Here is a 428348-nt window from a genome sequence, read left to right as displayed (position 1 = left end):
TAGAAGTCCCGCGTTAGGTAAGGAGACGCTACCCTGAGGACGAGTCTCCTGGGTCTGAGACCTTTCCTCCGGTAGGAAAGTGCTCTAATCTTCTCCTGACTGGGGGGGGGGGGGACACGGAGACAAAATGAAACTGTAAGCAAGAGAACAAACAGAAACCAAAGTTCTTTGAAGCACAAAAAAAAACTTTCCATCACGACTCACTTCTCTTCGTAGGCCAGGACCAGACGCGGGTCCAAGATATTGTCCTCTGGTTCCCAAGTACTGTACCTGCACACATTCAGGGAACATTTACCATCGACCATCGACCATCTATCTGCTCCAGTGTTCAGGTAACAATACGCGTCTTCTGAGCGAGGGGTGAGGTCAGCGGACCATGACTCAGCGTTTTACTCACTTCGGGGACCATCCCTGCCATTTCAGGAGATACTCCACGTTACCCTGAGAGGAGGAGAGGAGGTGAGGAGGTGAGGAGGAGAGGAGGAGAGGAGAGGAGGAGAGAGAGGAGGAGAGAGAGGAGGAGAGAGAGGAGGTGTAACTGAGTGACATTCACACTGCGCTGCAGAAACACTCTGATTGAACCGGAGAAAGGACGCCTGGGGGGGGGGGTTAGGGGCATTTTCTCCCATCAAACGGTGTTTATCTGAGGGATGACGTCAATGACAGGGGGGGCGGGGCGGGGCGGGGCGGGGCGGCAGCCTCTCTGTCGGACCGCGTAAACACGTAAACATCCCGACTCGGGCTGACGTAGCGCACGCGGTTTGTACGACGATGACAAGCCATTACGTCATTCTGAACTTCATCACGTGAGGGTGACGTCAGGCTGCACTTGTCATGAGTTTGTAATTATTATATTCACCATCTCCTACATAAACGCTGAATAACGAGACTGTCCGCGGCTCCACGCGCGTCTCCTCCACTCCCGAGTCATTATGTCACCGTGACGCAGCAGCGGCGGCGGCGGCGTCTTTACGCAGCAGTTCGTTCCCGAAACCACCGCTCCGCGCACGGTGGCGTGTTTTAAAGCAAGTGCGCAGCAGCGCCGCGCGCAGTCCGGACCCGTTTTCCTACAACTGCGTAGGCTCCTCTAAAAACATCCATCCTGCAGCGGCGGAAGGTTACAGGATGTTCCCGAGCTGCGTAACGGCGCGGCGGTGAGCCAACAACAGCTTTACGCAAAACGTCCATTCCGCGTAAAGAGTTCGGGAACTGCGCAGCCGAGTTCAGGTGCGCGTAAAAACGGTGTTACCGGACGCGCCGCCGCGCCGGGACGATAACAACACCGAACAGAAGTTACCGGAGCGCCGGTCGCCATTCCGCGCTCACCTTTCGGACTCTCTTCTTCGTTATCGACTCCACGGCGAACACTTGGTCTCCTATCGATGACAGCTCCATCGCTCCGGACGCGAACCGGATCCGCGCCGTGACGCTGTTGTCCTAAAACAGTTGGAAGGAGAGCTGCTCCGGCTCCGGCTCCGCGGCAGGTGTGCGCGCCTCCTCGGGTCTCGAGTCCAGGCGTGCGCCTCCCTCACTTTTTAAAATCTGCGACACATCAACACGCAGGACAAACGCGCAAGATTAAAGTCGGGCGCGCCCCCTTTCCGTTGCGTAGGGCCGAGCCCCCAATGTTTGCGTGGCCGTGCCCGCGAGGCCGCGCACGCAAAGTGGAGCAAGCGTGCAGGAGAGGGACAGAGGAGGGACAGAGGAGGGAGGAGGGACAGGGGAGGGACAGGGGAGGGAAAGATCCAGAGACATTGCTTTTTGGTTCCCTCAAAATATTCTATTAGGACTAATCCTCAAAAACAAGAATACAGATTTTTTTTTAGTGAGTAATGAGTAATCTCATTATTATTACATATTACATATATTATTATTATTATTATTATTATACTAAATACACAATGTCGGTATTCCAAATCACCCCCATCCTGGCCTGCTCTGAAGAATGAACACATTTATATCAGAATTTACCAACTTTGTAATTTATTTTGAATTTACCTGTATGTATATATATATATATATATTTTTTTTCTTCTTTGTGGTTATTTTTGTATTTATTTATTTTCCTTCACGTATAATTACATTAGTGGACAGAGGAAGCAGTAAAAGCAGAACAGATCTAAGGCTGCAATGGAAATGAAAGCGTTGCTTCGCTCCCTCCGGCTGCGTTTGATCCAAATATGGAACTTAACGTTTGAACTTCATCTCAAGGTCTTTACATCTTGATTGCTTAGCAACCTGTCTGACTGACATCAGAGGTGAGGATGGCTGCTGGGATGCTGGAGATGACGTGAATTACAGAGGACCGCTCGGGCACCGATTGAACATCTCCTCTAACTTACCTGAACGTCTCCTCGTTCGGCCCCAGGTGGGAGTGGGAGGAGCTTACTGTCGTCTGTCCCCGAGGCCGGGGCGGAGCGGTTCACCGTGAAACTTTTGTGTCACTAAACACAAACGCCGTCCCTCCACACAGTCCATGCGGTCTCTGCACCTGGAACGCTCTGCATCACTTACCGGCATTGGGTGTCATGGCAACTGTTTCTACAGCGACTGTGCTGAAAAGCTGGATGATGATGATGATGATGATGAAGATGATGATGACGAGACAACAGGAGGACTTGGAGAACAGCTCAAGACTGAAGTGACGCACCTCTGCGACCTTTCGACTTTGACCTTTCACCTCTGAGTTCTGACATTCTTACTGTGACTTAGAGTGGCCATCATTGTCCAGTTATTATAATGATTTATCAAAAAGGTGATTCAGTGAGATCCGTGTCCTCCGGGGGACTGAACGTCTCTGATGTTTGGACAGCTTGCCTTCAAAAGCAGGGGACGGTTCGCAGGTGGGACAGTGTCCCTCTGGACTGATGTCCTCCATGCTGCACACAGAGAGGAGTCCATTCCTGTCACTCAGGTGTCCACCGGGTGTATTATATGATCATTATAAGGATGTTATTGTGTTATTATGGGATGCAATTCAGAACAGACACGCGGCCGTCAGTCACATGACTTGTTCTCTGCCCGGATACTCCACCCGGCAGGACGGATCGCTCCGCTCCGCTCCGCTCCCACCCACGTTCAGTGACTCACCAATGAGTCACTGAACGTGACGGTGAAAATCACCGCGCTGGAATATCAAGAGGACAAACATCAGGGGGAACTCACGGCACCGTGCCGGGAATCCGCGCGCTCCCGGTTTACGCCCCGCCCCTTTACACCCCCAGGGAGCTGCACTTCATTTATCCACGTCCGTTCCAGAGTTACAAGCTGCGCTTCCTGGGAAAACCAAACCTGCAGGGAAACAAACACAAGCACGATCCCGATTCACGACACCGGAGTACCGGACCGGTAAACATGCGACGCGTGAGCAGACCCACGCAGTCTGCAGCAGTGGACAGGACCAGTAGCGGAAAAGTACTGCCGGTATTCCCAGTGATGGAAAAGTACGCCTAGTATTCCTAGTGATGGAAAAGTACTGCCGGTATTCCTAGTAATGGAAAAGTACACCTAGTATTCCTAGTGATGGAAAAGTACGCCTAGTATTCCTAGTAATGGAAAAGTACGCCTAGTATTCCTAGTGATGGAAAAGTACGCTTAGTATTCCTAGTAATGGAAAAGTACGCCTAGTATTCCTAGTGATGGAAAAGTACACTTAGTATTCCTAGTAATGGAAAAGTACGCCTAGTATTCCTAGTGATGGAAAAGTACGCCTAGTATTCCTAGTGATGGAAAAGTACGCCTAGTATTCCTAGTAATGGAAAAGTACGCCTATTATTCCTAGTGATGGAAAAGTACGCCTAGTATTCCTAGTAATGGAAAAGTACGCCTAGTATTCCTAGTGATAGAAAAGTACTGCCGGTATTCTTATTGATGGAAAAGTACTGCCGGTATTCCTATTGATGGAAAAGTACGCCTAGTATTCCTAGTAATGGAAAAGTACGCCTAGTATTCCTAGTGATAGAAAAGTACTGCCGGTATTCTTATTGATGGAAAAGTACTGCCGGTATTCCTATTGATGGAAAAGTACTGCCGGTAATCCTAGTGTTGGAAAAGTACTCCTAGTATTCCTAGTGATGGAAAAGTACCACATTTTCCCATAGAGAAGATTTGATCAGTGTAAACTTTTGCTCTTTAAACATGAACGTGTCATTCCAATAATCCTAAAAACATACAGCGGTCACGCAGGACGCCGCTCCACGTGCACGTCCACGTCCACGTGCACGTCACAAGCACTTTCTTCGAACATTCTTGAGGACGAGTCAAGTGTCGCGGATCCTGTTTTGCTTTGGACGAGAATCATCCTTCAGATGTCACCATGGAAACCACACACATGACATCAGTGTAATATTTCGACTGTCGAAAGGCACGACTGCTTAATGAAGTTAATGCATTTATAAGTGAGGGTGAGATTATAGCGAGAGTTACTCCGGAGTCCGGACAAAAACAAGATGACTCAGATTCCTTGGAATTTTTATGTTGCTGGGATGAAAATGAAAACCAAATGTTTCTTAGATGACTCAGCCCTCAATGACGCCGTCTTCTGATGTGCATACCGGTACTTTTAAGACATATTATAAATAGGACCCAGCGTGTCATCTTTAACACCACAACCCGAGCACCGACGTCAACAACAGCAGAAATTCTGGAATTTCAGTCTCAAATCAGCCACAGAAAATATTAGAACGCTGCATAAAATCTAGCAAAGGGCTGCGACAGCTAATCTGAGCGTTTTTACACAAATGCACGATTTATATTTAGTTAAAAGTTAAAAGGCTGAAAGTTGATACCTCGAAATGGAACAAAAGACTCACAACAACTTCTAAAGCCACATAAATAAACAATGATCTTTACTTTATATCCATTTTTATTAGTGTTTGTCAATATTAAAATAGAAATCTTTGGTTGTGGTAGAGAAACAAGCTGGTTCACATCGTTCTGATATAAAAACGGCCGACTCTGTTAAAGACAGACGAGTTTATTACAAATGAACCGTCGGCATTAAATCCGTCTTCTGACACGTCGGGATCCAGGTGGACACAGAGACACACAAGAGATGGACGATTCATCTGATCCAGGACCAGATGAGGACGCCTCCCCCTGCAGGTTTCAGTCAACATGCCTGTTTAAAAATGTTTTTATTCGTTTGGAACGATGCTCAGGGATGTAATTCTTTAGCATGAAGGTTGTCGAAGAATCGGCCTCACTAATCTGCACTAATCAGCCCCCCCCCCCCCCCCCGTGTCTTTATCAGCGCTGGGGACAGGTAGCTCGGGTGTGTCCTGGCATGCGGCAGATGCCGCAGGTCCGAGGTTTCTTCGCAGCTGGAGGTCTGTTAGCATCGCCCGCTACCTTCCTCTCGTTCTTCCTTCCGTCTCCTCCTCCGCCATTGAATCCACCACCAAAAACAGCTGGAGGGAGGAACAGACACAGAAGGAGACTCAGTGACTCTTTAGGACTTCTATCAGAGTGACAGCCGGAGGAAAGAAAACGGTCTCAGTGTGTGTGTGTGTGGGGGGGGGGGACTTGCCTGGTGGGGGTGCATTCTCTTCAGCCCACTGGAAAAAGCCACACTGCTGCTCCCGCAGCCTCCCACAGGTGTGGAACGTCCGGCCCTTGTTCGGCCCGTCTTTCTGCACGGTGCGCGTCACCGCTGCCTCGTTGCAGTTGCACATCGTCTGTCCCACATGTCCAGAGGCGTTTCTGAACCCCAGAGGGGTCCCGGGAGGCTGGGCGGTGTACGCCGCTTGATGTTGGGCTCCTCGACTCTGCGGCGCCCCCTGTTGACTCGGCTGATCCGCCCACAGGAAGAAGTTGCAGCTCCCGGCGTTGCACTTGTAGAACTGGCGGCCGTGGTTGGGGCCGTCCTTGCGCACCGTGAGGAGGAGGGCATCCTGACCGCAGTTACACACGATGGCCTCGCCGTTGGTGACGCCGCCGCCGTTAGGTGGTCGCCGTGGCTGCGGGTTAGAGGAGGGGACAGGAAGGAGAGGCGCTCGAGGAGATGAATGTGGTGCTCTGGGAGGAGGTGGAGCTGGTGTATGAAGGTCATCTTGTCGGCCTCCTCCTCCGGATCGAAGATACTTCAGGTCCAGAACTTCTCTGAGCGTCTCATCACATCCGCCGATGCAGCCGACGAACTCCAGAGGCATCGTGGGAGGGAGGGAGCCCCGGCGAAACTTCAACTTCAACCTGAAGAACGCAGGAGACACAAGAAATGAACGTTACATGGAATGAAAAGAAGAATTGATCATATAACAATATGAAACACTTACAGAAATCAGCTTTCCTTTCCCAGCACACTTTCACTGGTTGGTCTAGTCAGTTTATTAATTATGCAAATGCCAAATAGGAAACTGTTATATAAGCTGATAAAGATGCTTCGTGAAATTTGACAGATTTTCCAATTAAATATACTGTAAAACATGTAAAACATGAACTGAGGGTGAATATTCAAGTTTATTATTTATAGAATCAATGAAAATCTTACTTTGTAAGTTCCCTACGCTCGACTATGTAAACAATTTGCACTGGTATAAAGTGAACAAAGGTAAATATATATATTATATTAGGATTAACATTTGACTATCTTTAACTTGACGGTGAGAGGAGTTTTCTCCTTTGTCCACTTGGAGGACATCGGCTCATTTCAGGACATATAAAGCTAAACAACATAGATTTAAGTCCCAAACTATCTTATCCAAACTCGCACATCTTTGGTGCGAGTTTGATCTTTTGGGATCATGCAGCAAGAAACTCCAAACATTTGCTGTTATCAATCTGCTGAGAGAGATCTGATAAAAAAAAACAAATCTGCTACACTGCTGTTATGCAGTATAAGTGCAGCGGTTCAACTTCGAGTTCTGTAGCAGATCGGTTGCCACGGCAACAAATGCTGGTGTGGAGCGCTTGGGCTCGCTGCCCTATATTTGGACTGAGCTGAGACACGTGCTCAAGAGGTTAACGCCGCCCACTCGGTGAGGCGAGCTGGTTGATCTGGGACACGTGAGGCACGTGCTCGCAAAAAACAAAAAAAACAAGGAGTAGGAGTCAGAAGAAAACAATAAAAAGTATGTTCGAGTTAAATAATCTTTTAGTTACTACGGGAAGCGGAAACACTCAAACTCGATTTCAACGAGCAGCCCCCCCCCGTGTCACGCGGGGGGGGGGCATCAATGTTGTCTCTGTCTTCAAGAGGTTGGCGTTGTTCTCTCGGCGCCGTCAGTGTGTTTTTGTCTGTGACGTCGAGTCCGGTTCTGTGACTCACATGTGAACCGGTGGCGGCCGACAGGTGGGACAGACGCCGTCGTCTCTGCCGACCTCCAGCACCATCTCAGGGAACCACACGGCCGCCTTACACTCCGGGAAGCCGACGCAGGTCAGGTACTTCCTGTCGGTAAACACAAGAGACGAGGGGCGGAGCTTGCACGGTCACACTGACGACCGAGGAAGGAATTGAAATCACTCTTTGTTTGTTTGTCGTTCTTTACTATGCTGGGTTGGAATGAAGACTTTAAATACGAATTTGTTCGACAGTTTAGCGCTCGTCTCACCTGTTCCCCTCCCTCTTTTTCTTCAGCACCATGTCCCGCCCGCAGTTGGGGCACTTCCTGACGGGTAGAGGATTATCCATGTCCTGCTGCTCTTCTTCAGAGATCTGCTGAGCTGCGCCCAGATACGGAGACAGCGCTTCATCCAACCTGAGGACACGACAGGAACCTGCTCGTTTACTGGACAGGTCAACCTGATCCGTGTCTGCGAAACGTGACACTTCTGGGTTGGAACGCTGCTTCAGAAGTACTTGCATCTACGGCGGGGGGGGGGGGGGGGTGACAGGTCACTCACTTCTTAGCCTTCCTGGCGGACTCCGTGAAGACGGTCTTATATTTCTGCACGTGGTGCTGCAGCACGCTCCGTCGGTCCTTCCTGCCCTGCCCTACCAGCTTGAGATCGGCCTCCAGTTCGGCACGCAGGTTTGGCTTGGACATCTCGTAGCCCATGGAGTTGTACCCTAAACGCACCGATTTGGACAGATGCTTTGTGGGTAAGGGACGGCATCACGAGGAAGCCTGTCAACATAGCACGTTTTATAAAAGCTATGGGTAACACCGTACCCTCCACCAGACCCATCCCGAGCTCTCCAGGTAGAAATCTCTGGTCAGCTGTCAAACCCACATACATGCGGCTCTTAATGGTCTCAATGTGCTCCGCATGGGTTGCGTCTGTGCCTGGAACACGCAGAGTTCACATCCAACAGTTAACACCGAACAAACAACCATCCGGTGTTTGACAATCTGTCTACAGGTTTGTTTCAGGGAAGCGTTTCTCTGCTTTACCGGGAAAAAAATCCATTAAAATGAGATGTGGGCATTAATAAATGACTAAAACCTTTCTCTCTGTGTGTGTGTGTGTGTGTGTGTGTGTGTGTGTGCCATGCACCAATGCCGTGTTTCTCCATCAGTGCTATGAGGTCGGCTTCAGTGAGCAGCTGGGGGGGACTTGTCTGTCCGTCCACCATCTCGATGGCGGACGGCTGGAACTGGGCGCCTTGCTCGTACACTGGAATCAGCTGCACGCACGCACACACACAACATGCTAAGTTACAGGAACATAAAGATTAGGCTGGCATTTACACACACACACACACACACACACACACACACACAACCTTGGTACTCCACTTGTCATACGGGTAAACGTCCAAGTAGTTCCTAGCAATGATCATGAGTCCTGAGGTGGAGAACCTCTCCTGAGCGATGTCTATGTCCACCACGGTCTCCTGGCCCAAAGCATCCTGGGATACACAAGCCAGGAAGTGTCGGACGATGAACTCGTACAAACGACCTTCGTTGCCCTTGGAAAGGAAAGATTTAAACACAAAATTATTACTTAACACCATTTCACAAACACACATACTTGTGTTTGTCTGGAAGCTTCATGCAGGCCCACCTGCAGTGTGCTGCTGTGCTTGGTGGGGTGTATCGGGGGGTGAGCTTGATCCGATTTCTTGCCCTGTCGTGGGTTGGGACCCCCGGCTTGATCGAGCACCCGCTGGGCAAAGGCGCCCCAGACCGGGCTTGGCGTCTGCTGCTCCACCAGAGGAGCCAGGGCCAGATCTGGGGGATAGATGTTTGTTTCTGTGCGAGGGTAGCTGATATACCTGCCAGAGCGGGAAACAAACAAACAAACACACACATTCATGTTTACACACAACAACAAAGCGCTGGCTTTGCGTTACCTCACATACGCTCACCCTTGGGTGTAAAGCTTCTCTGCAATTTTCATCGTCTCTTTGGCGTTGATTCTGAGCTTGCGAGATGCAAGTTTCTCCATTTCCTGTCGGTCGGATAAAAGTGGATGGTACGGCGCGGGATGGGAGTGGGGGGGGAGAAACAAAAATGTGTTTTTGTGAAAAGACTTTTGTGCACTTTACCGGCGTGCTGCTGTGTGTCTTCTATATTCTTACCACAGTGTCCAGAGGAAGCGGCCTCCACTTGCTCTTGGGTTTGCTGGTTACTGAGGTGACTGTTGCTATGGGATCCTGAAATGAATTAAAAGATATTCTCTTTCTGGAGTCTCGACTGGTGGCGTTTTGGCCCATTTCATTCAGGCTGATTGACATTCACACATTCACATTCACTGCTCTATCCTCCTGAGGTAAGTGCTGCAGGCAGAGAGGAGGTTACAACCCACCCACACACACACACACACACACACAGCAGCGATATTTACATTAAATAAATACTGCTAGGCTAATTTGTGCTGCGACAATGTTTGTCAAAAGACATTCCCTCGAGCTTCAGTGTGAATACATTCAGCAGATGTTACGCAACCGCTTTTTGCATTTGTTTTTGTTTGATAGCCTTGGTGCTTCGCTTTCTGACAGCCGTAGAATATCACAGAACATTCAGCATGTATGTATTCACCCCCCCCCCCCCCCCCAAAGGGATCTTTGGGGGGGGGGGGGGGGGGAGACCATTAAGAGCCACACAAAGCTCTGAGACTGGCCAGTTTGAACTGGATCAGAATTCCTTACAAGTAATTTCAATGCAAACACGGTTTTCTTTTAATCCTGGGCTTCGTTACACTTATCAAAAATCTTTTTTTAGGAACCTGTCATCAGTACATCCGATCATCTTTCACCTCTCTATTGGCCTTTAGAGCTTGGGAGGGTTGCTGCTGACTCACTCTGAGTGGCTGAGGGACATTATGTCCTTTTCACACAACTCTGTTTGCAATTTCAATCTAAAATTCCAAAAGCCACTGGGAGCTTTCCAGGAATGCCCCCCAAGCTCAAGTTCCATTTCCTCCCCTTTTCTATCTTTAGTACTTTTCGTTGACTGCTGTGAGTAAACACTTCCTGCTAGACCCTACCCTTTTTTTAAAACTATTATTTAGTGACGGACTTTTTCCTTCCTCTTCCTGCAAATCTAAAAACCTGTCGTCGAGCTGCTTTCTATCATAAGTAGAGGTTAAAATATCTCTTTTATATGTGATTTCAACCTCTAGGATTCGTTACTGGGCTGTCATACCTGCCTTTTTTATATTTTAATACTTCAATAATACACATAACTACAGTAGCTGATTTCTACATCTTCAGTCAAAAGATTTGATGAGATTAAATACCTGAGAAATAATACAAATCAATCTGATTTGGCCTGAGAGTACAAAAATGACAATTTAAAGACATTGGGAGATTTGTTTTAACAGCGGTAAACTCGCCACTCACACACATTCCTTGTTGGTCCACTTCACTTCTGTAACGTAACTGTTCTGTCTCTTTAAAAGTATATTTCGTAAAAAAGCAAATATACATCGTGAAAAGGTTTCACATCAAATGTACCAAGGAAAGAGCTCACAGCAGCAAAGCACAGCAACAGAGCCTATTATGTTAGTTTACCTTATTCACATGCAAAACTCCATCTGACTAACAGCAGAACACAAATCCAAAGCTTGCGTGTGTATTTACACAAACATAAAAATAGGCACGTACCTCCATGCAGATCTGGTAGAGCACCAAGCAAGCTGTGTGACTGAAGAGACGGTTTCTTTTCCAGCTGAACTCCACGACGTCCTCCTCCGTCTCATGCAGCACTAAGACAAGACAGACCAGAAAGACAGAATGAAAGAAGAGGAGTACCTGCATCTGCGTTAGAGCTCTGAGTCTGTTCGTAGATGAGTTCGCACCTTTAATCTTATAGAAAGTCTCTGGAATGAAGGACTGGATGGCTTTAAAACGCTCCACCACGAAGCCCAGAGTGGGGAATTGGCAGCTGCCGTATGAGATCAGCTGATTGGCCAAAGCCTGCGGAAAGATCTTCTGTAGGCGAAGCGTCTGGAAACGAGTGAAGGATGCACCTGAACAAGAAACGAGAACAGCAGAGCGAGTGGGAACATTCCCATAACACCCAGCGTTTCCATTCTGTCCAGCTCTTTAGACGGTACGGTTTAGGCGGCGTTACCTATCCGCAGATCCAGCTCCTGGCGGACATCCACAGCATCGCTGATGTTGGAATCTGGCTCTGTGAGCGTCTCGCAAGCTCTCTGGATTGAGTTGGGTGTGATCTCAGAAAACTTTGCCCGGAATACCTGTAGATTGGGCTTCACTGAAAAACATACAAATATTACAGGAAACGTTTTTTCCAGCCAAACAGTCACAGAAAGAAAAAAAAAAAAAAAAGGAAACACCTTGACATACGAGTTCTGAACTCAAATCACTCGTATATATCAAATCATTATTTTCCCATATAAAACCTGCACCTCACACCTGCTTTGCAGACATCTATAATTTCAAAGCCAATGTTTTCTCCTTCTCTGTCACAATCGGTCCAGATGACCAAGGCTTGGCACTGCCTCACCTCTTTCTCTAGCGTCCGCTACAGAGAAAAAGAACAGAAGGAGACAAAGAGAAAGAGGGTTAAATCTGAGCGTGAGAAGGACATAAAAAGCTGCAGCCATTTTCAGATAGCCACAATCAGCATTATTTCCTTCAGATAAAAACCGTGACCTCCTACCACTGAGACATGAAGGGACCGAAATAAATAGAGCAGCTGCTCTCTCACGGTTATTTAAATAGTAGCTAGAGGTTTCATTTATATTTTATGACTCCTAGAAGGAGGATAAATAAGCATACCTTTATTTGCATCATCTTATCTGGACAGTATTTCTCAATCTCAGCATCAAATAACAGAACGGGGTTGCAACTGTGCCTTTGTAGAGGGAAGAAACAAATAATGCAGTTTACGATCTGTAAGACACGGAATATTACGGAAGCAAAAGAATCTTGTTTTAACTCACCATTTCTGGAAAGGTGCTTTAAATTCCAGAGCCAGTAAATGGCCTGAAACCGATGTCATCGCCACCGTCACATTCTGGAGAGACGATCACGAAACAAACGCAGATAATGAGGCACAGCACTAATCACAAAGGCAAACGTGGTTATACTCAATCATTTATAATCAATCATTTATGTATTTCCTTGCCTGGCCGAAGAGATGATATTCATATTCATAGATTTTATTAAACTTTGACATTCCTTCCCTCTGAAATGGAAACAAAGACTGTCAACATTGGAGCAATGGAAGTAACAGAAAAACCAAATCGAGTCATCCTCTGTATTTGTTCTGGGAGATATAAATCCAGACAGACAAATAACGGATTATATTTAGATCGATGTGTGATCAGGGACACAAAGAGGTTAGACATAATGATTAGGACAATTATCTTTAAACAGTTTATATATTCTGAACCATACCTCCGAAGTAACATTTACATAATAGCATTAATTCCTAAATTAAAGCTACGTTGGTGGCTCTTGACAATCAGCTAATATGTGAATTTCAGAGGTTTGGGTGTTTGGGGGGGGGGCTGTAATGACGAGTGTGCGATCAACAAGCTGTTTTGTGGACTATGAAGATTTGAAGACCACATATTGATTTCCAATATGCTGGAATTGATCTGTTGTTGGTGTGTTTGTGACATTACGACTGACCCTCCTAAAGCCGCCGCTGGACATGATCTCTGAGATGCCTTTGGCTGCGTCGTTCTTCTCGGCTACGCAGAGGACCCGCTTAACCCGACCCTGGTTTCGGATCATTTCTTCCACCCGGTGAGCCGCGCAGAAGCTCCTTCGCAGAGCCGATCGAAGCAGGGATCTCCCGAATAGCTGCTCCAGCATGCCTGGGCTGCTCCTACGTGAAACAGCCGGTCCTCCCGACAGAGCCCACTGCTAATGTTTCCCCGCTGTTAGCATATGAAGCGGCATAGCTAGCACGAGCGTCTGTATCCGCTGCCAAAACTCTTTTAAAACAAAAAATAACTATCCAAACGTTAGCCGAATTTAACTCTGCTAACGCATAAGAATATTATCGCCATTGTGTGAAAAACGCTAATTTAGAACTTTAACGTGGCAGCGACATTTATCAGCGGCAACGCTAGCTCTGTTTACAAACTTCCCCGCCCGCCCGCCTGTCAAACGTACTGCCGTATTCAAGGTCGTAACACTGTCGTGAAATCCTTAAACGTAAAACGTACACGCACAAAAACAAATCTGTTTTTATAAAGTTTTATTCAGATTGATATTACAGTATTCGCAATAACATTTATTGTGTGAGTACTGTTGTTATATCATGTAAACGCTGCGCAGCGGATGCACCCTAAATCAGAAAGTTTCCTTTAACAATAAATATTTATTGATCCCGAAGGAAATTTGGAAATATAATAATTGTTCATATTTGCAAGTTGTTGTTTTTTAATATACACGTAATGCTCAATTGAAATAAAACATTTGAAACCCGAATAAAGAAAAAGACAAATCACGTTCAGATGTGTTGGGAACTGAACCCTCGGTATTTTTTAAAAATATATTATAACTCCTGTATATCCCTTCTGCAATCATCTCAGACTGAACGCAAACTATTTTTTAATCAATAAATGTTACATTCTCATTTCAAGGTGGAGTTTCTCCAGCCTGGGGAGGCAGACTGGTCACATGACAAGACTCCAACCAGCTGCTCTATAAACATGGCGGCTGTCTCCGGACGTGAGAATGACTTTCTGCGGTTAACGCTGCTTCTGTCGTACCGGCGTCCCGCATCGCCCCGCATCGGACGCGACGCGTGGTGAGAGGAGGAGAGGCGCGTCTCACGCAGCGGGGATGGTCTTCTGCCTCCTCGGGTAGTTGCCGCAAGAACATTTTTTCTTTTTAAAGAGTCACTCTGATTTTATTTCTGTCTCGGCGGCTGCTTTTATTTTATCTGCCACATGTGATCTCATCTTGTTCTGCAGACTGACTCCTGGGGGGGGGGGGCACGGCTGAATTCTGGGCCCACTCTGCTTAGATTTGACAGATTTTATGGTCATCTGTGTGTGCGTGCGTGTGTGCGTGCGTGCGTGCGTGCGTGCGTGTGTGCGTGTGTGCGTGTGGGGACTCTCCATCTCCGGGTCTCCCAGAATTTGCAGCAGAATGGCTGATCCGACTGCTGATTTATGACGTGACTAGAATTACCGCGCTGCGTGTCGTGTCTCTCATGCCTTGCTCAACGGCGCCACCATGATAGGCTCACCTGACGTGGTGGCTTTCATTAGAGAAGACGAGTATGGCGAGACAAATCCCAACCCCTCGGCTCTCCCCGCGGAGTTCTCCGTCCCCCTCCACCCGCTGGCTGGCTTCAACCCCTGGGCTAAAACCTCCTTCGCCAAGTTCGCTAGAGACTTCATCCTGATCTCCGAGTTCTCTGAGCAGGTGGGCCCTCAGCCTCTCCTCACCGTCCCCGATGACCCGAACGTCTGCGGAACCTTTGATCTCAACTACTTCTCATTGCGCATCATGTCGGTGGACTACCAGGCCTCCTTCGTGGGGCATCCGCCCGGCACCGGCTACCCACGGCTCAGCTTCGTGGAGGACTCCAGGGTCGTGCTGGGGGACTCGAAGGAAGGCGCGTTCGCCTACGTCCACCATCTTACGCTGTACGATCTGGAAGCGAGGGGCTTCGTGCGACCGTTCTGCATGGCGTACGTTTCGGCGGATGAGAGGAAGATCATGCTTCAGTTTCAGGAGCTGTCCCTCCGCTTCTCTCAGGCCTCCGAGTGCCTCAAGGCTGGGAACAGGAGGGCATTCGCCAAGGAGCTCCAGAGGAAACTCCAGGACCTCGAGTAAGAGCTCCACGTCATCCTTGGGTATGAAATATGAAATATTCCGTCTATGACGACAGGTTTTTTTTTTTTTCCTCCTTCTCAGGTACACTCACTCCGTGCTGCAGAGGGAGGAGGGCCTCCAGAGGGAGGCGGGGCCTCAGCGCATGTACTCTCCTCATGCTGTGGAAAAGGCCAACGAGCTCGCCAACGTGGAGAAGAGCATCTACGAACACAGAGACCTGCTGAGGCAGATCAGCTCCTACCACCAGCGCCCCCGTCGGGATCCGCACGCCGCCGCCGCCGCCGCCGCCTGCCAGAGGTGCGTCGCGGATTGCTTGGGCGAGTGCGAGGAGCTTCTGGAGAAACACGGCCAGCTTGCCAAGCCTTTCAGCTGCGGCGACGAAGGGCGGGGTCGCGTCGATGATGAACGGGGATTTGGTGACGAGCGAGAGGCGGCGGTTAAGCACGGGCCGTCCTACACGCCGCGGCTGATCAAAGCCAAGTCTGCAAAGTGTTTCGACAAGCGCCTGAAGACGCTGCGAGAACTGTGCGACGATACTTTCTACGCGTCGACTGTGGAGCTCCTGAAGGCGACGGAGAAGAGTTTCCGGGGGGACCTGAGCTACCTGCACACTCGCCGCCTGGACGGGGCGTTACGCAGGAAACAGAGAGTCACCAACTTCCTGTTTGAGGAAGGGCTTGGTGATGATGAGGATGAAGGGCGGGCACTGAGACCCTTCTGTGCTGTGAACCACGCTCTAGACAACTACACGCTCTTGAATCCCCCTCCGATTGTGCTCGGACCAGAACCTCTAGAGCTAGATGGTTTGGCCTTTCCGGATCCCCAACACCCAGCGCCCGAGGCCCGCAATTCTCAAAGGATGCGTGAACTTGGGCTCGTGGAGGCCCGTCTGGAGTCCGCCCCACTGGAGGGCGAGGAGAGTTCAGAAGAGGCCAAAGGAAGCTTCAGCAGCGGTGACAGTGGGACGAGTCGAGCCGGGAGACGACAGGATCCGGCAAGTATGATGTTGGACGCCCCTGATCCTGATCCCGATCCTGATTCTGATCTGACCCCTGACGCTGACCATAATGCTGATCTGGAAAGGGAGAGCAGCAGTGAAGATATCGAGACCACGGCTGGGGAGGACGAGGGAGACCAGACGCCCGTGTCTTTGCTGGACGTGATGTCTGAGCCGGACGCCAGCAGGGACGATGCGTCTGAGGGAGTCGCTAATGGGACTTGTGAGATTGAGTCTGATTTGTTGATTCCAGCAGACGCAGCATGTTGCATGGCCCAAGATGGGCTCCTTTACGAGGCCTCCGGCCCAGAGTCGGTGCCTCGCCGAGACCAAATCTCCCGTTCGCCGCCCTGTCCAAACCCGGTGGTCAACCAGGAGCCCCACGCCCTGCTTCCGCTCCAGGAGGACTACGCGGTGGGTTCTCCGTCCTCGGAGAGGCCCGCCGCGGGGCTCCTCGCAGATGGCGTGTCCGGCACCTCCGCGGACGATGGGTCAGACTACACCATGAGTGCTTCTGCGGGCTCCGATCGAGCGGCGTCGCCTCTCGGCTACGGGGCCGCGGTGACCCCGCGTCAGAAAAAGAAAGCCGCACAAGGCGCCTTGAGGTTCGTGCGACAGTACCCGTTCGCCACGCAAGCCCTGTGGTGCCTGCTGAGCGGCAGGACGCTGGTGGTGCTCGGTGCAGACGAGGGACGGGTCCGAAGGCTGGTCGGTGCGCTGGCCCTCTTTGTGCCGGCTCCTGGGAGGTGTGGCGAGAGGGTGCAAGCCTGGCTGTCCTGCCCGTTCACGCTCAACGACCTCCAGAGGTGGAAACTCATTGGATTGCAAAGGTATGTCCTCTTTTAAAACGCCGTCGACCGTAAGCTTCACCGATTCACGACGTTTGCTTTTGTAGTCTGTTTTAAAAAGTTGTGTGTTTTGATGTATATTGCATTGCAATATTTTTTTTTTTAATGGCATGCATGATGATGATGTACGTGTACTGAAATCGGATCACCGGTGCTTCGTACGGTGTTGGGAGACGGTGTGTTCCTCTCCTCTGGTTGTGTTGTGTCTTAGTCATCTCCTCCGTCTCGGCACTCAATGACTCACACAACCAATCCCCCCCCCCCGCCGTGGAATGACGATATTGTAATTTAAAAATATTTGATCTTTCAATAGTTGCTAATGGAAAGCAAATCTCGCCTCCTCGTGATTCCAGAGTCGTATGTTATGCGCCTTCTAATGTTACGAGTTTGGGTCCCCTGAGCCGTCGCCACTTATTGACTGAATCGTTTTGATCTGATTTATTGTAGAATGCGTCCACGTAGACAAACGCAAATCCACCTCGGGTGTTTCTGTGTGTGGTGTGAACTATAACTCCTTTATTAAAAATGTAAAATGGTGTGGCCCATCCTCCGCTATACCCTGTAAATGCACGTCTTTGGGGCTCTGTGCACGACGCAGCAACCATTGTCAGGTGCATAATAGTAATCGCTGGTTGTATGTGGTCTGCAATGCGCATTTTGCTGCTGCCCTCCAGTGGCTTTTACGCTGGACCAGAAAAAAGAGGCTTCGTTTATGGCTGAATGAAATCAAACCAAGCAACGTGTCCGTCTGTGTCCCCACAGAGTGGCGTCCCCCGTGGGCTCCAGCATGTTTTACTCGCTGTCCCGCTACAGCCGCTACGTCTCCGTCCTGGATGCGGACCAGAAGACTTTGCGCTGCCCTCCTTATCAAGGCCGTCTCCTCGCCAACGTGTCCGATCGCCGAACGTCCATCCGCCGTGGCTCCACCTACTTCCTCCATTTGCAGAGCGCGCTCTGTCGCCTGGCAGCCAAGGCTTTCCTGCTGACCTTCACCCACCACCTCCACCTGCCGGTCAGCTTCACCGAGGGGCCCGAGGCGGCGGAGGGCCGGCGGCGCTGCTTCCTGCGGGAGCAGCTGGGGCTCGGCGAGGAGGACGGTCGGGTGCTGCTCTACCTCAGCCGTCGCATCGCTCAGCGGTACCTAAGCCCCGCCAAGGCGGACATGGTGACGCCAGCTTGTTTTAGTTTTAACTACACCACCAGCGTTTTATACAAAATCTGATATTCCACTAGGAGGAAATCGGTGGTTCCAAACCGTCTTTTTATCCTTTGGTTTCTGCACTGAAGGGAATTTTAATGAAGTGTTTTATTTACAGGTCAAGCTCTGAATTTTATTGTTTGATCACCTGCCACGCTGTCTTTTTTTCCTCTGATCTTGCTCTTTCCCCTGCGGAAAATAAAGACAGAGAGATTTGTGAGTTTGGGCCAGAGTGTGTGTGTGTGCGCACTCACAAACACACACAAACACACAGAGCTTATTGTCCTTTGAGTCATTGGTGTGTTTTTCTGTTCCTTGGAAAAATGTTACTTGCACTTATTACTGCCCAACCCCTTTCCACACACACACACACGCACACACGCACACACGCATCTTAACAAACTAGATGTGACCTTCAGAGAGCAAACATGAAGTAAACATTCCCAAATGCTGCTTTTGGGTTTTGATGCATGAGGAAGCGTATCTGGCGTGTAAATTAGGCCCAGATGGGCCCCAGTGATGATTGCATGTACCACGATGTGCTCTGGTGCTCACTCGCCCATCTAACAGCCACAACCTGCCATTTTAAAGCTGCTTCAACCTAAATGTATTGGATGTCACTGTTGTCTGTGTGACTGTTGTGGTGTTAGCATGAGACTGTCTTGTGTTTGGGTGACTCACTTGTATTGAGGTTTTGCCTTTGTTCCATTTGGATGAACTGACTTGGGCCGGATGTTGAACAGTTTGGAGCGATGCCACTGACAGTGACGTTTGTTTCTAATTTATTCAAGGAAAATTAGATTTCCTGTGCCAACACAAGCAACTCTTTTTATTCATGCATATTAACATCCTTTTGCTGTGAACAAAACCTACTTGTTGGATATTTATTGCTTCAGGACAAAATGTGGCATTTGCCCATCGTACCGAGGGAACCCAGACTTGCTGTTTGGAGGATTATGGGGAAGTTTGAAATCTTTAGTTTTAACTTGTGTCACATTGGCCAGTGAGATGACCTCGGACCTTTGGTGGTACCGTAGTATTATTTAAGTTATGTGGAGGGTGGATGCGGCTGCATGGTCGTGGTTTTAATGTGAAAGGTCAAACAAAGGTTGGCTCATGAATGCTGTGCATCCTGCTACGAATGAGGCAAAATTTTGATTTCAATGCATTTTTATTTTTATTAACAATCCAACAAATGTTGCATTTTTACTGCAGATTGACCTTAATGATACTTTGTTTGCCACGTCTTATATCCCGCCTGCTTAACTTTTCTCTGTTCAGATGAAACGGCTTTTATTTTTCTTTTAGGTTTTTTATTTTTTCTTCTAAAGCAAAAATGTGAATGTAATTTAAATAAGCCATACCACAGTGTGCTTAACATGTCCTTATGTTGCCATATCATGCCTACCTTTTTTTTTATCTTGTCACGAGGTGTCGTGCTCACTCCAGCACTGCGTGGCCGCAGTGTTTCCAGTGATTTTAATAAAGCATGTTGTGAATGTTTTCATGCTTTTATATAATGTTGATATTCCATTAAATTATTGAAAACCTCTCATTTGTTTGGATGAGCATTATGCTGCAGCTCAGAGATACTGGAGGCAACAGATCGATGCATCCTATAGATCGGTATGGAAAATTAAACGTGAAATACTTCAACAGTGACTTCCTCTTGCCATGACATTTGAGGTGTCGTGAATTAGAAATGGTTTCCATTTCCCTCCTGGAGCACCGGAAAGTAAGGCGCTGGACTGACAAGAAACTGTCGGTGCATTTTATATTTGTATACAATATTCACTCGACATTAATCTGCAGGGATTGAGGGAGCCCATCTTTTAATTTATCTGCATATAATCCCAAAAATGACAACATTTATAAAGTCAGTCAATTTATTATGCAATTTATTTTTAATGTGACTGTGACCGCCACCTGCCCTCTTAGCAGACTAGCCTATTATATTTTATTAATAACATTAAATAAAATTAACCTTGTTTTACATTTTTGTATTTATATTAACATTTATTTACTTGTATATATATATTAGTAATTCATGCATTTTTTTTTGCTCGTCTCTTATGGAGCCATGACCGAAACTGCAACAATTTAAAAATGATGTATTATATTTATGTATATATATACACACATAAATATTATTCATTTTAATTTAAATTAATACAATATTTCTTTATAGTCTCATGAAACTATCGATCCTTCGGGTGGCGTTGTGCGCCTGGAAGTTGGTCTTGCCATCCAAAAAGCAAAGAAGAAGAAGTAGTAACAGATAACAGAAATAGAGGACGAAGAAGAAGAAGAGGCAGACTGGGGGCTGGTTCAGCAACTGGATTTGCTGGAAATCGAAAGCTAAAAGTCCTGCCTCCTCTTCCTCGTCGGCTCGGTGTTCATCGTCATCACGCACCGATAGATTCCGCGTCTTCCCTCCCCGGACACGAACTAAATCACTTTTAAACTTTTATTCAAATGAACTTCCTCATTCCACCAGGTAGGTGTGTGTGTGTGTGTGTGTGTGTCCGTGTCCGTGTCCGGAGTCATGGCAGCAGGTGATACGCGTGATGGTGGGGGGGGGGGTTCGGAGTTTGTGAAATAATAATAATAATAAACGGTAACCGGCCGCGCGTCTTTTACGCGCGTTGTGCTTTCACAGGAAGAAGCGGGTGCGCGCCAGCCGTATTCCCGGAGTGAGAACGACGCGCGCACGTGGTCGGTTTGACCAAACTATGGATCCGGCGAGGCAGAGACGCAGAGATCAGATAAACCGATCTCTGACGTTCATCCGGTGAGATGTCGGTGCTCCGGCGCAGACCGGGACGCTCCACCAGCGCTAAACGCGTCCATCTTGTGTTTCAGGTCCAACCTGCCCTACCCGGACCCCGAGCACTACCAGGTACCGCCTCCGGAGCCCCCTTTGGGGGGGGGGGGGGGGGGGGATATTAAGTAGTGTCTTCGAACGAGTAAAAACATCCAAGTTATCCATCGATCCATTGTGATGGATGTGGAGCCTATCCCGGCTTGCTATGCGCGAGAGAGGCGGGGGATACACCCCGGACGTGTCGCCAGTGCATCGCGGGGGCCACACACAGACAGACTCAAAACACCATGGACAATTTGGAGTGATCAATTTTCCAAAATTGCGTGTTTTTTAGAGGTGGGAGGAAGCCGGAGGAAACCCAGGCGGACACAGGTGGGGTTAGAACCCGGTACCTTACCGCTGCAAGGCGACAGCTTTTTGGTTTTTGTTCCTCTGCTCTCCGTCTAGCGGGAAAAACAGTCCAGGAAACAAAAGACGGAATTCTTTTGAACGTATTCCCGTATGAAAACCTGGAGTAAAAACGAGCTCAGCTAGAGAGAGACTTCAGTTTATAATTAACTAAATCTTTTAAGGTTTCTCATCTCGAGTCCCGGTTAAATCATAAAGAACTAGAAGACGTTCTCTTCCTGTTTTATGTACTCTGTGTACTCCGTGTACTCCGGCCGGGCCCAGATTATAACGATTAAATGCAATGTAATTTGACGGCTTTATCTAGGATAGCGGCCTGACTTTTTAAGGCTGCGGACGGCGTCTTGCGTCCTTCCCTCCTTTCCTCTCAGGACTTCCTGACCCAGCTGGTGTGCAACCTGCTCGCCGAGGGCAACGCCTCGTTCGAGGAGGCCGAGTGGGCGCACGCCGTGGGACAGTTCAGCGAAGGCCTGAGCGTCTCGAGTTACGCCGCAGCGGATGACGTCCCCGTCTCCGAGGTGTTGCGAGAGAGCCTGTACGTCAACCGGGCAGCCGCCTACCACAGCATGGTGAAGACCCCCCCCCCCCCCTCCCCCATCCCGCTTTTGTGGATTTGTGCGCCTGAAAGAATATTCTTTTACGCAGAAGCCTGAGATATTAAAATGCAACGCACAGAGGTGAAAACTGCGAATGCAAATCTAAAAGTAAAAACATCTTTAAAAACGACCGATCTTTCATCTCATTCAAAGCCTCCGCCTCGCAACGCTTCACGGCATCCGACCACGATGAGTGCATAAGGAGGTCCTTTAACTTCCATCTTGTTGTTGTTGTTGTTGTTTATTTTTTTTGGGCAGGGGGATTATGATCAAGCTGTGAAGGACTGCGACGGCGCTCTGGAAGTGTGTCGGGAGAGCCGCGGCGCTCTGTACAGGAAGGCGCTCTGCTTGAAGGCGCTGGGGCGGTACAAGGAGGCCTACAACTGCACCACAGACTGTCTGCTCATCTGTCGCCTGGTAAAGGAAGCCTTTTCAGCCGCGCGTTTGTCCGTTCTAGTTTATCTTTGGAGATCGGGGGGCACTTTAATTCAGATTAAAACCTAAAATTAAGAACCTGTGATGTATTTGATGTATTTTTTTCACAACGTACATCCAGAACTCTTTTAACTGCTCTAGACTCATCCTTGCAATGTGTCTCCGGTCTGTTTAACTACCGGCAGGACAATCATGTGAACAAACTCGCGCAGGAGCTGGCCGTCCAGCTGCGGCTGAAGCATCGGAAACCCTACGTCGGCGAAAAGGCGAGTGAGATGATGGCTGTCGACGTCGTGTTTATCATGTATTTATCATGACGATGTCGCATTAAGGGCAAACGTGGTGCGACGTTGTCCTCGTTCGGTCCCGTTGACCTTCACGCTGTTTGTTTCCTTCACCAGGAACCCACACTGATCACAGCCGACGTAGCAAACGTAAACGTGACTGCCGAAGCCGTCGAGGCAAGTCCCGTCGCACGACCCACCCCGTCTGTTAAAACGCCGACCCCGTGCGTGACCTAGAATGCGAGCACGACGACCACGTTTTCATTTGTTAAATAAGAAAACCCGTCAGTTGACAGTTAGTATCGGCAGCTCTTAATATTCAGCTTGACTCCTCCTAATAATTCTGTTCTCAGATGCTGATTTTATATTTTCTGGATTGTACTTTTCTCCTTCCTAGGTGCCGGATCGTCTAGGAACTAGTAAAATTCCCCTGAGTGACCTTGCACCAGGTGGGATATAAATTAGTATGGCACTAACACGCGGGCAATTTGAGTGATCGCACATTTATGTATTTAATTTGTTAGCGACAACGCAGGAAATATTTTGGGTTTTGTGCAGAATTAATGATCTAAATAAACGCTCCCTTTCGTGCATCCTTTCAGTCCCGCCCCCTGACGCGCCTCAGTCCTCCGTTCCCTTCACGGATCTCGTCGCCTCCTCGGCTCCCGACCTGGCGGACGTTCGCGAGGAGCTGATGGGCGATGACATAGACAGCCTGCTCGACTGCTTCCCTACTGAACTAGAGTCGGATAAGGTCAATCAAAGGATCTGCAGACACTCGATTAACGCGACTGGTTTATTCTGTTAATATCGTCTGCCTGCTGTTTGGTTTGGGGCGGGTAGAGAACAGCCGGATTATTAGATCTTCCCAATTTGAATGGTTAGCTTAGGGAAAACTGTAGAGCTGATTGAAGCTGCAGATTTGCACCTTTTGGGCATCCGTTCGTTTCCTTTATTTAATGTTTGGTTTTTTTCACACAAGTTTCCTCGACCTTGTTTTCCAGACCCACATCCAACCGGCATTCTCAGTGCCCAGCAGCACCTCCACCTGCACACCTATAGCCCCTCTTGTCCTGCCCCGCCCAACTCCGCAGTTACCCCCGGCCTTCTTCAGCCCGTCTCTCGGCCGCGTCAGCTCTTTGGACTTCTTCTCAGACCGCGGTCGCAGCACCTCAGCTTCTCTGCTGGATTCTCTAGATGACCTCTCGACCTCCGGGAGTCGGGGCATTGGAGGCGCAGACTTAGTGTTGGGCTCTGTGGAGCTGGGCGCCCTGGATGGCCTTGATACCCTGGATGACTTCTCCGATGTGCCCTCAAGTGCTGCTGGGTTTCGACTTGGCAGAACCGCCAAAGTGGACGCAGGGGAAAAAAAGTGCCTTCATTTGCTAGATGAGCTTGATCCCCTGGAGACGGCCCCCGATCTAGACGGCGTTACTCCTGATGTTTCTAGAGCCGGTGTTGACGCCGTGGCCCAGCTGGACTCGCTTGATGCCCTGGAGTCGCCCTCTTCCGTCGGAGGCGCCGCGGCGGCTCTGCCAGCGGCCTCCATCAAGAGAAAAAGCCTCGACTCGCTCTCCGATGTCGGCTCAACTGGTAATTATGACCTGTCGTGAAAAAATTCTCACGTTCATTTGAAGGATTCTAAGAGCTTGGATGAAGTAAAAGTACTACAGTATATAAGAGGAAAGTGCTGTGAACTTTTAGAATGTTTATAGCTTTTTTACAAAACTGCCTGCTGAGTTACATGAGAAATGTAATACAGGCTTAATGGGCAATAAGAATAAATGTAAAATAGAGCAGATTTTAATTACTGGTGCCTTTTTATTAATCATTATATTATCAGGATGTCTGCTACAGGTGCGTTCATGCTTCATCCTCAGGTACGACGGGCTCGCCCGGCGCCGTAGCTCCCGCAGTGAGATCTCCAAAGAACAACGTCAAAGTAAGAAGCGTCGCCTGGCTTCTGGTGCCCGCTCCATCTGTCTGTCTGTCTGTCCGTCTGTCTGTCGGCGTTAAAGGGAAATGTTTCTATTCTTTATCATGGCAACGAAGGAGAAGAAGAATCCAGCACACGTTGCAGTCGCTAACCCGCTCTCCTCCACCCACGAGTTCCTGCAGGCCTGCTCCACCTGTTTCCCTCGGCATGGTATGATAACCAGATCGAAGAACGTTCGCTCCTACTTTTCATTCTTTAGAATAACTTGATTCCCCGTTTCACCAGGTCCAGGGATATATTCTTTTACTCACAAGCCGGACCTGGTGCACAGCTGCAAGCGAGACATTTTGCTATGTCGACGAAGAACAGGCCATCGTTCAGAGTGGACCAGAGTACGGCCGATCCCTGGTACGGCCGATTCCTTCAACGGGCCGTTCGTACTCTGCACCGGTAAGAATCTCTAAACCCAATCCATCGAAAAGGAGGAAGTGCGTTGACGGAATGGGATGGTCCGTTCTCCTCTTTATCAGAGATTCTGAAGTCTGGCGATCTGGGCCTGTGCAAGTATAGAGACGATTGCACGTTTGGCTACAACCAGCTGGAGATCGATGTTTGGACCGAAGAGAGGAAGGGGACGCTGGACCGAGACCTGCTGTTTGAGACGGCAGCCGTCAAGCTTGACCCGGTGATCAGCATCGTCCGCCTCCTGCGGGAACACAAAGGCGTGTTCACGTTCCTCTGCCAGGTCGGGGAGCGCACGCAGCGGACATTATCATGCCTGTTTATGTCTAACAATTACAAAAGTAATGCGTTAATTGGTTATTATTTCATTCAATAATTTAAAAGTGATTCAAGAACAATTGAAATGTAAAAAACATCGAAATTCTTTTCGGGAATATGTACAAACCAAAACATAAAAAATGGATTTAGATGCGATGTTTGTCGCCCTTTTAATCTCAAACTGTCTTTGTCCCCCCCCCCTCTCTTCCTGTCCTGTTGTCTTTCTGTCTCAGGAATGTTACGACCATAAACCCAAACTCATCAGTGAACGCTGCAACGACCATCACACCGTCTGCTCCAACTCGGACGCTCGCCACAACTTTGATGCCAATAAGTGAGCGTTTTTCCAGTGTTCGAAACATCGTCTTGCGCTCGTTCATTTCCTGCTCGTGCTCCTAACGTGCGTTTTTGTTTGTGCCCGTCAGGTGCTTGGCCTTTATGGTGACGAACCCCAGCACAAACTACAGCAAGGTCCGTCCTTGGAGGCTCCTGTGCGACTTCGATTTGTGCCGCCAAGCCATCCGGTATGGCTGCCATAGAGAGGACAGCTGCAGTTACGCCCACTCCGTCATAGAGCTGAAAACCTGGAGGGTGCAGCGAGACACAGGTGCGGACGCGTCTCTGAAAACGCCAGAATCAAGTGTTTGAAAGAGGTTAAAGCTTCAGAGATGTGAGATGTTAGAATGTGTGATTATTAAAAGTGGATCGTCTGCGTTTTTCTTGACGCTAGAATAAATGATGGTTCAACTCTAATAAATTTACTGTGTGCAATGCAAGTTTAGATCGAAACAGGCAGCAACGTTTTGCAGCTGCAGAGCCGGATGTTTTTGTCTCTTGAGAGCCAAATGGGGATAAATGGAGGCTAAATACTGGATTAAAATTCATAAGGTGGAAGAATAAGACTCCAAATCAATGTTACGCCTCACCTAATAGAGGTGTAATGTTCAAGTGGGGAAAATAATACAATTATTGATAAGTAGTGACTTTATTGCCGTGTGTTTGTCTTTACAGGTATCAACCCTGAGGAGATCGTGAAAGTATCCGTAAAGTATTATGAGATGGAGGAGCAATCTTTAAGAAAACATAAAGGAAATAGAGTAAGAGACCCTCTTTGCAGTGTTTATGTATTTTTATTTAAACTACTCCATGTTCCCCGTGATAGCTTTTTTTTTAGCAGACTGGTTGTGAATCCTTCATGATGTCAAGACAGTCATATTTATCATAAATATTATTCATGTGCTGTTTTCAGAATTGAATTAAATCATTTTAGGGGCCAACTGGGATTTATTTTTATATATACCGGTGTATGTATAATTCTCTTTAAACAGTATTCTTCTGGCGGTGAGGGGAGTAAACCAAAAGGAGAGGAAGGAGGCGTACGGAAGCGCCTGAACACGAAGATGAAGTTTGCTTGTGCAAAGTGCTGGCAGGACGGCCAGATTAGTGAACCGGACAAAACACTCAAATATTGCACCGCCAAGGCCAGACACACGTGAGTGAGTCTAATTCATTAGTAGAATCGCTACGCAGGAAGATGAATGAGTGGGATCATTTGTTTCCACAGAAATAAGTGTATAAATATGACCATGTTGAGTCTGGGTCGTCATTTTCAGCCGCTCTTCTTTTGCAGGTGGACTAAAGACAGGTGGCTGCTCCTGGTGGAGTCTTTGGAGAGAAGTAAATGGGTTCCGGTCCGACCGCTGCCACATGCGAAGAACTTCCCTGCACATTATGATGTACGTGTGCCTTCAGTCAGATATTCTCCGTTCTTTGCAATTCTCACTGGAACATCTGCGTTCTTCCCGACAGATCTGTAGCCAGATTTTGGAGAAAAGGAAATGTAACTACACTGGAAAATGCACATTTGCTCACAGCCAAGAGGAAAAGGAGATGTGGACATATATGAAGAATAATAACTGTGAGTTTGTAAAATGGCGCGTCTATAAGACGAATCAAAACTGATGTGGCAGAACCAAGGATTTTTTTTTTTGCCTTGCATCCAAGATGAAACTTTGATTCATTTATTCATTCAAAACAAGAAACATTATTTCTTGTTTTGAATGCCTGCCTGCATCTTGGACTCTTACCACATTTGGATTTGTTCCCGCAGTGGCGGACATGCAGCAGGTTTACGACATATGGCTGACATCAAGGATCAATAACCGCCCAGCAGATGGAGCGAACCCAGCCTTTCCAGAAGAAGTACAAAAGGACATCCTGATGCCAACTGACTACGCAGAGCCAACAGTGGGTCCCCCCCCAAAAAAATACAATAAATACTGTGCTTAGTGTCTTTTGCACCACACTATAACTTACAAATGTTTTTTTTTTACATTACTTATGCACATCAGCGAGATGAGTGTCTTCCTTTTTGCATTGTAGAGCGGCTTCCACTGTCACCTGTGTGGTAGGCACAGTAACAGTGAGCGGCAGTGGCAGCAGCACATCTCCTCCGAGAAGCACAAAGACCGAGTTTTCAACTGTCAGGGAGAAGATGAAGATCTGATGTGGAGCCATCGTTTCCCTGGCGCATGCTTCACACTCTGCCCCAAGTAAGACGTTGTTCTTGGATTCTGGACATCCTGTGATTTGACAAAGTGAAGTAATCACGTTATATAAGCAGGTAAAAATGAAAAGGATCTAACCTGCCTATGTTGGACAGGTTTGATCATGGCTGTCCAGACGGCGTGAGCTGCGACTTCGCACACAGTCCAGAGGAGTTGCAGGAGTGGCTTGACAGGCGGGAAGTCCTGCGACAGAAGCTGGCCAAAGCCAGGGAAGACATGCTTGTTATGCCTGACGAGTTTGACTTTGGGAAGTACAACTTTCTTCTTTACGAGTGACTTTTGTTTCCCCTTTAATTTTTTTGCGCAATTGCACCACCTGTTTGTGCCTACCAAATGTATTGTTTAAACCAAAAATTATCGCCCAAGAGGTGATATGCAGATATTTGCCAATAAAGCTCATAGAAATATCGAGCATGCGTATTTCCATTGCCAAATGTGTCATTTAAATGAAATGTCAAGGTGAACTAATGAATGTGAGGCTCAGGTTGAAGCACCCGTTGGGTGAACTCGCCATGTGGTAGTTACACAAACTGTTGTTGTTTTTAAAGATTTTAATAGTTTTTCTGATTGAGGAATATTTCTCATGAATATTTTCAAACTTTAAAAACAAAAATTTTAATCAGTTCTGATTTGCCCTGTGCTTAGTGTCTTTTTCTGGTTCATATAATTCATAATGGCAATGAAAACAATGAGTGTTCTATAGAATTAGTAACCAGTTCTAATGAGGTATAGTTTCTTCTGTGACATATGTAATTTGGCAGTAAACCTTTACAAAGTGAGTTGAATTATTTGGCTTCCAACTTTCTATAACTTATACTTTTGTCTCTCGTTTGTGACATGGGTCTAAATATTCAAGGATAAGTATCATATATGCAGTATAAATCCAATAAAAATGCTTAAGTAATTTAACTATTTTTGCTCATGAAGTATATTTATGTGAGAAAGGTACGAATCCATTGTTTATAGTTTACAGTTTCTCTTTCACTTCTGTGGGTGAATTCAACTCGAGTGCACGTTTCACTTGCACTACTCAAACACGTCGCTAGGTGGCGTAGCATCCCGGCTGCACACCCGCCCTCGACTCACATCTGGACTGGCACGTGCAGCCGTGCGTGGTAAAAAAAATGTGCCATCTTGAAGAGGGCTGTTGTTTTTATCATTAATAGAACCCGCCCCCCCCCTTGCTCTGCTATTGGCCGACCGCGGTGACTGACAGGCTAGTGCTCCAGTGTCATCGAGCCGACATGATCCCAGGGGGTGTGGCTCTGGCGTGTTATTATCGTAGGAGTTGTTTGGACACATGTAGACGTCCCCGTGATTGTGAGCTGCTGTTTTGCGTGAGGAGGTATTGATGAGCTGAACTCGTTTCTCAGACGATCAATAGATACGTCCACAGATTCATCATGTCGCAGGCGAACCAGTTAGTCTTCGGGGAGAGGAGCGACATTCCTGATCTCCTCAGGTCTTTGGCAGACTATCCCTTCTCTTTCCCTGCCTTCGACGACGACGGTAAGGAACATTTTTCAAACGTTTCAATGACTTGTAAAAGTAATTCTGTTTTGTGAAGTCGTTTTCTGAAACATGCAACGAAAGCCCCAGATGTGAATGAACCAGATGGATCACGTGTTTTAGTAACACAACAATACTGGGATGCACTTTGGTGTGTCTCTACTGTACTACAGACGCACCTTGTAATAGGTGGACAGTATTTACTATTGTTTGACTCCATACTTTAGATATCTACACTTTGGACACAGTTAAATCGTGTCCAAAGTGTTGACTGGCACTGAGTGAAAGTAAAAAAATATTTAGATATTCATATATTAGAATCTAGATAACTCGTTTTAATAAAACTTTGGCTCTTGCCATTCTATATGAATGCCACTAAATACCAGGCTACTATATACAGCAATTACATATTATATTACTCTTATAGTAAAAAAAAAAAAAAAACATGATTAAATGAAATAGCAGAATTTTGTATATACTGGATCATATCCTATACCGGTACACAGCGGTTCAATTTCAATTATCTGTACTTGTTGTGCACAATTTGTCTGTCTTGTTTACATTGTCAGTTTCAGTGTCAACAAACCTTATTGGTTTTTATTAGCAATAATAGTTAGACTGTGATTTAGGGAAATAAAGTACTACAGACTCAGCAAATGCTCTTTAGGTAAATCAAAAATGTCATCTGTGTCAGGGAAGGATTTTGATGGATAAGGGGGAGTATATGAACCGTGTACCAGTCTAGTATTCTGTACTGCGGTTTCTGCTGAAGGGTTCTGACTGACTTCCTCTGTGAACAGGTGACAGGTAGAGGTGTTGTTCCGTGCAGGTGGAACATTGTGTTCCTTGACACCAATATCCTCTTGGAGAGAGAGAGTGTCGCATCACGTGCACGGAAACGTGATAGATCTTCTCGTGTTTGTAGCCTGTGTGCGTTTTGGCGTGAGGTAATTGATTGTGGTTCTACAAAAGCCTAAATTAAAAACCGACTGCTGCATTTTGAATGGCCCCTTTAAAGTTGTCTAATTAATATAGCTTTATTTTAAAATATACAGAAATTGTGTCGCATTCTAATCAATTTTACCAATAGTGGTAGGTGGTAGGTCTGGTAAACAACGTGTAGGGTTACGTCTTCTGCTCGCCTTTGAAGCCCACGTGCAGCTATTGAAGCTCCGCCCCTTGGCAGACTACTTTCACGTGAGTGGACAGAGGGGGGCGGGGTCACGTGTTCGGCCACGAGTGTCGCTCCGACTTGTGTTTAGAGCGGCTGGAAGGTCTTTGTCGCTGCATTATATTTTATATTATATTTTTTTGAGGCCATTTGTTGTGGTTCAAGTTATACTAGCTGTACAAGCTACTTGATAGAAAAGAGTATCGTGTGTATATATACTCCTGTATTACACGGGAAATGCACTGGCACGTTTATATGGGCAGTACTCGCAACCAATCACCTTCTCCCATCAACCGGGGGCGTGGCACACGTGATCCTGAATATCCAACAAGCGCACCGCTCATTGGACGAGCAGATCAAGGGGTCTCTGTCGCGCGTTCATACGGCTAAAAGACCCGATATCGGGAAAACACGACCTGAAAGCTGCAGCGAGATTCGACCCGCAGCCTTTTTTCAGTTGTTTCACCGTCTTCTCCGTTCGAAACAATGTCCGGTGACAAAGCCGCGGTGACGGTGGCGTTTCGGTCCGGCGGTAACGGCGTCACGGAGGCTCCGCAGAAGTCGTGTCCGTTTGTTTTGAAGAAGATCATGGACATACCGCCTCCAAATATCCTGGAGGAAGGCGACGACGGTAAGATCCGAACGAGCGCGGACGTTTCTACGGATTGTTTTCATCTTGTGGATTCACTACTTTGATGTGGATATACTCGTGTGTGCTTAATCTTCAAAGGCAATCTGTAATTTTATTCAAATTATGACCGGGGGGGGGGGGGGGGGTTGCATCCGATGCTGTGGAAACAAAAAAAGAACAAAAAGTTCTAACCGCGCTCAGCTGTTTCCCAACCAACGTGCGCGTGCACGTGCGCGTGCACGGAGAGACATCACTCAGCTCTTCTTCTGCTATGTGGTCTGATCGGGTCTAGATTTGTTGCCTTTCATTAAACCCTCTTCGGCTGCACCCCCCCTTTTGTGTCCGCCCTCCTTCCACTCTTTCCATCTATCACTCTTTTTTTTTTAATTCCATCGTGCATTGTGTCTCAGACTCGCTGATATTGCCCCTGCAGAAACATTCCACTCGCAACAGGCAGCCATTTAACAAACCGCTCATCTCTCCTGTGCTTGATGCAGAAATAGAGAAAGAGAAGCTATGCTCCTCCGAGGAGGTGGAGGGAGGCGGGGCCGGGGCCGGGGCCGGGGCGGCCAGTGCTGGCGGGGGGAATGGTGGCGGAGGGGTGTCAGCATCCTTAACCCCAGCGATTTGGGAGAAGACCATCCCCTACGATGGGGAGACCTTCCACTTGGAGTACATGGACCTGGATGAGTTTCTCCTGGAGAACGGCATCCCTGTGACGCTGGAGGAGGAGGAGCTGCAGAAGACGTTGTCCTCGACCGGAGGCAAAGGCAGATCCATCGCCAAGGTTACAGCTCCGGATACTACTGCTGCCACGCCCCCTGCTGCTCCTGACGCCGCAGCCTCTGATTCCACCGGAGCATCTCCTCCCTCTCTCTCTGCTCCTTCTGCCGTCACATCAGATCCAGTGGAAATGGCGACAGTCACTGAGTTACAACCAGCTAAAGTAGAAGAGGAAGAGGAAGAGGAAGAGGAGGTGGAGGAGGAGGAGGAGGAAGACGACGACGACGAAGGACAAGAGGAATCGGTATCTGAGGAGCTGACTGCAGAAGTGGAACTGAAAGAGAAGATAAAAGTTGAGAAAGGTGGGTTGATGGTTGTTAAACATTTGAACCGCTGATGGATTTTTTAATGAAATGAATACATTTATATTTCTGACATTTTCAGATAAATATTTTATTTATTTATTGTGCCTTCCTTTAATTACAAATTGTTATTTTTTTAAAGGTCTCATTCGTGTTAAAGGCCTGTAGTTGTAATTTGATATTAGCTTGTGTAGCATTAATAATCGTTGCCTATGTGCACAGATAAAACCCTGACCTTTGACCCTGTGCTTTAGCTTTACTAGCATTTGTTTGACATGCAGTATGGCTAGCATTATATACAGCCATCATTGTAAAAAGAACGACCCTGTGTTGCTCCAGGAAAATAGAAAAGCTGTTATTTTTCTGTGCCTAAGCGCACGTTTCTTTACCCTGCAGAACGCGACACCCCCTCCCCGATCGACCCGGACGCCATCGAGGTGGACGTCAATTTTCAGCCGGATCCAACAGACCTGGTCCTGTCCAGTGTTCCGGGAGGAGAGCTGTTCAATCCACGCAAACACAAGTTCTCCGAGGAGGAGCTGAAACCGCAGCCCATGATCAAGAAGGCAAAGAAGGTCTTTGTTCCAGACGAGCAGAAGGTAAGCTCGTTTTAGTCGCGTGTGTTTCCTAGACGTAGCATCTTGCTTTACGTGAAGACTCTCCCTCTTTCAGGATGAGAAATACTGGTCCAGGAGAAAGAAGAACAACGTGGCCGCCAAGCGATCTCGCGATGCACGGCGGCTGAAGGAGAACCAGATCACGGTGCGAGCCTCCTTCCTGGAGCGGGAAAACACGGCGCTGAGGCTGCAAGTGGCCGAGATGCGGAAGGACTGCGGCCGCTGCAAGAGCATCCTGGCCCGATACGAGGCTAAGTACGGCCCGCTGTAAAGAACCGCGAAGAAAAAAGTGTCAATGAATCAACAAGCAGAACTTCCTCCCCGCAAAAAAATTCAACACAGACACAAACACCGAGGGAATTTACATTTGCACTGTTGTGTTTGCTGACCTGCAGTTACTATGCCAAGCTTTGAGTTTTAGGTACACACTGGCAGGCAAGTGGGGCACCATGGGGGGGGGCGGTGGTCACAGGGAGGCCTGTGGAGAGAGCGCCTGGCTCCTACACCAAGAGAGGAAGGAGACGATTGGAGTTCCCCCCCCCCCCCCCCCCGTGTAAAACATGGTCCATCTCACGGTGGTTTTAAGAGTCAGGAGAAAAAGAATCGCTCGCGTTCAGAAATGACACGAATCACGTCACGGCACTACTCGGCGGACCAAAGCACGATTAAGAAGTCGTGTATTTTTAAGTTTCCCTATAGTAGTGTCTGTTGTGTCTGTGCTTCCTTTTTTAAAATACTCTGAGCTGAGGCTCAGAGGAAGGAGGTTGGCGACATCGCGGCAGGTTGTAGGGGGAGGAGCCGATGACGCCATGGTTAAGGGAGGTGCAGGTCGGCGGTTTGCACCTCCAGGCTCCAGGAGAAAGGAAGCAAAGGTTGACGGCGGAACAAAAGAGGAGTCGCAGTTCTTCCTTGTTGTTACCCACATGCACGTCTCTACGCACCTAAATGCTTTGTATATATCGTTTCCATGGTTCTGTACATGTGAAATCCATTTTTTGTACTTTTCCTTTAAAAAAAAAAAAAAAAAAGATTGAAGATTATAGTGGTGGCAGGTACCTTAGCTTATTTACCACAAACACCATGAGAGACACGGTGGCTTGTTAGGGAGAGGGAAGCACGCATGGCCCACAGTTTAGAGCTACACGGGTTCCTTTCCTGCTGACCTCAGAGCAGTTTATAGAGCCGCATACGAGATTCTTTTATTTTGAAGGGATTTGTCTGATGATCTCCAGGGCCCTCACCGGTGAGGGGGGGGGGGGGGGGGGTGTTTATTTGACTGCACGTTGCAGGTAGAGGGGGCTAGAGCCACTGCCTGCCTGGTTATGATGTAGTGAAGGTTGGATTTTTATTTTTTTTTTTTTTTTTTTAGAGATGTAGACAGGCCCAAAATTAACTGCTTCTTGTAAATAAATAAAAATTGTCTCGTGGTCTTTATCACCTGAAACGGGGGATTCCGACTGTGTCTTTATTAGCCCAATATGATTCCTTACATTAGTCAGAGTGCTGTATTTATTCTGATGGTAATAATTCATCTGTTGATTGTGATTGTATAACAATTATGTCAGATAATTCTATTTGCTTTTAGAAACAATACTTTGTAATGAAACCAATGCAGGGAATTCTATGGGTAAACTGTGCTTTTGGACATTTGTTTTGAAAAATAGATTTCTATAGTTTTAGTTTGTCTCTACACACAGCAACGCGTGTAACGACAGAGGAACAGGGCGTACTCTAATTTACCTCATCCAACACTTTCTCTTTTGAATTGTTGGCCATTTAGCGAGGCCACAAAGTGGGCTTGGTTGAAACGGAGCACATAAAAAAAAAGCAACTTAGTTCTATTTGGCTAAATCTTAAATCTGGATTGATAAATTGATTATTATTTTTTTGCCAAAGTGGCTAAATTAGTCAAACACCTTACAGACTGTTCTGGGATTATTTGTCTCAAGTGTCTTTTTTGTGCCTGAGTCAGCTTGTGCTCATTATCACTGTAATCGTGGAAAGAAAAATAATTGTGGCAATAATAATAATCTATTATGTAATGCTTGTTTTATTTCAGTGATGGTGTCGTATGTAAAATTTCTGTGATATACTCAATAGAAATGCCCTAAAAGTCGTTTGTGCTTCCAGTTAAGATCCTCTGTACTCTTGGATCCTAAAGCATGAAACCCAGTAAACTTGTCTTTTTCTTTTCTTGCATATTTTACACCAAGTGTACTTATGTCTGTAAACCATCACTGAAAACTAGGTGTGTTTGGACGGGGTAGGTTGGAGGCGTCGGCAGAGAAGGCGGGACACCACCCATCCTCACGCAGCATCTTTTGATCACTGTGTGGATTGTTCTCTATTTACTGAAGATTGATCTATATCTAGATACGCCTCATCAGTTTGGTGATTTTGTATTTTCTTGATAGATTGTGTTTGAAGTTTTCTGATGATCGTGTATAACGCACGTTCCCTGGGAATGTGTTTTATTTCGCAGTGACGTCCAGACTTGCTTCTGGCTGCGTTTTACGTAGCGATCACTCTCTTTGACGCTTATTGATGTTTAGCAGGCTCGAAATTCTCCAGGAAGGGACGGTGATTTTTACCAGTGCTTTTAATATGCAGACGTACGGTAGACGAGTCTGCTACATATAGACAGCAATGGCTGTTGCACTTCTAAAACCCTGTATGCAGTCAATCATAGCTGCAGATGATCTTTTTTTTTTTCCGTACTTATTTTGCCAGGTGGATGAAGAAATTAATTTAAGGTGATTTCACAGTGACTGTCCGTGACAGCAACCTCCACGCGTGACTTAAGAATGAATTGTTGGTGAATTGAAAGCATTAATTGACCTGTCCAGAATAAGCCATTTAACTATAGTTAATGCCAGGCATGTGGGGGGTCACATCTTTAAATGCATTCGTAGCACTACCTGCAGGTGGGAACACGTGGAAACGGTGCAAATCAGTAACATTTGAAGAGCTTAACTGCCGTTTTAAAACTTGGCACTGGTTTTTTGGGTGTGTTTAAAAGTAGCTGACACACTCCTGGATAAATACTTAAGTCTACTTAGTTTCTCTTTTTATATGAACATGTTTGATGTTTTTTTTTTGTATGGTCTTAACCATGTATGGGATACATGCAGCCGCAGTACCACGTCATAACTATCTTGTACAATGCTTACGAAATAAATTTGGATTTAATGACACGTACCCTTGGCTTGACCTTGCCTGAGTCATTGACCAGCTGCTGCGGATCGAGTGTGTGCCGAGGGACAGCAGAAATAGATAAGGAAAGAAATGCGGTCTGGCGGATGGACGCAGACGTCTTTCTTCAACCTTAACTTTATCCTTGATGCACACACAACATGACTGTTTCCATTCCGGCGCCTTGTCATCAAATGCCCCCTTTGTTGCCTCCCCGCTACTCATCAGTATTCCAGGAGAGTAAGCGATGTTGCGTAATGATCACATCGACACGCCGGGGAGCAGCGTTGCATAATACGAGCAGCTTCAGAGCAGGACGGGAGGAGTGTGTGTGTGTGTGTGTGTTTGGAAGATGGACAAATGAAAGGGAGGGGCTCTGGGAATCGGGGGGGTTAGGATCAGGTGGCTTGGAAGGACGGAGGGTGCTGAAGAGAGAGAGAGGGAGGTGGTGAAAGGGCAAACAAGATGGCGAAGGGATGGGCAGAGAAAGATGGAGAACGAGGGAGGGAGGGAGACGGCACGCAGTGCGTGGGCGATGAAGGTGTGAACATAAAGGCGAGCCAAGGAGAAGCCCAGCCACGCATGTTAATGCCACAGCACCACGTTACCATGGCACCGCACGGCCTGGTCCAGCAGCCAGGCAGCCCACCGGGCGCCGGCTGATGAAACATTAAGTAACATCGGTTGGGATGGGCGGCGAGCAATCAGCCTCCTCGCCAGTTGAGAATTCCATCTCAGCTTTGAATTATTGATCAAACAACACTCGAGTTTGTTTACTGCAATAAGAGGAAATGCCACACCCACATTTCAGTCGTACTCGTTTCGTCATAATCTTTGATCTGCGATACGCTCCGCTCGAAACGAACAGGACTAGCAGACGGCAGGTGAGGGGAAGCCGGATTCAGCTTCACGTCTGCACCCCCCCCCACACAGGAGGTTTCACGGCTCTACGAAACAATCAGGTCAACACAATCACTTTATTTTCCATGCTAATTTTTTGTCACCATTTTCTTTTATTACAAACTTAAAAAAAGAATCTAATACAATACGAAACTGCAGTAGTAACTCCCCATTCCCGAGGGGCAGCACAGAAAACAGGTCATTGCATTTCAGTAGTGAATTATCATTATACATCTACTGGGTGTACAGATCATATAGAAAATAGGAAAATAATAAAATACAGGCAGGAAAGAAAGCACTATATTTATACATCATCTGAACTTTAGATCTATTTTACTCTTAAATGTTAAATTTCACATAGAAAATAAACTTTTATTATGTCAATGAAATATTCCAAAGTGCAAAGTAAAACACGCTAATATAAGCAAAGGACATCAGGATACAAAATTCTTGTTTTATCATTGTCCAACCCTGCCTGGAGAAGAGCCTGTGTTGGTGCGTCGAGCGTTTGGAACACGCGTTTGTCCTTAAGTCTGAAAATAAACTCATAATTATTCTTAAAATGTGGGGGAAAACCAGATTTATAACTTTTCTGGGCCGGCGTTTGAATTGTGCGAAAGGGAACAACACAATCGGTTGGTGCTAGAGAGAAAGAAAAAGGAGATGCTTGGACATTTTAACATGCATGTAACTTTAAGACGTTTCTACAGGCCATCTCAAACAGGGTTGGCTGCCAACAGGTCACATTCATTTCCATCGCCCTGCCCAACCTGCTGTAACACGGTTCCTATTGAAGGGATGTATTGGAATTCTTTCCAGGGTGCAGAGAGGTAGTAACCCCTTGAAGCCTTAAGGGTCATTTTAATTATGGCATATAACATTGGACCGGAGAATGGCGAGCATCTGTGTAAGCAAAGACAGTCTGGAATATGGCTATAGCATCAGGACCGAAACGTCAGACCGGGTCACCGGTGACTAAAATGAGGATTGTCGAACGGACACCGTTCATATGAAAAGGTCAATAATTTGTTGAACAAAAGAAAAAAAATGGCAGACTTGTTTTTTGTTAAGTTGAAGAGTGTTGGTGGTCACCCAATATTCAGGGGATTCACATAAAAAAAGGAGGCCACTGCCCCAAAAAGAGAAACTGAAAGGTGGACATTTTTGGTTTAAATGCACTGGCTATGGGAGGAGTTGCCGGACTGCCCTGGGAGCACAGAGAAAGTGATCAGCCATCTTTTCCTACACAAACCCACTGTAAACATTCACATTTTAAACTTCAAATCCACCCCGGAGAATCAATACATTTACCCGTCTCGTTAGAAAAATCTCCTCCAAAAAGGTACAATACACATTCAATACTTTTAGTCTGTACATATTTATTTTTGTCTCAGTTTGCATATATTCATGTTATTTCTTTTGAAAAAATAACCTCGGCATGTAAGAAACTAAAGGAAGAATCTGAACATATGAACTTTATATATATATATATATTTGTATTCCTGGACTTGTCATGTCTTACTCATACAAATGTAAGTGATTATTTGCAAAAACAAAAATATAGAAAATATTATAAATAAATTACAAAACAAATGTATAAATTCATCCCCCCCCCCCTTACAATCATAAGATTTACAGAAACATCAACTTCCCCACGCATTCCCCTGAAAACAAAATGAAAAGAAAGAACTCTGTCATGCACACGACAAGCTGTCGCATTGCAACACCAGCAAGACCCAGAGTAGCGGGTCCTGGTTTCATCCTATACAAAAACATTTATGGTACAAGTCTGGAACCGGACCACAGAAACGGACAGCACAGACGGCGTTTCCTCAGCGTGATGCACAAGAATACAGATGGAGCTTCTGTTTGTGAAGCATCTCATGAATACAATGTGGGGGGGGGGGGGGGGGGGGGGCACAGCAGTAAAACAGCCTTCTGAAGGTTCACTCCACATTTATAACCCGCAAACTTCCAAAGATCTGACCATTCTTACCGCCATCAACAAAGGACACGCCAATGAAGGACATTCATCTTTGTGTATTTTCCACATCGAAAGACAGACGAACCCGAATGACGTGTATATTCTGTTTTCCTATGCCGTTAAAGGAACGGCGATCGCTGAAGAATTTAAAGCGGCTGCGGAGAATGGTTCGAGCGCTTGGCTTTCAGGACCATTTATTCTGACCAGTAACGTGCTCGGAGTTTAAAAGCGCCGTCCTCCAAGCCTATACAGCCAGGAAACCACTGGGGCAACAGAACCCTCGTGCCGATTCTCTTCATTTCCTTCCGCCTTCCCTTCTTCCCCCCCAATAACATTTCTCCTCTCCAAGCAGAGGCAAACCTTCCCCGTCGCAGTCAGTCATTTATCACAATCCCCACTGCATCCCCCTCCCCTCGCATCCATCGCTGCCTGTTCACCTTCACAACCGCTGCCGATTGGAATGGCGTGCATGGACACATTTCTGCATGCGCGTGTTCCTCTGAATGCACTCAACTTAAATGTAGAAACAAGGTGTCCCACGCATACCTTCTTGTTTTAAAATGCAAAGACTGACTTGCTTTTCCGTATTGGCCAAGGTTTCCCTGACCTTCCCTGCTGCAGAGTCCCCTGACAGGTCCAATACATTCCACTACATCGCTCCCTTAACACCCCCCAAAGCGCCCCCCCCCCCCCCCCCGTTTGCTCCCATTTCATTTCACACCCACACATCATGCACACGTTCCAGCTGACGATTCACTGTTTCACAACAACAAGGTCAAAATGTGCACCTGTACGGGGGTAACGGGTACACCACACCAACAAATACTTTAATGCTGAGCTGCAACAAAATGGAAGATAACTGCACACCAAGACAGCAGAACCCCCCCCCCCCCCCTATTTGTATTTGTGGCAAGTAGGGCAGACTGCAGAGCAAAGTGCTGAGTTTCCCACAGCCACCACTGCAGGACATGGAGAAGTCTTTTCCTGCAGAATAGCAGCACCGTGCAAAATGTCGCTATGCTCGATCCCGTACCATCGAAATGAAACAAATCAAGACAAAAACTCCCACAAAACAACATTAAATGCAAAAGATTTAACACAGAACTCACTGGGGAGAAAGGAACTTGCCCCATCCCCCCCCCCCCCCCCCATCGCACACAATGAACATCAACAGCAATGGACAGAAAGAGCCGGATGAACAATTCACTGGAACCACTCATTATAAATGGCATTTTAAATGTGTGTAGTAAAATTAAGTCTATAACTTGCATTAGTATTAGAACAACTTGTTAGAAAAAGTGAATAAAGAAAGATCTGGAGCATCGTCGCCTCCATCCTACAAAAACGCCTCAGTTGGCCAGCACCACGGGCTGGAAGGACTGGCTCGGATACTGCAGGTTGTATCCGGATAATCCCTCAACGAACGGAGGCTTCTCCATGTAGGGGATTCCTCCGCTGCTGCCAATGACGCCCACGCTCTGAGCCAGAGGGGGGCTGGAGAAGGGGTCGAAGGACGGATGGGCGTTGACAGCGTGGGGGGTTTGGAATGGGCTAGCGTGAGGCTGCAGGGATTGGGCGTCAGCCTCAAAGTAAAGGGGGCCTGGGGATCCCGGGTAGACAAACTCTTTGGCGTTGGGTGAGAGCTGACTGGCGATGGGACCGCCGAGGGAGTGCAAAGAGAGGGACAGGGGCTTGTGCTTGAGCAGCTCTGGTGCCGAGACGGTCGTGGGAGAGCGGCTGAGCATCCGCTGGGCAGTCGGCATGACGACAGCGGCGCCAGCCGTCGACCCCGCCCCGCCGCCGCTGCACTTCTTCATCTTGGTCGAGCCGAATTTAGTGGCAGCGAAGCTGGCGGTGGTGAAAGTGATGGGCTGAGGGCGAGCAGCGGGAAGGGTGGAGGACGGCTGCTGAGTGGGGAGGTAGGGTAACCCCCCACTGGGAGGAGATGGGGTAGAGGTGTTGGAAGAGTGGGCAGTGGGCGGGCTGGAGCTGGGGTAACCAAAGAGCCCGGGGCAGGACTGGGCAGAAAGAGGTGTTGGAGAGCTCGACAGAGAGGACATGAGGGCAGGAGACGCTTGGCTTCCAATGGGCACAAACACCTGAGCATCCGGGTTGAATCCCAGACTCTTCGTCTCCTCCGCCTCCGGATCGCCTTCTCCGATCTCGCCCTCGTCGCCGTCACAGCCGAGGCCCGGCGGGTCCTCCAGGTAGAGAACCTTCACCGACCCCTTTTCTCCAATTTGGTAGGACACCTCATAAGGGTCGATCCACACACTGAGCTCTGCAGGGACATTTGCACGCACTTCCTCCGTGTCCAGCCCACTCCTCTTGGCAGCCAGCTCCACCACGGGGTCCCTCGGCGCTCCGAGATGAATGCAGCGGAAGGCCGAACCTCTGAGAGGGGATTCGGGGTACCAGTGACCGTCAAAACGGGACACGAGGATCCTCTCCAGCTCTTCGCCGAAGAGGTCAGCTCTACGCCGAGGCAGCTTGTTGTACAGGTAGGACACGATGAAGTTGAGGGCAACCTTAACTTCTAGATGCATGCCTGCACCGGGGTCGGCGCCGTTGCAGAAGCAAAGTGATCAAGATACCGAAAATGAGGCGACGCAACTGGAACACCGGCTTACTGTAAAGTGTACGATTCTTTTAGCGTCACCATGGTAAAGGCACGTTGGAAGGCAGGGGGCAGCAGATTGTGGGTTCTTTTGTTGTTATTGTCACAAATAAGCAACAAGGGTTTCAGATCCCAACTGTGAAGAGGGAGAAGAAAGAAATCGGTCAATTAACCCGGAAAGAACCAGAGTAGGATCCGATGTTAGAGAAGGAAGGCAAGCAAAAAAAGCAAACGTTAGCGGGAACGCTCGGCAGAGGAACGGACTCGGCGCGTTGTAGTTTGGTTTTCTTCAGAACACAAACCACATGCACAACGTTTTTATCTGTAAACCACGTGATCACAAATTAAATAAAATCCCACACACAGAAATAGCATCACAAACGCATCACCGTGAAGTAAACGCTGCTCGACCTGTAACAGGACGGTTTATTAAAACGCGTCTTCTGAACGAGCGTCGATCAAAAGAATTCATTTGAGCGAAAGCCGTAAATGTGTTAGTCGGGTGAATATTTGAGAGGACGAGGAGGAGAACGTCGGATTCTTGTTTCGTCCCATCCAGGAACACACAGAAATGATTACATTTTTGGTTTTGAGCAGGCTGCAGTGATGGACATGGCAGATTGCTGCGCTGCGTGGATTAAATCCTTCCTAATCTGGATGTGATCTGACGGAGCGCCTCCCGTTTCGTGCTGCAACGCAATCACACTCCGTTCCTCGCCGCGCGCAGTCAACGCAGCGCTAAAGACTGCACGCAAAAAGGCAACACAACACCACAGGACATGCATAGAAATGCAAAATGGAAGGACAGCTCGTTTAGCCTGAACTCCATTTCCCACCATGCACTGCGCAGAATAAACCCTCCCCAATACGGGCACACAAACTCACATTCTCTTCCCCTGCCAGATGGGGGATTCAGCTAAGATTAGAAAAATGCCTCCGCGTGAACACGATCCCAAAGTCATTAGAGATAAATCTACAGGAGCTGCAGGGGGGGGGGGGGGGGGGGTCACGTTTCCCCCACGTCACACCAAAAAAAAAAAAAGATGACATAGCAGAATAATGGGGGGTAGAATGGCCTATAAATAAGACCCCATTATGCATCAGCAGGGTGCAAATGTCTCTCCAGCAGTGCCAGAGTTAAATATTAGTTGTGGTGACTGTTTGGGGGGGGGGGGGGGATCACAGCTAAACTACCTCCAGCGATGTACTGCGTTTCACATCTCTCATTATAAAATACCCAAGATCCAATGTCATCCAATGACGTGGGAGGAATAGCACAGCTAATGTGCAGCGTTTGTCACCTCATGAAAACAACGCACGGCCGGAAATATAAAAACACAGCTTGCAACTTAAAAATAAAAATAAAAAATAAAAAATGCATTTACATTTTTCATGTTCCTGAGCTGCGTATTTGGCGTTCATCTTAACGTAGCTGGATTCATAAAAAAAGAACCCCCCTCCCCCCCCCATATGTGGTTTGTGTGTGAGAAATAGACGGTAGGATCATTATTGTTTACGTGCAGCCAGTGCAGCAAATGTCTCCGGTAAAGCGCACAAGCAGCAGATCCACAGCGATCCTGCTACAAGTTCAGATGGATAGAAGCGAAAGACGCGATAGCAGTAAAATAATGATGGTTTTAGACCAACACGCACAAAGGCCTGCATCTCAGCGCTCACCACACCTTAAACCTCAACACGAATGAGGATTGGGACGCTTTATTTGCCTTTTTTGTATTCAATCCCCGTTGAATTTAAAATAAATCCATAATTATATACGTATTTGGATTAGAATATGTTGCACAGCTACAAAAAAGGTGGAAAAACAAGGAGCGCACAATATCCACACAGGTTAGCGCGTTTACCGACGAGCAAGGGTCTACCTGGAGATTAAAGCAGCCATGTCAGTCAAAAGGCACGAAAAGGACTGCTAAATGATTCAGGGGTCTATTTTAGATACAAGAGCAACATCTCTCTTGGTCGAAATTGGAGCTTGTGAATAGATTTATAAAAGCCAAATATATATATATCGATATCTGTAGAGTAAGATGACAGTTCGACATACAAGACGGGTCGGGACAAAAACAAAAGCCGGGCCAGAACCGACACACTCATTCATGACAGTCAACGCGCTTTTTATTTCTTAGATTTATTTATTTACAGAAGCGGCTCCTAGAATAACAAACACCAACACGCAGTTACACGCTTCCGCCGTCGATCAGGACATTTAAAGGCAAATTACCAATCACATGCAATGGCTGACATCTAATTGCTCACCTACCGTTATTGGTGCCGCAGCTTGACTTTGTACTCCCTCTTGACGTTTTAATTCCCGTGTATTATTTCGGATCAAGAGTCGAGTCGTTCGTATAAATATTTTTTTTCCACCTTAGCGTTGCTTTCTCTTTCTTTTAACTGCTGCCCCAAGTCTTAGATGGTGAAGGGCTTCCCCTGTTGGTCTTCGGCTGACACTTCGCTTGGGTGCAGAGAAACTTTACTGTTTGACAGCCCGGCGTATTTATACAGTGTGACTCGCCCACACGCCCGTGACGACAGGGCCTACTTTTTCATGTTATGGTGGCTGATGCTTTTTGATGTTTTCAATATAAAGGTCATTTACCTATAGCTTCTTCGATCGACACTTAATTACTTCCATCCCAATGGAAATTATGTTCTTTCGATATTAACCCAGATCAAGCATTTAAAGGCACAAAGAAAATAATAATAATATTGATATTGATGTTGATTCATAGTATGGCATGTAACGAGGCAATGTTGTAAAATTATAAATTAAAAAGAGAATTGTCGTGTAATTTGTCCTAATTTACCCAATGGACACTAGTTTAATTGGCGGAGGGATATTTATAGTTCGTAATGGTGCTGAACCATTTGCTAAAAATACAAGTGGTGATAGCAACAGAGTTTCTATTGGCTGGGATTGGGGAGGACCCACAGATAATTGGGCTCTCAGCATCAATTCAGTCTGTAAAGCGACCAAAATTTACCGGAGGTTTATAGGAAATGACGTTCTCACCTTGGTAAAGCTAGAATTAAATAATATTACATGTTTTTCGATTTTGCCTTTAAAAAAATTAAAAATAAAAAAAATCAGATGTGTAAATAAATACGTAGTTTATGCAGTTTGTTCTTTAGTGTTTCACTTTGATTAGACGATGTGTTTATAATATATATATATATTCGAAATTTAAAATTTAAACAGATACTTACAGCAATATTTTTTTATGTTTTCGCTGATGAAATGTTGTGTCTATTTTGCATATCTAACAATTGTATACAAATTGTTGTTAATTAAATAAAATTAGCGACAGTAAGATAAAAAGTATATGAGAATGTTACTAGAAGGCGTCATACAACAACACAACACAACTGTCTCTTTATAATGACGTCACATTCGGGCGTCAGTCATCTTTGTCAGTGAACAAAATGGCGTCTTACTGTTTGACTGCCACTAGGCTACGGGTAAGAAAAGGATATTTTACGTTTTAAAGCGTTTTGAACTGCTTCGCTACCGAGTGCATGTGTGACAGGAGATGTGGTCTATTGTCCAGTCTGTTGTCCGGTCTATTCTCCATCGTTTTAACCTGACTTTTCAGCGCGGAAAGGTCGAAACCAAGCCGCTTTCAGTCAGGTCATAGTGTCCCCGTTTGAGTCCTGGCTGCGACGCAGTGGAACAGTTAAAACCCACGTCCCACATGACCGCAGTCTTTATTGTTATCGTGATATTGTTGAGCGCTGTATTGAGTTTAGTTAGAACCAAGTGAACAGTGGTATTAAATGGTTCTAGGCCCCCTGATAGCTGCAAGGTGATCGCAAGGTTACCGAGTTTTCTTAATGCGCACTTCACGTCAGTTCACTCCCGACAGCTGTGACTGATATGCAGCACAGTGTTTTGTCCGGGAATGATTATCTAATTAATCGATAGATGTTTATTTTGTGTTGCACGGGGCTTTCGGGAGTTTTCACACGGATGTCAACAAGCTAAACACATAATTGTTTTGTTTTGCATCCTGTTGAATGATATCTTGCTTTTGTTGGCGTTCAGTCAATTTATCGTCTAAATATTTTATTAATACTTTAAAATGTAAATTTTTCGGAGTATAATGTTTTAGTATTGAAGATCGTTAAGAGACAGATAATAAACAAGTCAGCATAGAGGTTTAGTGATTCGCTTATGTATCATATTTCATTGCATACCAGCGTATTATATTTGACTTCGATTCATTGATTGCTTTCATTGTTCAACAACTCTGTTGATCAACTAATCACAATAAAAATCTCAAACATGAAATGGTATCCTGTTTAAATGTGTTTAATTATATAACAAAGCTGTACATTGCAGTATTTTTTATAATGCATTTTTTTTTCGGAAGATTACACAGTATTAAAAACTAATAATAATCCTTCCATTTTGCACAAAATAAATATGAACTTGTCTAAGATTGTTTTGGGATTGTTGGTTTTTTTAGGCTTTCTATTACTACTCTTAAACTGTGTAGTAAAACCTTACTTATGATGCTATCTGTTTCCTCTGCTCCAGCTGGCCCTTGGAACCGGGGCACGACGATTTCATGTCTCTGCAGCCTTCAGTGCCAAGGCCAAGGTGGCCATGAGTCACTTTGAACCTGGCTCCAGCATTAACTATGAGCAGGTGCATGAGAACATCAACATTGTGCGCAGAAGGTCAGCACTCACCCGTTCAGAGATAGACGTGAACATAACATTTCTGTTGCGTTTCTTTCTCCATCCCAGTTCGATGGCTGGTGTTTATTACAGCTGGGTGGTAAACCTTGCTACAATTAAAGTGTTGACTTGTCAAGGCCCAAAGAGCTAACTTGGGGTGCGCTGGCGCTACCTTCTCACTGATGGCAGCAGCATTATATGCTATAATCCAGGAACAGGAAAATACTCTTCTGTCAGCTCTATATGAGTATTAGACCTACGCAGTCATTGCTGCTTTTGGTGTTTAGGGATTTTCCATGATTCTTGAGAACAGGCAAAATGCACAGTAAGAAAATGTAAAACAAATAAATGAGTTAGAGTATTGTTTTTAGCCACATTGATAAAACATTGGGCTCTACAAGTGCTATAATACGACAATGTTCCCTACCAGGCTTGGCAGGCCTCTGACTCTCTCAGAGAAGATTGTGTACGGCCACCTGGATGATCCAGTGGGGCAAGAGATTGACCGTGGCCGCACCTATCTGCGCCTGCGACCGGACCGTGTGGCCATGCAGGATGCGACTGCCCAGATGGCAATGCTTCAGTTTATCAGCAGTGGTCTCCCCAAGGTGGCCGTTCCCTCCACCATCCACTGTGATCACCTGATTGAGGCTCAGATTGGGGGGGCTCAGGACCTGCAGAGGGCTAAGGTGAGAGCAAACGGAGCCGTATTTCCAAAAACGTGCATCGGATGCTTACTTCAGATTTATCAGTATGTTTGTATGACACAGTTAGAGAGAGAGACTCCTGTGTGAGTTTTCTTAGTGCTTATACAAATAAATTGTTCTCTGAAATGTAGTACAAGTCGGTTATATATTTTGAACTGACTATGTTATATTGCCCATGAATTTAATAAAAAATAAGATTGTTTTTAAAATGCTTTTGCGTTTTATACAGTTTTTTTTCAAGGGGAAGGAAAATTCTGACAAGAATTGAACAGTTTAACGTCGTTTGAGCGTAATTAAAGGATTTATGTGTAGGCGGAGGCACCAGCCAAAAACAATGTTCTAATGTGGTCTCAGCTGAGCGCGCGCGCTGATTCCGATCAGATGGAGACCACGTGCTTGGAGGTCAGGTTGAACAGCAGCATTTAGGATTAAGTGCTCTTTTCTAATTACTTTTAATGCAGGATGTAAATGAGGAAGTGTACAACTTTCTTGCTACTGCTGGTGCCAAGTATGGAGTTGGATTCTGGAAACCAGGATCAGGCATCATCCATCAGGTAAACCGTTTTACTGTATCAAGATGCTAAGACTTTTCAACTACTCACAAATGTTGTTTTGTTCCACAGATTGCTGAATGTGTCCGTCTGCACTTTAACCTTTTATCTGACGTCTTCAGAAAAAAAAAGTGATATTAAATGCAAAGTCAAAAAACATGTGATGAACTGCGGATTTTCTTTCGACAAGATCATCCTGGAGAATTATGCCTACCCTGGAGTGCTGCTGATTGGCACAGACTCCCACACTCCAAACGGCGGTGGCCTGGGTGGCATCTGTATTGGTGTGGGTGGAGCCGATGCTGTGGATGTCATGGCTGGAATCCCTTGGGAGCTCAAGTGTCCTAACGTGAGTTCTCTTCATCTGACATCTGGAACTCTTTTTTGCATTTTTTGTTTTGACCACCAAATTTCTCCACAAATAATCTGTTTATTCTTCTGTCTGTTTAAACCTGAATGCGTTTATCCATCAGGTGATTGGAGTGAAGCTGACGGGAAGCTTGTCTGGATGGACATCGCCGAAGGACGTCATCCTGAAGGTGGCTGGCATCCTGACTGTTAAGGGTGGCACCGGAGCTATTGTGGAGTATCATGGCCCTGGAGTTGACTCTATCTCTTGCACTGGTAAGGATGAGAAACATGCTGGTGAATAAAAGACATTCTGTGTTTAGACAGGACGCTCGAAGAAGGAAAACTAATGTGTCTCGTTTAAAATTACTAATGTATTCTCTTTTAGGACGATGTAATTTACCCCAACCTTGAATGTTTTTCTTCAGGAATGGCCACTATCTGTAACATGGGTGCTGAGATTGGAGCCACGACATCAGTGTTCCCCTTTAACCATCGCATGAAGACATACTTGGATAAGACGGGCCGTGGAGGCGAGTCTCTGAGCGTTTCTGTTTTGTTGTGACTCGTTGTGTTTTACCGGCTCCAACGTGGTTTTCCCTCTTCATTGCCTCTCAGATATTGCCTCATTATCTGAGCAGTTCAAAGACGACTTGGTGCCAGACGGTGGATGTGAATACGACCAGGTCATAGAGATCAACCTGAACGAGGTGAGTCCTGATAGTCGTATGTATGTATGTATGCTAGTTCTTTGTAGTACGCATCACCAGACAATGTAGTATGCTGGATAGTCGTTTTACCCGAGGCGATCAATCACTAAATGTATAACTTTCTTTTCCCCAAGAGCTTTCACCACATCCCATAAATGTTATTTTCTTCCAGCTGATAACGGCTCCTCTATTTCGTTTGTGCTGTTAATAGTTATAGAAGTTAACATTATTCTAACAATGGCACAGATTTTTACCGTTCCCTGAATTAGCTGCAGCATTTACTTCAGGTTTAGTCCATGCTGTTGCTACATCTGTGTTGTGTGCTAATGATGCTGCATGGTTTTATGTGCAATTTTAGAAACCACTATTTATAGCACACGGAAAACATATCCTACATTGGATTCTCACTGTTCTTCATTATGCCCCCCCCCCCCCCCCTCTCTAATAGCTGAAGCCCCACATCAACGGGCCGTTCACCCCTGACCTGGCTCACCCTGTGTCTGATATCGGCGCTGTAGCCAAGAAGAGCGGCTGGCCCCTGGAGGTTAAAGTTGGTCAGTGACACTCTTGTGTTATCGTTCTTTTTTGTACTTTTAATACTTTGTTTAGTGTAATATGATATACGACTATCTGCACTTTAGATTCTCCTCTCAGATTTCCTCTCACAAACATTGAACTTGCAGGTTTGATTGGCAGCTGCACCAACTCCAGTTACGAGGACATGGGCAGAGCAGCTTCTCTGGCCAAGCAGGCTCTGGATAAAGGTCTGAAGTGCAAGGCGCAGTTCACAGTCACCCCTGGATCGGAACAGATCCGTGCCACTATCGAGAGGGATGGATATGTGAGTCAGAGATTACCCTTGTCCTGGTCTTGTCTCAAAAGTTTTTAGAGATGCTTATACAGCTGGTTGTGTTTTGAAATATGCAGGAAACAGTTTTTTGTCCATCTTTCAGGCCAAGATCCTGAGTGATGTTGGTGGAATCGTGCTGGCCAATGCGTGTGGGCCCTGCATTGGGCAGTGGGACAGGTATGAACCTTATTCGTAAAGGCCTAACCTCTGAACACATTCATGTTTTTTTATTTCACTGTAATGACCCCGTGACCTTTCCTCTGAAGAGACAAGCCATTCAGTAAAAATCCAGGTCCAAATAGAAAACTCCTCTGACTGATGCATGTGAAACAAAAAGCAACAGACATACCATGCTCTATATTTTGACTTTCTTCAGGAAGGATGTGAAGAAAGGAGAGAAGAATACTATAGTCACCTCCTACAACAGAAACTTCACCGGCAGGAACGATGCGAACCCGGCTACTCACGCTTTCGTCACTTCCCCTGAGGCAAGAGGTCACGCGTGTACATGGCAAAATGGAAACATTTATTCATGAGTGCGTGGTCTTCAGCAGACTGCAGCTCACAAATGCTACATAGGGAGGTGTATCAGTGGAGGACTTCTATTTTTGCATTCTTTTGCACACTTCCTGTTTTCTAACATTGAAACGAAAGTTTTACTTCATTACTTATGTAAATAAATTTTAGATTGTGACTGCCATGGCCATTGCTGGAACCCTCGACTTCAACCCAGAGACGGACTACCTGACGGCTCCTAACGGGGAGAAGTTCAAGTTTGAACCCCCCACCGGTGACGAGCTGCCCTCCAGGGACTTTGACCCAGGCCAGGACACCTACCAGCACCCCCCGGCCGAGAGCAGCTCAGTCAGGGTGATTACTTTTTAATTGATTTGTATCTAATCTAAGCAGAGTGAATAATTAAAGACGGAACCTCTCTGCCTGCATTCTTTATGTCTCACCTTGGTTTGATGCTTTGCAGGTAAACGTAAACCCCTCTAGCAACCGTTTGCAGCTCCTGGAACCGTTCGACAAGTGGAGTGGAAAGGACCTGGAGGAAATGAGGATCCTCATCAAGGTGAGCAGGACATGGAAGAAAAGCTGCAGGGACTGTACAAGTACTGGAGCGAAATTCAAAAATGCATTCAACAGGCAACTAAATGAAATGATTTCTCTAGTTTCAGCATCTGGTGAATTATTTTCATTATTTCATTGCTGTCATTTCTTTGTAGGTGAAAGGAAAGTGTACGACTGACCACATCAGCGCTGCGGGGCCCTGGCTGAAATTCCGAGGTCACCTGGACAACATCTCCAACAATCTTCTGATTGGTGCGGTGAACATTGAGAACGATGCTGTGAACAAGATCAAGAATCGGCTGACCGGAGCGTACGAAGGTGTGCCTGATGTGGCTCGCCAGTACAAGGTACAACCTTCACGAGCGTCAGACCCATTGCAGTTCTGTTGTATTGAACTAGATATTATTTAGGTGTAGTGACCAATCATCAGAATTGCATCATTGTCTTTTTTTTTCCACCCGCAATCTTTCATTTATCTCGCCACGGTGTTTTTTGTGGGGGTTAATATTCTGTAGAGTTCTCTATGCGAATGCTGCTGAACCAAAATTAGCTTCCGAGATGGCAATTTCTCCCATTTTGAAGTCGTCTTTCTCTCTGAATCGCGTGATCCAGGCCAATGGCGAGAGCTGGGTGGTGGTTGGAGATGAGAACTACGGGGAAGGGTCAAGCAGAGAGCATGCTGCCCTTGAGCCACGACACCTTGGAGGGCGTGCAATCATCGTCAAGAGCTTTGCTAGAATCCATGGCAAGTTTCAGAGGGACAGAGAAAACGCATCTCTTGCTCATATTTTAGACAAATGTCATCTGGTGCCATTTCTGTACACGTATGCTGAGAGTTTGATTCTAAAGTTCTTTGTGAAAGGCCATTGTTTTTGTAGGTCAGCATCTTGTGATTATGTCTGAAATGACTACTTTTCTTCCTCCACAGAAACTAACTTGAAGAAGCAAGGCCTCCTGCCTCTGACCTTTGCTGACCCCCAGGACTATGACAGAATTCGCCCTGATGACAAAATCTCGATCATCGGGCTGAAATCCTTCGCTCCCGGCAAGGTGAGTGATCCGGTGCAGTAATGAAGCATTGATCCAGAAGGACCGCCCCATTTCCCCCTTCACATACCGGTATGTTGAAGAAAAACAGGATCCATTGATTGACACTTGAACTTATTTGCCTTCTGTGTCGTCCCTCAGCCTCTGACTGCAGTGATTAAGCACAGCGACGGCGGCCAAGAGTCCATCTCTCTCAATCACACCTTCAATGAGACACAGATAGAGTGGTTCCAGGCTGGTTCGGCTCTTAACAGGATGAAGCAGCTCATGTAGTTTGTGGTGGTAGAGGAGGAAGGCAGGAGCTAGTGGGGGGGGGCTGCAGGGGGCTGTGGAGAGACGTGGGCCGAGAGAGGAAGAGATGCGGTGAGAACACGAGATGGCCGGACTTTTTAGTTCGTATGGACAGCTGTTCTTCTCAGTGAAACGAGTAACACACACCCGACACGAGGTCGCTGTACAAATGAAAAGCGCACACACATAACGTTTAAGCATGGGCTAGTACGCTGACAGACAGAATTAATGTGAAACCACTCTGGGTCCGGAGGCAGAATTATTTTACATGAATGATAAATACCCGCAGCTTAGCAGTGTAACGTCTCTGTTATAGGCGGTATCGTTTGTGCAGAGTCAAATCAAATGTGTCCATCTTATTCATTCACTGAGTGTAAGCTAGAAGTGTTCAGCTAACGGAGTCACGCACAGACACACGTAGTTTCCTAATTTTGACAGATTGGTATCAGAACTGTGTTTTTTTTTTTATAGGCTGATGTTTTTTTTGTGTCACCATCTTTTCTGAGCTTCTTGTCTGTAAAACCAGCCATGTGAGACGCATTATCATAAAGTGTTTTATGTTACTGACCCTCTCTGTATTTGGTCTTTAATTATTGTACGTAGCCGTATACAAGCCTGGTTTGGAAGTAACACAGCTCGGTTCTGAATACTAGTTAACTCAAACTGTTAACTTCCAAACCAGCTCACTCGTCTTGCTGAGTGGTTCTTCTCATACGAATATACCTCCACTTGTCTCTGTTCGGAATAGTCTGAAGGAAAAACCTTTTTCTCCAGACGTCTTCGCTGTGATTCACCAAACCACGACGAGCTCCTCCTTCAGCATCGTCTTGGTTTTTCTCCTTTCTGCCGCTGTTTTCATCTTGGAGCCATTTTTTCCCTCTTTCATTGTCAAATGAAGCAACGAATCCAATGATCGCTTCCTGTCTCTCTGACCTTTTGCATGCTGTGACACCCCATTTTGGGAAAACAAATTTTCCTGTGTTGGTCATCTGTCAGTAAACGTAAAAACAACAACTCTGGAATAAAGCCACACAGACGACATACACATTCTTGTCATACGGTTATTGAACATGGAGTTGTCTCTATGCATTGGAGTCTCCGCTCTCACCATCCTCTGGAGCTGCCGGTGCGTGACATTGACTTGTGTAACTGTAATAGAGCAAGTTAATCTTCTTTTGCAGGTTGAGCTTTGGTCGACAGTTGCAAAAGAAAGTCTGCAGTCAAACTTGTGCACAATCTATTGTCCCGATGTCCGTTACGCTGTCACTTTGTCGGATTAGAAAAGCAGCGTTTGTTGTCCTTTGCATTTCACATCTTTCGTACATCTGCTGTCGGCGATTCAATTTGACTGACATACAGATTGTAATCTTCAAAACTGATGGAATGGATTTCAGGCAGAAAATAAAGGTTCAAGATCATTCTTGTAATTAAGGATCTCTCCGTGATTGCACATCTTGTGGGCTTACGAGTGTTTGAAGTCACTGTTTTTTTTCCTGTCATGCGGGAGGATTGTATCCGTCCGGGTTGTCGACTCGATTCTGCTTTCTCTTACAGAAACAGCCTTTGATTAATGTTGACCTTTCCTGAGGTAAATCCAAATGGTCTAAAAAGTCATGACGTTTTTGGACCTGTGTGTACATTATATGATAATTATAGTTGATAAGTTGTAAAAGGGTGTGTACATACGTGATAAAACATGATATGTATATAGAGAGAGTGAGGGTGTAACACTAAGATTCCTGTGTAAATGAGAGTTGTTGACTCATGACGCCGTGAGAGAGACTCCCCTCTGTGGGCCTCACTAAAGCTCCAGTTATCTAATGGTTTCACAAACCAGATGAAATGTGGATTGTTGGTTGAATGAAAGCACAGATTTTGAACTGTATCTGTCTGTGGTTGCTGGGCTCTCATAATAAAAACTGATGTGTTGTTTCTGGAAAGGTGTGTTATTCATTCATGATTGTAATTGTAATCAGCATTTAAGACGCAGAGCTTACATTTCTTATTTGTCTAACATGCATCAGATTTCCTGCCAGAGATGCCTAATGAAAAGCTGAGATGTAAAGGTGACCCATGATATGTTTGAAGAATAAACAATTATCATGTGATCTTTCAAAAAAATCTGAATATTTGATTATGTGCCACTTTCACCAAGATCGGCAGGATTCATTTTCTTAAAATCCTTTATCTTCTGTGAGCGTATTTAAAACGGCCGCTTGTGAGTCAGTGTGCTTATGCTGTGGTGTGATGCTCTAATGTTTGTTTGAGGCACTGAGCGCAGGCATGCCCGACTGCAGCAGTGTGCCCTGTTTGGGCAGCGTTCCTCCAATGTGTATGAAAGACAAACTTTAAACGTGCTTCATTTGTTCAGATCACGCAAGAAAATGAATACGAGCAGAGACTCTCATTGTGGTGATTTGCCTTGCAGACCTTTTTTCAGCATTTAAATTGGTATTGTAAATGTAGTTGAAAATATAATAAAGATTTAACTCTGAAAGGACTGTTTTTGTGTTTCTCTTCAATAATAATAATGATCATGTGACAGTCCAACGTGGACTCTACATTTGGCCGTGTGTTGAAATGGAGGCGAATATATTTGAATTACTATATTGCGGTCAAAAATTAACAAAACAGCTTAGATGACCTTTTACTTTAAACTTAATGTTTACTGCTCCTGGACTCTTGTAATTTTATTCAATAAAATATATATATATTTTTTGTGAAGACAACAGAATAATGCATGTAAGTAGAATGTACATGTGTGGGATACAAATATGGATATATGAATCTCGAAATTATAAAAACCAAATAAATCGTAAGCAAAGAAAAATCATGACAATGTATTAAACACCGAGGTGCTTAACAAGAACAGGCTTCTTATTTTCCATTTAATTTCAGAATGGAATGATAATATGATGCTGTTGAATATGTCATATTTTTCATTGAGTTCATAGATTTAATTTTTTTCATCATTGGCCTATAATTTTAAGTTTACAGATGTTGTTAGGAAAACAATAATTATTTGAAGCAGTTGTAAATACAGAGAAACAATTTTCTATACCTGTATGACAAAATGAAGACACTGTGCCTTTAAGTTTTGCGACATGTCGTAAAGATTCGCTGCCGTGAATGAGCGTCAGCTTCAATATGGCGGCTCCTGAGGTTTTTTTTTCCCCCTGTAGATTGTTTGTTATAGAATTATTGCTTAAGTAACCATTAAGGAGTTTTCTCCGATGACTAAAATCAATTAATGCTGTCCCGAAATAAAAGCGACATCGATTCAGATCGATAATTTCACTCCACAGACGCGTTTCTGAGTGTTTTCATGCGTCATGTTCGTGTTAGTGGAGATGGTCGACACCGTCAGGATCCCTCCGTGGGACTTCCACAAACAACTCAACGCGGCCATAGCCGAAGAGCTCAACAAGAAACTGGCCAACAAGGTGTGTGTGTGTGTGTGTGTGTGTGTGTGTGTGTGCGCGCGCGCGCGTGAGGGTCGTGGACGTAAACAAAACCTCGCAGCAATGCTCTCCTCGCCTCAGGTGGTCTACAACGTCGGCCTCTGCGTCTGCTTGTATGACGTCACTAAGATGGAGGATTCCTATATATTCCCAGGAGATGGAGCGTCGCACACCAAAGGTAAAGACGCTGACAGGCCAGGCCCAAACGTCACACCAAAGGTTAAAGGTCATTAAGCGTGTCCTTTCTCCCCGTCAGTTCATTTTAGGTATGTCGTTTTTCACCCTTTCCTCGATGAGATCCTGGTCGGCAAGATCAAGTACTGCAGCCAGGAGGGCGTTCATGGTAATTCTCTCTTTCCCTTTCAGCACATTTTATTCATTTTCCGTTAAATGTAGGCCTGGAAAACAACAACGACAACAACAACAACGACGACAAGTAGGAATTATAATCACTCTGTCCCCCCCATTGCGTTTCAGTGACGATGGGCTTCTTCGACGACATTCTCATTTCACCGGAGTCGCTTCAGCAGCCTGCCAGATTGTATCCTGACCAAAAGCGTTTTCTGTGCGACGCACAAAGCGGTCCTCTCGTCAGGAGAGCGGCGTTGCCATCGCGCGTCGCGTGTAACCGTAGTTACTGTCCGTTAGCCGTCCTTAGGCGTCCGGCTGCAGCGACGAAGCGGAGCAAGTTTGGCTTTGGGAGTATGAGACGGACGAAGGGGCCCACGACCTCTACATGGACAAGGGCGAGGAGATCCGTTTCCGTGTGACGGATGAAGTCTTTGTGGATACGTCGCCGACTGGCCCGGCCGCCGCGGCGCCGGAGACGCCGGCGCAGCCGGCGCAGCCGGGACAGCCGGGACAGCCGACGGCGCCGCCGGCGGAGGACAGCGGGGAGAAGAAGGAGGCGCCGTACGCGCTGATTGTAAGTCCTTAGCTGTGGTTTTGGAAACGCCTCCGAACACATCTGTGTGGGTTTCCCTGATGTTTTGCTTTTTTAGAGATGTGCTCGTCATGGTAAAGCTAGCTTGGTGGAGGTTCGTGTGCTGTTTTTGCGTCGTCAGTGCTTTTTGTTTGGTTGTGCTAATTATGACTAATTCATAACAAACATTAAATCAATGTTAACCTGACTTAATTCACTGTGTTGTTGTTTCAGGGGACCATCTGTGAGCCGGGACTGGGGCTGCTGTCGTGGTGGAACAATTAGCGCTGCAGCGAATGGGAGGAACGTAGGAAGGTTCTAAAAAGACCAACCATCATGACTGAGTGGACCGATGAGGGACGGTCAGGTGGAAAAACGGAACCCTGTTTTTAGGGGTCATAAATCAGGAAACGTGGGTCTGCATCAGGAATCGTGATTGATGTGGCTGCTGATCGATTTAAATAGTGGCTTTAATGCAGCAGGTTCGTAGCTCACATGTAAAACATACCGTATATATTTAATAACAGCCTGAAAATGAATATTTAATTTCATTTGGGATATTTCACATGAGGTTCAGATTTTATAATGGCTGACATTTATTATTTAGATCATGATGTCGTTGCTCTTTCTGAGAGAGTCAGCAAAATGCAGGGTACAGAATGTGAAACGGCTCAAAGTGCTTCTGGAAACCGAGCAGGTTCTCTTCGGGGAAGAATCAATAAAGGAATGAAAAACACACTCGATCTTTATTTATATTATATTATTTTTTCTGAGTGACATTTTCTTGAAATAACCCGCCCTGTGGCTCCGGGTTAGATTTCTGATGCACTTGCTTAAAGACATATTTATTGTTGAAGCCCGTTCCGCTCAGAGTCCATGACGTCACTGCAGCCCGGCATCCCTTCAGACCTCGCTGCGCTGCTGCGCTCGGATTACGTCCACGATAAACAGTGAAGTCATCGTGACGCGCGCGCTCACGCGCGCACGCGGAGGCGCATCACGCCATCGGAACCTCCGACGGCTCCGCACGCTCGTCACACAGCAGGGTCGGATTTATTTCATTAGACGCCGACGGTTCCGAGCCGCTCACTGATCGTCCTGCTGTAAGTATCTGCGTGTTGGCGTGCCTGCGGCGGAGGGGCGGGTGTCTTTGTGTGTGTGTGTGTGTGTGTGTGTGTGGGGGGGGGGGGGGGCACCGCTAAATACCGGGGTGTTTATTTTGTGTGTTTGACGGTACCGTTAAATCTCTGTCGGTCTGATCACTGTGTTTGACCGCCCGCACGTCTTTAGGAGCGGATCTCTCGCCATGCTTCTGTCACAGCAGTCATTTGATCTCCCCGTTTCAATCGGGCTTTGTTGTTGTTGTTGCTTTTACAATTATTTGCAGCGTCCACTGTAATCCGGTGTTAATTCCTTATTAATTAGGTTTCGCTCTTAATTTAATAATAATAATAATAATACATTTTTATTTATATAGCGCTTTTTACATAGTGTACATAATATAAAAACAGCACAGAAATACAGACAATGTTTAATATGTCCGGTTTTACAGTGAGGAAAGTGAATTAACGCCGTTTCTAAACACACTTTCATTCTCAAACGTTCTCCGGATGTCTTCACTCTGGGTTCTCTTTATTCTCATAATTCATTGCCTTTATTGTAGTAATTATAAATATTGATACTCATAGTTTGTGGAAACCGCCACGTTTTATTTATAGCCGCTTATCCCGTGGTAAAGCCGTAATATTATGTCTAATAGTACTCTTGTGTTATTAGTTTTTCATTTGGGAACGGGTCACTGACGTCACGAACGCGTCAGAGAAGCCGGTGTTTTCCAGCTGTTCTGACGTCACGCCGCGTGCTGCGCTCCACCCCCGCCTGCATCATCGCAGACGGAGGAGTGGGCGGAAGTAACAGTCTGTACGCGCACACAGGCGTAATCAAATGAGAGACGCGGTTTTTATGCAATATAATCAATCACTGTATTGATTCTGGTTTTGTGTCTGTCATAAAAGCAGCTGCTTCTGTGTTCCGGTCTTGAGGATGGGGCATTGATGTCCAAGGTCACCTGAATAAAATGGATGCGTGGAGGATTTATGATTAATAAGCGATAAATAAACAGAGTTAAATTAATCAATGAATTAGATTGAGTCGCTACAACCAAATAAAAACAGGGAGACATAGAAGTAACCCAATATTGCCCTGATATGTGTTCAATGACGGCTCCCTGTCATCAGCTATCATGTGCAGCTGCATCGAGGAGATCTGAAACTATAATCTCCATTTATTAAAGCTGCGCTCTGGGCGGCTTTGGAGATAAACTGCAGTATAATAATCTGAGGGATTATATTACCTCTAAAGCAAACTTCCAAAGAGAAATGGCGTCGCCGCTTTAAATGAAACTTTAGGAGGGATTCACATCAATCAACCTTCTAATCATGAGGAGGAGCCGCCCATCCATCCTGCTGTGCAGGCACCTCCCCACAGCAGGAGCATGGTGGTCCCTCAGGTCAAACGCCACCGGACTGACACGCTCTCCTTTCTCCAGATCCTTCTGACGGATCTCAAGTGACGGAGCTGACCTGGATTCATCCTCCCGAGTCGGCGTCCCAATCAGACTGGACTTGCTGTGCCAGCAGCCCACTGGACCCCCCCCAGAGTAGCATCAGCAATTCATCTCGGCGTCCACAACGTGCTCCTCCCATCCTGCTCCTCTCTGGTTGCACGTGGATATGGCAGACCCCGGCCTCACGTCACCCTCTGGGACCCCATTGCGCTCCCCCAACCCTTCTCTCGCCCTCTCTTTTCCCTTCTTGCGGGAGGGGAGCCGGGGGTGGCCGCACGGGAAGGAGCAGCCGCAGCATCGGGATTTGCCGAGCCCATTACCGACCAGACGCAACCGCACCTACTCAGCGTGAGTGTGATGAGTGATCCGTGTGTCGGCGTCTGGCGACACACGGATCCATCATATGCAAAATCCTCCTGACAAAACAAACAGTAATAATTGTTGTATGAAGCATTATTTAATGATTTATTAACATTAATAAAGGTGTTGTTAACAATCTCATAGCGCCTCTGGAAAGAGTGACTTTTTTTTAGAAAGCAGTACCTATACTACTAGTAGTACTACACCTGCTTATTCATATACACAAAGTGTATACTGTAATGACTTTGACTATAATGTTATGAACTAGAGAACACAGAGAGAGAGAGAACAAAACCAAAATCTAATGGACGGTGTCCCGGGCCAATCAGAACCTTCTGGTCCTACAAACAGACAGAAACGCGTCCTCCCTGTCAGAGTTAATAGAAATCTGAATTTGAAAACTTTATTTTCCACAATATGGAACTTTCCATCATAAAACCTTGCTAAATCATCTCGGTGAAATGATGCACGTTGGTTAAGCAACGTGGACGTTTTAGTAAGAGCCTTCTTGTTTCCCATGTTCTCCTGCAGTACGGTACGTGCTCACTCGGGCCCGGTGTTTAAGGGTGTGTGTAAGAACTTCTCCAGGTCGCAGGGTCACGGCTTCGTACGACCCTCCCACGGTGGCGAGGACATCTTCGTCCACATCTCAGAGTAAGTAGAGATGCCGTTCTTACAGAAGCTAAATCATCTGGATTTCACAGCCTTTGCCTCTCATGGATTATCTGAGCTACACAAACACTATTATTTATCTGTCTGTTTTTGTTTCATTCTAAGTTTTGATGCAGGATCTAAAAGTCAAAATGTCTCACAGATAATCTGCAGATCTGTATTTCATTTCAAAGATTCGTTTCGGGCAGCGCAGGCCATTGTTTTCTTGCTGCTATTGAAACGATGCGGAGTGTGTTAGCATAAAGCTAAAGGAAAATGCTCTGCTGTTGTGTCGGCTCACAAAAGCATAAAACGTCCTTTTGACACATCCCTGTCCCGACTGCTCTCTGTTTCAGCATCGAAGGGGAGTACGTCCCGGTCGAGGGCGATGAAGTCACGTACAAGGTGAGCCGGGTCCCGCCCAAGAACCTGAAGGTGCAGGCGGTGGAGGTGAAGATCACACATCTCAACCCAGGGACGAAGCACGAGACCTGGTCGGGGCAGATCATCAGCTCGTAGGCCTGAGAGCTGGGGCCTGGAGGGTTGGGCGGGGTGGGGACTCATAAACCTCATTCTAAATCAAACCCTTTCATTAAAACACAGCAAAGTGGACAAATCAATTCACTTTGCGTACAGTTTGTTCACCCTCACAGCTGAAAGAATTAATTTATTCAGCGATAACGTGAATTGGTGTATTTATTTAGCTTTTTGTCACGAGGGCCGTCATAAAGACTTGAGATGGGAGGATAAAGTGATTAATTGTGACCGAATTGCTTGTAGGCTCCATTTTTCAAGGTCATCTGTGACAAATGTGAAACACTGGGAGAACTGTGGCGCAGATCTGCAAACGGCGCCTTTTGCCCGGTCTCAGTTTTACGTCCTTTGTTTGTCGCTGTTATTTCTTTACTCAAAAATGTCCAGGATCACGTGTCGGCTGCCAGCATGGGTCATATGACTTATTATCTAACCCGGAGCAGATCAGTTTAGACTCCAAACAGATAAATAAAAGCTTTGACTCCATCAACAGAGATAAAGGATGCAGCAGTAAGTAGTAGTGGACGCTGAAGGGTTTATGAACGGTTGTATTTTGAAGTGAAAGAAAGTTGATAATCCTCACAGCAGAAAGCACAGCTGGTTTTTTTCCATTTAAATGGAATCAAGAATAAAATAAAATAAAAGTTATCGTTGCAGCCTTCGCAGAGAAACTCGTGACCCTCCAGATTATCACATCTGAAGGGAACCAAAAAAAGAGGAATTGGTGTTTTTAAAAAAGGAGAAGGAGCCAGAGGGCTGGATCTAGTTCTGATTTTGTTTTTGTCCTTGGATGAGAATTTATATTTTCATCCATCTTGAAAATGGGAAACCTTAAAGACTTTATAAATGGCGAAATTTAAATGAAAAATGAAAATATTTCTAAATCCCCTTCAATCAATGGAAATCACGTGATTTGTTAGCTGCATCCGGCATGATGGTAAATTACATGCCTCCATAGTTGGTGCCAACAGAGATCACTGTCTTTTGCTCAGCACTGCACTCCATGTCATTTTCTATGACGTCTGTCCACACAGTCTCTGTGCATCCGTTCCTCTGTCTGAATTTTACTGCATCAATCTGTGTTTGTTCCTGTCACAAAAAGGCTTTTTTTTGGGGGGGGGGGCACTATGGTAGAAAGGCGCCATCCCTTCTACCGAACCTTGAGAGCACATTAAAGCATTTTATGATCCACACATCTGGGTTGGGCCGTTTCTTTACTTGCTTGTGTGAGACTGAAGCAGAAAGAGGAAGAGTGATTTCAGCTGTCAGGGAGACGCATCCATACTGAAGAGGTCACAGTTTGCTGTCAACCCCCACACAATCAAAAATTTACCTGTTGTTCCATGTCGTTCACACATTGCAGGACATTGTTGATCAGATCTGAATCAATCAGAAACTAATCATCATCCAGTATCTTCTGTGATTATTTAAAGATAACTTCTGTCTATGAAGATGAAGTGTAAAATTCTGATAATCTGTTAATGTTATTTATTTCTAGATGTATTAGTTCTTCTTCGTATTATTATTATTTTTTACACAGCTTGAGGGCTTTGCGACCCCTTGTGGTAAAATTGCAGTAATGCATCCTGGCAGCTCGAGTATAGAGATGGAATTCTATTTTTGTGAGTGAATAAAAACAAAAAACAAATGTTTATCTATTACGAACCTATTTTACAGTCAATTGGCTGAATATCTAAATGATCCTTTTAGTATTGAGGGTTGAAAAAATGTCAGACAGAACTAACAAGGCTTTATTTCCTGAGCCATGACAGGACAGAAAAGTGGCGGTTGTGACATTTTAAAAGCTATTTAAAATACCCTTCAAGCAGCTGATTAAAACAAACATACAAACGAACAGTATGCATGTGATAAAATTGCAACAAGAAACCAAACTGCATTAATGCGTCCTGCTGCCCAGAATGCATTTTACGTGGCATTATTGCACTGTGACGTGGTCACAGCAGCTTAAAACGCTGTTTAGGATGAATTCATTGAGTCAGGAGCGTCTAGTTTTAGGTGTGAATCTAATTCTTCACTTTAACGAAGGAAAGAAAGAAAGTAGAAACACAACCTCTCATATCCAGCAGCATTCTCAGGCTAAAACATTCAGGGGATCACACATAGTCCAACAATAGATCGCGTCCTGTTCAGAACACTTTGCAAACATAAATCCTCAACTGTGGAGGAGAAACCTCCTTTAATAATCCACTCGTATCTCAGTTCCGACATCAAAGCCTAGCACGTTTTATCGCCTCTCATCTCAGCAGCGTTCAATAAGACTCCAGATCAGTATAAGATCATCCCAAAAAGTCACCAATTCACTAGAAGTCACATCATGTTTCATAATGGCCGTTTTGGATAACCTCCACGCTACACATTGCAGTCAGGCTGATTCTCAGACACTAATTAAAACATCCTCCGTTACAGTCCCTTTAAATAAAACAAGCAGCAGTATTTATGGTACAACGGCAACCACCCTGCTGCTGTCCCTCTGCAATTAGAGAAATCACATTAACGAGTGATATTATGAAAATCAGTAGTGGCACATTTCGAGGGTTGGGGGGGGGATTAGGAAGGATTACAAGTAGGTCCAGCGTGGGAGCAGGTCAGGATGTCAGGATTCATGTGGCGGAGTGTCGAAGAAAAGCTCCTGACAGAGCCTGACCGTGTCCATCGGGGAGTAGACCGTGAAACCGATGGTGCGAGGGTCGTTGAAAATCTCAAAGTCGTTTCCTCCCTGAAAAGAGGATCATCAAATTACACGGAGACCGACATGAACTCAAATGATCACACTCGACATCCTGGAATGATGCAATTACCATATAGATGACGATACATCGGCAAACTGAGGTAATACTCTATCTCTATCAGGATTCACAACTTCACTGAACAAAAACTTCCCTTGGCCTACTGTGTTGTTATTGTGAACTGAAAACGTCAACAACAACAAGAAGTCCGCATCAAAGTGGCGATCATCGCAAGGTCGCTAACATTTCGAAAGGCAAATGTAAGTCAATCCAATATGGTCCATGCCGAAGCCAGACACCACAAAACCTTGTGATCGAATTGATCAAACTCTCTCTCTCTCTCTCTGTCTCTCTCTCTCTCTCTGATCACTGTGTCTCCTGGAAACATTTCCCAAGCGGAACTTACATCGGACGTCTCGTTGCCGAAGAAGTAGATGTTGTCCAGCCCTTCGCTCTCCAACGAATCTAAACACAGTCTCTTGTCCCAGCCCTCCGGAAAGATGTCAAAGCTGATGAGACCACCTACGCAATGCAACATGATGACAAACAGGACATTATTATTATTATCATTATTTGTATTATCATCATCATCATCATCAGCTCTCTTACATTTCATTCAACAATTTATAGGAGAAAACAACATTGTCCCAGCTCAGCTAATTTCCGGTTCTATTTTTCCTGGAATTCTTTTTATTTTTTGAAAAATACTGAAGTGACATTTAAAATGTGAAACAGCTGAAAAGGCTCCTCCAGGGTTCTTTTAGAGCCGGTTTCATCGGCCCACTCGTCCATCCCCCTCCTGCTCTTATCTGAAGGGTTTACAGAGGGCAATAACAAAGGAAACAGCTGAGCAGCATTCAGCCAATCACACGGCTGCTCCTCTCACACACCCTCTGCATGGCGGTGCCAGACACCCTCATCCCCCGCCTCAGGGCTCCGACAACATCTGTAGCCTGCCATCCATAGATGTGCATGATTAGCACCAAAGGCTGGATCCCAGAGGATCGCTTGCATTCTGTACTCTGTGTGCAGGTTGATAGTTTAACGCCGACCACAGAGCACAGCAGCATCATCTGACCACAGTAGATAAGCACAGAGGAAGGCAAACAAATTCATTCCAAACTCCGAGCATCCTCCGGACACATCAGCCCGTTTCCTCAGAGTCCGAGTCAACATGGTAACCAGGAACCGTCTGGGAGGCTGCCGCCGCTTTATCACGCGAGGTGAATGTCCTAACGCTGTGTTTGTTCCGTGGTTGCGCTCTGTGATCTAAGAGTGTCGTATTGAGACTTCCTCTTCCACGTTACGGATTAGTAACAAGAAGAAATAAGGCCAGCCTGTCTCGTTTGCTCGCCTCACCGGTGAAACGCTCCCATGCGTCATCGAGCTTGAGGAACATGTACGCAAACAAGGAGCGAGAGGGAACGCCCTGTTGGTGTGTCTAATAGTTAACTGATGTCATCGGGTGTGAGGTCAAAGGGTCAACAGACAGACAAGATTGTGTCATTAAACGACTCTCCACTAAACAGTGTTAATAGCTATGAAATCCTCAGCATCAGCACCACTGGGGCATTTTATTTCACCGAGGACGCACCTGTTAATTACAATTCCTCTTACTGGCATATCTGAGATTAGTAAATACGTAACCATGGAAACAGAAGAGAATGCATGATACACGTTCCCAAAAAGCTCCACTTCAGGACCTTGGTTGTCGTGCGTGGAACTTCTGGTGAGAACATGGAATATGAACCCGTCTTTTGAGTGTTGCTCCGGGAACAAAACATCAAGGAGGCCATTCCTGCAGACCCGATCTCACTTTTCCAGCGGCGGGGGGGTTAATACTAGTGAAATGTAAATTCTGTCAGATGCATTGATGGATAAACCAAAACGGCCGCCGCTCCAGCATGCAGCAGCGCCAGACGGTTCAGAGCTGCCGAACGGATGCTGCCCAAGTTACTTTACGTGTGGACCTGAACACAAGCGGCTCCACAACGCAGCTCAACGCCCCACTTAAACGTTTTAATGTAAATGCTTCTTCCACTGTGGACTGTCTCACCTTTAGTGAACCGTAGTCCCTTACCGGCAAACTTCACTTTCAGGGCTGCAACAAATTTCTCCCTGATTTTCTCTTTCTGCGGAGGAAGAGACAAAGAAGGGAGACGTTACTGACCGTGCTCCAGGACAGCGATCACCACGGTTACCCAAACAGAGCGACTAGCTCCGCTGCTGAGCTGCGTTCGGTTGTAGAACGAATGCAGAACGACGATCTACAAATGATCTGACAACTGTTCAATAAAGTATTTCTAAGCTTGTGCAATGTCCTTCATACAAGTGTTGAACCTCGTCCCATCCCTGCTGGTGAACGAAGACGCGCTTCATTGATCGGCTCTGAGACAACAGACCTCTAACCGTCCCTAACCCCACCTGAGGCATGTCCAAACAGGTATTACTGGTGATTTTACAACTTTCTCAAAAGCCGTTAGCTGTTTATCCGTTTCAGGGGATCAATCAGTATTGAATGAGCGCAATAGAAGTACTGATAGCAGAGGCATGACACACCGATCATGGGAACACAGAAAGCCAGTATTTTGTTGAATTCTGCCTTTATGACCCTGAAAAAAGAAATCAAAAAAAAAAAAAAAAGTATTTCACCTTGTCGATTTCAGAGAATTCAATTCGCTCTTCCAGCGTGCAGCTCCGCCCGATGGGGGAAATGTTGAGCATTCCATTCCTGAACTCAATGAAGGTTCCTCTGCAGGCAGCAAAGGAGGGATAGTCAAAAGACGGATCACTTGTTCTGAAGCTCTGGTTTGAAATGATTCAATCTAGTCAAAAACATCTGTCTATGTCGAGCCGTCCTGTGAGTTTGGTCACCTTTTCTTCGGCAGCTTGATGAGCCCCATGTAGCTGAGGCAGAAGTTGATCAGGTCCTGCAGCAGCTCCTCTCCAATCTGGTTCTGAATGGCCTAATGGAAGGAAACACTTCATAAACAAAGCACTTGTGGAATTTGTAAATCGATGCATCTGTTCATTTAGACCTTTTTTTTTTTTTTTAAACTTGGGTTGCAGTTTGTCCACTCACATGTTTAGAAATGAGTTTCCCATCTTTGCACTGAACTGTCCCATTCTCAGCAAATACAAAGTCGAACTTGTGCATCACTGAAAGAGAGGGGACGAGTGACAGGTGGCAAAAACGTGCACGAGAGGCTCGCGATGACCCACATAGATAAATCAGCAGCAAAGAGTTCACAGGTCATTTCTACAACATTCTGCAGCGCAGCCAAACCCATCCAACCGAAGAAATTTCTAGACTACATTTTCTACCTATAAAATAAAAATGCAACGCTTTATCAATATTTCACTTTCTTTATAGAAAATCAACCCAACATGGAATGCGATTTCTTAAATGGCGAGACAGAGCATGATATTCAGCAGCTGTGGCTGCGTGCATCACAAAGTCTGAAAAGGTTTACCTTTGACACACTTGGCACAGTTACAGAACCACACACACGCACGCACACACACACACACACACACACACACACACACACACACACACACACACCGCTCGCCTGCTTGTTATTTTGGATTGATAGTTACTGATGGACAAACCTGTTCCTGCAACAGGGTGTTCATTCAGCTGTAAGAGAGCCAGTTGTTCTCGTTTAAACACCTACATACTGTTGATGCATGAATCATGATGCAAAATACCAGCCCAGATCAAGAGATGGCGAATGAGAACAGGACTGCGCTAACATTCATTCTTTTAATGCTGTAAGAGGAATGTCATCAGGTCATTTATTAAACCGTATGCGTTTTATAAAACACCTGGCCTTATAATCTGGAATGATTCCCGTTTATTCTAGTCTCCTTTCTGTGGACACCAATATAGGGGAGGCATTATGATCAATCTGGATTAATGGTATAAACAGATTAAGACAGGAAGAGGGCTGCTCACCATCATCCCCCTCTCCAAGCTGCTCCGCTATCTTGGAGTAGTCCGATCCTCCCACAATGCCGATTTTCACTTTCTTCCGCAGAGCCTGGAAAAACTCGTCTAGCTGAGGGTCGATTTTCTACAAATGACATGGAAAAATGCAAAAAACAACAACATTGTTGTATCATTATGATCAAAAATCAAAGTGGGTGTGGTTAAACTAGTGTCACTGAGGCATCGGCACCAAGAAGGGACAGGAAGCAAAGGATGTGACAGCAGTAGTGTCTGATCCACCGGGAGCAGATTACCAAATAAAGAGGAACAAAGTTTACTCAATGTAGAATAGAATAGAATAGAATAGAATAGCACTTTATTGTCATTACACACGGCGATGCAACGAAATTAAGATGTTATTGTCATTGCACAGTAGTGGATATACAACGAGATTAGGATTAGGATTAGATGTACTCAATGTACTCGATGTACGCCACCCACCTCTCTGGGTGGAGTCAACGTTCCGTCCACGTCAAACAAGCAGAGGATGTTTCGGTCCGACTGGAAGCCGTTCAATTTATCCATTTCTTCCGACCTGAGTTTCTCTTGTTTACAAATTTCACTTGTGCGTGAACGCACCACCGGTCGCCTCTCCGGTACACAAAACCGTAAAACACACACATTCACTCAAGGCAAAAAAAGAAAAGTAAATAGCGCTCAGCCGACAGTTTAACTGTTAAAATAAATAAAGTTATTTATGAGGCTGTGGAGAAACATGCTCCTTTTCTAAGTCCCTTCAGACACGGCGTGCCCGAAAGGCTCGGACTTCTTCTCATGTTCAGTGGAGTGGGGCCGACAGCCAATCACGTCAAGGCAATGCAACATGACGTCACATATAGGAGGTAGAGTATAAACAGGAAGTGATTTCCCGAAGAAGTTGCGTGTTGTGAATGCAGCGTGTTGAAGAGCTGACGCTAGACTGCAGTGTTTTCCTGAAAAAAAGATGAATATAATGTGGAAAAAACTTAGTGGAATAGGACTAAAGATAAAAAATAAATAAATGTAATGAAAACAAATAATTAACGAAGCACAAAATGAAATATGTTTGTTGAAATACTCTGAATAAGAAGAAATGTGAATCTAAATGGTATGAAAATTAGACGAATTTAATAAAATTTTAATAGAGATATGAATTGGATTTAAATGCTTCATAGGAATCTGTTCAACACTAAATACTAAGGCACTGCATGAAAGATGTACATTTAGCAGGTAGTCATTTTTGATCTCTGCATTGAATAATCTTTGTCTGTTCTAAAAATATGAACATCCTTATTCATCCGTATTCTATTGTAATTGGCCATTAATACTATTGTTTTAGGTTAAAATGAACTAACTTGTATTAGAGTAGAAGCCTCTCCTCCAGCAGCTTCAAGCCACTGAGCAAACACAGGCACAAGAGGGCAGAATGGGAGCAATGCAGACATGAAACTCAAACTTGCTTGCTTGCACACTTTTAATTTGTCACTAGCCAAGTACACTGGGAATCAATTGGTTTATTTGGCCCGAGAGCCCATCTAGTAATAATATTATTATTTCAAGAACAAGCATCCAAACAATATTCCTAAGAATAACAGAATGAGACTTGATTATATTTCACAATGGAATTCTGCACAATTCTGATTTGATTCCTGGGAAATATTAAAAGGTCAGCTTTCAGTTTACTGTCAGATTTGGATATAGCTAGTCCAAATGTTGTGAGTTGTTTGTTTGACCCTTGTCACCTGGATTCTGACACCATCAGCTTCTGCATTCTTTTATAACATAGATTGTAGGAATTCTTGGCTGGGGCATATTTGCAAAAGGAGGTTTGCTTAATACCAGCGCCGTAAATCACTTGATTGCTTAATCTTTTCTGCATTTCACAGCCATCATAAATCAACACTGCGTGGGCCTGAAGTTTTTACAAAGTTTTTATGCACGAACGCAAAGCAGTACAAACAAAATCATGTTATTTATCTTTGCATATATATAGGGTTCATGTGCTTATGCTTGAACACTCTGTTTCTGTTTAGTTTCAGAGTTCACTTCAGCATGTCAAAATCGAAGCAATTTGGTGTTATCAAATCCAGGCAGTTTTTAAAAATGTGATTTATAAGCTGCCAATTGTTACGGCCATATTGTACGAGGAGGGAGGCGCCACAAGACAACTATTGCGCAATCATAAACTGGACTAACGTGACCTACCTCATAAATAAAATGAGATAAATGCCTGTTCTGTTCTGTTCTGTTCAGCAAACAGCCAGATGTGTGTGTGTGTGTGTGTGTTTTCATGGCCCATATGCTCATGGCCCATATGCTCATCTCACAGATGCTCTGTGAGATGAACCTCCATTAACCCGACCCTCTTAACCACCTGTGGAGGGGAACCCGTCTCCCAGTTAACAGCATTCAGTTGCTATTAAACAGCTGTGATGAGACAATAAAACACAGAGTCCTGCTCTCTTTAACACTTTGCTGTTTCCTCTTCCTGATTAACTGTCATGGCGTGTTGCGATGGCCATCCTCTTCTGATGGAACCTTAATGGGTCTAAATGACCGTGTGGCTTAAGGCAACCGTGCTATTATAGCGTCATACGTGTGTGTTTGCTCAGGATTTTACAACCCTTTGAGGAAGTGAAATAAAACATGATATTTTGCGATTTCTGAACTACAGTTCCTCCATTTGAGCCAATAACTGTTGGAATGTTTCAGGACTATGTCACACAGCATGATACTGTCGAAGCAGTTATGATCTTATGATTTCCCACTAAGTATAATTAAGAAAAGTTCAGAACTATGAAGTCAAAATTAACCTAATAATTTAGATTAAATGTTTCTGTTTGCACTCCATGCTTTTATTTTGTTGAAGTCAGGACAAAACGTGTTTTTTCCACAATGAAGACACATTGGTTACGACTTTTATGGGCTTAATCCACACTGCTTTTATAGCAGACAATATTTATCAGCCCCACACAAGCCTCCGCTTTTACGGCCTCATGTGGCCTTTGCCCCCTCTCACCGTAGAAGCTTCCCCCACCTCTGCTTTGAAGGAAAGTCTTTACAACATTCAGATTGCTCTTATGTTTTTGTGTTTGTCATGGCAGCCAATTATGTGCTGTCACAAAATGAATAAAGCTGTGTTTCATTTCAAGCTGTGAAGGAGAGTTTAGTCGCTGTTGAAAAGGGGATCATATTTCTGCTTTTCATTAAAAAAAAAACACACACAGTTTCTCTGCAGGGATCAATGAAGTATTTCTGATTGTGATGTTACTGAGACAGAATAAATCCTAAACTTCATCTTTACAAGCACCATGAATTATATTCCTAATAGCTTTCTATGTGAGATATCAGTCGGATGGGGTGTGGGAGTTCTTCCTGCCCGGCCCTCCCTCTATCTAACCGTTGTTCATTAACGTGCAGAGGACAGGTAGACCAGCTCGAAGCTAGGAGAAGGACTGATCTCTATCTTTTAACTGCTGTTCTTACCTTTAAGCCACATTTTCTTTCATATTTACTCCTTAAAATTTCAGACTATTGTTCTTTTTTTTTTTTATCTGGATGCTGGGTAGAGAATCAAGAAGAGGTGTGGACTTCTGTTTCGTCACTGAAGAGCTTTCCTTGCTTCTGCTTTTGGACACATGTCCATCGATTGACAGGATGCGTTCAGGTGCACAGACACCAACGCTTTCCGCCGGCCATTAATTCATCGGTTTGGTTTGACATGTAGAAACTGAAGAAGACACGCAACTAGGGGATCAAGATGTACAACACTTTACTTTTCCTGGGGGGGTCGCTCATGGCGGTGGTCGCCAACAAGATGTTGGATGACTGCATCTCAGGAAACCACAAATACACCATGAATGTTGTGTTGTTGGAGGACAGCACTTACAAGTGGAGTCGACCGTTTGTGCAGGCGGCTGTGGAACAAGCCATCCAGGAAGACAAGCTGGAGAATGATAAACATGGTATGTAGCCCCCCCCCCCCCCCCCCCGATCAAACCGAAGAAGCTCTCAGATGAGAGTCATTCTATCTACAGCAATGGAAAAACTGGCTTTTAAAAATGCAACCTAAAAAAGTAACCTAAACTTTAAGCAAGTTAAGATCTGGACTTAACCGAAGCAGAAACACACAATTTAAGTTTCAAATAATAATAATAATGCCCATAAATACATACTGTCTGGAAACTGCTTGGTCTGAGTCATGAATAATAAAGAAGTTTCAGCTAAATTAAATATGTTTGAATTGGGAACATTTTTATTTTAAATCACAGAAGGAATAAAAGCAGGATAACCGAACGGGTTCAACATGCAAATCAGAACTTGTAAAGATCTCTTTCTATGTATTTCGAGCATTTGAATCTTTCAATCTTTCTTTGCGAACATATAGAGAAGAATAAGCCGGTAAAATGTCAAGTTTGTTACTGACGAATAAAACAACAACACTCCAACGTGTGGACCTGGTCATGTAGAGACGAAGGACAGCTGGGAATACTTCTTCCAAAATGCTTTAAATGCATTTTGAGAAGTGCAACTGTTATCTGCAAAAAAATCATTCATGTGATGTCGTATTTTGAAATAATGACTTAGTATTTATACTAAAAAAGTACATTTTGAATGATAAACTTAAATTAACCGTGAATTTGCTGGATTTTATTCTTACTATTGTCCTTTCGTCAGAGGCCGTTCATCTTCATCGCCAACGCTCAGCCCTTTATTGATTATTGCCGTTTTAAATTGCATTCTTTAAATTGTCTGTGAGGGGGGAAGTAAAGACATACATTACTCTTTACATTATGAAGCATGAGCCATAAATGAGATTAATCTAATCTCAACAGCCCAAACCGTTTCACGAGTTCATTTTGGACATTAATAAGTCTTATCTTCTTTCCACGACTTGGAGACTTAAACTTCACTTTGACGGCCAACTTCAACGGATTCAACACCACCGTGTACAACCGGCAGGGCTGTGGGAGCAGCACCTGTGAGGGGGTGGCAATACTCAAGACGTTACACGTGAGTGTGTTTTCACAACTTGACCAAAGACGAGACGTATAAGGTGTGTTTCCATTAGTACACACATTAAAGGTTAATTTTTATTATGGTGGGGCTGTCTTCAGGATAACGATGAAGTTGGCTGCGTCATGCTGGGGCCCTCATGCACTTTTGCCACCTACCAGTTAGTGGAGTGAGTATGAGCCTCTTTCTCTTGCCTTTTACCAGCACACAACATTTTTTTTTTTTTTTTTTAATCTGTTTTATCTGTCTCAGTGATGAAATTGGCCTGAGTCTGAGCATCCCTATCATCTCTGCCGGGAGTTTTGGCCTTTCGTGTGACTACAAACCCAAACTCACTCGAATTCTGCCTCCGGCACGCAAGATCTCCGACACGCTCAACTATTTTATCAATGAATCCTTGCCATTTAAGAATCCCTGGAAGCAGATCTATGTCTACAAGTCCAACAATGAAACTGAAGACTGCTTCTGGTGAGGCGGTGCAGGATGCAGTTAACCTCTGTGGCTTCACTCCCAGCTCTGAATGTGCCGTGTGTGTGTGTTTCACAGGTACATCAATGCATTAGAGGCGGCTTCATCAAACTTTGCTTCGAGCATTAACAGGGTGATGCTGCGTGGGGAGGAGGAGCTGGTTAAAGCTCTCAAATCTGAGCACAGACACAGCAACAGTAGGTCTTTAGCTACCTGAACAAACGTAAAAAATACTGAGGCGCCCACCGCAAAGCTTGTCCAAAACAGGACTGCAATACTACGTCTAATAAAGTTTTGCATTTATTTTCCTGGTGTCTTCATCATTTCACTACTTTTCACGTATTTCTCAAATGAAATACGCGAAACAACAACCCTGGATTCCATTATGGATGAGGATAGCCTCGTAGCAGTTTAGCAGTGGGACACTGAAAGTCAATCTGGCCCAGACTTCTGATGTTGGTGCAAACAGAACTGTTTCCTAACCATGACTGCCGTGTGATACGTGCGCAGCAACCGTTGTCGTGTAACCGATGCGTGTCTTTCAGTTTTCATCTTGTGTGGGAGCCGCAATGCCATCTTGTCAATAAAGCTCAAGGTCGGCCCGATCCATGAAGACATTATGTTCATTCTGCTTGATATTTACACGTAAGCCTGTTCGGTACCTGCTTGCACATAATTCTGTGATCCTTCTCAAGTCTCACAACCTACTTAAATCTGAGATGTAACATTCTCAATGTGTGGAAGTAACGCCTGTTTCACAACGACGTCCTTTCTGCAGGCCTGACTACTACGTCAACACAACCTCCAGCGAGGCGATGCAGGATGTTCTGGTGATCACTCTGCCCCAGAGGAACTACACCATGGAATCTAAGCCAACGTACAATGACTCGGTGAGCAGCCACGCCAGCCTGTACACGTGAATAGAGCTGAGTCGGATGCTGACTGTTTCTGTCTGACGTTCGGGCAGATAAATGACTACGTGGCGGGGTATCACGACGGAGCTCTGCTGTTTGGAAAAGTGCTGCGAGAGCGAATGCTCGGCAACAACCCAAAAGGGTCCGTGGAGGTGCCCCTGAGTGACAACCCCTTTGGGAACGCCTCTTTTAATGGTGTGTATAATCAAACAGGAGGCGGACTTACAAAGCAACAGAGCTTTGTTTACTATGCAGCATGCATTATGATGTCATAAATACATCAGGCAGCCAAAAGGAAGGGCTGCTTGGTACAAATGTTTCTGTACACTCTTTATTAGCTTTATTGCTGCTTGGTAATCTGATCATGCAAAACTAGCAAATGTTTATGATACTCATAGTTACTCTAAGTAGGTTTGATCGATTGGGTCAATGATCCAGTAACCATTTAAGACACAGTATTATTATTATTATTTTTTTTTATAAAATAATCTTGCTTCTATTTAAACAAAATATTTTATTAGATGTGAGAACTGAGATTTGGGACAGAGAGAGATCGGTGGGGTTGAGAATTATTGATCAAATGATGAACAGTCGTTTATTTTGAGGTTATTGTAATATTTGTCTGATTAATGTTATTTTATCTTGGCTTATAGACATTCAAATTTTACAGCAATGGTAATTATGTTTGCAGATTTTTTTTTATTGTACTTTGCAGCTATCCCAAATTTGTATAGTTACGCTGTTATCGAACTCTCAGAAATCGGAAAAGTCCTCTTCACTGGTCTTCTCTCTCTGTGTGTGCGTGTACCTGCGTGTTTCACACAGGTATGGCAGGTCACTACGTACTTGATGAGTATGGTGACAGGGATGTTAACTTCTCATTCATTTACACATCGGCTGAGACCGGAGAGGTGAGACAACTGTCCGTATCAGTCAACTCAAACCAATTTGATCTTTAATTCATTTTTGACATTTTGCCTCTGTCTCGCTCTCTCCAGTACGAAACGCTGCTATATTTTGACACATCAAAGAATAAAACCTTCGTGATAGACGTACATCCTGCCCTGCCTTGGAAAGAAGGGAGACTGCCTCATGATGTGCCAGACAATTCAGATGGTGAAGCGCACACAGCACAGCTTTTATGCATTTGAGAACTAGCCTTAGAAAATAAATGTTCATTGAATACATATTAATGTTTGTGTGCGTCTAGGTTTGAATACGCAGGATGTCATCATGATCGTCCTGAGCCTCAGTGTTGTCGTGGCGACAGCCATCGCTCTCATCTTCTACAGGTAAACAGTCGACATACTCCCTCCTGTATAGTAGCTGTAATATAAATAATGTGCTTCACTCTGTGGGTAAATCATTTTAGGAAGAACAGGAAAGAACGTCTTATGCAGAAGACGTGGTCTCACATCGACCCGCATCTGATCGGCCCGCTGGATGAGAAGGAGGTGGTTCTGAAGGTAAAGCGCCGCATCTGTCGTTTGTTTCTTTTATGTGTCATCAGAAAAAGATGTGAAATACTACTCTCGCTATTCTGCAGATACTGCTTGCAATAAATAATCGTATCTTTACATTCATCATGTCAAAGTCAGGAAATTGTGAGCAAACATTTTTGCTCTGGTTGCTACGGTAATCGATGACATATCCCAACATGGAACCCTTGTTTCAAGTTTATTCAAGCACAAATGAATCCATGAAAAAATAATCTGCAATTTTATAGGAATTTTTGAAATTAGTCTATAATGTTCATTTTATAAACAAGAAAAGGATCTAAAAAGATTTGTGTGTCCGACAGATTGACGACGATAAGAGGAAGGACAGCACGTTCTTCAGTCATCGCGGCCGCTATGACAAAAAGGTACCATCACTCCTTCTATCTGGCATCAAAGTTAATCCATAAAAAATAAGGAAGACAGAAGAGCTTTCATTCTCCGGGTGTCTGACTGTGTTTCGTGTTTCTGCTTCCCTCAGCCTGTAATCTTGAAAGAGTTGAAGCAAACAGATGGAAACTTCACGGAGGAGCAGAAGATCGAGCTCAACACTGTGAGTCGGTCGTGATGCTGTTGCGTTTAGATCATCCTGTCTGACTCTTGCTTGGGGGCTTTGCTGTTTGCTGCCTCAGGCCTCGTAAATGTGGACCTACGCCCAAATGCATTTCCTCTCTCAGCACCACACGCAGTTTAAATGTTAAAATGACACGAGCCTTTCCAAACGCACTTAGCAATGGCGACGAAGGACTCTAAACTCGGTGAAGATTCAAACCTCCTTTGGTTTGGGATTTTAACCCGGCTGTGTGAGCACGGGAAGGGAAGCGTCCTGCCATGGGTTGTAGTTTTTATTTTAGTAATGAATGTAAAATGTGTCATCCATTATGTCAACACAGTAAAGGTGTGCCTTCGAACCCTTTGTGTGCCGCCTCCCTATCGACTCTTTTAATTAATTTATCACTTCTTCTTCTTCATATTTCAGCTGTTGAGTATTGATTACTACAACCTGACCAAGTTCTACGGCACGGTGAAGTTTGAGTACGGTGTGTTTGGGGTGTTTGAACTCTGTCAGAGAGGCTCCCTCAGGGTAAGAGCAGATCTATCTATCCATCTATCCATCTATCTATCTATCTATCTATCTATCTATCCATCATCTATCTATCTATCCATCTATCCATCTATCTATCTACCCATCTATCCATCTATCCATCTATCTATCTGTCTATCTATCTATCTATCTATCTATCTATCTATCTATCTATCTATCTATCTATCTATCTATCTATCTATCTATCTATCTATCTATCCATCTAGCCGTCTATCCGTCTATCTGTCTATCTATCTATCTATCTGTCTATCTGTCTATCTATCTATCTAGCCGTCTATCCGTCTATCTGTCTATCTATCTATCTATCTGTCTATCTGTCTATCTATCTATCTGTCTATCCATCTATCCATCTATCCATCTATCTATCTATCTATCTATCTATCTATCTATCTGTCTGTCTATCCATCTATCCATCTATCTATCTATCTATCTATCTATCTATCTATCTATCTATCTATCTATCTATCTATCTGCTCTGGTTTTTTTCAGTGCATTCTCAATGACAAGGTATCCTACCCAGATGGAACCTTCATGGACATGGAGTTCAAGATATCAGTCATGTATGACATAGCAAAGGTATTATTATTATAAAATAAATTTGATGATATATGATGACTGATTTATGCTCACTCAGCAATAACTATTTAAAGTCGGCACTATTAAAGGTTTCCTCGCTGTATTTGACTTTTGTTCCCGCTGTCTCCTGCTTGCCGTCTTTCTTAGGGCATGTCATATCTCCACTCCAGTAACATTGAGGTCCATGGTCGCCTCAAGTCCACCAACTGCGTGGTCGACAACCGCATGGTGGTCAAGATCACCGACTTTGGTTGTAACACCATCCTGAGTCCAGGCAGAGGTGAGGCTGCGTTTTCCCATCATCGCCGGGGGGGGGGGGGGGGGGGGGGGGTTATTGCGGATGTAAACGCTTCTCCCATGTCCTCTCAGACCTGTGGACGGCCCCGGAGCATCTTCGTAAAGATGGGGTGTCTCAGAAAGGCGACGTCTACAGCTACGCCATCATCGCTCACGAGATTGTTGCGAGGCAGCCGCCATTCTTCACGCAGGGCTGCTCTAATCTGACAGGTAGGTCACGATTGTTTGACTAACTTTTAAGATGCAAGACGTAACAAAATGTTAGAAAACTCATATTTGATTCGTTTTGATAAAGAGTGTCTTTATCTCTAAATCCTGCTCACTTTCATATTTTAACGTTAATCCTAATCCATCAGAGAAGATCTACAAAGTGCAGTTCCCCGGGGTGGCAGGCTTCTTCAGACCTGACCTGAACTTTGAGGGAATAACAGAGAGGGAGATTGAGGTGAGAGAAGGACTGTGGAGGACATCTGTTAGTTTGGACTCATGTCAAATAAAGACCGCCATAAACCCTTTTCCTCTCTTTGTGTGTATTCAGCTTTACTCACTGATAAGGAGCTGCTGGGATGAAGACCCAGAACGAAGACCAGATTTTAAGAAAATAGAGTTAGCGCTGGGTAAGATCTTCAGGTAGGTCCACGCCACACATTCACGGAGGTTCAAACAGTATAGAATCTTCTCCCTGCGGCTGCCACACACATGCATGTGGGATTTAGAGCTAAAGAAACAAGTCGGGTTGCCCATTCATTCAAATTGAGTGGCCAAAAACAATGGAAAAACTCCTTGAGATAAATGCTGCGCTATTCTCTTCCAGTCCAATTCATTAAATGGTGTAAATAGGATTCTATGTTGTTCTGTTGCCACAGTAACCTGCACAACCAGGCCAGTGAGACTTACATGGATAACCTGATCCGCCGCCTGCAGATGTATTCTAGGACGCTGGAGCATCTGGTGGAGGAGAGGACCTCTTTGTACAAAGCTGAGAGGGACAGAGCCGATCATCTCAACTTCATGCTACTTCCCCGGTAGGTTTGCGTCAGCAAACTGTTCTGATATATAACATTAAATATTAACTAAACGTTTAATTTAGAAAGGACCTTACTTGCAGTATTGAAGGCGCTCCCTCACTTGTATTTGGAACCAAGCAGGAATTCAAGGCGCGGATGATGTGAAACTTGCATCTTCCTTGTTTTGCCTGTGCTGGCGGCCCCTTGCCCTCTTCCAGTACACCCGATTCATCCCCTGCATGAATGGCACTGAGTGTTGTTCGCCGTCCGTGTCTCCTCAGCCCCGTGGTGCGTTCGCTGAAGGAGACGGGCAAAGTGAAACCGGAGCTGTTTGAGGAGGTGACCATCTATTTCAGTGACATTGTGGGATTTACCACCCTCTGCCACTACAGCACCCCCATGGAGGTGGTCGACATGCTCAACGACATTTACAAGCACTTTGACAGCATCCTTGACCACCATGACGTCTACAAGGTACTTCTGGTGCGCCTGGATTATGTTATTGCTCTTCCATGATTACTGGATTACATGATTACTCCATTCATTTCCTCCCAGGTTGAGACAATAGGTGACGCTTACATGGTCGCATCGGGTTTGCCCAAACGCAACGGTGACAGGAATGCGGTGGACATCGCCCTCATGGCCCTGGATATGCTGGCCTTTGTGGGGACGTTTGAGCTGCTGCACCTGCCCGGCATCCCTCTGTGGATCCGCATTGGTGTCCATTCAGGTAAAAGAAATTCACAATGACTGTCATCTCATTTCACTCATTTAGTTGTCTATAAAGCAAAACTTGAACATAAATAGAAGCATGTATTGTCATTGTAGTAACAGTGTGTCTAAATGTGAAAGGAAATGACTCAGACAGGTAACAATTGAATAAATAGTGTCGTGTCATGTAAGAGAAAAGCTTTCACTTAAAAAAAAAAGAAAACTGGGTCAAAATGAAAAACTGTGAACACAAACGGGACGGCTGGTTCTTGTGCTTTTGTGCGTAGGCCCGTGTGCAGCGGGTGTGGTCGGGAACAAGATGCCTCGCTACTGCCTTTTTGGAGACACAGTCAACACGGCCTCACGCATGGAGTCCACAGGCCTGCGTAAGAGACGACACACACCTCAGGACGGTCACATTATTATGGGCTGGGACGCCTAGTGTGGACGTGGCATTCATGATTGTTTCTCTCGCCATCGTTGCAGCTCTGAGGATTCACACCAGCCAGTCCACCATCAACATCCTGCAGAGGACTGGCTGCAAATTTGAGCATGAAACAAGGGGAGAGACCTACCTGAAGGTTCGCTGCGTTTTGTTTCATCTACCTCACCCGTCCTTTAGTTATCTCGCTCAGCCTCTGTGTGTTTGCGCGGGTGCGTGTCTCCCTGATCCACAGGGCAAAGGTAAAGAGATGACATACTGGTTAACCGGAGTGGCTGGGAGAAAATATAATCTGCCGACACCACCGACAGCGTGAGTGAAACGGTTGCAGCTAGATGCTAAGGAATATTCATATATAAATATATAACATTAACTAAATTAAATACTAAGTATTAATTTAATATACTTATTTATTATTCTGTTATATTATATTTATATATGTCAAAATTGTATTTATTTATTTATAATAATTTTGTATTTAATATCACGCATTTGAATTTTAATATTAAATTAAATCATATATTATGATAAATATTAAATACATAAATGTATATATTTATAAATTATACGCTTGGTCTTAGTGAGAATTTCCAGCGGCTCCAGCAGGACCTGGCAGAGATGATTGTGTCCACGCTGGACAAACGAGGAGACGTGGGAGGCAGCTTCATAAAGACGCTGTCCGCAAAACCCCACTGGAGGGAGACAACCAGCAGCCTGCAGGGAGAGAGCTCGCCAGATTACTTCCATCTGGCCGTTACCGACAACCCCAGTACCTTCCTGTGATCACGGAAGACATGAAGACATGAAGTGGCTGCATTTTGGGCCGTGCCAGTCTGAATCACTGCTAAGTCTTTGTGGACGGTTGTTTCATTCAGAGGGCGGCGGGACACTGAGGGTCTATGCTAGGGTCTTTTTTTTGGACACTTGGATACCAGATGAAAGAAAAGCTGCTTCACTGATTCCAAATGGAAAAAAATCCACCCACAGATTCTATCATGTGGAAGAAGCACTGTAAATAGATCCCTGCTCTTTAATTGTGTGGGACTGAAATAGTTCCTCAGATTTATTAAGGAGCGTCACTGAAAGCTGTGGAAGTGAACCAGCAACTCCATCAAACATTGCACGTGGTCTTTAGCGTAGCACGAGGCTCACTTTATTAAGGGTTTATTTAGTTGCTGTCTGAGTTGCTTTTATTTCAATCCACTGTTTGGAGCATTGACATCCAAGAGATAATGGCTATAAACTTCACTTTGATATGTTTCAGGTAGACTTTTAGTTTTAAATTAAAATTGCCTACTTCTGATTATTTAACACAAAGACTGCGAAACTTGTCACGATACAGGGGGAGAACTTAGAGTGTTTCTCTTTCATAGCACAACAATGCCAACTTGTTTTCAGTTAATCAGAAATGGTTCCGTGATGAGTTTTGGTTTTATGTTTTATTAAATGACGTTGACACGAGATTGACGAAAAGTTCTGTGTTGCCATTTCACAACACTTTGGAGTAAAGTGCACAAGAATACATCGTCTTACGTGGCATTATTGGACAACAATTAACATCGTAACACTTGCATGTTAAGTGCTCCAGAGAAATAAAACATCCATGCTTATCCTTTGCAGGGAATATCCCAGTTCATTCCATTCCATTCCTGGTTTTCACTTACATTGCATGTTTGGTTTGAAACAACACAGCTGTAAAAAAAAAAAGTTCAGTTATGTGAAAAACAAGAAACATTTCAAAAGATCAGAAATGATCAAAACGCATCGCACGACATAGTTTTAGCTGTAACTAACGCAGCGCCGCCCAACTCTGTGGCAGGAAGTGGGACCCTCGTTTCCCTCACTGCGTTGAACGCTGGCAGCCCCCTGCCTCCCTCTGTCCCAGCGTGCTTTGTGGTGAACCCCTCCTCCCGCTGTGAGCCAATGTGGGCCCCCTGGTGCAGGTGAGAACAGGGAGATGGGGGCCCTCCGGCTCTCTGCGACGCGTCTGCACGACGGATTGGCTCCGTTTTCCGAAGAGGTTCCCGTTGTGGCTCCTCTGCAAGAGACCCGACTAAATGTCACTGAATATTCACCCAAAAATATTTTGGATGAATATAAGGAAGCATTTTGGAGAAATAAAACATAACACACTATTGAACATGACCATCAAATGCCAAGCAGGTTTTGTTTTATGTCCATGTCCGTTAGCAACATAACTCAAACGTTTACAAACGGCTTTTGATGAAATATTCAAGGAATTGCACACCTGAGGTTAAACTATTCTTCTGTTAGCGTCTTTTTTTTTTTTTGGTCTGTTTATGCGTTTTCAAGGTCATGTGGAGAACTAACCAACGGAAGTGTGTTGACACCAGAATAGCTGGCAAAGAGGAGGGATGGCCCAGGGGATGCCCGAGAAGAAGAGAACAGGAACTGCGGCGTTTCCACCGTGATGGGCGTCTCACTTCATCGCCTCCCTGCCTTGCAAGGCCACTTCCTGCACGCTAGTCTCAGATGCCTCTTCTGCATATCAGATAGACGACGCTAATTTATTTGCTTGTGGGGACTCTGGATCACTGGAAACCTGCAGCGACTAAGATGGGATTCCATCAAGAATCAAGGAATCAGTTCAAAACGCCAGGAATATTCCAGAACTGCAGGAGGTTTTTTTTCATCAGGAATGGGTTAAGATTCCTGAGAAACGCTGCCACAAGCTGTTGTCTGGATATGCATCATGTCTTGAGTTTCTTAAACTGCACCTTTGTAACCTGATGATAAACATATTTTGACAATAAACCCAATTTCTGCCTTTGGAAATGCTGCATTCCTTAACCTGCAGCCACGTAGGTGAACTATGACTATATCCTGTTTCAACAAAGTACATCCATCCAGAGAACTAAGTTATAAACCGCGGAGGATCCTCGGATACAACGGCCTTTATGTGGACGATATATCCTCACTTTCATATAAATGATATCAAAGGAATCTGACGCTCTCACCTGAGCTGTCTCTGAGGCCCGTCTGCCGTCTGTATATGACAAGCCAGAAAGCCAGAGCCAAGACGGAGCCCAGGATGGTCAGCGCCACAAACACAGTCAGAGCCGGGTTCAGCTCCATGGCCGGGTGGAGCTGGGCGGCGCGCTCCGTGGATCTCAGGTGGACCACAACCGCCAGGGGCTGATCTGAGGGGAGGACACACATAAAAGTCCACATCGAGAGTTGCCTTTAGGTTTTAAGACAACATGAGCAAAACAAAAAAGCACGCAAAATAAATCTTAAAGGAAATAAAAAAATAATGCACCTGTTGGTGGTTCAGGTTCAGCTTTGGTTTCAATCCAGTAAGAGACACAGGCGTTGACCAGGGCGTCCCACTGGCTTCCAGGAAGACAGTCCTTGTTGCTCATGGCTGCAGCACCGCCAGCAATGCAGATACCTGCTGTTGTGTTACCCCCCCCCCCCGTTACACTTGTGACACAAACAGAAAACGGAGGTACAGAAAGGGGTGTGATGGGAGGATTCATGAAATGAATGCAGAATCTAACAGACGTTTCAGTTCCTCATAGAAAAGGGTGAATCACGAGTCCTCGGGGACAGAGACAGAGACAGAGACAGAGACAGCTCCTTGGGTTTCCGCTTCAAAGCTCCGACCTTGCTTTAGATGAAAACTTATGCGACTTATAATTCACAATCGTGTTACTGTTTGTTTCATAAATTAAACTGGCAAAGATATTGACTTTGTGCAAATATTTTTTTTATAGATTTCCACCATGACTGCTGATCAGCTGCATTTAATGGTTTTTGATGGGAACGTTCCATTTCTGAGTCATTAATGAAAGCAGAAGCTGCTAAATCAACCCAGTGACGTAACATGGATGAGCTGACACCCGAGAAAATGAGCAGGTCCCCCATAAAAAACAGAGGTTCTTAATCACAATGAGATCTTTCTGGTTACATAAAGGCAATAAATGTATTAATTCATAAACAATAAGCACACGAAATTATACACATGAGCAGAATCTCACATCATATTTCTAAAAGAGATGATCAACCGCCTTGAGAGACATTTACGGATAGTTTCATTTAACATTAAAATCATCATGCCTGCATTAAAGACATTTTATAACATCCTACATTTACTCCCAGGGTCCGAGACACAAACAGCTGCGGATATAAATTATACTATTGATTTCTACTGTGCATCCCTGAGACGCATACATGGAACAATGCCGATTCAAAATCGGATTAGGTTGCTTGATTGCATTTTAGCTCGTAAAAAGTTGGCAGGCCGACTTGAAAGCCGAATAAAAGATCACTGCCCATTGCTCCCTCATGCTGGAGAATCAGACAGAAAGTACCCCCCCCACACACACACACGCCTATGGCTTGAACAGGAGAGGCTGCATCTTGACAAAGCTGAAGTTGTAGTACTGTGGCAGGCCCCGGTGGCTGTTGTTGCTGAACTGATCCCACACAAATGGCGGGAGACCATTCTGTGTGGTCGGCCCGTTCACCGCCTCCGCAAGAAAGTCCCCAGCCATGAGGAAGTCGGTCACCTAGACGAGGCGTCATAGAAACGCCGAGCTGAGCCAAAATGCATTGGAGCTTACACAAAGTAATTGATCTCTATTACCGGACTGTATTATTAGTTTAGTGATAAGCAGATGGAGTTATATAATCAGATACATTTAACACACTTAAATCTACCCACACTAGAAACAGAGAGGGAACAGGGGTAACCCCTGTTTTAAAAATACATATTAAAATAACCCTTTTTTTTTTTACCTTAGTGTCATAGCAACCTGTTGGTGTAGGGTACTCTGCCCTCAGGTCAGCACGGCAACAGATGGTCTTGCACGGGTCACCCTCGGAGTACTGATCGTTTTTGTATTCTACAAACAAACAAATACAGCAAATAGTATAGACGTGATAAGCTTATTGATGACCATGAAACTGATGGTCAGTTTCATTGTTGTTGAGGGACGACGTAAAGAAAGAAGATGAGACACAGCCACGCACCATTAAACCTCATGATGTGCTTCAAGGAGTCCAAGTCCTTCACGCCGGCTTGGTCACGGCGGAAGATTTTGGCTCTGGGACAAAGGTCATAGGAGAAGTCATCTCCAAGCTCCTCCCATATCTCTTTGTACCCACTCAGGTTGTAGATCTTCTGGTGGAAGGGGATGTTGTAGGAAGGCCAGTAACCTGCGGTATACAGTGAGCGGGAAATACGTTTACACCCATCTGACTGAAGCTAATAGCGTAGAAGACGGAGGGGAATGGAGCCGATACCCCTGCGCAGAGCCGGGGTCTGATCGGAGTACTCCACCAAGCCGGGGATCTGCTCCACCACAGTCAGAGCGCCATCATCAAGGCTGTGGCCCAGCTTCACTTTGCTTCTGTCCAACACCATGTACTGATTGTTGTAGGTGCCTGCGTGAGTTTAAGGGCTGCGGTTAGAAGAGCCATGCAAAATGCAATTAAATATCGCATTCCAAGTTTCAAAAGGAGCACTTCCACGATTTAAGGATTTTGCAATATACCTGCAAACACTTTAATGTGTAAGCTAAGCGAAGATGTAAGAATCGGGTACATAAATCTTCACCGACCAGAGTTGTATTTGGAGAAGGTTTTGGCCCATTCTTCTCCAGTATGTGCCAAACTGTTAGCCAGCCGGACCCTCTGCCATGCAAACAGGCCGTTGGGGGTGACTTTATCAAAAAGGGAGGCGTTGAAGATTGCGTTGCTGGTCTGCGTCATCATCAGACCACTGCCCATGAGGTAGAAATCATCCAGAGACATAAGGAAACCTGAGGCGAGAGACAACCGGAGACAAACGTGGACAACCGCAGCACAGACGCTATAACCTGGACTAATGAAGCGAGCGATTGATTGCTGATCGCTACTCTTTGTCATTGTCCTTGCTATCTTTGCGCGCTACATACCCGGGTAGCTGCTGAAGGACAGTTTCCCGGTGGCCGTGTGGGGTTCAGCGACATTGAAATCCCAGTGTTTGTATATCCGCAGCATGGCGGAGTAGGTGAACCAGCTGGAGTGGGAAAACAGGAGGTTCTCAAAGCCCGGCAGCATCTGAGGGGACAGACAGAAAACGTTCAAACGTCAATAAGACATCACAGCGTCCGCAAAGATCCCTGGAATTTAGGTCACTGCCATTGTTTGATATCCCATTCAGGGGATTGACAGGCACACGTTTTGACCTCTGACCTTGATCAATGCAGAGCAGTGCCCCATTCCAGGACGCCTGAAGTCTCTGATCCGAGTGCCGGGGGGAGGGATCAAAGCCGGGATCAGATCCAGGAGGTCTCCCACGGCATTCAGGAACTGGATGTCAAACTGCGACATCGGCTTTGGGAAGGACAGCAGATAAACAGCTGCCGGTTAACGAATGAAATCAACGGGGGGGGGGGGGGTTTACGTCTAACGTGAGCCGGCACGAATCCAACTCAACTCTTTTACACAACAAGTGGCGAAACTCCTGTAGAGTTGTGTGTGGAGTGTGTGTTGGGCACACCTTCTTCCCCGTTTTCTTGGCCCAGTCTGCGACTCCCGCTTGCAGCCCGTCCATCTGAGCCACGATGAAGCCCACGTGTTTCCACAGAGGGTCGGTGCTCCCGCTCAGCTTCACCTGCGCCCTGGTCCACGAGTCCTGTTTGCTACAAAGTCCATTGTCTGTTTCTGGCTGTCGTCATTCATTCTTATATTGTTTTTGTCCCCCAAAGAAAGAGAGAAGACACTCACACAAAGAAATTCTTCACCAGCGGCAGGATCGTTGGCTCCTGGATCATCGAAAGCATGTTGGTGTAGTGATCCATCATCTTCCTGTGGAGGGATATATTTATTTTGAATTAAAGTGACGCAAACAGTGAAATGTCGTGGCTACTATTGCAACAGAAAGCACAGTCATGAAAACTTACTGCGCGGTGAGAAAACCTTCAAGGTATCCAGCCAGGAAAAAAGTCACCTCGTCGGTTTCGGGGGACCGCCCATACCCGGATCGGATCTCCAGGACGCTCCAGCCGGTACGGGACTGGGTGTCATTCAGGTACCCGAATGCATCCCCCTCCTTCTCCAGCACCCCCTCCTTCAGCAGGACGGCTTTGTGTCGGCGGTCCCAGTACGCTGTGGCAGCCGATACCGCTGTTAAAGAACAAAAAACACAATGGCAACGCAACAGTTGTTTTCTAATTGGCTAATAATGTACTTCTGCAAATTAAAAATAGAAAAAGCACACAGAGAGCGCAGACCTCCGCCAAGCAGCTCATTCCCCTCCTAATTTGATTTACACCGTCCACATGGTGATCTGGATCAGCACCAGAAGGTTCTATATTGTTCTTGGTGTATGAAAAGTAAAAGTGAATCCGAGTCCATGTGTATTTTTAACCGATTTGTGAATCCATAAATGGAGTTTATGGAGGTTCCAAATGGGACTAATTCCACCAATCGCCTCCTGGTCCTGAGTCCTGACACACACTTTGACTAATATTACAGAATGACCGTCTGTCATGTAATACACGTTATTGTGTGTATAATCAGATTGACCCAAACGTATCCTCTACGAAATGGAAATCTCACATGTCAGAATAGAAAGAAACACCTGAATCTTGAGAAAATACGTGATTGCCCCTAAGAGAATAAACACTGATCTTAAAAACGAAAAGAAAAATATGGCGGAGTCCGTGTTGGTCACAGTTCACACCGTGGATATGAGTGGACACGGGGCTGTCATCCAAAAACAGCTCAGCCAAATAAACCGTGTAATAGATTACACGTCCCGTCCCAAAAAGTAACTTTCACTGGTTTTACTTACTGTCAGCGGAGGCGACGGGCACAGACAGATTAAGGAAAACACAGACATAAACAATCCGCAACACAATCATGCCTGCGTGAGTACGGCGAGCAGACGAACGGGGCAGTCCGGGAACAAGGGGTTTTGGGTTCTACGTGTGAGTGAAAGCACGAGGAAATAGGAGCATCTCGTGATTGGCTGACGGGCTGAGCACGAGACAAGGGGAACAAACACCTTGACGTCGACTCACGCAAAGCAAAGGCCCGTCCGCGCGGTCCAAAGGACGAAAACGGTCGTAAGTCACTACAAAACAACATGCGATACTTCGATTTGTCAAATATCACGGAGCAAAATGTTTCACCCCAGATGGGACTCGAACCCACAATCCCTGGCTTAGGAGGCCAGTGCCTTATCCATTAGGCCACTGGGGCTTCGCATTGGCGGGGTTGCAGTTTTCAATCAAATAGTGACATTTTCAACCAGTGACCACGTATTTCACTATCATAAACAAATGAATAATTCATAATTAAACCAGAATTTCCTTTATTTATGGTCGATTCTATGTTTCAATGATAAATATAATTTCACCCATTTGCACTGATATATTTATGTGTACATAATTTACAGGTATTCCTGATTCATGACAATCGAGTTACTCAAAGAAACAAAACAGTAAATTAATAAAAACTTTAAATTAATTCACTACTAACTTGAAGGCAGCGATATTATTTTGCCCAAAATGAACTTCCCCAACAATAAATCATGATCATAAGATGCACAAAACCATTTTATATTCATTAGAATATTTTTTTCTCATTAAAAAGGAAATAAATATATTTTGACAAACATAATAAATAAATCTGGACCAATAAGAATGACAGCATACAGTTTTTGTAAACACCTTTTGCACCTATTAGCTTACATGAAGTTGATTTCTGCATGCGAGTGCACACAACAAAAACACATACTGCTGATGGAATGTGAGCAACGGAGAAAATAACACATTTTAAGTTTGTGGTATTTATAAGGTTAAAAAAAAGACTGTTTGTTAGGATTTTGTGGCCGAAATACAAGTACCAATGAAAAAAAACAGGAGTGAAATTGTGAAATGAAACAAAAGAATCATGTCTGAGAACATCATTCTCACCTTCACATTTTACACATCGAGGGCATTTTGTTTTTTATAAGGCATGTTTATATTCAAAGCTGCTTCAAAGTAGAATAAAATCATTGACACACACCAGACACGTTCTGCCTCACTGAAATACTACATCGCTGTACTGTATTAACCCCGTCCACAACGTTCCAATTCAATATTGGTGCCTTCTGTGAAGAATCACGTCAAAAAAAGCAGGAAATATTTTTAAGACAAAAAGTGATTTGCAATCAACACTCTAAAAATTCACAAAGCTGTTAATATCAGGAAGGAAACGCCACACCAACATAAAGCAGTAGTCGTTTTTCATCGTTGTGAAAATAGTGTTTTCCATTTCATCTGCTGTATCACTGTTTATTAAGTGCACTGATAATTAGAATCAGGTGAAGGGATTATGTCACAGGGGGACCCTCTTCTCTTCTCCTCAGGAACGCAAAGACTCTTATTCATCATCAATCAGTTTCTCAGCGCCGTTCTCCGCTTGTGCGCGCCCGGCGCTTCCGCCTTCTTCTCCGCCACCTTCCTCCTCCTCTTCATCTCCAGCGTAGGAGGAGAGCGACTGGCTGCTGTAGTTGATCGTTGTGCGGGAGAGGTCCACTTCGATGGGGAAAACATCGGCCTCCTTCAGGACGGCGTAGCACTCGTCATAGTAATGTGACATGCCAGACACGAAGCGCTGCAGCTGAAACACGATGTCCTGGACTGTTGGTGAAGATGACAGGCGGGAAAATAATTGGTTTTTGAATGCAATTTAAATTCTTCTGCTTCTTATCTGGACAGCTGTCTGTTTCTTTGCTCTCTCTTTACACGCTGCGGTTTTGACGCGGGTCTGTCATTCCCCTTCCAGAATGATTTTCAGAATCAGAATAAAGTATTACTTTTAGGCCCGTTACGATGTGACAAAATAACTTGAACAAATGCAGTCAGAAAAACTGATTTGTTGTGTATTTATTGTTAAATCCTGCAGTGCAAAATCTCCCACCCCAGATGGGACTCGAACCCACAATCCCTGGCTTAGGAGGCCAGTGCCTTATCCATTAGGCCACTGGGGCCTTGCCAGTGAACGTACCAAACTGAACAAAACAGTTCAGTTTGGTATAATTCAACCCACGAACCGATACGTCTCAGTATTGCTGAAGGGGGAACAGATATTTTGCTCTCTTTTGTGGTGGCTAGAACCAGATCAGATAGATGACAGCTGACAGGAAGAAGAAAAACAACAACACACCGTGTTTCTGATCCAGCAGTTCTATCTTCTCCAAAACATCCTTCCTCATTCTGGCAAAGCGAGCTCGAGCTTCCTGCCGACAGCGCAGCACCAAGCGGTACTCGTAGTTCCCTGTGCTGACGCGATACAGAGGTTCTCCTATGGCCTACAGGAAGAAGCAATAATTATTAACTCCTCCAGAAGATGTAAGAAACCTCTGATGGATGGAAAAGGTGACACCTTTTTCCACTCTAACTCTAAATCTGATATTTTCCTGGATTGACTCGTTACACTCAAATATTCAAATGATGACTCACAATACTGGTGTATTCTTCATCGTCCATTTCCTTCACCTTGAGGCAGTATGACTGAGAGACACAAGATATAGAGATTTACAAATGAAGGCGCAAACCGCTGCGAGCGACACTTGAAGGCAGAGAGCTGCATTCTTACCAGATATTCAAACTTGACATCCAGGTACCTGCGGATGGTGAGCTTTGTGTCCGGTATGGCCTTGTGGAGGTAAGTGTTCAGATCGTGAAGCATCTGCGCAACCATGTAGAAATATAATTGGTCAAAGTTTTGAAATGAAGTCATACAAACCAGAAAATGATGTCATGAGCTTCGTGTGCGACAACAGAGCGGAATGTTGTTGGATTAAGTCTAGTCAAAAGATAGAAGTCTTTTTTTTTAAATTGAGATCTAACAGATCCATATCAAAAGTAAGAAGCAAGAACATGTTTCTCCTGTGTGGACTGGAAAGCCGGATTAGAATCTCTACTCACTGGTTTGAGGGTCTTCAGCAGCTGAATGCCATACTTCTCAATGTTGCGGTGAGCATCAGCAAACTTCACAAAAGCCTTGCTGGCTTCAGCCTGGGGCTCTCGTACCCCGATGACAGAGAAAACATCCCCAAATGCTGAAGGAGTAGATTTCCAGTTAGGCTGAGGTCAATAGACACCTACGTTAAAAACAGGGGCACCAGATCATTGAGTAGAACTTTGTTCATAAGTTCCAATTTTACCTCTGTGAGTCTGAGACAAATCAAAGAAAGCTCGGAGCAGCCTCTTCGTGTGCTCCATCAGTCCTGCAAATAGACGCCCAAATACTGGATCAGCCAGATGCTCTGGGACTCAGCAGAGCTATTCCTTGCAACGGTAAATGTTTGTTACCTTTGTAGAGCTCCGCTGTTTTCTCCAACTCTTCCAGTTTTTTGACCAGTCCATCTGTAACGTAAAATGAGTCCACAGGAGTAGCACTATGCATCGAATCTACCTGTTCAAATCAGCCGCCAAAAAGCTCATGATAATCATCTCACCGTTGCAAAGAATAGCTCTGCTGAGTCCCAGAGCATCTGCTGTGCCTGAGCTCATGTTCTCTACTAGACGATGCTTGACCTTTTTCAGCACTGAAACACACAAACTATGCATTTAAAGGACACCACAACACTGGAAAACACACAACATTACAATACATAATCCACTTGAAGCAATATAAGCATAGGAGGTACCTATATCCAGTGATTTCCCCTGTTTTGGATCTGCCTGCAGTTTGTTGTAGTGAATTGTTGCTTCTCCCTGAGAAAAGAGTTGTCTGGATGTATTTAAAGAGGAATGTTTCTACAGCTCAAACAAGTAGAGCCATATCTGTCCAAAATAATAGTAAGCCCATCTGTGTGTCACCCAGTAGTCTGTGGACAATATTTTACTCTACAGGGTCCCGTAATAAGATCAGAAGTGTCATCACATCATTATTTTATCCCATTAGACATGTATGAATCACAATCTGTTATCTTATTACATGTGTCAAATTCTCTTATGAGCAAACTCTTCCAGCTTCATTGCACTAGGACAGACATTCACACACACTAAACGGGTAACCACAACACAGTCTAAGCCTTTAAATCCCACACTGCACCCTGCCTTTGTTCTGTCATACAGGAAGTCATGGAATTTTTGGCGAGATAAATGGGTGCTAAAATCCACAGAGCCATTCTGCGTCTGTGACGTTCTCACAGTCACCACGTTATGCTATCGGCTCAGACAGTTAAGTCTCTTATCACACTCTGATGAGGTTTTTGCACAAATAATCATTGCTGGACTATACAAGGATAACCCTGCAGGCACAGCCAGACGTAAAAATGTGAGTTATTTTATATTATTGAACATTTCTATTCATGTCTATGTATTCAATACTGAAAATAAGCACACTATCAATATTGGAGGAAAAAAGGAATTAGTTTTGAGTGCGTCTGTATGTACATGTAGGGGGTTAAGATTACTTTCATTTCATTTTAAACAGATACTCCATAAAGGCAGATACTACACTGCCTTTATGGAGTGTAGTGGAGGTAAATAATAAGCCGTTTAAGCATATTTTGCTGTTCAATACTAGAAATGAAAATGGACTGTGACTTTAGTACCTGCACAGCTTGAATCATCTTTGCCACTTCCACTTTAGTCAGTCCTTTCACTGGCTTCCCATTCACGCCAGTGATTTCATCGCCTGCTGCCAGTGTTCCATCCAGAGCTGCTGGGGTATTATCAAAAACCTGGGAGACAACAGAAACAACATCAAAAGGTAACAATCCCAGTTAATCTTAACATAATCACACTGATATTGCATTAAATTCATGCTTAACAATGGTACAATCTGAGATCTCAGATTTTAATACATCATGCAGTTATCAGATTATTTCCTACCTACCTGGACAATGTAGAGGCATGGACAATACTGTGCCCCACCACCAATACTGATCCCAATAAGGTTGTTACTGTCTTTCTTCAGGCACAATGTACCAGGTACTGTTGGTATACCACTTTTGTAGAGACACAATTGTGTAAACTGAGGATTGCATCATTTATTTAACTTGTCATATCAAAGATGACTAGCAGTATATTATCGAGTCCTTTAATTTCACTTAATCTCGTAAAGTTAACAGTGACAGTGAAAATATTGTGTCATGAAATGGGAAGACATCAGTGTTACTCACAGTTTGTCCTCCTCTAAATCATAATCCATGTCTGCTAACGCTGCAGGACAGTGTCACTCCTGTCTCTGTAAACAGTAACTACAAATACGATAAGGACAAAATATATACATTATATTTTAACAATTTCATCAGCAATCAGTCTATTAAATAGTAGGTAATGTATAGTGAACGTCATTCTGGTGGGACAAACTGTATATACAATGAACAGAAGACGCTAGCTGCTAATGCAGGTAGATACACAGCTGCAGCACATGCTACCTATTTCATGACTGCGAGTTAAAAATCACCGCGTAACAGTTAAATGCCGTATTTCAGCGTATAGAGGTAAAACTATTTGGTTATTATTACTTTTCTTATCAACGTAACCCCATTAGCTGCTCGCTACTGAAGGTTGCTAGCAAGTGTAACAGCGAGTTTCCCCGATTAAACGACGACAATAATCGGTAAAGTATTTACCTTATAGCATGTGCAAAGAATTCTCATTAAGGATTTTTATTTTTCTGTGGGTAAATGAGAAAACAGAATATAAGATCTGTTTCCTTAAATATCCCAAATATCCCAATTTCCTCATCGACTGAGAACTCCTTTGTTTACTTTTTGTCACATCCGGTACTAGCGGAAGTTGTCACGAAAACAGGGGGGGGGGGGGGGGGAAGCTACTTTGAGACGCGACCCTACCCTGTGACTTGTCTTGCAGGGCAGTGCCTGTGTTTAAGAACATCTTCTCATAAACTGCAGGACTCTTCACACCATGGTAAATTACACTGCGTTGTTTCTGCTGCTATGTCTCTGAACATGCATAGAAGACAATTTATTTATTATATGTAATTTGTCAAATACTAATACATGACAGATTAATGCGATTGCTTTATCACGACTAAAGGCAACCGTTCATTTGTAATGAGACTCAACTGAACTGCTCTTTTCTATTTCTCAGGAACTTGAAGTAAAGAATGCAAATCTGAGCGCTGGAGATCAACTGAAGGTTAAAGGGTTGATTCCACATGACGCTGAGAGGTGAGTTGAGCAAATGGGTTACATTTGATTCATATAAATCTGTTACCTAAGCACACTATATTGATATCAATGCAGATGCAATTTGGTTACCCTGGAGAAACGTGTTGGGTTAAGATCTGCAAACATCTGTTTACTAAAAATGCTGATTAACTGCATAATTTAATCCACTCAGATTTCAGATTGAGATGGGCTGCGGTGCAGAAGACTTGGGACTGCACTTTAACCCTCGATTCCAAGATAAAGCTCATGGATCTGTTGTTGTTTGCAACTCAAAAGCTGCTGGTTGTTGGGGTGAAGAGCAGCGGAAAATAGATAACCCCCTGCAAAGGGGCAAAGAGGTGAAGGTGAGATAATCTGACTGGATGAAGCAACGATGGGACAAATAGAAATGTTTAAGGATTTTTCTCAAAGGCTTAAAAGTTTAGTGTACACCTAATCAATCAAATGAACCTAAACCCACATTCATCCAGTGATGCATCACATAAAACGTCTCTTTTCTGTTTTAGATTGTGGTGAAGCTGGCTGGAGAAATATTTGAAGTGGAGCTTCCTGATGGACATGAAATCCTGTTTCCCAACCGTTCCCGCATGGATGTCATCAACTACATCAAAATTACAGGAGATTTCAAACTGACTTCCTTCAAGATCTGCTGAAACTGCAAATGCTGTAACCCAATGTTTAAATAATAAATATTATTCTGATAGACTAGACACACCACCATCAGATACTTCTTTGATAACACATATATTTTATTTCCTTTCTCGTCTTTCGTTGTCACATTTGGCCTCATTAATGACTTGCTGGCAGACATTTCTGATCAGCTTCAATAAAAACATTTAGAAATACTCCATATAGTATTGTCATTCTAAAATTGCCTAAACTTATTGAAAGTTTGTTTATCAGAACAAAACAAGATGTGTGATCCGAGTTGATGTTAAAAATGAAAGCAGAATCCACACTCTTTTACATCCGTCATACCATTTCAGAAAACAACAACCCAATAAAGATAAAAACTCGATTATAAATCTTGTTGCGGGTTCATCAACATCGGCTAGAACTGTACAACCCTTTGTTTAATAGTCGTGTTTAGTACTTTCAGCATGGATGTGTACAAAATCTTTACGTAGTGCAGAGAGATCCAGGGTCAAGATCATCATGAACATCCATCCTGCAGGAAGCGAATACTGACGAGGACCTGGTGGGTGATCAGAAACTAACTCATGTACATACATGTCAGAAGGGAAAGAGAGTCTCTATTTATTTTCCCCCTTTCATGATGATTTTCATCATCTAGACTTTAATCTCTTCCTCCTCCTCGGAAAAGGCGTGAGGTGATTCGTGGTTGTGAGACAGAGCAGGAGAGGCGCTGCTGCTGCTCATCCTCGCTCGCCTCGCGAAGGATCCTCCACCGTAATGACGAGACAGCACATCGGCTGCCCTCTGGAACCTTTCTGCCTCCATAGCAGGAGCCGCTCTCAGAGGAGATCCAGCGCAGGCATCTGGCGTCCTCAGGGAGCCCCTCTCGTCCTCCGGCTCGGTGCAGTTTGAGCCACAGCGGCCCCTGACGTCTCTGCTGAATGACCCACTACTCATGGAAGAGTTGGGTGAAATCATCCAAGGGCTCTGCACAGGCGTCTCAGTCAGAGAGCTGTCGTCCTCTTCGTCCTCTCCTCCTTCTTTCTCACTTGGAGTCTGGCTTTGATGGGAGATCTGATGGTAGGCGGGATTGTCAATTAAGTCCAGCACCTCACTCATAAGGGAGGGGCCGAGGTCCACAGTGAATGAGGTGAGGGAGTCTGAGCGTGTCAGCGTCACGCCTCCACTATCTGGCGCTGATCCTCTCTGGACGTCATCTTGAAACTGTCTGTCCAGGCGAGAGAGTCGGGGCAGGGTGACGAAGCCAGACTGCAGGCCTGCGAACAGACGGAAGTAGAAAACACACCAGAGTCACTCTAATGAAAAAGAGACATCATGAACTCATGAATAACCTCAAGGCAGAGAAGTCAAGTGGGCTGTGTTGTAGTTCACTTAGGAGTGAAGACTGAATTTATAGTTGCAATTTAAAAAGCTTCTTTTTTTAAGAGAAAGAGCGAGAGAGAGAGAGAGAGGAAACACAAATATGAGCAATTGTGTCTGTTAAACTCTTTCACAACACAGAAACCCCCCTACTGAAACTCCCAGGACAAAATAAAGGGAGAGGATGGAGATCAGATATGTTTCCCACCAAAAGAGGGCAGAACAAGAGAAGAATACGAACAACTGCAGCGGCGGGTCGGTATGAGAGTCTAGTAAAGACCCCGATGAGGGTCAGGAACAATGTTTTCTACACCGCTGCACAGCAGCTGTGAGACTCATAACACCAAAGCCTATTATCTCCATCATAAACCCTTATATTGACTTCACTTATCTCAGCTCACAAACATTTCTCAGCTCAGTATTACTGACATTGATCTCCGGTAAGATGCTTTACGTAAAGCCCGTCCCGCGCTGGAGGGAATGATCCCTATTATCTCACCATATGTGCAGAGGGAGTCGTCTGCTGAGCTGATGGAGCAGGGGAACAGCATCCTCTGTCGGCCGGCGATGGGAGAGTCCATGTTGAGCTGGGGCAGTGAAATGGCATTCTTGATGATGGGTGAGATGTTTGGTGGCGGGGGTGACAAGTCACGGGAATCCACCCGCAGTCGTGGCACAGAATTTTTCCGCACGTGCCGAAAGGTGCGTGTAAAGAATCCGGTTGTCTTGTTAGCTGAGTCTGGACTTCCAGGCTCCTTGACGCCGCCATAGTTGCTCAGGAAGGACGTGTCCCCAAACACATCTCCTCCTCGACCGACATGCATGGTATGTCGGAAGTCTCCCAGCGGCGGGCTGATCATGTCCACGGAGAGTTCACTCTTGAAGCGACGTTTCCCCTGAGAGCCAGACACGAGGCCTTTAACTACCGGCAGTTTCCCCAGACTCATAGTGGCAGAACACTTGTGTAATTTCTCCTTATTTTAAAAGCGAGTGTCTGAGTTCTGATTACATGTTAGTCAAATCCCTGGACAGTGAGAGAAGAAAATGCACATTTGTGGTTGTTAAATTGGGAGAGAATGTGCGTATAATCCATGCTCCAGTCCCAGCCGGCTAGTCCTCCACGAAAAGGCTTCAGTATGGCTCTAAAGTCACGCAAGTCCACATTGACACGGCGTCTCTTCTTGCTTTCTGCATGTGCTTTGCTCAGACTAAGAGGATCACCTCAGCAGGAAGTCTCCAATAACTATTTTAACACAAGCCTAGTTAAAGAAGTCGAGTGTCGAGTTCTGATGAAAAGTGACTGGACTGGACAGAATGTGGAACCAAGACACTTGAATGCATTTATGAATGACTGACTTTAGCTACCTAATAAACTATGCCCCCCCCCCCCCCCCCAAAAAAAACTGCCTCTTGCCTCTTTCAATTTCTTACATTGAGGTTAGCCTACAATGGCTCATACATTTATTTTTGCCTGAGGTGTTTTTCCCTTCTCTGTGACTTTTAACAAGAGTTCAACATCACACACTTCACACACTGTCCTCATAAATTGATAATAATCCCTTGTTCCTCTAACATCAAAAACCCTTTCTCTAATCTGGTTCTTTTCAAGAAGCAAATCACAAGCCACCGCTGAAGCCCTCTGCTTGGAATCTTACTAGCAGCGATTTCCTTTTGTGTGTTCAATAGATCCCGACTTCTGAAAAGACCTTGTGTCTTATCCAACAAGTTGCTCTGCTGTTGTCCTCGTCAAAGCCCCCCCCAGTGGAATAAGCAAGGCGGTGGGGTGTCCTCTGCCATGCATCGTCTCCTGTTAAAGCGGCTTATCCATGTGTGCCACCGGACTGTCCATGAGACTTCCTGTCCCCAGGTTTGTTGCTCCACGTCTTTTTCTTCTATTCTCTGGTCCTTCTGTATAGACGTTGGCTCTTTTAAGGGTTACCAGAGCAAAAGGAGGAGGAAGAAGAGGAGTGCAGAAAGGCGCTGTAATGCATCATCCTGGAAAAGGGTTCCTTCAAGATTGACCATGCACTGGATTATTTGATAATCCCTTCTGTCTTCCCTCCCTCTCTGACTGTCGCTTGCGCTCTGTCTCCTTTAATCCACTTAGTCCTCCAATGGTTTCCTGCCGTGGGGGCTTCGGTTTTAATTCAGTTCGGTTCAGAGGCCAGCTAAGAAAAAAAAAGCACAGATTTTATTTTAAAGACTAAACAACTCAAACAAGCCTTAACATCAACAATCAAACCCGTAGTCCCATAAAATATACGTACTTTTAATTCCTCATGTTCAAAGCTAAAAATCGTATTATTTTCAATACAATTTATGCTTTTTTCTAATCTCTAAAATCAATTTTTAAAACATTCCACTAAACTGGTATTCAACAAAGGTTTTCCTATGGATTGGAAGGGATTTTTCTGATGTGGTATTTAGAAGAATCAACGTGTGTTTTTTTCTACTACAACCTCCCAAACCCCGGTGTAATCTGAATACTTTCTTCCTGTCTGTTGAAGACGTAACTCCAGGGCAAAGGGAGAGCTGATAAACTACAAACATGTGACCTCTCCAAACTGCACCTTGGATTAATGTCACAGGACTCGCCGACTGATGCTGCTGCCAGGCCAATCTGGACCCAAGAAGGTGTCTCTCAAGGCTAGGCAGCATCTGAGCTCAGATTACCTCTCGAAATCCTTAACTAATCTCAGTTTTGCAAGCAGGTGAATATTTATGGCCTTTCTAAATAGAATGCACTGCCTATAATCCAGAAATATGAAAGAAGGAAAAGTTATCCTGGGTGTGACAGAAAGAGTATTCAATTTTAGAAGTGGGTGACGATTTGCGATGAAGAAAAGGGGGCGGTCAGATGGATTTTTAGCTGTCGCCTGACCACTTCTGATGCAACAGCTCAGTCAATATCATTCATTTTAAGGAAGAGATTATGGCTGCGGGACATGAGTAGATAAACATTAGCAAGGGAGACAAAAATCCACACAGTTTGGATAAAGTGAAATCCTATCAGAAGCTGCTCCGTGCTGAGTGGAAACTTCCCCTGACTGATCAGCAGCAGCCCTCCCTTCTCTGTCGCTCTCACAGCTGCATCCCAATTTAAAGTGCTAGTGTAAGAGTTACAGACTGTAGAAAATACCACTGACTTCATCCGATTTATTCAATCACCGAAACTCAGAAGAGATTAATTTGTGTATTTGTACATCAACATAAATAGGACCTCTGTGAGAGCGGGATGACGCTGAGGTTGCTTCCTCCGGTGGGCCAGAGGGCCGCAGGCCTTTGAAAGCACGGCACCAGCAAACTGTGGTTGAGGCCAGAACACCCTGACCGCTCCGCTCCAAAATACGACACAAGGAATCGACTGCTGCAACGTGGCGTGCAGTCCAAGGCCTGCCAGCTCCTCAGGGTGAGGGTGTCTGTGCCCATTTCTGCACTGGACACATCCCTAACAGTCATCGTTACTGTGACAGTGACAGCTGATTGAATTTATTTGCATATGGTATGGCTACATAAAATTAAAGTAAAAAATCTAACTATTGTGCATAAAGATTTAAGTTAAGAAACCAAATCAAGGTAGAGGGTCAGGTTTCACTCCGCTCATCTGCACTATAGACTTTTTCAGCACGACACTGATGTAATTGAACAATTTAGGTCAAGCGGGGGCAAAAAAAAAAAAGAAAATGGGTCTGATAAGGGTGAATCTTATCAGGCTAAATGATATCAGATTTGAACTTTGCACCTGCCATTTGCACACTGATCATTTGGCCTTTTAGATTTCAGATACTCAGCTCTAAATGTATTTCTAATCGTGCTGATGATGTTCGTCCATACGCAGTGAACGATTCAACTGGCTGTGACGTAGCAATACTCCTCTTCCACAACGTTTAGCACATCGTGTGAACAGACACACAAGTTTAACTTTATCATCCAGTCAAACAGCCGACCTGTCCTCAATTTCATTGGATCTTACCTTGAAATGAGAGCGAAGACCCTCAACAAACAGATACTCAGCGCCTCGGAGAAGTCGGCATCGGTCCGGTCTGCTGCCGAATGGACCTGAATGGGATGGATGGAAGGGCTGCAGAGGAAGGAGGAGGAGGAGGAGCAGCCAGTGGGAGGATTCTGGCTGCTAAACATAAAAATAGTGACAGAATGAATCTTAAACATTAATCTAGAGAAATTGTTAGTCTGTTAGTAAATGTAGTGTTTGCAGTGCACGTGGCTGGCTTTGTGTGTGTGTGTGTGTGTGTTAATGTATCCTATTTTGTTTCATTTAATTGTATTTAATCTTCTTCTTCTTTTACCTTTTGTATCGTGTATCTTTTAATGTGCTTTGTGTTTGTTTCTGCATCATTTTAACTTCTTTGTGTAAAACACATGATGTGCATTTGGGGAGAACATTGTTCAGAAAGTGGGATAGTTCATGCGAACGGGTGCGGTGAGGGCAGGGAGGCTGATGTTCATGAGGGTTGGGGTTCATTGTTTGGGTTGTGCTCCTGTTTCCGTGGATTCTGATCCGCCAGGAAGCTAAAAGTTGGCCCACAGACAATGGAGCATTGTAACACAACTCCTCAGTGCTTTCTAGGCTATCGTAAAAAACCACACACAAACTCCCAGACACATAATGAAGCACTCGGGTGTAACGGTCTCTGATTGTCTTTATTCACTACGTCTCGGGAAACTCTACGTTAAATGAAAGCTCAGCAAAGTTTGTCTGTCGAGTCGATAAGTCATCCCTGAAAAAGAACCTACTTTACATTAATTATGTTGAGTGTTTATGTTCCAAAATACTCAGTAATCATATTATATATGTGAGTAATGTTTATTAGCAGGCTTAAGAGTCCTGCTGATACAAATATACGGTATGATAAATTAATACAAATTACATTTATGAAATAAGAGCATTGCCATAAAAAGTATGAAATGTGTTCCAAAGCTCTCATCCCATCTCATTTCTGATGATTCTATCAAGGTTGCACAAGTATTAGTTGGAGCTTTGACTTTTTGGGTCGCGTTAACAAAATGAACTGTCAACATATGAAGCAAATCCCAACGCTGGTGCTCGACTGTCTCTCAGTCCCTCTGTCACTTCATCTGTCTTCTTGTCTCAGCCTGCTGTGTCTTCTGAACTCCGCATTTTATACCCTGTCATCAAACTGACAGCAAAGCTGTTGCCGTCCAGCTGTTTGCACTCAGAGGCTGTTGCCTGCCCCAGTGATCCCAGTCTGTGGTCCAGACAGACTCGTTAGCTAATGTGCAGCTAACTGAGCAAAAATAGTTAAAGGTAACTATGGAAGAATAGAGATGAGATGCTGCTTCCTGTCATTTCAGAACGACATCTGAGTTCTGGCTGTATTTTATTATTTGTAACTTTATATGTGTTTCTGTCGGTTGACCCCTGCAACATTCTGATGGTGGCGAAATTACAGACAGTGTGTAAAACCCCGCCTGCAACTGTGCACGGAAATTCTCTTACTTTAATGTTTTTCTTCCCAAGTAAAAGAGTTTTCTTCCTGTTGCGCGACTCGAGGACGTTGGATGAAAAGAGAGTCTCTTTCAACCGGACAAAGAGAACTCTGGACATCATCTCCGGGACACTTAAACATCATAACGCAAAAAAAAAGTGACCATTTAATCCACTTTGGATGCAGCTGTCGTCAGATGCACATAAAAAGAGACGCTGAAGCCCACCGTGTGGGGCTCATAGTGAAGGCTCAATTACTGGACGCAGCCCAGTTCCTGTTCTGAGGCAACCTTTCACAGTTCATGCGGTTACAGTTGCATTTTTTTAAAACTATTTGTGCATGTGAATTAGGATTGGCATTGGTCTGTAAAGCTGTCTATGTCTGCAGTTCAGCTGTGTGGCCGAGCATGGATTTAGACAGCTCTATAACAACCTGTAATTCAAACATCAGCAAAAACCTCACTGGTCTGGAAGGGGAGCAGCCTGGGGCGCTGGTTTCCCCCCGGCAGCCCAAATTCACGTCTGTGTGTGCGTCTGTCCCTGAGTGTGATGCATGATGAACAGCATCATACTGCAGGCGTCATAAGTGGCATCTGGTTGATGCCACTTATGAGTGAAACCAGAAGACGTGTTATCCGGTCACAGCCGTAAACCAAACGTCCCCACTTGTCTCATTTTGAGGACTCGAGAATCCTGCCTTCGACAACTGAAAACTTCTGTTCAGTCGCTTCTTCAAACCTTGGCGATGGCTTCTTCTTCTCTTCTCCTCTGAGATGACAAGTTCTGTGTGTTCTGATTTGTGTCAGGATGATGAAGCGTGTCTTCTCCTTTACAAAGTGAAAACCCTTTCAGCTTCACTGTTTGTTTGTCCAGCTTTTTGTTTTCTTCAGTAAGAATTCCTCCCCTCAGCCCTCTGGGGTTATTGATGTTGAATCCACTTTAAACAGGAAATTGCATGATGCCAGACTGGGTTCTTTACAAGCTTCTGTTAAGCTGTACTGCCGCTGCTACGGTAAGATACACATGCAGAGCTGAGAATTACAATCATATAACATGAGGCATCATAACTGCAGAGAACACAAATAGCTTCTTTTTTTTGTTTAGTTAAATTCATCGGTGCAGTAAAGAATCCTCTGTAATATATTTCCCTTTTTATAGAGTAGAAAAACCTGCTTTCCTGGTGTGTGGTATTCATTTATCACCCTCTACTTTGTAACAGTGAAGTAGTTGAAGCTGCTGTCACCGTATGCTGTCCATAAAGAAAACATAAATCACATGGGAAGATCTAAGTCTGCTTCTATTACTCATATCCCATCCCGCTCTTTCTCCAGCAATTAAAAAAGAAAAAGACTTTTAAACTTAGAAAAGAAGCATTCTTCACTGACACAAAGGGGCGATTCTGTGCCGCCGCCAGGCTTGAGTCATGGCCGGAGTCATGGGGGTTCAGCCGCCTGGTGAAGGCCCGCGTCTGTTGTGTGCCAGGCAGAATCAGGGGGACAAACACACGAGTGAAAGCCACAGACACTGCAGCTGTTGTACACAGAGTTCTATTTAAATCAATTCAGCATCTGAGCTACAAACATCTGTGGGAGGGGAAGCCTTCAAAACTTTTCTTCAGCACTTTATCTACCATCCATTTGCAGGAATAAACCGGATTGGGAAACACAAAAAAAAAAAATCTATATTACATAAAGTAGACTGGTGATATCTGTCATTCCCATCGCCTTGAAGCTGCGGGGCAAACAAAATAGCTGCTGGATCAAAACTAGCAGAGCACTCAGTCAACAGTCCCTGCAAAATGATTAATGCCAACACATGCCCCACCCCTGTTCCATCCTTTCATCTGAATCCACTTCAAACTGTGACGTATCCTTCTTTTGCACATGCTCATCCCTTCTAGCAAGTTGAATCAAAATACATCAGATAGTTTGTGCGAAATGGATTTGATGGAAATGGTAAAAAAAAAAAAAAAAGTGCCATCTTGCAATGACAAACCTCAACATTTGAGACACTGAATCAAGACACTGCAGGAATTCTGCACAATCTGTTTCTGTTGGTGAACTATACAGTTTCATTGGGGGAGGGGAGGGGGAGGGTCTGTGTCGCTGTCGCCGCAGAGACAACAAGAATGCTTATGGACCTCCCCAGACTGAGACATGGACGGACTGTCTGAGAAAAGAAACAGCGAATAAATGCCAAGCAGAGAGGAAAAGAGAAAAAAGGAAAAGGAAAGGAAGGAGTACAGACAGAAAGAAAAGTAGGCTAGAGAGAGAGGAGTCAGAGAGGAGGGCGAGTTTGTGAGTCATAACGAAGAAAGGTGCCGAAAACTGGGACTGACAGCAATGATAGAATGAGATAAAAGAGAGAAAAGATAAAGCAACCAAGAATGATTCACTGTTTTATTGGCCTTTGAATCCAGCAGAAATATATTTTTTAGAAATAAAACATTGTTGTCAGCGTTATGTTTGTGTCGCTCACTACATACACAAGTAGCATAATAGTGTTTCTTCTTGAGCAACCATCTGGCCAGTTTATTGAGAGTGCATTTACAGGTAGATATCACTCAACGACACACCCGACAGTAAATACGAGGCGTTATCTCCGTTCCACCCTTTCGTGTTTAGTATCTCAAACGGTCTCTAAGCAACAGGACTGAGACCCCCAAACCGGGGGGGGGGGCTGTTTATTCAGAGACCGAGGGAAAGCCTGACATTTTATGCCCACATCCCAAGGAAAGGACACATTCTTCTGCCAAGCGCCCCGTATTTCCTGTCTGCCTTCCCACTAACACACTTAGGGCTTCCACCCAGTGCTGCCCCCACACAAGCAGGAGGAGAGGACATTTACATAAAGGACAGGGTTGCATTAGATGTAAACATCTGAAACAAGAATATGTTCCATGTTCTTCTCATTTGCATCGCACTACATATTTAACTTGATTAATAGTTTGAATATTTTTTTACTAATTTTTTTAAGTCCAATACTGGTCAACTTAAAAAGTCAAACTCTGTGTCTGCATGAATGTCCCTTGTGACTCTTGACCGGTGCTGTGGTAACCACCCGTCACTGGTGGTGACTCATAGTGGAGGTGAATCACATTCTCTTTATTCCTGTGACAAGAACCCAAGGAAACTGTCCTGTAAGAGCGTAATCCTGTTTCCTCACCTCTGAGAAGATAAGAGTATTAATTATTATTACTATTGGCCGCAGCTTTGCGCGTGGACGATCATTGGTTGAAAGCGCCACCTAGTGTTTGAGGAAATCGGAGCAGACGTGTGGATGTGAGACTTTATACGGTCGTTTTCTACGCTGTCGATTGGCCCGGCTGGGGTTGGCAGAAGTTGGAGGAGCAGGACGACCCGTGCGTAAAGGAGGAACCGTGCGCTCCGCTGCTCTCCAATCAGGTACCGCCCCACACAGTCTGTTCATTACTCATTTTCACCTCTTTGGATCCGTAGGAAATGAAGACTACTTGATTGCACTCCGCTTATTCCCAAACTAGAATCAAGCAAGTTCAAGACATGAGTGGTAAGTCAGAGTTTACCCACAGGGCGTTGTTTGCTTTGAAAATGATAATATATATATATATATGTAATTTTTTCAACTCATATTTGTTTGGAGTAATGATTGACAGACTTGTTAAACTCTTTGGATTGCAGCAAGGGTGTGCTGTGGCATGTAACTGGACCTTTAGGCGTTTTAGATTACAGATTATTTCAAGGAAATGAAATGGCTCATGCGCTCTGAGGTTTAATAAAGTCTTCCGTTTCGTATAATAATATAACTTGTGATAGGTCTGCATTATCACAGTCTGTGATGGGTTTATATGTGACTGAATGTAGCTGAATGAGACTGGAACTCAATCCAGTTCTCGGTTGAATGAAACATCTCTCCAAAACAAAACTGTCCAGAAAAGAATCAAAATCTTTCGAGTTTCAAGGAAATTAAGACCTTCTTGTTGGAATATATTATCATAGTTGTAAATAACATGTTTTGTTTTTTAATAATGTTTAATTTTGTGTTGTTATTTTTCACGTTTTCCCCATCTTAATTTCATGTAGCGTAGGTATATTTTGCCCGTTTTCACTTAACCCTTGGTTTAAGTGCTATTTGTAACAATTCTAGGAGGGGTGCATGTTTTCTACGACTGTGTGTGTATGGAGGAGATTGTAATGACTCAATAGACTGTATACAGATAATCACAAAGATTCCAGAGCATCCAGTCGTGTCTCAGCCTGCCTGGCAGCTCAGACAGCGATGAGCTGCAGAGAGCAGCAGGCACTGCTCATTCCTAACATTAAGACACTGAGAATACTGTAAATGATCAGGGGGGGTCATTGTTATGATCGCTCTTTATTCACTTTTAAGATCATACAGTTTATTTAGTATTTGTCATCGTTGCAAAATGTATAAAGTTTGATTAAATAGCAAGATTTCGGAGACTGGAGTCTTTACACATCTTTCTCATGCAGTTCAGCAGTGAAAAGCCTACAAAGACGTTTTTTTAAAATAAAATATTTAACATACTCTATTCAGATTTAGTGACCTGAGAAGGAAACCGGTGACGTGGATCTGTGATCGAGACTCATTCCAGTTAAACCAACAGACGGGAGGCTGTATGAACAAAATCAACATTTCATTGTTGTCGTGACCCTATTCAGCAATCCCTCACTGGATTTAAAATCCTGGTGAAACATTCACATGCACTCCCAATAGATGAATCTGTTATTACTGCCTTGTAGAGCAGAAAATATTTCACATTTCTCTCCTCTTTTACTCACTTTCTCTCCTTGTCACCTCCATTGTAAAGTGAATGGAGCCCAGAAAGCATTTTTCCTGCACTCCTCTGGTGTGTTTTCGGTGTGCAGTAATGAGTCACGGCATTATTTTCATTCCTGCGCTCTCAGACGCTGACCCACATCGTACTCCCCACTGTAAATCATGGCACTACAGAATGGCAGAGGCTTTTCTTCTGTGCCTTAGCACACTGTACCGACACATGTTTGAGGGTTGAGAGCTGCAGAGACATGAAGTAGATCATCGTCAACTTTTCTTGTCTTTCTTAGAGGACAAATCATTCTCACATTTATCATACTGGAAGTCTTTGGGCCCGTGCAGGCGTCACGGTTTGGGCAGAGGACGCCGCCGTAGCTCAGGAGGAGATGCGACCTTCTCCTCCCTGGTCTGAGGAGCGCTGCGAGGAGCTTTGGGATCGCGTGGAAGGCGTGCGGCACAAGCTCACGCGGATCCTCAACCCAGCCAAACTCACCCCGTACCTGCGCCAGTGCAAAGTCATCGATGAACAGGATGAAGATGAAGTGCTCAACTCCACGCAGTACCCGCTGCGCATCAGTAAGGCCGGTAAGGATTCACTGGCAAAACAGTCAGAAGGTCACCACAGTCCAATTAGTGACACTTCCTGACAAAGCGATCTACGTGTGTGCAGGATGCTTTGCAAAGGATAATAGACTTTGAAAAGCACAGGGTGTCCTGTTAGATCTGATTGTGCAGCGAGTTGTCAGGTAACAAAAGATGTTTGAGGAGCACGATGAAAGACTTCACTAAGTGAAGGGACATGTGAGGCAGACAGAAAAGAATGAGGAGTGAAACAGGAGAGGGGAGATGTGGCAAGGAAAACTCCCGAGCATCTTCCATTACCTTGTATCACCGTTGTGTCATTGCCAGCAGATCAGGTCAGAGTTATTCATTATGAGTGTCTTTGAAATAACAAAGTGCAACTGCACAAGCAACAGCGTTTCAGCAGGTGGTGTCGGCCTTTAACGTTCCCATGATGAGTCAGCGCGCCTCTCTGCCAGATGGAGGCTGATCCCGCCTTGATGCATTCCAGACTTTGCGTTTGCCTTTGTGTGCAACAGGCCGTTTGTTGGACATCCTGCACGGTCAAGGCCAGCGAGGTCTCCAAGCCTTCATGGAATCGCTGGAGTTTTACCACCCGGCGCAGTACACTCAGCTGACCGGAGAGCAGCCCACACAGCGGTGCTCGCTCATACTGGGTGAGCTGGGGAGACTTCGCATGGGTTTGATTAAAGGCTGTTTGAAAACAAACAAGAGAATGTCTGGTAGATAAGGCCTGTCTAGAGACCGTGTTCAAACTCGTTTTGATTGGCTTTGAGTAAATGACCTGTTTTTTTTTTTGCTTGTTTGTTTGTTTTACAGAATTTCTTTTCATTATTTGAATCAGATACGTCTGCCAAACATCTGGAAAAGGACAGTTTTAATGATCATTTCAATATAACAGTATTTAATTAGACATATGCCTTTAACTGATATCACAAAATAGGTAAAGTTATTGTCACTAAAACTGTCATTTTGATTTTTAGACTTGAATATCTTTTTTTTTTGTGACAAATATTAACCAGTGGCCCCTGACCTATCTCTTCACTCCCCCAGATGAGGAAGGTCCAGAGGGTCTGACCCAGTTTCTGCTCCTGGAGGTGCGTAAACTGAGGGAGCAGCTTCGAAACAGCCGCGTGTGTGAGCGCCGTCTGTCCCAGCGCTGTCGCATGGTGGAGGAGGAACGGAGCCGTGCTGAACGTAAAACGCAGGAGTTACGGCATGACAAGCTGCAGCTGGAAAGGTGCGTGACGCTTCTCGGTCGTCCCGGTCACGCAATTCTGTGTTGAATGAAATCAACTGGGAGTTTAGAGACGATCGGATGCAAGTCTGCTCGGCTCATTCCACTGATGTATGACCTCTCTCAGTGAAATAAAACTGCACTATACAAGATTCAATGATTCAGGTTGACCATAGTTTTACCATCATGTTCCACAAATGTGATTCCAAGGCTGCGACAGGACTGGGAATCGGCCAGCCGAGAGTTGAGCAAGCTGAAGGACCAGCACCTGGAGCAGGCTGTGAAGTATTCCAGGGCCCTGGAGGAGCAGAGCAAGGCTTCCGCCCGTGAGAGAGACCTGCTGAGGCAGGTGGGTCAGTTTGGGACAACATATTACGTGTCAATGACTGTACACTGAAACTCATGTCGTGCAAAATGGTTGGCATGGAAAAACAAAGGCCCATCTTACAGATGGTGATGGTTGTGTCTTTGTGGCTGCTTTGCTTGGTCTCCATACAGGTGGAGGAACTAAGGTCCAGGTTAATGGAGGCAGAGAACGCTCCGGAGAATGCAGTGCCGGCAAAAAGAAACAGTTTGCTCTCCAACAGAGTAAATACTTCTCCGCCTGCTGTGCCAGAAAAGCCGTTGCATTTTATTGAAGTTGAGAAAGCTGAGAAAATGAAGAGAGAGTCACTTCCTGCCACAGGAGTCATAGTATGTTTTCAAGTTGTTTTTCTTCAGAAAGCACCTTTAAAGTTGCTGCTATTTATGTCAGATTCAACCACAGTTTTCCAGCCAGTGCCTTTCTAGGTGCTTTTTGGTGTTCTAAAAACATATTATCTTGTTCACCTGAGGCCCTGATGGATATCCTGCAGCAGGACCGCAGGGAGTCTACAGAGCAGAGACAGGAACTCTGTAATATCATTACCAGACTGCAGGGGGAGCTGGAGAGCTCTGAGGAGCACAGAGATAAGGTGAACAATTATTTTTTACTTCAGTCACTAGTTTAGAAGTTTGGGCTGCTTCCGTGTTTCTTCCTTGCACTGCAGTAAATGTTGTAATGGTAAACCATGTTTGTAGTTGGAGTCGCAGTACGAGCAGCTGCAGCTGAAAGTGAGAACGCTCCAGCTCGACTGGGAGACGGAACAGAAGAGAAGTGTATCCTATTTTAACCAAATCATGGAACTGGAAAAGGAGAGAGATCAAGTAAGGAGCAGAGTTTTCTGAAGCAAGCCTGAACTGCCTGTAAAGTCTCCAATCATCTTAAAGAGTGCATCAAGGCATATTTACGTTGCAGATGAGTCATTTAACATCCTTGATAAGTCTGAACAGTTTTTTTCTGCAATACAGAGCGCTTTTCTTTGTGTTTTTGTATATATATTTTTTTTACCAGGCTCTGCACAGTCGAGATAGCCTGCAGGTGGAGTACAACGACTGTCTCCTGGATAAGGACCGTCTGCGCAAATGCATCGCAGAGCTGCAGGCCAATGTGGAGCAGCATCAGAAGGCGCTGGAGAAGGAGAGAGAGAGAAGCCGGGAAAAGATGGAGCAGAGCAGCACCTGTCTGCACTGTGTGAGTTTATCTCATCTGAAGTGCAGCTTTGTCTTTCTCCTGCAGCCTACGTGCATTATTCCATGTCTTCTCCCCAGTCCCACCTGTCGCTGTGCAGTGAGGACCAATGCTACGGCCCCTGCTGTTCCCTCGGCATGGACCTGAGACCCCAGGCTAATAGCAACCGTCTGCTGCTGCGAAAGGTCAGGGGCCGGCATTCGACTATGATTCTATACCCACCTTCATATCTGTTATTTAAATCAAAGGTCGCCATTCTTTGGTTAAAATCGGTAGTCTTACCTGCTGTTTAGCATCCTCTCTGTGACTTGTAAGTTATTATAAATTGTTCCGGAGAATGAAACATGTTTTCACTCATTGTTATTATTACACTGTGCAAGGAATGTCGTTTTGGGCCTGTATAGCATTTTTGCCTATACAGCTTCGTATTACTGTCTAAAGAATATTTTGCATGCTGGTGCCTGCAAAATACTTCTGACTGGCTCTGGGGGCCTTATTCTTGTCTTTTCTGTTCAACAGTCGCCCTCTAGAGGCCCAACCAACGAGCCCTCTGTGGGTACGTCGCGTGCACAACAACTGGAAAGTGAATGTTTTGTACGGGAAAACGCTTTATTTATTTATTGAAATTTTCTGTCTGCACTTTAACAGATTGCAATTTCAACTCAGAGGAGAACCTAATTTCATCCGTGAGTATGAGCTCACAGAATCAACCCGAGTGCGGGAACTAAAGAATAGAAATGTGTGTGTGTGTTTTTAAACGACAGCTCCATTCACAGACGGAAGACAATGAAAAGGAAATCAATCGGCTGTCCACTTTTCCTTTCCCCCCTTGCATGAACTCCATCAACCGGCGAGTCAACATCGAGTGAGTTGGTCAGCACCTCGTCTCACTGCTGACGTGATCGGTGGATTTCATTTTTACTTCATTTCCTTAATGTCACTTGTTTTTTAATGTTCTGAAAAGGTTTGACTTGGAGTCCTGGGGCAGTGATGAGAACGATAACATTGCAGGTATATTTAAATCTGCCGTGATATGCATGAACGAGCGTTACAGACTTCTGCTCAGATACAATAAGACCTTTGAGCACTCGTTAATTTATATTGGTTAGCAATCATGCAGGGGAAAAAAAAAACAGACACTGTTTATTCTTACATTTTTCTATCAAAGTATAATAAAACAAATGAGAGGGGGGAGGAATCCAGTTCTTCTTTGCTGTATTTGCTTGTAGTGCATTGTGAGCATTGTCGATGAGGCTGCCTGGTGTTTTCAGGTGAGCAGAGTGAAACGTCTTTGTGGGATTCTTGTAACTCTCTGCACTCTCGCCTGTTCCCCCCTGACCTGGTCGACATTCCTGGAGTCTCTTCTCAACAACCCCATCCCAAAGTTCCCAGGTACAAGAGTCTTCACTTTATTTCCACGCCATGCTCGCAGCACCATCTGCCACCTTCACGATGTAAAAGGCTATACAGAGCAAGCTGCATAAGAGGAGTTGTAACCGTTACCGTTGCACGTTTTCACACCATCCTCATCAGTCGCTGCCCTTTCTTATCATCTTTCAGGATACCTGCCCGATCCCCATCCTCAAGCCCACCTGCAAAACCAAAGCACAGAAATGCCAGCCTCGCTGATGACATCACAATAGTAGGAGGAAGCAGGACGGGGATCTTTGTCAGCCATGTGAGAGCAGGTTCTCCAGCGGAGGAACACGGACTGAAGGAGGGAAGTGAGCTGCTAGAGGTGTGCTTCTGTCTGATCAATAATGCATTGGTGGGAAGAGAATGCTTCACTAAACATGTGATGCTTGCGATTGTACATTTTTGGGGAAATACATTCTGCAGTTCTTTCTGCAGAAATTGATAAAAGGACGCAAGGCTGCATCATAACACACTGCATTCTCTTCATGGTGTCCAGCTGGAGCGGGTTCTGTTTGGTGGCGACGGCGTGCTGCTGAGCCAATGCACCGCTGAGGTAGCGCACTTTTCTCTGCAGTGGTGGGCCGAGCTTTCGATGCTAAAATACCGGAGCAATGCAGCGGGTGAGTCCATTTTCTCAGGGATAAAAAAGATTAAAAAAAAAAACACAACACTGGATTTTTGAAACCTCTTGCATGGTTCTATTTATTGACACAGCGAGATTAAAGTGCCCCATCCTCTGTTCCTTTTGTTCAGCGTATGCCGCACTATGCGCCCAGATGTCAGAACCTAGTTTTAAGGGTGCCGACTCCTTCTATGTGCGTGTCAATCTCGACATAGCGCCTCAGGACGACCCACCCTCTCTGGGTGTGTCCTGTGATGACATCATATATGTCACAGACACAAGATACAATGGAAAATACCACTGGCGCTGTTCCCTGGTGGATACTCACACAGCAAAGTCCCTGCAGACGGGAACGATGCCCAACTACAACAGGTGACTCACATTTAACGGCCATATCATTTTAAGGTTCAAGGTTACTTTATTTGTACCCGTAGGCAGACTTGATTTGCTGTGAGATGAGATAAAACATCCTATTTCCATTCAAACCAACAAACATACATATAAAACTTATACAACCATTAAAAGTGCTCAAAGAACATTTCATCTAGCCCCAGTAACCAAGATGTCATAAAAAAGTTTGCTAACCACAATAATAAGAAATAACAACAACACAAGATTAAGGTTAGACTATATTGTAATTAAACCTGAAGCAGATGTTTACACATTTTCGCTCCAATACATACATACATAATAATAATAATGCATATTTTTATATCTCAGAGCCCAGCAGTTGCTCCTCGTGAAGCTACGGAAAATGTCCATGGAGCAAAAGGACTTGAGAAAGAAGGTAGTAAGCCTATTATTTTTAAATTATATCCACATCATATCACTCACGGCGCATAAACATGTTATTACACAAGTGGCTGCCACCACTACTGTATGAGATATTTGAGTTTCCTCCTTGTTTCGTGTAGTTCATGAAGAAGTCATCGGGACGCATTCGCCTGGTCAAGGCTGTAGACCCCGTCTGCCGCGGGACCGGTTCTGCACAGCAGGTCCTTTGCACACTCAACAAGCGTAAGCTCCACCCAGCGTGTCAAATCTGCAAGGTTAATAATTTCAACCTCATACACAGCTCCACGCCTGTCCCCTCAGGTCACGAGGAGCACCTGAACCCGTACAGTGTCGTGCATCCGGTCCGGGCCCAGGCCAAACGGCCGGTTATCTTCTCCCCATCTCTTTTGTCTCATGGCCTCATAGAGAGGCTGCTGCAACCAGCTGAGTCCGGTTTGAAGTTCGACACCTGCCACCCAGGTATGTGCACAGCAAGCAAGCTTCATCAAATGCACGATGCTCCGTGACCATCGCATGTTACATGACAGTCTCCTCTCTTTGCTCTGGCTCCTCTGGTTTGCAGAGCCGATCTCGGCATCAGACAGACGAGACAAAAGAGTTTTCTTATTAGATTCCCTCAGTTCAGAGCAGGCTCTGGGCATCCGGCTGCAGTCAATACAGGATGTCATTAGTCAGGTAATATCAAATCACATTACCTTAGGTGTTTCTCTACTCAACAAACATGGTGTTACACATCTCAGAATTGAATGCATCTGATTTTGCTTTGTTACTATAATCCTCTCGTGGCAGAAGACGGTTGTTTGAGGGTGCAATCATTAACCAACCACCGCTATAACCACAGTTATTATCTCCCTCTGTGTCTCTCACAGGACAAGCACTGTCTGCTGGAGTTGGGGCTGCCCAGTGTTGAGGGCTTATTAATACAGGGGATTTACCCTATTGTCATCCATATCCGCCCCAGAAACAAAAAGCACAAAAAGCTGAGGTAAAACCTTTTGCTTTGAACGCAAAGAGAATTTATTGCAGCAGCAATTTACACTCTATCTTTTTTGCGACAAATAGGAAGTTTTTTCCTCGATGTGGAGAAGACAGCATCATGGAGGAGATGTGCCAAGCTGAGGAGCTGCAGCTGGAGACACTGCCACTGCTCTATCACACACTGGAGCCCGGCACCTGGAGCTGCACTGATGAGCTGCTAGCAGCCGTACGCAATGCCATCTTCATCAAACAGAGCGGAGTCGCATGGGTTGAACCGGATAGGCTTCAGTAAAAAAAACACATTCCCAATGTGAAAGTATCTGTATAACATGTCGTGTTATATCAACCAGCCTTTCAAAGCAAATGGACCATTGTCCACCTTGAACTGACTTTGAGCTTGAATTTCAAAAACCACTTTAAGCCTATTTACATACATCCAAATAGGAGTTGCGTAATTCTCATCTATGTAGCCAAGCTGGACTGGCAACTGTAGGAAAATAGAGGGGGGGAAAACAAACACACTGTTTTATTCAATAATTTGTATTCTACTCTATAACTGCAGTTTGAAAGATACAAATAGTCCTAATTTTTGTAGCATGTTTTACCAGGTATGTATAGGATGGTACAGACAGGCTTATCAGTATTTTATGTTTGCAGTAAAGACTGTGTTCTCCTTTCGGGGGCTAACATTATCTCAAATATATAAGCCAGTTTTGCAGATCAGCTTAAATGCAATGAACACAGGTTGTTTTGAGAAGGTAACAGCAGGTTCTTTTATGTTTTCCCATCAGCTATGTATTAGTAAAATTCAACTACTACATTTTACTTTATGCTCTATCACAAAGGATGTAGTTCAGAATGAGCAAGTGTTTATTTTCATGTTTTTAAATACAAAAAGTCTCTTTTGTATTTTTTTTAAATTGCTTCACTTGTGTGCTCAAATATACATGCCAGACTTGAACAAATTGTTGGACAAATGGCACCAGATACAGTATTTAAACATCAGTGCAAAAGCTAGATTGATTGAAGAAACTAACTAATGACCTACAACAAATAAAATATAGACAAGGGGAAAAAACATATAGGCCCACTCATCAAGTCTAGACAATTTTTTTATACTACTCTAGAACAAACAGGCAGACCACTAACATTTTATTAAAAAAGGCTTCTCCACAGCACATTTTTAGATTTAATTCAGCATCCTGATAGATCATAAATCTAATATATATATATATATATATTTTAATGCTTTAATAAATTCTAGTACCCATAATTATGATTTTATTTTGATGGAACCTGAGTCTGGCTCTGCGCATACCGCCCTCTAGTGGAGGGCGGTATGCTCCTCCTCCCCTCTCTAATCAACAATCAGCTTGGCGATATCATATGCTGGCTAAACCTTCACACAGAACCAAAATGGCCGACAGTAAACTAGCTGATCGTAGAGCGTCAGACAGTCATCAAGAGGTTATGCATGTTCTGTTTACAGCTTGAAAACCACAGTTACTCTTAAAGATACTCGCCTTTCCTCATTTCTTTTTCTATGAATAGCATTTCGTCTCTCGGTGATGTCATTTCTTATCCAATTTAGCCTCGAAGAACTAGCTTGCTAGGCTATCTACTTTGCTAGCCTGCTAGCGGTAGGTCTTTGCAAGATTTTTTGCACAGAAGCACTTTTATGTCCTATGTGATTTCCGAGGTGAGTATTCAACACACGCCGCGTATGTTTTAATACAATCTGCTTCTTGTGTGCGGATTAGAATTCTCATTTGACACATTTGCGGAACCAGTAACACTCGGTTTCAATTTTAATCGCGCCTGCCTCGCTACGCAGCCTAATGCTAAAGAAACGCCACTGAAGTTCGTCGTTTAATTGGGGCTCCGTCCACCGTTATAAGAGACGAGCCGTCTCGTTCGCGGTCTGTTTTCACCGACTTGGTTGTCGCGTAGGGGAAGTTACGACATGCAAGTGTAAAATTGCGGGTGGGTAAATGAATTGCGCCATGTCTTAAAATCAGCGGCATGTTGTTAGATAATGCGGCGCGCTTGTTCTGTTTGCAGTCAAGTGCGTAGATGTTAACTCGGAGCCCCCGCTGTTTAAAGTCGGCTACAATTAGCTAGTTTCTGCGCCGATTTCTCCGCGGTTACTGTGTCCGGCCTAATTACGTGCCTTTGGGGTTGTGTGTCGCTAAACGCGTTTGTAAACATTTGCGGTACACGGTTAGCTTTCATTGGCGCAGTGTGAAATGGTTCTAATTGAATGTAGCCGAGTTTGCAGAGACGCTAGGCCTAGTTGTGTGTGTACCTTTACAGATGTATGCTATTTAGGATTTACTATTTACTTTCCCATCGTTGGACCACATTTGCTCCCCCTAATGCTCCTGTAGTATGTTTAGTTTTGAACAAGTAGGTTTACTTTTGGTACGCGTAAGGAGTACCCAGGAACCTACCCGACGTATCAAGTCATGTATATTATTCATATCAAGTAAATGTTCTGTTGATCCCGCTTGCAGTTCAATCTGCTCTGCAAAGCAGTCGACTTCGGGCCTGTTCAAACATGTTTGAAGTCCCTTGTTTATTTTGCCAACCTGTGTTGTCTGATGGTTGGAATTGCAATTGTTTGCTGGTTAATGAATTATGCAGCGTGAGGCTAAGCTACCGGAGGCTTCCTGACCCTGGTTAGCATTACAGTCCTAACAACGTTGACACTGCAGGAAAACAGTTTGACTGCAAACTAATGGAGCGCCTTAATTTTGAATCAAAAGGCTTCAGGTGTTTCTGAATAGTGTCTACTTTTGTTCGCTTCAATAACGTGACATAAATGTGTAAATAATTGAAAATGCATATTTCCTTGAACAGACTGGATAATCAGGCAAGGGAATAGTAGTTCATGGAAGACAAGAAAAAGAAGAAAGAAGACAAAAGGAAAAAGGAAGCCTCTCAGAAGGTGAAATGTCTCCAGAGATTTACAGTTGACTGTGGCAGTAAATATTCATAATATTTCTCCGTGTCACTACCACTTGACGTGTGTTAGAGCATTGGGAAGTGTTTTTTTTAAAAAAACCATGACTGCTCTGCTAGTAATTTCTCAGTTTCAGTGGAGATGCTTTTCTTGCTGTCATATTTAATGTTCTCTTTTTATCTGACTAACTTTCGCTCTCTTTTTCAGGTGTCGGAGCAGAAAATCAAAGGTATGTTTTTTCCCTATTTTATTTGTCATCACATTTTTTAACTAGAGAAGCGCTCGGAGCGCAGACCTCTGCTAAGCAGCTCATTCCCATCGTAATTGGATTTACACCGTCCACATGGTGAACTGGAGCATCACCAAAAGGTTATAAAGTGTTCTTGGTATCTTTATACACCAACTATGAAAAGTAAATCAGAGTTTATTTTTCACAGATTTTCAATGTTAAAATGTAATCATTTTTTCCTGACCTCGTCCTGGATCTGATCCAGATAATATTCGGTGTTAATATGGAGGTCCCCGCCCTGCAAGACTGTTTCAAATTCCATAAATAGCGGTCAATAATTAACCGAGATATTGAACACATTTTGAAGCTCCATTGGACGCAATGTCAACGAAAATTCCAAAGTGATCCATAATCTCTTCTGGATCGTCACCAAAATCTAGTAATCTGTTCCTGGTAACATTCCCAAGACTTCCTGAAAATCATCAAGATCGATCCGTAACGTTTTGAATTACCCTGCAAACGTACAAACTAACACCGGTGATTACATAACCCCCACCTCGGCGGAGGTAATTATTAGCTGTACTAGTGATACTATTGAGATGATGAACTCAAACTCTGCTCTTATAATATCTTCTTATAAAAACATTATTTTAGTAATTCACAGCCTTCATTATTTGTACGTTTCAGTGCCAGAATCAGCCAAGCCGTCTTGTTCCCAGCCATTAAACACCCCAGGTTCAGTGTTCCCCAGCCCTGGCCCTGTTACCCCCTCATCCCCCAGTCCTAGTGCAGCCGGCGCTTCTGCACAAGTTCCTCCTGGTGGTGGGAACAATGCAAAGCAGCGGACTGCTGTGGCCAACGGACAGCCCTCCTCCTCCTCCTCCTCCTCTTCTGGAAGCCAGACCTCCCAGCAGCAGCGATACATGTCCAGAGAGGTTCCGCCAAGATTTCGCTGCCAGCAGGACCATAAAGTGCTACTGAAGCGGGGCCAGCCACCACTGTCCTCCATGCTGATGGGGGGTGGAGGGGGGGAAGTGGGTGCTGGAGGGGTTGGAGGAGGCACGGGTTGGGTTGCTACCCCACTTCATTCTACACAGGGAGCAGAAAACCCTAATGCAAACACAGCTGGAGGCACAGGTGGGTTCTGAGTCATAGTTAAAAACAATATGAGTGCTGTTAATGCTGACACTAAATGAGCTGTTTAATTTGTATCCATATAGAGTCCAATATGGGTTCATCCTCTGCTTCACCCCCCAACTCCTCATCATCCTCATTATGTGTCGCTGCTCTGTCATCTTCAAATACTACTACTTCAACTTATGCAAATTCCACGTGGGGAGCAGGCTCTGGCAGCCTGTCTACTTCTCAGGACAGCGGAAAGATGATTGTGGATGGGACTGACATGGGGGACTGGCCAAGCATCCTGGATGGGGCCAGATTGAAATCTGATGGAACTGGAGGTAGGGAGCAGGAGCACGACTGCTCCAGTAACATCAATAGCAGTGCCTCATGGAATGAGAAAAACATCCAGCAGAAAGGTGGAACGACAACAGCAGCAGCAGTAGGAGGAGGAGCAGGGAACATGGACAATCCTTCTTCACCTTGTTCTTCTCCTCTTTCCTCCAATTCCTCACCTAATGAATGTGTACAGTCAAGTGGTGCGTGGGGCTCTTCCACTTCGTGTCGGGTGGAGGAAGGCCCAGGATCAGCAGCATTTTACAATTCCAAAGTATCCCATCTTCTTCCTGGGGCTCAGGAGAGCCTTGGCAGCAGTAATGTCCCTGGTGCCAATTTCGACCCCAACATGAACCCCTCTGCCTGGCCTGCCCTGGTGCAGACGGGGACATCAATTTCAGCTGGCGATGTCCGTCCACTACATTCGTCCGTAACTTCAGCGTCCTCATTTTCTGGCAACAACACCCTCCTCTCCTCTATGTCATCTGTGAATCAAACTGGTCTCCATCCGCGGTACACCGAGGCAGCTGTGGGAGGAATGCGTGGAGAACAGCAGCAGCACTTGGGAAGCCTAGGGCTGGAGGCAGATTCTGGCAAGGAAGCCAGGGGAGCACGACCAAATCAAGAAGGCGGTGATGAAAGAGTCTCTGTAGTTGCTCGTGCTGAAGAAGGGAGTAGTAATCTGTCTGGTTCTTCCACTTCCTCCTCTGCTGCCTCTTCTTCTTGGGCCATGCCTCCGGTTACCTCTGACCTCAGTGCAGGTGCCTCACGGGCAGATGGATGGGGTGGAGGTGGGCCTGTAGCTCAGGGCCAGGAAGGGAGTGTGTGGGGCTTTGGTAGCCAGGCAGATAAGTCAGGGTGGGGCAGGGGCAATGATGGTGGCTCAAATACCCCAGTGGTATCTCAGGGAGCGTGGGAAGGAGGCAGGTCAGAAGCAGAGTGGGTTGGCACAGCAGGAGGTTCAAGTTTGAGTAACTTAGCAATAGGAGCTGGAAGAGGTGGCGATGGGAGCAGTAACAGCAGCAGTAGTGGGGGCAGCGTGGGCGTTGGTAGCAGTGTGTTACAGCACTCCGCTTCACCAAAGTTTGCGTCTATGATAAAAGCATGGGACAATCAGACGGGGGTAGAAAGTGGGGACAGTGTCGTTGAGAGCTGGAGTGAGCAAGATGATTGCAGTGGAGGTGGGGCCCCCTCATCCTCCAGCGGAGGAGGTTCCATAGCTGAAAGCTTTGAAGGAGGGAGCAATGGCAGACAGCAGCAGGAGGCAGCCCCATCCACAAGTCAAAATTCCCTCAAGACCGCTGATGCTGACGTGGCCTTACTCGGCATGCTTGATCGATCAGACCTGGACCCAAGAGTTCTGTCTAACACGGGCTGGGGCCAGACCCAGGTCCGCCAGAATGTGGCTTGGGACCTGGATACCGCAAGGGGTGGTGGAAATAGAAATGAAAGAAGCAAGTCATCTTCCTCTGGATTTTCATCAGCAACCATGAACACTAGCAATAGTCATGGTCCAGGGTGCAACAGTTCAGTAAGTACTGAAATATCCGCTGGCAGTCAGATGACAAGTCTGAGCTCTGGTCCTGCCACGGTGAGGGCTGACTGGGATCGTGGTCCTGCACAATCCACTGGTGGTCCTCACATGCCTGGTAGAACAGGAGCACCAAAAGAAGATGTACAAGGCAAGGCAGCGACAGGCTGGGGCGATCCGCCACCTGAACAACAGGGAAAAGGGTGGGGGGGTGCTGAAGAACAACAATGGGGGGATTGTAGAGGTAGAGGAGGTAACTGGAGGGACTGTGGAGAACAGGGTAGTGGGTGGGCAGATGGTCCCGAGGATAAACGGAGTAGAAAAGGATGGAAGGGGACTGGAAGAGGAGAAGCGGGTGGTTGGGGAGGAGACTGGGGACATAGAGACTCAATACCTGGGGGTGGGAGGGGGGATGGACGAGGCCGAGGGGGAAGCAACTCTGATGAGGGATCGTCCTGGGGTAATTTGGAAGAAGGCGGATCCCGACATGGAGGGTGGGGAGGAGGAGGAGGAGGAGGAGGAGGAGATGTGGGTGGAGGCAAATCTCAAGACTGGGGGAATACCAAGCCCCACCCAACAGCAGCACAGATACCAAACAGCCAAGTGGCTCCACCTAAAGCCCCAAATCAACAGCCGCACCAATCACAGGGCCAGCATCCACAAGCAGGTCCCATGCAAGGAGGGTGGAACAGTCGGCCCAATGCCGGGGGTGGAGGGCCACCATCCAAGAATCAGAACCAAAGTTCAGGCTGGAATTCTGGCCCGATCCCCCAAATCTCTGGGGGTGGAGGAGACTCCCTAGAGCCCAGTGGCTGGGAAGAGCCCTCCCCTCAGTCCATGAGTCGCAAAGTGGAAATTGATGATGGCACTTCAGTGTGGGAAGACCCAACCCGCTACAACAACAACAACAAGAATGTGAATTTGTGGGACAAGAAGAGTGCGACACCCGACCAGAGCCATGGGCAAAAGGGCCCAACAATCGTACAACAAGTATCCAGAAGGCAGCAGACGATGCAGCACAGCAGGGATACAAACCCTGGCAATACTGGAGTTGGTAAGCACAATGTGCACGCTGACACCGTTTTGTGTGGGTAGTAGCTATTTCAATTAAGTTTATTAATATCCTTGATTCTATATAAAAGGAATATTGTGCTCAAGTCAGCCTCACTCGCTCTTGCTGTCAAAATTGCATTCTGAAGGACGATGTTCGGTCTTCGTGTTTCATCAATCTCCAGGTCCCAGTATGTGGGGGGGAGGCGCACAATCTGTCGATAACGGTACAGCTACTTGGACCCAAGCGCCAGAGGCAGCAACAGGCTGGGGTGACCCAGAGGAGCCTGGCAAAGCATCTGGTTGGGGCAACCCTTTGCCTAACCCTGGTAAGTGGGGGGGGGGGGGGTTCCCAGCAGAAAATATAGAGGAAAATGCCTGGCAACATGAACATAACCAGCCACTTCGATTTCGCCGCAGGCACCAAGTCAATGGAAAGCTGGGGCGGGAAGGGAGAAGGCTCCGTTGCGGTGTCGCGTCATCCCAGCTGGGATGAGGAAGATGACTGCGGTGGAGGCGTCTGGAACAGCACTGGCTCCCAGGGTGGTAGCGCCTCTTTTAACTCTGGAGGCTGGGGTCAGACTCATGGGGGCAAGAGAGGCAACATCAAGGTAAAGAAATGATGTTTTGAGGGTACACAAACAAGTTTACATGTTCATTTGGACATCATAAGTCAACAGTTTTTTAGTGACTTTTTATTTTTATTTTAACTGTCTCTCCTAAAGAGTGGAGCAGGGGACAGCTGGATGAATCCAGTTTCACGTCAGTTTTCCAACATGGGGATTCTGGTAAGTTATTTTCCTAAAAACAAGTTTTTGCTCAACTAAGTTTCTTCTTCTTACTATTCTTTTTTTTGTCTTAACTGTCGTTGTTTTGACTAAAGGTTGCTAATCGCAGTTTGCACACTGTCCATGTGGGAAACCGTTTCAATGCTCTGATAGATTATGAATAAGGTCTGCTCATGTTCTGTGAAAAAGTTTTAAGTCGCTGATTTGTTGTTTTTTTAGGGTGACGACCCAAGTATCGACAAAAAGATGGGAGACAAGAGAGGAATGAATGACTATAATGGGGATCTAAGGAGGGGAGGAAGAGGTGGAGGTGGTTACCGGATACCTAGTTCCAAAGACATGGGTCCTGTTGACATGGGGCCGTATGGTGAAAAGGTACGAGTCTGTTTTTGTTTTTTGTCTGTCGTGTCACAGGCTTTGAATTTTCCGTGTTGCTATCTATTGTATTTTTTTTGTCTTCAATAGCTCCTACATCTTTAGTCTTTGTCAAACATGAGCTGCGCTAACTTAAGGATGTTAAAAATTCTGTATTATCCATTCTGTAAAGGATGAACTTGATGAGATTCTCTTTGTTTGCTTTCCATTGTGCTCCAGATGGGTGGTCACGGCGTGCTTGTTGGCAGTGGCGGGGGGGTACCGCCTCCTCGAGGGATGCACCAACAGGGCATGCATCCAATGAATCCCTCCCAGGGGTTACGTGCACAAGTGCCTCATCAGTTCCTGTCTGCTCAGGTCTGTTTTTTTGTCTGTCTCGAGTCTTGCCGATGCTGGCGTTACACAATGCGCGTGATTTTTCAGGACTAACTGAATGCTGCACTTGTATTCCTTCAGCCTTAGAGAATGATGAATGGGGTATCCTTGTTTTTCCATTTATTCAGTCGTCTGCAGCCATTCTTAAAGGTTCTCTTGCGTCATGCAGGTGCCGGGTCCTATGCTGAAGCAGATGCCCTCTCCTGCTAGTAGCATGGTTGGCGGCGTTGGAAGTGTCGGAGGGGTCGGTGGTGTTACTGGAGGAGCGTTCCCTTCTCAGATTTCCCCACAGCAGCTAGCTATGCTCAGCAACATTTATCCCCATGTGCAGCAATTCCATTTGGTGTGTGACTGAATGTTACAATGTTTATTGGATGGATTTGATTTATCTAATTGAAATAAATATTTCATTGTTGTTTGTTTTCTTTGTCTGTCTTCATGTTTCTCTGTAACTATCTCTGTAAGTACCTTATAACATAATCACGCTGTGTTTATGAGCACCAACCTACATGACCTACGCATTCTTTGACTCACTTTGTTTCCTCACCAACCCTTAGGCTTGTCAGCTTCTGTTAAAACAACAGCAGCAGCAACAACAACAGCAGCAGCAACAACAGCAGTTTTTGCAGAACCAGCGCAAGTTTCCACCGCCTCTGAGGCAGCAGCCAGACCCACAGCAGGTGAGGATGATGATGCGCTACATTGCAAAACTTTAACTATTGCCTGTCTTTTGTTGCGTCTCCTCAAAACTATTTAGAAGTTGTTGTTTTTATTTTGGGTTATTCAGTCACAATGTTGCCAAGAACAGCAGACATTCATACTCTGATACAATCTGTTGCTCAATGTGGCAGCAGTGAACTCTATCATGCAAACTAGAGCATTTAAAGTAGTAAGTGTTTATTCATCAAGACAATTTGTGACCAGAAACTTTATTGACCTTTTTTCTGATGATCTGTTTCCTTGCGGCTCTCAGCTTGCAAGGATTATGGCTATTCTGCAGCAGCAGAGACAGCATCAGCAGGGTGGCGTTTCAGGAGGCGGTGGCTCCAAACTTTCCCCCTCTCACCTGGGGGGAGGCCTGTCCAAACAGTCTATAGACCCTCTTCCGCATCCTGGGATCGGAGGACCCTTATCAGACCTTCATGCCAAAACACAAGGGATGTACACTGGTGAGTCCAGGAAGCGAAGCACAAAAGAACAGATACGAGAACAAATACTGATACCTGAGAAAGAAAAGTGGCTCAAATAGTTTACTTTATTGGCTACAAACAGTTGACTGTTTACCTAGCAGGTCTCATGAGAACTTCTGGAGCTCCTCAATGCAAAAACCTTTGGAGCAAATGTTTGTCTTGCAATCAGTTTCTTTTATTTTCTTCTCAGCAATTTTATGTGACATAATTTACTTCTAATCCTGTGAATAATGGGGAATTTCTTGCATAAACAAAACCCACAAACTGTGCAGTTGCAACGTACTGCGTACTCAATTTAATGCTATAATTGAATTATGAATAACGTATTACATAACCATTGTCATCTTTGATTGTTAACACAAACTCCAGGTGAAATGGTTTTGGAGTTTTGTGCTCCGCCAATGGCTTTATATAACTGACTGATAAAGAGCAATTGGCCCATAAGTGTTAATCTGCTTGTCAGGGCTTGCCCCTGGTGGTAATCTATCAGGACTGGAGCTCAATTCCATGATGGGAGGGATGAAAGACACAGGAGGACAGCAGTCTCGCTTTAAATGGATGATGGAGGGACACTCTCCAGCTCCATCTCCCCCTGACCCAACCCTTCACAAAAATGGTACACATCTCTTGCAATGCTGCTTCTTCAAAGGCATAATTCACACCTCCTAGGCTGTTCTCAGGCTTGAATGAACCACTTCTGATGAGAGATTTTAGGTGTATGTTATGTTGGACATGATTGCTCTCATTTTGTCATCCTTTTCTTCAAGGCCCTTTACCCAGTTCTGTGAAGGTGAGAGGAGGATCCCCTTACTCTCAGTATGACGTGCTCGGTGGCGATGGTTTGGGGATTCCTCAAGGCTCCGCCGACAACTGGCACCGGACCCCTGGAAGTAAAACGGGGAACAAACCCACGACATCTAGTTGGCCACCAGGTGAGTATGTATTTCTCTGCTATATGTTAATAAAGTGCTGTCTCTAATGGGATAGAAAACACTAGACCGTTGTTAAACTGTCTTTCATTGTGCATGCGTCAGATAGTTTAAACACAGGCACAACCACTAACTTTTAGTTAGTCTTTGATTTAAAAATCTTCATGGTTATGTAGTATAATGAGTAATCGGGTTTTTATTTCTTCTGGGGTGACAGAGTTCCAGCCTGGTGTTCCATGGAAGGGAATCCAGAGCAGTGGAGACCCCGAGTCTGACCCCTACCCCGGGAGTGTTCTTGGATCACCAGGACCCCCGAGCCTCAACGACTCTGACCACCAGTTACTGCGAGACAACATAGGTATTTGCATAATTACAAACGATTTGTTGTGCATATTATTGGCTTTTAGATTGGCACTTAAAATATAACTTAAGTATTCAAAAAAGCATGAAATCGTTGATGACCTAATTTCCGGTTTGATTCCGTATGAAAGCAAAGCATTAAATACTTAGATTTAGTATTTGTAAAAGCATTTATAGCTTGTGCCCCATCATGCCATTTATTGATGGTAATTAATAGTGCAAAGGTTTGAAAGTATTTGCTGCTGGATCTATCTGCAGTTCAGCTGTACTTTGGTTACCTTGTCTGGTTTATGACTGAATTTGTTGCTTTCAGATAACCTGTTTAATGTTTTATAGGGCCAAACCCCTCCCTCAACACCTCGCTGCCTTCACCTGGTGCCTGGCCCTACAGTGCCTCAGACAGCCCCCTCAGCAATGCACATACCACAGGTACATGTTTCACAGACTCCCCAGAGAAGTTGTACGGCCTGGTGGCAAGTGACTGTTGCTGATCTTTTACTTTTTTGATGCGGGCTTGGTGCAGACCTAGATCAAACTCTTTCTTTCTTCATTTTCAGAATACTTAAAAAGTAAAGCAATGAGTTTATCTCCCAATTTATGACTCTTGGATGTCGTTTAAATTAAGAATTGTTTTTCTCCTCTGTGCACGAATCTGTCTTTTTGATCCACAACGCATTAACATCCTAAAAAACCAAATTTTCCTGAAGTTCCTGGCTCAGCGTAGGCCCAGCATTCAGAAATAATGCCATGCATGTTTTTTGTTCTGCATTTTCATTTTTAAGTCTTGTGTCTAGTCTACTCACGCTATTTACTTTCTATTCTGTTAGTATAATTGTGTTTGCACTGTATTTTAAGTAACATCCTGTTTGCACACGTTTTGAACCATGCACAGGTTAGGCCGTTAATTCAAAGACGCCACAAGAGCTGCACTGTCTGCTCCGATCCCATTTCTGTGGTCTGTTTGTTAAAACTTATGCCCCCCCCCCTTTTCACCCACCTCCTTATTTCCTCTTCAGTAAAGTACTCTGAGTACAAACCCAGCTGGCCCCCTGAGCCCATTGGACAAAACAAATTATGGAAAACAAATCGCAACAGCTCACAACTGCCACGCCCTCCTCCTGGTCTAACCAATCAGAAGCAAGCCTCACACTCCCCTTGGAGTACTGGAGCCCCACGGTTAGCCCGGGGCTGGGGAGGAGGCGGAATTAATCAAGAATCAAGATTTGGGCCAGGTACTGTTGCAGCTAAAGGAGTTCAAATATTTCATTTGTGAATTTACGATTACCGGTACTGCATAACGTGTAGCATAAAATATTGACTGATATGATTCAGATCCCACTTCAGTATCAAGAAACTTGACGCAAAAGTTGTGTTTAGGTAAATGAAACAATCTTTAGAGTATTATCTTTGACATCTCTGCAAGTTATTTCATTTTTCCCTTCTGATGATCGTGTCTCCTTTTTTCTTTGAAGGCTCTGCCTGGAATGATGGTGTTGCCCCTAGAGGTAGCTGCTGGTTGCTGCTAAGCAACCTGACCCCTCAGGTAAGGTGTGAGTGAAAAAATTATATTACCTGTAATGATCCATGACTCAACTCTAATTGGGTTATAAAGCTGGATCAACCATTTAATCAGTTGGTGTTAGCACAACACCCAAGACATTTCTGTATGCAAAGCAAAGCTTTTGAAATGGTTAGTGAAGATAAACTATTAGACTTCTGCTCTTGTAGATTGATGGCTCCACACTGAAGACGATCTGCATGCAGCATGGCCCCCTGCTGACTTTTCACCTTGGCCTGACTCAGGGCAGTGCTCTGATTCGCTACAGCAGCCGGCAGGAAGCAGCCAAGGCCCAGGGTGCACTGCACATGTAGGCTAATCTGTAACTCCAATAATACGCGTATACTTGACATTAAACGTGCTATTGTTGGTCTAAAAAGGCGTTGTTTGTGTCTTCCTCGCAGGTGCGTTCTGGGAAACACCACAATCCTAGCAGAGTTAATGAGTGAGGAAGAAGTTGCTCGCTATTTTGCACATTCCCAGGCTGGAGGGACAGAGGGGACCAGCTCAGGAGGAGGAGGAGCAGCAGCTGGTGGGGCACAGGGTTCATCTGGGACAGGCACAGCTCTGGCCAGCAGTGGAGGTAGCTCCCCAGGGAATGAACGAACGCCAGCTGGCACAACTTCAGGGGGAAATGGTGGAGGTGCTGGGGACAGTGGCGCAGCAGTCATAGGTAGTTCGAGGTCCTCCGGCTCTGCCTGGCAGAGTCTTGATGGTACAGGAAGTTCTTCGGAAACCTCTTCGATCCAAGGACCTGGGCTGGGGATATTTTCCCAATGGAGCCCTAACGGGGCAGGGGAGGGTGGAGTTGCTGTTGGAGTGGAGTCTGGAAGGTCTGGGCTCTGGAGTGGCATGACTGCGGGATACTCCAGCAACAGCCTTTGGGGTTCACCGCAAATGGAAGAAAGGCACCAAATGGACAGTCCTGCTGCTTTGTTGCCTGGCGACCTGCTTGGTGGAGGAAGTGATTCAATCTGAGTCCCCTCCACCGATGCGCATAGGTTCGGGACACACTGATACAACATACACTGGGATACATGTGTACTTATTATAGCACACACACTTACAAACACATCGTATGCATATTGATAAACACACACACACTTACATAATGCATACATATACTTGGTATGCGTATTAATGTGCACACTCAAAGCAGAAATGTGAGACATGCTTACACACATTCTCGTGGCCAGACTTAAGCTATTATATAAACAAATGCAGGGACTGTTAGATGTGTATACAGCCTTTTTCAACAGATGAAGATTTCAACTGCTTAGACTTGAAACCTGACAGAATGAAAAGTCAGTTGGTCTGAAAGACTTTACTGGATTGCAATGTGCTTAGTAAATAGGACTTTTCAGCAGATTTACATACACATGCACACACCAAATACAGACATGCCTTCAGACAGACGGGCACTGTAAACAGCATTACCTTCATCGTATAAGAGAACTTAAAACTACTACATGAGGTTTAAAGTGCAGTTTGCATCTGCATCTCCTTAAAAAAAAAATGGAGACTGAATATAAAGACATGCAAGCAGCTCTGAATTAAAACAGAACTGTATCTTACTGTGTATGTTGTTTTTCCGTTTGTTTATATGTATGGTTTTAATTTTTGAAAATATTGAAAAGAGAAAAGAAAAAAAAAGTCATTGTTCTGTTCTCAAAATGCTGACCTACTCTTGTATCCCACACACTCTGTTATTCTCTTGAACATGTTTGTTACTGTTGCAGTGATAAATGTTAAATTGCTGGCAGTTTTAGACTATGTTGCATTTCTCCGTGTGTTTGTACTGTGCACAGTATCATACACACTATATGGATATGAGTGAGTGAAACTGAGACCAAGTGGATTAAACCACCAGTTGTGTTTGCGTGAGATTGTGAGGCTGATATGTGGGTTACCGCCTGTCCTAATTTGGGCAAGGCTGCTTACTATACAGAAGGTCTATACAAATATGTTCGAGTGCATTTTGGTAAACTGCTGACTGTGTGGTTGATAATATTGGCACTAATGCTTTTCTCTCATTTGAAGATTTTTTTTTTTTAAGCAGACGTCTTTTTTTATTGTCTGACCTGCAATAATAAAAACATTTTAATTATTCAAGGAGCTGAAGGCATTTGCGTTGTGAAAAATGGACATGCCAAATCTTATCAAACTGTGTGGAATGGGAGGGAGGGGTGGGGCGGGTTGTTTACAGATGCAAACTAAGGGTTACCGTACATTTTTAATGTTCTGTTGTGTATCCGTTTTAAATTAAGACAGGCTTTAACACTCCTGTTCAGTGTTTTCGTTATAAGATTTTACAAAGTTAAAATTTATTTAAAGAAATGAGAACAAGATTAATAAAGATGAAAGTATTGGCTTCTAAATCTTTCCTTGTGAGTTTCTTTTAATGCTTTTTGTGTGCTACTTAAAAAAAACAAAACTAATCTCTACATAGTGAAGTAACTGGAAAGTCGTGTTTGATGCATGTTGCGGTGAATATGAAGAATGACGTCAAGCGATGGCTGGAGAGCTGCCCAGACACCCACAGAGTGCTCACCCAGCGTGTGCACCTGCAGCCATCATGTCATTATCCACAAACCAATCCTATTTATCACCCACGTCATCACGCAGTAAGCCAGCGCTGCATGAAATTTACCCTCTTACACCCTGACGGGTTTTTATTGTGCCAAGTTGATGCAATGTTACCAACAAAGATGGCTATTGAGCACAAACATTTTCAGAACAATTCTTACATTTCTGCAAAAATCCTGAACTTGGTAGGGCATCAGGGACTCGAGTAATGATATTGCTTTAAAAATCTTTAGTGCGTCCAGTGCGTGTTTGATTTGATGCATCGCCTGTGATGCAGCAAATTATAAATGTTATATGTATTTGAAAAAAAGGAATGTGCCTCAATTGAGTAATTTGGACAATTTTAAATGATTTAAAACAAACAATGCATCACATGATCACCATTTTCCATTTCAACAAAGTGGCCTTTCATTTATCCATATATATATATATTATTTTTTTGCGAACTGTACTGTGACTCATGAGCAACAGAAGCGGAAGAACGGGTACATCGGAGGAACGAGCAGCTGGGTGTGACGTCTTCCTGACAGCTACAGAATGACGTCATCGACATTGTGAGCGGTCACGTTGTTAAGTAACGAGGGGAGGAGACGGGAACAGCCGCTCGTGCTGCCTGCTGGAGCACCTATGGGACTATCAACATAGAGTTCTACCGACGTCAGATCTCAGAGCTGGGGTGGGGGGGGGGATGAGAGCCACCAGAATCAGCTACAATCCTCCTCTGTCTAGGCCCCTGTCCGACTGACAACCATCGGATCAGAACCTCCACCGAACCAGCTCTCGGACGAACCTAATATCGGGTGAGTAGTGGTTCGGGAAACCAGAGAAACCAGCGGGGAAAAGGGGCCTGATTCGGCCGAATCAGAGTCTAGTATTCACGGCTTACAGGAGAGGGGGGAGGGGGCTAGTAGTAGGGATGCTATCTAAACAGGCTAGCTGAAAGCATTGATGGGTGCGGTTAGAACTATTATAACGTTGTAAAACATGATGGAGTGTAATACTGTATATTAAACTACAGGATATCTTTTATTCCGTGGTGCAGCACCGGTTTACTATGACGTTAGCGCGTTTCTGCGAGCCTTATGACGCTAGCTTACACTTAGCGGCTAACGCTTAAATGCCGCAGAAAGGCTGTCGGAACACATCTTTAAGGAAAGCTTTTGAGAGTTTTCCCCATTTGGCTTTTTGTAAACGTCAAAGCTGTTTCTGGAAATACTTGGAATGAAATACTTGTAGGCAGTATTTTGTCCTTTTATTGATCACAACTGATTTAATCAGATTACCACCAGGACAGAGAGCACTGTTAAAATGGCATCTTAAATTAGCTGTAAATCTGAGTTGTTGATTTTGTAATTATGTTATATTTTGCAAGTAGTAGTATTTCTGCTTGTGGTGGTTTGTATTTAGTACGGGAGCTGTGTGGCGCGACAGCTGCGTGAGTATGAGAGGTGCTACAGAGCTGTTTCTCATGTGAATTAGCTCTTTGACACTTGTTTTCTGTCTGAAAGAGTGCAAAATGATCTTTGCTCACTATATCTAGCGTTACAATGTCAAGTCTCACTTGTGATTAAAGTTATTACAGGCATGTAAAGATTGTTTAACCACATCACTGCCCCTACACCAGATAATTAATCAGTTTAATATGCAGCCTTTGTGATTGATGTTGCTCCCTGAATCGGGTCCCAAGCTGCAGCGCGTGAGAACATGCACTTTGTGGAATGAAACCGAACCATTTATTAATCCAAATGCCTCCACAATATCCGCTATGAATGACAGACGGTCGTATCGTTGGCTACACTTAACAAGGACTAGACACCGATTTGAAATGAAGGAGCAGCAATTCACATTGTTTTGTGTTTTAAATCCTTTAACAAGGTTCAAAGATGAAAAGCTGTTATCACTCTACAAGGAATTTTGCAACGGATCTGGTGACGGGGGCACTGTCTTGAACTTTAACCTCTAGGTTTTGTTATGTTGTGATAAGGTTAGGATGATGACGGAGCAAATCAATCGGACATGGTTGAGCTGGCGTGACCGGAAAAATGCAGTCGTACGAAAATGCTTTTGTGTCGTTTCGGAGTCGTCATGAGACCATTTTGTTTGTTAAAAGTTGTTTAACAATGCAGTGGTGCTACCTTGAACAGAGAATCCACTGTTGCATCGGTCACAGGATTGTTTCCAAATGGTGGTGAAGTAAATCTGATGACCGATGCTCTCCGCTCGTACTTTCTCTGCGGCGCGTTGCTTTCTGAAGTTCATTGCACAGAACTGTCTGTAGGCCTCGACACGGAAAAAGCCAGCCTGGGCTCTGTGTCCGCTCATGCCTTCCTTCCCTTCCCTTGGCTTTGCTATTACAAAACAGTGGATAGCTTAATCTGGCTATGCGGCGGCTACACAATGTGGGGTAGCGAGGGAGAGCACTAAATGAATAATGATTTCTCTTGAGCATCGTGTGTAGGTCCGCTCAGAATTCACTTCGGTTTCACTCGATGCTTTTTGAAACTGGTTTAGCCCTCGTTTTGTAGTTCTTTCTCTTCCCTTCTCTTCCCTTCCCTGCTTTTGTTGATCTCTCTTGCACCACCTCCCCCTTTCAGTCCTAATCGTGTATCTCTGGAGGCCAGACTGCTCGGGCTACATTCTAACGCAAACACGTGGTCAGTTCAGTTTGTTTGTGACCGACGGATCGTCATGTGAGCAGCTGGGCTGACTCTAAAGCGCGCCATCCCTCTTTCTACCAATAGGGATAGTAAACAGTCTTGTGTTGTATGAATTAGTTATGTACTGTCTAACATTTCAGAGTTACTTGTGTTGCACAGATGAGCTAGCCTGTTGTTGTGTCTTCCTTTCTCATGCTATTCCCCGTATTCTGACTGCAGTGACGACTCGCGACCATGGAGCTGAGAGTAGGGAACAAGTACCGGCTTGGGCGGAAGATAGGGAGCGGTTCCTTCGGTGACATTTATCTCGGTAAGTGTTGACACACTTTGTATTGAATTTGCAGCTTGCACACAACTTTTCATGCGTCTCCTCTGTTAAGGTTCTTTTCACACGTCATGCACAGACTCTGTATTCCTACTATACCATCAATAACCCTCCCCCCCCCCCCCTGCAAGCGGCGCTGCAGGTCCAGAGCGGGCCTGCAGTCCCACATGAGAGAGCCCGTCGCTGAAGGCTGTCAGCCTGACCATAGTATAGTTGTGTATCGCCAGATACCGGTGCAATATCCAATGTTCTTAGAGCGTCGGTTGTATTTTTGTGAATCTCCTCAGGTGCCAACATTGCCACTGGTGAGGAGGTAGCCATCAAGCTGGAATGTGTGAAGACCAAACACCCACAGTTGCACATTGAAAGCAAGTTCTACAAGATGATGCAGGGCGGAGGTAAGCAGCGAGTAGAACTTCTGGCACGCTTGATTTAATTTTTTTGTCGCTTTATGTAAATACCTATTTAAATCGGAAGGGAAGATAATGAGTTTTAGGTGTGACGATAATCGTTGGGGGTGAGGAGCAAAATGTTATGCCTACTGTGTGTGTGTGTGTGTGTGTGTTTTAGTGGGTATTCCATCAATAAAGTGGTGTGGTGCAGAGGGAGACTACAACGTGATGGTGATGGAGTTGCTTGGTCCCAGTCTGGAGGACCTTTTCAACTTCTGCTCCCGGAAGTTCAGCTTAAAGACGGTCCTCCTTTTGGCAGACCAGATGGTATGACACGCAAAGTCAAATTGTGTAATTGAAATCCTGGTACGTGACGAGGGTCTGTTTACGTGTAGAAAGCGGAGACTTGTTTATTACCTCACTAAGCTTTTTGCACGACACCGCTCGATTTATGTTTGTTAGTGTGTGCTCTCTTCATGTTCATTGCAAATGATGGCCCAAAGGCTTTTTTAGAGACTCTGGCCGTCTGCTCTCCTCTTGTGCATCCAGTGTAAAAATCCAGGCCGAGATGTTTAATTCCGTTCACTCGCTCGCTCAAAGCAAATGCGTCTCACTTTTTGTCGTAACTGCATCCAAGTTGCTGTGTCAACCCTTCATAGGGTTGTTTGTCTCTGTACATGTAGCTTTGAGATCATCAGTTATTTGTATCCTGTTGCCCTTTTTTTCCCCCTCGGTTTGCACCCACGATTACTCAGAATGTGAGGATGTGATCTAAATTGTCTATCGATTATTTTAATCCTTTTGCCTGATCACTTACCGACCCTGTCCCCTATTTCTTCCTTAGATCAGTCGCATTGAGTACATCCACTCAAAGAACTTCATCCATCGGGACGTCAAGCCCGACAACTTCCTCATGGGGCTCGGCAAGAAGGGTAACCTGGTGTACATCATTGACTTTGGCTTGGCCAAAAAGTACCGCGATGCCCGCACACACCAGCACATTCCTTACAGGGAGAACAAGAACCTGACTGGCACGGCACGCTATGCCTCCATCAACACGCATCTCGGAATTGGTGAGCTCTGAGCCTGTACGCCACCCTGATTTATGAACCAGATTGTTATGTGCAGCGTTGGATTAGAGCATCATTAAACAGCATTGCTGTCGGTCTCTCACCTCTTGAGCCTGCTGTTTCCACACACTTTATCAGGCAGTTTTTTTAATGGCCTACACGATGATGCTTTGACGATGACACCCATGAAGCTGCCACTTTTAGCTTTAACACCCGGTGTCACCTTCCCGTTTCATCTTGGACATGCCTCCTCCTTGCAGTGTTTTAAAATACTTTTCTGTACATGACATGAAATGTCGCTGAATAATTGCAGCCTAAACATGTTGTTCCTCTGTGTTTTTTTTTTTTCTTTTTTTGTGAGACTAAGAATTATTCTAAATTAAAACGTGAAGGAAAACACTTTATTTGAACAGCCCAATAGGCTGTCTGCATTTTGTGTCTGCATTTTTCTTTGCAAAATCAAATATTTACTGTATAAACTGAAAAAAATCTTTAGGATTTAGCATTCCTGTGAATCACGAAACTAATATTTAATTTCATAACAGCTGTTTGTGTGAAGGTCTGGCACCTGTGAACGGGTATTCCAGCCCAGGATGGTTAAACAACATTCCACAGCTCCTCTGCATTTCTTTGTTTTGTCGAGGAAACAACATTTTTAATGTCACCCCACAAGTTTTCTATGAGATTAAGGTTATATTGGTGTATTTAAAGACTATAAATAGGACCCGGGTGAATGAACTCTTGTCATACCATCAAGCAAACATCTATGTTTTCTCACATTTAATGTCCGCAGAGCAATCCAGACGTGACGACCTGGAGTCTCTCGGCTATGTCCTCATGTACTTCAACCTGGGGTCTCTCCCCTGGCAGGGCCTCAAAGCCGCTACCAAGCGGCAGAAGTACGAACGAATCAGTGAAAAGAAAATGTCCACACCCATCGAAGTTCTTTGCAAAGGATACCCTTGTAAGTAATGTCTCCATTGGGGGTACAGACATTTCTCAAATGACCTGCAACGGCAGTGTTTGGTTTTCTCTGTATGGGACTGAAATATAACACTTGTGTTCTGTAATTCCTGTAGCTAAAAGTCAACAATAAATCAATGACTTGATGCTGTTCCTAACGAGTTTCTCCTTATCGCTGTTTCTATTTATTCTCCTGCAGCCGAGTTCTCGACATACCTGAATTTTTGTCGTTCGCTCCGTTTCGATGACAAGCCCGACTACTCTTACTTACGACAGCTCTTCAGGAATCTTTTCCACCGCCAGGGTTTCTCCTACGACTACGTCTTCGATTGGAACATGCTCAAATTTGTGAGTTTCCATTTCAAATTTTCTAAATGATGCATTTGCCTGCGTTATTGTCCAAAAATCTTACAGTCAGACAGCTGACACGATAATATAGGTAATTTATAGATGCTTTTGCTACTGGAAAGGCTACTGGAATGACTTGTCGTTCTCTCAGGGTGCCAGCCGAACAGCTGAGGATGGGGATCGAGAGAGGAGGACCGGCGATGAGAGGGATGAAAGGATTGGAGGGGCTCCCAGGGGCTCTGCATCACGGGGTCTGCCACCTGGTCCCAACCCTGGAGCTGCCAACAGGGTCAGGAATGGGCAAGAGCAGGCAATCTCAAACCCTGCCTCGCGCGTCCAACAGGCTGGTGGGTGTGCCGCTAAATTGGCTTTGGCTAATCTTGCTAAATCATGCCATGTCTCGTAATAGTGGTGTAATAATATGCTGCCCCTGTAATATATTTATACATATTTTCAGGGAACACTTCGCCTCGAGCAATTTCTCGTGCGGAGAGGGAGAGGAAGGTGAGCATGCGGCTCCATCGTGGCGCTCCCGCCAACGTATCCTCCTCTGACCTCACAGCCCGTCACGACCAGTCCAGAATTTCCACATCACAGGTGAGAAAACACTCAAATCAACACATCTTTTCGGGCGACTTGCACTAACGGCAGCTGACTCCATCTCCTTTCGTTTTTGCAGGTCAGCGTGCCATTTGAGCACATTGGAAAGTAGAATTATTTGGCTCTATGTGCACAGCAGACTGACAGGTGAGGTCTAACTGGTTCAAATGGTGATGGGAGAAATGCACTAATTTACAGATGCATTGTCCGACCAAATGACCAGGACTCCATTTGTTGTTCCAGGGCTTCAAGGTATATTCATCGCTCCAGGATATTTTCACTTTATTTTTACCTTGTCTTATTTAAAAAAAAAAAAAAGATGATTGCCGATGGACACATGGATCTCTGGGAAAGGACCTTAAATATTTTAAGGATCCAAGGAAGCACATAACAGTATTCAATGCACTCCCTCTTGAACCTTTCTTGATGGATCTGCGGACCACCACTACAACAGTACAGCAAATAAATGACAGATGTACACCATTGTTACCCCATGGTTAGTAATATCTGCCCCACTCCTGAAAACATGCTCTCAGTACACCTTCTGTCTGAAAAATGTGAAGAATTGTTGGCGACAAAGAAGCAAAAAGCTTTCAGTTCTTTGTCTAAGGTCAACTTTGTGTCTAATGTAGGCTTAGTAATGACTTACGTTAGTTTTTTAAACACTGCAAAAACTACTTTTTAGTAAATAACTTTTCAATTGGAGCTTCAGGCTTTCACTTTTTTAGTTGAGAGATAAAGCAGCTGCAAGATGACGGCATTGGGAGCGGTAGGTGAGACGTTGGCGGAGAAAAAGAAGTAACTTTGAAGGGGGTAAGCGAGTGATGTTTTAGCGCAATCTTTTTTTGGTGTCGTATGAATTGTTGCTTGCTTGTCCTTTGCCCTTCATCCTTGTGGTGAGGTACTCGCCCTCAAAATTCTGCCATCAAAACCCTCCAGAACCTGTTTATTATTTTGCCTGTTTTTGACTTGGGTGTTCTACTTTGATTTCGTTGTTTGGTAAGGTGAAGAATAACCATAGATATTGCAAAGACACACAGTCTTGAGGGAACTCTCCTCAGGAAAATCTCAGTGTATTTGATGGAAGACCATAGCTGCCCATTTTGGCTAAGAAATAATGGTTGCAATTTTTATGATAGTTCTTAATGTTACCTTTTTCATTTTTGTTAATCGAGGTTATTGGGGAGGGGATTGGCTTTTTTAGAGGGCAGGACATCCAAGTACTTTCTTTTTTTTTCCCCTTTGAGGTAAACTTCACTGTAAATATGTTTTTTTATTTTGATGTAAAGCCAAAATGTGGTTATTTGTTTTAAGATGTAAAGTAGAAAAATGCATACTAATGCCATAGGTTAGGGCTGGGTGCAGAGTTTAGGTTGATTTGACAGCTGTAGGCTTTCAAGTCCTAAATTGTGGATTGGCTGCTGTTACTTTGCCAGCTGGGTCATCGAACATTGTGTTTGTGTTCTTACATCAAGGATTATACGGCATCTCCCTGTGTTATAAACACAATTCATTGTTTTTTCTTTGTATGCAGATTATTTTTTTTTATTTTTTTTTAAATCTCCATTGTATATAATTTGTTATGATTTTATTTGTCAGAAATAACTTTCACTCCTTCAATTTGATTTCATGTCATCTTTATCTTATGAGAAGTGGCTCTTTGTCTTTCTGTGTTTCTGTTATGCCTCATACATTTTCCATCCCATGCCTGATGTAGTGCTTTCATTATTACATCTGCAAAAACTATGTCCTAGTAGTTTGTCACCTTTAGATTTTACCTTCCCAAACCTCGATGATGTCATTCAACTGAAAACGACTGATGCAATTGCAGTGATGTGTAAATAGCAGTGTACTGTATATGTAATTAACATTGTAGCGGCCACCATGACCCAGTGGTAATGTAACTGTTGATTTGAGAATGGTAGGAGAGTCAGGTGATGGGAATTTCACTTTCTGTATTGTGTACTGATAACTTGTACAGTTCTTTAACACGCTTTATTTACAACAGTATTTGTGTATATTTTATGAAGTAATAAAAATGAATAACGTTGCTCACAACTTGTTCTTTTTCCGCTCTCCCTTCATCTTTATTCTAAAGAGCATCTGACATAACCCTTTCAAGTGAGAGGTCCCAATCCATCATGTTCAAGACGAAGCTGCTGCGCATGCGCACTGGGGAGAGTTTAGCTAGCATCTGCTGCTAGCGGCAACCCTGCAGGACCGCTGGGGAGGAGGAAATAACGGTGTTGGGTTCATTGGGAAATGGCGAGATTAAACAACCCGTTTACGCACTTGCGTTGTCGTGTGATGGTTGAGGGTGGCTCGTCTTAAAATATCCTAATTTTTTTGCCTTGTTATTGAAAGCTAGCTTCGTGCTTGGAAGGGACTGGCTAATCTAATGCTAGCTTATAGCAGCACGTAGCGCCGTAAACGAGACTCGATTCAAAGTGAGGCGATTTGACGAGGTTCGAACAATGATGCAATGATAGCATAACAACCGGGCTGACTATCAGGTGGTTTATTTATTTTTTACTGTGCAGTGGACTCCAGATGAGCTAAGTTGAAGCTTTGATTCACAGCAGCGCAGCTCAAACTGCAGAGGAGGTGAGTGGAAAAGCGTCGAGATGCAGTCAGGAACCATGTTTCTTTACTCGTTTCACTACATAATCTATAAATCATTATTGTGGGTATTGTTTCTGCCGGATTTATTTTAGATATGTCGCCATTTATCCTGAAGACGGCTACAAGCGTATTGTTCCAGAGGGAGGGGGGGGGGGGGCATGATCCGTCATTCTTTGTGGGGTTTGTTGTGGTCTTCGCTAATCAGCCTTTCACTGGCTTTACAGTAAGCTTAGTCATAAACATGATCTAAAGTGTCTGCTTGATGAAAGTCGGTCCTTTTCATGCACCGGTAAGTCTCTTTTTTTCCATGTCTGTGCTGTTCTAAATTCTTCAAAGTTTGCTTGCCTAAATAATTGCACATATTTTTCATCATGTTTATCTTTCCCTAGCGAGTGCAGTGGTTTGGGTCATTCAAGATTTCAGTGAGCACCAAGATATATTTAGCCGGTGCACGCTGCACAGGGGGCTCTGAAATTAGTGAATGATCAGATTATCGTCTTCCACACAACACAGTGATGTAATTTCAGAGATGACAGTCTTCAGAGATTTACAGTGATTCGATTGGCGGCGATGCCTCTTACCGGATACGTTTGATGTTCTGTGCTTTAATTTTGTTTGTCACCCCTCCAGAAATACATGGCAAAGGATGGGGCTGGCTATTACTGGATTTGTGGGGTTGATTTTGGGAGAAAAGACCCAACTTAATGGGCACAGCCGCCCAAATGTTCAAACGAAATTCCCCCGCTCCCTCTGTTTTGATTTCTCTTTTATCTGTTTGCAGAGACATTCTCTTGTGATCTGTAGATCTTTGCAATATCTTGCTTAACTCGATTTGCTTTTCCAGTTTAATTTAATTTAGTTGTGATCCATTTGAGTAAATCGCTTCGCGTCTTTTCCGATAGATGAGTCAACTGTGGCAGCGAGACATCGCCCTGCCAGAAAGATTGGGGAATGACTCCCCTGTCGGCTTCGCCCCTGGGCCCCCAGCCACTGTGGCCCTTCAAGAATCCAACTCCTCCTGGAAGCCAGAAGCCCCGGTGGTCATGCTGGATGAGCCGACTTTCCTCATGACCTCCACGGCCCAAGCTATATCAGGTTTTTTTGTTTGGACAGCTCTACTGCTCACATGTCACCAGGTAAGGAGGACTTCTGCAGTTTGCCGATGATCTTGTGGTCAAAGAATTCAGATTAAACATGCAGCTTCAACGTTTGCTATGCTATTTGTTATAAGTGACAAGTGATAAGCTAAGGTTATTGATTTTTCCTCCACCATTTGCTGCTGTACTTCAAATACGAGGTTCAAGAAGAGCCCTTTACAAACAGGTGCTCCTGATTCCCGTAACATCAGGGGGCGCGGCATTATTGTGAGGTAGAGGCAGAGTGTGTCTGTGTGTGCAAACGAGGAAGACGGTCACCCGGCAACAAAGCTTCTGAGCGGCGTGCACCGTTTCGCTCCGTCTGTCGTCGTGTTTGTCGTGTTACCCACGGTGCATGTCTGTTTACAGACCGGAACATGTGATACGTGGGACATTGTGTTGAGTGGAAAGGGTTTGGGTGGAGCAGACAGGTGCTGGTGGCGAAGCCCCACCCTGTTCCTCCTGCTGCCTGCGGCGCTCAATAGCAGTGATAACAGCCTTCTATCAATGATTAGCATTTCAGACACGCAGCACTCCGGTACACCGCACGGGCGAATGGAGCTTCACTCTGACCTTTCCAGACGGGCCTGATGAGAATGCACATGCAGCTTTTATGAGGCAGCAATTAGTCGGCTACACCATTAATCCACCACGTTCTGTGCTGTGGTTTCACAAGGAAGAAAAATATTCCTCTGATGATATGTTTGTGTCCCCCCCCCCCCAGATCTATATGCACCTTCGATACTACAGCTCTCCAAATGAACAGAGGCACATAGTACGGGTTCTCTTCATAGTGCCCATCTATGCCTTTGACTCCTGGCTCAGCCTTCTCTTCTTCACCAACGAGGAGTATTACGTGTACTTCGACACAGTCCGCGACTGCTATGAAGGTGAGAGGACAGAGACAGAGACACGCAGTGTGGCCTCCTGAAACGCCGGCGCCTTTCACTACACGCTGCATCACACGCTGCTGTATTTGCAGGGAAACGGCGCACCGATATTCACCACAGCGGTTAGAGTGAGCGTTTTGTATTCGAATGTGTCTTTTCCAACTCTCGGTACAAATAAGGGTGTAAGAATGAATGTGTTGCCATACCTCAGTGGCAGATGGCCTTTGCAGTGTCTTCATTACAAAGGTTGCCATCTTCCCGTGGTCTCTTGGGATCGCGGCGCGTACGGGAGACCCGTTTCTTAGCAACTGTATGAAAATGAGCCTGTCCATGTGAAAGCAGCGCACAGATAAGCTGGCTCTTTATTCTATGTATTGTATCGGTTTATAATCCATGTATTACACCTGCTGTCTCTTGGCATTTATGCAGAATCGAAGAATAACACTGGAAACTGCGTAAACATGCCATGATTACGTTAATGACATGTTGTGAAGTAATAATAATTCAATGCCAAATGTACTTTTCTCTGTTTATATCATTGCAAATATAAAACAGTTGTGCTTTAAACTGTTGATTTGACTACTAATCAACTAAGACACACATTTTACTACTATTTAAAGCAGATTGTCACCCAGAAAACCAATGGCGTTTTTTTTCTTCTGTGTGCCATTACAGCCTTTGTCATCTACAACTTCTTGAGTCTGTGTTATGAGTACCTGGGAGGAGAAAGCGCCATCATGGCTGAGATCAGAGGGAAATCCATCGAGTAAGTCATGGTCACTCGGACCTTCGTGTTTTATTCCAGTATTGTATTGTACCAACCGTTCTGACCTGTATGAATATGAACTTCAGGTCAAGCTGCATGTATGGGACCTGCTGTCTGTGGGGGAAAACGTACTCCATTGGGTTTCTCCGGTTCTGCAAACAGGTACAAATCGCAGGGTGTCATCTGTGTTTACGGTCTGGGCTTTATGGATCGATGAAGAAACGCAGTCGACTGAAACGTTGCTGCCTGTTTTATTGCGATCACTCCAGTTTCACTATTGGATTTATATCCAGAATGATTTACAACCTATATGACAATCTGCAAATGTTCCAGTGTGTAATGAGACCACTAAGTGAAGCACACCAGTGTTGTTGCTTTTTTTTATGTCACACATTTTCCTACCATTTTTACTTCCCCTCACTTCCTCTCTCTCTCTCTCTTGCTTTCTCAGGCGACGCTCCAGTTTTGTGTGGTGAAGCCTCTGATGGCCGCCATCACCGTCATTCTCCAGGCTTTTGGAAAATACAGAGACGGAGACTTTAAGTAAATCTCCACCAAAGCCTATTCACTGTCACAGCGAACACTTCAAGCCGTCTGACCAACTTTAGCCAAATGTCTGAACGCACCCTCCGAGTGCAACCATCTTTTCAAAAAAAGATTCAAGCTCAAGTCTGTGCTGTCCAGTTTTTAGATGACTAGAAAGAAATGCCTCTTTTTAAATGTTACCTGTTTCATGTGACGTCACAGTTAAAGTAGATTCCCTTCTTCTGATTCCCTCTCCAGTGTGGCCAGTGGTTACCTGTATGTGACCATTATCTACAACGTCTCCGTCAGTCTTTCGCTCTACGCCCTCTTTCTCTTCTACTTCGCTACACGCGAACTGCTTGTGCCGTACAACCCCGTGCTCAAGTTCTTCATGGTCAAGTCAGTCATCTTTCTGTCTTTCTGGCAAGGTAAGAACCAGTAGACAGAGGCTCACAGCCCATTTATGGGGACATCATTTCACCAGTAGTGTACTAATACTACTCTGTAGTTGTTTATTTCAAATGTTCTGTACATTTAAAGGAGTTTTCCAGAAGTTTGGCGAAAGAAAATGAAGCCTAGCTGATGAAACAAGACTATTTAGTTACTACTATTTTCAGATTTCACATGACTCATATCTGTTAATACTATTAACTTTATTTGTGGGGTATTTGTTCCATTTCTTTGCCTCTGGTCAGGTTTTTCCCATGAAAAGTATCCTAATGGAAGCGATTTTCTGTTGATGCGTGTTTTCTCTTTGGTTTTATTCAGGGATGCTGCTTGCTATCCTGGAGAAGTGCGGCGCCATCCCTCAGATCAGTTCGGCTGACTTCTCTGTGGGCGAGGGAACGGTTGCTGCTGGTTACCAGAACTTCATCATCTGCATTGAGATGTTCTTTGCTGCTGTTGCTTTGCGTCACGCCTTTACTTACAAGGTCTACATGGACAAAAGACTGGACTCATATGGTGAGTGTGTGTGTGTGTGTGTGTGTTCTAATCTTTCAGCTCTGAAATGTTTTAACTGAAATAATTCCAGGCTGATTTCTGCAGCTTGACAGACTGCTCTGACCGCACCCTTTGTGTCCCGCTCTTTTCACTTTGATTCCTCTCTAACCTATTTTGAGTCTCTCTTTCTTCTGCTTTGCTTTTTCTCTGCCTTCAATTTCATCCTGACTTTCTTGTGTTCCTTGTCTCTCTTTGTCGTTTCTCTCTTCTTCACTGCGCTGCACTCGAAGGCTCATTTCCGATCTACGGACAGTACGGTAGGTCTGATGCTGCTTCTGGTTCATCTACAACAGTTTATTTCCAGTGCTTTGTTTTTCTTTTGCCTTTTTGTGTTGTAGTTAAATGTCTATTTTTTTTAATGTTTTGTCATTTGGCCTTCATGTTTTGTGTCCTAATATTTACTTTGCTGTACACTCGCCTTTTAATTTCGGGGTCTGTTTTGTTTCCCTGGCTCTGTGGTCTCCTGGTAGAAAAAAATAAAAAATATTGCTGAATCTATTTTAATTATTCACATAAAATGATGTTAAATTCGAACTTGCCTAGTTTTCAATACAACATTTGATGTTACATTATGCTTTTGACAATTTTTGTTGATTTTATTATCTGCATCTCCACCACTCCTTCCCTCTCCTATATTCCTTTCTTGTCATCCTGCTGTGTGTTTTCATTTGTATTTCAACCCATCCTCAGGTCGCTGTGCTCCAATGAAGAGCATATCCAGCAGCCTGAAGGAGACCATGAATCCAGGTGACATGGTCCAAGATGCCATCCATAACTTCTCCCCAGCTTATCAGCAGTACACCCAACAGTCCACACTGGAGCGAAGTGGGGGGCCACCCCTCTCCCGCAGCCACAGTAACCTCAGCACCCGAGGGGATAATGAAAAGACCCTGCTGCTCAGCTCTGATGACGAGTTCTAAAACTGAGAAGTACACTTTTCTCCTGTTCAGAATTTTTATCGGATATGTGGCAAATTCAATTTTTCTTGCTACTTTAGATGGAAGGTTAGTTTCTAGTTTTCCTATTTTCAGAATTTAGACTGCCAGACTGCAGGAAGGGTGCGAGTTTTACTTACTAGGAGGAAGATGAAATAATTTGTACAAAATGAAAAGAGCGAGCACGACGAAGATGGAGGAGATGCTACCAATATTGTTGGGTGTTTAAGATGTTTAAACATTAGACAGATAGGCCATTACAGACAAAAACAACATATCTATAATCCTACATTGAAAATGAATTGATATAATTAACCGTGCCTCGCCCTCTATCTATCGATCATCTATCATCTCTGCACTTTAAACATGACAAAAACATTCTAACAGATGTTACATGTATGCTACAACAAATAAGTGCCACTTTCATCTGAATTGCATGGCCTCCATTTTTAAAAATCTTGATTCTCTAACCATCGGCCTCCTCACCCCTCTGCCAACTCTGCCTCATACCAAAACTTTGCCAAATAAAGGCCGTGGTACCCTCTGTTTTAATTAATGGGATATGTCGTTTGAGGATGTAGAATTTATTTACAGACTGAATTTATGGATTCATTTACAATCGGTGTTTGTTGAAAGGTTATATCCAGCTGCGTCTTCTTGTTTGTATTTCTACCAACCATCTTTTTCTCTACTTGCATCACTTTTGCATCTTAATTAATGGCAGGATTGAGTTTGTTATAAATTATCATCAAACTTCTGCTCTTTAAAAAGAGAAATGCACTGCTTTTAGTACTCGTTCCTTATTTTGTTATACTGTATATTTACTACGTGATTTAAAACTGGGTGTTATTTACAAAGCTGAATATATTAAATAAGGACATATTATACTTGAAAGGAAAGAAAGATGCGTATAGAGTTAAATATTCATGACTTAAATGACATTGCTTGTTATAGTGCTTCAGTTTAATATACATTTTTACAAATATATTCTCCAGTTTTGCTGTATTTTAACTTGAATATTGTATATTATCTGAAGTTTTGATGCTGTATTGATTACTGTTGTGGAAAAGGAAATAAAAGACACTTGCAGACATTTGGGCCAGGTTTTTGTAGACACCATTATTAGATGAATGTCTAATTTCTTAGATTGCCCAGACATTTTTAATTAAAATAAAATACAATTACAATATACAGTATATTTTATTTTATTTTATTTTTTATTTTATTCCAAAAAGCAGATTGGATTTTCCTTTTGATCATGCGGACGTTGATCTTACTCGGGAGGCGGGACTTCCCAAGCACAAGCCAGCCAATCACAGCAGCTTTGGCGCAACAACAACAACAACAACATACCAGTGTCTCGTTATCGTGTAAGCTTTACTTCATCTCACCTAAAGTGTCCCCTGGTACGATATTTGACTTTCAAAAAGCATACATGCAAGAGACAATTTTGCATATCAATTTATCAATTTAACGCGTCAAAAAGAACGTGAACATATGCGGAGAGCAGCGCGTCATATTCGACTCTTCTTCCGCGTAGGCCCGAGAGGCGCTACTATAACGGGACGCGAAACCCCGGGGAGAGAAAACGGCCCACAAATAAAAAAAACAACAACAACACAAAGACAAACAGCTTAATCCGAATCTGAGAGTGTGTCCTTAAAATGAGAGGTTCGTCCGGAGACAGAGACAGAGACAGAGACAGAGACAGAGACAGGGACCGCGGACGCGACAGACGGTAAGCAGCTAATGTTAGCATGAGCGCGCTTAATCGAGTAACTTAATACATTTGAAAGTGTAGTTATTCAACCTTCTTTTCTATATCATATATTATATGACTGTATTATTGAACAGGTGTTTGCAGTAACACTAGAACAGCTTCGCTCTTCTTGTATTACTGCTGAAGTTTCATAAGCAATGAGCTGCCTGAGGAGCGTCCCTCATAAGAGCACTCATGCGGAAGGACTGCGGCTTCATAGCCGGTCTGGAGAGTCCTGAGGACAACGTGTGTATTAGTAATATTGATAAATCAGGAGGGGAAAAACACCCAGATGTGTATAAATACAGCTGATAAATAGTAAGGTTAGATTCCAGTGGATCTAACATGACATAAAGGGTTTTAGAATTTTGCACATATATGTGACAATAATATTTGTTTGTCCTTGTCTTGCTGTAGCAGCCCTCGTTTTGGGTCCAGTGGAGGCGGCCCAGCACAAACTAGAAAGTTTGGGAACCCCGGTGACCGTTTGCGAAAGAAGAGATGGGATCTGGATGAGCTTCCCAAATTTGAGAAGGACTTTTACACTGAACATTCAGAAGTGCAGAGGTTGAGCCAGGTAACGGCGGTCTGATCGCTTCGTGCCGGTCTTGAGTCTGCCGTGTTTTAAACATTCACTTGTTGTGCTTTCAGTTTGACGTCGATGAGTATCGCAGGAAGAAAGAAATAACTGTCCGAGGCTCAGGCTGCCCAAGACCCGTCACCGACTTCCATCAGGCGCAATTTCCTCGTAAGCAAAAATGCTACTATACGGCACACTACAATATTAATCCAACTTTTATTGTTCAACTAAACCGAATATTTGCCTCTCCATAGAATATGTAGTGGAGGTACTGAAGCAGCAAAATTTCAAGGAGCCCACAGCCATTCAGGCGCAGGGGTTCCCTCTGGCCCTCAGCGGGAGAGACATGGTGGGCATTGCTCAGACCGGCTCTGGGAAAACCTTATCGGTGAGACGCACATCTTCCTCTATCCACGTATTAAAAAAAGAAAAGATCAACTCCTGGTGAAGCACGCAGCGGTATAATTCAACCTTCTCACCCTTTGTCTTTGTTCAGTATCTCCTGCCTGCCTTTGTGCACATCAATCATCAGCCCTACTTGGAGCGTGGAGACGGACCCATTGTACGTGACGAGAAAGGATGCCGTTAAGCACTCGCTAGTCGGCTTTTAAATATCGGAACGTGCAAGACTGATATTTAAAACTATCCAATGTAACATTGAAATATACAAATAATCTGGAACACGTTCAATCCCTAGATTATGAAGTCTCGCTGGAAATATTTGAAAATGGAAGGCCTGTTTCCTGCGAGCTTGTTGCTGCTTACAAGCTTCTTAATTATATTATTTTTTACTGCATGGCTCCAAATCTTCTGCAGAGAGCTTTTTCTAGAGCACTGAAAGTCTTTTGTTGTTGAACTGTTTTTTAAAAAAAAGTCAGCATTTATCAACGACAGACCTACGGTGTATATCAAACATACCTTTTCAGCCCTTTTTCCTGTCTTACCCTGCAGTGCTTGGTTCTGGCCCCCACCAGAGAGCTGGCGCAGCAGGTCCAGCATGTAGCCAATGATTATGGAAAGTCGTCACGTATCAAAAGCACGTGTGTGTACGGGGGTGCTCCCAAAGGACCTCAGATCCGAGATCTGGAGAGAGGTGAGGGGGCGTTTATTTGATTTTAGTCCGGTAGAGGAGGAGCTAGAGCCATTGTCAATTCAGATAATATTGGGTCTATAAATAACATGTCTTGCATTTAATCATTTATATAACACACAAATGTAGGAGTTGAGATCTGCATCGCCACTCCGGGTCGTCTGATCGACTTCCTTGAGGCTGGAAAGACCAACTTACGACGCTGCACGTACCTCGTTCTGGATGAAGCCGACCGAATGCTGGATATGGGCTTCGAACCACAGATTCGCAAAGTAGTGGACCAGATCAGGGTAAAGCTAATACACCTGGATTTGAACTTCCTGTTTTATAACCCAGTTGTGTTTTGTTCCAGGAGGAACTAAATGAAATGTCATTGCTTGTTTCTCTTTATATCCTGTGCTGCTTGGCCGGCCAGCCTGACAGACAGACCCTGATGTGGAGCGCTACCTGGCCTAAAGAGGTTCGACAGCTGGCAGAAGACTTTCTGAAGGACTCTGTCCAGATAAATGTTGGAGCCCTGGAGCTCAGTGCCAACCACAACATCCTTCAGATCGTCGATGTCTGCATGGAGAGTGAGAAGGACCACAAGTGAGGAGCTTGTCACAAATAACTTTTTTTATTCCTGATTTGGTTACTTTTTTTTACTGTATTGGACCATCTTCCTTCATAGTATTCCTATTTTGTTTTGCTCCTCACACTCTTCCTCTTTACTATATCGCATTCATACTGGTCATGGCTTCTATTGTGTTTTTTTTAGATACGTTTTTAAGGTAGGTATACAGGATAAATACGGTGGTTTTGTTGTCTGTCCTCAGGTTAATGCAGCTAATGGAGGAGATTATGGCTGAGAAAGAGAATAAAACCATCATCTTTGTGGAGACCAAGAAACGATGTGACGATCTCACACGCAAGATGAGGCGAGATGGGTGAGTGTGTGTCGCTGCTGTGTTTACACGCCGCGCCCTAGAAATACCTCGTATGCAGAAGTTGTTCGTGCAGCACCAGGGATTTTTATTTATCATATTACCGATAGTTTGGCCTCTGGGCATGTTAATGTCATGCTTGACCATGTTTCTTCTCAGCTGAACAAGAAGTTTCAGGATGCTAAATTAAAGTCACAGTTGGTCCTTTATGTGACGGGCTGCTTGGCTGTCTTACAGGTGGCCGGCGATGTGCATTCATGGTGACAAGAGCCAACCAGAGAGAGACTGGGTGTTGTCAGGTTAAATAAGCCCTCTTAACTTGAACATCAGCGACCGTTCGAGTCTTGGAAGATGATTCTCGGCTGCTAATCTTCTATTTGTCGTCTCGTCTTGCAGAATTTCGTAGCGGTAAAGCTCCAATCCTGATTGCTACCGATGTGGCCTCGCGTGGTTTGGGTATGTCCTGTGTGCTCAAGTGGAATGCAACCAGAGATGTAAATACTGATCACACTCTACTTTTTATTTACAGTGCTTTTTTTTTTATACAGAAGTCAACAGCAAACATGCCGATTTGTTCCTCTTTCAAAGATTGTGATACTTTTCAGATTAAATGCATATTCATGTAGTTTTCCCACAATCAGAACAGTCTCATTGCTCTATTTAGTAATGGCAAAATAGTGAAAATGGGGTTACTATTGAATGAATTGTGAAGATGTAAGGGGTGGGTTGAGTCCAGCAGCCCCTTATAGCATGGCAGTCAAACTTTAACCTAATTCTGTGTTCATTTGTTTTCTTTTCATTTTGTTTCTGTTGTTTCCAAGTCTCTCCTCCGGCAACTAGAAGCACACGGGCCCTCGGGAGCCTGCAGCCGGACCAAGGCATGACAAATCGAGAGCTGACTTGAGGAGAGAGAGAGAGACGGCCTGATTAATCAGTCGCACACAGCCATCTCCACTGAAACCCTAGAACACAGCCCACAAACAAAATCCCCCTCTTTCCAGGACACTGGCTGCCTGGACGACAGGAGAGGAGGGCCGATCGTGGGATGCTGCTGGGCTTCCAAATTTGGTCATAGGGTCGGGGGCGGCTGTCAGGCAAGAGGGCAAAGTAGGGGGGGTGGGCTCCCCTCACCATGCCATCATCACCATGACAACCTTGAACTGGCTAAATTAACTCACTGTCAGAGACTTTCAAGTTTTCAATATCTGCCCGTGAGGAGATGCTTTTTACTCTCGATAACAAACTGGATTTTTGTATTTTTTTCTTACCTAAATTGGTAAGATAGACGATTCTAAAGTTTTGTGAAGCTGACATGCTTTACGAGATGCTTTACGAGAAGACAGAGACGACTACCAGGAAGTAAGACCGGGAAGCAGCCGGAGCCGGGCATGGACGGCTGTGTTGGAGGCTCCCCTCTGAACTGCCCGCTGATGCCAGCCCCTGACACCCCCCCACCACTGGCTGTGCCGGCCGACCTCTCCCTCTGCGGACGTCATGTCTGGTCCTGGCTGGCAGGAGTCCTGGCCTGGAGGAGCCGCCTCTATGATCGATCCCCCCCCCCCTCCGCTGTCCTTTATACTCGACTTTACTTCCTCCCTCCGATATCGTTTCTCTTCTTCATGCCCTTACTTTCTGTCCTTCATTTGCTAATGTCTTCAATGTTTCCCTCTTTCTCTCATTCGCCTGCCCCCCCCCCCCCCTTTAGTCCTCTAATATCTTCTCATCATAAACCATAGTTCACCCCTTTTCTTTTTCTAATTTTAGGCTTTCTGAAAAGGAATTACGTTTTTCATCAATGGATTCTTAGGCCATCGATCAGTAATCTCTGTTGGATTTTTTCCTTCACACACGAATCACTCTCTCTTTTCAGCTCTCTTTTTTTTTTTATTCATACATTGTTGAAATCATTTGTCAGACCACTAACTTTTCCATCACTTCATTCAGTTGTGCAGCTTTTGGCTGCGTCTAATTTACTTGCATGTGTGCAGCTACATAATTACTGCACCAGATTATTGATCCCTGTTTAGTAATTGGCATGGTAAGTAAAGGGTATCTAAACGTGATGCAGGTAAGTGACGCTTTGAGAGGACGATGGGTCTCTGGTATTGTCTGTCTGACAATAGAAACATAGAAATCCATGGAGTAGATTGGTTTCTAAAACCAGTTAGTTTTGTTCTGACTTACGCTTCTGTTTTTTTTTCTCCCCCTTTAATTGATCCCCGTCACACCAAACCCTGAAATGACCAGATGTGGAGGATGTGAAGTTTGTCATCAATTATGACTACCCCAACTCATCAGAGGACTACATCCACCGCATTGGTCGTACGGCACGGAGCACCAACAAGGGCACTGCCTACACCTTCTTTACTCCAGGGAATCTCCGCCAGGCCCGCGAGCTGATCCGGGTGCTGGAGGAGGCCCGGCAGGCCATCAACCCCAAACTGCTGCAGTTGGTTGATACCGGGCGCGGAGGAGGTGAGGGACTCTTCCTTCTTGATTAAACTATCATGCGGCACATTTGGATCTAGTTTGACTTCTGAATTTGAATAGTTGTCTAGTCTACTGCTTCTGGAACGAGGATGTTCTGAACGATCCGATTAAACGGATGCGTGTATGTTTTGGAGGTGTTGGAGCTTTCTCCTGTACGTCCTTCATCAACAGGTGGCCGTTCCCGTTTCCGTGGCAGCTCCATCGCTAACAATCCCAACCTGATGTATCAGGATGAGTGTGACAGGCGGATGCGTTCGGTGGGTGGGGGTGGGAGCGCCAAAGAACGCCGCAGCAGCGGGACGGGACGGGATAGCCGGGACGGGGATCGCTCTTCCTCCTCCTCCTCCTCCAACAGAGATCGCAGCGGGAGGGAGGGACGCAGCTACAGCTCCAGTTCCAACTCGTACGACCAGTACAAGAACAGCAGCAGTGGTCAGTACAGCAGCTCGCGGGCCAGTTCTGGGTCCGCGGGGCAGGCCCCGCCTCCAACATCCGGCCCCCAGCCTTTGATGGATCAGCAGCTTAACCCTCCCCAGCCCATGTTGGGCCTGACGGGACATGCACCATTCCAGTTTTCATCTTCATCGAGCAGAAAGTAATGTGATGATTGAGTCGTGCACGGCGTGATGCAGGCGGGGCGTTTGGATCAAAACTGCTTAGTTTACCTTTATTTACCATTTCAGTAAGTACCGAGTGCGACCGAAACTCCTTCGGTCAGGTTTGAGAACGAGAAGCTTTTTTTTGTACAGCATGTTTTTGTTTCGTGGTCCTCTGAGCTGCTGCAGAGGATTTCTACCGTATTCGTTTTTACCTCTAGGTGCCAAAGGTAGGTGATAAAGTTACTTCCTGCATCACATTTTGACGTTAAATTATTTTGTTTGAAATGTAATCCCAAGTGTACGTAATTAGTGTAGCTGAAAAGGTTTAAAGCCGTTTAATTTCTCTAGAAATAAGCTTTTCCTCTTTTCTCTCGTCATCTTCTGGGATGCATCTTGATTTCATGGGTCTTGAAGAGGCGACCACCCTTTGTTTGATGTATTCAGTTAGCACTGTGGTCAAGCCCCTTCAGTGATTTCCCTTTATACGGTTCAATAAAGCTCTTCAATCGCTGAACCCTTGAAGCCATTGACTCGTGGGGCTAGTAGCATCGCTCTAGAGTAGAAGCTGCCTCGTCTACAATGCGAATGAACGTGCGTCGAGGTCACCAAGAGAAAAAAAAGAACTTTATTTCCCATTCAGAATATTTTACCAGTGAATTCCTCTTGCACACTGCACAAGTCAAATGTACGTAACAGAACTGCCATCGCCGGTATTTACAGAGCAGTCATACTTTAGTGCCGTGGAATGTGACTTGAGGGCCGATGTGGGTTTCTGACTGTAGGAACAAGCTGAAAGTGTTAGATGGGTGCCGCTCAGTTACAAGGATTTGATATTCAGTTACCCAATAAATGCTTACTTAACTTATAACACAAACTAAAGAGTTGAAAACCAAAACCCTTACCCTACTGAAAATTAATATTAAATATAGTCATGATTTAGCCGATCTGCAACTCTGACGAATTCCGTCGACCGAAAACAACCATCACGTAACAGATGAGAGCAAATCCATCCAAACACACTGGAACTGCAACGCAGGCACATTTGGCAGCAGATGCAACCATCAGGAAACTCTTCACTAAAGATGGAAACGGCACAATCATCTCTGCAAATCACGTCGGTTCAATCCGAGTAAGAAAAAAAGATCTAAATGCAACCACAAACGAGACACCACAGAAAGTTGATCAAGCAGAGCGTTGCTTCGCGAACCAAGGAGGGCTGCAGCCACGTAGTTCTTGTTTCTCTATTTTGCCGGACTTTTGGAAGCGGTGCGTCCCACGTTGGCAGAGCATGCAGAGGTAAAGCTAAACGTAAACCATTCTGTGACCGAACCGGAGAACAAGGAGCACAACAAGTGAGAGACTACTCGTACCCTGACCAGAGTTACTTCTTCATATCAAAGGTTGTTAAAAAGAAAACTGAGATGAAGGCAACATTTTTGGGGAAACCGTTGCAGGTTTGTGTTAAAGCTGCCCACGTACAGTAGAGTAGACGAGACCTAAAGACGAGCAATTTGTTTTAGGCGAAGCGCACGCACTACACTGCGCATGAGAGCAACCGAAGGAAAACCATACAATCAAAAGAAAAAAGTACAACGCGATTACCGAAAGGAAACGGGCTTTATGCCGAGTGTCAAGGTGGACAGTTGGTTTAGGAAGAAGCAGAGTCTGTCGCATTTGAACGCTATAGGTTCCCCCACGTCTCCGGAGGAGGAAACTGTTCTAGATTGCCGCTCTCAATGTTCTCCCGTTCCCCCATGGTGAAGGACAGTCTGTACTGCAGCTGCACCTTTTCCTGAAGCACACAGAAGAGAAGCGGTGGATCGATATGCAGACAAAACATCCATGTCATCATCATCACCAGTGTAGAAGCCCTTAGAAGAACCCACTCATTCCATTTAGCCCTCTTTATTTACAACTGTTGGCTCACCTTGTTGGGGTTTGCCAGCAGGAGGATCTGTGTGACGGCAGCGGGAGGAAGGATGGGGTTGAAAGCCGGGAGCTCCGTTCCTGATGGAGGCTGCAGCTTCGCTGCCATAGTCTGGCATTAGAAAGAAAAAAAATCAAACAAAGCAGACACGGTAAATTAGCTGCAGATTTAGGAAAATGATACGCTTCCTAGACGCTGACCTTTGGAGCTGTGATCTGGAAGCTTATGTTGGCGACGGGGACGGGAGCGGACGACAGCATGGAGACGATCACCACCAGCACATCGGGACGAGACGGAGGCGAGTCACGAGCAAAGTGAAAGAGAACCCGCAGACTGTGTCCATCAAACACAGTCACGGGGAGAAGACTACCTGTGGAGGGGGAAGACAAAGACGGGAATCAGCGAGTCTGTGTGTTTCCAAGCGGGCAGAAGCGGAAAGCCATTAAAGCTCACTCACTGGGTTTAATGGATTCCAGCGGAACAGAAACATCAGCGAGGGTGACTTCTGCAGCAGGATTCTCGGCGTGGGTCAGGGACGCATCCAGCAACGTCGCACCAAGAGGTTCGGCAGAGAAGGCCGGGATGGGGTTCAGGGCAACACTGGACCCAGACTTGCTCTGGAGGTCCCTCAGGGTTGGTTTGGACTGCTGCTTGTCCCTAAAACCACAGAAATGAACATCTCAGCGTTCTTGTGTTAGCTTCTCATGACGATGCTACACCATCCGAATGAAAAGACCTCCATCCTCCTTTCGCTGCAAGTGCATCCTGTTGATGGGAGATTCCATCGACGTGTTTGAGTTGGTTTAATTAAACGATATGCCAATTGAAAAGTAGACGTTTATAGGATTCTGAAAAAGTGTTGTTCGTGTTCGTACCATTTGACCTGCAGGCTCTCTGGAGGCAGAGACTGCTGCAGCAGCGTCTTCCCCAGCAGGTCGAGCTCGTCCAGGGCCGAGTTCCCGGGCGTGGAGCAGGACGAAAGGGGCTGAGAGTGGGAGGGCGGGTCTGGGCTCAGGAGGACACTGGGAGCTGCTGGGATGTCGGTGTCTATGCTGTCAGAGGACTGGAAATAGTGCGAGAGAAACGGTGTAACGGCCGAATGCAGTCACGCCGAACGAAGAGAATGACGCGCACTAACGTGGATCGTCATTACTAGAATTAACGAAACCCCCACCTGGAAGGAGTCCCAGGCTGTGGAGTCCTCAGGGTGAGAGGGAGGATTGGAGGTGTGTGTTCCTTCACTTAATCCTGAGGCATACAATAATAAGGCTGTACTATTTAGCCGTCCACATAAAGACTCAGTCTACCTTTTAAACCTGGACTTCAATTCCTAAATACATCTCAAACAACCTGCATACATGATTCCAAATGACTGGAAGTCCGAGGTGTCAGATGTGCTTTTACCGAGTGACATGAGCTCGTCATCCAGAAGACTGATTCCCATCTCTTGCGAGGGGGCGCTGAGGTTGTCTGTTGGAGTGGGGAACTCTGGGAGGGGGGTCAGCGACTGTGGCGACGTCTCCAGTCCTGACAGGTCTAATAGCGCCGTCCCGCCTGTGAGACAGTACGATTCAAAAGCCTCCTGAATCTAAAAGCGTTTCTGCAGCAGTCTGTGGGCCGGCGACGCCCTCAGCAACCTGTGGAAGACTCCACATCCTCTACCCACCTGTTTGTTTCTGCGCGTTTAATGTGTTGTTGCCGTTCACTATCTCCCCCTTCACCTGCTGCTTGTACAGGTTGATGACGTGCGTCAGGCTATCATTGGCCTGCAGGATCTCTGCTGTGGAAAGACATTACAAATGTGTTGTACTAAAGCTTAGAAAGATTGTTTAAACCCCCAAATAGCTGAATGAGTGACAATAACATAACAAAACGCCCTGAGAGAGACGAATAGAGCTTTAAACTCTTCAGCTGCACACAAATGGATGTGTAGTTACGTGTGACACTGACCCAGAGCCTCGTCATTGTCCTCTGTATCACTCGCCAGTCTGAACAGCGTAGGTCTCATTTTCTCACAGCGCTGGTACAGATCCTGACAATGAAAAACACGACACGCCACGCTGGAGATCAGGTTTCTGCCTGCTCCGCCTCCACATTGCACCACAAACTCTAAGGCTCCAAGTCGGTGTCTTTCAGTTCACCTGTATGAGCTCAGCGTTGCTCTGATTGCTAGCGGCGCCGTCGTAATCCTGCAGAAGCTGAGTGAGGAGACCGACGCTCTCCTTCACCTCGTGAATGGTGTTCACCCTCTTTGATAATTTCTCTGCTCTTTTCTGATCCTACAACAACAGAAAAAAAGAAATTTCACAAATGGTAGAAGGTGTTCACAAATGTGAGTTTTCATGAAGCAAGAGTTAGAAAAGCATCGGCGAAAAGCAGCTCTTCTAACCCCTGAACATCATGACATAATTACTGAATCCAGCTGAATCACTGCCAGAGACACACAACCCCCCCCCCTCCCCACCCCCCACCCCCCCAGGACATCCAACCCATGTCCTGCTGAGCGACACTGACATTTTTACTCCCTTTCTTAAAGTCACACACAAACATACGGTTACACATTAACAGAAAAGTGTGATCCGTAACGGGAGGAAGGAAAGACCGTCTTACCTCTTGCACCATTTCTTTGATGAGTTTGTTGGCGGCTTTCAAGTCGTCGGGGTGCGAGCTGTTCAACAGGCGAGATAACGTCTGACAAAGCAGAGAAAATGAGAGAACCGCTTGCATTCATTCCCAGGTTGTAAATGGTCTTGTCAGACAAGTCCTTACCTTTGACTTCTCCTCATCCTCAAATATGGCATTCTTGGGTCTGGGTGGAGGAAGGTTCAGTAGTTTGTCAGGTGGAAGCTCTGGATCTTGTTTAATAATACCTGATTTAAAAAGAGAGAACATGAACAGAAGAAGCTATAAGCATCCTTGTGGCTTCTACTCCTCTAGACCGGTGATAGATAGTTTCTTACCTTGTTTCTTCAGCATCTGATAGGCATCTGAGATCTTTGCTTCATCCGGCAATCCTAGAGTCCAGCTATAGATCAACTCCAAGACCTTCTTTTTTACTGGCTCTGGTGACCGTGAGCCCAGATACTGAGAGGGTGGGGATTGAGGAAAACCGTAAAGGTATGTCGACATGACGGGGTTAGAGAGAAACTTTTAAAGTCTCACCTTTGGGGAAACAACTTTGATGAGTTCATTGAGAAAACGGAATTTGCCCACTTCACTGTGAAACCTTTTGCCACAACTTTTCATACACGTTTCCAGAACCTTAGAAAACAATGTCAGACACGAAATAAAAAGTCAATGCCGCTCAGAAATCTACACAGCTTCTAATTATTGAATGCAAATATAGATCAGTCAAAATCTGAAATGTATTAAGTCTTAAAACATCTTAAAATGAGCAAATAAATAAATGAAAGAATATAAAAATCATAAGATCTGAACCCACCAGCAAGGCCTGCAAGGCCTCCCACTCTTGTGGAGACTGGACCTTATGGGCCAGGAGCCTGGTGGCCAGCTGAGGTCTGCAACACAAATCACAAACAAACACTGCTGAGGAAAATATAAAGAAGCGTTATTTACTGCGCATTACACAGACATCAAACGGACAAACCCTGCCAGTAAGCAGATAGATGAAAAACAACATTCATGATTTAGATAGATTTATAAGCTCATTTCTTTTCAGCAGCAGAAATGTGTCATCATGCAGGCATCGAATCCAATTCATCTATTTTGAGTTCCAAGGTGATTTAATTCATTTAAATTTCCATCTCCAGATTAGTAAACCTGAAGATAATATTTAATATATTAAGTACAAAAAATATTGTAATATACCCTTACCCTTCCAGATCATTGTTGAGCTGGTCACAGAAGGCGTGGATGCTGATCCAGTCTGTGTCTCTGTTAAGTGGGTTTGTGGCTCGGTCTAAAATGTTTGCAAATGAGGCGACAGATATTTTAATGCATTATATCAGCTACCCAAAAATCACATTAAATATTATACATACAGAAGTACACCCAAGTGTTGACTGACATGGCACAATAAGCATTTAACTTTTAGTATGTCTCACATTACATATATAATCATCTAAAGGGGACACACCTTATTCTGTTGAAAAATTGAGAATCGATATTTCGTATTTTCACACTCAGCATGTCAACAAAGCATTTGAAACTAATGAGAAAGTTCCATGGCGTCCCCAGCTGACTCCTCAAATGCATAAAGCCACACAACAGCAGCATGTCACCGAAAAATAATAATAATAAAAAAAACAAAAAACAGCAGCATGTCACCGTGCAGAAGCCACCAGTCATGTTAGCTAGCTAGCTAGCAGTGTCACATTACTGTCTAGAACTTTCTGAGCATAAAAACAGCATTAAGGCCAAACCATTGCCATAATCGCAATTTAATCTGTGTGACTAAAAAACGCGGCCCTCGCGATCTCGTTGTCCACGACTGTTCCGTGGGCAAGCCACCGAGCCGTGCAGCTAATGCTACGCCTGACTGTGTTGCGTGTTGACAGCTAGTAAGCAGAGCAGCTACAGTGCTAAATTAGCATCCTGGATGTGACGATGGGGTCTGAGTCATCTCTCTGCCGTCGCGACCTGTCATGTCAGCCGCAACAAATCGGCGATCATTATGTTTAGGTCCAAGCGTCTCCAGCGAATACTGGCTCGGGTAAACGCGTTTAAATTACTCACTGATACGAGACTCCAAACTCTCCGCATCGGGCGGCGCAGCCATTACTGCGAGATTTATAAGGTTTATTGGTCTCGCGATATCTGGAAGCTCACGGGGTTTTGTCCCAAGAGTTTTAATTTATTATAATTTCGATAAACTATTGCTATCAATAAATAATGAAATAGGAATCGACGCATACTTCTCTGTTATTTTCAGATCAAATTTTAACTAATCTATATTTTTTGTAAGAGTGGAATGGTTATTTTTGATACGGTATAATTTAATCTGTGTTATTATACATCTAGAAACCGAATGTTCCCCCAGAAATCCTCATATTTTTTACACCAGGTGGTCAGACAAATATAATTTGGGTGTCGCGCTGTAAAGAAAAAAGGAAAGACTGCATCTGAAAAATTAGAGGGCACTCCGAAAATGTGTATAACCTCCGTAAAACGAATTTAATTGATCCTACTATGCTTACGCCGTGGCCTACACTACCCTGCTTCTAATTGGTTCGGCATGAAAGGGGCGTTCCTCACGTAGCCGCTCACTGACTAAATTTCTCCTGCGGAAGCGAACGTCATCGTTATATTAAGCCAATAAGAGACAGAGAAGAGCGGCTCATGGCGTTGTCGTAGTGGGATTTGTAAATAAACTTCTTTCACCCACACCAACCTACGGATAAACTTCAAAATCTCATCACTGCCCCTGAAAAAAAACACACAGAGAAATAAAAAACAAAGTACTTGCGTAATTTTCAACAATTCCAGTCGACGGAGGCTTTTAAGTCTTCCTTTTCTTCCGTGGGTGCAGGAACACCGCGTCTCCATCTAGAGGTAGACAGCGATCATTTCCACCAAGTGTCACAACAGCAAGTAACGGGATTTACATTTAAGTTTTTAAAACCTTATTCTCAAATCGATCGTGATTCATCGGAGCACCGGATATGTTCGAACCCCCTTTCTCTGCATCCAAGAAGCTCGTCGGTGTTTTGTGGTGAAAAGCGACGTTGCTCTTGTGCGTGATAATAATTTTTAGTTTGTGTCTGTAAACACCGAAGGGATCGAAAGTCGCAGACATTTTCCCCACTTTTACTCAACAACGCGGCATAACAAAGAAAATACCTTCACTGACTCGGTCAACAAGTCTAACCGTAAAGATATCAGGTAGATGCTCGCTTCCTGTTTCCTCTACTAAACAACATGTCAGATCTCTCAGAAGACGTGCCATCATCACCTAAAGCTTTACGCGACTGGTGCCGCGTCACATGCGCCCATTACCCCTGCGTGGAAATTAAGAACATGTCAACCTCATTCAGAGATGGACTTGCCTTTTGTGCCATTATCCACAAGCACCGACCTGATTTAATGTAAGTAGACCAGCAGCTGTAGATTATTATTAAAGCTCTCATTTTCTGTTCTGAGGTCCTGTCGACACTCGACAGATTATATTATTACCTTTTCTTTTTTTTTTTTGCTGATGTGGGTTTGTTCTGTTTACGGGATTACACACTACTTCACATTTTCATGAAAGTTGGTGGGAGGGTTGGAAATATATCAGGAAAGAACCCAAAGAAGTTTGGGCGCGTCCAGATAAAGGGCCGATGCATGTTTTCTTTTCTTCATTGTCGTGATCATTGTAAGCCAAGGCTCATTTTTCTTCTATTATAATAAAGCATATAAAGTACGCCTTGTATTTTGATTTCGAAACTCCCTGAGGTGTTATATAACAAGCAAGAATGCATTACATCTCAAAGTGGATCCATAGAGTCAGGCATTTTCATTTGTATTTATTTTTTTGATCATATTCATCAGCTTCTACTTGTCTGATTACCAAAACTGAGTGGAAGGGTTGAGCCTGTGCTTCGGATAAATCTTCACATTTTTCTCAAGACAATGGGCTTGAGTCATGAATTTCTGTAATGGCGTGTCACGGGGTTTTAGTTACTTTTCACAAACATGCCGAAATGACTCAACAGATTTGCATGGAAGAAAGAGGCGTGTGTCAAAAAGCTGAATAAATGATGGAACCATGAATTTCTTTTTACTTTCTGAGGGTGTCTGTTTTACTGTCTCTGTCATGTTAGACAAAATGACAGGATGACATCCTCAGCCCACATCAAAGTCTGATCTGGGTGCAAGTCCAAATCTGGTGACCCACAATGTGTGTACCGGTACTCATATAACATGTACTGCAGCACTGTGATACAACAAATAGAAGAATTGTCTCAGGTTACTGGTCCATTTCTCTGTTTGGGATTGTTCTGTCATTTCCTCAGTAGTTAATCAATCTCTCCGTCTTCTAGAGATTACAGCTCCCTCTGCAAGGAGAATGCTTATCAAAATAACAAACTGGTGAGTTATGTTTTTTCACAATAGCCGTAGTGGGAACAGATCTTTCTGTGTTTGAGGGTTTATTTGCTATTACTAGCATCAAAGACTGGAATAATAGTTCTTGACAATAGTATTCATGCAGCTATTGTAAAAAAAAATTTGCACTGACCTACCTTCATTCTCTGTTTATCTTTTCTGCTTTGCAGGCATTTGAGACTGCAGAGATGAAGCTGGGCATTCCTGCATTGCTAGACCCAAAGGAAATGGTTTCCACCAGGGTGCCTGATAGCTTGAGCGTAATCACCTACCTTTCCCAGTACTACTACTTCTTCAACAGGACTTCCTACGGTGTGTTGAGCATATATGGTCTCTCTTTTCTTTTTAATGGTTCTTTCATTCAGTGACTTGCTCTGCGACGGCGCTGTGCTTTAATTACTTTATTCATTCACATCTCGTCTTTACTTTGCGGCAGGTCTTGCCAGTTTGAGGTCATCACATGTGACCGTGTTAAACAACCTAACAAGCAGCAGAACTCCAGACATTCTGAAACCTGATAAGGTAATTTCACACTGTTGTCTGACGGCGTTTAAACTCCCAGTGGTGAACTTGGCGGTTTTATCATGTGGGGTGTGTCAGCCTCTGGCTCCTCAGCTGCTTTCTATTCTCCTATCAGAACGCGACTCACCTGGTAAAGAGGAGGGACGATCGTTTACCCAACACGAGGTCACAGACCGTGTGTAGTTTGTGTTTTAAGCCTGTCCACCTGATACAGAGACATTTCATTGACAGCCGGGTCTACCACCGCAGCTGTTTCAGGTAACGCCTGGCAACAGAAGCTTGTTTTATTCTTTCTTTTTTTACGTCCTGGTTCAGGTTTACCCAGATTGTGTGTAGACCTGCAGTTCACATGTTGGAATGCGTTTCAGATTTGTTGTAACGGACCACTGAGAATGGAGTAGACTTTTTGTTTAGCATTTAATTTTTCATTATTCAGTGCAGATCAATCATGGGATGAATCTTTTTCATGTCTGCTTTTCATTGTTGTTGTTTTAGGTGTAAACTGTGTCACAGCACTCTATTACGAGAGTCTTACAAACAGGGGCGTGATCCTGGCTCATTGATCTGCACTCACCATACAACGGGCAGAACAAGTCCGAATCTCCATCCGCTAATCGGGTCGACTGAGAATCGTCCCAGATGTGCATTTCGAGCAGCTTACTTTTCCTTAGGTGGATTGCCGATCACCAGCGTCCCACATTACCCTAAGGCAACAGAGTCACAAGACAGACTGGTTTGTCAAACGGCAGCAATGGAGGGGGAAGTAATGAAGGAGAGCGGCAGAGAAGTGAGAGACGGAGAAAACAAAGACTTCACAAGCAGCGTGAAGAGGAAGGGGAAGAGGCAAGCTCCTGTCCCCCCCTCTCCTGACAAGGCTGCCGAACCCATTCCAGCTGACAGCAAGGCACAGCGAGAACCAGTGATGACGGTCCCGGAGCCCCCGGAGCGTTCTTCTTCTTGGGTGCAAGTGACAGAAGGAAGCAGTCAGCTGGTCCCCCCACCTGTAAGCTCGTCTGTGGACCCCGTTCTTGCACCCAGAACCAAACCTTCCCAGGCAATGGACAGCCCTCCTGCTGCAGGTAAATTGGCACTTTGAACTTTTGCTGCCAGGTATTTCGCTCTATGTCTGCATGCATGTATCTATGCATGTATGATCAGCCATTTTTGTTTTTCTTGTTGCTCTTCTCTCACTTTCTCTGCACAGGCGGCTCTTCCTCCCAAAATAAGTCTTCATCCAGGTCAATTCGGGGGTGAGTGTACATGAAGAGTTTGTTCTCTGTTTACTGTTAGCTCAAATCTCCACCTCCATCCTGGAATAACCATTTTCAATAGCAATAAATAATAATGATGCTCTCGAAAAAATGGTGAATCCTGTAGGAAGACAAATCATGCAACAATAAATTATACCACATTGTAAACAAAGCCCCATTCATACTCATATAATACTAACATGATGATTTAGTAAGAGGCAATGGACATTTGACATGTTGGTGGCACTATAACTAGTTTGAAAACATTGGTAATGATAAAATATTCAATGCATTTTGTTGATTAAATATATTCAGACTTGTAATTGCTCAAAGCCCTCGCCTTGAGCCTTTATGTGAATGCATAATAAAAGAAAACAATGGCTGGCTTCATGGAAGGTGGTGCAGCTTCTAGTTTCATGATTATAACACCTGTTTTCCTTCACCTTATAGCGCCAGACCAACCGGTCATTGGCCTAAAGTGAATACCAAACATCCATGGCTGACGATCATCCATCCTGGACCCTGGGCACAGCTTCCTCCCGCTCCAGCTCTTCAGTCCAAACCGGCCTCGTGGTACCGACCTAAAGTGCGTGCTTCCAATCCGTTTGGGGAGGATTTGGATCGGGACACTCTGGAAGAAAAGACCGCACCTGAGGCTGGAGACCAGACCGACGCCTCGGTGGCAGCTACCCACTCGGGGAATGAAGACAGTCTGGCTGGCAGTATTGACGCTGCGAGTGGCTCAGGTGAATCAGCTGGAGATACTAGTCACATTGATGCATCAGATGCGGAAGAAACTGGAGACTCGGTAGAAGCTCAAGCAGATGTGGCCGAAGAGGCAACAGGAGGTTCACCGGTCGATTCGGCCGAAGCACAGAGTCGGAGCTCGCCCAGCAGTCTCCCTGTGTCAGATATCACGCCTGCTCAAAGTCAGCCTCCCCTCCTACCTGCTGACACGATGGAGGCAAATGAAGAGGATGAGATCATCGCATGCCAAAGTCCCGTAAGCGGAACATTAACTAACTATCAATGGAATCTTCAGAGAACATTCTCTTCTGCAGGCAGAGAATCGTAACCACAATGTTTGAGTATCTCTTTAATTTTGTTTATATGGCATGCCAATGCTGTGTAAATAGGATATCGAACCAGGTTAGGCAGGTTTCACGTGCATGTCTGCTAAGATACATACTTTTCAATACCCAGCAATTTTAATTTCCACGTTACTCTTGTTTTTAGATGGTTTGCAGCGAGAACCCTTTTGATCAAAAGGATGAAATGCCCCAGTCGAGCACTTTTAGTGCTCTCCCATTTGAACCGGCCCCTGCCCATGGATTCCCACTCATCAAGAGGAAGGTACAAAGGCTAGATGCATTAACCTGTAGACAAAAAAGAGCCATTAAAACATTTATTTTTGATTCTTCATCATCTTCATCCATAATAACAGGATTAAAATAGTCCTTAAAATTCAGTCTCCAAGCATTATATGTAAAAAAAAAAAAGAAGAAAAAATGATGTAAATTCATATGAATGTTTTGCAGTGATGATGCATTTGAGGTTTTGACTCTTGCCTGACAGGTGCAAACAGACCAAAATATTTCTACAGAAGGCCTTCAGGTGGAGATAAAAGAACTGGATAAACAATTGGAGGCGATGGAACAACGAGGAGTTGAACTGGAGAGGGATCTTAGAGCGCGTGGAAATGGTTTACCAAGTTGTTTCAATTGGTTTTAGATTAAACCTGTTTGCTGTCACGATGCACAGATTCTGTGAATGCAACGTGTATAAATGCTAAATGTGTGAAAAGTGCCTTTTCTTTTTGTGTCAGATAAAGAGGAGGAGCAAATGCTAAAGGAGTGGTTCTCTCTAATCCATGAGAGACACATTCTGGTCCGCCGGGATACAGAGCTGGTTCACCTGTAAGTATATCGGACCAGGATCAAGAGTTTGCATCCAGGCGGGGGGTTTTTTAAGACTGTGATGAATGGCTTCTGAGTTTTTACAGATGATTTGTGTTTGTGCCTTGTGTCAGGACAACACAGCAGAAGTTGGAGGAGAAGCAGGCAGACGTGGAGTACATGCTCAGATGTCTCCTTAATAAACCAGGTCAGCGTTTCATTATGGGAATCACTTTGTCACACTATTCTGCTGACAGCAAAACACATCGTATAATGAGCTCCGCCGAGGAGGTTATGTTTGTTTGTATGTCTGTTACCAAGGTAAGTCAAAATTCTGGACGGATCTTGATGAAAGTTTCCGTAAATGTTACCAGGATCACGTTGAAATTTCCGTTAACATTGGCGTCAATGGAGCTTCAAAATTTGTTACTCGATATCTCGGTTGATTATTGACCGATGTTTATGGAATTTGACACATTGGTGTAGAGTGGGGACCGTTATCTCGCCACCGAATTTCAACCAAATCGGATCCGGATTGCGGGTACTGTCTGTCGTGAGCCGGATTTCCCCATTTATTTATAATGGAGGCTTTTTCAAAGAATCATATCTTGTCAAATATGTAATTCCATTCACTCACCCAAAATTTGTGGATGTTTTTTTGTGTGTGTGAAATGCTACACATTCCTCACATTCAGAGAGTGACTGGAGTCCGGAGGAGCAAAGGCAAGAGAGGCAGCTGATGGATGAGCTGGTCGCTGTCATCGAGCAGCGGAACCAGATCATCTGCAACTTGGATCAGGACAAGCAGAGGTGTGCAAAAAAAAGAAGAATAGTATTCAGTGATTTAACTTAACATCCATATATTTATGTATTGAAAAGTACAAGAGTCATTCTGGTTGATTAGGGAAAGAGGAGAAGATTTGCTCTTGGGAGACATAATGAAGAACAAAGGTGAGACAATAACTTCTGTTTGGTCTTCTTTTCATGCTGCTGTGTCTTCTCCTGTCCATGTCTTGCTCTCCTTTCTGTTTATGAAGAAGATGGAGAAAATGTAATTTTAAGTCAATGCAATTTACCAAGTTATTGTTAACAGAAATTGTTGCAATTGATGGCCCACTCTTTACTGCATATTAATATGACATCCCTCCTCAGAGTTGCAGAAAGAGGGATTAAAAGAGTTGAAGAAGTCAAAAGGAAAGTTCAAGCTCACCAAAGTTTTTAAGATGATGCATCATAAAGATGAGAGCACCAAGCAATCCACAGACAAACAGAGTTGAAGCACTAAATGATGGTAAACTTGCTATTATGTATCTTCTTCTTCTTTTGACTTGTCCCGTTGCTTTTATATATTACTACTACTACTGTACTTTCGTCTTGTCCCTTCAGGGGTCGCCACACCAAATCAACATTCTCCACTTCACCCTGTCCTTCGCATCATCCTCTCCAACACCAGCCACTCTCGTGTCCTCCCTCACTACGTCCATGTATCTTCTCCCGGGTCGACCTCTAGCCCTGTTCCCTGGCAGTTCCATCCTCAGCATCCTTCTACCGATATAGTCCCTGTCTCTCCTCTGGACATGTCCAAACCATCGAAGTCTGGTCTCTCTGACCTTGTCTCCAAAACGTTTAACATTCACTGTCCCCCTTATTGACTCATTTCTAGTCCTCTCCAACCTGGTCACTCCCAAGGAGAACCTCAGCATCTTCATCTCCACTGCTTTTAGCTCCACCTCCTGTCTTTTCCTCAGATGTCGCTATTTTTAAATGAGATGCTGAAATGTTTTGTAAAAATGGAAGATTGTCATAATATGAAACTGAGTTCATTTGTTGAGGATCAACTCTGTGTCATAGAGAAAATATTATTTTCACGCAGTGTAATTTATGTTTATTTACATGCTCACTGCAATAAATATTTATTTGTCAAAGTTTTTATATCTTGTCTATTGAGGGGGGTTGTATTCTTACTGATTAAAAAACGTTTTTGAAATCTAGTTATTTACTATGATGATACATTTTCTAGGCAAATTATTTATTTTTTACAAAATTTTAAGGAGCGATAATTCATCTTAAGATTTAAATAAGCATCTAACGGAAAAAATAAATTCACGGTGGCATTGTTGACTTTCTGCCAGAGTCAGTTGGTTCGAATGCCACTCCAGGCATGGACTGAAACAGCGGTAGCTTTATTTTGGTGTTTATTTCAACATATATTTAAAAATCTTGTTCTATATATTTGTATTTATATTAACTTCTATTTCTTTATGTATATATTTGTTAGTATTATTATTTTTTCTGCATTTATATTTATAGTTTAATTGTGGAAGTTTTTGGTTCTCCATAGATTAGAGTTAGACCATGTTGTTGTTGTTTCCGTCGCAAGCGGAACCTAAAACAGCTGTTCTGCAAGAGTGTCCGGAACATTTCCCCACGCACAAAGCTACCGGAAGTTGAAAGTTCTTTCCGGTCGTGTTTGTTCATGTCGACAACAGCGTACGGATAAATTAAAAACAAGCGTTCACATCTTCGAGCTTTCAAAACCATGTCCGACAACGAAGATAAGTACGTTTTGCGACACTTTTAACGTTTAAGCTGCGTAATTCTATATAATTAACATAATGTGGGCTAAAGCTGGCGTTAAAGCTAGAGAGTGTGTGGAACTGCTGTAAACCAAATTGCCCTCCGAGGGACAAAACAATAAACGTGAAGTGAAGTGAAGTGAAGCTAGCATTAAATAACATGCAGCAGTTTAGTCGGTGTACTGTAATTGTTAATTTACGATTTTATTTTATTGTGATAACTGTTGTGATGTCAAATGTGTAGCTTCGACGACGGAGATTTTGATGATGCCGAGGAGGATGAGGGATTAGATGACCTGGGAAATGCAGGAGATGTGAGTTTATTTTTAACTATTGTATGACTGACTTTCGATGAATTTAATGCTTCGACAAAACATTAGATGTACTAATGCATTTTGTCTGCATTTGATGGGTCTTGAGCTGTTTGTTTGCCTTGTGGCAGGAGGGCCGCGAGAACGTGCAGATCCTTCCCGCTGGAGACGGACAACAGGCGAACCAGAAGAGGATCACAACACCGTACATGACGAAATACGAGAGGGCCCGAGTGCTCGGGACTCGAGCGCTACAGATAGCGTAAGCGTTTCCATCGCTATGAGTGCAAGTGCTATTATCCAGATTGCACCAAAAGGAAATAATGGGCTTTGAAAGTGTCAAAAAGACAGAAGAAAACAAACCTCCTGTCTATCAGAGTAGAAGACTTTAAATAAAAGCTGATTTTCAACACTTGTCGAATGACTTTTGTCTATTAAAAAAATAGATGCAGTAGTCATTACCGTAATGAGCACCAGTTTTTCCAAGTTAAAAGTTAAAGGAGGTTTAGACTCTGCCAGTTAACGTACTGACTTGTTTCCTTACAGTATGTGTGCCCCCGTCATGGTGGAGCTGGAAGGAGAAACAGACCCCTTACAGATAGCAATGAAAGAGCTTAAGTAAGTGAATCCGTTTGAATGAGCAGGAACTAATCTACAAAACGAAGTCATGAGCACATCCCTTTGGTCTCATCATTTACAGAGGAGGTCATTATTTGAGGATTTGGAGTTTCTCTGTTCTTCCCAGTGTCTCACTGTGAATTTTGTCCTCTTCAACAGGAGCCGAAAGATCCCCATCATCATTCGCAGGTACCTTCCAGACGCGAGCTATGAAGACTGGGGCTGTGACGAGCTCATCATAACCGACTAAACCGACTCATTTTCACCTCTGGCAAAATAGTTTATGCCGTTTCACACCCTCTGTTGTCTCAGGTCAGTCAGCTGTGCGGAGTCTGAAGAGTGTTCAGATGGAGGAACTAATCAGCCACATGAACAGAATCAAAACAGTGTGTTGTTTGTTCCATTCACAGCCTCACAACACAAAGTGAGCTAACATCATGGCTAGAATTCTTTTATTTTTAACAGCTGTGTTATAATTTTGATCCACAAGGGGGAAATATAGTTTCAGTCAAATTTTATCTTTGTTTGACATTTAAAAAAACAATGTTTTTTAAGAAGAGCGTTAATTGCCGTGTAGAACTGTCTTTAATAAAGTTTTTTATATAAATTGCCAGTCTTTATAAGTCAGTGATTGCATCGTGGGTTAATAAATGTGTCACAGAATGTCACACCTGAGCTTGTGGGACGTGAAAGACATGCACAACGGGCCCCTCGAAACGACCACACACATATGCATCGGGGCCCTAGCATGCAGAGAGGGAATAGGGTGAAGGCGGCGCCATTAGAGGAACACCTGGAGCAGTGGGTGCCTTGCTCGAGGGCACCTTGGCAGTGCTCTGGAGGCAGACTGGCCCATCACCAGCCACCCGCACTGCACATTTCGTCCGAGCTGGGACTTAAACCGGTGGACTTCTCCGCTTCCAAGGCCCAACCCATTGAGCCACTGCCGCCCCAAGCAAGACGAAAGATCCCAAAAATCAATCCGCATAACTTCAAATCTGTTGAATCTGTTATTTAGGCACTTTATCTTTTGTAACCCTTATGGAGACCTAAGAGGTTCTTAATGTTCCGGAGATATCTTAAGAGGAAGGAGCAGATTTAGGCCTGCGGCTAATGGTGTAACTGTCACGATGCTGTCTCTACGCCACTATGAAATCATAGAAACATGCACGAGGCAGCCAAACACTCCCTTCAGTGCTTGGTTGGAGTGGGTTGTTTTGCAGAAATGATAGATGACAGAGCGGGCTGAACCTTGGTAAGAAAGACAGGATTGATCACTATGATGAAGATACGCGATGATGCTCCAGCCTCTGGTTGGTCGGTGAGTTGATTATATGTTCATCGTGTGTGAATATACACTTTGCCTCACGTTGAACATTGACATCCGTAATAAAAAAAGGTATCAGGGGTAATAGAACATGTTTTTCCCTTGATAAACTCAAATATAAGTGTGTGTCTGTGTGTCATGTCATCTGTCTCACTGACATTCAAACATCAGCAGTGAGAACAGTCACAATATTTTCATCTCTTTGAGTCTTCTGACTTGAGAAAGCAGTGCCTAAGGAAGATGCTGCACTTACTTCATGAGCCAGACTGGCCATGTGACACTCAGCAGTGGCACCCGGAGGGGGGGGGGGGTCACCATCAGGTTGTCCTCAGTGCAGCTGAGTGTACTGCTCATATCTTCTCTCTGTTGCACCTCCTCATCTGTCAGTAGATTTTACCTGTCATGGTTTTGAAAAGGCCCCATTCAGTTTCTCATCTGAGGTGAATCGGAATCTATTCCGCTTCGTGGAGTGAGATCAGCTGAGCTGAAGCTAGTATTCACGGCAGGCGCAGCCCGTCCATCCAGCACAGCTCTGCCACTGTGCAGCGGCGGCGAGCACTGATGGCTACACCGAGGGTCTGGAAAGGTCACGCATCAGCTGCACGTGGCTCTTACCTGTTCCTGGGTCTCCAGTAGGGGTGTGCGTATCAATCTAAATATCGATAGTATTGCTGCCAAGGTGAGTATTGGATTGATACCAACATTCCCAGTATCGCCCACCCCTAGTCTGCAGCTCCTGCATGATCAACATCTTCAACAGGTTGGTGGCAAGAAATCACTTGGACAGATAAATCAAACTAGGTTTTTCTTGTTAGCTGTCTTCATCAATCTCATTCCCGCCTAAACCTTTTTTTTTTTTTTTTTATCGGCTGGGAATGTTGTGAGGTAGGTTTCAGAGAGAGAGAGAGAGTATCTTTGTATCCTGGTGAAGCTACGGTCCAGGCGGGTATGGGTAAGGCTCCCTCATTGCCCCGCTTGCCTCCTCCCTAAGCTCCCCTTCAATGGACCTCTTTGTCTTTCCAAAGTATCACACAGCCGATTTAAGAGAGGGAATTAGGAGTCAGACTTAACCCATAGCCCATAGAGAAGCACACACACAGGACACGTGCACTGTAACAGGGGAAGCAGGGGAGGCAGTGCCTCACCTATCATCATGAGAAGTAAAAAAATCAATCCATCCTTCCCTCACTCGTGAACAAGCCCACACACATTTTTATTATATGTTCTTATTTGTCATAGTCTTAGTAATGTATTTCACGTATGTTTATAACGTAGTCTGAATCGCAGTGAGACGTCACAAGGTGAGGCCGACAGTACCTCTGGCTCAAGACAGAGGCGAGCGTGAGCCCCTTTATGTTCGTTCTATCGACGAAATACGAGAATTGCAAAGAAGAAGAAGAAGAAGAGAAGAAGAAGAAGTACTCATGTTCAAAACTAGGAAGTCTTTTCACTGCAACAATGGAAGATGCAGATGCTATATCAAAGCTAATCAATTCTCAAAACTGGACTTTCAGTCAAAACAAGAAATCATAAATAACGGAAGACCTATGCCAGAGTTAAAAGGTTTACTTCAAACGTTGGGACGGAAGGTAAGTAAATCCGACTCACTTGAGGATGACACTTTGATTTTCCTTTTAAAATTATAGCATTCGTTAAATTTGGTTTCATGCAGTAAATATTCAGACTAAAATGATCGAAGACGATTATATTTTGTAGTATATTCCATTATAAACACGTTTCAAGAGGCAGACTTGTCTGGAATAACATCTTTATTTAATCTGAAAGTAAATGATGGTTAGTCATCATCACATGTTCAGGCGTTCGCTTCTTCTGTTACTTAGGAATGCTGTAGTTCCACTGGTTTCAGTTATACAAGAGGAGGAAAAATGGGAATTCCTAAATGACTAAGCTTTTATTCATGATTAAACAGCGCATACAAACACATAGCAAATATAAATACGAACATTCATAGCAACGATACAAATATTTCACGCATGGCAGCAAAGGTGTAAAATACACTAATGGTTAAATAAAAATGGGCTTTAAGCTTCGATGCACTGGGATCCAAAGCAGACGATGAGTTGGATGTTCAGTAGTGAAGAAAGCATAGCATATATATGCAAACAAAGACAATTACATGATTTTTTGTTTCTTTTCCACGAAGAATAAAATACTTGAATAACAATCACATTAAGTCGATTACAGACAAATGGTTTGAGAGAAGAAGAAAAAACACGTCATGAAAAAACAGATTAATAGTCAAATGTGTGAGTATGAGTTATGGAGGATAAGGCATATTTTATAGGTAATATTAGGGTGCTAAAGCTAAATATCTGCAGACCAGGAGATGCTGTCGCTCAGTCTCAGCGACTGTTTGTCAGCGTTACACCGACGCTGTCCTGGAGTGCGGTGCTTTTTTTATAACTAAAATGAAAAAATTCTGACATTTCACAATGAATACTTTTCTATATGACATGCTAAAGAAATGAAAACGCAGTGCTGCAGACTATCAGTAGAACTACTAATGACGAAAAGCATTAAATACAGAACGGACAATTTATTAGAACAATAAAAAGTCTTTAACGTGTATTTTTGTGACATTGTGACCGTAAATGGTTTTCATGAATGTGTCCAATATCAATGATAAACTTCACACTCATCAGTGCCATTGCGGGGGAAAAGCAAATGTTGCAAAATATATTTAACATAATTGATAATAAATCACATTGGAAAAGGCTGCGAGACAAATAATTCGTTTTAGAAGGTAGTTTTGAGTCACGTTGGGAGAAAAATCAGCAGAATCTGTTTCTTCTTTACAAGATTTGGTCTCGCAACTTTGGTCATTTAAAAAATATCTCAAATCTGGACTACATAAATTTGTATGTTCAAGTATATCATATGAACTATCCTGATAAGTTTCTTGTCATGAAAATTTATTTTTTTCATGAATACAGTATACATGTTCAAACAAAACCTTAAAGTGGTTTTATGGCATTTTTCTTCCACAAAAGGTGTTTAACTGGATACAGCATAATAATTTGAGTTAGTAAAACACACATGTGCCTCAAGCGTCGACAAAATTTGATCAGTATTTTTGTTGCTTTCTCAAAGCAATGCAAAAACTAGCATCTGTTTGATCGTCGGGTTTGCCTGAGAAATGAACGGGTCTCAGCCAAACCGCTTGGCACTCCATTCTTCGAGCTTTTTTTGTTGTTGTTGCAGAATGAATATGGCTCCCTCTCAGTCCCGTTCCTTCACTATTCAGATCGAGGTCTTTCTAATTCTTAATTTGCACCGCGGTCCTGTTGCTACTGAGACCCTATGGCAGAGGGAGGCAGACTACAGTGTGCCTCTTCTGATCAACGTGGAGTCACTGACATGGTCCCCTCACCACTTAGAACCCATGCCACCAGACGTTTTGCTTCTGGAAATCTAACCCAGAGCTAAATGGTGGCGGTGGTGGGTGGATGTTTTTCCACTGCCCCACCAAAGATAATACGTCCTCTCACTACTCCGCTTTGTGCGCCCAGTAACCAGCCGGGCTCCTGAAGCGCCGCTCCCCAAGCTCATCCGTGAGCTGTGGCGGCATTTCTGCTCCTGGGTGAGAGCAGAATAGGGTTTCTCCCCCACTGCCTCCCCAGCCTCCTCCCCTAGTGCCTGTCCACTCCCCCCGACCCAGACCGCCTTCATCATAGCTACCACCAACTCTGCTTTTGTGGCTACTACACCTCGGGTCTGACATGGGGGCCGGGCCTGCACTACCACAACTCTCTGGTTTCGTTATCTGTCATGGCCGCGACAGTGTTGTGTAGACGGGCTGTTCCCAGTGTGTGGGGCTGTGTGACTGCGGAATGTTGCCTGAATCGGTGATGGCGGTGTAAAGGGGCCTCTGGGAGGGCCCCATGTAAGAGAAGGCTGAGTACAACCCCGAGGCCTGGCTGGAGTGAGCATAGTATGACCCCGAGGCCTGATGGTCAGCATATTCAGCAAATTGAGCCCTGGAGGCCAGCGAGGGAAAGGCAGAGCCGTAGTGAGGAAGGCTGAGTGGGGTGTAGGTGACATGGGAACCGGCTGAGGCTGCCTCAGAGAAGTGGCCCCCAGCACCGCCGGCCTCGCTCTTGACCTGGGCTTTGGAGAGGTCTGAGGCCAGTGGGGAGCCGTGATGTTGCTGCTGCTGCTGCTTGGAGAGCCAGGCTGCCGAGTGTCCGCCGGCTGCTGCCAGGGCTGAGGAGATGCCGTAGGTGTACGGAGACGCGGTCGCAGCTGCTACTGCCCCGGCACCCGGCCCAACCCCCGGGTGCCCATTGGGGGGAAGGTACTGGTCAAACTCATTGACATCAAAGGGTTCCATGTTAACCATCACCTCGTGGCTCATCTCACCAATGTCCACGTTACCGAAATCGATGTGAGGTTTCCCAGAGTTTCCCTCGGTACCCATTGTGCCACGGGAGACCCCATTCCCAGCACCCTCCCGTTTTCCATCCCCTGCCTTACCAGACTGAGACTCTGTTTTTGGGGTGGTGGGAGGCGTGGGAGGACTGTGACTCTGACCTGTGTGGACACAAGATAACGTGCTGTTACAGACATTTCTTTGGGTGATGGTGTGACTGGGACTGGGACTGTGTCGGTGGTCGTGTCCGGAGCAACCCACCTGCCGCATGTGGGTGTTGCCTGTCTGTCAGAGGGGATCCAGCGCCGCCATTGTGGACCACATCCAGGTGGAGGCCCTTGTAGTGAGACTGGCTGACCTCACCCTCCGAATGACAGTCCGCTTCACTTCCGGACCCAGAACCAGGCTTTCCATTCTTGCGACGCCGCGGTTGATATTTGTAGTCAGGATAATCCTTCTTGTGCTGCTTCCTCAGCCTCTCTGCCTCCTCGATAAAGGGTCGCTTGTCACTCTCATTAAGAAGCCTTAGGTTAAAAAAGATGTTAGTCGAGCCTATCTTCAGTATATGTGGTGGTACTAGTCACCCAGGAGCAATTAGAGATGTAGCAGTAGTGTAAATACATCAAAATTAGTGATTTAAGTAGTCATTTTCTGGAGGAAGTCAGGAATCTGGTATATAAATGAATATCAGTACACACTGTATGGCTCTAAATGATCCAGCATAGAGAACAGCGATGTGTGTGAAACACACATAAGTTCCAGTATTATATTTGAGCCATTTTTTAAGTGGTGCTTCATTTACTCCCGTGCAGCTGCATCTAATGTCAGGACTCCTGGACAGTAATGAAATAATAAAGCTTGAAGATGCATCCTGCCTGCCGGAATGGCATGAGAACCTCCCGACCTTCCCCAGCCGGAGTGTTCACTGTGCGTCTGGGCCAATTAACCAATCAAGCCTCAGTCCAAGGTCAAGTCTTTATCTAATTTATCCTCAGTCCCTGCAGGGTTAATTAATTTAACCTTTCTGACCTGGCTGTCAGCAAGCAGCGAGAGTTCTGGGGGAGAAAATAGAATCTGGGTGAATGGTCTGAGAGAACTTTAAACTCAAGGAGCAGCTGGTCTTCTGTGATGTTTACAGGACAAGCTGCACAAAATCCCTTTCCTATGGCATTCCCAGGAATATAAATTAAAAAACAATGAGGATAAACTTGCAGTATTTTTAGAAAAGCCTGTGCTTAAACTATAATCTGAAGGGCTGTGAAAACACCCACTGGGTCCCTGCAGGGCTGCTGAGCCACCAATGAAATGATATGTTTAATTACCAGACCGAAACATGAAACAAACCCTCAACATAAAAAAAAAAAGCTTCTTCACTGATGATCTGTGTCCAAAATGGCTGTGACAAAATGTGGCAGGACACTTTAGGGTTTTTGTGTCTCACAGTACAACTCATTTAGGGCAAGTACTTTGTGCACAAATCATAATATCACAGATCAGGGAGTGTCAAATTACAAACAAGGATGCAGTTCTGTTCTGTTCACAATAGTTCACTGTTTGCTCTAATGCTTTTTATCAGCGACATCCTTCTCCACCCTAGTTTGTTATAATGAGTAAACTGCTTGTGTGAGTGTTTTTGATGTCGTCCTTAGAAAAAGGTCATTGAAGAGTGACGATTTAGACACAAAATAACAGCTGATTGCATTGAAGTCAGATCTGAGAAAGCAATTATTATATTATTATTATTATAGAATCCACTCTGGCGTTGATCCTGACTCTCCTATCATTTCTTTCTCATCCCCCAAACCCTGTTAAACCAGAGTCTAACTGAGCACACGTTGCTGCAGCTTCTATCTGGCTGCGTGCGAGCATCACGAGCACGGAAGTGACCTCCTCACCTCCACAGCTTCCCCAGGGTCTTGCTGAGCTCCGCGTTGTGCAGGTGCGGGTGTTGGTCGGCCAGCTTCCTGCGCGCCGCCTGCGCCCACACCATGAAGGCATTCATCGGCCTCTTCACGTGCGGCTTGTTCTTGCTCCCGGAGTTCACGCGCACCGGCATTGGCACGAGTGTCCAGTCGTAGCAGTTTAGAACCTGGCTCACCGCCTCGCGGATTTCTGCGGGGAAGCGCTTGTCCTCGTCGTCGGATTTGATGGACGCGCAGCCCGCCGACGCGTCGTCCTGCAGAGCCGCCAGCTGAGGCTGCTGGAGGCGCAGAGGCGAATCCACCCCGCCGGCCGGCCCGGAGGAATGGCCCGGCGACAGGGAGCGGCTGTCGTCCGACATCCCCGAGCTGAGCTCAACGTCCGATAAACTGTGCTCCTCTCTGGACATCTTCCCCCCCCCCACACACACACAGGCGCGCCTCCAGGTGCGCAGACTGCGGAAGGCCTGTTCCTATATATGCGTATTTACCTGTTGAGTCCTTGTGCTTGTTTTAACCCCTGCACGGCGGCGCACAGAGTGGAGGTCGCGTTCCTCTGGCCTCCTCTAAGTTATAATATAAACTGCCAGTCTGTCTCCACTCTCAGCCTCCGTTGCAAAACTCTATGAGGGTTCCACATTAAAGTTCTTTCCATCCGCGTGGTTGGTATCATAGGCGGCTCAGTGCGCACCTTGGACCCCAGCTTACCAAATGATGCGCAGCGATCTGCGCTGAACTCACCCCGTCTCACTCCCTCCTGCCTTTCCCTTCACTCGCTCCTCCTTTCGGCCCACGACTGAAATCCAACAGGAGGACCTGAAATAGCAGAGCGATGAAGAGAATCAGTCAGTGAGACCGAAATATAGTGAGAGGCGTGATGAAACATTGATTCGGAAGGAATCGCTCCATTTTTGTTCGTCTAAAATGATCCATTTATTGGGCCCTTGCCGCAATATTGTCTCCATCTTTCTCCATTTTTTCCTTTTAATAAATGCATTTGAGATTTATTCACAGATGGCAGGACGGAAATACAAAATATAGTCGCCTTGCTTTAACACCAAGGGGTTATTTGATATTAACTTACCTTAAGGAACTTAATAAGCACTAGTTATCTTTGTCTTGGACGTCTTTTCATGCGTAAAGTTCATCCATATTCGTGTGCAGGGTACAGAACCTCTGCGCGTGGCCGAACCTCGCCTTCCCGAACGGGCTACTGTTGAAGGTTTTGTATGTTATTCCAAGCTCCCCAGAGGGAAAGTGTTGGAATGATATGAGGCCACAGCAGCACAGAGCTCGGATTTATACACTGCACTTCCTGGATAAACATGGAATGGCGCTGGAAATATAAACCCCGTTCCGCGTGCGTGCCAGTACGCGCGTGTGTGAATTAGACCAGAAAATCGACACCATGAATCGAACTTCACGTCCCAAACAGCTGGTCCTGTTTATGAAACGGTTAATCAGATTAACAGAATATGTGTTTATGGATTAGGTAGAGGAGAATGCATTTCACACTTTAGTTGCCCCTTTTCTTACTGAGGAAATGATATTTCACTTTCTTAGAGGGAAGATTCTGAATGCTCTTTCTCTGAAAACCATCGCAGGGTGATGACTGACTATTGATTTTCCAGAAAACCAGCGGATGCTGGGAATTGTATCCGTTATAAGTGGAGGGTCGAAGCGTCACCTTCTGTCCGAGAGGCACCTGTTTGTTTGGCCAGTCTCAGACACAATGCGCAAACATCGACGCACGAAATTGCATGTTTGGACTTAGAACTCTAATTAAATAAATGAAACCCAATAATCATTTGACTGAGTGGCCACAATTTCAGTAACTGTATTAATTATGAAATACGTTTATCAAGCGACGCAGATGGGCCACAAATCAGAACCAGGCGAATGAAGATCCAAACCGAACCGAGTATCGCCAGCACATTTACACCAGCCTGCAGCAACAACGCCTTTATTTATTTTCTGGTGTGTAGGGCAATTAATAAACACTGTAGTTTTCATACAGCCCTCAAAAGGTGCTTGTTTGGTTATTAATTTAATATTGCGCGTAATTACGCTCATTATAACCGCTTGACCATGCAGTCTGGCCTAATTTGCTTGTTTGGAAAGGTTTTTTCAAATAGTTTTAGGGCAGCATATATCTGACGTGTTTTCTAGTCGACATAGCTACAAAACAAATAAACAAATAAAACAGGACAGAAGCGCATCTTTTCCCATCAACGCCAAAACAAACATGCATTTATTTATTTCGCAGTCTCCTGGAAGATTTTTTTTATATGTAAAGTGCGCATTTTGCTTTTGTATGATTATCCGAACAAAGAAAGTTGGAGCAGTGTTTGACAGAATCATCACAGTCTCAATTATATTTATGCGCCTTTGCTTAAAAAAAGGTAAGACTTATACATATCACATTGTTTGAGTGATTAAATTTCTTTCAAATCATTATTTGCAGGCACATTCACAGATAAACAATCAACTGAAATGTTTAAAATGTTAAATTAATCAACTTTTGCGAACACCTGAGTCATTTCAGACGAGTTGCCAGAAGAACCAGTCCCAGCTGCTCCAATTATAAAAAAGAAAAGAAATATCAAGCTGTATATTAGTCGATTATAATCTGAGCCGAGCTTCCAACGAGAAGATCAGCAGCTGACAGGAAATAGTTGGAAATGCTAAGCGCCTTACTTCAGCAGAGAGAAAAGGAGGTCGCCGGTTTAGCGCGAGAATCCGTGCGTTCCCGAGTTTCCAAAGTGACGCTCGCTCCCCGCAGCCCCCTCGGTCGCGCTGCCTGAGAATGAATGCCTGCTCTGTGTGTCGGAACCGGGGCTTAAAGAGCTCCTTGTAGGAGACCGAGAGAGAAAAAACAAAAAAAACTCTGAGGGGACATGTCTTAAAGGAGCTGCAAATCTGTACAGATGCATGCGCTCTGATTGGCTCTCTCTCTTTCTCTCTCTCTCTCTCTCTCTCTCTCTCTCTACTGTATATAACTTCTGGTTATCACCCAAAAGTCATGTTTGGTTTTTTTTATAAAAGAAAAAGGTTTTGTTTTCTGTTTACCAAAAGTATAATGCGTGCGTAATTGTGCGTATACGAACCGGTTTCCAACATATAGCAATATGTTATCATTCAATCCTCTGGCCTCATGATGTCAGTTGTAATAAGAAATAGCAAATATGTAAATGTTCAAACTTAATAATATTCACAAAACTCGAATGATCCCCAAAAGGAAGCCTGTTGCGCGCCACCGCAGTTCATAATGAACAGATGCTGCAGAAAAATATGACGCAGTTAAATTTCTCTCCGCAGTTGTATCATTGGTCTGTTTCTTTTCTCGAAAATTGTGCCCCATAAATAAAATAGATACTTTTTTATTTTCATATTTATGAATGAAAGGTGACTGAATTTGCATCAGGAATTACGCATAAGATTTACCATACAAATCATCTGGCGACGCCGGAGAGACGAGAAGGGACGCAGGTCGCAAGGACACAAACGCAAGCGCTGTTCTCTGCAACAAAGGCCCCTTTTAGCCCCTCCGTGGCGCACCAATCCCAAAATCACACCTTTTCCCATGCATTAATGTTGCGATAAGGAAATCCCGACCATGAGAGCATCTCTGTCTGATTCTCTGCCTGTCATTCCTCCTCTCCTCTTTTTTCTTTGCGCCCTTTGTTTTATCGCAGGTGAATTATAATCACATGTGATCTCCCTTTGACCAATAAAAAAAAAAAAAAAGGGGGAGAACAAAAAGCACTTCTGTGCAAAAGGAAAGAAAAGAAGGAAAAGCCTCTTCTCTTCTTCTGCCACTCTTTGTCCGCATCTCAACAAAGTCTGACAAATAGTCCAGGGGCTCCGTGACTCGGCCCGGGGAGATGTGGCGGGACGCTCCGGCTCCTGGAGCTTTAAACCGTGGACCCTCACAGACAGACACTCCGGGGATTTCTGGAGGATGCGGTCCGGCCTCGGTTTGACGTGAGTGTTTGTTTTGGCGTGTGCGTGTTTGTGCGCAAATAATGAAAGCGGATTAACAGGCCCAGCAGAGTTACGTTACCGGAGCTGGAACTTTATGAGGCCAGAAATGTAAATTAAAGCAACACACGTTTCTGAAGCCGTAAGAAATGTGCTGGTTTATATATATAAAAAAAGAGATTGGATCGAATTTAAAAATGTCATTTTGAAATGCAGGCGCGGTGACAAAATGCTTCTTTTTCTAGTAAAAACATTGTTTGTTAAAATGGCCAGCGAAAAGCCTTCAGAGGTTAACTTTATATACATTTCTAAAATATCAGACCAAAATGATCATTTTAAGACAATCAGAAATTGTTCAAACGAAAGAAATGAATGAATTCAAACAAAGCGAAATATTCGTTACAGTTCAAAAACCTTAATTGTAACTGTAAAACATAAAAGATAATTTTTATCCTCATCTTTTTCCATGTCGTCCATTTCATATAATTGTTAATAGTGAAGGTTTTACAGGAAAGAAAGTCTGTTTGCAAAACTCTCATGACACAATTTTTAGTTTAGACTTTTTTTTTTTCTTTCAGCCAGTTTTTTCTCTCTTAAGCCTTAAAATATGGAGGAAGAAACGGTATTCAGTATGAAGACCCTGTTTCGTAGCGAGTTTAATGTGTTTAAGGTCTTTAAATTGTCTTAAAATAACTAATAATTTAAATGCATTTAAGTTGCCTTGGATTTTTAAAGCAAAATAAAATAATTATCGCAACATTAAAATACTAAAATAAACCAATCTAAACCAATATGAACAATATTGGGTTTGGTGAAAATATAACAACTAAGCTCTTGTTAGATTTATTAAGAAATATTAAGAAATGAGAATAACATATTTTCAGTAAACAGGCCAGAATCACCCTAAAGCGGCAGATGTACACTACTCAAACAATAAATTAAGATAAATGTATAGCTTTAAATTTGTGAAGAAAGAAAGAAACAAAACAAAACAAAACAAAAACAAACTTGAATCCAAACATGTGAAGCAAATTATTGACAGGTGAAATTCAGGTATTGATCTGCCCAATTAATGAAACAACCCATTTATTAACATTAATATGTCATTACAACCAAATTAAACAGCTCATCTAATCAGCATGTTTCCAGTGAGGTAAATCTGTCAGTTAAAGAATCCGCTAATGGAAAAATCTCTTCATCTACACTATTTGGAGGTCGTTTGCTGGACATCCCAACACTCGCCGCTCTCCTTGAGGCCATTCAATCTAATTTTCGCCCAATCCTTCATACACCTGTGCAGGGGAGGGCAGGTGTGTGCTCCTCTGTTGAAGTGGATCAGCCAAGCATGTAAAAAGATCCGGTGGCCTGCAGTTATTAACCTTTTCAACTCAGTCTTATATGTTGTAATATAAGCAGCATTAAGGCTTTAGTTCCTATATAATATACCAGCAATATTAAGATATTGATGGATTCCAATTTATTTTTGCACACTACACAGAGGTCAGAGGTCACATCCAGTCGCTGAACGAGGGAACTTGATCTGGTAGAGATTCACAGTTGAGAAACCAGGTTCATTTGTTTTTTCAAGCATCAAATTTGCAGCTGCTGAGAAGCTACAATTGATAGTTTTTCAGTAATACATTTTAGTTACATCCATAATTAAAATGTCTTTGAATCTTCAAATGGGTAATAAAGATAATTCGACTCTCCACATCATCATCACCCCGGGCCCATCTATCATTCTCCATAAGTTCATGCAGCTGTGTCACGTTTAATTCAGTGCCCTGAATCCTGCCTTTATGTTCTTACACCATAGTTCCTCTCCTTTTGTGCATGTCTTGTTTTTCTCAGAGCTGCTGGCCATGGAGGAGGGGTATAGGCATGAGAGAAACTGTGTGTGTGTGTGTGTGTAGGTTGGGTTAAGAACTTGGACAGACCGGCGCTGCAGCTGGGATGTGTGGTGAGATGTAGTGTGAGTATGACTGAGCTGCGTGTGTGTGTGTGTGTGTGTGTAACTCAGGTACCGTTCAATCTCAAGACCAGTTACTTGGAGGTGGCTGGTCAAACTGGGGTCAAAAGATGTGCAGTGAAACAGCTGATTATTGGGTCAGTGAAGGTCAAATGAAGATATGGTCCCAGTCCAAGTTAGGATTATAGGCAAAGGTCAGTATTAGGTACCGGTTGGGCTCGGGCCCAGTTCAGGATCGGGTTGCAGTTAGGGCCAAGTTAGGATTAGGTCCAGGTTCTGGTTTGGGTATATCTCCAAGTATTCATTGCAAGTCTATATCATTTCCACAAGGAGAGAGAGAGAGAGAGAGCGAGAGAGAGAGCGTGTGTTGCTACCTTAATGAATAGCCCATTGTGTGTTCTGCTCCATATCTCCGTTGGTCAGCAAAAGGAAAGAATCTAGTTACTTCAATTGTGTGAAGGGGAACATCTAAAGGAAACTGATACATGGGGGGCTGAGGTGGGGTGTGTGGAGAAGGGCATTGGTTTTGGAAGGGGTAGGGGGTATTGGAGTAAGGGTCCCAGGTGAATCGGAGGTGGAGTTTAGTTACCTCATGGAGTTATTCTGTAATCCCTTATTTCTTGCTTTTGAGAGTCGGGCTCTCATGTTCTGTTGTGACTCTCCGGGCGCAGCTTCACGAGTTTGTGTGTGTATTTGTGAGTTGGAAATCTCAAACCGCTTTCAGTGGAATTCAATGAGGTTTTGTGGAAAGGAGGGGGACGGTTTATTAGATTTGGTTTGTCTGGATTCTGGAAGATGTACTAATCCAAAAATGATTTTTAGCCTACAAAAGCATCCTGACCTGGCCCACTCGGCCTCTGATTGGCTGCGATGATTACGTTCCTCACATCGTTGAAGATCCTTTAGTTTCAGCGAGGAATCTATTTTGTTCTAAGGTCTAATATCTAGTAGCATTGTATTATCCTTTGTTTAATGTTGCAAAAATAAATAACACACTTTTATCGAAATATTGCACATGATGTGCATTATAAGAACTTATTCTGTCCAACCTCAACGTTAATCCAAAGCCGCCTCCTCGCACAGATTCCGGTCCTTCTGATTTTTGCTAATTGAACATTCCACAGATCGTTTAGTTTCTATCTTTTCAGAGTGGTTCATGTCTCTGTCATCAACTCAAACGGATTTTACACCTGCTGCAGGACCGGACAGGACGCCGTATCAGTCATCATCATGTCGGTCCAAAGAGAGTTTTCACAATCTATTTATGTATTTAATGTGACAAAATGATGTCTCGTATTTCTCACTAATATAGATTTAGGTTGCGTTGGCAAAAAAGAATCCTAAATTTACAAAAAAATGACATGTACATTTCTTTTTTGATTCTCATCTGTCAAACAATTAAATATTGCAATAGTTGGCAGGGAGTCAGTTGAAATACTTCTGCAAGTATGACCTTTGACCTCGGCAGCCATCAATTCAGGTTTTAGTTTCTCACTTTTTTTGAATGCACTGAGCAGACAGGAAAACACTGACTAACATCTCACCGCTTTGCATCAACCGAGCCTGCCGTTTGAATCTGTGGCTCCGCCGAGCCCCGCTGCAGCTGTGGAGGCAATAAAGGCAAAAGAAAAAAGGGATGATTCAGGAAGAACGAGAGAAAGAGAATCCTCAATGCGGCCTTGTGTCCCTCAAAAGAGTCTCCTACCGCCCCCCCAGAGCTAAATAAGGCACATTATTCTTTTACGGCCACCTCTCTTAATCTGCCATGCAGTTTGAATGTGTGCATACGTACACGCGTATTGTGGAAGTAAACCTTCCTGAAACACATAAACAGATAGCATAGAACGATTTGGAATCTCCAAAACAACTCATCTCTGCAGGACCAAGGGGTCATGCTTGAAAAACAATAGCCCAATTGGGCGGAGCGAGAGGCGAGGGACGTGGAGGTTGAGTCATTTGCACGAAAATGCCTAAAATGATGGTCAAGAATTCAACTGGGAACAAAGAGGTCCTTTGTGTGAATGATTCTACTGCATGTCTGTGTCATTGCTGTTTGGGGCATCATCACACAGCAATGATGTGGATCTCTAAAAATGTAACATTGGAATGATTCTTTCACAGTTTTCCCCCTGGACACAAAGCAAAAGTAATTGAGCTTAACTTCCTGGTAGTTGAACACAACATGCATTTAAAAGGAAATCTATAAACTGGTTATTTACAGCTGTTGTCATGGAGAAACATTCTCAAAAAGGTGAACCAATTTCCAGCTGTGGTTGTTATTGGTCATTGTCAGTCAGATGCTTCATAATGGTTCTTTTTTTTTGTTTTGCCTGTACCTTGCTGATGTGATTAGTGGCGGTTGTGAAGAATAGAAAAACATTGTTCGTTCTGTGCTCTGAAGTTGCCTCTGTCATTTTGAAGCTTGTAATTCCTCATGAAGTAGGTTTTATGTGCTTTCTACTCGTAAACAGAAGAGAAATTAGCTGAATGAACCCCATTCAGGTTATTTATGCTCTGAAGTGACTGATCATGATCAGGTCATGAGGTTTCTGGCCTTAGCATCCCTGTTACCCATGGACACGTTAGCGGTACCTCAGTTTGGCATCAGCCACTAGATAATGTCTCGTACAAGTAAAAATGAAACAAAAGTTACAATCAAAATACAGAAATAAATCTGAGCGTGTTTTCCCTCCTTCCTCCAGGACATAAGCCGCTTTCACACACGGAAAAACCAGTGTTAGGAAGAACAGGAAGAGGGGTGGTGCCTCTGAAGGGAGACATGGAAAAGACTTTTAAAAAAAGTCACTTTCAAATCATGAGTTTTACTCGGAACATTGAATTAAGCGGCGTGAACGGGTGGGGGCCTCGAGGGTCTGGGGCCGGGTGGCCGCAAAAATGCCTGAATGAAAGAGTTTGTTGTTTGATGCTGAGAGCGGGAGATGAAAGGGGAGAGGGAGATGGCAAGTTTGTCGGACATGAGTCCCCTCTCCCATCGTCTCCTCACCCTGCGGCCCTCCCTCACTCTGCCCATGTGAGCTAAAGTTCAACCATAGGAGCCACAGCTGCTCTCTCTCTCTCACACACACACACACACACACACACACCTGTGGGAGACATTGGTTTCCACATGCACACAAACAGTGGTAAACACACAGGCAGTTGTGCAAACTGCGTGTGGAAATGTGAATCTGAATACCTGTACAGCCTCAGCGGTTTTCACACGTAACAAATCAACTTCAACACGTTTATTGGCGTCAATAATCCGAATCCACGTGCATATTTAAGAACAACAAAGGAAACCAAACCACATGTCAAGAATGAATAGAAGCCCTCAAGCGTCCCAGAAATATCAACTTCATACTGAGAATAATTATACACACTGCAAAATGTTCAGGTCATTGACTTCCAGCAGTTGAAAGGTTTTATATATATATATATAAAAAAAGACAGACTATCACGTTCATTGTAGTTTAAAAAGATCAAAAGTCTGAAACATTCCTCACATCTACTGATAAAGAAAGACACAGCCAATATAATGAAACCCCCTTATTAGATATTTCCACTGCAGCTAAACTGATGAAGGTAACCACAGTGAACACATCATCATTTCATCAGGACCATACCTGCTGATTAAAAGACGTGTATGTTCACATAAGGGAATAGATGTCGAGATACACTGTAGGAGAACGTGTTCTGTTTCCAATTCCAATTCTTAGGTTTCAAGGTAACAGAGCGTGGACAGATATTCTTTTTTATCATTGCAGCGCTGGAAGAAGCATCACTATCCGGTGACGCTGTGTTCTTCTTCTGCTCTTCTGCTGTTTGTTAGCTACATTCCTCTCTTCTAGGATGGCTCTTTCTCTGGCCAGACTATTTAGTGAATTTGTAATTTTAGACCCCTTATCCAACAACAGAGAGCCGGGTAAAAATGAAGCACAGCTTGGAGATGGCTGAGTTTGCAGGAGGAGCTGCTGCTGATGAAAGCTAGGGCATGTTAAAAACTGGGCCGCTTCAGTGCGCTACAGAGTAAAAAATAAATACATCCATTTAGTTTGAGGAATGAAGACAGAAGTGAAGCAAATAGAAACAGGAAGGAGTTTGAAGCGGGGCTTCAGCGCCACAGGGAAAGATGGCGCAGAACTGACAGAAGAAGAGAAATTGTAGGGTGTAAATCCAGGGAAGGAGGGGAGAGGATGATGGACACACACTGGCACACACAGACATACATCCCATAATTAGCATGCTAACAGGCATTTAAATGTCCCACACAAAGGCTCAGTGTTGAGCCTCGGTTGCTCACTTCGGAGACAATAATGCACAATGGGAGTCAGTGGAAGCCCCCAAATCACCCAAATAGCTGAGTGGCCCAGCAGGGTTTCCTATCTGACCATCCCACCGATCCCACTCAGTCACTCACTCACTGACTAATGAAAAGCCCATGGCCTCCAGGCCTGCGGAGACTGAGCAGCGTGCCCATTCCACCCCGTTTCTCTCTTTTCATCTTTTCCCCCACTGACAGAAATGCCTCTCCGGTTCTGCTGAGGTTCAGAGGTCCGATGGATGGGCCTGCTTTTACTGCCGTGGCTCTCACCCACGGGATCGGCGACAGGCTGACAGACAGAGATTGAAGATATGTAACTATAAGGGGCATAGAGGAGAAGTGTCTTATTAGCCTGACAAGAGATGACTTTAAGTTCGTTCAGAAAATATTTAAGGAATTAATTATGGGATTAGAATATGGAATGACATTTTTTTATATATGGATACGATCCCCACACAAACCGCTGAAGCCCATCTCTCATGGTGGTCCTGTATGTTGTATGTAACCGGTGCACATTTAGGACACTTTAGAGAAACGATCATGCTAGATTTAAACTTCATCATCAGTTCAAATACTATGTTGTTGAAGAATGTTATTAATGCGTTTTTAATGTTTCGTCACTACATGCTTTTACAGACATAAAGTCTACCAATAAAATAAAAAAATAAAAAAGACTGATGAACCCCACTTTGAAGGTTTGAACAATAGTTAGAGAAATGCTTGGGGGGATCCAGTTTAATTTCAAGGGTCATGCCAATGGTAGGCAACCACGAATTCCCCTTTTCTATGTGTAATAGTGGAATTAATGGTTTGATAAAATAAGCACAATCATCGATTTAATGGAACAATTAATCTTTTTCCCAACTTTAAGACCAAATTGTACTTCTAACAAATCCATCCATCCATCTTCAAATTGCTTATCCGGGGTCGGGTTGCGGGGGCAGCAGCCTAAGCAGGGAAGCCCAGACTTCCCTCTCCCCGGCCACTTCTTCCAGCTCTTCCGGGGGGATCCCGAGGCGTTTGCAGGCCAACCGAGAGACATAGTCTCTCCAGCGTGTCCTGGGTTTTCCCCTTGGTCTCCTCCCAGTGGGACGTACCCTGAACACCTCCACCTTTTTCTGCAAGTTGCCCACCCTCCACATGAGACACAGCCCCGGATATGAAGTATACAAGGCATTCTTTGTGTTTGTCCTCCAGCTGTGTGTCCAGAGCTGGGTCCATACAGCCCCCCCCATGGCCAGCACACCACCCTTCACCATAGGAGACTCTTCAAAGTGTCCATGTGCAAGGGAAACACTGTCGAAGATAGTGCCAAAGAACAAAGCTGGTGCAGAATATAAGCAGCAGGTATCTCCAACGAAAGTCCACACAGGTGGTGAAGAACAGCGCTGCCTCTTTTCATCCATATTGGTGAATAGAACATTACACTGTCCATTTTTCTATATGAAACTTTGTGGTTGGCATTCATATGATGATATGAAGCAATTCCCTGAACTCCTCATTCTCAACAACTCTGAGGGCTTGGCAGTCCTTCACAATGAAATTCCGAATTGCCTAACACATGCTTCCTGGAAGCTTGAGGGTCAAATGTTTTTGATGTTGTTTTTGTTTTCAGCACTGACGGATTTTATATTTATTAAAATGGATTAGAGCAGGCCATCTATTACAAGTGATGTGATGCCTTGAGCTTTCTGGTGCCGTCATAGTTTTTTTGTATCCCATGCCAACAGTTTGTCATGGGATACTAATTATCACCCCCCCCACAAAAAAAAACTTTTTTTATTGGATTTTAGGACCCCGTGATGGAGTTTTGATTTAATCTGCTGCGTCCACACCACTGGAGGGACCACATGACTGTTTGCTGCTGAATCCCACCATCATGCAAATAGCTGCAGAGTCATCTAGTCACTCAACGAGACCACAAGGGAGACAGTTTTCTTCTAACGTTCAGACTTTAGATACCGTTTTCGACGGAGAAGCTGGATAGCTGTGTATGATATAATTAATGATGAATGAAGTTATTTCTACTATTTTTCTTTATGGCTTATTTTATTTAGTCCAGAGACCTGCACAAGTGGAGAGGAAAAATACAATGAATTTAAGCGCTTTAGGAAAAAATAAGAATAAGAATATTTCTGCTCTAATGTGGTAATTGCTTTGCTGTTTCTCTGTTGTCTTTTCAGAATACAGTACTTCATGTCTATCTCCGTCATCACTTAAATTTCAGTTAAAAGATGTCCGGCATAACAATATCCAGCTGTCATAGGGCAACAACACAGGGCCCCACTTCAAGGGACTTTGGATTCGTGGTTCATTGAATGAATTGTGCTTTCATGAGGGTTTTAAGAGCGCCTTGTGCATGCTTCCTAACAGTGCGGCCCTACGGCTATATGGGCCCTCACTAATGCCACACTGTGACATTAACTAGCAAAGTCTTTAATGATCAAAAATGCAGCAAGAAATTATCCCAAAGAAAGAATAAAGCATAAGCTATTTTAAAATAAATGTTTGATCTTCCGGGAAAGACAGAAGAGAACTTCAACATGTTGTATCTCTATTCAAAGGTGCACTGTCCAAAACACAATACCAATTCATAAGACTTGATTTTAAACTATGATTATTTATATAATGCTTACTGTGTAAACAATCTGACTGAAAAATACAGATAAAATATGTCTGTTAAAAGAAAAAAACAATTAACAACAATTTGGAACGAGCGCCTTTTTCGGCCTCGTTATTTACCTGCAGCATGTCGCCACCTGCTGTCCAATCAGGGATGTCGCTACTTCTTGGAGGGGCTAACTTCCGCTTTGCTTCTTAATCGCAGGCAAATCCATCCCGGAAATAAAGGATTTTAACTTTCAAACAAAACGTCAGTATCATTTTAAAGTATGGAATCTGCAAAAGAACATTCAGGAAAATCGAACACAGGATGACGTTAATCATTTATATGCGCAAATTCTACGTCCCACTGAGGTTTAATTGTTTATAGGCTGAGTGTTGCCGAAAAGCTACTTTTACTTTGAAAGGTGAAAATCGGAAATACTTACAGCTCTTAATCCAAGTAATCGTCAGTATCTCTCTGCTATCAGCCACGTCACCGCCTCTGAAATAAGTTTTATCTCATGCCGCTGCAGGCACGGCAGAGTTTGTAATTAGTTTATGCGTTTATATCTCAGCTATTTGCTTACACCAGATTACGAGCCAAATACAAGCTGAATAGATCAGTTTCTACTTGTTTTTTTCTTTTTACTTAAAGCCACCGAGGTGTTTATCATATCGGTTTGTTACAGAGGTGGAAAACAATCAATAGACATGAATGTCTTTCGTCTGGCGGGTGACTTGTCACATCTGTTGGCTATTATTATTCTGTTAGTGAAGATATGGAGGTCCAAGACCTGTTCAGGTAGGTGGGCACGGATACTCATCTCTGTCATAGTCCCTTCACTAGCATGCACACATTTGTACAGAATATACTGTACATACAACAGAGTCAAGGTATATGTGCTGATATCTGTGATTGATGGTTGAGTTCTCCACGAGTGGCAGCGACGTGGCAAAGAGCAAAAATCTGCCACAAAGACCGCAGTCCAGATCTGCAAAAAGCAAACAAATTGTCTCACAGTTCGTCTTATTTTGCTGATAAAGCATCAATCTGTCAAATCACAACTTCCTTCTCGTGCTTCTGAGCTGTTCCAGGCCAGTGGGTAATGCTGATGTCAGCTGCTTTTAGATGGATTGTATTTTCTTCATCCTTTTTTTCTGTCTCTGCAGGCATCTCTGGGAAGTCTCAGGTGCTGTTTGCACTTGTCTTCACCACCAGATACCTTGATTTGTTCACGATATTTATATCTCCTTACAACACAGTGATGAAGGTAAGAGCGTGAAAGGGAGACTCTGCTTCGCTCGTCTTACTCGGCATTTTGTGGTTTTTACATCAAACGCCATGGACAATAATCAGCTGTCGACTCCCCCCTCAGGTGGTGTTCTTGGCGCTGTCCTACGCGACCGTGTACCTGATCTACATGCGCTTCAAGAGCACCTATGACTCGGGGAACGACACCTTCCGTTTGGAGTTCCTCTTGATACCGGTCATCGGCCTTTCCTTCCTGGAAAACTATGCTTATACCCCAATGGAGGTAAATACTCCAGACTCACCCTCAATAAAATTATGGTTTAGGTGTAGAATTATTTAAAGGCCCTCCTCAGTCTAAATGTGCAGCTTGTTCCTTTTTACTTTGACTCATGCGCCTTCCTTCTGCTGGTTTGCGCTCAGATCCTGTGGACCTTCTCCATCTTCCTGGAGGCGGTGGCTATAATGCCGCAGCTCTTCATGATCTCAAAGAGCGGCGAGGCAGAATCCATCACCACCCACTACCTGTTCTTCCTCGGCCTCTACCGAGCCCTCTACATAGCCAACTGGGTGTGGCGCTATCGCGCCGAGGGCTTCGTCGACCAGATCGCTGTGGTTTCTGGTGTGGTGCAGACCATTTTCTACTGCGACTTCTTTTACCTTTATGTCACAAAAGGTGAGTAAAAGTCTCTCAGACAAAATAAGTCTTGCTTTGGTTTCTAAAAGAAAACCCGTCATTTCGTATCCGCCTCGTTTTCTCTTCTGGTTCTGTCCAGTGCTTCGAGGGAGAGGAAAGATGACCCTGCCGATGCCCATTTAAAGCCGTGCCTTTCATCCACCCATCAGTGCCTGCTGCATTTCGGCGCCTGAAGCGCATGCCTCACCCTCCCGCTGTCCATGCATTAGGAAAGGGACTAATGTCCGGACGCCATTCTGTAGACCAAAATGAGTGCGTGATTAATACCTTCTCTGTGAGTTTGTATTTGTGTGCATATTTCTGTGTCTATTTCTATTTCAGTCTTGCTCAATGTTTTATAGTAATGATAAATATCTTGTTATTCGTAATCTTCCACATTGTCTTCATCGGCGGTTCAGTGATGGTAAACACTCCCAGAATGAGTAGCATACTGTATCCGTACTTTTTTCTTTCCATATTGTCGTGTTGGTCGATGTTTTATTTCTGCCGAGGCATTATCTTTCACAGCTCAATGTGTTTTTCTTAATGGCAGAAAAAGGGGGCTGAACAATTTGTCTTAAATGAGACCAAAGATGGAACTGTTTTAGTTGAACAAAAGTTTTCTTCTTTCCTGAGTCGTTCTGTCTTGTGTCAGGGTAAAAAAAATAAAGAAAATGGAATGTAGCATAGACGAATATTTGTAAAAACTAGTTTTGTATGTATGTTTTCAGACAGAACAGGATTACTCGCGCACCATTTTTTCCTGAACATGACATTTAATATAATGATAAATGTTCCAATTAAAGGCGTGGCTATGTTTTATCATCAGTGACTCACAGAAAACACACCCGGATGTTTGCCTTCATGTCGGGAGTACACACCCATGCCAAACACACATGTTGCGTTCTTATTTAGCAGCATGGTTCTAAAGTACTGCTGTGTTGTGCTCATTAAACATGTTGACACCAGTACAGTGTGGGAAGCTGGAATCCTCATTTTTGTAAAAGAATGCCAAAGGGGCACGAAGCTCAACCATAAATATTCAGCGTTTAACAAATCAATTAATTACATTTTACTGAGCTGTGTTTGATGAACGGGTTTGTATGCGGCCTCCAACAAGCAGCAACGTCACTCCACGAAGTCGTGCGTGCAGGATTTTAAATATAAATTCTGCTATTGTAGCTTAGAGTTTACACACAAGTTCTAATACATCTTATATTTTGAAGTTGGAAGTAGGCTGACTGGTCAATATCAGCTGTTAGAGGGTCTGTCCCACTCCATGTTAATTCTCCCCAGAAAGCCGCCTCCTTTACTAAGAACCTGCTGATCCTGTGGAGGAAAATCCAAGCTGGAAACAGGCCCATCACCTCCGGTGGAGTTCACCAGGACATGCCAGGTAGATGTGTCTCTTCTCTATGATGCACTTTTATCAGTCTGCATCTCTCTGGCATCGCCACTGTTATAGTTCAGGTCGGGGTCTGACAGACAACCGCCTCCGGCGGTCAGGTTTGGGTGCTCCAAGTCTAAGAAGGTGTTGCTCTCACTGATCCCCAGTCCAAAGCTCTCCATCATGTCCATTACTGATGGTGTGTGGAGTGACAGATCACTGGGAGTCTCCTCCTTGATAAGACTCAGAGTGGGCAAGATGTCCACCAACTCTGCCATCTCCATCGGCTGGATTACCGCAGTGATACACGGAGGAAAGTCCTGTTTTTCGCTGTGAGGCTCCTGCGGGTCCAAAAGTGTGGAACACATTTCCAACTGTGCAGCAGCAGCAGCAGGCTCCAGTCCAGATTGGATCAAAGCGCTAGCACATCCAAAGTCTGACTGGTCGATGTTGGTCAGGTCCAAAGTTGATTGTGCGGCGATGTCTACAGGGTACCCCCCCTTCACGACCCCCTCCGTGGACACCAGCGCCTCGGGGATGGCCGTGACTCCCTGTGGAATGCAGACCTCTGCGGTGACAACATTTGGCAGCGTCCCGCTGGCTGCAGAGTTTGGAAGGGAAATGGAGTCAACATCGTGGGTATGTTAGCATTTAACCTATAGCATTGTTGTGTGAAAGTAGCTTCTCATTACTCCTATGCTGAATCTGTCAAGCATTATTATTTAAATGACTCAAAAATTATTTGATATCTTTTCTACACACATACAAAAGTGGTGCATTTAAAGATTTAAAGATTTTTGTGTTTCATATTTCTACAATTTCTGAGGTTTAAATTTGAATTTAATCCGATTCTGGTGGTTGTTTGTTTGTTTGTTTTTGGTGGTAATTTGGCGCTATAATTTAATTTACATGCCTTAATACAATCATTGTACCTGTAACAGTTTGTCTATTTGCTTGAGTCCAACTGGGCCACTTCAGCCTAGCAATCAAACGCTCTTCCTCTTCCTCTCCCTCAGGACGTGCCGGCGGGTCTCCGCCCATCACCAGGCCGAGGGGCACTGCCCCCACCCACTGTCTTGACCGGACGCACTGCAGACAGTCCATGACCCAGCGGGCATCCCTCCACACCACATCAAGACGCTGAGAGAGCAGCAGAAGAAAGTAACTTAAAGAGTAATCCTTTTCTACAATTACTCTAACAAAATTAAATATACATTTTATTTTCTTGTTCATCTCCTGTATTAAGTACATATTAATCACATAAAATGAGGTTTTTGAGAGTAAAAGCAGACTCCAGAAGGGATTTTTCAGCATGTCATTCTGTCCTGTACTTTTTTTTCTCCTAATTCCAAGATCGTACACGGGAAAGGTCTGTAATGTGGTTGAGCCGCTCTCTGGCTTCCTGCAACTCCTTGGCATCGAGCGCCTCTCGCAGAGCCTGCTGGGCCAGGTGAGTGCCGAGCTCCAGTTTCACCCAGGCCTGGCAGTACTGGGAGAGGAAATCCCGTTCATATGTCCAGAAGTGAACTGGTGATGAGTTAAAACAAAGTAAATGATTACTTCAAAACCGACAAGAACTTGTTAGCACACTTTATCATACTTTCGGGGGGAGTTTTTCAGTTCGACAGGAAGGATGGATTCCAGTTGCAGTTGAAGTAAATCAAAAAGTGTGAAAGAAGGACTATTTAGATAAGAAAAACAACAAAAGCCTCAACAGATCAAATAAACATTATTAGTACAATATTTTTTTTAAATCCAAATTGGTAGATTTAGATTCGTTCAGCTGTAGTTCTCCACCTACCCAGCTCAAAGATCTGCAGAGGCATGGTGAGGCCCGGCTCCTTTGTCCCAATGATGGGCCAGTACCTGGAGCTGAAGTCCTCGCTGGGGGGCAGCAGCAGGAGTATGGACACATTGTCTCCAAACTGCAGCAGCTCACGAGTGTACACTCCGTACTGATATGCCTGCCACAAACACAAAACATTGTGTGTCTCCTCCTGAACGCTTGAGAAGAACCCGCGGAGCAGACAGGAGTTCAGCGTGAGCCTGCTGTTACCCTGTAGAGGGGGATGTTGAGCTTCGTCAGCAGGAGTGAGACGGCAGCTCTCAGAGACCTGATGAATTCCACCGGCCCCCCGCTGTTCTCCATCAAGCTGTCACTGTCACCGCTCGACAGGGTTGGAGCACTGCCATTGGTTGTGGTGTAAATATGACTCTGAAGCCACGCCCACTCCTCTCTGTCACACAGTGTCAATAAAACATTGCTATAAAAGACATAACTGGTGAAGGCAGTTGTAGGTGTGCCCCATTAAATACTGATGGGATATACTTCATGTTTATTCCGAGTCGGCTGCCTAGAATTATATTATAATGCCGTGAACAGCCATATTTTAAAATAGTCTTTTCAAAGACTTTGGGTTTCTCTACAACATTAGAAAGCAGCAAAGTGTAGAATGTTAATCTCTGGAAAATGGTAAGAAACACATAATAAAAAACAAATTTGAACTGCAATATGCAGAACTGGCAGGGTTTTGCGAATGGCCTGGCAAAGTAAGTGGCATGTTACCTGGACACGTGGGCATTGTGTCGGACTCGTGTGTGGCAGAGCAGATTGGGCAGCCTCTGTGGTACCAGAATCCTGATCTGTTCAAGGGAGCTGCAGAGCTTCAGGATGCCCACATACAGACCCGGCTGGACCCACTGAATGCTGTGTCTGTGAAATGAAAGTTTTTCCTGCAGATGAGGGAGGAAAAAACAAGCAATGATGAGGATTTTATCTTTAGATGCCTTTTATTTGTCATTCCTCTTTTTAAGATAATGTATTTAATGCCTGCCTGCTGACCAGGGTATCAGCTGTGTTTGATTTTGATTGAAAGCCAACCAAGTTAGGAAGGTCAATACTCTCACTACAGACTCTGTGCCAAATCAATTCTGCTGTAAATGGCTGCAGCTCAGACTATTTTCTTTGTCTTTCTTTTGCACAAATGGAAACACAGGTTCACCTTGAGCTGCTCGTAGAGCATGTCCATGGCAGTGGGTTCAGGCAGCAGAGGAGTTCTGCTGCAGTTCTTTTCTAGGCGGGCCAAGGGCATCCAGTGAAACGGAGGGTCAGGAGGACTTCACATGGTGCACACAAGGAAATGCAAAAGGTAAACCTCATAGACTTGTCACTGTAAACTGTATTCAGTTTAGTGCAACTCCATTAGTGTAATCTGAGCAGCCAACAAACAGGCTGATATGAAAGTCCAGCATGATGCCTGACTAAGATGTTATTGTTTTTGTGCTAGAACATTGAAATAAATCAGCATCCTACACCCTGAAGAAGTCCAATATAACTTTAAAATCAGACAAAGTAAAATGCCTTTCTTGTTTTAATTAGTAATTTGGTGATGAAGATTCACCATGCTTGTCTTATCTTCGTGGTTATTCCCAGCATTTTTATTTTAATTGCATTGTTATTATTTATCATATTATTATTGATTTAAAAAAGAAGAATCTCAAAGCCTTCTTAAATGTTGTAAAAAGAAAACCATCAACTTATTTTTCTTTACTTTTATGTCAAAGCAAATATGAGAAATATCGACTTCCTTTAAAAAAAAAAGGTCTAGCAGATTGAATAATACAGTCTGAAACAAACGTTCAGATAGATGTTAAAACCTCCACTGGTGCTGTGTGCTTTGTTTTGAGGGCAGACCAATGTCTGACAGCAATTAATGAGAGGTAAAAAAAGAAAAAGAAAAAAGAGTCTCACCTGGGAGGGTTGGAGAGCTTCTTCAGAGTCACGAGTAAGACGTTGCCCTGCCGGTCTTTTAGAGGCTCATAGTATACCTGGCCTAGGTCCACTGTTTGCAGAGAAGACTGCAAATTAGGGAAGCCCAGATTCTTCTGTTCCAGGCTTGTAGCCAAAGACGGTGATGCAAGGCACCAGGAAGAGTTTCTTATCTTGCAGAGTGAGATGCTTGGGCTCATACCTGCAGCTGAGAAACAGCTCTTAAGATGTTGTGTCTGTTCTGGAGGAGGGACGAGGGAGATGAGTGGGCAGAGAAAAGGGCTCGCTGGAGCCAAGGCACTTGTTGCCACGCACAGGAGAGCTACAGGAAAAGCAATACATAATTTTAAACTGCACCTTAAACAGCATTCATTCTTAACTAAATAAAAACGATAGAAGAGCCATGTGTTTAAATAGTGTCCGATTATGTGCTGACTGATTTCAATAAGTCATCAATAGCAAATGATAAACGAACGTATGCGTGTTCGAGTGATGTTTCACCTTGGCAAACCAAGGGAAGTGTTGGGCGATGGAAGAGGGGCAGCACTGGATCTCCACAAGCGGGATCTGATCTTCAGCCGTCACCAGGATGTGTTCGTTGTGGTAGAACACCGTAGCCAAGTACACACCCCTAATCAGCAGGAGACCAAATAAAGAGAGAGATGACAGATTACGTTGTCTGTATGTGTGATAGTTTCCAATCTTATTTTTGGTATCAAACTCACTCATTAGATTAGAAGAACATTTGAGAGAAATGTGCACATTTTCTCCACTCATAAAACAAAGAATAGTTCTTAAAGTGAAGTAAAAAATCCTTTTGGTGCAAATCCTTTTTCAAAACCCCGAATTCAGATTCAATATCTTTAAAATATATACGTGTTACGTAAATGACGTGTGGGTCTATATTCTCAAAACGCTTTTCCAACATGATTAATCAATGCAGGCTTCCACTCCGGAAACACCGTTTCCTACAGTCCGGAGGCGCTGCCCATTTGTCAGCTGTTAGTCCACTGAACACAGCAACAGCACTGAGGCGTCTTGATCAGTTAGAGCCGCTTGCCTGTTAAAAACACCTCCTCTCCAGACTCGAGGCTTCAGCAGGTTTAATGTGTCTACTGTTCTCTTCCAACAACCGTAACAGAAACAAGTGCGAACGTGGCTTTGTAGCATATGCCGCTGTAATCATATCACTTTGAATCCCTGACTCCCCAATCCCTGAGGGAACAGTGTGGCAGATGGAAAGCTACCTCTGCAGGAGACGAACAAACTTGGTGGCGGATTTGAACAGTTGTTTGATGCCCCGAGACACAGACAGACGCTTGCTGGGACTCTGGGGCTTAGAGCTCTCTGTGGCGCAGAGGAGAAGGAGGATCAGGCAGGGTGACAATCACTTTCCTGCCAAAAGTACATTTACTGAGCAGAATATTTGAAATGGGAGGTGAAATGGATTTCTCTGCAGTGAGAAGAGCTAATGCATGCATTAAATGTTGCTGATGTAAGATGGCGCAAAGCAGGAATAAAAGACCATCAAATAACCAAATTAGCTCATTGCAAATTAAAACTTTATGTTTGAATGTCATCAGTGTTCATGCTATTTTATGACAGAAGGTCAAAATCCAATTTGAGCAGGTCATGACAATTACATGCAAATCTGTGGTATAGAAATTATACTCAAGACGTGGCATAGCACAGACGGTGGTGCCATGTGGTTGGATTCGGGCTCACGGCCCTTTTGCCGAATGTCTGCCCCTTACTTTCTCTCCCATTTCACATATCTTTGGTTTTTCTATCCATTAAAGGCATAATTGCCAAAATGAAAGTGAAGAAGTGATAGCGACTTCTGTGAATCAAAGTTTACTGGCGAGAAATAGTAAAGTAATAGAAGAAAATGATCAATTAGTATCTTTGTATTTATAGCAAATAATTTTTTTTATTATAATACTGAAAGGCAGACAAATGAAGTATTTCAGTTTTTTCACTGAAGAATCTGTAAGGAAATAGGCTCATATAAGGATACCGCAGTGACTATTGCATATAGATTTACTATCTCATATTTACTTTCTATACATCAAGTGCAAATCAAATTCCAAAGCTCTTACATAAGAGCTGATATACCTGTGCAAAATTCCCTGTAATGTGGTTCTCTGGCATCTTCCAGCAATTGCCTCACGAGACCTTCGTGATTTCTGAACTGCGACTTCACGCCTACGCACTCTCTCCAACCTGCATGGGAAGATCGAGAGAAACAATATCCTACCGATGAGGAAGCGAGGGCAACTGCATGAAAAACCATCAAAGTTTCAGTGCCGATTCATTCTGAGCTGCTGAATCTATGCCTCCTTTTCAGTTTGATTCAAATGGGTTGAGATAATTGTACTTAAGTGGCATTACAGCGTGGAGCTCGGTTTCAAATGCATTGTGTGAGAGAATTCACGGTGTGAAGTGCAAAGTGAGAGCAAATAGTGCAGAGAGAGATGGTGGCATGAAAGAAAGATGATGAGCTGAATTCAAAGCATTAGGGCCACAAGGACCATTTCATCATGTAACGGTTGTAAGGCAGTCAAAGCATTCACAATGACATCTTGAATTCTGCATGTTTAAATAATTCATTACTCTGCCAGCTCAGAGTAGATTGAACATTTTTTTTTCATATCAAGCTTCTAGTCAGCCCAAGTAATTTAATTCCTTTTGGACAGAAGGAAAAAGAATGGAGCACGTCCACGTCCATCAAAAGTTTGCAGTTCAGTATACTCACTGGAGGGGGCAGCGCTGGGTGGATTCGAGCACTGAGGTGGGCCCCATCCTTTCACATTGAAGGCACTCACTCGCACAAAGTAATGCACTCCCTGCATTTGGAGAAGCACCAGATTATCACCGTACATCAAGTTATGAATCTTCCATTTGGAAGCCAAGAAGCTACATGCTACTCATCATTAATTCATCTAAGACCGTTTTAAGGATAAGTTTCAGCACAGCAGATACCTAATCACTGGGGGGCAATAAATACGGGTTTATTGCCGTTACGTGTGTTTGCTGTTACCGTTAACGACTGTACTGATGGGTGCTTGCCTCTTCGTGTATGTGAGAGAGTATGAAGCTGCTGCATGACTTACCGCTGTGAGGCCCCTAATGCTATGCGATGGGTTCTTGGTCTCTGTGACTTGGACTGAGCCAAGGATGCGTTTGAAGCTGGCCGAGGTGCTCCAATCCACTGCAAACACAAAACAAGCACGATGACTGATTATTCTCGGGTTTTACAAGGAGCCTCTATGAGGGAGAACTTGGGATTTCAGTGATTACAGTTGCAGGGAACATGCCTTCCCTGAGTTTAGTCTATCTGTGGATGCAAAATGTGACATTGAAAAAGATGTAAAAACCAAGCAGTAAAACTAGAGAAGCCAACCCATCACCATAAATAAAAGGCTTTTATACACTTCAGCCCAAACGATGACATATAATCACTTTTTTATACATTACATCTCATCTCACTCAGCTTTCCATTCTTCTCTCTATACCACATCACAGTAAGGTCATGCTATTCATCATCTACCTTTATAGCGGCTGATGAGCCCCATGGTGTTTCCCTCTGGTTCCTTGAACACCACAAACAGAGAGGATGTACTGGTCACCAGTATGGACACGTGACTGGGAGGCCCTGGGAGATCTGAGGGGTGTACATTTGGACTATTTACTTCTGAGAGTAAAATATACAACATAAAATCACAATCGACAGACAGATAGATAGATAGATAGAAAGATAGAGCCTCACTGCCCATAAGATAGTACTGTGAACATAAAATACTCGACAAAGAGGAATGGAGGTGATGAAAAAAATTAAATAAGAGCTAAAAAGTGAAGTCTCTGACAAGTAATTAGAGTCAGTACTGAAGATGGACCTGGGAGAATCTAAGCAGGTTGATGAGGAGAGAACCTTGAATCTAAAAGGAGACATTCAGCAAAGAGTCTAGAAGAGGTCAGACAGGAAATCAGTCAAATTTCAGTAAGACGCCGGGCTGAATACACGATCGATTTGTTCTTGCAGAGCTGTGATTAACTCCACCACTGTGAGATAACTGTCGAAGAGGAATTGAAAGGAAATAACTCAGATGAAGAATGCAGAGAAGCAAGTCTGTGATCTTGTTTGTGTCTTAAGCTGTTTGTGAAATGCCACAAGCTGGCCCGAGACCACTAACCCGTCTCGAGGAAGTTCTCTCTCATCCGGCAGTACAGTTGCAGCCTGAGGGTCCAGAGGCGGATGTGTCTCTGGACATCAGCCTGTGCCTGAGAACTGGCTGCTGACTTCCTCTGCAACTCCATCTTCCTCTCCTCCACATGTTTTCCCGCCAGTGATACCAAAGCTTCCAGCTTGGGCGCCCAGTCTGCTGGCCGGCACACTGGGAAGGGACACAGTGAAGAAGGATGGAGAAGCTGCGCAGAATTTACATTTTTGTCATTGGCGATATTTTAAAACGTGACACTCACAAACAGGGTTGTGCCTGGCGCCTGCCTTTATCAGTACATGGAGCAGAGGGGAATTGTGGGTAAGGGCAGCCACATCCAGGGGAACCAGGCCCTGTTCGCTGATCCTGTTCACCCCCTTCTCCCTCTCTTTGTCCCAGACCTTCTCTTTCTTCTCTCCTCTCTCCCATATGCTACTTCCTCCTCCTCCTCCTCCTCCTGCACAGTTGGTATGATCTCTGGACAGCAGGCTCTGCACAGCCAACGTGTCCTCGTTTTCCACCGCCTCCCAAAGGGATTTATACTAATGGATAGCAGAGGAGAAGGTGAAAGGCTAATCGGGAGTGGGCGGGCGAGATGGAAAGATAGAGGAAAACAGTTTGAAATAAAAATAATTTATCTTATGATGTAAAGGGAAAAGAGATTCTCTCCAAAGACAGAGGCAGTGGACATGACAAGACATCTAAATCAAATCATTAATCAGAGCAGATATTAGACAGATATCTTACAGCATCTGGAGACTTGCTGGGATGTTTGGCTGCATTCATCTCCCCAGCAACGGATGACTCTTCTCCCCTCAGTCGGACGGACAGATTTCTGTAGATGCGCTTGGGTGAGACAGGACCCAGGCAGCGCCGGCGACGGACAGGGTTCGTGGCGGATACAGCCATGACAGTAGAGGGACAAGAGAAGGAGAGTAGGAAGAGCGAGTATAGCTGAAGAAAATAAAGAAATATAACGCTGTGTGGCAGACTGGTTGGCTAATTGAAAGAAAGATTGGAGGGAGAAGACGGGATGAGAAGAGTGTCATCTGACAGAGAAAATGGGCACACGAATGCAAAGAGTGTGACAACCATTAGAAACCTGGAAGGGGTGAGATATAAAAAAGGGGGGGGGGGCAGAATATACAGTCAGGCTTACACACATCCTTATACAGTTAAAGTAGTTTTCTGCTGACTTGAGGAGTAGGTGCTGGTTGTGTGGGTGGATAAATGGATAAGAGTTACAATGCCTGGACACAGTTGATGAAAAATGCCTTTCACTATTCCCCCTTTTTGTTCGTCTTCTACCCATTATTCTGTGACACGGGTGCTACTCGCTGTAATCGAGTCTGTCATCGCACAAAGAGACACGCCCGTCAATCTAATTAACTGAAGAAAAGCAATATCATACGGAGGAGCCAAAATTATCTCCTCATCATAAATATGCATTTCCTCATATCATCAGCTTGAAGATCGAGATCCATCATCGCCACTGCAGTAATGATGGTTCATTATCTGTCCTGTCGCCTTTTCATCATCGCAAATCAGACATTTTTGTGCCTGAAAATCTTTCTCTGTCTTTTCCTTCAGTTATGTCCGCTCTCATGTTTCCCCATTCCATTCTTTCTCTCGCCTTCTCTTTGATCAGTTTTCGAGTGACTTTCAAGTCATTCCAGATCATGTCTTTCAGATCTGCTGCATAATTTGGACAAGGACGATACTCAATCTCTATAATGTCTCGCTCTCATCAGCACTTCCTCGTCTCTAGGACCGCTTCAGATTTCAGTTTATTTTCTTTTTCATTCAATCTCCATCAAGTCAAACCATGACGTGCTGAGTAGTTCCCTGTCCTTGCGTGACATCGTATACGCCCCTGGTTGGTGCCAGCTGAGGACAGAGGAGAGCTCTGGTCACACACGCTCTGGGATGCATTTAACATTCTACCTGATACCTCACTGTGGGAGTGACTGACTTGCACAGTATCAGCATTGTCGAAATGTTGTGGATGCAGGGCGGTAGAGGAAAGACATAGGGGTAATACCAGTCAATGTTATTGTATGTTTTTTTCTTTTTTTAAACCTGACATCGGTTCTGGAAATTGCTGATTGAACAGTTGAAAGAGGAGATTAGATTTGGTGTTTGCCTTTTTAAAAGCAGAACAAAAAAAATAAGGCAAAACACCTGGTCAAGAAAATGTGCAGATATAGAGAATAAAGTATATGTGCAGCGTTAAAAAAGAACCATTGCTGAACTATAAACTGACGTGCTCTGTATGTAGCGTAGTTGTGGTTTTACATGTTCTTTTTTGTGATTCTGCTTTATGCCATGAGTCACGTGATCTGATGTGCATGGAAATAGCTGATGTTGACAGAAACTTGTAATTCCCACAGGAAGTTATGCAGAACATTAATTTGTGGGAAAAAGTCAGGAAAGGCATTTTATTCTCATATTGCATCCAATGATATGTACTTTTTGCATGTTAGAGTTGAGTGTGTAAATATTCAGAGACACAAATTGGAAAGAGGCAAAATAATTAAAATATAACATGAAAACCGTGGCGATTTGGAGATTTCTATAAATAGCAACAGAACAAACAACTCAAGTCTTCATCATAAAAATGTTGAAAAGAAAATCCATGAGTTGTTACTGAATGTTTGAACTTTTCAAACAATGGTAAAACAAAAATAACAGAAAAACTACACCGTATAACACGTACTTACCGTAAATCCACTCTTTCTCTTCCTTCAGCCTTCTCTCCAACACTGCTCCGGCGCTTCGACATGTTTTATTGCCCTTTTAAGAGGCTGTTTGTTGGCCAAACATAATCCACCGCACAGAATCCAGGCGAGTTCACCTCTGAGGGTGAGGAGGAGCACCTGAACCTTACTGCTGCCGTCCCACACGCGCACGCGCGCGTGCCTCCCTCGTTCCTCCCACTCCCACGTTGTCTGGTTTAAATTATATTTATCAGTACACGCACACACAAACACATACACACACACACACACACAGATGATAGATAGATAGATAGATAGATAGATAGATAGAAAGATATAGATAGTATAATGATTGTTGAACAACATTGAAATGTATGAGCAGCTACAGAGACACTGTCTGTGAGTGTAAAACATCCAAAGCTGGTGGATTTAGTCCCCGTCCAAGCACAAATTTACACTTCAAGAACACATATTTTCTAGCTTCTCATAAGAGGGCTTCTGTTCTTTCTTAGTGCAATATGTGTTTGACAAATTATAATGAGAAACTAAGAATTGGTTTAGTTTGCCTGCTTGCATGATGCAGAGCTGACTCCGCTACACTTTGGGGACTCTGATTTGCAGTGACCTTCGTTTAGACTAGAGAGAAGCAACGATTTTTAATTGACACATTGGTAGTGTCTAATTGACACCGCCACATCTCTTATTATTGTTGTCATGGCAATAACCAAATCGTGGCCTTCACTGTCAGATGATACTGCAAAACATAACATTCCAGCATACACTCATTGCAGCATACGATTCAGCAATGACATTCCTTGGAAGATGAATTGACACTGATTCATAATTAGTAGTCATGCATGCCTTTCACTGAAAAAATATAATAATCTGATGTAACCGGTTCATGAATAATAACATTATAATTACACAAAATTGTCTGTTTGTCACGGTTCTGTTAGTACCTGGTGTTTCATACACTGTGCAGACTTTAGGTCCTCCAGCTGCTTCTTCTATGGTTTTGTTTCTTCTTCGTGTGTCCCGCTGAACCTGAATCAGTGCAGAGTTCATTGAATTCCCTTGTGTAGCTTATGTATTTATTTTCATTTTAATGTAATATATTTTGTTGATACGCTGACGTTAAATCTGTAAAAATATCACGAGCGTATACTTTGTCATCAGAGCTAAAGCTTGTAGTTCTAGACTGCTTAATAAAGTTTTGATTTAAAAAAAAAAAGTGCATAAAACTTTTGTTATTAGCCTCTAGCTTTAACATGATGGAAGGATATTCCTCTGCTACTTTATAGTGTGAGGTGCGATTTACTCGATTGGTATATGTCGTAATAACGTTTTTAATGCTTAACAATACTTAGGTAGTCGTTACTCAGACTGCCACAAAGGTTTGTTTTGGAGTACGAGGAAAGAAATGCTAATAAGATAGCATTAGCGTGTAGTTAAACTGCGTCATTGCGATAAGTATCTTCATCTCTCGCCTGGCTGACTCGTATATTGTCGTTATTTGTTAAGTAATGGTGTGCTTTTTGTCACAGTGTGAACACGAAAAATAACCAAAATGGCCAGCAGAGATATTGTTTACGACGAGATCCACTTCAGGCATGACCCAAAGTGGAGCGGGCGCCTGGGCCCCGCGGAGGGGGGCGGCCTGCTGCTTTGCGTGGCCTGTGTCATAGAAATGATTGACAGTGACAGTATCGCGGTGAGGAAAGATACTTTTGAGATGTCAAAATGAATTACGAAGCTTTTTGCCAGATGGTGTATTTAAAAAATAAATATTTGTAATTTAATCATCCAACATTTCCTTTGGCGTTTTGTATAATTGACACAAGTATTTATGGAAAATCCCATTATCCTACTTGGTTCCCATGGATGTATTTACTTTTCTCCCCAGTCGGTGAGAAAGTCTTTTGCCTTGTCTGGTACGAGTGGGGTGCTGAAGTGTTCTCCAGGGGCACTGAGAGAGCTCCTCCGGCAGGACCACAGAGTCTCACTGCATTTTATATCTTCTCTTCTGGGTGAGGAATAGTGACACGCTGCCTTAGATCAGGCTAGCAATATTTATTAGGATGCAGAGTTGTGCATAAAATATTTGTTCTAATTATCAAAGAAACCCCTTCTTCAGTTCTGAACTGAAGAAGCCTCTTGGACGAGAGGTGAAACGTCTTCAGTCAAACTTGTCAAACTCAGTCATTTTCTCCAGCTTCCTTTCTTTCTTTATTGCAGTGAGTTTGTGAAGTATGCTTTCTTTTTTTTTAAATGTGTCTTGTCAACCCCACTCTGTCTCCAGGAATGCTTCACAGCATGAAGGACCCAGACACTCTGGAAAAGGTTGACCAAGGTGAAAAGATGACGCAGCGGATGTTTTGCTGTTCATGGAGTTGAAGTGTTTATGCGCGTACACAGACTCACTGCTTTCGGATTCACTCATGCAGCTTCCTCACGTTACGTTCACGTGTTTGTATTCACTCACCGCTGCCTTGTCCTGCTGCCATGTGCAGATTCATCTGCAGCTTGTCTCCCAGCAAACTAGCAACTGCATAAGCGTTTATTTAAATAAAATAAAAAAGCATATTCGAAATGGCAAATCAGGCTTGAATCACTGGCATTTAATTAATTAATGCCTTGAATTATTATATTATTTTTCCCCTTTGCAATAGGTGCCAATAATTCCCCAGAATAGTGGTAAAATCTACTTGACTGTCATGCTCCTTTAATGAATACGTCTGTGCGTTCTGTTTCACACGCTGTGAACACTCATGCCTTTGTTTTTCTTTGTGTTTCAGTGCTGATCCAGTTGGTTCTGGAACTCCAGGCTGAGCTGTCACTCAGCTTAATTTTGGATGAGATACACAAACAGGTGAGGGACACAGACAGATAAATAATTTTCTTCACTCCAGACACAGGAGCACAGTCAACATCTTAAATGATTGAACAGCATTTTTTGTAACCAACGACACATCGGACTTGTTTGGTAAACAATCCACTTGTCTCCTTTGTCTCCTTCTGTTGTCTTGCCTCTGGGGGGGTTTTGTAAAAAATCGGGCCGATGCTGCAGGTAGAAAATGGCACAGCTGTGGATACTGGTAGGGGTGCAGACAGGTCTTATTTCAGTGATGAGAATAGAGTTTTTAGTGCTCTTTTCCACGTATGGAAGAAATTAATTACAGGCAAAAGTTCCAAATTAAGACATAAGAGGATCAGAAGTTTAAGCTGGATTATTTCTATATAACACTGAAATCAACTTTTTCCATTCCTACTGTTCTGCTATAACTGGCCCAGAAAGGTTATAATAAATCTTTCCAAACATTAAAAAGGCACCGTGGCGAGGCTTTGGCTTATGAATGTGTGCCTGCGCCACGTTCCTTTGTTCCTGATATATGAACTGATTGTTTATTTTCTTGCATTCCCTGTCCAGCTGAATGACCAGGTCAGTGTGAAAGGTCTTTGGCCCATCTTCAAGTTTCTGGGGAACCTTGTGGAAGCAGTCCCTGATGTGGCCCACACTCTCGTGACACAGTATGGTAAGGGAGGGGGGGGGGGGGGTGTGCCCATTATGCACCAACAGCACAGGGTTAAATTCCATACCATGTCAAGATGCAGAGGATACAATACATGATCACCTGATTTATTCTCTGCTACAACCCCCCGTATGATGTGCGTCCTGTCAGCTTAGCGACCTATGCTAACCCCTAGAGCTTGTCTTCATCGGCCCGAGTGAATATGAGCCTATAGTGCCAAAGCAGCTGTCATAGGAGTTTCTGGATGTGATATGAGCCGACCTCGCATGTATTTCCACGAGTCTGAAAAGCTCCCCTCCTGCCAGCTGCAGGATGCAGTGTGCTGTTTTGATGCTTTTGCAAGATACGGGCCGCCATTATTGACTGTTTGTTCATGTTTGTGGCTTATCATTCAATATGTCTCTCTAGGGCTGTTTAGACTAATGACAACACGAGACCCGCGCGGCCAGCCCTGCGTGCGCTCCCTCTGGCTTGCCACCTGCTTTCATTTAGACAGAAACTGTCATTTTCAGTGGCCTGAAAATGCAACGTTTTGAAAACAGATTCATTGTGTTCTCTTTTGAAAATGCCGCCGCCACTGTCGTTGTGTTAATTTGGTAAAATTCAGTTGACATGATGCTGTCAGAATGTTTGTGGAAGGAAGGGGAGAATAATAATTTAGTTGTTTGAAATTATCAAGGAATTTCTTTTTTTTTTTCTTGCTGGGTTGGAGAGATTTATTTTGGTGAGTCAGACAGAGGCATCTCATAAAAGTATATATGAAACACCGGAGGCTGTGTTAAAAGCCAGAGAGCAGGCCAGAGAACAGTTCAGTAAAGCAGCTCGAAGCAACCAGCGCTAAACAAGGACACGCTGCGTGAAGCAGCTCACACCCCAGAGAGTGGTTGGCCAGAGTGCACAGAATCATAGCGAGAAAATAGTAAACAAGGCAAACTTAAATGATTCTTTTGTATCCTCCTGCAATTAAAAACAACATAACTTGTTTTCATTTCTTCTTCTCTGTGTCAGAAGGCCGTTCATTTCCTCGTTCCCAGATAATGCTTTTTTTCCATTTGCATCCTTTGTGAAGGGCTTTTTTTTTTTCCCCTTTCTAATTTGGTCTGGTTCTCATCTTAGCCGCCTCACATATTTGGATTTAATCAAACCTGTCTGGGAGTCTCCTGGCACATGCTTTGATCTGCTCCACAGAGACACTGTCTTCAGTTCATCTCTCCTACTTAGTCAGGCCTTTCTCTTTCTTCCACACTCAGATCCCTGGTTCCTGTCTCTTTAAACCAGAGCTCTGCCCTGCAGACTGCTTAGTCCTCTGTTGTCAAAGTCACTCTTCTATACGTTTTGCTGCTCTTTGCTCTCTCTGGTCACTTCTAGTGTTTGTATCTGGGTCTCATCTTACATCACGTCTGCACTTTCTTTTTTTCATTGCTTTTGCATCTAAGTACAGAAATTGCACGTGATTGCAGCCAGCTTATTCATATTCTGCTTTTCCCTGTGGTTTTTGAAGATTCACAGACCGATAAATATTTGTCTGTGCATCTAAATCCTGTTTTTGCATGTGATCTGCCGCCCCCCCCTAATCTGCTCCCCAGTGCCCCTACTGGAACACCTGTGCTCAGCCTTGCTTCACCCAGAGGAAGCGCTGAAGGCTTCGGTTCTGTATGTGTGGCTCAAGTTGTTCGGTGCAGCCGGGGGCTCAGCGGTCCAGTTCCTGCCCACTACCATGAGGGACAGAATCTGTGTCCTGCTGCTGCAGACCTTAGCCAATGCCGGAAACCCCCAACTCATCAACAACTGCGTTGGTGAGGAAAAAAAACATGGCAGTCATTTTATTTATTTGTTCAAATGTATTTTACCAATGAGTAAAAACTTTACTTAAGAATGTTTCAGCCTTCAACTATCATAACATGAATCTGTGACAATTATTTGAATAAATATATATGTTTTGCTTTCCAAATGACATATCTTTTCTAAATAATCTGCTAAAAAAGAACTGCTACACAGAGTTTAGTAACATTTCACACATACCTTTTATGGGCATCAGGGTATTGGTTCCTTCAGTTTGCGAGCTTTTAAATTATTAAGGAAACTTGAAGAGTCACTCACATTCACCTGTAGGTTGTGTGATATAATGAATGCGTCTGTGTTTTGGTGAATTCACCAAACGCTGTCTTATAATAGAAAATGAAATAAAATAAAACTCTGCTTCCACAATCATGTTTGTGAGGAGGAAAGATCAAAAGTCTACTGAAGGAAGGCATCAGATGGAGATGGAGCAGCGATCCTATCTTTATGACTTTTTTTTTTCAGTCGTGATGCTAATATGTGCTGATACCTAGAATGCAGGTCATGATGAAAATCTTCAAGAAATGATTAGTTTTTCTCACTTGAGAGAGAGGGTCGATGCACCACAGGCTTAGAATTAAGATGCAGGGTCTGCATCAGTTTTTAGATTAGCTGCAGAGTCGCTATAGCATACAAGAATATTGTATTTTTTTCATATTTTGCCAAGATACATTGTGCATTTTTATCATCACAGATTCCCACAGGCTGTAACGAATCTCAACTCCTGAGGTTTTCTTTTACCTTGGTAGAGATTGTCTGATGTTCCTTCTGCATCATGAATATTTCCGTCTGCCTGCCTCATCTTAAACCTTTATGTAAATGTGTTTAGATTTGTAGATATGTTTGTATGTATTTAAGGAATGATGCACTTTGTCACCAGTGTCTGTTACCACACCTTGTCTTCTTTCCGTTAAGGCCTGCTGTGGCTGCTGGTGCAGCAAGGAGAAGCTGTGTCAGTTCTGATGAGCAATCATATTCCATTCAGTGAGAGCCAGAGCAGCCAGATCCTCTGCCAAGACCAAGAGCAACAGTCCCCTGACCATTGTCCTTTACCTCTCATACTGAAAAAGGTCTCTGTCCAAACATCCTGCCTCAACACCCAAGACCCACATTCTGGTTCTGGTGATAACCATAACAAAAAGTTCTAATCCAGGATTAATGCTCCTTTGAATGGGGATTCAGGGAGGGTTTACCCATGACAAATATTTGTGCTACGCGTCTGGGAAATGAATACATAGTTTATGTCTGGCTTGCTTTCTTCAGTTATGCTTCACTGACTTTGATAGTTTTTTGTAGATCACCATTGTGTGTTCTATCTATCTAAATATTGAGGTGATGCCCCGAAACATAATGTCGGATTTTATTTTAGGATTCATCCACGCATTTACTGCTTTTAATCAGCTGTAAGAAAAAAAAACTGTTGCTAGTTGAATCAGTTTCACAAAAACAACATGGCAGCATTAAACAGTATAAAACTCACCAGTTAAAACGTGAATTTCCAAGACCCTAATTGCTTTGGTCGATTTCCCTGGATATATTTGTCACATTCACGTGTAGCTTCGAGCACAGACGCTGTAATGAAGATGAGATCATTCGTTTTAACAACCCCAGCCCTGCACTCTGTTTGAATGATATCTGTGTTCACTGATCTTTGTTTCCTAATTAACCCGGAAAATGTGTTTTTCCAGCTGCTGCTGAGCGGCGATGAGACGCTGCAGACTGCCAGCGCAAAGTGCATTGCAGCCATCCTGGTTCATTCTCCCAGTCAGAGCAGTGTTCCCTTCATCATGGCTGACTTGCCTGGTAACCTGCACACACACACGGGCTGGTGAATGCTGTCTGCACAAGCTGTCGCCCTCTTTGGTTTGTTCTGTGCTCACTTTTGACTCCATTTCTACTTGTCGTTCTATCTCCCTTTTGCCTCATAGAGTTTCTCTTTGACCGTCTGGCCAGTAGCACAAGTGAGGTGCTGCTGTGGTCTGTCTACAGCTGTTTGGTGTTACTGACTGAGGACCCCCTCTTCTTCTCCCAGTGTCACTCTGTCTATGGTGAGAATGCTAAAATAAATCGAACAAACGTATGTCATTCCTTCTCAGGTTGTTACGATGGCGTCCCTGTGGGATTTTGCGGTTCACAGTGAATAGGGGAACATCTGCATTGCGTATATATTTTTAGTAGTTTGAAGTTTGAGTGTCTGCTTCAAACCCCGTGTGAAACTAGTCTAGCAGGGGCAACTACAGGGCATAGTATATTTTGGTTAGTCAGGCGTTCCATCTGAAGAAAGGGTCTCATACGATTAGCAATAAAATGGAACTTGCAAAAAAGTCTGTGATTTGCATCCTTGAATGATAACAATGTTTTTATGTGTTATACTTGTAACATGAAATTATAGAGGATAATATATGGACAGGGCCGTCAACAGACGGAACCAAAAAGCAGGAATCAACCCACACCGAATAATCCTCCACAACATCTACCCATTCATTAAAATCAAACAGCCACACAACAGAAATGTGAAAATTACTCTTAATGACAAAAACTGAAGTATATAAAAACATTACAAGAACTTCATTTACGAGAACTGATGCATTTATTAATCAGTGTTTTGGGGGATGTTATCCTCTGATGTCTGTGTGGTAGGTATTGAGTCTTTGGTGCGCAGCCTGAAGGAGGCTCTACGACAGACCAACCTGGAGGTGCCGAAGCAAGGTCTGCTGCTGCTCACTGAGATCCTGGAGAGGTGACACTTTATGATGACAATGATTTTCTATCTGAGTTAAATTTGTATCTTAGTCATTTAACTGCACTGGACATAAATCCCTGATGGAAAACGATGCCATGACACCTCCATCAGCACACTATCAGTACTCCAGAGGTCAATGCAGCAACAGCAAATAAAAGCAATTAGGATTCAATGAAGGCGTCCCAGAGAGCTATGATCCATGCTCACGTATACTGTATGTGAAAAGGTTCCTTGGACATTCCAATATTGTCACAGCTGTGCAACTCTGCTCAGCTCCTCTGGCACACAGACAGCTTCTTATGAAAGATTATAAATACTGGGTAGCACAGTGGGAAATTTTAATTATATTGGAATTAACACGTTTATGGCTCGTAGATAACAAAATAGCCAGTAAAATACTCTTGTGTATCTGCAAGGTTCACATAATCTTAATTGGATGTTCAACCTGTCACCTAACTGATGTAGAGGATGGGAGATTTCAAATAACGAGGGAAATTTGAGTGAAACACTAAAAAAAATTAGCTGAGCAAGCTAAACTGTGTGTGTGTGTTTGAGAGCGAGAGGGAGGACTGGGGTCATGAAGGTGAGGTATATTTTATATCAATATTTAAATACCACTATATATATGTGTGCGCATTTGTATGCATATCTGTGCGTGTGTGTGTTTGTTGTGGCAACAGGCAGGCAGTCTGCAGCAGCTGAGATGCTGTGTCATGGACCTGAGCTCTCTATTTTATGTAATATTAATTCTCTGTGTCCCATATTGTGCCCAATAGATGGGCCGTAGGACTCTGTGTGGAGGTGAAGGGGCTCACTGAGTTGCTGCTGATACTAGCGCAGTGAGCCAAAGCTTTTATTGAGATCCACATCGGCAACAGTTTCTGAATGTCCACTCACCGTCTGTGTCCTGTCCTGCGTAGATCTCTCTCACACAGGTCTCTGGTGTGTTTGCAGGCAGCCGGAAAGTGTACGACTGTTCCCCACTGGTCCAGGGTTTAAGGCGGTTTCTGATGCTGTGGCGGCTGGAGTCTCCTGCTCCTGTTTGCTTGTAGCCACGCAGGCGGCTAATGCTGCCGCCACCCTGCTCAAGTATGCACACACACACACACACACACACACATATATGCTGTGTATACTAAATAAGTTCCATATTGCTGAGGATACTGGTGCAACCACATTCTGAGGAGTCCCAACTTACTAGGTACCTCCCAGACATGATAATCATGAAGCACGTGCAGGTAATTACATATTTACAGCCAATCATCACCAGTGAGCCGTATATTGATCAGCTGCGTGGCATTTAAACGAGAATACAGTTTATTATCATTCCCCGATAGACGTTCTCAACAACAAAATAGAGTTTAGCATCCAGTCTGAAGGAGCGGGTAGTTCCATAGGTGCTCAATGAATAAATAAATCTATAGCCTATACAAAGATAACTGAAGGTAGACACATGCCAGCACATATCAGCTGTAATCATTCACACACAGTAAGTGAACAATAATAAGACTGTCTCTTTCCTCCATTACCCTCTCTTTTCCACCCACCGACTAAAAAACGATTGCAACCTGTGTAGTGAAAAGTGATGCCGGTGTTTCCTTTTGTCTGCTGTGACTGTGGACTGCCCAGGTTGAACCACCAGTCCAGACCAGTTCAGTATGGAGAGATCGAGGGATTAATAGAAGCCATCACTAACCGATTCCCTGAGCTGTCTTTACCCTCTCGTGCTCATCGGCGAAGTTCTGTGAGTTAGATTTTGTATCCTGGTTCTCTTCGACCCCGCCACCTTCTGATCTCTTCTCTGTGTTGTCCTTTAGGGCGGGGTGAAAAGGTCAGACCCTTCCCTCCATGCCTCCAAGTCTGAAGGATTTCTGTTCCAGGCCCTCGTCTGTTTTCAAGCTGCCTGCAGGTCACGGGTTTAAAAATAAAAGTGCTTCATGCTGTTCAGCCTTCAGTCGTTTTTCCATATGCATCCTTGTATGCATATGGCGCAGGACTTGTTTGTGTGACCTTCATCAGTTTTGCATATTTATGGGTGGTTTTCTTATGAGTTTATTTTTGCATTCTGAAGGTTGGCTGAGAAGTGTGCATCAGACCCTCTTCTCAGGGAAAACACATTCACAGCTCCTTCCAAGCACAGCCAGGGGCGTGCTTCTCTCGACTCTCTGTGTCGATGTCTGCTGCGTTGCTGCGACTCCGTATGGATACCCGCCGTCATTGTGAGGGCCGGAGACGCACACACAATCACACACAATGGTGCACACGTCTGATTCATTACTTTTCACGTTTTGAACTATCCAAGACACTTTGGTCTCTGCAATGAAAATTGCGTCATAATACATTTGTGGCTGTAGGACTGTATGAAAGAGAAAATGCAGATTTTTCGCCGTGTGTCATTCCAGTTTGCATTTGCGTATAAACAATGACATTTTGTCTGCATTTCGCCTCGAGCTCTCTCCTCATTAGCCAACAAAAATCCTCCAGCTCTTGCAAACGTTCACTGGATCTGTATTATGTCACCTGTCACCCACCAGCCAGAGCATTTATTATCTTGGTGTGCATTCTGGTTATAGTAGGCTTCTACATTTTAACAACTGTGGTCACCATAACCCTTTCTCTGTGTTTATTGTCATCGTATGACAGTATTTTAATACATTTATGCTTTTTTTTTTAGCATTGGCAGGCTGATTTTATTACAAGGCCATCTTTATAGCTAATAAGTACTTCATAAACACATTCACACAGCTTCTGTTTCTATTAGTTTGGTGTACTCATAGAAATTTGAACCTATGGATCAATGCTTCTGTCATAAATACAAAAGAAAACAGACAGGAATGGTCAGTTGTCTATGAATTTATCTGTGTGTGTGTGTGTGTGTGTGTGTGTGTGTAGAGGATGAGTGAGCATGTGTCAAGCGCTCACATACTGCAGTACTTCTACTCCATCCTGTCATCCCAGTTCACCCTTCTTCCATCTCTCATGTCTGTCTTTGCAAGTAAGCTAGGTGAGTTGGATGACACTGCAGAATCTCAAATCCACAGCGAGCGGACCGTGATTTAATATGACTATATATATTTTTGTACATTCTGTCTGCTGGTTTCATGGGTGGCGAGACATTATGTGGTCTTTCCTGTTTTTCTCCTGGCATATTTTCAGCTGTGGATGTTGGTATTTTAACAATATTAGGCCTGAACTTGTCAGCTTCCAGCAGTAGTGGAGACATCTCTTGTGTTGTCTGACAGCTGAGTCAGCACATTATCAGAGCTACATGGGGCAATTAAACTGCGGTGACTGCGGTGATGTGTATGCTATGTTCCTTGATGTGACAAAGCGTTTAAATTAAGTGTTAATTAAGCAATATTTGTATTGTTAGACTGCAGACACAGCACAAGCGTCAGGCATCTAGTGCATAAACATTAGCCTTATTTTGTAGTCTCACTGCTGCTTTAAATGTATCATCAGCTGCATCGGGCTTGTGAGAATTGAGTGCTTAGTGCAAATGGGAGTTTGGATCATAATCATGCCGAAGAAACATATTTCCAGAGTAGCCTGCTGTTGTAACGCAGATTTGCCAGCGTAGCGTTCGCTCACAATGCATTTTATTTTAAAGCCTTACCGGTAATTGACTAAATTAAATAAGCATAAACAGATTCTCTAAAGCTCAGTTCCCAACATAAAGTTAATTTCATTATGACACAACAGCCGCTGTTCTCCTCAGCATCGCTGGATGTTTCTCTGCAGTTGCTGCTAGTTTTAAAATGAATGTCATTTTGTATTTGGTATCAAACTATCAAGCAGAAATGCAGAGAGTTCTTTCTGTTCTTCTCATAGACGCATAACTGAGGCCATATCTTCTGACTGCTTGTCCTTTCTTCTCGCTCTTCTTCCTCCACCCACAGAATCCTTTTGAACTATCAATTATTGTTCTCACTGATATTTGTCGTTGTCTGCCTCCGATGGATTTTTGTAACATTTGTTTTAGAACGTGTTTTGTACAACAATCGTTTTAATACGACAATTTTCTGCCTCGTCATCGCTTTGCTCTGCTCTTCACCTCCTCTTCCCCGTAGCATCCTCTGGTTTCTACAGGATGGCTCTGGAACACAAAGGGCTCCTCTGTGCAGGAAACAGGTAACACAGCAGGATGACCTGAGGACGCACACGTAAGAAGGAGTGCACAGCAGTGCTTAGTGTGTGTGTAAAATCAGAAAGTCATGCTCTTTCTATTTCATGTCAGAGCACACTTCATAATGAACTTGTCACTCGACCTACTTGCTTCCAGTAAGCCAGTATTCTCTTCCGTGTGTGTGTGTCTAAATTTGACTGTCTATTTGTGTTCTTGTGGTCATAATTGTGGTTGGTTTGTGTCTTTACTCCTGCAGTGTTCTTTACCTGTATGCATGTTCGTACCCTCGTTCATATGCATTTCTCTCTCTCTCTCTCTCTCTCTCTCTCTCACCCTGATCTTTCAGAAACCCGAATCTGAATGCGTCTGGTTGCACTTTTCTGCTGAGGCTCAGCATGTGTCTGCTTTTCCACTCCGACCCCGTTTTTGGTGCCTGTCAGCATGGTATGCAAACGTACACGCTTTCACATGCAGCGCCAGCAAAGCCCTGTTGTCACTGTCACCTTATAGCAAACGATGCCACGTTGTCGGTGGTCGGACACGGTTGAAGTGTTTGATAGAACTGTTGGTGCTGTTCAACTACTTGCCGTGTTTGTTTTGTGCAGCAATTGTGTCTCTTCGTCTTCTGTCTCTATTTTTCTGTCTCTCGAGCCAAAGAAAAGGTACCAATCAATAACCAGTACATATTTACCTTACTGTGCAGAATAGAAGGAACGCGTCCGGATGCTTGTACGGTAAACATGTTGAAAATGTCCTTATTTGAACGCCGAGTGTTTGTTGAGTTTTGAGTGAGAGATTAGCTTTTTATTTAATGACGCACTGCAAACAATACAGATAACATTTCCAGTTGAAGAAACAAAAACTTTGAAAACGAATTAAAGCGTGAGAGATTGCATTAAGTGAAGTCGTTTGTTATTCCCGGGAGACATGTTGGGAGCAGGATATTTCTCTGTGGCGATGAGAACTAAGCATCGTGTGAGCGTGAGCTTGGTGTGTTTATTTCTGTGTGTTTGCGGCGGTGAATAATGAGTTCTGTGGAAGCCACGCTTCAGTTTATTCCTGTCAACATGTTCCTGCCTTCTCAAAACCCTTATCTGTTGTAGTTTCAGCCTCTTACTGCCTCTATTTTTTCCTCTTTGAATTTTTCCACTTCATTTTATGTTTGATGTTTACTCCAGAGGTTTTCTAATTTATTACTGCTAGTCTGCTACCAAGGTTTTTTTTTTTTTTTTTTAATCTTTTTGGCTTTGTCTATTTGAGACTTTAACTTTTAACACACAAAAATGAATGTCCTGTTTTCCAAAGAATTCTGTGGCGGGGGTGGCGTGTGGGCCAAATAGAACCAGATAGAGGGGTGGATCCGTGGGTTTTATTAACGTTCCATTTGAAGTTCAGCAGTTCTTGCTTGAAAACATTTCACTAAATTATACCTTATGCAGTTGTCCTTTAAGATGCATGGTGATGTAGAGTAACAACAATGTTATATTGCCTCTAATCTCTATCATTTACAATCTATAAACAAATGCTTAAGTTAAGGAAGCATTAGAAGTACCAGTCCATGTTCTTTTTTATGTTCTATTATTTAGGGCTAGAGAGACATTTAGGATGCCCCATCCTTTGTGGAATTAGCCAATCAGTATTGTTTGTTAAATGAAAAATTCCCCAACAGCTTTGTCTGTGTTTACCAAAGCATATACCGAGCAGAAGGCGACATTTTATTGCAGCCTACGTTGTAGGTGTGGTTATTGTTTGTCTTCCATCTGTTGTGTCCCTTCTCATCTTCTTCATCTGTCGGTCCTTCACTGTGTTGCTCTCTCACTGTCCTCCCTCTGAGATCTCCTACCTAAAGAGTACTCTGATGGGGACCGTGCAAACAGTACCACTCTCTCGGCTGTTTCAGAAAGATTTCTGTCCTTCTGTTCTTATTCTCCTAATCCTCACTCCTCCATTTCTAAGTGTCTTTCTCTACATATATATTTATTATATGATTTCCTACCCGCTTCCCTTTCTCTCGTCTTTGAAGAGTTGGAAGCCCTCCTGAGTCCTGAGTATTATTTCACTTTACCCTTTTCAAGGCATTTTATAAACATTTTATTCAACCCCCCCCCCCTCCCGCACAGCCATAGCATGCTTAATAATGGATGTTGGCTTTATGTTTGGATGAAACAAAGAGAGTAAGTAGGAATCGTTTGAAAGTTACCCGCTTTTATTTTCACCCTTATCCATTTTTATTCATAAACCTCAGCTCCAGCTTGGGTTTAGTCATGAACACAGACTTGTTGAGTGGCGTTCCTTTGTTAATGAGGCCTCAGGGCTCAGTTTATTCCATCCCATCTTCATTTTTATTTTTACAAGTCCCTTACATCTTCCATCGCCCTCTGCTCTCTATAACATTCTTTCTCAACCGTTCCTGTTTCCCAGCACTGATTATTAAAACATGGCCTTTCTTGTTTGTATTGTATTTCCTTTCTCCCCCTCGCAGATGTTGAGGAGTTGGAGAATCTTCTGCTCCACAACCTTCCTTCTGTGTGTTTTCGTCTCTCGAACTGGCCCTCTCAGCTGTGTGAGGTCCCAGGGTTCCAGCTGTGTGAATATAAAGGGCCGAGGGCCACGCAGTACTGCCTGCTGATAATACTGCACCTTGCTATGGAGCAAGGAGACAGGTAACCCATGCAGATAACTTGATGACAAACTACCTTCACTTATATCACATGTGCCTCACAAATCACTCTGGTTATTCAGAACTTTGGGATAATTGATAGTTTCAAAAACAAAAAGTCTAAGCTCTTAAGCTGCTGCTACTGGTCTCTTTATTATGTGTGGACAGATTGCATGTTTGTGAGATCAACATGCCCCCTGGAGTACTTTCTCTGAACACACTATTTGCTCATCCAGATTTCTATATCTTTGTGTTTATACATCTAAAGGTTTGGCCACAGTAAATCAATGAAGTCTTAATTATGGTGCATATATGTGTCGATCCAGGCTCCTTCCAGACCACATGGTGTTTTCCAGTGTGGTGCGGCTGCTGCATTCAGTGCAGGAGCAGGGCGACTGCTTCCTGCCGCGCTCTGTACTCCGCTCTGCCCTCTACCTGCTGGCCGTGACACAGGAAAAGAGCCCAGACCTGGAGGGGGTAACTCCCTTTATTTCACTGAAATGAAATCAAAACACACTGTTCACTTCCTAAAGTAGTGCACTTTAGCTATAAGCATCAAGACATAGATAGCTTGAACCGTGAATTTGGGATCTTTCTGTTTTAGTGAGGAATGCTCACGTCATTCATTGAGACACCATTACATGCAACATATATTTAAATTATTATGTTATTATTATGTTAATCCAGATAGAGAAACACAGAGCATTGTTTCATATGGAAACCATGAATGTACCAGGACGGGAACACTCATATAAGTTGCATTCATCTTTTGACAACAAATCTGTTTTCTGCTGTACCTCATCCATTTTTTTTCTAAAAATTTGCACAGGACTAAAGCATTTTGTAAATATCACACACTGCTCTTTTATTCAAAGGAGCTTTCATTGCGACATTTGAAGAAAGCATCCTGCTATGGCTGACCGCTCTGCCTCAGGAGGGTTTAAAATAATTTATGTTGAAGAAAATAAAAACCACAAAAGTTTTTAAGTTGTTTTCATGTATATATGCATGTCTTTTTTTTCAATTGCTCTCCACCAACCTACTCAAGGGTCCTTTTAACTGCGTTAGCAAGGTTCTCTCTTCCTGCCAAAGCTTCTCTTCACTCTACATACACCATCCTGCACTCCTCCACTTCATCTGTCGCTATCCGGAGCTAGCAGAGAAATATGGACCTCTAGTCTTGGAGCTTTGGTTGACCAAGCCAGCACAATTCACTGATGCAGAGCAGATTAAGGTACTACAGCAGTTATTTCATTTTACCTCAGACTCATATGTTCTACGAATTAATTTGACTCCAACAGTGTAGCTTGTACATACCGGTATTTATTTTTTCTTGCACTTCAATCAATTAAAGTAAAAATGAATGAAAAGGTGCACACATTCATGCAGGAGAGGGGAGAGAAGAGAGGAACCGAGACAGACAAGACACTGGACCAGGAGACGCACATGGAAACGAAGGAGCTACTGGCTCTTATAGCGATGCATCCATCTGTCACATTGATCCTCCTGGTGAGGAGCTTACAGCGTAGAAGTTAGTCATATGACGGTAAAGATAATAAGAAGCTGATATGCTCACTCTCAGTTAAGGCTACTTGTTTGGCCTAAATCATTTGGCTTAGCTCTTATAGTCCTGGAAACTGTTGTTTTTACTTGTTTGGCTGTTCTGAGTAAAGATGAATGAATTTGACTTCATGTGTGTGTGTTGGACACTCTATGACAACAGGATATGGTTTGCACCAGAGAGGCGCCCCTAGCAGGCCGAGCACTGCGGGTGCTCGAAGTTCTCCTGCACAGCCAGAGAAACTTTGATGCTGATTTATGCACCAGTCTTCAGCCAGCCCTGCTCCAGGCTTTACAGAGGCTTAGTATGGAGAACATGGGCGATGGGTTTGGACCAGAACATGCTGCACACGGTAAGACTTGAACTCACAAAAAACCCCAGAGAATTTAGATTTATGGAAGTATTCTGCAATTTACTCTTGCATCTCCAAAGATGCAAGAGTAAATTAAATCCATTTAAACCAACTCGAGTTGGTTTAAATGGATTAGATGCAGTAGAAGCTCAATCTAATATTAAAATCTAAGAATCTGTTGGCTTTCAAAATCGGTCAAGTAATGATTTTATCGGGGGAAGCTTCATGGAAAGATGATCAGATTTTGAATTGACACTATTACAGGCAATGTATATGAACTGCAGAGATGAGTCACACACCGTTAATAGTTAATGACAGGTTTATGCACCTGGAGCACATTTATGAAGCGCTAATGGATTCTATCATTTTTGAATTAATGCGTCTCAGTCAGGGAGTTTTGAATATATTAGGTTTGATCCCAATTTTTTCAACAGATTAATCTTTAAATAGACTGAACCTTCCCCCCTCTGTTGTTGGAGCCGATCAGATGAAAGTAGAATCAAACACCGCTTTACAAAATGCCTGCATACATAAATGCCTAATTAAACAGCCTCATAGACCAATACACAGATCTGTTGTGAATTCAAATTTAAATTACCATGTTAATAACTTCCTGAGGACTACAGAAACTGCCAATCTACATATTCATACCAGAGGAAGAAAGTCCGCATTCATACTCACACATCTGATTGATAACTGATTAGGTTTGCTGCATTATTATTTATCATGAAAGTCCAAATACAGTCTGTACAGGTGGATGTAAAGTCTGTTGCTTACTGATCCTCAGGCATTGTTGTGTTGCAGGAAGCATGTTGTTTTCTTCCTGGGTGTTTTTGTTCCTCAAACATTGTAAAACTTTATGCCAAATATTAACTTTTAATTAAAAATACTCCTCAATACAAGCTAATACAGATAATACACACACACACTCTCTCTCTGAGTTATAATGAACAAATTCACCCTGACAGCCTTTTTCTCGCCTTGCAGCAAATACAGAAAGAGTAATTAAATGTCAGCTCCCTAAACAAACAGTCTCAGAAGCCTTTCTCGACGGATTGACACAAAAATTACTTTGATGAAGGAAAAAGGTTTATTGTTCAGACTTTTTTTTATACCTCAGACACCAGTTTACCTTAAACTTGCAAACCCTGTCAGTTGAATTGGTGATTAATTTTGCCTAATCCCTGTGAATTTATCATGCAAAAATATTTAATTAGAAGGATATTTTAAAATGTGGTCTTAACTTTTCAGGGGCAAGTCTGGGTAGGAAGAGGCTGATGGTGGGTTTTTTCAGCAGCAGGAAATTCCCACAGTGAATGAAATACTGAAAACTGCTGCTCAAACTCGCAAAATTGTTGACCTTTGTGATGTCAAATTGGTTTGGCTTTGTCTCTCTGAATTTCCACATATTAATATGTACAGAAGTGTGAGTTTCACAGATAATAAATTGAGAATTCATCATTTATATTAATTTTTTTTTAATTCAGATGTAGGTATAAATTATAAATAAAAAAACAGCATTAATAAAATTCTAGCCATGCCCATCCCTGTGTTTTATTATGAGTCTGTTGGAGTATAAACAATGGCTAAACATCAGAGCTTCATGCCAAACACAACCTTCTGCTGACTCTCGCAGGCCGAGATTTTGGGCCAAATGTTCAAATTAAAACAAGAAACTATTACATTCCCGAAAGAAGAAAATTCTGCTTATGCAAGGTTAATTGCAAAAACTCATTGGCGTGCAAAACTCATGTAGTTGGCAGACATTTTCAGCCACCTTCATGAAATGAAAGCTAAAATGAAAGGTGAAAAAGAAACCCGACAAATTGCATAGCTTCAAATTTAAGATCGGAATCTGGTGCTGCTTTGGTAAGCAGGACAGACTTGACCCCTCCTGACCTTATCTCCCAGCATCTAAAAATTCTCAACAAGAGATTTTAATGGCTATTTTTCGACTGAGTGTTTTGAGCAGTTCGAGTAAGCCTGTGACCTTTTATGTATATATATATTTTTTTATCGGGTGTTCAGACTGGTGAAATTTTAAATATTTTCCAAATACGGAAGGTTCACCTCCCAGATATCCATTACATGCATGAATATCTGGGGCTTTAATGAGAGTAAGAGTAGCAGATGTTGTTTTTATGTCTGTGTATTTGACCGGGGTAATGAGCACAGTTTAAGAGCCAAACAGCCGCGTACAAGCTGGGGAGTCAGAAACGGTCACTGCCGTTATCCTCTGCATGCTTCCTGCTCATCCCAGGCCCGGTGGGAATTACAGGCTGTTATCTGTGCACATGTTACAGTTCAGCCCACTGTAATTCACATTAATTGAAATGCTTTATATTACCGTTGAATGAGGTGGCATCTGGCTGGGGAAAAAATAGATTGTATTGATTTATTGATTTTTCTTTAGCTAAAATCTATTTTTAGATTGCAAACTCGAGTTTTTCCCCGCCACAGTTTATCCTTATTCCGTTCCACTATTCCTCCTCGTGGGCTTCCGTAGCGCAGAAAGACACAGAAAGAAACAACGTTGCTGCGCCGGGAGTAGAGAGAAAACTCTGTCCAAAGAAAGGGATCAGTATATCATTAACATCGTGAAACAGATTGTATTTTTCTTGATGACACAATTTTGTGCTAGTTTGACCTTTGCCCTCTTAACTTCTCTGTCAACATCGGGGCACAGACTGTAATGACTCAGTAATGAGTCTCTTAGCTACACCATTTCCACATTTATCACACCCACACATTTTTATCTGTACCCTGTGCATTGTTTTTACATTTCATTGTGCTTTCTATCTTTTTTTCAGAGGTGGACTCTCTCCCTCTGGTGCTGAAGCTGCTTTGTGTGACACAGGCCTGTGACCCGCCTTCAGCTTCCTCCTACATTAAGCTGGACGAAGTGCACTTCAAGCTGTTTTACCACGGTGAGGTGGAAAGCTGCTGCTGGCAGGCCATTTGATTATAGTACTTCTCCCTGCAGCAGTCAGTCATTATACACACATGTAGTTCCTATAGAGACTGTTGGCATTCATCTCCATAGTCAGATTCAGAGTCATTTAAATGGAGGCACACACACAACGTTGTGTCGGGAAGGAAATGTTTAATGTATACATTTGAGATCACGGCAGATGAATTGCGAGAGGGGGCAGCCATCAGACCTGAATGTGCATGTTTGTGTCAGTGAGTAATATAGCGGGGAGGTTGAAGCCGACCAGCACAGAGAGTCTGCGATCTGCCCTCAGCTACCTGTACTGCTGCCTGACGCTGTCTCCTGCACACTGCACTGACAGAGGTGAGACTCGCTTCCTTCCTGTTTCTTTTACTCTCCATCTTTCTGGTCCGGTACCCTGCTTACATTTTGATGCACAGACTGCGTAAACACCATAAAACCGCTTAAGACTTCTGCCTGAAAGCTTTAAAGACAGCCAATGAAGAGTTCAAACATTTGTGCAGAGTAATTACAGTTAGCTCGAAAAGAGAAGCGATGAAGTAATAATTGTGACAGGGCTACAGTGTTTGTGTGTTTTAATAAGGACCTCTGCCGCACGTCACCCTACAATCTACACACACACACAATGAAATGTGCAGAACCCATCAATGAGTGATGACACAATGCATTCTCCTCCCTAGCCATCTCCATGCTGCTCTCCAACAGTAGACTGATGGACCAGCTGCAGCGAGTGCTGTCGTCCTCCTCTCCGTCAGCTCGTCCTCCTTCTTCTCTGCTGTGCTGCGGCCATTTCCTCCTGTCCTCCCTCATTACCTTGCAGCGTTTTCACTCTGCTCAGGTACAAAACTTCAGCTCATCTTATCTCCAACAATGCCGTGATAAAAACCTAACACAGCGAAGGGCGGGACAAAACATGCAGCACGTTGGAGCTTGGATTTGGATGCGGGCACAGAATGCAAAGCATCATCTGTTTTTTATTTGATGCATATCACAGTAAGGAAATAATGTAATCTCACTCTGCAGGGGGGGGGGGGGGGTACGTTGTTTGGATTGAGAGATTTGTTCTAATCTTACTATTTTTCTTCTCCTCTTTTTGCATCTTTTTTAAGGTTCTTAAGAAAGTCAGTTGGAGTCTGGACACAGCTGTGCAGCTTCTCCTGGTTCGGAAAAGAAACACAGACAGTCTCTTGCTGGGTAACAAACTCAGATTTATTTGATCATTATTTTTCAAAGGCTCCTCTCCTTGCTGACGTGAGCTGCACACAATTCATCAGCAATGCAAATGCAATGATCAGAGCGGCGTGTGCTTCTTTAGAACACTAAAGGGATTTTCCAGAGTCTTACATGTATATCTTTCTGCACGCCGTTTTTCTTCCACCCATTTGTTTATGTCCTTCCACTTTTGTTTTTATTCTCTTAATCTTCCCTCAGACCTTAATTCATTGTTGCTGCATTTTACACTTCCCACCGCAAACACAGACTCACTAAAAGGGTATTTAAATTCAACAAACCTGAAAGCTGCATTTGGAGCGTGTCAGGCCTCTGATTATTGTATCAGGCTTATCAGGATGGTTCACTCCCGGTCTGGGTTACGTGTCCTCTGACACGGCTTAAGTGACTGCTTGTCAAATAGAAGAAGCTGGATAAGTGGCCTGTCAGGGAGGCCGTGATGAATTGACTCCTCCCATTCTCGCCAATCCCTTTCGCTCTCTCACTCTCTCTTCAAACCCTTCCTTCAATTGTCCTTTTCCGTCCCTCCGTCTATCTCTGTCTGTCTCTGCTATGTCTTTTCTCTGCCTCTAATAGAGTCCTCCGTCCCTCGGACAGATCTAATGTCCCTGTGCTTGGTCTCAGTAGAATCCGGAGGCCTGGCTGCTCGCCGCTTGGGTTCCAGTGTGCTTTTCATTGCTTTGGCTATAAGTTCTGTCTCATTATCGTCATCAGTATTTTGATCTCTTAGGCTTGCACGGACACGTTTACCTTCTTTGATTCACACCTCAATAGAAAATATGCTTTAAATTATCTTCACTCTTTCCTCTACCTCGCTTTCTTTTTGGATTTTAGGTTTTCAGATCCCAACTCTATACGCCCACTCGTCCATTTCAGTTCTAGCATGCATCTGTTTCTCCTGTGGCCGTGTTCTCTCCATGTGTCTGCGCTGTCCTCCTGTCTCATTGGAGGATTTAGCGTTCCTTTTGCTCCTGATTTACTTTGGTATCTCCCTCCTCTCGTTTCAGGCAGCTACCTGCGGTTGCTGCAGGTTCTGTTGGATGGTGACCTGGTGTCAGCGGTTGTATGTATCAGCGCGGGTCCTGGCTTAATTGGACACAAACCCCTGGGAGTTGAAGACGGCGCTTTGTACCCGCTCGGTTCCAGAGGGGCCCAGTGTCTCTCAGCTGCTATCAGTGGACTTCTTTTGCAGGTTGTAGTACCTCAGGGATTCTGTCTTTGTGTGTGTGTGTGTGTGTGTGTGTGTGTGTGTGAGAGAGAGACCATTAAAGGGGTACATGCTTTTCTAATACCAATGAGGTTTTTTTTTTTTACCAGGTGCAGCACAGTGTGCAGACCATTACAACGCCACAGCCAAGACGGATACAAATACACTGCGAAATAAACACATTACGATCGCCTTAACCATCAATAATCTCTTGATATGCCAGCGTTGGGTGGCAATCGAAATGATGTTTGAAGAAAAGTGAAGCAGGAAGCCTGTGATGTGATTGAAGGTTAATGAAATAGCCTTGAAAAATCATCAGCTAATGAAGTGTGTTCCCACTGGGTTCATTGTGGCGCTCATTTGTATGCAAAATGCAGCTCTTCCACTGCCCTGGCCGATACTACATTATTTGATTGTGATGATAACTTGATTAATTGGAAGCTTTACAGATTCCCTCTTTAAAGCTAAGCAATGCTTCGTAATGACAGGAAATGAAAAGAAATATGCTGACAAGTTCACAAAGGAGATATTTGTATTCTTCATTTTGACATTCTGGATGTAACGGAATGAAACCATGGGATGGATGGCTGTCACCGTGGCAGCACTTCAGACTCTGTCGACTGCTGCTCGGCTGCTGATGAGGAACTGCTCCTCCTCGCTCCTCTGTTCTCACACTGCAGCTCCAGAGCTCCTCTCATCTATTTGCCTCCACTTGTTCGACCCTGCTCGCACCGTTCTCTTTTCTCGTTCTCCTCACTTTCCATCCCTCGCCGTTCTTTGCTCGCACTTTAGCCTCCCGTTTCATCTCTGTTTCCTCATCTTCACACTTTTTATCCATCCTCCCTCTCTGCCACCTCCCCCCTCTCGCTCTCTCATTATCTCCTGCTCATCCTCCTGTCCCATCCTTTCTTCTCATCACCTCTCTGCCCCAGGATTAGGGTGTACCTCTCCATTGCTGTATATATACTTGGCTGGCCTACTTCAGTATTTTTGGATACTGCATAGTGCTCACTGCCAGCACCACTTCTGAGGGAGAGAGACATGCATTATTAAAACCTTACTCCATCATTCTCCCCATTGTTTATGGCTACTTCTCCATGCATTGTGTGTGAGTGTGTGTTTCTCCTTCTATTTGTCTTGCGTTCATGCCAAATCAGAGCATGTCGGGAGATGTCACATTTCCTCGGTCCCCATGACTGGGACATGTTGGAGCAACAAGATGCTTTTTTTGATCTTACATTTTTATTGCACACTCGTCATCGCTTCTCACGTCTCATCCTGCTGTGTTTCTTTCTCCTCAGAAACACGAGTTGTTGCTGAGAGCTTCAGTCAACTGTCTGAGCGCCCTGCTGGGGTTCCTTCAGAGGAAGAGTCCCTCTACAGGTACCAGACAGAGGAGCAGCTGGGGAATGAGTGCACGTTAGCAGAGCATTAGATCAATTATTTTTATGTGTTATGTGTTTAAAGCTGAAGTGTGTGTGCTCCCTTGATGATGTGGCTGTTTTATGGATTTTCACCTGAAGGAATAGAGCTAAATGAATGAAATTGATCTTGTTAAGCGCTCCCATGTCTTTTTGTCGTCTTCTGGGCATTTTCCTCGTGGCCATGAATTAGCGAAGTATGTGGTGTGTCAGCCATGGACTGGATTCCTCCTCCGCTGCCTCCTCGGTTCAGGAGAGACTTGCCTCCTACATCCTGCCATCCTCAAAGTCTTCACACTTGTAAGAACTTTTGCTACAGACACTCAAATCAAGTGTAATGTCTCAGGCAAGGTTTTGAGCAGTAAGACATGTTTGAAAGAATCAAAAAGTTTCTCACAAAGCAAAACTTTTCTAGGATTTTTGTGCATCATAAAAAAAGATTCCCAGTGCACATGTTCTCATTACACACTGAATTTGGGGTAGGAGCTCCTGGTCAGTGTATCACGAGCCACCTCTAAAGTGTGTGGATTAAGGTGGGTCGCATCCAAAATGGGAGCAAATGGAATATCGATTTGCTTTAAACAAATCACATGTTTGTCACTTCTTATTGCTTTCCTCTGGATCTCTCTTTATTTATTTCTTAACTTTTCAACTCCCGTGTTTGTGCCCCCTGCAGCTCCTGCTGCATGGCGGTCCAGCCCTGCAGAGGGATGCTGGCCTGCTGCAGGTAATGGAGGCAGCAGAGAGGAAGGGCCTGAAGGAACTCGACGAGGAGGCGTCACAGGCCCTCAGGCAGCTCCTCACACAGGTACGGCTGCTCCAGGTACCCATGTGAAATTACTAAACAAAAAGGCTTTGAGAATGGAGTGTTCATTTGAAATGCCTCATGTTATGTGCCTTGGCTTTTTCACATAAGTTCACACAGCGGTAAGTACCTCCACTAAGGAGAAGTTTCTGCTGCCACTGGTTTGTTAGTCTGTTTGCAGGATTACTCCAAATGTTATTGACAGATTTTTAATGAGCTTATTCTAGAGGTGAGTCTTCAAAAGAGTTACAGCTATCTAGTAAGACGTGTCAACACCTCACCTCGACTCATTAACCCCAGCAGTCGTAAATACACTTGAATCATTGATCAGTTCGCCCCTAAGTGCCTGAATGTCATCACAGAAACTAAAGACTCTATTTAGCACCTTCATTACAAATTCATATGGACACGGTCAAACATTTCAACTCTGCCTGGTCCAATTACTGCACCATGTTAGGGTCCATAAACGTCTGCTGCATCTATTGGACAGAAGGAGGACTGGAGGAGAAATGCTTCGGCGGGGATAAGCATCAGACTAAATCCTCTTCTTCACAACTTTCAGCCAATTATAGCAGGTCAAAATGAAAAGAATCGGAAAGTCAGCGCAGAAATAGAAATGAAAAACGTTTGATATGTGTGACTCTGTAGTTGTTGATTAAACTGAATAAATCACAAACTTGCTCTGCAGTTTGAAGCGAGGAATACAACCCGGGTAATAACCGAGACGCAGGAGATCCAAGTGGCTGGTTAGCATTTAAGGGATAGATGCAGAACTGCAGTCACAGCCACCAAGTCGACGTAGTCTCTCAATCTAATGTCGCAAATCTAGAAGCCGTGTCTCGTCGCAAGTCACGTTCAATCTGCAAAGCCTGCCGACTTAAATCTGCTGCTAAACACCAATCCAGAAGATTTCAGTTGTTTAGGTTTATGCCTTTTTTCCTTCCATGGTGTGGCTAATACAGATCACTGTCCATCCAGCCTCTCAGTGCTGAGACAGATGTAAACCCTAGCAGCCCTAGATGATAAGATGTCACTCTCAAGCCTCTGCTGATCGGGGAATAGTTTGTTGGAAATATTCTGCGCTTGCATATCTTGTCACAGCTTAGCATTCATTATACTGATGGATGCAAATGATGCTGAATTTAGCATCTCAGTCCCTCAGCCTCTCCTCGCCCATTCTGGCCACGCGCATCGATAGAGAGGCCAGGGGAATTGCATTTTGAGATCAGAGAACTATACCAACACGTGGAAGTGACACATTCTGCTGCCAGGAAAATAGATCCCTCAACGCTTGCACATTCACAAAGCAATAAAACAACATACAAAATACCTGAGGCACAATTTTAAAGCATGTAATAATTTATTTTCCCCCTGCAGCAGCGCAGTGCTGTTTTATCGTTCATGCAGGAATATTTTGTTACAACAAACAGGGAAGATTTAGGGAGGTGAAAGAAATGCAACTTAACATGTCAGTTTGCTAAACTGTCATTTCTGCTCATTTGATCGCAAGCATTCATGTGGCACGAGCTCACAAGACAAGTTTATATCACTCGGTGTTGTATGACTTGGCTTCAAATGTAATGTCTCTCTTCGGACACGCCATTTCTGCATTCATGTCGGACATGATGCCGCTCTCCAGTAAATGCTTAAAGCCTTTAAAGTTTGTGTCGCTTTGCTTTCACGCATAAAAACAGAAGGCTCAGCCTGGATTCATCTTTATCTACGGGACCCGAGTCACACTCGGTATTCTGAAGGTAGCTCCGAATCAGAGCAGCGGCAGAACCACGGCACGCTCTGCAGCTCCCAGTGCTGAACTCTTGAACAATGCACACGTGCGCGTGTGCGTGTGCACGAACACGCCTGCTGTGTGCGCATCTGTGCCAGTTGAGGGGAGGAATGGTTCAATGTGACATGCACACTTCTTTGGTTCTTTCTGGCGCATCAGTCTATTGTTGCTTGTCTTCCAGTGCACGTCCGGACAAAAGAATGAGGCAATAACAATTCATCAAAATTGTTTGATTAGCAAATCAAACCAAATTGTTTTTTTTCCTTCGGGTAACGACTGTTTAAACAAACCATCTGGAAGCCTGTTTGTTGCACTTTGCTGCATCGGTGTGGTTCCACTCATGTCTGGCTGCTTCCCGCCGCTCATCACTGGTCCCAGATTTCTCTGCCAACCACTCTGACGTTGATGCGCGTCCAGATATCAACTCTGGGGTTTAGCTCCGGTGACTGACCAGGCCCAAACAAGCATGAGCCATTTTAGAAACGTAAAAAAAAAAAAGCAAATAACAGCTTCAGTCGTTGGTCACGATGTAGAAGTAAAGAGTTAAGGCAGAAAATGTGGAGGCAGCATCTTGCTCTGTTGATGGGCTTCATCTGCAGGATCGGGAGCTTATTAATACGAGCTCGAGCTGCTTTCTCATGAATCTTTCACTGCAGCCGCAAGCTGAGGCGCAGCCCAGAGACTCGCCGCTGTCGCTGCTAACTATTGTCGCAACAAACAGCATTTTGAACAGCCAACTCAACATGCATGCTGAGTGTGTTTGCTTAATAGTCTTTTCTGCCCCCCCATTCCCATGCTTCCTCTCTATGCTTTTCACACTCCTAATTGTTCTCACCCCACTAACTCCATTTTATTCACCCTTGTTTCCCCCTGAGCCCTTTTCAATTACTGGACTTTTTTTCAATCTGCCGGTTCCTCAAAATACCTCCAAATCCTCTGGAGTCACTTGATAGGAACTCCTTTCAAACAGCTTCAACTTCAGGTGCAGCGCTCGCTTTCTATATTCCACACTTGTTTTTTTTTTTTTTTTCTTCTACCCACCACATCTGTGGGTGCAGCCTTGTTTGTGTCAAATCAAAGATTGCTCTTGTCAGACTAGACGCTGAGCCGAGTACTCTGATCCTGACAGCCCTGAAGTATTGAACAAGGCACTATCCATTCTGTATGAACCGGCTTTCTTCACCATTTATGCATTTCATATCCGTTCAGAAAAATGTACAAAACACATGTACAATACATCTTTCATCCTCCGGGTCTCTGCGGCATCTCGGTGCCATAATGGTACTCTCAGGGCTACACAGTATTCAGGAACAGTATTCTCAGACATGTTTTTTTGCTGCTGTCCACTCTTTTTCCGCATACAGCATTTCAGGTGTACTCTTGCATTTGAGGCTGTCTGCCAGTTCGGATGGGTGGCCTTCTATTTGTAGATGAGATGTGAGCGATGTGATGAAGTAGCTGTGGATTTCTCCGAGGTGATACTGATTCTTTTGAATGAATTGAAATTATAATTCTCGCTCCTCCTTTTGCTTAGATGCAAAGCGATGCGCTCCAACCTCCAGTCGGAGAGGAGCAAAGGCAGAGAGGGAGGAGCATGATGGAGGCCCTCAGTTTGCAGAGCTCAGAGGCGGAGAGCTGCGGCCCCGATCGACACATCAGCATCTTGTATCCTTTACTACTCTGAACTGAACTGTTAAAAATAACAGACGGACTCTCTTGAATATTTTTAATCAATCACCACCGCTGTATGTCCTTTTGTTCTTAAACAAATACGCCCCTCGACTCTGATGAAAAATGTATTTTTATGCGCGGGAAACACAATCCATGTGAACCTGATTGAAGTTCCAGATAAGACCGATTTCAGTTATGATCTCCGGATCACTCGGCTACTTTCTGACTTTGCTCCACTGCTCCTTAACTCCTGTCTTCAGGCTTGTTGAAGACATCTCCGTCTGTCTGTCTGACTTTACATTGAAAGCAGACTAATGTTCCAGCAAACTGAGCCATTCGTGGCTGCTGTCATTACGCCAGCAGTTTGTTTCATTTCTTTTAATTCCTATTTCCGTACGGCTCTTAAAGCAGCACCGGGGTGTGTCTGTACACACCAAAGGACATGTCAGTCACACGTTCTCACTTATATGTTCACATTTATAAAACACCTATTTTTCTGTAGTGGTTTCTTCATTTGAAGTGATCCTTCCATTGGTGTAGTTAGTCATGTCTTTGATTCTGGCAGATTAAAACCACTGTTGAATTAAAATACTGCTTGCATCACTCACTCACTCACGCAGAGCTGAACTTGCACATCTTGGACCCCCAGACCAGCATAACCAGCATAACCAGTAGACCGTTCTCGCAGCTATGTTCATGCTTTAGGAAGTGGGTCTTCTGGTCACGTTTCCCGATTACTACCATCTTACATTTCCTAATTAGAGGACACCTAACCTTTTATTAGCCTTCTTATATTACATTGCCATTAATACCCAGTGCTTTAAGTGGCTCAAAAAAGAAGCGGCAGCCTTTATCCGTGAGGAATGGGCTAAGATTCCTCAGGAACGCTGATGACTGGATTATGCATCCCATTTCATAGCAGCTAAGATATTTGTCAGTAAAGTTTGAATTTAGTGACTGTAGTAAAAGTAAAAGTAGAATCTAGTTTTGTGTTTTTTGTAGAAAAAAAAAGTAATAATCAATTTAAACGGTTCGTGTTTGATTTGTCATAAATGAAAGTTATAATTAGCCCCCCCATAAAAAAAAATCTCGTACAAAAAGTGCGTTTGAATATATAATCGATCAATGAAGATCAACCACTCGAAGCGGAACGCACCCCATGCTCTCTGGCGGTGTTCCTCTTTAAACCGTCCGTGCGGAAACAACATTCCGCTCCGTGGTCGGCGCTGGCTGGCTGCTCTGTCATTCGTCCACGGCGAGCCTGTCGGGTGTGATCGTGGCGCTGCAGCAGTGGAGCAGCGGGATCCGCATGTAAATGAGCGCCCCCGCCGCGTCGTCACCTCACCGGCGGCGAGCTGACACAAAAGGGTTCAACTTGCACTTCTCTGGAGCGAACGCTGTCCGCTAATCGCTGCCGTGTGGCGCCGCCGTTTCCCCGCTACAACGCGGTGAGTGATCCGCGAGTTCGCGCTTCAAATGTCCGGCGATCGATCTCCGCCGACGGGGGGGGGTTGATCCAACACTTCAAATACTTGGTTCGGTCCCAAAAGGAAGCCGCCTGTGCGTTAAATGTGGGTTTTTATTCTATATCGTTTCTCTTAAACGTGATCTCAGTTTCTTAATCAACGCGTAATTATCTGCCTTTCGATTTTAAATTAACTGATCACTTCCGCTGGACAGTCACACGTCTGAGGGGAACGCGGGTCAGGCAGGGGACACGGAATCCTTTAATCGTGTAATGGGATGGTCCACATGACGGTCTTCATCCAGATTGTACCACCATCATCATCATCATCATCATATTTATATCCGACTCTGCGTAAGTGATAATTCAGATGCCCCAGAGAGAGAACCTCACTTCCCACAGCAGCTCAGCATCCTGGGGGGGGGGGGGGGGGGGTGATGCTGATGCTGATGAGCATCACGCTTGTTCCATCTTCTCAGGGGTTGCCCTCGTCTCAAGGGGTCACATGTTGCCTCTTGAACGTCGCAGGGTCGGTTCACGGAGAACAGAATTGCTTTCTGTTCTTGATTTGAAGGATATTTTCAAGATATTGTTCTCGATTCAGTCCCTCCAAGTGTGGAGCGGAAAGAAAAAAAAAAAAGCAAATTGGCTTTTGCGTTGCGTCGTAGAGAATCGGAGGCATGCTTTCACACCGCCGCGGGGTCTGTGTGTGTGTAATACATGCTGTAACCTCCTGACTGGCGAGACGGGGGAACCTGGAATCTCCCGCTCGGGGAATCAGACTCGCCGCCTCTCGTTTTTTCCCTCCTCCGGCTGAGGGATTTACTCGGCTTCGCACGGCTTCGGCCAGAACCTCTCATCCTTCCGACCTCCACGCCTCTGCCTCTGCCAGCTTGAGTGATGCCTCCAGAGAACGATGTGAACCAGGCGCTCCCGCCAGCGAGGCCAGCGGTAGAGGGAATCCGTCACGTGCAGAGCAATCTGTGTCTCATTAATGGTCCTGCAATATGCGTTGGGCTGTGGATGCGTTTGTCAACCCTCCCGCCGGTGCAGCCGGGGGGAGGTTAACCTGCTGAGCAACAGTCGCTCTCACCTGGTCGGCCTGTCGCCTGATTTCACAGCTGGCGCTGGGCCAGCGTGTTTTTCTTACTGCGCTCTGAGATCATCGTCCTGCGTGTTCTGTGTATTCGGGGTTTGCTCGCTTTGCAGTTAACGGGCGCATTTAGACTCATCCCGTCGCCGCCGAAGCCGCGTTAGAGTTGATTGATCCACTCTTGATGTCTTTTTGACGTTGCTTAAAATCACCAGGACCCCCATTAACAGCTGCTCGGTGAGTCAGATTGAGTTGGTGGCAGTATCTTTTCCTTATTCATAAATACCTGTCAACTTTCATGGCTGACCCCCCCCCCCCCCCCCCCCCCCGACTCTGAGGTTATCTAGAAATAAATGTGCGCCGTTGTAGCCTTTCCCAGAAAGCTGGGAGGCGTCCCAATAGATGTCCTTAGACTCTACAAATTGGCTTCGATCGAACGCCGTCCTCGCTCGGCTGTCTTCAGCAACGCCTCCTTCTGCTGACTGTCACACACAAAAAAAACAACGTTTTTTCCATTAAAAATGCGGCCTGTGAACACGGCGAGCGCCGCTTCAGGCCACAGTAGCAGCGGCTAACCGAGTCAGCATTTCAGAGCGGCCTCTCCACGTCATTCAGGCTCATCCAGAATTTAGCCTGTTCAGATCGAGGAGGAAGAAGTTGTGATTTCAAATGATTGCTGTCGGCCAATCGGCACTCGGTAGAGGGGCCATCGATCTTTAGGGAGCGCCGGCTTTCCCTCTCTGATACGAGGCGATTCATGTCAAGCACAGCCTGAAACCTTCGCGTTGAAGGAGTCGGCTGGCCCGGCTCGTAAAGGTGACTTCTCAGAACAAATTTGAGTCGCCGGTTCTCACGATCCAAAACGCACAGCCTCCTCCTCTTCCTCGGTCTGGAGCTCCCTCTCCTCTCCGTGTGCGTCTTTCCACTTTTACTGCCGTGTCTCAGAAAAGTGAGATGAAATATTCACCAGGAACGCTGTTGTTCCCCCCGTCGGGTCTCTTTCTTTCTTTCACCCGCTTCCTCTTCACCCCCTCCTCCCCTCCGGCTTGTCTCTCTCTCTCCTCCGAGTGTTCCTCCCGCCTCTCACGGTTTGACTCCCTGCATCCGAGCCTCCATCCCTCTGGTCATATCATTGAAGGAGCCTTTGCTAAATTATGCATGAATTAGGTGAGTCATGTCTCGTAGCTATCATCAGCGTTGTATCTGTCACTTGTGATTTGTGTTAATGCTTCCTTAAACATTTGTCTTTTCATTAAATTTTCATTTGCCGAGGATCTATTTTTAGCTGTTTATCTTCACACGCTCTTCGCCCCCCCCCCCCCCCCCCCCCCCGTCTTTGAAACGTATATAAAGTTCCAGAGGAAGCTGCGACTGGATGAAACTGCTGAAGAAGACCACCGCTTAGGATGGCGAGGTGGGGAGGGGGTCTGGTGTTTCCTCGGGGCCACGTCCTCCCAGCATGTCTCCGTCCCCCCGTCCCCCGAGGGAATTTAAATCCCACAGCTCCTTGCCGGTCAATTAACATCCCACAACGGCTGATCGCCCTTCGGCCTGTCATCCTGCAGAGCCCTGCTGACCATGCAGACTGTGTGCGCCGTGGTCCTGGCGCTCGCCGCCGCCGCCGCCTTCGCCTCGGCCGACTCGGACACGCACAGACCAAGACACGACACCAACCTGGAGATCTGTATCCTTCTGCTGCCGGTCGCTGCCTAATGCCCTGATGGCGAGTCGCAGGGGTGTGCGTGCTCATGAATGCATCTTTCTTTTCATGCGACAGATGGATGTGTGTGTGTGTGTGTGTGTGTGTGTGTGAGACTGGTGGCCACGTGGCGAGCGGGTGTCCTCCTGACCTATTAAATCAGACAAGCGGCTGTTTGAAACCAAGAGGAAAGATCAGCTGAACGCGCTCAAGAACCTGGTGGAGCTGAACGACATTAATCAGCAGTACAAGATCATAGATATCATGCTGAAAGGGCTCTTCAAGGTAGGTGTGTGTGTGTGTGTGTAATTTCCTTTGACTAGTTTGGATAGTGGTTTAGGAATAAAACAAATTTTTTTTATCGCCAAAATGAAGCAGGACAATGGCTTTGCAGCAGAGGTTTGCGCGTAGCAGCATTTTATCTTTATGTAACTCTCAGCAGATTGAATGATAAGATTGTTTTCGGCCCTGCGGAGACTCAGAAAGCTTCAGATCGCCGTCCGCTCGCGTGGAGCTTCGCCTCGTTTTCCCCCGAGGGTGGGGTCTTTACGCGTCTGCCTGGCTGCCTCTCAAGGACATCTCGCAGAGGCAACCTCCAGCGTCTGAAATACATCGTCAGCATTTCTACTTCTATCTCTTCCCTGTGCAAATCCCCGCTGATGCTGCGCCGATGCTAATCTACAACCACGTTATCGCATAAAGTTAACATGTAAAAGTGAGACGACAGACGGCTTTGAGAAATTCCTCACTTTAGTTAAACCTCGTCTTTTCACCAAGTCATTTTTTCTGACCACGCGATGGCGTGAAATCCGTCCTGAGGTCGTTCTGAATGGATTCACTAGGATTGAGTGAACGTGTTTCTTAAACTAAGTCAATCTGGGAACTCTTAACTCCACATGACCCTGAGCTCTTGTTTCTCCTTCCCGAGGTGTTGGAGGACTCCAGGCAGATCCTGGTCATGGCCAACATGCAGCCGGATGACCCTTTCCCGATGGATGAAAAGATCAAAGAAGGTATGACGCACTTTTACGCCTCCTTTTCCTCACTCTTCTGGGCTAATCCTTTCTACTTAGCATCGCCTCTAATTCATCTTTCACACGCCGACGCCATCTCCAACGCCTCCGACTCGTTTGCCTTGCACTCCGCTGCCTCTGTCGGGCTTTATTTCTCTCATCCGTCTTCCTCTTTCGGTGCCAGCGATGTTTGCTATTAGCATCTCTGTCTGCTTGCATCCCTTTTTGTCTCGGTAATTACCGTTGTTGTCTTTGTTTTGTCGGCGCAAAGATAATCCTCACGACACCTTCCTCTAACCGTTCCTCTCCTTCCCGTCTGCAGCTTATTCTCACGTGGTGGAGAACACGGCGTTTTTTGGCGACGTAGCGCTGCGCTTCCCTCGGATCGTCCACCACTATTATGACCGGAACTCTGACTGGGGGGGCCTGCTTCGCTGGGGGCTGGGTTTCTGTAACCGGACCGGCGTTTTCACAGGAGGAGCCCACCAACATGTCCTCACTCTTGTAAGGCCACACGACCCCCCCCTGATCCCATCCTGCTCATGTCGCCTGTTTTTAATGCATTCATCTTACCTCAGAGGCCGAGCCGTCTGAATGAATTACTTCACTCCTATGCGCTCTGCATTCTGGGAGGATGTTGCTTAAAAGAGGCCGGAAGCGATGTTGTGTCAGGCTACCAGTAAAGAAAGGCCTTGAGACGCCAACGTGTCTTGTTCTTCTGACTCATGCCTCTTTGTTAAGATTAGGCTTAATAATAATTCCGTTTTCAATATGTATAAATATCAAATATATAGAGCTCATTGAATTCTGTTTCAGGGCTGTATGAACGCAAAAATCCAGTTTTGCCAAATCCGATTTGAGTCTCTTGAATCCGTGGTCTTAGAATCGGGGCTTCCTCGCCTTATTTAGTAAGGGAGTTCCTTGTTTAATGTGTGCGTTAATGAACTAAAGTCTAGCAGGATTAATCTGTGCCCTCAGCGATGTGCCAAGAGGATTATATAGTGGATTAATTCTGCAGACTACCAACGGCAGTAGTTTCTCCACCAGTCGATGCAGCTCAGAGATGAAATGAGAGGAGAAAATATGAGAAGAAATATTGATTCTTTTTTTTTTCCTGTTTGTAATTTCTGTCCAAATAGAAGTAAATTGACTTTGCGTCCGTCGGATAAGTGACCGGGGTATCGCATTCATTTCTTATCTCTTTGAAGAATTGATGGCTCGCCCCCTCAAGCACTTCTCTTGTCTTTGTCATCTGATTATTCTGTCCATTTCTCAGATGTCACAGGAGCTGGGAATAACGGAGAGAACGTCCGACTTCATAAACCCGTATCGTACGGAGCGAGACAATGTGAGTAAGGCGCGTGCGTCCATGTCGGTTCACATGTAGCCTCGACCTGAATCTGACCCTCACGCCCTTTCCCATCTAACTTCAGGTGCTCCACACGGCCGAAGCCTTCCAGAAGATCCTGAGGGAGGAAGAGAAGAGGAGGCGGAAAGAGGAGAAGAGGAAAGAAATCAGGAAAGGACCTCGCATCTCCCGCTCTCGCTCCGAGCTATAGCGCTGTCCGTCAGCGTCCTGGGGAGAACCGAGACGAGGAGGAAAGGAGCACGCCAATAAGTCACCAAGGGGTAGCCCGACTTGGAGGCTCCGGTGTCAGTGACGTACAGGACGCCAGGGGCGCCGCTGAAACGAGAGTAAACCGAAAATGGCCCCCCAAAAGAGTGAAAGAACAGTGATCGACACCGTAGTAGATTTAATTTAAGTTTAATAACCTCCCAGTCGACGTTTCATGTGTTTGAAACTCATGTGTGGTTGCCAAATATAAATTTGACCTTGTGTCGTTAAATTCAGCCCGATCCTCCTGCTTTTTGGATTTAGGACGGTCTACAATTTCATTTTGGTTGTTTTTCCAGAGGGACAAATGGAAATGGAGGTATTTTAATGGTTAATGTCTGTGGGATTGAGATTGATGTGGTTTTGACATGTATTACGACTGTTATAAAACTATATGTATATTCAGAGAAAGAATATCCTTGCTGCAGAATGAACAAGCCATTTTGTTATCGACTTTAATGAAATAAACTGACTCGGATATGGGTGCGTGAAGTTCTGCGTGATGCTTGTGCGGTGAGTTCTCCACGTCTGGTCGGGCAACCAGCCGGCAGAGGGCGGGCAGCCTCCAGACAATCAGCCGGGGTCCGGCGTCGACGTTCGGGTCGCTAGGCAGTCGGAGACTCGGAGATCATGGACACGTACTTCCCGTGTAGATGAAAGTAAAGGTTCAGCTGTGGAGCGGAACCCGCATCGTCAATCGGACTGAAAATATGGATTCTGGTAAAATAATAATAATAATAACCTCTTCTCGCGATAGTCGCTCTTTTCTGACAGTTAGCAACATGCTAAAGCTATCTAAAAATATTACCTTCAGCTTCCTGGAGCTAGCGAGCTAGAAAACGCAACATTCTGACGCCGCTCAGGGTTTTGCGGTGGTAAAACGTCCTGGAGCGCAGGTTTGGTATAAAGTTCTAACATCTGGTTATCATAAAACATTTGAGTTTGTATTTAATATACAAATTACAGCTGATATAACTGCTCCTACCCGTATAAATATGAATTCTAAATGGTCTTAAAGAAAGTTTCACTTCATATTTGTGGCTTTTTTTTTTTTCTCCACCAGGGGATGAAGAATGGAAACACGAGCCGGATGACATGGAGAAGATTAAACGGGAAGGAGACGACTTTGAGGAGCTCAGGCTCGTTCTCGTCGGAATGACTGGATCTGGCAAGAGTGCGTCTGGGAACACCATCTTGGGCCGGAGGCAGTTCCTGTCTCGGGTCAGCGCCAGCTCCGTTACCAAGACCTGCCAGGTTGGGAACGCTGAAGTCACCGAGGCGGAGGACGCTGGGGACAATGGTCGGACTGCTGCACGGACGAGGAGGAGGAGGAGAGTCGTGGTCGCTGACATGCCAGGTTTTGGTGACGCTCACCTCAGCGTGGAGCAGGTTCACGAAGAGATAGCCAAATGTGTGGCGCTGTCTTCCCCTGGGCCACACGCCTTCCTCCTTGTGCTGCCAGTTGGACGATATACAGAACAGGAAAACCAGGCTGCCGGTGAGTTGGCCAGGATATTCGGGGAGGATGCGCTCCATCACCACACGGTGGTCCTTTTTACCAGGGGCGATGACCTTGAGGGCACGACCATTGAAGAGCACCTGCAGGGCGCACCTGCTGGGCTTAAGGCTCTGATGGAGCGGTGTGGCGGCAGGTACCATGTGCTCAACAACAGAGACCCCAGTGACTCGACGCAGGTTAAAGAACTCTTCATTAAGGTGGATAAGATGGTGAAGGAGACAAACGAGGGGTTTTACACCAGTGCTATGTTCCGAGAAGCAGAGGCTGCCATCAGGGAGGAGCAGAAAATGATGTTGATGGAGCAACAGCAAGCAGAGGGGGGGGAAGAATGGGGGAATGATGGCGGCGTGGAAGAGCAGGCTCGTTTTGGGAAGAGAAGGAAGTGTGGTTTGGAGTCTGATGGAGCAGCGAGCACAAAGATGAGATCACAGGGGGTTGGGAGGGAAAGCGAGGAGACTTTTAGCGAGGAGAGATGCACAGAGGAAACCAGAGGCAGCTCCTCTTGGCTCCTGAGGGACGGAGCTGAGCGATTTAGGGGCCGCTTCAGAGAAAGAAACGGGATCTTCGGCGGGGGTGGGCGTCTGCACCGTTTTCTGAATTCACCCGTGACTTACCAGAGGAGGGAGGCGGCGCTCTCTGACAAGGTGCTGCGGAAAATTAAGATCTTAGTGGCTGCCGGAGCCGCTGGCATGGCGGTGGGGGCGGTGTTTGGAGCCGCCGCTCCGTTAGCCGCTGCAGCAGGAGCATCTCTCGCGGGCACCTCGGTTGGCTTTGCTACAAGTCTGTTTGCTGGAGCGGGAGGCGCCGGCGTTGGGAAAGCTGTGGGCGCCGTAGTGGCTGCAGCCTCTGGGAAAACTGCGGTGGCTTTGGGAGCAGCAACAGGTGGAGTTTTGGGCGGTTCCGTTGGAGCCATTGCCGGTGCTGAGGCTGCCGGTCCCCAGGAGGCAGTTCTGGATGCTTTGGGCCAGGTTAGCCTCATAGGAGTCTCTGCTGTTGGGGTGGCAGCAGGAGTGGGAGGCGTCATGGGAGCCGGGGCTGCTTTAGGCACAGCAACCCTCGTTGGAGCGGAGACCGCTTCAGCAGGTGCGTCTGTAGCTCAGAGTAGTTTAGCTTCAGCAGCAGGGCGAAGTGCAGCGGCCGCTGCAGGGAGGGTGTCAACGGGTGCTGTGACTCCCCATTGTGCTGCAGCAGGAGCAGCCTTAGCTCAGGAGATGGTTGTAAATGTCCGAGCGGCTGCCGGGCCGCCTCGGGCCCTCTGTGGGTCAACAGATCACTGGGGTACCGCGGCAACAGCAACACGGATCGTGACTGCGGTGGCAGACATCGGCAAAGCTGCAGCATCAGTGCTGCTAGCTGGCGGTCTGGCAGTGAAGGTCGTGAAGGAGAAAGTCAGACGTGGTACAGGATCACCAGAAGCCAGTTACTCACAGAAGAACTCTTATGAGGTCCGCTGGAAGAAATAAATTCTGGCTATGGGATTATATAAATGGGTTTTTCACCTAGCAACCGGGTTGTATAAAGGAATAAAAAATAGACAATTATTATGGAAACCAGACAGATGAATGAACATGTTATTATACTTTAGCCATGAATTTGATTCAAGTATCAGAACTGGAGACAAGAAATGCACTTCAACACCGATACATATAGTTTTGTTGATATGATTGATGTGTTAATAAGATACTTTATTACAAATGTAAGAGTTGAAAATGATGAGTAAAAGGATATTTAAGTGATTTTAATATTTCATGTCTTGTTTCATGATCTGTTGTGAACCACACAGAAGTTGGTAGTTTGACTACCCAAACAACTCTACTCCTGTATTCAACTGGGATTGTAAAAGTGGTGCCATTGGCATTTCACTTGATGTGAAATAAACATAAATACAGTCATGTTCTATGAATGAATGATTTTCTTGTTCACTTCTTATCACCTGTGCCACTTGTGTTGATGATGAATTTTAATAAACATATATCAACTTTATGTGTTTTTTCTTGAGTGAAATGTGTAAGAGTTTAAATATACACACGTTACATTAATAAACAAAATATATTTTTCCCATTTACATAATTTATATGTGTTTGATAGAACCGCAATTAGATGCGTGCTCCTTTCGTTGCTGAGTTGCCACTTTTTTATAAAAAGTTCAATAATTGCATTTTTACAAACACAAAAGAACGGGATCGTCGGGTTTGAATTCATAATCGGAATTATAACTCATGATTATGAATTTTCTCTGAACACGATTATTTCTACTGAAGACAAAACAATCTGCCAACAGGGGAACATATCAAGGATGTAGCAGGAAAATGTATATCATTTATCTATCCATATTTATTTATCATTTAACATCTACTATTACTATAGATGTTACTTTTTAATGTCGTTTTTTGTTATGTGATTACGTCTAAGTGGCCCAGTATGCCGAATAATCTCCCTTTTATTCATGAAGACAGAGGGCGTGGTCTAAATAGCGCCGAAGCTTCTGATGGATGACGTCCTATCAGACCACGGCAAATACGGCCTTGTCATTGGACGATGATGACTGGTCTCACAACAACAAAAGGTAGTTTTGGACCAATCAGACACCGCTTTGTGGCCTCGCGTCTGTTTGTGAATGACGTAATGATCGTAAAAGAAGATGGCGACTTGCTGAGTGTAGATTGGAGTGAATGATATTATCGGTGTGTCTCCTTCGAGTTTGTAACATTGTTGCTTCTCCGGGATTAGATAAACGTCTTGTAGGCGTCGCTAAGCGAACAGCCTGCGGCCTTGTTGCCCTTTATTTAATGCGCCGGTGACAGCCGTGAGGGCGAAGTGGCCATTGGACGGGATGGACAGCGGAGAGTACGTCTCCGCCACGGAAAACATGGACTCGACTTTATCGGAATTAGGGGACGAATTCACGTTAGGAGACATCAACGGTGAGTCGGTTGTGTTGACGGTGCCGGTGCCGGTGTTTACTAAGTCCATTCTGACGCTCCGAGAGATGCTCGTCGTTCGGGGGTTTGTTTACGGTTTACGGGGAGGATGCGCTAGATTCTAACTCTGGTGTTCGTAGCGTTAGAATCCAGCTGCGTTCTAATGAAAGGATTCTCGTTTGATTCATCAAATACTGTATCGGTATTATTCACTTGTTTCAGTTTCATTTATTTAGCAATTAAAAATTACGTCGCAAATGTGAACGTCACTTTTTGTACATTTTAAAAGCTGCCGTGTTACGTAGTACTTTCAGTCCAACAGTAATTTATGCATTTAGCTTTTACTTTAATTTTTATCATCTTTTTTTTTTTTTACTATAATCATTACCTGCATTATATGCCGGGGAATATAGCCGTCTTTATTTGAACATTATTGTGTCGGGCATAACTCTAAAACCATTTACATTGTTTCATGGAACCTGTTCGACGCATCATCCAAATTATAGAAGTGATGCTTTTTGGTATTTAATATTTTTCTTAATCTCATTTTGGGGGTTGAAGAAAACTCAACATGTGCAGTTTTTGGCATGAAGTGTTTGAAAGTAGCTTTAAAACTACTGCATCTCTTATATCTTCAGCTTTGTACACTTTTGCATTTTAGTTAGGTTTACAATTATCATTTTTGTATTTCCATAGGAAATACTTTCCAGGAAACAGTAAGAGGTAAACATTTCCAGGAAGCGGTGTTTTGGGGTAGTGAAGAGAGACCTAATGGTGTAACTTATCAAGCTTAGTTATTACGATATGTCCGTGTATAATTTATTTATTGAATAAATTTTGGTCTCCTCTGCTCCATCTTTTCATGATATATTTCATAGAGTTATTGAACAAAGTTTGTGGAATAACATGTTGTAAAATATTTATTTAGAACATTCTGCCCCCCCCCCCCCCCCCCCCCCATTGTTCTCTTTGGAACTGTGAATCTGGTTATATAACCAGTTATCTTTGCACCGAGTGGCCCAGGGAACCATTCGATGGAGTTATCCTTTGTGTGAGCTTTGTCTGAAGCTCTGGGGGCCCAGAGCTGCTTTGTCCTGTCTGTCATTATCAATCTGACCCCCATTGGGCTGCGTGCTCTAATGTTATGTATGTGACGCGTGAAGAACAGCCTGGTAAATTCAAAGAGGCCAAATCGACAAATCCTCAGATTCTCTAAATATTACTGATGGAGATAATCCGGATACAAAAGAAAAAAGATTGAGGAAGGAGAGAAGAGCTAATACTGTAATTCAATATTTGTCAAAAGTCATTCTGCTTCTCTGTCTCCTCAGAGATGCTGCAGTTTTTCAGCAACCCGGGGGGGGACTTTCCAGACCTGTTTGAGGACCAGATGACCCCAACAGGCTCTGTACAGAGAGGCGGTACCATCAGCACCCTTCGACCTGCCATTCAAACGTCCAGAACTCTCCAGACAACCCCTATCTACCAGAGCACCAGTGGTGGCCTTGCCCCCTCGCAGTCTCTCCCCCTCTCTCCTGCCCAGACGCTTTCCCCCGTCACCGTCTCAGCGGGGGTGCAGCAGGTGACCCGCAGCCCTCCACTTCTTCAGCCCCGAGCGGTGGTGCAGCCCATCCAGCCTCAGCTTCAACACACTGTGCAACCGACCATCCAGGTATCAACGTTGGATCGCACCGATCTGGTGTTTGAGATGCCAGTAAACCCACTTCTGTTTATCCTCAGTAATTGTATTCACTGTTATAGGCCGCATGTTAAAAGCTGTATTTTAAGTTCATAGATTTGTTTTAAAGGTGTGGTTCGGTGATGGACTAGATTGGAGTGTGAGGTAATTTTCAAAGTGCCTGCCTCTCCAGCTGTTATTTTATTATCTGCTGTGGATTCATTTCCTTTTATTGCTCCAGCCATACTGGGGGAAAAAAAAAAAGCTTCTGCTGACGGGAGGAAAACATCTGACAGATTCTAATATGTAGCACAAAGCTCAGCATCCTCACAAGCGGCAGTGCACGTCTCAGCAAAACTGTAGTCTTAAAGATATATAGAGAAATATCTTTATCCTAAAATAGAGCATCAGAATAGGCGGATGAAGTGTCTCCTGCTGCATCCGACTCGGTCATCTCTGAAGGGAAGGAAATGTGTTTTACTATATTTGATGCTTTACTTAAACACAGATGCACAATCAGGGGATTCCTATGCAGACCCAGACCTTCCCGGTCCACACCCTGGTTCAGACCCACTGTCAGACACCTCTGCCCATCCAGAGTCAGGCACCGCAAACTGTGATGATTACCTCCAGCGGCGGCCGTCTGATCCAGAGCCCTGTCATCTGCCACCACAGCCCTGCTCCGGGTTTCCAAGGTGACTAGAAGAGGTCGGCGCCTCGTCTCTTACTGACGCCGTATTCTCAGCAGTATATTTAGAGCTTAACTCGCTGTTCATCCACTGCCTTGTCTCGCACGCCAGTGCTCCAGCCACAGATGCAGAGCATTGTGACATCGCCACAGCTCCAACCGGTTGCCATTCAGCACCAGCGTGTTCTGACCCAAACGGGTCAGACCATTCAGACTCTCTCCGCGGCACCCACCACTGTCCACACTGTGCAACAGCAGATGCAGCAAGTCCCCGTAAGTAACCTCGCTTACGGTGGCATGTGCGGGGTTGGATGAGTCGCCACAGATTTGACCGGAAAATTGATATAATGATTATTGATATCTGGAAATATTTTGTATTTATTAAATGGCATGATCTTCTGCTAATTATTTTGTCTTATGATGTTCGGTGTAGGTTCACGGAGCACCGAGGCCCGTGCCGCAACTATCACGATCTTTGAAACTGTTTTCAAGGAAACGTAAAAGTTTCCTTTTGACATTTTGCGGTGTCTTTCCATCAGGTTTTAGTGCAACAGCCTCAGATCCTGAAGACGGAATCCCTGGTTCTGGCAACAATAAAGCCGGATGGCACACAGGTGCTGTCGACCATGCAGAACCCTGCAGGAATCGCCACCTTGACCACACCCATCCAGAGCACAGCCCTGCAAGTGCCGGTACACAGTGAGCCTAGAAGATTTTCAGTTATTACATGCATAAAAAAAATCTCCCCCTAGAAGCCAAATAAATGAATTGTTGGCAACTGATTTCTGTGCCTAGACACTGATGAGCAGCAACATCCTGACCACTCTTCCTGTCATGATGGGTGGAGCAGACAAGCTGCCGATCAAGCAACTGCAGCCAGGCTCCTCCTACTGCACGAAGGGACCCAGATCGATCGTGGAGCAAAGTCAGCTGATGATGGGAGGAGTCGGGCCCGGCGGAGTGGTGAAGGAGGGGGAGAGGAAAACGACGCACAACATCATCGAGAAGAGATACCGGTCCTCCATCAACGACAAGATCCTGGAGCTCAGAGACCTGGTCATGGGGGGTGATGCCAAGGTTGCCTGTTCTAATCCTGGGGCAGTGAAGCTTTAGAACTAGTTTTTAGATGTGCAAATTAATTCTACGCAGTAATAATGTTCTCACATAGCCCGTTTCAAATCCTTCTACCCAGATACACAAGTCAGGAGTGCTGAAGAAGGCCATCGATTACATCAAGTACCTGAAGCAGGTCAACCACAAACTACGGCTGGAGAATCTGACCCTTAAGAACAGTGAGTGTTCATGGTTTATTGGCAAGTAGCTCATTTGGACAAATGTTTCCTGTGTAAAATAAAGAATGCGAGGAGTTTGTTAATTTTCTAACCAATGAAAACGTTGTGTCCGTCTCAGAGCCCGTGACGATGTCTGAAGATATGGATCTCAAACAGGAATTAGTGATTATGTCGCCTCCGGCTTCAGACTCTGGTTCTGGCTCTCCTTACAGCCTGGATTCCGAGCCAGGAAGCCCCTTACTGGATCACGAGCAGGTAAAAGCTGCTGTTCGAGAAGATGCAGATTGTCTCTTTCATGAACGAAGCTGTCTTCCTTTGCGAGCAAATGTTTCTCAAATTAGCAATAATAATGTGATCAATATCAAACCCACTGATCCAAAAGTGTATTGTTAACGTGTCTCCTTTCAGTTAAAGAGCGAACCGGACTCGCCCATGTCAGTCGGAGTGATGGATCGTTCGCGGCTGCTTCTCTGCGCTCTAACCTTCTTCTGCCTGTCCCTGAACCCGCTGCCGTCTTTGCTGGGCTCTGAGACCTCAGGGGGGGCCCCCAGCTTGTCTCCGGGCCACGGACCATCTAGAACACTGGTGTGGTTCCCAAATGACACACAGGACTTTGGTGAGTGTGGCCGACCACTCTGTTAATTGGGAGTCGTGACGCCGACTGCGTGGATCATCGGGACCATGCGCCGTCTTCTCATCCTGCAGCGTCCTGGCTCCGATGCCTGTTGCCCTGGGTGATGGTGTGGGTGTTGAGTGGGGTAGGAGCGGTGTGGGGGTGCGTCAGAGTGCTCTACCTGTGGGAGCCCGTCACGCCCCTTCACTCACCGAAGTCTGTGTTGTTCTGGAGACACCGCAAGCAAGCTGATCTGCATCTCAACAGGGTGAGTCATATTTGAAGTTACTGAGGAAGATTTGGCCTACTTTGCGTTTCACTATTTTCATGTTTTACTTCAGGCTGTCTGTTTCCTGCCTGGTTTATTTTTGGCATTTTCTGAAAACGTGTTCAGGTCTGAGTCACGACCTTCGTCGCCCCACCCGCCACATCGTTCCTATCACTCTTTGCTGAATGCCGATTAGCTTAATATTTATCCCGTCTCTTCTCTCCTGCAGGGAGATTACACAGCAGCAATGTCCAGTTTAGAGACCTGCCTGTCCATCTTGACCAGGGCTCTCCCCTCAACCAATCTGGACCTAGTCTGCACTCTGTCCTGGAATTTGATTCGCTACTTCTTACACCGTCCAACGCCCCTGGGCTGGCTGGTTCACCAAGTGAGGGGGAGGCACGAGGGGGACGAGGCTCGGACCAGTGCAAGAGACGCAGCTCTGGTTTACCACCGGCTGAGCCAGCTGCAACTCACCGGTGAGTGTCGTGAGCTAGCGCTGAACGCGGGCAGGAAAACACACAACGATTCAACCTGGTTCTCTGCCATCGTTTACATTCATGGCAACACATCAGTCGGGTGTCTTACGTTCACTTCCGTTTGAACACCGTTTACCTCTGCAGGAAAGCTGCCTCAGCGCAGCAGCCTCCGGGCCTTGTCTCTGTCTCTGAGTGCCGTCAACCTCAGCGAGAGCGCCCAAGGCAAGATGGCCCCCGCCCAGCTCGCCCAGATGTATGTCACCGCAGCAATAGCCCTGCGCACCACGCTGGGCCACCACCTCTCCTTTCTGCCCGTAGGTCTCTCACACGATCCGTTGTCCGTCTGTTGAATTTTAATATTTATTTATTTATAAGTGGCAGCTCATTCATTTCCGTAGACGGCTTTACCGGCCGTGATCAGCGTCGTTTCTCCTGTCTGTCACCCAGGGTTATCTGTTGAGTTGTGCAGAGAGCGTTGCCAACCAATCAGAGACCAAGCCCATCCCCGACGGCCTGCGTTGGCTCTTCACGCCGCTGGGTAGGCAGTTCTTCCGGAGCTGTGATTGGTCGGTGAAGTCTGATACGACGGATGGAATGTACACTTCACAGAGAGACAAAGGTACGTCAGAAAAGGAGGCGTCGATCCGTACGCTTGTCTTCCAGTTTTAAGTGGCAGGCTTTTTTTCCTTTGGTCATTTTAATTCTAAAACAAACAGACCAGAGTTTTTCTTTTGGTTAATCTTTGTTTCTAACACAACTTAAGCTCATTATGTCACACCCTTTCTTTGCCTTTGCAGGGCAAGTCAGAAAACATCATTCATAATGCTGTATATTAATGAGTATTTTATATACTGTTTGTTTTACTTCGCCCTTGGTTATGATTTGACTCGTTCCTCCAGCGGACCCCATTGCCCAGCTCCACCGGTGTTTCTGTCAGAAGCTTTTGGAGCGAGCCGTTCACACCCTCATCCAGCCACAAAGTGGCAACGAACCAGGCAAACGCAAGGATGCCTCTGGGTAAAGCCGCGGTGCCGCCGTTGTCCCTGGAATCTGATGTGCTTTGATGATTTTTGGATCTGATGACCTCCTCCTCCTTCTTTTGCTGGGGCTTGCTTTCTTTCAGAGAGTTTGCCAATGCCCTGGACTTCCTCCAGTTATTGAACAGCTGCACAGAGGACTCTCCCCCCTCCTGCCCTCCCTTCTCAACTCCTCCCAATCACACCATGACTTCAGGTATAACGGCCTGCCCACAATGAAACATGAATCGCATGATGTTTGTGAGAGGTGAGCCGACAGTAGCAAATTTAGCTTTTGGGGATAACAGGAGACTTGGATTGGAGACGAGGGCCGGTGTCTTTACCATTACATTAGCTCTCCTGACAATAAAAGCTTTTCAGAGCCACGACTTGGAGTGGAGACAGATTGTCATGTTTATTGTTCTGTGCCTCCTCTTCCTCCTCCTCCTCCTCCTCTTGCTGGCAGTGGGAGACCCAGTGAGTCGCTGGTGGGCTCTGGTCCTGAAGGCTGCTGTGCATTGGCTGCAGGGCGACGACGCGGCTGTCAGGTCACTGCTGGCAGAAGCGGAGCGGATGCCGAGGGCTTTACACACACTTGAGTAAGTGAAGCACAAGTTGCTTCAGATGGTGCGAGTATGACGTAACACAACCTCCCCAAAAAGCTAGAAATCACATCATTAAGCTGCACAACCTCGGGAAATCTTCTGAGCTGTAAAACTCCGCCTCACAGGTGGCATCAAATACACACGTTCGACTGAAACCACAGTCATCCTCAGCTTTCTGCCTCTCTTTTTTCAGCCACCCCCTCCCCAAGGCTGTGCTGCTGCTTTGCAAAGCTGTCCATTTGAGCGTCAGCCCACAGAAGGGAGACGGCGCGGCGGCCTGCCTGTCACACAGCAACAGAGCCAGCAGTCACCTTCACTACAGTATCGCTGTGCCTCTCGCCCAGTCTGGGAACTGGCTGAACAAGGTAGTCGACAGAAAGTCCCTCGTAACATTCCACAAGTTGGCATTGGGTTTGGGTTTTCTTCTGGAATCTCATGCTGCTCGCACAATGGAACGCTTCCTCGTGTTTATTTTTCATGACGTTGATGCATTCATTGGTTCATCACACACACACACACACACACACACACACACGCACACACTGCATGCTCGGTTGGGGTTCGTGTGTGTGTGGGTGGCAGGAGGTGGCTGTGGTGCATTGTAGTTGCATTGCATGATCCTGATGCTGAGTGCAATGCGTCTGCAGTGCAGTACAGAGGCCTCCCCGATCTACTCGCACCCGCGTCACAATAGTAGACGCTCTCTTCCCATTACTTCACTCATATTTGGCTTTCATGCCATATGACGCGCGCTGGGTGGTTGCTTGTCGCTGTTCTTGCAATGGTTTATTTGAGTCACGTTAATGTGCCACTAAAAACAAAGCAGTTCTGGTATTCAATACTGCATCTATTTTTTTATTTTCTTACAACGAGACTGATTTAAATGCGCCAAACAGCATTTTAACCTTTTTTGTGGTCTTTCTCTATCAAGGGTGTGGAGCTCCTGGTCTGTGACCTTCTGCTGACCTTAAGGACCAGTTTATGGCAGCGAGGAGGCGGCAGTAATGGAGAACCAGGCCCGGCCCCTGGGTCCATGTTGGCTGGCTTCCAGAGGGACCTCAGTGCGCTGAGGAAGCTGACGCAGTGCTACAGACGGGCCCAACACAAGGTACAGTCGGGTAACAGTCAGCAGAGGCTACAACAACTACAAAGAGGAAAGCACGCAAACGACACACAACGGCATGCTTTGAAAATTGAAAACTAACTTCATTTTGTATTTCAATCTGCTTTCTGTTGTTGGTGCATCTTGTAGCCGCGTTATTCTTAATGATTTATCATTCTGACCTTGACCGTACGCTAACGATTCATTTCTCATTTATCTCTTCAAACCTCATGAATATGGAGGAATGCCAATAGCAACAAGCTATTAGCGCCCAAAGACCTATAATTTATTTTCATTGTCTGTTAGCTTTCAGCCAAAGACAACAAATCAGTTGAAATAATTAGATTTTTTAATGAAAAACAGAAAAGCAAAAAAAACAAAAAAAAACAAACCTCTCCAGATTTGTGAAGCTGGTTTGCAGGTCGTAACCCTAAATATTTTTCCTCTGTTAAATAAAAACTGTGTCCTTTTATAAAAAGCCTAATCACCTGGGACCTACTAGTTTTCTTTTACAGTATGAACCTTGAAAATCGAGCTCTTGCCCAAAGTTACCGGTTCCAGAGATCAGATCTGCTTATTAGTCTTCCTTGCAGGATTTATTGGAGTAGCTGTAAATGATCCCGGGGCCTAGAAAAGCTTCGGCAGTCCGTGACCACCGGGTATTTTTTTGACGTGTACGAAACGCTAATATCCTCATTAAACTGCATAATTTTGAGTTTCTGTTGCCAGACAGAAACCGACTGAGACTTATTCACTCCCTATCCTGGATGTGAGGTTCAGTTTCTCTGCTCCAGCATCACTCCTGGGAAACCTCGACGACGACGATGATGATAATCGTGCCTCTGATGTTTCCCTTCCTGTAGGTGTTTCTTCATGAGACCACAGTGAGGCTGATGGCTGGAGCCAGTCCCACGAGGACGCACCAGCTGCTGGAGCACAACCTCCGACGCAGGAGCCACAGCGCCTCCACAGCCGGTAACACAAAGCTCGCCGATACCCGTTTTAGCCTGATGCTACACACGATGGAGTTACTCTGACGGGCTCGGACCAGTTTTTACTAGTCTTAACTATAAAGGAGGGGGGGGGGGGGAAGAGACAAACATCTGCATGAAACACGTTAAAATGCACAACACACATGTCAGAAGGTGATGGAATCATATCCGCGTTCTGGTTTTCCTCCTCCTGTCAGATGGGGGGTGCGTCCTGGGTGAGAGGGAGAGGGCTCACGCTATCCTGCTGGCCTGCCGCCACCTGCCCATGCCTCTGCTAACGCCGCCCGGGCACCGCGCCCGCCTGCTGGCCGAGGCCAAGCGTACCCTGGAGAGGGTGGGAGACCGTCGCTCCTTGCAAGACTGTCAACAGATCTTGCTGCGTCTCAGCGGGGGAACGACCATCGCCGCTTCCTGAATGTGCACACGCTGACACACACACTGCTTGAATAAAACACAATCGGATTAGGGCTGCTCGAATACAAGGAAGCGATGAACTCGATAATTACCAGTCATGCAAAATGAAATGCTACTCATCCGCCATCGGCACATTATTCTGTTAGTCACGCCCTCAACAGAACAAGGTCTTTGAATTTGAAGTTTGTCTGACTCATTTCTAAATATTCACCGCAGCTAAAGTTCCGATGGCTTCAAATTGTCACCTTTTATGTCTGTGGATTCCTGTTGCAGTGCAGTCCTGCCGCCTGCTGGATGTTAGTGGTAACTGCCTCATCTACAAACAATATGACAGAGTAATATCAAGAAGGAAAAAACCCCATCTTTGACAGGCCTTAAAGGGAAAATGGCCCCTTGTCTCATGGCTGTTTAAATTGATACGGTATGGCAGGGCATTGATTAGTTGTAGAATACCAAAATGTACTATCGTTACTGACACACTGCAATATGAATGCAACAGTAGCTGCATTATCTTGTTGAAATTGCCAGGCTCCATTAAGGGCTTCGGGGTGCTCAAGAGAGAGCCGCAGTCCGTTCAGCCCGGCTGTGCTGTAGGACAGACAGAGTATCTTGCTTTGAACCGTTCGGTGCCGAGTCGTGTCTTCTGATCTACCTCACATGCTGTACAGTGCCAGCATTGTACTGTGGAGAATAATAGGATACTCAGCCCCACTTCAGCTATCCTGAATTTCAGTCCAGCAAAGTGTAATGCTACTGAAAACCTGCTTTCCTGCTTCATTTAGACCTAAGAGTAACTGAAGCGGAAGATACTGTTGACATCATCACAGCAAACACACAAATGATTGGATTTGTCCAAATAGTGGAAGAAAGCAGCCAATCTTGTTCTGATAAGTTGGAAATTTAAAAGATAATTGCATAAAAACTCCAAATGTTGCTGTATATAAGATGTACATAGGCAGATAAACAGATTTAATAAAAACCCTATTTCCCATTTGAGAGGAGACGCATGTCGGTGTCGGCTCTGGTTTCCTGCCAGAATTTGGAATCGATGCGAGGTCAGCTGGTACCAAAACCTTTTTTTCTTTTTATCTGAAACCCTCAGCTGCTGTGGTCTTGTTTAGTGGCTATAAAGAAGTCGCTGATGGGGAGCAACCATCAAATCCATTAGGACCTTTTTGAATTGCTGGTTTGCTGCGAGTGTCTGATACTAAAAAGGATTCGGGTTGTGTATCATTTTAAGATGCTGTAAAACTGTGCGACAAAGTGAAATGATGGACTTGTATATTTGTTAAATTGTCCGATTCGCTTTTTATTCTTAATTGTTGACTTATTCCTGACTCATCGGTTATCCGCGCTCCTCTGCCCCGATTATCTTATTTAATGGAAATGTAATGTAATATAAAATATGTTTATGTTGAGGGAAGGAAGCAGTTTTGCAGTTATTTTATTTCAATAAAAACAGTCTAGATTCAGAAATTGTTGGTAGGAGAACCTTTGGGTTTCTCACTGAAGTAAAACCCCACATTTAAATGATCACCTTGCTGTTTTAGAATCAGATTTGCTCCTGGTGTACGTTGGAGTTATGCCGTTTCTAAAATACAAGACAGAGGTGTGATGTTAGAAACTACAGAGCTTCAGTTAAACCAGTATCTGCATTCTGAAAGTACTCAAATGAATGAATAGAATATCTTACCTATACTGTAAACAAGGAAAACATGCTTCAACCACCATCGTCGGGTTTGGGGTTTTACCATCGTTAGAATTATGTTACAGCTGTATTTCCCTTTGCTGTGTTTTATTGTCAGAATTTATTTTGATGTTTGTTTTTATAATAAAACAATATATCCCACCCAGCTTCCATTATCTATCACTATTTTTTGGATGTCTCATAAGAGAAGAAGAAGCACTGAAACAGAAGAAATGAGAACATCACATATAATTTGTCATGAGGTGGGAGTCGACTGTGTGATGATTGTCAGTGTGAATCTGTGAAGTTCACACTGATGAACACTGACGCCTCAGTCTGAATGATATTCATCAGTTTACAGTGAGAAGTGTTATTTGTTACATTTAATTCTACTGGAGGAAGTGCAGTACAGCTTGTCATCGCAGTGTTATGGAATGAGCCATTCCAGAACACATACTGAATAAACCCGACAGGACAAATTCACACTCATTTTCAGTTCCGGCCAATCTCAAAAGAATGCGGTCACATGTTTCAGAAATAATATTTGGATTCTGCGTTTACAAAAACTTCCAGAGGAACTGTGGGCCATGCGGAACTTTGGGACTCCGTGTTTTCGGTCGGACCAACGAAAATGACGGACTCACTATAGAAACAGGAAGTTGTGTCTCGGAGACTCACGTGTACAACATGAAAAATAAGAAAGCTAATAACAATGGGTCCAAAACGACTCAATTCAAGCCGCGATCTAAAAAAAGAGAAAACAAATGCATCGTAACGTTTGACGACAAAGACAGACAGTAAGACATCTGAGGGTGTTAGCTAGGGTTTTAGCGTTAGCTGACAAATCATTAGCTTTGTGCTGTTTATTTTTTCATATAACTTGCTGTAACGTTTGCCTTACATGTTGATATATATATATGATCTGTATTTGCTATTTTCTTTAAATAAGATAAAGCCTGTTCAAGTTCACTGTATATAAATAAAAGATTTAGCTTTAAGAACTTCACAAATTAGAAAGCAAAGGGAAAAATAAGTCGTTCATATTCTCTATGGTGGGGGTCATTAAATAAAAACTAACATTTGCATTGTATTCTATGAATATGAGCAATCTCCGTGTGTTTGAACCTGCACAATCATGGAGGGACTTTAAGGTTTCTTAAATACATTCCTCTCCTGTTCTTTGAGGGACTATTTAACTGGTTTCCATAAGCGAAAGGTCGAGAGGAGGAAAGCAGCGTTGTCAGAAATTCAAAAAAAGATCAAGGACGAACAAATCAAAGTTAGAGAACAAGTAAGTGTAAAGTATAAAAGCACACAAGAGTTCAAACTGTAGGGGCAGATTGAACACAAACTTATCTGTTTTTCTATTTGCTTTCAGAGGCATAAGGAATACACAAAGATGCTAAAGGAAAGGAACGAAGCGCTTGGTGAGTTAAACGTAAAAGTCTGTCACGGGTATTTTACCAACTTGTAACCCTCGAAGAAACCTTTTGTTTTTCATTCTCATTTGACTCAATCTTTTAGAGGAAGCTGAAGATGATCTGGAAGACGCCATTACCAGCACAACAGAATCTGTGCAGTATGATCACCCCAACCACACTGTCACCGTGACAACCATCAATGATCTGGACCTCACTGGGGCTCACTTGCTTCGACCCGCAGCCGTTCAGGTAAATGTTTCAGCCTCATTTTATCGTCCTCGTCGCCATTGTATTCGTTTTTGAAGCATTCTGTTGCCATTCTGAAAGCAATTGACTATTTGGTGACTCTGAGGACGAATGCAACTGACTGTGCGCTAAAAATCAATTTGCTGTGAATATTTCCTTTCAAGGTTAATGGGGAGGCTGTGGATGAAAAAAATGGAGAGGAAGTGGAGGATAAAACAAATGCAATGCCGAGGACACCCAGGAATCTAGTGACCAACAAAAAGTAAGCTGTTTATCAACATGGTGATGACGTCATCCTGCTGCCCCCCCCCCCCCCCCCCTCAGTCCAACTGCATGTTTTTGTCTCCCCTGCTGCTACAGGATCCGCTCCCTAACTGCGTCACTCAGTACTTTCACCACCAAGCAGCGGAAGAGGAAAGGGAAGCAGGAAGGCCGAGAGGAACGAGGTCATGTGGCAGAAAAGAGAAGTACCAGAGAGAGAAGAATTAAAGGCGGGAAGACCTGCAGGTGGCAAAGACGCAGAAACACTGGGAGAAGAGGGAGATATCAGGAATGAGCGTAACTGTTGACTCCCAGAATATGACAAATTGGACTTTGGAGTGTTTCTGCTCATGTGTTTCATCAGGATATGTACAAGATGAAAGCACTTGTCAAATTGACTCAGGCCCGTGAGGATGCTCAGTGTTGGACAGCATTGAAATATTTCATTTCCAAAGTATCTGCTTCTTAAAATCCAGCGCATGGATTTGTACATCTTCCAGAACGAAACTGCTCTTTGTTCTGGAATTAAACATATACAAGATGTACTGTCCTTACTCCATTTTTCATTGAATAAATGAATAATCTTGTTTTGTAATTTACCTGGTGATGCAGCCACATCTCACGACCTATCTGTGTTCAGCGAGTGGATTTTCTTCCAGCCATTGTTTCATAGGAAACTGACGCTTTTGTCAACATCCTCTCTTCTCCGTGAGGAAATCAACAGTTGACTCATCGCTCGCTGTTACCCGCGTGTGACCTAAAGGAGAACCAGCTGCAAGAACCTTGATCCTTACTCGAGAACCTTACACCGCTCTGTTTTTACTGTATATTCAACCCCCCCCACCCCACCAGTGTTCATTTATTTACGCTAACCCGAGCCAGCGTGTGCCAGCTGTCACTAGCACCAGAGTTTCATTTCGCTTTCTAAAGGCCATGATATTTAATACAAGCCGATCAGCAGGCAGGCCGCCGGCTCCATGTTGGCTCTCGCTGTGATAACAGAGCCACCATGGCGGTCGCGGCTACTTCAGTGTCACTCATTGTCAGGACAGCCAATCGGGTGGATTCTGGAGTTTGACAGCTCAGGATGCTGGAGAGCATGTGTCTGATGGGGGGGGGGGGGGGTCTGACGGCCAATTTATCCTCAGACTCCTGATGATGCGTTCACAGTGGAGCTCAGCCGGAACCTCTGGTCGGGTAACAGCCTTTCATTTTCTTATAATTTTTTACAACCAAGCCAAAATGAATTATTTGCTACTCATTTCTGTTTATTTACCTACTTTATATCTGCCTCAGTGACATCATAGATTAGTAGCTGCTGTGACAGGTGAGGATTCTTTGAGGCGAGGTGCTAAGGCTAGAATGCGTTTCACCGTCCTGTAGGGTGATTAATTATCACCGACCTTCACCGTTCAGCTTCAGATCAGACATGGAATAGAAGACCTTCTTAGGGATTCATTCTGTCGCTGCACTGTGCTTAAACCTGAGATCAATAACACAGTGTCACACCTGGAAAGGGCAAAAATGTGGGGCAAGAAAACCATCATTTTGCTTTACGTTTTCTATTTTTTTCTTCTCCGACTTGGGAGGCGTTGCAATTGGAGTCTATACTTGATATTATGAGTGCCACACATTTCTAATGGTTCAGCCTCCGTTTATACTGAGCCGAAGAGTTGCTGGTGTTTCATGATGATGATGATGCTGATGGCGATTGCCTTGCTATCTCCTAGACTGGGATGTGACCATCAGGCAGGCTCCTCTTCCAGCATGGCCTTGTCCGGTGATGAGCCCATGTGCCCCAAGTTCCAGCCCAACATCTTTGATCCCTCCCGTTGCCACGACTGCCTGCGGCAGAAGCGCCTGCACGCCGGCGCGGGGCAGAACAATGAAGCGGCGCCACAGCAGAAACCCTCAACAGAGACAGGAATTGGGTCTAAAATTGCAACTGAAAGTGGAACTGGATCAGGAAAAGGAGTGTTTTTGACTGCTGTTCCATCTCAGCCAGAAGATAGAGACACCAGCAGCAAGGTAAGAAAGGAGAGAGGGAAGCAGATCGAGGTGGGAGCAGCAGCAGAAGATGTACCGAGTGATGAGACTAGCTGAACCTGAATGTAGGAGGAGCACATCAGGGGTCACAGGTGGGGTCAGCAGGGCGCGGGTTCGATGCTCAGTCGCAGCGTGACTCCACTCTAACAGACCCACAGATCAGAAATGATACACAAAAGTTCAGGAAATAGTTTAGAGCAGAACAGAGAAAACAAAAGTGTTTCTGCTCGCAGCTTCTATTTCCAGGCGGTCGCTATGTGAACAGATCATGAGGTCGCGCTCGAGTGTTCAGTAACTGTGTGTGAAGGCTACATATTATTGTCTACCAGGTAAGTACAGGAGGAGCAGGGTGGAACAAGCCGCTCCTATTATAAATGCACGAAGCTGGATCACTTACTGCCCTCTTGGGAACCACTTGAAACAGTAGACGGAGGTAACGAACGGAATGGATGGGAATGAGAATGAGATGTGTGAAATTAAAACTGTGGAATCTCTGGGTTTATCCTTTTGACCTTTTCGTCTACTTCCATGAATAAAAGCAGTTTTCCATGGCAGTGATTTATGGCAGTACCATATATTGAATTATGGAATTATCTTTTGCAATACCTTCCATTCAGTTTCAGAGATTGTTGAGATTGTTGCTCTTTTCTTGCCCCCCCTTTTTTTTTCAAATATTCTTTTTAAACTAGAGAATGTTTTATGCCAAGAAAGCAGAGATGAAATATTGATGATGAGACGCCACGGGGCCGGGTCGCGTTACAGAGATGTAATGCTAATCAAACAGCAGACTGACCATCAGGGAGGACAGACGGTCTCCAGATAACTCTCCATTGAGGAGATAGAGATCTGCTTTCTTACTCTATAAAGTCATTGTGGAATTAAAGAATAAGCTTAAAGACCGCCGTGTTTACTAGTGAAGATGCATTCATCCGCGCTGACGTGACGTGGAACGAGAGGTCGTTTTCTGCAGCACCCGATTGGCCCGTGACTTAACTGGTCACCCTATCAGGAGGACTCCGATTGTCTGTCGGTGGCGAGCAGCTGCTGTGATGTCGACGGAGGCCGTCTGGGTTACCAGGAGGGCTCTTTGTGCATCCTGAGCCCCGGCTGTGAGCTCTACGTCTGTGACGGCGACGACAGCACTGACAGGTGGGTCATGTAGGAGAGCTATCAGAACTGTAGGCGCTTTTAGATTTTGTGTTATGAATCCTACTGATTTTAATCCCTGTCTGACTCATCATTCTAACCTTCAATTTGCTAGAAGCATTTCCATATGTATTCTATGATATTCATATTATGCTCTTTTAATTGTTGTCACTCTTCCGTCTTTCGCCCTCCTTCCCGTTGCTTCTCCCGTCTCCTCTTCCTTGTAGCTGTCGTGAACAGAGTGACTACCAAGAGTTCGGTGGCTCCGTCAGTGAGGAGGACGAATACGTGCCGATCCGTCGCTGGTTGACCAAGCCTGACATGACCCGGCTTGACCCCCCGCCCCATCGGCCCAACCCTCGGGCCTGGATGGACGAAGCTCGGAGCAGAAACGATTTCAGGAGTCGATCGGGTAAATGAAAGCTGACCTTTTATTCATTTATTGACGATAAGCGGTGCAATTTAGTACGAACATATAAAAAAAGAAGCAGCGCTGTCGCCGGATTTCTGATTTGAATGCTGGTAGTTAGTTTGAGTTCTTACAGGCAGAGCCTTCGGTGAACCTATGACTCACAACACTTGGCCAATCCATATCCAGTTACTGCCAAAGGTGTTCTTTACTCGGTAATGCGGTTTGATGTTCCAGCTGAGGTGTCCCGGAGCAATTATCAGTAATGCAATATCTATTTGTGTCAGGAAACCTCTTGTAGTTTCTCAGCAGCTGAACTTTAATGCGTCTCATTTTTTTCTTCTAGTGCTTCTCTGTCTGATCTTTATTTCCAGATTTCAAAGAAGACAGCGAGAGGCCTGAGAGCGGCTACTTCTCCCTGGGGAGGGCAGCGGGGGCGCATTTGCTCCGCGATAGCAGCGTGGCTGCTCCGTTCCGGCATTATGAGAGAGGACATCCAATTTTTAACAGCAGGAACGTGGAGCCCAAAGACATCGTCCCCTTCAGAAACCCTAATCTCGGTGTGGCCTCTGAAAGGCAGACGCCTAATGCTGTAAATGATGACCTGCAAGCCGAAGCTCCTCCTCCTGACCCCTATGATATTGCCGTTGAGGTTGAGGCACAGGTCGGACCTCGCTCTCCGAGCCCTACTCCTTTTAAGATAGCGGCGTCGCTGGCCTCCACGGGGAGAAAAGGTTTTGGCGGTTCATACAGCAGGGGAAGCCCTTCGTCTCACGCGTCCTCCTATCAACAGTCAGGGCGCTTTGATTCTTCAAGGCGAGGCTCAACTCAGCAATCTCCCTCTTCTCCTCCCTCACGGGGAAACCTTCAATTCCGACGCAGTGAATCCACTGCTTCTCTCAGCAGCCATAACGTTAACGGTGGAGGACGGGCTCGAGGGATGGAGGCAGGATCCAGAAGCTCCTTGCAAGACACACGCGGACAACGTTATGAGTCCGGAACTCTGCCAAGGAACTTTAAATCATTTGCCGGTTCCATCAAATCCCAGTCCGGCAATGTGTCTGATTTCAGGAGCACCTTGAGAAAAGCAGACGTGAGTGAATCCTTCACTCGTTTGGGTCACAACAGCAGAAACTCTTCTCCTTCACGGAGGGACTATAACTCTCCAGGCCAAATGTCTCTTCGCAAGACTGAAACAACGAACGGTTTATCAAACGGACGTGGGCGGGGCGGTCGTGCCTCGTCTCCACCGAGAAGAATTTCTAGCCGCCTCGATGAAGGACGCAGCTCTTCACCGCCAATGAGAAATTCTAGCTCATCCAGCCAATCCCTCCTTCGCAAATCTGAATCACTCGCGTCTCTAAGTGGGCATAGTCGTCATGGACGCTGCGGCTCCCCCGTAAGAGAAGGCTACGACATTGAAAGCCAGGCTTTGCTACGTAACCCAATAGCTAGGAATGGAGTACATGAGCAAGGACACGAAGGTCCCAGCGTGTCCCCCTCTGGACGGGGTTATAACACAACCCAATCCACGATGAATGCTAGTGGTTCCTTACGTAGTCGTAGTGGTGAAAGTCGTAACTCTTCCCCCCCAAGGAGGGGCTACGAAACCCCTTCTCAGTCGCTGCTGCTGCGTAAGTCTGGAGTGAGCAGTTCTGTCAGGAGTCTTGATGGCAACAATTCATTCCCTGCAAGGAAAGGCTGTCTCGCTCCTGACCAGCGCTCGCTGCAGAAAGCAGAAATGACCCTAAACAGCAGGAATCACAAAAGCCACATCGCCTCCCCCTCTAGAAAAGACAGTAGCGAACCTCCAGGGTACTCACTTCTCAGAAAAGCCACTAATATAGATTCTAGTCATTCCTTTCAGAGAACAAACGCACACGATGACTCCAGATCTGACTCAAATCGCTCGCAGAGGGAATGGTCTCCTTCCCAGCGCGTCTTGTTACCTCGCGCTGCTTCACCCTCTAGACAGACCAGCAGAACGTCTTCCCCCACTTCAGAAGGACCCGCCGGCCCCAGCAACAGCAGACCTGGGACTGGTAGATGTGCGGTTCGCTGTCAATCCCCGAATGAAAGGAGGCCCCTCCGTCGCACGCGGAGTCCTTCTCCTTCGCCTCGGATTCAAAAGTGGAGTCACACTTCGTCACAGAGCTCCGTGGAGTCTTCAGAGTCGGGTCGACAGTCGGTGGGGTCCGCGGGACGGAACAGAGAGGAATACGCCAGACTAGCTGATGTGCCAAAGGTCAAAATGATCCATCAGAGAAAAGAATCCGGCCGCATGGCCCGGCCTCAGAGCCAGCCGCCCTCTCGGAGACAAGAGCTCTTTAAACCAGCCAGGTCAGACTCACATTGCACCGCAGAGAAACAGACGTGTCCAGTTGCATGTGCTGTACCTCCAGATGACTTCACTTCTTCCACACTCTTGCAATATAACCGTTTTTTGATAACCTGCTCGACCGTTGCAGCCACTCCCTGAGCAAGCATCCGTCCAGAGAGTGGGACGACGCAGGGGACGCCGAGAAAGACCGGCGCTGCAATGGAAGTGGGTCTCTTTCTCGAGCTCGCTCCACCACCACGTTGCAGGTATAGGCCGACTGTGGAGAATGTGGGGAGGATGCAAAAACTAGGCAAGTTCAGTGGGCCTACGCGGGACATACTTTCTATGAGTAGCCGTGATGAAGCTGCCGGAGGGTTTTACATCATGCAATTACACCGGTTTCATAGTTACAGGGGAACAGGGCTGGGAGGAGAGAGCCCAAAGCGGCGTGAAGCCTATCATGGTGTGCTCAGCTTGTAATCTGGGGGTTAAACCTGCCTAATGACATGAATGTTTAACCAACATTGCCCTCATACTGCATACACGCAATTTAAATCCACTTCAGTAGTCTGTAGATGTGACACTGCAGACAGTTAATATTCTCATGACCACAAGCGGGTTCCTTTCCAGAGGCCGGGCAGTCCCGCGGCAGACGAGGGCGGTTATTGGAACGAAAGTCACCACAGATCAATACAAATACAGGTCAGCGATGCAGCCGGCCCATTTACATCTGATCTGTGATCCGTGTGCATGAGAGGCAAATGTCTAGATGCCAGAAGGAAGGTCCAGTTCTGGTAAATGTTTCTGTCATCACTAGTATTTGTAGTGAATGCAAAGTTCATTTAACTTCAAGGCACCTTTCTGTTCCATATTATTACCCAGCTGTCCCAGCAGGTTGTCCAGGACTGACTCTCTACAGTTGTTAACTTGCTTTATTCCCTAGTCTGCACCTTAACTTGGACTCACACCTGAAGTGTCTCCATATCAAGCCGTTTCCCGTGGATCCCCCCCCCCCCTTCAGGCATTTCATAAGGCTGGCGGAGCAGCTCGGTCAAATCGTGTTCTGCCGGGGCATGTGTTGAAATTCCTGAAGAGAAACCAACAGGATATTTGTAGGGTTTTTTGTTCTTTATGTTTGACCAAACGAGTCCCAGGTCAGAACCCGCCCCGCTTTTTAGAGCGAGAGTGAGACCTCGTGTTGGACTTTTAAAATACACCTTTACCGGGTTTTTATTACCCTTCGCGTTGCGGGGAACCTCCTAGATACCCCCTGACCGGGTTTTTATTACCCTTCGCGTTGCGGGGAACCTCCTAGATACCCCCTGACCGGGTTTTTATTACCCTTCGCGTTGCTGGGAACCTCCTAGATACCCCCTGACCGCTGGAAGTCCCCAGTTTAAACCTCACTCGTGTGTCGGAAACCACCAGACGAATGTTTGCTCAACGATCTTCACGGATCCGCCCAGGAAGTGCAGCAGAGAGGAGAACCGGACCGAACCGAACACCGCGGCTCCGTCGGTAGCGGCTCACGATTTACCGAAACCTTTCTTTTTTTTTTTTTTACCCCCCAGCAGTGTGCCGAGTGGGGTAAATAAAGGTTCTCCCTCCGTTAAGGCTGGATGGGCTCGTTCTTCCGCGGGTTTGAATGGCGGCGCTCGTCTCGTGTTGAGGGAGTAACGAGCAGCTTCAGCTAAAAGTTCAAAGTTCAACAACAAGGAGAGTTTCGTTTGCTGCATATTGTTGTTTGACATCAACTTTTCTTTTCGTCTTTAACCGGGATCCTGTTACCATGACGGTAAGTTCCGCCGTGACGGGAGTTTCGTTTTGTTTTGACACTAAACTTGCTAGCTGCTAGCTTAAAAGATGAAAGGTTTTCTTTCGTCGTCTTTCTTGAACGCCGGTGTTGTTGTTGTTGTTGTTGTTGTTGTTGTTTGTTTCCAGCTGTTCACGCCGTCATGTTTTTACTGTTGTTTACTCTGTGTAGGCTGTGAAAGGTTGGCTGTGACTCTTTCACTTAAAAAGCAAACCTCGATTGATCTAAAAATAATCTGGTAGAATAATACTGTCTGTTCTGTGGAGGAGAAAGAATGAATCTGATGGTGTGTCCAGATTAGAACGTTCATGGTGTCCAGATTAGAACATTGGACAGACAGTGAAGCATGGCGGCGGGTCGGTGATGCTTAGGGTTGTAGAGGGTTGTCGGGTTGATTCCAGCAAGAATCAGGAAATCCTGGATGTCCCTACATCCGAGGTTCATCCTGGGGTCGCAGTCAAAGTCTGATGAGATTTAAATAAAGAAAGCGAACAAAAAAAGGTCAGGAATATTCCAGGGCATGGAATGGCAGCTTCATGACCTTGATTTTCATCATTGATTTGTTTATTAATGATCCTTCCTATCCAGTAGTGATTAAATATATTTAATATCATCCTTTAAAAGTGATCCGGGTTAAAATAAGCAGAGATGGACTGTAAATACAGAGAAGGGGTGACAGAGAGGGAAAGGGAATAGAATAAATGGGTCGCTGCAGAGATGCTGAAAGATTTAAAAGTGAGGAATGTCCGCTCTGGCTAGAGAGAGGTAAAACAAGTGAGGAATGGGTCCTGGAAAAAGTTGCCTAATCTTAATCTGAGATCACCACTCATATCGAAAGCGCGTTTTCCACTTCCTGTCGTCGTGTCGAGGGTGAAAACGGGCCTGCCGCCGAGGCGTTCAGGCGCGTTTTGATGCATCCTCTGCTTCCACATGGCGCCACCTGCAAACCTGCAAAAATAGTTTTGCAGTGTGGTCTTAAAATATTCCGTCCTCTTCCTCCGCCGGCTTCTCGTTCTCATTTTTCACACGTCATGTGCTTCCTTACCCAACAGTTGCTGCGGCGCTCTATTGCTTCAGGCCTTTAAAGCACCGTGCTGTTGCATAATCAATACTATGGCTATGTGCAGCTCTGATGCGTGGCTTGAACAACATTCCATGCTGCTGCGTTAAACATTAAAAGTTGGTCATTTATTGACTTGAAGCAGTTAATGTGTCGTAAAAACGGCTGTAAAGGTACGAGGAACACAAATGAAGCATCGGTACTGGCTTTACTGGTTTGGATGTGCATTTAAGGGAAGCGAGTTTCTCCGCGGTTGAAACAGGTTTATGTCTTTTGTGGCTCGGTGTGCCACGCCGTATCCGTCGTCCTCGTATACGATGAAGGCGTCAACCTGTGCCGGCACGCTTGCTGTTGTTTTGTCACTTAGAGATGTGCTCCTGCTGAGTACCGGTAGTCTGTTTAGAGGATCGAATCTAAAAAGAACCCTCCCTCTGGTGTCTAATCTGTCACCTCTGCATCCGTGAACCTGACCCGCTTTGCTCTTTGTCTCGCAGCCTGACCTCCTGAACTTCAAGAAAGGATGGATGTCCAAACTGGACGAGGGTGGCGAGGTAAAAAACAAAACAAACGTCGTGCTCCGATCTTCTCATTTCACAAAGTGCACGTCCTCCCTTTGACGCCCCCCCGTGTCACTGGTCGTGTTGTCCTCGCTGCCGTGTCAGATACTGTTATGATTTTATGATTCTGATATGTAATCCTTTTTTGCTGATCTCAGGTCAGTCTTGGATTAATTCTTATCTGCTGTGTTTCCTTAGTGGAAGAAGCATTGGTTTGTTCTGACAGACGCTGGACTTAAATACTACAGAGACTCGAGTGCAGAGGAGGTATGTACATGTATATATATATATATTTGAATAATGCCACCGCTGGTATTCAATAAAAGTAAGCATATTGTGCTATCGTGACAAGAACGTGGAAGAGAATGCGCCGTGTTCGCTTGTTTTCCGTGCAGAAAGATGACATGGACGGAGAGATTGACCTGAAGTCCTGCGTGAACGTTTCTGAGTTTGATGTGGAGAAGAACTATGGCTTCCAGATCCAGGCGAGTGTCTCTTACAGGAAATGCTTCTTATTTTGTTCCTCACATCTGTGTCGGTGTCTCTTCCACTTTCCTCCCTCTTTCGCTTATCCTTTCGCTCATCCCAGTTCTATCACACCTTTGTGGCTCCTGAACTTCTTTTATCTTCTTTTTTTTTTTGTCCTGCAGACCCGGGAGGCTGCGTTCACCCTGTCCGCCATGACAGCTGGGATCAGGCGGAACTGGATCGAGGTTCTGAAGAAGAGCATCCGGCCCAGCAGCTCTCCAGACCTCACGCAGTAATTCTCTATTTAAATGTTGAACTATTTAGAAGAATCTAAACCGAAGCCGTGTCGTGGTCAGCGGCCAGATGCATGCTGGGATACGTTTTTGGTGTTGGCCCAGATTAAAACACAATTTGCTTTGTGCCTTTCATATCGCAGCACAAGTTGTGTAACTGACATTTTTAGCATATCTGGCCTGAAATGTGTGCACGGAACAATATTATTTTCTCTCTCACGCCCACTGAGCTCTGACATTTTTATAATTTACTGACTTTATTGGTTTCCTGCCCCCGAAAAGCAGAATTTCTGCAGGATTTTTTCTTCCTTCTACAAGTCGCCTGCTTGCATTAGCTGCTTGTTTCAGGTCGAGCTGAGCCTCTCCTTAACACAGATAAGAGGTTCTGTTGTTCTCCAGCTGAGTCTCTGCCTAGATTTCTTTATTTTTTGAATGAATGAGTCCCTGTCGGTTGTCTGAGCGGCTCTCTTTGCTGCTGGTTGCTCACTGCATCGGCGTCGTTCTCTGATTAGCACCTTATTTGGGAAGTAAACAGATAAGAGAAGCTACCCCAGCTTCTTTTGGTTGATTTTCATTTAACAGCCTTTCTATTTAATGTTTCTTTTTTGGTCCCTAATCTTCACCAGATTGCCTGACGGCAACAGTGACAAGGAAAACGCCAATTCTCGCTTCCTGCCGTCTTCCCGCCGCCCCTCGTCACGCCAAGCCGGCGTTCGTACCGACATTCAGACGTCGGCTCCTCCCGCTCAGCGCAGGTTTGACTATGTTGAGCTGTCTCCTGTTCCCGCCTCAACCAGCCCCGTCCCAGCCAGCCAGAGAGAAGCAGGGGAGGGGCAAGGAAGGGAGCACAACCAATGGCAGGAGGAGAGGAACACGAGCAGCCAATGGGAGGCTGTGCTCTCCAGGAAGGGTTCTGGCGTGGGATCCAGCCAAAAGCTACGCGTGGAGGACGAATTGGAGAAAAAGTGGGCCGAGTTTGAACGCATGCCGTTAAAAGAGATGAGATCTTTGCCGCCAATGGGATCGCGGCCTTCCAGCCATTCAGCCAATGAGGCGCTGCAGAGGGAGGTAGTGCGTGGAGATGATTTTCCAATTTGCAAGTTGAATAAATTGCAAATTAACTCTTCATCTATCAGGATGAAGTAAACTTCCTGTTTCTGCCTGTTAACACTGAAGTTGGTACCTTTTTCACTCGTCTCTGCCCTTCAGCAGTGTCTTCCATCTCAATTACACGGCGTGAATATAAATCTATAAAAACCAAACAATGGGAAGTTCTGCTGAAGTCCGTCTGCTCTGTCTCTGCGTGTTGTGTTGTCCTGCTTTTCTTTTATTATAATGCAACGAAGGTTCTTTTCCTCTAAATTTCCATTTGTTGATGTCGCTCGGTCGGCTTTACCTTTGTCATCGTCTTTTGTCAGGTGGCGTCACTGAGGCAGCAGCTGGAAGAGCTACAAGGGGGGAGGGTAAGGTGGGGAGGAGGAGTGAGGAGCGGCTGCGGCCCCGAGGCGCCCTGCGGCCGCAGCCTGGCTGCCATGGAGCGAGCTCACCGGAAGGCGCTGGAGGAGCTGCAGCGGCAGCACGATCGCCAGATGAAGGAGCTGGGGAGCGAGAAGGAGCGGCTGCTGCAGGAGGAGACGCGGGACACGGCACGAGGTCAGCAGAAGGAAAGCAAAAGGAGAAGAAGTAGTTGTAATGGTTCGGTGGAATATACAAGAATGTTGATATCCTGTCTTATTAAAACCTGCGATCATGTAATGTCATCATAGAGAACATCATCCTGAAGAGTTGCCACCAAACTGTAAACCCAAGGAGGCTTTCTCAGTTGAACTGGAGTGCTTTTATGGTCTGTCATGCACAGTTCACATCTTCCTGCTGCATTTGTGTTGCAGTAATGGAGGCCTTGAAGAAGAAACACAAAGAGGAGCTGGAGAGAGTCCAGCGCCTGAGCAGCGGGGTGCTCGATTCCCACACTTTGCGATCTCATCAGCAGTAAGTAGCTTGGATCGGTTGATCTCGGGGGGAGGGGGGGGGGGGTGGGGGCTGGTAACGTGGACTGAATGAAGAGGTTCTTGTCATCCATGCTGTTAGTCCAGCGGGTCTTTGACAGCAAACTCCTGGTCCCCGGGTTCAGGAAGTGCCGCCCAGCAGTGATCATTTTATTCCAACACACGAGCTCTTAATAATAAATAAATCACTTCTGATATTTTCAAGTGGAACGAGGGCGAAGACGTCATGATTGTAATTTCAGATTTGTGTTTCATCACAGGGAGCTGCTTTTCGTGCCAGGAAACTTTCTAAATTTGTCTCCTTCCCGACCGCAGCAGCCCGCTTGGTCCTCGGGCGCTTTAGGAATGCAGAAGAATGTTTGTCATGGATTAGTTTTCCTTTGTGAGCTTCACAAGTCCAAATAGCTGCCACCGAAACCTGCACTTTAGGGCTCGTCTGTGTTGCCGACTCGGCGTTTCTTCAGTCTCCACACACTGGCTGTAATATTTGTGGTTATCGGCCGTGAGCTGTAAAAATGTCCTAAAACCTCAGCAGGAAATGCTTTCCTCATGAAACAGCCTGTTGCTGAATGTAATCTGTAACTATATAATAATATCCTTAAATATAATCCGGTAAGACTCAAAGATCTTTGCGTGTCTGGGATTAATGCGTAAGGACGGGCCGTCCTGCTGGGAAAGTTTATCGTTCCTGTATTGTTAAATCCCGTTCCCACGGTAACCCTTTTACTCCAGGCTGTTCTTCCAAGGCCCAACGTGCTTTGTGTGTCGTCTATTCAGGGTGGAGAGTCAGGCCTTTGAGAGAGAGCTGGCTGGACTTTCTGAGCGCTACTCCCAGAAGTGTCTGGAGCTAAACCGAGCCGAGCAGAGCAACGCCGGGAGGGAGCGGGAGATCAGCCGCAAGGAGAGAGATATGGAGCAGCTGAGGAAAGAGAACCTGGTGAGCCGTCGGCTGATTCCAATTTGGTCCGTCTCGCCGTGCGAGGCGAGCCTTGGTCTGCACGCCGATCTGTGGGCTGCGTTCAAATCAACGTTTCCTCTGCAGGACCTGAAGACTCGTTTGAAGGAGGAGATCAGTCGAGTACAGTCTGCCATCGCAGATCAGCGCTCAGACGACAACAAGGCCAGGACGCTTTGCGAGCTGCAGGTAACGGCTCTTAGAGTCGAAGAGGCTGCTTCTAGACGATCTAAGAACAGTTGGTGTGAGATCGTTTGCTTTCTGATCTATTACAAAAAAAAAACTATCTGATTTTAAAGGGAGTCTAATGATTCATGTTAATTAGTTTTAAGTCAGGTGCTGCATAACAGTTATGTTTAGTGCCAGAATACGCAACTACTGAGTATTTCAGCTGATTGAAGTGGAGATTTTCTGTGGATTCAAGACAATTAGATTTTTGTGTGTTTTTTGTTTTTGTCCTTTTTGTCACCTCATCTTTTATTGTCGTTACTCCAGGTGCTTCTCAAGATGAAAGAAAATGAAATTGAGTACTTGCATAAGGAGATCAGCTGTCTGAGGAATGAGCTGCAGTTTCTTAACACGGTACTGAGTGTGTAAATGTGTGTGTGTTTTCTGTGAACGCTACACGGATCATGTGGAACGCTAATCCTTACATCCTTGAACGAGGTTTTTGTTCGTTTTTTTTTTTATTCTCTGGAAGCTTCCAGAAAATGCATTACAATAAAAACAAAAAACACATCTATTGGAAAAAAAGAAGCCACTAATTTTATTTATCTATGCAATAATAAATTAAACCCCCTGGTGCCTGACGTGTTCTACTATACGACTGATGGCCAGATATGGCTTGTTTATACAGGAAGCCTCTGATGCCACACTAAACCTGCCGCTGTCTCCTCCGCAGGAGAAGCGTCTAGCGTGCGAGCGTTACACGGAAATGCACGAGGAGCTGAGTGGGATGAAAGGTCGGAGCGAGAGAGAGATCCAGAGCCTGAAGGAGCACCTGAAGCTAGCCATGGCTGCCCTGCAGGAGGGGCAGAAGCTGGGTAACAGCCTGGACCACTGAGGGTCTGCAGCCGGACCGGCGCTCTGGCTTTCATGGTATCAGGTGTGGGACTGATGATGCAATGTCTCGTGCGGCAGCCAACAAGGCCCCGTCTCTGCGGAGGGTTTAAGATACAGATGCTTGTTGAACTGTGCAGTTTTGTGTTTTTTTTTTTTTACATCTGCCTGTGTGTAATTTGTTTTGCAGGTGTCTCCACACCACCATGACTGAATCAAATGATATACAGAAAAGCAGAGGAGGTGATTGCTGGACTTGTATGGTTCTGAATATGAGGGCCATGATATAGTGCCTTAGAGTTCAGTCATTCTGCCAATGAGCGTCTTAGATTAGATTACAGCTGGTTTCATTACACTGGGCCACACATGATGTACAAAACTGCACTTTCCATTTTTTTATTATTTGCTTGCTTTTAGTGCAAACGTGTGAGTGCGCATTTGGTCTGAAAACTGTCGTATTTGTTGAGTGACATGGATTAAAACAAATGGCACATTTCTTTAGAAATGGGAGCTTATCTTTTGCTGTAATTAGTTTTCTTTTCTTTTCTTTTTTACCTGGGAAGAAGCGAGTCTATGTAGATTTGTGTTGGTGTATATGAAATTCTGAAAGGAAAAAAGATGGATGTTATTACAGGACAAAGCAAACATTTCTTGTTCCTGACAGGATGAATTAGTTGATTGACGATTGTGTCGAAGCAAATTCAGGCTCAGCTTTGAATGTTTGTAAAAAGTGTTGAATGAATGTTGTCCCAACTACAGAGGTTTTTACTTTGACACGCTGAGAAGCAGGAACTCTGAACCCTCTGGACTCCCCTGAGCATTACTGGCATTAATGTGCCACAAAATGACAGGCGTTGCATCGATGAGCCAATTTTTTTTTATTGATATTGTGATAAAATAACAATTATTTCTTATCATTTTACCTTCCTTTTAAAAATATTTTCATATTTAATGAACTATAGGTCCTGTATATTTGTAAATTATAAAGAAAAAATTGCAATCAATAAAATCAGTTCATTGGAGAAACTGCCTCCGGACATATTTCGCTTAAAAACTTAATTCTTCCTCTGCCCAAGACATAAACCTATAAAGTATCATAACATCTGACAAAACAAACAACGAAATGCCAAGTTTAGAGACGGCTGCAGAGTATTGCGCCTCCTGTTTGAGCAGATTGTCCCACTAAGGGGCGCCACAGTATTTTACAGTTTCCGGTCGAGTAAGTGCGACCGGAAATGCTCCACAGACAACTGTCATGGCGTCATCTGGGGCTGCTAAAGCTGCTGTCGGTGCTGCTAAAGTCGTTAAACCGCTTTTAAGCCGGGATGTTGACGAAGCAAAGCGCAGGGTCCGGGAGCTGTATCGAGCCTGGTACCGAGAGGTCCCGAACACGGGTAAGATTCGGTCCGCAAAGACGGCAGGAAAGGGTTTATATAAAAAAGCACCAGCGTCAAGGTCGAGCCTGGGGTTGAGAATAATTAGCAGCTAGCAAACATCAACACTCCTACACGAAGTTTGTGGTCGGTGTTTATTCTTCAATAGTTAATATTTAAGATGATGGGATGTGTTGGTGACTTTATGTGTTTATATCTAAATGTACTGCATGCTAATCAGGTTCCATAATAAATCAGTACTGTGTTTGCATATTCTCAACAAACTCAAATTTCAGATGTGATTATTACATCATTAATCTCATTGTCCCAGACGCATCATGAAATATTAAATTAACCCTTTCTCTGCTGAGCAAGAGAGAAACCAACACCTTTGGTCCACATTGATTTTAAAAACAAGTACATTTTAAAAATGTGCTCTTGAATCCTGCTGATGTTGTGGACGTGTTGGGTGTTGTTGGTGTCTCTGCAGTGACACAGTTTCAGCTGGACATCACAAAGCGTCAAGGAAGAGACAAAGTGAGGGAGATGTTTGACAAAAACAAGCATGTTACCGACCCCCGTGTGATTGACATGTTAGTCATCAAGGTAAAGACTGCCGTCTATTCATCTGTGATTTGTGAGCGTTGCTAATTAAATTCTCCTTTACTTGGTCTTTGGATTTATTAGCTCATATCAGTAATTGTGTATTATTTGATCTCTAGGGAAAAATGGAACTCGAAGAAACGATCCATATCTGGAAACAGAAGACCCACATAATGCGCTATTTCCATGAGACCGAGCAACGTCGTCCCACTGACTTCCTGTCCAAATTCTACCGCGGTCATGAGCCCTGAACTGTACGGCCGTCTGCTGAATTCTGACCCTTATTTTCTTGTGTCCAATCTGACGGATGTTCCCCTTTCCTGTAAATACACACGTACCACTCGTACCTTCTGTTGTGTCCTTTATTCTGGATTATTGGCGTTACATTAAAGAGGACAGTTCAACCAAAAATAGCACAACAGATTTGCTTTCTTTTGATTGAACTGTCCCTTTAATGTTGTGTTATCTGCTGGTGTGTTATTTCATGAAGCTTGACAACACAAACAAGCTCTTCAGCACCTTTCTGCGGAGCCGATCAGTGTTGATGGCTCGTGTTTAATTTATATTTATATGTTCTCTTAAGATTATTCATTCAGTGCAGCGAAGTTTTTGCTGATCTGAGTCCCCACTATTTACTATATTTTATTGTAATGTTCTAGTAATAAATAAAACAATGTTGGGATGTTGTATTTATACATAATCTTTTTATAACACTATTATCTTAAAGATTTGCTGTTAAATTTTCCTGGAATTCACATATTAATATTTGTGAAATTTTCAGATGTAATGAAAAATACAAACCTTAGATATTTTTAATGTGTATTGTTGTTTATTATTATTGTTTCTGTTACCGTGGGAGACGTAGCAGACAATCACACAACGTAAGAAAACAACGGATTGGTTCCTTTACAACACAAATCTATCATCCAAACTAAAACATATTAAAATGTTCAAACAGTCAATAAATACTGTGCAGCATAAATATTTACAGGCTCCGTGCGATGCTGAACTTGGTGATGCGCAGGCTGTTCGTGGCTTAGGGACAGAAATGCATGCAGAATCGGGGATGGAACCACGAGAATGGAGCCAGACGGATGCATGTCAAGAAGACAATTATTTACATGGTTTTTCATCAGCGTTAATAAGAAGAGTATGAAGTTAGTCTGCTATCAAGTTCAAACAAGGAACACACGATTAAAAAGTCTCCGAAAGGCAGTAAAATCATTTAGATAACATTTCAAACAATCTTTTTTACACAAATCTCTTTCTCAAGTACCAAAAATGAAATGAACAAATGTAACAAACACGTCTGATCGGTGTCTCCTTGGTGCAGAACGGTCCACGACTTTCACCCCCTTTCGTACGAACTCTTTTAGTTGTGCGTCTTCCTACGTGGTGGCGCTGGCGGTTCACTAAACAAAGCAGAGACGTAATCAATGTGACCGATCAACTTAGCCCACGTTACACACCCAGAGCACTGAATGTGAGCCTGGCTGCGTCTCACGCTTCTTACCTGATGTTTAAAGGTCAGACGTCTGAAGAAGGCGTTGACCTCAAACGCACCAGGTTCGAGCGGCTCCTTGGTCTCGCCTCCGAGTCGGACTATTTGTGCTTTTGTGATGGCGGCTCTGAGGCTCATGCTCTTCACTATCCGAGCGCCGGGCTCGGACTCGGGCGAGGGTCTGGAGGACACGGTGATGTAGGTGGCGTCTTTCTCGCCCTCCTGGTAACTCACTGTAGGAGGAAGCAGGAAGTATGACATTTGTGTCACTTGCACATGTGTTGGTATATTTTTCTTTTCTGACATCATAAGCTCAGTAATCAGACTTCTAAGACGGTGGACAAAAAGGTCAGGATATCGTGTGTGAGCGTTGACGCGTTAAAGCAGGAACTGCTCTGGAGGATGGCGTGTTTACCTGCAGAGGTGACTGTGGTGTCTGTGGTGCTGGTGAGCTCCAGGAGGATTGTGGGATACGCAGGGTGCAACAGGAAAAGTTTTCTTATGAGCGGCTCTGCTGCGGCAACACCTGGTGTCACCTTGACAACAAGCAAGGATGTTAAATATGCATCATCGTTTTATTTATGCCTCCAGCTTAACAACTATAAGGCGTAATTAGATGTGTCCTTTGTTCACACACAGACGAGGATCTTTTCTGTTTCTATATATTTGCCTGAACAGACCAGAATCAAGCATCAATAATCTTCTTCTTGTCTACAGCAGACTCACGGCTGTCTTGATAACGTCCTTCTGTGCTTTGATTGGTTCGCTGGCCCAGAAGAGGAAAACTGATCGGCCAGTTGAGGTGGAGATTGCAGAAGTTTCCAGAACAAGATAAGGACACACAAACTCGGCCGTCCAGAGAAGACGACCATTTGCGCCATTGACAACCTGCGCCTGAGAGACAAAGCACAGGAGAAAAATGAAGGTATATATATAACATTATATATAACAAAATAACATAAAAGCATATGTTGAAGAGTATTATTAATTTATCGCCCTTTAGTATCACCAGACATTTGCACAGCGTGTGCCCCCCCCCCCCCTGCATTGAGTCATACGATTACCTGCATGATGCCTTTTGCTGAATGCTGAATGAACAGATCAGGGACTCCGTCCTCATTGAAGTGTCCTGGGGCAGGTTGGCTGCGACACACAGAAAGGAAAATGTGACTAAAGTTGCTTTCTGCAGTTCAAAGAAACCAGAAGTGATTTTTTTCATGTTGGAATTGATGTCAGATTAAGGACTCGCGTTGGTTTGGCGTGTAACGTTGGTTTGATTTTATTTTACATGCTAACTGAAACGCGATCTCTGCAGGGTTTTACCTGTAGATGGGACCCGAGCTGAAGGTCCATTCCTTCCGTATGTCCTTCTGCCTGAGCACTGACAGTTTGCTGGAGCCGTGCACCAACACCCAGTCGCTTTTGGTGGAGTTTTGGTTTGAAACTGTGTCCAGTCGGTTGTGGTTGTTGCCAAAACCAGCCACAAGAGGGAGCATGAACTCCACAGGTTCAGATCCTCTAAAAAGAAGAAGACTAAGGTGATTTTTGTGATTTATTTTGTTGTAAAATGACTAATAGACCTGTAGGAACTAAACATTGCCTCTTCCCTGTGTGTGGAACAAAATCTCTTTATAAATCAAACAATAATCATAAAAAACATGCATGTTTGGAGTATTTCTAGCTGTTGACTTTCTAAGATAATGTTTCGGTCTACGGGATCATTTTAACTGCAGGAAGTTCTTTTTCATACTAACAGATTGAATGTTTATTATTATTAAATGCTATAAATTATAACAAGATTTCTGTACAGCCGAATCAGGTGCCAGTCACCTGTAAATGTGTGTGAAAGGGGTGGAATTGGTTTTCTTGAGCCCCTCCCACACCGTATCTTTCCTCTGCACTGCTTGAGCCGTGGGTAATTCACCAGTGGCGTGAAAGTAGATATCGCACAGCGAGACGGCCTCCACATCACCTAACAGACATTGTCACAAAACAAACCTGTTTAAAACACTTTGAAACTGTTGGGCCTTTGCTGTGAGTCTGAAGCCCTGATATTCCTGGCTGATTTCCCCCACCTAGTCCAAAGAGCATGTAAAATGCGCCTTGTTGCGTCTCGTGCAGCGAGGGACCAATCAGCTTTCCGTGTGCAGTGAGGTTGAAAGGTACAGGGTGTCCTAGCTTCACTCCCTTCAGCCCAGAGATCAGGGTCAGGGAGAGATCCAAAGCCTGGGAGTGAAAAGAACAGAACTCTGGTATGTGACCTGAGAATGTGATGACATCACTGATACACCTACAGAAAAGTGCCAGCAGAATGAGTGAGATTAATCTCAGAATTAATTGTTCCCCTGTTTCTCTCTGAAACAGGAAGACTAGAAAAAAATGAGGTAAACCCTTCACTTGATAGTTTTTTCACAAAGCGGAGTCAGAAGTGTTTATTCTTCTTAAAGGGGAGGTGGCTGTACGAATCATACCTCATCCGCAGGTAGGGTGGCGATCAATAGATCTGGGACTGAGTCGTCCTGCAGGTCTGGAAGTAACACCGCCTGGGATTCAATGTTCTGAAGCAGGACGGACCACAGGTTGTTCCCTGGGGGGGGTGAAAGATAAACGCTTTCACCCACTTGTCTTTCTTTTGCATTTTTACCTCCGTCACGGAGAGATGGCGTTGTCACGGTTTGCTGAAACGCACTACCTCTTGCCATTCTGGCAACAAAGCTAGCACGCCATCGTTTGAGCGATTATAGCGACTGCAGACTGGAGCGCTGGGCGTGGCCACTGGCTGCTTGCTGGTTTCTAATGAAACGGTTAGACGTCGTCTCCTCACCTGTGGTGCCGTTGACGGCTGTAACAGTGGACTTGCTGATCAGGAGGACTACAGGCGACGTGCGGGTGCCGATCTGGAGCCCACACTGGATGTACATCACAGACTCCTGCATGACCTTCCTCCACAGCACCTGACCGCTGACCGCCGACAGGGCCACCGCACTATGAACTGGTTTAAACGGTGGTTCACAGCGATGTTGGATGTTAAAATACATTTCGATGTTTCAAAGAATTGACACGGGGTTACCTTGGGCGGGGCGGGTGTCGTTGGTCCATTCAGTGACACCCAGAAACACGTCCTCCACCGAATCCCCGTCCACATCCCACAGGGCCAGAGCAGGCGGAGTGACGCCTTCACGGGGACACCGCGAGAAAAATCACGTTCAATTCATTGTAGTTCAGACAAAACACGAGAGCAATGGAGGATCGAATCATTAATGGCCGTGGGGCCGCTTCGTAAAACACTGAAAACACGCACGTGTCAATCAGAGACTTGATTCTACAGAGGCCGTGTTCGTTACCGCACCCCGATGCTTCCATCTTGCATGTGCAAACACAAACGGCTGTTATTACTAATGAATGGGTGAGCCGGCGACGTCTCGCCACACGTTGTCATTACTGCTGTTGTGCATCGTATCTTAGGACAGTCTGTAATCTCCACAACGAAACCAAACGGGTGTAGCTCTTCTACTTTCTACTTTAGAGTTGTTGTTGTTCTCTTTACCTCCTGCGTGTCCCAGCGCTTTCTCCCATTGCCCCTTCCGGCATGGAATCAGAAATGCACACAGCAGCACAAGCAAAGTGGTACAGACCAGAGGCACTAGGAAAAATGCACCCCGGATAGCGTTCTTCATCCTCATCCTCTTCTCTTCGGCGTCACCGCTATGAATGCCCAGCCCAGAACCTCCGTGAGGTCCAAGCCCCCCTCTTTCGTCCCCTGTCCTGTCTCTGGCTGACTCCCTGTGGCTCCAGTACTGCAGGCTTTTCATCTCATCCCTGCCCAGTCTGGATTTACTGGGGAGTCGTTCCCTCCATTCGTCTTCCTCTTCCTCCTCCTCCTTTCGGGGGTAGTTGAGGACGAGGTCATCCTCTTCGCTCTCGTCCTCGCTGTCCGCTTGGGTGAGAGGGTCGTACTCCCCGAGGTCGGGGCCCTTCTTCCCTGCAGAGACACAGAGGTGAACAAATGGTATTCCATAAACTTTATTCTGAGACATAAAACTGCACAGGGCAATATGATGTAGAGACTGCAATAATACCAGCAATGTTTATCATCTATTACTACAAATACGGATTCTAACCATAAGGTCCTATAATAATCAGACAAGACAGTTTTTTGGCTCATAAAGCGACATCTTTCAAAATCTAGCAACAGAAATATTAGGAAATTAAATACAAATGCAATAATCCCATTGTCATAAGTGACGCAATTTCATCTTAAACCGGGCGCTTTGATGACGTCACATGTAAAATAACCCCCCTGTGTTTTGTTTGTTTTCTCTCCGGCTGCATTGTACTAGGTTGACGTTAGCTCGCACCTAGCGGGTCAAAAGGATGCCATATGCTGCCGCAAACCGCCGCGTTCTGACCGGCGGTGGTTCCGGCGGTGGTTCCGGCGTTATCTGTGCGTGAAGTGCGTGAAGTGCGTCTTACCGGGCAGTTTTAGGGCACGGGACAGTGCTGCGGCCATTTCTCCTCTGTCAGAGACGTGGGATAACGGCGGTGATGAGCGCGGCTCGCCTCGCAGACTAGCAGGTCGCAGTTGCGCCTGCCCAATTGCATTCTGGGATTTCGAGGTTTTGTTCTCGGTCGATCCATTTCTGTAGTCTGTATTCCGTTGCATGAAACCGCGTTGCATTTTGTTTAGGAATAACAACAATAATCAAAACAGACCGACACAAATGACGTCACCGAGCGTTTTATTAGTTCCAAATATGTCACTTTCACTCCGTGCACCACTAATACAAGACGAAAGGCAGACACATTTTCCTTTGAACATTGCGGGGGGGGGGGTGCGGGGAAGGTCCCGGTCCCGCTAGGCATCTCGCGAAGTAAGCAAGTCACCTAAACGAGCAGACCTTTACCCGTTCAAAAATTCATCTCGCAATTTGAACGAGGACGCGGGCGTCACCCCGCGTCGTTATTTTCCTTACTCATCAGTTTAAGGCATACCGTCACCGGCGCCGAGGAGCAGACTAGGCAGGTAGTCAGTGTCCTCTGTGTTAGGGTTCAAACAAATACAATTGGTAAACCATTGTTTTATCAAAAGGAAAGTACTTTTTGTTTCAAATATACACAAAATAAACACGGAGCTGTGTTTTTGTGTCTATAGTCTGTATTTGCTTTGCACACACGCGGCGTTTGTTGCGACAAATCTGGCGCAAAGACCCACGGGTATCGAGGCATTTATTATTACGCGTTGCGTTATGATTAATCGATAGCCGAGTTGTAATAAACACAGTGGTTTGCTGTTGATCAATGTGGGAGCTGTCCATGGGCATCACATTGTAATTAAATCTATTCCATTCTGGGTTTCAACGTGCTTAACTAAAAATATTATCTAATTTTGAGTTAGGTTCTGAGTTTCCGGGTTGTGTGTATTTTTCCCTATTCAGCTTCCGTAGTCCGTGATGCGAAAAGCACGCACGCGCGCGCTTGTGTCGTAGAGACAGAAGAAAATGGCAGACGTATCTTTGGATGAAGTCATACGACAGCGCGGTATTAACCGCAATCCACCAGTTAAAAGGTATTCTAACTATAAAATCAAGAACGCAGCTGTTTTTTTTGTAGTGTTCCAGTAATTGTAATTTTAAATCGTGGCTAATGGTGGCTATATTTAGCTACCTAAAAAAATGCTAACTGCACTCACCATTGTATGACGTTAGCTTAACGCTACCTCGTAAACGCAAGGCTACCTAGCGTACATGATCAACATGCCTTTACCTTCTTCTTAAATTTTTAAATCATAGGATTTTTACCAAACAAATGGCAATAGTTTAATTGAGTAAATATTGCGGCAACTAATAAACTATGGTCAGTATCTTTATGCTTGTATTCAGCTTTACTAGGCGGACTCATGCCGTTAGCATGCTAACAATTATTTTCTGCTTATTAAATCTTTCTTAGGTCAAACATAATGATTTAAACATTACTAACAACTTCAATTGATCGGTTTGAGTAACCTAAAGACACAATCCTTTTCGTTATATTATATTTTCTGTCTCTTAGACCTATGTTTGGACGGGGTGCAGGAGGTGTCGGCCATAGTTTTGATGCCCGGCAGAAGATTGGGGTTAATGACGCCCGGCAGCGGCTTGGAGGAGGAACGGGTAAGGGTTAACATACTTAGGTGGACAAACACAAATCCGTGATCATAGGCACTCTCATACTCGGAGAAAAACTACAGATTGGAAATTATATCTGAGAAAATGTTACTACATTTTACTAAATTTTCTTCCTCTCTCTTTAGGGTTTCACGTGAAAGATGCCAGAGAAAAGCTGGGTCAGAAAGATGCTCGCTTCAAAATCCGCGGTAGGGGAGCAGCAGGAGTGCAAGATGCTCGCCAAATGATCAACTCCCGTAAACAGGGGCAAAACCAGTTCAGTGTTCCTGCACATGCCATGCAGATAACAGCAATAGCACACCATCTGCAAAGCCAGGCACTTGTGCCACCGATTCAGATTCATAGTAACAACAGTCCTACCAGTGTCATCACAAGGCAGTTTGCTTCTAATGCACAAGGACTGAGTGCGAGGGGTGGTTCAACACTAGCCGTGAACAATAATAAAAGAATGATGGATGCTCGTGATAGGCTGAGCCTCAAGAGGAGCTTCGGAGGGACCCACATGCAGATGGCTGCTGCACCTCCCCTAAAAATAATCAAGACCATCCAGGTGAGGTCAAAACAAGTATTTTTGTTCATAGAAGGTAACTGGCACAGCATGTGTTGTATAGTTGTGTCAGAATAAAAGCTCTTTGACATGCTTACTATAAATGTTTGACATCTCTTCACAGCAACGTCCAGTCGGGTTGTCAAGTGGAATGCGTTCAGCCTCACAGGTAGAGCTGTTGTTCCTATCATTTTTCCAAACATTAGAAATTGCGAGCAATTCTTGTGTTTGTAGACATGGTACTGTAATAGGGTTCTGTTTTCTGCAGCCCATCTCGAAGGAGCGTGACAGCATTTCCAATAAACAAATAAAGATTACTACACCTAATACCGGCAATATGCTACAATCACGGGTAAGAGCTGCTAAATTCATATGTTGTCTAAATTAGTGTTCTAAAAATCCCACAATTACAGCTTAAGATGTAATCAGAAAACCGCAGTTTAATGCTAAAAAGATTATGACTGCAGCAATTTATTTCACATAACTTATTTTTTATTTTCCTCTATGCCTGCCTCTTTCAAAACAGACTGTATTTGTGACGCTCATTGATTGAAATAAGCAGATCAAAACACGTGTGGCCGTATCAAATCCTGTAATAAATAAACAGAACTCAGCATATCGGTAAATAAAACCACATTGTAGTAACCTTATCTTCTGCTACATTCTGAAGCTCAGCCTCATTTGCAGTCGTGGAACTCTCATTCGTTGCTTTTGTTCGGAGCACAAGTGATACCAACTGCCAATCATGGCCTGTTTCCCATAACTGAACTAATCTTTTCTGTCTTGTGCGTAGTCTGGATCAATGGGCTCCATATTCTCCATGTCAACCCCGATAACCAAGGTCGTTAAAAACGATACGTACACAGCCCCACGTCCTCCTGTCCCTGTAGCTCCCACCCGTCCCAGCACCAGCATGGCTGCTTCCAGGCCCGTGGCTTTGCAACCAGTCTCTAGGACTCTCCAGCAAAGCACAGCAGAAACCGGCACCATAGCTCCTACTCTTCCGCAGGTAGATGTTTGAGCTTATTTCTCTACTCCATTCTGTTCTTGAGGCTTATCACCATTGTAGTCAGGTCATAGAAGGTCAGCATCAAACGATGCTTGAGCTTGCACAGTTTCCAACTCTTCAATAATGCAGTGTTAGCTTGTAAAGATGGCCATGTACCTGCAGAAAAATACCCACAATTCAATGGTTTTCCAGTTGTCCCATCGCCAGAGAAGGGAAAATAGAATAACATCTGATGTGTTCAAAGAGGACATTTTCTTTGTGCTGAAGCCACAGATTCGTTTTGTGAATTACGATGAAAACCTCGTCACTGTGCTTGCTGCTCTTACATCATATATGTCATATTTCCTCGCAGCCCAATTTCAGTCCGCTGGAGGGGACGAAAATAACGGTGAACAACCTCCATCCCCGTGTCACTGAGGAAGACATTGTTGTGAGTAAATCACCCTGATTCTGAACAACATTTTGTACGATTCAGTGTTCAGTTACGAGCCGGGTGCTGCATCTCTGTGATGACTCATCGGGCGTGCTTGTAATCCCCATCAGGAACTGTTCTGTGTGTGCGGAGCCTTGAAGCGAGCACGCCTGGTGAGGGTGGGTGTCGCTGAGGTGGTGTTTGTCCGTAAAGATGATGCCGTCAGTGCATACAGGAAGTACAACAATCGCTGCCTGGACGGTGAGTGCCAGTTAAGCAAACCCTCAAGCACGAGCTGGATCTCTGGCTTTTGGGTTCTTGCCTGCTTCGACGTCACAGAGGCTGTCCGTTAAACGGAGGGACTCTATCTGTGTATTTTGTATTTATTTTTTATCACTTTTTTCTGCCCAGGCCAACCCATGAAGTGTAACCTTCACATTCAGGGGAATGTCATCACTTCTGATCAGCCCATTTTATTGTAAGTAAGCTCAAAAAGTTTAGTTCAAATTATTGTGTTTAGATGAACATCTGTTATTTAGCATATTGCCACATGAGCTTGAATTCCCCTTTGATTGCCTGATTTAATTCTTGTATTTATCAAACCTATTGACATTCTGTCTAGACAATTACAAGTGATAACCTGAAAAATCTTGAAGAAATAAGGATCCGGACAGGATTTGTTTTAGAGTATTTAAAGTTTGGTACACAAGTTAGTTGTTATTTATGGTTACTTTTTGTTGTGGTTTGTTACGCTGATGATACAGTTGGTGATCGGATCATCCACTTCGTCCGTTCTTCACCTTCTCATTGACTCCTACAGGAGGCTTAGTGACACTCCTGGCACAGGCGACGGAACGAAGAGAGATGGTTTGCCCCCCTCCTTGACTCGCCCTACTGGTCAGCGGGCCTCCTCTCAGCCCACTCCAGAAGTGGACCCCCAGACCATCCTCAAGGCTCTGTTCAAGTCCACCACCCAGTCCACCACCACCACCACCGAGCCCCCCGGCTCACAGGCCACTGCTTTTCGCATAAAGATATAGCTTGTGTCTTCTAGGAAATGCTCATTATAGCTGCATAATCAGTGTTCACATACAAACTGGGTTTTTCACCTTGACAAGCAGGCAGCCCACGTTCTCTCGTATGACGCTGGTTTTTACATATTTGATATACGTGACTTCTCTTTTCTGGTTGTGCGAAATGTCGTTTTCTGTTTTTACCATCCGTACGTCACCGGTTTATTCTGAGGAAGGTTCAGTGGAAGGAAGCGTGCAAATAGTTTTAGTTCACTGTGGTGAAGATGCAAAGTCGAACTGGTTATGTTCATATGTTATTTTTTGCTCCTTTTTTTTTGTCATTCATACACGTTTTAAAACAATATAAAGTCAAGTTTATATTCAAGAATGAGGAGTGTTAGGGAGACATAAAAAATAAAAGCCCCTCAGCACCGTTGTTACTGTGGATGTATTTTGTTAAAGGTTAATGTTTTGGGGGGGATTCATGCTGGAGCATTTAATTCAATATTCTCTAACTCTAGGTTCTCCTGTCGTCAACTCCCCAACACCCCTCCCTGAAATGACTGAAACGTCTCTGCCACCGTCATGTCAGCAAATCAGTTTCCCAGCAGTCGCCGTATATCGACATTAGTTTGACCATCCGGATTCGTGTGCTGTTTGTGGCTGGTTTCACTTGGTTGTCCAGTTTTGAGGCAATGGATGTTGAATTCTTTCTAGTACACGTTACTCTTTTATTTGCCTTCAATGACTACATTCTTGCTTTTGCCGTCAAGATGAGACTAGAGGGTTAGACCTGTCTGAAATATCCCCATTAAATATTTTGATATGCACATTTGTCTGAGACTCGTCTGTCCTGTCTGATGATGATAAAGATCCATGCCGTAAGCAAACATTCAATCTTCCTAAAATCAAACTGCTAATGAAATATTTTTACTTTAGTGGTTTTGCAGTTATAATTCTCCATTTATTTGGTGATGAAAATGTGATAACTGTAAAGGGACCAGCACACAGAGTGACAGAGTCCACCTTCCCGATTATGTGTGGCTCACACCTTTATGCTGCCTTAACTTTGTACATAGATCTGCAATCACCAAATTAAATATGACAGGCTATGCTGATGTGTGAAGTTTATTTATTGATAAAGCTTCTTTGAAGTTGAAATACCACCGATGCTATTGTAATACCGTTGCTGAGTCCTGGTTGTGTTCACTAGGTGACAGTGTTGGCTCGGAAAGGAGGGGGGGGGAGGAAGGAAAATGGTACTCCATTACTTACAGAAATCTGCATAGTTCTAGATTAATATAAAGTTAAAAGATAGAAGCCTGCATGCAACCTAATTTTGCCGTATATATTTTATTAACTTCAATGCTGGAGTTTTACGTGCATGTATGCTGCAATAACCAGGCCTTCGTCAATATGACAGAAACTATTATAGATTTCTGTATTTAAAATGTGAAAGCTATGGAATAAAATAAAATAAACACCGTCGCAATGAACCAGGCACGTTTGTCACTTTCCAGAGAATTCTATAAAATGTGAAATTCCAAGTTAGTGTTTTACAATCGCAGTGAATGACATGGAGGCTACGTGTATCGTTCGAGGCTTGTTTACGCAAACGAGGTTCCTTGGTTTTCTCGCGAGATCTGGCAGCGCTCATGGTGAAACGTCATACCAAGATGGCGCCGTCCAAGAAGAAACACGCTAATGCTCAGTCTTATACTATTCCTGGAGGATTTACAGGTATTACGAGTAAAATGACAATAATTTGATTTATTTGCGTTAGTAGCGGACATGCATGTTCCTTTTATTTGACTCTGGGTGGGGGGATTAGTGCTGGCCTGTAGCCGCCTATTGGGATCGCATGAAAGATTCGTGATGCTAGCGTAAAGTAACACGTTTGCTTGATTTCCTCTCCCGTCTATCAGTCATTTCCTTGAAGTTTAGTCCGGGCAGCGCCGCCCAGCACCAACTGTTTGTGAAAGAGCACAGAGTGCGTGCTGAGAGGAGCTCGCATCGACCTCTGGATCGAACGTTGTTCGTCCTCAACGTCCCTCCGTACTGCTCAGAGGTACTTCATGCAAGCACTTACTACAATGATGGTTAACTGTCTGTACAGATCATTATAATTAGTGTCGTACTAAGATATACTACAGCTACAGCAGACTGTTATTCCTGTTTTACGTGTTTCAGGCTGTCGTCAAAGAATTGTTCTCAAAGTTTGGCTGCGTCCAGTCCGTGGAGCTAAGAGAACATCCGGGCTCCCCTCAGGAATCTGGACCCAAGTTGTCCAAGTTCTTCAAACCAGTTGCAAAACAAGTGAGTTCTTACCACTTTGAAAGCAGTACTCGTTCTAAACATTGTGCATTTGGTGGATATTTACTCTTCTTGTGTCTCCGATTGTCCTTCCTAGTGTTTTAAGGTGGGCTACATCGTGTTCCAGAACAGCTCCAGTTTGACGGCAGCTAAATCACACCCACACAGCGAACCTTTGGTGGTCTGCACGTCACAGCATACAGTGAGGACTGGAGTACAGAGTGAGTAATGCCGTAGTAAATCTATTTTTGTTGATGCAAGGATAAATATTTTTCATTTAACACAATTGACATTGTTACGTTTCTTAAATTCACATCTACAATATGGTTTCTGTGCAAGTCTGGTTATACTTTTTATTTATATGCACCGTCTTATGCCAGAATGGATTCAGAAGTACACAGAATCTTTTATCCAGCCGGATAAACTGCAAGAAATTGTCGACTCCTTTATTGAAGATTATGACAAGCGGAAAGAGGAGGTAAGAATTCTGCAGCCCCACACACACACACCTAAGAATCCATGCAGCTTCAATTTGGGTGTGTTTGGATACAGGATGCAGAGAAGCAGAAAAAGGAGGCTGAGCAGGAACAAGAGGATGAAGAGGGCTGGGTGAAAGTCACAAGAGGACCAAAGGGTGCCAAGGCTCGACCACACAGTGAAGCAGCCAATCATAGGACTCTACAGAAAGAGATGAGGAAGAAGAAGAGGAAGGAGCTCATGAACTTCTACACCTGGCAGCACAGAAACACACAGAAAGAACGTGAGTTTGGATGGATGTTGTTGGCATTCTGTGGAGGAGTTTGGGAAGTATTTGCAACCGAAAGTTTTGCATGATATACATTCTTATTTTCCCCAGATATTGCTGAACTCAGGAAAAAATTTGAGGAGGATAAGCAAAGAATAGCTCTGCTGAGGGCGCAGAGGAAGTTCAAACCTTACTGAATACATTGTTTTATTCACTTAACTGGACTTTGTTGTTGAAATAAACTCGTGAAACAGCCGTGGCAAACAAGACTTTGAAGGCATCAATTGTGAAATGTTTTATTGAGGTTGTACATTGTGAACTTGTGCATCAGAACCTTCTGCATTCTGACATATTCTGACGCTTCGCCACACAGCGAATATCAGGATCAACAGCAGCACAGCACCGACACCACAGAGAATATACACCGTCACCTGAAACACTGAGGAACAGAAGAAACCTTTTTCTATTGGTCCATCGCACTGAACTTTCAGTTTTGTCAGCATGACCTACTTGATTTTTGTTTCACACATGCATCGTCCCTCTGTTGACTGTTGTTTTGTCCCAGAACCAGTGGACCTAAAAAGACCAGCTGGAGCTGGTCGGACTCGGGTACCGTGTCTCTTCTCTGTCTGTCACCCTCGGATGCTGTGTGGGGAAGAAGCACAATTTAACACTACCTACCCAACGTATACTGTATAAATAGGTGCTGTAGAATACGCACGTATGATAGTGCACCGCTGTGCACAGTCAACGTCATTTGAGCAGATTTCCACCCAACAGTAGAAGTATATCTAAGTGACAAACGAGTCACGTCACCACAGATGGACACGTTCCATTGCTTTCATATATGGATGTGATGACCTCACTTTCTCCACGCTTGGTTGGCCTGTTTGAGGATCCACGAAGGCAAAGGTCTTGACGTCAAACCTTCTGACCTGGGAGTGGGAGGTGGTCTCCCCCCGTTTGTCCACAGGGACAGAGCTTCTCATGTTATCCAAAGGGTTGGGACAGCTTATCCATAAGGAGAGGAAAAATGCCAGCTGCTCAGTAACCGACGCAAATAGCTTTAATGCCTCTTCTAGGCTTCCCGGTTTGATTGGCTTGAACTTACCCATCGTACAGAAGCGTCCACACAGAGTGCCGAGACGCAGGATAGGCAAAGCAGTCCCGTACACGCAGGGAGAGAGTAGGGTCAGGGGACGGCTGGGCGATGGAGATTTCCACGTATGCGGCTTCGCGCAGGTGCAAGAGCAGCGGAAGCTGGTCCTCTGGATGGAAGGATGTGAACGATTCATCTGGGGGGGCAAATGGTAGTTGCTAAGGATTTGTTCAACAGACTTGATGCAGTGCAAAACCTAAACTTGAGCGATTCCCTCGTCTTACCTTTGGCTAGTCTCATCTGCACTTTGATGTTTCCCAGTGCGACTACAGGCGGTGGGTTGGTCACCGCGTAGAAGGATCGCAAGTCTGCTACTCGCTTTAGAGCCGACTCATCGTATTCACACTGGACCTGGAGACTGAGCTTCATTCTCATCAGTGCATTCATCACTATCAGTTTATTACGTACAGAGAATGTACAAAAAAAAACTCACTTAGATGGTGAATTTTGAGTTATACTTTTTGAATGCAGCTCTTCGACTTCCACCTCATAGATCAGCGTATCGCCACGCACCTGAGAAAGGTTTCTGAAATTACGGCACGCGTAAGCCGTTCAAAAGTTTTAAATTAAATCTGCGATCAAATCAAGGTTTTATAAACTCTGCATATCCTTCATAATGACCTCATGATTTCATTAGTTGGAGAAGGGGATGTTATTTTTACCTGCATCTTGGCACCGCAGTCCATGACTCCGATCTTGAAGATGGCCATCTCTGCGTTGGTGACCACGGGGAGACACCAAGGATGATCTTTCACTGCGAGGCTACTGGGATCGAGGGGCGGCTCGGTGTCTGTGCTCTTCACTGAGAACACAAAGTGTCCGTCTAGCGAGCAGGCTGCAAGGAGTGTCGACACAGGAGAAGGCAGGCCTGTTATGTTCCTCAAAGCGTAACCGTTCGTAACCACGAGACAAAATTCCAGTCCTACCGTTGAGCTTGTAGAAGCAGGTGAAATTATGAGCATCATAGCAGCATCCCGGTTTGTAGCACGCATCACTTGAGAGACTTTGGGGGCCACAGTCCACTCGGAGCAAGCTTTCTATGCGACAAGTTCCTGGTAATGCTGGAGAGGAGCCATGTACATTTCGTCAAAGCCTTTGCTGGGAATATCAACCAGCAGCATCACTTTGGTGTCAATGAATCAATCAGAACTCTCAACTGGCTTTCAAATTCAAAGTGCCAGGGGAAGTTCTGCAGAGAACACACAGCTGGGGTGGTTGTGCTTGCTTTTACGCTCTTCAGGTGTCTCTACTCACATTTTGGTACGAGTGGAGTCCTCTCCGCGTGTCTCTTTATCAGAGGACAGCTGATATTTACCCTGAACCATCGAACGTCTCCGGCAAGCTGCAGCTGCAGGGGGACGACCAGTCTGCCACCCTGAGAGTGAAAAATCATCACAAGGCGGATCCTAAGAAGCAAGGCATTCTAATTTACATTCAGATGGTGACATAAACAGTTCACTTAACAGAAGCCAAGGTAGTTTCACAGAATTGGGATTGTGGGGAAGAGACTCGTGGGATTTGAACGCAGCGTCGTCACAAGCTTACATCCTTAAATGTGCATTTTAGGAGCAGCAGCAAAACACTGCTAATGACTGATATAAAGTGAGAGCCGGAGCCCTTGGGTGAAATATAAGGAATATTACAACAATAAGTGAATAGATCATTCCACTGCAATTCCATGATTTAATGTCTATAGGAGAAATTGATCTTGAAATAAAATTGCAAGTTCCCACATTCTTAATTTCATACCTCACTTTGTGCATAACAGCTGTCATATCTGCTGAAGAACGACAGGCTCTGGGGTTTCTCTCTGCCCAGTCTCACCCCACAGGACCAGCTGATCTGACGCACTGGGATTATGGCCCCCCCTGACATGTCTAGGAAAAACCACACAAACTATATTAAAGGATAAAGTGCTTTCTATATATATATGTATATATAAATCTTAAGTCTAGGATGAACAGTATGGCACCGCAGACGCGCGTCATTACCTCTGACGTGTATATTCCTTTGGACCAGCGGACCGAAAACGGCTCTGATCCCTCTGGATGAGCAGGAGACTCTGGGCAGGGCGAGCTGCTCGGGCGCTTCCTGAGCCACGATGGCGAGCAGGAAAGCAACCGAACAAAGCTGAGCGCAACAACAACCCATTTTCTTATACCTTATAATAGCTTTGGCTAATATGGGGGGGGGGGGGGGGGGGGGGTTAGGCCTCAATATAGTTATCAGGCCGCATCTTTGAGGCGGAGAAGCGGTCACGTGGCATCTGTTAATTAGTGCTGATTGACGTGAAGCTTGCGCCATTAACGCACCGAAGCTTGCGGCATTAACGCACCGCACTGTTGCGGTTCCTGTCCTGGGAATGATCTCCTTTTTTTTTTATTTCCTTCTTCATCGTTGACTGCCTGTGCTCAAGGAGAGCTGTCAGGTCAGAGCTCATGTGAAAAGTGGGACATATGAGCTTCTAATTATTAAAAAGGTCAGTGTTTAAATAATATATATCCTGCGTCGCACGGCACAGAGCTTCCCCAGGGAGTCATTAGAGGAACTATTGCGTAACTCATGGACCTCTTTCCTCCTCCCTTTGGCAATGCTTTGTACCATCTAACTATTACATAAGTGGTCTTAAACCTTTTCACTGCTGCATCCTGTCGTTTTCAAATGGGCATCCATTTATGCTGTGCTGATCTTTTTAAAATGTCTATCATTCTTCATGTACTGAGCTGCTTATTAGTTCATCGGAACAAAGGGATTATTGCAAAGCCTCTCATTGTCCTATACAAAGGTGACACTCTGTGTCCAATTAGCTCTGCAAGGTGCATGGAAAATCTTCGAGTCTTCGTAACATCAATCAAAACAAACTAGAGTATAGCATTCAATGCAAAAGCGGATCTATTAATTCAATCAAGCCTTATCAAACTCTACTTGAAAGGCTAACTCCTGGCCTTGTGACAATAATGTACAGGACGGATGTCTCCCTATATAGAATCATATTTAAATCTGCTGGATCTGGCTTTTTATTTAGAACCCCATTAAATAGATTTTTAGTACCCTTTTACCAGAATCCAGGGTGTTTTAGAAGAACCATAAACCACCTTTGTGAATGTGCTCAGATGGGACAGGAGCATTGTGTCTCAACTTTTATTAAATGTAAATTATGATTATTTATACACAAACAGATTTTGAACTATAATCATTAAACTAGAAAAGCATTCAGGGAGCATTCTGCCAAGCAGCTCGTTACTCTCATAATTGCATTTACACCGTCCACACGGTGATCTGGATCATCACCAAAAGGTTGTATATTGGTCATGGTATCTTTATACACCAGCCATGAAAAGCAAAAGTGAATTGGAGTTGATGTGTATTTTTTAACTGATTTTTGAATCTGTAAATGGGCTTTTCAATGTGGAAGTGTAAATATGTTTTTGGGCGAGTGAACTGAATGGATGTTTTTTTTTTTTTAAAGCCTCCATTATAAGTAAATGAGAACATCTGATTTCCTCCCCATCCAATCAGGTATCTGGATCACTCTCAAAATATGACCCATCTACAGATTTTGTTCCATCAAAATCCATCCCGTAGTTCTTCTGTAATCCCGCTAAACGGAATGTGTACCCATATTTTTGGAAAACATTGCGACAGTATTCACAATCCGGATCGGATCCGGATGAAATTCACTAGTGAGATATAGGTGCCCACCTTACATGACTGTGCCAAGTTCAATAAACATCGGTCAATAATCAACCGAGGTATTGAGGAACAAATGTTGATGCTCCATTGACTGCAATGTTAACGAAGATGTCAAAGTGATCCATAATCCAGGATCTCTTCTGGATTATCACCAAAAGTTAATAATCTGTTCGGAAATCTCATCAAGATCCGTCTATAACAGTTTGAGTTATCTTGCTAACGGAACGGACGGACAAACAAACAAGTCTAATCTTATCAACAGCTGTTTGTGTAGATCACGAGTTGTCGGACGGCGTCGTGACGTAACGCTGGTGACGTAACGCTGGTGACGTTTCTGGGACGTCCCGGTCCGATTGACAGACTTTAGCGCAGGCATCCGAGACCGGAGGACATTTCCCAAACATGGCTTTGAATCGGAACCAGTCGCAAAACGGTGGCGTTTTGATCAACAACGGAGAAAGGTATGTTTGATGTACTTGCGTATATGTGATAATTATATCACCCAGCTAGCTACCGCCTATCCGCTGGGCTTGTTTACCTTCTGCTTTTCAGTGCGTAGTTAGCCTAATGCTATCCCATCGCTAGCCTCCTGCTAGCTGGCCTGTTTGACGTTAGCATAGCCAACACATCTGTTCGGTTGTTGACGTTTGCGGCGGCTGTGAAGTTCATTTGGGGGAAATAAAATATTTTGTTAGCTGTTAACACGGTTTTAACATTATAGCGGCCCATTTTCGTGACAATTGATGTGGTTAGTCACGATGGCTAGCTAACTGGTTACGGTACTCCACTATCAAAACAGGAAGTTTGTTTACAAGCCCTATTTTAGCTTTAGATGCGTAACTTGTTTGGTCATATTTTGTTAGCGTCATGTTGTGAAACATATTACAAGGGGCAGTTAATTTTTAAATAATGTGAGTTATTAATTTGTGAGCGGATTACTTTATTCTATTTGCTGCTTCTTTCGTCAGTGTTGTGAGGGAATGTAAGAATGTGGAGCTGTCGTTCAGCGATGTTTCCTGCAAGACAGACCTGCTGAAGGGTACCAAGAAGGGAACCGTGTACCTCACACCATACAGGGTACGTCCAGAATTACATCATGTGCGTTACTGCTGATGATTCTAGAAGTGTGCAGTGTTTTCATTCATCTCCTCTCCTCAATGTTCGGCCTTAGTTGCTGTTCGTGTCCAGTAACACCAAGGATTGCCTGGCTTCAGCCATGTTCCCTTATTATCTGATGAAGGGCTGCAGTATCGAGCAGCCGGTTTTCGCACCCAACTACCTTAAAGGGACCGTGTCAGCCGAGCCTGGTGGTACGTCGTACTTTGATTTTACTCTCTGAACAATCAAAGATTCGAGTGTTGTCTTGTACAATTTGTGAAACGTGCAGATCATGATCATCGGATTAGAAAGTGTAAACTTTCTTTGTCGTTCTAACTATGGTTCCCTTTCTCATCAGGTGGTTGGGAGGGCCAGGCTAATTTCAAAATGTCATTCCCCAGTGGAGGAGCCATAGAGCTGGGACAGCATCTCTTCAAACTGGCCACAAATGGTTCGTACACTAGTATTAACTATTTAAATGAGCTTTAAGACAAACCCTTTAAAGAGTTGGCCCTGTACAACAGATATGTATAAGATTGAGTGAATACACTAATCTAACCACGAAGCCCTCGTTATTTGTTGCCAAATACTATTTTTTGTTTTTCTTCCTTTCTGTATTTTAGCTTCTCGTGCTGCTCCCGCCCAAAATGGCAATGCCTCTTTTGGCTATCCATCTCCTGGAATGATGACTGGTTATGGCCCAGCTCCAGCTGCTCCTCCTAGCTATGCTTACCCACCCACCGCCCAGCAGAATGGTTTCTACCAGGGACCTCCCGCTGCTGCGGCCAACATGGGCTACGCCTACCCTGCAGCCACAGCAGGTACGGAAATGGATGCCTCCTGTAATGCTTTTAGTTTGGCAAAACAGATCCTCAATCCTCAAAGTTCACTTTCTTTTTCCAATCTTTTCCGTTCATGGTGCAGAAATGCACTATAAACCCAGATTTTAGTTTTCGTGTATATCCATGCCATGTACAACACAGATATGTGTTTTTCTTCAAAATTCTTCCGGTGAAAACGCGGCTAATGCTGCTTTGCTTTATTCCTTTGTGTTCTTTTGTTCTATCGTTTGTCTTTGCTGAATAAATAACATCCTTGACTTCAAACCTCCCGTTTTTCATGTCTGCCTCTCGTGTTCTAGGAATGTACCCGTCTGGCTTTGACTACATGGCACCGCCTCCTCCCTATCCTGGGCCACCACAAAATTGGGCTGCGCCGCCTCAGAACTGGACAGCAACAGCACAACCACCTCCAGGTCTGATTCTGGCTCTCTTTATTTTTCCTCTGTGTACGTTTGTGTCGCTGCACCCGTCAGATCCGATCTGTCTGCCTCATAGTGAATCACTTCGAATCGCACTGCCAAAAAAAAGGGCTGATGATGCCTCCTCCGCTGCACAATCAAACTTCCATCTTTAAAACAGGCTCCCCTCTCCCTCGCCGTACCTGTTCCCTCTTCTAACACCTTGTGCATTTCATTGAGACCGGTCTCTCCCTGTGCACAGAGCGCACTCGGTCCGCTGTGCTGCAATGTCACTTTGGCATATCTCTATTTTAGGGAGAGCTTTAGAAGGAGGTTTACGGCTGTGCATCCTCAGGGTGTGCCAGAGTTGTCATTTATTGTGCTTCACATGACTAATACTTCTTGCACCAGCTCTCCTTGCAGCGTTAGGAGCTGCAGCATGTGGTCCTAAGTGTCCAGCTGTCATAGCCATCTGTTTTTATCTCCTTGTCTTTGTCATGCATCGTTTTATGCACAGGTGACTCCAAAGCAGCTGAAGCAGCAAGCAGTGCATATTATAATCCCAGCAATCCACACTGTGTCTACATGCCCGCGGTAAGCGGCTTTGCTCATCTTTTCCTCAGCAGAAGTTGTATGGAAATGTCATTGGAGTATTCCTTTAATGGCCCTTGTACAATATCCTTTTCTGTTTTTCCTCCCTCTCTCAGGAGCGACCTCCACCATACGCACCTTATCCAGACTCTCCCAAGAAGAAAAACAACTGAGGTTGAGGCACCATCGCTTCAATGACACTCCTCTGTCTGTTCCTCTGTGTCCCAAATGTTATTCTACATCAAGGATTAATGTTGATTGATGCTCGGTTGTAGAATACAGAAAATAAATTGTGTTTGCTAGTAGGGAAGATGTCGGCGATCCTCCAATTAATTGAAACGTATTTTAAATGCAAGAATAGCTCCCAAAGTATTTGCATCTTTGAAATACTATTTCCCCCTTTGCTTAAGTTCATTTAAAAGGATTGACAACATGTAACTAGCTTTCCTGAGACACATTAACGTTCTTAATAGTAGGATTATGTCTGATTCTCCAGCCTGTAGATGCAGGGACCTGAATGGTCATTGTTCAAACTTGGATGCAGGAGGCATTATGGGGAATGTATTTTTTAAGATGGATTTTGTTACCAAAACATTTTGTAGCAATTTTATTGATTACAATTCCTTAAGTTAACAACTCCTATTATGAAAGATGAAGTATTTTTGCAGTGTCCTTTAAGGTACTGTGTGCGTGTGTGTGTTTCATATACAGTAGTTTTGTGTTGATTGATTTTCCCACATGTATTCAGTAATACATCTGACTGATTCTCATACTGTGAATACTGGTGAAAGTTCCCTTTGGACCAACAGAATCTCATTCTGCATCCACAGTCAGTTGTAATTCATTGCACAGCCTTTACAGCCCAAATCTCACCATTACAGACATGATTTAATGCACGTAATCGAAGGTCTTGGGATTAAACAAAGCCGCGCGTGGTTGGAATGGGATCTTACATTACACATTTACGTCTGTGCAATGTTTTACTCTCACATTTTAAGGTGAGAGGTTGGGGTTACCTGAATGAACCCTGTGCTCTACATGCAGGTTCTACCGTATTCATGTATGCGACGCCGAGCTGAAACCAGAACTCTGCTCTTTGTGTAATTACGCCAGTGTGGAGTTACAGGGCCATGACGTTATATTAAGGGCCCATCGGCATTTCTGCCAGCTGTTGAAGTGAAAACCATTTATTGCTGTTTAAAGCGGGGCAAAGCGCCAACAGGTTATGTGACTACACCCGTCGTGTATCCGTTAACATCTGTCTGAAGGCCGATTTGCACACAGCTGTATTGGAAAGAGGTCTTTCTCTCTTTTGGGTTGTTTTAGTTTGCTTGAATTAATCAAAAGTCTGTATATTAATCTCTTGTTTGCAGTTCTTATATTGCTCATGCTAAATTTGACCTGTCCAAAAAAGAATCTAATAAATGAGTCAGTAATTGAGTTTGGAGTTTTCTATATTTGTTTCCCATTTTAAACATCTGATCCATTTGGATGTGCAGCGTATTACCTGGTTTCCTTTGCACCGTAGATATGGTTACCGGTAAGTTATCTTTAAATAAATTTGTATTAAAGATATTATAGTGTCGGAACGATCTCCAATAGAAATAAGACGATTATAACGTCCACACAGTTACAGAATAATATATTTATTGTGTAATGAAACACTGTCAACCCTGAACATACAAAGTCTAATCACAGGAAGTCACGCTGTACAGACGTGCCTCATAACATGGTTACAAGAGTCTGAATAAATGAAGATGGAATTGTCACGCACTAAAACATAAAACATTCACTACACACAAACGTAACGACACTTCTCCACAAAGTTCACAACGACACCAAACCCTCACAGCTTTTCCTCCCACTGACGGCATCTTTATGGCTCAACTCCGATTACGGTCCAGTTCTCTTTTCACGACAAGCCAAGTGTGCTTTTCCTAACATCTCTAATGTGCTTCCCTAAATGTCTCTGCAGACACAACGAAATTGTAAGCTATTTTAAATATGAGCTACTATGTTCTTCAGGGGGATCAGAGCTCCACGGGGGACCCTATGGGGACAAATGTGTTCTAAAACCCCCAAAACAAAACACATATTCAGTATCTCTAAATGTTACCATTTGCTGTTTCTTACTAAAGCAGTTTCTTTGAGATCTTTTCTCAGAATCAAACTGTGAAAAATACTTCAAATAAATCATCTAACCCACCTCCAAAAGCCTGTTATCACCCAGAGTTACACGAGAAGATTTTAAATTAGAAATAAAATAAAGAAAATACGAACGAATTGAAAAGCTGAACTTGTCTCATTGCCTGATTTCAGTCTCGCTGCTGCTCATGTGCGACACCCAGAAGTTTGAATGTGTAAAGGCAACACGGATAATCTACAGCCGTCCATGTTGCTCTAAATCCACCATGTTGCTATTACCCATCAAATTACTGCTAGAGCTTCAGGACTGTCAGTAGTGAAAGGGTCAGAGGTTAAATATAGGATTGTGATGAGGCTTGACTCAGATCTGGTTGAGTGGCTCTCACGGCTCCTCCTGTAGAAACCACACCTCGTTGCGGCGTCCGTAAGGCTTCAGTGGCAGGTCGTAGCTGCAGCAGAAGTACTGCTTGCGTTGGAAGGGGGCCGTCTCACCCAGGGTGCGCGTGAGACGCAGGGCCTCTGCTCGGTACTCGCTGTCCCCCGCGAAGCCGCCGAACTGCCTGTGAATGAGAAAAAAAGGCTCTTCTCCAGCTCCTGGGTCAGGTGGGGGGAGGGGTAACTGTGCTGCAGGCCAGATGAATAAACGTGTGACTCATAAATGACACCTACAGAGCGTAGACAGTCATGCCGGGCCGCTCGTCGATTCTGATGGTATTGTCGGTGGGAGTTGGGGGGCATTGATGGTGGATGGTGGGGATGCGGATGGCGACCATCAAACGGCGAGACAGAACGCCGTCATTCCGTGGGTAGACCGTCATGATGATGGGAGCCGCCGTGGGCATGGCCTCACCTTGGAGGATAATAGGAAATGTGTTTCAACATGGGGCTGAAACATAGAGGAGATCTCCTCGACCCCTCCCTACAGCGAACTGCCCGTCTCACATCATTGTGCAGATGCTAATCCATCGGAAAGCGAGACAGGCCGTGCACATCATGCGTCTATAAATAGCAGACAAATTAAATGAGGACTGTGCACGGAGGCCTGGTTTTCAGAGCGCACTGTGAGCTGGCTGAGGCTCTGGTGACCTGAGGTGTGGGGATGTGACCTGAGAGGACAGCAGTGTCTGAGTGTTAGTCAAAATGCATCGCCATTTAAGAAAGGACAATTCAGGACGGACAAAACGGAGACATGAAAAAGTCTCATCTTAATGGTCATTGATTTAGCTTCGCCGCGACTGGCTGCCGTTTGAAAGAGCTGAAAGTTAAGTGAGGAACAAGTTAGGAATGTGATTCTTAAAATAAGCTTGAATAAGGACAGAAGAAAGAAAAATTAAAACTCGTAAGAAATAAAAACAGAATTTGTTCAACATACTTGGAAAGCTTGGCAGGAGCCTGCAGGCCTTGATTTGTTAATCTGTGCTTTCATAAACTTCAGGATTTACCACTTAGATGATAAAGAGCGGTGAGTACTGAGGCTGAGGCTTTAATCAGGACTGGCTTCGCTCCTCTCGGGGGGGCTTTCAGCACATTATGGCCGTTTGCTGATTGCATTACATGACTGTGTTTTTAGGCGTGAAAATCAGGCACCACCTTTAAACATCGATTTACTCACCTTGCTCGTTGCTCCCACCGATGTACATAAGCAGCTTCCTGACGAGCTCGCCGGTCACTTGGTCGAAGGCTCGTCCCTCAGAGTAGATAACGGCGTATTTGGCACCATCGTACCGCCGCACCTCAAAGCTAACCCCATCCTGTAGCGAACAAAAGACATCTTGAGCGGTTGTGTTCTCTTGCTGTGGTTGGGTGCAGGGGGGGATGCTGGCTCAGATGTGATTCACTGGTCTGTTTTTAAGAAGCTACTGGGGTTTACAGTTCAGCGTGTGCAAACATGTGAGCGTGCACGTATGATACATACGACACAGTGACAGTGATTTGAGTCGGTGTTTTCTTTGGCTTATTTTTGTTCACTCAGCCTACAGAGAATAATGGAAAAGAGATGCACGGTCTTACATAACAGCGCAACAACCCCCCCCCCCCCTCCCCCGGATACGTAATGTTACATGAAGCAATAGTTTTGCATTAAATGCGATGAATGTGGAGGACAGTCACTCGAAGCAATGGCTTTAATGAGTTTTGAAGGAATCCGGTCACAGAAGAGACCAAGATGCAGGTTTCAAACACAGCTGCTCATTCCCCTAATGCGATTACACTTCAGGGTGCTTCACAATGCAGGGATTTGTGTTTTTGTATGATGGCTGTTAAGGATTTCATAGATCTGTGAGAAGATGTTATAAATTACTCAATGTAGCTTATTGCTTTCCATATGATTTGTTTTATTCCACATTATCCCAGCAGCAAAACTGACAACAACCAGTATCTCACTGGTTATTTTGTGCTCTCTTCCCCGGAGGAAGACTAAAATCGAAAAAATGTTGTGCGATGGATCTCGGCTTCATCTTGCCTGTGAATTCATTAAAATGTCTCCCAGTTGGGGCGGCCTGGTGGTGCGCAGTGGTAAGCACTGTTGCCTCACAGCGAGATGGTTGCAGGTTCGTCTCCGACTTGTGGCCTTTCTGTGAGGAGTTTGCACGTTCTCCCCGTGTCTGCGTGGGTTCTCTCCGGGTTCTCCGGCTTCCTCCCACCCCATCCCACCACCAAAAACATGCAGCCTAGGCTGATTGGTGACACTAAGTTGCCCGTAGGTGTGAGTGTGTGTGTGGCTGATTGTCTGTCTCTGTGTTGCCCTGCGATGGACTGGCGGCTTGTCCAGGGTGTACCCCGCCTCTCGCCCATTGACTGCTGAGATTGGCTCCAGCTTGGCCCGCGACCCGATGACGGAATAAGCGGTTGGAAAATGAATGAATGAGTGTCTCCCAGTTGCTCTATTTGTGTTCCTGACAACTTCCATCCTCCTCAATCCCATTCACAGGAGCACAAAATAAACCTGTCGAGTGGCTCTGCAATCAGCCGATGCAGCTGCAGCCATTCCAGGGCAGATATGAGATAACAATACGCTACTGTGAAGCTCAGACTTCGTGGCAGGTATCCAGGATCCTGCATAGTAATTACAAGGGTTGCGTTCTGTATGACTTGTCAGCAGGACCACCATTAACACCGTGAAAGCAGAGCCTGACTTCAGTGAAGCGGTGCAATTAGCTGGGCTGTGATGAGTCTGTGTTAGTGTGTTTGTGTGCTGAGCTGCTGTCTCATTCCAGTATGTACAGTGATCACTGTGTTCTCAGCGCTGCAGCTATTAAACCGCCTTGTCGTTTCGTGTTCCACTTGCTGCTGCTCGGTTTAACGTGTGTTTTGGGTGTCTGCGTGTCCGAGCCCTGCCGGGCTCATCCTCCCGTATTCTGTGTCAGTTTTAATTAAGAATGTAAGGTGTCTTGCGCGTTCCGCAGATCAGGTGGCGAGCTCTGATTTCAATACGCCCGCTGTTGAAAAAGTCAGTCAAGTCCAGAGATTTCAGGTGAGGCTTTGGCTCTGCTGAGCTTTTCACGGCTGTTTAAAGTGAACATGAAGAGAGAGGAATTCAACATTCGGATCAATCATAAAATCATTGATTACAGTAAAAATGTATTCCAAAAAAAAAAGAGAGCTCAGATTATTAGAAGTGTATATTTGTGTACACAGGGCAGGTGATAAATGAAACCGATGCTGACACTCAGAGGAGGAACGGGGTGTGTTTGTCAGTTTGGGACATTGTCCCTCTGTGTCATCAGCAATGAAGGGTCCGAGCGCGCACATCCAGTCCGGATCTACGGCCAATGCAGACGTGCGTCTGATCTACGTCCTTTTCCAGCACAGGGTCAGTTACTGTCCAGTGTGGTTTCACGAGCCTGCGCACACGCACGGGCGCACAAGTATCTACAGTGTCAGGATGAAAAAAAAAAAAAAACTGTGATCCGCAGCTTTACGCGCAACTCTGGAGCCCGTTAAAGCATTTATGACGTTAGTTTTGTGCGTAATTGTCTGAAGGTGACAGATAACGCAGCATCCCCGTCTTCACTCGCGTCTGTCTTGTTGATTAGAGGAAGGAAGACCTCTGGCTGGTTCTGCCCCTCGCCGCGGCTCCGCGCGCGTCCAAACAGGTTCCATGCCCGCCGGTCAAGGTTACAGAGGTTACGATAGCAGCAGGAGGAAAGGTTGATCCGCACGACCGCGTGAAACCAACCGGCCATAACGCAACCGAGATAGTGTGAAGTGCTGGATCAAATATTTATGCAGAGGACATCGAGCTCCTGCACAGGGTGGCGCGACGTCTGTGCGTAATCGCGGCGAAGTTGCGAAAAGCCACGGTGATGAATATGTGTGTGTGTGTGTGTGTGACAGGTGTCCCACGCAGCGCCTCACCTTTGTCTCACTGCTGAGCAATTTATATTCCGTCTCCTCGGTGTTTCCGAAGAGCGAATTCTTGATCATCCCAAACATGTCGCCGCTCCTCTCTGCGCTCCTGCGGTTTGTCCTCGTCCCGCTCGTCCTGCCTGCGCGTCCTTTCCTTACAAGCGTCCGACTGAGGGCTTCCTTAAACAAACCCCTGGCTGGACAGGTAACTTTGAGCAGTTGTCCAGGTGCGTAAAAGTATAGGCGTCCTCGGGAACACCGTGCGCGCCTTGTTACAAAGTGCACGAAGCTCTCTCTTCAACAGATGCCTTTTTTTTTTTTTTTTGCTCCTTGTGGAGACACAGGTTGCAGATGCTGACTCCACAGCCCGCTGCCCCAGGAATGATCGCATCAGCCTTCACTGTGACAGCTGGAGTGTCTGCGCTCCTCCTCCTCCTCCTCCTCCTCTTCATGCGTTTACGTTCACTAACTCTGCGCCTTCAGCCTCCCTGCACGGGACGAGCGCGCTGATCATGAATCTCTGGTCAGCAGCATCTCAGTCCAGAATTGCTCTGAATGGCTTTTGTTCTGGATTTCTCTCATTCTGTTTGCCTCTGTCTGTTCCAGGATGCATTAAATACAGCAGGCTGTGCAGTGGAAACATTTACATCCTGCATTTTGACTCAAGCCGTTGGTTTGTCAGAACGCATCAGACCAGGGCCGAGCATTTGTGGCCAGTTTAGGGCGCCGCGTTGGTTCACGTCTTACTCCCCGTGTCACTCTGAGTTGCTCGCTTTGGGGGTTATAGTCTATTTAAATTCACACTGAAGGCAGCATTAGTCACTGCCGTAGAGACGGGAGGAAGGAAGCAGGAAGGGTAGATTTAATGAAAAAGAGAGGGATGCTTGGAAAAGCTGAGGCCCCTGCATGAGGAGGACGTTAGACGAGAAAAAGGCAACAGAAAGAATATTCCATCCTTGCTGATGGTTCTACATAAGCTGTGAAGAGAGCGCTCAGTTAACTCATCCATACTGCAACCGTTTTGAGTTCATTACATTGTGACTGCCCTTCATCGCTGATAGCTAACAGTGTGACATGCACTGAAACTGATGCACCTTCTGTATGGAATCCCGAGTCGCTTTGAAACCTCCACGATGCTCTAGTGAAAGCGCAGAACTATTCCCTTTCTCACTTAAACCGCTTATTTCTCATAGCATTCCGTCGTTCACCTCTCACGCGATTGAGATATAAGCTGTTCAAGGCTATCCAATGATGCAGACAGAGTATATTATCATTAGCTTCTACCATGCTGTTGTCTTTTTGCTAGAAATGATTCTCTGTACCTTTGGTTCATTCATATTGGTGTTGCGTGCACACTTCTTTATCACGCATGGATTCTGAAGATTCAACAACATCATTATTGCATCAGTCTCAACAGAGTAATCGGCCACCACCACCACTGTCTGGACTCCAATAGGGGATAAATTTAATCAGTCTCTGGGTTCAGTTTGATTTTAAGCTGCATCACGCTGGTGATTTTTAACCATCGTCACTGATTTCTGATGGTATGTATCTGTTTAATAATAATAATAATACATTTTATTTATTTAGCGCTTTTCTGGAAACTCAAAGTCGCTTGAAGTTTAGCACTTTTTACTGTCGCCTTATGTGCTTGTATAAATATTGAAAGAAATTTAGTTGATAGGCATGCGAGTTGTTTGTTAATATATCACCGTTCTTAACTCAGAGACTGTGAACTGTTATACATAATGGCAAAACTGAACCAACAGATATGTACTTACACTCCTATTAAAATGTTTTATGCAATTTAAAAGTTAATAGTCAAAACACAAAAGACAGATATTGTGTACAGTATATTCACAGCTTAGCAACAAAGTATTTTACTACAATTATACACTGGCAGCAACAAAAATCATGTTCCCTCTATGCAGTCCACGATGGTATGATGTCCAGTCAGCAAGCCTCCAGTCCAGCATTTGCCTTTATGGAGCTTTACGAGGTGCTCTAGAACCAGATGAATCGATGAATGCAGGTAATTTCATCAAAGACTCGCAATCCTCTTCAAGTCTCACACCTCACGTATCCTCATTTCTCCCAACCTTTACCTCCTGGCTGTGTGGGCAACCTGAGCCCAACTAGGCCAGCCACTTCCTCTCGGCAGCGCTCCCCCTTCGCATGGTAAAGGTTGTGCAGGATCAGGTGGTTCCGGGAAGAGGCCAGCAAACACAGGTATGTGTGCGAGTCGTGGTGTGCCTCCTGCTGGGCACGGCAGTACCTTTCTCCCGTTACCTGTAGGAAGGAAAGAGGAAGGTTAGAGATGGTGAATCGATAAATCAGGTTATAACATGGGCTCAGAGTAACAAATATCTTCACTTTATAAATGGCGTCTTTGTTAACTTAATATGTCACCTTACTAAATAGACATGTACTCCTATGATCACAGGCTTCCCAAGCAGAATGCTTCTTCCTTCCATCACGGCTACATGAACTGTACATATGAAATGCTTTAAGGTCTTTACAGAGCTGGGACAAATGCACACTGACAAGCAAGGGTTGCTCCTGGCTGCTTCGCTTCAGTGACTCCACATGCATCAAACCACCCTGTTGAGTCGTGTTCTCCCAAGCATGAACAATACAGGCTGCGAGCCTATACGCTCAACAAGCCCTCATTTGACCAAGTAGCTGTAAACCCAGAATCATCCACACTTTAAATGGACATGAATGTGTTTAACGCTTTGACTGAGGAGTATTTACACATACTAATTAAAATAAATATAAGGAAGTCGCTAAAAAAACGTGGACAAACTATGAGCCCTAACAATCAAGGGAACGCCACAATAAAATACTCTGACAAATTAAATATTTATGTAGTTACTGAGAAGATTAATGTGACAATGGAGAAAAACATTGCCCATTTATGGTAGTATTACTTTAACTCGATTCCCTAGTATGAGCAACGCAGTTCTTAATAGCTTTAGCATTAATAATATATTTATCTGGTGCTGTTAACTGTCAATTAAGTATTTATTTTAGCCCTATAAAATCATACTCGATTCTGTACAGAGTATAAATTACTACTTATTATAAGCATTGGGATATGCTACAACTCGGTAGCTGCTAGCTAATGTTAGCATGCCCTTCAGCTTAACTCACCTTGAGTTTAATAGTAAATATTCAAAAGTCATGCATCACAATACCCCAGTCTTACCTTAATCATCACTATATTCCCACTTTTTTTAAATACTTAAAATACACCAATAAATAGCCAAATTGGACTTCAAAGTTATAAGAAAACGTTAGCTAAACTTAGCCATGCACTCAATACAATATCTGACGGAAGTTAGCTAGCTAGCTATGCTGACGTTACATGAAACGCAGTTACTGGGGGAAACTCGCCTTATTCTTTCGAAACTGGTCCATAACATAGCTGTAGGCTAGTGAGTTTTTATAAGTCGGTCCTTTGAGGGCACGTAATTCTTTAAGTATTCCTCGGCACACTCGCAGGGGAGATGACAGCGTCGCCATCTTTGAACCAGTGTTGTTGTGAATATGCGGCATATGAAGCCAGACAGCTTTAATCAAGCGCCGCACAGTCGATGGATCGTTCGCACAGTCACCACAAGGCGGCGATAAATCGGAGTATTGACGAGTTTGCTTACTTTTGCCAATTTAAGTTTTCCTCCAACATTTAAGAAGGTAATGTGGATTTATTGAAAAGAGAGACAGAAGGGCATGAAGAACACGCATTCAGTATGAAAATGAACCTATAAATGTCCATTCTAATGACAAAATACACATGCAGTAGGTTTGGTTTATTTTGTTTGTGCATTTTCAATTCAAAAGCGATTGGTCTATTTTCACAACACAACAGCTGCTAACCTGAATTTTTGCTTTTTTTATCTTTTTATGCATAGAGGAGATGTGTATCCATAGAAACCAGCAGAGGAAGGGGAAGAGGAGCGGCTCAGTACAACATGGGTTATATTTATAAGTGAATACGATTAAATAACATTTACATTATGACACTTCGCAACTGATATCTATCCCAAAAAGGTGAGCACTTCAGGTGACTGGCCCAAACCAGTGACCAGTGATTCCAGTATGGATGATTGACTCTAGGGGGAGCCAGTCTTTTATCAGTTTCACACACCGGTTTTTGTTTCTCGACATTTGTTGGATGGCACCTCTTTTCTCTCCTCCTCCCCATCTCGCGCTCTCTCTCTCTCTCTCTCTCTCTCTCACTCACTCACACTCTTTCAATGAATACTAATGCAGTGCGTGGGCCCACCTCACTCCCTCCCTCCTATCTTTTCACGGGGATGGGCGGGAGAGGGGAGACGGAGCTCAGTATCCTTCCTCGTGAGGCGGGCAGTGCTTGACGAGCAGCAGCACCAATGCCTTTTTCCCCCTCCCAGCAGGCTATGCTGGTGATGCTGTGCATTGCTGCTGCAACAATGTCTAACCTGTGTGAGTGGCCCCCGATAGACCAGAGTTGAGAGGGGGGGAGGACATCTGTGCCTGCTTTTTGTCATCTGGATGGGAAGTCTTTTTTGGGAGGAGAGACAGAAGAAAGCAGAAGGCAGCCGGGGAAGGGGAACAACTGGCAGCAGCCAATCCCCCCTTCCACACATAGACTGGAGACAACGGAAGCCACTGGAGTATTTGCTTTTATCTTTCGTTTTTTGTTCTTTTTTTTCCTCATCGCGCTGCTGGGAGGTGCTTTATCTTTTCATTTGCTCGCTCTCTCGATCCTCTGTCTTCTCATCTATTTCGCCATTTACCTGGTCAACAATTTTTTCCATTTATGAGCCAGACAAGGAGGGAGAGAGAGGCAGAGAGACAGAGAAAAAGAGAAAGAGAAACAGGCGGGGGATTTTTTTTGTCCCCTTTATTCTCTCCCCCCCCACCCCGCACCTCCATTCATTCTCCCTTTCCTCTCCATTGCTATCACTTCCAGCCCTTTCTATCCCTGCGCAGCCCACACTTCTTCCTCCCCTCGCTGCCTCCCTCTTCCTCCTCCCCCCCCTGTCCACCCGACTACTCCACTTACAGTCCACCCTTAACTTTGGCTACTTTTTTGACTCCACCCGTGTTTTAATTTCTTTAGAGACATTTTAATTGGCTTGCTTGTATTTCCTCTTTATGCCTTTTTCACTTTTGTACCTTTTCCTATTTCCCGCTTCTCTTTTTTCCTCCTACCATCCTATGCATCGTTTTTTGGGCGATTCTTAATTCTAACCATAGGTAGGTCTATTTAGTGTTTAGTGTCCGTCTCAAAGTCTTTGTTCCTCTTTCTGTATAGGTGTTTTGTGTGGGTTGCACATATATTAAGCACACCTAACACACACACACACTGGCCTACAATCTAGCTCTGGGCTAACATGGCTCCCCTCCCATCTGACTCTCAGCTGATTCCTACCTCTTGCCAAGTCATCCTCGTGTCACTCTCATCTTACATACTATAATCTGTTTTTCTTTTCTTTCTTTTTGTTGTCTTCAACCAAGACCTCAGTGACTCATCAAGCAAGCTCCCTATACGCCCGCCTCCATGGAACCCACATCCTGACCACCTTGTCATTTCTATCTTGTTGCACAAAAGTCTGTTCCTCCATTAAAATGTCTGAAATGCCCCCCCTCATCGCTCACATGTCCTTTTTCTTGTCGCTACGCACACCGAGAGACGTGCGAACGCCACATTCGACCTCAACCACCGAATCTGCATTATTCTCACGCCATGGTGCGTTCATGTTTGTCAGGTGAAGGTCACACTGAGCGAAGGCCTGCTTCCGTTAGCGACAGCGCACCGTTGTTTCAGTCATATCAGTAAGCCAGCACTTGTCCGTTCTGTCGGGGTGTCATCTCAGTTGCCTCCTTTTTTCTCTGCCCTCTTTTCCTCTCTCTCTCTCTCTCTCTCTCTCTCTCTCTTTCTCTCTCCATCTCCCATCTTTCTGAACTGACTCTCATTCTCGCAGACAGACACACACATGCACCCAAAGAGAATGGACTAGAAAAAACCCGGCTTTATCATCCAGAGGATTCCCCCCCCCCCCCCCATTTTTTTCCCTCCATCATAATTTTCACTTGTTTTTCCTCTCACTTTTTCTTCAGGTTTTTCCGTCATTATTCACCTCTTTGTGCAATTATTTTCTCCCAATCACTTCCACCCGACCGGCTCCACTGAATTGATCCACTGATGGATTTATTGTCCGTTCCATTTTGTTTTTTCATTTGCTGTCCACAAAAATGTCCCGTGTTGCCACTCGTACGTCATTGTGACCCGCTTGCATCAGAGCGGAGCTGCTGTTAATTTTACATTTCAGTGACGTCATTTTTGCAAATCACCTGGACTTCTTCCGCTTTCAAAGGGGCAGGATCATTCATCAGTGCTCTTGTGCAATTTAAAGAAAATCGAAGATGTGGTGGCTTGAATGAAGCTGACTGCAAAGCAACAGACTAATCTGCTGTGTGAGTGTGTGGTGGTGTGTGAGAGGTGCAGCAAGAGACAGATGCATAGCAAAGTGAATCAAACCACGACTCATTTCTTCGTTCATCTTTTTTTTTATTCCTCCACCTTTTTCCTGAAGGAGATTTAATGGCTCTCCTCTTCAGTACTCGAAGATAAAGGGACTATTGAGCAAGCGTCACCCTGATAAAGGCACTCTGGATTTGGCTGTTCTCCTGTGGAATTACCCTTTAAAGCTTGGATTTGATTTTAAATGAAAAAAATAATTAGCAATTATTAAAAACTATCCGAAATTCAAGACTGTTTTTTTTTAAACTCTTTTTGTAATGGACTGAAGCTGATTTCATTATTTCTTCTTCGACTATTGAATCTTAATGGGATTTCATTAGCACGGATTAAAGACTCAAGCGACATCTTTGTCCGTTAGCTGATGCGTTAGCCACCATTCTTACAATTTCTCCAGCCTACAAAATTGATCAAATTCAGTTTTTTTGTTTTTGTTCAGGGTTAAATAGGTGAGTATGGTGCCTGACGTCCATACATACTACTGCTTTGGCATGTTTTAGGTGATGCATTGATGTGGATATTCAGATATATTATTTTTAACCATCAGACATTATTAACTTCCCTCACACACCACCACCATTTACCCTTTTGGAGATGGAGTAAATCACATGTACACATCGATTTAATGTTTAATGTTCCATACTTCATTCTCCCCCCCTGATGGTGGCCATCAAATCACTCCAGTCCAACGCTGCTTCACGCTCTTATTTAAAACCGGAGAGAGAGAGAGAGAGAGAGTGGTAGCATGAGAGGAAAATATATTGTTAGATCAATAAAGTAATCTCCATGAAGAGACAAACTACATTGCCCTTTTCGAAATGCAATTATTTTTTATCTGCCATTATGAAACACAAAGTGCGTGACAGGAACAGAGCAGTATATCTCACATCTCCTGCTGGAGTGTGTTGGAATGTCCGTCTACGTTTGCAGCAAAATGCACGCTCACGCCCACACACTTCCTCTCTCTCTCCCTCTCTCACACACACATGCTCATCTATCCATCACGGACACAGCTGCGATTGACCCCTCTTCTCTGATTAACCTTCTCATCTTTTGGATGACCGTAGTTTGGATTTACAGCCTGTGTGTGTGTGTGTGTGTGTACAGGTGTGTCTTTGAAGCCCACCTGGGACCTGCTCTGATAACCCAGGCCCATTACCCACGCTGCTCGCTGCTCTCGGCACACACACGACCCCTGCCCTCTCTTAGCCCAGGTAGCGAGGCAAAGCTGTCGCAGCCGCCACGCTGACATGAGGCCCTCCGCCCTTTTCCCTTATAATCGTCACCAAAATAGTACACGTCAGTTTTCAGGAGGAGGTGAAACATCACTGCTTGTCGTAATGCCGTTGTCATGACAGCGCGGTGGAGGGAAGTAGGCGGAGAACGGACAGGGATGTGACTGTTATGTCCCAGTTAGCTGGAGAGCTGCAGTGGATACAGCTGATCTGACGTCTGATTTAGAGCAAATCGGCAACTAATCGAACTATCTGGAGGATGAATGCATCTTAGCATCACTCCCATTCAAAGCGTGGAGAGGATGATGTTCAGGATCATGAAAAACTGGAATAGATTCTTTCCAAATAGATAATCAATTTCATCATAAAGTCACCTTGGAGTCTGCAGAACTTAACGGTCCTGACAATTATTGCCTTTAACTCTTTGAGTGCCATTGACGTCTAAAGGCGTTTTTTGAAACCCAAACATTCACTGCCAACCCTGACATTGAAATCTGCCTCTCTTCAACGGCCAAAGAACTCCAGAACAACAAATGGTAGGATGCCAGAAGCTTATGTAAAAAAACGAACTCTGCCAGAAGTCTCCAAATGGAGCTGAAGAGATTTCATGTGCACCATGTTTTTGGGCGTCATTGATAAACAGGCCAGGAGAGGAGACAGTGGGGGGCTGAGGAGATTCCTAATCCCGGCCCTTGTCTCTACTGATTCGCTTTGTCCCCGTGAGCTACCTAATGAGACTACAGTACAGCTCCGGTGTCTGCCTCTGAGCGTTGCATCTGCCTTAATGAAACCAGCAGCAACCCTCGATTAGATACTTTATCATCCAATAACTGTCTTGCTGGAAGCCAGACCGGAGAGGTTTTAGCTCATAGGCATGAAAGTGTAGCACCTTTTCGGTACCCATCGGAAGCTCACTCAACTTTCCTCGGTTTGCACGCCTGAATCCTGACTCAGGAGCGGGAGCGGGAGGCCTACGGGGGGGGGGGGGGGGGCAAGTTCATCTCGGTTTTATTGGCAGCGTATTCACTTCAAACGAGCAGAATATGGGTCATGATCTGATATAAAAAGGCTGCTCAATAATTCATCCGAGCTGATTAGGAGGACTGGTATCGACGTCGACGCTGTCCGTTAGAAGCGATGGGAATATGAAGAGCGAGCGGGAAAGCAACATTTAGGCCCCTTGTTGGGATTCGTACGAGCTGAGAAGCAGACTGGGCGTTTCCAGCGAGCACCGTCTGCCCTCTTCATTTGTTTTTTTTAATGGTTTAACCAGCTCCACGTTCACCCTTAGTGTTGCATGCCGTGTGTGTGTGTGTCCACGTTGTGTGACTTTGAGTCCGGCCCATCAATCTATTAAATATGGAAAATGCAATCTGTTCCCCTGCAGAGGCTGGTTTATTATTCATTGACACATTCCAATTAATCATTCATTCACCGAAAGTGTGACACACACACACACACACACACTCTCCCTCTTTAGTTTGGACACTAATGTGTGTGTGTTTTAGTGTCCCTGATCTATGAGTTGTGTGTAATCTCAATTAATAGAAACTATTTATTATTCTTCTGATCCAGTGAGTTGCTGGGGGTGAAGGGAAGAAACAATTTAGTACGACAGTGCATTTGGAGGAAATGCATTATTTATTATGCTGGGCTGGATCCTCCTCAAATGAGACTTTTATCCCTGCAGAACTCACACAAAGAGGAGTTGCGAGATGCATTTAGACAAATTAAGGAAATGGATCCATTGTTTTTATGGAGCAGAAATGGCCTTCCGATTCCAAATTGAGAGGCAGTGAGTCAAAAAATAACCCACACAATCATCCTCGACTTAATTGCACGGGGAGTTGGTCAGGGGTCACAGAACAGTAGCTTCTATTTAGAGTTTATGAACTGCTTCTAACCTCATGTCCTCCCTGTTCCCTCTGCAAGAACAGACCGGCAGACGTCAGAAACCAAAGTGACGCCAAACATCTTTTCGGAGGAGTGAGGAGGAGGAGGAGGAGGAGGAGGAGGAGGGCAGAAGCTGAGCTGCTCCCGTGGAGTATAATTACCTCGAAGTCGCCGCTTTGCCCTCTCGACCCTTCGTGGATTTGACCTGAAACTGCTGTGAGTCCCTGCATCCAAACCTCTCGAAGGGATTCCGACCTGCGGGGGAGATAAAAGTCTACTTCTGAATCTCACCTCCTCGTTCACATACGCCTTTTATTTGCGTTCTCTGGTGGGGAGGTGTAGTTCTACTAAACACCAAGATTAAAACATGCTTTTTAAAAACAACAAACAAACAAACACAAGTGCAGAGCAGAAATGGGTAGTGATGGAGTGACGCTCCTTAATGAAACTCATCTGTCCAGCTTCATTGTGCTCAGACGCTGCTTGACATGCTCTTATCTTAGCAGTCTCCAGTTGAAGTGATGCTCCCTTTAACACGCTCCTCGCTATTCAAACCCTCTCTGCATTACCAACGCACAACTGCAGAGACGTGACGTGAAGGAGCTCAGACAGAATTGGAACAGGTGCTGCCACCAATCAATAATCATAGTGGCGGGTTTTTTTTCTTCTTCTCTTGTGCTACCTGTAGTCGAGCCTCCCTCAGTCTGAGGCTATGAGAGGGAGAGAAGAGTCCCAGGTCGCACCATCATGCTACTTCTGAGACGTTGGGGTGAGACTTTGCCTGGAAAAACACAAGGTAAGACGATTTTGATGCATGGGCTCCCTCCACGTCTCGGGTTGTTCTTAGTTTCCTCGCGCTCTCCCTTCAGAGAAGCGCTGAAACAATACCAGTCTTATCGCACCTGTGTGCGTTTGTGTGTCTGCAGCTTGCCTAAGTGTGCGCCTTTGCTGAAGCATCGGTGATGGATGGTCTAAAACTTCCAGAGGCTTTTTTTTCTTTTAGCTTTGTATCTCGCGCCGGCTTTGCTTGGGGGTCAGGATAATAGTTCAAGGTGGCGCTCACAGATGAATGGTTTAATCCTGGCTTTTTTAGCACGGTGTGTTACTTTGCACGGCGGAGTGCGCACGAGCGTTCCACCTGACCCAGTGCCTGATCGACTATCGGCTTCCGATTACATGGCTCTACAGGCATTGATTAGGCAATTAAAGGATTTGTTAATGATTTTTGTGTTAGAAGTGTGCGGTCATTTGAGTGCATGTGCGTCAGCTGCTCATCTGCTTGTGTTGTGTGTGTGTGTGAGAGAGAGAGGAGGAGGAGTTTGATGCCGTGTTTGGCGTGATAAGATAAAGAAGCTGTAATTCTCTCCGCGTCTCAGGACCCAATTACACAGCGCAAGCGTATTTTGCCACGAGGGCCGTTATCGCATCGTCCTCCATCCATCGGCTTCACACACGTTCGTCTCCTTACTCCTTTTATCCAACCACCTTCTCCTGACCCTCCTCTTCTCTCTTGCTCCATTCACTATTAATCAGTGGTGAGGTTTAAGGGACGGTGCAGAGGAGCAGGAATGATGGACAGTAGACCCTGCACTCCCACTTAAAGTGGTAAGGTGGGTACACCTAACCCAAATGTCACCCGCCACCCAGCGCCGTTAAATAAGTGCAGCGCGGCTTTTCACTCGGGTTGCATTCAAATCCAGTTAATGACAGATTCTTCATCAGATTCCTGGAGCCCACATCGTCGTTGACGTGCAGCAGACGATCTTTGAGGTGTGAAATGTAGTATGAAATACTTACAGCGTCACCTTTCTCCTGCCCTGCTGATGTAGCGAGCGTAATTAACGGCACATTGAGGGATTGAAGCGTAAAAACGAGCAGCTCTTGAGAGTATCTGTCCTCTTTCAGCATCTGACGCTACATCCTCCTGCTGAATAAGCCGGCATGCTTTTGAGCTTATTTTGGGAGCAAAATTCATCATTGACATCAGTCTTTTATGTCTTTTATTTTCCCCGATGGAAAGGGAGTGGATTTTTTGTTTTATTTTTCCATTGCCTGTGTCTTTCTAAATTAGAGCAACTAGAAGAGGAAGAGCCGGGGAGCTTTGATGAAGAAAGGACAGGAGGAAAAAAAAAACAAGCAGGAGAAGAGGGGAGATGAAATGTTTTAGTCTTTCCTGGGGTGGGGGGAGAGGGAGAGTGCAGCTGTGTGTTTTCCCAGGAAGGCTATAACCTTCTCGCGTGTCCGTGCTGCCGTCTATTCCATTTGGTCACCATATGCAAAATAAGGTGGCAGCATGTGGACTTATCTCATTAATTCAATAACTCAGTCTTATTAAAGGAAACCTTTCAGACACGGCAGAATCACCGCGGCACATTTCTCATTGTTCAACTGGTGTTCAATTATCTGTTAATTGAGCACTTGTAGGACGGGAGCAGAGAGAATGTAAATCTCTCACAGTATCACTATAGTCTAATATGACATGTTTCAGCTTGACCTGAAAACACTGCTAAGATCCGAGTGGCAGCAGCGATTGGGTTTGTTTGCGCCACAGGTCAGCGAATTTACACGGCCAAAGATCGACAGGGAACCTTTGCACTCATGCCTAGAGGGCTAGCATAGTTTGGAGAACCCTTGAGAACTTGTTGAAACGCTTCTGCAGCGGACAGACGTGCATTTGTTTGTTCTTAAAACATGTAAGGTTCCTCAATTCCAGGTTTAATTTGACGTCATGATGCTGTGTTACAGCACATGAACAACATTACAGCTACAGTTTGATTAATGTCTTGTTGTGCAGAAGCTCCAACTAAGTTATGTTATTTAAACTTCATCTTCTTCATCTCTGCTTCACTGAGCTACGTTTTTCTTTCCTATTATGAAAGCCTCCGCCGGACAATAAATCAGTCTATAGCAGAGAAAGGATTACTTTCCCTGATGCAGCATTCTACCACCAGCGCCCCCCCCACATGAGATTGGATGGTGGTGCATTATCAGCTGAGCCTCGAACACACGTGCACATTTTTTTTTTTTTTTATCTCAAAGCCTGGTGGTGATATTGCAAAGATGAAATGGTCAAGCGATGGGCGTTGACCCTACACCAACCCAAACGGCGCCCTCCTCTGCGAGCGGCGCTGGAGACGACCCAGACAGGAGGCAGCGGTGCCTCCCGTACTGCTGCTGTCGAAATGTCAGAGCTAAAGCTCACCTCGCTTCATTTGCATCAGTGAAGCGAAGCGAGCTCCGCCGCCGTGCTCTGCCCTGCCCGCTGCCTTACAGGCTGCCAGCATCGGCATGTCCCAAAACCTCCTGCGGCCTCCTGCCGTGGCTCTGCTTGCCGGTGGATAACATTAAGAGTTATTGATTGGGATGCGTTAGGGAAGAATTGCCCCCCCGGGAGTTTAGCAGAAGAGCTCCCAGTAGGGAGTTAATGTCTCTCTGAGGGACTTCATTCGCATTCTGTCAAAATCTGTGCTATGGGGCAAACCTGGCTACAGAGAGAGAGAGGGGGGGGGGGGGGGGGGGGGCTGGAGGAGGGAGATGGAGGGAAAAAGAGAATAGGTCATTTATGCAAATCTATCTTGTACAGAAGGGCATGATGCTGTAATACGTCCAGTGAGGCTGCAAGGACAAAGGGGAGAGAGAGTGAGCAAGCATGGGAGACACAAACATAATAGGTTTGTCAAAGTCTGACTGAGTAAAGTCAATGCCCCTGAGGAGGATGCAGCTCTCATGCAGCAAACCTGCTTCCATTTGCATTTCAAATCGATCCGCAGAAGGCCAGGCCCGGAGTTTTGAGTAGTGAAAAGGACCGTGCGAAGCTCTCACCATTCAGACATTTCTCTGCACAATAGATTTCATATTCTCGGAGCAGTCATGGATTCATTTCCACACGCCGTTTGCCGCTGTCACTGAAGCACGCGCTGAATGGAGCTGACCGATCAGTCGCGTGGCCTGGGCGCGGCACAGGGTCAGGCGTTTCCGCCGGCGTTCCAGCGATTGTGACGGGATCTTGTTGGAACAATGGAGCAGAGATGACGCTCCGATGCTGAGAACAACTGTCAACATAACCCTTCTAAAAATAAAAACCCAAAGAAAACGCTTCAAACAACAAACACCCGCCCAATTAGCCGTGTAACAGATGTGGATCGCGGCATAATATTTGCCTCAGATAATGGGATGAGCTGGTGTAGCCGAGCTACGACATGCGCGTCATTACCCTCGATGTTTACCGGCATTCAACAGCGTCACCTCCTGTCTCCTGCCAGAAAAAAAGAACCGATCCGACTGACATTCCTGATGGCGCTGCGGCAGAGGGCAGGAATGCAGTTAGTCTGGAGGAGAAGATTGCTCTTCTTCTCTCCTTGTTGGTTCTAAACGCTCTGGCCTTCGTTTGGAGCGCTGCCGGGATAGCAAGGGCCACGGTCCTTGTGTGTACCGAATACAGTCGCTACAGCATGACAGCAGCTCTGTGTGATGCTGGAGGGGGGGCAGTAATGGATAGATGACAACACTCCATGGGTGTGAGGGAGGGGCTATGGATAAAGTTTGTGTATGAGCCACACTGCATCGGCATTGATACTGTGGCTGTAGTTAAATGATTAAACGTGTGTGTGTCTGTGTGTGTGTGTGTGTGTGTGTATGCGTATTGGCAATGAGTGCTTTAAAATTCTCGTCCTAAATACTTCTAATTATAGCAAAAAGGACTCGCTGTGTTTGCCAAGATCTGGCTTGAGCACACCACAAAGTGTTTCAGTGTTTATTTTTAAACTTAATCTACACACACACACACACACACACACACACACAAAAGGAGCAACATTGTCAAGATAACAAACACAACGGACCCGAGAGCGACGTGGAGCATGTCGCCCAGACATGATACGCACATCAGTTCTCTGACACGCTCCATTAGTCTGCAGCATAGTACGAGTCATTGAAGGGCGGAGAGGCAACTGGCCTTGAAACATCCTGGGCTACGAGGTCCACGGGACAGATTCACTCCGCATTCATTCCAGAACCGAGTCGACAGAAAACACAAGCCACTTTGGCTCATAAAGCTCTCGCACGCAGGAATTGTAGCTGTATAAAACCTTTTGAGGCTATTCCCCCCAGCTTTGCAGCCAGTATGATGCAGTGTGACCCGGAGCATGATGTTCATAGCGGCTGCAGGAACATGCATGTAGAGATGATTTACACCTCTTGATGTAAAGGTGTGAAGGAACACGCATGATTGCACGCAGCGATTTGGCCACAGTGTCTTTGCAGGCTCAAGTCCGATCAAATTCAATTTGATCTCTTCCAATCTGACTTGGGGGGGGGGGGGGGGGGGGGGGGGCTTCCACATGTGATCCTGGTCTGATTCCCGCTGACACGGCAGCAGTGTGAACAGTTGGATCTGAATTCTCCTCCTCCAGTTGCAGCACAACGAGCAACATGGAGGATCACAGCAGTGGTAACTGGGAGACATGAGAGCTCATAGCTGGCTCCCGTCAGAGCCAGTTTATGAAGCTGTCAGGGGGGGGGGTACTCGTGACATTTTATATTTTGTTCTATTTAAACGTGTGGTCATAAAAACACACAAAACAAATCGAGAGACTTGTTTTAGTTTAACATCTATGTGACATTTTCATCAGCAGAACAAAAGCTCATCAGATACGTGTAACAGATACCGATGTGTGCTAATGGTAAGAGAAGCTCTTGTCTACTGGTAAAGGGCACGCTTGACACCGTGATAATATTAGATTTTATCTTAAGTCCACTGGAATTCTATTATCTGTCATCACAAGATTGCCCCCTGACACTATCTGGGGCTGCTTCTCGAGTGTCTGATAGCTATTATGAAATATCGAAACCCTACGGCTGACATAAGATACGGCCTCCTCATTTCCATATAACTTTAGGAACAGCGTTCGCCAGTCAAGCGTGTGTCTGTGTGCGCACACGCATGTAGCGGTCAGTGTGTGTCTGTGTGATAGTATGTGAATGCATCATTCAAAGTGATGCAGCCTTCTGCTGTGCATGTGTGGAGGTGGTGTTAGGCGCACATATCAATGCATGTGTGTGTGTGTGTGTTGCTTCCACTCTTCCATTCTTCATCACTCTCCGTGATTGATTTAAAAAAAAAAGTTTGGCTCTCTCCCAAACATGACAGAATCTACAGTGAAAGCAGGCGCACACCTACGCATGTATGCACACACACACACACACACACACAGTGAGTTGTTGAAAATATATGCAGCCGTGAGGACAGCAGAGATGCGCTGCTTTTCTTTTTTCACTTTTTCACTAGAATGAGCTCTTATTTTGCACTCGTCTGCTGCGATCCCTCGCTTCCCTCTCTCCGCATCATCATTCAGTTGCACTCCCTCTCTCCTTCTATCTCTTTCCTGTCATGCGCCCTCTGTATTTATCTCCCTCTCTCACACAATTTTTTAATTAAAATCTTTCTGTATCAAGGGATTGTGTTACGGCGGTGATTTTAATAGAGAGGCTGACTTAAACTTAACATTACTGTCAAACGAAAGCAAATTCCATCAGCCGTGTTTAAATTTGCATTGTTGGCCTTTTCCCAAAAGGCCTTTTTACTCTAGGGCCTCCATCTCTACTGCAAACTATCTATCTGTTTTTCGCTGGTACGCCTTCATGCTATCATTTTGCTTGTACCAAATCTGATTGTAGCTACGGTAGCCGGGACGTGCAAACCACATTCACAAATCCCGAAACAAATGTGCTTTTCTGAGAAAAAATTAACCAGAAAGCGAAACACTTTTACAAAAGCTGTCCATCTCCGTCCATCATCAGAAACATCAAAAACTTAAACTGATCTGCTCCCGTTATCACTTCTGGGTCGACCCCGAAGATTGTTTTCTGAAATGTACATTTGTTTTGAGATTTGTAAATGTGCTTTGCACGTCCCGGCCACCGTATGTAACCATTAGAAGAAAACTATTACTAGTGACTGGATGAATAGTGATTTAGGGGTTTTCTACATGAACAATATTCTCTACTTTATGAAAAAAAGGTAATTTGACTCTGATGCCGAATGTGGCCGTCAACATTAAACATGTCTCGGATGTAGACCAACCTGCACACACGTTTTTCATGCTGTCCCCATTGAAAACCACCTAGTTGTGTGAAACAGGCCGCTTTCCGTCCTCATGAGCGTTTAGTTCCCCGTCTTCTCCTCCTCCTCCTCTCTCCGGTGGATGGGAGCCTGCGGTCAGGTCTTCATAAATCAAAATGTGGCGCTGTGTGGCTGCTTTTTTTAAAATTAAAGTTGTGAATCAGTGGCTCCTGATTATGAATTGTACTCTGTTGCCTCTGAATAAAATATACAGACCTCGCTTCTTCTCTGTCTGTGAGAAGAAGCGAGGCCTGTTACTTTCCACTAGAATTTGAGAATGTCCCCCCCCCGTAGGTTTTGGTCAGTACTTACCGAGGTTTGACTTCATGCTGCAATAGTTCAGGAGCTTAGTGATGGCATAAATTTAATAACTCAATATGGCACGGCTCGGGTCAACACCATTATATCAGACAAAACAGCCAGGAGGGCAGAGACGCTCAGCGGACGCCACTAGACCAGTGGCCCCGTTTGCCACACTCTGCTGCTCCTTTAATTATGCCCCGACAAGTGAAATATGCTCTTGTTGGTTCGGATGATCCCATTAAAGCAGCGAAGACGCCGCCGTCAGTATCATTACAGTTACAAGAACAAGCTTTCGTCCACCGGCCCTCTTAGATGTGAATGCGTCGGAGATAAACAATGAAAATGGCTCCTTGTTTCATGACATTTATGAAGACAGAGGAGCAGCTGAGATGAGGGAGGGAGGAGCTCCGCTTTGTTCTGTCAAAGGGCAGCGGCAGCGGCGTTGTTATCCCGCTAAATGAAATAAATATAACCCAAAATTCATGAATATATTCATTATGCAAAACAGTGAGTTCTAAAAGCTCCTCTTAAGAGTAGCACTCGGTTGAGGCATAACGGTGTGTCTGCTTCAAGGGGCTCTGTAGCTAATTTATGACCTTTGCGTGTTGTGCAAGCACAACTAACACCAAGATGCAAGGATGAGAAGGCCTCGCCGGAGTAGAGAGGAGCCCACCGGAGCTCTGCGCCGGATCCAGAAGGGAGGGCAGGGCTTTGGCCTCGGCTTCCCTTTACTTTATTTCAGCCCGTGGAAGAGGGAGGGAGACTAACCTAGCCTTGTACAAACAAACTCATGAATCATAATAGCTTGCTAATTGAAGGCACTGGAGCAACTCCCTCCACTGACTGTGGTGCCGGGAATGGAGTCCTCCGGGTAGTCATGGCGACGGGCGTGGGGCTGGCTCTGAAGGTATCCTGACCTGAGCTGGTGTCAGATCATCTTTTACACGTGTTCCCCATGGTCTGCGCCGTCATTCGGATACATTTGCACGCATGAATATTCATAAGCAAGCTGGTTGCCGTTTCACTGAAGCGCCTGAAGAGTTCATGCATCTATTCCTCACACGCTCTTTGCTGTCCATGTGACAAAAACAGCTAGCGTTTAAAAAGACTGGCAGGCTCCCCCCCCAGGCACAACCTAACGTACATTCATGATCTGCTGGAACTAAAATTCACCAGTAATCAGCGCCCCCTAAAGGGATGTGACACGGCAGCTGGCCGACTCGGCGGGAGCGATGACACGTCTCCTTCTGACTCTGACCTGTACAGATGTCATCTCTCTGCCGGTTGCAGGTTTTACAGCCGACCACATCCCCTGACCTCGTTGTGGACAGGAAACAGGGGACAGTAATCCTTTGACTTCGGTAGCATATGCTTGCAAAGCTACTTTTATCCACGGGATGGTGATGTTGTTGGCTCCAAGAGCGACTTAATAAATATGAAGCATGTCCGTAGCAGAGGTCCTGTCATGCTGTTGTCAGATTAAAAGAGTTGTCCTAACTTTTTGGAGCCTCCCACCACGCTACCTGTGGCAGTGTGCTTGCTCCTGTCTGTTTCTGTCCCTGCTGGACAGCCTGACTGCCTGTCTCTTTGTGTATGTCCATGGCTGCTGGCCCTTTGAACTGACGATCCTGCCTCTCTGACTCTAGGTGCTCAGCTCTCATGCTGAATGTTGCGATGGGATTAAGTCTGGGGGGGGGCATCCATTGGAGAGACACTCGTAGATATCGTTACGCCTGTGTGGCGTCTCATTGCCGTCCTGCAGCGGCGACAAACAGGAAGCCGTGACCGCCTTAGGTCTGCAAGATAATAATAATGATCATGTGGAGAAAACAACAGCCAATGAGAGCACCAGATTTGTTTGGCATCTTTCTGCTTTCACGACAGCATTGCAGGGTCAGATAGTGAAATCTATCCTCCTGCAGCTTTTATCTGCAGCATGCAAGAATACCCTGGAATTAATTAAACGTGTGAAATTAGCAGCAGCACTGGTTGAAAATGAAAGTCATCATCAGTCAGTGGCTAAAGAAAATGGTCGGTACTGTGAAAGATCATGGGCGGAGTTTTACAGATACTTTTGACATTATATGTTGTCTCTGGTGCTGCAGAAGTGATTTTGTTTCGGCTTTTATAGCCAAGGAAATAATCAGCCTGTGAAAAATAATTAGAAGATATCCACGGAAAATTGATAGAGTGTGAAAATCTCTCTTTTGTGTAGCAGATATTTATTTTCCTGCATGCATGCTTTGCCCTCCTTCTCTTTTTCCTTTTGCAGGGCTGATGATGTGTGCAGCAGTGAGTCACACATGCTAGACACAGTACAGTAGGGGATTAGGACGTGTTTTTGCTTAAGCACATTTCAGGGCTTGGGTTTTGATGTATCCAAGCGTACCCATGAAATGTTGATTTCTACTTGAAGAGGAAGACTTCCAACATGCAGCCGCACCGTATTCCAGTATCTCCTTTTGAGCCACCGATCCAGCACAGCATCCCCTCGGTATTACCCACACACACACACACACACACACACCACCACAATGCACAATGCATGAGGACACACATGTCAACACATTCAGCTTGACAAAATAATAAACATCAAAACTTACGCACACCTACTAATCCAAAAAGGCAGAATCCTGGAGCCAAAAATAACATCTTGGAATGAGATGCATACAGCAGGACAGATTATTGTGGCTCTAATCTATGAAAATATAACAATAAATCACTTTTAATGTGATTACAGCGCTGTAATATGCATCCGGGTCACTCACTGCACCATGCATGCACGTCCTACCCCTAGCTTTACCTTTCAGTGTAGTCTGCTGCTAAACTCAACATGCATTAATACCCATTTCTGCAGGCGTCTTTCACTGATGGATTGACTGTTCACGGTTGGACGTATATATTTATGGAGCATAATAGGCTTTATTAGAGAGGAACAGAAATAACGACTACAGCTAACAGTATGCATAAAGCACCAATAACCGATGTTGGGTAGATTAGAGTAAGTTAACCAATAAATTAGTGCACATCTCTCTTGGTATAAGCAGTGCTGGTGAGAGAACCGCATGTAAAACTGGGGGGTCGGAGCTGCTGCATTTGTCAGACTCTGCAGGCTGACATTACACTTTCAGAAAAAAATTGTGGCATATACAGGATGGAAGCACTAACGTTGTTGCTGGTAGGTGAGAGAGAAGGTGAAGACAAAATGAGATGGGAGGGGAATGAAAAAAAAAAAAAAAACAGGCAGAGAGAAGAGTGAGGATGGAGGAGAAAAAGTAGAGTGGAATTCAGGAGACATAAATCACTGAGAAGATTAAGCATCTCCTCTGCAAGGCGGAGAAGGTGTGAATAGAAACGTGTTCCTGGGAGAGATCCAAGACACCGAGTGCTTATCTCCCTGTGTGTTGTCCAAACACATTTGTCAATCTGAAGTGTTTGAGTGTCTTTGCGTCTGCAGAAGACTTTATATGCAAAAATAAACACCTCAATTTAACCTGACCAACAAAGAGAATCATCAACTCTTAGGGAAAGTTTCAAACAATTTATTTTCCTTTATTGTTCACATCATGTATATTTCCGCACAAAACCTTGGCTGGAGGCCAGCTGGAACTTTATGATCCTTGTAATTTTAGTAATTCATTTGGTACGTCACACTGTCTGATAATTGGGGAATGCCACATGATTTAAATTGCTTACGTTTTAAATTGAGACTTACGGACGGTTAAGTATGCGGCTCGACGCCAGTGAGCATGGATCAAGTTCAACTTGTCATATAAAGTCCATTTGTAAGCAATTTCATGTAAATGTTAGGAATCGCGATGCAAAATTTGATAATGCCTTTTAAATGTAGCCTCTCTTCTATTCTCTTGGCATCACCCTGCACAGCATTGTGTGACGTAACCCCTCTGGTTCCAGGCTGTTTAAAATAATATGAGCTCTAAATAATTTTTGATGAAGTGCATAATTTAATTACAAAAAAATAGCTTGAGTAAGACACAATGCCACCTCCGATCTTATGGAGTTTATTCGGTTTATTTTCTTGATCTCAGATTCTGGGACCGGGTGGAAAGAAAAGTGGCAAACATCACACATGCATCACAGGTCAAAGTCACGTCTTAAAAATGTGTCGTGTGCAGCTTTCCACAGGGTAAAAAGACTTTAAAAATTTTGAAATAAAAACAGCAAAAGTAAAGCTAATTTTATAATATTCATTTTTTCTGAGGATGTTTGCAGCTTTTCTCTTTGTGCTTTTACAGACCGAACTGGAAGTTCAACTATATAACTGTGGGATGATATTGATGAGTGTTTAAGCAGCAGCAGCTGGAGAGACAGATGCAGCTTCGGTTTTGATATCACACGCGTCCTTTTTAACACAGACAACACACAATGGACCGGCTCTCGGTGGGTTTTCAGTGGCTGCAGACGGAGTCGTGTCATCTCCTGTTCATCATTGAAGCAGAGGCAAAAACAGGAAAGCGGAGCCTTGGGGCTGCAAAATGACTGGAATATACATTACTGCACATCACATCACTCAAAGCAATCAGAAACGCACAGGAAGACATGCAGAGGTGTAATCATAGCCCTCGTGTGCTGCAAGCGGCAGAGCGCCCTGCTGCGATAATGAATTAATTATAATAATCATCTGTTTGTCTGTTTAAAGTCAACAATCTCTCTATTTTTCTATCTTCTTGCGTCTCTTCAAAACTTGCATCTCTACAAGAGCTTTCCGGCTTCGCTCCGCTTTGGTTCCTCGCAGTTTTATGCATTTGGCTGCAGCCAATTCTAAAGCCATAAAAAGAAATAACCCTTCAAACGATCTTTAAAAAGAGACCTGAGGGCAGCAGCAGTGTCATTTTCAGTAGTGTGCTCCTTTCCCTGAAAATGTTGTAACTTAAACATTGTTAGATAAAGCCATACTGTAAATTAGAAAAATTCTAAGTATGAACCAAAGTTTGTGATGGGAATAAATTAACACATCTAATAATGTGGAAACGTTCCATTCAAATGCAATCATCAGATAATCAATACAAAATCAAAGCAAAACCAAAAAGCCACCACCTTGTCTTGTCATGGACAAACCAAACCAAAAAAACCAACCGAAGTGGGCAAGATAAAAAACATTCCCCGAGTCAATGCCGCAGAAAAGACGGCACTTTCAGGATCAGCACCGGACAGCTCCATATGTAGCCTATGGAGCTGTCCAGTGCTGATCCTCAGCGCCATATGTAGCCGGCTACATACGGCGCTCAGGATCAGCACTGCTGCAGCGTCCCCTTGCTCTTGAAGTAAACGCTATGCAGTTGGATTGGTCCTGGAGCCTCGGAGCACATGTGATTGCGAGTCTGCTCCAGCGTGGGGGCTGTTGAGTGTCCGCTTCAGAACATCATGTACAGACACAGGTCTAAACACATCACACACTCACACACACACCTTCTACCTCCACAGCAGGCTGCACAAACACACGGCATGAATATTTATCAGAGCACTTCGTAATGAGTACACACATTAGATCAGCATTTTTCATATTCTCACATATCGCAGGTTCGGCTGTGATTCTAGCACCCGGCCGACTTCGCTGCTCATCAGTATGCGGCGTTGCACGCAGTGGCACGGTCACATCCCCACGGCTGCGGGGGGGGGTTCGACTCTAAACGCTACCCGCGGACTGAGAAATCATTTGAATGTTGTCGTGCCCTGTCTGCCGATCAATCAATAACAAATCAAAGGCAGCTCATGGCGAAACATTACAGCTGGGTTTGTGCATATTTTTGCTTTCATTCAATTTATAAATAATAATAAGTTACAAAAATGCATTTTGGGGGAGGGACCAGCTAGCTAGCGTATCACAAGCCTTTAAATCAAATACATCAGCTGTACACACACACACCATCATCTGCAGTTCTGGGAGAGTAGAAATATTTTCCCCTGTCCTTCCCTTATAATAAGGATATTTTCTTCAGACATGGCTTCATATCCTTTAAGAAAACATTTCCCTTTGCAAAAACATGCAAAACAGTCCAAGGCTAAATCGCTGTGGACGACCCGGAATTCTGAAAAGAGAGGGACTTGTAAAATCATGTGACAAAACAGGAAACAGATGCAAAAAAACAACAACTATGAAATAAAATATATAGATGACTTCAATTAGATAGTGGCAGTGTGTCGTCGGCACATGCTTTATTGTAAAATAATGCACAGTTAGAGATTGTGAGGCTCAGGATCAACAAGAAGTTCTAAAAAGCTCATTTAAATACTTTGTGAACTTAAAAGAAATATTCTTATATATCTTTTGATTCTTGGCATAATGTGGAGAACTCACGCTTCTGAAAATGGTCTATCTAAGAGATGATTTGATTGAAGTGGGCCGGTAGTAATCAGGCCCTGGAGTGTCTGGTCCAGCTCTTATTAATTCAGCTGGAGATGGATTTGGTTTCTAAGGGGGGCAGATATTCTTTTCACACTTGAGATTTAAGCATTTTATTTTAATTTATTTATTTTTAATTCAGGTAGCTTTGTCTTATGTCGAATTTTCTTTGAAGATACGACAGTTTAATGTGATGTATAATATGCAAATATTAAGTGTGTGCAAATGTGCAAATATACACCATACCTTCTTTACACATGTTTATGAATGTGCACCAAAGAAAAGTGAAATGCTATCATAACTAAATGTTTCTGCTAGAGCCGATCTGCAGTCCACCGGTGGGTAACTGTGTGCGTTGGTGCAGCTAATGGATCAAACTGTTTGTGAGCTGCGAGGGCCGTCTGATGGACCAATGGGGGGGTCATTTACGGCCACGCCCTCGCTTGTGGAATCTCCTGCTAAACGCACACCTTTTGTGTTCCTTTGTGAGACGCGCTTTGAGGATTTTTAAGGATGAACAGTGGTGTGAGCGACGCGCTGCATCTGCATGATGAATCCCTATCGCAACATGTGCGCGCGTGTAGGCCTATTTTAATTGTTGCCATGGAAACAGAGTGCTGCCAGAGCAGTCCAGATTCAAAGAGGACATCGCTCTCTTTCTTTATTGCCATGTTTTCAGTCTTCCGCTCCTCTCTGCTCTCTTTCATCTTTCTCTCAGACCGAGGTCCTCCATGGTTCACACTCTTGAGACTCTTTCACACAGAGCTCCCAGTAAATTACTGGGATAACCTTTCAGGCTCAGCGCGTGCCCCCCCCCCCTCGCATTCAGATTAGGTTAAGCAAGGGCAGGTATAAAGAGGAGTTGCTATTCTGAGAAACATGAGTCTGTGTTTAATGCCAAAAAGTATGTTGATTTGCTCACTTCATCTGAGATCTTTATTTTTCTGCTGCATTTCATCCTGATTTGTAAACCTGACAGGAGGGATTTCAGACAGAAGAGGTGTAAAAACACTGAATTAGCTTTCATCAAGCAGACATCACTTGTCGGCTTTCATTTACAACGCTGACATTTTCCCTGTAATGCCTCTTTCTCTTGAGGTGGGAAGTCAGCGGGACAGATCCCCCTGAATATCCATCACACGACCTCATGCAGGGTCTTCTGACCGTCTCTCATTTCCTCCTCCTTCCTTCTCTGTCTCCTTGTCCCAGTTATCATCCCGCCCTCGTTCCTTCCCTCGCACTTGCTCACTTGTCCCGGAGTGTGACGACTAACGCCAGGAGCCTGCAATTTGACGAGCCTCCAGTAATTATTTTTCCACTAAAGAAATTGTTCTGTCAGCATATACCCCTTTATCGCTCGCTCAATCTCTCTCGCCTGCGTTTTCTTCTTCTGTCATTTCCTGTCGCATGGTGCTGTCAGCCTCAGAAGGCGGTTATTGTTCTAGGCTTTTTGTTTTTCTTTGTACCTTCTATGCGCCTTGTTGAAAGCACAATGAAGGACTCAGAACAAGTTAATAAGCGGCTACACCCCCACCGTCCTGGGTGGGTGTTGCTGCCCACTAAAGCAAAGTGAACATGCATTCTCATTGACTGTACTCCGACACACTCAGGAGGACACATGCCCTCCTACGCACAGATTCACACAGTGCACGTTTAGGCTCCTCCGAAAGCTTTGCTTGCGTTCCAGCTTTGCCTCCAGCTGTGCTCCTGCTGTCCCAACTTTCTCCTCTCGTCTCTTTCGTCTTCCCCTTTTTCCCTCTGTGGATTTTGATAATTTGCCCTTTGCCTCTTTCTTTTTAAGCCCTTTTCCTCCAGCCTACATGGCCCTTCCTGTCTTCTGCGTGCCCATTAATGAAAAGCTCTATAAATAAGCACTGAGAGGAAGGAGGCGCAGAGAGAGATATGGTCAAGTAGAACGTGGGGGGGCGGGAGGTGGACGGATGGAGACAGGGGGCAGTAAGTGGCTATGAGTGTTAAACTAGGCTAAAAAAGGGGTTGAAGGAGGAGGTGTGTGTGTGTGTGTGTGTGTGTGTGTGTGTGTGTGTGTGTGTGTATGGGGGGGGGGTGTCAAAGCCATGCAAGCTCCAGGAGCCTCCCTTGTCAATCCCTCAATCAGTTTAGCCATTAGTCAGTTTTTCCTCGTCTCCGGTCCAGTCAGTCGGGGTTTGGCGAGGAGCAGCCTTTTCCTCCAGCTGCCCTTTCTCCTTGCATTCCCCGTACGACTTGCTTGCCCCCCCCCCCCCCCCTCCTCTGCTGTGCGCCTCCCTAATCTAGAAGCCAGCATCTCATTTGGGGGGACAGTTTATGTCCTCCATTAGATACACCACATTGCTGCTTCAGAACATTCATCATGAATTATTAAGCGGCTTGAGATTATACTCAACCCATATGCTATCATACATACTTTTTTCCCACATTCTGCCCCACCTCGGGGGGGGGGGGGGGGGGGGGCATTTCTATGGACTGACATTGATATGTACTGATTCAGATGAAGCATGTAGCCTCTCAGCTATTCACTTTTTCAATCAACGTTTCATTGTGCTATGTTAACCTTTCTCTCTGTCTTTCCCTCTTGTTTCCTCCTCCTTTCGCCCTCTCCATTTCCTCCCATTCCTCCCTTCCTCTACCTCTTCAGGTATTACTCTCCCACTCCTCCACCATGCCTGTCTGTGGCTCCTGCAGAGCCTTCCCATCTGGATCTCTAGTCGGGGCCTCCTCGTCTGCCCTCTTGGTCGCCCAGAAGCAAGAGAGGCGAATCCGACCACGACATCCACCCCCGCCCCCGTCACCCCGCCACGACACCTGCACCTCCCTGAGCCTCTCCCTCTGCTTCCTGCTGCTCTGCCTGCTCCACCTGCCTCCGGCCTGCCACTCACGGAGAGAGAAGGGCGGGGGAGGCGGTGGCGGGCACTACATCCAAATCCCCCAGCCGCCTCCGCACCACATAGCCCTGCCCAACATCTTGCGTGGCCTCAGCATCGCCGTTGTCCTGGTGGGTAACTCCAGTGAGGTGGCGCTGGCTGGTGCTCGGGAGAAGGAAGACTTCCTTCACCTGGCACCCAACGTGGAGGTGCTAACCATGAACGAGACTGACCCTAAAAGCATCATCAAGAGCATTTGCGACCTCATGACGGAGCACTGGCTACAAGGCGTAGTGTTTGGAGACGACACCGACCAAGAGGCCATCGCCCAAATCCTTGACTTCATTTCTGCCCAGACTCACATCCCCATCCTCGGAGTCCGAGGTGGTTCCTCCATGATCATGGCTGCCAAGGTAGGATGATTGCACCCATTTTAATGGTAGTTAAATAAAAGCAAACCATGTACCATTGAAGAAACAGAAATATATAAATTACGATGCGGGTCAACGGTACAGAATTTTCTTTCCTGTGTCTTCCTTTGCTGCTGCCACCAGTTTTTATTCAATAAAATAACCTATTTTGCTGCATCTAGAATGTGCTGTAGCTTAGCTCTTCAACGCCAACCTGGGAAATCAAACTGCATGGGTTTATGTGTGTTTGTACTGCTGGGAAAATATGATATGTATCTATTACATTGCCATTTTGCATCAAAACTAAAAATAGACGTGAGCGTCTATCCCTGGTTTCACGGTTTCACTCACTTTAGAAGACTTGCAATGCATTTTTCTAGATCAGTATTTTGGCACATCTGCAAAAACCGGTGTCGTTGCCCTGGTTGGATTGAGCAGGTCTACTTAAACATTCAGGTTTCCCAAAACAGGGATTCCACTGGGACTTGGGCTTCTCGTCTTTACCCCGACCGACATACTGCATCAGTATAACTCCAGACTGACATTGCAACCTGGAGCATCTGACTTGACAGACACTCCAACAGAACTGATGCCAGTGACAGGATCAGCTGGAGATCGCACCAGAACCGAGCTAGATCTCTGTCTATTTACTGGGCCTTCCCTAATGGGATAAAAAAACAATCTGCTTCTGCTCTATCTGTGTCCACCTAGGATCTGGAGTTGGACCTCATTCCACAAAAGCAGCTCATGGATATTGGGATTTTAGGCATAAATCCAACTGCGTTAAAATAACTGGTGAAAGGAGCGCAAAAGTGAGAACGTGACTACCATTTAGAAAACGTAACATCTTTATTAAAACACTGCTAGCAGCTGCCTGAATCACAGCCTCGTAAAGAATGATCTCGTCCTTGTCTTAATGCAGATGTCCTCCCGCTTTGCTGCTGAGTCTCTGGTGTCAACAGGTCTTTGTAGCAGCAGAGATATGAGCCGCGGCGAAGTGGCGAGGCCAGCAGCCACCAGCTAAAACGCGTCCCTCTGTTCCTCCTCATCAGACTAATAAGGACAGATGGCAGGGAACCGTCCAGCCCCATTCTCAACTGTGCTTTTTTCAAGTACACTTGCAAACACAGCTCGCAGCTCATACCCTTAACCCCACTGACCTTATTTCCTTTTAGGAAGCAATGTGGTGACAGTAAGGGAACGTGTGGACCTGTGTAAATGCATTTGTGTGCGTGCCTTTAGGGGCCGTATCATTGATGAAGCCCCAAGTGCATCAGGCAACAGGAAAGAAGTGATTTGAGGCAGAGATTTAGAGACATTTCCCCCCCAGCCGGCCTGCCTCTCCTGAGAGCTTCCTGTTGGCTGCACTGGGGCCCGAGAGAGCGAGGATGGCGCTGCGCTGAGGCTCAGTCTCCAAACGGATTTATGTCTGCCTAATGGGCTGAAACAATGGAGTGGCATAAATACGATGGAGGAGTATCGGAGGGAGGGAGAGATGGAGATAGGTGAAATTCTGCTTTAAATGAAAGTGTATGTTGGAGGCGAGATCGGGGGGGTTGGGTTAAGCCTTAAGGGGATCTGGGTCAGATCACCTGAGGTTCAGAAGCTGCCTGTGGAGTTGATGGACAGATGAGGGTAGAGGACGAGGAAGGAGTCAACAACAGATGAGGTGCCACCCACCGGTAGAGGGACTTTCAGGGAGAAGTCAGAAACAAAAGTGAAATGGAGCTGCAGAGAGAGATGAAGAGAAATGAAGAGGGGAAAGGAGGAAACGTTTCGTCCTTATGGAGAAAAAGCGATCAAGATTTTATAGCGCTCAAGAAAAATTCAGCTGCAGTCTGTTTCCTATAATGAGCGTCTGAAGGAAATGGACTGACAAAGACTGCGAAATGGGGATTGCTGTATGAGGACGCACGTCTTCACACACAAATGCACACAGATGTGTGTTCTGTCAAAATTGAAGGCCAAACACTGCCATTACAGTTGACAAGACAACCCCATCTTTTTCATTACGAGACCGAGGAAGGATGATAACAGGGAGCTTACACAGAATAGGCGGAGAATAATGCGTTTTCATTTTAAGTGTGGGTTGAATAGGAAGAGGAGTTTGGCGGAAACTACACAAAATAATTCCAGAAAATGTACCCTCTGGAGTCTGGAGAAGAGGAAGAAGAACATTTTCCTGCTCAAAGTCGATTCTGTTAATGCTTCACACCCTGGACCTTTATTCATCCCTGGACTTTTTGACATTGCAATATCGGCAGTTCTCGTTCACCAGAGAAATATTACTGGATTCACGAGCAAATGTCGCATAGCTACTACTAAACATAATCGTATTAAAACATTCTATATAGTTAAAATAAAAATGTGAAAGCAAAGAGACAACTCGATTAATCCCTCAAATTCTTACTGCCAACTACGATGCCATAGTAGGCTTTGCTCCTCCCCCAGGGAAGGAGGCACTTCAAGCACCGTATCTTTTTGAAGAGGACTTTGAATTGGAACATTTGTTGACACAGTTGTTCTTCAAAATACTTGTACTCCTAATGAAAGTATTGCCCTCTGTACTTATTGTTAGCCAGTGGCGAGTGGCGTCTGTTTATAGTCGGCAGTGAAAAACAGCGAACTTGGCTGTGAACTTGAAAGTAGGGGCGCTGCATCGATGAAGGAACGGGGAGAGGAAGCGAGACTGCCAGCTTTAACAAGGAAGGAAGAGGAAGGAAGAGGAGTCGGGGGAAAAAAAAGAGCGACTGATGGAGGCAAAGGGCACGCACATCTATATCAATGAATCAGATCAGGGAGGGAGGGCTGGGCAATAAATAAGAGCATGAGTGCTCTCAGTGACTCAGATAGAGGGATGGAGAGAGAGGGGGAAAGGCAGAGCGGCATAGAGTGCAGCAGCAGGTGCGTTGCTCGCTATCCAATGCTGCCAGTGTTACATGAAAAGGAGGAGGTCAGGAAATCACAGCCTGAAGGGAGGAAGAATGAAGGAGGAGAGAAGACGGATAGAGCACAGCTGTACCCACATCTGTGGAAGACAGGACTAGATAAAAAAAGGAGTAGGTGGAGGAGAGTGAGGAAGCAGCGGCCAGGATTTAAAGAACATTTATGTTGGTGTGTGTCGCCACCATCCAACATGGCTTCCTTGTCGTCGCTTTGCAGCGTCTATTGCACTGCAGCAATCAGTTTTGATCTAAAGCGCTGGCTAATGCTCATACTATCAAGACATGCCGAGCCATTTTCCTCAGCTTGTCTACAAGGTATGGCACAAATAGCTGTAGTTGTCACTGATTACCCCGGGGCCACTCCATAAAATGAACAGCGAGCTAATCTGTAAGTGGAGGATGCCGGTGCTGTAGATCAGGAGGAAGATAGCAGCTGATTGTGCATAGGATTTAAACACATCAGCAATTAAAGCAAAAAGGAACAACCAATCCTCATGACCGGAGGGGAAACTACGATATAATGCGAGGACAGGCACGCTCACATCCCACATCAGTGTTTGGTTAGGCGCGGGCAATCAATGTATGAATATTAACTGGTGGAAGACATGCCAGGCATCTCCATCACACACACACACACACAGCATAAACACAAATATGGGTATGCTGCCAGTCACAGGCACGCCTACACACGAAAAAATATCTGTTCCCGGCTGCCTTTTGTGTAACTGGCAGCCTCCTCCAGAACAAGCAGCATGTGATCAATTCACTTTCCCCCACCTAACTCAGGTATTTCATCTTTTCAAATATGGTCTTCTGCCTGTGGGGGGGGGGTCTAAGCCTTTTGTAAGACAAGAGGGCATGCGTGTATGTGTGTGTGTGTGTGTGAGAGGGAGGGTACATTAGAGGAGGCCTGATGACAGTGTCGACTTGGTGTTGAACCCTGTCCAGAGATAATTGTTGATGAGGATGCGTGTGTGTGTGTGTGTGTGTGTGTGTGTGTGTGTGAGTGTCAGTAGTGAGGCAGATGAACCGTTTAATTGCAGCACAGGGGGGTGAATGCAGAAGAGCAATTGAGGTCTGCACCCTTATTTTCCAGAGAAACATGTTCCCCTTATCCCCTGTATTTAACTCAAACGTGATGTTTATGCAGAATAATCCTTTTCATTCTTTGGGTCACACAGTTGTTGTTTAGGCACCATTTCCCGTCGGCGGTACGCTTAACACATTTCTCTTCTGTCCACGGGGTTAACCATAAATGTGTCTGCATTTATATCCCCAATTACGTTCCCACAATAGCACCTATTGCTGTCGTAATCGCCGAGGTCCTGTACTCTATTAATGTAATGTGCTCGTGCAGCTTGGCAGCGCCGCATCCTCGCTAAAACAGACACAATTAGGAGCTTTTGCAAACGATCGGGGAATTAAAAGTGAGCGCTCCTCTGCCTGATGTCTCTCTCGGTGCTTCTCTTTGGTTTTAGTTCAGTTGTCTCTTTCACATCTCTCCCTTGATTCTTTAGTTCATTCATGTTTGTTTGTTTTTGATCAGTAGCATAGAATAATGTTATTTCTGATGACGCTACATCCTCATCGTTCTTCTTGATTTTAATGACATGCAGTGACGGCAGGAATTATGGTGGCGTTTGTAACCTCTTTTTTTTTAGGTCTTTAGACCGTGAATGTTGCTTCTTGTTTTGGGAGTTGAAGGAATTTAAGGTGGACCGGCACTTTTTAAATTGACAGTCCAGATCAGATTAGTTGGGTAAATGTTTGCTGGAGAATCACACCTATTTTCTCATGACTCACTTGTTTGCAAAGTCAAATGGTGGGAGCGAGCGGCTCCATTACCAACAATTAAAACTGCAGGGAGGCGATTACCTAACGGAAGTACATTGAATTGCTGCATAGGGAAATGCCAACTATAAATAGCACCAAATCAGATTTGCTTTAATAAGAATCTTACCGAGGGCTATTCAGAACCTGGGAACTGGGTTTCCTGTGCGGTGTGGCCCGGTAATGCTCCATTCCTCATGGTAGAAATGTCTCTTCCTACCTTCTCATTGTCCTGGTTTAGAAAAGTGTGACAACCCTCCATGTGCGCCCATTTTCCATACAGATGTATGTCGAGACAGAAGGAGAGGGAGAGACTGAGGAGGAGAGGAGAAGTGAAAAGTCCTAAATTTATGTGTCCTATTTTCCAACCCTGTTGGTCTCAATTTACTCCGTCCATTTAGAATGGGGCCAATTTGAAAGTCAGCCGTAACTTTTCCCTGTGGCTTGGCCTCCCTTGGCTGCCTGACTTCCGTTCTTTCCCTCTCGCTCTGCTCTTCGGCGTAACGCTGGCGACAGATTGCTTCCATACTCCAGATTAACGCTGACTGTTGGTCAGGTCAGATGGAATAATCTGAACTAAGATGAGATAGCTGTGTTTCTAATGTTGTTTCTAAGGAAAGCACCTTAAAAAGCAGTTCATTCATCACTAGTTACCCCACCTGTGTGTCCTTGCTTCCTTTTTTGTGCCTCTTTTCTTCTTCAGGTGATGTCTCATTCCTTCCCCTCCCTCTCTTGACGTCTTTTCCTTAATTTTCACTTTCCACCCCTCTGGTGCAGGACCGACTACACCTTCTCCTCCATTCCATCGCTCCACCGACACCACCGGACTCACACCAGACATGTCCTCACCCCCTCCCTCCCTTACTACATCACAACCAGCATGAGCCCCATCCTCCTTTCTTTCCCCTCGCCGCTCTTATCTTCTCACTCTTGCTCCTCTACCTTGACCTCTCTTCCCTCCGGACACATAGTCTCCTCTCCTCTCCAGCTCTCTGACACTCACCCTCCCATCTTATCCCCTTGTGGACCTTATGCCTGACATTTGCTTGGACCCTTATTAGCTTTATCTCCACCTGAGCTGGTCTGAATCAGCATTCTTCTCTAAAATGTACCGAGCACACCGACCTGAGAGCTGTAAATGGGAAAAGAAAGCATTAATTTAGGACTGTTTAATTTGATTGTTGCCAAAGCGAGCCACTGCTTTGGTTACAAACCGTTGCTTCTGAGTGGCATATTCACACGTAACATGAAAATAAATCATGTTGACATATGAAATAAACAATTTAACTGTACGTGCTACATCAGTCATTTATCACACAAAAACCCACACACGAGACAAAACATCAATAACTCATTTTTGGTTTTAATTATAGTTTATTGGATTCAAAATGTACAACAGATGATAACAAAATTAGATTATAGCATTAAAATCTTACTGAAATGCAATGAATGAAAAGATTGAATTATAGCTCATTTACCTGTGCAAACACGTATTGGATTTTTTTTAAGCCCCCCCCAAAAAAAAGAAAACAAGAAACACAGAAAATATGTTTTTGCTCAACCCCATTCTGTCTTGTTGCATCTCTACCTCTCGAGTTTTTAATCTCAGCTGCTCCTCTCCTCTCCTCTCCTCTCCTCTCCTCTCACATCATGTGAGTTGAGGCAATGCGAGCTCCTGTGTGTGATGAATGTAAATGTTGCCCTCCCTTTTCTTGCTCTCCTAAATTACCGCCAACACCACCTCCTCTTTACTCTTCACTCTGTCTGTCTGCATTTACCCACAATCCTGCAGTTTGTTCTCGCATGTCTACCGTTTCGTGCTCTGCCCGGCCGTCAGCATTCAAACAAGCACAGTTGGAGATATGCAGACATGTATGATGCTTACTGTAAGGGCCCTCTGAAGCGGGTGTGACGGCCTAGACTGCGGACATAGCCTGAAAACACTTGGCTCCTTATCCCCACCCTCACTCTAATCCTCATTAGAAACAGGCTGCATTTATATATATATATATATACATCCACTCACACACATGCACACACACACTGCACACTGCTGTAATTTTTATGGATTTTACATTTTGCCAGAACAGAAATAACAAGACATGTCTTTTACTACGCTGCTGCACATTACTGGAAATGCTTTAGAGTGCTGGCAGAGATCAGGCTCATAGACGCTGCAATAAAAAGGCATTTAGTGACACATTTTATATTTGTAAATCAATCATGTGTTTAGAGTTTGTAAGAAACGTTGAACCAGGAATAAGTCTACATCAGGAAGGCTGCAGGGCGCAAATATCACACAATAGCATACACAAACACGTTTAGCGGTGGTGGTGGTGAATGCTGCTCCGACTGTGTTTGCGTTTATATCTGCTTTATTCCCTTTGCCTTTTCTGTCTTATCACCGTGTTATGCCTCAATAACCAAATATGGACATACGTTTTAAAAACCTCCAATGCTGTTAAGCTGCCCCTATTATTTCATTGCATCTGAAACCAACAGCAGCAGAAAATAGTTTTACAATTTATCCCTGCCGGTTTCATGAAGATGTCACATGTTAGATGTAGATATTTCATTGTAATCCATCACATAATTAATGATGCATTTTGCACAAAAACCACTGAGAGGAGGGGAGGAAGTCTGAGAACCACCTTGTTTCTAGAATCATCTGAGACAATGCAGCTGGTAGAAGCAGGTTGGGACTGAATGAAAGGTCAGTGTCTGCACGAGATCTATGACACTGTTTAGGATTGAAACAAATCGGTGCCCAGACTAACTCACCATCCCACTGTGCCATTCCTAAATATGTCCAAAAAATTAATCATGAAATAAAATGAGATTTCAATCCTATGCAATATTAGTTGTGAAGATTTAGAATGCAAATTTATCTAAGGTCATATTGTCATTAAACTCCATTATCATTTTATAATGTCATCCTATTGTCTTTATTAGCATTAGCATGATTCGTGTCATCAGTCACTTCCATCATCGTTATTACCACTAATGCAACAACCCCCACTGGGCGTTTAGTTATTGATAGCACTTCCTGTATTTGTTCTCTGTCACATCAGCCCAGTATCAGGCGCTTGCTTGGCAGACTGGGGCTATCGCTGGCCTGTTCTCCGCGCCAAAGAGTGATTTGCATTAGCAAAGTCAAACAAGCTTAATAGACTTTTATTGGCATGAGGCGACCGGGTGCCGAGGGGAGCGTTTGAACAGTGAGGTATGGGCATAAACAGGATGTTGTGTACTAGGACAACACCTAACACCAAAACACCAAAACAATCCCATACACTTGCAAGCATCCAATCTGGAGGCCCGTTTGGTGTTTGGAAAGCATAATCTTTAGCATAAAAAAAGAAAGAGACGTTGTGGCGGGTTTGATCCAAGGTCAAGAGGAGGACGCACAGTAGTGGACGATAAAAACACTTGGGTATCTTTGGGCACAGACTCTGTGTTTCTGTGTTACCCCCTGCAGGACTTTCAACTTATCAAGGAGACCATTCACCCGTAGCTTTTTTTTTTTTTTTTTTTTTAGCACTGCAATATTTTCAAAGTAAAGCAATTTCTCCCACATGTCTTTTATTCAGTGCTGATGATAAAACGTGCAGAAAGACGCCTTAAGACTCCACCACTGTTGCACACACAGAGCACAATCAGTGCATGCATTTTGCCCCTGTACACACATGTGCATGGACATACACTTGATCCATAAGGATGTGAAGGCTTTACCGCTCTTTTCTTTTTTTTTTAAATCACATTTTACATCTAAATGGAGAAAAACATCATCTCCATACCCCAGAGCAGCGCTGAGGATTGAAAATGTGCTGCTTCCTTTGCTGCTATCCACACTCTCAGCATCAAAGGGCTAGTAACATGCAGATGGAGCGTCTAGCATCACCTCACAAGTGAGTAGCATGGAATGAAGATGTCTGAGGATGCAAGTTTAAGTAGTAAATAACACAACATCCCCATGTCTGTTTTTAGTCATTGAAAAAAGCGTACACTTTCAGCTGATCCCGCTTTATGGAATCAGGATCAGTGAACACAACAGGATGTTGGGAAGACATGTTGGTCATCTGATGTTCTCTGTGTGCGTAATATTTTATCTGCTGTTTGTTTTAAACACAACAGGCTCCCTCTGGTAATGAATAGTGCAGTGGCAGAAATCTGCCCTGAAGGAAATGTGATTCCGGAACGAGGACATGCCTTCCCGGTGAAGGTCAGCTGTCATCCTTGAGATGGTGTCTTTCAAGGCAGATAAACCCGACAATAGGACAAGTGTTGGTAATTACATTTCGTAACAAATATTTTCCCAGTGCAGTACTCCCTTAGGAATTTCTATTCTTTGTCATAAAGACACTTCATTCCCCGACGCACCGGATATCCAGTGAACTGCTGTACCCTGAAATCTTTTGATATTAGCTGTCCTGCCATTTACGGTGGAAACAAAGCCTTACTTCCAAATTCGATTCCATCACGGCATATTCCCTATCCTGTAGCCGTTTAAAATTGTTGTTCTTTAATATTTTCTGTATACAGGTAGCTCTTTGAAATGAGGTTGGCTCAACTTGAACATATATCTCTACGCTATCCAGAGACTCACCGGCAGCATCTGTATGTCTGTAACACACGTTTCTGCGAGATGCTTCTGAAAAGCAAATGTATTTTTACAGAATTTGCAATGGATAACAATATCGTTGGCATCTTTGATAGAGACGAAATCTAAATACTGATTATCTGAGGCAAAAAAAAAACAATTCAACAACTGGCAGCACGCAACATTGAGTGCTGTAAATATTTGCAAGGGGTCCAGAATGCGTTCTGGCCATCCTCACAAGTGTAGATATTACAAGGTTGGGGAGTGCATTATCAAATATAAATGTGGTAGCGTAACAACACTCAGCATAGGATTTAATTCCAAAATGCTCCAGTAACCTTTAGGAACCTTTATTTCCATACTGTTACTGTAAAAGCCATTTCTGTCACATTTTTGTTGTTGTTGAAATAACCCATTTTAAACATCGGTTTGTTTGATATCCTTTTGCGATAAGGAACTAAAATATTAGTGACATGCAGTAAGTTATGAACAAGCTCTGTTTGGCGACGCGGCGCTGCAGTGGAAACTAGGTTATTGTCTCCGATGCCCTGGAGCAAAGCAGCGAGCGAGCAATATGCTTGCTGCCTATAGTAATATCAACTCTAGTGTCACATTTCAGAAGCTCATATTACAACGAAACACTCCAGAGGTTATTTAATGTAGATGAGACCATAACAGGAATTATTTGTTTGTTAGTAACGGGAGGTTTTCCACGCAACAGGTGCAAAGGCATCGTGTTTGTCCCAGGGCCATGGCGATGGTGCGGCCTTCTGTATATCTATATTATTATTGATCATTTGTTCGGTTCTCTATCAAGCACAATTACTTGTTACTTCTGCAGTTGTGGTGTGGCAGCATTTTCCTTCACGCGCCGTCCTGCTATCTGCTCTTAATTGAATCTCCTCCTCCTCTCGATGCGTTTGTGTGCTGCTTTTTGCAAAGAGAAGTAAATGCATGCATGGGGGGGGGGGGGGGGTCAGCAGTACGTCATGCAAATCAAAGGTGTCGTTGAACACAGTGCCCGAAGGCATCAGCAGAATAAGCAGAGGTCTGTCTAGAAAAAAGCGAGCACGATGGTGCCGTTTGGAGATTTGTGAAAATTAGAGGGAAAATCTGAGGCCGCTAAAGGGGAGGAACAATTGATTGTTCTGGTGTTGTTGCTTGATTGATCCATCAATGATGATAATCCCACTGTCAGTACATTATCAGGGTTATGATGACAGAAAACTTCATCTTTGGACGGCCCCTGGGCTTCCTCCCCTTCGTGCCGTGGATGAAAAACTCACAAGTCAAGCATCTCCTTGGAAGGAAAGAGAAGTGGATGAGAAGCGAAGAGAATTTTCTAAATGGAAATACAAGCCCAGTACCTCCTGATTCGACCTCGCCACAGATGACGGTAGCCTGGCTGAATTGAGAATTTTAGAAATATAGTTGTAAATATGACCACATGTTGTGTGAAAGCACGATGTATGACTCGCGCAAGGTACATGTGCGAGTCCGCGGCGCTTCTGTTACCTATTCCAAAAGAGCGAGTATGGATGCAGGGCCCCTGCTGCTCCAGGGGCCCTGCAGCTCCAGGGGCCCTGTTGCTCTGTGGAAGTGCAAAAATATTTGACAAATGTATTATATAGGAGCCAAAGTGCGATGAATTGCAGGTGTTAGAAGGATTAGAGTGTGTCTGTGTCAGTTTGAGTTCCTGTGTGGGCAGCGAGGAAGTGGCAGCAGGATGCGCGTTGTGTTGAGAGTTGAATGGGGGGCGGGGATTGTTGTGTGGGTGGAAGTGTTTATTTGCGTGTAGCTTCGTGCTTGTTGTGTTTGTGCAGTAGGATGTATTAACGCATAGGTGGCTCTTGTGGTTTTTGTGTGCCACTGCGAGTGCACGTCGTATCAGTAGCGAGTGACATTTCTCTTTTTGTTCCCCACTAATGGCATCCTTAGCAAGGCTGTTACGATGGAAACCACGTTGCCACGGAAACGCAGCCTGTCTCTGTGAATTAGCACTATTTCACTATCTCTCTCCACCTCTCACTCTGTCGCACAAACACCCTCCCTCCTTCACCCTCTCTGTCCTCTTCTCATTCTGTCTCTTCATCTCTCCACCTGCCTTCCCCTAAACCTGACACGGCAGCAGCTGACACCCGAGGAGAGGTGTGGATGTACATGAAGCAGCTCGGGATAGAATAACAAGGCTGGGGAATGAGGAGTTGAGGGGGGGGTCTTTGAATAATAATAAAAAAAAACCTCTCTCTAAACCCAAAGGAAATGTGAATGGAGGAATTCAGAGAGGGGAAGGATGGACTTTAGAGTGGAACATTGGTGAGGACACTGGTGTGTAAAAATTAAGCTCAGTCTTTCAATATTTTTTAGGATCCTTTACTTTGTCTCAAAGCCATCAAGCTCTCTCAAAAAGCTTTTATAGGAGAAAACAAAGCTATGAATTGAGTTTGAAAATGCAAACTAACACTAGTGGGAGTGGGAACGGTTTAACCAGAACCACTGACTAATGTGGAATAAAATATGAAAATAAAACCTCTCAGTGGTGTGCAAAGAAAGCAAAAAGCGGCACCTTTAACCCGAGTGTGGCCAACAGAACAGATCTGAGTGTGTGAAAATCAGAAGTTATATAACTAAAAATGTAGCTCGAACCCCAAGAGTAAAGCCAAATATTCCTCACAGATACTGAACTCTCACCTTCACTGGCACAGTTTCTGCGCCTACTGGGTTCGTGAGTTGAGCTGGTACCGTGCCAATCAAGAGCTAGCAGCTGCAAACAAGGAGGGACGGACCAGAAGCGTCACTTGCGGAAGCCAATCACTGGAAACGGCCCACACTGTGCACTGATCTGCAATCAGAACAATAAGTGACACACACACACACACACACACAGCAAACAGCCACGGCTGCAACACAAACATTTTAAATCCTTTGCTGTTTGCATCCACAGTTGTTAGCGTGTTAACTCCCAAGCTCGTCCTTGCTTTGCATCGAGCACTGCTGTATGTTATTTGTTAACAGTCGATCAGTGTCGTAATGAGAAACCAAGCAGCGGCAATGTGTTTCGCGTTGCTTGCATGCGTGTGCATCCCCCAGGTGTAGGTGCAGCACAAACAAAATTTGAACCCACTTTTTCCATATCGCTTCAAGCGATGAAATTCAAAGCGGCAGTGAGGTTTTTCTTATACTCTGAACACAGAGTCCCAGTTTAAACATGATAAACCCGCCTGTATAACAATGATAATAATGTCACGCTCAAGTTAAGAGAAGGAAGACGTTTAGGGACCAGGGATAACATGCTCAAATGAAAAAGGACAGATTAGAACAGAGTGGCAAGACGGGGGGAATTTAAAGATGCAGGAGTTTGAGGCCCGTTCCACATATGGAGGGAATATAAAATAGGGTGAGAAAGGAAAGCAAAGGAGATGGAGGAGAGAAACTGAGCAGCAGAGAGAGAGAGAGAGAGAGAGAGAGAGAGAGAGAGATTGATTATGTTCTTCTAAGTGCTTTCGGCATTATTGGAACAGCACTGTCCTCCTAAACCAGGCAATTTGAATTAACATTGCAGGGAGAGTGACTTAGCGAGAGAGAGAATAAAAGTAGAAGCGGGACGAGAGAGATACTGAGGAAGAGTGAGAGGAGGAAATGGAAGGAGGACGGCATGGTGATGCGGTGACAGGGCGGGTTGGCAGGGTGTCAGAGAGTGAGGGTCCGCAGGGAGGACCGAGAGATAGATAGAAAATAACTGGGTTCACAAGTAGGACAGACGGAGAGATGCACTAGACAAAGGGAAAGAGAGCGTTCGGGGTGAAGGAGACTCACAAGATGATTAACAAAACCCGACTTTTTACATTCCAGCTGGGTTCTGTGTGCATAATTATCCTTTTGGTGAAGAATAACTTTGAATATTCTTTCGGAAACTGAATCGTCAGAACAGAAATCCATTTGGGGAATAATAATAATCCAATCAGGAACAGGAGGAGAGATAACACCGGGGACATGAAAGAGAACGGATGGATGGGTGTGGACAAAGTTCTGATAAAGGGATTGTGTGTGTGTGGGGGGGGTGTGTCGCCAGCAGAGACGCAGTAAAGGACATTTAAGGACATTTAAGGACAGGCATGTAAAGGTTGCGCGTGGGAAAAGAGGAAGAGAGCGTTGCGCAGAGAGAGGCTGGTGACAAATGTGCTGAAAAAGTGCAGACGGGAGGAAAGGAGTCATGCAAACTTAATGAGGTTCGGAGACTTTGTGTTTCTTACTCCTTACTCCTCATGGCGTGACTTCACTCCTTGCTCACTCGCACTTCCTCTCTTTGACTCGCTTTAATATCGGACATGAAAAGGTGAAGGATGCTTCGCACCATGCAGTTCAGGGTTTATTCAGGTTAGACAGGATCATATTTGTTCTGTGGAGTCCAGGATCGAGCTCATAATAATCTTGACTAATAATTATTGATTTCTCCTCTCGTTATTTTCATGCATCCTGCGATCACGGTTCCTTGACCTTGACTGAAGGAAAAATGCCCAAACTGCTTTTCTCTCCCATGTGTGTGTGTGTAGGTGTGTGTGTGTATCCATTTTGTTCCAGCTGGACAGTTTCACCTCTTAAAAACCAATAAATACTTTTACTTTTTTTCTTTTTTGTTCTGGAAGTTCACTTTGACAGAGCAGCCTTTTCATTGTCTCGCTTTTTTTTCTTCTCCTCTTCCATAATGTCTTAATAATAATTTGTAACATGATTATGTACTTATAGCATGAGAAATAGAAGTTTGGCCTGGAATAATTCGCTAATTAAGGCCTTAATGAACTTATTTAATGATCCTATTACCAAAGTGCAACTGGTTGTTGTTTCATAAAACCCTATTTTGTATTTTCCCATAATTTCAACTCATTTACTGGACTTACCTCCACAGTAAATTCTGTTATTCACCTCACCATCAGCTGCTGATTTGCTCTATGCTGAGTCCATACCTGAAGGTTGTCGCTGCGAAGCAACTCGTCACGCGAGCTCACTCTAACACGCCGCTTTCCACCGTACCTCCATTACTGACTGTGTGTCTGGGCTGGTAATGTAGCCTGCCTGCCACCTCGTTTATAATGTTGAAACACTCTCCGGGCCTCCAGTACATGCGTGTGTAGCCTGCATTTCACTTCTGCTGTATCGTAACAGTTGTATTTTATGTGAGGGGGGAAAAGGTGCAACTTTTACACATACAGTATATCCACCGCTCTAATCTCAGTGGCGGGTGTTTGTTTTACCAAAAAGCGATGTGCTTTCTTTTGTTTGATAGCTCTGCCTTTGTTCGAAACAAACCCAGCGTGTGTGTTTGGCATGTGTGTTTCCATCACCGCAGCGGGGGGGCTGTCATACATTCAGAATCTTTGCAGACTTCAGAGATTTCATTTGTGAATATAGATTGTTTGCATGAGAAAAGCACAGACGCTTTGAAAGGCAAAGAACGGTGGCAGGTTAAGATCAGGTGAGATGAGGGAGAGATAACACACCAACGCACACACACAATGTGTGCATGTGCAACTGAGGAAGGAGAAGAATAGCTCGCACCTCCACAGTGTGTGTTTGTGTTGAAGCCAACTGCATGCATGGAGGCAAGGATGGGGTTTGGAGCGGAGTGGCTAGGTGTGAAATAATGCTTACGGATGTAGAAACCCATACATCAGAGATGTTTATGAAATGAAACCAATAGGCTAATCTGCCCTTAAAGGGTTAATAGGCAGCCTCCATTCACTTTAAATCCGTGGATGCAAAGAAGTGCTTGGATTCATTCTTTTAACCGTCATCATTCAGGAGGATCAGACCACACTCATCAATCTGTTTGATTCGACGCCCAGAACTTTCAGTTAATATTCCTCCAGTGCTTTTGGTTCAAGCGTCGCCGCGTGTCAGATTGTTTTCATAAATAAAATCTCTGTGTCGCTTGATATCTGGATGAAAGCGAGTCAGAAAGGCTCCAGTAGGGACAGAGTGGCACCTTTAAAGGTTTTTGATTGGGCATTGTGCGCCTTAAGAACAAATGAAGAGGATGTTGTTCGTTTGTTCTACGGTTTCCACCTTTATTTGAGACCAGGCTTTAAAAAAAAAAAATCTATGCTTTTTACTTTTCAGCTTCATAAGGTTTCCACATTTACATAATCGCATGTGAATATGTATTTAGAGCATTTCTTAAAGTAGATGGTCTGTTTGCAGCGCGCCGCGTTCTTCTTACTATCGCGCTGTGCTCGCTCTTCATCTCCTCCGGTTCTTGCTAAATGCCATGTCCAGCAGTGTGAAATCTGCTAATTGATCGTGACAATGATTGTGGGATGCTGTTGGAGGTTGGCTGTGGTGTCAAAGAGAGAGAGGGAGGGAGGATGGGAGAGAGAGAGAACAGGCACTTGCGAAAGACTATGAGAGGAAGAGGAGAGGGAATTGAGAGTGTGTGTGTGTTAGTTTTTATATTATGATATGCACAGATGTTTGAATAAGAGTCATGCTGAGTTGTTTTATTATCTCTGACAACATCGATGTGAGGAGGAAATAATATTAGCTTCAATCCATCTGTCCTTCATTTTTTGTTTTGTTTCAGGAATCAATCAAAAATCTTCTCTATTTTTTGCCTTTTGATATTTTTAGACATTTAAGCATGTTTTTTAAAATTTCAAAAGAATCCCAAGAATTGTAGTTCTTTTCACTCGCACTTTATATACTTTCAGTTTTGTAGCCGCATATCATAAAGCCAGTCAACTCACATCTGGAATGAAGGGACTACATCAACGGTTACCACATCTGGAAATAGTTTAAACCCGAACAAACATTGAGGCTTGAATGTCATGTTTGGTTTTTGCGCCACTTGAACAAGAAATCTTCACCCTCGATTCCCAGACCAACAGACATGCACATTAAACAAAGTTATTTCTACTTTGTGCGGTAAAACTTTAAATTAATTGAAAAAATAGTGCTAGATAAGTGGAAGAAGGACATCAAGCGCATCGCCTCCGAACATGACGGGGACTAGGCACTCGCGATGCTGCGGAAAACTGACGTGGCAATATTTTATTCTCTGTGATTTATACAGTGATATGGAAGAATCCAGCAGTTTTCACCAGATTACTTTATTTGGAAAGAATTAATCATGCTCAAGGTTTTTTTTTTTTTTACTTCAAGGATTTGATGGGTTTTAAACAAAGAGGGCTGCCAGTAAGAGTCACACTTGAGAAATAATAATGAGATAATTACAGGAAATATAAAAAAGCTTTGTCAGACTGGAGGTATTTAAACTGAAGTCGGTCGTGGTCGAGCTCAGGATGGGCTTTATTAACAGCAGAATGGCTCATCGGTCGTGATGTTTTCACAATAGCAGTTCGGAGTCACCAGAATGTGGACGCATCAAAAGATTGAGGGATTTACATTTATTTGTGGCAATACCAATAAAAATTTTAAAAAAGGAGCAAACATGATGATACGAGGGCGATGACACGGGGGGAGCGTGTGAATCCTTGGGTTCTGCAGTATTCACAAGTCTTGCATAGGGTTTGACTCCATCTGCCCTGAAGTCAGACAAAGTCTCACATCTGTGGTGCAACTCTCTGCTCGCTTGTCTTTTTAACGACGACAAACACGCACATTGGAAAACACGGACGCCACAAGCCATCTCGAGGGTGACGTTGTGAGGAGGTGTCTGTAGGTTTTAAGAGCTTCTGCCTGGCTTTACACTGAAAAAAGAGGATTGGTTAGTCAGGGAGGAAGAATTGGAACGGGGAGATGGGAGAAGAGGAGCATGCAGATTGGCTTATTGTCTAAGAACATTTGCAACATGCTTCGTTGTGCAGACGACCCCCCCCCCCCACCACCACCACCACCACCACCACTGACATGCCAATAAAGAAGCTTTGAATTTGAATTTTTATCGCCATGAATGAAAGGAGTCCTTAGCTGGGGATGGTAGTAAAGACAGACATTACAGTCTGTCTTAGAGCTCATTAAGACCTCATTTACATATGAAAATAGATTTCCCTTCAGTCCGCACGCTTCCAAGCTTTTTCTTTTTCCCAGTTGGCATTGAATCCATAAGAGGGCAGTGAAGAGTCTAAAGGTTTAACGGCGATGGTAGGAGGAGGAAGTCGTAACGACGTACTCGTCAGGCACATCCACACATGTGGGCGTAGAATTTGTCTTTTTTCCACTTTCCCACATGAATTCTTTCTTGTTCCTACACATTGGCCTGCTTTGTTTGACACTACCCCCAACCACTCCCAGACATTTTGTTCCTTTTTGAATGGATTCGTTATCCCTCTCAAAATGTGCATGAATACACACAAAATGAATTGAGCCAAATGGGCCTTTGAACCGAGATGAGAGGATTGGGGCGACTGCGAGACGTTCCTAGGTTTCCTGTTATCATGAGCCACCTCGTAATGGAATTCTTTTCATTCCAGTAATACAGAGCATTTGTCGTTTAGCTGCTGCAGCGGCAACCTTTAGACCCTCACTTCTGGAGGTTGTGAAGAACTGCGACTTGATGCTTACTCTGCAGCTGCACTTGTTAACTCGCCGTGTGTGATGAGCGTGCGGGCTAAACGCCTGAAATGTAAATGTGAAATGAAGGGAATGGCGAGAGCAGTGGAGATAAAAGAGCAGTGAGATGGAGAGCGCAGTCTTTGCTTTGGGAGGGATGGGACCGGAGAGGCGAGGAGGCGAGGAGGCGGGAGGAGTGAGATAGAGAGGGTGGTCTCGCACCTGACAGTGACAGAGGGAGCCTTTATCATGTTGCTGGGAAAAGAACACAGAACCACATATCAAGTGTACTCTCACTCTAATTCCTTTTGCACTCTCCTCCTCCTCCTCACCCCTCGCTCTTCCTCCTCCCTGCGAGGTTCAGGTGATTGCGCATTTCAGTCGCATTTCAGTCGACCTCCTCAGCGGAATGCGGGGTAAATGCTGGCTATGGTGCTTGCTTTGTTGCCGTAGCATATACGGATGTAGATGGATTGTAAAATTGCAGATGAGGCAATGGTACCTTTAGAGTGGATTCATGACGGATGAGACACGACTCAGGTGCATGATGGGATGCCAGTAGGAGGAGGAAGAGACCAGGTGATAATCGGGAGAGAGATGGAGAACTGGGAGCCACCTGGAGCGGGAGATTGAAATCCGTAGATATGACAGCAGATAGTTGAGGACAGACTTCTAGAGGAGGAATAAATGCACTAATGGCATCCCTCGTCTGGGCCTCACTGTCCCTCCCTCCCTCATTCCATGTCTTCCTCTTCCGTCCAACTTAACTAGCCTTTGCCTTTCTTCCACTCCCATTTGCAAAAGATGGAGGAAAAAGCTCAAAAGGTCTTGTGCGAGCTGGTGTTGCCCTTTGTTTCTGTAAGACGGGTTTTAAACCTACTCTACACCGGTCGCTTCATTTTGTCCAGTAAGTCATTTTAATAGACCATCAGGGGAACAATATGTTTCCTCTTCAAACAATAGGATAACCGGTAATTACCTGCTTCTTGTGACACATGTTGACAAGATAACTTCACATTTCATGTTTCACAAAGATGTTCAGACCCCGGAGTTTAGTCCACGTGAGGGTTGGAAAGGGTACGCGGTAGTGTGTAAAGACGGACGATGTAGTATTCGCGATCTAAAATTGTGTTCTGTTTTTCGTGGAACATAAAAAAACAAACAGTTGCAAACGTTGAAAGTCCGCATATACATATTTATCATTTATCATCCTTGACTGTTCTAATTTAAAGTGAGCTTTCATTTTTAAAGCCGCAGCATATTGGAAAAAAAAAACTCTGACATTGCAATATTTTTAATTTCAGCAATTTGTATAGGAAAGTAAAAAAAAGGATCCAAATAACTAAGAGCTCTATTGGGAACGCGTGAATCCTCCCAGCTCTGTTGTGCTGCATGTTTGGCACGTTTGAATGAAGAGGGCTGCTAATGAGACTCACGTCTAATTATAACAATGGAGGAAAATGGCTCCGCTAAAGCAAACAACACGACAAAGCTACTCGCAGGTTGCAGTGAAATATGTCACCAAATACAACAAATAGCCCACAACTTCATTTCCATTTTCCGTTGGTGTATTAATTGATGCAAACAGGGTGTGTGTGTGTATAGTACAGTATAGTTCAACACAAAACTCACGTAAAAGCCGTTACCCCTCAAGTCCACGGCTACATGCAGTCACTTCACGAACAGTCGACTCCATTGACACCACTATGATAGTGATAATGGAGATCGCTCGGCTTCTTCACTGTCACAGATGACGTTAGTGAAACGAGTACCGCATCAGATTTACAGCGACTTCTTGTTGCTGATATTAGTTCAGAAATGAGCATCTGGGATCCTCACCCAGACTGCAGCGCACTATATTCCAAGCTCACCCTTCCCTCCAGCTATCATATTTACTCTCCTCAGCCTAACTCTGGTCGACACAGACACAGACACACGCACACACACACACACACACAGAAGGAACCATCCCCATTCTACAAGGACCAGGGGACAAACAGGAGCAGGAGTAGGAGAAGCATCCGACTGCAGAAGCCCCTCAGAGGGTTGTCTGCTAAACTTAGAGCAGAAATGGGCCAGAGAGAAACCAACGATCTGTGTGTTTGTGTTCCTCCTGCCTCTGTCTGAGCGTTAAGTGGCATTAACTCCCGTTCCTATCGGAATCATGTGTCTTAACCAGTTTAAATTTCTTTTTTTCCTTTTCCCCTTGACAGACAATGGCCGATGTGCTGGGACAGCCACATTCCAGCTAAAACCATATTGACTCAAAATCAGTCCAACATTGTAATGAAGACCTGCGCCTTTTTAAATTTTTTTATTACGGCTCAAAAATCACTCCGGATAAGGTCACGGTTAATGAGATGACGGTCTGACAAACGTGCAAGCTAATTAAGCGTGTGTGCTTGATTAAAGATAAGTAGGCTGCCATGATAAGAAATGTGATAATGAGGCTCGACACGAGCGAAGTGGAGGCAGGATGGAATACGCAGCGTGAGGGGCGGTTTAATTTAGGTAGAGACGAGACGTGTGTGAAGACACGGAGCGAACGAGGGACAGAGAGGAATGAAATCAGAGCGGAAGGGGGGGCTTTGCATCAATACGTAATTTCAGCGCCTGCCAGCGATGGCGGCTTGGGCTCACAGATTTCATCAGAGTTGAAAATGTGTGTGTGTGTGTGTGTGTGTGTGCCTGCGGCTGTGGTGAGTTTATATCTCCACTATCTCTTAAATTCATGATATTCAAGTGAAGGCCAGCTGTTCACTCTTTCTTCCTGCCTTCCGGTCCAGCTCTCCCTTCATCCTCATCCCCTCTGTCTTGCTCTCTCCCTCTTTCTCGCTCTCATTCTGGCAGGTTTCTTTTTCAGGCAGGCATCAGCAGTAATCATTGCTCTACACTGCACACACACACAGACACACACACACACACACACACTTGGGTTTAGGACATAACATTTTGCATCGCCAAAAGCCTTCAGCAGCAAACACCTTCATCTGCTCTCCCCTTTCGCTCTCATCTTTGTCTCTCTTTCTTTTACATCATTGCTCTTCTTTCCGTTCCAATACGGATGGAAGCACCTGTTCCACAGTTTTCCCTGTTGTCTGTGATGATTGGTTGTATTTCGGCACATGTGATAACAAACACACAGTTATTTTATAATCACAAACGGTACGATGGTTTGAAGTTAGCCTCTTTGCCTCCTGAGCAACATCAATTAATTATATGATTTATTTTATTTCATTATGTCAGCTAGATGTATTTTATTTTTTTACATGAATGTGTCTTATTATGTTTGGTGATTTGAAACTTTATCATATTAGGACATTATGGAGTCACCTATATGACATGCATTCTTACTATTGGAGCAAGCCAGATCATTTGGAGGGACTGGACCCCAGAAACCCGCTGCTCGGAGGCAGCAGCGCTAACTGCTTCTCCAACAGGCTGCTAAGATTTCTAAATAAAAACAAAAAAATGTCCTCCCCCCCCAGAGCAAAGTGGTGGCATGTGCACGCACATGTGCGAAGATGACATTCTGTGGAAATCAAATTGCACATAATCTTTTCTGATTGTTTTTAATTGAGCTAAATTAACTAACTAAATTAAGTCCACTTCAGAACTAATTACAAAAGAGATGTAGGATTCAATCACAAAAACACAAAACAATACCACAACAATGAATGCTGTTAAAATGATCTGGATTAGACAGTCATCCTATTTATTGGAGGAGTTTAAATTAATGAAAAAAATAGAGATCAGCTCTATGACCTCATTCAGGATAAAGCGATGATTATACAAGATCCGAAATGCAGCAGTGTGCTTTAGCAATTATCCTGCTGCAGTAACGCTGAGAAAGGCAGATAGATAATAACGCCCTAACTATTGTGAAAACAGAAGTTCATTCAAGAACCAATTAATTTACACGTCAAAGACTAATTTGTAGGAATAATCGGAAGTCCTGTTTAGCCACAATGAAACATAGCGTAGCTCACCGTGAGATAAAGAGGATTTCTTTTTAGACATCGGCTTTAAAATTGAACTGAAACTGAATTTAGACTGAGTCTGACTCCTCACCTCTACAGGATCATTAAATCTAAACCACACAGTAAATATTCATATTGGATTCTGCTCAAAGTGTGTGTGTTTGTGTGTGTACCTGTGAAGTGTGTGCCCAGGTTTCCCTTTATGTTGCTTCATGTGATCACTTTACAACACACTTAGCAGTTTAGCAGCTTGCCTCGTATTGTTTTATCGTGCTGTTATTTCTCTTACGAGTGTGTTTGTGTGTGTGTGTCGCCACGCACCGCCGGCACCGTCTGGATTGCGTTGCGGATTTGCCATTTTCCTCATGTGAGTTTGTGTTTCTGAATGCAGTAATGTGTGTGTTCCCGCATACCTGCATGCATATGGGCGTGTGTGTGTATGTGCATGAGGATCTCATTGTCTGTGTTTGAAGCAGTTCAGATTGGCGCGTGTCAGTGGGTGTGTGCGTGTGTATTCCAGAGCAAGATTGGAAGTGGGTCTCTTTCTTTTGTCGTCACTGATGTGCCCCTGTGTGTGTAATTGAAATACGTGTGTTATTGACTCGCTCTCTCCTCTCTGAAGTCAAATAACGGCTTCAGGAGTGTGTGAGCGCACTCATTTGGAGGCTGTGGGGCAAAGCAGCCGACTCTGGTGGACCAAGCCCCGGCCATAGACTGCAAAAACACACTCATGTATGAGTACCGTGGAGTGGAACGTGTTTTCCATACGGCACATGGAGAGCAAGGTTTGATGTTCGCCGTCATGGAGACTCTGTGAAGGCAACGTTTGTTTTAGCCATGTACCGTAAATGATCTGGACATTTCCAACCCAGTCCTGCATGGTCATGTTTGTTAGAATTGTTAATTTTGTCCCTTCTTAGCACGGCAGACGTTTACAGCCGTCCAACCGTAGGCTAGCAGTATGAGAAACGCTGACGTCCCAATCATCTGAGAAACCCAATCCTATAAATAACTTTTTTTTTATTCCGACACCTCACATGCATTTGTTCCCCCCCGCCCCATATTAAATAGATACAGAATTTTATCACAATGAATTTCATTATATTCCTTAATCAACTAACAACTCTAGTAAAAACATACACACAAACATGGCACAGACTGAACAGCACATAGGTCCTCTCTCTCTCTCTCTCTCTCTCACACACACACACACACACACAGTCGCACGCACACACTTCCAGTGTAGTAGAGCACAGACGTGTCCCGTCGCTTCCTTTCTCTGACAGCAGCAGTTCTCCATGGGTGAAGCCTCCTCCTGGCTGGCTGACTGGCTGACACACACACACACACACACACACACGTCCGTTTGCTGCCCCTTCACTGACTCTTGGATTTCTGTCCCTTCACCATTCACTCGCTCCGTACAGGATCACAGCCGTCTGCCAGCCTGTCCTCCTCTCCACTCATCCTTTTGTCTCCACACTGTCCTCTACCTCTGTCCCCCGGGAGGCCTCATATCTCAGCTTCATCCCCTGAGCTCCCCCTGCATCTCAATCCTTTAATCTGGCTTACCTCTTTCCTTTCCCTCCTTTTAATTTCCCTGTGTTTTTCTCCGTCCACCTATCTGTTCCCTCCTCTCCAGTTTTATCTGCTCTCTCTCCAGCAGTATCTCTCCATCGCGCTCCCCTGTCTCCACCAGCTCATTCATCCTGCTCCATTGTGTGTTGTAGTGTATTGTTGTCTGTGTACAGTGGCCAGCGCCGATGTCAGCCGCGGATCTACAGAGGGGACTGGCTCAGCTGCGGTATTCCAAGCCTCGCTGGCGGGCTTCCTCCTTCTGACTCCCTGGCCTCACAACCCCCTTTGGGAATTTGAATACTCGCTAATCAATCACCTTGTGCCAACAGAGGTGATAATGTGGCCAGACCCTAATTATTGTTGCTGTAAATGAAGTGGTGTTTTGTAGCACTTCATTTTATTCATGATTTTTTTTTATCATTCGGCCGACTCCCGCCAGTGATTTAAAAAATAAAATAAAAATGAACTACTGTATCTCTCACCCAGCCTCTTTCCCGGTCTCTGCCATCGGTCTTCTCTTAACGTGTATTTTTCTCAAAGGCTAATACAAATTTTGCAGCCCGAATGCTTTGGACAGTACATTATTACCGCTCTTAAGAAGAGAGGAGAAGAAGCCAATAAGGGGGGGGTGCTGTACGGAGGATAAAGTCGGCAGCACAACTGCACGAATCTGGAAATTCAATTATAACTGTGGCCTTGCAGTAATAATTCTACTGGTATAAATGGGACGGCAGCGCTGGAGGAGAGACGGATAGAGATGGATGAAGCATGAGAGAGAAGGAGACAGAGAAAAGATGGAAAGTTGAGGAGCGTCTGGATTCAAGTTGGCAGAGAAACGGTACCGTGCCGGTACCATCATTTGAATGCGCATGATTCCTCTGTCATAGCGCAGGATGATAATGACTTTGCTTTAACCTCATGGATGGGAGCACATTCAGCTCTCTATTTGAAGCGTTCAGCGCACGTTTCACTTTTTCCCTTTTGCCTCTCAGCATGCCACCTCCATGGTACGGCTGATCCAATTAATGCAGAAACAAGATAAGGGATCGAGCCACGTGCGTCCCGTGGGACGGTTGATGTGGAGTGAAAGCGGGAGATTTCAACACCCCTGCCTGCCTGCCGGGCCCGACTCAGAAATACAACTGAATTCCTTCCTACGATGAAATGCACTGAAACACGTTTTCATTCATGTCATTTTCTACACGAAACACGAACGTCCAACAACATAAACACGCTGTTCCTCTTGGCAACAGGTGGGCTCCCAGGCTGACTCACCCAGGCGCAGTAACAAAGCAGTCCCTGCTTACAGAACTGAAAGTCTCGTCTAGACTCGAGCATCGCACCTCCTCCGCTCCTTCTGTCCGACTCCGTATTGCATTTCAACACTGGCGGCGACATTCAGGCTTGGATAGCAGTCCTGTGAATGATGCTTATCTGAATGTCCTCCTGTTGGGACTGACTTACATTCTGCATCTCATATTTCAAGTGGTTCAAGTGCAGGGGCTTTAGTGCGTGAATGCTCTACGTACAGCGTGCTTGGGGCAGATGATCGCCGTTCGTAGCGCCCATCCTCTTACAGCTGTGAACTTCCGGGTTGCAGTGGGACCGCAATGTTCCGGCGGAGGTGTGCGAAGACAATTTTCTGAAAACGATCAATTAAATTGGGGACAGCACCTTTGAGTTCCCAGAATTTGCCCCAGCTGCCCCTCCATGCACAAACTCATTAAAAGAATGATAAAGGCGACTAATGAAAGTCATGACCAGTATCATTACAAGCACACTGGTGTCCTCTTGTCTTTCTCCTCTGTGAGCGAGAGAATAAAAGCAGCTAAATTAATGTTCCCACCAATAACGTTACAAAACCGCCGCCGCTTGATTGAGTAGAATCTGCTCTCCTCTGTGTGTGTGAAAGCCAACTCAATTAAAGTCCAGGCCAATATTGTTGCGTAACCATTCACAGCGTTTGTTCCTGTGTGTGTCTTCTCAGGATGACGACTCCATGTTCTTTCAGTTTGGCCCCTCCATCGAGCAGCAGGCTTCAGTCATTCTCAACATCATGGAGGAATACGACTGGTACATCTTCTCCATCGTCACCACATACTACCCGGGTTACCAGGACTTTGTCACCAAGGTAACTCAGCTGAGATAATATGCACAAGTAATCTAGACATAAAGGCAAACGTGATACAGATCAGAACATCAATTCTCCTACAATTGTTTTGATCGCAATACAAATTTGCTAGCCCTTCATGTTTAGGATCGAAATACATGGAAATAAACAGGGAACAGTTTTGATATGAATCCAGTAGTACAAATCAAAAGGATTTTCATCAGCTGCTGTATGATTTTAAATCACTGTGAGTAAATAAAAGTCATCGGTGATGGCCGAACTCTCAAATGACTTATTGGAGATAAATAACCAAACCGCTACCTTATGACCCACCTCTTCTTCCTCTGTCCCATCCAGATCCGCAGCACCATCGAGAACAGCTTTGTGGGTTGGGAACTAGAGGAGGTTTTACTGCTCGACATGTCTGTCGACGACGGCGATTCGAAGATCCAAAACCAGCTGAAGAAGCTTCAGAGCCCTGTCATTCTCCTCTACTGCACGAAGGAAGAGGCCAACACTATCTTTGAGGTGGCCCACTCTGTTGGCATCACTGGATACGGCTACACATGGATCGTGCCGTCGTTGGTGGCTGGAGACACTGTTGTGGTCCCTGCCGAGTTCCCCACAGGTAGGCCTTCTAATACAACACATCTTTCTCACCTTTGAGGCCTGCGTATGGAACCAAAGGCCAACTCTCAGTGGGAATCAAACCTGCACTGTTGGTGACGTTGCCACCAAGAAGGAACTTTCCACAACTTTAATCCATTTCACTTCCCACAGGATCTTAAACCTGAGGGCATGCATTGTATTTATGGTCAACACATGAGCCTGATAGCTTGTTGGTGTTAGGCTCGCTGATTTACAGCGACCAGGAGACTTTACACCACAACCTCGCCTCAGCAGTTTCTGGGAAATGGTTGCCAAGCGGAACCTGGGAGCGTTGCGCCTTTCCAGCATCGTAACTTAAACTTTTTACCTCTGCTCTCTTATTGGCAGCCATGGATGATTTATTCTAAATGGGATTTGAGGGTGTGCTTGCTAGTCTGTGACTGCTTGCCTGTAAGAGTGTCTTGGACCTTTTTGTGTGGTGTCCGCTGTGAGCGCTTCACCGTTTGATTTGTATGAGGAAAGTATGGATATATGTAATCAAATGGGTTGTGTGTACCCCGTAGCCCTGAGGGCCAAGAGGTTTACTGATAGTCCAGGATGAACAAAAACTTGGTTGTGTCTATGTATGTGTGTGTTTGTTCCTAATTAGGGTTCTACTCTATGAATTTTAATTTATCGCCATATCTGATATGTAAATAACAACACATCTTCTCTCTTGATAGATGTTGCCACATAAATAATCAGGATTAGCTCCTGAACCATCTGCATGATTACCCAGTGAAGCGTGGCTGCGTGGATGGGCGCGCGATCCTCTGATGGCGAACACTGAGTTATCCTGATATTGACTTAATGATATGTAACCATAGTGGGATAAACATTCATTCTTCATCCATCTTCGTGAAGACGAGACCATCGTAATCCTCTCGTTTTATAGATGTCTTCCTGACCCAGGGTCATAAATGCTTCATAGAATCATGTTGATTCTTTACTGCTGACTGAACACTTGCCTGATTAAAAAAACAAACATGATTCTGCTCTTCAAACACAAGACAGAGGCGTGACACAAGGCTGTGGAACTCAATCATCCAACCAGGCTTGAACCGCTCTATCATGAAAACCACATGAAGCTTGTTGTGGCAGTCTATCCCACTAACTTGTGATCCAGCACAGTGCGAAATGACACTGCAGCATAGCATGTGACTGATGGTGTGGCGGCGTGTGCTCTGGGTTAGTCCTGCAGCTCAGGGTTCAGCAGAAGGTGCACCCTAGCTGTAAGGTGCATTAGCATGCACGGCACACATAATAATTTGCATGTATAAAGGAGAGGCTCTAATACTCATGGGTAATTCCATTGATGCCTTCCTAAAGTGGCGCTCTGGGGAGCAATCTCTTCCCAATGCCTTTCCTTCCCTTCCTGCCTTCTCGCTTCTCTGTGTCTCATTTTATTGAGTTGCTTCTCTGTCTTTGTGTCTCTGCTGCTGTCTGACTGTTTTTCGATGCTCACGCTGTCCCTCGTTCCTCCCCACCGCTCTAAGCTCCCTTTCTCTCTCTTGCTTGCAACTTTTCTGCCTATAAATTTTCAGATCACAGTTACGCACCGGCGCTGTACGGGCTAGCAACGTAACTGCCCGATGCCGACGTCATTGACAATTATAAGCCGTTTCCAAAAATAACCAGTGACACGGTAGTCCTGCAGTTTCGTTCTCCCATCAATTCGTCTGCTCTGTCTCTAAGCAACCTTTGTGAAATTCATTGTGCTGTATATGTATTTTGTGACAACACAATCTTTCTTTCAGACAGAGGCTGTAACCAGGCAAGGGCGAGGGATAAAGGGATCAACTGTAATATATCCACTTGTCATGTCTTTGGTGTGGCATTTAATCCTGCCTTGAGAGATGCATGAGCATATGCACAGCAGATCCATAGATATCGACGAGCCTATACTACGTGGCTGCACATGCATGCCGCCGACACCCACATGCATTTATATTCCTGTGAAAGAATCATTCCAATAAAGTAAAGAAAGTGAAGTGCACAGAAGGAGCAAGCGATGGGAGTGAATGAGTGCCGAGAGAGTGTCAACAGTGTGTGACATTAGATGTGGTCCTGGAGGCCCGGAGCTGTCAGAGCTTTGGGCCCCTTGAGGGAAGCAGGTTGCCAGGGCGACTGTCTATTTCTGCCCACTGACATGATAGGGGACTGGATGACATGTGGTCATACTCTGTCAGACAGATGCCGACCAACTGATGGACAGAGAAAGGGGCAGATTAAAAGGCAGACAGAGAGACGGCTAGCCAGATGGATTGCCTCGAAGGCGGGCCGTGTTGCCTGACCCGGCGCCACCGCCGCATCCCAAACAGAAGCGCCAGTTGGTGGCCATTTTTTAGATGTCATAGGGGAATTCATTACTGAGCGCTGACCTTACGTTTGATCCGGAAGGTCCGGTGGCTAAATCCATCCCCCCTGAGCTGTGTTTGCTATTACTGTAAAGCGTTAAAGCTTAACTGCATCACGTATATTTCAGGGTGGATCCCACCTGATGAACCCTGCCGCCACCAAGCATCATAGCGAAATGATCGGTCATTGAAACGTTATCAAGATTAGTCTCAGCGCTGGGCAGCATGCGCTGTATGTCATCAATTAATGGTGACAATCTGCCGTGAGTTAATCATATTATAAATAATGGCAATTCATTAGCAATGAAATTCATTATCTAAATGTCAAATGTGCTTCAATTGATGCGTAATAGCCCAAGTTTCGCGGTACACTGACTCTTCTCTCAGCGTTCTCCATGTTTTTGTTTATCATGGATAAATAATAGAACAAAAAATTGATTAAGAGAAGTGCTGATAAAATCCTTTCTGGTGTATACAGGAAAGCCAGCGTGATCGGTGCCGTCCGGCAAGCCTCTCACTGAAAATATATTATTTATGTGCTCACTACTAATAATCACAGCCCCTCGTAGAGAGGGGACAGTGGTGAGGCTGAGGAGGAGGAATGGACATCCCGGCCGGTGGATGCTTACCGGGAGTGATAAGAATGGAGACAGAGAGGTCTACAAATGACTGTTCATAAGCGGACAGATATTTCAAAAGCCAGCAGGACCCAAGCATACAGAAAGACAGATAAACAGGCATACAGGCAGCACAAAGACCAACAAACAGACACAGACAGCACTTTAGACGGCCAGCTGGACAAACAGAGCAAGGTGATGGATGCTCAGTCAGGCAGGATGGAGTTTCTGAGTCATCCTGCACTGTGTGTTCAGTCTCTTGGATTGTGTTCAAAACATACACTGTAAACCCTTACAGAATTATCCCTGGTTCCCAATCTGTGGCTCCCTAATCTGTCATCATCTGCTTGCATTTCTATTTTTATGGCGTCTGTCCCCTTCTCTCTGTTATCGTTCTTCTTTTCACACCTTTTCTGATTGTCCTCTTCGCTCTTGCGCCACCCAGGTCTGCTCTCGGTGTCCTATGACGAATGGGACTATGGCCTCGAAGCCCGCGTTCGCGACGGCGTGGCAATCATCACGATGGCAACCTCCACCATGATGATGGACCGCGGACCGCACACCCTCCTGAAGTCTGAGTGCCACGGAGCTCCTGACAAGAAGACTCAGAACTCAGGCAATCCTAACGAAGTGCTCAGGTACAACTAATCCTGCTGGATTATTCACTTGTTTGGAGCGTTTGTTTCAAGTTGAATCACTCGGTTAATGTCCTGCCGAAACCGGGGCTTTGTTTGTTTCCCTTTTCACTGCCATGCAAGTCATGCATTTTTGGAAAGCAACAGTTCCCCTAGAGGTTGGCTGGTTTTGGTGGGTCACCTTAAGCAATTTGGATAATGCCATAGGTCTTCAACAATATTAATGGCCCTCAGTCTACGGCCATCCATTTGGCGATTGAATTGGTTAGCTTAGCTGATGCGCTGCTGCAGCTGCAGCTGCACTCTGCGAGTTGATTCACACGTCCTTTTCTTCTCCTATTGATAGCATCTTTGCTAGTAAAAAAAAAAAAAACATCCCACAAAGGCATTTTTTTCTGACTTGCTGTGAAAAGATGTTCATATTTGAACACAACTATCTGAACTTCCATCTGGAACCTTCTCAAAAGAAAATTTGCTGTGAAACGCAGCTTAGTTTAGGAATCCGGCTGATTCATTTTTTTTTGAGTCTGGCAGTTATGTAAAGATTAATATCTGTCTCAAAGCTGAGAACATCATTCATCACACTCACTATGTTGAATCAAATCAATCAATGCATTCATCAGTTGTTACCAGTGATGGTTAATCATCTGAACACACATAGTCACTAAATACAAAGACAATTTCCAAGTGTGCATGTGTGAGGTTTTGACGGGCCACTTTAACATTTGACTTCCTGTTGAGCTTCATCACACGTTGGTTCTGCCTGAATATAAATCCTCACAGCACCTGTGGACCTAAAGTCTTCACTGTAGAACCTTCCCCTCAGAGATCCATGAAACCTGAGTCTGTGGTGTACGATGCGTGGCAAAGTGTGGAGGTCAAACATCTCAGACGTGAACTCCTTTGATTACACTCATTTGCATACCATTACTCTAATGACCTCTAAATTAATTTGGCGGTGATTTATGGGATGCTTGGACACTAGATGCAGCACTCGGAAGCACTCAGGTTTGGCTGGTGAAAGACTGAAATAAAACATGCACCTTAATCACATTCCATCCTGTGACCATCCTGCGATGATAGTGCCCCGCACACACGCACGCCCACACACCCAGGAAGCTGTAGCCCCACCCCCTTAGCTGTCTGTCTCAGCGGCAGGCCTTTTGAACCGCAGTGTTCGGTGGCACTTTGCTTTGCGTGCGGCCTAATTGGTCCCAACGGTGTTTCAGTCGACAAATACTCGCTGCTGTCGCGCTGCCCTCCATAACTCAGCTCAGTGTTGCATGGGGGGGGGGGATGAAGGCCAGATGTGTGGGTGAATAGGTATGTGAGTCTGCTCCCCCCCCCCCCCCCCCCTAGTTTCACGATTAAACTCACATTTATCCTGACAGGATGTCTTCCACAAAGACTCAAATAGCAGCAGGGAACAGGCGGGGGCCAGCCGGAGAAACATGCTCACCTCTATAATTTTCCTGCTCATGCTCCGAGCTGAACTGCATCTAAGGCAACAGCGCTTTGTTGTCTTTACCAGTACCCTCTTTAGATCCCCCCCCCCCATCTGCTGCTCCCTGCTTTTCGGTGGCCTCGTATTTGTTCCACCACTGCCTCCTGCTCTGAGATAATAGTGGACTTTGCGGCACCTGCTGTTGTCCCAGAATGCAATTCCCTTGTCTCCCTCTTCCCAGCTCCAGTCTCTTGGCACATCTTCTCTCTCATGTTCTTCTCTGTCCTCTCTTGCTCTGTAGTCGCCTCCTTTCCACGCCGCTCCTCCTCAGCTATTGTCTGCGCTGCAGACCTGCAGTTTTATAATCAACTTAGCTGTGTTGTTGATTAGATCAGTTGGGAGCGCTGCTAAGATCCTTTGCCCCTTACCGCCTTAACTAAATTTGTTTGGTGATAACCTTTGTCTTCAAGTGTTCAATCAAGAGATTAGCATTTGGACTACAGTCTATATAACAGAATCTGAGCGAGTGGCTGGCTTGCCCCGCCGCTTGGTCGCGTGGAGCGATGCTACGCCGTCTGGTCGGGCCGCTATTATGTGAATCAGTGGAGGAGTAGAATGAAGAGGGGAGGAAAAGGAAGCAATTCCCTCCAAAGACACTTTTAGAGGGCTGGAAAGCTTATATTTTCACTCTCCAGTGAACTTGAATGTCATTTATAAATTCCCATGAATAAGAAATCATGGAAATGTCTTATTCCCATGATTTTTACTTTGGCGTGTAATAGCTGTGCTCAAAAACAAAAATGCTAGCTCGTGAAAATCAAATGAGCTTCGAGCGTCATCGAAGGACGTGTCGCCCCGCTAAGTAAATTAAGTCCGCGGTAGCTCGCGCCGTGACATTCCAGCTAATGCTACAGTATGAGGCTGGCAAATGAAGATAGACCAAAGAGGGAGAAGGGAGCAGACGCACAGAGAGCAGAAGCCGCCGCTGAGCAATACACAACAGTGCGGGAATCATGGGTTTGACGACAGCGGCCCTGACCTTGCCAGACGTGGACCGGTTCCAAATGAGCTCGGAGTTGGAAAGGTGTCAAGTGCTTTTACGCTCTGTGGACATTTTTGAACTTCTGTGGCCCCGCTGAGGTTTTCAGTGCGTGTGTGTTTGTTCATTCTGTTGTGTGTGTGTGTGTGTGTGTGCAGAAGTGTTTTGAACCTTTCAAACTGAGGGGTGCGTTTGTGCCATTCCGTCATGGCCAGTGGGAGGCGTTATAGAGGTACCTGTTAGGTACTGCTGCTCTCTACCTCCTTCATCTCTCCTCCTCCGGAATCTTTTTTTTTTTTTATCTGTGTCTGTCACCAACTCTAAATTATTTTATCTCTATCTCTGCCCTTTACTCATTCATCCTGATTTATTTTTCCTTAGGCTCTTTTTTTTATTCTTTGAAAGTAAGTTTGTCTTTTAAAGCTTTTGAAGTTTTATCACAAAATTCTGAGAAGTTCAAAAAGCAACCAAGGAAGATTATTGCCTCAAGTGTTTTATCAGCTACAGGAATGTAGAGATCTCACTCTGTTCAACATGAACAATTTTGACTTGATTTCATTGCGATTAGTTGTACCTAAATATTCTTTATCATCTCTCAAAAATAAATTTATGATGTTTACACATATAGTACATGTGCAAACACACACACACACACACACCCCAGACATATTGACGCCATATATCCCCAGTGTGTACCCAGCAAAGCTGCAGTATCACAGTGCACCGCCGTGCCATATGGGGGCATGTTATCGTTATCCATATAGTTTCATCCACTAAGTGCATTGCCCCACAGTAAGGAGTGTAACTCGTGACTAATTTATGTCAGGGTTAATTTATTAAAACTGACTTATCAATATTTAACTAATCTCCTTCATTATTCACACCAGTACATGCACTAAAAACGTATCTGTGTCAGAGCATGGAGCTAGCGTGGCATGTGGCTTGTGTGTGTGTCCGGCTCGGTCTGATTTACAGCGCCGATGATTTGTGTCAAATACGGAAGCTATTGAAGGGGATGTTGTAAGTTTGACTGTTGGAATCCAGTCAGCCTCTCTGGTCTGATCTGCTGCTGCTCCTGGTGGGAACAACAGGAGAGACTATTGGGTTGTGTTCATGCTTACACACACACACACACACTTGTGTGTGAGAGCTAACATTCCTTCAAGCTCCATGAAATGTGATTTGCACCTTTGCGCAATAAAGATCTGGATTTATTCCAGCAATTATGACCAGCTTGATAAACTGCACCCTTGCAAGAGGGACGTCAGACATATCGGCATGCTCAGCCTTAATGGGTGTGAAACTGGAAGTTCAGAGGAAACGACGGAGAGCAGACACGGTCACACGGATGGAACATGAAAGTGGCTTTTGGAAAGCAGAAATCACAGCGTGATGATAGAAAGAGCACTACAGAGTAGTAATATGTCCCATCCCCTCCCTCTTTTACTTTGAATCCCACCTCTCACTCTCTCTCTCTCTCTCTCTCTCTCTGTCTCACTCCCACCCTCTGTGAGATTACGGTCACCATAGTAACACAGGAGATTGCCTTGGAAGTCACAGCGGTTGTGGGTGCCATGGCAACACACATATGCTTGTGTTTAGCTCCATCGACGCAGACACACAAAAAGGCATTGCTGCAGGAAACAATAGTTCGCACAGTGAAGATTAAAATGGGCCACAGCATCAAGTCATTTTCTAAATGCCTTATGATTTATGCATCAGATTCTGCGCACTTTGTGTCTGTGCCAAGGCTCTACAGGACAGGACAGTTAGCTGGACACATGGGGCTACATGAGGCGATGCTGATGATTCCACTCATCACAGCTTCCTGCAAATATCAATATTAAATACAGGAAATAGAAGAAATAAGGGCTCTAGACAGACAGACAGATGATAGAAAGAAAGAAAGAGAAAGAAAGAAAGAAAGAAACATGTGGGCCTGTATTTATATATTAATTTCTGTTTCTAAAATATATGTTGTGCATGGAGGCAGTGTTGGCATGGAAACGGTGAAGGAGTGAAACGGTTAAAAGATTCTATGTCTGTGTGTGATGACAGCAAAGTGATTTGAGTTCACCGACAAACATTCCTGTTGTCACACAGACACACACACGCGCGCACACACACACACACACACACACACACTCATTGATCTGGCAAATTGTTGGTGTGTCTTTTTGTGCTTGGGGACACATTGCATTAGTCATATTTGTGCCAAATGTCTTTGTCCTTCTCTCCAGGACTCACTTTGTGATTTGTCAATGAACAGAAAACTTAAATTAAAAACTGGTCACTCTGTTAAAGCAGTGCTTCTCCACTCTTTTTAATCCCCCCCAACAAAAACGGAAAACATTTTGCACCCCCCACCCTCTAATTTGTCTATAAAATTGTTACAAGTACACCTCTGCATAACTTTGTATCCTTGTATGTATACGTTGTATACTTAGGAAAACAGAAAAATATATAGACACACCTATAACAAAGAATGACTTTATTATCCATCCACGTTCTTGTAAATACAGCCTCTTATCACCTTGTGGGCGAGTTGCTGGAGCCAATCCCAGCTGGCTGGTATTTAAATACATGAAGCATTAAAAATTTATGTTATTGGTGGGCCTGGTTGGATGAGAGTGAGGAAGAGGGTCAATGGCTCCCAAACATCAAGCCAAGGTGGCTGTTCAACAATGAAGATAACAATTCCCAGGATTCCCTGTTACCTACAACTTTTTAATTGGCTCAATAATCAAAAAATAATCAATCATAGTGACAAAGCAAAACCAGAGGATGTCCAAGCTACGGTTTTATATTGTTTTGATGCCACGATGTGATGATGATGATGACAACAGTTGTGTTTTAGGTTTTTTATTTAGGATTACTGCTAGTGTTGATAGTCAGTCTCTTGAATACTGTGTATTCAATTAATCATGAAATAACTGGTAATAGCTGAGGACATTTTTCCACTGTGGGTGATTCTACAGTAGGTAAAAAAAAAAATTATGTTGATATTGATTGATGCACAATTAAATTTTAGTGTTTAGGATATTAGCCACTGGACATCAAATGATGGACGTACAGAGCAATAAAACCTTTACAAGCTGCCAGTGACAGGAAGTCACCTCAGTGAGTCTCTGTCTCTGTGATGTTTCCCTCTACAGGTACCTGATGAATGTGACGTTTGAGGGGCGTAATCTGTCGTTCAGCGAGGATGGATACCAGATGCACCCCAAGCTTGTCATCATTCTACTCAACAAGGAGCGACAGTGGGACAGGGTGAGGGAAAGAAAAGAGGACTTGGTCCGTGTGTATGGTAGGGTGTATCCATTGTACACTCACACATTGAAACAGCCATAAGATAGCCATGCTAACAATGTGTAAATTGTGTAGCCGGCTGCATATGGCGCTCAGGATCAGCACTGGACAGCTCCATAGGTAGTCGGCTACACATGGCGCTCGCTTAGTGTTGTCCAGCCTGCGGCCAGTGCTCACATATATTAGTGTCTAAATGACTAATCGTTGAAATGAAGTGCAGCGCTGTGACATCGACAGCATTCGCTGCAGTCATGTCCTTGTGGGCGGTTTCATTGCTCTGTCCTCTAGAAGCGCTTGTTTTTGCCAAAGATTGTAATTTAAATCTCTTAAAAATTATTCCAACAGACACAGACTTTTTTTGTTAGTGTAATCTGCTTTTTTTTTTACATTGATTGGGAAAATTAAACTAAAATAATTAAATATTATTATTATTATTATTAAATAATACAAAATGTAATAATAAGATAACGTCAAGTTCACTTTTACTCTGTGATCTTTTCCTAAAGTTGAGTGAGGGTCTGAGGAATGTTTGGTTCTATGTTCACACACACTAAAAGTAATGATAAATCAGCTGAACATACAGTTTGGTTTAAGATTAAAGATGTGACTGGGCCTTCAAGTGGAAGCGCGTGACGTTTCATTTATAAAGGACTGCTAGTCCTGGCCGAAAACCAAAAGTCAGACTTTATATGCACCCGGTCGGCTTCCTCTGAAGGTTGAAACGTTCTTTTGTCCAGATGAAGAAAGTGATGAGACTTCTGTGTGGGAGGAAGAGAATGTGGAGACAACCGTCCTGAAATGAACTTGATGCTCCTACAAAGTCAACAAGTTGCGCCCGTGTCTCCTGAAGCTCGGCCTCCATGGTGTCTGTGTCCCCCATCCTGACTCGACTCTCCCTTTTCTTTATTCTCAGTGTTTCTCCCTTTCTTCTGCTTTTCTAATCTATATTCTGTCCTCTGATCAGGGAACAAGGTGAATCGTTTCCCTCCTGTCTACGCTCTCTCTTTTCCCCCTTGCTGCTTTGCACCACCCTTTATTTTTCCTCCCCCTCCCCCTCCTCTTCCTCTCTCACTCATGTTTAATTCTTAGCTTGTCTTCCAGCTGAACAACTTTCCTTGGTTCCCAATGAGCCAGCTCCTACAGCCATCATTCCACTGCACCTTTGAAGTAGTGTGAAGACTCTATCACCAGTTTACTCCCATCCAGGCTGATTTTAACCTCTTTCTTTACACCTCATCCCTCTCTTCATCTGTATCCCTGTATTCACATGGAAGCCGTTTCACCCACTCTTTGCACACTCATGTCCTCCCTGCATTTCTATTGTCATGTGTCCACTTACCCGATGATCCACGTCCGTTTCCACCCACGTGTTTCCGTTGGCGAAGTGTCCTAGTGGGTATCAAGGCACAGGTCTCCAGGTTAGGGGTGTCATGTGACCAACATATAGGCAGGATGATGACTAATTCAGGGGCTTGGGTAAAGCAGAGCCACAAGAGCTTGAGGGTCCTCCGGATGTGGAGTGGACACTCCTCTAGAGGAGAGACGGCCTTTAGCAGCTGAATGAGCTCCACCTCTGGCCTCGTAGCTCTGCCACATACACACTCGCTTGACTCCTTCAACCCATTCGTGGTTTAATTTCTCCCTTTTTCTCTCAAAATGTCTCTTCATACACCTCCTCTGTCTCCCAATCTCCCCTGCCTTGATTTGAATTCTGCTCCGCTCCAGTTTCGTCCTTCAGGTTCACCTTGCTCTCATTCTCTCCTCTCCTCTCCTCTCCTCTTTCAAAAACAAATGTTCAAAAATGCACATTTTTAAAACAACTTTTATTTGCTTTTTCTTTTTTTTTTTTTATCTCTGTAGGTAGGAAAATGGGAGAATGGTTCCCTGTCCATGAAATACCATGTGTGGCCTCGCTATGAGCTGTATGGGGGGGCAGCAACCAGGGAGGACGACCACCTGTCCATCGTGACATTGGAGGAGGCTCCATTCGTCATTGTGGAGGACGTGGATCCTCTGAGCGGGACGTGCATGAGGAACACTGTACCCTGCCGGAAACAGATCAAGTTACTGTGAGACGCTTATAAATATATATGAATAAAGAATAATGCTTGTCGAAGGAGAATGTATGTTCTGTCTGTCTTTTTGGTACAGTAAACCTCAGAGCCAATGCACAACTGACCAAATGTAGAAATGAAAATGTATTTGTGAATGGCTTGAATCATTTCAGTTATGTGACACTGACAGCAGCAGGGAAGCAAATTCACAACTACAATTAAAAATGAATCCCAATTGCGACGGTACACACTTGATTGATTAATTATCCTCTCATCTGTTCATCTCTCCATGCAGAAATAACACAAAAGAGGAGGGGATCTACATAAAGCGCTGTTGCAAAGGTTTCTGCATTGACATCCTGAAAAAGATCGCCAAGACAGTTAAGTTCACCTACGACCTTTACCTGGTCACTAACGGCAAGCATGGCAAGAAGATCAATGGAACGTGGAACGGCATGGTGGGAGAGGTGAGGAGACATTGCCAGTGGGGGGGAGGGGCTGGACAATCGTGCCGTCCACTGATTGTCCAGTCCATGGACATTTCAAGGATTCTTCTGATTATTTAAACCACAAATACATTTGTGTCATCTTGAACTTACTTTCACTGACACACTGCAAGCCACAGACAAATATTTGTTTATCACCGCAAAACAATGTCTAAATTTCCATCGCCTTGCATTTACTTTGCACTGCCTGGTTCCCGGTAATTTTTAATTAAACCTGCCAGCCAAGAGTTCATCAACATTCTTAGAAATACTTCCCAAGTGTAAAGGAAGGTGAAGAAAAGATCAAAGGGTTGAAGGCGTTGCAGTCTCTGCTCACCCCGTTCTATATTTAGCTGCCATAGGAGCAGCCTGAGGAGCTCGTTTCCTCTTTGAAGTGTGTTTTCATACCTTGGATTATGAGCTTCGGTTTCCGACCAAACGACCGAGCTAATGCTTACGTCAGCAGCCGGACAAGGCGGCGTAGAGTTCAGTCAGCTGCAACAATTCATTTTGGGCTCTAAATGTTCCCTAATCAACATCGGCTCCAAGGTGAGGCCGTTGTCAGCGCTCATGCTTCATCCTATAAGAATGAGATGCATTTGGGGCGTGTGACTTTGCCGATGGGGAAAATGTCAAACCGATCAATCGCAGTCCAAAGGTCACGGGATGAAAACATGCTGTGTCCGTCCTTTTTTGTGGACGCTGAAGTTTTTAACAACCTTCACAAGTCACCGGCAAGATTATGGCGTCCGCTCTGTCCCCTTTGCTGTTCAGTTTTCATTAAGCTGAATCATTTAATCTATTACATAAAGCCATTTATGTCGTCCTGCCAGTCAGCCGGTGAATTAGAGGGAGCAGAGCTGAAAGTGTGGTCACCTGTAATAAACCCCCCCCCCCCCCGTCTTTTTCTCACCGCCACAGATGAATGGAATGGTCATTAGGAGGAGGGCTGCATTCATAACAGCAAACCTCTCTCCCTGACACGTGACATGTTCCCAGGAATAAGAGAATACATGCCTGACTGCATGGAAGAAGACAGACATCCACAGTGTTTTATATATGCGCACACACACACACACACACACACACAGACACACACATATCTGCTGTACCCTGTGACCTCCAGCTGGAATAGCGCCAGGCGTACTGTATATCTCACACCTTTAATGAAACGACATCTACAACGACGAGGGCGGCACGTAGCCTCACATGCTAGCGCCGCTCTCGGACCCTCAGCGAGGGGCCTTCACCCGATTAGCCACACAGCCTGGATCTATGAGCGCTGAAGAGGGCCGACTTCTTGTCCTAACGCGATTGTCGGTGTCAGTATTAATGGGGATGCATGGACTTGCGCCGCAGCTAATCCTCCCTTTTTACATTCTTAGAGGCAATGCACTTGATCACACGAGTTTGGCCTTGCTGGCAGAGTCACGCAAAGACTCTGGCGCACACCGGCTGAGACTCAAACGCAGATGCGGGCTCACTCATTCTCAATAACACCCACACATGGGTCACTTTCATAACACGTAGAGAACAAGTCGTAGGAGGGAGAAGGAGAGAACAAATGGAGAGAGAGGAAGTGAGCACACTGCTGGATGGACTCTCTCTCTCCTCCCCCAGGCGGACATTCGCACATTGAGGCACAAACACACGATGGAACATGTACAGCGGCACCCACATGCCGACAGAACAAGAGGATTGAAAGAGTTCTAAATGCACACATAGCAGAGTCAAACACTTTGAAAAGTGCAGATCATGTGTCGAGTTGTCATTTTCTACCTGCCTGTCGAGCAGACCTTCAGAGGACAGAGGTTTCTCTTTCTCTCGCTCTCTTTTTCCCTGCGTGACTCACTCGAATGCGTTCAGGAACACACGCTGAGCGCTGAAACTTTGACTCACTGTCACAAACACCTTATTAACTCGGGAAGACAGTCTTGTGTCCCAGTTTACCCCCCCGCCCTGTAGGGCTTTAAAATTGGGGCTAAATATACCTGTGCAGTTCCTGATGGGAGGGGAGACAGGTAGAGGGAGGGGTGGCTATTTCCAGAAGCCATGACCCACTGTGGTAACCCACTTTCTTCCTCCCTCTTTCTGTCTGTCCTCTTGCTTTTTTCTCTCCTGGTGCACGATCACGAGTGTCCGCTCCGAGCGTCGTGCGCCGAAATCACGTCGGCCTCCCGTCTGCACCGACCGATCAGTATTTTTATCCCCAATCTCGTGTGTGTCATCGCCTCACTTTTCTCCGTCTAATTCTTTCCCTGCTCTTAAATGCATCCTCTTTCCTTCAACCTGTCCCATCTGCCATTATGTCAGATCTGATTTGCTGCGCTTCCCAAAAATACCTTTTGACAGCTAACCGAGGGGGAACCTGCTGCACGCTCGCGCATGTTAACGGTGAAGGCGAGAGTGGCTTGTGATTCTGCTACAAGTGTTGCTCTTTTACCCAGAGAAAACTGCAAGTCGGTTGGAAAATCATTTTCCCGTTATAATGAATTCTGAATGAACATCTTTGAAAAAGTGTGTCTAGACTAAAGTTATCACTCTTGGACTTTAATGCGGGACACCAAAGCATTTACTCTTGATGTATTAGACCACTGAAGACATTTAGTGGAGAGACACAGTCGCCCTCTTTCATTCATTCAGTGAAATAACAGATCCGACGACAATGTTTGCATAATGCCCTTTAGAATGAAAGGATTTGTCGTCTGTGCCCATCAAATTCATTCCTCCATCTTTGGAGCAATTCCCAGATGGTTGCTGTGATATGACTTTTATTTATTTTTTTACTGTAGTCTTAACTAGCTTGAGTGATTTTTCAATGCTCTTGTTTCCACATCACAGAAGACACTTATCACTGTTCAAAGCCCGAGTACTTAAAATTTAGCGTTAAAAAAAGGGATGTTTGAATGGACAATGTTCTCGTCTCCACCAGGTGGTGCGAAAAAACGCCCACATGGCTGTCGGATCTTTGACCATCAATGAGGAGAGGTCAGAGGTCATCGATTTTTCCGTCCCCTTCATCGAGACGGGCATCAGTGTCATGGTCTCCCGTAGCAACGGCACCGTTTCGCCTTCGGCCTTCTTAGGTGAGGATCATCTGTCTGATGTCGAGGGCGGGAAGGGGTTGAAGGAGGAACCTGAAGACGTGTTTTTTGATATTTCAAACAATAGTCTCATCAATCTTTGAACTAATTTCTTGCTCTCTTCATTCATGCAGTATTTTGACACTGACATGCGTATTATTTACTTATTTATTGATTAGATAAAATCACTATACTTCCAGATTTAGTGTGAAATTGACGACGCAGCTTACACTGCTCCTGTGTGTTTTCCTCCGTGCTGATTCTTGAGATGAACAGACCCATGTTTCCTTTAAGTTTTAGTGTTTTAGTGGACACTCTGATTATAGCCGAGCCTTAATGCGTTTGTACGGCGAGGAGGCAGGCTGGTGTTCATGGTAACTAGCTGTTTATTTATGCTCTCTTTCACTCCCTTTCTCTTTGCCCTCTTGTGATGCCTACTCCTACTCCATCTCTCTTCCTCTTCTCAATCTGGCGCATACATTTCCATATTTCTCTTTTCCTCCCTTCCCTTCTGCTCTTTCTCTACAACGCCCTCGCTCCTTTTTCTTCTCTTCCCCTCTCTCCTGTTGTCCGTCGTCACTTCCTCGCTTCTTCTCGCAAATTTGTTCTTTCCATCTCCTCTTCTTCCCATCCCCCCCTCTTGCCTTCCTTCATCTCTCCTCTCATCCCTCTCTCCCCGCTCCAGAGCCCTTCAGTGCGGATGTGTGGGTGATGATGTTCGTGATGCTGTTGCTGGTGTCAGCAGTAGCTGTGTTTATATTTGAGTACTTCAGCCCTGTGGGCTACAACCGCTGTCTGGCTGACGGCAGAGGTGAGTGGTCTCAGCTCAACACACAAAAACACACACATGCATGCATGCAGGGACACAGACATGCACACACACACCTGTTGTGGGTTGAACTGCAATGTTGTTTGAGGATATGATTTTAAATTGATGCCGACACTTTCTCTTCTAGTTTTGTTCACCTTCACGTCTCAGTCTTTGCATGCTGAGTGTCAAAGGACAAGTATTGCTTTGGGACTGGACTTTATAGCTAATGCTTCAGCTGTTTGGTGAGAAATTAAAGGCTTTTTGGATTATTTACTCTTTTTTTGTGGTGTAGCTTTAAAAATGTTCAGATTATTCACACTGATCATGAGCAATTCAAAGCTTTTGGTTCATGGTCAACGTGCTGGAATATGAAAACTTGTCATCACTGATTTGAGTTTTCTCCCAGCCGTTGGCCTCAGCCTCCTCCCACCATGTTTATACAATAGTGGAGGATGTGCTGGGATTATTTACTTCGGATTAAAGATCAGTATATCAATCTAAAAATAACACATTACAATTAAAGCTCCTGCTTGAGAGTTTAGAACCATTTAGTAGATACAAAGTAACAAAAGTGAACTTGTTTTGTGACATTATTGCACTGGATGTTGCATCATAGGGCCTGATCCACAGGGAAACGGGACGCATCTGGGATACGAGGGATGGAAGAACTAATTCATATTCATATATTTAATATTCCTGGCTGCTTTAGCAATGATGAGGTTTAGTCGGTTAATATTTCTCTCCCTTCCTTTCTGCTCTCCACAATATTTACTGATGAAATGACAACATAGCTGATCAGTGTGAACGTGCACTCGTATCAGTGCTTGCGTATCAGGTTTAAAGTGGTGGTATGTTGTGAGTTTCTAGTTTTCTGAATAGTGTGAATGAAATACTTTTTTAGCAGCCAAGTCCTGGATGTGAGGCTACGGACCAACACATGAAAACAGAGGAGCAGTTTTGGCAAGAAAAACAACAACCTGATGGTGGAATCAAGGATCCAAATGAAACCAACTGCTGTCTGTTCACCAACAACATTCACAGGATGCGAACATGGAAAAACAGTCCTGTGAAATCTGCCGATTTATGTAGGGAACATGTTCTGTAATTTAGTCCTCCAGGGGGAGGAGTGCTCCATGAGTAATTTTCTAACTAGTTGTTTCTTGGTGCAGATTCTCTCACTGACAGCGTGGCTCATGTTGCATTACATTTCCTTTTGCTGTGCACAAAGATTGACAGACACTTCAACGAACTGCAGAACGCCTCCACAAACAGAGCAGCTGTCTTCACTGACCTGACGGCTTCATCCTTCTCCACTCCTCCTCTTCACCCACGCTGTGCTCCTTTTATCCTTTACAGGTGTAGCTCCTTCAGTGGGTGCCGGCGCACCTTTATCGCTGCTTCCTTCTCACCGGACAAGCATTTGCATTAATTTACATATTTTCACAAAGAGGCTACTTTTGTGTTTTGATCTCCTCAGCCAAAAAAAGATGAGAAGTTTGGAAAAAAAGATCAATATCTTCCCACAACCTCGATCTCTGTTGGGGCTATATATAGACAGTGTTGTTGTTTTTTTCATTCCTCACATCCTTCATCATGTTGGAGGAGATGTACTCCTCCCTAAAGCGCTGTTCTCCTCTGTATGCATGCTCATTTTATCTGCATGTAAGCGCTGTGGGAGTTTGGTATCATGAAGAGTGCAGATTGAAATTTAGAGTCAAAGGACTGGACGCCGTCCTGTATGAGTGGCACGACTGCAGATTTGTAAAGTCAATTCGTTCAATCATCTTTGTTGCAAACTTCACAAAGGAGACATTTGGCAAGATGAAAGTCAGCCTGTCCCTGAACAAAAGCCCCGTACAACAATACATGCCCATACAAACACACACACACACACGTTGTTTGTCTCACACACGCTCACACAAAACATTAAAGAACCACTTGCCAATCACAGAATAATGGCTCGAGTGAAGCGGTTGGCTACCAGAGCATAGATGAAGTGAGCCTCACACCAGAAATAGATTAATTCAATTCACATGTGCAACTAGAAAAGCACACAGCGAGCGCAGACCTCCACCAAGCAGCTCATTCCCCTCCTAATTAGATTTACACCGTCCACATGGTGATCTGGATCATCGCCAAAAGGTTTAAAATTGTTCCTGTTATATTTATGCGCCAACCCTGAAAAGTAAAAGTGAATCGGAGTCGATGTTATTTTTAACTCATTTTTGAATCCGTAAATGGAGTTTTTGAATGTTAAGATGTAATAATGAAGATAATTATAGTAGCCAGGCAGCTGGCATGGATACTAACAGGTAACATGTCTATAACATGCTATCGCTGGACTCTTTCAGAGCCTCACGGTCCGTCCTTCACCATCGGTAAGGCCATCTGGCTGCTCTGGGGCCTGGTCTTTAACAACTCTGTGCCAGTGCAGAACCCCAAAGGCACCACCAGCAAGATCATGGTGTCAGTGTGGGCCTTCTTCGCTGTCATCTTCCTGGCCTCCTACACTGCCAACCTGGCCGCCTTCATGATCCAGGAGGAATATGTGGACCAGGTAACAGGACTCTCAGACAAAAAGGTAAGAATAAAGGCTTTTGCTGCTTGTCCTCTTTCTCTCGCTCTTCTCTTAATTTGCAGACTTTTTACATCCCTCTCTCCATTCCACGCTCCCTTTCCCATGCGCAGTTCCAGAGCCCCAACGACTTCTCGCCTCCGTTTCGCTTTGGCACCGTCCCAAACGGCAGTACGGAGAGAAACATTCGAAACAACTATCCAGAAATGCACGGCTACATGACAAAGTTCCACCAGAGGAATGTCAATGAGGCTCTGCAGAGTCTGAAGGCTGGGTGAGGAGCTACACACGACAGTAGTACATTCAGGTCCACACATTACAGTCCAAGTAGGACATTAATGTAATGGATCACATTTTCAATATGTAGCCGGGATCAACATGCTGGAAAAAACAAAAAAGTTCCAATAACTTTCAATGGTCACCGCCAGCAGATTATTGATTTCCTGACTGCAGCGTGTTGCTATTGTTGTTGCCATGTTGCTGAATGTTTCCGTTTGATCAGTTCACTACTTAAGTTACAAACATTGCATATTCAATTGTATAGTTGTAAAAATATATGGATAGATTATTGCTGTTATTATAACATAAATCATTTCAATTGATCAGGTTAAGCAAACCACACTACTCCATCGATCAATAATCAAACTTATTCAGGTAAATAATATTAAATATTAAAGAAAGAAAAATATCATCCAACACAAGTTATGATATTAACTTTATTCAAAACTCTTTTGTCACAGTTGAGAGGAGCAGAACTGCAGAACAACCAACAAATGTGGGCTGTTTTTACAAAAACAAATGTCTTCACACAGCTCTCGTGGGCCACAAAAAATTACTTGGAGGACCACATTTGGCCCCCGGACCTTGAGTTTGACAGTACTCTGTGTATATCTTTGCTACTTGTTTCCATCTGACCATATTGTCGCTGAAAATCTCCACTAATAAATACTTTTAACCCCCCCTCTTCAGTATTCATCGAGTGAGCATGTTAGCCAGTCTGTGCGCCAACTCCAGCCTCGCCAAACCAAGTGGAAGTCTATTTCACTTATCAGCAGCTTAGTGCTATTTAGCAGGTTAATTGGAATGTTGTAACTGGGATGTCTGACTCCTGAGTGCTAATTAATTTTAGCCTATCTCTCTCTCCTTTTTCTCTCTCTCTCTCTCTCCCCCACTCTCTCTTTTTCATTAGCAAACTAGATGCTTTCATTTACGACGCAGCCGTGCTGAACTACATGGCCGGCAGGGACGAGGGCTGCAAGTTGGTGACCATTGGCAGCGGCTACATCTTCGCCACGACGGGTTACGGCATCGCCATCCAGAAGGAGTCTATCTGGAAGAGACACGTGGACCTGGCCATCCTGCAGCTGTTTGGAGACGGTGAGGGAAGCGGCGTTCTCACACATCCGACTAACGCGTGCTGCTCGGTCTCCAGGAAGTCGGCCTGTAAATTGCCCAACAATCTTTGCCACCAATCCGCTGTGAACAATTCTTTCCTCCAGCTTCGCTGTAGGTGAAATAGCACTGGCGGAGTTTATTTCTCATGTACATTTGTGAAAAATACACTATTTTAACAATGTTTACTCTAAATTCAGGCAAAAAAAAGAGACATGTTACATTTGTTTGGCTGATTTCAAACAAGAGCTATTTATGTATTTATTTTGACTGTAAATGACTTTTCATCTCATGAAATATAACAACAGTAACAAGGATTTAAATGTAGGATTTAATCTGTAAAACTCACTCCATATGTAAGTTTCAGGAAAGCAAGTTGTCTGATTTAATTTCCAGATGTAACAACTGGAAATCTTCCATTCTCCTCTTCTCGGGGAACAGTATTGTGGACTAAGATTACAATAGATCATATTTTAATTCTATTTTATGTCACATTTTATTCTATTTAATTCTTTGGTACATTTTTACCCCAACGCTGCCACGTCTCCCCGTGTACCGCGGTGTCAAGCTGAATTTCCCCCCACAGGCTTTCGATAAAGGTACATCCTGTTTTATCTTATCCTAGCAATATCTTGTCTCAATATCTGGCGTGCGCCGTTGGCTCTAGGGGCCCGGCAGAGCAGAATTTCAATTCCAAGTTTTGTTGACTAGGCACATTACTGCTCTTATTGGCTGTGTTGACCTCAGCAATGGTGGCTGGAAGTGGGAATTATGGGGAAATGTGACGCCTGTTAAAAGGGTCTTCATGCAGTATTCTGAGATTTAGATCCAAACTCTCAAGGGGTTGTTCTTTCAGTCCTGTCAGCTACAGCTGGAGCCTTAATGAGCAAGAAAGTAGCCAAGTCCAGTAGTTAATCAACTCACGCGTCCAATCCCGGCTCGTTTCGCTCATGTTTTATGGTTTCCAAGCAGAAACTCTTTATTATAAAATCAAAATTATGTCAAAATATCTCTGAATTCAGCTTTCACTCACAGAAAGCGTGTGCGTGTACATGAGTGTGTGTGTGTGTGTGTGTGTGCGTTCTAATTTGAGCTTGGTCCAGCGTGTTGTGAGCATCCTGAACCAAGGGGCGCTCCGGGGCCGACTCCGCTTAGCATAGCTCGTGGTGCATTTCAGCACCGTGTGCGTATGAGTGCACGGGTTTGTGTGTATGTGTGTGTGTGTGTGTGTGTGTGTGTGTGCATAAAAAGGATAATATGGACCAGACCTGTGTGTGTGTGTGTGAGTGAGAGGGGTGTGTGATAAAGGGCGGGTGGCGCGTTTCTGATTATAACACAGGTTTATTTTTGTTAGCCTACATAATTTAAAAGTTTTACTTCCAAAACTAGCTTTTCAAATATAGACACTGTTAAGAGTGATGCTGCACGTGTGTATATTTTTGTGCATTCACACGTGTATTCCAAAATGGGTCGTGTCACAGTCGCTCCTCCTTGTGTGGAAGCTTTTATGCAGGAATCGTGTCTCGCCCCTCTCAGGATGCCAATGTCACCCGGCCACGCCTCGCCATCCACTCCACTCCTGGTGGCCTAGATAGCCAGCAGACTCACGTGGAGAGCCCAGTGGCCCGGTGCGAAGCCGGGGGCAGAGCCTGGCTGGTTGAATTTAGGCATGAGTGCTTTTGGTACTGGATTTTCTGATTTGATGTTGGAGGGAAAGTTTTGGTTATTTACAGCGAGCATGCTTTGAAATTTAAGAACCTTTGATTCAAATTTGCAATTTACATGTCATAAAAAAAAAAGAATTTGAATACAAACCTCGTTTGTTTAATTCAATTATTGTGTTTGTACATTTTGTAGCTGTTTCTCCCCAAGATAATCTATCAAGCAGCTGAATTTAGCCGCATGTTTACCGAAACAAATGATCTAATGTAGAGATTTAACCTTAATACAATCAGTAAATGAACATTGAGGTTTAAAAAGCGAAAATGTGTGGGTGTGTATCGTCGTAGGTGTGTGTGTGTGTGTTAGTGGATGTGTGAGCGTGAGAACATGGGTGTCAGCGTGTGTGTAGGACTGTGGGAATGTGCGTGGGATTAATCCAGACCTAGTGTTTGGTGTTGGCTCAATGATAAGGCGAACAAGACATTTATATTTATTATATTCATAAAGACAACAACCATAATTATAGTAATAATGCTAGAAATTGATATCAGCATCCTGAGAAAATGATGCTAAATTACAGAAAGTAGAGCAGGGATGGATTGATTCGAGGGAGACGTTGAATTAGTTTCCCAGTAAGTGGCAGCAGGAGCTCAGAAGAAGAGAGAGGACTCCCGGGACGTGGCGCCAGAAATGCTGGATGGCTTTGCAGTCGCATGTGCAGAGTGAACGGTTTCGTCTTGCCCGGTTTAGGATACGCTAGGAGTTGACTCAGTACTTACATAATGACTAAATAATGCTATATTAATAATGATTTATATAATATATTGATAATAATAATTGTTGTACGCTCATCAGGTCCCAATCACCCCAAATAGCCAAGAGAAATTAAAACTGCATGCCATGCAAGAGTTCAGGACTCGACAGGTTAAGCTGAAACGATGTTCACAGAGTTTTTGATACCGTTCTCCAGTTTGATTGTTTTTTTAGTAGCGGGGACATCTTTAGTGCTGGAGTTATTCTTTATGACAGTGTAATAGACAATCACCAACGAACCCCAGCCAGATTGACCAAAAACTTCTGAAGAGCACCTTTAGCTCACATAAAGCAAAGCTGTTGCATAAATACGCTGATGTCAAATAAAAGTGCTTCTACGCCACCGTCACATTAAAACGGTTCACAGACAGTTTCCCAGCAGCGATAAATCCTGGCTGGTGCTTGATTGCATCTTCGTTTTAGCCTGTGTGTGTGTGTGTGTGTGCACGGCTCCGTGCCCTGTGTTTGTATGCTGTGCGGCGTCTTGCTGGTGCTCAGAGGCCAGCCGGCGCCCCGGTGCAGGAGTCACGCTGACATGCAGCGACAGCCACTGAATGTATGATTAATTAAGAGACACCTGTCCCATCAGTCGGCTTTGATAGAGAACAGCCTGTGATGAAACAGAAGGTGACCCATAAAAAGCACCAGAGGCTGCAGCTGCGTGGACACAGACACACACACACACACACACACACACACACAGGCACGTGTTGCCTTTTGCATATTGTCTTGTAAGCACAAGATAACTGTGTTGTGTTTTTTTCTTTTCTTTTCTGCAATGAGTGAACTGCAAAATTCAGACTAATATTTCACTTTTAACTCTGCCCACGATCTTCTCTCCTCTCTTCGTCCATTGCATCATCTCTCCATCCCTCGTGTTCCCCAATGCTCTTACATCATATCGCTCCTCTCTCCATTATGTTGCATATTCCATCCCTCGTCTCTCACAAACCTTTCTTTATGTCAATTCCAATGCAAATGTGGAAAAACGGCGCATCTCCACATGTTGTCCCCATGCTATCCTCTGTCTCATGTCCTCTCCTTCCTTCATGCCATGTCCCACTTCCTTTATCTTATTGCCATATGTCTTTGCCATCCACCCTCCCTCCCCGCCTCCTTCTCCACGCCATCTGTCTCTCTCGCCATCCTTTTTGCTTCCTTCCCTCTGTCATTCCTCTTTCCCGTCCATCTGCTGTCATTGCATTCCTCCATCCAGGTGAGATGGAGGAGCTGGAGTCCTTGTGGCTGACAGGAATCTGCCACCATGAGAAGAACGAGGTAATGTCCAGCCAGCTGGACGTGGACAACATGGCCGGCGTCTTCTACATGCTCGGTGCTGCCATGGCCCTGTCGCTCATCACCTTCATCTGTGAACACTGGTTCTACTGGCAGCTGCGCTTCTGCTTCATGGGAGTCTGCTCTGGCCAGCCCGGCTTCGTCTTCTCCATCAGCAGGGTGAGACGGGCTGGGGCAGGGACGGCAGGACGCTTGTGCTCAGACTTTAACATTCCGATCTCTAAAGCCTGGTCACGATTAATCAGGATGGCGTGCATTGTAGGTGACCAAACTGTCACTTCCAAAAAAATATAGAAAAAGGTATCGCGGCCGTTTTCCTTTTGTCGGAACTCTCGGGATCTCCTGCGCCCCATGAGGTAAATATTTACAAAATGCTGAGCCCAAATCAATACCAGAGAGAGTCGAGTCGTTGATCCCACGAGACCAAAGTCACCCTGAGGTGTTTGATTTGCATTCCGCTTGTTGTGACACGCCGTCGGTGTAATTCCTTGCGTCTGAAGGTGAGCCGCTGCAGGCTAAACCACGTGGCTAATTTACAGCAGAAAGCCACACACTGCTGCCCCCCCACCCCCCTCTCCATTTGTTAAGATGCTGCGGTGCCAAGAAAGAAAGAAAACCGCACCACATTTCCCCCCTCTCTGCTCTAATATTACGCTCCAGTGCCCAACTTTGATTATTCTGCATGGCGTTAATTACACGTTGCTGCTGTCACCTTGTTTATGGCGTCGTGTGCACGTCTGCGTATCTTTGTGTTAAAATGTCAGCTGGATTCTCATTCCCAAAGACAAACGGCTCGGTGCTGTTTCTGATTATCACATCATGATGCTGTTACGCTTTGTGTGGCTCTCGTTTGCAGAAATTACCATTGTCTTTGCCAACATTCCAAAAATGAACTCTGTGGTCCACGAGTACGACTGGATGATTCCAGAACAGGATATTATCCGGGGAATTCAGTCAGAGGGTTGGTTTGAATAGCAGAGAAATAACAGTTTGTCTTTCACGGTCCTCGGCCAATCCCGCACAACCGCCTCCTTCTCATTTACCCTTTTCTCTTCTTGCCCTGCCACTCAGATTTTTTTTTTCTTTTTTTCACAGCATAATCCAATAAACTTTATTGCTACTGCTGCAATTAACATAAAAAAAGAGACATCTGTCATGGCTGGTGTGAGCCTCCGTGACCGTACGGAGGCTTCACTGTCGGTTATCGTTCCCTCCCCGCCAGGGAAGCAGCGCCCCCTCCTCTCGCGGCTACCTGCTCCTCCGGTTCCCACCTGTGACACTGGAAATAATTAATTATATTGATTTGAAAATCCTCTCACGGATTTGGCTCAGATAAATGTATCAAGAGGTTTAATCGCTCCGTTTTTCACAGCCCTCAAATCACATTGTGTCAAAGTTCAATTGCATTTAGTGTCACGTACTTTATGCCCCATCCAGGCAAGCATTACATCATCAGCTGCCACGTAAAAGCTGATTGTCGCTGCCTGCATGTAGTAGCGTAATCACTCATAGATTCTGTCTGATCGGCCTGGCGGAATCGAACCCTCAGGCGACAGTTGCTGCTCATCACGTTTCCTCCGTGAATAATCAGCTACTGTAGGATGGGGTGGCAGCAATCTGCCAACTGTTAATTATGTTGGGCATGTTGAGTAGACAAAGTCTGCTGTTGAATAAGAAGCAGAAATCACTTTGCTTCGTGTCCGTTTGCCGCAGTACAGTCTTCAGTTGTTTTCTTGTTTGGCCATTTGTGCGATTCGACACGTCGCTCAATCTATACAGGCGAAATATTAATGAGAGAAGATCATCATTACGTTAAGGTGGAGGTCTCTGGAAAATGTATTCAATGATGGGATGAGGAGGGGGGGGGGTTAATTGGGACAACAAAAGAAGAGAAAGGGAAGAGAGGAAGTGGAGACCAAGAGCATTAACAGGCAGATGGAAAAAAAGAAACAAAAGAGGTGGAAGAAGGAAAAGATAAACGTAAAAAAAAAGCTGAATTATCAAACAGGTGGGCGGAAACCTTTGTCCATCCCGATCTCTTCGCCCAATACCGATGAGTCATCTTTACACGTGTGCTAAGCTCTCTTGCTTTTAGACATTGTCAAGCTTTACATACTTGGCTGTTAACAGACTGTGAAATTGAAAGAAGTAATAACGATATCTATAAAAGCCAGAATGAGGGATGGAGGCGTACTCGCTGCAGCGCAGGCAACGTCCACAGGGCTGCCACAGAAACGAGAGGTTAGGGAGAGAAGCGCTGACGGTCGTAGGGTCAAGTTAGGGGATAAAAGGAGGATGTTGACCCTGAACCTCGTAACAGAGCCCTGACCTCTGCAGCGACGAGCAGGATAAGGTCATGTGATCCCTGATCACCAACAGTGGGTAAACAGTCTCTTTATTCCCGCAGTCGCCCAGAAAACACTGATTAAAATGATTGTAAGAAATTGATCTGATCGTTTAAAAATCCCCCATCCGTCACGCCAGATCTCCTCTCTGCTCTCGATCCGTTTTCATCTGAATATGACATCATACATCACTGAATGCAGTGGGAGCAGTTCATCGTTCTGCCATGGTAACACTCCCTGGCGGAGGCGGTCGTGTGGAATAGAGGCGCTTAATAACCGCCAGAGGATATTGTTCAGCGGAATTCTAATCACATTGATTGAAGGTATTGACCGGCGGGACTCAGGGGGCCCCCTTTGCCTTTATCAATAATCCAGCTACACTCGCCTCTTTGAATCTTCATACCTCGCGCTCGCTGTTTCGCTCACACCAGATAATATATACTCCATGTTTTTTTGTCTAGAGTACGTGTGGAGTAAAATCTGTTCCTACAGACCATATACACGACTTATTGATTAAGGTGTTGAAAGCATCAGCATCCACTCACTGGTTTTTTTCTGTCACGCAGGGCATCTACAGCTGCATCCATGGGGTGCAGATCGAGGAGAAGAGCAGCTCAGCGTTGAACTCGCCTTCGGCCACCATGAACAACACCCATTCCAACATCATGCGTCTCCTGCGTACGGCTAAGAACATGGCGTCCCTGTCGGGGGTCAACGGCTCGCCGCACAGCGCTTTGGACTTCATACGGCGCGAGTCCTCCGTTTATGACATCTCTGAACACCGGCGCAGCTTGGCGGGACACTCGGACTGCAAGCCACCGTACCTCCCAGAAGACAACATGTTCAGCGACTACATCGGGGAGGTGGAGAGGACGTTTGGCAACATCCACCTAAAGGACAGTAACCTGTACCAGGACCATTACCTGCACCACCACGGCTCAACGCTAGGCCTCAGCGGGCCTCCTCCTAACAGGCCCCATAGTTTGGGCAGTGCTAGTTCTTTGGAGGGCGGCATGTTTGACTGCGACAGCCTAGGTGGGGGGGTGGCGCCGATCTTTACCACTCAGCCATGCTCGGCACTGACCCACAGGAACATGAGCAAATTTGACTTGCTGTCTGGGCAGACTCCTCCCCCAGGCCAGGGCTTCAAGGGAGGCCTGCCGGACCTCTACGGGAAGTTCTCCTTCAAGGGAGGCGCCTCAAGTTCCACGTACATCCCTGGACATAACTACTGTGGGGGGAGAGGGGAGGACGAGGGGAATATACGTTCCGATGTTTCTGACATTTCCACGCACACCGTAACCTACGGAAACCTGGAGGGCAATGCCAAGAAGAGAAAACAGTACCGCGATAGCCTGAAAAAGAGGCCGGCCTCGGCCAAGTCCAGACGGGAGCTGGACGACATCGCGCTGGGCTACAGGAGGAAACCGTACCACATCAGCCACCACCACTACCACGGCCACCGCTCTGCCTCGCCTCCACTCCTGCCCGCTGAACGGAAGAGAGGAGGAGGAGGAGGCGGAAACACAGATGCAAACTACTTATTCAGAGAAAAGGAGAGCGTTAGGGACTTTTATTTGGACCAGTTCCGGCCCAAAGAAGGAGTCCCTCAATGGGAGCATGTGGATTTGACAGAGGGCCCTGTGGGTAGAGATGGAGGAGTGGGGACCTGCACCTCCCTGGTTCCTGTGGAGGACTTCCTAAAGAGCAAACCCAAAAAGTCAGATTCAAAGAGTGGGGGAGGATCAGGGTTGGCAGGGGGAGAGTGGGAGTGCAGGAACTGTCGGGCTAGCGGGGGAGGAGGGGTCAAACAGATGTCCATGCATGTTGGAGGAGGTGGCGGAGTGTATGGGGGTGGCATGAGCTCCTCGGGAGGCGGAGGAAACAGCCGGCCCAGCTCTGCGAGCTGCATGCGCTGCGAGAGCTGCAAAAAGACAGGGACCCTCTACGACATCAGCGAGGACAACAACCACCTCTTGGAACAGATGGGGGGAGGGTCAGGTGGGGGAGGAGGAGGCATGGGTGCGGGCCCTCAGTCTCAACTCCAGGGCCAACAGAGGAGGAAGGGCGGAGGAATAGGCAAACAGCTTAGGCGGCAGCACTCTTATGACGCATTTGTTGACCTTCAGAAAGAGGAGTCCAGTGGGATGGGGAGCATGATGGGGGGTCTGGGAGGAGGTGGGGGGATGAGCGGAGCAGGTATGGGAGGGATGCTGCCCCCACCCAGGAGTGTTAGCCTGAAGGAGAAAGAACGCTACATGGAGGGCACCAGCCCCTTTGCACATATATTTGAGCGTCACGGGGGCTCGGAGAGGGAAAGGGACCGAGACAGGGACCCGTTGTTTTACGGAGGCGAGAGTCGGCAAGGACCTGGATCACCGTTCGGCCTGTTCAGAGGCGGGGAGGGCCTCCACCGGCGCTCCATCGGAGAGAGGGACATGAGAGAGGATTGTTCCTTGATGGAAGGCGGGGCGTTCTCTTTATCCAAATCTCTTTACCCGGATCGGGTGAACCAAAACCCCTTTATCCCCACCTTCGGTGACGACCAGTGTCTCATGCATGGAGCCAAACAATACTACATGAACAAGCAGCAGCAGCAGCCACAAGTTGCCAAAAACAGCCGAAGTGACTTCAGGAGCCAGATGAGCACTGCGTCCTATCTGCCAGCCCCCGCCCCGTCCGGGGTGATGTCCAACGTGACTCCCCGGTTCCCGAAAGAGCTCAGCCTGGGTGGAATGAACCACCACGGCTCCATGCTGGGGGTCGGGCCCCCGCGTCCCTTCAATGGAAGCAATGGCCATGTCTACGAGAAACTCTCCAGCATCGAGTCTGACGTGTGAGAGAAAACAGGGGAGGAGGGACGGACAGTGGCGAGGGAGAAGGAGGCGTGTAGTGTCAGGAGATCAGGGATGATTATAAAGACGTTGTCCACACACACTGCAGCTCGAGCCCATATTGGGACACCAAGATAAGGCGAGAGAGCCCGAGGAACTGAAAGATCTTGGTTTTTAAGAAATCAGGACACCCTGAGGAGGGGTGGGAGAACGCCCCTCTCTCAGAAATGGCCAAAGCTACTCTACTTTTATGTCCAAGCAAAGTCGATTAACACTCGACATCACAAACTCGCTCGACTCCTAAGTCCTTCGTTTCACCACCCAGCGAGGCAGAAGCCATTGTCCCCGGTTACTAACGCAGAGAGCCCACACCTCGTCCCCGTCTGATGCTGGACATGTGAGCCCGGTGCGATTTGACGGCTCCCGCCGAGCGCTGATGAAGAAGGGCTGCCGGAGCCGAGAGAGGAGCGAACCGTCCATCTGCCCCTGTGTCGCTGCAGAGGAGGAGACGTTGCCACATTTACAAAAACTAGTGCTCCTCGCTCCTCCTCTCTCTCTCTCTCTCTCTCTCTGTCTCTCGGACTGAAAGGAGACATCATGGCCTGGGCATCTCTGTCTGTCCAGCTCTCATCTCACTCTTGTGTTCTCCCCCCCCCCCCCCCCCTCTCCTCCTCCTCCTCACCTCTAAAGAGCTGATCTTGTTTGCTATGAGAAATACAATCATGAATGATTATATGATATTCTTATAAAAACAGGGTATAAGAACAACAATAATATTAATAATATTGTGAATAACAAAGCCGTTGGTAGTAATTATGTTAACACTGCTTATGATTTTCTGATTTTTTTTTGTCCTGCCGGTGGGACATCGCACTGTTTCATGACGTGAGGTTGTATCCTGTCTGCCCCTCGTGGCGGCGAGACGCCAGCGAGACTGAGTCAACTCCTACTTTTCTGTTTCCTACAGATATTTGATTCCATGCTCATCCATTTATTTGCTCCTGGTCGAGAAACAGGATCTCACAGACACATTTAGAGCTGACAGATCCTCATTTAATTTAATGTTTAAAGACATTGCTAATCAAAGTACACACACACACACACACGCGCGCACACACACATGGTCTTTGTTTTTGTCGGCCTGATCTTGCGCTACTGTGAACAACATGTTTTGCCCGAAGTTGAAGAAACTGAAAGGAAGGATGTGCCTTAATGGTCTCCAGAGGACGTGTCCTTCAGTTGGTCCTTAGGTGGCGGCGCCAAGATGGACCAGCATGCTTTGAGGCTGCTCGATGGTCTTTTCGTGTCGGCCTGAGACGCCGCTGTCGATGGTTTAAGATTGCTTTTCTTGTAACTTTGCAAAGGGATTCTTCTCATGTAAGAGCAGTTCAGCGGTTGTCTCCGGGACGTCCCACCGTCGCAGCTGGACGTCCCACAGCCTTCAGATCACGTCTTTTATTCAGGTTACATGACAACAGTCACCGGGCACTTGGGTTCGTCAGCCTGTTGAGAGCATTTTTACTTTCCACTCGCCTGTGCAGCCTGAGGGGAACACACAGGAAGGTTGGTCTGGACGTTGCGTTTTGGTTAATATGCACTATTGTTTATGTAAGCTCAACGTGTGGCCGGATGCGAGGAGGGTTTCGGATGGAGCGCCGGCCGAGGCGTCATGATGGCAGCAATCCCGTCACAGCTCTGTGGCTTTTTATTTCGACTGATTGTTTCGCTGGAGGCGTCTCCTTTATTGCACGGGACGTTTTACTCGGTGTATGTGCAGACACTCAGTAGGCGTGCCTTATCGTCCCATCAAACCCCAACCCCCGCGTCCCAAGTTGTCTACTAATGGCTCATCGTCTTACTGTACAAAATCAAGAAGCCTCCTGGTTAATCAAAGGTTTGATCAACAATTATCCGGTGTTGTGAGAAGTTCAAGGGCTGCGGGAGATTCCAGAGGAGCGATGGCCTGAGATTAGAGCTGCTTGTCTTATACCCTAATCTAAACGCTCCGACCTAATAGGTTGGTGTCTTTTTGTGTGTGTGTGTGTGAAAAAAAAAAAGACTGAACGATGACGGCTGTTAATTTCCACTAACTATCAACGCCTTCAACGGCATCTCCGCCTCCTTGACTCCTCGGATAGCAGCGGAAAAGTGAGCTGATTAAGTTAGCCTTAGACAGATTCATACACACACACACACACACAATGCACCCAATAAATGGATTGGTATCTCTGGAATTTTTTATACGCACATATTGCGAAAGTCCAGGTTGACGGATCAGTCAGATGGTATTAGGAAGAGAAAGGTGAAGAAATAAGAGCGAGCAGAGGAGAGGCTTCGGAGTGGGCATCAATCGCTTTCAGCATTTGTATGTTCGATCTTTTCCTTGTAAATAGAATATTTAAAACTCTTTTCACTTTGTACAGTTAAAAGACAGGCAGGATGTAACTTTCCATATGTTTTACAGCAATCTAAGAAATAAACAAAATTAACATAAAAACTCGTAAAAACAAAAAATGTGTGTACAAAAATATGCAAAATATAGTTAAGACACAAATATTACCAATCATAAGTGATATAATTGAACTTATTTTTATTTAAATCTCATGTTTAATTAATTATGATCGTTTACCAATCAGTATAATGATAATGTTTTGGCATTATTCTTTTTCATATTTTCGCTCAAGTGTTGGAGCTTGAGGATAATTTATGGTAGGTGTAGTTTGGTGATGAAAGGGGGAAGTTTAATTTTCGGAGTCTTTGCTGAGTTTCCCTTGACTTGTGTTAGAGTCTCTCTTTTTAAGGTAAGCTGTTCGTCATGCTTTTTGAGATAGATTTGATTATCTACACATTTATGTAATACAATATTACATGTATACACAGATGATATTTGCGTATAGAGGCAGCATATTGTGATCCTTCATTTTTAGGCCGCAATCCTTGCTGAAGATTTTCAAGACTTTTGTCTTTTTGTTGCCCTTTTTTAAATTTTTTTGTTTTTTTGTTTTTTAACCTGGGTTCTAATGATGATTGCACACAGAATTCAGAGCCATCGTTGGCCCGGCCTATCCTGTTCCCTCGCTACGTTTGGGATAGAGATCACTGTGCTAAAGGAAAAAAGAAAACAAATCCTATATATAAATATATACAGTATGCGCACGTGTACACATGTACACACGTAGGAACGCGTGTCCCAATACGGTGCGCGCTGGGCATTTCCCAGCGTTCACGTTTTGTCAGTATTAGAGGATTTCAGCCCGCCATCATGGAAACAACAGGAACGAGTCGTTTCAACCGAGTCCGAATCAGTTTGAAGCTGAAATGCATTTATGCAACCCCTTATTAAAAGGTGCAGCGTTCGCTCAGTCGTGTCTCATTTCATGTCGTGCTTTGCTTCAGGGGAATCAACGATTGCTGTGTTTTAGCTCACATGCTAACAAACTGTGCTATTTGACAGCTGGAAACATTTCAATGCTCTGGATTCTAATTTATTTGGTGCAACATTGTTAGTCTATACAAGGCGGGATACATTATTTGTAATTTGTTGTGTACATATACGATTCCCCCCCAGCAGTCAGAAGTTATTTAGCCCCCTCTCATTTTCTGTATGGTACTTATGCCCAATAAGTCTCTATAATCTTCTCTGCAGCTCCGAGAGAGGAAATTCATCTCTTTGGTTTTTCTCGGCAAACGCTTTCGTGTCTGGAGGGCTGATTGAAAAGTGACAAATGTGTCCCCGCGCATGTAAACTTCATGGGTTTTGCATATTTGTCATACAAAAGACCTGCCTTTCCCCGCATCGTCCGCAACAATATGACCAAACCAAAAATGATCTGACTGTACACTGTACGTGCCAATGCATCAGTTCCTTTTGCTTTTTTAGCGTATGGGAAGGTGAGCTGTTTGTTGTGGGGAGGGGGGTGAGGAGGTCAAGGTGCACCTGACACTGTGGTAAACATGCGATCATCAGGCCTTTGCCACCCCCCAGCTGCTCTCCTCTGCAGAGTCAGCATGGCTCGCCAGAAGTCTTTATTTCGCTCGTGGCCGTTTCTGTGCGCGTCACAGCGCGTTCGTTTAACTGCTTCATGTAGAGCAAAAACACTGTGTCACATTTACACCGCCAGAAAATGACTGTGGCAAGTTGGTGGACTGGAACATCTGCAAGGAGGAGGATGTAAATATCAACTCTGACGTGCATTTTTCTGACACATGGGACCAAATACCAGCCTGACACGGTCAGCTGCAGGGATCGATGTACCGGTTAAACTGACTTGTGATCTTTTTCTTTTTTTTTTTATTTGAGCAAAACTGTTAGTCACATTTTATTGATAGCAACAAGTCACTTCTCATGCAGATAGGAATAATTATACTGTGATGTTATAGGATTAATTTGATGTGATGGTTCATGTAATTTAGCGGCTTATAATTTTCCGGTTCACACTACTTCATTGAAGAACTTGCTTACTGATAATTTAACATTCTATTTGTCAAGTATGTGTATCTACATATATATTTGATGCGTACAAAATTTTCTATTAAATTGTGTACAGTTTTGTTTGGTTGTTGCTATTGCTATTTTCCCATCCTTATTGTTCATACTTTGCCTGTATGGAAACTGATGATCACATAAGGGGTTGCTACTAAATGTATTTCACAGGTGAGCAGGCTGGTCTTCAAGAAGCCTGACTAAATTTACTGTTGGCTGACAAAAAAATGTAACATACGAATAGGATCAGTTGTATACATAATGATATACATAATGATTTTATTCTTGGCCATTCTTTTCTCTTTCTGGGGCCCGTTTCTTTGGAATAATCCCTGCATTTTTACACCATATGAACAGAAAATGAAACAAAAACAAATGATTGTACAGGTTGTGTAAATACTGACTATTGGGATTAGGGGGGGGCGGGATACATTTACCTTCTTTTTTGTATGAAATCAAATTAATCTCAATAATCACACACACAACAAACACTAAGGTACTTCTAATAAGGATAATACTGATATCTATAATTCTAAGTGCTGAAATAAGACTCTTCTTTCTCTTTGTACATGAACAAAATGAAGTGTTGAGTATTAATAATAAAAACCTGTAAGTTTCACACACATGGCACTGAGTCTTTTTCAACCGCTTTATGTTTTTGAAGCGCACGCTCACCTCCTCCGTTCATTCATTCATTCATTTTTTCATTCGGTTGGCAAATCTGGACAACAGTACCGGTAAATGAAGAAAACCTACCCCTCTGTCCTCAGCGGCCGTCGAGCTGCCATTGAGAAGGGCATCTGTTGAAGTTGCCGGAAGGCTGATATCTTCTTCTGTTATGCTTCTGCTGAGCGGGTCTCATGTTTTATTAATGATGGTGGATACATGCAAAGCATCACAGAGAGACATTTAATCAGACCACCAGCCCCTTCAGATTCTTAAGATCTTATTCATCACTCTGCATTCAGTACTTTTCATGCTTTGCTCGCAGCTTCTGGCCTGGTGTATGGTTCTTCAGTGGGACTATGTCGTAACGACAGAGTGGACATTGTGATAAGATGAGCTCTTGATGCAAAAAAAAAAATCTTCAAGCTCTGTTATGTGCAGTTTAAATCATCTTATCTTAGACGGTGCATTACGATTTTTACTGTCTGAGTTACTAAGATCTGAAGGAGCATCGATAAGGTTGATCAATACCCCAATGGTAAGTCTTATTAGTTTTATACATGATTATAAACAGACAGAAATCCTTAATGATGGGGGGGGGGGGGGGGGGGTTGAGCAGGGAAGCTCAGTCATGACGACGCCCACCTCATCCATCGTCCAGGTAACCCCAGACACGCACCTTCATCACTCCTGGCTCACATTCATTTTTCATTCATGATGGCAACCATGACTTACTAAATTATTGATGGTGGGAGCGAGGCGCTAGGAAATAAAGGATATGTACATGTACACCGATCAGCCATAACATTATGTCGGACCGGACAGCCCTGACCCGTGATCTGGCAACAACATGTTAGCAGCACATCCTTTACATCCTGTAAGTTGAGGACGTCGGGCCTTCATGCATCCGACTTGCTTGTTCAATACACGCTTCTATCAGAACCGGCATTAACTTCTTCAGCCATTTCAGCGACAGCAGCTTGTCCAGCCTCTCCTCCCTACATGCATCAGGGATTCTTGGCCTCCCGTGACTCTGTCAGCGCTTTTCCTTCCTTGGACCACTTTTGATGGATCCTGACCACTGCAAACTGGGAACGTCCGATCAGAGCTGCAGTTCTGGAAATGTGCTGACCCATCTTTTTTTCTTTAGGGAGCTGGACAGTCAGGAAGAAAGACGCCCGCTGTGAGCCCACCTGAAGCCCTGAGCCTGCAGCAGCTTAAAGTCAACAGCCAGTCAGAGGCGAAACCTCGCTCTCCGTCCGCCTGCAGCTCCATCTCACCCCATCGCTCCTCCCTTCTTTCCCTTCCTCCCTCGCTCTTTACGCCTCTGCCACTCTCTCTTCCTCCCCTTCTATTGTGCGTCAGGTTGAATTATTATTCGGATGGATGGGGAGGTGGCGGCGGAAGGTGATGGCAGCATCGCGGTAGTCAAAGGAAGAGGGCCCTGTGAGTTATGGATGCGAGCTCACTGGATTATGGAGAAATGAGAGGGGGAGCAGGAAGGAGACAGGAAAGGTTAAAAAAAAAAAGGACAGATGACAAAAGTGAAGGTGTGACATTGCTTCCAAGTCCATAAAGCAAAAGCATGCCGACATTCCAGCGATACGACGCTCTTTATCCTTGAAGCACGCGACCTCAGAACACCCGTTTATTTGCAGAACATTGCTCGCTGCTTTTCGTGCATCGCGCCGATTTTCTAAGGCGCTGCTCTGTCATTCTCTCGGCTCCTCTTTCTTCCTTTGCTAAAATGCCTGCGTTGTTATAATTAACAGTTACCTAGCAACAGGATTATATTGTTTTAAACGGCACTGGAGAGCGTGCTAAAGCCGTACCTCTGTACACGGCGTCTTAGTTAAGGTACTGTCGTGGTGCACATTAATGCATTGGAAGAGCAGCAGAGTCGTTCTGAGGTTGTTGCTGACATTTATCTGTTTGTTTGTTTGTTAGCGACAAAACTCCAAGAGTTACAGACGGATCTTGATGACATTTTCAGGAAATGTGGGGAATGTTACCAGTAATAGATGAATACATTTTTGGCGGTGATCCAGAAGAGATCCTGGATTCTGGATCACTTTGAGAGCGAGGCTTTTGACCCGTAAGGTTAATGTTGTATTGCTCACCTTAATGTTGTAGCGCTTACCTTAATGTTGTAGCGCTTACCTTAAGGTTGCAGTGCTTACCTTAAGGTTGTCGTGTTTTTTAATTTGTTGTAATGCTTCTATTTGTCGTAGTGGTTTGCACTTCAGGGCCACTGTAAATTTTCCTCTAATTAGCTTTTCCTCCTGTCAGTTTTTATCACTGCATGAATTCAATCATCAGGTTTGAAAGTTTGCTGAAACTGTGACTTCCTGAGACACAGTTTAGTAGAAACTGTTCCTGTTCTCTGGTGCACAATGGTTCAGAGTTATAAAGCACATGTGAGCGGACAGAATGACAGGTGTGCCAACACGAGGATGAATAATCAAGAAAACAGCGACACTGATCGGTTCACAAATCAAGATGTTGAACTGCACAGAGAGAAAGATGAGGAGCAGGGAGCTGCATGAAGATGAAGAGCAGCACAGATGGACTGATAGGACATCAGCAAGTGATAGAACGCTGCGATGGTAAAGGACAACGTCAGAAGGAGGCACTGAGGACAAAGGGTTAAAGTGATAGAGATGGTTGCCTCGGCAACAGCAGCTAACATTTTCTCTCATTCTTTATCACTCTCTCTCACACACGCTCCTCCTCCCTCCCACCTCTTCCTCTCGCCCTTCTTCATCTCCTCTGCGGCTCAGAGTTAAAGTTTTGCAGGCGTCTCTCGATTCCCTTCTTCCGGGATCACATTCCTCCAAACGATGGTCGGTTTGGTCGGATGCAGAAGTACAGGATGTTGCACAGGTTGTTTAATGTTTTTTTTATAAATCACAATGATATCAACGGGACCCAGAATTCTCGGAGCAGGCTTGCCTCTCTTTCAGCCCTTTCTCGTCGTGGCTGAGTCTGGCTTTAGGTGTCGTACGTACGCCTTTTGTTGGCTGCCAGCTTTCATCCCAGTGACCCCTGAATCGTTCCGACGTTGAACGTGGCTCGGTCTCCTTCACTGAACCCTGCCATGCATGCATCTGTGTGGCGCATCCCAAATGACAACCACCACAGGGAAGGGAGGCGATCCGGTGTGTCGGGTCACTGTGGAGCCGCAGCAGGAGTCTGTGAAAGCGTGTGTGTGGTAATTGTGAGTGACAACGCACGTGTGTTTGTCAGTGTGTGTGTCTGAAGAGTGTATTCTTCATCCTCTGTTGGTCAAATGTATACGAGCCCTCCTCTGGATGCAGGTGTAAATGTGTTTGACGCGGTGTCGGATTCTAGTGTATGTGTGTGTGTGTGTGTGTGTGTGTGTGTGTGTGTGTAAAGCCATCATCTAATGGACGATAGAGGAAAGGGGGGACTGGGAGCACTGCTGGGAGCAGTGGAGGCCAGGACGACATTTAATGACTGGTGACGATCTCAACGTGTCCCTGAGAGCCTCTGCTCCATGGTTGACCTCAGATCCATCAGGATAGACCTCCGAACTCCGTCCATCAACGGAACGTCACACACTTTCAGCTTTCCTGCTTCGGAAGCTCATGTCTAGCCAGTCTCTCCTTCCTCTCTCTCTCTCTCTCTCTCACCTTCCCTCCTTCCCGCCCGCTCTCCGTAGTGATGGGAGGCAGGGTACTGAGGTTGCTAGGAGATGAGGAGAGTGTGCCAGCCAGACTCGGTGTGAGATTGGTCGAGGGACATTGGGAGAGAGCGCCTCCTGCTGGTCCTTCTTGGCCTCTGCTAGTATTATGGACCGATATGGATCCAGAGTTTGATCAGCAAACACAGAAGTTACACAATAAATGTTTGTGTTTTCATGCAGAATATCTCCACTCTGCACTGGATCAGTTTTGGTAAATTTCTCTTTTTGAAGGGAACCATTACAGAAATGGGTCCTGGACTGATACTGATTAAATAGCACTCACTCAGCCCTTTTAGGTGAATGCAGCTTTTCATCATCAGCCTCAAGGTCACAGATTTAAGGGTGGCGATGTTGCAAGCGTATTTCAGCTGGGCTGCGTCATATTCTTTGATCTAGAAGAGTTTCACTCGGCTTGTAAAAGAAGGCGTCGCACAAAGTTCACACTCTGTGTCCTCAGAATTATGTTTTCAAATATCCATTATCAAACTTGGGCCCATTCTCCTCATGTAACACTCATTGTCCGTGTCCAGATGAAAAAAGGATGAAAGAGTGTGAAATTGTACCGCGCCCTAACGGTACAGGCTCACACTTCAAAGGGATTGATGAAGTGGGATTTCAGGGAGTCATATCAGAGCTATTTTTCCATCATATTATGGAGTAAGACTGCTGTTATAACCCGAGGCCAGTTTCTGGGCATCGCTGCAGCATGTTTGTTGTCTGACTCTGACTCCATGTGGTCATTGAGGAAATTACAAATCATCCCAACTGCTGTGAGATGCTTCCATCCATCCATCCATCATCCATCCATCATCCATAACCCTTACAAGGGTAACGGGGTGACTCTGAGTGAGAGGCTCGTCACATTGGCCAACACGTAATGGGACAAATAACCATTCCAAGACATTCCAACACGTGTTGCCGTGCCGACGGTGCATACCACCACAACACCTCACAGACAGCAGGATGATCACCTGCCCACTGTCGGTTCACTGCCGTTTGTTCTCGTCAACCAATCAAGTTATGCGATGGTTGTTTTTAGTGATGGCTAAATTGCACCGATAATAAAGCTATCAGTCAAACGTATTTTCCGCTCCGCCAGCGAGGACTGCTGCGGGAACAAGGAGTCTTGCCGTTGTAATCATTGCTTTTTTATATCCACAGGTAGCATCAGCAGCAGAAATGACCTGCTGACAAGCCTCACGCCTTCACACAGAAATGTCACTTCAGAGTGTGTTACAGAAAAAAGGTGAGCAGAGAGCACACACTTGTCCACTGTTGCTATCTCCATGCACTCAGCTGATAGAAGTGTGCTCCAGCTGTGTGAATATTTGCTTCACCTCCTGAGTGCACGCATTCACTCCCACTCCTGCAGCGGTGGATGCTCTCCGATGCTCTGTGGATTTTATTTAGACGTTTACACACACGGCTGGGTCATGTCAGACGAGGCAGATGTGAAGGTTTTAAACATTACCGGGTCAACCCGTTGTTTAGTCCTTGTGTGTAATTATCCAAGGGTTCTGTAATCCTTCAGCCGTTCCTGAAAGCAGACGCCGCTGGAGAGGATACACGCCATGGCGAAATGTCAAGACGACACGATAAATTACAGCGTTGACAATCAAACGATGTCAAATCACATTTACACTTTTAAGATAAGGTGATTATTCCGATGCGATACATCCATGTCTTTTCCTCTCCTTACCTGAGTTTGTGCCGCAATGGCACCATGGTTGAGTATTCCAGGCGGCCATCACTGCTGCAACGCTTTCTGGCTCCCAGGTCAGAGGAGACACCGGCACAATGTATTTTCTGTAAACCAAATCAAACTTTTGAAATCGTAATAGCAGAGGGAGGACAGCACTGTGTAAGTACATGCATGTGTGTGTGTAGGAAACATATGGAGAGAATTGAATGTGTTCAAAACTGGCTGTTTTCCTTCCAGTTGTGTGCTGTGAGTCTCCTCTTTGGAAGATTTTGTGACCTTGTCTGCGATGGAGAGCGTCTGCGGTGTCACAGCAGGCGCTCCTGTTGATAGGATAGGCCTGGCTCCGAGTATCAATGTCCTTTATCTCGCCTCTCAGCTCCTTCAATTCGACTTAGTGGCAAACACAAACACACAGCTGTACGCAAGTGATTCACCCCTGATGACTTGTGCCAGCAAAATAATAATAATAATAATAATAATCATATTTGCATGGAATAGCGTGTGTAAAAAAGCAAGTGTAGATACGTAGCACGGAAATGATCCACAGTTAAAAGCTCTGTGATGCAGTTGCTATGGCAACTATGATAGGAATAGACGTGTATCTGCAAGGGAATGAAACGTATTCAACTGTTGTTTAGAAACTGAGATTTGATTGTAGTGATTGGCAGGTTAAGTGAGGGTTTATATGCCTGCTTTGTGTGTTTCAGATTTGACTTTTGTGACTGCTTGTCTCTGTAGGTTTCATATGTGCACCTCTGGTTTCTTTGTATGTGTATATGCCAACGTGTATGTGTTGGTATATGCACACAGCTGTTCATTCTACCATACATGGGGGGGGCATGTCATTATGATGGTAGGACAGTGTTAGTGGGTCTGCACTGCCCTCCCTGGCCCTATGAGAGAGCAGATAAGCTCAGACAGACAATAAATGTAATGAGCGAGCATTCTGTTTGGAACACCTCCATTGTTGCTACGGCAGGCATGACAATGTTTTGAGTGTGTCATTTCAGGATTAGCCAATGGATGGTAGTGATATATGTGTGACATTTGTGAGAAACGACACACTAGTATATGAGGTTCATCCATTCCACCACAATCCTTCTCTCACGCAGGGATAAATCTGGTTTTATTGTTTGTTATCTGTCTTTATTTCAGACGTCACCCTCTCGCTCCTTTCAACTCTGTTTCCCTTTGTACCGCGATGCTTCATTCCACTACTATACACTGATTCGTTTTTCACTTAAGATGCAATAAGAACAAAGGAACTCTGTGATTCAAGGCCAAGCCCACACATGCTTTAAAAAAAAAACAGTATACTGGACTTTATGGTAGAGATAGGTGAAAATCAGTGAAATAGCAAAAGCTTCGGGGAGGGGAGGAGGAGATGTGATGGAGAGAGGTGAGGGAGGGAGGGGTGCAGGGAATATGAGTGTGCATGCATTTTCAAGGCGGTCTTTCTGTTGCAAAGGGGGGGCAGAAAAACAGTAGTCTTCCAGGACAACGCATAGGTCGGGCTCCTGATGAACACATGCAGCTGCAATGTAGTGACGGAAACGGATGGGTTCGTGTGTTCGCGGAGGCTCCGGGGATGTGTTTGGTTCTAGTTGGGCATCGGTGGATTCACCTCCGCGGTGAGTGAAGGGGGGAACAAGAGGAGCGCGCAGGGGCGGGGGTGTATGGACCCTCGCTGGCTACGGGACCCACAGGCACCCCGATTGTGCTCCGCGCTCATCGTTTTTGGAGGTGAGGACAAAAGAAAAAAGGGGGAACTGGAAGAAAGGCTCCGGATCTCAGTGTCGTGACGCCGCCCCCCCCACCCCCGACCACCACCACCACCGCCCCCCGACTTCGCCGCCGCTGGTCGGGGTTGTCTGGACTCAAAAAGGGTGAGGGAAAAGCGGCGGAGCGTTCGACTCGAGACCGGGGCTTGCCACAAACCAGCCTCTCGGTCATCGAGGGGCCTTCAGGTATGCATCAAGCTAGCCCGCGGAGCGCCGACTCGCGTCTGCCCAGCAGACGCTAGCGCTGCTTATTTAGGAGGAATAACAGAGTGCGCGATGATAATGTTCTGATGCAGTGCCCGCACCAGTCTACGCTATTTATGCTAGCTAGCCCATTTAATCAGAGCCCCGCTGGATCTCTGAGGCGGGTGGGGGGGAACATCTGCACCTAATCACCCCTCTTTTGTAGCTAGCCGCCGCTCTGCCCCGCTGAACCGCTTTAACTATCTCCTTTAGCTCGCTGTGCTTGTAGCAACATAACACACGCCAATTAGCTAGCTGGCTACGACGCTACCTAGCTAGCTTCCGACGTATGCGGACTAGCTTGCATATTTAATTTGCAGTATGTGAGGTATTTTAAGCTAACGCTAACCCTGCGAGGCTAAAAGAGGCAGCAATGCAAAGCTTATTGGATTGCGTATTTCTTATTAGCTTTGCTAGCACCTAAGGGTGTATATATATATATTTGTTTATTTATTTTTTAAGCAGTGTTGTGTTGATGACAAGACATAATATCACAGAGCCTGTCGTTATCAGTAAACAACGTTGCTATCAATTAGGCTGCTATGTAATTGACTGGCTGTATTGAGCGACTGCATTAATGCAGTTCTGTTGTGTGTATTGCGAGTTCTGCTGCTGTGATTAATTAGTAATCAAGCTATGGGCTTGAAGCAGCAGCGTCTGGTAGCATCACCTTCTAGTTTTGACTCTCAGATTTGCACATGAAAAGGTTTGCAGGGTTCGATTTGCAAGGTGAAACCAGGGTTGAGCTGTTTTTTCCTTTAATAACTTGTCACTGTGGTTAAAGAAATATAAATGATGTGGAAGATCAACAAAAATGGCATCAAGCCGTTAACTCGAATGATGTTGTTGTTGTTGTTGTTGTGGTGACACTGAGATTGAGTCTACACTAACACAAAGTCTCACAAAGTTCTGGATCCATGATTCCTTTCATGCTGGATCTGAGGCAGACAGTAGGGCTGGCGTCACACATGGCAGTTACGGGCGCTGACCCATAAAGGTGGCATCATCCCTTTCATTACGGGCGGCACAGTTACAGCCCATAAACACGAGAGATCGACTTGATTTAACGGGCTTTAGTCCCACTGTAAAGAGATCGGGGAGGGCCCGTCAGGTTGTTTGTTTACGTGTTATGCTTATTTGATGACTTTAACTACGATTGATTGATTGTTTGTTTGTTGTTCATTCCATCCGGACACCCACCTGGACAAATGTTCCCCCCTACCACAGTAAAGGCTCTACCCTCAGTGCATATTAAAAGAGGACTATTGATATCAGGCTAGAAAGCCTTTTAAGAGGTGAAGTAACAAGTCGAATAAATATGCAATGTTGAAGTAATGTTAACTTTATTGTTGGTCTGATTTATTTTTTATTTTTTTATTTTTTGGGGGGTTGGGGGGAGTTTAAATAAAGCCACATTTGTCAATCTAAACTGAATTATGTAATCTTATATCAGCGCTGAGTTTTTATTTTTCAGTAAATACTTTTGGCTGTATGTTGCACAAGGCTCATGGGGTATTTATGTACGTACATAGTAAATATGTTGGTATATTTCTTTGTGTTTTTGCCAGTAACATTTAGATTTTCAAATTACTATGGTCTCATTCTATCCCAAATGGATGTTTTAAAGTTATTTAATGACCTCATTGTATTTCTATGTATATTTAAGCAATACTAAAGCATAAACAGATGGCAACCTTTTATTTTTGCATGCTAACTTTGTTTTTTTCATTGTTTGCATTTACAGAAAACTACCCCCCCTGGAAAATCCGCATGGAAATATTGAAGAGAAACAGAAAAGAGGAGCTTGAATTGACTGAACCTTGAGGTAGAATAACTGGATTATCCTCCTTTGGAAAATTGTTGCCAAGGCTCTAGGTAGAATTAAATAATGGTTGATAGACAAAAAAAGAGGTAAGAAACTACATGCTGAAGACACAGGAGAGCGCCGAGGAGAATCTGAACGCAGTCAGGAAAGAGAAGTTCGGGTTAGGGACCAAAAGCTTCTGCAGTCTGAAGGAATGCATGCAGTAGCGAGAAAAACAAATGTGTTTGAAAAGGAATGACCAAGAAAAAGAGCATCTCAAAGGATTACGCTCTGCATCCATGAGCTAATGAGACTATCAATGGAGAGCTTGGCTCTGGGGGTGTTAAATGAGGGTCTGTATTCAGACCTTTTGTATTCGGTTAGCGCGTTCGTCTCATACAGGTGTGAGTCAGGCCCCGGAGCTCTTGCTCATGTTGACGGACTGAAGGACTGCCGCGTTGGGCCGTAGTCTCAATGCTTTTTGTTAAGATTTGTTTTTGTCTTTTTTCTTAAAAGATGCAGCGGGATCACAGCGCGGTTGAATCCTAACCGAGCTCTGGTTTTCTGAGTTGTGATAATAGCAGCATCTGCACATGTAAAGATATTCCATGATTGAGCATCTCAGATGTGATGCGTCAGTTATTGCCTACTCGGTGCCAAATTGCTTTGTTGAAAGGACTGCATACTTTTTGATTCTGTGTTTTTCTGCAGTAGGACCTACCTATCTGTTTCATTTTGTTCAAATCCCATTTTTATTGCCTTTTTTTAAAAAACAAAAACAAAACGATATATGAGCAATCGTATAAAGCCTGTTGAAGAAGGACGTTTTTCACCATTCAGCCTTTTCATACTGATGAAAGCATCATCTGTTTAACGTCCCAGCCCATTTTATTACCAGTGATTTTAACATCTGCGATATACATATATATATATATATATATATTCCTCAGCTTGAACTCTTTCTGGATTTTAAAAGTATTTCCTTGTTTTACTGCCAGCCCATAGTCTCATTCCATGTTATGTATGGTTATTGCCATAAGCCTTCCAGTTTCTGATCAGAAACATTCCCTGATATAGACTCTGACAGATATTTAATCTGAACTTGTAGGGGGGGGCGGGGGGGGGGAAACAATGCAGAATTTTTCTAATAGTCCAGTTCCCCCTTCTCTACATACGGGGTTCAGTGGGAGGGGTAGCGGCGGGCCTGCATATCCCCCTCAGCCAGCAGATCTCCAGATCTCCCCAAGGATGACGGATGATTACAGTGCAATTCAGCAGCAGAGCCTGCACAGAGGCCCCCACCACCCCCCTCCAGCCAGCCACATGCTTGCTTACAGCGCTAGGAACAGAGGAGCTGTGGAGCCGGCACTGACACAGGCTGGCATTCATGGCGGCAACACCAACAACCCTTTCAGGAAGGACGTCATGGATTACTATTTTTCAATGGGTGGAAAAGACAGGCACAGAAGGGGGGGCATGGGTTATGGGACAGGCTTCGGGTATCCTAATATTGACGGGCATATACCTCACCAGTACCGGCATGCTGGATCTGGCTCTGCACCATCATCTGCCCTGATGTCGCCATATCCAGTTGACTATGGCTCCAGTGTGAGTTCGGGGGGAGGCGCCGGAGCGTTTTCTCCTTCTCATCAGTACAGTATGAGTCAGAATCCTGCAATGCAGTCGTTGCCAGGTTCTCAAATGCAGCACCGCCAACATGGCCAAGCCTTTTCCGCTGTCCACCATGGACAGCCGCATAGGAGCTACACGCACTCTGGGCACAGAATGACCCCCCAGTACTCGCACTACTCCCCTCAAGGTGGAGCATCTACAGGGTCGTCGGGAATGTACAGCCCCCCTCCGCAAAGATATCTCGACGGGGTTGCTACGACTGGGTTCGATCCCAAAGTCAACACCCCCCCCAGTGTCAACTCCGGTTCGAACTGCGTCTCCGGTTCAGTTGCTGCTAACAATGTGGGGCCGATGGAGAATGTTCAACAGACTTACCACGCTTCGAGTTACCCTGGATACCCTCCACAGACGCACTCGCTTCACAAGCAAGCCACACTACAGCATCGCAACTCGCAGCACAATTTAGGCGGGGGTTACGACAACTCTCTGAAGATGCAGCACCAGGGCTCGTCTGCAGCCTCTCTGTATGTCAAACATCATCAAGCCTCAAATTCCAGTTTACCTCAAGCAGCGTCTCAAGAAATGGCCAAATCACCACTGCATCCCAATGCTCAACAAGCCCAAGTCAACCAAAACTTCAGCCCGATATCCAACCCGTCTCCGGCTGCCTCTGCTGTTCATTCCCCCAGTTGTTGCTCCTCCCCTTCCCCTTTGATGAGCGTATCAGAGGAACATGGAAACCCCTCGGCTCACGGTCCTCCACATCCTCCCGTTTCAAACTCCCGTAGCAGCCACGGCCAAACTAGATTATTGCAGATTATGCCTCAGTTGAGTCCCACGCCCAACTCCAATGGCAGCAATAGTAGCTGCGGTAGCGGCGGCAGCCATAAAGCTCAAAGTATGAGTGTAGTTGGAGGTAGCGGTCTTCCTCCAAAGGGCCGGAAAAAAATAGGTCTCGTGACAGGAATCAGATCCCGGGAGGAAGGCTCGTCCGTTTATTCGTGTTCTCCACGTGACAAAATGGATGCGGGCCTGAACAGTCTTAACGCTTTGAGCTCACAAGTTGCCAATTTGCCAAACACCGTTCAACACATGCTCCTAACAGACACGGTGCTCTCGCAGAAGAAGGGAAAAGACGGAGGTCAGGCGACGCACGGCGTACCTCCGTCACAGCCGAGGAGTCGAAACGCAAGTGCAGCCTCGAGCACGAGTACGGTTAAAGATGGAAGTGCTGTGGGGATGGGGGAGGGCGCCAGTTTAGATCCCGGTGCTGACGAAGACTCGTCGTTGATGTCCGTCGGAGGCTCCTCTGGGACCAAGACGGAGCGTGACGAGCAGTATTCTGAGGGGGAACATGACAGAGTGAGGCAGATGAGCGGAGCGAGCAGTGGCTCTGAATCGACCGCCTATCGCCCTCTATCTCGGACGCCGACACAGACTGGACACGTTAAAACGGCCACCGCTGATTCACCGCCAAAAGAAAAAGTTGCTTCTGAATCATCGTCGTCATCACCTCCATCCTTCGGTGGTCACTTATCAGAGATGGGCCCAACTTCCCATTTAACACCTCCAGTTTCCTCGCCCCCACCAGCCACCTCCTCCCGCGTTCCCCCACCACAGCTGAATTGTGTCCCTGATCCTGGCCTGACGTGTAACGACCACAGAGGTGGCCGTCGAAAGGCGGCAGAAATGAAACAGGAAGTCATCAAAAAAGAATCCAAAGGCACAACGGAGAAAACGGAGAAGGGCGGCAGCCAAACGCAGCGAGACGGAGGAGTCGATACGCAGAATGGTCAGGACAAAGAAAACCGTCTGCACGCTGCATCCAGACTGTACAATAGTGAGAGGGAAGAAAAGAACTCATCGGAGCAGCAGCAGACGTCCAGCGGCGTCGGTGTGATCGTTTCTGCTCGGTCTGAAGGAAGCAAGCATCCCCCAGACAACTGCACAGACGAGAAACAGTCTCACGCCTTCTTAAAAGAGTCAAGCAGCCATAATGGAGAGGAAGGTGTCGACCTGAGTCTTTACTCTTCCCTGCATCAGAAATCAAACTTCGGACGGTCTCAGAATCCACACAAACATGCCCACCCAGAATCAACATATGGCTCAGATTTGTCTGTGAGGAACAGGGCGAAGGCCTGCCCAGGGGGTGGAATGGAATATAATTCTAGATATTTGGGGTACCATCAGCCCCAATCTGGCTACGGCTCTGGCAATCCAAAAGATCCTAGTTATGTAGCGGAGGCTTTGGCGAAGAGAGGGCAAGGAGCGCTCGCTAAAGGTCACGACGATAATTCCCAAATGCAGCAGTATCCGAGCCTTTTACAAGAGGTTCTTCAAGGTTACAATATAGATAGACGCTACGGCAGGCCAGAACAGGCGTTTCCTGCCTATGTCCATGTTCAGCAGCCGTTCCAAAGCAGACACCCGTACAGCATGGCTGAAAATCTGAGAATGCAAAGTGGGGGAGCTGAAGGTTTGGCTCGTTCTGCCCAAATGTCGAGCACTGGAAAGCCCCTACATTCAGCCCAGAGGCATGGCGGTGAGCCCGAGTTTACAGCAGATCCCCCGGCCTCGGCGAAATCTGCAGCGTTCAACACTAAGATACTGCAAAATACTGAAAAACCCGATGTGGGTGTGACCCAGAGTCATTTACCGCGCCCTACAGAGTGTCTGCAGCCCCCACCAAAACATATAAACCTAGCGGATTACTCTCTGCCACAGAGAAAAGCGTTATCCGCCGTGCCCCCCCAGTCCTCTGCCGTGCAGGAACTCCTCTTGCAAGAGGCCGAGCCGATAACGGGCGGCGTCGGTCAAAGAGAGTCTAAAAAATCAACAGGCTCTGCGTCGGCCCAGTCAGAGCGCCGCTCCGTCATTTGTGACGTGTCGCCAAACCGCCGGAGCACGCCTGAGAGGGACCGGGAAAGTGACAGAGAGAGAGAGAGGGAGAAAAGTCAGGGGGGGGCCTCGGTGATTCAACAGCCGTTTTCCTCCCCGGCAGCAGCTAATGATCTGAGTAGAAAGGATACTGTGGTGAAAATGGAAGCCGCTTCAAAAGACGCCACGAGTTTACAAACCGAGCATCACGGCGGCGTTGCAGCAAACGAGCCTGATGTGGAATATCATTCCAAGCCGGCCCACTCGTCTGTTGTGCTGAACGCTGACCCCTACAGGCGGGGCAACGCTGACATCCCAGCCCCGCCGTCCCATCCTTTGAGCGCTCGTCCTTTGTCTTCACCCTCCCGGCATCAGTCGTATCTCCACGGTGTCGATTTGTCAACCGGCAGCTCCAGCAGTTTCCCCGGGTTTCGATACGGGGACGCCAGAGAAGGAAACGCGATGCCCCGTGGTAACCCCCACTTTCCGTCCCATCACCCGTACCGGAATTTATCCCCCCAGGCTCAAACCGCAAACAAACTTCAAATGTTCCCTCACCCTCGAGGCCCCCCCCATCACCCTCATGACTTGAGTGACTGGGTAAAAGCAATGAATAGGCCGTCTAAGGAGATGATGATCATGCAGCCCGGTTTGTCTCCGGGGCGACACAAGGTCGGCCAATCGGAACAGAGACAGAAGATAATCTCCCGATGTGAAATGCCTGGTGAGCAACACGCAACCAAAAGTTCGCTCCATCATCAAAGCGCTTACTTTGATTTGAAAATGTGGGAGTCGACGCACTCTGGAAGAGAAAGCAACGCGATGCTGGACGGAGACTCCTACTACCGAACGCAGCCGCCCCCCCTCCCGCCTCCTGTGGCCTCGCGTGGCCTCGCTCCGCCGCGCATGACTCATGGCCGAAATGCTGCTGAACACGAAGTCTCCAGAGCTGCCACAGAGGAAGCCAAACCCCCCTGCCCTCCCGTCCCACCCAGCGCCAGCAAGCTTTCTGCCGACGTGACCTCCAACCCGCCGCACCGCCAGACCAAACCCGGCGGTTCCGGAGACGCCAACCCGCTCATGCTGCGAAGGAGGGTTCGTTCTTTTATCTCTCCCATTCCCGCCAAAAGGCTGCTCCAGGATGCGTCTCAGCAGAGGGCTGTCCCGAGTTCACATCACTCCCCTGCGGCTCCGTCGGAGGCCGGCCATCACGCTGAAGACGACGCGTCCAGCTCGGACGTCCCGTGTCCCGGGCTCTCCTCCCCGTTGCTGGGAGAAAATACTTCTTCGCAGCCTCTGTCTCCATCAAGCAGCAATACTAAGATTTTACCTCCCAGGAAAGGGCGCGGCTTGAAACTGGAGGCAATAGTGCAGAAAATCACTCCAAATATTAAAAAGCCAGCCGGCCATGTTGACGATGAGCTAAATCATTTCCCAGGCTTCTCTCACTCAGACATGCCGGCGTTTTCTGATTCGCAGGACCAAGACTTGACACATTTCCCAAGGGGGGGGGACGAGAGCTACCTTGATGAAAGCCCCTCCTTAAACGACATGATTCCCTTCAGAGTGGTCGACGAGGCCGGGCCTTTACCGCCGTCTGCCTACCCGTGTGATCCTCACCACACGTCCCGAGCACTGAAACAAGATTTTGACTTTGGATTAGGAGCCGCTGTGGCATCGGCATCCGGCGACAAGGAGGATTTCACTCTGCTCGGGCCTCTGCCGCCGCCGCCACCTCTCCCCCGCCCAGTCCAGGGCTCCCCGCCTCCGTCCTCATCGGCGTTGTCTGACATTCAGCATTTCACCAACACGTACCAGCAGCTCGAGACGAGGAGAGGAGAGCAGTCTGCCGCCAACCTCCTACGGCAGAAGCTTCAAGAGTCCGGTATTGGATTCGACGATTATCCCGGCAGCGACTACTACGGGACGCCGCCTCACCATAGCCAGGCCCAAGAGCACATGCTGAGCAGGCAGCATCACATGTCTTCTGGGAGGTCCAGTCTGTCGCCACAAGATTGCAAGCCACCAGACTGTGCCGTGCCTAAAGGCTATTTCCCATCTGGCAAAAAGAAGGGCAGGCCCGTCGGGAGTGTGAATAAACAGAAACGGGCCCAGGGCCTGACCCAAAGTCAGGCACCGGACCAGAATCAGGCTCCCAGCGCAAGTCTCACTGCGCCGCCAACCCCGCCCGCTGCCGACACCCCGCCTCCGACTGTTCACACGCCCAGCAGCACGGCAGAGCCCCCGGCGACGCCTGGGTCAGAAAGCAAATACACTCCCGTGCTGTCCCCGCCTACTTTGACCCAGGTAGTAAAAGTGGACGTTGAGAGCGAGGACACGCAGCCAGAGACTGAGACGAAGCCCGTGCGAAGAAGACGCAGAGGTGTGAAAGACGAAGATGAGCCACTAGGAGCAAGAGGTCGACAGAGGAGGAGGAGGAGAGGAGCAGGAGGAGGAGGAGCGGCGGCGGCGGCGCTGTCCAAAGATGACACGGATATGCCTTTAGGGGCAGGAGCGCGCTTCGGCCCGAACAGAGTACTCGCCGATCCAACAAGAAAGGGCCCGTTTGTGCCGCACATCCACGTGGAGAACAAAATACCCGAGATAGGGGCCGTCTGTAGCATTATGAATGCTGAGGAGGACAAGATGAGAGGGGAGCGCGGCGTGGGCGGGGCTAAAGCGGGCGCGAGCGCCGCCGACTCCCTCCTGGCCTCGGCTCTTTGCTCCCAGGTGTCTCGGAGAGATAGAGAGTCGGAGAAAAAAGTGGAGACGGAAGAGGTGGAGACGACCCTTCCATCGGGGAAAGCCCTTCCTCTGTCTGGTCACGTGGTCGCGGGCCCCGTTGTCACGGAGACCAGCCACTCTGGCCGCCTGCTTTGCTGCCTGTGTCAGAAGTGGGCCAATTACAAACACCTCGGCGACCTCTACGGGCCTTTCTATCCAGCGGAATACGCTACAAAGCTTCCCAAGAACCAGCCGCAGGTCAGATGTCAGGCGTCCAGCAAGACGGGACCAAATTCAGACATGAGCTCAAACGCTGTCGAGGGCACGCGAACCCAAGATGCTCTGTTTGCCCACATGTCAGCTGAGAGCGAGCGAGCCATCAGCCTGCATTCAAACCCAACCTCTCTCACCGCTGCATTCAGAACCGCCCCCACAGACGGGAGAGAGGAAACGATGATGCGCGTTTCTGGCAAGTTCTGCAACGCCGCCTGCGCTTCGTCGTCCTCCCACGCCAGCAGTAAAACATCTCTGACCTGGGACATGAATCTAGATATCCGAATAATCCCTGAACTTAAACGAGAGCCAGACCTTCAGCCCGACCAGCAGCAGCAGGCCCGGAAGCAGCAGCAGCAGCAGCAGCAGCAGCCGCCGACAGACGAAGCGCAGCAACGCCCTCAACACAGAAAGCTGACTTCCCATCCGCGCTTCAAACGGAGGCACAAGTCCAGTGAGGACTCCCCCAGGATGGTGCCGTCCAACAGCAAGGCGTCGCTGCCCTTCCAGCCCCCTCCCCCGGCGCTGGACTCTCTGGGACCCTTGGCGCAACTCGCCCAGCTGCCCCAGATGCCGATGGACCCGGAGGAGCTGTGGGTGCACGAAGGATGCATCGTGTGGACTGGCGGCGTGTATCTCGTCAACGGGAAGCTGTACGGCCTGCAGGAGGCACTAGATGGCGCCAGAGAAACGGTGAGCGTCTCCTGGATCTGTCGTGTAGCTTGACATTTTGGTGCTGATTGAGAGGAGGCGTGTTAATTCCAGCGCTAACCGACCAGCAGACTCGTCAGTGATTCTATCTTATCGTCTGTCTGTCTTCCCCCCGCTGATGACTGACTTCCTCCCGACCCAGTGCTGCTCGTACTGCGAGATGGTCGGCTCGACCCTGGGCTGCTACAGCAAAGGCTGCACGCTCCGCTACCACTACCTGTGTGCCGTGGAAGCAGGCGAGTGGATGCTTTCCCTCCTTTTGAACTTGGACCTCTGTTTCTGCGCTGCGCTCACGTTTTCCGTCTCTCCTCCAGATTGCTCTCTGAATGAAGACAACTACTCGCTGCGCTGTCCCAAGCACAAGGTAAAAGAGGGAGACTTGTTAAGTCAGCTGTAAAGGACATGGAATTTACAGGAGCATGCTTTCAGATCACCTGCTTGGCGTTTATCTGCTCAGACAGACTCTTTCTCCTCGTCTGGGAAGATTTCTCAGTACTTTTATGTCTCGCGCCGATAAAAGCCAGTTATTTGTCTCTTCTGTCCTTCCCTCAGTTTACCCAGAGCATCCGACCAGCCAAGTCGGTTTACGTGGAGCAGTCGGAGAGAGGCTGAGGGAATCGACGAGGAAGGAGAGAGAGTCTGAGGGATGTAAGTTTGTTCCGTCTTCATGTTTCTGATTTCTGTTTTCTGGACAAAAGACACGGAGCTCCTCTCGGGTGTTCTTCGAGCACATGCGCGTGCTACAAGCCAGCAAAACACAATCTGCGGCGACTGCGACGCATTTCAGCCAGAACCGGCCCGAGGCAGATGTCCTCGTGTCTCATTTGACTTATTATTAAAATAGCAGCAGAGCAGTTTCAAATGAAAATGTGCTATTGAGGCAGGAACGGTTGCGTTCCGGCGCTGTGCACGGTTCTCGTTTCTCAGATTTAGCGACGTGCTAATGCTGCTCTGCCGCTCCCCGTTGGCTAGATTACCCTTTTAAATTATGTGCAGCAGCGCAAACGCTCCAGCTGACCGTTTTTTAAATGAGGTGTTGCATCGATGCGTGAACGTTTCCTCTGTTCATCAGAATTTATTAGACTGTGTAGTGCGTGACGAACCGAGCTGGACCGGACCGGCGCTCAGACTCCGCCCCATGCCGTTCACCTCGCTGACGGCCATCCTGCCCGTCACTGCAAAGCACAAAGCTGGCAGCAGCCTGTTTTGTGCAGTTCCAGCCTTAATGTAGATTTGTCAAACCGCCGGGATCTTAATTTTGCTGATGTTGCACACCACCGCTCTGCTCTGGTTTGTACATCGGAGCACTTCCAGCCATTTGTTTTGGATTCTGCCGTACGGAAATGGTTTCCAAATATGTTGCAGCGTGAACAGAGAGGTTTTTTCAAAAATGAAAAGAGACACTTTTTCAGCAAAGACTGTCCAGCCCGTCTCTGCTCACAGAAACAAAAGACGTGCAGTGTCATGTGTTCTCTTTTTATTTAGCCTTAAGTTAGATCTGTGCAAAATGTCCTTGGTATTCCGAGAATTGAGCAGCCCCCCCCCCCCCCTCCTTGCTTTTTGCATAAGTACATTCCTGACCAAAGCCGATCACACATCAGATGTCTTACTGGATTTGTTGCAGCTGTTGCATTTGTTTTATTAGTGACTGACTCGTTTTCCTGGCTTCCCTTTCCCAGGTTCTTTTGGACAATTGAAGCCTGAGAAACGCGACGTGTTTGTGAAGCAGCGCCCCCCCACCCCACCCCCCCAATGTGAAATGACAGGACGGGCATCTGTAACGCAGGACAACGAAAGGGAATGTACAATTTCTGCAATGGGAGTCTTAGAACAATGGAGACAATAAGACTTTCTTTTTAAGAGCATTATTGCTCTTTAGTTAAAAGCAGAAAAAGAAGAAGAAAAAAAAAACCATGGATATGCAACAAAGAGGAAAGGAGCTAAAACAAAAATCCAACAACAAAAACACAAAGATCAAAAATGGAAAGCAGTGAGACGTCAACTGATGGAGGAGCTACAGGAACCAGAAACGGACTTCCTCTCTAGGCACACTCGGTTTTATTTCCTCAAAAGTGTTAAACACTTTTGTTTTGTTTTGTTTTTTATCAGTCATATTTTTTTCTGGTTTTCTTTTTAGCGCTTTAAAGAAGCATATTTGGGAGCAAGTCTGGTCTCAAACCCAGTAAAAGAGAAGGAGATGATTTTTGTATCCTGTCACGAGTAGCATCTTATCTTATATTAGGATGTTTGCAACTATTATTTTAGTACTCATTATTATGTTGTATCCTCGCCGTTATTTACTCGTGAAAATGAAATGGATGTATCTCAACGTTGTAGCCGGTCAACACATGAATCGGATTGTCTTTTGGGTTTTTTTTCATTCCTGGAGACGGAGGAGCCGGAGCGATGTCTGGAATGTCAGGGTCGAGGTTTGCCACAGAGACGTTATTGCCTTGGAGAACGGACATCTGTTGCCTTTCGAAATCACGTGTGCGAATGGAAGCGAGTGTGCGTGTGTGAGAATCTGACGAATATCCCATATCTGGGTCTTTGATTCCGTTTTTGGTCCTTTTTGAAAAGTGTTCTTATTTTTCATCACCGGGGGTTTTTACGGTACAGATATAGTATTCATGAGAAATCAGATGGACACGATCTTATTTTTCACGTGCAAAAGAGAAGGACGGCGCCGTGCCGGAGGATTATGGACGCTGTGCTTCCTGCATAGACGCTCCGTAGGAAGGTCCCGTTTGATTGGCGGGGGTCTGTCCCTGGAAGAGTTCAACGCTTTCTGAACTCAAAACTTCGGACGTGGTGTGATATGAAGGCTGTGATTGGCCGACTTGACAGGCGAATGGAGAGTAAACCCTTACCAAGTACTTTTGAATGGTTTCGTTCTTCAGTGGCGCAGCAGCATGGAAGGGGGGGGGGATGCAAAAACCATTCAAAAGAAGCATTGCCATACAATTTCAAAGTGAGTCATGGTGTTGTCTTTATCTTTTTTTTTTATTGTTATTCTTGTAAGAAAAGAAAAAAAAGCCGAGAAGACATTTACACTATCGAAAACACGCTGTATCGGAAGACTGTCAATATGTATATGAATTATGAATACACTTAAAAATGCTTCAAGTACACTCCTCTTATGTCTGGAACATCTTTTGTTGCTCTTAAAACCGGCACTTTCCATCTTAATTTAAGGGATTCCTGACCCAAATTTGTTTTTTTGCTTCCAACAGGTGTTCTATTTCTGTCTACACACACATTCTCTCTTCCTCCTGTCTTTTTTAGTTTGAAAGGAATGCATAACCCCATTCTGAATCGGAGGCTGTCTTTTGGGGGGGGGGTTGGATTTGTTTCCTTAAGTCTAGGAACCGGGGGCGAGGATTCTGTGTTTCTGTCAATCCGTGTCTGGAAAAAATGCAAGTCGTTGAATTTAACCTGAGACAACTGGAGCAGAACTTCAGTGAGATGCGTTCAAGTATGTATCCAGCGTGTGTTCGCAGCCCGGCGTGTCGTCTACCATCTCAAAACCCAGGTGGTTTTCACACCAAAACTGGCTGGAAATCATCGGAAGGGAAGTGGGGGATGAAGAGGAGGAGGTGAAAGAAGCGGATCAAAATGAGTCAAATGAAAACAGATGGAACAGAGTTGTCTGTTTTGGATTTGGACAGATGGATTAAAGACGAGCGTCTGATACGCTCACAGATGTGTCGGGTCATTCAGCGGTCCGATCATAAAGACTGACGGTCTGGGCTTGGTGTGGCATCCAGAATCCTTCCTCGCTTCCATCTGATGAAGAGGGGAAAGGCTGCGGGAGGAGCCGGGGCGTTTCCTTCCAAGCTTGACCTGAGGATGGCGTGAGACGCGGGGCAAGGTGAGAACTCGACTTCCTCCTTTCTGATTGTTTATTCGCTGCGTGAGAGGTAGCCGAGTTCTGCTCCACAAATGCATTGATAACAATTACGACTAACGGGTCACAAAATCAAATCACCTTTTGGGTTTGCTTTCAACCGTGATTTTCATGGCGACAGGAGTTCTCTATTTTTCCACAACGGTTTTGAGTCAATTTTCTTTCATGGCCCATTTTCATTCTTTAAATGTGATTCAAGTTGACGGCTAATTAACCTTCTCTCCATTCGATCAATCTGCCTCCATCCCTACTATTCCCAAGCCCTCATCCAATCCTTCCGTGATGGCGTTCCTGCAGCAGATGCGTTCCCCTCGCCTCTCCTTCATCCAGACTGTCGTGTCTCTGTTCTTGGGAACTGTGGCTGTCCTGTCCTCCTACTGGTGCGTGGGAAAACAGAAGGTGCCCAAACCCCTTTGTACGCCCACCAAGCACAGCAACTGCATCCCCGTCCCCGGCATCTCCCACTCCTCCAACATCCAGTTCTTCTGGGAGACGGGAGACGACCGGTTTGTCTTTCCTGCGTTTCATACCGGCCTGTTCATCACCTGTGAGGAGAACATCTACTCTGAGACATGGGGTGAGAGACAAACTTGATGTTCTAGCGTTTTCGTCGGTCTGTTGTGTGTAAAATATATATATTTTTTAAAGGTAAGGTTTTGCCAGAATAAATCCCTTCGAGCAAGCTGAAAGCTCAAATGTGTCACGAGTGACCGTGGGAAGGATTTAGCGTGTGGAAGAAATTTAGAAATGAGAAAACACACGATTTGTGCAGCTTGCATTCTAGACCTCGCTGCAAATGGTTGCAATCCGGTTGTGGTCGCTAGTAGAGGATATTCCCAAGGTGAACTCGGGATGAGCTCGGGCCAGGAATTCACTGCACCACACTGGAACTGTGGCACAAGTCCCACAGACGATGAAACGGAAGGAGAGGAAAGCCAGGGCGATACAATGCTGGCCTTAGGTGTGTTAATTTATATGTGTGTGTGTGTGTGTGTGTGTGTGTGTGTGCGTGCGTGCGTGCGTGCTCAGCCCAAAGAAGATTACCATCAGTCTGTGTTTGGCTCAGAGATTTAGACTTCAGCAGCACGACTCAATTATGGATTAGAAAGCCAGAGAGAGAAAGGTTAATAGGATTCACCAACGCGGGCTGCGTTTCGCCGTCTCATTCGCTGCTGATGGACAAAATCATTTTACGGGACGCAGCTTGAATGATGCTGAAATTTGGCGAAAACGTTCGACTCACAAATGCGGTCAGTATGTCTGATATATAATGGTTAGAAAAGGAGAAATCAGACACTCATAAATCCCCTCTGGGAAACTCAATGAGGCGAGTGAGGAAAAGATTATCAATTTAATTTTCTTTAATCCCCACAACCGCAAAAAAATGACAGTTTTCCAGGATATGTTTCTGTTTTTTGTTTTTTTGTTTTTTCTACACTTCAATCATTAGAAAACTCCCATTACATCAGAGGTACCCCCCCCTCCCTCCCACAGTAAAGCTAACCGCTACAGTATACCACCTTAGCAGTGATGGGAACATTCCCCAGAAGTTTTCCTGTGCACATTCCCTGTCGGTTGTTCAGATTTGACCACTTCATGTCCATTATTTCTCATTTCCAGAGGAGAAATGTCGAGGGTTTTATACTTTGACTCCAGGCCCTGAAAAAGGTGAATTCATCCATTTCTCCTGGATTGTTTTTTTTGTTTGTTATACTTCTCCCCCTCTTCCCGGCCCTCCTCTGTCTTGACGCTCAGCATCTTCTCCTCCCTCCACAGCGATGATGTGGCTGTCGCTATCGTTGGAGCTCATGTACATCGGGCTGCTGCTAATCAGCTGCACGCTGCTGTCTGTCCAGCTGTGTATCGGCGCCTGGTTCCCCTCAACGCAACGCTGGGGCGAGCTGCTCAACGCTTTCGCTGCCGTCTTCACCGTCCTGGGAGGTGGAAAGGTTTTACTCAGAGGATCATTGAACTAGGAAACGGCGTTTCCTTTCATTTGCTGAACCTCTTCGGTGTATTTCCTCGTGTTGTCCTCAGGTCTGCTTGGGATGGTGGGTCACATGATGTTCATGCAGGTGTTTCAGAGCACAGTCTCAATGGGACCGGAGGACTTCAAGCCTCACAGCTACAGCTACTCCTGGGCTTTCTAGTGAGTTTCATTTATATACAATCACGCGGACACACGGGGGGCCTGACCTCGATCTGGCACTGAGGATCCACGGACATCCTCCATTCATTTTAATTCCTAGTCCAAACAGGACCGTGACGCTCCCTTCCTGTCCCTCTCTGTCCCCTTCAGCGTGGCCTGGTTTGCCTTCACGGTTTGTATGTCAGCCGGCGTCTCCACCCTGAACAACTACACCAAGAAGGTCCTGATGGTGGGGCCCAGACGGAACTCTTGCCTCCCCCCCTGCAGCTTGAACTTCATGGGGCTTCTGCCGCCAGTTCCTTATTATACTCCCGTGAACCCAGCGACCACCCTGGCCCGCCCCCAGTCACCTCCTCGGATCTCCCATTTGTCTCCCTACTACGAGCCGCCATCAGAAACGTTGCCGGCCTCCACTCCGGGGCTAACCCACTCCCACTCCCTGCCTCTCCACCACTCGGACTCCTTTCCTCCTCCTCCCTCCCACCCTGCGCCTGCATCCCCATTCCACCGCCTTTCCCTCCCGTCTCCGTCTGTCCATGTGAACCCGCCAGGACACCAGGAGGACCGTCGTGATCCCGAGGAGGAATACAGCCCACTTTGAAATCGTGTGAATTATTGAACTGTTTGTGTACAAAATGCAAACGAAGCAATAAATCTATCTAAAAAAAACTACCCCAAAGAACATAACCCAGCAAATGTTCTTATAATCCTTACCAATCTGAACAAATGGGGATGAAAGAATAAAATAATCTTAACACTTTGTCAAAAGTCAAGTTTTAATGTTGTGAAAATCAAGGTCACTGGTCACCCATAAGGAGAAATGACAACATTAACAGCTTTAGTCATAAACTTAATGTTGGGGAAAAAATAATTACAGATAAAGTTCATGCTCTAAGAAGAAAAGCAGAGCGATGATGTCACACTGGGAGGAAACGGCTGCAAGGCACAAGTTAGCAAGCATTCATTTACATCACGTTTTAGATGATTTAAGAAACGGCCACATTTCAGATTACAGGAAACCGATTTATCTCGACTTCGTAGCTCAGTACTCTGATTTACTTCAAAGTGCTTTGTATCGACTACACTACAATACTGCGGTGTAAGAGCTAGTATTGGTTCGTATTGTACTGCAATACTTAAACCCCACTCGTCATCTTCCCTGATCAGAAATAAACCCGGAACAAAATCATGACTGCAATATATTATTGATTTTACACTTTATATTGTTGCATAGTCACAGGGTTAGATCGCACGCAAATCTTCAACAGCTGACATGATGTTAGTGGAATTTTTTTTTTTTTAAGACTTCAAAATAGCATCACTTTATAAAGTATGATGAAAACCAATCTCACTATGTTGTAGTTTCCAGAGCGGATATATGAAAGAGAAACTGCCCCAATAAACTCGCCCCTTTTATCCAACACTCATATCCATATTTAAATGTACATTACACAACAAAGAAACCACAGATTAGCCTCTTCAATCTGGCGTTGTCATAATCCAGAAATCCTGACAGATCTGAATTTATTCTAGCACTCTATATGCTTCGAGGCAAATTTTGTTCAGATAACAAAAATACGGCCCAAACCGGGTTTACTCAAATACAGTTGTGTTTGACAGAGTTTGCATTTTAATTCGGAAAACATCCAACAACGTGAAGTGTGAATTCCTGACGGCAGTCTCCATCAAACACCTCGATGTATTTCAGAGGAACAACAGGTGTACTATATCTGGAGCTGAACGTACACAAGCAGCTCAAATCTGGTGTTCGAAAGAGGCCAATAGAAAAAAAACCCCACCCATCAGTGACTAAAAACCAGATTTCAGCTGAAGGAGTAAATCCAGCCAGAGGTTCCCGGGCCGGTTGGAGCTAGCTCTATTGTCCTTCTCACGCCGTCTTCTTGCGTAGCACGAAGTAAGTGATGGCCGAGATGAGCGTGAGGACGAAGGAGATCCACGCCAGGATGTAGCAGTGACCGTACCAGCCAAAATTCTCATTAATGTGGAAGCGGTCCGTGTAGATGGAGGCAGCGATCATGATGCACAGACCTGCATCAAGAGAAGGGTGTGCTCAGTTGGTGCAAAGAATGAGGACAGGAAGAGGGATCCAGAGAGAGAGAATGGATTTAAACAAATGAGGGGGGGGGACTTACAGGCGAGCAGCTGAAAGATGCCAGAGATGGTGAACCTCTGCCCTTTGCTGAGGGTGAAGAGCTGAGCCACAAACACGAAGATGCCCAGGATGGAGAAGATGCAAGCGAGCACAGAGCTGGCCTGCACCGCCTGGAGGTACTCTGTAGGGGGAGCCAGAGAGGAGGAAACACAATAACGATGACGACACACCCAGGAAGCGGTAAGGCTTTCACTCGCTCAATGTTTACAGATTTTAAAATAAACTTGTGAATAATTACAGTTTTGGAGACCCAAATTCTGAATTCAAAAAAGTAACCCCAACACCGTAACGTGTGTTTGGCAGATGTTTGGGAGGGCATCACGAGATAAAAGTTACAGCTACACAACTTTCCTAAAGTGTGTCGGGGAAGCACGTTGGAAATGAACCAAAGTTGTGAGCGTTTTAATAAAAGGCAAGTATTTCAACAACTGGTGTAAAATGTAGGAAGTCCGAGGAACGCTGCGTCATCCCATCGGGCAGAAGATGAACGGGCGACTGTGTCTATGTGAAGGTGAAACTGGTTCTCCACATCGTAACAGTATGGGAGGTGGGAGTGTGGCTTACCCTCCGGGTAGTGATCGGGGAGATCAGTGTAGTTCCACGCTCCGTTTTGATAGATCCACCGAGCCCACACGTCAGTGGAAATGTGGTCAGTCATCCACCAGGCCTGGGGAAAAAAAAGGGGGGGGGGGGGGGGTGTTCAAATTGTTTGTATATCAAGTCATGATTTTGGACAATCTTCCTGCGTGCCAGAGGCCGTTGAGTGACTCACTACTGAATCAAAGGATAAACGGGTAAACATGGTCAGAGCTTGTTTACCGTTTTCTGACACATAAGTGTGAACAGCTGCAGGCAGAGGACCCAAAAAATGAGGGGAGGGGCCTACATCCGCTTGTCATAGCGGCATTCCACGAGCATCGAGCAGGCGTGCCACTCGGGAATCGCAAGCATTTTGCATATGTTTGCCCCACCTGACCGACGGCCTCGCCGACAGTTACGAGAACATTTGGCCGCAAAGAATGGCGACAGTGAAAGATTAAAACAGAGGAAGAGGAGGCCGCTGAGGGAGGAACAGCCAATCACAGCTCAGGATGCAGGGAGATGCAGACAGGTCTTCAGCAACGCTGTAAGAAGTCTTTATGGGGGGGGGGGGTCAAAAACATGCAGAAATTGAATTACTCACATTGTCAATGGTGGCCACCAGGAGGAGGATGATGGCTACGATGTGAAGGGCGAAGATTGCAGCGAGGAGAATCAGCATGATGACGGAACTGGAGAGACTGAGACACAAGACGAAACTTGTTACACCAGTTTCCACCCTTTATTCTATAGGATGAAAATCACTGGAGGACAGCCTCCACCTAAAAACGCGCGCACACGCACATGCACACGCACACGCACACGCACACGCACAGGCTGGCAGCTAATATGCTGTTGAAAGCAACAAGTAAGGCCCCACACTTCCTGCCTGCTTACAGAAAGGCATCCAGACAGCTCCAAGCATGTACACACACACACACACACACACTCTCCATAAGCACACATTCAGAGCTGCAAAGCGAGACCAAAAACCTGGCAGCCACTCAGGGCGTGGCTTCGCAGCTTCTAATTACTTTGAGTTACAACTAACGCGTTCCCAGGAAACAAGGCCCCCAGTAAAACACAGTAAAAAGAAAAGTTCCCATCAGGCATTTAGAGAACTGTTGTTGTGTGCAGCAAACAAATCAACAAAACCACGTGATCCCTAGAAGACCCGATACTGCTGGTGTGAAGGAGGGAAGTTCACGGATGAGTTTGGACTTGTCTAATGCCTCCAAGAAAAACCTGCCACTCCTTAAAATAACTGTGGAGAATACCTGCTACCCCCCCCCCAGCCGACCCACACCCCGTCCCCTGGATGAGACCGACTACTTTAACACACACTGGAGCCCCAAACGCCTCAAATCTTTACTTGCCGCACTCTTTATTGAACAAGATCCCTCTTTGGGTCTCGTTTTGGAGGCGTGAGAAGTGGAAGAGGAACATCTGGAATGCTTCGGCTCTCTGCACAGTGAAGGTGTGGTCAATGGCTGTGTCTCACACACACACACACACACCCACACCCAGCTCCCGCTCTCTTACTCACAACCGGACACACCTTCAGGCACTGGGTGGACAGATACACGTGATCACGCCTCACAAATCTTACAAATGGCATAAATTGAACGCACTTCACAGACATCGATGAGCCACGATGAAGTGAAATATGTTCAAATATGGGCGTGTTCTCGAGTTGTCTTCTGTTAAACGAGGAAACTTTGCAGAACTAATGAAAGAATCGACTTAAAGTGGGCTGCGTGAAATGAATCCGGGGGGCACGTTGGTCTCAGACGTTCCACCAGAACACGGTTTCTCGGTCCGGCCTGGATGTTGGAAGACTTTCCATTACGCAGGCTGGAGTTCACAGTGCTGAGCTAAAGGCTTGTTGCATTTCTCCAGAGTGAATCAGAAGAATCTGCTGCAAGAAGAAGTGCCACCGCCTTGAGAGCAGCCTGGCCTGACCGTTAGGAGGGCGATCAGAGTCCCCACGGCAGGAACTCGCACACCTGAGTGGACTTTTAACATTCCCTAAAAGTTAGTCAGACTCCCGAGGGGGGGGAAACTGAACCCTGATTTAAACACTGCGGCGATGAGGAAGCTGCAAGGAGAGAGAAGGAGAAGTTCACACTTACTGCTTTGCTGGCTTGTGTGTCAAGTCCAATTTCTCCTGCTCTGAAGTCTCAGACTCAGTGTCCAAATGCACAAACACCAGCGGCGGAGCCATCCGCCCACTTTTACCCTGCCCTCTTTGAGTCCACGCCCATGACACGCCCCTCGCTTGTTTGATCAGTCTACCCACTCCCTCCCTCTCTCTCTCTCTCTCTCTCGCTCTTACACACATGCAAAAGATCAGCCTGGCAACCATTTCCACAACATTTATTTTCCGCTCATATCTGCATCACTCAGCTGAGGGTGGATTTTATCCGGCAGGGCAGCCGATGACTCACTGATGTTTGACCGGGTGTGTGGGGGGGGACTCCCAAAAACACCGGGCATTATTGACAGTGACTCCGGGTGCGTTACCATGGAGACAGACTGCAGCCCAGCCCACTCTGTCGTGTGTGTGTGTATAAGCAAGCAGCCTCGTCTTCCCCGTTTTGATCGCCACCCTTCGTCTTTTTCCCGCTTTTGTTTCAGAGGAAGGAGCTTCAGGATGAAGGAATGTTGTCGGTTGTGTGTGGGATAAAGAGGGTGGGGGCTGCTGGGGGGGTGCAAGTTGTAGCTTGAGCGGGTGAGCGGGGAGGCAATGAGAACGGAGGGAGGCAGAGAGAATGGAATGCGGAGAGGGGCGGGGCGGGGGGTTGCTGGAGACATTTCATGTTCATTCATCATTGGGCCTTTTGATTGATCCGGCTTCAGTTCTGATTGCTGCCGGTGTGCCGTAGCAGAAATGTCTGCTGGCCTTTATCTAGTTGTCCTTACAGCGAGACACACCTTCTCTAAAAACATATTTGTCCACAGAGAGCGAGGGAGAGGAACGGTGACTAACATCAGGAACAAATACGGAAAGAGCTTCATGCTGCGCATCCTTTAAGGAGCTTTTATAGTATCACAAGGCGGCTTGATTCGTGAAACCGGTTGAAACCTTCTGGGGGGAGGGGGGGGGGGGGGGGGGGGGGTGAAACGACTGAATGGAAGCGGTAGAATTTATCTGTTGAACTTGAATAAATAGTGATTTCAAGAATATGTACGCGCTTGCATTCGAACATTCGAAAAGGGCCCGGCTGGAGCAAATGTGATGGGTTTAACGCGTGGAGGAAAGAAGGAGGCGATATATAAAGATGAAAGGTTGACGTGAGAAGGGGAAGCATTCAGAGGACGGTTCGTGTTTGTGCAAGTTGGAATCTCTGATATTTGAGGCTCCAAATAGACGCTGCTTTAAATCTCTCGCAATCATTCCTCTGGTGTGTTGCTGTTGAAGGGCCTCGTGATTTCTTCTGTTCTTGTGTGTCTCTGAAGCTGAACTGTGTCCGATCCATTCAGTCCAGGTCATGTTTTAAGCTGGAGCGAGAGGCTGGGGGGGGGGGGGAGAACAGGCAGACTGCACAGAAAGGTTCCCAGCTGTGAAGGTCCTGGGTTCGAGTCAATAAAACTACAAAACTTCAGGTGAGCATGGGCTCCGCCTTATTTCTGCTATGGATGCCCCCCCCCCCCCCCCCCACTGGTTTTGGGATAATAGTGGCTTGAACTTTGACATGAACGATGCACACAGTTGGGTGTGTGATGTCCTTTTATAGAATAAAGTCATTGTTTAATTTGATTTAACTCCAGTTGCCTTTGTTTGGTGTGAGATGCACCAAAACAGAGGAAATCTGGAGCAGGACCAAAATGTTTTCACAGTAACGCGCCTCATGACCAAGCAGAACATATTAGTGACGCTCAACTGGATTCTGTGGTGTGTTTTATTTTGCCCGACTTTGGTTTTTGCCTGCTCTCAACTTACAGGGGAGAAGCAACATGAGAACACGAAGCCTGATCAATTCCAAACCGCAAAATAATACTACTAATAATAAAACCTATAAATAGAAACGTATGAGAGTGCAGTTCAGACAGGAAACCCAGAGGAGACGGGCAGGTCTGGCCGGGGAGTCTGAGGTCTCATGTTTGCTCCTGATGAGCATAACAACAAACACACACACACACACAGCATCAGAGTGTGTGAGTCAAAGCGGGTCGCCTGCTCAGAATCATCAGACTAAGACTCAACCTCAAATATGATGAGCTAACGGGATAATAGCAGGCTTCAGGAATTATTTACCGGTCAATACATCACCTTTAGCAGCACCGCTACTTGTGCAACTCCATTCTGGTGAGGTTGTAAGGTTACTCTCACACACGCACGCACACGCACGCACACACACGCATGCACACACACAGTGTGGCCTGTCATCTCTGAACAAATCTAAAGCACTTCTCCTTTGCTGAAAACGAGAAAATATCCTTTTTCATATTGGACAAAAGGACACGGAAAATGGGAATCTAAACAGCCAGCGCTGAAACGTTGTCATGGCAACACGCCATGTTTCTGCACCTCATGGGCATCAATGACCACTTAATGATGCCGTCAAGGCTGACATGAATGAGTTTCCAGGCATTCGTATCTAAAGGTCTAACCTCTGAAGACGCATTAACTCTCACGCGAGACGTTCTTAAGTTCTGACTGGCTGGGGGGGGGGCAAATACAGATATTTAAATGGTTTGCTAACAGGATGTGGCCTTGACTATTGCTGCGATCCAGACCTTGGAAGAGTTTAAATATCTGAACGCCTCGCCAACCCGTTAGAACCGGAGAACGCTCTTGGACCAGCAGTAAAATGCCTTCAAGCCTTAAACAGAAGCCAAGACCTTGTTTTTCATCACAGAATTTGCAGCATTCAATTGATTCTGGAACGGGTGTGTCACCGGGTCTCCTCCCAACACTTTTGCTTTGGTGACTTACGAGTCCAATCGGCTGTCTTTCATCAGAACAGCTAACTACATATTTAAATGCGTTGTTTATTAACAGCAGATCCGGTATAAAGTGCCTCATCCAAATCCCTCAGGTCATTTGAAATTCAAAGTTTAGTGACAACCTGCACCGATGCGTGAACACAGAACCGAACGGACTCGGTTGCATCCGAGGATGGTGCAAGGCAGCAGCAGCCGGGCTGCTCGCTCCTTCGCCGGCTGCAGCTGCCGGTGAGACACCAGCTTCAGAAGTCATTGAGAGCAGATAAACACAAGTCTGAGAAAGAGGCCGAGGTAAGCACAGGGAATGTGGTCGGACCGGATCCTGTTCTGGGCGTGGCCACCCCACCTTGCAGTTTAGGTAAACCAAAGTTTGAACTGAATCTTAAAATGCGAGACGACACTCCCTCCGAGCCTTTCCTGACTGAAACCAGCATGTGTGCCTCATTTTTTGACACTTTTGACAGAATCAGGCATTTTTCCCAGTTCTCGGCATTTTGTCAGGCCTGGAAATACGACGACGTTTAATATTTCACAGTAAAAACATGGATGTTTGACCATGGGGGGCAGAGCAGAACACATTTTTCAGATCCAAATAAAAAAAATGACAAATCACATGTCTGCGTAGCCATGGAGGAGGACCAATGAGATGTCTTCCTCAACAATCAGCCCTTTGTAATTCCGCTGATCAGTACTGGAAAAACCCAGAGCAGAGAAGATCACCGGGAACAGCCGTGGCATTGTCTCCTCTGTGAAGTGAAGTGCACGCAGATTAAACTCGATTCCTTCAAACGCTTACCGGCTGAGCCGACGGCGGGCCCGTTAGCCGCCGTGCCCGTGAAGTGTGAGGTCATTAAGAGTGGAATACTGATGAGACGCACAGAACCGGGCCAAGCTACATGATGCCAAATCACACTGTAAGAAAAGGCGTGATGTGACGAGATCATTCGACTCGTCAAAACATTTCTTACATCGTCACCAAGCTCGCCGCCATCCTCCTTCATTTCTGCTGGTAAAGTTTTCCTCTCTCTTATGGCGGGATATATTGCAGTTTTGAGCTGAGTCACATCAAATCCCTTAATAAAGGTGTTTGCGAGGATTCTCGGGCCGTGAGTGTTTCAACATGAAGTCTGCGTGAAACAAATCCGGCGGTGGTGCCTTCATGCCTGGGGAGTGAACCCGACCGCAGCCGAGTCACTGCTGCTTTGCACAATAGCAAAGCTCCGTCTGTGGTCGACTCTGTCTCTGCTCATTCCTTCTCCGTCTCACAGTGTCACGCCCTGCCCCGCCGTTCCACAGGCCACGTTATCAAAATAGCACGAGTGCGTATTGACGGCATTTACCTGGATAGTCTCAAACGCTTGGAATGTGTGTGTGTGTGTGTGTCTGCGCTGCTGTCGGTGGCTTTTTGTGTGGAAACTCCCACAGGGGGCTGCTTTTGACGACGAGCCACCGTTGCACAGGCGTGTGAGTAGCCTCATCTCGCCCCAAAGAGCAGTCACATGACCAGAAGCTCTAGTGAAAGACAAACACACGAATATTGTTGCTATGCATACTAATCGTCATACTAAGGGAGTGACGCCAAACTTTATTTTTGACCCACATTTAAATAAATACTGGTCATAATTTAAAGGCCGTCTCATACACGCCTCACACAGCGGCGGGTCGACTTACAACCGCGCTGGCGCGGGGTCGTAAAGTTGACGACCCCCTACATTAGTTCATATCACTGGCACGTGACCTTGACCGTTTAAGAAGCAAAATAACTTTTGTGTGCACACACACACACACACACACTTTACACTGTTGTATTCAAATAAGAGGTAAAGGAGAACGCCTGGATGGCTTCGCCCTGTGCACGTACGTGCGCTCGACCGCCCCGCCTGTGCTTTGGGAGTCACAATGAGTCCGACATGGAGAGCGTGAGACGCTGCGCTGTAGCAGTCGGGCAAATATTAGCAGGTGTCAGTTGTGGCGCCATCGCCACAGTTTCTATTCAATAAAAAAAAAAAAATCCTCCCATTCATTCGAGCTGACACGTCGCCATGGTTACTCGCCAGGGATTTTTTAGTCTTGATTCACTTCCTCGGCCTGAGTCCTCTCGTCCTCAATCTATTTTGTTCCCTCTCTGAGTCACATTACTACATTTAACTCCAGTTTCTACTCCCTTTATTATTTTTTTGGAGGGGGGGGGTTGCGTACTCCTCCTGTTTCCTGCTCAGTGCCACCCGAGTGCACGCCACCCCCACAAAGCTCTTGCTCTCTCAATGAAATCCAGACATGCACACTGTACTCTCACTCGGAGTCTAAAGAAAACAACTCTGAGCGGTAGCTAGGCAACTCCAAATATGAGTCATCCCACTGCCGCACCCATCATCAACTGATCCGTGCCCTCCCCCCCCCACCCAACTCCTCCACATACACACACACATGCTTCAAGGCCACGTTGTGAAGCGTAATTGTTCACGTTTCTTTGTTGCAGCGGTTCGAGCTGTACAGCCATGGGGTTCGCCGAGTTCCTCGCCCCGCACACTCTTCACCTCGCACTGAGGTAGAGACAGAAAAAAGAACTGGTGTTAGAGGGAAACACCAAGGAAATGACGCGCCTGAGCTCAGCTGATAGTCATACCACAGAGTTATGACTGATCGGAGCGGTGCAGAGCCCTTTATTGTCACATGCTTGTTGGCAGTCTTGGCTGTTCTGTTTTGTGGAGATAGTTCACAACAATATTAATAAGGAAATATAACAGGTACGGTTTACTAAAATGTTAACGGATGGAAGAGCACAATGGAGATCATTATCAAGCACACGAAAAAGAGGAGTTAGATGGTAGACCAAACTTATGATGTAATTTAACACTTAACTTGATTGTGTTTGATTGATTAGTTCGACAATACAGAGGAGAATGTATTGACAGAGGGCAAAAACCACCTGATGTCAGGATGACTATAGTTCAATGAAAGCGCACCTTTCATTTCTACTTTCAGAGGGCATTCACCGATCTATTATCAATACCACTGAATGGAATGCAAACAAAATGCCTTTGAATGTAAGTTTAAATCATTGTTCAAAAAAATGATACACTGAGAATTAAAAAGGCGTCGTGAAAATAAACCTCTAATAGCTGCCATCTAGGCGCAATGCAGTGCTGCTGCCCCCTAGTGGATGCAAATAATGACTGCGCTTAAAACCTACTGAGCATGCGCAGCCCGGCCAATTAAGCCTGGTAATTGATGAACAGGTGTGGCAGGAGGTCTATAAAAAATCCTGCAGTTCAGTCGGTCGCAGCAATTTGTTGCGCACAGAGAAGCTCTCGGCTGAAATGCGTGAACTGAACCAGAATGGCTGCTGCCTCTGCCTCCTTCTCGTTTACGCCGTCTCAGTGACTTTGCCTCCAGCGGGCTGGTCGAAGCCTGCCAGTTCCTCCTTCCAACCGAACCCTGATTCAATGCGTGAAGGTGGCAGGGACCGCGTCCTCACGACAGGGGGCCTCACTCAGTCCCGAGAAAGGAAGCTCGACACCAGGCCGAGAAGGGAGCTGACGGCCCGACCATACAGTCACCATCAAGGGACTCCCGTCTACGTCACGCCAAGGAGGCCTCGGAGGGGACTCGAACCCAGGGTGGCGTCTACAACCTCCACTGGTGGAGGGGACGAACTGAAGCAAACTGAGGAAGGGGAAGTCTGCAGTGAAGGGATAATTACGCGTGTGTTCGTTGGCCCTGAATCAAGTCTGTCAGGTTCATAACCTTCTCATCTGCCTCTTTAATTCTCATACGTTTTCTACAGTCTATTCTTTTAATAGCAGGTACAGATAGTAAGTCCTAGATATATATTTTTTGTGTGAGTCTGAAATTAGTTCTAACAGACTGTGAACTCGGGTGTGGTTTGCTTCTGTTGAACAGATCAGGAACGAGCCCAGGGTCGGCGGCTCGGCGGCTCGGAGGAGATCTGGAAGAAGCTGCAGCCTGTGGTCGAGTGTGGAGACGACGCCGTGACCCTCACTGCCAGGAGGAGGCGAGCTGATTGGCTGCTGCTGGACCGTGGTGAGGATGACGATTCTCCATTACGTAGTACCCAGCTTTCCGTTGGCTGCTGTGAACGGCTTGCGTTTTAATTGGGCGCTACGGTATCCTCCCAAACGTCCGTCTACTGCGTCATCTTTACGCTCCTCCATATAAACACACTTTATTTGTGGTCTCTCTGTCAGAGTCTTTGTCATGTTATCAGGGTGAAGTTATGGTCTCTTCTGCTTCTCAGCGAATGACTCCCCTCTGCCCCTATCCCTGCTGCCACCGGAGTGTGGCTACACGGTCCGGACCACGCGGCGAGACCTTCGTCTCGTAGCTCGCTATGACGCCTGCCACGTCGAGCGGGAGGTAATGCATCGGGTTTTCATGTCGTCACTGCAGACCTAACAACCAGCCAGTACTACCGAAGGCGGTCTACATGCTTTACTTGATAACATTTGGGCCACAGAAACCCCATTTAAGGAAACTAAACATGCAGGATCACATGCAGACTATCCCCTTAAGATGGTTTAGATGGGTTCATCTGCGACGAGGCTGTTCAGGGACTTTCATATACTGACTCGCGCTCTTGAAATGTGTCCTCAGGCTGACGGCTATGTGTTGCCTCTGCTGTGGAGGGGGACTCCAGTTAAGATCTCGTGCCCAGTCCCTCAGATCCAGTCCGAGGCCTCGGATCCGCCGTCGGTCTGCTGCTCATCTGACCGCATGGCCGTCAAAGTGCGGGGCCCGTCTGCCTCGGAGGTGCTGCGGGTAAATGGTAACAGCAAAAACATGCTTTTCTTTCTATTGCATTTCATATCTGGGGTTTTTTTCCAGATCTTTTCAAGTGGATATGAAAAGTATTTTTTCTTTTGCGTGCAGTCGGGGGGGAATGGACCTCTTTGGTGGCCTCGGCAGAGCAGTGTGGGTACGCTGTGGAGCGCAGAGATGCAGAAGTCGTCATCACTGCCACGTTCCTAGCGTGTGGCGTCACAGTAAAGGTGCGAACGTGTTCCACAGTTGAATATGGTCATTTTCTTTTCAGCCTCTTACAGAAAACATCTTCTTTCAGGATGGAGAGTACACGCTTTCTCTTCAAATTGGCCAGAAGACATTTAGCCTGTCCTGCTCGCTCTCTCCCGTTGAACCCCCAGTATTCCATCAGCTTCCAGTCACCGACCCTCATCCTTCAACCAGGAGACCAGGAGCACCGGAGTCTCTGGCAGCTTCTCCATGGGATCCACCTTTCTACCTGGCCCCGCTTTATTATCCCCACCCTAGAAATCAGCACAAGAATCCACTTCTGGATGGGCACAATCCACACAAGCCCCGCCCTGCTTCCCCATCACCAGTTCCTGACCGTACGTTTAGTCCACAGCCTGTCCTTCCTGTTGATTCCCCACCAGATGATCAAGGACATCCCACTCTTCAGGCTCCTGTAAGGGCGCCTCGGAAGCATTCGAGTGTCCTCGCTTCTCTTTGGTCTGCGGACGGTCGAGATGATTCTAGTGAAGATCTGCAAAGGGGTCCTGCACTGGTGCTCTCTCAGAAGCGTAGTGGTGCACGCTCGGATTCAGGCTTCTCCATTCATGTTACAGCACCGCCTCTTCGCCTCAGCCACGCCTTCAGTCAATACTATCACTACTACCATCATCCTAAAACCCCCGACGCACGCCCGAGTCCCGATGTTCCCCCTTTAACAAATCCTATTGACTCTGAATCTTCACTATTACCCCCCGGCACCCAGCAGCCTGTCGGATTTAATTGGAACCAGTTATTTCCGGCCATGCCTGAGGCTGCCCCTCAACCTCACGCCCTCCCAACCGCAGCACCCCAACTTCCACAGCCTTATCCAAAGCACTTCTTCTTTTATTTTCCACATGCTGCTGTGGACGAGGCCGGAAGTTCGGCCTCTCTCAATCCTGACACGGAAACAAATTTGTCTGATCGTCAAAGCGCAGACTCTGGCGCCGAGGTTGATTCTGTCCTTCGCCCATCAGAAGATCACGACAAATACGGTTTGCACACTCCCATAGATGAGCTACGCCCAGCTGCAATGAGCTGGAATGGTGGAGAAGCGCTGGAAGCTGTTGTAGTTCCTCCTCTTGTGCAAGCGTCTTCTTCCATCCGTAATCTCCCTCCTTACCCCGACTATTACCTCCCTTATCTCCACTATGGGGTGGTCGATGAACCCGAGACTTTATCTCCAACATCGGACCCTCCGCATCAAGCATCCGCTTCAACAACGCAGCATCCGACCCATCACACACCTCAAGCTCCCGCTTCTTTCGAATCCATGTATAATGTTTACCTGAGCCTCCTACGTCACTACTATTATCACTATTACTATCTCCACAACTACCAGCCTGAAGCGTCCGCAGACGACCAGGAAGTGCATCCGATGGACAATATGAGCTCCTCTCACCTTCCCTCTGACTCTGACCTGAGTCGGATGCTGGGTCATGCTGCTGAGGCGGGATACGCCAGCGTTCCTCAGTCGGAACGCTTTCACAGCCTCTATTTCCATGATGTGACTCAGCAGCGTCCGTATAATACTAGTGGGCACTCGGCTGAAGAGAAGGATCTCAGAGGTAATGAGTCCACTTTACTGCACAGTCGCTGTCTTGATTCTAGATCGCTGAAAGGGCAATATTGTTTGTTTTTCTGTTTTAAGAACTCGCTGAATCATATAAAAGAACATCGACTCCCTTTAAAGTTGCAGTTTGTTGTTCTAGCTGTAACAAAGCTGTAATAGTCGCATCTCATGCTGTGGAGTAAAGAGATTCAAGTTTAACTCTAACTGAGCTCAGAAAACCTCAAGGCCAAACTGTACACTCCCTCTGACTCACCCTCTGTCAGATTCCTCACTCATCGTGGATCATGTCAGCACTTGCCTGGAAATAACAAAAAAGACAGCCATAAATATAGGTGTGGGCTCAGGCCTGAGGACGCTGCCCATGACACACAACTGTATCTTTGAACGTGATTTTTAACCGGTTTATTTTCGCTATAACATCATCACCAGAATGTACGCCGGGAAGCCATTTCCTGTTTGTGGTACCTGGCTTTGCGGTGGAGCCCACAGCGGACGCCACGGATCATTCCTCCGAGGACGGCCGTGCGTCCTGCAAACTGCACAGGCTGACCTCTGACCCTGACCTCTACGTTGTCTCCCTGGACGGCTGTGGAGTGAGCAAAGACGTGAGACACGCCTGTAATACGTACGCCACGTTGTGTGGAGCTTCAGTGGGAGATCAGTCGAGTCCACTGAAAGGAATTTTCTTTCCATGCAGATGTTTTGTCAGATGGTGGCTGGCGTGTTGGAATTCTACCAACGCGGTGCCGGGCACGAGGGCCCTCCTGTTGGGTATGTTTAAAAATGCTCCTTTTTATAAGTGAGTTTGGGGTTACTTCAGTTCAATGTTCTCGTCTGTTTCAGTGCAAGTTTCTTTGGTTCGCGTGTGAATTGAAACGTTTGTACCCCTCGCAGACTGTGAAGCGTTAGTATCTGTGTGTTTGCTGGATAGTAATGGCAGCAATTTGCCCTCAGCTGTAGGAGGTGGGGTAAAGAAACACATTTATCTCGCGTCGTGGCAGGTTTCATCGCTGTTGGCAACGTGGGGCAAATGATTCCCACCGCTTACTGGCTTTTATGTCCCGCTGTTTGGGTTGATATTATGTGACTAGGATCTCCATAAAATAAAATGATGTAACATAACTATTTCTGGATATTTCCTTCTTTTAACGGCACATTTACGCAATAACCGGTTTCTTCAGAGTTAATGCTCTGGCCTGATTTCTAACAAGAGCTTATTCTATTTTCTAGAATTAGAGACATGAGTAAGCGCCGGCTATAAACTGTCAACAAGCTACATGGTTTACTCAACTTTCAGCAGTTGGAATAAAAAGCTGCATTTGTTTGAAAAGCAGAAATGAGCATTGGGTGTCCCTGCATCGTCATCCGTTATTTAAAATGGCCGTTTTGAAGCTATAACAATGCTAGTTCTTAAAGCATTTGTGTACTCGTGACTCCTGTATTGACTCTGGGCTACTTCCTTCTCCCCACACTGACCAAATTGGAAGGGTCGTAGTGTCCGGATTCTTGTTGCTACCTTCAGGAAGTCTCACCCACACGGACGGAAGAAACGCTGACCTGGACGACCCAGAGGTGCCGCCCAGTTACAAAGCTTGGACCGTTCTAATTATAACGTGTAGAAGAGAATGACTGTCATCATGCTGTAAAGCCGATGTCTTTGTTTGTCCTGCCCTCAGGTCGTCTTCTCGTCCTTATCGGCAGTTTGTGCTGCTGCAGATGGCGGCTGTACCGTCTGCCGCATCAACGGTAAGTTGAACACAGTGCAGGCATTAAGGAGCAATAAAGGAATGGTCTAATACTTTATAACAGGCATTATAATCTGAGTACAGTACTTCATACTTTGTCCACATATGTACAACCAACAGTTGAAGTTGTACACTGATCAGTTTTGGCAGAAGTGCCATCATCCTCTAATTACTATCTCTCCCATTGGCTAATTGCATTAGGCTTTGCCTTGTTTCCTAAACGTTGCAAGTGTGGCCTTTGAAAATTGTCACAATTAAGGCTACAGGAAAACGGTGGGATGGAAAATTGATTCTTCAGGACATTAGCGCGGGCCACTTAAGATGCAAACTAAACGAACCTCTCATTCCATCATAGGTCCCAACAGCAACGTGTTGGCAATGGAATAAAGACATTTTGCACAACAGCATTTTGTTTTATTTTATGACAGTGATGTGAATATATTCGTGAAATATTTCAAAGCTAAGACACACTGTGAGATGTTGGCGTTTCAGAGTACAAACACAGAAGCGTGTTCAGTGTGGGTTGGAGGTAGAACAGGAAGAAAACCGTGTAACGTCTGTTAATGGCAAGGTGATCATTTCACTCAAGAAGGTGCTTGGTTTTAGTTTCTGACAGTCAAGCAACGAATGGAATGCTTTGAACTATAAAAATAATGCAAGAAAATTGGTTAGCTGTAAATGGTTATAAATCAAACATTGCACAGTGAAAAAAATAAGCATGTGATGAGCTGTGCTTTGTCCCAAACGCAAGTAACAGAATTTAAATGTTAAAGAAAAGTATCCCTCTTGCATTCGCACATAAAGCTGTCAAAATAAATTCCCCTTATCTCCTTATTAGGCCTAGGATGAATGACTAAATTATAAGCAACATCCAGTCCCCCAGCAGTCTTTATTTATTTATTTTACTTAAAGCTAACTTATTGGCTCTGAAAAAAAGACATTTGTTTGTACAAGGAGTCAAAATATCAGCACAAATATTCATGTAAAGAATCTTGCAAGCTAAGCGCTGAAGCTAGTGGGCTCAGTAGCTGCATAAAGAGGAGAATCTACGACTCGTTTGTTGTTGGTTGAGCCTGCATTCCAGCGACGTCTCCGTTGATGTGGCGGTGCACGGCTGCGTCTTAGTACACCTTTGAATGGTAGGCAGTGTTCATCTGCTGGACTCTCTTGGTCGTTTGGATGAGGATGACGGTGCAGATCAATGCGATGATCTGTGGCTCAGGCCCAGGAGGAAGAGGAGGGTATAACAAGCATGGAGGAAGGTAAGGTAATCAACCAGCGGGAGTTCAGAGGTTGTATTTACACCCGCGTGCTCCCAACCTGCACGTGGCCCCATGAAGGGGGGCTCAAACTTAAGATGGTCAAAGACAGATAAAAGAAAGCTTTATACTAAACTAGAGATTAATTTGCCAAACAGGTAATTATGCAGAAATTGGTAGCGAAGAAAAGAATTGTGCGAGATTAGCAAAGCAAGCGCTGCCTTTTGTTTTAAAGATGCACCTTTAACTTTGTCTCTGTATTTAGTCAATGGTCTAATTGCTAGAAAACTTGAATTCAGAAACGCAATGTTCCATTAGTCTCAGTGTGCTGTTACAATTGTGCCTTGGACAAATTGAAAGTGAACTTTTGTTTAGAGAAGGCAGGTGACCAGCAGAAAAGTAACCGAATAAAAAAAAAAGCAGGGTGGTTGGAAACGCTCTAGGCCTGGGCCGCAGGGATGTTGGCCACAGTCAGAGGAGTGAAGACGACTGGGTCCGGGTACGGGTGGTGGCTGCAGGTGGTGGCCAGTTGAGGCTGGGCTGGCTGATTGTCAGCTGGGACGTAAGTGTGCTGAATCAGGGTGATGTACTGAGGCGATGAGGCAGACTGGCCAATCTGTTTGCTGAGGATTGCACTGCAAATCAGAGCTACAACCTTAAGGGAAGCAATGATTGGAAGAATGATAGGAAAATAGAGCAAGAGGAGAGGAGTAATGAAAAGAGACGGTGATCAGAACACGGTCATTAACATTTAATTAAAAGACATTGGCACAACCTTGATCAGCAAGCAAATGAATGGGGCATCTTGCTTCCCGCATCATCAGCTTGAGCATCTAATTGTGATGAAGCCAGCTCGGCATACACTATATTGCCAGAGGCATTTGCTCGCCCGCTTTCACACAGACGTGGCCTTGAGTGAAATCTCATTCTTAAACCAGAGGATTTAATGATGTTGGTCCTCCCTTTGCAGCTACGACAGCTTCAACTCTTCTAGGAAGGCTATTCCGCAAGCTGTAGGAGTGCATTTCTGGGAATTCTTGGCCTTTTCTTCCAGAAGGGCGTTTGTGAGGTCAGACAGTGATGCTGGATGAGAAGGCCTGGCTTGCAGTCTCCACTCTAACTAAGCATGCCTCACAATGTGCTAGCACGGCTGTAAATGCTAATTGATAAATACAAATGAATTTCTTTTCTCTATTGTTTATTGTTAATTGTTGAGCCTGTTTTAAATGAAACGGGAACTTAATTTACTGCGAGTGAAACCGTTGCATTTACTTACCAACAGAGCGCCTGTTCCGACAAACACGCCCAGAACCACTGGCGCGTGATTGTTAAAGACGTCTGCAATGACCCCAGGGCAATTCTGTAGAAGACAGGAAAGGGTTAATGCATCGCTATGCTGAATTTAACACAGGAACTGAGAATAAACAGGTGTATCGCTAACACCAACTTACCTTCGTAAAGAAACCCCTGGGGCAAGTGGCTTTAACCAGCTCCAGCACCGTGATGCCCGTCATTCCACAGCAGGAAAGCTACATGGCAAGCAGATGAAAACACATTATTAAAACTTTAAATTTATATTCCTCCAATCCAACATTTTTAAAGGTCATGAGTTTGTGTAATGTTTAATTTATTAAAGAAAGGATTAAGGTTTAAGAGGTTATTGTGACATGTTGCTCGAGCTAACAGAACAAAATGTCTAATTCACGAATGCTTTCAGCAAATTTGGTTATGAAATTATAATCCAATTTGCCATTTCAGAATTATGAGGATATTTCACCAGCTAAGGTTTTATCTATTACAAAGAATTAGTTTACACACTTCACGAATTGTAAATGCAGCAAGACAAGATTTAGGCAAATAACATTGGACTTGATCTAATTAGAGCGAAGGACAGTGTCTGCTTACGGTCTCGTGGATGAACGTCAGAGTGGCACCAATGGCGGGGTCTTCAGTAGCCACATACATAGCATAAATGCTACTGTAGAACTCCTCGACGCTCTGAACAACCTGAATGACAAAATTACAAGGGTCATAACTGTCAGGCACTCGCTGATGAAATTCTTATTTGCAATTCGTTTTTTTTTTATCGGATCCTCACCTGGTCCCTGCTGGAATAAGCTATCGCTCCAAAAGCAATCACAGTCACAGCCAGAATGGCCAGAAGAGCGGATAACTGAAAGAAGGATGAAAATAAAATAAAAAAAAGCTTGTACATTAATGACCCACACGTTTGCTTGCTTGTTTATACTCGAAAGAACGGCATCCTTCACAGAAATGTCTGATACCAAATGACATATTTTGAATTGAAGAGCAATGTTTTCACTTCTTTCATTAAGTGCCGGTTTACTGGACACATACAACTTATAAAAAAAAACTCCTGACAACGTGCTTGTGACTCATGTTCAGGCAGGTACATTTAAAAACAAGCCCAGAGAGACGGGAAGCTTGATTAATATGGGTCATATTTTATCAGACATGCCAACCTTGATAAAAATGTTTTCAGTAGCATTAGAGCACAACTGAAACGCTGACTCCCCACCCCAACACGCAGCCATTTCAGTTTATTAAAACATATAAATCTATTAGGAGAAAAAAACAACAGCATGTATTATTTTTAATGAAAAGACATTTAACATCTGGAATTGACATTTACTGAAACATTCAGTTATTTAATAAATATTACATTAATATGTACTACATATTTAATAACTGAACATTTTAACCAGCCTTTGTTTGCAAACATCTTAGTAATCTACCTTTTTGAGTAGCGGTAGAGCCACATTATTAATTATAGGAACGACTTGGTGCAGCTGTATGGCTGTTATTGCACAGCAGCCAAACATTACAAGGAAGTTACTGACGCTAGAAAAAATTTGTCTCACCAATTGCAAGGGACATCTTTTCTCACTACAGGCACCGTAGATTCCAAATGACACCAGAATCAGCAACACTGTCCCGATCACTATCAGCACAACCACAGCTGATGGCAGAAAGAGAAAGACAGAGCTGCATGATGACATGCAGGAGAAGCCAAGTAGCTGCATCTTTTTTTTTGGAAACATAACATGTACTGACCGGTAACAAAAGCGCTAGAGTTGAGCGCCTCTATTGAAAAATAAGCCTCTGGTGTTTGGGCTCAGCCTCAGCGCAAGGCCAGACCCAAGCAGGCGAAGCCCAGCGCCTGCAGAACCATACAACACACCACAAGGTTTCAATTCCGCAAAAGGATCTGCAACGTTCTGGATGCGTTGAAGTCTCGGGGGGGGGGCAGATGAAATGAATCACCTTCTATGGAAAACCTTACATCTCTTTGATGTACAAGGGGTCAAACTATTATTAATATTATTCTGCCAAGGAGGTAATGTTTTTGGAGAATGTTTGGTTGGCTTGGCTTGTCAGCAGAATTACTAAAAAAAATATATCAATCAATCAATACTTCATTACAGACACAACGGTCCAATAAGAAACAACAACGACACACAACATTTACACAGTAAAACACAGTAGTCCTATAATAACATCAAGTACTAATGACAGCAAACGCTTGAGTGGAATTTGGCTGAGTCATTCAGGCGACATATAAACCTGTAAGACAGGTGCTCCGCTGAGCGTTAAGGGTGTTAACCCCTAACACATCTTGGCTTCCTGAGGAGTATCCGCATGCAGTCATTGATCAGACTTTGCTGACATTTTGTTTTGGAGAGACAGGAAACAAGCCAAGGAATGATTCCTCAGATTTTGGTGATCAAAATATTTTTCTTCTTTTTTTTTTGGCGATTATCATTTCTTATTAATCAGACGTGGTTATCTCTGATTGCTGTCTTGTTTTTTTCATCATTATTTTACAATTATACACCAAATGCCAACGCAAAACTCTTTGCTTAAGGAAAATGGGGGGGGGGGGGGGGGGGGGGGGGAGGGCTTTAACTTTTAACAGTGACGCACGCAGCAGGATAAAAGTAATCCGCACTGTAGCTACTTGACACGACTGAATACATTTAAAACAAATAAAAAATAAACATTACTCAACAACATATTCAAGATAAAATAAAGGACAGCTTGTACGTTTTCACAATCAGACTTACC

The 428348-nt window shown here is 45.2% G+C and overlaps 43 protein-coding genes and 3 non-coding genes across 52 annotated transcripts in view; 27 read left to right on the top strand and 19 right to left on the bottom strand.

Annotated features, from left to right (window-relative positions):
• Nucleotides 1-2: 2 nt before the first annotated feature.
• Nucleotides 3-1647, bottom strand: cbx7a (chromobox homolog 7a; the record flags this gene model as incomplete). The annotated part of the gene is made up of 4 exons (XM_068749781.1): nucleotides 1327-1647; nucleotides 398-441; nucleotides 205-270; nucleotides 3-99 (listed from the first exon to the last, which is right to left on the bottom strand). Coding segments are annotated over exons 1-4 (276 nt in total), but the record flags the coding sequence as incomplete, so codon positions are not given.
• A 3580-nt stretch (nucleotides 1648-5227) lies between these two features.
• Nucleotides 5228-13174, bottom strand: top3a (DNA topoisomerase III alpha). Its single transcript, XM_068750360.1, has 19 exons — nucleotides 12989-13174; nucleotides 12480-12539; nucleotides 12295-12368; nucleotides 12131-12206; nucleotides 11765-11873; nucleotides 11460-11603; nucleotides 11185-11355; nucleotides 10991-11091; nucleotides 9464-9538; nucleotides 9251-9333; nucleotides 8947-9157; nucleotides 8666-8851; nucleotides 8437-8566; nucleotides 8112-8225; nucleotides 7843-8008; nucleotides 7551-7697; nucleotides 7265-7387; nucleotides 5528-6189; nucleotides 5228-5408 (listed from the first exon to the last, which is right to left on the bottom strand). Exons 1-19 carry the CDS (start codon nucleotides 13172-13174, stop codon nucleotides 5248-5250), a joined length of 2979 nt encoding a protein of 992 aa, XP_068606461.1. The 3' UTR covers nucleotides 5228-5247.
• Nucleotides 13175-14527: 1353 nt separating this feature from the next.
• On the top strand, nucleotides 14528-18221 carry smcr8a (Smith-Magenis syndrome chromosome region, candidate 8a). The gene is made up of 3 exons (XM_068750310.1): nucleotides 14528-15150; nucleotides 15236-16981; nucleotides 17762-18221. The coding sequence occupies exons 1-3, from the start codon at nucleotides 14549-14551 to the stop codon at nucleotides 18219-18221; spliced, it is 2808 nt and encodes a 935-aa protein (XP_068606411.1). The 5' UTR covers nucleotides 14528-14548.
• Nucleotides 18222-20929: 2708 nt separating this feature from the next.
• LOC137905453 (zinc finger CCCH domain-containing protein 7B-like) lies at nucleotides 20930-28926 on the top strand. The gene is given in 22 exon segments (XM_068749696.1): nucleotides 20930-20988; nucleotides 21060-21096; nucleotides 21801-21998; nucleotides 22284-22475; nucleotides 22646-22726; nucleotides 22862-22921; nucleotides 23142-23223; nucleotides 23347-23498; nucleotides 23749-24337; nucleotides 24625-24686; nucleotides 24797-24890; nucleotides 24966-25130; nucleotides 25211-25425; nucleotides 25694-25794; nucleotides 25886-26067; nucleotides 26472-26557; nucleotides 26789-26952; nucleotides 27091-27196; nucleotides 27270-27378; nucleotides 27571-27707; nucleotides 27843-28012; nucleotides 28123-28926. Coding segments are annotated over 22 exon segments (3222 nt in total). The 3' UTR covers nucleotides 28304-28926.
• A 2243-nt stretch (nucleotides 28927-31169) lies between these two features.
• On the top strand, nucleotides 31170-36238 carry LOC137905281 (thyrotroph embryonic factor-like). Its single transcript, XM_068749502.1, has 4 exons — nucleotides 31170-31338; nucleotides 31836-32423; nucleotides 32820-33022; nucleotides 33096-36238. The coding sequence occupies exons 1-4, from the start codon at nucleotides 31194-31196 to the stop codon at nucleotides 33309-33311; spliced, it is 1152 nt and encodes a 383-aa protein (XP_068605603.1). The 5' UTR covers nucleotides 31170-31193; the 3' UTR covers nucleotides 33312-36238.
• Nucleotides 36239-40465: 4227 nt separating this feature from the next.
• LOC137906025 (protein Tob2) lies at nucleotides 40466-41662 on the bottom strand. Its single transcript, XM_068750317.1, has one exon. The coding sequence runs from the start codon at nucleotides 41660-41662 to the stop codon at nucleotides 40466-40468; it is 1197 nt and encodes a 398-aa protein (XP_068606418.1).
• Nucleotides 41663-45159: 3497 nt separating this feature from the next.
• Nucleotides 45160-53943, top strand: aco2 (aconitase 2, mitochondrial). Its single transcript, XM_068749452.1, has 18 exons — nucleotides 45160-45210; nucleotides 46289-46431; nucleotides 46862-47120; nucleotides 47600-47692; nucleotides 47880-48038; nucleotides 48163-48313; nucleotides 48466-48570; nucleotides 48656-48747; nucleotides 49196-49301; nucleotides 49431-49588; nucleotides 49701-49774; nucleotides 49974-50085; nucleotides 50285-50467; nucleotides 50577-50672; nucleotides 50827-51018; nucleotides 51284-51416; nucleotides 51600-51721; nucleotides 51860-53943. The coding sequence occupies exons 1-18, from the start codon at nucleotides 45175-45177 to the stop codon at nucleotides 51989-51991; spliced, it is 2346 nt and encodes a 781-aa protein (XP_068605553.1). The 5' UTR covers nucleotides 45160-45174; the 3' UTR covers nucleotides 51992-53943.
• Nucleotides 53944-55144: 1201 nt separating this feature from the next.
• polr3h (polymerase (RNA) III (DNA directed) polypeptide H) lies at nucleotides 55145-57128 on the top strand. The gene is made up of 6 exons (XM_068750169.1): nucleotides 55145-55452; nucleotides 55552-55648; nucleotides 55727-55813; nucleotides 55948-56011; nucleotides 56143-56395; nucleotides 56627-57128. Exons 1-6 carry the CDS (start codon nucleotides 55342-55344, stop codon nucleotides 56675-56677), a joined length of 663 nt encoding a protein of 220 aa, XP_068606270.1. The 5' UTR covers nucleotides 55145-55341; the 3' UTR covers nucleotides 56678-57128.
• Nucleotides 57129-57462: 334 nt separating this feature from the next.
• On the top strand, nucleotides 57463-62138 carry LOC137905271 (cold shock domain-containing protein C2-like). The gene is made up of 4 exons (XM_068749487.1): nucleotides 57463-57495; nucleotides 58941-59306; nucleotides 59850-59972; nucleotides 60326-62138. Exons 2-4 carry the CDS (start codon nucleotides 59125-59127, stop codon nucleotides 60486-60488), a joined length of 468 nt encoding a protein of 155 aa, XP_068605588.1. The 5' UTR covers nucleotides 57463-57495; nucleotides 58941-59124; the 3' UTR covers nucleotides 60489-62138.
• A 103-nt stretch (nucleotides 62139-62241) lies between these two features.
• LOC137905270 (phosphomannomutase 1-like) lies at nucleotides 62242-67966 on the bottom strand. The gene is made up of 8 exons (XM_068749486.1): nucleotides 67683-67966; nucleotides 67209-67326; nucleotides 66333-66409; nucleotides 66125-66216; nucleotides 65903-66002; nucleotides 65307-65382; nucleotides 63657-63772; nucleotides 62242-63240 (listed from the first exon to the last, which is right to left on the bottom strand). The coding sequence occupies exons 1-8, from the start codon at nucleotides 67764-67766 to the stop codon at nucleotides 63118-63120; spliced, it is 786 nt and encodes a 261-aa protein (XP_068605587.1). The 5' UTR covers nucleotides 67767-67966; the 3' UTR covers nucleotides 62242-63117.
• A 3014-nt stretch (nucleotides 67967-70980) lies between these two features.
• Nucleotides 70981-80035, top strand: gucy2ca (guanylate cyclase 2Ca). The gene is made up of 27 exons (XM_068749621.1): nucleotides 70981-71185; nucleotides 72121-72233; nucleotides 72338-72405; nucleotides 72489-72704; nucleotides 72783-72901; nucleotides 73250-73349; nucleotides 73483-73594; nucleotides 73672-73813; nucleotides 74444-74529; nucleotides 74617-74734; nucleotides 74829-74910; nucleotides 74991-75084; nucleotides 75420-75482; nucleotides 75596-75667; nucleotides 76094-76198; nucleotides 76709-76795; nucleotides 76943-77075; nucleotides 77165-77302; nucleotides 77449-77537; nucleotides 77631-77722; nucleotides 77959-78117; nucleotides 78381-78573; nucleotides 78655-78829; nucleotides 79098-79196; nucleotides 79297-79391; nucleotides 79488-79564; nucleotides 79834-80035. The coding sequence occupies exons 1-27, from the start codon at nucleotides 70981-70983 to the stop codon at nucleotides 80033-80035; spliced, it is 3234 nt and encodes a 1077-aa protein (XP_068605722.1).
• Nucleotides 80036-82996: 2961 nt separating this feature from the next.
• Nucleotides 82997-87126, bottom strand: plbd1a (phospholipase B domain containing 1a). The gene is made up of 11 exons (XM_068750257.1): nucleotides 87057-87126; nucleotides 86164-86386; nucleotides 85988-86068; nucleotides 85761-85902; nucleotides 85454-85594; nucleotides 85174-85318; nucleotides 84838-85038; nucleotides 84521-84661; nucleotides 84248-84433; nucleotides 84014-84120; nucleotides 82997-83784 (listed from the first exon to the last, which is right to left on the bottom strand). Exons 1-11 carry the CDS (start codon nucleotides 87124-87126, stop codon nucleotides 83608-83610), a joined length of 1614 nt encoding a protein of 537 aa, XP_068606358.1. The 3' UTR covers nucleotides 82997-83607.
• Nucleotides 87127-87393: 267 nt separating this feature from the next.
• On the bottom strand, nucleotides 87394-87466 carry trnar-ccu (transfer RNA arginine (anticodon CCU)). Its single transcript has one exon. It is a non-coding gene; the product is annotated as a tRNA-Arg (tRNA).
• A 162-nt stretch (nucleotides 87467-87628) lies between these two features.
• On the bottom strand, nucleotides 87629-92957 carry pick1 (protein interacting with prkca 1). Its single transcript, XM_068750197.1, has 13 exons — nucleotides 92847-92957; nucleotides 92391-92468; nucleotides 92105-92216; nucleotides 91821-91949; nucleotides 90909-90975; nucleotides 90717-90806; nucleotides 90571-90624; nucleotides 90423-90485; nucleotides 90184-90317; nucleotides 89852-89944; nucleotides 89716-89766; nucleotides 89420-89564; nucleotides 87629-88893 (listed from the first exon to the last, which is right to left on the bottom strand). The coding sequence occupies exons 2-13, from the start codon at nucleotides 92417-92419 to the stop codon at nucleotides 88634-88636; spliced, it is 1227 nt and encodes a 408-aa protein (XP_068606298.1). The 5' UTR covers nucleotides 92420-92468; nucleotides 92847-92957; the 3' UTR covers nucleotides 87629-88633.
• On the bottom strand, nucleotides 89171-89243 carry trnar-ccu (transfer RNA arginine (anticodon CCU)). The gene has a single exon. It is a non-coding gene; the product is annotated as a tRNA-Arg (tRNA).
• Nucleotides 92958-94697: 1740 nt separating the features above from the next.
• LOC137906147 (cdc42 effector protein 1-like) lies at nucleotides 94698-96370 on the bottom strand. The gene is made up of 2 exons (XM_068750455.1): nucleotides 95923-96370; nucleotides 94698-95320 (listed from the first exon to the last, which is right to left on the bottom strand). Exons 1-2 carry the CDS (start codon nucleotides 96368-96370, stop codon nucleotides 94698-94700), a joined length of 1071 nt encoding a protein of 356 aa, XP_068606556.1.
• Nucleotides 96371-105844: 9474 nt separating this feature from the next.
• Nucleotides 105845-113684, top strand: zmp:0000000896 (caspase recruitment domain-containing protein 10). Its single transcript, XM_068749780.1, has 24 exons — nucleotides 105845-105899; nucleotides 106009-106251; nucleotides 106767-106904; nucleotides 107302-107488; nucleotides 107696-107834; nucleotides 107984-108178; nucleotides 108319-108438; nucleotides 108545-108670; nucleotides 108858-109037; nucleotides 109115-109219; nucleotides 109554-109590; nucleotides 109683-109720; nucleotides 109811-109899; nucleotides 109999-110045; nucleotides 110306-110426; nucleotides 110595-110772; nucleotides 110947-111070; nucleotides 111204-111444; nucleotides 111793-111859; nucleotides 111987-112089; nucleotides 112168-112326; nucleotides 112430-112542; nucleotides 112737-112852; nucleotides 112930-113684. Exons 1-24 carry the CDS (start codon nucleotides 105845-105847, stop codon nucleotides 113135-113137), a joined length of 3129 nt encoding a protein of 1042 aa, XP_068605881.1. The 3' UTR covers nucleotides 113138-113684.
• Nucleotides 113685-114415: 731 nt separating this feature from the next.
• Nucleotides 114416-127985, top strand: LOC137905165 (trinucleotide repeat-containing gene 6B protein-like). Its single transcript, XM_068749372.1, has 21 exons — nucleotides 114416-114544; nucleotides 115705-115792; nucleotides 116015-116036; nucleotides 116724-117173; nucleotides 117257-120076; nucleotides 120258-120401; nucleotides 120493-120683; nucleotides 120798-120860; nucleotides 121080-121235; nucleotides 121455-121592; nucleotides 121780-121953; nucleotides 122168-122290; nucleotides 122584-122779; nucleotides 123264-123416; nucleotides 123568-123732; nucleotides 123947-124087; nucleotides 124426-124518; nucleotides 125106-125321; nucleotides 125562-125632; nucleotides 125818-125957; nucleotides 126052-127985. Exons 2-21 carry the CDS (start codon nucleotides 115736-115738, stop codon nucleotides 126623-126625), a joined length of 6087 nt encoding a protein of 2028 aa, XP_068605473.1. The 5' UTR covers nucleotides 114416-114544; nucleotides 115705-115735; the 3' UTR covers nucleotides 126626-127985.
• Nucleotides 127986-128892: 907 nt separating this feature from the next.
• LOC137906150 (casein kinase I) lies at nucleotides 128893-135026 on the top strand. Its single transcript, XM_068750458.1, has 11 exons — nucleotides 128893-129033; nucleotides 131110-131200; nucleotides 131503-131613; nucleotides 131786-131934; nucleotides 132452-132680; nucleotides 133471-133641; nucleotides 133840-133988; nucleotides 134140-134335; nucleotides 134446-134585; nucleotides 134668-134735; nucleotides 134832-135026. The coding sequence occupies exons 2-10, from the start codon at nucleotides 131125-131127 to the stop codon at nucleotides 134698-134700; spliced, it is 1254 nt and encodes a 417-aa protein (XP_068606559.1). The 5' UTR covers nucleotides 128893-129033; nucleotides 131110-131124; the 3' UTR covers nucleotides 134701-134735; nucleotides 134832-135026.
• Nucleotides 135027-138112: 3086 nt separating this feature from the next.
• On the top strand, nucleotides 138113-142449 carry LOC137905447 (transmembrane protein 184B-like). Its single transcript, XM_068749689.1, has 8 exons — nucleotides 138113-138346; nucleotides 139071-139236; nucleotides 139912-140002; nucleotides 140089-140164; nucleotides 140454-140545; nucleotides 140786-140955; nucleotides 141296-141490; nucleotides 142220-142449. The coding sequence occupies exons 1-8, from the start codon at nucleotides 138113-138115 to the stop codon at nucleotides 142447-142449; spliced, it is 1254 nt and encodes a 417-aa protein (XP_068605790.1).
• A 1616-nt stretch (nucleotides 142450-144065) lies between these two features.
• LOC137906080 (probable ATP-dependent RNA helicase DDX17) lies at nucleotides 144066-150411 on the top strand. 6 transcript variants are annotated; one of them, XM_068750373.1, is made up of 13 exons: nucleotides 144066-144202; nucleotides 144641-144800; nucleotides 144875-144971; nucleotides 145058-145191; nucleotides 145300-145365; nucleotides 145755-145896; nucleotides 146023-146183; nucleotides 146309-146481; nucleotides 146709-146819; nucleotides 147054-147115; nucleotides 147213-147272; nucleotides 149064-149291; nucleotides 149478-150411. In XM_068750373.1, the coding sequence occupies exons 1-13, from the start codon at nucleotides 144129-144131 to the stop codon at nucleotides 149903-149905; spliced, it is 1896 nt and encodes a 631-aa protein (XP_068606474.1). In that variant the 5' UTR covers nucleotides 144066-144128; the 3' UTR covers nucleotides 149906-150411. The 6 variants fall into 6 exon arrangements, with proteins under 6 accessions (XP_068606474.1, XP_068606479.1, XP_068606477.1 ...); XM_068750378.1 differs by having other exon boundaries at nucleotides 144129-144158; nucleotides 144663-144800; XM_068750376.1 differs by having other exon boundaries at nucleotides 144129-144174; nucleotides 144649-144800.
• A 96-nt stretch (nucleotides 150412-150507) lies between these two features.
• gga1 (golgi-associated, gamma adaptin ear containing, ARF binding protein 1) lies at nucleotides 150508-156573 on the bottom strand. Its single transcript, XM_068749455.1, has 17 exons — nucleotides 156528-156573; nucleotides 155667-155751; nucleotides 155275-155350; nucleotides 154995-155093; nucleotides 154793-154916; nucleotides 154602-154702; nucleotides 154443-154523; nucleotides 153974-154111; nucleotides 153783-153864; nucleotides 153499-153612; nucleotides 153237-153386; nucleotides 153007-153080; nucleotides 152708-152895; nucleotides 152290-152489; nucleotides 152033-152202; nucleotides 151833-151943; nucleotides 150508-151697 (listed from the first exon to the last, which is right to left on the bottom strand). The coding sequence occupies exons 1-17, from the start codon at nucleotides 156568-156570 to the stop codon at nucleotides 151587-151589; spliced, it is 1947 nt and encodes a 648-aa protein (XP_068605556.1). The 5' UTR covers nucleotides 156571-156573; the 3' UTR covers nucleotides 150508-151586.
• A 1136-nt stretch (nucleotides 156574-157709) lies between these two features.
• Nucleotides 157710-164381, top strand: LOC137905243 (MICAL-like protein 1). Its single transcript, XM_068749453.1, has 16 exons — nucleotides 157710-157876; nucleotides 158813-158861; nucleotides 159047-159188; nucleotides 159313-159398; nucleotides 159514-159656; nucleotides 159894-160477; nucleotides 160603-160648; nucleotides 161099-161651; nucleotides 161885-162001; nucleotides 162224-162350; nucleotides 162474-162564; nucleotides 162678-162751; nucleotides 163239-163353; nucleotides 163448-163494; nucleotides 163696-163834; nucleotides 163930-164381. The coding sequence occupies exons 1-15, from the start codon at nucleotides 157710-157712 to the stop codon at nucleotides 163818-163820; spliced, it is 2466 nt and encodes an 821-aa protein (XP_068605554.1). The 3' UTR covers nucleotides 163821-163834; nucleotides 163930-164381.
• Nucleotides 164382-164979: 598 nt separating this feature from the next.
• Nucleotides 164980-166655, top strand: polr2f (RNA polymerase II, I and III subunit F). Its single transcript, XM_068750062.1, has 5 exons — nucleotides 164980-165102; nucleotides 165364-165433; nucleotides 165562-165692; nucleotides 165977-166048; nucleotides 166208-166655. The coding sequence occupies exons 1-5, from the start codon at nucleotides 165083-165085 to the stop codon at nucleotides 166296-166298; spliced, it is 384 nt and encodes a 127-aa protein (XP_068606163.1). The 5' UTR covers nucleotides 164980-165082; the 3' UTR covers nucleotides 166299-166655.
• A 4507-nt stretch (nucleotides 166656-171162) lies between these two features.
• sox10 (SRY-box transcription factor 10) lies at nucleotides 171163-174094 on the bottom strand. The gene is made up of 3 exons (XM_068750031.1): nucleotides 173661-174094; nucleotides 172027-172289; nucleotides 171163-171926 (listed from the first exon to the last, which is right to left on the bottom strand). Exons 1-3 carry the CDS (start codon nucleotides 174092-174094, stop codon nucleotides 171163-171165), a joined length of 1461 nt encoding a protein of 486 aa, XP_068606132.1.
• Nucleotides 174095-187076: 12982 nt separating this feature from the next.
• Nucleotides 187077-189426, top strand: LOC137905374 (ER lumen protein-retaining receptor 3-like). The gene is made up of 5 exons (XM_068749607.1): nucleotides 187077-187361; nucleotides 187730-187830; nucleotides 187936-188094; nucleotides 188232-188484; nucleotides 188585-189426. Exons 1-5 carry the CDS (start codon nucleotides 187271-187273, stop codon nucleotides 188626-188628), a joined length of 648 nt encoding a protein of 215 aa, XP_068605708.1. The 5' UTR covers nucleotides 187077-187270; the 3' UTR covers nucleotides 188629-189426.
• Nucleotides 189427-189897: 471 nt separating this feature from the next.
• LOC137905534 (ankyrin repeat and fibronectin type-III domain-containing protein 1) lies at nucleotides 189898-198769 on the bottom strand. Its single transcript, XM_068749779.1, has 18 exons — nucleotides 198608-198769; nucleotides 198123-198402; nucleotides 197834-198034; nucleotides 197191-197304; nucleotides 196754-196851; nucleotides 196396-196486; nucleotides 195756-195863; nucleotides 194888-194987; nucleotides 194142-194271; nucleotides 193843-193962; nucleotides 193623-193729; nucleotides 192874-192988; nucleotides 192438-192604; nucleotides 191928-192108; nucleotides 191673-191835; nucleotides 191232-191398; nucleotides 190796-191011; nucleotides 189898-190479 (listed from the first exon to the last, which is right to left on the bottom strand). Exons 1-18 carry the CDS (start codon nucleotides 198767-198769, stop codon nucleotides 189898-189900), a joined length of 3102 nt encoding a protein of 1033 aa, XP_068605880.1.
• Nucleotides 198770-202144: 3375 nt separating this feature from the next.
• Nucleotides 202145-228907, top strand: LOC137905373 (meiosis inhibitor protein 1). The gene is given in 33 exon segments (XM_068749606.1): nucleotides 202145-202298; nucleotides 202470-202604; nucleotides 202877-202927; nucleotides 203373-203446; nucleotides 204005-204110; nucleotides 205694-205903; nucleotides 206862-207016; nucleotides 207635-207749; nucleotides 207875-207994; nucleotides 208587-208686; nucleotides 209644-209778; nucleotides 210319-210433; nucleotides 210507-210598; nucleotides 210761-210908; nucleotides 210992-210999; nucleotides 211590-211693; nucleotides 212760-212820; nucleotides 213162-213259; nucleotides 215298-215478; nucleotides 215801-215951; nucleotides 216523-216793; nucleotides 216829-216983; nucleotides 217198-217387; nucleotides 220198-220314; nucleotides 220572-220682; nucleotides 221021-221178; nucleotides 221450-221534; nucleotides 222578-222762; nucleotides 224079-224160; nucleotides 224392-224498; nucleotides 224875-225006; nucleotides 228324-228454; nucleotides 228721-228907. Coding segments are annotated over 33 exon segments (4092 nt in total). The 3' UTR covers nucleotides 228776-228907.
• An 870-nt stretch (nucleotides 228908-229777) lies between these two features.
• Nucleotides 229778-235825, top strand: ccdc134 (coiled-coil domain containing 134). Its single transcript, XM_068750208.1, has 7 exons — nucleotides 229778-229908; nucleotides 232584-232702; nucleotides 232881-233002; nucleotides 233646-233730; nucleotides 234053-234234; nucleotides 235007-235078; nucleotides 235164-235825. The coding sequence occupies exons 2-7, from the start codon at nucleotides 232597-232599 to the stop codon at nucleotides 235287-235289; spliced, it is 693 nt and encodes a 230-aa protein (XP_068606309.1). The 5' UTR covers nucleotides 229778-229908; nucleotides 232584-232596; the 3' UTR covers nucleotides 235290-235825.
• Nucleotides 235826-239697: 3872 nt separating this feature from the next.
• srebf2 (sterol regulatory element binding transcription factor 2) lies at nucleotides 239698-250881 on the top strand. The gene is made up of 20 exons (XM_068749373.1): nucleotides 239698-239788; nucleotides 241117-241457; nucleotides 241972-242158; nucleotides 242264-242424; nucleotides 242691-242843; nucleotides 242947-243228; nucleotides 243344-243443; nucleotides 243562-243698; nucleotides 243852-244059; nucleotides 244149-244324; nucleotides 244554-244803; nucleotides 244948-245117; nucleotides 245251-245422; nucleotides 245703-245820; nucleotides 245927-246036; nucleotides 246286-246418; nucleotides 246618-246789; nucleotides 247356-247532; nucleotides 248390-248501; nucleotides 248716-250881. Exons 1-20 carry the CDS (start codon nucleotides 239698-239700, stop codon nucleotides 248931-248933), a joined length of 3468 nt encoding a protein of 1155 aa, XP_068605474.1. The 3' UTR covers nucleotides 248934-250881.
• A 425-nt stretch (nucleotides 250882-251306) lies between these two features.
• On the top strand, nucleotides 251307-253100 carry nol12 (nucleolar protein 12). Its single transcript, XM_068750275.1, has 6 exons — nucleotides 251307-251416; nucleotides 251805-251910; nucleotides 251998-252046; nucleotides 252144-252289; nucleotides 252451-252548; nucleotides 252647-253100. Exons 1-6 carry the CDS (start codon nucleotides 251307-251309, stop codon nucleotides 252840-252842), a joined length of 705 nt encoding a protein of 234 aa, XP_068606376.1. The 3' UTR covers nucleotides 252843-253100.
• Nucleotides 253101-260256: 7156 nt separating this feature from the next.
• Nucleotides 260257-267705, top strand: triobpb (TRIO and F-actin binding protein b). 2 transcript variants are annotated; one of them, XM_068750038.1, is made up of 13 exons: nucleotides 260257-260263; nucleotides 261836-261892; nucleotides 262097-262165; nucleotides 262294-262383; nucleotides 262549-262658; nucleotides 263286-263727; nucleotides 264078-264312; nucleotides 264549-264648; nucleotides 265443-265602; nucleotides 265708-265809; nucleotides 266116-266202; nucleotides 266522-266725; nucleotides 266870-267705. In XM_068750038.1, the coding sequence occupies exons 1-12, from the start codon at nucleotides 260258-260260 to the stop codon at nucleotides 266681-266683; spliced, it is 1620 nt and encodes a 539-aa protein (XP_068606139.1). In that variant the 5' UTR covers nucleotide 260257; the 3' UTR covers nucleotides 266684-266725; nucleotides 266870-267705. The 2 variants fall into 2 exon arrangements, with proteins under 2 accessions (XP_068606139.1, XP_068606138.1); XM_068750037.1 differs by having other exon boundaries at nucleotides 266522-267705.
• Nucleotides 267706-267902: 197 nt separating this feature from the next.
• Nucleotides 267903-269049, top strand: ndufa6 (NADH:ubiquinone oxidoreductase subunit A6). The gene is made up of 3 exons (XM_068750177.1): nucleotides 267903-268073; nucleotides 268543-268658; nucleotides 268775-269049. The coding sequence occupies exons 1-3, from the start codon at nucleotides 267935-267937 to the stop codon at nucleotides 268904-268906; spliced, it is 387 nt and encodes a 128-aa protein (XP_068606278.1). The 5' UTR covers nucleotides 267903-267934; the 3' UTR covers nucleotides 268907-269049.
• A 429-nt stretch (nucleotides 269050-269478) lies between these two features.
• On the bottom strand, nucleotides 269479-274666 carry fam234b (family with sequence similarity 234 member B). Its single transcript, XM_068750338.1, has 13 exons — nucleotides 274630-274666; nucleotides 273704-274138; nucleotides 273227-273331; nucleotides 272981-273148; nucleotides 272628-272743; nucleotides 272232-272382; nucleotides 271987-272128; nucleotides 271480-271674; nucleotides 271221-271299; nucleotides 270883-271050; nucleotides 270572-270692; nucleotides 270169-270389; nucleotides 269479-270067 (listed from the first exon to the last, which is right to left on the bottom strand). Exons 1-13 carry the CDS (start codon nucleotides 274664-274666, stop codon nucleotides 270065-270067), a joined length of 1941 nt encoding a protein of 646 aa, XP_068606439.1. The 3' UTR covers nucleotides 269479-270064.
• A 326-nt stretch (nucleotides 274667-274992) lies between these two features.
• Nucleotides 274993-275146, bottom strand: LOC137906200 (U12 minor spliceosomal RNA). Its single transcript, XR_011105889.1, has one exon. It is a non-coding gene; the product is annotated as a U12 minor spliceosomal RNA (small nuclear RNA).
• Nucleotides 275147-275654: 508 nt separating this feature from the next.
• On the top strand, nucleotides 275655-280262 carry poldip3 (polymerase (DNA-directed), delta interacting protein 3). Its single transcript, XM_068750025.1, has 10 exons — nucleotides 275655-275722; nucleotides 276205-276305; nucleotides 276446-276870; nucleotides 276992-277036; nucleotides 277136-277219; nucleotides 277661-277876; nucleotides 278229-278306; nucleotides 278420-278549; nucleotides 278700-278766; nucleotides 279109-280262. The coding sequence occupies exons 1-10, from the start codon at nucleotides 275655-275657 to the stop codon at nucleotides 279326-279328; spliced, it is 1434 nt and encodes a 477-aa protein (XP_068606126.1). The 3' UTR covers nucleotides 279329-280262.
• A 698-nt stretch (nucleotides 280263-280960) lies between these two features.
• rrp7a (ribosomal RNA processing 7 homolog A) lies at nucleotides 280961-282614 on the top strand. The gene is made up of 7 exons (XM_068750277.1): nucleotides 280961-281041; nucleotides 281227-281369; nucleotides 281492-281617; nucleotides 281712-281835; nucleotides 281995-282092; nucleotides 282167-282374; nucleotides 282471-282614. Exons 1-7 carry the CDS (start codon nucleotides 280978-280980, stop codon nucleotides 282554-282556), a joined length of 849 nt encoding a protein of 282 aa, XP_068606378.1. The 5' UTR covers nucleotides 280961-280977; the 3' UTR covers nucleotides 282557-282614.
• Nucleotides 282615-282655: 41 nt separating this feature from the next.
• LOC137905533 (zona pellucida sperm-binding protein 4-like) lies at nucleotides 282656-285669 on the bottom strand. Its single transcript, XM_068749778.1, has 12 exons — nucleotides 285510-285669; nucleotides 285268-285395; nucleotides 284773-284893; nucleotides 284445-284579; nucleotides 284181-284353; nucleotides 283952-284031; nucleotides 283743-283876; nucleotides 283471-283654; nucleotides 283226-283370; nucleotides 283081-283150; nucleotides 282870-283004; nucleotides 282656-282798 (listed from the first exon to the last, which is right to left on the bottom strand). Exons 1-12 carry the CDS (start codon nucleotides 285667-285669, stop codon nucleotides 282656-282658), a joined length of 1608 nt encoding a protein of 535 aa, XP_068605879.1.
• A 1883-nt stretch (nucleotides 285670-287552) lies between these two features.
• wbp2nl (WBP2 N-terminal like) lies at nucleotides 287553-291580 on the top strand. Its single transcript, XM_068749912.1, has 8 exons — nucleotides 287553-287672; nucleotides 288180-288288; nucleotides 288383-288521; nucleotides 288668-288760; nucleotides 288933-289130; nucleotides 289451-289564; nucleotides 290067-290143; nucleotides 290257-291580. Exons 1-8 carry the CDS (start codon nucleotides 287614-287616, stop codon nucleotides 290311-290313), a joined length of 846 nt encoding a protein of 281 aa, XP_068606013.1. The 5' UTR covers nucleotides 287553-287613; the 3' UTR covers nucleotides 290314-291580.
• A 1087-nt stretch (nucleotides 291581-292667) lies between these two features.
• Nucleotides 292668-296719, bottom strand: LOC137906145 (heme-binding protein 1-like). The gene is made up of 4 exons (XM_068750453.1): nucleotides 296642-296719; nucleotides 293898-294036; nucleotides 292955-293135; nucleotides 292668-292845 (listed from the first exon to the last, which is right to left on the bottom strand). The coding sequence occupies exons 1-4, from the start codon at nucleotides 296717-296719 to the stop codon at nucleotides 292668-292670; spliced, it is 576 nt and encodes a 191-aa protein (XP_068606554.1).
• A 1171-nt stretch (nucleotides 296720-297890) lies between these two features.
• fmc1 (formation of mitochondrial complex V assembly factor 1 homolog) lies at nucleotides 297891-300164 on the bottom strand. Its single transcript, XM_068750287.1, has 2 exons — nucleotides 300029-300164; nucleotides 297891-298921 (listed from the first exon to the last, which is right to left on the bottom strand). The coding sequence occupies exons 1-2, from the start codon at nucleotides 300155-300157 to the stop codon at nucleotides 298718-298720; spliced, it is 333 nt and encodes a 110-aa protein (XP_068606388.1). The 5' UTR covers nucleotides 300158-300164; the 3' UTR covers nucleotides 297891-298717.
• A 22991-nt stretch (nucleotides 300165-323155) lies between these two features.
• Nucleotides 323156-378300, top strand: grin2ba (glutamate receptor, ionotropic, N-methyl D-aspartate 2B, genome duplicate a). The gene is made up of 14 exons (XM_068749539.1): nucleotides 323156-323350; nucleotides 348773-348916; nucleotides 349253-349523; nucleotides 352963-353155; nucleotides 358791-358905; nucleotides 360805-361007; nucleotides 361294-361465; nucleotides 364416-364569; nucleotides 365252-365377; nucleotides 367729-367958; nucleotides 368066-368226; nucleotides 369142-369329; nucleotides 373036-373274; nucleotides 376027-378300. Exons 1-14 carry the CDS (start codon nucleotides 323156-323158, stop codon nucleotides 378298-378300), a joined length of 4665 nt encoding a protein of 1554 aa, XP_068605640.1.
• Nucleotides 378301-393810: 15510 nt separating this feature from the next.
• tcf20 (transcription factor 20) lies at nucleotides 393811-401508 on the top strand. Its single transcript, XM_068750364.1, has 4 exons — nucleotides 393811-400878; nucleotides 401039-401132; nucleotides 401211-401260; nucleotides 401449-401508. Exons 1-4 carry the CDS (start codon nucleotides 393811-393813, stop codon nucleotides 401506-401508), a joined length of 7272 nt encoding a protein of 2423 aa, XP_068606465.1.
• Nucleotides 401509-405085: 3577 nt separating this feature from the next.
• On the top strand, nucleotides 405086-407553 carry LOC137905532 (germ cell-specific gene 1-like protein). The gene is made up of 5 exons (XM_068749777.1): nucleotides 405086-405380; nucleotides 406424-406471; nucleotides 406580-406744; nucleotides 406841-406952; nucleotides 407103-407553. Exons 1-5 carry the CDS (start codon nucleotides 405086-405088, stop codon nucleotides 407551-407553), a joined length of 1071 nt encoding a protein of 356 aa, XP_068605878.1.
• A 162-nt stretch (nucleotides 407554-407715) lies between these two features.
• Nucleotides 407716-411892, bottom strand: LOC137905730 (epithelial membrane protein 2-like). Its single transcript, XM_068749982.1, has 5 exons — nucleotides 411837-411892; nucleotides 410309-410405; nucleotides 409690-409792; nucleotides 409106-409246; nucleotides 407716-409001 (listed from the first exon to the last, which is right to left on the bottom strand). Exons 2-5 carry the CDS (start codon nucleotides 410384-410386, stop codon nucleotides 408841-408843), a joined length of 483 nt encoding a protein of 160 aa, XP_068606083.1. The 5' UTR covers nucleotides 410387-410405; nucleotides 411837-411892; the 3' UTR covers nucleotides 407716-408840.
• Nucleotides 411893-423395: 11503 nt separating this feature from the next.
• LOC137905531 (CD9 antigen-like) overlaps nucleotides 423396-428348 on the bottom strand; it is a 6969-nt gene continuing 2016 nt past the window's right edge. The window contains 8 exon segments of the mRNA XM_068749775.1: nucleotides 423396-424917; nucleotides 425539-425622; nucleotides 425714-425791; nucleotides 426168-426269; nucleotides 426361-426435; nucleotides 427145-427242; nucleotides 427338-427380; nucleotides 427382-427443. Coding sequence (XP_068605876.1) covers nucleotides 424702-424917; nucleotides 425539-425622; nucleotides 425714-425791; nucleotides 426168-426269; nucleotides 426361-426435; nucleotides 427145-427242; nucleotides 427338-427380; nucleotides 427382-427443 — 758 coding nt within the window. The 3' untranslated portion in view covers nucleotides 423396-424701.

The sequence above is a fragment of the Brachionichthys hirsutus genome, chromosome 16, assembly GCF_040956055.1.
Source record: "Brachionichthys hirsutus isolate HB-005 chromosome 16, CSIRO-AGI_Bhir_v1, whole genome shotgun sequence".
Classification (NCBI taxonomy): domain Eukaryota; kingdom Metazoa; phylum Chordata; class Actinopteri; order Lophiiformes; family Brachionichthyidae; genus Brachionichthys; species Brachionichthys hirsutus.
The sequence above is the reverse complement of the archived record's forward strand: the minus strand, read 5'-3'. Positions and strand labels throughout refer to the sequence as shown.

Bases quoted from the DNA above. Each gene is read 5' to 3' on its own strand.
- rrp7a (XM_068750277.1), top strand. From the start codon at position 280,978: ATGGCGCCGTCCAAGAAGAAACACGCTAATGCTCAGTCTTATACTATT. The intron at 281,370-281,491 runs GTACTTCATGCA...TACGTGTTTCAG, and splicing joins TCCCTCCGTACTGCTCAGAG to GCTGTCGTCAAAGAATTGTT. The intron at 281,836-281,994 runs GTGAGTAATGCC...GTCTTATGCCAG, and splicing joins AGTGAGGACTGGAGTACAGA to AATGGATTCAGAAGTACACA.
- gga1 (XM_068749455.1), bottom strand. From the start codon at position 156,570: ATGGCTGCGCCGCCCGATGCGGAGAGTTTGGAGTCTCGTATCA. The intron at 154,703-154,792 runs GTAAGAAACTAT...TTTTTAAATCAG, and splicing joins TCAGATGCTGAAGAAACAAG to GTATTATTAAACAAGATCCA. The intron at 154,112-154,442 runs GTAAGACGGTCT...CTGTTGTTGTAG, and splicing joins TCAAAGAAATGGTGCAAGAG to GATCAGAAAAGAGCAGAGAA.
- LOC137905532 (XM_068749777.1), top strand. From the start codon at position 405,086: ATGGCGTTCCTGCAGCAGATGCGTTCCCCTCGCCTCTCCTTCATCCAG. The intron at 406,472-406,579 runs GTGAATTCATCC...CTCCCTCCACAG, and splicing joins GACTCCAGGCCCTGAAAAAG to CGATGATGTGGCTGTCGCTA. The intron at 406,745-406,840 runs GTGGAAAGGTTT...TGTTGTCCTCAG, and splicing joins CGTCTTCACCGTCCTGGGAG to GTCTGCTTGGGATGGTGGGT.
- LOC137905533 (XM_068749778.1), bottom strand. From the start codon at position 285,669: ATGGGTTGTTGTTGCGCTCAGCTTTGTTCGGTTGCTTTCCTGCTCGCC. The intron at 285,396-285,509 runs GTAATGACGCGC...GGTTTTTCCTAG, and splicing joins AAGGAATATACACGTCAGAG to ACATGTCAGGGGGGGCCATA. The intron at 283,655-283,742 runs GTAAGACGAGGG...TTGCCCCCCCAG, and splicing joins GCAGATGAGACTAGCCAAAG to ATGAATCGTTCACATCCTTC.
- fmc1 (XM_068750287.1), bottom strand. From the start codon at position 300,157: ATGGCGACGCTGTCATCTCCCCTGCGAGTGTGCCGAGGAATACTTAAA. The intron at 298,922-300,028 runs GCGAGTTTCCCC...TCCTTCCTACAG, and splicing joins ACCAGTTTCGAAAGAATAAG to GTAACGGGAGAAAGGTACTG.
- LOC137906150 (XM_068750458.1), top strand. From the start codon at position 131,125: ATGGAGCTGAGAGTAGGGAACAAGTACCGGCTTGGGCGGAAGATAGGG. The intron at 133,642-133,839 runs GTAAGTAATGTC...ATTCTCCTGCAG, and splicing joins TCTTTGCAAAGGATACCCTT to CCGAGTTCTCGACATACCTG. The intron at 133,989-134,139 runs GTGAGTTTCCAT...TCGTTCTCTCAG, and splicing joins ATTGGAACATGCTCAAATTT to GGTGCCAGCCGAACAGCTGA.
- triobpb (XM_068750038.1), top strand. The intron at 265,810-266,115 runs GTAACGGCTCTT...TCGTTACTCCAG, and splicing joins GGACGCTTTGCGAGCTGCAG to GTGCTTCTCAAGATGAAAGA. The intron at 266,203-266,521 runs GTACTGAGTGTG...TCTCCTCCGCAG, and splicing joins AGCTGCAGTTTCTTAACACG to GAGAAGCGTCTAGCGTGCGA.
- ccdc134 (XM_068750208.1), top strand. From the start codon at position 232,597: ATGCAGACTGTGTGCGCCGTGGTCCTGGCGCTCGCCGCCGCCGCCGCC. The intron at 232,703-232,880 runs GTATCCTTCTGC...CTATTAAATCAG, and splicing joins CGACACCAACCTGGAGATCT to ACAAGCGGCTGTTTGAAACC. The intron at 234,235-235,006 runs GTAAGGCCACAC...TCCATTTCTCAG, and splicing joins ACCAACATGTCCTCACTCTT to ATGTCACAGGAGCTGGGAAT.
- ndufa6 (XM_068750177.1), top strand. From the start codon at position 267,935: ATGGCGTCATCTGGGGCTGCTAAAGCTGCTGTCGGTGCTGCTAAAGTC. The intron at 268,074-268,542 runs GTAAGATTCGGT...GTGTCTCTGCAG, and splicing joins CCGAGAGGTCCCGAACACGG to TGACACAGTTTCAGCTGGAC. The intron at 268,659-268,774 runs GTAAAGACTGCC...TTTGATCTCTAG, and splicing joins TTGACATGTTAGTCATCAAG to GGAAAAATGGAACTCGAAGA.
- LOC137905447 (XM_068749689.1), top strand. From the start codon at position 138,113: ATGAGTCAACTGTGGCAGCGAGACATCGCCCTGCCAGAAAGATTGGGG. The intron at 140,165-140,453 runs GTACAAATCGCA...TTGCTTTCTCAG, and splicing joins TTCTCCGGTTCTGCAAACAG to GCGACGCTCCAGTTTTGTGT. The intron at 140,546-140,785 runs GTAAATCTCCAC...TTCCCTCTCCAG, and splicing joins TACAGAGACGGAGACTTTAA to TGTGGCCAGTGGTTACCTGT.
- sox10 (XM_068750031.1), bottom strand. From the start codon at position 174,094: ATGTCCAGAGAGGAGCACAGTTTATCGGACGTTGAGCTCAGCTCGGGG. The intron at 172,290-173,660 runs GTGAGGAGGTCA...TTTTAACCTAAG, and splicing joins ACCCTGGGGAAGCTGTGGAG to GCTTCTTAATGAGAGTGACA. The intron at 171,927-172,026 runs GTGGGTTGCTCC...GTGTCCACACAG, and splicing joins GCAACACCCACATGCGGCAG to GTCAGAGTCACAGTCCTCCC.
- pick1 (XM_068750197.1), bottom strand. From the start codon at position 92,419: ATGGATTATGATTTAGAGGAGGACAAACT. The intron at 90,976-91,820 runs GTACTAAAGTCA...CTCTTTTCTCAG, and splicing joins AGATGATTCAAGCTGTGCAG to GGAGAAGCAACAATTCACTA. The intron at 89,767-89,851 runs GTAAGAATGCAG...TGTGTCTCTCAG, and splicing joins ATGTCAAGTTTGAATATCTG to TCATACTGCCTCAAGGTGAA.
- LOC137905243 (XM_068749453.1), top strand. From the start codon at position 157,710: ATGTCAGATCTCTCAGAAGACGTGCCATCATCACCTAAAGCTTTACGC. The intron at 159,399-159,513 runs GTAATTTCACAC...TTCTCCTATCAG, and splicing joins ACATTCTGAAACCTGATAAG to AACGCGACTCACCTGGTAAA. The intron at 161,652-161,884 runs GTAAGCGGAACA...TCTTGTTTTTAG, and splicing joins TCATCGCATGCCAAAGTCCC to ATGGTTTGCAGCGAGAACCC.
- srebf2 (XM_068749373.1), top strand. From the start codon at position 239,698: ATGGACAGCGGAGAGTACGTCTCCGCCACGGAAAACATGGACTCGACT. The intron at 245,821-245,926 runs GTAAAGCCGCGG...GCTTTCTTTCAG, and splicing joins AAACGCAAGGATGCCTCTGG to AGAGTTTGCCAATGCCCTGG. The intron at 246,419-246,617 runs GTAAGTGAAGCA...CTCTTTTTTCAG, and splicing joins AGGGCTTTACACACACTTGA to CCACCCCCTCCCCAAGGCTG.
- polr2f (XM_068750062.1), top strand. From the start codon at position 165,083: ATGTCCGACAACGAAGATAA. The intron at 165,434-165,561 runs GTGAGTTTATTT...GCCTTGTGGCAG, and splicing joins ACCTGGGAAATGCAGGAGAT to GAGGGCCGCGAGAACGTGCA. The intron at 166,049-166,207 runs GTAAGTGAATCC...CCTCTTCAACAG, and splicing joins ATAGCAATGAAAGAGCTTAA to GAGCCGAAAGATCCCCATCA.
- LOC137905374 (XM_068749607.1), top strand. From the start codon at position 187,271: ATGAATGTCTTTCGTCTGGCGGGTGACTTGTCACATCTGTTGGCTATT. The intron at 187,362-187,729 runs GTAGGTGGGCAC...CTGTCTCTGCAG, and splicing joins GAGGTCCAAGACCTGTTCAG to GCATCTCTGGGAAGTCTCAG. The intron at 187,831-187,935 runs GTAAGAGCGTGA...CTCCCCCCTCAG, and splicing joins CTTACAACACAGTGATGAAG to GTGGTGTTCTTGGCGCTGTC.
- LOC137905165 (XM_068749372.1), top strand. From the start codon at position 115,736: ATGGAAGACAAGAAAAAGAAGAAAGAAGACAAAAGGAAAAAGGAAGCC. The intron at 120,402-120,492 runs GTAAGTGGGGGG...ATTTCGCCGCAG, and splicing joins CAACCCTTTGCCTAACCCTG to GCACCAAGTCAATGGAAAGC. The intron at 122,291-122,583 runs GTGAGGATGATG...TGCGGCTCTCAG, and splicing joins AGCAGCCAGACCCACAGCAG to CTTGCAAGGATTATGGCTAT.
- zmp:0000000896 (XM_068749780.1), top strand. From the start codon at position 105,845: ATGGCAGAGGCTTTTCTTCTGTGCCTTAGCACACTGTACCGACACATG. The intron at 106,905-107,301 runs GTGAGCTGGGGA...TCACTCCCCCAG, and splicing joins GCGGTGCTCGCTCATACTGG to ATGAGGAAGGTCCAGAGGGT. The intron at 109,591-109,682 runs GTACGTCGCGTG...GCACTTTAACAG, and splicing joins AACCAACGAGCCCTCTGTGG to ATTGCAATTTCAACTCAGAG.
- aco2 (XM_068749452.1), top strand. From the start codon at position 45,175: ATGGCGTCTTACTGTTTGACTGCCACTAGGCTACGG. The intron at 46,432-46,861 runs GTCAGCACTCAC...GTTCCCTACCAG, and splicing joins ATCAACATTGTGCGCAGAAG to GCTTGGCAGGCCTCTGACTC. The intron at 48,039-48,162 runs GTGAGTTCTCTT...TTTATCCATCAG, and splicing joins GGGAGCTCAAGTGTCCTAAC to GTGATTGGAGTGAAGCTGAC.
- plbd1a (XM_068750257.1), bottom strand. From the start codon at position 87,126: ATGATTGTGTTGCGGATTGTTTATGTCTGTGTTTTCCTTAATCTGTCT. The intron at 86,069-86,163 runs GTAAGTTTTCAT...ATCCCTCCACAG, and splicing joins GAAGGTTTTCTCACCGCGCA to GAAGATGATGGATCACTACA. The intron at 85,319-85,453 runs GTCAGAGGTCAA...CTGTCCCCTCAG, and splicing joins ACTGCTCTGCATTGATCAAG to ATGCTGCCGGGCTTTGAGAA.
- polr3h (XM_068750169.1), top strand. From the start codon at position 55,342: ATGTTCGTGTTAGTGGAGATGGTCGACACCGTCAGGATCCCTCCGTGG. The intron at 55,814-55,947 runs GTAATTCTCTCT...ATTGCGTTTCAG, and splicing joins CAGCCAGGAGGGCGTTCATG to TGACGATGGGCTTCTTCGAC. The intron at 56,396-56,626 runs GTAAGTCCTTAG...TTGTTGTTTCAG, and splicing joins AGGCGCCGTACGCGCTGATT to GGGACCATCTGTGAGCCGGG.
- LOC137906147 (XM_068750455.1), bottom strand. From the start codon at position 96,370: ATGAGTCTGGGGAAACTGCCGGTAGTTAAAGGCCTCGTGTCTGGCTCT. The intron at 95,321-95,922 runs GTGAGATAATAG...GTCTGTTCGCAG, and splicing joins CGACTCCCTCTGCACATATG to GCCTGCAGTCTGGCTTCGTC.
- grin2ba (XM_068749539.1), top strand. From the start codon at position 323,156: ATGAACGAGACTGACCCTAAAAGCATCATCAAGAGCATTTGCGACCTC. The intron at 323,351-348,772 runs GTAGGATGATTG...GTGTCTTCTCAG, and splicing joins CCATGATCATGGCTGCCAAG to GATGACGACTCCATGTTCTT. The intron at 365,378-367,728 runs GTGAGTGGTCTC...GGACTCTTTCAG, and splicing joins CTGTCTGGCTGACGGCAGAG to AGCCTCACGGTCCGTCCTTC.
- nol12 (XM_068750275.1), top strand. From the start codon at position 251,307: ATGAAAAATAAGAAAGCTAATAACAATGGGTCCAAAACGACTCAATTC. The intron at 252,047-252,143 runs GTGAGTTAAACG...TCAATCTTTTAG, and splicing joins GGAAAGGAACGAAGCGCTTG to AGGAAGCTGAAGATGATCTG. The intron at 252,290-252,450 runs GTAAATGTTTCA...TTTCCTTTCAAG, and splicing joins TTCGACCCGCAGCCGTTCAG to GTTAATGGGGAGGCTGTGGA.
- fam234b (XM_068750338.1), bottom strand. From the start codon at position 274,666: ATGGCCGCAGCACTGTCCCGTGCCCTAAAACTGCCCG. The intron at 272,129-272,231 runs GTGGGGGAAATC...AATGTCTGTTAG, and splicing joins TTACATGCTCTTTGGACTAG to GTGATGTGGAGGCCGTCTCG. The intron at 271,675-271,986 runs GTGACTGGCACC...TCTTCTTTTTAG, and splicing joins CCTTTCACACACATTTACAG to AGGATCTGAACCTGTGGAGT.
- wbp2nl (XM_068749912.1), top strand. From the start codon at position 287,614: ATGGCTTTGAATCGGAACCAGTCGCAAAACGGTGGCGTTTTGATCAAC. The intron at 289,565-290,066 runs GTCTGATTCTGG...TTTTATGCACAG, and splicing joins AACAGCACAACCACCTCCAG to GTGACTCCAAAGCAGCTGAA. The intron at 290,144-290,256 runs GTAAGCGGCTTT...TCCCTCTCTCAG, and splicing joins ACTGTGTCTACATGCCCGCG to GAGCGACCTCCACCATACGC.
- LOC137906145 (XM_068750453.1), bottom strand. From the start codon at position 296,719: ATGTTTGGGATGATCAAGAATTCGCTCTTCGGAAACACCGAGGAGACG. The intron at 294,037-296,641 runs GTGAGGCGCTGC...TGTTCGCTACAG, and splicing joins TGCTCAGCAGTGAGACAAAG to GATGGGGTTAGCTTTGAGGT. The intron at 293,136-293,897 runs GTGAGTAAATCG...TTATCCTCCAAG, and splicing joins CGGTGGGAGCAACGAGCAAG to GTGAGGCCATGCCCACGGCG.
- top3a (XM_068750360.1), bottom strand. From the start codon at position 13,174: ATGCTGGAGCAGCTATTCGGGAGATCCCTGCTTCGATCGGCTCTGCGA. The intron at 8,567-8,665 runs GTTGTGTGTGTG...GCGTGCGTGCAG, and splicing joins ATGACAAGTGGAGTACCAAG to CTGATTCCAGTGTACGAGCA. The intron at 7,388-7,550 runs GTGAGACGAGCG...GTTTACCGACAG, and splicing joins AAAAAGAGGGAGGGGAACAG to GAAGTACCTGACCTGCGTCG.
- LOC137905534 (XM_068749779.1), bottom strand. From the start codon at position 198,769: ATGGCTGTATCCGCCACGAACCCTGTCCGTCGCCGGCGCTGCCTGGGT. The intron at 198,035-198,122 runs GTGAGTGTCACG...GTCCCTTCCCAG, and splicing joins CGCCAGGCACAACCCTGTTT to TGTGCCGGCCAGCAGACTGG. The intron at 192,605-192,873 runs GTGAACCTGTGT...CCTCATCTGCAG, and splicing joins TGCTCTACGAGCAGCTCAAG to GAAAAACTTTCATTTCACAG.
- LOC137905271 (XM_068749487.1), top strand. From the start codon at position 59,125: ATGGCAGACCCCGGCCTCACGTCACCCTCTGGGACCCCATTGCGCTCC. The intron at 59,307-59,849 runs GTGAGTGTGATG...GTTCTCCTGCAG, and splicing joins CGCAACCGCACCTACTCAGC to TACGGTACGTGCTCACTCGG. The intron at 59,973-60,325 runs GTAAGTAGAGAT...TCTCTGTTTCAG, and splicing joins ATCTTCGTCCACATCTCAGA to CATCGAAGGGGAGTACGTCC.
- LOC137906025 (XM_068750317.1), bottom strand. From the start codon at position 41,662: ATGCATCTAGAAGTTAAGGTTGCCCTCAACTTCATCGTGTCCTACCTG.
- gucy2ca (XM_068749621.1), top strand. From the start codon at position 70,981: ATGTACAACACTTTACTTTTCCTGGGGGGGTCGCTCATGGCGGTGGTC. The intron at 72,705-72,782 runs GTGAGGCGGTGC...TGTGTTTCACAG, and splicing joins GAAACTGAAGACTGCTTCTG to GTACATCAATGCATTAGAGG. The intron at 72,902-73,249 runs GTAGGTCTTTAG...CGTGTCTTTCAG, and splicing joins TGAGCACAGACACAGCAACA to TTTTCATCTTGTGTGGGAGC.
- smcr8a (XM_068750310.1), top strand. From the start codon at position 14,549: ATGATAGGCTCACCTGACGTGGTGGCTTTCATTAGAGAAGACGAGTAT. The intron at 15,151-15,235 runs GTAAGAGCTCCA...CCTCCTTCTCAG, and splicing joins AGGAAACTCCAGGACCTCGA to GTACACTCACTCCGTGCTGC. The intron at 16,982-17,761 runs GTATGTCCTCTT...GTGTCCCCACAG, and splicing joins AAACTCATTGGATTGCAAAG to AGTGGCGTCCCCCGTGGGCT.
- LOC137905281 (XM_068749502.1), top strand. From the start codon at position 31,194: ATGTCCGGTGACAAAGCCGCGGTGACGGTGGCGTTTCGGTCCGGCGGT. The intron at 31,339-31,835 runs GTAAGATCCGAA...TGCTTGATGCAG, and splicing joins CCTGGAGGAAGGCGACGACG to AAATAGAGAAAGAGAAGCTA. The intron at 33,023-33,095 runs GTAAGCTCGTTT...TCCCTCTTTCAG, and splicing joins TTGTTCCAGACGAGCAGAAG to GATGAGAAATACTGGTCCAG.
- LOC137905270 (XM_068749486.1), bottom strand. From the start codon at position 67,766: ATGGATAAATTGAACGGCTTCCAGTCGGACCGAAACATCCTCTGCTTG. The intron at 66,003-66,124 runs GTGACCAAACTC...TGCTGCCTGCAG, and splicing joins ATCAAGCTGCCGAAGAAAAG to AGGAACCTTCATTGAGTTCA. The intron at 63,773-65,306 runs GTGAGACAGTCC...TGCATTGCGTAG, and splicing joins GGGACTACGGTTCACTAAAG to GTGGTCTCATCAGCTTTGAC.
- LOC137906080 (XM_068750373.1), top strand. From the start codon at position 144,129: ATGAGAGGTTCGTCCGGAGACAGAGACAGAGACAGAGACAGAGACAGA. The intron at 144,801-144,874 runs GTAACGGCGGTC...TTGTGCTTTCAG, and splicing joins AAGTGCAGAGGTTGAGCCAG to TTTGACGTCGATGAGTATCG. The intron at 149,292-149,477 runs GTGAGGGACTCT...CTTCATCAACAG, and splicing joins TGATACCGGGCGCGGAGGAG to GTGGCCGTTCCCGTTTCCGT.
- LOC137905730 (XM_068749982.1), bottom strand. From the start codon at position 410,386: ATGCTGATTCTCCTCGCTGCAATCTTCGCCCTTCACATCGTAGCCATC. The intron at 409,247-409,689 runs GTAAGCCACACT...CTCCCCCTACAG, and splicing joins CCCCGATCACTACCCGGAGG to AGTACCTCCAGGCGGTGCAG. The intron at 409,002-409,105 runs GTAAGTCCCCCC...CTCTTGATGCAG, and splicing joins CATCTTTCAGCTGCTCGCCT to GTCTGTGCATCATGATCGCT.
- tcf20 (XM_068750364.1), top strand. From the start codon at position 393,811: ATGCAGAATTTTTCTAATAGTCCAGTTCCCCCTTCTCTACATACGGGG. The intron at 400,879-401,038 runs GTGAGCGTCTCC...CTCCCGACCCAG, and splicing joins TAGATGGCGCCAGAGAAACG to TGCTGCTCGTACTGCGAGAT. The intron at 401,133-401,210 runs GCGAGTGGATGC...TCTCTCCTCCAG, and splicing joins CCTGTGTGCCGTGGAAGCAG to ATTGCTCTCTGAATGAAGAC.
- poldip3 (XM_068750025.1), top strand. From the start codon at position 275,655: ATGGCAGACGTATCTTTGGATGAAGTCATACGACAGCGCGGTATTAAC. The intron at 275,723-276,204 runs GTATTCTAACTA...TCTGTCTCTTAG, and splicing joins CGCAATCCACCAGTTAAAAG to ACCTATGTTTGGACGGGGTG. The intron at 277,220-277,660 runs GTAAGAGCTGCT...TCTTGTGCGTAG, and splicing joins GCAATATGCTACAATCACGG to TCTGGATCAATGGGCTCCAT.